General features: G+C 41.7%; 1 protein-coding gene and 1 long non-coding RNA gene across 4 annotated transcripts; both read left to right on the top strand.

Moving 5' to 3' along the window:
- Positions 1-58,160: 58,160 nt before the first annotated feature.
- LOC139828977 (uncharacterized) lies at positions 58,161-59,899 on the top strand. The gene is made up of 3 exons (XR_011741155.1): positions 58,161-58,275; positions 58,646-58,787; positions 59,721-59,899. It is a non-coding gene; the product is annotated as an uncharacterized lncRNA (long non-coding RNA).
- A 5,952-nt stretch (positions 59,900-65,851) lies between these two features.
- On the top strand, positions 65,852-341,048 carry AGBL1 (AGBL carboxypeptidase 1). 3 transcript variants are annotated; one of them, XM_065847368.2, is made up of 23 exons: positions 65,853-66,081; positions 85,528-85,591; positions 86,515-86,661; positions 87,278-87,409; positions 89,790-89,883; positions 112,055-112,092; positions 122,316-122,524; positions 127,346-127,526; positions 128,471-128,544; positions 130,454-130,570; positions 131,558-132,159; positions 134,096-134,179; positions 135,207-135,293; positions 135,659-135,807; positions 139,016-139,103; positions 144,903-145,047; positions 148,303-148,456; positions 174,277-174,457; positions 210,085-210,214; positions 215,033-215,164; positions 219,168-219,344; positions 254,922-255,082; positions 338,509-341,048. In XM_065847368.2, the coding sequence occupies exons 1-23, from the start codon at positions 66,031-66,033 to the stop codon at positions 338,813-338,815; spliced, it is 3,504 nt and encodes a 1,167-aa protein (XP_065703440.1). In that variant the 5' UTR covers positions 65,853-66,030; the 3' UTR covers positions 338,816-341,048. The 3 variants fall into 3 exon arrangements, with proteins under 3 accessions (XP_071670126.1, XP_065703440.1, XP_065703441.1); XM_065847369.2 differs by having other exon boundaries at positions 65,854-66,081; positions 127,346-127,511; XM_071814025.1 differs by lacking the exon at positions 135,207-135,293 and having other exon boundaries at positions 65,852-66,081.
- Positions 341,049-545,187: the final 204,139 nt, after the last annotated feature.

A 545,187-nucleotide genomic window follows, 5' to 3' on the forward strand; every position in this document is an offset into this window, starting at 1 on the left:
TGTGGAGCAAAGCAAGGTGGTGTTTCTTAATTCCAAAGCACTTTCAGAGTGCTACTAGAAAAGCAAGATCTTGTCCCAGCAAGCTGTGTGTGTGAATCCAGCCTATTTTCTGCAAACTGGTCAGGATTCCTGGCAGCTGCTGGTCATAGGGACCTACAAAGCTCCGAAGAGCTCTCTGCAAAGCTCTATCTGAAAAGATGCTTCTAAGACGTGACGCCCAATGCTAATGTCCCACCCACCAGCTTTCTAGCTATGTGACTCTCTCACTCATTCCTCCATCTCTGGCAAAGCTGAACAGAGGGCAGTCCCAGCAAACACTCCAGGAGAAATCCCATGCTCTGGTAGTGCACACATCTGGTGTTAAGATGCTCAAGGAGATGGGATTAGGATAATAGCTTTTGTTCCCAGGGAGCAGCAGAAGGCCAGATATGGCAGTGATGGGCACAACAGACACACAGATTGGCAGCTGACTCCTCACTGTGAAGCAAAAGCTGAGCCAGACATCTGAGGAGACATGGGGAGCACAATGGGAACGCTCAATAGCAAAGGGAAAAGCCTGGCAGACGTTTTAAAATGTTTTTAAACCTCTTGTTAAAGAGGATTTAAGAACTAGGCGTGTGGAGGAAAAAGAAGCTTAATTTATGATGAATGCTAATACAAGCTCCTTACATACGATACTGGCCTCAAGCATCCCTGAGGGTATTTGAGGGCCTAGTGCTGTGGTTATGATTTCAGTGTATGGGGGAAATTCTCTTGCATTATTAAACAAATCATGCCCTGCAGTAGCCTTTGGTTTGATGTATGTAATGCATAGCCAATGTTAGCCAGCTTGGGGACAGGATTCTGCAACTTGTTTGCCTTTTGAAAATAAGTTGGAAAACCATTGACTGAGATCCCCCCCTTCATCATGACCCATCAAAGGGAATAGGGGTTAAATATTTTAAATTTTAAAAAAACTGCAAAGTTTTAAATTAATAGCATTTACCCTTTGGTCGTATTTGTTTACCATAACATTGATTATGGATGGAACATGTATACATTTGCAAAGTTAAGCATTTGATTTGACTTGTTATAGAAATCAGCCCTAATTGCCTGGTTCTCATTAAATCCCTACTTTCCCAAGAGTGGAGAGTCAACAGATTTACCCTACCCAGCATTTACTAGCTGTTTTTATCCATGTGTATCATAGATCTAGCTCCTGAGGTAGTTAACTAAATAGGTGGTGTTCATGGAAGTAGCAGGAAGGATAAAATCTGGCCGAAAAAACATGTTGGCTGCTTTGCATCTTTTTCTGTTTTTCTCTGAGCATTCCCATCCTACAAACCCCAACTGTTCAAGGGGTTAAATAATGAAATGTAGCGGTTTCCCTTTAGGTCACTGATCACAGCCCACCACAGGTCATGCCACAACCAGCTAAAGACCGCTAAGTGGTCTGTGTGAAACTAGTTGAGTGGGTCTCAAGCCGGATTCTAGTTAACAGATGCTCAAACTCAGGACTCTGACCGCCTTGTTGGCCATCACAGCAGGTTGGTCAAGGCCACGCAAATTCAGCAGTTCCCTGAGGCTAGGACCATAAACAAGGTTGCTTGTGAATAGTTTCTCTCATTGTGAATGCCAAAAGTCTCCAGAGAAGGTCACAGCACAATGCTAGCAGTGCCCATGTCTGGGGACTGTGCTATCACCCCTAATTTGGCTCTCCAAGGAAGTGGTGGTAGAAAAGGTAAGGAACAGACTCCTAGCAGAGGCAGCCCTGAGGTCAAGGAGAGGATGCAGGGTGGCAATGGGGATCTTGGTCAAAGTCTTCACCTTTTGACTTGTCCTGCAGAGCTGCCAGTCAGACTGAACCAACTAAGCATTCCCTGCAGTAACAATAAAAATCCAATCTCCCTCCCTCTTGGCCTTTTCCTCCTGATGCCAAATTTAAACGACCTTACTTTTCTGGCAGCAGGAAACTTCACGATTAAATATAGAAGCAGAGCAGACTTTCAGATGGAAATTACAGCAAGGGAACAACAGATGGCATTGTTTGCTGGGCTGGAAAAGCTGCATCTGCTCCTAGAAGAAATGCTAATCGGAGCTTAATTAGGCATTCAGAGGGAATTGTGCCCCATCCCCAGGACAACGGCCATGTGTACATGATCCTGAAAACCACAAGGAAATAGATACAGAGTCATCAAAAATCCTCACTGGACCAAGTCCAAATTAAGCACATAATGTGATAGGGTAACCCAGAGACTTTCCTCGTGCAGAAATCCATCCGAACCACTCAAAATAAAAATGTAACTGGCAAAGACTTATTTTATTTCATTTGCAAGAGGTCAGTGATTTCATTTTCAGTTTCAAAGCAAATTATTCTAGCACAACGCTGGAATCAGATCCCACTCTGACTGTCCTCTGACTCTCTGAGGTGTGGCAAGATTAAAAGGTAGCCGAGATCTTTATAGCAAGTACCACAAATGGGAAAAACAGAGGCGGAAAGATCAATAACACACACCTTGCCCAGGATAACTGATCCCTTCAGAGAAACACAAAGGAAGAGAAGAAGAGGTTGGTGGAAAGCGTTCCCTGGTTCATACGTACTTAAGTGTTCAGGCATGAAATGAGCCCCATGGCAAGCAGTGCCTGCAAATGGACTATGACGTATTTCACCAAGAGGCCCCAGCTGCCAAATTTGCCAGCACTGCAGGGACCCCCATTGTGCTGAGGCTTTGCATGCAAGACCCCATCTTGATTTAATACTCCTTCTCCCCTAGCTGAGGTGATTGGTGCCAGCTCCAGCATGGTGCTTGGGGCTGCTCTGTCTACCTGAGCTCACCATGCCATAGGTGGTAAAATTGCCATCACCATAGGGTGGTAAAATACTGGCCCAGGTTGCCCAGAGAGGTGGTGGATGCCCCATCCCTGGAGACATCCCAGGCCAGGCTGGACAGGGCTCTCAGCAACCTGATCTGGGTGAAAATGTCCCTGTTCGTGGCAGGGGCTGGACTACATGACTTTTGAAGGTCCCTTCCAACCCAAACTAAGCTATACTCTGATTCTATGCTATGCCACTTCAGAAGGTCGGGACAACATGCACCTCTTGGGAATCTCCCTTTTACTGGTTGCACACCCTATTTCCACTAGCCTGGAGACAAGTCTGAGCACAGCCACGCAGGTAAATCAATACCCAGGCCATTTACACCGACAAGATGTTAATAAACAAGCATCCTTACTGATTTCAAACAATACTCTCCAAACGTTGCCAGAAAATCACCAGAGATCAAAGGCGTTTTGGAACAAGTGGCTTAGAGTAAAGGAAAGAGTTTTCTTGGCACTGAGGCAACTTTCAGCAACTCCTAAGAGTGGTGAAGAGAAATGCAACAGGATCTTAAAACATTTTGCCTTCAGAGACATTCTGCTTCAGAGGGATGTCAAATCCTGGTCTGGCACAAACCTCAGAGCAACTGGACGAAAATGTGGTCGTCCTGACAAAGGACTTTTCCACAGATGCTGAAGATGTGGACACTGATTACCCTTATTCCAGGGACTGCTGTGCCCCATCACCACCACGATTCTGAGTCCCTGGCTTGGCTCTGAACAGCCCTGCCATGGGCAGTGTGCTCTGTATCCCATTAAACATCATGACCCCACAATGTCTCTTTGAGAGGAACCTTGGAGATTTGCTGACTCTGTAGCTCACAGACAGCAGATTTATCACAGCTTTAATTTAGAAGAGACTTCTTCAACGATGAAAGTGGTGGCTGTACCCTTGTGCATGTTGACCTGGAGCTGGCCTTCTCCCAAGCACTGTGTCTCAATGCTGTGTGGTTGCGGGGGCAGGCACTGGGAGCACTTTTTGCAGAACACCACCTGTTGCAGACATCCATGGTCACAGAAATCATGGAATGCCATGTCCAGAGGTGCCGCTGTCTTCTGGAGATGGCATGAACCAACCTGTCTTAGCAGAGCAGCAGTGGGCTGCATGACTCAGGTCTTCCCATGCAATGAAGGTGGATGGATGGGTTGTCCCATTCTCTTCAGCGACTGTCCAAGCAACTGTTCTCTGTCACTACTTTCATGTGGTAAAAACTGAAACATCCACAGTGCCAGAGCTGCTATCCTCCTGCTGTTCATTGCCCATGGACTGGTAGGATTGGAAGACCTAGCAGCCCAGTTGAAGGAAGAGATGTCCTCACACCATGATATTGTGCTAAATGAGGCCAGACTGCCACAAGCCTTGGACTTAGCTGACTTATGAGTGTTGAAGCTCAAGGGCACAGCAAATGACAAACACCACAAGGTCTCAGCTTTCCAAAGACAGCTGGGGAGCTGGTCCCAGCTCATCCGCATGTATCAGCACACGGGGCTCAAAACAGAGCTGCTGCTGACCCAGTCTGAAGCTTTCCAGTGCTCGCGGTCTGAGAGCAGATGCAGGCTTTGGCTGGCTGCCCGGAGTTTAAATGTCTGTGTTTTAGACCCAGGCTTCCTTCTGAGCGGTTCCAGAGGGGGGAAGAAAAAAAGTTGGAAAGCATTCCCAAAAACCTAATTTATGCATCAATGGCCAGTTTTCTGCCATCCCTTGAATCTGAGAAAGGCAGCGAGGAAGTGTGACCTTGGCCTCTTGGCTGCCCTCTTTGGCTGGGGGGGCACCGAAGAGAGCCAAGGGGCTCCAGAAGAAGCAGCGAGCAGCTCCAGCTGGGCGATGGACAAACTGCCTTGCTGTGGAGCAGCCCCAGTCAGTGCTTCTTACTCCTCCCTAGGATTTGAAGGCTATGTCCCGGGTCTGTCCTGCATCAGCTCAACCCCCCTCTTTTTGGAAGGGGCAAGAACAACAGACACAAAGTTGACCCAGGAGGTCTTCAGCACCCTCCTTCCCAGCAGCATAGCGTGTTAGTTGTCTTGAAAATGAGGTCATTTATTCTCTATGTTAAACAGGGCAAGCTCAATGACTCCACTCTGGCCTCGACTAAGAACTGGTTTCAAACGCTGGCCTGTAAAGACAGATTTCCAACAGTGCCAAGGCTCAGCACCTGGGGCTTCTGGAGCAGCCTTTCTTGCTCTCTGAGAAAGGATTATGAGAGGGCGCATATATTAAAAAAAAAAGAGGGGGGAGGAGTGGGGAAGAAACAATTAACTGTTGTTGTAGAGTCCTCTAGTGGTGAACGTTTCACAAGCCACCCAAGCGTCATCCCAATGAACTCACCCCTCCATTTCTAGTTTTGATTTACATAAAAATGCATGTACAAGAATGTCGAAGTCTAAACTCCGTGCAACTATGTTAAGCATTTATGAATGGTGTCAAAGGTCCAAAATCAAACAAGCCAGTCTTCCTTCCCACTATCCCTCAGTTACTCCCTTCTGGATAGCATCTCCCATCCAAGGCTAGACAACATTCTTCTAGCTGGGTGGGTTGAAACCCTACATGCATTAAAATCCTCAGTTTCTCTTGTTGTTGCTGCTCAGAGAAATAACTGAAGAGAGAGAACCTGCAGAACCGAATCATCACCACACATGTGCCAAAACATTTGCCATTTCAAAATCCAGACAAGTATCAGGTGGTGGTGCAGCATTATTGTACTGACTAGCCTAAGCCAGCTCAGTCTCCAGCAGCCATAGCGGTGGGTTTAGATGAGCAGCTGAGTTTAGATGAGATTTCAAACCAAATAATTCACAGTATTCTTCACTATCCTCCTTTCTGTCTCCTTCCTCCTGTGTTGCCCCCAAGCCTGCTTCATTTCTGTTCCTGTGCTCTATCAGTCCAAGGACATAGTCTTATGAAAAATCCATATCCAGCTCTGAGCAAAATGGTGTTTTCAGCAATTTGAATATGTGACAGAAGAAAAAAATAAAGCTATTGAGCTGTTGCCTGCTGTGAACTCCCTCTGCTAAAGAGAAAAGCACTACCCTTGACAGGATATTTCCCTTCCTAATGAGACCATCATGTCTGTACCCTGCTCTCTTCCTTCAGGTCTGATTCTCTTCAAATCTGGTTCAATTTCTGCTTCAGAACCAAGGAAGAAATCTTAAAAAGGTTTAAGACTTCATAACAAAATATACTCTCACATGCTGCAACTGAATAATTGGACACTGTTTCTTTCCTAAGTGCCTTTTCCCCTCTTCCCTCTGAATAATTACTGGTGAATGCTGCCCTTTGAATTCCAGCTTCTGCATAGGAATAGCTGTATTAGCACCCGCAGAAGACAACCTGCTAGTCATTCATGGGCTGTGTAATTTAAGAAGCATCAAAAAGACCAAGAAGAGAGGGGATCAGAAAATTGTTAGCAGACTGAAGGATGCTGCCTCTTTAAATGCTACTACACCCGTGTTAACAAGCAATTGCATTTAAAAAAAATATTTGTCCGCTTCAATATTTGCCCTATATTTGAACCAACACATAAAAATAATACACAATCCTCGAGTCACATAACAATTTAGTCTGGAACAGACCACAGACAGTCAGCCGGCCTAACACGCTGCTTAACACAAGCCCAGCTAGACCATGTTGCTGAGGGACTTGTCCAGCTGAGCTCTGAATGTCTCCCAGGCTGCAATGCCCTCCAACTTTCTGGCCCTTGTATGTAATACAGTGCCATATATCCAAATAATTCATGTAATGTTTCATCTTTCTGTGTAGTCAGACTCTGTGCTCTTGTTGCTAAGCTTTTCCAGTTGAAAGCTGCAATATTTGGTATGTGTTTGAATTTACAGGTCCGTTCCCATTGATTTACTTTAATTGTTTTTCTTCAGGCCTGATGTCCCACCAGTAAGCACAGACACCTCCCTGAATACTTCTGCTGAGAAATAAGGCTTTGAGCTTATCTCTGCCAATCCCTCCGCAGGGTCCAGATGCTCGTTGGTGTCATTGTTAATTATACTGATTTCAGAAATGCTTACTCTAAACTTAAACTGAACTGCCAGACACGTATCAGTCCTGCCTGCCTGCTTTATATACCCCCTTATGTCCAAATCAATAATATTATGTACTAGTAAATAATAATGGTTTCATAAAGCTGAAGTAATAGAGACTTAGAGTGTTGTTTCAGCTAAAGAAATGAGTCCCTGAGGTCTGTTGTTTGGCTGTTGAATTTGCTCTGTCCCATAGGAGGATTTCAAAGCATTTTCAAAGTGGCTTTTCACAAGGGGATTAACAAACAGACCATTGCCAGGGCCCTGGGAGAGCAGATATTGCTGCGTCCGAGTGAGAAAGATCCCTTTTTTCTCCTTCCCCTGTCTTCAACCCAGTGAAAATCATGAAGAAAATAAAGGACCATACTAATGAAAACCTTTCTTTTGCTTATGCTGAATTTGAATGACAACCAGAAAGTTCATTTTCAGCTACTGACTCCAAATGCTGTCATTTTTTTTCCTGTAGTTTAAATTTCTGCAATTTTTAAAAAGGAAGTTTTCTATCCAAAAATTGTTCACTGTAAAATTCTAACTGGATTATTTTCTTCCTTTTTATAGATATGAGGATTAAGTTTTGGGAAAACAAACTACTCAGATACTAGGTAACCAACATACCAGAACAACTAGACTAAATGAGATGCTCTAGGATAATAACATTTTCTAAATAAACAAGTTTTTCGTTTTAAAGCCTAGGATAAAATCCAACTACTGACACCCAGAGCAAATCCCTTCTACACCCCAGGGAAATAGCAACTAATACCTCTTTCCCTACCTGCTGGATTTGAGATGCACAGTAGTGGGCATGTCCTGGAGCTTCTGGCTTACTTTATCTTCCCAGAAGACATCAGAAAACCCAAGGGATGTGAGTGAAAGTCCAGGTTCACACACAAAGGGGACACAGATGTTCTCTGTCGTTTGAAATGAGTTTTCAGAGGCATCAACTGAGGCAGCTGGGAAATGCCTTTAGAGTGGGGTCAAAGCGTCACCTTCTTTCAGAGGCATCTGGTTGAGTATCTGCCTGCTCCTTCTTCCTTCTAGGTCTGTCATTTCGTTTTGGGTTCTGCTGGTTCCCCCTCTACCCCTTTCTCTCCTTACTCTATTTTCCTTAAGTGAAATTAAAAGGGGAAAAGAATTATGGTAGAATCGTTCCGCCTCCCTCTCCCCCATTACTCCAGTCTCTTTTGTTAGTCTCCTGCTGTGATCTTTCTCCAAATCTGAGAGGAACATCTCAAAGTCCTACAGGTTCTGTATGTCCTTGTGAAAGGAAATGTCCCTCATTTTGGGATGGGACTCTCATCTCCAAGCTCTAAAGCATTCAGCTGTGAACTGCCTTGAGGAGGCTCTCATGGGAGAGAGGAAAAGGGATATACTCATAAGGTCATAGGAATATTGTTTGGAACAGACATCTGAAGGTCATACAACTTCCCACTTGAAGCATGCTATAGCCAACACTAGTTCTTGCCCCTGTAATTTTTACTGTGTCTTACTCAGACCATCAAATTAAAGGCCTTTGCAAGTTCAAGGAATCCTGATGCCACCTACAGAAGTTTTACTTAATCAAAAAAGCAAGGGTTAGATCATTAAAATGGAGGAGAGGAGACTTTGTGGACTGTTGTCTACCTAGACGATGTCTTGTGATCAGAATGGTTTACCCGAAAAATCTCTGTGATCCCTGAGGCTATGCGAGATGATAAACTGATAGCCCTAGCTCAGGGGGGCTCTTATTCCAAATTACTTCTTAGATACTTTCATATTAAATTAGACAATGAAACCAAAGAAATCAGAAGAGGGGTTCAGTGGCTCAGAGGAAACTTCTTCCCCTAAGTCTACATATCTTCTCACCTGTTCTTCACTCTCTGGAAGCACGGTGCTGTGAAGGTTCTCTGCCAGAATAAGCAAAGCTACAGAGTCTTTGTTATCTTTAGAAGCCACAACATCACATGCCTGATCCATTTACAGCTCAGAATTTATCAGCGGAAAAGTCTCCACACATCTGCAATTCATATAAATGATAAGAGCCGTTTGTTTCTAATGCCTCATCGTAATTGCAGCCTGCATGCTTCCCATCAGGAGATGCTAAAATGAGTCCTGAAGGAGGGGAGAGAGGATGTGTGGGGTGTTCATCAGAAACATCCGGGTCCTGACCTCCCAAACACTATGGACAGGAGGGAATAGCTGTAGTGGGAGGTGGAGAAGGAGCCCTAGTCCTTGTCCCCAAATCACTGTGTGTCAGGAGGCACACAGGGAGCTGTTGAGATGTTCAGAGTGTGCTGCATTGTGCACGGGGCTGCCGCATCCCCAATGCATGAACCAAGGTGCCGGCGCTGCTGCTCAGAGGGTTGGAAGCTCAGGCGTCTCCAGAATTTGCTCCGTATTAATTACCTGCTATGTACATCTCATGTAATTAAAAGCCAGAGTATCTCTTTCCCTCTCAGTGCACAGGCACCACTCTGCTGTTGTAAACACACTTGAGATTGAAGCGAACTCCTTGCTTTTATTTCATGTTAAACAGTAGTTGCAGATACTACCTGTGCTGTGCGGGAGGCAGGGGGTCTGTGTTAATTAACTGTTGCTGTGGAAACAGCACATCAAACATAGGATGGTGTTTCTAGGGGAGGGGGGAAGAAACCGCTCATAACAAAAAGGTCCGTGACTGATTTGAAGGGACAAGGGTTTGCAGGATCATGTTTTTGTAAAGTTACTAGAGCCTAGAAGGGTCTCCTGGGTTCATGTGTCCTTTTCCTTCCCGTGGCTGATAATTCCCGACTGCATCAACCTTCTGCTTTGAGTCCTGTGAGAAACCTCAGTTCTCTGATAGTTCAAATAATCTCCTCTTCGCCTTGAAATACTCCCTACTCATAATCTAAACAACAGAGAACCGGTATTGAATATGTAAAAATCAAATCTAAACAACAGAGAACCGATATTGAATATGTAAAAATCATAGTATTATGGTCAGATGCCTAGGAAGTCAGAAATTGGAGCTCTGCACCCAGTGAAAAATGGGAAATTTGACACTTCACAAGAGAGCATAGTCAGGCTAATCTGTATAGATATCCCTGAAGTCCTGTTCTGGTTGTGGAAAAAGCTGATTTATTCCAGTTTTAGATGTACTTCTTCTCCTGCTTCTCTGAATGAAGGAATAACCAAAACACTTGGCTTTGTCGGCATAGGAATAAAAGTAATAGCAATACGTTTTAAGTAACTGAAGAATCACTTTTCTGGGCCAATTTTGCAGTAATATATGGGTTTTCATGGCTTATTTGGGATAAGCTACAGAACCAACTCATGTTTTATCAAATTGAAGCTATGAAACACAGTCGAGCAATCATCCAAAATACACATGGATGAAACCTGCCTATGGTTGTCTTCCATATATTTAAGCTGAGATGTTTCAGGGTCATCAGATGTTTTGTTTATTTCCAGACCCACATTTCTATCTTCTTTGAGATTTTAATGGTGGAAGGGAAGGATCTGCATAGCCACTTTGAACCTGTAATGGGTCTTTGCATGCATAAGCCTGCTCTGTCTTTGCAGCCCAACTAGGTATTTTTGAATATGCGTAATACCTCAAGTGACATCAAGGCATCAAGGAGCATTGCATTCTATGAAAGCCGTATTGTCTAAAGAGACCAAAAAAAAAAACCAAACCAAAAGAAGAGAGAGAGAGAGAAAAGTATTATGGTAGTATTTTCTCAATTTCACAGATGGAACTGTTGAGGAAACAATTTTGTTAAGTTCTGTAAGGTTTTGCAGGACTGGGTTCTGTGTAACGGCTCTGAGACAGCATTTCAGGTCAGCAATGTAAATCCTTCGGCCAGCTTTGATTTCTGTTATTTTGTCAGGCTGCAGCCAAATTCTTCCCCAAATAGTTCCCCAAACCTGTACCCCTCATTTTCATCTAGGTCCAATAGAGATCCATCTTTCAAATGATCCCCGACCTGAGTAGCTGCTGCTGAGAGAGGTAGTAGCTAATAAGTGTTCATCATTAAGAGATAAACACGTCTCATAATCATATCATCCAGCCATCCATGCGTCCATCCCCTTTGATCCCTCCTCGCAGAATCTGGCTGCAGATCAGCCACGCCACCTGCTTATCAATTAAGGAAGAACAGATTCACGGTCTGATAAATTTAGTGAGTGCCTTGTAAGCTGTAATAAGTGGACATGATCCACTCGCCTTGCATTAATAACTCCAAAAGGTTCTGCTGATCTTATCACATTGAGTGTTTTAATCAGCCCCACCCTCATTGCATTGAAATGTTGCGCTCTGACAAGCCCAGCATTGAAGCAAGCACATCACCACTTTCATTGACACTGAAAAATGCCTGTCTTGTTAATAGTATAAACAGACCAGGAGCTTTGCCTTCCAACTTAATTCAAGAGTGCCATCGGCATGAGTGGGTTATAAAAGCTCTTTTTCAAGATAAAAGACAGTTCCCTGCCAGAAAAAAAAAAAGCTCAAACCTCTTTATGACATCCCAGTGAAAAAAAAAAAGAAAGGGGGATTGTCATAAAAAGAAGTGTGTCAGTTGTGAACTTTACTGAATTGAACCTAATGCAAAATTCATGCAGTTTATTAATCCAACTTATGTGGAGCTGGTAGGCAGCAGTCATGGTACATTAAGATCATATGAATATTCCCCAGGCTTATTCGGGTTTCTATTGAGGACCCCTTTTGTGAATGTGGCAGAGGCCAGAAAGGTCTTTTGGACCAGAAGCAGCCTTCTCCTCCTCTCCTTTCCACATATCTTTTCGCACTTATCACACAGCAGGCACATTGGGGCTAAGTGAAGCATGATGTCTTTGCCATCTGACTGATCAAAATGCAACACCAAGTGAACTGTGTCATGCTTCTTTATTCCAGTCATGCATTAGAGAGCATTTTATTTCTTCTTTACACTTTGTATGTTCCCAGGCTAACTTTCCCTACTGGGAAGAAGCTGCAGGGATGATGGAGTTCTAAGGCTCCTTTTTCACACGCTTTCACTATTTTGCAATGTCTTATTTTTCCCACACAGAATGGCAAACTGTCTTATAGCTGATGTGTACACAAGAAGCACTCCAATGAACCTCTGTCTGCTGAGAAAGCATCAATGCACCTAAAAAACGATCATAGTGGGCTTGTCAGCACAACAGCATTTTGGAGAAAACAACACGCACTCTGAAAAAGTAGTAACATGGGGCCAATGCCTTCCAAAAGGATGACGGGAAGAAGAAATTAAAATGGTTTTAATTAGAAGTGGAGCAGGTTTGTAAACTGTCTCCTTTGTCTCCTGGTGCTGTTGGGTAGCACTCAAGGTAGATCATGATGAGATTGACAGGTCTAGCAAGGAAAATGGACCTCCCAGTGCTGGCAAATGCCATCAAACCCCTTAGAACAGGGATGAAGTCCCCCTCCTTGGAGGTTTAAGCTAATTTTGCAGTTGACTTCAGGAGGGTCAGGATTTCCCCACAACCATGTGGGAAGAAGGAAGGCTCTAGGTGTGGCTGGCTGAGGGATTTAAGTCCAAATTTAGCCCTACCAGAAGCCAGATCAATGTTTCTTATTTCCAGCTGGGCTGAAGCAACTGACTACAGAGCTCCAGCTGGCCATGAGTGACTGCAAGTAGGAGAAGAGATAAAGGCTGTGCAGTTTCAGGAAGGTCAAGGTTGCTTAGAGTGGGTGTGTGTTGGGGAGCTGGATTACAGCAGGAGAGCTGCAGCAAAGACATGGTTTACTGAGCACTTGAAGGCTTGAAGAAACTTTTACAAAGGTAAGTGTCTTAGCTTTTTGGAATCTAAGTGAGGAAGAGCCTCAAAGAAAGAAGAAATCCTCTGGAGTACACTGGTGTGAATCTTGCTGGAAGAAGACTTGGGTGTGTGCATTAAAAATATGTTAAAGTTAATCCCTTTCTGTCATATTTATGGATGTTTTCCAGAGTGGCTTTTATCAGGTGTGCGTTTGGCTCAGTACTGAAGGATAATTGCAGCTAAATAGTCTATAAAAAGAGATCTCCAAAGCTATAGAATGCAAGCTGGCCAAATTCTGTCTCTATGTGCATCCATGCAACCTCATGGGTTTTAATGAGGTTGCTCTGATATCCCCAATGGCAGAATTTGTTTGGGATGCTATGGTGAGTAGGTGGGAATGCATCCCATGATTATGACAGCGGGCTTCTTTATGTCAGTTTGTTCTAATGGCTCATTTCACGTCTTTGGGGAAGTCACTTAACTCTTCTATCTTGTGATTTACTCAGCTGTGCTTATTCATGTTAACCTGTTTTACATGAGGAAATGACTGTAGAATTCTTTGGATGCTGTAGATGGAGGGTGCTGCAAACTGCAGTGCATAGGCAATACCAGTTATGAGCAAAATGTACTCTGAAACGTGCTGCTAAATTATTTATCTCACCTTTACTCAGTAAAGCCACTGAAATGTGACAACCCGTAGAAATGAAAAATAATAACAGGTTAGACTTCCTCAGCCCCAATCTTGTGAAGATCTTACTTCTCTATTTAATTGTATGCAAAATATAAAATACGAGTGCTTTTTTGCTGGGTGGAGATTTTGCAGTGCAGATTAAGGATTGTCTTGAAATGTGCAGGCACCTGGAACAGTGAGACCCTGATACTGGCTGAATTTTGGAGAACAGCAATTATGTGGATTTGTTAACAGCTGTAATGGGCCCACACTGGTTTTGGGACATTGAGGTACCTTTAAAAGACACCCAGCACCTTCACCTGCCTAAACTCAAATTGGACTGTTATTTCTCTACTCTAGCCGCTGCATCTGGGTAGCTAATGAAATAGAAGAAAGACGCACTGAGTCAACATCTAAAGATGGGAAATTCGGCAATTAGCGCTATTTCGGCTGGATTGCAGCAGCGATGTCTTACTGATTTATCGACGCTGCTGAATTATCTTCCTCGCCTTGCGATGTTGCTCCTTCTGAGGCTGTTGGCGGTGGATGCTCAGGCTTTCTGGTGGGGATGACCACGAGATGGCAGTCGCCGCCAGCACATCCCTCATGTCCCTGCCAGGCAGCTGGGCTGACAGCTGCGGGCAGCGGGTTGGCCGAGCGCTGCTCCTGGGGGGACCAGGAGCCAGGAGGATGGAAAAGCAACATCTCTTTGCCATAGAGAGCCTCCCTATGGACTGAGACCTCCTGCCCTCAGCCCTCATGATTTCACTGTAGACATGCCTTCAATGGCTATTATATAATAATGATATTTAATATATAATAGCTATTGTATGTTTTGCCCTCAAGTATCAGCGATGATACAGAGAGGACACCAGAGCCCCTCTGTGTAGAACAGGATTTCTCTCCCTTTCTCACTGCGCGTTTTTTTTTGTTCTGGGGATGATTGTCCCAAACAAAGCACCTCAAGTAGAAATTGAGGAAGGTATCTCTGCTTACACCAACCATCAGCTTGGCCACTCCTAGCAAGGATGCCATGGGACCAGTGCAGTGACCTGAAGCTGCAACACTCATTGAGCCTTCAGAAACCTCTGGCTGAGTTGAAATGCATTAAAGGGTTTCTGAGACCAAGGATTTCAGAGCTTGTATTGTTGAAGCTGTGATTTCAGGATTTCTCTGCAGACTATGAGTTGAGAACCACTTTCTAGTGGAGAAACTGGCCACATAAATAAGAAAAACACATGATAATTTAGGTGGCAACCTTAATTACATGATTATTTCCACTTTTGTAAATATGTATAATCTACAGTGCAATATTCAATAAAATTGTAGCTTGAGCACTGAAGAGATTTCCCTGTCACTAACAATATGAGCCAACTGTTCTGCGGGAAAGCTTTAGCAAATTGCTGCTAAAGCACAGGAAACTGGCTTACTGCTTTTGTCTAATATTTGTCTTGAAAAGCATGTTACAGGCAACAGGGCTGAGAGGAGTCACTAAGGTCTGAAATACATGGACTTTTGCAGCAACAATATTACCAGCTCCTCTAAGAGAACCTGTGGGGCTTAATTTTGTTACAGATTCTCTGAAGGACCATCAAAAAATTGCTTTATGAGTTGAAATACCCATGCTATTATGCTCATAATTTGATACGGCAACAATGAGTTGCAGTTACTTGTTTCTTTAAATCAGTCTCTATTTTCTGTCTGTAATATATCTCTACTCTCAGCAATAAAATACTTTAAAGAAGAGAGAGAGACACCAGGATAAATTTTGGTAGTGGTACAATGTAGTGGGATGAGATGGTTCAGGACAACAGTTACAGAATATAAATAACAGGAAGACATTACAAACTTCATTTTCCTCTTATGCTAATTGTGACTTTACAGAAATCTCTGCAGTTGAATTATTTCATTTAATATACACATATTTTCATACATATTTTCATCCATATACATTTACCTCATCAATAAGCTAAATCAACCAAAATCACTTCTTAGTCCTTTAGCTGATGGATTTTGTGCCATGATAACTTTAGTCAGGGTGGAGGGTAAAAGTGCCATGAAGAAAACGTGCTTTTACCACAAATATGTGGGATAAGTGGAATTCCTACATCCTTATTTTCCTCTAGCAGCTTCCAGCACGGGCTGTACTCCCACAAACCACTTGCAGAATCAGACTCCTTGTAGAAGAGCATCTGAGTATGGGTTCGCATATCCCTCCCAGTTTAAGTCTAAGTAATAGCTACACTGTATTGTCTTTCCTTCTCCTTTGAGTCACAGAAAAGACGAAGCAGTGCCTGAACGCTTCCTTCAGGAGATCTTTAAAGAGTCAGAGAACTTTTCTCTTCGTACTTTTCCTCTGCTACCTTAATCTAACATCAAATTCTAGTTAATGTGCAGTTTCCAAGGCTAACTCAGTTTTGATCGAGTTGTGTTAACTTCGAAAAGCTGACTGACTCCAGCTTAAAATGGATGCACTTAGAGGAGGATGAAAGCCCTTTTTTATCAGTGTTGAAGGAAGCAGTTCAAAAGCAGAGATGGTTTCTTTCTGAAGACAAAGAAGCTCTTTCTCACCCTCCTCCCACCATGAAAGGGATCCTTTGCAACTAACTCCCCATCAGAGAAGAATTCGATGAACTGAAGATGAAGTGACAGTATATTGGGAATTTCATTACTATAGCTGGAATAAACAAAATTTAATGTGAGTGCCCCCTCATGCCCCCAAAATGTCCTCTTACTTCAATCCTTTTTTGATTTGTCGTCTTGTTCTGCTCTTTGGAAGCCAATCAGTGGTTTTCCTCTATGTCTGGACAGAGAGAAGTACTGGTGTTCTCCTTATCTCATACCACAAATAATGCTAGACAACGATGGGGAGGGAGAGAGAAATACTGAGACATAAACCCTACTAGCTGTTCAGGCAACCAGGATTAGAACCTTAATTTGGAGACAAACATTTTGCAAGGGTGAGACAATCATTGGTGGAATACGGCTTTCAGAAGGGCCGAATCCCCTTCATTCCATCAGTTCCTAAAGGGATTTTTAATTGTCACCTGTTAAGATGCTCATTGTAAAGTAGATAACACCACTGTTACTGGGTTTGCCAGCTGGTGGAACTGGTGACAGGTTAGATTATAGCAATAGACTGTGACTATGCTAAGGTGGCCAGGTAGACTATAAAAATTGAGCAGAACAGCAGTTTGGGCTTTGTTGACATCCACAAGACACAGACACTTAAAACAATGGGACCAAACCAGACTGATTTAAATTTCTGATCATCCTCTGTGGGAAAAGATACTCTGAAAATTTACTAGTTTTTTCAACATGAGCATCTAAGGCAATCACATTCCTGAGATCCCTCTCTGGGTTAGATTTCTCTTTCTACATTAGACTTTTGGAGATAACTGCATCCTTCAACCAGCATCTTACATAAGATTTCTTTGCTTAAATGGCTTAAAAATGGTAAAAGACAACAGACAAACACACACACACAGAGGAGCACATAAGCATATGAAGCATGTTCATATACATTATTAAAGGTAAAATCACAGTAAAGTTGGCAGAAATATAACCCACATAATTGACACCAGCAGGCTGCATGTGTCAAAGAAAAATAACCAGAAATTAAACGTATATCAGAACAAATCCAAAGTGGCTTCGTGGTTTGACAAGTGAAATTTGAGGCGGGAGGATGTGAAGAACTCCTTTATTTCCTTAACCCTTTTGAGTGATGATACAGACACATAAAAATACCCACACTCACAGTACGCATCCCTTCTCCCCTACAGTTATCTGACCTGCAATCAGAAATATGTCAGCCTACTAATTAGCTACATGGATTTAGCATCCATGTGATTCAGTGTCTTGGTTTAGGCGTGTGTGCATCAAATTTATTTGTATTCTTCTAAACCTTTGGGAATAGAGAGCGAGTTGTGATATTTTCAACACATTTGACATTCTTTATTTTGAATTTCTGCATTCAGGATCGACAAAGTCATGTAGCTCCTGGCCTCCTTGGAGCTGCAGAGGTTGGTGTTTGTTAGCTTGTGAGATTCCTATGAACATACCAAGGTGGAGCCAGTGATGATCCTTTGAGGCAGAGAAATGACTGAGTGTCACCAGAGCCAGCTGAACAGGGCAAATATTCACCCGGTCATTCCGGTTCTGCACAGTGACTCATCCACTCTTAGCTCCAATGTTTGTTTTTACCATACTTCATTCCCACCCCTTGTCTTTATCATGATTCTCTTATCTGCCTTTTTATCATCATCTTTTGACATAATCATAGGACAGTTAACACACTGAGGAGCAAGACTGCAGGCAGAGTGGTTTCTCCAGGAAAGTGGGGACGGCAAGGGCATCTTGAGGTGAAAGTGAACAAATAACTCAGTGTGAATACCTGGTGTGATGCAATGAGAAATGATCTAGAATGAGAACTGAATGTCTAAGGAAGGGAGTTTCCACTAAGGAGGTGCCTCTGGAGTCATATAGCTGACCACTAAGTCAATAGGTGAAATTTAGTTCGTTGACTCTAGATCTGAGTGTCTACATTAGTCACCTGATACTGAAAAATCAGAGAAGGTGCAGAAAAGCCATCCCAAAGGGACCCGATGCCTTGAGAAAACATCATACAGGTGTAAGTCATAGAAAGCTCTATCTGTTTAGTTCGTCAAATGAGGAGTGAAAGGTCACTGAGCTTGAGTGTATAAGTACCTTTATGACCATAAAATAACTAGTGTTAAAAGGCTTCGTAATCTAGTAGAGAAAGGCTCAGCAAGACTCAATGGTTGCAAGCTGAAGCCAGACAAATTAAAATGAGAAATTAGGCATACAATTTGATAACGAGAACAATTAACTACTGGAACAAACTATCACAGGAAGCTGCCATTTCTTCATCTGAAGATCTCCTCAGTTCCCAGGCCAGATATAGGGACAGTTTAGCCAGGCACAAATTCTTGTACTCCACAGAAATACCAGGGTTGAATTAAATGGTCTATAATCTACAGGAACTTAGAGAGTTACAGCTAATGATGCTTTTTGTTTTCAGTTAAGGCTCTAGGGATCTTCCTCTTTCCTAGTTTGATATCTGACATATATCAAATGGCACTGAGGAGCCTATTTAAAAAGAACACACATGACCTTGAATGACAAGGATCAGGGGTTACTGGGATCAGAGCAAAGAGCAAATTCCTCTCTTATTTTAGGTGCCAATCTAGGCCTGGAAGGCAGCAGGACTTGAGATACAGCTAACAAAGCCCAATAGCAAAGGCAGGAAGGAATAGGTGCAGCCTCCTTCCACTGCTGTTTTTAACTAGAAGCACTGTAAGCAAAACCATCTCCTGCTACTTGATCTGAATTTTCATGATATCAGATTGTATCCATTTACCAGCTTGATATTCTCCATCCTTCAAATAGATTTATTTAATGTATTTAATTTCTCTTGATGCATGAACAGTGAAAAAACATCCTGATATGAGTTCGGAGTGCTCTGTCAGTTATTTAAAATTACACCCAGACTGCACTGTAATCAGCTTATCCCACCTTTCCAGCAACAGCTTGTTATTAAAGATAACCATCCCTTTGCTTCTCTTCAGACCCCCTTGCTGGTCTTCAAAGACCAGAGGAAACCCAGGTGCTGAGTATAGTGCCCAAGGTGTTAGTACCCCATGCAATTTTTCATCAAAGCCATGAGGGTTTTAAAGTGTTCAGGGTTTCCATAAAGAAGGAGCTCAAATACCTGCTCTCGTCAAGGGATGACAAGCACCTGTGTCACAGCCAACTCCAGCTAAAACAATTTATCATGTGAAGGAAAGTGGTATTCCAGAGGATGTGAAGATCAGAAACCTAATCTTTGCCTCTTGTAAATACTATCCTTCAGCTTGGAAAGGCCGGACTCCACGTATAGCAGGTGAGGAGCTAGTTCAGAGGATGGAAAGCAACCACCACGGTGAGGATGCTTCTTCCCTCAGTTCCTTTCAATGTTCTAGCTGTGCCTTTGGGAACCTTCCAGTGGCTTCTTTGTTCTCATGAATCAGCCAGCTGAGACATCTTACTGTCCCCTTCAAACCCTGCCCATGCCACCCCTCCTACGTGCGTCCTTTGATTCCAGATGCAGATGGGAACAAGAGAAGAAAAGGGCAAAATCATGGGAGTGAGGAGGTGGAGATCAGAGACATAGATGAAATGAAAGGTCTAATTAAGTGTGCCCTCTCATCTGGAGCTCTAGCCTGGGTTTTGTTATGCACATGGCTGTGTGCTGCTTCCCAAGTTTATAAAAGGAGAATGTGCTTTCACAGCCAGTGCTGGGGAAGAACTCTTGCCATTCCCTAACCCGATTAGATACTTAATGGCAGCGTCTGCTACATTCAGATACATCTACTTATTAATTAAAAATACATAGGCTTCAATTTGAAGTTAAAGTGACACATTTAATAGTATCTTGCAAAGCTTGTTAATGCTCAATGAGAACTTGATAGTCACAATACGTTTGCATAATAAAAATTTTGGTCCTGATGTTAAAGTACTACACATTATGCAACAGGCATACAGATGAAGGAAAGAGGAAACCTCTGAATAATGTTCCTCGGTCTTACAAGCTGTGGCAGCAGAGGCATTAGGTGCACTTCATTTCCAATTTGTGCAAAGGCAGGAGCAACATTTATTTCTGCCACCAGATTATGTGTATCCAATAACCTGCGTAACTTGATGGGAGAGAGCAGAAATGTACTAAGGAAGATGAGAGCCTGAGTGTTCATCTGCGCCTCTGGATGTGCTTTCCCATACATCTCCAGCAAATCTTACGTTACATGCAAAAGTAAAAGGAGGCTTCTGAGGACCAGATCTTAAAAGTGGGCTCCCAGGGTTTGTGTGAACATGGAAGTTAATTCTGATTTAAGTAGGTTAGGAATTACAATGAATTTTCAATGGGCTAAACCTAACAATAATAAAGGTCTCTTATCATCCCAAAGTTATAACATTTTTACATATGTACTATTCATAGTGACTCCGTATTGAATACTTCAATGGGTAGCCAAAAACATGCAGCTTAAATAAATTATTTTCAGTGTTAAGGGAACTAAAATATTTTTAAACCATTATTTATCTCCCCCCCCCACCTCTGTATTTGTGCCGTTGTGGCAGCTCAAGCGCTTGAGAAACAAACCCTGCTTCAGTTTCTGTTTGATGCCAGTTTTGGTGGCTGCTCTTCCTTGTTTTCAGCAATTGGTTCTCCAAGCTAGATCTGAATCTTTTTTTGTGGATATTGTGTTTATGTGATTCCTTTCATTAAAAGTTCCTACAGAATTTGTAAAACAGGAGGCTTGCTATATTTTATAACATTTCACTAGCTATTAAACTTTCAGAAAATCTGGGGAGTTTTCATGCTTTTGATGGGTAATGATGTGTTCTAAAACAGTTAGCGAGTGTTCTTCTTTGACGAAGAGTAAATAATATTTTGTATTAATGGAAAATCCTCCAAAGGTTTTGTCTTTCCTATATGTTTAGCAAATCTTAAACAAAATATGAGCCCTGTAGTGTGTTTTATGGCTGATTTTAACACCAAGTACCGCTTTATTTTAACTAAATGCTTTTGTGGCATTGCATATTAATAAAAATAGAGTCATAAAAAGCAACTGTGCTACATAGTACAGGCTCCTTTATTCCCAGTGCTGTGAGGTCTGATGTCTGCGGTGGAGATAAATTCACCATGCTTAGGAAAAAAAAAAAAGAAATATTCTCACTTTAGGAAAAAAGATGCATTTTGAAAAGACTCAGGTTGACCTCTGCTCCAAGGAGCAAGGCAGCTTTCTATCTGTTCTCCAGTCTGAGGCCAAATTTCTCCTCTCTGATTGTGCCTGTGCTGCAGAGCTCTATTTCGCATAGCAGTTTCTTTCCCTGTGCAGCATCCCAAGGGAGATCTGTGTGACACCCACACAGAGAGAACATGGGAAAGGTGCTCTGGTCCCCCACCGGTTGCTAGAGTACATCAAGTGTGACAGCATCCTCATACTGATGGAGCTTCTCCCTCCCGTAATGTGATGGGAGCCTTTTGTGAACATCATCCCCCAATTTGAGCTGTGCTCAGTGCACATACAAGGAAGATCCAACACAAAGGAGTATTTTTCTGTGGTGTATCTGAGCTGCACAATTTCCACTGAGGAAGGTTGAAGCATACATTTATTACTGGGCTTGTTTTTTAGTAGCATACAGACGGAGCCAAATCCTAGCTGGGACATACTCAGACAGGTATTTTTATAGCGTTCATGTGCTTATACAAAGGATCATGTTCAGGAAGCCTGGCCTGTTTCTCAAGATGAGTTTTCAAGCAATGAACAGAGGCAGCTCTGCTGTGCACTCAGCAAGCTGATGCCTTGGAGAAGTGTACTGCAGGGACATGGGCAAGCTGGCAATGCTTCACTGTCATCCAGGCTATTGCTGGCAAACCAGATTTATCCTCTGGAGTTTGCTTGATAGAAAAGGCATGTCAGAGCATCCAGAGCAATGGCCTGTGGTGCAATGCTGGACCGCACAGGGTCAGACACAGGCCTGCCCTGTGAAGGTGAATAACGTTTGGAATTGCACTAGGGTGGTGGGCCTGGATCAGTTACCTGGTTTACCACCAGCCCTGGACTTCTAATTGTCTCATGCACTAGGATTTTTTCACAAGACACTTGTCGGTGTTGTTGGAGGTTTTGCGATTCTGAGTGAATGAATGAAGGGGGATGACAGGATAAGTGTGGGATCAAGAGGCCTAATCCCAGACTATCAGAAGTTGCAGAAAGGGAGGTCTGGGGTAGCTCCGTGGGGTACAGAGGTGTGCCTGAGTGGCTGTGCGGGCATTGGTAGTGTATTTTGGGAATGCCAAGTCAAAGCAATGAGTTTTGCATTTAGTCCTAAGTGACATAAGGCTAGGTAGCGTCTTTATTTTTTTATAGACAGGCAATTCATAGAAATGAAGGAATGAGGTCTTCACCAGTAAAGGATCCACACCATGACCTCCCCACCCCTCCACCAGTAAATCAACCTATTTTACAGCCTCTGAAGGTGCTTTTTTTGAGTGGGAGCAGAAGGAGGGCTCCTCTGAGAAAAATAAAAAAATAATATCACTTTTTAATTACAGACAGGCAGGGTCTGAGCTGCAAAAATTGTAACTTCATTCAGATTACTGGAGACACAGTGATACCTGGCCCAACAACGTGGGGATGTGTCAGGAAAACATGGTCCGTGAGGGAAATGTCCACCTTTGATCATCATAAAACAAACACAGAAGGACACATCTGGAAGGAGAAATTACAAGCAAATAAGAATTGGGTGGATGGACACGGTGACAGAAAATCTGTCTGCTGAAGAGATAGGAAATATTTAATTGATGGAGTCACTGAGGTGAGGGAAGAAGGGAGAGGAAAGCCAGTGCTTGGATTTCTTCATTCTGGGTCAATAATCTGAGACTAAATAACCCCTTGCACCTGTGCACCAAGAGCTCTTCAGCATGTCAAAATGGGAATTTAAGGATATTAAACTCAGCTCTTAGCGCAATTACTATGCAGATGGTGGAAAATAAGTTTTGGCAGATTTAGTGTGGGTGCTTGGTGAAGCTTGTATCTATTGAAGAGGCAATGGGCAAACACTAAAGAGGAAATTTCAATTTCTTCACAGCTCTGGAAGACCTGATATAACAAAAATATTCATAAGGGCTGTTTAGACTCTTCTTCTAGAGAGAAAACTGTGAGCTGTTAGTCCCTGTTTTGCTGTCATGTACAGGTTAAATGCAAAGGACAGGTCATAGTCTGGTGGTGGAGGGGGTTACTTGCTGATTCACTGAGTGTGATGTGGCAATTCCTCCCTGTGCTGGAGGTTCTGTCAGTCCTGGGTCAGCCCAGCACCTGGCTCTGAAGCCCCATCTGCTGCTGATGCCACTCCAGTCACCTAATGTGGTGGGCACCTTGTGTCCTTTGGTGACAGTCCTCAGTCCCAGCCTCCTCTTGACCAGCTCTGTTGTCCTCCCATGCCAAAATTGTTAATAATGGTCAGCCTGAGCTGAACCTGTTGTGGATCCGTCATTAGGCAAAAAAACCCCTTTTAGAGCACTGGTTTGACTCAACATATCTGGGATATTATGCAAATTCCTGCCTTTCTCCCATTATTGTGTCACTGTCTCAGCTGAGTTTTGCCATGGGGTTTTGTTGTTTTTGTTGTTTTGTTTTCCATTTCTCTGGAGAAAAGGTTGCACAGCTCCATCTTAGATGGAGATTCACCAAGGACTGTTTTTCTCTTTTCTATTTACTTCTAGTCCAAAGCAAGCACTCTTGGTAGGCAGCCTGACAGCATGAGCTAGTCCCTGCTTCAGCCCTGTAACAAATGAATAAATATCCTGTCTAAGATATAGCATTTTCCAGTGCTGATTAACCTGAGCTGAAAAGATGGATACTGGCTCCCACAAACTGTGCTGTCAGGGAGAGCAAGGCTAGATGAATTTTGTGACATGGTTTAGAACCAGACCTTGGTAGCTAAGTGGGTAGCAGCACTGTCTACCATTTAAGCACTTTATATCCCTGTGCAGCAAAGTCACTCCAGAAGCACACAGGAGGTGTTCAATGGCCATGCTGTGTAGAAAACCCATTAAAGCCCAATCAAGCTCAAGTTTGAAATCCACTAGGCTTGGTGGCAGCATAAAAAACAACAACAACAACAACAAAACAACTTGAAGGGGAGAAGTAAATCTTTGCTTAATCTCTTAGAGAAAACCACAGCGGTGATTTGATGCAGACACAATACGATGCAGCAGTGGCTTCCTCCATCTGCCAGCATAGAGAGAGAAGAGTTTCAGAGCTCTGCATAAGTGACCCACTTCCAGGCTATTTAAAATGCGCTGAGGTGCTGTGTACAACACGTGCAGGCAATGCTGCAGACTGAAGGCACACTGAGAGGGAGATGAGCCCTGAGAAAAGGACTCTGGTTTCATTGATTGTTCTTCGAAGGGTAGAACTGCTGAAAGGACCCCAGTTTGGTGTGGCTCAGAATCCCAAAAGGAAAGAGAAACTGGTGTCAATCCAGAGTGGAAGAGAGGGAATGAGTAAGCGTTGGAAAGCCACAGCCAGTGGCTGCACTGTCCATAGGATGGGCAGGGGTAGGACAAGCTCACCCCTGAACGCATGTTGTTATATTACTAGTGTCTCAAGAAGGGACACCTTACGAGTGAGAAGAGGGTTGTGGTGCCCACCCATCATTCAGTGATGATTCTATAGACCAGTTCGTGCATAAGCAGGGTATCTCTCAGACACAGGGTGGTTCCTCTTCCTCAACCTCTTTTTTTGCCTTGGAGACAATTTCCAGATTTTTATATTGCTGCACTGGAACTAATGAGGACAGTCTGATCAAGCCTGATTCAAGAATGAATCAGGGGAACAATGCTGCACCAATATGCTAGGCCACAGTCTGTACTTTTCCCAAAACATTAAATTGGTTGAAATCCAATTTTGTCTCTCATTTTTATACTCGGTGGGGAATTTTCTGGCAGTGTTTCAGTCTGGAGACTTTTCTTTCTGTGTACCATACTTCTTCCAATCATAAAGCTGGAGGGAGGTCAATCTGGGCAATATTCCCTTGGTGTGCGAACATATGTACAAATTCTCATTAGAGAAGGAACAGAGTTTGGAACCTCGGTTCTGAACATCTCAAGGTTCTGAAAATTAACCTTTCCATGGGTTTCTGATCCAAATCTATGCTGGATTAGCTCTGTCTTGCTCTGCTCTGGAAGCTTTGGAGAGAGAGAGGAATTTAGTGCTTAAGTGAGCTCTGATGCTGGAGATACGTTGTTTTGCTCTGCATTCACTGAACAGGCCACAGGTTGACCTCAAACTCACAGCATGAAGTGATAGCAGCAGATTTTTTGCTTGAGTAGAAAGGAGTGAAAATGTGGCTTGCTTTTGAATTGTTACGATCAAGTAGGGGGAAACAAACAAAAAAGTAGATACTAACTTTTCTTCAATGTTTATACACAAGGTAGCTGAGGAATGCACCATTTCGGCATGTGCACTAACCACTAGGCGCCTTTTCAATTGATTTGATTTATCCAAACTATTAAAGTTCCATCCTGCTTACAAACATGCGAATGCTGTTCCCAGGCTGCATCCATTTTTGCTAGGATTGCCAATATTTCCAGCAAATAAGTAAAACAGAATCAATAGGGGTCCTCCTTGCTGGCAATTTCTGATAAAAATAAAGGATATTCTGTAACTGCTCTGAAGGAATGTTTAAATTCTGTTAAGGAAAAAGGTTTCCAAGCTGAGTGAAGAAATCAGAGGATGATGATCTCCAAGGATTACAGATGATGGGTTTGACCTGAGTCTAGAAGAACATGTAAGATTAACATTTAGTTGGCTGTTGATCTTAAAAAAAAATCTTTTTACTTCTAACATTTGTCTCCTCTTTAAAGTTTTGAAATAACCCAAAGGAATGCAAGAATGAAGGCCTAGATATACCGAGTTAATAAGTAACTTTATCTTGCACGTGGACTCAGGCTTTTCTATTCAAAAGGCAAAGAGAGAAAGCGTAGGGTTAGCATTTTTCTCCTGTGTCCAGTGCCAAAATGAAGTGTCTAAAATTTGTTATCTGGAGCTGCCTCTCACAAATGTGTCATGAATTCTCTGTTATATGGTATCATGTTAGAGGTTTTTATGGCTTAAATCTATGAGTCAAGAGATTTCCTTCAAAAGTGAACTTGAAGGACTGGAGTCTTCTTGCCTAACTTTAGTCAGCAGAGAACACCTGTGATATCAGGTCCATCACTCTTTGATGGAGACAGACATTTTGTGCCCAGATGGGAACTGCCCCTATTTACCTTCATCATTTATCCTGGTATGCCAGGAATCCATCTTTGTATTTGGATTTGTCTTCATTTCTCTTCCTGTGACTAGATGGGGAAAGCTCTAGGTGTAGATCTACCCCTAATATGTAGGTTATATCTGGATCAACAAGCAAATCAGTGTAGTAACAGTGGAGGAGTGGACTGAAGCAGCTGGTGCTGAGGCTCTTCTGCTAAGCTACATGAAACTGGGCAGTTTTATTTCTAACTAGATCCAGTCTGATCTGATGGACCAAATGTCCCCATCATACATGTGATTCAAAGCTGTCTGGAGGACCAGACATTGGCTTGGTCGTTATGTCTTATGTCTGCTTTAGGATTTGGAGCACATTTGCTGCACATTTGGAGTGGAGTTCTGATTTAATTTTCTCCAAAAGGAATCTAGTTCATGACCATCAAAATAGCTCTTGCTAACAGAGCCAATGCATGGTAAATTGATGACTGGGAGAATTACTTCAAAATCCCACTCCTGCTCTGAAGCAAAATGCTAATCTAGAGTCAGCTTTATGTGATGTGTGGAAACAATTAATTTGGTCCTCCCAAATGTCACTTGAATTTTTTTATGTGTCTGAAAATATTTCCCGTAGATGAGATTTCTGTCTCATGAAGAGCTCTGTCAACCCATGAGACTAAGAACAGGAATGGATGGAGACAGTTTTTTCAGCATCCCAAGCAGGAGAGGAGAACAGTTGCAGTTGGGAAGCTCCAGCAGCACTTAGAGAATGATGATGCATTCATTACAGAGGCTGTTTGTCCTATGCATTAGTGGCCGTTCCTTTATCTTCCCTGGAGGCAAGATTGGCCGACAAGCTGGGTCTGAAGGAGGCATCTTGATTTTCTCCGTCTCCTTTAGCTGGCTGTTGTGCTCTTGCCAGAGATTGTGTGTCATCCTGAAACTGAGTTTGAATCCTCACAAATTATTTGACTGGTTGACCTGCTGCAACAGCTAATTCCAAAGAGTGCCTGCAGTGTGCTAAAAAATTAGCAGCTTTCTTCTCGTCACTTCCAAATTATTTGCCTTTTAACTTCATTAAAATTTCTCCCCTCACTGTAGGAGAAGGGGAGTAGAGGAATATTAGGTCAGGATTCACCACAGAGTTCATTTTCTTTCTTAACTACTAAGCCCCCCCCAATTTATCATCTGAGCCTGCTTTCTTTAATTTTAAAGACAAAACTCCTAGTGACTGCAATGGGAGCAGGTTCAGGCTTTTGCATTTCTCCTTTCTAGGTTAAAATCACTCCCAGCCTTTGTGATCTCTTCACAAATAGAAGCTTCTGCTCCCAAAGGAAATGCCACAAGAATCTAGCTGCAATCTGTTTGAATTCTGCTAAGTCTGTGTGTTTGGAGATGCGCTCTCAGGGCACAGCACACAATACAGACAAAACACAGCTAACAACAGAGTCCAAGTTGCCTGGATGTTGGTCCCACTTTACCTTCTCTGTAGGTCTTTCTTTTGTTCCCCTAAGTAGACCGATGCCCTGTGATGAGGGCTGTATTTCTGAGGTGTGCAAGAAATGTGCCCATGCACAGACGCAGTTATGTATGTATGACCTGGGTTCCTTAGAAAAGAAACTCAGTGTCATCGTTTGAGACAACAGGAAAAACATTCCTACTCAATGTTCTGCCCATCCTATTGCTTATGGGACAATACTAAGCCGGGATCTGAATTATTAGGTTGGGGTTCTTTGCTCTTTTTTTTTTTTTTCCTAATATGATGAAAAACATTTTCAGAGATCAAAGCCCCATTAAAACGAAAATTAAAAAAGAAAACAACAAAAAAAGACTTAATTACTGCATCTGTTGTCAGTGCTACTGCCTGCGCTTCAGCCAGTGTAGCTGGGACTGAACTGGAGCACTTGTGTCTCCTATTTGAGTGGAAAGTAGATGGGAGCAGGAGACATAAATGAAGAGGTAGAAAATTGATTGGTGTAAACTACCAGTGCTGATACCTGTTCATCTCAAGGTTGTCAGCTCAAAACCCAAGTCATCTGTTAGCTACAGTTATCTCTGTCTGGCACCTGTATGAAATGAGTTGTGGTTTAACAAATATCCACATGGTGTAAAGGTTCCCAGTGCTGTGTGCCCCCTCCATGGCAGCAACTGCAGTAAAGGAAGGCTGAACCTCGGGAGGTCGTCCCAGTCTGCCCCTTTGTGCTCAACCCCTAAGCATTTGTGTTTTATGACTGAAAAGAAAGCAGCTTCAACCTGAAGAATAGAGTATACCATTGAAAATGTTCAGAACATTTACCGAATCTTCTCACCTGGTAGGGACGTGGGCAGATGGTAGGACCCCATGCTGCTGCATTTATGGTGCATTTATGTAGTTTTTCCAGCACCTATATGGGAAACAGTTCCTGGGAATGCCTTACCAAAGGTCTGTTGAAAAGTTTGGATCCAGGTCTTGTACCTGCTTTTCAGAGATGGCCTGAGGTTGCCACATGCATTTACACAGAGGGAAAATGCCCAGCCTTAAGTAAGCAAGGTGGAAATTTGCTGTTATTAAACCACAAAGTCCCTGTCATTCAATATTTCCTTGTCTGTGCAAGGTTTGCCACGAAGTTTTCATGAGCTGAGAGAATTGGGACCAGTTCAACCAGGTCATTTCTTCACACAAGACAGATCGTGTCATTATTAATCCAAGCACCACATAACTCTCTTGGACACCTGCATAACATGAAATAAATCTTTCCCTTTAAATAACCTTTCTTATTTTTATAAGCTTGTCTGTCAGCTCAAAAATCCTGGGTCTAAACTGTAATTGTCTGAGGTCCCTGTGACACTAGATTTCAGTGGAGCTGGTTTTGTTAACAGATGTGGCCATATCTGCAGTTGGCATAGGACAGCACAGTTCCCTTGAAGCCAGGGGAAGGTGGTGTAACTAGATGAATGCAGTTCATTTGGTTCGTGTGGGCTTGCTTGTTTTCTAAACATTTTTTCTGCTTTTCTTATACTCATCTATTATTTTTTTTTGTACTCCAAAGAATTTAACAAATATGTAAATTATATTTTGATAACCTGCTTTCTATTAAGAAAGTAATAACAAATATACATTCTTGTAGAAGCTGGACTTTTTTGAAAATGTTTTTAATAATTATACAAAACCTTAAAGTGTCTCTTTAAATGTGTTTTCAACTGTGATAAACATCGAAGAATTGGAAAATGGATAGCTCAAAATTCGGTCACTTAAAAGCATTACTTGTAGTTAAAATAATAGACTATTATTGTGCGCAGATTCAAAGACATTTTGGAATAAAGTCTTCATATATGGTGAAAGAAAAACAGCTTTTAAATGCTTTTACTCTGCAATACTGGTTATCTGTATTTTGGTCACTTGAAGTTTATTCTTCATGTGATCTTCAAGCTCCTCAGAAAATTAAAAGATTACTCATTAAGCAAGAAGTATGGAATGTAATGACCTCTCCTGTTTAGTAGCTGAATGATGTAATTGTCCTGTCTGCCCTAAAAATTGATCAGATGATGGGATGCACATTTTAGCATGTAGGCTGCTTATAAATGGTTGGCCATCAACAGTGTTTGGTGTGCTTGATATTTATAATTTATTAGTTTGGTTCTTTGGGATAGATGTTGAGATTATGTGGCACAGACTGGTTCCTACAGTGGATGGATCCAATTCCTTAAGTCAGGTTTCTGGACTGAATAATGGCAAATGATGACATGATAACTAGTTTAATAGTCTCCTTGAGGGGAATATTCGATAATATTAGTCTCTACTACATTCCTGTTATAATTGCTCGCTGGATTATTTATGTAGAAGTGGCACTGCTGCAGTCAAAACAAATCCATTTTCAGGGTCTGACCTGATATTTATAGATTATTTTTCTTCTGTTTCTGTCTGAACAAGCATGAGGTGACACAGTAATTCTGATATATATATGCTATAGTACATCATCTGATAATCAACACATGTTTCATATGGTATGATAAACACGAGAACTCAATTTAGGTTGATGAATGGATAACCCAGAATCTGAGGAATTTTTAAAGGCTCACCCTAGGCTGGAGAGATGGGTTACACAACATCTGGAAATATTTGACCCTCCTGGTGCTTTGTGTTTCTGCATGCCACTTTTATGCGAGGAGGAATCTCTGGAATGAAGAAGGTAATGGAGAGATGGCAATCACATCACTTGGAGGTTATAACTCTGGGTACAGGCCAGCTGGACATAGGTCAGCAAATCCAGGCCTTATCTATACTTGAAACATGCACTGGATTTAAATGTCCTTCAGTTAACTTTAACTCTTTCGCTTGGCAGGCACCAAAACAGCCAGGGCTGATAGACCCACCAAGCTGAACTATCTGGTGGTCGCAAACATTTGTTAACCTTTGTACCGAATTGAGGCAAATTCAAAGACATTGAAGATGGCAGAAAATATTCTATTAACTTCAAGAGATAGTGAACCAAGCTTTCAAGGGAGGACTTGGTGATGATTTTACTCTTTTTTTTTTTTTTTTTGCCTGTCCTGATAGGGGAAATTTTCCACATTTAAGAGTGAGGGCTTGAGGTGAGGTTATGGTACATGTGGGAGGAAGATCAGCCTTCCTCTACCATTGTCATGCATTGTCTGCGAAGAAGAGCTGGATCGGCCAGTGTGCCCAGCTCACATTTATGGCTCCTTTGCTGACTGAAAGCTGTAAAGCAACACTGAACGTTTTCAGAGAGAAAATGTTATCTTTCCATTTTTTTCTGCTGCACCTCCAATTTGTGAAGTATTCAAGCATCATGGGCATAAAGAGGTACCTGCTTCTGCATGAGACAGCAGGGATCTTCTTTAGGAGGGCTAATCCTTCAGAGTCATGGACAATGGAGCAATCTCATCTGTAGCACAGTAACTGTTGTGCAGTACCTGACTCCAAGTAGCTGTCAATATTCCTCCTTTCCGCATAGTTGAGAAGATATAAGTGGTGAAAGAAAAGGAGGGTTTAAGTAAAACATATATATACACACTTATATACATACTTATATACTTACAGTGAAAGAGAGGGAAGGAGGGGGAAAGAACAAAGGAACAAATGAATATCTAAAGCACTTCAGGATGAAAGGTGCTATAGAAATATATTATCACTATTACTTTTATCAATAGTACAATATTGCAAGCTCACTTCATTATAGTCCCATTGCAACACTGATGTTGTTACCTGGCCTATTTCAAAACAGATTGGAGTTTAATCTTTTGCTAGGCAAGAAACCACTCTGAGAACTCTGTCTAATGTGCTTCAGAGTGACAGAGCAAATATGTTTTATGAAGCCAAATAAAAGTTCACTTCATCAACTACTGCAGGGTATAAACAATTGTCAGCCATCTTGGGGAGAAGACATCCTTTTATTTAATTGCAAATTAAAAAACATAAACCACCTTAAACACAGAGCTACTGTCACATCAAATCAATACAATAATTGTGCTCAAGCAGTTGGAAGGCTCCCGATGCTCAGCCTCTTGCATACTGAAAATAAATCAGTCACCAGAGCAATAAGCAAGTTTTATAATATATGAGTACATTATGGTATATTAGCACATTTTGCATTGTATGACTGCTTTTTCCCATTTGCTGAGATACATTGAATACAAAAGGGGGAACTTTTTGATCAGAAAGTTGTTAGCAATTCCTTTTGTTCTGTTAATAAGAAAATCCCTGGAATAAGTCAAGAGACTCTTGGGTCATACACAAACCCCAGAGCCAGGCTTTGCTGCCTGAGTGTGAACTGTTCTTTATTGTTTTTACTCTGCTGGATGTGAGGATTTAAAATACTTTTTATTAAATGTAGTAATGGAGAAAGGTCTTAGAGACTGAAATCTTTGATCTGCATCAATTTTTTTCTGCTGGCCTACAGAAAAAAAAAAGTCTTAACAGATCTCCAGACTTTTGCACTGACTTCATCGGTTAACCAAGGTTTGGACTTGTTTTCATTTGACCACTGCACGTCTCATGTGCTTGGAGGGAGAGATGCTCTCCCAGACAGGAGGGGTAACTCCGTGGTAACTTCTGCTTTCTCTTATTTCCTCCTTCCCTATCCAGACGTTTCTCAGCTCAATCTCCTATGAAACTGTAAATAGAAACCTCACTAGCAAGGCCAGGGAAAGGCTGAAAGAGTCCTCTTGATGCTGGTGGGCAGCAGCTTTCACAGCACTGCTGTTCTTATTGCTGCTCCAAAGACTGATTTAATCCACCGCTTTTTTCATGCAACTTGGAAACAAAGCCTTTCAAGTGCTTGGCATCTGCAGGTTTCAGTTCCTGCCTTTCTTTTACCCTCTGTTTTTGCTGGACCTGACAGTCTCCCTCTTCAGCCCTGGAGTAGCTCCAACAAGTGGATTTGAGTAACTCCAAGCTTACTGGTGCATGTTGGTGCTACAAGAAGGGACAGAGAGGTTGGAGACCAGACTTGCTTCTTGCCCACAGTTCTTACCACAGCTTTCGCTCTGAACTCCAGTTTATGGTCATCAGGTTGGAGAAAGCCAAGAGAGCTGTCTCAGGAGAGCAGCTCCACCTCACTCCCTGCCAGCTGCTGCAGCCAGGGAATTTGAAACTCATATAAAGGGTAATAAAAGGGAGATTATTGAGATAGAGCTGGAGAAAAGCCCAAAGGAAGTTATTGTACCATATGGAAGTTAATTCTTTCCTAGTGTTAACTGTTGCTGCCTTTCTCTTTGCATCAACACTTTATCGCCCTGATCTAAGACAAAGTATTGCACCCTGATACTTGGAAGCCATTGCTGCTGTGTATTTCCCATCCACAAAGCTTTCAAGTATCTTATAAAGATGGCTGCAAGCAGCTCCTGAGAAACTGAGGTATAAAAACCTTAAATATGTTCCCTTGAAAGCCAAAGGCACTACCAGGCAAAAAACTCAGGTGTTCAGAGGCTTCTGTCTTTGTTGCTGCCTGCACCATATCACCTTGCCCCTTGTGAGAGCCTTTCGCTTTCTATTTGGAGGTTGCCCAGGGGTTCCACCTTGGGCAGCTGCCATGGTACTGCTCTAAAAAAAGCAAGAAATACCAGCCCGATGCAGACAGAGATTTATGGGGAGGGGATAAAAGTATTAGTGAAGAACCAAGATGCCCACAGAACAAGCCCGTGAAGCATTTGGCAGCCAGCCCTGGGTTCTCATCTTCAGCCTGTTACCCTACTCACGTTTCTGGGGCTGTAGAGTGATAGAGGCAGTTTATCCAGATGATACCGGAGAGGTGACAAAAAGGAGTCAGCAATTAGCTCCAGCTACAAGCACTATGCAATCGGAAGCATACAGCCCTGCAGGGAGCTATTTGCCTAGAGAAAATATAGCGAGAGGTCAAACGCTGGAACTTCTGCCAGGCTCAGGCAATGACTCTGTCAGCCCTCTCTCTCCAAGGCACTAAGAGTCTCATTGAAGTGTCATCTACCTTGTCAGCTCCTGAAGATGACCTGAGAGAATGTGTCCTCACAGTGGTGGCCCATGTCCTGTTTGGAAAGGGCCAAGATCCTCTTTCCACCGGGGTTGAATGGCAGGTGGCAGCGCCTGGGCTGGAACCTGAGCTGGGTTCTCCCTAGTTTGTAAAATTAGGCCACTCTTTGCTCCAGGCTGGGAAGGGTGCCCAGGGAAGGGAGAAGGTGACACAGGACACACTTTGATCCAGGAGGGTTGGGCAGAACCCAGCTATGTGTGCTGGGTGATTCAAGCTGCTTTCAGGTCAACAGATTAATCTCCTCTGAGTTAGAAAGCCAGGAAACCGCAAGAGGGGCAAATTTCAGCTGGGCTGGCTTCGATTGGCATCTTTATAAGTTGTGCTTGATGGCAGATGCCATGCATTAGTGTTATTTAGGCATTAAGAGACCTATAATTGGAGACTTGCAAGTGCCCTCATCACAGTTCACCTTATTTATGGAGGAGCTGACATCTGAATGTCAAATTTGCATCTGTGACTTTTCTTCCTCCCCCCCAATAACCACTCTAATATGTAAATACTGAGTTGCGAAAGAATGAAAACAAATAAAACAGCTATTTTGGTTATATCTGGGAAGATTTGTGTTTGCTGCAACTTTGGAGGCTGTGCTGAGATTAGACTCTGTCGCTTAATCAGGAAGAAAGTGAGAAAGACAGACATTTCAGATGCAGGAATATGTGGATTGTGAATTGTAAATAGCTTGTAGTGCAATCTAAGAGAAAAAGCAGGTATAAAGCACATTACAGGGCCATTTGCAGTTCTCTGTTCAGGTATAACTGACGCTTACAGTCATTCCATTAAATATTCTGTTTATGTGCTTTTCCTTCTTGAATAAAGAGTTATCCCAGTCCCTGGATTGAAGATGATTCACGAAATACCTGCATTCATGTGCTCAAAGCAAGGCACTAATGGAGATATGTAAGTAAAGGACATGAGGCATCAGCAGGAGAGGATCAGGGGAACAAACTGTTCCCTATTGCAATGCTGATTCTGCCAGGAAACTGTACAAAAAGAAGACAGAAAAAAGCCTTTGGGGCTTGACGTGTCCTGGGTAGAAGACTTGGAGGGAAAGGCTGCTGGTTGGGAGTTTGCTGGCTGAATAATTTCGCATCGGAAAAGGTCAGTTCATGGTAAGTCAAAAACTTATATTGTACATCTCAGACAGCTTTGGGAGTGCCCTGCTACAGTAAACTTTGTTTGCAAAGAGTCCTTTGCCATCACAAAAATGGAGCCCATGGTCCAGTTGCTCTCCCATGGCTTCAGCATGTTCTTTCGCACAGCTCTACCCGCTGATCCCAAAGGATCTGAGAGATTCACTCCACACAGTTCTGATTGCCCCAGGCTCCCTGTAAAACCAGTGGTGACAGATAAGCGCTTCTGGAGGGTAATTTGTATCCTAGGCAAGCTGAAGTGCCCTTTCTCTTCTCCATGATTATCTGGACAGGTGATAAGACTCCTAATTTGGTGCCTGAGGTAGCTGCCTAACTTTGGTGGTATGAATCGCTCCCTTGGGGTTTGCAGTTACATCTCCAGGGACACATGATAATAAAACAAAACAAACAGTCCAGGATTTTCCAGACCTTCTCAACACAGTAACTCTTTATGAGGAGAATACAAACCAATCTGTCCCAGAAGGATGAAACCTCCCTGCATGTGCTGGCTCTGTTTTCCTTGCTACTGTGTCAGAGCCCTTCTGAGTCCTGAGAGTCTGCTTTACAGATGTGATTTCTTGAAATCACCAACATTTTTCTCTCCTACATCACCCTACAACCAACTTTGTTTTATTCCGACTGGTTTCACAGCTGGGTGCCATCCCCATTGCTATGAAAACACAAACCCATTGCTCATCTCCTTTGCTCAGTGAGTCCTTCGAGTACAGAAGACCCTACTTTTAACAGTTTCTGACTTTATTCTCCTTCAGGGGAAATCCCAGTTAAGCCCAGCTTTGCAGGGAAAGTGGAGAACAAAACTAATTCTACTGCTTTTGAGGGCTAAATGTGTCTACCCACTGCTGAATCTTAATGCCAGTCCTCTGGTGATGGACTAGCAGGCACTGACCTCCTTTGCTGAGAACAACATGCATTTTCCAGGCAGTGGATTAGCTCTGCAGCACACAACAATGGGCATTTGATACAGCCAATTGCTATTCAAAATTTGTACATAAAGAGATGACACAAATTATTGTGTTACAAATCTCCAAGCTTATATTTTGAAGATTAGCGTTAAAATAGTTCCAACTTTTTTTTTCCTAACACGTTCTGATAATTTATTTTTTAATTCAGAACAATATTTTTTTCAAAGCTGTAATAAATTTGAATCAAGAAGGTTAGCTGCATGAAATACCAGAACACAAAATATCTCAACATTGTTACATTTCATGGCTTGCTGATTGGATTCTAACTCTTTCCCTCCATAATAATGTTTTTGTAAAATTGTCAGAAGTGTGACTTAAGAGGAAAAAAGAATCTTTGGAACCTTAAATTGTGTGTGAAGTAGGAAAATACATTGGCTAGTGGTCTGCAGGGCCAGATTTACGTATGTGATAGAGTGTCAGGCACAGATTTATAACTGTTGCTATAAGAGAAAAATTGGATGCTGTCTAACACAGGGGTATAATTCTCCCCCATCAAGTTATGTCAATGAGAAAAGCATCTACCTTGTGACAAGAAAGAGTAGGGTGCTCATATGGACTGAGTTTATCCTAAGAGGGAAGAGTGTGAAATGAGCTGGTCTATACAATGAAGAAAACTACTGGTTTCACCATGTTATTCACAGGAGAACTTATCTACTCAGTTCGCAGATGGCCAAGTGGAGATGCTTTCAAGGCCTTCCTGGCAGACCCATCCATGGAACTGAAACCTGTCAGCAGGTGATAATTTGTGTTATTCTATATTTAGAGCAGCAAGTCACAGCTGCAGTTGTTCGTGTCTGGTCTTTAAACTGTCAAGGAGAAAGCAAGGCTTCCTTAGATGGGCCTGAAAGTCCCCAAACAATCTCTGCAGAACAGATTTCACTGCTTCATTTCACCTTGCTCAATACCAATGTTTATTCTGATGGTCAAACACAGGGGAGCGTAAGGGTCTGCTATAATTAACATCCTCAGCTCACGGGTCTAGACCCCTTCCTGACACATCAATACATCAATACAGGATTGCAGTTCCTCAGCTTGGATGGATGTCTTGGCTGTCCATAGGCTGCTTTACTGGGAGCAACCTTACTCATGGGCATCCCTCTGGAACCATCAAAACCTAAACTGCAGTGATGATCTGCATTGCTTCTAATTGCACTTTTATTTAATTTTTTTTTACTAAATCTGGCTGGGATCCTGATGTTCTGCTTGAAATTTCTTTTATTTTTTTTGGTCTGATCTTGCCACCAGACTAAGATGGGACTGAAAAGACTTGAAGTACTGTATCAAATGAACCCACTTCACATCCCACATTCCCATTGACCTTGGGTCAAAGTGTAACATTTCAACAAGATTGAAACATTTAGTTCAGATGTCAGATCTTTAAAACAATGTTTTTTTGAACAAAAGAAGCATCCGTTTTCTTTTCAAAAGCGTGTTTTGAGCAATAACATGACAGCTTGCAATACTGAGACTGTTACAAGTGGGACATGCTGATATTATCTGTTTCATTTTTTGTAGAATGAAATCTGATGACAATCAGGAAACTGTCACCATGAAAACAACTTTTTGCAAACCTCTCCCTGTCCCCTAGCAATCTGGCAAATAAATTATCCCCCTTGCACCCCTCCCAACTGCGCTCTTTGCTTTTTTTCTTTTTTCTTTTCTTTTTTTTTGCCTGTCAGTCAAAGCGAGTTTAAGCTTGGCAGCCTGGCTAATCCTTGGCTTCTTTCCTTGGATCAGCTGTGTTGCAAACCTCTGCGCTATGTATACCTGCCCTCCAAATAGACACCTGAGACAACCAAGGTATTTTCCATGAGTCATGGAGCAGCCAGCAGATAGCAGTGCTATTCCATTAGTGCGGACTGGGGCTGCGCCGTGACCCAGCCTCAGCTGGCACTTCTGTCCCATTCTCAGGGCTAATCCATCCATTTCTTCCGCTTCTGAAATCTTTTCAAATAGCAGAAACACATGAAAGCAGGAAGAAAATGGAAATTCTACCTCTATTACTTCTGCCATAAAATGTGAATTTAAAACTATTCGCAGAAAATATAATCATGACAGGATTCAATGACTGCTGAGAATGTTGAGTCACAACAAGAGATCCTAATTTGTCTGTTTTCTGTTTGTTTCAGTGGCAGGTGAAGGAGGGTTCATTTAATTATTTTTTAAAGTGAGCGAGACAAGCCTTGATTTAGCAGTTTAGTCATCAAAGTAATTCCACTTAGAGAGCTACAGGGCTCCAGAGAAACATGTTCATGATCTGGAATTAACATCCTTCATGCAACAATGTAAGAGCTTCGCAGATTTTCTCAATAACATACAGCAAGTTATTTTGTAAGAAGGCTTCTATAGAAATTGGATTGCAAAATATTTTTTTAGTATGCAATAAGGCAAAGCAGTAAACAGAAAAAATCCAGAAGAGTAGTCATAAACACATTGTCTGGTGAATAAATTTCATAATTTATAAGATCAGTAGCAGAGTATGAGCCGAATTAAGAGGTAGATGCAAGGAGATCAGGAGAAATTGATTTTAAAATGAATGTTGAAAAGAAATGGAGAGCTGATGAGGTAGGGAGGGATGAGCCTGATCCTTCCAGGTGGCAGAAACTTCCCCAAGAAACATGACAGCTCTGGCAGGGTGCAAGGAGAAGAAACCGCCTCTGACAAAGTCGGCATAACAAGATCCTGCACACTGAAAGATCATATTTTTATGCAAAGCACAGCGAAGTGCATTTTGTGCTGGCTCACAGAGTCCCTAGAAATGCTTCTCGCCCCAGTGAATCCCGTAACAGCTTTGCAGTAATGGAGTGGAAGAGAACGTGCTATGAGAAGCCAAGGGCCAATTTCCAAAGTTGCTGGTACCTAATTTATGAGTGTGGAGTGTGCTTACCCCGGATCTCACGGATCCGTTGGCTACCAGGGCTAACTACCCCATGGGCATAAAAGGCATGATTTCTACAGGTGCAATAGGCATCGAAAGGCAGAAGTATGTGAGCACAGCTATGCCTGTCTGTTTCCCATTTAGAGATGATATACAGGGTAAAATGTACATCCAAGAGAGCAGGTGTCAGGGAGGGCAGCAAGCCGTAGAACATTTCTGCTGTTCATCGCATCGTGTCTGGTTCTTTTGCTCTGCTCTCCGCCCTTGTCTGGAGAGCTGGGAAGACCACTGTAGTGAAAAGGGGGAAAATTGACTTGACTGAAAATTAAATTAAACTGACTGGGGATCCATTTGGAAGAGATTTAGCCTAAATCTTTGCAAAGCAGCTTTTGAGAAGAGTGAGATGACAAATGTCTGATCTGGCTGGTTGATGAGCGCAAGGGCTGCGTGTGCTCAGATGGGCTGAGCGTGGAGCAGAGATGCCCAACCACGTCCTGTCCTCTTGCAACCCCACCACCCCCAGGAAGCGGAGCTCTGAGACTTTTAAGGTCACAAAAGCTCAAACCCTCTTTGCGGATCACAGAATCATGGAACTGGAAATAGCCAAGAGGTTCTTCAGCCCGTGGTAACACTGAGCTCTGCAAGGTAGTGCTGGACAGAAAGGTTTCAAGCAGGTATTTTACAGCATCTGACAAAACTAATATTAGGGAGACAAGCTCTGCAAATTTAACTGTCTCCAGAGACTTTTTACAGCTCTGCAAGTTTCCAATATGTTTGAAGTGAAGGCAAAGGTATGAAACAGTTATCAGGGTCCATATAAATAACAATCAATGGCTAGCCACTTATGAGAGAACTAGTGGATTTTTTTATTGACAATATCTGCTGAACTTGACTACATTTCTTTCTTCTATGTGTGAATATTTGGGTTAAATAAGTCTTTTAAAATGTATTGTTTGTTCCCATTTTAAGCCTTCTTTTCTGTGCTAAACAGAGAAAGAAAGGAGGGAAAATAGAGTCAAAAAACTAAGGAAAAAAGGGAAAGTAAAGAATGCTGAAACAGATTGATTCACATAGATTCTTTATTTTTTAAAATAAAATAAATAAAACTGTGTTCTGAAGAATAAAAATATGTTTTGCAAACAATTCTTCTAAATAAGTACAACATTCATTCATGTGTGAGTTTGATTTTTGCATTTTTCTACCACCTCCTGTTTAGCAACATACAAACTTTGTAAGAAAAACGGCCTGACAAGTAAGGAATTCAGAAAGATGACCACAGTGCTTCATTCCTTTCCTTCCGTCATTGACCCTGGCACAGTGATAAACTGCACGTTGCACATTAAGATACAATCCGGGGAGCTGTTGGAGTTATATTCATAAGGGAAATAGTTGCCACAGCACTGCTTTTCATTCTCCCTCTCACAAAACACCCTCTGATTTTGTTCGTAGAAGTTGAGAGCAAAATCCACTGCTCATATTTGCTTCTTACAAGTTGGAGATTAAATATCACATCCCAGATACAGCATCCGCTATTCTGACTACCCCTCATTTCAGTCATGTTCTTCCACAGTTCAAAGCTAATCCTTGTTCAGAAGCTGTAAAACTTGTGATATGCTCTTGTTCATTTGAAAGTCCAATACTTATTGTGGTACTTAAATAAACAAAAGAAAAGCTCTTTTGCTAATTTGTGGCTTGAGTAGAGAAAGAAATTCCTAGTACTTTTTTTTTTTTTTTTTAATCAGTTAAAATAATTGCAATAATGACATGATAAAAAACTGCTTAGAAATAAGATAGATTAGCTCAATAGCTGCTGCGCTGCATTTGTAGTTGATGAGGCTTATTGTATTAATCAATTGCCTGTAACTCAGAAAAATGGCAGAAGTGGGATGGGAAGTAAGTGTATCTAAATTTCAGCATTTGAAAGAGTCTGGGTAGATGTGCATTGCTGCTGAGGCCAGTCTGGGGGTAGGAAACAGGGGAAAGTACAAGCTATCATTTATACTATAAAAAAGTGGAAACAAATAAAACCTACTACACAGTCTGATTTTAGTAGCTCGTGAAATGTCAAAGTGCAGGTGCACATAAATAAATGGAAGATTTCTTTTTAAATCCTGCATGCAATTTTAAATACTTGCAGAAGTAAAATGTAAGACCTGCAAGCTGAAGAGGTCTTGAAGATCTGTCAGCATCTGGAAGCAGAACACTACTGTAAAATTCACCCCTGAAACCTGTGCTGATCTAGCCAGTCTTTACAGTAGCGATGTATTGAACAGGTTGACTAATTCAAAGAGGTTCATGAATTTTCACTGAAACCCACTAAAAATCTTTCTGGGTATTGTAGTATACTCGGAAAAGTAAAATTCACTTTCAGTGTCCTGAAGAACTGGGCTCACAAATGGTGAGATGCTGTAATAGTTTACTCTCGCTGCATTTTTTGGCATGTATTTGAATATGCCTTGTGAATATCACTAGAAATTCTGCTTTTAGACAAACAGCAGCTCATTATAAAGAAATCAAATAGTCCATGTTGGCTACTAATAAAATTCCTAATTAGTTGGTATGTATTTGGAACAATCTTGAATGGAAACCTTCTCCCACAACTGCTCTGGACCCATCTGTGCTCTGGAGCAGGAATAGGTCAGAAGCTTTTCAGAGAGTCTTTCTCTTCGGCATAAACAGCCAGAGCTTTATGGAGCAATAAAGAATATTACTTTCATTGCTTAGTTGCTGAGGTCCTATTGTCTTGACTCATTGCTTTGTCTTCCAGAGTATTTATTTATTAGAACATGGATGTTGCTACACATCACCTGCTTCTTTCTGCTTCTGTGTTAAATACCAACGCGCTTTCATAGAAGAAAAGGCTGTGACTGAGCACAGTTTTGGGAACAGCCTCATTCACAACACATTGTAATTGGCCTTCAGCAGGAGAACTACATATGTCCAAATTGGTCTGTCTGTGGGTACTCTCTTGAGAAAATAAATGGCTATTGACTTAAATAGGATTCTAGATGCCCTTCAGAGTTAAAAACAATGTGTATATTTAATGGGGCAAGGTCTTTATCTTCTTATGTTTGTAGAACACTGAAAGCATTTGTCAGTACTTGATCAATAATAAATAATGTTGATAATAAGTGCCAGGATGCAATGAAACCTATTCTGCATTTTCAGTGCCAATTAAGAAGGCAGAAGTATTTATTTTGTGCAAGTGTGGTAGGCTGGGACAGTAACTCATCTGATGATAAATCCATGCTCCATATATTGTAAGGAATGATGTGCATCTATTATTTGTGCCTATTATGGTGGGAAGGATCAGATGGGTCAACATTTCCTCCCCTGTTAATTTCAAAATATTTTATGATAGTTTTATGACATTCATTTCTTGTGTTAAATATGTTCTTAAACCTCAGGATGGGGCGGGAATGTGTACCCCCAAGGTGCAGGGGTGACAGTTTCTGACTGCAACTTCTCATATGACTCTGGGAAAAAGCTGTGCTGCAGCTATGCAAGTCCCCAGTGCAGAACTAGTGAGCATCTGACTTTCATTATCTGCAATAAAAGTGCATGAATTGAAACCAGGAAGCACCTATTTGTCAAAAACACTCAGAGCTGTTAAATCACTGAACCATGCGATGGCACACTTGTTCCTATTATGCCTTGAAATGCGAGACCCATGTGCGAAGCCACCACACAGGACACCCCACGTTCACCCAAAGGTCCCAGGGGCTTGGCTGCAAAGCTGCAGATGGAGCAGATGATGCAACTGTAACGCAACTGCCTGACATGGGAGAGTCCTGCCTGGCTCAGGGAGAGGAAACATGGATTAAGAATACCTTCAAACAGTTGTGTTAATCTAGGTGATTTTTCCTTCATGTCACCATGAAACTGCGGAGAACTGCTGCTACATTCTACAGACTAACCTGAAACACGTGGCAGACAGGATGAGAAAACCTATAAAGTTCAAAGTGTCTCCCTGAGATGCTTCATGCTGTCATCAGCTACCCAAGCCCAGTGTGAGCCTGGGATTCAAGGTGGATGCTGGTACAAGGGTGCTCCTGTAAGGACTATAGAACAGAAGTGACTGCCTGGAGTTTCAGGGCATTTTAGGGTCCTATTGTTGCCCTGAGGAAGATGAAAGGTATTGTTCTCCACAGCAGGGTACAGCTGGCGTGGGATGGGGAGCAGCGCAGGTTTCTGGATCTCCTCAGTTGCAGATGTGGTACAGTGGGGTTGGCTGAAGCTCCCACTGTGCTCCCAGGTGAACTTGCCTCAGATTCACAACACAGTGCAAAGACAAGAGCATCTACTCTGTTTATTCACCTGAAATCACTGTCTCAGAAACCCAGTTGCTTTTCCATCAATCTGCATCTTGGGTAGTTAATAGAAGTAACGAGATATAGACGTAACGCCGTTCTGAACCAAAATCTGTATGTTTCTGCTATGGAAAGGCATAAATCATGAGTTGACAGGTGGCGTGGGAAATGGCAGAAAAGTCTGGTCTGGAAGTTGTTGAGATCAGAGCAGTCAAAAAGAGAAAAAAGCTGATGCTGGAACAATTAGATCACTACAAATTGAGGTGAATTCAGCCTCCGGTCTAGCTGTAGTAGAGTTGTACGTAGTTCAGTACAGGCCTCTTTAGTAGCTCTCTCCAAAGTGGGACTTTCATGTCTGTATCAGTGCCCCAGTTTCGCACAAGTCAGCAGTATTGCCGAGACACTGAATGTCAGAGGTAGAGGGACCAGTGGAGCTGGGATTGCTGCCAAACCAGTTAAAATGCACTCAGCCAGCAAGTCCTGATTCCATCTGTACTAAGGTAATGATGGAAATCCAACTGGTCCAACCAGTATGTTCTGGGAAAGCGGTGGTGCAGGGATGCAAAATAGCCTCCTGGCTCCAGTGGCTGAGGAAGGATTCAGACCAGGGCATCTTTGTGTGCCTTTATGTATCTTTGTGTTACACCACGTGGTTGGCTGCTCCTGGTATGCAGAAATGCTGCCGGTGGATTATTTCCAGTAATCTCCTTCTAATGACAAGACAAATCAAAAGAGAAAATGGGGAGGGTCCAGGCACTCCTGCGGCTTAGAGAAGCTCTCTTTGGAGGGGGCAAATACTGTATCTCTACCTGACAGGTTCCTAACACCATCCTGCCCTGGCATGGAGTCAGAAGCTCTGAAGGCAAAAAGGGCATCTGGAGCACACATGCTGTTGCCGACTCAGCGTTCTTATTATTTTTATTTTGCAATTACATGGTGTCGGTGTTCAGTGGCTGCCATCCAGCTCAAGGAAGGCATGCACAAACAATGCCCCTAACAATTCATGTTTTTGCTTTACAGTGCTACTACTTTAAGCCGCTGTCATGGATGATGCTATAGACTAGCAAATAGACAGACAGATGGACTTTTTTACCTCCAGGCTCAGCTGAAGTCCTTCCTCCTTTTGAAAAACCATTTATCTTCCTTTGAGGTAGTTCTACCTTTTTTTTTTTTTTTTAATTGATCAACTGTCTATTGAAAATTTGGGTCTGCTTTTCCTGCTTTATTGTGGAAGCAAATAAGACAGATTTATGGCTCTGTGTAAAACTTCAGCCTTGTTTATAAATTGCTTGTGATTGATTAAGTAATAAAAATGCTTTTAAGACAGGGAGGTAAATCTCCCAGCTAATTGCTCAGTGCTTTACATTATAACCTTGTTACAGTGACTGGGCCGGACAGCTCTGCTATTTCTATCTCACGAGAGTCACACTGGAACAATCACCCCCAGGATGCTGCTCTGCCCTGACCATCGAAAGACACAGACCAATAATTAATGGGTCAATAAACAAACCAAGTGATGCATCTGAAACACAAGAACAAATTTTTCCTATTCAAAGGTGATTTCCTAGGTGAAGATGATTTCTTAGGCAGGACCACTGTCAATTTCCAGCCATGGCCTGGATGAAATGCAACAGAAGGATAGTTCCCTGCCTCTTGGCTACCTCCTACCTGCCTTCATCGTGGAGGCTTGGGCAAAGAAATTGCCAGCAGTGAGCTGAGCATGCTAAAAGTGAGGGAAATGAAGACTAAGTTAGAGAAGATAGTGTGATTCATACGCAAAATGCCTGTAAGACTGTTTTCTCTTTTTGATACAAAGCAGGGATGCAGTGCACACCTTGGACTGTGAAAATACATATGATAAATATTTAACAGGAGCTCAGCAATCCTAGATTTATTTTTACCTTGTCAAACTTAGACTGCTAGAAAGAAAGGAAGGGTTGTCTATTAATTGGATGTTTGGGATGGTTCCTCTAACAAACGTTGGATCGAGACATAGTTCTGCTAGTAATTTTGGTATAGTTCAGCAACCCGTGCACCAGTGTGCCCTTATTTCAGGCTCATGCAGAGTTAGATCAGACCAGTTTTGTGGGCGACATGAGCCAGCACACTTCTACAGCCCTTGTTCTCAACAAAAACAAACCAGCTGGCAAATTCAGACTAGCTTTGAACACCTCAGCAAGGTACCAGCCTCCTTCCTGGGACCCTTACGTGTGGGGGCACAAATGCACTTCCACTTTCTCTCCTTTTGTCGGTTTTTAACAAAGTGGTCAATTAGTCTCTTGACTCTGTGGCACCTCCTCCATGTTCATCAGTCTCAGAGGCAGGAGGCTGATTACTGGGGCTGATTGCAGTGTCAATGCAGCTGATTAGAGGGCCTTAATTGTGATGACTAGAAAAAGCCTAAAAAGCCATTGAGCTTTAAAACCCTTGGGGAAAGGATGGGTCTTGCTTCTGTGGAGTATTTAACAGCATCTAACCCAGCACCTCTGTCCTGATGGATGCTCCCTCAGTGTTGGGATGTGTTTGGGTAAAGGTAAGCTCAGAAAGGTGCAACTTTTTTGAGGGTCTTTTTCTGGGAGGGAAATGGAGGTGGTTTTCTCATAGATCTGATGTTCACAGCTGGGTCCACACAAGCAGAGCCATCCTGTTAGTGCCAGCACCTTCAGCAGACACCCTCACAGTGAGGTGATGCTAAAGGAGGTGTTTGTGACCACAAATGGTTGGATGTGGCTGGGCCAGGTGGCCTCCCTGTGCAGACTCACCTGTCTGAACAGGTACCTGAGATTAGCACTTGAGTTTTTGCACACCTGCATGGTAAAAGATGAGCTAGAGGTAAATGAGCTCTCTTTATCATTGCAATCAAAGTAACACTCTGACACATAAAATCTGCCAGCAGGCAGTTCTTCCTTTCATGTGCTTGCAAACTTCGTGGGGTGGCATGACAAGATGATCCCCCAGTGTTCGAGCCAGTATCTTGGGGAAAAGAACTTTGGAGACCTCTAGCCTTAAAAACCGTGTTATTTTATACACCACTTATCTACTTTACGTATTCATTTCCTTAATTGCATACCTTATCATGTTCAGTTGCTAGAGCATTTACTTGTTTCTATTTGCACTATGCTTACATTAACCCTGCTGTCATGGCTTCATTATTATTATAGCCAGTGCTTGCAGGTGTCTTATCAAAATGCCCAGAACCCAGACCAACTGGGATCTACTTTACCTGCATTCCAGTCTACAGGCAGTCATATCCTTACAGTCTGTTGCTCAGTTAATGCAAGGTCAGACTCAAGCTTTCAGTTAACACAAAGCTACGTTACCTGATCTACCTGAAAATCAAACAAAATTCGTTGTACTCTTCACTCATGCTAGGCAGAAAAACTCCTAATGAATGAGGCCTTTTGGGGGTGTAGGATTTCTTCAGAATGCATTGCTATACTGCTGGAAAACCTTCATAAGAGCCAATACAGCTTGACCTAAGAAAGCACCTGGAGACTGAGTGCAAAATGCCCTATTATCTTCCTGTGCCTGGCCCTACCCACACCTCTTAGCTGCTTGCATAGACCTCAAAAGGCTTTCCTTGTCCTTACTGCATATTTCATGCCTCTCCTCCGAATCTTAATTATCTAATAACAGAGCTAATCAGTCCCAGATGTAATAAGTCACAAGGGAGTGTTTTGCTTCCTCAGCCCTCACCTTACACATGCTGGCTTATGCAATTAAGCAGCCCTTTTGCATCCCAGTGAAATGGATACATGAGGATGCCTCAAAGTGCTCAGGCGTTGATGCTGCCTTGGACTGAGGGAGTTGGCTTTCTACTTTTTGTGCACTTAGAGAAGAATAATGAGAATTCATAGTGAGAGGGGAAAAAACATAATATTTTACTTTGCTGGCAGCTAGCATATACAATAAAAGTATCTTTTTTTAATAAAAATCAATGATGACTTAAAATACACCATAAATGTTGCAACATTAATAAAAGATGCTACACATAAAATTAGACTGAAATGTGCAGTTTGCCCAGCTATTTACAACCCACATGTCAGACCTTATCATGCCTCCAGCAGAGTGAAATGGTCTAAAGCAGCTGTCAGATGAAATAAAACAAATATGGTGTCAGTGCAAATAAAACAAACAGCATCCTGAAAATTCCTGACTGAGCTCCTATGGCACTTTCCTATGAAGTGAGAAGGTGGCAGCATGTAGGTCTCATGCACAGATGAAGGTTACTACCAAGCAGAGTTACAAAACTGTGATGATGACAAGCACTGGTAGCATAGGCAGTATGGAAGGGGATGGGTGTCTGAACACCGGACCCTGAAGGAACTGCACAGCCCATCTGTGTGTTTTGAGGCAGGGCTGACTGTACTATATAGTGTTCCACAGGTGTTTGTGTTGCCAGCTCTCTAATGCTGGCCAAGCTGGATGCTGTGGTCTTGTCACACCATTTATTTTAGTGCTTCGCTGGCCTTCTCATCACTTGTTTAGCCCTAGTGTATGATACTGGTGCAATTTAATTTGTTACTTCTTGTCCCTTCTGCTCTGGACTCAGAGACTATTCCTTTCTTTGCTGCAGCCCTTATGCGTGACAGTGGCTTTGTCTTTCTCTTCCCCTGCTCCTCCTTCTCATCCTCTGCAAGCCAAACAGACCCACTGCCTTCACTGCTTTCTTGCAATCAGTGTTTTCCAAGCCTCTGACGCTGTTTCACTGCTCTCCTCCAGCATCTCTCTGTCTGATCCACTCCCCGGCTGCCATGCAGTGCCTGTAATGGGCTGCAATTCCCCTGCTGAGCCCACACCAGCCCAAAGTCAACAAAAACTGGCGTTGTGGATCTCCCAGGCCTTACTGATGTTTATGTCTCCCAGCGTGGCTTGCCTCTTTCTCAGCAGCATGGCATTTTTGACCCTTGTTCAGCTTAATGGGGACTGTAGATGCTCTTTTATACATTTATTTAACCAGTTCATCTCCACTCTGTGTTTATTTCGTTGACTGTCTCTGCTTATCTCTCGTGTGCTGAATTTTAAAACTATCCTCCAGTGTGATTTTAGTTGCTCTGAGTGTACTGTTGTGACAAAATTTCAATTTTATCATTTTGGTTATTAATTAAAATATTGAGCAGCACTAGAACTAAGAGGCGTCACATAAATTTGGCATAAGACATACCCTGCTAGTCGAAGAGTGAATCATTTATTACGCTGGATATGGCTTTTCAAACAGCTCTCCATGGAAAATACGTTTCCTTAGTTTATCTTGAGCAGCCACAGTTAAAACCTTAGAATGCCAAAATACAGCATAGCTACTGGGGTTTTTTTGGCATATAGTTTTTTGTGCTGGAAAGCCGGTAGAATACCTTACTGTGATTTGTCTGGTAATATACTATCAGTGAAAGAAAACTGCAGAATGGCTCTCGATGCAAAAGGGAAGGCAAGGGCCTTGCACAGGGATGTGTAGATGAGCTCCAGAGAGAGGAGCTGGCTAAGAGATGGGGAGAAATGAGTGAAGAAAGGACAAGCAAATATCTCTCTGAGTCAGATCTAGAGCTCATAGTAGTATTATTTGTGCTGATACCATGATAACTCTAAGGACTTAAACAGAAAAGAGTTGCAACAAATACAGTATTTATTCTGTTCAGTGATACGTACCTGTCATGCCCAATGAAGCAGATGCAGCACGGAAACACTGTGTGTCACGCACTGAGTCGGACTAAACCACCATAATGATCCCTCCTGGCCATAACTTTGCAGCTGGAGTGAGCTCCTGTTTCAGGATGAAGACACCAGGACCTGGCTCCTTCCAGATATTGTCAGTTTTGCAGGGCAGAAAGGCTGCTGAGGGAAAAAGAGGGATTCCCAGCCTGGTGTTCTGAATTACATGTGCCTGTAAAGAACACCCTGAAGAGGTAATTGTAAATTATACCTGACACCTTCTTGCGGTGGGTACTGCCGTGCTGGAGGGAAATTTCCAGTAACTGCAGTAGGCTTTAGTTCAAGCCTTAGTTAAACTGAGTTCTGTTCTAGGGAGAGACAAGGTGATGTCCCCACTTTGCTTCTCATTCTTTCCACATTTAATGCCACTGCTTCTAGTAGCACACTCTGGTAGTTGCCCTTTGTGCACTCTAAATAATTTAATTCCATCCTTGATTATTTATACCCTTAGATGCACAGTGACTTTTATCATAGACCCTGCTAGTCATTAGTTACCCACGTGGGCTATTTTTAGCAATGTTAATCTTTCCTCAAAAGTCACTGCCTTGAGTTCCCTCATCGTTCCAGTCGCTCTTTGCTGAGCAACCTCCAAGCTGTTGGCGGGACATACAGCACAGCCTTCTATTTTTTTGAAGATCCCCTTTGTGTTTTAATTCCAACTGGCATGAGATAGCACAGAGATGCTGAGTGGTGTGAGTCACGGAAAATGCAGAATTAGGGCCATTGGATGCATTCCAGCCTTGAGAAACCTGGGGAGATGGAGAGCGTAGGGGGATTGCAGATGCTGAGCGGGCAGAGAGTTGTACTTTTTCAAGCATCTACAAGAATACCTCAAGTTATGATAACTCACCTCTTTCAGGGCACTGTTCAGAACTGAAAACTGAGAGCTGTGGATCATTTTTAATGAAAGGGGTCACTGAGTTCTTGGGATTTTACCATCACCTTTTGTTTGTGAGATTCAATGTGCGATTCCTGGCTGCAAGTGGCTGGGTAAGGTCTGCACAGGGACTACTGAGTCCATCTGCAGTCAAATGTAGATTCACACTCAAGCTTGACAGCTTAGTGGCCTGCTCTGTAAATTCAAATACCAGGTTAAACCTCAGAGGAACTGAATAATTTTCGTCTCAATATTTTTCAGGTTGATACTCAGACTGAGATTACCTTTCATATCTTGTATATGCTGGGCGAAAGTAACGCCTGTCCCCACCCCTGCCCTCACTTTATCAGATTAGGATCCATTTAACACAGAAAATCTATCACTTATTTTCATGTTCCTTTTCTTCCAGAAGCAACCAGAGGCTGGAAAACTGTCTTTCTTGTATTGTTACCATGGAGAGAAAAAAGCCCATGAACATTGCTATTTAGTTTTTTCATGTTATCCGTCAGTCAGAAGCACAGAACAAGCTATATGAACCTCCATAACCCGAAACACAAAGCAGACACACAGTACAGGTTATTCATCACCCTGTGCTAGTGCTCAGAGGCAGCTCACTCACTAAAGAATAACATTATTTGTAAAATCTAAATGCTTCTGCTTGAATTGAGTTGGAAAGAACCACCTGAATCTAAACAATGAGTAATTTTGAGATAATCTGCATCTGGTCCAGAAACAGGTCAAAATGCTGCAATTTGGCCTATCTGTCAAAAGCATGAAGACAGAGAGAAGCCAGTGTTCTGTTTTCCCTTCTTTAGCTTCTTACTCTCCCGTTCTTTTAAATCCCAAGACAATTCCACTTTGAACTGGAAATAAAACTGATGTCATTGGTGCACCATATCTCAAAAATTGACACTGCCAGGAGTTAATCTCCACTTGCATAATTTCACTGATTCCAGCAGGATTTACAGCACCCAGAACCTGTGCTGAGAAGAAAGTCAGTGCAGTCTGGCTCTTCTTTATTATCCCTCTTAAAGTTTATGTCTTCAAATATGGTCTGGTTATGAGTTAACAATACTGAAAAGATCAATACCAGAGTCTGACTAGGGAAGCTCAAAACATGTTCATAAAAGTTAAATTAGAATCATAAAATGATTATGGGCTCCAGGTCTTATTATTTTTTTCCTCGCCTGTGTTGCCTGGTTTGGGTGGCAGTTTCCTGGCCGGGAGGGAGGCGATTCGGATCTGTCCTCCCCTCCTCTGCTCCCACTGTCCCTTCATTCAAGACACAAAGGATTGGAGCACGGTTGCATGGAGACACCTCCGGAGCATTTCAGTGGGCTTCAAGTCATGTCTAAATACTGCTTGTTTATAATTATTTTTCTGAAGCAGGACTTCACCAGGTGCCTTGCAGAAGATTCTCCAAAAATCCCAGGAAAGAGTAAGAAACACAAAACATGCTCTTCATCTTTATTGCAAGAATGTTGAAGGTGGTGCCTGTAACACCTTTAAAGTCTTTGCTGGATGTTGCAGGCCAAGACATTTCTATCTTTTTTTCCTACCCCTGCAATGCTTGTCCCAAAAGAGGAATAACTTTGCTGTATCCTTTTGTTTGTTTGTTCCTTTCCCCTCTTCCCTTGAACCATTTCAGCTTCATTAGGAGTAGAGTACAAAACTAAGGTTAAATACAGCAGGTGCCCTTTTTGTAAGCCTACAGTGATGTCTTATAAGACATGCAGATAAATCTGGTCCGAGCTTATTGCTAGTCACATTATGGTATTACATCATGTATCTGTCTTGCCTGCTTCTGTGCTTCTTGTTACTTACTGTATTTTTAAGGTACTCATCCTTGCCAAGTCCAGTGAGTACAGACTGGACATTATCCCAGTTTATCAGATGGCACAAAGAGGCACAGGGCAAAAAATGACACTGTGGAGACCAGGTGGGAGCTCTGGGTGCAGCACAGAATGGAGGTTCTTCTTAACACCACAGAACCTTTCCCCATGACATGATGGATTTATAATGGTTTCAATAACAGCCGTGCTCTGCTGTGGTGTGTGAATACATGTGAGCTTCTGCACGTGGGCACATCGTATCGTGTGAAATATCAAAATGCTCTTGAGAACTACCTGAAGTAACCTTGCTCTCACTTCTAACAAAAAACACTGCTGAGTGATTTACATTCCTTTGTAATATGATGCAGTGATTAGAAAAAATCTCTTCATTGTAGTTTTTCCCTTTAACATAGCAACCAATGACCCCCGCGTTGGATTTGAGAGGGAGATGTCAGCTCTTCATGTGGAAATGAGTCAGCCGATCACAGGTAAACATCAGGGGGAGTGTGAGCGTGACAGAGACCTGAGAGAGGGGAACATTAAATGGGCTTTAATCTGATCATAAATCTCGCTTCTAGGGAGGAGAGCTGTGGGCTGCCAGGTGCCCTAGATGGTAGAGACAAGTCCCCAATTATGGATGTGCAGACTCAGGAGGATTAAAGGAAGGAACTGGCAGGTGATGATATTGTGCTATTTTACTGTTGCTTTATCACCGAAGCCCTCCCTGGCACCCTCTATTAGCCTTGTTTCTCATTGCTGCCTTTGTTTCACCCCTTCTTCTCCCAGATATTGGTGCATGGAGAGGGGCTCAGACAATCTACCCTCATTTTTTTTTCTGCAGTTCCCTGTAACGTACTAGGGCCAGCAAGAGACAACCTTTGGTTAGCTCATCCCAAGTGACCTTTCTATGGAAACTCAGAAAGGATGTGCTGATTCCTCTTCATCTGAGTGCAGATTTGCTCATCCTGGAGCAACCTTGAAGCTGCGACAGAGCTGGTGGGGCAGATCCTGCCTCCTGCTCTGTTCCCCTCAATCTGAACCCAGGTGCAATCCCCCTGCAGCCCACAGAGCAGGGAGGTGGCACGGAATGGACTGGGGAGATCGGGTGGCAGAAACACGCTGTGCTGCAGAAATCGCATTTCCAAAGTGCCCAGCTACCGGGAGACAGTATCACTTCTAGGCAGCTGTAATACCTTCAAGAACAAAGCTGGGGAGAGAGAAAGAAGGAGTAAGCTAGGAAAGGAAGGGAATAGCATGGGTGGTCCCAGGTAACCTCTGGGACAGGAGGACACAGTCACTCATACCTGGTGGGCAGTTTGGGATGCATGATGACAGGGAGTCAAATGACTATACTCCTGGGTCCATCAGTGGCGGAGCAGTGAATCTGCCATGCAGGAGATAGGAGAATTCCAGGTTGTTTGGATGGGCAGGGTGGCCACAGCTACTCACATTCAAGAAAACACATTGGGAGCTGTCTGAGAAAGAAAATTGTACAGGTTTCTCTTAAGAGAGGAGCATAGTTCTGCCTTTTGGGAGTGAAGCACATTCGGGGGATGAAGCATGCAAGAGACTGCATTCAGGTACTAAGGAGCAAAGTTTTAAGCTACTGTATGTTCAATAGTGTGTCCCCTGGGCAGGCTCCATCTGGGCTATTGCTCTCTGTAATACCTGTTGTTCAGTAACTCCTGTTCCCAGATAAAATGAAATGAGGCAGCTCCTAGTTCAAAGGCTCAGTTTGGAGCAAAAACTGTTAGGAGACATCCACAGAGCTCACCCTGCTGCTGCCACACACGGGGACACAGGGAAGCTCGTGCTTGCTTTGAAAAGTGCCTGTGCATCCCTGGCACAGTACCACACCGCAGTGGGTGGTTACCTGCAATCTGGCAGTCCAAGTAGACTAACGATGATTAGTCTTGCAACCAGACTGCTGCTGCAAGCATCTTTGATCTCGGGTCATCTCCCCAGGTGCTGTTCTAGCAGTGGGGAAGGGAGTGACAAAGAAGCTTTACAAAGCCACATTTCCCGGGCTGAGCTCTGTGCGGCAGCTTTCCAGCCTCGCTCTCTCAGGGCCTGATGGGGAAAATTGCATTTTTCTGCTCCTACCTTTGAATCAGACTTTTTTTCTCCACACCGAGTTTATTGCAGATCAATGATTTTTAAGTGCTGACATAAACACAAATATTACAGCTAGACAGTTGGTAATAGAGACTGTTTATTACAGCAACATTCCTCAATAACATACAATTATGTTTACTCTTATATGGTGTCTTTCAGCTGAGGAACTAAAGTTGCAAAGCGTCACAGGCCCTTGCGATGTGAGTCTAATGTTATTGATGAAGCCAAGAGAGACCAAAGGGACTGAACATAACAGCATAAGAACAGCTCATATGGCTCTACTGGCTCAGACTGGAAGTCTGTCTAGCCCAGCATTATTTCTTCTGTAATAAGAAACCCTATCTGATACTCTAAGTACTCATTTCTTCTAACCTGTGGCTAATCCATGGCTCTAAGTTTTTCTGAACTGTAGCTGGTTTTTATGATGTTAATAAGTCTGAATAGGACGTGTGGAGCTATTATGGATCCATTAAGATCCAATAGGATCCATGGAGGCAAGTAGCATCTTAGTATCAACAACAAGAAGTTACTTGAGTTTTGATCAGTCAAGCCATGAGGAGAAGAAAAAACAGGCAGAAGTCCTTCCAGTACACCATCATACAATACTCTTACCTTTAGGAGAAAGACCCAAGGCTACCAGCATTGCTACCTGATTTTCTCAGCCACTTCCAGACTCCCCAGGAACTCAACGGTAATGTTGAAAATTAGACCTCTACCCACAGATCGATCTGTACTTTTTGTTATGAAATACAAACCACAACCTCCAGGCATATATAGGAAGATATTTAAAATGAAAAATGATGAGAGTAGCTTTTCTGCAAGTACAAGAGAGATGTAAAAGTCTTTTGAAACAGCACACTCTGTTCCCAGCCCTGCACTTTACTTGCATTCTCAGCTAGTGTTGCTGGAGAGGGTTGGGTAAATGAAGGTCATTGCAGGTACTTGCAAAAGTGTCTGGAGGGTTGCTTCTAAATGAAAGGCTACTTCTCTCATTTCTTTCTGGACTATGGCCAAAGAGATCTGAAGATTGCAAAATCCTAGGAAGGCAGCCCAGCATAGCCTAGAAGCATGAGCTGAAAATACTTGAAAGGTTCAATATTCCCCTTTTTATTGTGATTATTTTGTAATCAGCATTTACGAAGAGCTACACAGCTCTTTGAAACTCATTTCACTGGTATAAAGAGAGAGTGATTAAAAAAAAAAATCCAAAGACCAGATGGTTTGGGGATTTAAGAGTCTAAAGATTGGCATCTCTATCGTGAGTTCAAATCCACTTTTACTACTAAAAAACCATTAGCAACTAATGGAGTTGGTTCTCAGGGAAACCATGACTGCCCTAGGATGCCTCATGCTTGTCCTTATGTGGTGCTGCCTCTACCACTGGAAATACATCCACCCATTGCAGGGTGTTACTGTCCTTTCCCCACCTTTCCCATGGGACAGCTGGAGACCTCCTCATGTGGTGGCCCAAGCCAAGTTTTCGTGTTTTGTCTGCTTTGTGCTCATTTCCTACTTTGTACAGGCTTCTGTTCCTGGATAAGGGGAGAGGGATGCTGAAGAAACGATTGAGAGAAGAGACAAGCACCACTGTATTTTTATCTTTAAAAAAAATAATAAGGGTCTTGCCTATATGTCTTGTTGGGACCAAAAGTTGCATTAAACTGGGCCACCCCTCCAGCTGTCAGTTTTAGTGGAGAAATTAGGGTCTGTATATGCTCTGAAGTTGTCTCCTGTGTCACAGCAGAGGTTTCACCAGTATAGGAGAACCTTGCCTTGTTCATACTTTCTGTGGGAGTAACAGAGCAACCGTCAGTCACACCAGCCTTGTCAGTCTGGCCCGTTTCACCAAGACCAAGTTTGTTTGCAATGTGAATAGATTAAGACAGAACTGAAAAAAAAAGCCTGGATAAGGATTAATTAATCATTTGGAGAGTCCCACCAGCTCTCAGGGCTCTACCATGGGGGTCCTCGAGCATCATCAGTATGTTCTGAAAGGCAACCAATAAGCAGGATCTGATTCACTGCCCGAATTAATCTATATGAATGGCTGTGGGATCCATTTGAAAGCAGTATTGAGAATTTACCTATAAAAAGGCAGCCCAATTTTTTGCAGAAGCTACATTGGGAAATGAATGAGGACTTTACAATCTCCTTCAGCTGCTAAAAAACATACACATCTCACACTGCTACTTGCCTATTTTAATTAAACCAATAATTAAATTTCAATGAAATGAAGGTTTTCCTGAAAAAGTGTCAGTGGTGATTAAAGAGTTTTCAGTTGGAGGAGGGAGGTGAAGTGGATATAACAGACCACTGGGCTCCCCTCCTCTGACAAATGTTGGAGAAGTGGGTTCATGTAATGAGCTGAACAAGAAACATTTATGATCATGAAATTGAGATGCAGTGTATTTCACAAGGCTCTACCTGGCTGGGTATTTGTTTCTCTGCTTTCCCGAGGATGATGGTCCATTTACAAGATCTTGATTTCTACTTGGAAGGTCAAGTCCTTATAGATGCCAGGAGCCTCGGGGATGGATCCTGGAATAATCAACGCTTGGCTCCACATTGCAGTAAGAAAGCTGGAGATATGAACCTCTGTGACCACTCTTAAGTGAAGCTGACCTCTGAGGTAAGTTTTCATTAGAAATTAGTCAAAAAACTCATGATTTCACTGTGCCTGTCTCCAGAACAAGACAGATTCACTTACAAGCTTGTTGGCTCAAAACAAAGGCTAGCCGAATGCTACCCAAAGGACAAAAGAGTGCAGATGGTCAGGTGAACACTCAGGCATCAGTAATAAGGGCTGCCTGCTTGAAACGCTGACAAACATGTACCCAGACACAGTCTCTTTGACTGTAAGGAGAAGAATTCAAGAGCTGAAAAGATGACGAGGTTTTTTTTCTTTATCATCACTTGGAGTTTTCCCATGGTGGCACTAGGGGCAGTGTGACCTGTGTTATATCCCTCTGCCTCCGTAACTGATGCTGTGCTTGTCCTTGAGAGACTCCTCCTTGGCTTTGCAAAGTATAAGCTGGAAAAAACGATTGCCGAGCTCCTGGAGGGGGAGTTGTGAGACTTGATGGATTAATATTTACTGCATTTTGCACATGTCAAGAGCTATTGATAGGCACACCAGGGAATGTACCAGGATCATCCAGGTCTAAAAGGATGAGCTGCCACAGCTTGAACAAGAGGACTAGTCTGGGGATTGTTAGCAACTATGTCATACTCATAGCAACCACCATAGGTCTATGCAGGAGACATCTGTAACACGCCTGCATTGGCAGGTCCCAGTAAGCGTTATTGATTTATTCAGAGACTATGTGAAAATGGCATTGAATGATTCTTATTCTAATACCTCTTCTTTAGTTTAGTTTCCTTTGGAAATATGGTTCATACAATTGTGCCCTTTCAGGGTTTGTTCCCCCCACCCTAAAAACTTATGAAATCACTGGCCTATTCCCAAATGAGTTTAACAGAGAAGTAGAAATCCCAGAGATAATGCAGTTTGCAGGTTTTTAGTAAAAATAGGTGGCTGGGTACAAATGAGACACCCACTATGTGCCACTGATGAGGAAAAGGCTTTTTTAGTGGACTCTGGAGGCTCCGTGGGCCAGAAAAGTGTGAAAAAGATTGCCCCAACTTCTTCAGTTGGAGAGCTTGTGCTTTCAGACACAGCTGGTCAACTGTGAAACTGCTTTCAATAGGAAGTCAAGCTTCAGTAACTTTATTGCTTCCAGAAATAGCTTTTGCCCAGGAAGATTTCCACAGGGTTTGCACTTTGACAAAAAGGCTTTTCTGAGATTGTATCAAGCCATTTTCTTTAGCAGGTCTACAGGGGTCCCCTCCAGGGAGACAGAAGAGATCAGAGTAAGAAAAAACCCCTATGATAGAGAGAGGATGCAGAACCTGGAATAGCAGATAGGATCTGTGGGCATAATACAGCCTGCCAGCAGTGTTTCCATCTGCTTCATGGATGTGGGAAACTGGTCCAGCTCCTTTGAACTGTGCCCTTCCCAGAGTGTTCGCAAGAAGTCACTTTTCTGCACAACCAAAAGGCTGAGAGGTGGCATGTATTCATGAGGACTATGGAGTGGAGGGCAGTCAGAAGAACTTCTCCTCCTAAGAGATCCTCTTTCACTGCTTCCAGAGCCAAGTCTCCAGGAACCTTGCCTGCTCTCAATCAGTCAAAGCAAAATGTAGAGAAACGCTGTCCCTCAGTATTACAGCTTCTGTGTCTCTGAGATGATTTCCTTCCCTGCAGTGCAAATTTCACTTGCATTTCAAATGTTGTGTTCCTGTTTGTAGGAGAACCGTTCATCATTCAGGATGGGGAGGATGTAAATGATGCAGGATTGTAAATAACGAGCCATCCCCAGTTCCAGCTGTGTTTCTCACGCAGCTCTCAGCGATGACAACCTGCTTTCCAAGGCCTCCGTAGCACTGCTAAATTTATTAGGTCACAAACTATTATTCAGATTCAGCCTCAGCCAAATCTCAGTGTATGTACTGGGGCTCCTCCAGACTTGAAGAACTGAGCTTTAGAGAAAGCCAGGTCTGACTGGGCCCAGAGGAAAGAGGACAGGAGTTCTTTCACTGTGGCAGTTGCAGACACCCCCATGGCAGGGAGCAGGAGGAGCGGGACCCCCGGTCAATAGACAGGGCCCTCAACCAACGAGGTGCCCAGACCCAGAGAAGCTTCTGGTCCACGGCTGTGATGGTCACAGCCAGATCTGAGTGGGCTGTGAAATCTGCTTGGAGCAGCAGGTCTGCGAACCCGTAGATCACGGACGTGTCTAAGGACGCTTCCTGGGATGAAAAGCCCTCACCTGCTCCTTGGTGAGTGATTATTTTATTTTCTTCTGGATTTATCCTCGAGTGAGCCCTTGTTGCCCCCAGACAAGCGATTTTTCTTCTGGGTGTCCTGGATGAGCGAGGCCTCTTGTTGTGAGTGAGGGCTGGGAGCGTCACTGCTGGGGCTGGACGGGCGTAACATCCCCAACCGGGACAGCGAACCTGCGGTTTGTTAAATGTTTTCAGAGTGCTGCCTGATTTGGATTAACCCCCCACTTATATTGTTTTCTGTCGTCTTGTTTCGGTTCTGAATTGAAGTTGGTTTAAGCTTATTATTTGCTTGGAGTCGTTTTGGGGTGCCTCTGCAACAGACACCATCATGGGTTTTTTTTGTCATTGCTGCCTTGTGACACAGGGATAAAGGAGGAATTTTCTTAGGAATGTTTGTACACGTCTTACATGAGATTTTGAGAGCCGTCACTGGTGGCTTGTGATGAGCCGGAGTGGATGGATAGAAAGAGTCATTCAGTATTGATCATCAAATGCAGTTAATAAAGGTCAGTAGCCTGCTGTTACTAGAAACATTGATTGCATGGGACAAAGTGCTGCAAACTTATAAGGAGTTACAGTGTTTGTTGCTACTGTGAAGGTCAAGTTCAGAGGTCTAGTGATCTAAAATGCTTTTTGACTTCCTTAGATGTTTCTCTGAAAATCCATTGAGGATGCCCTTCATGCGTTGCATGTGGGGAATCCTTTTTGGAGTTAATTCTCTGTCCTGACGTGGTATCCCCTATAACAGCCCAACTTTCCATGTTCTTTTCTGCTTGCTGGTGTCTTAAAATTCTTAACCTGCCAGATTGTTCATTTGGCTTTAGTTCTCTCCTTTTTCTTTGTTTCTGAGCCTTTCAGAGCCATGTCTTTTTCTGCCACCTTTGCATACTGCATATTGCGTGTTAGAGATGCTAAACATGAGACAAACAGAAAAGACGGATATAACATAATTTGTTCTGCTAATGGGAAGGCTTTGTGTATTGCTGCATCTGGCTTGCATAAAGTCCATTTCCTTAAACATTCAACAAAACAGATTCTTTCTCGTCTTGCACTTATGTCTGTGCTCTCACTTTTGCAATGGGGGTGCCATGTACTATTATATTAGAATAGACACCTTATGCAGATGAAATTGATGATGAAATTGACAAAAAAAGAAAAGGAGAACCAGGCTATCACGGTAGGAAAAATAAGAGTTTCCTTTTATAAATAATCAAAAAGTTTGATATAGTTTTGTGTGTGGGAAATGGGGAGGGTATTTTGTTCAGCAGAAACATTCACCGAGCTGCAAGCATCAGAACAAGGGGCCTTTGCCTTGTACTGCTGCCTTGGGACCTGACAAAGAGGATTAAGGCATCAGCGCCATTAATTTAACTGTCTTCCTACTATTTCATCTTCCTCCCCTGCTCTTTCGGTACATCCCTACCGTTGTCCTTCAACAGGAGAATGGCATTATGGGCTGTTTGGCTGGAGGTGGGATTGTCAGCCCCACGCTGCGTGTGCTCTATCAATGGCCAGAAGACGCGGCAGCCCAGCAAGGGCCTTTACCTGCCCATATCTCGCAGATTCGCTGGCATAGCAGGTGTCTTCTCTCTCGGTGCACCGGGAGCAATCAGTAACGCAGGAGGTAAATCTGACTTAGACATACTTGCAGCATTTGGTTGGAGAGCAAGTATTATCTACCTGCTGTATCAGAAGCATTGAACAACACAGCAAGGGGCTCTGTAGGGACTAAGTGGGAATATCTGGCAGCAGTCAAGTGTTTAAATACATTTTTCTCAGGATGCGGTACATGTGTGTGTTTGATATATGATTGTCTTTTCATAAACTATATTTAAGTAAGAGCCCAACAAAGTGTATTTCAGAATATTCGATAATGTGTCAGGTTGTAAGAAACATACATTTTACTTGACAAGTGAAAATTTTTATTCCTAAATGAAATAAAAAACCACAGCACTGAGCCAGCACACTTCCATTCCTGGTTTATGAAACAGTTCATGGCTGAGTTGATCAACAGCTCAAAGTCTGGTTTGCCAAAGTGTTGTCCATTGTTATTCCAAAAGAGAAGTGTGTGGATGTCACACGAATGCTATTTGAGCCTAGGATGCAAAAGCAGGGTGTGCTTTCAAGCCTGGGTTAACATGTTATTGCAGCAGATCTCTTTATTTAATTCTAATAATGTCCTTTTAAAGGGTATAGATTTTAGGAACCAGGAGACAAAGAAGTGGGAGAACCTATGGGAGAATGACTCTCAGCACTAGTTAGGAAGCAGAGTGATGTAATATATAGCTGTGTTATATACTGACGCAGCACAGCATTTATCTGCAGTAGCCTCTGAAACACCAGCCCTATGGTCTTATATGTCCTATATGCTTGGTCATCATGCTACTGTAAAATGAGCTGTGGTTTGTCCCCCGTCTATGCTCCCCAGGCCATGCTGTTGTACAGCAACAAAACGAAAGGTATGATGGGTAGGGATGTCTCCAGAGAAATAAAGCTCTGATTCAGCCTGTTCCCCTCTCTGCCCCAGGCCCTCTATTCAGTACCAGCCTCATATTAAACCAGCGGAACACCAGCAGTTTCCAGTGGTCTGTTTCTGACCCAGAAGATATGAACTTCCCATCCAGTGGCTGTAGGACCTGCAGGTCACTCTCAGCAACATCTGAAAATCAATTTCAGTGTTATGACTTGTGGTTTTACTTCCATTTTAACCACTTCACTACTGTACAAGAGTAAATTATTTCTGGGGGAATGATGTTATTCAGAGGAGTAAACCTCTGCATAGGTATTCACAAATGGAAGATCATCTCTTCTGCACATTCACATATATTAATTTTGGTTTGGTGATCACTTATGGTAAGCACCGTGCACGAATGAAAGACAATGAAAATTTAAGGTTTTTTAGAGAAAAGGGCATTGAAATAGAAAAAGCAATATTCACATATTAAAATATATATATTTTTTGGCTACATGCAGTTTTGACAGGGGAACTAATTTCTCTAAATGAAACATGGGCTGTTAACTGGGTATTTTACACAGTGATATTTCAATTTCATTTCACAAAACTCAGGCTGGCTTTGGAATGAATAATTTATCCAATTAGACTTCCTCCCTCCCCCCATTTTTAATGGAACCTGGCTGTCCTCTTATCAATCTCAGTGGTTTAAAAGTGGAAACAATCCTATTAGAAATCAGGTGTGCAATGTGAGTGCAAAACTCCTGTCAGTTTTTCAAGAATTAGAAGGAAAGTATCCTCAGGTTAATCACAGGTTTCCAAGCTGTTTTTTTGTTATTTGGACTGCATTTCATGCTAATGTTCAAAAATTGAATGAGTTTTTGCAGTTTGCTGGTAGAGGCGCTGGACAGGTAATGTGAAGCTTGACTGTGGCTGGTCACTTTATTCTTGTGATATTGATTCTGGTGCTGTATTTGCTGTCTTTATGTCTTCTTTGGGGTAATTTTTTTTAGCCTGTAAATTACTTTCAAATATGATCAGTGGGGGTTCAGATGGGTAAGAGCAGGCTGAATTCTGCTTTTATGGTGACAGAATCAGTGAAAATAACACAGGAAAATTTGATTTAAATATGTTAAATTCTTGTATGGGCTTCCCACTTTCAATTTACAAATCAATAATAAGATGGTTGCTAAGTACCTGTCAGAGGACTTCTGTCTTCATCTAATCACTTTGTTCACAAGGAAAATTTCCAGATTATCTCATCCAGTGGAATTTTTAACCTTATATCGTTCAATCACTGAATAACCTTATATAATCTAATGCCATAGCTGAAACTATATATTTTTTCTGTGTAATGCTTCTGGAAGAAGGCTTGCAATTTTATAGCTGTACAGCATCTTCACAAGAAAAACTTCAAAATTTCACAGGTAGGGAAAACACAGGTTTAGATACAGGAATGAGTTTCTGTGGTTAATATATTACTTAGTGTCAGCTGATCCATGGTAATGGTTTCTGCGTATGCTCATAAAATGTGAAATAATTGGACTGAGTGCTCTTTTAATGCAGGTAAAATGATCCTGAATTATCTTCCCATTGCTATGGGCTAAAAGTATGTAAACATATTTACTTTAGATCAGGTGACATCTCTAACTTGTTTGTTTGTCTGAGCCCTGGAGCACAAGAAAAGAAAATTACTGGTCTGAGGTTGTGCAACACCTGCAGAGAGCCCAGAGGTCCTGCTTTTGTGCTTCTAATCCCCTCTGTCCTCCCCACAAGAACAGTAATTCTGGCACTAGTAGGAAGCTGCAGTCCTGAGTTTAATTTTCATTTTGTTTAAGGATCACATAAAACTAAGGGCACAGGGGAAACAACAGTGACATCAATATAAACTCTAACAAGCTGATCTTCAAACTGGGTCGGCAGTGTAATATGAATAGAGAGGGAGAGCCTGTATGCTTTACTTCTGGCATTTATCTCTGTGTAGGTTTCCTAATTCCTTCAGCCTCTGTGTGCTGAGGTGGGGAACCTCCTCCTCTTAAAAACTAACAGCAAAATTGGAAATTCAACAAAATGTGGAAGTAATGGCTATAGAATGGTGAATAATTAGAGGCCTCTGAGATTTATAGCTGAGAATTTGGTTTCAAAGGGATTTTGCTGTACATCTTACATAGATGTAAACATGACTGTCACTTTTGGGGTTTTTCATTAGCATTTCCCTTTGTTAATCACTCGTCGTGTCTTGTTTTCAAACCAAATGCAAGTTCCAGAGATTTCTGTTATGTGGTGCTTTATCATAGTCTTTGGGCACAACCACGCTAACTACCCCAAAATTTTAAAGAACATAAGACATTTCTGCCCCCCGAGCTTTCCTCTTGGTGTTCTTTTCCTCCTTGGGTTGACATACTTGCAGTGGCATTTTTGCAATTGTTTCTAAATCTACTTCACACAGAGAGGAAGAGCCAGATCACTGGGGGCTGGAAAGGGCTTTTGGAAGCTGGGATCCTACAACAGGGGCCCATGTTGTTTTCTAGGTACTGTGGAAAGCTGAATGCTCATCTAGGATTTTACAGTGTAACGAGGAGAGGGGATCACCATATAAATATTAGTGAATCTGTCATAGTACAAGAGGGCTTGGGGTTCTGTTTGTGTGATGTGGTAGGGGAGGGCATCCAGGATGCCTGGAGCTGGTGCTGATGGAGCCTGCTGCCTCCTGAAGATCCACATGGTGGGGAATTAATAGTTCCACGCAGCTCTAGTGACAGGTACAATTGTCACAAGAAAGAGAACGAAGCAACAAATGTGGAAGAGCTCCTTTAAACAGCTTCTAATTAGCTCTGAAGTAATTTTCTGTCAGTGTACTAATTTGCAATAGACGTAGTGTACTGACACTGCTCATAAAACCTGTTACCCACCTCCGTCCTTCCCAGCCCATTTTACAGTCATATAATGTCCTGAATTAGAAGGGACCTATAGGGATTATTGAGTCCAACTCCTGTCCCTGCATAGGATAACCTCCAAATTCACACCATGCGTGAGGACATACCATTCCTACCATGGATACTGTGCCTGCGTTTCCTTGGTTTCCCCCCAAGTGTATGTTGGGGTCTGTTATTAGATTTTTATTGAGTCCTGCTGATGTGAAAGAAGCCCCACAGCCTTTACTCATAGTCACTCGTCAAGTGTGTTAACTCTTGGAGAATTTCAGGCAGGTGTTGGATGTTTCCGTTGCTTTCAGAATGAATCTTTTTTAAGGGAGACATGGAGAAATTCCTCTGTGTACTTCCTGAACAGTCAGTTTTTTAAGACCCGCAGAGCTTACTCAAAATGTCCAAAAATTCAGTGCTTAAAGGGCAGAACACCAGCTCTATCTAAAATATGGTATTTTATGGAGTATGACAGGAAATCAAACAGTTTTTAAAGAAACTAAAATCTCTGAACCAGAATTTCCATTGTAAAGTAGTCCATACACCTCCTTATTCTGCCTGGTCATCTGTAGAGCACCTTGTCCATCAGTCAGTGGTCCTCATGGCATTGTCTCTGAATGGACTACTGTGTCTCCATAATTATGACAAAAGTATTTTAATCTAGTTCACTTTATAACTTGGTATTGACATCCTGGGGCCCTGGCACACACAGGAAGTGAGGAATGTCATGCTTGTGCCAGTTGTTCACACTTTGTTGGGCTGGGGTGGATTTTTCTTGCCTAAAGCACTTGATCAGTGAGGGTTCTGCAGGGTGTAATGATCATCAGGTGAAAATATTCCTTGGCCAAGAGTGGAGTTTTTTATTCTTCTTTTTATTCTTCATTTAACTTAGAAGATTAGGGTTTTATATCCAGTCTGTGATTGCTTCATTGGCATCAGCAAAGAGAAGCGTGCACACACTGGCTGTCTAGCATGTCTTGATGTGGTACTGAGTTCTGTAAGCCTCTGCTTTGTGCCCAGAGACCAAGGTTCATGTTATTTCTTCAAAAATCCTTAGTTATTCATTTAAAGTGAAAAAGCTCCTACTGGAGGGACAAAATGTCCCATGCCAGAAGGAAGTACTTATTTAAGAGGTAAAAGACTGAAATGAATGTCCCCAAATTGGAAAGACAAGATCTAACTTTCATCTTCTGCATATCAAGTAATTGTTTCTGCTGTCAGTCTTCAAACCACTTTGGAGTGGTGTTTCTCTGGGCCAAAAATGCCACTCTGGTGTTAAGAAGGTTGAAACGAAATTGCTGCATCCCTGAAAAAATGTTTGCATTGGACTAATTGACATTTTCACATTGAAAACATTTTGCTGGAAAGGGCTCATCTGAACTCCTACTCAGCTTCTTTACCTGCTACTTCTTGTTTACCGAGTCCTTTGATATCATTCAGCTGAAGCTAAAAGCGGACTCCGTGCCCTCCTAGGAATTCAAGCTACAACTACAACTGTACTACAGCGTGGCTTGTGCTCTGGGGAGTGAACTACTCTGAGTTACTATCCTTGTATAAAGAGATGGGTATGTGTGAATCACTGTAGTGGCCCTTGGAGCAAACTCCCTCCCCAAACTGCACCTTGCAGAGGCAGTTCTCCTCTCTGGCCTTTGCTGTGCAGCCACGAGATGCTTCTCTGTGGTCACTTGTCAGGGTGCAACTGATGGCCATAGTGGCTGTGACTGGGGAGCACTGCTGGGATTTGAAAGCTGAAAACCCTGCACAAGCCTCAGCGAACCCGCTCCACCTGTCCTTCATGCCGGGTGTATCTTCCGTTCGTTGTCACCACTCGTTAAGACCGAGGGCATCTCTCCTGCTCGCTCTGCCTTCTCCGTGTCTCCTGTTTCATTGGAACAGAGTCAAATGGAGACGAGTCCACGCAGGGTCTGGAACGGATCAGCAGGTCAGCTGGGAATGCCTGTCAGGCAGCCAGCGCGCTCCCTCCCTTCTCCCTGGCTTTCTTTGAGGTTTGTAGCTCTTTGCTTTCTTGTTGCTATTGCCACCCTCCCCACACTCCCCCTGCCACACACCAAGCACCCAGACCTTTCCTGAACACTTTACTTAATCCCCAGGATTCTTTATATAGGAATTAATCTTCTCGTCACAGTGGGAGAGCTGGGAGGGAGGAGGGGGGTACATTTATCTCTCCTGCTGAGGTCTAGAGTTGCATTGCTGTGATTATTGGTGGTAGCAGCGTGCATGTGTCTGGGGATCTGTGTTTAGCTTCTTCATTTCTTAAACGGCACAGGGGCAGCAGCAAGACAAGTTGGCAGCTTTGCTTTCTAGCTGCATTGTGTCTGCTGCTAGAAACAGGGAGTGTGAGTGGGGAGCAGCATGGCAGAACAAGAAGCCAGTGGCTTGCAAGTCCTTCTCTCCACCCTCCAGGTAAGAACAGCTTGAACTAATGAGAGAGGTGCTTGGGCTTGTTTCCCTCTTTAATTCTCCAGCAGCGACTTGTTGGGCTGAGGTTGTTTGTACGAGCTTCCTGCTGGCTTGTCTCGAAAAGCATCAACGTGCAGGAGTCCTGACCTGCATCTGCCACCCTAAAAAGCCTTTATCAAAGGAAGTTTTGCTGTTTGGAGATGAACGCTGGCAATTACTGCTACGCATCAATCACTGAGCCCCGTCTGAGGGCAGAGCCTGTGCTCCCGAGAGCTCACTGCGTTCGGCGGGGGAGCGAGGGAGGTGTGAGGAATCGGCTGCTTTGCGATGAATGGGACCTGACAGCGCTGTCAGTCTGCGAGCTGGGCAACCCCGGCAGCGCACGCTGCGGCTCCCAGGGCTCAGGGGGGCGAGTAAACAGATCTGTCTGGAAGCAGCAAGTTCCTCCCTGTCAAATTGTCTTCACCAGGACCCTTAAGCACTTACGGGAACGTGACAGAAACTCTTGGGGCACTGGCACTGGGTGTGCTCAGTAAATGCTCTCAAGGAGCTGAGGGAAGGGAAACGTCCTGGTTCAGAATCATATTTGCTGGACAAGCTTGGCCACGGGATGCAGGAGATGTATCTCTTCCTCTGCCTGTAGGTGACCCCCTTGGTTCTGTTTTCCCACGGCATGGATGCACTTTTCCTGGTCTTGCAGGAGAAGACCTCTGAGCTGAGGCACGAGCTACCCAATGAAATGGAGGATGTGTTTTGGGGAGGGAACCTGTGCTTTCCTGAGCCATCATTTTGTCATGAGGGGTGGGCGGGAATTGCTTTGCTAAGACAACCTGCTTGCATAAAAAGCAGCCTTTAGAGACTTGTGGTGAAATGCCAATTGTCTGTGTTTCTCAGGTACCCTGAGCCCCTGTGTGCAGCTGGGCTGATGTGGGTCAGAGCCCCAGAGACAGGAATTTCACATCTGAAGCAGCAGCATCCTCTGACTGCTGCGTGTTGTCAAAACTTCACACATTGCAGAAGCAGAAAATGAGGGATGGGGTGTGTAAACCAGATTTACCCTCCTGGATCAGCTCAGGGATTCATGTCTCTCAGCCCTGCATCTTGGAAGGTTTCTATGACCAGCTGCAAGTGTGTAGAGAAGGTTATAATAACCTACAATACACAATTGGCTTTAAAACTATAGTTGTGGGGGGCTGATTAGCAGACATTTTTATGCAAGCTCATGTAACTGTCAACAACTTTTATTTCTTCTATCATTGTGAAACCCTGGTTTGCCCTCCCTGGCGCCCTGTGGCACAGTGGGTTCTGTAGGTAGACTGGCAAACTATAGAAAATTGTCCTACTATACACTTTTTTTTGGAAGTGTGACTTACCTGCCCTGTGTTCTTCTATGTTTTGTACTAGGTCATGTTTTCACTGTATCGAAGTTATAGTCCTCTTCCTATTGCTTTGGATAATTGAGAGCTGAGCATACATCTGTTTTTTCTTATGCTCTCTAGCCATCCCAGTGCTTTCTGCATAATCTGGGAAAAGAGCTGGACAAAGCCCAGGTTTAAATTGGAAGCTGTGGCTTAAAATCAGGTATGTGGTTCATTGACAAAGCTACATGGAAGGCTAGACAAGAAATGGTTTGGAACACTTCAGGTGAAAAAGGTGGTCGTATCGGCAAAGTTGCCAGGTAGCATTCATCCTCAATATTACAAAAATCTAACCTTTTTTCCAAACATTCTGTATTCACTTAGAGAAAAGCAAAAGGCTTTCTTGTTTTATCTTCAATTAGATAACAGAGGTTTGAGTGCTAAAGGACAGAAAGTTGGTGGTTGGTGACAATTACAATGCTGATATGTTCTGATGCCTCTCCTTCCTCTACCTCCAGCCAAAACATCACCAGCATAACTCTCAATGCCATCACCTATCTCTGCTCCAAAAATCAGGTGATAAAAAAGACCTTTACTTGACACAGTTGGAAAACATTGACCTGGGAAATAATAACTTTTGCTGATGTTTGCATTTGCTGATAACATCCCTCCATACTGTGTTATTTTCTGCAACAGTTGTCCAAAACATGGTTGCTTTGTTTTTGTGTCCTGCTGGATTGTTAGTGCTGGTTCATATTCTTTTATTGGGCATGAAGAACAAGTCTGCTGCATCCAACAGGCTATTCCTCAGGAGATTACTGTATATTTTTGATTTCCGTTAGCACATAATACTGCTTTGTATGCAAAAAGCTTTCAGGTGAAGAATGGGGGAACATTCAGTCACCAAGCCTGTCTTTATGTACCTCAGAAAAAAAACATCCTTTCTCCTTTCACTCCCTCACACGCTACTAAATTTCTACCTTGCTTCCAAGCACAGGCACAGGTTATTATTCTCAGTTGGAGCAGTGCTCCCATCTGAGATGGGGTCTATCACCTTCAGCCAAAGGAATGATCTAACCCATCTCCTTCTGGCATAGACTCTTTTACTCCCACTCTCACAGCCTGGCTTTGGGCGGTTTCATGCAGAACAAAACCAGGATATTGTGCATTTAATAACTGAACTCCTGCTCTAGTCAAGAAGTGTATTTGGTTTCTGAGTTCTTCAAAACTGTTCCCAGTGTGACAAGGGAGCATGATCCTCCAAAGACAGCTCAAACCCCTGCAAACACCTTCCAGGTGTTCTGAAAAGTGACAAGGTGAAAAGAAAGAAAGAACTGCTTTCGAAGTGCAACTGCATTTTTGTCACCAAAACGTTACTGCAGGCAAAAAGTGACATTTCAGATCTCTAAGTAAAAAGTGTTTCATTGCTTTCAAGGTGCAGTGTTAAAATGTGAATTTCAGCTTTAAGAAAAACCTCTCCATGTCTCACTGTTTTGGTGTCAGTATGGCAGTGCTGAGCTCTTAGGAGTTCACTGGAGTTTTTGCTTTTAATCCTGTTACCTTCTTTACTTTCCTTGACTCTCCCTTCAATGTGTTCCTACAGTTATCAGTTCTCATCCCTCTGATTTGGACAGTGTTGTCCCATTCCGTTCCCGTCTCTTACTGCATGATATTGATCACCTCACATCCAGCTCTGCTTTGTCTCACACACCAACAATGTTGTAGTACCTGGACCAAGGCTGTGCTGGTTGCTGCTCCTCACCCAGCTCCCCAGCCACAGCGTGGCAGAAAGAACATCCTCCCCGTGGATGGTTTATCACCATGGAAAAAAGTCTGACATGCCATTGTACAGGCAGCCTCCCTAATGCAAAATCCCAGAGGGACTTGGGATTAGATCTCTTGTTTATTTTAGTGCCAGGAGGAGGCATCTGGGTGTTAGTTAAAAACAGCTGTTAGTTGCTAAGTGGAACAATAGGAAATTTAAGCCAGCATTGTTCATTGTATCCCAGACTATTGATTCCCGTGGGACTGTAGAGCATCCTAGTTCCTATTGCTGGGTGTCCTGGCCCTCATCTCAGCTAAATAAGAAGCGTTTTGATTCTTCACCTTCTTTCTCCCTACTCTCTCCTTGCTTGCCAGGCCCAGACACTAGCATGCCTTGGGTACCCCTGAGAACATCTCCTGATTTCGTGGCAGTGTACATCGTGTTGCCTGAGGAGTCCCAGATTTCCTGTTGGCTCTCAGCATGGTTTTCACATGCTTCCCAAAGCCACAGTCCCTGTGCACATATTCTGCAAAGCTGACAACCCCTGGGGCCGTTGGCAGATCCTTGGCTCAAACTGTGTCCTACTGTATTGAACTGTGCAGGTTCCCAAATGCTATGGCTCAAAAGGAAAGAGGCAAAAATCTTACGTAGTGATGGAGAATGTTGTTTGTGTAAAGGGTTTCCCCTCTTGAATGGCTGTGGTGCCCGGCAGGGAACAGATACAGGATCCACTGTTTGCTAACTTGAACCTCTCTTCTCCTTTGTGCTGCCTCTTCTGAGCTGTTTTGTTGGCTGGTTGACAAGGCAGTTCTATTGTTATCCTAAAGACAAGTGGGAAGATATCTCTGCTGCTCCAGTGACAATGAATATAAACACATTTTGCAAAACACTTTTGTCTCCTCTGCATCCTTGCACTTATTTTGTCAGTAGAGCTGCTGAGATTCCTGACTTTGAGCAAAATACATAAAAAATCACAAAACTGCTCAGCAAGGGGAATGCCCACTGGTTTGGGCTGGGGCTGGAGGAGCTCAAAGTTTGAATCTCTTTTTGGGAGGCAGCTTGGCAGTCAGGGCATAGTGGAATAGCCTTAGGGGGGAAAAAAATCAAGTCAAAACCAGATAGTCATTTTTCTGTGGTTCGTTAACTGAATTTTACTGAGATTGTTGTACCTAAAGTGAACAGCAGTGGAGTTAGTGTCCTATTCCTTACAAAAAAATATTCTGGTTTTGGAATAGTAGAAGTGGCGCAGTTAGGTCAGTGAGAAACTTGGCTACGGGGTTCAAGGGAAAACCCTTCAGGGAAACACAGGGCACTCCAGCAGCCCTTCCCTGTCTCTACAGCCAATGCCACTTAGGCTGCATGAGCCTGTTTTCTGCTCTAACTGTGCAAGAAAAGGAATAATTCTCTGCAAACAATCCTAGGCAATGCAGGCCCAGTCTTTCAGGGTCACTGCTTATTTTTCCCATCTCTACTTCCCATCTCTTCCTTGTCTAAGGAGAACCTAAAGGTAACCCAGAGCTCTTCCCTACAATCCTTCGCTCGCCACCACGGGATGCTGCTAAGCAAAAAAACAGGAAGGAGACTAATCCATGCATTAACCCCTAATTCCTGCCAGGCCATAGAAGACATACCAAGGTTTAGCAACCTTGTGAATCAGCGCAGAACTCTCAAAGCCCTCAGAGGAAGCTGACACATGTTTTGGACTCTGCTGAAACTCTTCCACCAGCCGAGCCTGGACCAGAACTTCACTGTGTCCCCAGGCTGGCTGCAGCTGTTCTGCTGAGCACACTGCCAGCTCCTCTGAAATGCCTCCAGTTGGGCTATCCAGAATTTCCTGCATTAATGAGAATTTACGACCTCAGGGTGCAAAATTTACTTAGAGTGGCAGCAACTACAGCTGGGCTGAGCAAGAATGTGTTGTACTCTGAGTCTAAGCAGAACTTTCCATGTCAAGCAAGGAAAGCAGGCTTCAGTCTGTCTTCTGCTGCCCTTCATCCTTGACTAGGATGGCTTGTGCTTTGAGGCCAAATGAGTTCATGTCATGAATGTCCCTGGGGATGCCTTTCTCCCCTGCTGCAGAAATGCAGATGTGGCAGGATAACCTCATTGCAAAATCAGTTGAATGTAAGTCTGGAGAAATGGATTATAACCTTCTGCATCTGAGTTAATCATGTGTAAAGTGGCTAATAAACCCACCGTGCCTCACATCAATGTTTGAGAAATCAGGCAATGAATATTGGAGAAAAACATATCTGAAGTTCTGGTGACAACACACTAAAAAAAATTAGGAGTAAATTAATAATTTGTTTTCAGTGCAGGACTTGGATTCTGCACAATAAATAATGCACAGAGTCACATGCTAAATGATGAGGACGAAAAGTTATATGGGGTGATTTTCCAGGCAGCAGGCATTGTTCATCCTGAGCAGAGATTTTGTGAAACAAAATAAGTTACCATGAAACTAAAAATTGCAGTTACTCCGGGGGGGCCAAATGAAACAAAATGAACACTTACCAGTTGGTGCTTCTTAGCTCTTGAGGGCCTGACTTTGCCCTCATGGCCTCATATTTAACTTATTTGGATTTAATATAATGGTACATTATACAATGTTAGGCAGCTTTATATTGTGTACTTTTATATAACTGCTGTATTATAGACACAAGCACACATTAAATTACATTATGTAAGGAGGTATATGCATTTGTTTAAAATTATCTTTCACATACTGTATATATAAAATATATTCAAATGCATCTGCTTATCTATTAGTAAGTAAAGAATAATTCTTAGTGGTTATTGAGCTTCCATAGGTGTTTCGTATGCCTACAGATATATTTATAAGTTACACCAATATTTTTCTGTCAATGGAAATTTCCGCCTTCTCCTTTTCTCAGGCTTCAATAACTTCCCTCTGTGAAATATATGAAAAGGGATGTTTTCATACAGAGAGGTGTTTGCCTGAATAGATCGTGCTTGTTTCTTTGTATAGTATAATTTCATTTTCAGTGTATTATGCTGCATTTTTTGTGATGGCTCAGAGATCTTTTCAACTCATTTTTCTGTCCAATGTGTTGGTCCAGTCCTCTTGGCTTTCTCTATAATGGGAAAAAATGCCTATGGTAGAAAATATGTTTACGGACATCTTTGAATTAAAGTTTATTACATTTAGTAAAAAGTGCAAGGAAGTTAGTTGTATGGAAAATGGGTTAACTTTAGCAGTGTCTGCTGACACCAGCAGAGAGTTTACTGATGTGTGTTAACAGAAAGAAATACATTTCATAAATGTACCTGGAGTTAAGAGATGGGGAGGGAGTATGTGTCACTTGGTCTGGGATAGCAGGGTTGAAAATTACTCCTGGAGTTGTTGCTGTCATGGGGATGCTGCCTCTGTGCGATCATTCCTGTTTGTGACAGGACAGGTAATACGAAATCTGTGGGGGATTTATGCATCTGGAAGTTCAGGTAAAAGCCTGTCCTTCTATAGGGCTTCAGGAAGATTTGATGGGAAGTACAGAATTAGGGCAGTGTTTGCTGGTAGCTCCTTGTTGAATTGGATGTGCTCCTTGGGAGAGGTGAGGCACCCTTCTCTTTGTGTGTTAGTGTTGATGTATGGATACTTGAGAACTTCAGGCTTTCACATCTTTGAAAATCCTGAATCCATAGACATACAGTGTGCCCACATAGGTCATTGGTCTCTGCCAGACTCCAGCCCCATGACTATGTTCTTCTCACCAGACCAGGATATAAAATAATTCCCTCTTGCCTTTCCCTGTTATTTTAATAAGCACTTAGCTCACAGTCTTTTTGCACCTGTTTGCCTACAGGGCCCAATGGGCCATAGGGTAGATCTGATCCATAAGCCAAGGCCATTCTGAGTGCTGGGCTTGCTGCTGATCTCTGCAGGAAAGGATCATAGAATTTGGGGATCTTATCAATGCTTTTAAATATCTTAAGTGTCAAGAGGATGGGACCAGACTCTTTTCAGTGGTGCCCAATGATAAGATGAGGGGCACAGAGTCCCTTCCAACTGCAACCATTCTGTGATTCTGTGATTCTTGCTGCTTATCTCTGCAGGAAAGGATCCTAGAACTGTTTTGGTTGGGAAAGACCTTTAGATCACTGAGTCCAACTGTTAATCTAACACTGTCAAGTCCACTTCTAAACCATGTCCCTATGATTCTTGGGTGAAACAGGCTGATTTTGGTCCCTAGGGGATTGTGGGGTCAGAATACACCTGGAAATTGGAGAGACGTGAGAGCAAGCTGCAACCTTCTCCCCAGGGAGACCAGGAACAGTACAAAGCAATCTCACCACACAGTCTCCTTTCTCCTCATTGACAAAACCAAGTTTGCTGCAGGAGGTGAGGAGTGAGTGTTAGGGGTAAGCCATACAGTGTGTTCTTGTACAACTAAATAGTCCAGCTCAGTTGATGTACTGGTGGGTCATCAGTGACTGCAATCCTGGAAGGTAGGTGAGCACCAGAAAGCACTATTGTGCTGCTGTTTCAGAAGAGACAGTTAAATTTCAGAAAATATAGTTTAATTAAAGGTGAGTTTGAAGCAAGAACATGAGTCCAGACCACCCTCAAATATCTGTAGACATTTTCTGTTATAATTTAAAATATAAAACAACTGGTTTTTTCTCACTGTTTCATCTTTGTGAGAAGCTGACCCAAATATAGTCTAAGTGCATTCTTCAGGTGAAGATTCAAATTTCCAAGAACTGGATAATATTTTGCATTTTCATACAGGGAAAACAGTTTATCTTAGTACAGTTTTGGGAAGGAAAGTCTAATGTAATGAAGAAATCCTCTTAAAATAAGGTCATTCTCCTCCACAGGTTCCTGACTTAGTACTTCCTTTTGATCTTTTATGCTGTTATGGCCTTTGTTTTACTGAGTGGAGACCTACCATATGATAAAGAAATCAAGGTCTGGGAAGTCAATAATTTGTCATTGATTTTGTAAGATGTCTTCTAGAGAGGACAAAGAAAACATGGTAGTGACCCTTCTGCCCACAGGCACTACTAAGCTACACAAAAGCGAATGAATGTTTCAGACCACCTATTGATTGACAGAATAGCATCTCCTTGACAAGAAATTCCTTGGGCAAAGCTGAACCGCCTTTCCTTAGGGATTTTAGAGAACAAGGTTGTTTTTTTTTTTCATGGTCTGTTCTCCTGGAAGAACACAGCCTTATTTTCAAAAGGTGCTGTAGGTTAAGGTGGAATTAATGAGAACAGCAAAACTTTCATGATGATTCTGATTAGAAAATTGAGTAATTCTGACATAGAAGTGCCCTGCGGGAAAAATAACTACTCTACTAAAGAAAACTTGCCTTTTTTTCCCCTCTTTCAACAAGGGATGCTTTGAAACTGAAACACACATTTTTCTGACACTAGAGCCATGGAAGCACCACAGCATTGTGTTTTACTTCAATCAACTACTGTGAAGCCTTTTATGCACATTAATTTTCAGTGTAATTTACAGGCAGAGGCTTCCCACTGGGACCAGTGAGAATTTGATCCCTGTAGTAAGCAGAGACAGATTTTTCTCCCCTGGGCCCATCTGCTCCACCACACTCTCTGCTACCTGTTCCCTTCCTTTCAAAAGAGTGAATGATGGTATATTGACAGCTAAAGCAGGAGTCCTGGGCTTTATTCTCAGGACTGTTACAAACTCCCATTATCAAATTAATTCACTGTCTATGATTTCTCCGTTTGGTCAGTAAATAGAGGTAAAACTCGTGTCAAGTCAGGGCAAAGAGAGTTTTAGTTCACATTGCTTCTCAAATCCAAGAGTGAGATAACTGATTCCATGAGCAGATGACATTCATGCAGCCTGGGTGAAATCAGTGCAATGCATGTCATTCTCTGCCATCCTTTTTTTTTAAAATGGGATTTCTGCTGAAAGGGCAAAGCAGCAGATTTACAGTGAAGATAATGTTGCTTCTCCATTTGATTCAGGATTAACCTGGCAAGCAGGAGCATGGCAGGGAGAGAAAGAGATCCTTCCTTGGGCAGCTTGCTTGGCATGGTGAATGCCCACCTGTCTGCACTGCAAAGGAGGGGAGGAGGGAGAATTGTCCACCTGACCTTTCGCTATGATTAAAATACTAATCTCATGAAGTCAGAGGAACAAACTGAACTGCCTCTTTCAACCTTCCATATTTTCCAGGAATAAAGCAGCACCATCCACATTGAGGTAGTTTCTGGAGAGGTCGGGGGAAAGCAACATTATTGCCCTGATCTATCTGGTCTCATCTTTGGAAAAAAATCTCCTGCACTTGAGCAGCCTCTTACACTATGCTGAAGTTCTGCAAGTGGAAAAGAGAGCTGTAGATGACAAAAGAGAATGTGTGCCTGGTTCTGTATTTCTTTGACAATCTCTCTTCCAACAGGGCTTTGGTCATTTAATCTCTCTATAATGCACAGGGATTTCAAGGGGACAGCTCAAAGCAGAGATGCATTAAAATGGCTTGTTTTCTGAGATGAAAACCATGCTTATTAGTGTTTTGTTTCAAAAGCTCCTGCAGCAGCGGCTGTATCTCCCTGACTGCAGACTCAAAGGGTTTTGTCTAAAAGGTGGTTATCTGATCAAACAGATGGAAATCTTCTTAGCTGAATTCCTCTGCTATGTCTTAACAAAGCCTGTGGAGCACTGTTACATCAACAGGTTTCCTTGAGAACATGCTTAAATAAAATAGGACACAACTACTACTTTTTGGTGGTCTCTCTGCGCTGGTGATGGATGCAGGCATTGGAAGTAGACACTGTCACAGATCAAATCTCTGCTGGGTAGAGACATCAGACATCAGTCCACCATGATATCACATCCGCATTTGCTCAGAACTTGGTGAGACATGTGGGTCTGTGGAAAGCTCAGATGTCCCTCCCCATTGCTCTGCCCGCAGCAGATGAATATGCAGCTTGTGTTAAAGGTCCCCTCTTTTCACACAAATCATGTGCCACCACATGTTGAGCCTGTTCCCGTGTGAGAGTGTCTCAGGAGTGACAGCCCACAGAGTCTGGTTCAGTGAAGTCCACCACGGATCTCAGCAGAGCGAAGCTGAACAGCGTGTAGAGACTGGCACATCAGGGGACACCATGCTCCTTGCCTCCTGTGTTAACATGTCCTGGGTCGGTGCAGCCCCTTAGACACCCGTGGGCACAGCGAGTACCCAAGTTTGCTCTGTTGTCATAGCACAATGGTCTTGCTGTACAGAAAGGCACCAGTAAGAACTCTCTCATTCATCTCTCACTTTGCGATGTCCCCAATCTAAATTAGCCTGGATCTCAGCTCAGGACTCTTGTATTTTTATATTTAACTCCTGTCACGTTTTTCTGGAGCACAAACACAGCAGTGAGCTCATTCACTGAGCTAATAAAATACCTTTTAGCTTGACTGACCAGCACTTAGTTTGCAATGTTTTGGAGCTACTGAACTGAAGTAACAAGGGCTGAATAAAGCCCCAGACGTGTCTTATGTGAACATGGTGGCATTGGCTTGCTACTGCTGGGTGTCTTGCACAGGGTGTAGACTGAAAATAATAAAAAGCTTTGTTACCTTCTGGATGGAAAACGACATACGCCTGTCATACGTTTTAAAAACTTGGCAACCTTTCCAGAGAACTGAGGGCTTTGCTTTTAAGAGATTGCTGTTTAAATCTAGATGGATGGGTCTCAGCAATGCAGTTAGGCTGATGTTCTGCTTTACGTTACTAGTAATAATGCTTTGAATCATTAGAATTTTGAAACAGAGTTTGCTATTCATTATAGATGCTGAGTTTTGTTTGTTGTTTGATTTTTCACTTAGACTGGATGGGGAAAATAGGTTCATAATTTCCACTTCCAGGTTCCATCTCTCAAGAAAATAAGCTGTGACTAACAATAGTTATTAGCGTTTTGTCTCCACTACCCATACCTCAATCATCGTTAATAAGTGTTGATTGATTAAGGCATTTTCATTGCTGTTCCAGAAAGCACTTTTGAAAGCGGGGTAGATTGACACTTAAGGGCGCTTATCCTGGCAAGAGAAAGGACTGGTGTTTTTCTAAACCAGAATGTACCTTATAGTACATCTGAAAATTATTTAAGAATCTTCCGGACTCACTTGTACTTTGAGAAATGCCATTGCTTGAAAAATACTTTGTTAATTCCCAAATGCACTTCTTCTTTGAAAGATACAGTGTTCTCTGGACTGACACCCATAAAATCTTGCAAAGAAGATAATAGCATGTTTCATGCTGCTCTTTTGTCATTAGTAGTGGAAAAGAAAACTACGGCTGAATGGAAAAAACAGATCCCTCCCTATTAAGTTTGGGTGGCAGTTGTGTTAAGTAGCTGTAACAGAGTGGCATTTGACAGAAACCTTAATATTTTAAAGAGCTAAAGTAATATAAAAGATAGGAATAAATCCAAGAAATAGCAATAAACAGTAGGTGCTAACATGCATATAGAGATCATTGTGCAAGAATGGTTAATGCCTTACAGAAACTTATTAAGAGAATGTGAAAGACATATGCTAGGATAATTTTGGCATTAAAATAAAAATAGATTAAAAAAGGAAAAAGAATGTTATAACATAAAATCCAGTCAAAATCTTTAGGTGTCATAGGTAACTTATTGTAAAGTAAGAGATGAAACCTGAGAGAATTTATCTGCACTAGAAATTAGAGAAAAGATGTTAGATATATTCAGAGGAAAGTCTAAAAGCCTTTTGCAGAATATCACGTGTTTTGATTTATCTCAAAGTTTCCTCGTTCTCTTAACACTTCCAATTTGACAGAAGCATTTTAAGGTTATGTAATAATGTGTTTTATCACCAGTTCTGCATAATAAAGTAATTGCTCTATTAGAGATGCATTAGTGAGAGGAGTAAGTGACACAAAGGAACTTTATATCAGTAGGAACTGCACAAGGACAATCTACTCTTTGAGAACATAGAGAGAACTTTGGCATAAAAAAGAAAGAAAAAAGCAATTTACTTTGCCAACAGCATCCAACATATTGCGGTCTATCAGGACATAACTCCTGCAGGTATCTGAATGTGAATACATTGTATTAGTGTGACACACTAATGTGTGGCACAGACACAGTGAACAACCATGCTTTGAAGACAGATGAAACACCTTGGAGTCTTTGTGACATAGCAGGTAATGGTCTATGTGCTTCTTAATGACCTATGTGCTTGTCATGGTCTATGTGCTTCTTAATTCCTGTATGGATGGATTAAACACAGCATCATCCTCATCCTGGGGCAGAAGGATAATTTACTTCACGAAGAGGGCTAGGATCCACTGGTGGTGAGTAGCCCTTCTCCCAGTTTGGCATTAGGATTCCTTTCAGGGGATAGGTCTTTTCTGCTGGACTTTCCCCTGGGAACTTGAGAGGAGAAGACTGATCTCAGGGAAGGAAATCTTTGAACCTTTCACAAATAAATTGAAGTAAGTGTAAGACTGAGAGCTATAATACTATGCAGACAGTTCTTCTGCTTCATTTTATTGAAACAGTTGTCTGGGCTCTGTCACCCATCCTCTTAGATACTGACTAAGTGAATTTCCCACCACAGGGTGATTTTTCCCACCAGGAAAATAAGGGACAATGAATCTGATTTTCTTGATGAGGGATGCAGTGGGGCAGGTGTTAATTAATATTTATGGAGGAATCTGTCATCCTGTGATGAAAGGTGTTATGCAGTGCATTTTATTGCATTAAATATAGTAAGATTCCTTGGCACAGATGATTTCCACCATGTTATTCACCAAGTTATTTTGGCTAGAGATCAGCTCAGGCCAAGCTGTTACATCTCAACACCTTCAGTGTTTTGAAGACACTCTGATATACACTAGGAATTTGCCCATCTCTGCCTTGAAGCAGTTCAGTCCCACAGAGCAGAGCGTATGTCCTTGGAGAAGAAGCCTCAAAGCTCAATGAATGGGAACAAATTTCTTTACAATAGCACGTGTAGAAGTTGACTTCGAAGCACGACTTCTGCCCAGTCACCTGGATGAGCTGCCATCCATTGTGAAGGGTGTGTATTCCTTAAACCCAGCAGTGTTATTGAAAAAAATGTTGCAGGTTATCACACCCAAGTGCAAACAAGGATGAGCAAAAACGTATCTTCAGGTCACTGCAGGCAATGAAAAAAGACACCCACCTGATTGCAGCAGGCCAGAGAGAGAGAGGAAATCTTTTAATGAGTATTTGCGCTATTCCCTGGTATAAAATCCATAATTGATGCTTTGGGCTGATGCATAAAACCTGGCATGGTGTTGAGCATCAACAGGAATGCAAATGGCTGGTGCTGGCCATGCGTCACAGGGGTGTGCAGCAGCCAGCAAGAGGGACTTGGGAACAGGAGCGAGAACTTGTTGGACCACGTGTCTTGTTCTGGAAGGCCCCTTGGCCACACCGTGTACAGTTTGAGGGCTATGTGATCCCACACAGCTGCGAACGCCTTTCTTGAGGGATTAAAGAGGTCACCTAGGACACTGCCCGAGCAGCTGGGTCCTCCTCTCTGAGTCTTTAAATAGCCCCTTTCCCTTCCATCTCTGAGTTTCCTGGTTTGCTCAGGTTTATCTGGCTCCCCAGGAGAGGTTATCCAGAGTCTGCTAAAGAAATGCACTTGCTGTTTACTGTAGAGGATGGTGATGGCTGTGGTGATGGCTGGGTGGGTGTTTTGGAAGCAGGGGCAAGAGGACCATAGCTTTTCAGCATCTTTCTAAAGCAGAATGATGGCAGTGTTGTAACAAAGTGCTTCAGTAATAATTAAATTCAGGCTGTAATCACTTTAATTCGAGTACTCCCTTATTCTGAGGTTGTCTAGTGAAATTTCAGAGATCCCTGAACCCTTTTTTTCCCCTCATAAATAATGATTTCATTTTTTTTTCCTAAGCCTTCATGTATCAAATACTGCTGATAATAACCTTCCAACAAGAAGAAATCACGGCTAGCTGGCTGAATATTGAGGCTGAGGATGGGAGCACACAGACAAGAAACTCTCCAGAGTATTTCACTCTCTTATTAAAGTGTGAATTTTTAGCTCTTCTTAAATTAGAAAAAGCAATTTACTCTGACAAAGCACAGAACACAAGGCACTGAACCTGGCTTCACAGTTGTTGTGAGACCACATATTCAGCTGTGGGAAGAAGATATCCAGCTGGCAGTTCCATAATGCCAGTGGCGAGTGGCTGTGCCCAGCAGTTGGGTCTGGTGCACACCTCTGCCTTGCTGGCAGCAGAATTTTGGGAGAAGAGGCTCTGATTTAAACATTAATACAGTTATTAGCAGCCCAATAGTTTCTAGAGGTCTCAGGAGAGAGTGAGGACTAATGCTGCTCGGCCCTGAGTCTAATCTTGATCTTAGCTGGTATCAATTTTGCACCAGGATTTCTTTTCAACAGGCTTTAAGTGCAGAGAGTGAGAAATCTTACTTGCAGATGCAAGTCTCATTACACAGACGGTTAGGCTTCTGACTGCTGCTATTTGTGTGAGCAAATTTATTAAGGGTAAGAAAGAAGGATGTCAAGTCCTGCTGCCCTATTTAGAAACAGGCTATTTAAAAACAAACAAACAAGCAAAACCTCTGGAACTGGACATCCTATTCCTTGGTCTCTCTTAAAAAAAACATGTGTGGAAGTTTGTTAGCCCAGTGTAGCAATAGCTTTTCTTTTAAAAGAAGCTGTTTTGTTTTGTTTCCTAAGCAGTCACCCAGCTTTGTGAGACTACACTCGACATTTAATTTGAGTATTGATAGAAATCATGTTATGCATTGTCTTGCAGGAGCGGCTTCTTTAATTTTGCATTTATTATTTTTATGAGTGGAATAACTGCTTTGTATTTCTTTCCCCAAATAAAATATTTATTAGCAAATATCACACTGTGCAAATTAATTCTGTTTGATTTGTTTCTGGGCATCCTTCTTTTTTCGCCGTTAGTGCTTAGGCTCACAGCAAACACCGTCAGTAGTTTGCATGTCTCATTTGGAGAAATACTTGCCTTTGGGCAAAATATATGGAAGCTCAAGAGCTACACAAAATACTGAGTTTATGGGAAGTCTTTGTTTTAACCCAGCACTAAAAACTGCTGTCCTTCAGGTGGGACAGGAAAAATCCCATCTCTGTTGGGTCTTCAAATCTTACAGAAAACGTCCCAGGAGACTTCCCTGATGAAACAAGATTACCTATTATGGTGGCTTAGTTACAGTTTAATAATCTTGTCTTGAGTTAATAACAGCATGTCTTGGTGTGTTCCCAAGGAGCAGGACAAGGAGACAGGGATTCCTGCCCTGCTTCATCATGTGTCAGCAAAACATCCCGAACTGCCACTCAGAAGGATCTTGGGATCAAGCTGTTGTCCTCCAAACCCAATGTCACCAACTAATCACTTGCTGCCTGTAATGTATCAATGACTATGCACTGGGGTGTTTTATTTATTCCTGGCTTTCTCCATCCTCCTGCTGTTTATCTATGAGGAGCTTCAGCCAAGCTAACCGAAGCCCCAGTGTTTCAGGGATTAATTCCCAGAAAAAGCTCAGGGGGGAACTGTCACCCGGGAACTGATTAAATGCACCTGAACTCAACCTTGTGGTACTCTTGGTTGATATTTTAAGTGATGTTTTTTTGCTACTTTAGTCTTTGTCCAGCTGCAAGCCTGGAAAGGCAGCTACAGGATGGTGCTAACAGGTAACAATTTGGCTCTAACTCTAAATCCTTTCAGTGACATCCTGCAGGAGGTCAGTGATTTTGTAATCTGACTTGAGCCTCTGGCAACTTTTCTCTGCTCTCGTTCCACCCGTATACCATGAATGCACCTTCGTTAGTCTGTGTATGTATAGATGTTGTATCTAACATTCCTAAGCGCTGGCAGGAATGGAAAATATTTAGCAAGAGGAATTTTACTTCTCTTTTTGCTTATGGTTTGTTTTTGAACCGTCAAACATATATTTCAATAAAAATAACTGATGTGTTTATTTTAACCAGAGCTGGGTAAGTAATTTGCATTAAAGATATTACTCTATTCATCTTTTTTAGATCAGGCACAAGTTGTGATTTTCTCATTTGTACTTACTGTTCAAAAAGATTTACTGAATATTTTTTGTGAATGAATTTGTTACAACACATCCACAAACAGTCTGGTATTAGTATTCATTTAAGCAATTAATTCTAATGCATTTCAGTGTCCAAATTTCTTTGATTTTGAAAATATCAAGCTAATTAGTCAAAATCCGAGCTGTTTCTTTTCAATAGGCAAGTTGCCATCTTGCAAGACAACAGCTTTAGGGTTGTTTTTTCTTACTATATTATAAATTGAGCTGTGTTCTTCTGCAGTATTCTGTATTATCCACTGGTGCCACTGAACTTAGTGGGAAATACATTAGAATTTGTAACGGAACTAGGGCTTTATCCACTGTTTCAACAAACACACAAATCACACAGTTCCTTCACTAGTGCACAGGAGGAATAGGAACAATTTGGCACCAACACAGTCAGAATTTTGGTGTTAAAATATCAAGAGTAAATACTTAGGTAAAATATTTGGCATTATCACCAAGATCTAAATTTGCACATTTTAAAGGTTGATCTTTAATGTCCCCTCAAGTTCTTTGTTTGCCTGAGTCCCTGGATAAAGCACATGGAAAGGCAGAGGATATCTTATGTCATCACTATTTGTGTTAATGGCTTAGGAAACCCACAATCCAATCAGTTAAAATAAACAACCCAGTGTAATAGGAGCATAAATCAATGAAGACTTCATTACTGAAACCTTAATGTGTAATCCATCCACCTACAGAGGAAAGGGATACTGAGAGGCAGCAAGACAAAACCAGAGGACAGTCTGATTTAGGCAACCCTGATATTTAAAAAGGTGCTAAGAACAGTAACTCTGCCTGGAGTCAGTAAATTTGGAGGATACTCATCATACTTGACAGCCTGTCCCGACTATTAAATCCCTATGATAAAAAATGTCAGGAGACTTTTGGGAAGAAGCTCTGATTGGTCTTCGTTTGCTCTGAGAGACTTGAGACAGGTCAGGACTGTGGACTAATGAACAAAGACATGAGTTAGCAAGATTAACATGTATCTAAAACCATCTGTGTTAACTAGAAGTAACGGTATTCAGAGCTGCAGACTTTCTGTGTGATCCCTCAAGCCAGTAACACCAATTCTGACCTCTTCTCTGAGATGAGGGGGGTGATACTGGGTGAACTGAGAGTTACTGGATTTCATTAAAACCACATATTCTGTTTGTCTTGGCTCTGAAGGAAGCAGCAATACTATCATACCAAGCCTTTCGTTTCAACACAGTTCATAAAAGGGCTGAACTCTTATGTTCAGTGCAGAGATCTCTGCTTATTGAGTTAATGTAGAAACAAATAAAAACAGCAGGCTCTTGCTCCTGGCATGAGCCAGTTCAGAGATGGGGATGAGAAAAGCACTTTTCCTGTGGATTTTAGCTAAAAACAAAAGTAAGGTGAGTCTTTAGAAGTGTCAGTGCTCACAGACCCTCCTCCTGAGTCCTCTGTTTCAGAAGTGATTCTCTTCATGTTTCCTGCAATTCCTCATCCTCGCCCCGCTCCTCTTCCTTCCTCTTCCCCTGACCACATATTGTTCTTTTGTGTCACTCCCCTGCTGATAATCCCATCACTGTTGCTCACTTGTGCCAGCACTAAATGTGTATCGAGCAGTTAAAATATGGTACTCAAAACCAGTATGATGGGAATTCTGGTTTTCAGAGATTTGGAGCTTGTTTTTGTCAATAATTATGATAAGAAAAGAAATCTAAGAATACATAATGTTAAGGATACAGAAGTTTGGGAATATCAGCACTAATGTAGATACTGCATACAGAAGATGGCACATACAATTTGCCGATACAGAAGGTTTGGTTGAAGGGACCTGCCAAGCATCGTAAGGGAGTTCTGTGACAGGTGGGAAGCCAGTTCTCCAGGCTGACAGTCACCTGCTTCGACTGTGAACAGTGACCATTTTCCTGCTTCATTCCCACATCTCACTCAATGCATACCCTCCCCAGCTATAACAAAGGAGAAGCGGGTAAGATATGCAGCTCACTAATCACGTACACAATCCTCAGCATCATGTCAGCTTGTGCTGTGACTTCAGCAGGGACCCATTGGGAAAAAAAAACAGTCCATTTGCATTAATAGTCCTTGTTACAGATCTGAAATAGATTTTCCTAACGTTCTTTCTAGAGTTTCTTTTTGCTGGGTGTTACTTCTCAACTCCTTGTCTCAAATAATCTGTTGCATAATGTTAAATACGTCAGAGAACGTTTGAATTCCTTTTGGCTGGTAAAATATATTTGGGTTGGTATGATAGTATTACCACTTCTTTCAGAGCCAGAATACATATTCAAGTTTCTGAAGCAATTCAATATTCGGAAATATAGGAGCCCTATATTTGTAAGGTATTATCCTATTGCAATAACAGGAAATAAAGTGATACCATTAGAGTTTATGTAAAATACCTGAGGTTCTTCAGGATGAAGGCAACACAAATACAAGTTTTCTATTATATTGGAAATTTGTTTTGTGTTTTGTTGTATTGTATCTGGACAGAAATGAAGAGATCTAGAACTTAACCCAAATCCTCCATACAGCAATCCAGTCTGGTGATTAATTCTTCAGTCTCAGCAGTGAAATCTGGTTGGAGGAGAATTAGAGAAGGGGTCCAGTGTATCACACAGATGGATGGTAGATATCATCCATTTCCTTCTCTTCAAGTACAGTATATCTTATTTCCTCTAGTGCAAAATTTAAAGTGAATCTAAAGCATAATGTGTGATGTCAAGGTACGGTGCTTACTTGGTCTTGATTAAAAATAAACTTAGGGCATCTTTTTGCTTCCTAAATTCCAGGCTTCTATGTGGTTATAGCTGCAAAGATGGAAATTTTCTTGTAAATGAGATTAATATAATTTAAAGATATGCTTCTTCAACTCCCAGAAATAAGGGATACTGTCATGGCAAACCACCTCACATCTAACATTTCTTTGTGATATAGAATTTCCTTAGCTTTGAGGTAGCCAGAACAAAGCAAAAATGTGAGATATAATTTAGAACTTAAACATAAACTCTGCAAAAATGCTACGGTGTATTAAATATTGTGTGGTATGATCAGCATGTCAGTGGCTTTTAAAATGTGTTATCAATATGGTTCCATGTATTCGCTGACCAGATGGCATGAAAAGTACTTGGTATTAAAATAAGGTTCTAGGTGGCTCTGCATGGCATGATGCACTGTAGCTCTCTGTAGTAAGAAGTTCACTGTTCTGAACTGATCCCTAAATTTGGTTTGTTTCCATTTCAGAGCTCCCATGATAAGGATGTTATCCTGAATATTCTCAGTGTCCTCACTGACCTGCTCTCTCTGGGTAAGGAAGCAAAGTTCTTGGACAGCACCTGTGGGCTAGGGGCAGAAAGGGAGTCCTCAAATAAGTCTGGCAATTCATACCTCCAGAAATTTGGCCAGATGGAAAAATAATTTTTTTCTCTTTCCTGCTCCACCTTAAAAATGTCATTTGCTAAACAATTCTCAACCCAACTGATCTCCCAGGCTGCAGGGGCCACACAGGCGAGTGCTGGAGCCTCCTGCTTTCCCCGTTCCTTGGAGCCCTGTCACAGACACTGCTCGTCCATCTGGGCCTCTCTTTTGAAGCCCTGCAGTGCTGATCCTCAGGATTGTCTACATGGGGGACAGGAGGTATCATCTCCCCTCCAGGAACTGAACATGCAGCTTCCTCCAACTGTTGAGCCTGAAGTCGCTGCTGAAATCACCCGTGGATCAATGTTTGTTGACACAGTAGGGCTCACAGGGTTAGCATATGGTTTCTTTGGAGACCTAGATTTATTTGAAAGCTGCCTCCAAAGCTTCCCTAGGATTCCTTTTCATTTGGCAGAAGCCTAGTGCAGCTTTAGTCCTTTGCTTGTTTAATTTCCAGCATCTAAGAAAAGATCACTGAGCCTTCTGCTCCTTTGAAATCTGTTGGTGTCTCTGCTTATTCCTCTCTGCTGCATTTCAATGCACAATGAAAGACTTCTACAGGAGGTGGGTTTATAAAGATAATGACTGCTGGAGCAAGAGCGCACGGTTTTACCATGCAGCCATTAGCCATGTCTCCAGGCCAGGGGCACCTGAGAACCATGATCAGTTCTGCAAATGCCCTTGGGTTTACAGCAATAAAATGCTGCAAGAAGGCCACGGGACCTTTGTGTGCTCCATGTGGGATGAGGGTTTGTGATAGCTGCGGATCTGGGGCAAGGATGCTCTGAGCAGAGTCTCTCCTCCTGTTCCCAGGGACCGGCCGGAGAATTCACTACGTGATCAGCAAAGGGGGCAGCGAGGCATTGCTGCAGGCTCTCACCACCGCTGCCCACACCGAACCGCCTGACCACAGCACCCTCCTGCCCCTGCTGCGGCTGCTGGCCAGGGTCGGCCAACGAGGTACTGCTGAGCGGTGGGGAAATTCTTGGGTGGGGGGCTCAAGACTTAAAGACAGCCCCAGCAATAACCAACACCGGGATTGCGCCTGATTGATAGACAGCTGTGAGTTTATTGTAAGGGTGAGCTGCTTGTCTGCAGTTGACCAGGTAGATAGAGATCCTGCAACAAGGCAGAGAGGGTGTACATGCACCTAGAGGGCCAGGTTGGGTGGAGCTTTGAGCAACCTGGTCTAGTAGAAGGTGTCCCTGCCCATGGCAGGGGAGTTGGAACTAGATGATCTTTCAGGTCTTTTCCAACACAAGCCATTCTGTGACTCTATGATTTGGATATGGTGGCTCTAGGTAAACCCCATGTTTTCCTGTTTTCAGTGTAAATAGAATCATAGAATCATTTTGGTTGCAAGAGACCCTCAAGATCATCAAGTTCAACCGTTAACCCAACACTGTCCCTAAACCATGTCCCTAAGAACCTTGTCTACTGGTCTAACTCACCGATACATTTGAATGCCTTTGTTATTAGATCCTGACTTACAAGATCCCATACAAATACATTTGTCAGCACTGCTGCAGAGACCTGGTCTCTTTGTAATAGTTTGATTCTTATTTGCTTTTCACAGATAGGAAGTTTGGGCTGAAAGTGCAGAAGGCAGAAGCAACTGATATAATACTGAGCTTGGCAAGAAGAAGCCTGGGTCACCACCTGCTCCTCACCCACTGCCTCTGGGTCCTGCGGGTTTGTGCTTCTAATGGTGAGTGCCTGGATTGTCTTCTTTTCCTCCGTGTGGTAAATGCCAGAGTTCTTTTCTAGTCATTCAATGCAAAGAAACATCATTCCTGACTAAGGTTAGTGCCTGTGTGTACTGTTAATATACAGAATCAGGCACAAGAGCCAGATTGACCATGGAAAAAGGTGCTCCCCAAAGGCCTATACAGACTGCAGAGTGTATTTCAGCTGTGGACTATGAAAATAATAGTGCTATAGTGAAAAATATTCATGGCAATGATCTCCTATTCTGGAACACGGACAGCCATCTCCTTTGCTCTGAGAATTAGGTACTGTAAGTCTCTATGCAGTACCCATTACCATAATAGCCAAAAGTTTCACTGTTGTTGATTGTATTGATCCTCGGAGCAAGAGAAACAGAGGGAGAGAGAAATCAGTTACTTATTCAAGGTCCCTCAGGAAGTACCTATTAGATCCTGGTCTTCTGTCTAGTATCTCCTCTCCATGTACTCTCACAGCTTTTCTTCCTTGACATTGCTCTCATATTAAATGTTTTGAGCAATGGGATTTCCAGTATTATTTCCCAGGATCATTACAGATTCATACAGGCTTTCCCTGCCATAGAGCACTGAGTTTGTCAGCACATATTTTCTGTTGCTCACTCTAACCCTTTCCTTCCCCACATCCCTCACCCAGCAGATAATTCTCGATGACCATCCTGTCTGCAGCCTGCTCTGTGCATCCTAAGATTTAACACTCCTGGCGCCCAGCCCTGCAGGTCCCTTCTATCCGTACAGAATCTAGCTTCATGCAATGGTCTTTCTCAGGCAAGCAGCCAAGCCTCAACATTCAACTCCTCTCCCTGTGATAAGTAGTATTTGACTGAAAATGCAGCCAAGGCCAGAAGCTGAAACATACCTTTATTTGGGTTTCACAGCTGTGTAGTGACCCTGTGCTACTTCCCACCCAAAATGATGATTTACACCGTTCCCTGCTCCCTGCTTCAGTGCACCTGCATCCCAGTTCAGCTGCGGATTTTGCAGATGTTTTGGGATGCACACTGCAGCCTGGTCTCCTTTTGGTTAATGTCAGACCCTAGAACTCGCCCTCTGCTGCTTTTTTTTGGAGCATCTGTTGCTCTCCAGGTATCTCCAGCACTCTCCAGATATGCTTCCCGCTTTCAGGAGTAACTTAGACTCTGGGTTCTGTGGCCCAGCTGGGAAGCTGTAGAGGAGGTTAGGTGAAGGTCTGTGTGGATGTGATACCAAACTAGGAGATTACATGCTCCCAAACTTAAAAATTGTTTTGAAGTGGAACTAGAGCGGATCCAGTAGTGTATAAACCTCTGAGAGTGCTTAGGTTATGAAAGCAGAAAAGATGAGCCCTTGTCACAATCTCATGCACCAGTTCTTGGCTTTGGGTTGCTCCCTTCACAATCTCTGCCACCAGTTGTGTGTGGCAGCCCACGTCCCGCTCTGCAGCAGGATGAGTTCAAGCAGCCTTGTCCACCACCCTGCCTCTAATGAATTACCAGCTACTGTAAAAGTAGCTGGCAAGCCTTGCAAAGCTTTCCATCACAGGACAACTTGGCCAGGACACGGTAGGGCTGCAGGAGATGATGGACCCTCTGGCAGCTCTCTGGTGACCCACTGGGAGATATTTACAAAACAGCCAAATCCCAGCAGTGGGCAGGCAGCCGGGTCTGCTTCTTGATGCTGTTGATTGCTGATCCTTTCATCCTATTCACTTGCATTTAATATTTCAGGGCCGTATTAATTCCTTTATACAGAAATCCTGTTTTACAGTGGGGAGGCCTGGCTAAGCATTTGGGTTATGCATAGGTCATTTTTGGAATCAATTGCAAAATCTATCTGTAAAGTTCCAAGTGTGTTTAGCAAGTGAAGGATTAAGGGTAAAATTGGCCTGACTGAAATTAAGCTGCATTCAGAAGCACCCCTCCCCGGAACCCCCACTTCCATACTGCTGAGTAACAGCACAGAAAGAAAATATTGGTCTCAATGCCCCTATGAAATGAACTGTCCTCATGGAGTTGCCTGTGGGGAATGTGGGATGAATTTGAGCCCTGTCATTTTAACGGGAGATTACCCTATTTACCTATGATTTACTCTCTGGAGAGTACAATATTTATAGGAAAAGGGGCTTCAGGGAAGAACTGCGGGATTTGAGATCTGATTTTTGTGTCTAAGCTTGGCGCAGGTTATGTCCATGGACAGCTTTGTGCTTCAGTTTCTGTGTTTGTAAAATGACCTGTGAAGCCCAGTTGGGAGCCCAGAGAAATCTTCTCCTAGCCCCAGGTGCAGCTATTGCCTTCCCCACATCACCTCTAAACAACATTGCAGGCCCTCTGCTTCAGATCTGACTGCTTTTCTCTTTTATTGGTTTAGTTACCTCAGGAGCCACTCTTGGCGTCAACGGAGCCATGGAGCTGCTTTTCAAAGTCATCACCCCCTACAGCAAGAGACACGTCAGGACAGTCAGGTAGGCAGTAGCCCTAAGGGAACTCATCTTTCCAGAACACAAGAAATAAAATTTTGGTTCCACTTGAAGAAGCAAAGAAATCAGAAATGGATGCACAATTTCCACTCACTTTAAATCTGCAGGGTTTTTAAGAGGCAGAAATAGTTCCCTGAAGGACATGTTAATGCTGTGATTCATCATATGATTCATGCTGGTGGCCATTTATTTGTAGTGTACCCTATACAGTGATGGCAGTTTGATTACAAGGTATCGTCCTTCATTTCCCAGTCAGGACTGGATTTTGAGAAGCGTGTGCTGGCAGCAGACAAACCACTCCTGCCTACCCCTTAGCAAGAATCTCCTGCCACCACCAGCTCAGGGGCAGGTACAGTGGAATCGTGGCAGTGCTGCCCCATCATCCTTTTGCAGGCAGTTGTGACCAGGTCATCATGATATTTTTGAAGTATGACAGTTCTTACTAATATTAATCTGTGACTGGTTTTAAGCCCATCCTAAATATTTCAAATTTTTTTTTTCTGAAGACAGCAAGTCCATTTTATATCTTCGTCTTAATGCTGAACATTAGTCCTCAAGTTGTCTCTTCTGCCCATGTCCTCAGACACCTTTTAAGGCAAACTTTGTAATATGGAAAACATCCACGGAAGGGCATTTTCTGTGGCTTGCTCATTACAAACACAGGGAAGAATTTACTGCTATGACCTGTGTCCACATGATCACATTTGCTCAAGCAACACAGAACCTGCCAGTTCTCCCCCTTAGACATGCACTGCCTTATGGAGCACAGTCCCTACTTGTTGATGCACATCTGAGCAATGACATGGCAACATTCAGTCAGTTTTGGCTTCAGCAAGAACCTGACACGGGTAAGGTTCATGGCTGGTGATTACTGAGGAGGCAGCTTTAGGCTGAGCGTTACTCGTAGGTGAGAAGTAGATCGGCAGATGTGGCGCAACAGTTTGACCACTACTTGCTTATCTGTGGGCAAAGTGGGGACCAGTCATTTTGGATGAGGGTACTAGGAAATAATGTCCATCCTCCTGTTGCCATCAAAGACCGATACCAGTTCTCCCAATATCACCTGTTACACAATTCGTTGCATAGGAAGGAATTTGAATTACTCTCCACTAGCCACAAGTGATGAACTTGCACGTCAGCACACAGTACTGTTGTTTGCTAAATACAACATTCTTCCAGTTCTTTTGTCTACGTGTCTGAAGCTATAAAAAAAAAACCTTGAACAGTTTGCTCTGCTACGTAAGACAGTGAGTGGGCCCAGCAGATGCACAACTTCCTGCAGCTGCCTTGTTCATGGAAGCCAATTCACTTTTGTCTTCATTTTTGGCTTTTGACTATAGGGCTAAGTACCTGGAACTGCTTCACAGCATCATTTCTGTCTTAGCCAGAGTACCTGTGATTTCTCTACATGGTCTGTCCAAAACTAGGAGATCGGGATGTTTCTTCCACAGAGGTCTGGATTTTACTGAGCTCAAAGAATATTATCACTAGGATATTATTCCCAGGATATCTGATCACTCTCCAAGATTCTCCTCAGGTCTCATGGTATAACTTTAAGTCTCAGGGAGCCTGGAGAACTGCTTTATGTAAGACAGGGCTACCCAGGATGATTTAGACCCAGAACTAGGCTTGACTTGAGGAAACCAACAGTGAATGATGGGTCCATGCCTGCACTTAGCTAAGTAAGCAAATTCCATTCAATTCCCTGGTTTCCTTCCTATGAAAGCATTGGCTGCAATTAGACTGGTGTTAGTTCTACTGTGATAGCCCCATAGATCAGCATCTGTGCATCATGGGACTTGGGCCTGTATAATTTCTCTGTTAAGCAATGGCACTGGCTGCATAAAGGCTTTTAAAATGGATTTTGTGCAAAGCTACTTTTTCCTCTTGCTGTTTCCTCTGAGGGAAATGGAAAACCTGGTATCTATCACATATTTCTAGCCTGGCTTTTTGCTGAGGTTCATTTGGAGATGCAGCTAGTGCTGCTGAGGGTTGTTGTAATGTAGCTATGGAGTGGTCTAGAATACTCACTTCTAAGCTGAAAGGGAAAGAGAAGAAACACATTGCTTTTGATTTCAATGATTTCATATTGTCAGTATGCAATATTTGGGTTCTTCTTCCTTTTATTCAACATATAAGAATTGGTTTGAACTCTTCTGTGGACCTTTTTTTTTCATTTGGGGGAAACACACACGCAACCGAAAATTCAAACTCAGAAGTTCTATCAATAAGCCCAGTTTTATTGCTAATAAGCCATTTTATTTTCTGCTGGAAAGCTTGGATTTATTTTCCCTTTGGAGAAAAAGGTATCTTATACATGAATTGTTGTCTACCTGAGCTTACACATTGTTCAGTTTCCTCATTTCATTTTTTTTTTCCTAAAAATCTTTGTGCTCTCCTTAAAACATATTTGTATGAGTGTGCAAGTGGAGGATAAATATTTCCTGGGACCTAGCTCACATAAAAGGGTGAATTGGCCCCCACCTACACTTGGTTTAATGAGCAAGAACCATAAATCAGCTGAAGCCTGGTAGCCACTCAACTGGCCTGCCTAGGGCTCAAAGCTGCTTCTTTCATTTAATAACCAGGAGCAGATGAGAAGGTCACTGGCTCTGTTTTACATCAGAAGAATCACACAAACCTGTTTTGTTTTAAAAAAACACTTGCAACCTATTTAAAGGCACTGGTTTCTTATTAGTCAGTAGGGATTTTGCTTGTTTGCAGTTCATTTAGAAATGCTGCTCCCACTGGGGAAAGTAGCTTCAAGACATGTTGTTGACAAGAATTTAGGTACTGACACCAGAAGACCAAGCTGTAGGGGGTGGGTTACAGCTCTTCTTTCTCAGCATTAGTGAATGCCTGGGATAACTTTGGTCTGAAAATCCCAGGCATCTTTACAACACATCAGAAAATGAAGGTGGGTACACATGAAAATGATCTCTGTTTTTTTGAGCTACTCTAGTTAGAAATTTGTTGGGTGACTGTGGTGGGGGAGCTTATGGATGTGTTTGCTTAGTTGGACGAGAAAGAAGAAAGGGGGATGTATGTTTTGTTTAGTTCAGTGTGTGCTCCTGGTCATCTGACACTGGTGTAGCTCTTCCCGAAGTTGCTATGGCTATGCTGAAATCTGGAGTGGGTTATTTTAGTGTTGCTAGATGGTCAGAAAAACATCTTTTTGGCTATTGGTATGAAACTTGGAGTGTTTGTTAGTCTGTAACCTGCCTAGAGAAGAAAACTCCAATGTCCTCCCAGCAAGTCTCTGATCCTCCCTTTGTATTTGCCCTTGATATCTTCTCTCTGCTTCATAAGCATGTGCCACCATGATTTGCCTTCCTGCTGGGAAGAACAGCCAGCAGCTGTGGGGACTGAGATTACCCTTGTTCTTTGATCAGCTGCCAGGAGTGCAGCATTGAAAACGCACCCACTTCTCTGGTGGATGCACCCGTATTCTCCTGTCCTGGGCAGCAGCAGAACCAAGGTCACTTTAAGAATCTGCCCTGGAGAGTGCACTATGAGAGCTATTTATTTAGCCAGCTAAGATGTGGAAACAAGATACATAGTTCTATTTATTTTTCCCAGTGGCAAAGCTCTGGGTTATTTAGAAATAGTCTCCCATGCTCCAAGTGACCCTCTCTGGATGCATGCCAGGTAGCTCTGATTGCCCTGAGACTGTGACTCATGGACTTTATTGGACTTAGTTAGGCATTTGAGGTCTTCAGGTTGCTGGTGCCATAACAGTGTGGATCTGTCCAGGATTACCCATATCTAAAGTAAAAGCCATGCGAAAAAATGTAAAACTTGCTGAGGTTTAGAGAACTCTTGAGTTAAGCACTGTGAAATCCAAGTGAGATGGAGACTCTAGACTGTCTTGCTCAGCTCTTATGATGCTGTGCTGCAGACAAAGTTTTCTGATACCTTTTAAAAAGGCAGTTTAAAATAAATCCAGATGATCTGTTTTTCTCAGCTCTGTTTATGCCAGTAACTGGGATATCTGATATGAGTGTTTGTGTGGGATGCTCAAATCTTCACTCCATCAACACCTTCTCTAATGTAACATCCCTAATGACCCCTGTTCCTTTCACCTTCCACCTTATTATTCCCCAATATATTCCTGATGATCTGCCCTTCTACTTTCCAGTGTCCCTTTCAGCATCCTTGCTCGTTTTCCCAACTTGTTTGTTCTGAGAGATGTTTGGATGTATTGTGTGCAAATGGAAGTGGAATGTGACAGTGGCAGATGTTTTGCTCTCTGGCCAACCAGGCGCTGGGTCTCTTTGCATGACTGTCCCCAGGTGGCCAAGAGTCAGGTACTGTCCCCAGGATGATGGCTTTGAAGGCTGCGTGTTGTGCAGACCTCTTCTAGGGTTCCTCAAGTTGAAAATAGATTATCAAAGTGAATAAAAACAAAAATCCAGAATTTACAATTCTTTCACATGAGGAAAACCCGTGTTTTAGAAAAATGGCAAATGATGGTGTGATTTTTGTCTGAGTCCATTAAATTATATTGTGCTGTTGTTAAAAGGTTGGTGGGCAGCCTTATTTCTGCAGTTGTATTAAAAGCAATTTAGAGAGTCTTTTAAATGTCTTGTTTCTCAAAGCTCTTTGTGAGTACATCTATTTACCATGCTGTGCAGAGCTGGCTAATGAGCTCAACCTCATATAAGAGATTGCAACAAAAATGTGTATTTGTCACAGTTAAAAACTCTTTCTGTGAATATTCACAGAACTTGGCTTTCTGCACTGGGCTATTCCAGTAAAGTTTGACTACTTAATTAAAAGTGGAAAGTGAATAAAAAAGGTCTGGGAATGGTGCCAAATTAATTCAGTAGAAAATATGACATCCAGAAATTATCTGCCTTTGCTCATGTCCAACATTGCCTATTTCTGACACTTGATCACAATTCTTTTTACATTTGGTGCTTAATAGATGATTCCAGCTCCTCAAATGTTTGCTGATAACATCTCTTTCTGTTGAAGAGAGGAAATCCTCTCGTATAACTACTCCACCTGAGGTTGTTATCCAAACTCTTCACATATTAAAGGCAGAAAGAAGCAATGTTCTCTTCACCTGTATCAAATGCTTGCCTCTAGAAACTTGAGGTGACTTGGAAGCGGATTTCTGTCTGACCATAGGATGAGTCTGGAGTGGGTAAATTGGAAGCCGTGTGATGAGTGTTTAAGGTTGGGTCAGGCAGATGGTCTGAGAGAGATTTGGAAAACGCAGTCTTCTCCCAACTAGTTTAAGGGCTCAAAACCCAGGAGGAAATGAGAACACCACTTGTTTTTTCTTTGGTGATGTGTGCTTGGAGATGATTTGAGGTGGGGATTGACTCATGAATCCGAAACATGCAAGAATAATGATGACACCATTGCTATGGTCAGGAGGTGACTCCTATAACACATATTTCTGTCACAGTGTGAGCTGGGAGGAAGATTTTTGCTGGAGTACTGACAGCAGATCTCATGCAAGTGAGGAGAGAAATGTCGAGGTGGTCAAGAGAGCACTTCTAAAGCTAAAAGCCTAAATCTGGTGGGTCTGTATTTAATCAGACATTGTGTCAGATTGACCAAGGAGAATACAAAGGCCCTGGATGTGCTGAAGATCGAAGTTAAGAGACTGTATATTGCTTCAAAATAGACTTTGGGAAAAAAAAAAAAAAAGAAAAAAAAATGTATATAACAACTTTGTTTTTCTCTAAAGCTTATTTTGTTTGCACTCAAGAGAAATTGTTTTCTCCTACTGGAACTAGCGCTTTTAGTGCAGGATAAAATGTAAGTGTTGAGCCTGTAGTGTTGAAAAGTGTCCAAGTTGCCACATCAACAAATGCTTGTAAAAGTGATCTCCTGTGACCTTAACAACAACAGAAGAAATCAGAACAGCAGTGGGCTGTGTCTGGTTTAGACAAAAAGAGAGGAGATGTGTAGCAGGGATGACCTGAATACTAGAATTATCTCTTCTGTTAAGAATGATAGAGAGACACATGGAAGAGATCCAATTGCAAATGTGTCCTAGACCCGGTGCAGGCAGTTAGAGTTTCCTCAGCCTTAATCCTGTGTAACTTTTTGCTGGTAACCCACCATATACATTTGCTGCAATTCCATCTCCTGGATTGTCCTGAACTTTCAGCTGCTCTATGCTTGAACAGAAGAATGTGTTGCATGGCCATTGCCAGCCAATATTTTGAGAATGAGAAGAAACTAAGAACACCAACACGGTGATTAGTTTCTCTGTAACTTGATATGGTTGGTAGCTGTTAGGATTGGTTCTTTTTGAGGAATGCTCCACATAGAGCTTTACAGCTTTATGCCTTTGTTTATTTGGCAATGTTTCCTGATAGGAGATCAAACGCAAATCATCCTTAATTCCTCTTGTTAGTCTGTGTTTTGCCATTAATCATGTTGAGTGGTTTGGATATTTAATTGGAAAGTAACACATGATTCTGTTGGAATGTGGTCAGAATTAATCAATGCTTAGTGCCTGCTTATTCTCAAATTGCTATTTGGTTCATTTGATCCCTGTAGAAAATTCACAGGAGGGGCTGAAATATTTCTTTTGAGGTATGTCACAACTAAATGACATGCCTCCCATCTGGCCTTGATCTACATGGGATTTAGCCTAGAATTCCTGCGAAGTAAAACTGGTAAATACTGTTTTGAATGAGATGATACCAGCAGCAAGGGGAAAAGGGTTGTCTTTAAAATTTGTGTTTATATCAAGTGTCTTTTCAATTTGACTAACATCTCAGATAACATGGAGCAGAGATGGCTACATCACTGAGATAAGTGAATAAACCCTAGTGTTCAAACTTAATGCAATGAGCTTTTGTAATAGAAGAAATAATCTTGGAGCCAAAGGTGTCCCAATTTTATGCAGTTCCTTCTCCTCTGTTCTTTTTACGGTCTATGTGGTTTCTCTCAAAGAATGACCTGTTCTAATATTAATAATAAGTTATAAAATCTCATTTCAGACTGATAGTATCTCAGTGCTGCTTTGCAGAGTAAATAGAGTTGCATTGCAGAATTATACTTTACTGGCACTGTACTGTTAATAGCAGCAGAAGAGAGAAATTGAAAAATTAAGAGGTAGAGACAAGGGAGAAAAGAGGTGCTTTCAGATGAGATGTGAAAATAGATGAGGAATTGATGAGGCAGAGAGGAAGACCATATACCAAGGTTGTTCCAAATTGCCGGACAAACATGTTGCACACAGAAGCCCTGGTGCCATCTCTTGGTAGGCTCTGGTATGGCAAGAGTAAGCATAGAGACACCTCCTCTGTGGCATAAAAAACCCCCGGTGAATTAACATCATATAAAGAGAAATCCCCTTCTGAGCTTACCTGGATATGTCATGGGAAGAGAGGAACTGGTTTATAAATGGTCCCACTTAGTAAGGCTGTTATTTTTGATAAAACTGTTTACTTTTTTTTCTTTTTGGGTCTAGCTTATGTTGTACTTCTATTTCAGGTAGAAGTAACAGTTTGAAAAAGCAGCAGTGATTTCAGCTGAAGGCCTTTCTTTGCTTGCCCATTATTTCTTCCTCTTTGATGAGCTAGTGGGTTATATTTGGAAAGATGGTATGAGGGTAAGGCGCTTCTGTTCTCAAGGTCCTGACTTTTCACACCCGGTGGCTATGGCAGATGCGATTCATGGCTGACCTCATGTGATGGCTTTGGTATGTTTATACTGCGGGAAACGCTGTACATGTTGGGTGGGAGAGTTTCTTCACCCTAGATTTAATTCACCTCATTCTGCTAACAGCCGCTAAGGCTTGCAGCATTGCTTCCAGTGTGGGCTACCAAAGCTTCTTAGGACATGTTATCCAGCCTGGGAGTATTATTCATGGTGCTGTATCTGTCTAACTGTCGGTCTTTGTGCTAATGAGGTTAGAGCTAACACTTGGGTGCCTCAGTGCATTGCAATTGCTTTGCCTCTTAGAAGTTCGGAGGCATATTTCCCATGTAGTTGGGGAAATCACTGTCACTCCCATCCAAATGGGAGGTAGGACTTGATTTCATACATCAATTGCATCTCAAAATGTTTTCTAAGGTTAAATGGATTATCAGTGTTAATGATTCTTTGTAGCTGAGTACAATGATCCCATAGAAGAATAGGTTGAGACTAGTGTGAACTGGTTATGCTAAGCACTCTGTAAGTAGCACAGAAGGAACAGAATGTAACAAATCAAAATTTAAAAATGAGAACAGAGCTATGAGGATTATGAAATGTTATGCAATCTAGGAAGAAATTAAGGGTTTGGGGTAATTTCTGCAAGTTGATAGGTTATCTGTGAGATGAGGAGTAGGCAAACTGCTCCTGGTCTGGAGATGCAGGGAGAAGGTTCTCATTGCTGGTGGTAGGGCTATAAAGAGTAAAGAAAATAGAAGGCTAATGGTGTGTTACTTTGGACAAGTCACCAGAGATCAGACTTTTCATATGCTAAATGCACACACTTGAAACTGCACCATTCTAATGCCTTCCCAAGGGTAGTGAGGGTATGGTCAGTTATGTCTGAGACATTCAGTAAGGGCAGAGATAGAAAAGGAGGAAAATGAGAAATGGGAAAGAAAAATCAGAATTTGTGACAGGTTTTATGCTTGGGCAGGATGTGGTTGAAGTGGGCTGTGGAGCAAGTGTGGTGCTGGCAGAGCAAGGAGAGAGTTGAGCAACCTGGTTGTGTGACCTTGTATGCAAGTTTGAGGTGGATGTTAAGTGCCAAAGTTTTCAGAAAACATCAGCCGGACGGCCCTGGGGGACTGGAGGGAAGGGATTTCTAAGCAAAGCCTATCTGAGTTTGCTTGTGGAGGTGAAAAGCAGCTGCCTGCCCTGCCTGTTTGCCTGCATCCATTTTCCTGTGTCAAAGAGACAAAGAAAGTCTCTGTCCTCAGAAATAATTGAGTTGGGTAATGACGTGAATCTGTGATAGAGGCCAGAGAGTGGGTAGATAAAGCTGAGGGCGCTCATTTGTGTGTCAGTGCATATGAGAGCTCAGGAATCTCCTCTCCTTTGCCTTTTATTTGATTTATTGCCATTTCTCCTCCCACCCAGAAACCTGTTCCCCTTATGAAGGGTATAAGAAAGCAGCTGTAAAATCCTCCCCACAGAAGCTTTCAGTCCAAAGGTAGACAAGGGAAATTTGATGGAGATGACAATGAAAGGGAGACTCAGTGCAGAGCTTATACAGCAACAATTTTGCACAATGCTGGCCATGAGCAGGTGTTACCTCCACAAGGAAAACAGCCCTAAGAATTTCCTGGAGTTTCTGTGGCTTTTCTCCATCTCCATTGGCACTGGCAGTACTAGCGGGTAAAGTGCAAGCCCGGTCTCTAGAACTATCAGTTGTTTTAAAGCACAAACAGTGATTAGACCTGCCCTGAGTGGAGTGATATGACATGGTGTCAAAGCCCTTAGCAACAGCCTTTCCACACTAGGATTCCCTGTCCTGATGGCACTATTGGGGCTGCACCGGCTTTAGCAGCGGTGGGACAGCTGCTTTTAGCAACAGAAGTGACACAACTGGCTCATTTTCAGTGGGCGCGAGAGTGAGCTCCAGTCTTCAAAATATCTTTCAGGTTCTTTTGGGTAATTTTTGAATGCTAATTATGGGGAATAAAAGAGAAGTCTTAAATCCTAAAGTATTAAGCAAGTTCAGGTGAAAGGAGTTTTGTTAGGGAGAGAAGGTTTAGTGACAGCGGTGCTACAGATGCAGCAGAGCTCTCTGATAGGGGCAGGGCTCTTCACAGGCTCTTTATCTGCAGGGCAACACTTGGAATGGCAGCAATGCCAGTAAAATCTGTAAATAAACCCAGAGCTGAGCTGCTCTGGGATGTGTTCAGAGACAGGACTTGGAACCTGGAGAGGAGAACCCGAAAACTTGAGGAAGTGGCTGATGAGGAAGAACAGGGCTGCTGGCTCCAGTACGACTGCAGCTCTGGGGTTGGGAGTGGAAACTCCCCTTGAAGCGTAAACCTTGGAAAGGTCATGGCTTCGAGATCAAGCTTTTACCATTAACCTGAAGCAAGAGCCAGGCTATTGCAGAAGAAAAAAAAAAATCCAATATCTCTGGCACATCTACTCCACATGTTTCTTTCCTGTGTTAAATGAGATACAGTTTGGGCTCTGTGGACCATAGAACATAACTTGCAATGGCACAAACTTCACTGACTACTCAAAAGCTTCATTTCCTTCTTGTTTTTCATTGTTGTTTTAAATCGCACTTAAATATTTGTGGCTATTCTGGCTTTCACCACCTTCCAGATTTTTCTGTGTAGAAAAAACAAGGGCATGTGGAAGAACCATCCTGCTCATAATGTTTACTGTGCTTTTAAATTATTTATCTCCACCGCTTCATTCTTATATTTACAGCTCAAGTTCTATCAGCCTTGGCTTTGATACGGTCTGTTTTCAAATCCTGGAATTTGGCTTGATTATATCAGATGGAAGCTTTCCAATGAAAGGAGAGAGGGGAAAAAATAAAGTAACTTATTAGTTAGGCTTTTGCAAATTACTGCTTAAAAAAACCCCTGCAGTTATGGCAATGTGACATTGCAGATTTTGAACAGCAAATACCAGGAGAATTTGACCCAATATTAGTTGCATTTTAGCTTGTTACTGATTTTTTTTTCTAAGTCTTCTAGCTAAATGTTGTGAAGAACAGGCACCAGCACTAAGATGTGACCAGATTATTGCTTAATAAGGAATTATATATTTGTAACTGAACATATAAGTCTGCAATTGGCTGGGTTGGCCACAGCAGCCAGATGCTGACTTGTAACCAGCCTTGCAAGCTCCATGATGCTGTAGTGACCTGCGTTGCACTTGAGGCCATTTGTACCCTGACTGCTCTCGAATCTCCGTGCTTGCAGATGTGGGGATGAAACCTGAGACTTTTCTTTGCCTGCTTTGTACTTTGGCAGCAAAGTCTTTCTGCTTGTCGTCCCAAAGTCTGAATGCACCCTGCATGTTGAATCTCAGTCATCAGCTGGGGAAAGTGCTGTGTGGAAGGCAAGGTCGGTGAGCTACCGGAGAATACTGTTTCTCTGATTGTTGGGCATGCTACTAAACTAAACTTCTCTTTCTTTCTCAGACCCCTACCTATGACATTCCTGTTGCCATCTTATATAGCCCATTGTTGGCCTATGAAATGGTAAATACCATATAATCATTTTGATTGGAAGAGGGCCTTAAGGTCACCGAGTTCAACCATAACCCAACTATAGCACTAAACCATGTCCCTAAGAACCTCATCTAGACGTCTTTTAAATACCTCCAGGGATGGTGACTCCACCACTTCCCTGGGCAGCCTGTTCCAATGCCTGGTAACCCTCTGTGAAGAATTTTTTCCTAATACCCGATCTGAACCTGCCCTGTTGCAACTTGAGGCTATTTCCTCTTGCTCTATCTTGGGAGAAGGGACCAACACCCTCTTGAGGTACCGTGGTTGCAGGAAGCCTCATCTCTGACCTGCAGCCTGGTGGTTGCCTTCCCTGCAGTAAGATGTTCTGTTTTTGTCCTGCTTGAGCTGTAGAGACAAGGACAAACCCACAGCAGGTGGTTGAGTGGTGGTGCATCTGCTGCTCTGGTCTGTTGTGATGGTGGCCCAGCATACGTGCAGACAGCTTCTGCAGAAGGTACATCCTCATTTGTAACATTCATCCTCTTTAGTTCAAACCTGATCATGTGTCCTCAGATGACTCTTCAGGACTCTTCTGCCTTTTCCATCACAGCTTGGAGAGTTTGTGTCCAGAAAGCTGCTGCAGGGCAGTGAAAGCTGTTTGTTTTCTTTACCTTGGTTCTTTCCTGAAAAAATCTCTGTATACTACACCATACAGCAGCAGCCCCATTTACCCCTCCCACCTGTCAAGTGAGACACAAACCACAGAGCGGCAGGGGGAGATGAATAGCAGCATGGTGCTTTCTCTACTAAACCTTTATTCAAAATCCCAGGCAAGTTAGTAAGTTTTTCTCCCTGCCCTGTGATTGTACATATTTTCCCAAATACTTTGTGCTTTATTTGCTTGTGGCAAAACTAGTCAGTATTACAATTCTAGCACCATACTACATGTGTTTTAAAGTTCTGTCAACAGCACACAGTGGGTAAATATGGCATTTCTTTTGCATACAAGACAGATTTGAAAAATTTCATATGAATTGGTATTGACTGAAGTGACATGGGTCAGTGAGGACTGAGTTTTCTGAATCAACGACTTGATTTTCAGAGACATCTAGATGTGTGAACATGGAAAGGGAATGTAAGTGCAGCAAAAAGCCTCTTGGCAGGTTAAAGGCCTTGTTCATACAGTCAAAAGGTAGTTCTGGCCTTAGTATATGAAGAGGCTTTGAAAAATCCTGCCGAGTGCCAGCTGCATGCTTAGACGTAAAAATGCCTTTTAAATTCAGGTCAGGATGCCTAATGTGAATCGGTAAGAGAGTGTTATTATACTGTGTGTTTCTCAAGCATGTTTGTGTTGTTCTCAATTTGAGAGTGATTTAATAGTAGCAGTTAAGCTCAGTATTGTGTACATACATGGTTTGCAAACAAATACCCCAGTATTTTCAAGCATGTTCATATTTGGCAGCATCAGTTAGGACCATCAAACTGTAAAGTGCTCAATTCACAGTAAATTCAGTGCTGAAGGGTTACGTACCTATGTGAGAGAACACAATCATTGGAAGAGATGAAAAGTGGGGGTAACTGAAATACAGGAGAAAATTGATGACAGATTCTGCGTATTTTTTTTCTATATATTTTGTTGAAATTCCACTTGCATGTGAGCTTTTCAAGCAGCTTTAATGCTGGCTGCCACATTTTGGGATTTAGGTAAGAGCAATATATAGAAACTGCCTAACATGGGCACATAACAAGGAAAACGATGCTTACCTACTTGGGAAGCCTGTGGGGATTGATAAATGGAAAGTATTGCATGCATGAAGATGAACTGGCATCTGTATCTTCTTCCACTTGCTCCATGCTGCAAATGTGGATGTAACGCTGTGCTGTCAGTGCTGCAGCTGATGTGTAAGAAGTTACTCACATATTCAAACCATGGCCCTGGTTCTCCAGGCAGACTGTAACAGGACACTCAGCAACAGGCAGAACTGAGCAGGGCTGCAGGGTTATCTTATGACGTTATTACCAGCTCACAATCACTCAAGTTGCATCTTGCCATGCAGGGAGAATGGTTCCAGCAGCTAAACTTGTGTGAAATGGCTTCTTGCTCTGGCATAGTCAAAGAAATTCTGTAAGCCAGCTCTCTTCCCTAGAGGGTTTAAGCTTTAAGTTTCCTTTGGCTGGACTTTATGGATGTGCTTTGTCTGAATAGGACCAGAGGGGAAGGTGAAGTGCCATATAAACTCAGACTGATGGATCTATTTCTAGAGCCTTGTAATATGGAAACAGTACCATTAGATTACAAAGAACAAACACCGTTTTTCATCTTGTTTTTGGTACCAGTTATTTCTCCTTTAATTTTGAGGCATCTGACTTTTGCATAAAGAAAAGGTTGTCATGCAAGTCAACCTTGTCTCTTGGTTCAGGGAAGATGGTGTTTTTCTCAGTCCTGCAGCTTCACATTTCGTGTTCTTTACAAGTCTCTTAAATTGTGCATATCTTAAATGTCTTTCATGGAAACTAATTTTTTGGGTTAAAGAGACCAACCAAACAACCCCTTCCACCTAAAAAATACCCCTCAAAATCCTAAGCAGTAAAGACTGTGGGAATGGTTGAAATGAAAACTCAAATTTCCCTTCCATTGCAGCAGCCTAGTTACGTGCGCTGAAGGTGGCTATTTCAAACACTGCTGTTTTACAGCTCAAGATCACCTTTCATTACAAAGTGCTTTTTAAAGATGATGTACTCTGAGATTACTGCTGCTTTAGAGATGGTTTGTACTAACCAGTAGTCAGGGAGAACTACAGCTCTTAGCCTTGATTACTTTGAAACCAGCCTCCCTTTTGTTCTCTGAAATAGCTCTGGGCACAAGCAATGGCATGTTAGATACCTCATTGCCTGGACTGAAAGCAACACAAGCTGCCCTTGAATATCTCACTGCCAGAGATTGATAGGATCCATAAAATAAAGATCATGCAGTTGTTTGCAGGCAATATAGTATGAGTGCAGGCTCATCTTCTGGCATCATAAAGTTCTGCGTACCCCCAAGCTCTACCTTCCCTTTTATAGTTCACTATCAGAGACTCCCCAATGGCAAAGCACCTGCAATTCAGTTTCTGTTGATGAGGACAGAAGTCACAGTTGCCCTGTTGAGATCTGAGTGAAGATGTCCCTGTTCATTGCAGGGGGTTGGATTAGATGAGCTTTGAATGTCCCTTTCAATCCAAACGATTCTATGATCCTGTGATGCAGTGTTTCACCAGATACGTGAATTGTGTCCCTCTCCTTGCCCTTACTCTGGCTGTATACAGCGTTCAGAGAAAGTCTGAGGCAGAATGATCCAGAAGTGAGTAGAATGGGGTTGGTGTCTCCCCTGTGCACAGAGCAACTACCTTACCATGAGCAAAACATGCGTGTTAGTCCCTGGGGTCTCCAGAGCAAAATCTACTTATAAGTTCCAAGTAAATTGACAACTAAGGAGTGAGACTGGAATACTGGGTTCTGGGAAAAGGAGAGGGGGATTTAGCCCCACTCCTGGGCATGCTTTAATTGTGTACAAGATGTTTTGTTGGGCTGTGCTGGTGCTTGTTATCAAATGTGGCCTCTGTGTATCATCACCACTCCTCATTATCAATCACAGATAATAACATCAAGCTCCTTTTTCAGTCCCTGTACACGTGTCCCCCGGGTGGGAGAGCTGGATTCTCACACTGTCAGCCTGAAAATGCCTGGGTGATGAATCTGTTAAGAATCCTGTCTGACTGCGATCCTTCCAGCCCCTTCATCTTGATGTGAATGACAAGCTGTCACAGCCTGCCTCAGCCATATTGGTGACATCCGACCCTGGAGAGGGAGCTGACAGGAATGGGAAGTCTTCTGAGCTATGGCTTCTGCCTGAGCAAGCTGTGCCAGCTCTGCACTGTGCTGTAAGAAATGCCTGGGCATTTGTTTGGCAAGGATTTCAGTACATTTCCTGTAGCTTGTTCTTCTTTGTTACTACTTTGGAGCTAATTTAATTTAGAGCTGTAAAGAATAGGTTGAATTTTTAGAATACAGCTGTCTCTCCTTCTGCACTTGTAGATGAGAGTAGGATACTTGTAAGGATGCCTGTAGCATAACCCTGGAGTGACTCTTCTTTCTGAGAGGCAGAGATGAAATAGGCTGCAAGGCCATACCTTTTTGGTGATTTAACCTAACAGGTTCCCAGGCAGGTAGAGATGTCTGGAAGATGCTACAGTGAAGATTTTGAGCTGAACCTGAGAACTGAGATACACTTATTGAATTAACTGTGGGAGCAAGAGAGAACCTCACACTGGGGCTTCTGCAGCACAACTATTAATGTAAATTCTCTGAGTGGCAGTGAGTGGCAGCACATCTTTTGGAGAACACACTGACTTTATATCACCAAAACGTAAGATAAGTGAAAATTAATTCCTGCATCTGTTGTAGGGTCAAAAAGCAGGGAATCATTACTCCTTTTGCTGTTCAGTCTTGTTGACTGTTAGCATTGACTTGGCTGCCTGTGAACACTTTTTTTTCCTCACAACCCTCCTCTAACCACTAATACCTATAGAAATCTTCAAAGGTGGGGAGGAAATACTGTTCAGCACGCATTTCATTTCTGTACATTTTTTGTTTCCTCACTAATCCTATTGAGCAAAATGAATTGCATCACAGAGAATAGGTTCCATAAAAAGTATAGATTTGTATTAAAGCCGGCATGTGCTCTTCTAGAAAAGAAAAAAAAAAAAAGCTGGTCACTGGAATGGAAGTAATCATTAGAAAAGGAGTGTGTGATTTTTATTCCCTTCAGCATTACATTGAAAGCACATCTGTGCACAACAGCTGGATCTCTGAACTCCACTTGTTGGCAGTGTGTGGGACATTGCAGGCTGTGAGCAGGCTTTGCCTTGAGCAGAAGTTTTAATGTCTAGCTAACAAGCTGGAATTAAAGTGGACATGATGATGGGTGTTTTTGTGTAAGTCTTAGATGAGCAGTGCTATGAAAATGCCAGCAGCATAAGCAGGTTTTGCCCATCCATATTTCTAAACTTATGAAGCTGCTGGTTTTAAACCTTTAAAACAAAACAAATCACTGCACAAGTGTCTGCATATTTAAGATCTATATTTCTGAGCCGCAAGGGAAATGACTATTCAAGGCATCTGCCTCAGATAAGATCTACCTTCTGGTAGGATTTATAAAGCACCTATTGCTGTGGTGCCTACATGTTGTTTCCAAATGTGTTTCAGTTGTCAAATGTGAAATTGTCTTTTGAGTGAGGTGCTCTGTGACTGTATAAACTCCAGTAGTTAAGTGCGAGTTCCAGAGGCTGGAGGCAAAATGCAGCCAGACAATAGGTACAATTGAGGGCACTTAATTCCTCTTAGAGAGAGGGGGTGTGGAATTTTAGTGACTTTAAGCCTGTGAACTGTAATACCTTGAACCCTCAGTCAGAGTTGCCGTTGTGTTAGATGCTGTACAAATATATATTGCATGGTCCCTGCCCCACACTGCTTGTGATATTAATAAACATGACAGCAGCAAGTGAGAATACTGAGAAATAGCAGGGTGAAGGGCAAAAGGGAGGGATCATGGGCTGAAGCAATGTGGGTTGCCAGGCAGGGGTAGAATCTTTTGTTATATTTCTATTAAAATAGTGCTTTGTATCTTTATTATGCGGGTGTGACTGCCTTCAGGAGTTAGATCAGGCATCGGGTCTGAAAAGGTATTTGATGAAGCACTAAGTCATTAGCTTTCATTCAGTAGTTTGAAGAGGATATATTGTGTTCAAGATCAGAGATCAGAGTGGAGAAGAAAACCTAAGAGATCTTGGCTTTCACTCTCCTCTGTCTGCAGTGATTTGTAGCTAACGCTGTCCTGGTAGATCAGATCTGAAAGGGTGACCTAGCTATAGACTCTTTTGTTTATGCTTTTTAGCAGCCTGGGTTTTACTGGCTAATCCAATTGTGCTTTGGCTTGGGCAGCAGAGTTTTTCTTTGTTGTTGCTTCTGGTTCCTAAGCACAGGATCTGGAAGTTGCGTTTGTCGATCTGTCTGCTAGTTGTACTCCTGCCCTGATATCCAAGCTGCTGACTTGGAAACACTTCAAAGATTTCCATTCTGCAGAGTGGCTGTCTTAACTGCTACTACAGGGAGTTTTTCATGTTTTCCGATTATAGAGCAGCATTTATTATTATGCCTTTTAAGATAGGGCAACTTTATTTATACATCATTTTTTTTGAAATATATAAATGGGTCTCCTTTGAGATACAGTGGGATTGACAAAACAGCTAAGTTTTTTACTAGTGTATTACCACAAAGAACAGAAAATCAGAGGAAGGCATCTGGACAGGTTTGGCAGGTTTTTTAATGATTTCTTCCCCTCCCACCCCCCACTCCTTCTTGAGACAAATGCAGAGTTACTCACTGGGCATGCTATCAAATTTTCTGGTCTAGCATATGGCTCATCAAGTCATCTTTTTTGTGCTCTTAAACTTTTCCTCCTGTTCCCATCTCTCACCCGCCCCTCGTCCTTGCTCTCATGTACAATTATCTTCTTTCTCTCTGTCTTCCTGTCCCTGGCTTACTCATCTCATTATATCTTCTGATGCCAGAAGAGATGCTGTTGCTTTGCCGTATGGTGTTAAGAGATGCTGATATTATTGCAAGCACCAGGTATCTGGCTTGCTGTAAGCCAATGGGCACATCCATCAGCTTGCTGCTGTTCTGCATTCTCTTCTATGGCTTCTTGTTTTATTTGTTTCCTATCGTGTGTTTTCCATGTTTGACATCAAAGATGGGTAATATTCTGGGGATAATTGCTGACAGCTGACTTTAAGTGTAAATTACAATGCTGATTTTTAACTCCAAGCTTAAAACAAATGCAGGTAGATGAACTCCTTTCCCAGGATAATTGTGGATGGCTAAGGGTTTGCATAAGTTCAAATGTGCCTAGGCAAATATATGGAAGCAAAATCAATTAAGAGCTAAAAAGCTTCCCTGCAGCACCACTACTAGCTTATGAAATCTCTAGACTTCAAGTTGTGGGAGTCTGAGTCTGATCTGGATGTCCTAGCACTGTGTTTTTGCTGTAGTCTTATACTCTTCCCTTGGCCACAGGATACAAGACTTTCAGCTTAAGCTGGGGCAGCTGCTCTGCTGTGGCCTGGCTAATTAACATTGTGCTTAGAATTCCTGTTTTTTCATTTCGCTTCCATTTTATCTATGATTGAATGTAGGGATATAGGACTACAGTCATTGCTGCATCACTGTTTTCAGACCCTTTCCTCATTGGGAACAGATGCTAACAGTCCCATTATAAGCAGGTCAGGCTTCCTTTTCAAAGTCATTTGGTTGTTCATCCCATCACTGCCAAGAGGATATTTCAGAGCTGCATTTTCCAGTGCTTAAAGACTGTCCTTTAATTTCCAGTTGAAATTTATTCATGGATGTTTTATCCTCGTGCCATTTGTCCTCATGCCAACTTTGTTCTTTAGCTTAAGTAGCTCTCTGCCTTCCTCAGTGTTTACTTCTCCCCTACCCAGTGTGTCTATGGACAACAATCAAGTCACCTCTTAACCATCATTTTGCTAAGGTGACAAAGCTGTGATCTTCAAGACTCATCATGAGAAACGTCTCTGCTATGATGATTTCCTTTGCACCTTTCTGCTTGGTTCCTTCTGAGTATGGCACGCAGCTGTTCAGGTGAAGCCTTGTATGAAAACATTCATACTTTCCCTTCTCCATGGGCAGTGGCTTTTCTGAGACATGATCTGTCCTTTTCATGGCTTCATCACCTTGATGGATCATGTTTGTCCTCATCTTCTAATGGGCTCATATATCCAGGGTGTCCTTATACTCATTTCCAAATTATAAGCCCCTGCTCATAACAGCAATTCTTATTAAACCCTAAATGCATAACTGTGCTCATTAACTATTACATTTCATGATGTTTCTATTTCTTCAGAGCTCAAGAACATCTTTTGGCTCCTGAAAGTTATTCTGAACTCCCTGCTATTGGCAGTAGCTCCTGACTTCACATGTTCAGCAGATTTTTGTTAGTATACCCTGACTTTTTGTGCCAAGGTCGTTAATGAAAAGATAAATAAGATCAGTCTCAAAAACATGCTTGAGTTTTTCCGCACACAACTTCCTTCCAGACTAATAATTCCTCTTCCGGCACAAATCCTGTCATTTGCTTTTTAACCAGTTTCTTACCCAGTTCGCAGTTCTTACACTAATCCCCACATTCTCCAGCTTGGCTAGTAATTTCCATATGACACCGTATCAAATGCTTGATTGAAGTACAGATAAATTAGTTCTATCACATTTCCCTTATCTGAAAAAAAATCAGCTATCTCAAAGACAGATATCAAATTAGGCTGGCTTTATCTACTCTTGGTAAGTAAATTTTATCTCTTAAACCTATTTTAGCTGTTTCACAGTTTACCCTTGTGTCTTTATTTTTTCTTTCAAAATCTGTTCTAAAGCAACGTGTAGTGTTGAGGTCGGTCTACTGGGTCTGCACCTACTTATGGCTAACTGTAGAGTACCTGCTGTAGGGCGTATAGAACACTACATATTGCCTTACCAAAAGCCTTGTGATGAATTGCAGTACTTGAAAAATGAGATGTACTGGTTTGGTTCCACTTCATTTTATCGCAGTACTATGTACAGGCATGGGCTGAGATGAGGATATGTCTAGGCTGTTAGTGTGGGAAATCCAGCTAACTATGTTTGCAGGCCTGTGATGTTGCTTCAGTGGTAGGTGGAGATTGTTAAAATTTCTGATTCTGCTGAGTGGTGGTGCTTGGATCTGGACGATACCACCTCTAATTTTTTATTTTTTTTTTTCCCACAGCATGTCTTAATCTTTCATCTCACAGTACCAGGGTGGTGGATTTACTGACATCTTTGTGATAGTCTTGGGTTTCTCAGCTTCAAAAGCAAAGCAGTTACAAACCTCTTCTATTATACTAGGTCACATCAAAAGCACAAGTAGTTCTTGTCCCCCAATTCAGAGCAGACTAGCTCTCTCTTCTCCCAAGCCTGGAGAAGTGACTGGGATGGTTGAGGCTGTTGAAGGATCAGCAATGGTATGGCCAGGAAGAGTTCAGGTCTTCTGGGGTAAGTGTGATGAGGAATTAAAGAGACTGGGGACTCAAAGATACTGTAATCCCCTGTTCCTGCTATCTGAGAAGATGGTTTTGGGAGGTCTGAGGCCCTCTGAGAGATGTTATTTGTGTATACAGTGTGGTTTACAGTCCTTCCAAAAAGTATTGGAGAATCCGGTTCTGCTGGTTAGTTGATTGATGGGAGGTTTGCTGGCAGTGCTGATGTTACGGCAGTGGCGTGGCTCTACTGAAACTCTTTACAATGCTCATAAGTACTCCTAAAATGAACTAGATAACTATGGGACATCCTTGTGTCTCTTCTGCTTGGAGCCAAAAACACTCTGGTCCTTCCTTTGCTCTGTTGTTCTGGAATGTGATTGAAATTGCCTTCAGTCTGCAGATGTAGGTATGTAATGTAGTCTTCTTTGCAAGATACGTGCTTGAGTGTGAGCTTTAGGAGATGCTCTGGATGGAATTTTAACTTGTTTAGAGCTGTTTAATTTGTCCAAAACTTTAAACTTAGGGAAATATTGAATAATCTGTGGCTATAGTGTCTCCCTTTTCTGAGCATGCCAGATAGCTGCTGGATGATGCTATCCCTCCCACCAGATGAATTATTTCTGTTTAGGTGGAGTTAAAGAAGCAATAGGAACATGACTGTTGTCCCATTGGTAAGACTTTTAGCTACTGATTTCCTGTTCTGCCTGTATTTGTGTGTGTTTCCTTGGCAGTTCTTTTGTAATGCTGTTCATGAACTCTGACGGATTTGTTATGAAAGAATGACATTAGACAGGGACGTTGACCCAGCATCAGCAAGAACCACCTCTTGAATCTTTTAGTCTCAGCTGCTACTAGGACACACAATGAACAGCGACTTGATGATAAAAGGAAAAATATTTATTTCTTGCTGCAGGTTGATAATTGGCTCAGTATGGAAGCTAACATGATTTTATTTGGGGATTGGTTTGTAAAGAGATTACATTTTGAGGAATACTTGAACGTGGAGGCTTTTGTAGCTGTATTTATTTCATCAACTGTGGCACTTGAAACTTCACAGCAGTAAGCAAGGTTTTTGCTCCAACAGAACATGACTGGAAAATAGGAACTTCTGTGGGGCTAGTGGGATGGAGATTATACTACATGAGGAATAAACTTGCCTCCAGATGGTGGGGACAAGTATGTCTCAGTTCATCTTTTCAAGTTGCAAATGTTAGTGACCACCTCCCATTGAAACCAGTGCTGTGCTGACTCAGGCAGTTTGAGTTGCTTCATGATGCAGAAGGTTAATGGAAATCTCTCTGTGTATCTCTCCCCTCTACCTACTTACTCTCTACGCTCCATAGGATAAGGAGTCTTACTACAGAGCTTTGGCATCTTTTTTGTGAGTCCTGATCTGAGTATGGACCCTTACATGTCACTGCAATGCAACTTATTGTCATAATTGAAAGAAATTAAATTTTCAGTTAAAGGTGGTGGGAGGAGAAGGATGGGGATAAAGCTTGTTTTGGGAAAATGGACAAGGGAGTGGAATTTGGCTGGTCTCAATTTGATGCAGAAGCTATCACCTACTGATGTGGATAGAAGGACTATTGTCTGGAGTGGGCATGTTCTGAGTCTCTGGTACAAAAAAAAATAGCTTTGGGGCAGTAGTTTAAAGACTTGCTTCATTAGTTTGGATATGTGGGTGTTGCTTTAAATTTAATGGTCGCTACAAATGAGTGTAACACTAAAGCTAGAGGGCTAATGGTCTTTTAGAGTAACTGAGTCAGCTGCAGAGACTGGATCCTCTGCTGGTATAAAACACTGCAGTTCTGTCAAAGCCTATCATAAGCTGTCAATTTAGACCAGCTGGGAAGCCTGGCTCAGAAGACTGTGAAGATGAAGGTTATAAAAATTATGGAAGAAATTGACATTTCTCTATCTCTTCTTTTCCTAGGGCAGCCATTGAAGCTCTGGCAGCTTTACTGAAATCAAGTAAGCTTTTTTCCTTCATATTCTTTCTGACTTTCCTTTCTGTGCTCTGCTGCTGAACAGAATGATTCTATTGAATCTCATTCTCCTTTGGTATTCCCTCTTCCCTCAGTCCCAAAAAACACTGCTTAGAAAAGTGAGGCAGTAATGCTTTAGTTGCCTGTATGTCTAGCTATGATTCTTGGAGACACACAGCTCTGTGGGATATAGTGCTCTAGGTTCAAGGGAACAAGCTGTTCAGGGAGCCAAACTAGACCCTTATTTTGAGTATTTAAGGAACAGTTGTTATCCTGGGTCTTGGTGCAGTGGAAGAAAGGGGGAACCTTTCCAGACAGCGACCGATGCTTATTTCTCTGTTCCAGCATCACCTGTCTGTCCTATGACCCTGTTGTACTGTGTGCTTACCTGGTAACAATGATACTGTTGGCAAAAGCTTGGAAAACTTCAGCAGTCCAAAAGAGATGATTCTCCCTTGCAAGCTTGTCTGGTCTGATAATGTGCAGACAGAGCTGAGACCTGGAGCTTGCCAGGGTACAGTTTTGCTGTGGCAGCCTGTGCTTGAGGTTTGCATCAGCTGGCTGGGGGTGGCGAAGACCTTAACATGGGTTCTCGGTCACACACTGTTGGCGTGACTGTTCCTGAAAAAACATGCTATTCTTTTTTGCTTTTATACCATCCAAAACCACTTAGCTTTTTATTACCAGAATTTAATAAAGCTTTGATTAAGAAAGAGCGCTCTCCTATTGCAGACAATTTATTCTACAATAAATCACAATGGCGTATTGTCCTTCGCGCTCTCTCCTCCTTTTTCTTCCCCTCCCTCTTCTCCTTTTCATAGTATTAGGAATAAATGCGTTTGTGAAAAATTGTAGCCCTGGAAGCAGTGCTTAAATGAGCACGCTGCAATGGGATCGTCTTGGAGTTGCATCAGCTCAAGTGATGAATTCTGAAATAATGCCTCAGTATTAACCTTGCTGCCTAGATTTAAAGGTCACATTATTGCAACAAGGAAAGACCTTCTGGTTTGGGCCCTAAATCTTAATAAGGGGGCTATGCCATAGCTGCTTGCAGTACAAAAGAAAATCAGCAGAAAGACATTTACAGAGAAGGCTGGAAAAGTAGAGCAAGAGCTGAAAGTTCATCGGGCAGCTTGAGATTTTTCTCCTACAATTGTTTTGTGCTAAGTACTAGGAATGAGAAGTGTAATTCCATTGTCCCAAGATTTATTTGGATAACTTTTCCACTTGGAGGTTTGTTCTGGGTCTAGGGATGAGAACATTATATAGGAGTGGAGGACAAATTACCAAGGGAAACTGAAATGTAGTCTCCAGGAGAGTTGTAAACACATGTTGTAAAAGTTTTTGGGGAAACTTTAGTTTGGAGAAGAGGAGACTGAGGGGTGACCTTATTAATGTTTATAAATATATAAAGGGTGAGTGCCACGAGGATGGAGTCAGGCTCTTCTCAGTGGCAAACAATGATAGGACAAGGGGCAATGGGATCAAGCTGGAACACAAGAGGTTCCACTTAAATTTGAGAAAGAACTTCTTCTCAGTGAGGGTAACAGAGCACTGGAACAGGCTGCCCAGGGAGGTTGTGGAGTCCCCTTCCCTGGAGACATTCAAAGCCCGCCTGGACACCTTCCTGTGCGACCTCACCCAGGCGTTCCTGCTCCAGCAGGGGGATTGGACTAGATGATCTTTTGAGGTCCCTTCCAATCCCAAACATACTGTGATACTGTGATACTGTGAACTGAGGATGATCTAGAAAATATAAAAGGGTTGGATTCAGCTCCAAACTCTCCCAGCCTTTTTATTCCTGGAGTGAGGTAAGTTTTTAAAGCCATTTACTCTTTGAAATTTTCTCTGTGACTTTTCTCAGACAATTTAGGTTGTGAAAAGCATCTTGGTTGGTTTTTTCCTTTTACGCTTCTTGTGCTTAAGGAAGCGTCTAGAGAATTTCCAGTATTGGAAGAACATACTGATCATTCTGGTTGGTTGTTTCAGGTGTTTTCACAAAAAGTACGAAAAATGAACTCCAATGGGAATTTAGTCTGAGCAAAGCGGTCCATAAATTGTCACTGTGGTTGATCACTGTGATGTACAGATTAGGGTTCTCATGTTCATTTTTACTGTCAACCTTTGCAAACAAAGGCATTTATTGGGAGAGATGTTTCTTTGTCTGGAGATGCCCTTCCTGCTTTGCAGTTGTGTGCTGCTCTCCTTTGTAATTCACAACCAAACAACATTCTGTTGCAGCAATACCATATACTGCTTCCATGGAAAAGTGATTTTTAGGAAAACATATGGTCTGTTTTCGGCTGATGTTCTTTTAAGTCACCAGAATTGAGGTTTGGGAAATTGTGCCAGTACTGTGCAGCAAAAGAGGGCACCACTGCCCTCAAGTCAGCTTGAACTGTGTCTTCTGATGTTTTCTGCAGTCTGATGCTGAATGGTCAAGATTGTCTTTTAGTTTTCTCCTTGTCCTGTGGTTCAGGACATGAGAAGCTCCAGGCTTCTGGATTAGACTGCTCTGGTAGCTGCATACAAATGAGCAAACTGTGCCTTTTGGGAGGTGTGGGTTAGGAGATGTGAAAAACAGCTCTTGTTCTTTCAGAGAGAAATTCACCACGGCTGGAAAAGAGCTGAATTCGTTGTCATGATTGTGTCAGGACAGCTCTGTTTGTCACGGTTAACTTATTTACGTCCATGACCTTATGCCTTTGAATGGCAGAGATTCTTAGAAAGTTAAAAATCAAATCTGGTCAATGCTATAGCATTTGAAAATTGCTTATGAAAACAAGGGCTAAAACAGTACATGGCAAAGCACTTTAGCTTGTTTAGATGGGATGCAGACTAAATGGGAGGCAGAAATCCTGGAATGTGCTACAGTACTGAATAACTGGCCTGATGGGAAATGCTGGTGAGATTCAGCTTTGCTGGGGTGGAAGCTGTAAAACAGGACAAACACACATCCATTCTTGAGAGTCTCCCTGTAGGGCTGTTGTATCCTGAAGTGTTTCAGCCCCAAATGGTTACAGGGGTTATGATTATACATGGAGTTGCACCAGAGGGAAAGTGTCCCTCTTGCTTTTGGCAGTGAGCTGCAACGGGAAAACACAGAGCAGTTTTAAAAGGAGCAGGCAGATGGCAGCGTGTCTCCCTGATGGATTCGGAAACATCCATCTTAGCTCCTCAGGCTTCCTTAAGCTCTACTTGAGATTTTTGTCCACCTGCAGAGCCAGGGGCTGGTTAGAAACTTTGGCCTCTGTTTCTTTCCTAACAGAAGCTGATGCTAAATGCCCACTTAACAGGTGCATAACTGCAAGAAGCAAGATCTGCCAGGAAAGAAGACATCAGTGTAACAAAAAAAAAATTACTGTTCCAGCTGGATCTGGGAAATTGCTGCTGTTGTGTTTCAGGGGGGAAAGTATGAGATTGTCCAAATAAATAAGTAATAGGACACAATGAACTTGTGCTTCATCCAAAACAGGGAATACATGCTTGGAAACTCAGTGCAAGATGAGAGTGACCTTGGTTGCTCTGTTCCACTGTACATAGTGGAAATCAATGATAGTCATAGAGATGGTGAATAATGAAGGAATAGAAGTTTGTATCCCTTATAGTGACAGTGCTGCACCTTCCTATCAGTGGATGCTTGGATTTCTGGTATATAGAAGATGTTTCTTGTCTGACCATCAGCAGGTTTTTTGACTCCTGACTTATCTCTTTCCAAGCAGCCCAGAGTATTTTACCAGTCCTTGCATGCTACTCTCCCAGTTGCTGTTCTCCACCTGCTATACCCATATGCACACAGCAAACAGGTTATAGCAAGTCTTTTTTCCATTGCCTTGTTGGTGTTTTATGTTGTCTCTCCATCATGCTGTTAACTCTTCCTGACTGAACTACATTATTATACAGGCTGGACATGTTGTTTGGTAAATATCTGTGATGGTGCTGAAATGCCGTGAGAGCATTGGGGATTTTTTTACTCTTCTCTTGAATGGTACAGTCAAACTTTCCAGTGTTACACCTGCCTATCCTTCCTCCTTTGATTCCTAGATGGGTACTACAGCCCAGGGTGGAGATGATGGTGTAGATACTGATGGCTATAGATAAACACATGTGGGATGAGGCACAGCAGCATTCCCTGGGTCTCTTCTCTCTGTCCTGGGGTACTCATGTTACTTTTTCCAGCCTCCTTGGGCTTTGTTCATCTTCTCCTTTATACATCTGTCTTCATATCTTGCTGCAGTTTTGTCCTAAGACCTGGGGAGCTCATCACTAAGATCTGGGCAACAATGGAAGGCAAGGGCTCTCCTCTGTGTTGCTTTCAGCCATGGGCTCTATAGCTTTTAGTAAAATCACACCTCCTTCCTCCCCAATAAAACAGGCAATCCATTCCCAGTTTTGTGGGAGTGGAAATAAAAAAACTGGACGCCTGCTATACAAAGTGCATGTCTAGGGGTTTGCAGGCTCCGTGCCTTGAGCCACACGATGGCGATGATGTTATAGGGATCCCTGCTCCCACCGGCACTTAATCCAATATTTATTTTTGGTGAGCAATTTGTTTATCAGCAGGTTATTTTAATCTAATTTTGGTTGTATTTGTTATTCCTGACTATCTGTACTTCCCTGAATTAGCAGCTTGCGTGTCTTTAAGGAAAATAGCTAGAACTGGTCTTCGAGGCATTTGCTCACTGAATATTGAAGGAAAGGGACAGGGAAATGGGCAGGGCCCTATTTACAGTGCTTGCCTGGTAAAACTGTAAGAAGTAATTTAAAAAGACAGGTTGTAGTGACCCCCTGATCATGCTTATTTCATCAAGACAATTCCTATCAGTGTAATTCCTCTCCTTTTATGCTGACCTTAAGGAGGGCCAAGTAACTCTGCGAGGAACAGAAAGCGATGTTCTAGCACATAAGCAGATTTTGGTTTCTGAAAGGGCTGCACCCTCAGTGTCTGAATTTATAGTGCTTTGCAACAGATCCACTGAACCAGATCTTTGATTTTGTGTCAGAATAGCCCTATGGTTAGACCATACCAGTTCCTGTAGCCAACAGCATGTCTGTATTTGCCTAATATTTCACCAAGTACCTATTTCTCATTGTCAGTTTGAGACTTCATTACCCACCTCTGGATTCAAACTCCATTATCAATCTGGCCCCAAATCCATCATCACAACTTGTAGGGTATTGCGATCAGAGTTGAATTTTGTGAATAGTTCCTTCTGTAATCACGTAAAACAAGTTTGGTGTCTGTCCTTTCTTCCTGAATTTCAGAATGCAAATAGTCTTGATTCCATATTTTTTAAGTTTATCTCCTGCAGAAGAGGTACCTTATGGGGGGGGAAAATATTTTTGAATGTCCTTTGTATTCCCTTCCCCAAGACTACATTCATAGACATATCCCAAACCAAGAGTAATTCAGTGGTCTAGAGAAAAAGGTTGGTTCCATCTCCTCGGGCATGACACGTTCCTGCTGTTTTACCCCTCAGGGTGGGTATAATGGAATCAGTGTCTTGAGGAGCTGCATGATTCTCTGACGTCTTTGACAGCGATTGCGTGTACTACCTTTGTCTTGGCATGGGCAGCGTTTGTTCCTTCAGTGGTGATCTGGCTTCAGAAAATTCAGTGGCCGAATTAGAGGAAGTCTTCCAAATTCTAACATCCTTATTTGAACTCTTTCAAACCACTTTGGTGAGAAAAATCAAGCTGGAAATTTTGTGCAAAAAGGTGGGATTTTTTTAATGGTTTTCTAGATGTCTCTTGAGTTCCAACAAGAAAATGCTGTGAAACCAAATAACAAAGGGAAAAATAAAGAAATCTTGAAAATCAGTTTCCTTCTGGGGCTAGTTCAAAAGTTTCAGAAGGGGTTGGCCTGCTCTGTCCTAAGTTTTACATATGAACAATGTTACAAAGGCAAATTGGAGAAGAATCACTATGTCATAATACAGTTGGTATGACTGTCGCTGAATTGGCTTACACCTGGAACTAAAACAAATCTTTGAGTAGAAAGAATGACCTGTTCTTGTACTGAAGCTAAGCTTGGGGCTGATTCCTGGTCTAAGAGTAAAACATGGCACCTGGATTTGCTAGCAACTACTGTCTGTGTTCTCTGCCTCTGTGCCAGTGTTATTCATCGATCCTAAATGCTTGAGTAAATGCCTAGACTCTGAAGTTTACAGGGCACAATTACAAGTAGTGATCTGGCTTCCAACAAGAGCTGAGCTAATAATCAGCTGCTTGCTGGAACTGTAGTGCCCATGGGCTCTGAATTCATCCCAGCACTTGATAGGTGATGTGTTTTCTCCATAGGGACAGTTAATTTTGTTTCAATAGGGAACCCTGATGCTCATCTTTAGCAAAATGGCCTCTCAATGACTGAATACAATAGCTGTTTTCTCTTTACTGTAGGAGAAATCTTGCATCTTTTATTCCCAAGAGGTGATCGCTAGAGCAGAGTGGGGAAGTTTGAGTTTTTCATATTCCTTTCACTCCTCCAGGGGCCATAGGGTTAATTCAGCAGAGCAGTTCCTATCTCCAAACTGTAGCTATGTATGTTCTTGGCATAATGAATCAGCTGAGTGGCATCAACAAAGAGATTTAAGCAGATAGAAAGATAAATATCTCTTTGTTCTGCCTTGTAAGCAGTGCATTGTTCATCATATTTCAGGTTGACTGTAATTCGGTTTTGTGATTAAATATGCTGCATGTTTTCCAGTGGTCCCTGTGTTCCTGGCAAACACTTCAAAGGGGACTGGAATGAGAGGAGAGCTTCAGAAATGTCCCCAGAAATGCTGGCAGTCATGAGGCTTATCTACTAGACTGAACCCCTGGCTTTAGAGTCTGTCCTTGTCCCCCAATGCAAAATCAGAATTCTGCCAAAAGTGGGGATTTTTTTATAGTGTGAGGCTCTTGCTAACTTAGAGGCATCTTTAACCATTTCATGCTTCTGCATATTGGCTGTACATCTAGGTCAGATATTTCTGGCTAACTGCATAGATTATCTAGGCCAGGTATTCTGTGCTACAGTGCTTAGACTTGCACTGGAAGCCACAAGTGGAGGGTCAGTTCTAGAAATATGAGGAATTAAGAAGCCATTGTGCGTTCTCCTATCACCTGCCTCAGCAGGCAGAATTGAAACTCTCACAAAAAAAACAATATGCCAGTGGCAGGTTTGGAGAAGGTGATGAAGACTCTGGTTCTCTGTCAGGAATGCCAGAGTAAGATTAGGAAAACTGACCAAGCTTGAATCGAACTAGGCAACACCATTCGTGGGCACTTCTGAAGGCTATGTGGAAGGAGAACTTCCATTTCCACTGAGCACTGGCCATATCCAGAGCGAAGGAAAGGGACTAATGAAAGAATAGCAGTAGAAGGGTCAAAAGGCATAAGATGTTTTACCACTTACATTATGCATATTCACTCTGGGAGGGGTGGAGTCTTGCTGCCTACAAATCTGTGCAGTGCTGCTTGTACCTGTATGATTCATTTCCACCATCTGTATTTGTGCTAAAATATAGATAGATACCCATGCAGGTGCATCCCTAGATGGGGAGACCAACAGACACAGACAGGTGTGGAGGGTTCTTTTTATCATTATGCCTTCTGGAGATCTTGGCGTACTTCCTCCTTCATTTATACACCACTTTATTGACTATACAACTGAAAAAAAAGGAAGAAAAAAAATAAGAAAAAACCACTGACAACACAGGAGAGCAGAGGAGAATCAATGAAATCAGACAGGAGAAACAAAATGAATGGGTTTTTTGCCCCTTCAGCAAGTAATTCTTACTACTACTGATCAAAGTGCTGAAGAAACTATAGTCCTGCCTCTTCTAACTTCTCACAGAACAGACTATCTCAACTTCACTTTTCAAAGCAACTGTTTTGATCTTAAAGGTGATAAGTAGTACAGAAAACATAAGGGAGAGCAGAGCGAAGTTATGTTGCTTGGCTTCCTCTATGCTTTTGATCCAGCGATAAAACTGAGCCATGGGACTGTTGTATGTTCTGGTCTCTATGTAACTGGGATCCAGACTTGAAAGATGTGAGGAAAACATCATGAACACATTTTATGAGAATTATCTCTCTTTTTTTTTTTTTTCTTAATTCCCTAGGAAGCTCTGCCCACAGTGCTTTCCAGTATTTCCCTTGTTCTATAGGCATTGGCACAGAAAACTTAGACTTCAAGCACTGAATGCTGGGACAGTAAATCCCTAGATCTAGTCCTTACACTCCCTGACTCTTCTTGTCATGTTTTTTATACTTATTGACTTTTACAGAGCTTTCTAATTCATTAAGGAAGATTGACTGATTTAAGGGGTTAGTCATGCTGCAGGTTAGTAAACATGACAACTGCTTGAGGATTAACAGGGAATTGTGAACAAAATCATTAGGATTGATAAGGGACTCTCAAGCAATAAAAGTTTTCTTGCGGAAAGTCAAATAGGAAAAAAGGAAACATAGAGTGAACATCAAAGTAGAGAAGGGTGACTTTCTACATGCTGACAGCCACTGAGCCCCAAAATACAAGATGTACTGGCAGAGTTAATGTGAGATGGTTAACAACAAGGGGATAAAGTGCTAGGCAGACTTGCAGGCCAAGGTGTAGGGGACTGCACAGAGCTGTGTGGGACTGGAATAGCTGTGTGACCAGCATCTCGCTGCAGAGGCATGTCAGCAGGGTGCTGTGAAGGTGCAGAGCAGGATTAAAACAAGCTGGCAAACTGGCCTGGGACAAGACCAGGTATCAGAACTACCCTCCAGTTCCTTTTCCAGGTAAGAATTTGCTAATGTACTGCAGAGAGCAGACTGAGACAACTTCAGGTGACCTCCTTCTCCTTTCCAATATCTCCATCTGTTTCATCATTGAGATTGAGGTTTGCTGCTTACTAGTTGCTTCCTACTTGTTACTGATTTTCTTCATACAGCATTTATCTGTTCTCTCTCTTAACCTCTAGCTTCTCCTGTCCTGTAAATCCCCACTGATAGCTTTAAATTCCAGGTGTGAGAGGCTCTGGCACTTTGTTTCATGAACTGGAAATGATTTGGAGCCTACTAGCTCTGGAGAACCCATACCAAGAGCCATCTGTTGTGAGCTACAAATACTGATTGGTATTCAAGGAGCTGAGCTCCACTCTTACATATGCTATCTGGCCCCTTTGGTTAATTGCTGAGCTCCTGATGGTTTCTAACATGTGTCACAGCGAGGAATGTCAGGATCAGTCAGGAAAAGATGTTTAGGAAGAGTAGGTTTGAAGTGTCTGGAATGACTTCATGTTTGTCCTGTGGGGCAGGGTAAGGATCGCAGTGAGCAAAGGGATGTGTTTTAGAATACTCAGCAGAATTTGTATTTCATCACGAGCTTCATAATAATCTACTTTTAATCTGATGTTTTAGAGCTACATTATTAAAGGAACATTGCAGCTTTCCTCTTGTATTTTATAAAGCTTATTTTTAAAAAATATTTTGTGGTTTTTTTTCTTTTTTTGTCTAAGCAGCAAAGCCTTTAAAGATTATCTGAATGTGACCTTTAAAATCTGAACCAGAAAGCGACAGAAAAGAAGCCCAAACTGCTGCTGCTCATGTTGGTGTGTTGTTAATTTTTAAAGAATGTAGGTTTCCGGAATAACTTGATTCATGGCTTTCGTTAATACAGCTATGTGTGGGAATGCATTTAGAAGTTAAACATAATTTCTCTGACTGTGAGAGGATTGTACAGCTACAGGGTTTCTGGATTTGTCTCAGCAAGGTGTTCGCTCAGGATTGATGTACAGAACTATGTGAAGATTATGTGACCTGCTGTCAACTAACTTTATTGTCATTTAGCTTTCTCAGTCCTCAGAAGCTGTTTTAACTTCAAAAACTCTTACGGTGCTGCAATCAGAATTAAGTTTATTGGCACTTGGAAGGTGATAATGGGCTCTGCCCTTTCCCCACACATGGTTCTGTTCATCTGGAAGGTTTTGGAGCAGCCACTTCCACATAGACAGGAGAGAGACAGCTTCATTTTTTTCATGTACAATTCCAGGAGCCTAGCTCATGCTTAGCAAATAACATCCTAAATTGTGTTTAAAACAAACAAACAAAAACCAGCACAACACCAAAACTGAGACCATTTAAGCAAGAATGAACAGGTGTTGATGTCTGAGTAGCCATGTGGTTAACAAACACCATGAGTAGTGGAAAGTGTGTAATGCAGCCTTTTCTCTTTGTTTTCAGAGTCTAATAGCCGTCGGGCAGTGACCAGAGGCTACCTGGATGGATTGCTGAGGCTCTATCAAGACTGGCATCACAACGATGTCTCCAACAACTACATTTATATTCGTAGGGGTCTCTTGCTCTGCCTGAAGCACATCACCAATGTCCAGCTGGGCAGGGAGACTTTCCTTGGTTGCCGGGGTATGGACATTCTCTTCACAACTGTACAGGTAAATTGTGGTTTTGTACTTAAGTGAGATGGATTGGTAATTAGTGCTGGATTCTGCCACACAGTGCAAGCAATTCCATAGTTTTATTCTGAATTTATATAACACATCAATGAAAAAATGATAAAGTTAGAACAAAAAGTATTGATTTTTTTTTTTTTTTTACAGTAAGTATTTCAGAAAAACTGAAATACTTTAATTTTTCTCCTGCCCTCTGGATCCTGCTATTTACTTGTACTTCCTCTGCCAAAGAGCAGTGCAATGTCTCCACAGAAAAGTTGCTTAGTTGTTCCATGAGATGTTTTCTTTCAGGAATACAGATGCATAATTCTACCCAATCAGTCTTTTCCACAAGGAAGTGTAGATCTAGCCAGGCCTTTGCTAAGGAGAAACATTCATCAACTGTTTTTTGAAGAGGCCCAATTTTAATCTTATGAAAGACTAATGTAGACCTGTCAAGAAGGATAAGGATGGGATCCGTGCAGGGTATAGAAAGGGCAAGTAAAGAACAGTAACTGTTTGCTCCGAATCTCTCACCAACATGCTTCCTTACCCTTCTCTGGAGAAGTCACATACGGAGAAAGCTTCGGTTCTTGACCCGTGAGATTCCACAAGGGGTGTTTCTGTTGTCATTTGCACTGGTCAGTGCATTATCTCATTCTAGCACCACTGCAGATAGAATGAAAAACCTGTCCCCTTCTCCTCAAGAAAAACCATTGCCTTCTGATCCAGCATATTTTCTTCTTCACCATTTCCATTGCTGTTCTGAACAATTCTCCTGTGACTGAAAGGTATTTCTTACCAGTAGTACATTGGTAGTTTTTTCATTTTCCTCATGAGGATCTGATGACTTTTTCAGGGGGGATGAGGTGGCCGGAACCAGCAGATCTTTCAAGCGAATATGGCCTCTGTTATTGAAAAGTCTCTGGTCTGCAGAAACTTTAATAGGGTGGATGGCAACAGCTGCCTTAGAGTCGATGTCAGCTCATTCCCTTTGAAGAGCCTTCTACAGCCTGTGTTGCTTTCTGAGCTAACACCTCTTGATAGCTCAGCCTGGGAGCAACCCCATGGAAGGTGCAAATGTGGAGTCACCTTGGGTGAACAAACAGGGAATGACACACCAAGACTGCAGTGAACACAGATAACTCTAATCCTTCCAAAGGTTAGAAGTGGAGCGGAAATGACACCTTCAGGGGCCTCCAGTTTGCTTTTTTTTCTACTGTGTGCTACTAGGGAGATCTTGGAAGGGGCATTACTAAGGTTAATAAATTCAAAGCTCAATGTTCCTTCACTGGTTCTTTGGGATATTGTCAGTCTTGCAGTGTTTTTCCAAGACATGAGGTATTGAGGGGAGTCTGGCAGCCTTTGGAGTTCTCATGATCTTCCCTACCTGAGACAGAGGCTTCTGCTGCTACTAAAATCTTCATAACCTTCATGACAGACAGAAAATGGGTAATCTATCCTCCTGAAAGGAATTGCAGGCTGTAGTAAGAGAGAAAGAGATGGGGCAAGACAAACATCACCTTTTTGGAAAAGCAACAGCTCTTTGTGTGTGTAGACAATATTGTAGTGCCTTTAGGAATTTGCTGTCTGTGGTGATCAAACTGTGGACATCTAATGAGATTTTAAAGGTGTTAAAAGCTGGCTAGAAAAGTTCTGTAGAAAGCTTTATTTATTTAATCTATCGAAATTGAAACAGTTTTGCCAAAATGGGCTTGTTTTAACAAAGTTCAGTGGACTTCCTATTTACAAGGCTGGTTTTCAATTGAAACTTGTCCAGCAACTGATTGTGTGGGCTGATGGACAGCTGAGATACCCGAGCTTTTAATAGCACTTAAGCCTGTGTCTTTACAGAAAGAACCAGTAGTTCAAAGTCTGTCTCCTTACACAGATTAGAAATGACTGCTACTTTATTTGAGGAGCATTTAGAGATATTTTTGAGTTCCATTCCTACCTGGAATGAAAAATAGTTTTAGAGAATGGAATCATTCATGTAAAGGAAGCACTTTCTCCTCCCATTTCTTTTTCTAAGCTCCATTTAGACTTTCATGGCAGTGAAATGGTATATTCATGTTAGCAGGTGACTGGCTTTGTGTGCAGTGGCAGAGCTGCCTACTCTGAGACACAAAAACAGGTTTGTATCCACTTTAGGAGAGACTGGTGCATGGAACGTTATTTTGCTATTTTATAATTTATCCTTCTGATTTCTTAAGCACTTGCCTGTTATCTCTTCAGCCTTCCTGTACTAGTTACTACTCTAGGATAATGTTATCCTATACTCTGCTCTATATTTCTCAGTAGTAGCATCTATTAGCATTGTTATCTTTTGCCTCACTGTCATATTGAAGCCTCCTTTTCTATATACATCATATATGTATTATAATATCTGGACTATTCCAGATTCAGTAGAGAAAAGACTTGAGTATGGAGGATAAAAAGCAGATCCTCTGAATTCAGGTTAGCTTTACATGAGTTTTCCAAGCTAAGGATTCACTCTTCTTCCTCATTCACAACATCCTACCGCAAAATAAATGGGATAGTTTACACACATACAAAACAATCTCCTGTCTATTTATTGGGTGTCAGTAAAAAAGGCTTTACCAATGGAAGATTTCTCAGTCATTTTTAAACTGTGCTATCTTGGAATCTGAGAGCATTTTATGAACAGTAATGAAAACAGTCCCACAAATTCCCTGTAAGCTATCTAAAGGCTTGTTTGTGCTTGTAATTTAATTTACTATAAGGAAAAATATTACTTTCTAACAGCATCATTGAATAACTCCATGTGTGGATCTTCATTGTCTGGATGAACATGCCTTGTTCTTGACTATCTGAATTTACTTGGCAGTGAATTAAGATTACTGGCCCAAGGCAGCCATTTATGCAGTCCTCTGTTCACTGTTCCAGTAAAAACAGAACAGCTTTAGCAAACTATAGTAACACTGTTCAAGAATGTTATTCTGTTCCCACATGTAGACAAACTTTCTGTATCTTTCCTTTAATAACGAGCAAACAAAGGCACCCAAACACCGTATGAAAACATGAATAAATTGAAAAAACTGGAAATAGAAACCAGTTCTCCTTGGTGTTTTGCTCAAACCACAATAAAACTTTCCTTGGAGATGATTTCAAAATTGTCTTTTCTCTCCTGCTTGTTCCTAACAGCCAGAAATCTAGAAATACATATTAAGATTCTTGTACTGAGTCTTGTAAGCATGTCAGCTTTAGATGATTTTTCTAGCCTCCCTACAGGAATCCTGGCTAATCCCATTGAATCTTATAATGCCATTCAATCATACATGAGAAAACAGAATAAAATCCTGTACAACCAAAAAAAGCCCAATACAGCAATTTTCCCGTTCCTGATTATTATAAGGTACTTTATGTTCCTTGGTCATCTCCCTCGTTCTACTGAATGTTTTTTTTGTCCAGCCCGAAGCCTGGCTGTGGGCTGTCAGACAATGGCACAAAAATCTGTTCTGCCCTATGAACTCTTCCATTTTTATCTGTGCTGAATGGATGCAAATATATAAAATGGTGTTCAAATGTATTGTAATATTCCTCTTTTGCCTTACAGAACATTCACACTACTTACTTGACTTTCATTTCTATTCTAATCAGCTTAGTCCTAAGCCACTAAAGATAACATGATGGGCATGGTATGACTTGTGAACTTGGGTAGGGTACTGCATTGATAAATCCATGTCTCTGAAATCTGAAGGTTTGGTTTTCTGAGCATTACGCCTATCAGTTTTAAACAACCTCACCTTTGGGCAGCAGCTGTAATTTGCTCATCCAAATTCCCTGTCTCTGTTATACTGAAGACAAATGCCTGCTGTGATCTTCCAGGGGGTCTTTGCTTTTAGTTCTGGGTGGTGGTGGGGGTGTTATCTTTGCAACGAAAGACCAAGTTCACCTCCGCAGAATGGCAGTAAAAATACAAAGTATTTTGTGTCTTCAGAGAATATCTGGATTCTCATAACTTCTTGCATTTCTATCTTTTACCATGGATTATAGGAGTAGAAAATGTGGTGTACTGCAGGAATTCTTTTTTCTTTTTTTGACTAGGTAATACATAATGATCTTTCAGACTAACTATTGGGTCTAATGCTTAACTATATAGAATGGATTACAGTAGGAATGTCCTCTTTGAGTGTAAGTTACGTACAGTGAAAAGATGGTGTAACTGTGCTAGTTACCTATATTAGCTTTGGTATGATAGCTCTGGGTATAGTTGTGGTGACGCCTCAGAAGCAGAGACTTTGGTGTGTGTTGGTAGCCAAAACACATACGTGGGCTCCCTGCAGGATTAAAAAAATAAATAAATCCATATTAGAGACCATCTCTTCAATGCTACTGTTACCCATGTTAGCTAGGATACTTTAGCTTATGCTACAGTTGTGCCTCTCCTACACTACACTCTGACTATAAAGTAAGAGGTGCCTTAGAGCAGAGCTAGGGGATGCTGTGTCTTCTAAATGATGTGCATCAGTGGAAGTCTACTGAGGTCCATGATAACCTACATTTCTGTGGAAATGGACTGCAAGAACTTGAGGTCTTGCAATTCTGGGCACATTTCTTTAATGGTAAAAAGGAGGGGGAAAGAAAAACAACAAGGACCAGAAAAAATCTCCAAACAAACAAAACCACAAAACATAAATAAACAAACAAAAAACCCCCACAAAGATAAGAGGGGGGAGCAGAAAAAAAGTCATAAATAGGAAGATTTCATATTCCAATCAGAAGAGCATCTCTGTTCTGGGGACTTGTGTGTAATAGGCAGAAAAATTTTAAGAGACAACTTTTTTCCCTTTTGGTCCCTAGGACTGTTTATCTTGCAAAAATCTGGATCCTATCATAACCATCGCGACTCAGATTCTGAGAAAGTGCTACCCCAAGGAGCCTCTGCCTGTGCCGACAGCAAGAAGTTTCTATTGTTTCCCTCTTCCTGGGAATGCCAAGGCTGAATCTCCGTGTGAGGGATCTGAAGGTAAATGGCTGAAGGGTGAGTTCAGTAGGAGGAAAAGAAACAAGACGTGAGAATCAACAGTGGGATCTGGGGAAGGGAGTCTTGGCAGCCTCGTCCTGAGGTGTACAGTTAAAATCAGTATGATCACCTACAGTGTAATTCAGTAGAGATGAAGCTACTCCCGGATCTTCTCAAAGCCTGGAGATTCTGTTTGGAGAATAAATGAGAGAAGATTAAAAGGAGCAAGCAAAAGGAGAAAAATCCTATTATCCAAAAAAATTAGTGAAACGGAGTGAGCGTGAAAGAGCCTGGAGGTGCCATTACTCCACAACAACAGAGGGAGAGACAGTTGTGCTGGTGTATGACTCTGTGTGTGTGGGAGAAACACTATTCTGCAGCTTTTTTAGTGAAGAATTGCTGGAAGTATTATCCTTTTTCTTTTCTAAAATAAAAGCAGATAGCAGTCACACTGCATGAGTAAAAGATGTGAGCACTTGCTGAAGAATATAAGCACAGACTGGAAAGGCACTCCATAGAAAAGGAGAAGTGTCAGACTCCATGATGCACACAAGCAGTTTCTCTGTTGCTTTTGGTTTGGTATGGAAGATACTCAAATATTATAATGATGATAGCAGTAAAATACCCTAATCTAGATAATATAGATTAAGAGCATCCTGTAATATCCTTGCAGCCAAGCAGAAAATCTCTGTATTGCTTTGTAATGTGAGTTGGATCTATATCATGGTGACATATTTCATGCTTCTGAGAGGCAGTGCTTGAGTCCAAGAGAGCAGAACTTTAAAAAGTGGGAGGTTTAATGCCAAATTCATTTATACTAGACTAACAAATGGGTTGTGGTGGGTTGTAGTTGGAAGACGTGTGTGGCACAAAGAGAAGAGATTTCACATATTTCTGTGTAGGGCCTGAGAGGGGTATTACTTTGAACCATCTTTGCATGTATTGCTTTTCTACTTCTGCAGGTGACTATGAAAGTGATGGAGATGAAGAAGCTGAGAAAAACCTGGATAATGAGGATGCGGAGAGTAAGGAGGAAGTAGGTATATGAACCATAGTTTCCTTAGTCATCCACATACCGGGAAGTAAAACTTTTCGTTGTCCATTTTGACATCCTGATAAGCTGTCTATGCAGAGAATGTAGATATTATGTGGTCCCACATAAATACACTATATGAATAACAGAAGGATATTTTAAAGGAGAAAAAGAGAAAGTGTAGGCTTTTATTGAAGCAAGTCCCATACATTTATTTTATTAATTGCCATGCTTGTCACCCACGATGGAGCAGGTTTGATCACTTCTCTGTTCCTGAAGAGAGACTGACCAGTGACTATTAAGTTCACATGCACAGCTGAGCATAAATGAGGGATCTTTGAATTCCTCTAGGTGTAGATCAGAAATGGCACTTAGTAGCAGAAAACTGAATTATTACCTAGAAAAGGCTAACCCTCTTTTCCTTCCCATGTTAGAGCATATTTGGGTTGTGCACCTACCCTAAGAAAAAGGTTTGTCCTTTTAAGCTGTGGCTAGGCTCCTTCTTTATTCGGTGCTGAACACAGAGAAATAATATAATGAATTATTTGGTACTTCTCTGACTTCTTTGCACACTCTGTCATGACCTAAATGGCAAGAAAAACCCAAACCCTGCTAGCTGAGGATGACAACGCAAACTTTTTTTGTTAATGTACATACAAGAACATATGCAAATGTGAGGTATTGAATGCTGCTAAATAGGTCTAATCCACATAAAGTGGTTTGGGAAGGCAAATAAAAGAAAAGAAGTTTTAAATACAGTCTCATTAGATATGACTGAGATTTCTGTGAAAGGATGTTTTAATTACTTGCCCTATCTCTTTTTCCTCAAATATTCAACAAATGACACCCAAAGAAAAAGGAAACTTAAATAAATAAATAAATGTGTGTGTGTGTGTATAGCTATATCTATCTATCTATCTATCTATCTATATATCTCTCAGTGTCCTAGCTTGCCCCTGTCTGGCTGTTTTTATCTGAATATTAGAGCTTGTCAAGGTGCTCGTTAGGAATAAGGTTCATAGTGAATTTATTGCCCTCTTTAATTAGTTATTTATTCAGAAGCAGATCCTATATGCCTCTGAACTATTTCATTATTCATAAGGATTTACTAAGTAGATATGAGCAGGCTTTTTTGCCTAAGAGCTTGCTCTGATTATGAGTTTTAAGTACTGTTTACCTGGTGTGCTGGTCATATATCTCCCATGTCAAATCTTTGTAAGGGTAAAGTGAGCAAGGAGTGGATAATGAACTTTCAGTTTACCTTTTTTGTATGAGTTATCATTTGCACAATGTTTCCTGATATTGATGTGATTTACAAACACTTTTCATATCTACATAATGGATATCTATGCATACTAGTAATACTTAACCAAACTGAAACTTGGCTCTACAATTCTACCAGTAACTGTTCAGACAGTTCTATGTAAATCAAAATCATCACATCAGCCATCTATACTTCTTAACCTGAAGTTTCAGCAAGTTTGAAGCTGCTTATGCATCATGATGCTGTTAGTGGCAAACCCCTTTAAAATGACCTCAAATACTCTGTGCAGCTCTTCATTTCCTTTTCAACTAGCCCCAAACATCAGTTCAAACTCTACCTAGCAATAAAAGTATCTACAAGTCTAGGTGCTTTTTTGAAACCATCTTTTCATAGTATCTTTACTTACGTACTCAAATACCAAAACATCAAATCCCCCTTTTTCACAAAGTAATCTTTCCTCTTGTGCCTCTCTGTTCCATTCTATAAAATGACTTTAACAACCTTAATGAGTATAGGAAAAACAGTTATAGGACTCATTAAATGAGTATGATGTCACTAGAAATCAAAGGTGTTATGTGCAGTATTACTTTGAAAGTAATCTTGTGGAGCATGTTTAATATATACGCTTTTCTAATTCTGATTTTGCAGGATTATGACTTGGAGACAGATGTGAACAAATTGAGATCAAGACCAGTGCTTGACCGGCCGGAGGGAGAGCTTGGACAATATGAAGCAATGTGTCCAGAACTTGCCCATAATTTTCAGGTACTATCATAGTGTGGCTTCCTCTACTTGTGAATGCAAAAGACTCTAAGAAATACTTGAAAGGGAGTACTGACAAGCGATAACTGGTCAAGGCTATTGCAAAAGAAAACCTAGATGTGTTATAGGACTGGAAAAACAAAGGTTAATACTTTTTTGCTATAGTTTATTGGTGTGGATCGGGAGTGATAGAAAGGGAGTGATGTTGTTTGATGCACATTTATCTGGATATGGATTAACTAAGCACTATTGAATCAACTGCCACATGAGAAATCCGTCAGAAAATAATTTGTATTCTTGCTGGCAATATCAACAGCAATATCAAGATCAGGATAAGATGTGGAAAATAAATACTGTCAACCAGTGTTTTGAAGGAAGTGATGGAGAAAATTTCACTGCTGCTGGGTGAAATGCAGTGTTCAAATCATTGTTCTATTGCAGTTTGGGGCAAGAAATGAAGAGGAATATTGCACTCATCACAAGTCTTGGAATCTAGGAGAGCTAAAAGCTGTGATTCAAATATGAATCTGGAAAGGACCACTGGCTTAATGTATTTCCTGTACACACAATGCTGTGACAATTATTATGACCATAAGTAGACAAATGGGATTAATTTATACACTTGTATGAAGGCAGGGGTGGAGTTCTACATGACAGGTTGGCCTCCTTTACCTTGCTGTAACATTTATATTTTTAAAAATTGCCTTTTGAATTATCTTACCTACTTTGTTAGAACAATCAGGTTTCATTGGAGATGACTCACTCAGATGACTCAATGTGATCCTTTTATTTTTTTGAGGACTACTGTAGAAACCACTTTGTGGATAGAGAAATTCTGGCAGGTGGTCCATGGGTTGATTTTACTCTGGCTGAGTAAAGTTTTGAGAGGCTTGTAAATATTTTCTCTTTCTTCCTTGAAAGGTATCTTCTGGAAGGAGGCACAATCTGTCTTTAGTTTCTTTAAATTTCTTCTGCTTTTTAAATTTAAAGGAGATTGAATCGGAATCTGAGAAAGAGAAGACCTTGGAGGACAGGACTGAGAGTCTTCCCTCTGCTCCCTCTCATTTCATTCCAAGTGCTGTTTCTGTGAAACATCCAAACTGCAGATGGAGAAATCAAAGCCTCACAGAGATGGGACCAGATCCAGGGCAAAAGGATTTCCAGGTTCCACTGCAGAGCTGGACAAAGGAGGAGGAAAGCAGATGGGATCAGACTGATGAAAAGAGAGACATTGCAGAAACAGCCAGAGATGCAGACTCTTGTGAAGAGGAAGATCCAGCCAGGAGTCATATGCTCACTTTGCGTCCTCTCCCTAAAGATGCTGCTTGGTACAAAAAAGTATTTTGCTCTGAATGTGAGGCTGCAATCAATTCTTATTCTGGAGGGAGGCTGGAGAGCTCAGACACAGTGACAAATCTTCTGGAGAAACACCAAGGGGATATCCCATTCCACAGCCCTCTCTTCTACATAACTAGGGCCAAATGTGTTAAGTCCATACCAAACTACAAAGACTTGGCATTCCCTGATTTTTGGGGCCATCAGCCACCTCCTTTCAGCAAGCCCATGTTGGAGCGCAAGTATGGGGTTCAAAGGTGATTGTGATTTAATATAATTACTACACTGAGAACTCTCAGGCTCAAAACTGCTTTATGTAGGTTCTGACTATTGCATCTGTGAACGTTTTAGGAAGTTATAGAATTAATTTTGGGCTAACTATTGATTTGGTGCAAGGAGATAAACCAAACAGCGGGATAATTTTATTTAGGTTTTCCTCCTGAGGAAAGAAAAAATGGTATCTAACTGGATTACCAACAGGATTAAGAATCAGCAGTCTTATTTCCTGTCTCTGACATGGACTTTCTGTGTGCCAGCGAATGAATTGTGAACTGTTTGTGAGTTGCTTTTTCTGTCTCATAGGTGAAAGTGGTAGTGGCAGCCTCGGAGTGATGAGATTTTTATGGCTTCTGTGAATCCATAAAGCCTCCCTTATTTCATATTCCAAGTTGTTATTGATTAACTAGTTATTGATAAGTGTATCAAGGTACCTACGTATGTGATGGGACTTTAAGCTGGTCGAAACTCTGACAGATATGTACTAGTGGCTTTTGCTTAAACAGACCAAGACTGAGAAGGAGCTGTGAATTGGTGAGCTTAGTAAAACACGAATGAGAACAAGTCCATGTTAGAGATGGAGAAGACGCTGTGTCCTTTTGGGATGCGTTTTCACTCTTAACCAGCCACCTTTAGCGCTTGAAACAACAGGTCCCATCTGCCTTTTCAGGGAAAAATCCTTTGTGTTTTCTTGGAGCAGTGTCTGTCAGGTTGTTCTTGTGAATCTCCCTGTCTACCCTTCTTGCTGTAACTCTTGCTCTCTGCCTGCTCCATGGGCTCCTCCAGAAGCTTCTCTTCCTTCCCCAGTATGAGCATCTGCTTCTGGGAAGCCTGTCGTGAACCAGAGAGCATCAGCAGGGACAAGATAAGCAGTCTGCTCTCCCTGCTGCCCAGCCTGTGAGGAGAGGACACAGCATATATGGCATGCAACATGCAGAAAGAAATAAAAAGAGATATCTCCCCTTTGGCAAACTGTTGGAGGCTGCTGCTGTTCTTGTGTTATTTGTTCAGGTGAAGGGAAAGCTGTGTTTTGAAGCTGTGCTGGGAGAGGGAGCTCCTCTTATAACTACTGTTTTTCCTGTTCCATGTGCAATGACTTTATATTCTGTTCTAGTGGCATAGGGAATTATTAGTAGACACCAAAGAGGCTGGATTCTGTGCTGAACTTTAAAGTTGATCAACACTAATAAAATGGCATTTGTGAAGACCAATAATTTCTGACCTCTAGAGAGATGATTCTTTCTGCACCAAATACAAAAGCTAAAATCCTATTTAGAGGCAAAATCACTCTACCATCTTCTCCTCGCACTGCTGCTCTAAAAGCTGTGCTTTTATGACTATAATAACATGTGTAACCATACAGCTAAGATGGGAATAATCATATCATGCTTCAGGGCATAACATGATTGCTGCAAAGGTCAGGAAGAAAATCTGGTGTTCCACATTTTGATCATCTTTAGGGATCAGAGAACTTCAGCTTAATAATGAGTAGAAATTAGCTTGATTTACAGTGAAGATTCACAATGAGACGGACTAGTAGGTTTATAAGTTATGGCAGATATTTCCTTGTGGGGCGAGGCTGGCCATTTAGGAGATCAGCATTGACTGGCAAGAACTGGGGATAAATCAAATTTGACAGAACACTGTAGGGAATAAAAACTTTACAGAATCAGTAGTTTAACATAAAATGCAACTTGTAATGGGAGTGGATGAGGTGATTTCTCATGGTAACAAAAAAAAATTACAAACGAGATTCACCTGGAACCAGCACATGGAAGTCCTGTTTCTTACCAGTCCTTCAAAAGAATTTCCTAAGCCTCTTCATATTTCTTCTACAAGGTTGCTCTATGCTGAAATTTCTCACAGTGTCATTATAATCTGTCTTTTTTGTTTTGTTTCTTTTCTTCTCTCTTCTAGGGACAAAGTACTAGATGATGTCCGCCGTTTAATCCAGCCAGATGATGTGATAGGCAGAACTGTGTTTGATTTAGATGAGCCCAGGTGGGTAACTTCAGTGAGTTCTGTAACCAGGGGCACTGTCAGTGCTGGGTTAGGTAGCGAGCTCAGTTCAGCTCAGGTAAAGGTATGGAATAAATAACCTAGGAGGTAAAGCCCTAGTAGGAAAAGTGTACAGGAGAAGTAGATTCCTGGTACATGACTTTGAGGAAAGGATTTATTGTGGAAGTCTTGGGAGCAAAGGAACCTTAAAACATTTTAGACAGAATAAGAGAATCTGTACATAAAGGGGCTCTGTAGGGTTCCTGGATGTCTGCAGTGCATGTAGTGATTTGGGATTTGTACCTATGAACTCAAATGCAGTCTGCCTGTACCCACCTGAACAAGCATCGCATTGAGTATCTATATGGCCAGTGTCACAGGCTGTAGATGTACCTTGAATGAAAGCTCTGGCATTTATAAAAGACTTTTGAAAATAAGCATCCAGCCTTGTGACCTGTTTTAAGTGCTCAACTATGGCCAAGAATTGTGGTCTTTGAGAAGATGTAGCACAGAGTAATTGAAAGGGTTCCAAATATGAAGAAATTGGATTCAGAGGAAGGATAGGTGACTTGAGTAAGTTTTTTAGAGGAAAAAAAGGTGAAGGACAGTCAGAGGTAGGAGACAGTTGTGAGGTTGTTCAAAGAGAATTTAAAGGTTTCTAAGATTTAGAAGAAGGAAACCATATTGATGAGGGAAGAGTAAATGCATAGTAATTGTATAAAGCTGCCTTTGGCAACTAAAAGCTAATGGGAATAACTCAGTGGGGAAAATAACTGGAATAAAGAAAGTAAATATGAACTGGGATGAAAGGTAGTATTGGGAAAGAAAAAGATGCGATTTAGAATCAAAACAAGAGGAGAGAAGAATGCTATGTTAGGAAAACTATGGATTTGCTTCTCTCTTTCTACTTCTCAGGGTCCTGCTTATGAGAAAAATATATAAAACCCCTACTTTAGTGTACAAAATGTGCTGGGGAAGGCTTGTCTTTGAAGTAACCTCCTATAGGTATCCTTGCTTTGATTTACTGCAGTCACTCAAGCCCAGCTGCTCCAGGCTGTCTGACATTCTTCTCCAAGTTTGAATCGGGAAACCTTCGCAAAGCCATCCAAGTGCGTGAGTAAGTACACAGCAGCTGTGTCCCAACCAGCCTTTCTGCTGGGACCACAGCATGAAATGCTGGAGTTCCCCTCGGTTTGGAAAGGGCTGGCCAGGAAAGCAGGTTTTATGATGCAGAGCTTATGATCTGTCCCAACACCTAGATGTCAGGAAAGTAACAGGAGTGAGAAGGCAGAGCTCAGAATGTTTTGACATGACTAACATAGTGTATTTAACTGTGTGTTTGTCTACCCCTAGTTTGATGCTGTTCTTTGACTCTCACAGGATATTAACGAATTTAATTGTATAGCCCGTTCTACTGAGCAGGTTCAGTGGCAGACCTGTGGGGTGTTCATGGCCACCTTTCTTTTTGTTTCCCTTTAACAGGTTTGAGTATGACTTAATTATGAATGCAGATGTCAACAGCAACCAGCATCACCAGTGGTTCTACTTTGAAGTCCGTGACATGAAATTAGCAGTCCCCTATCGCTTCAACATTATCAACTGTGAGAAGCTCAACAGCCAATTTAATTATGGTATGAGTTTTTTACAAGAATATCTTTTTAATGCCATAAAGGTTTTGAACTTCCCATGTCTACAAGAGAGACTATAAGCTTGATCTTATCTACCCTGAAATCCACTGAAAGAGTTACCTTAGATGTGTCAAAGGACTCTTCTTTTTCCTCATGAGGACCGAGGAGTGAGGTGAATATTGAGAATAGGGAAAGGATTTGTTGGGAAAAAGAAACTAGAAGTTGGGTTTTTTCCTATGTTTAGAGACCAGAACTGAGGAAGAATGACACTGGGGCTGGGAGAAGAGAAAAAAAATGTGTTGAAATTGAAGCACTTTCCAATCCTATGCTCCTCATTCAAATATTTAAATAAATGTAGATAATCCTCAGACAAATATTTATTATTCTTTGGGCTTATCCAGAAAGACATCTTTGCCTTTAGACCTGCTGAGACTTCTGCTGATAATAATGATAAAAAAATCTGTTCCTTGGTCTCTCTGAGCTCCTGTTAGTCTGTAGTTCAGGAGAAAGGTAGTTTTGCTCAGAAATATGCAGGGCAAACCTCAGCTTTCAGTGCCCATTATAGATGGGCATGTGGACTGTGGGTTGAATTCTTAGCTGGCATAGACTGGGTTTTTTGTTTCCATGGAGCTGTGTTAATTTACACCATCTCAAGACCTGACTCAGAATGTTTAATAAGCCCCTAATATCAGACTTTGTATTCCTCTGAAGCCCTGTGGATACAGCCTTCAACGTCACCAGGAGAACTTTCTCAGGATCAGTGTACCTAAAGCAAATAGCACCAGTACCTGTGATGAGTTGTCACTTGTATTTGTGAAACTGGCTGGATGAGTGGCGTAAAGAATTAAGGCATTTGGTCTTTAAACCTAAGGGCTGAAGTTCAAGTGTTTCTATAGATCGCAAATGAATTTTTTTTTGTCATCTTATTCTGCTTCCCTGAACTAACAGACAGTTGAGTGTGATGTGTCTGGTAGCAGCCTGAGAATGAAGTATATCAAGATGCTGATGTAAACCCCAATACAACCTCTGATACAGTCACTAGTGGCTTCATAGCTAGAAACTCTGGCTATTATTGGTGGAAGATTTCTTGTTATCTGCTGGTTTGGCTGTCGTGAGCGTTTATAATCTGATTTTGTGCACCTGAAATTGTACATGACTCACATGTTCAAGCATGAAATGAAAAATACATTTGGAAGAAAAAATGTGAAAATGCCATCTGGTGTAAGGAGGGAGGCTGAGCCGTGGCTTGTGTGTGGGGTTGACTGTTCAAGCAGTTCTGTGGGTTCCTTCTGCTGCTGTGAGAGGTCAGGGAAGCTCCAGCTTATCTGGCTTGGCTGTGTGAGGCTCACCAAACCTTCCAGACCATGCATAATATTAATATTTGCACTAATGGTTGGTAAGATACGCTGTTTACTTGCTACATTCCCTCTGCACTTTCCTGGGCTAATGCCTATGCTATAATACTAAAAGCTTCCAGTTGTGATGTAGTGCCAAAGTACCATGGATGGCAACACTTTACAGCTCCTGGTTACTGATGTTTTGATTTTTCTCTTCCCTTTTGTGCCTGGTTAGATGGCACCGTGTGACTATCAAATTGGTAAAAACAGATAGTTAATGAAATAGTTGTGACAAGGAGCAGAGCAAGTTAGAGGTGCAGCCTCCACCTCTGTCCTTCTGATTTTCCACTAACTTATTCTACCATGGGAAATAATGAGATTTTTTTTCAGAAGCCTCCTTTGTGTTTGTTTTCTAAAACTGAATGGTTCTTTAGGGAAAGTGGGAAGGAAAAACTGCATTTTTTTTTTAATTAAAATGAGATGACAGACTGGTATCAACAATCGCTTTGAGGCAGTTTGGGGGGGGGTGTGTCCTCTGGGCTCACAGAGAAGGGCAGGAGCTGGTGCTTGGGATGTTGAGACCGCTGCACACCCTGAGCCTCACGTCCCTCATCTGGTGAACCGGGCTTCTGGGCAGCCTGGTGTCTCTCAAAACTCATGTGGCCAATGTCCTTGGAAACAAACACAGAATTGATTCTTGTTATGTGGCTTGTGGCGCAGGTTCAGGAAGCAGCAATATAGAGGTTACTCCTGCCTGTAGGCTAGTCAGTGTTATCCTATACCACAGCCAAACATGAGCTGGAAAAACATTTCTGCCAGTACAGTTGCCAGGTCTTAAAGTGCTGGAGAGTTTGAGAGAAACCCAAAGGAGGAAGGGAAACTGAATAGCTGCTTATGGAAATATGTCATCAGTATTAATGATTTTCAAGCATCCTCTCCTTCCAGCACAAGAACAGCCAAGACAAGGCTCTAGGGGTAACTTATCAACATGCATTAATACTTAAAAGGGCATTTTTCCCTTTCTTAAATATGCTTTCACAGAAGTGCCGCCAGCATCATTGCTGGGCTCAGCTGTGGCTGTGCTGGGTCCACTGGAGCTGTGGTCACTCCTGCAGCCCCCAGTACCTCGCCAGGGTCACCCTGTGCAGAACAGGATCCTTTCTGTAACTGTGAAAGAGCAGGGAGGTGTGTAGAGCAAAGGGATTGGAAACAAAAACTGCCTGTAAGAGGGCTGGCTTCATGGAGCTGTGAGTGATGTACACACAGCCCAGATCAGAGACAGCCTTGTACCTCAGGGCATGAAATGGTAATATTTTGGAGGTCAGGAAGAAGTCATCTTCTGGTGTAACACAGTACAGAGATGGATGCTATTGTTATCAGCATTTATGATGCAGAAGTATTATTTAGGTCTAATGGCAAGTTTAAAACATTCTAGTTTTGCTTGCTGCTTTATGATGTTATGGTACTGGATGCGCCACAGATCTCTAATGGTGTGGTAGGATTAAGGTTTCAATAATGATGCAGCCAAGCATAAAATATTTCACTAACCATATTACTGATCTTGTTGATACTTTGATTCCTATTCCTTTCTTTCCCTTCTTCTGTTTGTAAACAGAGTAGCTTGAAGCTCCTCTGCAAAGGCCAGTAGGATAATTTATTTTCTAATAAACTCCACTCAGCTCACTTCTTCCGGAGGTGCTTTTTATACAGATATGGCTATATTGGAACAAAGCACCGGGCTTTGGGTGATGTATTTATTTTGCATAATCTATCTGCTGAGAGAGTTACAGGCAAAATAATGGTACTTCTCTGCCTACCCCTATCTTTTTTAGCCAAGGAAGTAATGTCACTTGAAACTGTCTTGTTCTATGTAGGCATGCAGCTGGTCATGTATTCCGTGAAGGAAGCTCTCCAGGGCCGGCCTCGCTGGCTTCGGGCAGGCCATGATATCTGTTACTACAAGTAAGTGCATTTTTGGTGAATAATTTGTAGCTTCCTTTCCTTTCTGTTCCTCTTCTGTTAACTGTATTGATGTTGTTAACCTTTGACCACCAGTGCCACCTCTTTATAGTGTCTCTAAATTGGTGCTAGGTCAATGTGTTATGTGCTTCCAGCTTCTGAAGATGGCTGTGAGATCCCTCTATCAGATGCCTGGGGAGAAATGGGGCATGTGCAGAATTCACTTTCCCAAGAGGAAGAGGGGAAATGGGGAGCACTCAAACCTTGCTGATGCAGCCAGGAACACAAGGCAGCTTAACCCACCAAGGGAGCATAGTTGGCTTTTTTCCATGTCTGGAAAGAAATGAGCTGGATGGGATCATTGTTTTTCTTTTGCATACACTGCCTTTAGTAAGAGATGTAGGAGCTGAGGAGCTAAGAAAAGATTATAGCATATACACAGGGGTGTCTGGGGGAATGTGTGTGGGGGTAAATGTATATGCACTATATATATGTGTAGAAATAGACATCTACAAATACACGTTTATTTATCTGCTTGTGAATCCATCTCTAGACCTCAGTATCTTCACTTGCTATAGTGATATCATGTTTGTGTTGTGGGGAAGCAGCTCACTCCTTTTCCGTTCACCCTGCCACAGGTGTTCAGGGGTGAGACTGGCACATTTTGTGGGGAACCTCCTCTAACTGCATTTACCAGGACTAATTAATAAATATGGGAAAAGAGTGATATACTTGCAAAAATAAGAAGGAACTCAAAAATGCCCTTGATTGCTTTTGTGGCAGGGCTCTTATCGAGAGCAACCTCTGAGCTGAAGGACAGGGGGAGGAAAGGCACATTCACAAGATGTCTGGGTGATGCACCTTGGCTGCTCTTTGCTGACATTCATCTTCACTGAAGATGGGATAGTTCACTCATAAGGGTGAATGTTGTGGCACAACTCTGTCATCGTGCACCTTTCCCATATGTCTCATGAGAGGTTTTTTTTGTTACAGAGGATATTAGCAGCGCTCTTGTCAAGAGGTGGCTGAGTGACATTTCTGCTCTATTTTATTGCCTCTCTGTGAAGTGACAGGATACACCCATGATAAACAGAGTTGCAGTTACTGTAAGATCATCTAATTCACTTGCTGTCTTGGCGGCTTTTATGTGCTGAATAATATTCCTATCTCGCAAATTATTGAAGGAACAATGGCAGCATGCTGAATTGGTGACAGTGTACTTGTGCCTTTGGTTTCATGGCTCATTTTAAGCATATTATCTCACCTCCAGCTTTTCCAGACAATAGTCAGTTCACAGATAGTAATGAGGTACATGGAGTGTTTTGTTCTCAGATCACCACTAAAGACTTCACTGTTTGGTGATCATAGCGGTGTCAGAACTGGGTCTCTTTTCAGCATCTTTATAATCACATTAGATGAAATCATCATTGTCGCATTAGCACCTCTTATTTCTAATGTTACCTACAAGAGAGGGCTGAGATACCAGGCTCAGTCAGAGAGCTTTACAACACAACGTAAGACCTTAATATAATAGCAAGATGGCTGGAGGAATATTCTGCTTTGACTGGGATTCTGCCTGAAATTTTGACAGTAAGGAAGGATTAACATGGATTTGGCCCTTGAAGAGGAAGCTATACTGTGCATTTCCCAACTGTCGATGTGGCAGGCTCCAAAATAACAGCCGTGCCCTGTAAATTGTTAAATACTGCTTTTTTTTTATGGTATGAACCAGGATATTACTAAAGCATATTGCACTTAACAACCACATTTAGATGTCAGAACGTCAGGGCATGTAAAATGAAGATACCAGACTCCAGGTGGCAGAAGGATTTTGGACAAAGAGAATGCATCAGCAGATTTGAATTGATAAGTAGTTTAGTTTCCATTTGGACTCTGTTTTCAAGTGGCCTAGAAAACTAGGATATTGATATTTAATTTGGCCTTTTTAGTCTAAGCTAATACAAAGCTTTATTCCAACACATAGCAGTGTTATACTAAATGTTGCAGAGTGGAAATCTGAGGACAAGTTGACCAAGAGAATGTTGTATTTGTATTGCTTGATTCTTTTGAATTCCTAAGTTACAATCCAGCTCCATTACTGACCTGCCTATATCTTTGGCCAAGTGGCTTCACCTGTCTGTGTCTCAGCTTCCCCAACCCATAAAGGATGGAAAATTAGAGTCACTTATCTGCCACCTAGAGAATGGAAATAGATAAATGGGAAACAGTTTTTAATTAGATAATGCTTGCAAAGGTCTTTTAAACTCAAAAAATTACTGTGCAGAGTGAGTGATAAGTAGTATTATAATTACTATTAATTAACTTTCCATCACAGCTGTGCTAGAAATATATTACCTGTACGTTATTTCTGAAGAACAGCAAGCAAAATTATTTCACTATTGCAAAGTAACTGAAAGGCACAGTAGATACAGCTTGCATGCTGATTAAAAAAACCCTACACTTTGGTCTCTTGTTTTCTTTTCAATAATCAGTATATTAGTTTCTAGAAAGCACGTGAAACTTTGAATGTTTTTTGAAAGAGAACACAAATAAGGTAGTGAGCACCAGATATTGCTAGGGTCTTTTTCCCCTTCCTTCTTCCTTGCTTGTTATAATTTGAGCTTCATACTGGTATGGTAGAATGTGATGAAAAAGACCTGAAGAAGAGAAACTATCAGCCTAGTAGATGAATAAGGAGGCAATAAAGCCATCTTGGGGCAACAGCGGTAGAAAGAGAGTGAGATGAAGAAGAAAAATGCTATTTTTAAAGTTTTCTTAAAAAAGATTCAGAGGTAATGCATTGTGTGATGAATTATGAGGAATCACAGATTATATACAGTAGGAATACATGATAATTTATGTTACTTGTATGCAGGTGGTTTTTCTTTTTAATAAATGAGTGAAGAATACATGAAACCTCACAAAGCTACCTGCAAACTTTTTGCTACTACCAGATAGTTTGTTGTAAATTGAAATGGGTGTCAAGAAGTGATTCAAAAGTCCAGAAGTATCTGTTCTAGGTGGGCAGTTGGCTGGAACAGCAGAAGTGCTCAAAACGAGAATGTAAAGTGCAGTGAGAGTGTTGTTCATCTGTATCTGTAGTGGTAGCAAATTCGACGAATCCAGACGCCGGCATAAGCTCTTTGATCGAACGGGCGGGCCGGGCGAGAGTAAGGAGTCTAATTCAATGTGAATTTACCATCCGTACCCTTTAACGAACTCTTAAACAACACTGAATATCAATGTCCCCGAGACCACGTTTTTCCAAGCCTTATATACTCTATACCAAAAGGCCATGCGGCAAGTGCAGGCTACAATTGGTTACACTCACAGTCACTCATCCCCCCCCACTATGGTGATTGGCTGCAGGGCACTGTTCACAGACTCTTCATGCGCAGCGGCAACGCCCCTCCTGCAGCCTGGGTCGAGGGCAGAGCGGCTTCTGTTTACTTTCCTTTTGTCTCTGGTGTCTCAGGGAAATCCTTCCGTGTAGCACAGCCGCATCAAGCCCTGGCTTGTTCACAGCACACAGCCAGAGACTCTCCACATGTATCCTCAAGATCATGCAATCCAAGTATTGTCAGGAGTGAGGACCAGGGTAGCATCAAGGTCAGAGGTGTCTGGTGCTGCAAAACCTCTGGGTTAAGTGACCATTTTAGACAGGAGACATGGTTTTGGCTGTACAGTTATGGACTATAGAAGGAGAAACCTTTACTGGAGCATTAGGGACAGGTGGGAATAGTGTGTCTGTAAGACATTGAGGCAGACCTGCATCTTCCCACACCTCTACTGCAAATGTGAATTTGGAGGGGAGGACTCAGAAGAACTCGCACTTTGTGGCAGTTCTTTATGAATAAGTTTGTCTGGCTGTCCAAGTGACACTGAATATATTATAATAGAGGCTGGGGAAACAACTCTTTTCCATACACATTATACAAGATACAGTTTTTAATTATTTTTCACTGTCAAAACTAACAGAAAATAAACTGTTATTGTCCTGACTTAAAAAAGACTCACATCCTTGGTCCACTGAAATACATACATAATAGCTAAGTAGATGTTTCTGTATTTGTGGGTTCATTGCATTTTTTTTTTCTCTCTCTAAGTTTCTTTGTCCAATTTTAAGGTGGTTTATTTGCAAAAGAAATTTTGGGGTGAAGAGTTCAGTTAAGAATAAAATCATAGGCTTATTGGTTTACCAGTGTGACTTGGTGTCCCTGTACTATCTGTAGATCCAGCCAGCATCACTCACCCAACATGTTCCCAACTATTAAATTCAGGTGAAAACCTAGCAGCATTGTATTGTGTCTTCCTGACAAAAAAGGAGCTGATTATTTTGGAGAATTTGACAAGAATAATTACCTTTTCTTTCCATCCCTTTGAATAAAACTGAACAGCAGCCAAATAAACTAGCACTGTAAATTTCAGGAGCTGAAATTGCATCTTTTGGTTGCCTCTTCTGTTTTGCATTTTAATGCAACATTGATGATAACATTTGTCAAAGAAACCTTACAGTCCTTCAGGATCAGAAGGTTCGGCAACAGCATAATTGAGGCAATGTGGGAAAAATATTGTTTGAAATGTATTTATGCATGTGATTTGCTGTGAGGCTTCTCCCTTAAATGCAGGAATTGTCTCTTCATATCTGCTGAAAGAAAACTTTCTTACTCAGCCTAAAGTCATCTCTTTATTGGACTGAGTCTCCTCTGAGAGATCTGGTCCTGGGACTAGATGAGAATCATAGAATCATTTTGGTTGGAAGAGACCCTCAAGATCATTGAGTTCAACCTATCAAGCTCAGCTCCCCAACTTGCAGCAAGCAACTGGCCCTTGCTGCTCCTTCACAGGGAGAGGCTCAAGTCTGAAAAGGAGGGATCCAAAAGAGGATTTTTTGGGTACCTCACAACCTGTAAATCTGTATGAGGTTGCTTCTTTGTGCGCAGTCTCTACCCAGGCCTACTCTTCTTCTTATTCAGCAAAGAGCCTTGGATGAAATTTGAAACATTTTTATGTATATCCTATTTATTTTATTTTTGAATTCCTGGAATATCCCTGTACTTTCTGTGGTAGAACTGAATGTTTGGCTTGGTAGGATATTCATATTTTCTAAATCTCCAGGCTTTCACAGAATATTTTCACATGGCATTGTTCAGGCTGTGAATAGGTACCTGCATCTCTGAGCAAGATAATTTGGATGTTGGAAGCAATACCGCAGTGTTAGCTGAATGTATTAGTTTAAATATCTCTGGACTGTGCTATATGAACTAGTATTAGTTGGCTTTGTATTTGCACCTTCACAAAATTATACGAACTGTTACATGCTGCTGAGGGATGGGAGCTCTCTCATTAGAAAAGGACTCACTGTGAGTGGCTATGCCCAGTTCTGCCTTTTAACTCTCTGCTGGGCTTTGTGCACTGTGGGAAGCCCCAAACAACCTCCAATCTGGGGTACCACCATAGTGGTACTCACTGTCATGGTCCTGTTTGCATCTCTGTCTAGTGGAGTTTTGGTTTCTCTAATCTTCCTTCTTTCATGTAGCTTGTAGGTGTGTTTGTGTGTTACTGGATGTTGTTTAGCACTATGTTATATTTTTGTACCTGTTTGTTGTTGGGATTGGATTGGTTGTACTTGTATGGGACCAGTCTCTGTGCAATGACTGGTTGAGTTTGGAGCTCATCTACAGCATGAGATGAAAACTCATTTGGAGCAGACACTTCTCTAAAAGCTTAGTTCTTTTGTGGCTGCTCCAAATATACATCTAGAAGCGATAACCATCTGGTTCCCCCTCTCTCTTTCTCCAGAAACCACTACCACTGCGGTGCAGCTGCAGGAGGAGGCGTGAGAGGAAAATGCTACTACACACTCACCTTCAGCATCAAGTTCCCTCACAAAGACGATGTTTGCTATCTGGCCTACCATTACCCTTACACTTACTCCACAATGATGGTAATGCTGATATGTCCACCTAGATAAGCTAATGGGCCTTACAGCTTGGAGCTACCTTGGGCATGAGATTTTGAGATAGCACAGAGAAATTTCTGTATAGGATAAGCTGAGGTCCAAACCGTTAGTGCTTATGATAATCAGAAGATAACGCAAACCAAGGGCACTTCCATCTGCTTGGGGTGAGAAGCAGGAGATAAAGCTAATTACAAGTCAGAAGTGAAAGCTGCCTGCTCTTCCAATAGAAGGTAACAGCTCAATTTTCAGAGCTGCACCCAACAATACTGCAGTGCCGAACCTCACGTGAATGCATCGTCAGCTGTTTCCTCTGCACCAGTTGGAGTGTCAGTTGGCATTTGTGACACTCCCACTGCTGCTATCAGTACAGAAACTAAAAGAATACAAGTCTAAGGCATAAGTTGCATTATTGAGTTGTACAAGGTTTGCTTCCTGAGGGACAATTTGTTTTCTACAGTCGTCTTTGGCCAGGGGTGGGTGGTAAGGGAATTTATGGGAAATGCATCCATTGTATTTTCTTTATGATTGACGTAGGAGAGCCCAAGGTCTGAAAGGAAGGTAGGATAAAAGAAAGGAAATAAATGGTTCTGGGAGTAGCTTTGCTTTCTTGTTAAAGACGAGAAAGATGTTACTGAAAAAGAAGACACACAGTTCCAGTAGATCAGTTCCCCTTCCTTCCCTCATGTTTCTGTTGTCAGCCCTTTTTCTGGGAAACAAATACAGGTTTGGGTTGATGAAGTTTGGGCTTACTCTGTGTTGTGTTTTTTTTTTTTTTGGTTGTTGTTTTGTTTTTAATATATATATATAATGGTATGAATTCGCCATTACCAGATATGAAAAACTATGCTTTCAAAGGAGACAATGTCCTCTCCCACTTACTAGCCATGCTGCTCAGCATGCCAGTATAGTTAAGCTTAGATTAATTCCCACTCATACAACAGTCTCTTGTCAACTGCTTTGTATCTTATTATAGATGTTTAAAGAAACTGCTTCTAATATCTGGGAGAGGGCCAGTTAAGCCTTCGCTGTCCAAAATATGCCTGTCAGTTCACTTGTCATTAGGCTTGTGTACCAGTTACTCCTCAAAATCACTGAGGAAGAGAGTGTGCTCCAGTATGGGGTTTGCCCCTATAGCCTTCAAGGCACGTATATACTACAGTCTGTAGGGTGAAAAAAATGCAATGCACAAGAATTAGGTGGACTTATTCACCACCATACTTTATTACTGGAATGCAGTGCCTCATCATTATTTTACTGTTATTGATTTCTATCTTCTGCTGGCACAAAAGCAAGAGAGACTTGGAGAGTTTGTATGCTCGAGGAATTTCTGAATATCTCACTCGCTCCTGAATGAATAGAATAGAGATGAAAAAGATGTTATTCCTAGACTTGCAGGGCCAAGTCTTGAAGTATTTCACTGTCTCTTCAAATAAAATGCTCATTGAAGTTAAAGGGAATCTTGCCAGAGGAAAAGTTTAAATGAACTCAGACTCAGTAAGGACCATAAAGTTTGGGAAATAGGAATTATGGATAGAAAAGTTTGATATGTTGTCATACGTCCAGTTCTTCAGACAAAGCACAATTATTGCCTCTAATAATTCTAAAATGCTTCTTTGCTTGGACTAATTTAAAATGTTGAGTGATGCATTTTTCACATTTCTTTGTTACTTTAATTTCCACAATAAATAAACTAAATCAGGTTCGTGCACCAGTAGATTTCATTTCAAAACATTTGTCCACTGGTGAAGTATGTTGTTTTTACGTATCAGTAAGGGCTCAATTAAATACATAGTGCTTTGGGGAAGAAGACAAACTTGTATATGGAGTTAATAATTTGAAAATGTTTTTAAATACCATATATATTTAACAGTTATAGGCATATTTACAGGAAATACACATTGCAGAATCCTATTTGAACTGGATGCACTCTGCAGTTCATTACTTCTTGTCCATTAGTAATTACATTTATTTTATGAACAGCAATTTATCTATTTTTACATCACAGTGTTAATTGTTTGGATATCTAGCTGAAATCTCTGTGGCAGCTATACCCAATTAAGTTTCACTGGGTACCAGGAACATAAGTAAATTATTATATTGAGTCCTCTGTATTTATGTGAAATCATTAGATGCATCTAATAATTGAGTTTACTTTATAGAGCAGTGTGTTAATTGTTTTATGGCATAGATGACTGTAAATTTCCGTTCTTTATGTGGATGTGGGAAAACAGTCTGAAAAACAGTGAGCTCCAAGGTTTGAGGAAGAGGAACGTCTTTTCCCGAAAATGGTGGTTAAAGTTTAACCCTGGCTTGTAAAGACAAAAAGTTACCCTGTAAGGATTGTTCACTGAATTGGTGTTTTAGTTTAAGTACTGTTAGGACAAGTGTTCGTAGTGCACTGTACCTATTTCTACCGATTGAGGGACAACTGGTGTTCCACAGCACTTAGGAACACTCTGCAATGGGATTACTTACACTTATCTTACTACTTGCAATTACAATGTAAACAGAGAGAACTACATGTCATCTGGTGCGTGGGTGGCAAATGGCTATGTGTCTAATGAGCCGATCAGAATTTGTTCCAGAAAGTAATTTTTCTTTTTAAGCTGCCAATTCTTTTTCTCAAATTTCTCAAGAAGCTGTTGGACTTAAGAATTGTTTAAAACTGCCATAAATTTTGAGGGGGAGCAGGGGGTGGGGGAGCGGAGAGGTGGGACAAAAATCTCCTTTTCAAATAACTTATTGGAAAGACATGCTTCAAATTTTCCAGTGTTGATTGTACAAAATGTTATTTTGGTTTAAACTTTTTGGCTGACTTTGGTGTGGAGTTGTTCCTGAGTTTCACTGGCATGTGCTTGGCAGCTAACCAGTCAATTCTATAAACACTCAAAACAGTGAGTTTTCTCATATTACTATGCAGTCTGTGTTAGAATACAAGGGGCAGGCAGTTCTGTTTTGGACTTCGCGTATGCACAGAAATACACTAATAAGAGAAGCACCTAGGAACTGTTGAGGTAAAATTATATAAAAGTAATAGTCCTGTGTAGCTTCAGTGAACTGGGATACATTCTGAATGTCTTCTGCATATTTGTGGGATGGAAAAGGTGATATTAACTGGCAGAAGAGAGAAGCCGGGAAGTTAGCAAGAGATGAAATAACACACAGCTAGTGGAATAAAATCAGATTTTATAGACCGTGAACTCATTTTTATAAATCTGCTTCCTTGCTTTTTTTCCTCAGTCCCATCTTGATATCCTGGAACAAAACAGGAACCCCAAGAAGGTTTATTGGAGGCAGCAGACACTCTGCCAGACGCTAGGAGGAAATCCATGCCCATTGCTCACCATCACTGCCATGCCAGACTCTAAAAAAAGAGACGACTTGGAGCAATTCTGTAAGTAGAAAAATGAAGCATTAAAAAAGATGCTGGCAACTTGTGGTCATGTCAGCAGTGGGAATGACAACCTGTTTGGTGAACGTGTTGATTTTTCTTGTGTTTCTCACTTTGGAAAAATAAATCTAAATATGGGGAATAGCCAGTTGCAACACTTTTTAAAATTACAGATTTAAATGGAGGAGTGAGGAGAGCTGACACCATTGTTTTACTTAAACTTTTTCTTTCATCTGAAACAATTACAAAAATCAATATAAAATCTCTCCAATAGGAAGAAACTGTGTTCAAATAACCAATTCAATAATAAATTTGATTTTTTTTTTTTTCTGTGTGTTGATATTCCAAGTTGAAATGACTTTGTATTTTGAGGTATAAAACTTGCAAAAGAAAACAAAGTACAAGATCACCCTTTCCCAGCTGTGGACAGCAATTGCCATGTTCTGGTCAAATCCCAGCTCCCCAGTGTGCCCAGTAGGTCCATCTGGACACATTATAGCTCCTTGTGTTCTCTTTGAGTCTGAACTAATTCTGTACTATCTAATGGTAAATAACTGCCATGTTATATCTAGAGGTTTTCTATTTTTTTTGTTGTGAAAGCAAAAGATTTAGACTTTCAGTGATCTTGGTTAACAAGATTAAGATATGCAAGATTTTGTGATCAACAGCAAGAAATAAAGAGCTGCTGTTCAGCATCCCATAGGTTTAGCTTTGATTTGAGAGCTGAATGACTACTTACATGTAGGTTGATTTTCATTTTCTTGAGTTAGTTATGAGGCATAAACTGAATTTTTTTTTCCCCTGCTCTTCACACTTCACAACACAGGTTGAGAAGTTTAAGGGAGTAGGGAAATTTAAGTTGTTTTAAGTTCTTTTTGGATGTTAAGCAAGTGTATATAATTATCTCACTGAGATATTAGGCTAGAAGTATTCAAAAAGATTCTGTGATATAAACCACATTTCTCATTACAGAATTCTTCTTTTCAAGGTTATGTGGTGATATGTGAGTAGGACTCTTCAAAATGTTCATGCTACATGCATAAACGAAAAGCAAGCTCAAATATCAGAGTTGGTGAAAATGATGATCATCTTTCCTGGTCTGTGTTTAGAGCACAGTGACTACAGTTATGCTGACATTACACTGTAATAATTCTGAGCACCTGCCTTTTTATTGTAATCATTTTATCATAAATCGAGCATTTATCCTGAATTAGCAAATTTCTGAATGTGGCTATGATATTCTAAGCTGAAATCTTACAGCAAAATTGCCAAGTACGTAGGCATTCATAAGGTGCATGCATGTACACAGCTTCAATGGCAGAAACAGGGGATAGCATTAGAGAAAACTGGATTGTTGGTGTTGCTATTATTAGTAGTATTTACACTACAGTTGCACATACAACACATGATTAGGGGGTTTGGCTGTGCTGGGTGCTGCCCGTGCCTGACATGAAGAGATAATTCCTGTTCTTAAGTGCTTTTGTTCTGTGATAATGATGATATAGAACAGAAAACCAGTGGGTGGGAGTTGTGATGGGGGAGGCTGGTTATATAAAGAAGCCTTTGGCACACTGCAGCTGATCGCCTGGTTAGATGTTAGCTGTTGACAGCGATTCTGAAACCTCATGGCAGAAGGTCTTAATAGGGCAACGGAAGGGAAATAAGTTGGAGTATTTTATTTGAGGATACTTACAGAAGAGACACGCAGTGAACAAGCTTTTTCTGCCTAGCTGAGTATGCCTTTCCAATAAAGGAACAAAGCAGAAGCTAAGCTAATGTTTGCATTTATCAAAGCAAGGATTTGGAGTGAGTCAGTCGCATTATGAGTGAATGGGCTAAACGCTGAATTTAAGAACCTTTGACTTTGAAAGGCCTTTCTGAAAGGTGTGTTTTGTCATAGAAAAGCATTCTTGCTTTCTGACCAAGCCGGTGACGTGCCCAGGTCTGCAGTCATGCAGATATAGTGATCAGGATTAAAAACTCTGGAACAAATCACAGGTCCGTACTAATGGAGCTAAAGCAAGAATACTCAAGAATGTCTTCTGCATTTGCACCAGAGGCAAGAGGGGAACATAACTACTAATTTAAGTGTTCCTGCTCTGACAGGGGGATTGGACTAGATGATCTTTTGAGGTCCCTTCCAATCCCTAACATTCTGTGATTTTGTATGCTAATAATATGCTAGATTTCATTCCATTTATAGTCTTCGGGGCTAGCCCTGAACTGAAGCCTTAGTGTGTGTGGAGCACAGAAGAGATGTCTCTGTGCATGCATGACTTACAGGTTTTATTCAAGAGAATTGAGAGCCACAGATGCTGAAATGAGGATCATGAGGAAATGACAACATGGTACTGATGAGCACAACAATATCCCAAGAGTCACATGGATTTTAAGGAGTATCATGATATAAATGTGATAATATTAGGAAGCACTGACATTTTCTGGAGCACCATTCTTAGTGCATCAGAATGCATCTTGCAGTGTTGAAAGTCTGGCAGCTTTCAAAGGTCATTAACCTATGTGTGAAGACAAGGCTTGGGTTACTTGTTCAGAACAGATTTGCTGAAAGATTCATAAAAGATCTATGAACAGTTTGGATAGACATTTGTTTGGACTGCTTCAGGGCAGTTATAATATTCAGCATCTGGGTTAAAATCTCAATTATGTGGCTGAAGTCCTCTTTATTTTCAAGAGAAAGAAATATCCCTTGGTTTGGTGGTATGTGAATTCAGGGGAATCTTGTAGATCTGGCCAAAATGCCATGAAATCATGTGCCACTAAATAACTCTTCCTCTGAAGCTTTGCAATGCAGTAACACTGAGGGTTTCTTAGATCTACCCATGAAGAAACAGAACTCAATCAAAACAGAACATGTAGAAAATCCAGTTGTCTGAACTGCAATAGAAATTGTTTGGGGGAAAGACAGTGACAAGGCAAGGCAACGTAGTTTCTCACAAGATTCCGAGACTATAAAAGTAAACACCAATACTCTTAAGTGATGAAAATATTTGTTGTTTCATCAAGTGAAGGAACAACAAGGCAACACACACCATGTTTTATGCTGTGGGGATGCCTCTAGGCAAATCTGAGTAATCACATATGTGCTTATCTTGTTTAAGCAACTTGGATATTTATGGCCTTTGGGGACACAGCCTAATTTGTGCTGCTTTGTGTGGATTCGATCAGCAGTTACTTCTCAGTTTCCTCATCTTGTATGACAGGCCTTTCTATCTGTGAGTGGTTAGGCTGATGGAAGGACCTGTTTGTAGATATTTTCCATGCTATAAACATAACTCAAAAGTGATAACTTAGAGCTAAATATGAAGGGACCAGAGGGTGAAGGTTTTCCCAGTAATAACTCCCATTGGAGTCTCCAGGCATACATATTTCAGTTCAAGAAGAGGTGTGGAGCTCCAGTACTTGGAACATGGGGAATGAATAAGAATTGATAGCCCTTGTTCTTTCCTTCTGGTTCTGGCAAATTCACAGTTTATGTGAGCTATAGTCATTTTGATTTCCTATGAAATTTACTTCTCCATTGTACATTTGTTAGTTTTGTAGCTTGAGATACTCTTTTCAATGGCACCAGTGGCACAGGTAAAACACAAAGCTCACCAGGACTTCATAGCTGTTGCACATGGTGGTACCTAAATACTCTGAATCCTTCTCTAGAACAGACTCATGGGGAGTGGGAAACATCACAAATGAAGAGGCACTGGGTGGATGAGGAGCATTGGGAGGACAGTATGATCAGCCCATAGGAGTGCAGTGGGAAGGAGTTATTGTGGTACTGGAGGTGCTGATAGAGTGGGAGAGGCCTGGGGATGACCACGGCATGGCATCCTCTGTGTCAGCTGTGCTTTATTTTCCTTGCTCAACTCTCTCAGATTGGTCGTGTCAGGCTTTTGATTAATGTGGCCCTAGGATGGTTAAATTTGTCTGAGTTAAATTTATTAATGTGCACCTTGTTAATAGGAAGTACAAGCCATGCATGCTCGCAGGAACTGCACATTCTCCGCATACTGAAGGGAAGAAAAATGGGCTGCTGTTTTCTTTCATTATGCCTTCTTTATGTGAGGCTTTGATGTTTGCTCGAGGCTCCTTTCTCCTCCCTCTGTTTCTGTCTTAAATGATCAGTCCTGAAACTGATCGCAACCCCCCTGCAAAAAACCCAAACAAAACAACAACAAACCACAGAACAACAATAAAAACAAATATTGAAAACAATAAAAACAACCCCCAAACAGACAACCAAAAAACCCTCCCAGAACACCACAACAGACAAGACAGTTTTCTGCGAGCTTGCATGTGTGGTGAGCCTGCATGCTCCCACCTACCTTAGATATTGAATCATCACATGTGAGCCTTAGAAAAGGAAAGAAACTGGGGAGTGGAGAGGAAAGAATGGTTGGGCAGGCATTTACTCTTTGGTGACTTTGTTCTTGGCTATGTTAGGTCTACCCTATGGCATTGCCTGATGAGAATTAAAAGGACTTTGGAAGGGGAGAGCAATTCCCAGCATCTTTCAGAGCATTCTCAAATGAATGCAGAAACAGTGAGAATGATAAAGCTTCTGATTTTTGTGCCAACTCCCTGTTCAACTATGTTAATAGGTGCTTGCAGAGCTCTGATTTTCCCGGGTTTGCCACGCGCAGTCCAGTGAAAGCAGTGTTAACACCACACACGTGTACTCAGGAATAGTTTGCAAACTCTTAAATCAGTGTTACACGTGCAAATGTGCAGCATGTAACTGTGTTCTACTAAACTCCCTGGCAGACCCTTGACTAGATCCTGAGAGCATAGGATACTATTCTAAGTGGCAGAGTGAATGGACAGAGTACCTCTTCAAAGAAGTGTAAGTAACATATAAATGCACATACACAGGTGATGATAAAATTGTCTTCTAGTTAAGAAAGTAGAGGACACTGATATGTTGCTAATGTTAACAGTGTGATGGAATTAAACCCGCCAAATGCAAAATGACTAATTAGGGAAAGTTTACACTGTGCTGTTTTGAGCTTGTCGTATGAGCATTCCCTACAAGGGGTTTCCTGCACTGAGTTGAGCTGGGTCAGCTCTCACCTTTAGTTAATGAAAGAAAATGGGAGGACACCTCTGAAGTTGATGTGACATTCTGGTTAGTGCTAATAGAGGAATAACTGAAACAATCCCAAGGGAACTCCTTACAGGAATGAAGATCTTGATGAGTGTAGGCTGGTAGAGCACTGCACTGCTCCAGGTGATGGCTGCCAGCACTGCTACGTTGTCAGTTGAAAGACATGAGCATCACATATTGCCAAGTGGGTCAATCCTGCATCCATCAAGAACAGTGTCACTGAAGAATGTGATGGGACAGTCTCTGTTTGTGGTATCACAAAGAAAGTAATTACAAAGCTCTTTTCATGGTTGTACTGTTGTGATTCCCATTAATAATACTGATTATGCAGTGTGTTATGAGTATTTCCCCCAGTCAGCACACCTAATAAGTGTCCTTTTAGCAGTGTGTAGTATTATAGAGCTGAACTGTGGGGATTGAAGTTAAATCTAAATGTCCCAGCTAACTAGCTGCAGTGGTGGGGGAAATTAAACAAAATATGACTCTAGTAAATGGATTTACAATGGTAATAGCTGTTACTTTGAGTTGTCATCTGTCATCACATGTCGTCTTTATGCAAGGCTGTGGAAACCGTTATGAATACTATCATAAAGAGATAAAGACCCCCCCGCTTATCTTAAATATAGTATTTAGAGGACCTGAAAGACATTTTCTGCCTGATTCTAAGTATGTTTCTAGAGATGTGAAGAGTAATGTTTTCAGATGCTTCTAGACTGGAATGAGGGATACAGTGAGGCTAATGAGGTATGTTTACTTGGTCTCATCTTAAGCTTGAAAAATCAGAAAGACATAGTTGCTGGGAGAAATATTCTAATATTTCTCAATTTGCTTGTATAAGCTATTTAGATGGTTGCTTTGCAACTCTGATCTTTTATCAGAAAGAAACAAGCCCTTTACCTTATATGTAATTTGCAGCAAAGAGCAATTCCTGAGCAAAGAACAGCAGAGAATATGAATTGCAGAGGCCATTTATGCAGGATACTGGGAAATAATGATCATGTGGAAAATGTACACAGTTTAATTAAGCACATTGATTAAATCAATATGATTCAAACAGCTTAGTGCTCCAATCAGCTTAATCTCATTAAATGTAATTCAGGCCTCGATAATTGATTAATAATGCATTATAGTTTATGAATTATTGACTCCAAGTTATAATAACTGTGCCTGCTCCCTGCATGGCAACCAATGTTGCGTGTTAATTATAAAAGGCTCAACCTCTCTTCTCTTGAATAGCACTTTCAAAGCTGGAGATGCCATATCTCCTAGTGAAACAGGGATCAAATTAGATCAACGCCTTATTTGAGTGAGTCCACCCCAAAGGAAAATGCACTCTTTAAAGGAAGCTCTCATCTAATAACGCTAAAATAGGGAGGTAGAATGATCTGCTTTGATTGGTAATGATCTTTCAAGTGGCCAGAAGAACTGCCTGTAGCAATTCAGCTGGAGTGCTAACCTGGCACTGTGCTGGTTGGGAACAGTTTACAACAGCAAGCACATCTGTTGTTCTTCTAGTGTCATTGTGTGCTGCTCTGCCTCCTCCAGCACACATGGACACGGTACAGCCACTGCTGCTGAGCCCTTAGGTCACATTTGTATGCCAAATGCAGAGCAATCCAGCTCCCTGTATTTGTCTGGATGCTGAGTGGTTTCTGCAAAAAGGACCGATAGGCTTTTATAATGACATTTCTACACTGCAAGTGTCATACAGAAGAAAGAACTGTCGCTCCTATCGGTGAAAGTCTCAGGAGAGAAAGCAAGAACTGAAGAAAGTGTCTGCTCCTCAGGTGGCCCCCAATTAGACAGCATTTCCACTGAATGTGAACAGAGGATGCTGTCTCAGATTGTTTCTCTGGCTATCTAGGTACTTAAAGTGATCCAAATTGCAATCTTATGCAGAAGGAGTCCACTAGCATTATGTTCCCTTAAAATATTCCATATACAGAACCTGTTCTGCTTTTTCCTTTCATCTCTATCTCTATTCCTTATTTGTGATTATACTTAAAAGCGAACATATTTTAATGCGTATAGATATTCAATTGAGATGATGATTATAGCAAACTGTGGAGAAAAACATATTTTGCTTTATTCTTGGATCTGCAATAGTGAGTTTTGTGTCTGTGCATTCCCTTGAATTGAAGATTTGCTCCTAATTTGCAGAGGTGCTGATTCCTCTCTTGCTTTGTACTAAAAAAAATTGTTTTTGATGACAGCAAGAGTCAGTTGTTGTGAAAACTGTGATCCTGTTTTAATGCAGTAGCGAAGAAAGGCTGAATAAAACTGTCATGTGTTCCACAGGACTAAATAATTACAGAATTGAGAATATGGGGTTGTTTTTTTTTTTTTGCTTGAACAGGCAGTTTATCGAGCACCTGAAGCCAAAGCAAAGATCTCCACATATGCAACGCTGATGGTGTGTGTTTGAAATTTCTCAAGTTTGTCTTGCAACTTCGAACATTTAGTTTCTCTTTTTGATATCCTAATCACAGCCATGTGGCAGCAGCCTACTGCAAAAAGAGCAGATAAATTCCTGCAAATCTATGTTCCTGTTTGAGTATCCAGTCTATTGCTATAAAGGTGAAAGCTCGTTGACTGGAACATGAAATTTGTGAGGCATGGCTGCCTGCAGACCAAGGATGGTATTTCCCATAATGTATCAACTGCTCTCTGAAGCTCAGCATTTGGTGGAACTGACTCAGCCAGCACAGCTTTGACACTACAGTCAACCTTCTGTGAGTTTGGCAAAATGCATGTTAATATATTGAATCCAATTAGTCAAGGCAGCAAGCGATGCACAGAAAACACTGAACAAGGGTGCTAAAAGTGCCTTGAAGCATAGGAAACCACAGTGGTTTTTGCAAAGGGAGAAAATAGAAGTTAGGGTAATGTCTCTTTCTCTCCACCCTTTGCCTTGCACAGCACACTGGCAGAACAACCATCTGAAGAGAGAGAACTTGGACTGCAGTGGGTGCTCTTCATTCATCTGTAGTTTTTGGAGATTTGGTCTAAGCACCCCCTCTTCTCAGGTGATAGTGCTGCAGAATTTTCTGCTTTTATTTGGTACTTGTTCTGTTACCTTTCCTTCTTTGCATTACAACAGCTTCATCTTTGTCCCAAAAGACTAATAACCTTTATGTATCCTTTCCAGAGAAGAAATATTCTGATTAACACCACCATTTTCCGCAACATAAGTTAGCCATATCATCTTGGTTGGTATGGACTTATGGGTTATAACATCAGTAGTGCTTAGTGCTGGCTATGCTACAGTCTTCGAGAACATCAGAGACTTTCCTGATGTGCTAATGAATTAAACACCTTGGAAGTCTAAACTAGCATGTATCTTACTCATAATTATTTTCATTTGTGATTGGTTTGTCAAGTATCTCAGAAGTGCCATCTCACAGGAGAGTGGTGCTACCTGTATCTTTTTATGACATTGGAGATTTTGAATGAAGCTGAAAAAAGGTTTAGATGTATGTATTTCTTTTATTGATTTGGAAATTTATAGCCAGCTGCTTGGAACACCTCTGTCTTACAACACCCCTGTCTTACAACACCCTAGTGCCACCTCATTGCAGCAGAGCTACATGTTTCTGTAGAAGTGATAGGTTGCCCAAATTCTTGCTTTAACAGAAGGGGGGAAAAAAAAAATATTCATCTTTTCTCCCTTGGATAGAAACACTTTGGGGGAAAAACCTGCAGATGCTGTGCTTCAAGCAGCCAGTCTATATATCTAGTATCGAAATACAGCCCATCGGGGCCCCCGGGCAGCTTTAACTGCCTCAAATGGTGAACAAGCATTGAACTGCTACTCAGTTTCTGTTATCAACTTCAAATAATGGCATGAAGAAAAAAAATACCCGTATTTCAGTGAGCTGCATGTTTCCCATGCCTTGCTGTAAATTCCAGTCACGCATGGTCCTATGGGGTATACGCTAAAAAGGTCAGTGTGGTACTGTGTAAATTAGCCAGAGAAGCATTTGAGTTGAGTTAAACCTGTTCTCAATGTGACAGAGATGGGCTCTGTGAGGGAGAACATAATTTTTTGGGTCAGAATGACTGTGGAGACTGAATATCAGTATTGGTACTAAGGGGTGAAGAGTTAATGCTCATGCCTCAAAGTACAAGTGGAGGTCAGGAAGGGGTTTCTTACAGCTGGTTACAATATATTGCACAATTGGTCATGTGTCTTACAGCACAAATTTTTGTTTTTCACAGATTACAAGGTGTGGAGCACCTGCTGATGCAGGGTATAAGGTGGGTTGGCCTGAGGGTTGGGTCTCTCCCTCAACACCTGTGTTAAATCAGTTGCTTCTAGATGGTGGAGCTGAAGTTGTGGATGGTGTGGCAGTCTGTGGATAGCCTGCACTCGTTGAAAAGAAGTTCCCTTTGGCTCATGGGCTAGAAACCTGCTGTAAGGTAAAAAACCAGGAGCTTTGTAACAGTTACAGGTGTTTTTTGTCTGGGATTATTTTAAATTTTTCCTGCCTTCTTTGTGGTGTCTGTTCTCTGTAAGGCAATGAAGAAGTGCTCATCTAAGGAGAGATGAGCTGCTGGGCTGTCCCAGTGGCCAGTTGTTCTCATTTCTGGTTGTACCTCTACACCAATGACTGGCTGTGGTCAGGGGTAGGACAGCTGGCAGGTTGGCCCTGGGAAAGTAAATCCCTAGCTGGAAAACTCATAGAGCATAACGCATATATCAGCTGCTGTCAGACCCGAACTATTGCACTCATCGTCACAGAGGGCAGTTTGTCTCTGGTTCTCTTCTGGAACAGCAAAGCTGTGCTGATACGCAGATTGAGTTAGATGCACGTTGCTGTCTGATGCCTGACGATCTCATGGGTGCAAACTGGTTTTTGACTTGTACTGGATAGCAAGACTGGGCAAAAAGTGGGCTCTGCTCTTCTACCAAAACACTGTTTTAGTTTGGGAACTCAACTTGGAGATATTTTAGGGGAAGATGGTCAAGTCTTGCACAGATTGTGTTAAGGAATTATTGGGCTGTGGCAGAAACCGCAGCGCATCCTGCTAATAGGGAAACCTGCTATCGTAGATGTCTTTACATGATCCTGTGTATCTTGTATTTCTTACTTCTGCTGTGCACAGGCAAACCCTCAATACACAGAGCTAACAGACCCTTGGCAAAAAGTGTGGGTGGCCATGTAACTTTGGTGGTGTTTTCACCTTTATGCTTCTAAATTGGGAAGCTTTTTAGTGATTTTAAATCTTGGCTGTCTGGTTTGGAGAGACTGTTGCTTGCAGCTCACTTGAAAATAGCAAAAATCATTCACCTGATACCTCAAGGCTTTGAAAATGTTCTGGAAAATGATATTTCAATTTCTGGATTTAATGTTCCGAGCTACGTGTTTTTGCCTGATGAAGGCTGACCTAGCTGGTCATGTATGAGAAAGGATTGGAGTTGTCTGGATTGTGTGGAACAGCTTTACTGCACATTTGCCAGTGCTGCAGCGGATCGTTTGTTCAGGTGCGCTGACCAAGTTCATGCAAGGGGATCTACACTCATGTGAAACACAGCAAATGATACTTCTCTGTGCTGATCCTAATGTTCATCTACCTGAGAGCACTAGTGAGTGGGGAGGCATCTTTACAATACATTATGTGCATTTGTTTTCTTCCTTTTTTTTTTTTTTTGTATCTGTAATTCTGAACACCTGCTATTTCTAATTCCCACCTGTAAGCTGATTTTGCTGAGATGGTCTGTGCAGATTTCTGCCTGATCTGTTTAGTGGAGTTTAATTTCTCTAATTGGAGAACATGATCCATTGCTATGTGACTGATGGAGTCAATCTTTTACCAGTAAAATAAAGTACAAGAATCTATTGAAACTATTAGTTTGCAGAGACCACAGGCTGACACTTCTTGTTGCTTATAACTGACAGATTCTAGAAACAAGTATTTGTGATTAATGGGCTGCTATTATACAGCAATACTAAAATGAAATAGGACTAAAAATACCCCATAATGATTTTTAAAATGCTGTTCTGTTAATGAGATGATTTGTCCATCTCTACATCAAAGAGGAACTTGTTAGCTCTCTGAGCTTGCCCACCTGTTTCTAATGCAGAAATAGAAATTGCTAATAAACAAGTGGAGACAGCTGCTATGTTCAGCCTGCAAATGTGCTGATAAGATCAACTAGTTGACAAGTGACATGGTAGATACTGCAAAGTGCACCAGTGTTCGCACAGAGCTAAACTTGGATGTCTGTATCATTTAGGACATTTATTATGTGGCTGTTGGATATTGGTTTCTAGCTGACAGACAAATAGGTGCATCGAGTCTCTCATTCTAGGTCATTTTGGGTTTTCTCTGATTTCCCCTGCTTAATTTTGACATATGATTTTGCAGAATTAGGTTGCAGAAGGAACAGTACTAGTCTGTGTACCTCTTCTGGCTTTCTGAATAGAAGGGTGGGGAGAAAGTTGGATTTTGAAGTGACCAGCCACCCATTACACTGTAAACAGGCTTCTTACTGAACTGCTTTGCTCGTTTTGTCAGGACAGATTTCTTAAGGCATGTGGCATCATAGAAGATGCTCCATGGATTTCTCTTAACTTTATGTTCATGAACTTTGCATAATCAAATCCGGCCCCAGAACCAACAGGACTTGTTCCAGATCTTAACTGTTTCCTAAATAAGGCATTTTTACAGTAACACTCAGAAAATTATCTATCGAATCACCAGCACACTTAAAAATTTAATTTGCTCTATCAATTGCAATTGTCGTGCTACTTAGCCATGGGGAAAATAATGTAACTTTCCCTGCCACTTTGCAGTTCTTTTTACAAACATTTTCTCTTATTTCTCCAGTAAATTTAAGAAACTGTTCTGAAGACTTCCTGCCTTAGCCGGGGTGCTGCTTCTGTGTCTCTGAAATAGACAAGTTTGAGTAAAATAGGCTGAAATTTTTATTAAAACGTGATGAGTATGGGTGAATTAAGAAGTCAGAATGGAGTTGGAGGCATGTCTTGGCCTAGAGACAAGGAAGGACTTGTGGATGACTCAGAGAAAATGTTTAAAGACCTTGAGTTTTCCTTTGAGTCTCCCAAATCTTCTAGATCTCTCTTTATTTTTTTTCAAGAAAACCCAATAGACTTGCTACAACATCCCTATTTCCATTCCTCATTCTTCCCTTACTGCTTTCATATCATCTTTCACTTTCTCCCTGAGTCTGAAAGCATGACATAATAGTGATGGATGCAGGAATATCACAGCACTCTTAAAATGTGTATGTGCTAATTTTAGGAAAGGTTGTTGGGTTTCAGAATGGAAATGACAGCTGTGTTGTAGCATCATGGCATAGGACAATTAACATAACTGAGAGAGGGCTCTACTGGTGATATTTAAGCACAGGATTCAATTTATTTTCATGGCTAATAAGAAGAGGAAGAAGTGCTTTGGAGACCTAGATGAGAAATCAGCTTGGTGGGTGAACATGGATGGCACAGGATACTTCATGACTGGGACTTGGGAAATGGATGTTGAGCTTCCAACTCTGACAGATTTGTATTTTATCTTTGGGCAACTTACTCGATTTTTTTTTTTTCTGTAAATACCTACTTTCTTCCCTTGGAACATGCTTGAAATGTGTGCTATCTTGTCTGTGGGGTGTTTCAAGAGGAGATGAGTGGAATTTATTATTGATGGCATCAGAGTGACTTTGACAGGTCCCCCAAAGGACATGAGCACCGAACAGAAGGCTGTAACTAGTGACTGAAGTGGAGATGAAGAAAAGAGGTGGATAAGATAGCTGGAAGAAAAGAAGCAAGATTGAAGAAAATAGGTGGATAGGAGGGCAGGGAGTCCTTAAACTCCTTGTGGGTTAGGTTGCACCTGCTGGAAATACAGATGCAGAGAGGATTTTCCTGTGAAAATGAGACTGTGGTGGATAATGCGGCAGAAATCAAATGAGAGTTTACTTTTTTTTTTCCGTTGTGCTCACTGTGCTAGAGGAATTTCTGAAAAATGATGTTATTATAGTTCTCCCTATCCTTGTAGCCTGGTGGAAAAGATGCAGCCAGAGCCCAGATCATTTCTTCCCCTTCCTCACCAGCAGCAGACGGGGTAGGCTCTAACAAGATTAGGTTCTCAGTTGTTTTGTCGCTTCATAGTGTTGCAGGTCACCCTCACACAGCTTGGGAATTCATATTGCAGCAGAGTAGGAAAGCGCATTTAGTAGAGCAAGCGTTGGAGGCTGTTCTTGAAATGCGGTTCTGTAAATCCTGGCCTCTGGCAGCCCAAGCTGTTTAGTTATGTTTTGTGAATCAGGTCATACCGTGTCTGTCGCAGCTTCCAGATGCCAAACTCCTTCTGCGATGGTTTTGTCAAGCATTTTGAAAGGGCACGAAAACAACAGCTAGAGGGGTCACCACGAAGCACAGCTCAACACATGGGAATTGTTCTTCACGAAGAGCAACTGGCCAGAGGCAAAAGAATAAGCAAGAACCAGATGAAGGGCTCTGGGGCCTTAGTGGGGGCACCGCAGCCGCTATCCCTATTCTCCCTGTGTTTAGCACTTACTAACCATGAGTGAGCAATAAAAATGTAGTGACATAGTCTCTGTACTGACATAAGTGATGGGCCTGCGAGCTATGTAGAATGTCTGTAGATAGACTTGAAACAGTGCTCCTGCTCCTAAGTGGTGACTTGCTGCTTAATTTTGTGCCCTATATCATACCCTTTAATCAGAATGCTCCCAGGACCCACCTTCCAGCTCGTTAAAGGTCTTTCCCACCAGCTGGGATATCACTTGTGATGCAGATACCATGACTTTATTTGTCAGCTTACCAGGATGGAACTTGAAATTAGGCTCAGTCCAGATAAAATAATTTCTGTTTGCACAAAGGGTAGTAGTGGTGAGATGCTCCCCATGAGGCCATCTAGCCTGACTCAAATGTAATTTAATAGACAGAAATAAAATAAATCAAATTAAAGTATGCAGCTAATGCATGCAAACTCTAAAATGAATATGGTTTGCAAACAGACAATGAGACTGAATAGGTGGTTTCTTCATCCATGAAGGAAGCACACTAAATAATACAGAAAATAAAAATAATTTAAGAGATCTTTTGATTTTGAGAGTTGATGGGGATGCTAGATGGCAGGTGAAGGTTATTTTTTGATGTAAAGTGTTTTTTCATTACTTGTATATTCTTGCAGTTAGAAAACATCAGTTAGAAGTCTCTTCATATTTTGAAAACAAGGTATTAGCATAAGAAGCTTTGTTAGATATAGCAGGAAGATAAATCATCTTTGCAATGCTAGCCATTAGCCTGTCACAACCATGATTTACAGGGGCTTTCTTTTATTTAAATAAGTGTTTCTTTTAAAAGCATTCTGATAGCTTATAGAGTGGAAGATGAAGTGGTAGTGAATGCTCTGAAATATAATGGTTTTGATATGAGTGTTTCTTATGGCAAGAGAGAGGAGCTCACGCTGTGGGTTGTGCAGGCTGCAAAGAGTGGCTGAGCTACAACGGAAGGATTCTGTGGCAGCATCAACTGGAAAAGGTCCAAGTTCTGCTGGCAAGATGTTGGGGTGAAAATGCAGGAAGGCCCTGGGATTGGAGGAATGTCACAGTATCGGCTTCATGAAGCTAGTTTGTGTACTACACATCAGACGTTAGAACTGGTTAGAAATTGTCACTCATGCTGTTAAATTATTTGCCAAAAAGAATCATCCAGAGAAGACTTTTTTTTAAAAAAAAATTAATATCATTTAGGAAACTATGAAATAAAGAACAAAATTTTATCTTAAGTGAAAATTGCCATTTTTTCAGTGATACATGAGATGGTGAGGAAGGACATCACAAGTTCCACTTATGCTTGTGTTCCTTCTGGTACTGCCAAGACTGTTCTGCATCCTGACTCTTTTATCCATGAATACCTTTTTCTCTGCTTTGTAGAACTTGTGGGGAAAAAAAAAAAAAACACAAACACTTGTCCTTTTCATAGCCTTCCTATCATCTTATTCCTGAGAAGAAACAATTTTTGTCAGACTAGTAGTCTTCCTAGCTTACCATTCTGCTCTCTGTAGTGACTGATGTAGGAAGACATCATTCATTGGAAATAACTTCACTAGCATTTGAAAGGAAGAACTTCTTCCTGACCTTAGACAGCGACTGCCTAGTGTCTTACCACATACTGTTCGAAATTTCTGTATGTTACCTATTTTATGCAGGGGCAAACTTTGTCCCATGTATCTTTCTGTCAAGTATTCTGGAATTCTGGTTGTGCCATATGATCCTGCTTCCTTCTTTGTCCTTGGAGTATTTCAATAGTAGAATTGCTTGAAAATAATATGGTATTGAACTTCAGGGTTCATTTTGCTATCTTCTTAGGAAAACTCATGTTCTGTTTATGGCGTAAACAACTTACGTGAGCCCTTGATCTGAGGTTTGAACACACGATGTCAGGACACTGTTATTTCTAGGGTGCTGGAGGGAGTAGGAGAATAGTGATTAGGACCAGTCATTAACATTAGGTCTGCTACTGCTGTGAGTTTTCCTAAGCACTTCAAGGGAGGAAAAAAAGAAATTTTGTTCCATTTATCATGTTTTAGACATAAAGTGCTAGTGCCTCCCACTTTGGTCTTTATCAAGATGAAACTTACACACAAAAGCGGGTTCCTTGTCAAGGCTGAAATAGGAAGAAAGCTGTAACATTTGTGGTGGACAGTAGGATAGTCTTCTAGTTTGAAGATATTTCTTCATTCTGGTGCTATGTACTTCTGGTTCAGTCAAACTCTGCTTTGTGTCTGTTAAACATGTCAAGTAGTCTAGAAGATGAAAAATGGTGCTGTTTATGTCATGATACAAGATCACTGGGACAACACTAGTTTTGCTGACATGATGATCTGATTGAAAGACCTTTTTTGTTGCTCCTTCATTTGTATTCTCTTGCTCAGTTGTTTGAGGGGGGTTCATCTAAAAACTTGTCATCAAGACAAGTTGCATTATACAGAATTGGCAGATAGTTTTACCTTATCAATCTTTTGTCTGTGGAAATTGAGTATTTCCTTTGGGATCAGCTTGGGTAATGCAATTTTAAAATTTAGGATAGACTTGGACAACAATGGTGTAAGAGTCAATTTAGTGACACCACAAATGAAGTGAACCTGTAGAAGATTCTTTACTGTAAACTTGATATAGTGAAGTGTTAGAAGGCTTCTTTTGTAGACTTGTTTTCTTTCCTTTTTCTCAGATATTTTTTTTGGTATGTAACAAAACACGCAAGTGAAAACTTATAGATTGCTTACTGCAGGAGAAATACATGATAATATTTTTAAGAAGCATTCCCTTCCAGGATATTTCTGAAGCAATGGAGTGATAAAATATCAAATCAAGTGAAGACCAAGAATTTAATTTTTCCCATCAGAGCCAATCTGTGATGCTTTTTATCTTGACAAAAATTGATATTTTATCCCTTTGATAATGAAAGGCTCTGATTGCACTTCCTTTTAATATATTTTATTTCTTACAAGCCATTCCCTGAGGAAGAACTCATGTTAGAGGCAGAGATGGATTTGTGCCTCTTAAAGGCACAACACATGTTTAAGAATAAACATTGCTTTATGCTGTAGGTGGCATTAGATGGGTTTTAAATCTCTGCTCTGTATAGACAGTTTATGGGCAGAAAACTCTTTATAGAATCTGTCTTCTGTAGAGCAGAACTGCTTGAAGGACTACATAACAGATAAGTCATTTTCCTGTTAAATTGGGTTGTTATTCCCAGTGGTGAAAGAAACATTGACAAGTGCTGTATTTTCCAGACCCATTTTAGGGCTAACGGTTCCTAAGTTGATCTTAACTTGATGTGGTCAAAGAACGACTAGGCAAAATATTGAAATCTTCACATGGCTTTTTACCATTCCCTTCTTGCTTGGATTCCCAGAAGGAGATTTTCCAGAAAAATAAGGGCCTCAGAACTGGATCCGTGGAAATCAGTAACAAAAACAAATGCCTGTTGTGTTATTTCTGTCCCCAGCTACTGCAAGATTGTTGTGTACAGAATGGCTTCTTGTGCTCTGGGCAATGTGGTTTTAATGTTAACTTCTACCTCTCCACGGGGGAGACTCTTCAATATAACTCACTGATATTCAGCCTAAATGTTTCTTTGTGAAGTTTCATCCCATTAACCCTGGCTTCACCCTACTTTAGTCCTATAAGTGATTCCTCTTGCTGCTGTGCCTGTTCCCGAAGCAATGGCAGGGAAGGGCATGGGGTATCACACTGGGGTTAAGGCTATATCTCATAGCCAGAAGCTGAGGGTTGAGGCTTTAAGCACAGTGTGAAAACCATTTACTCCTGGAGTGTGCTCTGGGGGCATCCCCTCTGTAAGCAACTCTTGCTGCAGACTGTCCATCTGCTGCCCTTCGTTTCTGCAGAGAAGCTATTAATGCTGTTCACAGAGCTGGGGACGTGGCTGGGGGCAGCTCATGCCTCTGAATTCACAGCTCAGTGATGCTCTGCCCTCTAGGTGAAGGGTCAGTCTGATCCCTTTACGGATTAGATACTCAGAGGTCTCTCTGGTTAGGGATGTAATTAGAAAGTGCAGAGTTGTTGCTTTTACAGTGTTGGAAGGTGCTTTAGAAATGAGAAAGATGTGCTACGAGTAGCGGATATATAGAATGAAATGTAAAAGTAAGGGGTAAAAATATTGCTGTTTTGGAGCTGAAGTCTTATTAAAGTCCTGACTGTTCTATTTGGGCAAATTCTTTCTAAAGTATCATATGTCACCAAAATCCCATTAAACTGTCACATAAATTATCAGAGTTTCCTTTTTCCATCACTGTGGATTACCCAGGGAGATATTTTTATGACAATGGAAGCTTTTTAGTCTGCTCCTCCTGCCTGATTTCATTTCAGATGAAATCCTTCTCTCAGAAAAGAGCCCATGGATTTTGTAGCTCTGTGGACCTCTGCACTCTGTACAGCAGTTATCCTGCCCGTCTCTGCTGCACTTATCTCCTGCCTGCACCTTCTTTTAGACATGCGACAATTTAGAGCAATGCTGCCAGTTCTCTGATCGCACTGAATGAGAACACTGTGGGATTGTTTTGATGAATCTCTGCTCCAACATCTTCCGGTCTTCTGAGCATTCACTGACTGGTACTTCTCCCAGGCCAGTGGTGTTACTTTCATATGAAAAAGCTCAAAAGGTTAGAGAGTCACATATGTACCTAACTTGAAAATACATATATTTTTCTACTTGCTGTGTCTTGGAAGTATTGCATCTCTGCAAAGTAATCTAAATTTTTCCCGTGCTGGCTGAAAAACATACGGATTAATGGTCAGGCCATGGCAGTACAAAATACCTGAGTGTCTGAAATTGCCTGCTACCATAGAACAAATTAAGGTTGTAATGTGTGTGTTATAGAAGCAGGGGATGATAGATCCTTGCCTGCCTTTGACAGGTAATCTGGAGCTCCCTACATCAACTGGGTAATCTGTTGGGAGGACTCTTGGAGCTGATTTTAGTGTTTGCTTATCACCCCTGTCAAAGGGTGCACATGCAGAAGCTGAGAACCAGTAGACTTAAGGGTAATAGAAGGACTTTGGAAGATAATTAGTAATGAAAGGAATCCCAGTAATTATATTACTCCAATCTTAAAATGGTAGGACTGTCACTAACAGAAGAGGGGAGACAGAACTTTCCATAAATATTTCTGATCTCTATGTGAGAAACCCAAGAGATGTCAAAATATGATGATGATGATGATGAAATCATTCTGATTAGTTGCCAATTAGTGGCTAATGCTTAACATATTTTAAAGTGGCTAACATTAGATAGTAAGCAGACACCTTACCTCAAAGAGATCAAAGATGGTTGAGGTGCCCTGTGGACTGGAATAGTGATTCCAGCAGCTGTCAGAACACAGAGGTTATTCCAGAGGACTGGAGGGGAGTCTTGGACCCAATTTCTAAAGAATGACCTGTGTGGCTACAGGCCTTGTACTGACACTGTTCTGGGTGCTGTAGTGGCTTGATGCAGGAACTCAAGAATAAGGACCTAGTGGAAAGTTCAGTAGCATAAATAGGCAGGCACACCAGTGGGGACAGTCAAGTCACTACAGATTTGCTTAGCTGATAGACAGTAACTTGCATTTATTTTTATGTAGCCTAGTCCCAGTGGATGGTGAGAACAACTGATTGCTCTCTCTTTTTATAGCAGCCTTTTGTAACTTAAAGGTTATTTCCTTCCTCTCTGTTAATCTTTCCTTTCTGAGTTTAAAAGCCATTTTCTCCAATTTTTCTTTGTAAGTTATGATATCTGAACCTTTCATCTTTCTTAATGATCTCTATTCTAGTTTTCATCAAATTCATTTTTAAACTGTGGTGGCCAGCAATGGGCACAGCACTCCAGCTAGCGAAAGTAACGATGTTCCTCATCTTAGTGGTGACATTGGCTGTTACTACATCCCAGGAGAGCTGCCATTTTTGGGACTGCATTGCATCACTAACTCATCTGCTACAATTCTCTGATCCTTCTTGCAGTATTTCTTAACCAGCTGTCTTGATTTTATTCCCTTGGAATCTGGCTGAGGGGAGCAGCAAGACCTGCCAGGAGCCTAAAGTTCATGAGACAGTGGCTGATGAGACCTTGGCAGGGCCAGGAGTGATGACGGGAAATTTAAATGTAGTATATCCAACACCAGCCCTCGGTCACCTAGGCAAGCAGCTCTGGTGATGACACAATCGAGTGTTCCAGTGTGGTTGTACCGGGGCAACCTCAGGGGAGCAGAGAGACCCTCTGGCAGCCTGAGCAACAGCAGCTGAGACGACCTGAGTGCAACCAGGAGCAATGGTGGCCAAGCTGCTCCTGTGCTACAAAATAAACCCTGGGGAGCACTAGCGATCAAGATGGGCACGCATGGTGTGACATGGCAGTGCACACAGGGGGCTCTGTAACTTTGCTCCACCGAGGATCAGTATTATCCACCTGGCAGACTCCAAACCCTGCACCTGTCACTTACTGATGCAGCTTCACAGACAAAGCTCTGGTGGAACAGGCTGCCACAGGTTGTGCCTGTCCTGATGGCAGTGCAGGACAGTATCAGAGCTGTGGGATGTGCAGCCAGGTACAGCAACTCCTCAGTGGCAGAGCTCCAGGAAGAGGTAAATGCAAGGTAGCTTGACTGTCATCAGGCTAATAAGGCAGCTGCACTGTAACAGCTGCATGGTTTCAGTTTTGAAGCTCAGTGTTACCTGAGCAGTTCAGAGGGTGTGCAGAGTGAGACAGGATATGCCAGTGAATGCTGAGCTGGTGTATTCAAAACTGGATTGTAATGCAGTGCTTGGAAATTCCAGCTGGAGTAATTCAGGTGCACTTACTTAAGATGGGGATGTTAGTTATAAATAGAAACAGTTTGCAAAGGGTTATAGTAGGTTTTCCATTGGATAGAAGTTCCAAAAATAAGATCTGGTTCTTCACTCTTCGGCAAGAGGTACATTTTGATTTGAACAGGAATTGATTCATGTGGGTTTCCTTTTGGCTTCAGTCATACAGGTCACACTAAATAATGGTAGTGGTTCCTGCTCCTTCAAGAGCTTGGGGTTTTTGACTCTGCCCCAAAACAGACTTGACAACTTGCTTATAAATTTTTTGGAGTTAAAAACCAGCAGTGGTAAGATGTCAAGCTGCACCAAGGCTGAACACTCAGCCGTCCATATTCAGCTCCCTGATCATCTCTGATGCAGAGGTGAATGAATTCATAAAACACATGCACAAAAGGAGGTTGCCAAGCAACTTGGAGCCTGAAGCTCCACAACCAAGCTATGAAGGTAGAGAAAAGGCAGCTGAGGCAATCTGTAGTGTTCACTTCTTTGCCATAGGTAACAGTAATAATACATATAAAACAGACCTAGTTAAGAAAGGAAAAGCTCATTGATAATTGTAGAAAACAACAGTTGGTCCTGCCTGACTGTGTATTTTGCCTCTGTCTTAAGTTTTTTCTGCTTTTGGAGCGTTCAGCCAAAAGCAGGGTCAACAAGGAGACAGCATTGTTGGGGAGAGGGGAGATGAGGTGAAGAAAGAGTTGTTATATCTTAAGGCAACTGAAAGATTGACAACTAGAGGAAAATTTTTGAGGGAAGTGACTGACACAGATTCTGCCTCAGATTAATCTCATGTTTTCTGTGATCTCAGTATTTGATGCTTTTTCCAAACATACCTTAATATATTCATTGGACATCACACCATATCCTGTCTTCTCTCTGCCTTTGTGTAACTGTGCAGCCTTGGGCATATCAGATGTGTCCAGGACAGGAGGCAGCTGTGACATGCATGGAAGAACTATATGGTGGTGCTCCTGTTTACCCATCGTTTGACTCACAGAGTACCCTGTAGTGACCATAGCTAATTAACTTGGAAGGGAGAGTTTATCTTTCTTGGTTTCTGTCTACTACATTCTGGAGTAAACTTGACCTTTATTTGTGTAATGGTCACGTTAAATCATGCTGTATTTTGGCATCGGGGGGAAGAAAAATAATTTTACGTCCTAATGGCCCTAGGACTGGGGTAAATGGAAGAAAGGTATGCAGAAGTGCAGCCAGAAAAATTCCTGTTAAGACCTAGATCTAGGTTGAATTTCTCACATCCTGCATATGTAATTCCATTTGATTCCTTATAAAATCCTAGCCCTGTGTTTCAATGCCTTGTCCCTTTACAAATGACATGGCTCAAATCTCAGCTTGAAATAATTTAGAGTATCAACTCAGGTCAGGGCATATGGAACTGCATTTCATTTCCATTCTGTGCTCCTCTTGATGAGGGACGCTGCTGTGTTAATGGGGTTTTGTTCATTTCTTGCATGCTGCTTTCCCCGACTGATGTCATAATTAGTGACATCAAAGTCACCTCTTAGCGAACCTTTGTGGTGACATGACTAGTGGAGGATCCTTACAAGAGTCAGGAGATTAAGCAGCAAGTTAGCAGTACTGGAAGAACAAAGCTTGAATTTCCTGCATGTATCCACAGTCAAAATGAATCAAGAGAAAGGGGTGTGGGGAGTAGGTGATACCTTAGTAGAATTATTACTCAAAGGGTTTTTGCTCAAAGTTTTGCAAGAGGAATCTGTGATGCTTTAATCTCTCACCTCGGGTATTGTTGGTGCCATGTTATATTCTGGACATAATGAAATGTAACACAGTGTAACGAGACATGATCTGTTGGACAAGGCTTTATGTAGCATGAAAAGGTTCCTCTGCTTTCTCTTTTTATTATTTACATTCCCAGAGAAGGTTATGTGTCATGTGGGCTTTGCAGAGATAAATTGCAAACCTGAGCTTTCTGGCAGCTTCCCAGGAACTTTGGGAGGATTTTGGCGAAGTGTTGGACTGAGGAGTTTGAAGACTCAAGCTCAGCCTTGAGCCTGGAAGGAGGTATGTGAGAGAGCTTGTAGCTGTCTGTCCTGAAGATAGGTTTAGCATGGCACAAGAGGTTGTCACAAGCCACTCTGAGCTAGCACAGAGGAAGGGCAGCTGAGCACCAGTATAAACCAGTAAGTTATGCTGGGTAGCACTGAAGTGCATAAGTCTTGTTTGGTGCCTGTCAGTTGGAGTGCTGAGAGTGGCTGTGAGTGAGCTTTAATGTTTATCAGAGCTACAATTTCAAGGCAGATAAGTGACTGGATATGTTGTAAAGCGTAGGACTGAGTGACTCCTGCTTGCCACAGAGTTAAATCTCTGTTTCCCAGGTGTTTCAAGGGTAGCAGGTTTTATGGCCGTGTCATCAGCTCTTTGCTCTATTTGCTGCTTCGTTAGTCTTCATTGTGGGTGCAGTCAGGGGGAGCACAGCATTCAGATGTGGGATTTGTCTGCTATGGCTCCTGTGAAGGGAACAGGCAGTTAGCAAGCTCTGAGGTCTCTTTGCTGGTACATACCTTCCTTACGACGCTCTTGTGGATGGGACGTCAGAGCTGCCGATGTGCTTGTCAGGATGGGGGTGCATTCAAAGGAAACTTTAACTGGAGTAGAGAGATTTCCTTGGCTGGACCCACAAGCTGTGGGCCCCTCCGTTGTCACCCACAGGGAAACAGTGTAGATGACTTCTGTCTGGTCTCTTCCCCTCCCGTTTCCTGACTTTTAAGGTCTGGAAACTTCAAAAGCTTCTCTGACATTGAATCTAAGTAAGACAAACTTGACTTTGATCATCTTTGAGAGGAAGAACAGAACTCGGGTCTCTGCCAGTCCCATGCTATTTGCAATTAACAGAATTATAGCAAATTTTTCTGGGTTTCTGAGACGAGAAAGCTCTTTCTTGGTTTCTTTTTTCTTATTTTAACTGAGGAAAGAACCTCTCAATTAAGATGCTGTGCTCTCTCCGAAAATACAGAAGAGATAAGAGTTGTTAAAGCTGTGTTCATCAATTCCAAAAGAGAACACGTTTTATTTTGCTTTGTGCTATTTACAGCTGTTGTCCATTAGGAGTCCTCAAGAGCCTCATTCACAGCTACAACAGCACAGTCCCATAAGTTTAGCTCGGCAATGAGCCTGCAAAACAGCACTAAATCATGGTGATGGGAGAAAGACGAAAATGTTTGGAAATGGCAAAATGCAGTTGATGTCTTTGTGAAAGCTGTTCTTTGCTTGTTGGTATTTTAAAGCATTGCTAAGGTAGACTGTAATACACAACTAGCTGGAGCAAAATAGAAACTGTATACACCAATTTTTTGGGAAAAAAAATCAGTGGCTAGTAGTTCTTCAGGAGCTAAAGGAATCTTTTGCAGTCCATAAGTGCCCTAGGTACTTATATATGCACATTGACTAAAATGTATCAACTTCACAATGAAGTAAGGTGTAAGAATTATGAAAGGCTAATATATGACTGTTAAGAAACAGAATTCCAGTAGCTTTACTGGCCCACAATGTGGTTACTCTGTGTGAGCTCTGAGCTGAGAGCGCAGTTCTCATGCCCACCAAAAGCTGCAGTACAAAGCATGGATGTGTGTAGCTGTGAAGGGGGGATTTTTCCAAATCTGAGTACATCCCCGAAAGATGTAACTAAATTGTCATGTACGTATTGAGTGGAACTGTGCAAAATATACAGTTAAGGAGAAAAATTAGTGCTCATTCCTGGTTTGACTGTGAAATGAGAAATGTAATCTGTATTTTCAGCTCCAACAGTCTTTTGTCAGACAAATAGCGAAACACCTCTTTAATAACATCTATATTTTTCAGTGTGGTGTTCTACCTCCCTGTTTAACATTAACTCATTAATGATTTGTAGAGCATTTGGAAGCTGAAGGACAGTTTTGGGAGCAAAGGATGAAGGTGTATAACTTGCTGATTCATCATTTGTTTACAAGGGCCCTCAGCTGATGCCTCAGGATTGTTTTCTGTCCTGTTACCACTCCCAAGCCTGTCATTTGGGGTCCCTCAACTCATGTCAGGGAACAGGGCCTGAGCTCTGACGTTGTCTGGTAGAGCAGGACAAACCTCTCTTGGCATTGTTGTGATGCTCTGACAGATAATGGTTTCCACTAAAGTAAATCTGTCAAGTTGACTTGTGACAATGCCTTAAGATCGTGAATGCTCACAGAAGGATCGTTTTAAGACAGATAATTGTGTTGTCCTTTCCTTTTATTTTCTGTGCCTGGCAGGTGTCTGTCTGCCTTCTCCTGTTTCCTTAGCCCATCCATGGAGTGTGCTCAGCACAGATGGGCTCTTCAATGAATCTGCTGTCAAACTTGGTCTTTTCTAAGCATATGTATACTGAGAGATTTTTGGAGACTTATAACTAGATCAAATGTGGGTGCTTTTTCACAGGAACAGCAAATAACATCTGATAACAAGGAAACTTTCTCTGTTAAGATGCAAGTCTGCTTTGAAACAGGTTCAATAGGGTTTATCAATGAACTGTTTAGTAAGACTTTTTTTTAAAAAAAAAAAAAATAAAGCCACACTCCAAATTTTCTCCCCCAAATCCCACAGTTTGTCTCCTGTACCACTTTTATTGCTAGAAACAGCAGAACTCTTCTAGTTGCAACTTCTCAAAATCAGCTTTGTGTATCTGAGTGTGTCTCTATATTATATAAAACTGAAAACTGTCTTTCCACCAAATTAACAGCCTGCCTTAGCTCTACCTCTGCAGCTTAACTAGGTAACATGTTCATGTATATCAGTTTAAATTGATTAGTTATGATTCTGACCCTAAACACAGTTACTGCCAGAAATCAGACAATTTGCATGTTCTTGGAGCCCTTATGGGTGGCCAGATCTGCTTACGGACTTGGAAAGTTCTCAGCTGTTAATTGGGAAATGCTGAAAGTTGAGAAGGATCTTAAAATAAAATAAAAATAATTTCTCACTTCTTTTAAACTGTAGGGAAGTTTTATAGGGTCAGACTTTCAAGAATTGCCAGACAATATGCTGGTGTCATTTTGAGAGGCTGTAATCTGCACATGCAAAATTCCTTATAATGGTACATGTAAATATCTGTAAGGTAGAATAAAGAAGCAAAGGGACAGGGATAAAACTAAACTAACATGCTGGTTCTGAGGACCAAACATGGAATCAGTTGGCAGATAACACCTCTGGGAAATGTCTGGACTATTTAGGGATATGTGTTCCCTAAAATGTAAGTTGGGTTGTTATCTCAATTAAAAAGTAATAAAATCCACTTGTAAAAGTATTGTTCAAAGAGAAGTCCTGTCTAAGTTTTGGGGGCTTTTTTGCTTTGTTTTACAGGCAATCGTCCTTATGTGTTTCTAATGGCCCGTGTTCACCCTGGTGAAAGCAATGCCAGTTGGGTAATGAAGGGGACCCTGGAGTTCCTTGTGAGCAGTGATCCCATTGCCGACCTCCTGCGGAAATGTTTCATCTTCAAGATTATCCCCATGCTTAATCCTGATGGAGTCATCAATGGCAAGTGAGTTGTGACATGTACTTATTTTGGGATTTTGCTGGGTTTGTCTGCAGGCTTTACCCTGTGCAATAGCAGGAGAATTCCCTTTGCATTGTATTTTGTTATGTTATCAATCCTGTATGGAAAATGTGAATCTGAGAGATAGTCCAATGTGCTGTCTTGAATTTGTCAGAAGTATGTGATTCTGTATTGTATGTGGCCGTAAGATCTTTGAGTTGTCTGGATGGAGTATTAGTGGTGCAGAGAAAATGGATCTGCCTTTATAAATGGAGTTCAGTTTGTTCTGCTAAAGCAGCGGGGAAGAATTCACCTGCAAGACAGATAAGCTTGGGAATAACTGGCTTTAATTAATGCTTTGTATAGCCTGATGGGGGGAAGACAAGTAAGGATCTATTAAATGTTCACATTTTTGTGGAAATATTTCCACATAGTGAAGCTCCCTCCTTCTCCTGCCTCCTATTTAATCTTTCCTCCTACATGTTTCCTAAGAAATACTGAATCTGAGCTTGGAAAATACAGATTTCTTTTTGCTTTCTTTGCATTATACCATCCCTGCCCACCCAGCCTAACTTGCGTTAGTGGAAAAAGTACAACTCTGCTGCTAATATGTTAACATGAAATAAATATTGCTATGCAGCCAGTGAAAGAGGAATCCCGTTTGAAGGCTTGAAGAGTACACTAAGATAAGGTAGGCTTTCAATTTTTTTGGAAAAAATCTCCAGTGTTTCTGCAGATGGTAGAGTTTGTTCACTTCATTGGGTGTTTGTGGAGCGGCTGCAAGTTAATAACTGTCAGTCCTGTCCCTGCAGGGGCAGGATATGATGATCACATTCCACCGTTAGCTGGCAAGTTGTATGTTTTGACCTGGCGATGAGATCTTGCAGGTTTTGGGAACAACTGTGTCCCCTGGTTTGTTGCAGGGGAACATGAGGCATATCTTGAAGATGAAAGATGAACTTAGGCACTGAAACACACAGCAAAATGTGGAGGAAGAACTTTTTTTTTAAGCTGGGTTCTCCTGTCTGCTTTTAAGTCAGGCTGTGCAGACTGGGTGTTACAGAAAAACAGTCTTGAACAACAACCAAGTTGAGCTTGGTTCTAATCTAATTCATTTCAGTTTAGGGTGATGTGTTTGGCAGAGAGCAGCTTGGAGTTTTCTGACAGTCTCTAGTCTGTGACTATGAACAGTCACAGCTTTTATCCTGCTACACTCCCCAGGAACCTGAGAATCTAAGTAGTCTGGGACTGTAGCTGGATATTGCCCCAGAGTATCCGAAGCCTCTGCTGGCACCAAATGCTTCCTTGATCCTTCCAGGCAACAGAAGCAAAAAAGAAACATTGCTTCTTTTTTTTTTTTTTTTTTTAATTTTTTCCTTTCACTGCACTTAATTAAAGTTTCCAGCAGATGGAGGACTAGAGGGAATGTCTGACCTTTTTTATCCATCTGTCAGGAGCGAGTGTAGCAGAGAAGGGGCCCTCAGAAGGGAGGATGTGGCTCTTGGTGACACCTGGATGAAGTGAACTGCCTGAGCTTGTGTCACATGGGAAGGTGTTTTGTCTACCCTGGTCCAGATGAGTTTAAATTGTAGTTAAATCTGGTGATGAGTTAAAGTTGGGTAAGTCTTGCATGTGGGATAGGAGCAGGGGAACAGGGACTTGGTCATGGCTCTGTTAGTGATTGTGAGGCCTGGGGAAGAGAGAGAACCATTCCTTTGTGCTTTAATTGAAATACTTCTGTTTTGTAAAGCCTCCTGTGGCGCAGATATTCTTCTTGTTTCTTGCTACGTGCTTGTCTAGGAGACATACCATAACCTTTGAGCAGTTTGAAAGGAAGCCTGAAGTATGCATATTGTGAGCATTTTCCTTCAATATAGATCTACTACCGTTTTAAGTTGTAAGCTTGTTTTTAACTTGTAAAATGTGGAAAATATTATTCTCAGGAAACTCTAGATTTATGAGGAATGGTGCAGAGAAGCCTTTGAAACTTTCTTAGGTTGGTTTAAAAAAAAGTTGATCTGTTCAAGTGAAATCTTTGTACCTTGAAACTAGATTAATTGTAGTCACAGTTGTGTAGAATCTGGAAAGCAGGTTTCAGTAAGAAAACTTGTAAAAAGCCTAATTACAGAGGCACAAAAAGGACCTTTTATGAAGGAACAGAACACTCTTTGCTGTCCGTACTGTTCCACTTTATCACACATTTGAGTATGGAGTTGAGTGTGCTCATGTGCGCCTGTGCAGTTCATGCGAACTTGTGATGTGGTCATACACTATTGTCTGCACCTGCTGTGCATCCTTCTGCCAGCAGCCTGCTCATCCAGCTGTTCTGCAACATCTGCTCAGACCTGCGAGCCATCTGCGCACACATGCCTGGCGCTCCCACACGTGTGCTCACCGTCACAACATGGTAGTCAATGTTTTCTGGTTTTGGCTTGACTTCTCCAGACACTGCAGTTCTAGATAAATATTGCTATTTATTGCACCTAAATTTATGGATATTAATTATATCTGTATAACCTAATTTATATCACCATAAAAAGCAGTAATAAGTGATGCCAAATGCTAACACTCAATGCTTGCCAGCTCTACCTGTTTGAGGGTTTTTTTTCCCCCAGCTCCCAGAAGTATTAAATTAAAAATAATTGGCCTTGCAAGATCATTGATCAAGCAAGAAGTTGAAGCTCCTGGGGAAGAGATTTTGTTTTAAAAATACCTCATGTGCAGACTGCTCATGGAGTGTCCATCTACTTTGTGTATTCAGAAATTCTCTTCCATCTCTCAAATCCCTAACTGGCCCATATTGTGTTTCTCGGAGTTCATGTCTCACTCCAATGTCGCCATCTTTGTCCTCTTCCTTTTGATGCTTCCTCTTTCTTTTCTTCTGTCTGCTCTTTTCTCACTCTCCTTTCTATTGAATCAAAGAAGCTTTTCATTGAATAGAACTTCATGCATTTTATAAATTACTTGAACCAGTTGGTGGAGATGGGAGCTTGTGAGTCTTATTTTTCGTATATGAAGATGAATTTTTTGGAAGCTGCATGATTTCTTCAAAGCCATGGGGTAACCAGAGTAGCAGTTAACAAGAGGGAATCCTGATTTGTTGTTTGGATTATAGCCATGGTCTATTCTTTGTGTGGTTTAAAAATGCCCTGTTCCCTCCTGTGCCTGTCCTCCCACAACACAGGCTGAGTAAAGCTCTTCTGAGCTCAGAGGTAAAGAAGGTGAGGTGCTGGGGTTTATTCTCTGCTTTGGTATCCACTCCCACCTCATTTAGACTGTTTATTCCATTCTGTTCTAGTTACAGGGCTTTGTTTGTCACCTTCTCAAATCCAGCAGAGAAAAGCTTTACTACTTTGACAATTACTGAATTGGAAAGATAGAAACGTTCAGTAAAATAACTTGTACAACAGGTTTCCTCTGCACACTCTCAAAAGTTACAAAGGGAAAAATGAGTGTCTACCCACTTATTCTTTGGAATCTGGTCCTTTGTTTTTTGAAGGACACTCTTAAGAGGAGCAGCAGAACATTTGTCTCTATACCCAAAACTCACTGTTTGTATATGTGCCTTTCTCCTATTTTAATGCTTATCTCTTGCATTGTATTCTCTGGACAATAAGAGGCAGAACTGATCAGAAACAGGGAAATAAAGCCAATGGCCATTCTGAGGAGTTGGTTTATGATCCAGAACTGCATCCTCAAGGATTAAATCTTGAGGTGATATCATACAAAACTGTACAACTGTAGACACCCCTTCTTCTGCTCCTCCTTCTCTTTATTGCTTCTCAGTGGTCAGAGCGTGCACAGCACGAGCTAGAACACAAGCTGCAGTAGTGTTCTTCATCTCTCATCTCTGCAAGCTGTTTCTTGGTGGAACCAGAAGTGGGGTCTGGCCCTGCACCTCTCTGTGCTATGGGGGTTGCTCCAATTTCAACTAAGGCTCTTTGCCCTGTGCTGATGTGACAGCCCATCCTTGGCTCTCTTTCTACGATAAACATCCATCTGTAGGTAGCTGCACCCCAGGACTCTCCCTTCTGACAGTGCTTCCTATGCAATATTGTTTATGCCTTCCTTTATCAGTTGGAGCTGCTGGGCCCCGTGAGTTATTAGCTCTATTCACTCATTGTCAGTGTTTCCTCCTTTGTAAATATGTCCCCATACGTCTCTGCTCCAGAGGAATATGCTTTCTCTTCTATTTACTGCTTTCCCCGGCCCCCCCCCTCCTCATCGCTCTCTCCACCCAGTGGCCCAATAACAGCCAAGGAGATAAATAAGCTACATAACTCTTCCCAGCTATTATTTGTTGTTGTTGTTGTTGCCCTGCATGGTAATATATATAATAACAAGGAAACAAATCTTATTACTAAAGTAATTACAATAAATAAAAAGCCGAGAGGGGAGATGAGGGAAGGATCTGTCGAGGGAGTGATTGCAGTAGGATTTTTTAAAATTTAATTTACTTGAGATGTTCTCTGCCACTTTGTTGATACCCTGCTGAGGGGGGCTGTGACTAATTAGCAGCCAGCTGTTGTTCTAACACCCTCACCTAATTTATTGTGTGGCTGAGTCTCTGAAACAGGAGCTTGTGTGATATCACTGTCTATGGGACTCAGCACCAGCCTCGTGCCACTGGCTGACTTTATTGCTTGGTGCTTTTGTTTCCCAGAAGCTGAATAGCTGAAATTTTGGGTGCTTTGCTGTCATTCCTCTTATCTTCCAGCATATTCCATATGCTTTCAGGAGTCTGGGCTAGAAAGTCCATGCAAGCTATTGCATTATAGCTGCTTGTCCTAGTGTCCAGAGTAATAACAGACCAAAACAACTGCTAGGTTTTTGACAAATTGCCCAGAGAACTGCACGCTGTCTGTGTGCCTTGGTAGAGAACAAAATAGACCGAGCAGCAGAAAGTCTGGTGTGGCAGGGTCTAGGGGTTGTTAAACTCCTAAGTCTGGAGCCTCATTCTCTTGCTTGCAGGTTTCTTATGAAAGCACCATATTACTACTTGTCAGTAGAATGGAGATTACAGGATCATCTGTCTTCTAAATGGTCTTGAAAACTAATTAGTTAATGGCCATATTAAGAACTTGAAGGATTTAATGTATTGTCCATTGTTTCATTAGTCTTTCATTTGCTTTGTGAAGGCTTTGTGAAACTCTGAAACAGTAAAGGTACCTCAGGAATTGAGTGCATCTCCATTGGCTCTTTCATACCCAATTTATATTGGTGGTGCACGATCACCTGGGAATTTTGCTACAAAAATCACTTGACGTGGGCTCAGTGATATTACTGTCTTGGACTATTAAATACTTTAGCTTGGAAATTATTTCATTTTAGATAGGTTCTACCTTGTATTTTCAAGTTCACATGAATATTAGATATGAACATGATGTTCCACAGGCTCAGAAAGGAATAATTTTGTTCTATATTCATGTCTATTTTCCTGACCGACGATGGGAGTTCATAATCCAATGTGTGCACTCCTTTGAAGACATTTTCAGGAGCCAAGAGACTGGTGTACAAAGCTGGCTTTCAGTAAAGTTAATGAGATGATTGAATTATATTATTATTCCTGTTAGCTTGATTGTGTATCATTATCCCTTTTGTTTGTTATTATGCTTATTTGAGTCCCCTTTGTGGCATGTTATTCCCATAACAGTTGTGCCTGTGCTAAGCTCTGTGTAGAGATAGGTGACGAACAGCTAGTCCCTTGTTAGGGACTGAGGCATTAGTGGGACAGCCTGTGTGCTGGGGTTGTTGAGGGTGAAAAGGATGCTGGGGTGTTTTTTTCTCACCCATCCTGGTCCTTCTCAGCCCTGGCCACATATGCACTTAGTGGAGATATGAGCTTTGTAGTTACAGCTCTTCTTCAGTATTACATCCTGGGACAGGGAAAGTGTTCTGCTGCAATGACTTCTACAACCTCCTGATGAAGCTTTGTGAAGGATACCTCACTATCATCAATGCAGGAATTGGAGAATTGTATTAAAAATCAGGGATCTCTTTATACCTTCTTGGAAGCTGCAGTATGTACCTTGCAAACCTTGACCCAGCTGGCTGCATTGGTTAAACCTCCCCTGAGAAAAACTATTATTACTGCTGAACTTGGATTTTACTTCTTACCTGATTGTGGTAAACTTCAAATACTGATATCGAAATTGATTATTTTGGAGATGAGGTAATGACATGAATAAAGGGTCTGTTTTGGTCATCTATCTCAAGATCACATCTGCTTCTCCAAATCTAGTGCTTATTGGAAGCTACAGATTCAGAGCTGGAGTTGTTATTCATAGGATGGGCAAAGAGAAGTCCACAAAATGAAATTGTAAAAACTTCACTTTTATAGATGCGGTGAAGAATGTCCAATACTTTACTGCAATATCTACACTACCTGGAAAGCTGAAATTGCCTGGGAATGAAGGTTATTGTCTCTTGTAATATACCTTCGCATATTACATTGTGTAATAAATCAGGCAGTATTTCTTTAGCCCTGAAAACTGGACATCCCTGGAGTTCCGAGTGACATTTCACATTTTATGTGACCATTCAGTCCCTTTTAAGTACTAAAACATCATTTTTTGTGAAATATGCACAGAAATTATTTTTAAAGCCTATGAATAAGAAAAGCTGGAGCTCAGTTATGTAAGTGTAAAGCTTCTTTTCCATGAGTTTGATTTAAAAAAAATTCTGCGTTGGATTAGCTCTGTGTTTTGGCTAAAGTTGTTCTTTAATATTTTTATTTATTTCTGTATTTCTCTTTTTCCCTTCTCCTCTCTTTGGAATTTGTTATTCAAATGTAACAATAAAAGCTGGCAAAGTACTGTGATAAGAGGGGAGATATATAATGGTCTTGGGTTGGAGAAATGGACTAGCAATCGGAAATGATGTTTGTAGAAATGGGACTAAGAGGCTTATCCACAAAAATAAGCCTTATTTGAAAGCTTATGTTTTCAAAATTGCTTGTGCAAAAATACAGCTTCAGAGGGCCAGCTGAGCTTGAATTGTCCACCTGCACACATGGTTCATATGATTGCACATGTAATTGGGTTAATTATGTGGGCAGATATTGCTTCAGTGATTTCAGCAACTTGCCACCCTAATTTATGAATGCAACCAAATGTCCCACAGAAGCATCAAGATAGGTAAAACGAGAAAATTGAATCAATGTTGGAATGACAGAATCAGAAATCAAAACCTCTCTGCAACTGAGGAGGCAGCGCAGCTGGAAGTCAGGAAAAAGAAATCAGAGTTTTAATGCAGCAAAGCAGTTCTGTGTCTTGAAGAGGCAGAAAATCTGAAGATCTTTTGAAGACATGGTTCGTATTTGAACACACCTCAGCTCAGTGATACTGTAACCCTGATAGGGACTCTCAGGTAACGGTGATGATATTTCACTCCATGGGAATAGTGGTGATTTATGCTATAAAATTCAATAGAAATTATGCTGCGTTTGGAACTGTATCAAGCTGAACAACTTTCCATGGCCTTTTAGAATTGGCTTGTTGAATTTCACAAGTAGATGTGTCCTTGTATAAATTGGTTATATGTTCCATTATATCCCATAGGACTCTTCCATGTCCAGGGAAGCAGAACATAGAGAAGAACTGGCAGTGAACAATATAGTCTAGGTCTTAATTCACCTTTTGAATTGCTTTCATTTGTCTGCCACAAATGACAAGGACTTAAGGCATAATTATTATAATAGTTGGAGAAGAGCTGCTATATGAAAGCATCTCTAGTAGCAGAGTTTCCTTCTCTGTCCCCCGTGTTCCTCACATTTTTCTCCCAAAATGTTCATAAGCTCAGCTTTTGAAGGAGAGGGAAGTATCAGTTGTCCCGGGGGCACTTGCTCGCACTGAGCACTGCCTAAAGCAGAAATTCTGTTCCCAGTTCTAGCTCTGGTCAGTGGCGTCTTTCTACCAGCAGTAACACTAATGAAAACCTACTTCTTGAGGAACGTTTCCTGTATTCATTGTCTGTTAGCTAACAAAAGGTCATTAACATAAAAACAAAAAGCAAAGATTAAAAAAGCAATTTTTGTCTTCACTGTAATGGTTATGGCACATGAGAGGATGTAAAATGCAGAGCAGCTGAACACTCATAAACTATTTTAATGCCATTTAGAAATGAGAAGAAGCAGGGAACCAGGCTTACGTAGCAATGTAGTTTATTGCACTAATCAGTCACTTCTACAGAGCACTATCATGGTTTTAAATCTTTGCTCCAGTGATGTGAAAAAAATTAGTGATCTCTCATCCAAGTCTCTAATAGATCTTGGTCGATATCGTAGAAATCTCAAGTACCACATTTGAGCTAGCAGTGAATTCTCTGGTTAGATGGATATAATGTTGAGCAAAGCAGTTCCGGATTATACCTGTGATAACGGAGCAGTAACACAAGGTCTAAAAGTGAAGTAGAAGGAGCTATGGGAGGTTAAGACTAAGCTATATTTTGAGTGGTTTTATGTGGCAAAAGTAATGTCTCTGGGGCTAGGCTGAGATATCTGGAAAGGCACCTGACACTTTGTGGGTTGAACCATCTGCAGGGAATAGCCAAACCTTTTGTTGATTTACCTGTCTAGTGTCCTGCTATAAATATGGTTAAAGGTTAAACATGGAAATCCCTAGGGTGAAGGCAGTGGGAGAACAATAGTATTTCCTCCTCCAGAACATGCATGTTACACAAAGTTTTCTTCAAAATAAGTTCATATTTGGGGAATGTGTTGTCTGGTCTTGTGCATGTGCCAGTTTTCAAGTGGAGAAGAGCCAAGTGTTTTAAGTCGCAGTAATTTCTGTCTCTTTCCCTGACACGCAGGTGAGGGCACCCTTGAACTGTGCAATTTCTTTATCTATCTTTAGACAGATTTGAATGGTATGTAATACCATCCAGCACGCAGTCCGTTCAGAATCAAATAGTGTCCATATCAATGTCTTTGAGCTTTCAGAATCATAACACTCATCTGGGAATGTAAACAGAAAGGAAAATATTGCGAGAAATGTCTATTGCTGTAAACAGCAGAAATAATCTGGATCAAGTATATCTTTCCATTAAACACTATCTTACCAAAACAAAAGCCCAGCTCAGGGCTGTTATTTATAATAAATTGGCTTTGCCAGTACTCATATCTCTCCCTTTTTTGACTAGTATGTATTGGTTCTGATTGTGTGTACTGACGATAGCAATTTATTTGTTGTATCTTTTGTCCCAAAGGGTCTCGAAGTGCCATAACAAACTACCTGCTTTACTTTCAGGAGTTGCTCTCTGTTCTAAACTGGTGCAAAGTAGCTCTTTTGTAACCTCATAATCCATTGCCTCTGAATGCTGGGAACCGATGGTTTTAAGCCATCGGACAGAAGTTGTGACAAGTAGTTCTGCAGCTGATGCTGCAAACAACAGAGTGACTTAAGAAATCATTTAGGTGCAATCAAACCCCTTCTGTTTTGTGTGGTTGTGTGTGTATTTTTTTTCCTGTGTATTTTATTAAAATTTGAGAAACACACTTAGCAGCTCTGAAACCATAATTTTACTTTCACAGTCTCAAATGGGATGGTTGGTCCCTAAAGAGCATATATCTAGCAAATTCTCTACAAATGAGATGTGGCGCATGTATGATTCTGTCATTACTGATTCTTGCTTAAACCTGATGTGATCCTAAATAAGGAGTTTGCTTTAACTTTTGCCAAAAACTCTGTGGTACAAATGATACAGTATTCTATGTGTGTAAATGCATATACAATCATGGTAATAGAAACCGTTTTGATCCAGATTGTCAGGACTGAAAAGATGCAGTTGTGCTTGAAAAATACATATGCACTTGCATGCACGATTACTCAAGTTGGGGTTTAGGCATTTAAGTGGCAGTTTGTGCTCTCATTTTCGATTATTATGTTCATCCTGCAGGAATGGATCTGTGCAGATTAGGCACAGAAATATGCATATGTTTTGTTGTGTGCTATCCTGAAAACACATTCCCTTGCTTGTATTGATTGATCTGTTTTCCCCCCTTGAAATTTCTGTTCTAATTTGAGGAATGTGAACTGTGGTGGCTGAATGGTAGTTCTTCAGCAGCATGTTTTCCTTTTCCAAATGGCTAACTCTTGTAATTGTTTCTGTAATGTAAGCTAATATTTCCAGCTAACAGTTATTTAGGGTCCTGTCATGGCAAGTTGTAATTCAGCCCCGTTGCCTAGTGGTCCAAATAATGACCAAGGCTTGCCCCCAGCTGAATTATTGTTCTTTTGCGTCTTACTTTCCCTTCATACACATAAACAAGTCTGTCTTTATGCCAAACTCTGAAGTACAAAGGAAAGCAGAAGGGAAATTGTTGATTCAGAGCTCCAACCTTGCAACTTTAGGGAGAGAAGTGCTAATTTAGTGGTATGGAGGCCTTTGAAGGGTTTCTTAGTGGTTTGGCCCATAGGCTTCCCAGAGGCTCACCAGGCTGTTATTCTGTCACATCTTTAATATCTGTACATAGAGCATCTGCTGCAAATACTTAACAGAGAGGATGAAGAGGTCCAACCTGACTTGGAACTGGAAGACTGTTTGGGCTGATGCTAAGGTGCTGCTTGAAGACCTCGAGTACACTGAAATTTGCACCAAAATTAGGAGCCTCTGAGTCAGCTGACTCATAAGGATGCACCTGACGGAAATAACACTTGTAAAGAAGATTGCGTTTAATATGCCTTTGTGATTCTTCTTTAAGAAAGAGTAGACATCAAGAAAGGATAGTAGCATTGTGAATGCCACAGAAGTATGCAGTTTTGTTAGTAAACCTTTGAGGTGGAAACTAATTTTTTTTTTTTAGTTCCTTCAGATTAATAACACTATTAGGAGTTAGCATATAAAGGTTTATTGATTAATTTTCAAGCTGTAACTTGCTTGTTATTCTTTTGAAAGGAAATTATATTTTTTATGAAATGGAAATATACACTAACTGCATGGCAATGACCTAATGAAGTGGCAAACCATATTTTTTAAATCACTCAGCATGGTACAAAAGAGCATCTTAATTCTTGAAATTTAACACCATTCACACTGGGGGAGTCTGCAAATTGTTTGAAGTAATATGGAAGTTTGTCTAATCCAGGAAAGGCTAGTAGCTACCAAATGTGTCTGTGAAATGGTTCACATAAATTTGGGCCAAGGATGAGGGTGGAAAGCTTTGTAAATTGCTAAAAGAACATGAAAAAGGAAGGTTATAACTTTGACTTCCTTAATGGTGATTCACAGACACACAGGACGGATGGTATGACAATTTGCCTGGTTAGATGTGGGAGCAATGCTCAATTATGGGAGCTTCAAGGACACATGGGCTAAAAAGAGCCTGTTCTGGACTCATCTGGAGAGCCCTGGGTGCCCAGGTGATGCTGGGGATGCTCTGCAGAGACTGGGCTCTGAGTGGGGCAGAGCGAGGTTTGTAAGAACAGGCTGAGAAATGGGGTCTGATGCTGTTGTGCGAATGTTTTGGACACTTGAAGTGTGGGTGGAGAGTCATGGCCTTGGCTGTTTCATACTGGGGGAAGGAACGGAATGTAAGGCAGGATTCAGTAAGCAAACGAAGAGGTGTGAGTGCTTCAGGCAGCTTCTGTCTTTGCTCAGGCAGTCCCAAACATGTTATAATCAATTAAATCAAGCCAGCACTTTGGTCAGACTACATTCCTGCAGGCTAATGGCAAAGGGGCCTGGATGGATCGTGGTTTGATTGCCATCTGTGCTAAAGCTCAGGAGACAGCCCAGAGTCTTATGGATTTGTGTTGGTGTAGCAGAGCAGAGCTGAGACCCGAGCTGTGGCTCCAACCTCCTCTTGTTTGTGTTTTCAGGTGTCATCTGGGAACTGACCTGCTGAAATTTTGCTTTAGGGAGTGATTGCTGATTACTTTAGGTAGCCCGAAGCAGAACCTGCTGGATAATCTCAAGAGGCTTTCCTGGAAGCCTTAGGTCCATTTTGTACCCTGGAAGGGTTTGAAGAGATGAGATATGTTTCCATTAGGCAGCAGAGTTCAGGAGCTTATCTGCATTGCTTTAAGCTTCCTAGTTTCACATCAACCCATTAAAGCCACTTTCCCAAACTGGGAAGGAGATGGGACCATCAGTAATTCTCTAGTACTCATAGGCTGCCTTTTCTCTCTCCACTTCAAAACGTCACACTGGATTTCTGATGGAATTAGAGATTTTTATCTTCCTTTTCTCTGCTAGGCCTCTGATATTTTTTTTCTGGTTTTCTTCTACGCTGAAGACTTAATTTCTCATGTGAGACAGGGTGAAAATTAAACAAACAAGCTGGCAGATAGACAGAATGGTTCTTCATGTCTGGAAAGCTGTAATGGGCTGTGACTTAGGAATTACAGTGCTTCATATTCAAACTTTTCTTTTTGATGCATTGGGGTGGCATCGGAACTGACAGTGACATATGGAGAAGGCCCTCTTAGCAGGATTGAGGCTGTTATGTGATAAATGACACAGTATGTCAAAGGACTTCTGTTATCCATCATGCTGGCTTCCTCTGAACACACTCTTGCTAAAAAGAAAAGTAGCTATATAGACAGCTGGGGGATGCTGTAGGTAGGGCCGATGGTGTGTTCAAATGCAAAAATAAAAACCTGGAAAGTGCATATTCACAGGGGTGTTAATAACCACTGACTTCGGAATTATAAAGTCAATTTTTGTTTAAACATCCAAGGTAGCCGGCTTTTCAGTCTCCATCAAGAATGAAACTTACCTTCAATAAAATTGCCTCAAAAGTGTTTCAGTCAAAAGGTTTCAGAACTCCACCAAGTGAGGAACAGCTAAGCCTTCTCTAAAGAAAGCCCATTTAGCATCAAGTTTTGGATTGAATGCACGGTTCTGGCCTCTAACACCTCCCAGACTTTCACCTCCCGGACTTTCTCTCTTCCTTTCATCTCTGTTTGATAGTTTGAGTCTGAAATGCAATGGAGTAAAAATCATGATCTCTACTATATACATGAGAGGCGTGGGGAGAGATAGGTAAACATGGTAGCAGGGTGGTACAGTTGCTGTTTTAAATGTAAGGGATAGAAAACACTTCTGAGGGAAGGACCAGGGCTTTTATTCTCAACACACTTGTTACAGGAATATCCTCTGTAGGACGCTTTCTACTATTCTTGACCATTCAAGTTAAGAAGTAATGGGGCAGACTTGCACAGCTCTGTGGCTTCCACTGTTGGAAAGTTTGTTGCTTTTGATGTTGGAATTCTTCTCTTTCTGTTGCTTTTAAGCCAACAGTACCTCTTTATTTTTTCATTCACTTCAGAATGACATATGTACCAGTGACTGTTCAGGAAAAGCAACGGATGTGTGGCACAGCATAGGCACATGCCCATTTCAACCTCCAATAGTCCATCTCTTTTTTTTATTAGCTGTAATGGCTGTTTTTTCCCTACTTGATTAATGGACCTTCAATAACTATGTAGTCTCTAAACCTAGACAAGACAAGTAGTCTGTCTCTTTTGATCCCTGAACTCCTAAAAGCCTGATTTTGACTCTGCTTAAGTGATGTTTATGTGCCCACATACACGGTAGTAATTGGTATAGAATATCAAATGTCACTACTTGACATTTCATTCATAACTGTAGCATCCAAAGTAAAGGCTTTAACTTGATGATTCACCAGTGACCAGTGTCAAATGATCTGGGATGGTCTTTGTGTTACAAGTGTCAATCAACAAATGGATTACTCTGGAGATAATTTAATCAGAGCCCATCAGTGAACTTGCTTAAAAAAATCCCCTTGCTTCCAGATTATTACTGCGGACTTATTGCATATGAGATGAGAAGAGAATAGTCTTGGTAGGAGAGTGGCTACAGCTTCTATATCCCCTCTAACAATCCCACTTCTGGGAGGATGGAGTTGCAAGTTTCTCAGGCGCATCTGTTCTACAGTTAAATACTTCAGGTTCTGTGGCTGTTGAGCTGGAAGCTCCTGCCCAGAACAATATCTGCTAAACACAAACCAACCTAAATATATATATAACTCAGCCCCTTCCAACTCCCAGTGCTGCTGTGCTCCACTTTATCTGGCAGTACAGCTTTTCCTTCACAAACTCTTTATGTGATGAGACACTTATTTCAGCTGTTGACCCCATCAATGACCCCTCACTGGGAGATCAGGTGTGGAGAACCAAGCTATTATCTGCCTTCCACTCACATATTTCTAATCAAAGCAGACAATTTTGCTAACGCTTACAGCTGAAGTCACAGTGAGGGAGACCTGGCTGAGTACAGAGAAAAGTAGTATTTGGAATGGCAAAGCTAGAGGTAAGAAATCCTTAAGGGTGAGGCTGAAAAAGAAAAGTCAAGCTGGGAGAAAAGATGAACAAGCAAAGCAGGGAGAAATTCTAAATTCCGGCTTCATATTTAGTATAAGAAGCCATGAGAATCAGTCAGCAGAGTGAAGTAAAGCATCTCTACAGCCTCCGTGTATTTCTATGTGGTCCTTCAGCTTTCTTACCCTGATGAAGATGCATAGCACACTAGCATTGTATTCTATTTTCAGTGTGTATGCTTCAGACAAAATACTATTAAATAAATAAAATCCAAAGCAGCTCTGACAGGAGGATGTCTCTTCAGATGTCATAAAGCTTAATGTTTACTCCAGTTATGACATCTGTGGAGTCTTTCTGTTCTCTCTTTTGAATTCTCTCTAAACTTAGAGAACACTCAAGTTTGAGCCCCCATGCACTGGGTTCAGAAGAAAAGATAAGCAGGATCTGCTTTGGTCTTCAAAAGCCATAGTCCGGGCTACTAGCTGTCACTATTGTTACCTATAAGCAGAGAAATCTTATTAAATAAGGCAGTAATTTTTGACGATGTGTGAGACACTTGTATGGTTCCCTCCCTTGGAACGCTAGTTTCATTTGATAACCACACTGCTTGCTTACTTTCCAACTTGATGTAGAGGTGTCACTTTATCATATTTGAATGTTTCAACTGCACTTCAATAGTAGTAGAGTGATAACAGTATCTTACAACCTGATGGAGCAGACCACTGGAACAGGCTGTCCAGGGAAGTGGTGGAGTCACCACCCTTGGAGGTGTTTAAAAGGCATTTGGATGATGTTCTCAGGGACATGGGTTAGTGCTAGAATTAGGTTTATGGTTGGACTCGATGATCCTGAGGGTCTCTTCCAGCTGAAATGATTCTATGATACTATCAATAGTTTGCAGTCACAAATGTCGGGCTGGCATTTCAGTCTGGATACTGAGGTGTTGCCTTTATCTGCCTTTGTCTTTGATTTTCACATTTTCCTGGTTTAAAGGTCCTGTAGGCTGTAATTGCTTTTTGAGACTGACAACATTGTACTGTTAGCCCTGGATTTGAGAACAGCTGTTGTCTTCAGTTTCTGTGTGTTTCACTCTCTGGTTTATAATTATAGTCCATAAATTGTGTTAGGATTGTTGGTAACAAGGAGTGCACAGAAAATGAGATTCTTTTCAGCATTTGTGTCACTTTACAGAAGACAGAGAAGGAAAAGACACGTTGTCAAATGGTGTGTGCTGTTTTTCTCATCTTTGGGGGTTTTGATGAAAGCGAGAATTTGGCAGTTTTTTCCAGGGTTGCAATCAGATGTTCGCTCAGTGCCACTTGGATTTGCAGCATGAACTTTCAGCCAGAACCACCACACTGCAGAAGCTTCTTAGCCACAGGAGACTGATATTAGCATCTTTTCCAGTGAATGACCTGATTCCTAATTTGTAATTCTCTGCAGTAGAGCTGATGGAAGATGCTCTAAGCAAAGTCCTGGGTCTCTGTGTGTAAACAAAACAAGACAAAAAAAAACCCTGAGGATGAAGTTTTTTTTTTTTTTTTCTTATGCTTTATACCTTTTCAGTTATGTGAATAGAAATGTAAGTATTTTAGTTGTTTTTCCTTGCTACCCCAACATACAGTGTTTTTTTTCCTTGCTTCACCCCCATAGGGAGTTAGATCCTAATTTCAGTTCAGACTCTGTTTCTTTGTCTTTCACTTCTGCCCTTTCTTTCTCTGCAGTTGTCTCTCTCTCCCCATACAGTTCTGCTTCTGTCTTTTGTCTGCTGCTGTCCCACCTTTCATTATGTTTGTTTTGGTAATCCACTGAGATTATCTAAATTTCCTGCATAGCATGATGTGGGCCAAGGACTGTAGAAGCTCCGAAGTGCCCTGTGTTGATACTGGTGGGGCCAATGTAGAGCTTTATTTGCTCTTTTTTCGTGTTAGTAGGGAGACTGTTCCAAAGTAGTTGATTTTTCTCAGATGGGTTCAAAGGAGGCCATCACAAAATACTATAATTTAGAGACGTCCATTTCCACAGAGCAGATATAAGATTTTCTAAGTTCCTCTAGATGTTCTCACATAGACAGATTATTATATAGATTTGGTATCCAAGATTGTAGGAGTTATTTAGGATATTATGAGTTTTAGCAGATGTAGTATTGGTTGGAAAGGTGAGTCCTTAGCGTCTGCAGCTATCTGCAGTGTACCATATTCTGATGTGCAATAGGTCTTTTTTTCCTTTCTAGTCTTACTCTGTGTTCCTCTGCCAATATACCCCAATATTGACCTGTGGACATGGTTGTGTCACTGCGGAATCCATCCACTTTGTCATCTGAGGAAACTCTGGCCTAGTAGTTCTCCTGTATTTGTAAAATAATTCTTCCTTTACAATACAATAAAATGGGCAATATTATATGCCTTAAGTAGCTTTGCTCCTCGTGGGCCTGTGGTATTACAACATTTTTCCCTATTATGTATGTAGAGCTATTTTATATTAAATAATAGTGTTAAATGATCTCGTTATTAGCATCCAGGAATCTTTAGCTTAAACTCTCTTCAGACCTGAAGCAAGCTCAAATCCCACTAAACAGATTCCTGAGTTTTTATCTTCCAAAATATAGCTTTCATTTCTATTGCAATTTCCCTTCATCACCAAGAAATAACAGTGTTTGTAAATTCTGTGGCTAATTATTCAGTGATTACAATATTAATGATGTATTGTGCAAAACAGGTGTGGGGGGGGAGAATTAGAGGAAAAGAGCAACTGTCAACCTTGAAAATGGCAGCGGATTTCTTTGTTTCTCCTCTTTGAAACTCATTTGGCTAAGTAGCATTGGGTTTGATCACTTGTTATAAACACCATGTTGTTAATAATCCATTTATCTGTGGGATACATGGAATGGCCCCTGGATTCCATGACTTACTGCAAACATCTCTGAGGTTTCACTCCCAGTATCTGCATTTGATGCCACTCATCCCAAATAGGACAAATGTACCACAGCAGAGCGGGAGAAAAACTCAAAATCATTTAAAAGACACATTGTGTTTTTTATTTAGATAAAATTAACTAGTGCATGCTTTTTTTAGTTGTGTTATATGAATAAAACATCTGTCTGTGTGGAGCTGATTGTAACATAATTTTCCTGTTGCTTCCAGTAGAGATTCAGGAAGGGAGTTGTTTTTATATACTGTCATACCTGGAGGTAAAAAAGACAACTGTCCAGTAAGGAAAAGATATTTTTATATAATTTCTGGATTTTTCTTTTTAGTATTCTGCCACAGGCTTGCTAGTGTGTACGTTTGAGAGGAAGATCATCTTATTTACTTAGAATGATCAGTGGCATATCTGTGGTGCACCTGAGTACATGAAGGTCATTGATGGATCAACCCATTAGAGATAACAATTCTCTTTTCTTCCTCTTTACTGAGCAATGTTTTTCAACATTTGTAACCATTTCACCACTGCAGCTTTGAAGCGTAAGGAAGATGTTTGTGGTCGATAGAAAGCATCTTTCATACCATATGATGTCACAGAAGTTAAATGGAAGGTATAAATACATAGTAAATAATTGACAGGTACCATGTGTCAATCCTCATCCAACAGGAGAAAATGTGACACTTGTCATCATCATATTCAATATGATGACCCCCAGTGTCAATACTGAGTTCTGAGCAGGCCATTATAATGGCAATGGGTGGTAAGGAAAGATTTCCTTTCTAATCTTTGCTGAGGTAATCTTATGACCAGGAACAGAAGGAATAAGAATCCTTATGACTTTGTTCTAAAATAGTTTATTTTCATGTGTTCCTGTTATTAATACAAATTATTTTTTTTTTTAATGTATAGTGTGATGCACTGAATGCTAACAGTGATATCTTTGGCATTAGAGTCTCAGTCTACAAATGCCCTGAAAACGTGTTATGGCTGGCTAATCATACAAAACAGGAAACCAGTGATTTCCTTAATTTTCTTGTTTCCTCTGATTCAGGAAAATGCTAAAGAGATGCCTAGATGGCCTTCTGAGTAGCATAGTGTGAAACATTTCTACAGCCTTTAGCTTGAAGGGCAAATAGGTCCATCTGCTTATGATTGGATTCTGTTTTCCTGCACCTCACTGTAGATCCACAATTGCTCTGCTAGAGTAAGTGAAGTTACTTTGCAGTTTGACAGTGTAACTGGAAGCATGACCCAACCGTGATGTGTAAATTACTCCTGTTTTCTTTTTGATCCCTTAAGAAGGAACTGTCAACTTGCCTGTCAACCAGTCAGAATCTGGCAGTGAAACATCTGGCCTAAACATCTGCTGGCAGAGGAAATGCAATCTGCATCTCTGCAAACAAGTAGCAAACACTGTGTTTGTAGGGTTGCAACAGCAAGGAAACTCCATTTCCATTGGCCACAGCAAAAAGATGTGTACTGGTGCCTCCTTGCTATTGCAGCTCTTGCTAGGATCCGATGTGTACATGCACATTCTGTTAGATAATATATGGTTACCATGCAGGAAACCTGGAGAGGTATTCATTAAAAATGTAACCTACAATCTCCACCATAAATGCAAGGCACAGCTTCTCCAAATTTTGCGTAGATATTTCCTGTGTGGACATTCTGGGTTGAGTTTGAAACATAGGTATGTGATCAGGTTAATGGAGCAGAGAAGGCATATTTGCAGTTGCAAGCAGAGACCTAAATAATAATAATAAATCAGTAAGTAAATAAATAAATAAAATTCAAGCAGCTCTCTTCTCTGAATGCGATTAAGGGGCTGTGTCCATTCAATCAGCATAGTCACTTTGCATTTGATGAAATCCTGAGAAGTGGATGTAAATAATAGTTTGAGAATATAGTTGACTCAAATGTCGCTTTGCAATGATGGGAAACATGTTTTGGAATTAACTTCAACTCGGCTCACTGAATCAGGGTGCCAAGGGAAGTGGTTCTTTCCTTCAGGGCTCTTGAGTTATACACATATGAAAATAAAAAAATGTGTCTATCCATCTGTCCTAAGCTTTATTCTTGACACTTCCACTGCTTCAGGAGGATTTACTAACCTGCAAGAAATATGATTTTACTCTATCGATTCCTGTTGTTACTTTGTTCAAGTGGCATCTCCGAAATTGCTACTGCAGCAAGATTCCTTTCGCTTCTTGAGGAAGAGCTCATGTCAATAATAAATACTGGGGTCTTTGAACCCCCACTACCTTAAAAAGTTTTCTATCCTGGAGGGTGGTTTTTTTTTTTGTGAGATGGAAGTGTAATTTACAGCAGAATTTGTGATGGATGCAAACTAACTTGCCTTGGAACCTGCTCCAAAGCACTGTCATTGCTTCAAATAACATCCCTGCTGAGATGGTAGATGTGAGTGGAACTTGGCAAAGGGAAGAGCAAGAAAGAGGAGACCCCCTGAGGCAGTCCTGTTGAAACAGTAATGTAACCTGTCACTGAATTATGCGAGAAACTGTTAGACAACCTGCTATGGACCATGACAAATCATCCCTGGAGGACCCTGTAGGATGACCAGAAGTAGCTGGGAATGAATATTGTGAAAGCCCAAAGCTGTTCCTGTCTGTGAGGCTGAGTGACTTTGTGCATGTATCTTACCCTGTTAGATGAGTAAGAACTGGCGATTATTTGTCTTCTGGACTAAGGCAATAGCATGAAACTTTATTAGAGTAAACAGGAATCTTGGAATAAATGGTGATTGCAAATCTGTCGCTGGCTACCGGCTCATTCGGTTCCATTTGTTGGCCAACAGAAGAGATCTTTAAATTAGGTTAATTCCTGCTTTTACTCTTCCTCTTGTAAAGAGAAAATTTAAACTGTATATCTGAGGATCACTTTAGCACAAAAAAAACCCAAAAAACCAAAAAAAATCCAAAAAACAATCACACACCTATTTCCTTTCTGTATCCATATTGGTTGGGCTGTTTTGGTGATAGACTGAAAGGCTGACTGGGGAGAGATGGGCTGAGCTCTGATGTCTTTCTGCCAGTTTGAGATAGCGAGCTCTACCCAAAGAGTAGTGCCAGTAGCATGATTTAGGACAGCCCTGTGGCATCCTTTTATCTTCTCCTTGCCAGGCCAAACATCCGCTTTGGCAGCACTGGCCCCAAGTCTTCCCATTCCAGGAACTCTGTGGTGTTGATAAACAATCTGCTCACAATGACGGGCCTTGGCATTATTTTTCCAACTGTTGCAACAGTCGGCAATACATCTTGTATCGTGTGTGCCAACAGCGTGTGATAACATTAAAACTCTTTCCAAGTTGAACTCTTCCTCAGTGTTTTACTGATAGGTAAAGTAGCAGGAAGGGAACCTGCATCTCCTCACACGTTCTCATCTGTGTCCATAAAAGGCCCCTTGGCCTGGTTAATGTCTTTAAGTTATTTGGACAACAGCTTATAGTAGAGCAGACTGATCTTTTATTGGAGCTTTACACTTAGACTAAGCAGAAGAAAATGAGGCATATTTGTAGAGGATGGTTAGTAGACTTTTCTGTCCTGTCTTTGTTGTGACACAGTTCAACATTTAATTTTTTTTTTTAAAGGGATGCTTAATTCTTGGGGTAGTAGAGAGATGGTCTTCTCTCCATAAGATTGAAATGTGAAATTCTGGAGCAACGCTGGAAGCTCGAAAGAAAACAGTGCAGTGGGTATATATGTCGTGTTGGTTTGCTGTTGCCCATGAGATCCATTTTGAGTCTCAATACCTTGTCATTATCTACAGTGGACTATTTCTATGTTGTTTAAAATATTTACTTTTCTGTACAGGAAAGACTTTGCAGCTGATAGGAGTTATAATGAGAGATAAGTAATTGGAGGTTAAGTGTCAAACGCACAATGGTTTGAAAGTGTGTTAAGCACTAAATAAAGCCTTTTAACTTTGTCAGTGTCTTCTGATGGAATAATCTTAGGCTGATACCAGCTGAAGGAAAGCTGGGCTTGTACCCTCCAGAGGGTCTATTGAGAAGGATTCACTAATGGGGAATATCTAGGGTGTAACTTAATATTGTGGAAGATAGGAATTTGTTGTTTTGGATGTAAATCACCATGCTGTTAATTCATCCTTAGCATCTGTGAACTATCAGATGTGGTATTTCTTCTGGACAGCAACCAGTACTGTGTGCTCCAGAAAACATGAGAATCCTTATCACAGACAAATGGGAGGAAAAAGGACCATCCTAATCTTCAATCATTGAAGAAAGGCTCACAACTGGAATGGTGAAGGTTTTATATTTCCTCTAAAATGCTTCTGCTTTGAAATTCAACAATCATTTGGCTGTTTGAAGACATACTGCATAGGAGGTCACCTAATCACCTCTTCCACCTAACGGTGTGAAACCATGTTCTGTGATTTCTTCCAAGGCCTGTTCACCTGATGGAGCTGGGAAGTGCTAGACTGAAACCATGCGAAGCAATTTCAACCCATTTCAACACCCGCAAAATTTGTGTTCTACTAATATTTACAGACAATTGCAGTTACTGCCTTTCTGGTAGGGAGCAGCTGGGGGCTGATAGCAGGGCAGCTGCAGCCTCAGCCACCGCTGGAGTGCCTGCCTGGATAAAAATGATAAACCATCCAGCCCTACAGTTACCTAATTGCAGCTGGGATTTTGCAGCTGTGGAGTCACACCATGAGAAATACATTTGGAGCTGCAATTCAGTGAGCGTGCTTTTCAGGCCAACAAATTTGCCTTGTGAGCTGAGGAGAAATAAGCTCTATAGATGTAATTCTTCCTTTTTTTTTTCTTCTCCTGGTTGCATTCGCTTTTTGTGCTCTGTCACTGGTAATTTTCAGTGCTCAGGAACAAAGATAACCATCCTTCATGGCATCAGCCTTTGAGGACCACTAAGTAATTGCTTTCCTGAACAACTTTTTAAAAAGCTTGTTTATATATATATATATGTATATAAATATATATATATGTATGCGTGTTTTACTCTGTTTGAATCATCATTTCTTCCACTTTCCTCAACTGTTCACATGTGATCTCAGACAAGTCATTAAACTGTTTTGTAGTTACTTTACACTGGTAATAGTACCTTAAAGAACCTCTTTAGGTTTGATTTAATTATAGTATAATTATTTGAAATCTCTGAGTGCTTGTTTGAAAAAAGATGGTCCTATTGAAATGGACATTTCACATAAAAGGTACATTTGCCGTACTCTGAGGGACGGTAGGGATTTTAGTGATCAAACTTGCCAGCTGGTCAGAAAACCAGAAGAAAAACTTTAACAGCTTTCTGGAAAATGCTGCGGATTTCTCTCTGATTTCTCTCTGCCTTTTAATGGTTGTAAACATTGTCTTTTATCTTAACAAAAATTTCAGCTATTAATTATACAGTGTTATTGGAAAGGAGCTGGTCAAGAAGGGTTGAAGTTTTAGCCAGGTCCTGTCCTGTACGTAGCAAGTGATATCTCTTGCTTATAAATATCCCCGTAAGATAAGAGAAGCCATCAAGCTAAGAAAGCACTTATTTACCTAAATACAAACTGTAACAACTGAACCATGTTGCTTATACACAGGAGGAAGGCAACTTAGATCTTAATGTCATTCCTGTGCAATTCTTTATTGCTCAGTTTTTTCCCAGTGTTAGTCAAAATAATTGGCAACCTTGTGCAACCTTCATTCCAGCTGATCAGAATGGCCTGCGTGAATTTGCACATTGATTTTTGTAGGGGATATTTCTGTGAGCTTATCTATATTGACTAAATGTTATGCATCTAAGTCTTTAATCTCTCTTGGGTCTGTGAGTGGTAAAATCGCTCAAAGTAAAGGACCCCTGAAGAAATTAAAAAAAAGGAAAAACACTATCTGATATTGTCAGAAATATTGTAGAGACTTGTTAGCTGTTCTGCCTTTTATTAGGATTCTAAGCAAGCACCATGGTTGTTTTTCTTTCAAATTCATCTTGGAATAGAGAAAATTTTATTCTTCTGCCCTTTTTTCCCGTGTCATTCTACTGAGAGACACACTATAGTTATGTCTCCACCAAAAACAATGTCTAGAAGTTGCATTGAGGGCTATTTCTCAACAGTGACAGTTCAGAAAACAGTTTTGAAATACTCATGGTTCAAAGTTAGAGCTTAGTGGTTTGTCCTTAGAGGTAAACGTTGTATTGCCTTGCATGATGTACTTTGCAGTACTTCAGTGCTCTCTTTCACTAGTTAAATCCTAATGTGTATTAACAGTTCAAATGTGTTCAGCTCTTTTAGACGGATATGTGAGATCTTACTTCTCTATGAGGAGGTAAAAAAGAGTTTGCTATTTAAACAGAGAAAAACCATAACAGTCAGTCATCGATTCATGTAAAGATAGACTACATGGTCCTGTTCTTTGGTCAGTATCTGAGTGTGCTGAGTTAGATCAGTCAGCAGATATAAATTGCTTTCCATGGCACTGTGTCAGTTTGTACTCATAGCCCTTCTAAGTAGAAGAGCTATAGCTGTAAATTACCCTTTCTATATGTCTTGCAATAAGTGATCGAGAGGTTGTGTTAGAACTCTCGTCTTTTCTCCACATCTAAATAAGGGACTCATGTCAGCTTGGTACTTTGTCATCTACTTTCCTGTGAAATATTTCAACTTTTGATCAGGACCTGATATTCTTAACTCACTGAAAAAGGACAGTGCCTTTTATCTGAAAGATTTCTCAACACTTTGCTACTAAGATTGGATGCAGATCATCGATTTTTCTTCATGGGCATCTTCACAGCCATCAATCCCCACATATTCTCAATTCATTCTCCTTTAAGAGGTTATTCTTCTATTATATGACATTAAAAACAAGTCTGTTGAGGGGTTGGTAGGGAAGAGCTAAGGGCAAAAAGCCCCAAATGTTTGGGGCTGTACCCCCTATTCTGGAACATTGCTGGCATCTGATGCTTCAGGCTTATTGATTCAATTTAAGAAGAGAAATAAAAATGTGCACTAAGGACCATAAATTAGTTGCCCTTATCCAGTTGTGTGTTGTTTTTTTTTTTTTTTTTGGAAGTTAGTTAAGAATTTCCTGACTTTGGAAGATGTTGAGTGCTTGCAACTCTATTGAACTTCAATAGGCAGTGATGAGAACTCCATATTTTGAAAAATAAGGTCATTTATTTCAGTATTCAAGTAACTTCACTTTAAAAAATCTGTTTCAAGAGGGATTTTTTTGATGGTACTAGTCCCCAATTAAAATTCGTCAATTGCTACACAAAAACAGCTTAGATTTTTTTGATCACACAAGTCTATGTGAACCACTTTCATATAGTTGTTCCTATCTAGTGCTCCAGTTTTTCTTTATTAGAAACTTCCAGCAATACTGCTACAGTTGAACTGTTTGTAATGGTACCTATTGAAAGTCTTTCAGCTCCCCTGAGATCCTGATTGCACCTCCTAAGAATCTTGAATCTCTCTATGGACCCTGAATTTTCAGTGCTGTTTTTACTTAGCACTCAAATGAACTCTCTTAAATCTTTACCCAAGTCTTACTAGGGTTTGTGATCTTTCTGGAAAATTTGGTTCATTTTTTTGACTTTACAGTAATTCTACCTATTACTGCTTTTTCTATGTGTATATTTTTAATTTTTTCTGAATGTTTCGCAGAGCTCTGCAAGCCCATCAGGTTTCCCTGGTGGATACATGGTTATTAAAATAAAGCATTGAATGCTTCGTTTAACTTTACTGTTGTGAAGTGCCCAGAGACTCTGTGCTTGGATGAGCAGTTATGTAAGTGCAATTTGTTTTAGTTTTTTTAGTATCAGAATTAGCATTCAGCTGAGGTTTGAAGGCTCATAGCGCATGTGCATGGAGGCAAGTAAACAGATAAAAGAGAGCTTAGTGCATCTAGGCATGACCCCAAACTGCTTTTCCTTCTCCTTGACCGCTTGCTTTACTCACTGGCAGATCAGTCACCCCAGTGCCTTTCTAGAAATGCTGGAGTGGCTGGTGCCTGATTCATCTATCTAATTATTTATTTATTTTTAAGATGCATGAAGATTTAGCTTCATGCTAGCACATGACTGAATTTGCTGAGAACGAACTGCAGGATACAGAACTGTTATCTTTACCTGTCCCTCCTCCCCTTTATCATTACTAAATAATTATCATTCAACATGCCCATCCTGGTGAACAGCTTTGCTGTCTGCAAGCTGGATGTGGCCCTGGTAGTAGTTTCTGGGTTTAATACGGGGGCAATTCCAATTCATAATTTGTGTGGCAGTCCTAAGACACATAGTTCCTCTGGCCTGGGCACTGGAAGAATTCAGTCGTCTTCTCATAATGTGGGGCTCCTACAGAAAAGATGTAGCAGGGGAGACTGTACACACATTTGTGAGCAGAAGGGTCTGAAAGAGAGTGAATAGTGTTCTGGGATATTTCTTTTTTAGTAACTGGAATGATTTATCAAACTACTTACTATGTATCGGTTATTGGCTATTGCAGGGTGTGATTTCCAGTTGCAGGCAGTGATGGTATTTCTGACCCATTGCTCAAGTCTTCCAAAACCTTAATGGTCTCCATGAACACACTTGGGAGTCATGCCACATGTTAACCAGGAGTTCACCACACTGGAGAGAAGTATTATGTGGGGGGTAGAACATCTATGAGGAAAAGACCATGTGCTGGCAAAAAAGGAAAACAGGAATAAATGTCTGGTTAAATGGAAAATAGCTGCTTCCCTTCAAAGTCAGGTGAAATTTCTAACAAGAAAATAGGAGATTTGTTGGTGGTGTAGTGTTTGTGTGGTGTTTGTGTGTGTGTGTGTGGGGGTATTTGTTTATTTGTTTTGGGGTTTTTTGGGAGGTGTGGTTTATTCTTTCTTTGGTGGTGTGTGGTTTTTTGTTTTTGTTTCTTTTTTGTCTGTTTTGACTTGGAATCTGCATTGCAAACCTGTCTGGTCCATAAATATTGTTCATCTCCACAGAAGGGAACACATTGCAAAGAAAGCAAACGGTGTTTTATAGGAACTCCTGACTCCTCAGTGGAATTCACAGGTGGAGTTAGAAATCTCATGTCAGAAAGAAGAAATATAACAAGCCTAGATTCATATGTATCACTGTGAAGTAACCTGTGAGAAATTTTATTACTTTATTGTAGAGAGATTATATTTGCCATGCAAATAGCCTGTGAAGTTAGTAGAGGTCAAGTCCCACAATGCTATAGGCTGTTATAGTGGGAATTTCCAGTGATGTTTTAGATATTGGCAGTAATAGCTTCATAATGATATTGGGTTTACAACATGGCTGGATAAAAAAAGAGCAATGAGGAAATGGGAGAAAAAAGATTGAAACCCTTCTAGCATGAGTAACACAATCTAGTGTTATAATACTTTCCTTAGCCAACCCGTTCCTGCCTTGCAAAGGGAAGTTGGAAAGCCATGTACTTGGGTTTGTGTTGTTTTCTAAGCTACCACTCGGCATATTTTAGTTAATGCTGCTTTGTCAGAACTATGATTTACTAATGAAGAAGTACAGTGTGTCTTCGTATATGTCAGCATGTGTCCAATTCCAGTACAAATCACATGACAGCCTGATGTACAGTGAGGTCCCTTTTTTTGTGCTTCTAAGTTGATCTGAGAAACTTGGTGACAAAATAGAGATAAAAACCAGCATTTTTTTTGAGCAATGGGAATTATACTGAAGGATGAACGTGTGAGCCTGCTCAGCATTACAGGGGGACAGCCAACTCTGCCTAATCTAGAGCAGCCTTCTTTTTTTTGTTTTTTTTTTTTTTTTTTTTTTGTGAAGTTTATTATTAACCTGTCTTCAGAAATTTTGGCAAAACAACCTTCCAGCCTCCTACATGGCTGAAAATATATGTGCTCAAAATCTTCTTATTTTGGAACACCACCATCTCATTGTCATTCAGGTGTGACTTGCAGCAGAGTCTTATCCCTGCTGCTTGTTTTTGTTGATGAGGATGGCTGAGGTGATGGAGAATGGGGTGTAATGCACCTTAGCTTGGGAGGAGTGACTTGAGTCTTCCTCACCTTTGTCTCTTTCCTTTTTTTGGCCGCCTTCTCCTTTTCTTCTGTCTTCATTGTCAGCTGGCAGGTCACTGTCCTGCTTTGCTGTGAAGTGTTATCTTGCTGAAACAAGTCCAATTCTCACACAAAACTTTGCAGACCTCAGCCTGGAATGGGACTTAAGGTTTCCAAGCAGAGTCATCTTCTGAGATAGTGGTACAATGCACTAATCAGTGCCCACTCCATGATTCCTGGACATTAGAAACAGGACAAAACCTTATAGATGATGTTGGACAAGGTTACACCAGGATGACCTAGTGATGCTCCAGGAGGGAACTATATGTATTGTTTTCCTGGGCCTCTACACAGCCCCTTTGCTTCTGATGCTCTCTGTTAATCTATTATGCCATGCTTTGCCCTTCTGCCTGTATTTATTTTGGTTTAAGTTTTAGAACAATCATCTGCAAATTGCAATTCTTAGTACTCATCTATATGCAGAGATTGCACTGATTTAACTAACAGATTTTTAAATCAACTCAGTTAATTCGATGCAACCCATATGTGAGCAATTAGCTTAAGTCAGTTAAGAATTCTCTTCAGCTATATGGATATAAGCCACATTTAAAATAAAAAAGTCAGAATACAGAAATCAGAAACAGACTAAAGGACATTAATTTAAAAGTAAAGTTTTAGTTAATTTTGTATGCTTTCATCACATCTCAGTTTCTATTTGAAGTTCTTCGCTAATTTACTGTTTTGCTGTATGAGTGACTTCACTTCTCAATATCCTTGCTTGTAAAATTAGGATTTGCTGACATAGCTTGTAGGAGGATGTAAGTGGGACTCTTTGGGAAAATGTGTTTTTCCCCCCCTATGGAAAGCTTAAGCTGTTCTATGAATAATGGATGGTGAAAACTGAAGCCAAATCTTCCCATTTAAAACAGTATTTCCATTTGGAAGTGTCACTGTGGTGCCATTTGGGAGTTATCTGGCTGCCCTGTTGTCCCGGCTCCCACAGCCAAACTACAGCTCCCGGGTTGCATCTTAATTCTGCACGTTACTGAATTGCTTCCCTGGAGTCTCCGTGTTGCATTCGAGGACATGTGGCCCAGCCAAAGAGACCCTCTGACAGAGGAAAGGGTGCCTATGAAACCTCAAATCCATGTTTTCTAACAAATGCTGAGACTTCTCTCTTTTTAAAAGTTCTGATGTTTTGGATGGTACAGTTTTGACTGAAAAGTCAAAATTTTAGAGAGGAATAGGTGTTTGATTGGTGAGGAAAAGTCAATGCTTCCTACAGAAAGTAGATACTTGTCCTAAGAAACTTCCTGAGTTGAAAATTGACTATTCTAAAAGCAGTGACTAAAAATACTGGTTTAAGGCTTTCTTGTCAATGAGATACAAGGTATTCGAGGACCCTGAAAAGAGACTCTTGAGATGACCCCCATCTCATGGACAATGTCAAGAAACTGAGAACCCAGTTTTTATTTGCTCCCTGAATCCTTATTTGCTCCTTTATATAATAGTACAAAGCATTATTACTTGTATTTTGTTTTGTTTGGTTGGTTGTTTTTTTCCTCATAAATGACAGTGCAGCATGTGGGCAACTCCAGGTAAATGAATTATCTGGTATTTAATCCTTGTTACAACTAGGAGAAATAGAAATCTGATGGGTACCCTTTGATGTGGAACTGGGAGGGTGGGGAGATATCTGTGCCAGTGCTGTTAGCTCGCCTTTGCAGTACATCGTGTGAACTTTGTGTCTTATTTGATTATGACACTGACAGCATTAGCTGGGGTGAAACAGATCTCATTCTGCATCTCTTAACTGGTTTGTGACCAAATATGACTTAACGAAATGTGTCCACAGAGAGAAAAGGAACAATTATAACAGAGGGAACTGAGCAAGAATAGAGACACAGTTACATGTACCAAACAGGAAGAGCACAGACTGCATCGTTTGTCTTGGGAAGTGGGGATTGTCCATTGTGACAAAATCAGTCGGATGTAGCAACTGAAACACTGAAGGCTCATTATGCTAATTAGTATCAGTGCTCAGCTGTAGGGAGGCAAGAAGATGCTGACAGTGTGATACTTTAGGATAGCGCTTGCCCGAGAGGAAACTTTATGCATCACGGATTCATTACTCAGTGCCAGGAGGGAAGAATCGTACAGCAGCCACGGTCCAAAGCAAGACACATCCTTTCAATGGCATCTTTAAATTGGTTGGCATCCAGATAGCACAAGTGTCATTCAGGAGATAAGTTTGGCATTGTGTGTAAGGTGCAGTAAAAAAAAAGAGAAGAAAGTAGTAAAAAAAAAAAGTCTTCTTAGAGGTCTAAAATGAACTAGACAGTGTGAATCCACAGCACAATTGAAAAATCACCATTTCTTGGTACTTTATGGGGATCTCTTAGGAGAAGTTGACTTTCTGGCATTGGTTTTCATCATTGAGTTAAACAGTGAATGACTGCCTTGGTGCTCTAGTACTAATTGTGGCCTTTACTCATGATGAAAGCAGGTGTGATAGTAAGATGTGGAGCAAATGAGGCTGAAGGGCAATTAGCATTGCAGTAGGTCAGATGTAAGTGGGAAAGGGAGTGTAAATATAATTTAGGAATGAGATGCACATTTGAAGAAAAAGACATATGGAATAAGGACTGGGACTCCTGGGCTCCCAGCTGCTTTGGTTACGGTTGGAAGGCAAACTGCTCCTGAACCTGGATCTATATAAAATTTCAGCATTCATGTTGCTTTCAATCAGAAGGAAAGAATGAAGGATCAGTAATGAATTTTTAGTTGCAGTAATGCTGATGGGAACTGCTTTATTCATCAGTGTCTGTGTATATGCCTTGAAGCTATTCACCTGTATTTCACAGTAAACAAGAGAAAAATCTAATAAATTCATAGCCTGAACAAAGGAAGAGCATCACCTTCTTCACTCCTTGGAGTAACTAGGTGAGGGGATCAGCTCACTGCGGGGAAACCCTGGGGCTTGCCAAGAGGCAAATGTGAGGTGTCCCAGTGACAGCCTTATGTGGCCCACTTTCGTGGTGGGAGAGATTTTTCACCATGAAATCAATGGTGCAGTCCAGACCACAGTAGGAAAAATGCCCTGCCCTGTAATTCTCCATCTGATTCTAGCTGTAGAGTACTGTAGCGTGAGTTCATATGTATGTCTGCTATAAGACAAAAGAGATGAAATTAGAGGCTCTACAAAGAGGTCCTCAGCACTTATGCCATTAAAACACAGAAATTTAGGAGGATGGGAGACTAGTTATGTGTCATACTGAAGCTTCTGAAAAATACCCAAACACTTAAAATCCAGACTGTTTTATGTCGCATAAGCATACTGTTTCATTGGATTGTTCTCAGTGTAAAGCCTCCAATATTTACATTGCTCTGGTGATATTCTGTTTCTAGGATGATTATTGGCATCACGGGGCAATACCACGATGCAGTGCCTGGATGGCATTGAATGAGCATCTCTGTGTAATAGACATGTGATAAATAGTCATTATGGTTTCAGCACATGGGCTTTAACAAAGCCAGAGCCAATAAAACCAGGAACCAAAGCCAGGAAATAATGGTTATATTTCTGACACCTTCCTTCAAATTATGAGGGAGGGCTTTGCTGGTGCTGCTGCTTCCTCACATCACTGAGTCTTTGCTCTCTGAAAAGATTTAAAATCAAGAGAAATGCAGGATTCCTCTCCTCACTCCCTCCTTTTTCTTTTTCCCTCAGGTTGCTCTGAGCTTTCTGAATGGCAAGACCAAAACACTTTAATGGAAATATTCCTGCTGCCAGTAGTTATTTATAAGGTCCGGCATGCTGTGTCTGGTTAAGGCTGCCCCATGCTGCTCAACAGCGTCCTGATGTTTGCTTGCACCTACTCCCTTCTGTATAGATATTCTTATCCTATTCTGGTACTGCTTTCTGCTTTTCAGATGCACAGCGAATGGTGATGTGGCTCTCTACATATCAAACACAATGCATCCCTTTAGATTTTACAGTTCCCTGTGCCCCAGGTGCTGTTATTATCAGTCCTGACATCTTTCATTCAATATGATGGGCCCCGTCTTTCCATTTATCTGTAATGGACAGGAGACTTTGAATCATTTTATCTTCCAAGCACAGCAACATCTTTCCTTTAAAAATGGACTTTTCTCTGTCTCCATTTCTTGTTTTCTTCCTTGTCTAATATCTTATGCATTATATTTATCCCCCAATCCCCTTATTCTGCATCTCCTCTTCCCTTTTGTTTTTGTTTTTCTTATGTATCTACCTTTTTCTCTCTTCCCCCATACCTCCACTTTTTGTATCTGTGCAGGGCACTGATTCAGGTTTATTGCAATCAACTAAAAAAGTTCCATTGACCTTATCAAGTCTTAGGGTAGGGCCAGCTACCATTTCTCTGTCCATACACATGGCTTGTGCAGAGTTTAGTGCAGTAGCTGAGGTTACTTTGCCCCCAAAGCCAAGCAGGCTTAACAGTAATACAATAAAGAAAACACATGTTTAGTAAAACTTCATGTCAAGCTTTGAGGTACAAGATTAAAAGCAAGGTCTTACAAGTGCAAACAGATTTAAAATACAGTTCTATCTTAAACTGAACAAGCCTGTGCTTTAGCTACTTAACCTCTTTCTCATTAACTCCCTATGAGGTGTCCCTGCCTTCAGAGCATGAGTCTAATGTTGTAATTATAGAAGTGCAGTTACCTCCTCTGGGTTCAGAAGGGGAATCTAAACCTGATCTTTCTGTCTGTGCTATATCAACTTCACATGCCAAAGATCAGGTTTTCATAGAACAGTTTTCCTACATGATTATTCGCACTTATACATCTTTAGAGATGAGGATTGCATAGAAGTAGGAATATTCTTGGTAGCATGTATTTGATATATTTAAAGCTAGCAGTTACCAACAAGTTCACCTAAGGGTGACTCGATTCAACTCACAGAACTGGTTCCAAGCAATCTTTTCTCCAGGGACTGGATGGTTTGAACGCTTTGGTGTCATTCATCTTACTGGACTATATGACACTGTTGGAGTACATCTGAAGGATGGACTGCCCAAGCGTTTCTCTCCTTGGGCATTAACAAATAGCAAAATTACACGTAGTCTGTATGGAGACACAGAGGTGGGATTTTCTTTGCTTATTTGAATTATTTTTGCAAATAATTTCATAATTTCCCTTGAGCTGCTACTAGGCCCATCTAAGGTGGCAGGTAGTCCTGCTAATGCTGCAAAGGAGAAAAGACACACGAAATATTTAATGCAAATATAATATCTTGGGATTCTGTAAGAAATACCTTTGGTTTGAGTGGTGATTTTCATTAAATCCTGCCAAACATTCAAAGCCAGTCTCAGCTTCCCAGTCCCTTTATTTGCTATCAGCACTTGAAATCAGCTTAATATTTTACCTTCACCCTTGGTTGCAGAGCATGACGGACAAAACCGTTATCTGCGAATGTCATTGCTATTAGTAAAGAGAGAGAAGAAAGGAAGGAACAAGGGGGAACAGGGCTGACAGGGAGCTCGTGTCCACAAAAGTAAACAGACTTAAACAGCATGATGGGAGTGGGGAGCAGGATGGGAAAAATCAGCCTCTCATAATTTAATTAAAGTTCTACATCTCCTTAAGAGCTATGGGTACAATCTGCCAGGCTGAGGACTAATGTTTAGAGGTCATTTAAATGAGCAGAGATGTTAATTATTGGAGGGACAAAGCTGTTGAACTTTCTCTCCCAGCTCTTCCTTGCGTGCAGAGATGTTACCTGACTTCCCCGCAGTAAAGAAACGCTTTCAAACTACTGTTTTAGAGTTGGATTAAGTTTCCTAAACTAATACGGTGAACTGCGGTGGGGGAATTGGCTTGTCATAGGGTCACCTCTAAGAGAAGACACAATTTATATCACAGCAACAGTGTTGGTGAATTGTATTATGAACAGAGTGAAACCTGTAGAAAGAGCAAGGGTGCTGTGAACAGAGAGGTTGCCACGCTGTGTAGAACCTGTGCTCATGTACGAGTGATGCATCTCAGTCTGTGGGCACAGCAGAACCAGATCCTGCAGTAAAAACTCTGATGCTTCGTCACACCATCTACTTGGCTTTAATGTCTGTCCACATAGATGATTAGGAGTTTTTCTTACATGCTTTTCTAGCAAATCCTGGGATTTCTTTGTGTTCTGAAGGAATAAAGAAATTTTACAGACACTTTTAGTTTAGTCTAAGAAAGAGTGAAATAAAAATTGAGCTTGGGGTTGCTTTGATATTAATCTCTGTATTTGCTGTGTCCTTTTAGGAGTAGCTTACAGCTGTCATGCTTTTATTCCCGTGTGTGTTTGGCTTTGTATGTTGGACTCCTCCAGCATGTACCAAAGCACTTTAGCAGAGGGACATGTGTGGATGATTTGAGTAGTCATAGTGTCAGTTCCAACAGGAAAGGTGAAGGAAGTAGTGGTTTGATTTTTGTGAGCAATGACAATTCAGTATTCCTGAAGGTCTTGGGTCTCACAAAATGACCTTTTTTTTTTTTTTTTTCCCCTTCTTGATATTACAGTCAAGTATGGGAATAAAAACCCAGCTATCATTCTTTCCCCCAGAATGGAAATTCTTTTGTTGTTTTAAATTAGTTGTGCTCTCTTATATAACAGCGGTGCAGGAAGACAGAAAACACTTATGTCAAGGAAGCGTTTGGGTCTCGTTTACTTACTGGTCATATTGGGGAAAGATGAATTTCTGAATGCAGACCAATGGCTGTTGAATTGTACCTATTAGCAGGAAACCATGTAAGCACACAGGTTCTGTGCAGAAGTACAGCTGCTAATCTCATTTGAGCAGCTATTGTTCTGAAGATCAGGAAAAGTGAGCCTAAAGGCAGCTTTATCAAAGAGCCTTTAAGAAACTAACAGATATTGTCATGTTTTCATGTGGAATTGTTGGCAGAAGCATCACAGCAGCTTTTGCTGACTTCCCATGTGTTAGCTGTTGCTAAAGCTTTCTGATTTGCTGAATGAGTAACATGGGATCTATGGATTGTGAATTCAGATAAAAGTGAAAGTAGAATAACCTTGAAATGGATCTTGTGATGTTGCCAGAAACCCCAAGATGGCATCAGAGACCTTGTTTTTCTACGTTAAAAATGTAGTATATGTTCTTAGTGTCTCTTATTATTTCTTTGTCTTCTGTTCTTAACCAATTCTGATTGTTTATACTCTTCTGTTTATATACTTTATGACCCTTTTTCTTCAAGCATCATTTGCAAGGCATTGGTAGTGCCAAAGATGGTACATGCAACATGCCCTACCGGAGTGCAAGGCTCTGCCAATACAAGAACAGACCACATCCCCAAAAATACATTTGTACTCTATTTTTTTTTTTTTCTAGGAGGCTTGAAACAACAAAGCTAGGTGCAATTCCATAGCTAGAAATTCACCTGACACTTAGGAGATGGTTTTTATTTTGAAGTACAAGCCAGCCCAAGGGCAGAACTGGATAGTATGGAGATGATGAGGACCTGCTACAATCTCTCACACACTGGAGGGTTGATTGCTGAAGCTTAACAGCACTCCGTGGTTTGAAAATTGTGAACCAAATGATAGCAGAAGCTCTGAGGAGCGTAAGAAGGCTCTGGTCTACACAGAGTCACTAACAAGGGGTATTAGTTGGATTTTGCAGAATAGTACAGTGATGTACTGCTCCATACAGTCAAGTATCCTGCACAATCCTCCACTGATCAGTGAGTCAGTAACAGAATATTTTTCAAGCCAAGTGAGTGAAACATCTTCTTAGTGCAAATCTGGGATCCTTATTTAGCTTTTTATTCAGCCTTTGCAGTAAAGCTAGGTAATTGTTCTACATAATGATGTAGCATGCATCAGGATCTTGATGTGCTTTAGATAGCTGCATTCCTTGTGAGTGGAGAAGCTTAAATGAGATATCCAGCTCATCTCATTTAAGTGCATTCATATTTCAGACTGGTCGAAGAGATTCGAGTGCTTGTCTTCGATTAGAATGAGTAGGAGTTGGATGTACTCGTTTGCTGTGAAGGTTTTGAGAAGCCCACGCTCTGTGTAAGCTGGGTGAATTTCACAGCACACAGTTTAGAACATTGCAGAAGAGTTTTTGTTTGTAAGTAGTCTTTTGATTTGTACATAGTTAGGTAAAGGAAAATCTGCATTTATTTTCAGGACTGCAACTCTGCGAACCTTGGAAGGAAACGAAATGACAAAATTCATATACTATAAGCACCTTTGAAATATAATACGGACCATCGGTTCACTTCAGCCCAATGTTCAAAACCTTTATATCTGTGTTCTAATCGACATTCCCTGTCTTTGTGCCAGGGCTGGCCAGAATTGGAACCTTTTTGGAATCAGCTCTTGTTTTGCTAATTTGTGATGTGTTGCTTTCTGATTTCAGCCACCGTTGTTCATTGAGTGGGGATGATCTGAACAGACAGTGGTTGACACCCAGTTCCCAGCTCCATCCAACTATTTACCACGCCAAAGGTCTTCTCTGTTACCTGCGCAGCATTGGTCGGGCTCCTCTGGTGAGTCTCCTCCAGGATCTCTTCTGGGTTACTATATATGGATTGCTTACTGTATTGTGTGTACATTTTATTTTAGAGCTACGGTGACTTGGAAAGCATTGCATTCTGTTACAATTTCATCTTACAGAAGTGTTTTGAAAGCCTTGAATATTTAATACTTACTGAATTTTCTAACTAACAACTCCAAATTCCAGAATTTCTGCACACCTGGAATATAAATGAGAAAATGAATTCTTTAAAGCTCTTTAAAATTGTCAAAGCACTCCAACTAAGCTAAATATTATGAGTAGGTTATTGCTGTCTTCATCGTAATGATAGGAGAAATTCCACAAAGGTTTAATCTGAATGGACAGTGAAAAAACCTATGTTGGAAAAACCCACACAATCCCCAAAACAGAGGAAGCAACCCCCAAAATGTCTGAGCTTCCATGCTGCTTTGGTGGTGGGAAGAAAACAGCTGGTTTGGGGGTGGGTACCAGAAATTCATGAGGAGGGTCTCATCTCATAGCTGCCATTAGGATAGGGCTGGAATCCATCCCATCTACTTGATCTTGTTGCCCAACATAATGAAAAGATGATTCTGAGGCCTGAGGAGAAAAAGCACAGAGAGGTTTAAATGTTAAAGAACAGATGTGGAAGCACAGACTGGCAGGTTGGCTGCTGATAACTACCGTCGGGCAGGAAATGTCCGAAAGTGCCAAATTCTCTCTGGATTTGAGGAGAAGGTGAAAATGTCCATGAGCTTCTTTAAGTGAATTATTGTAGGAATGTGGCTTTTGGCTAAGACAACAGCCCTGAAGTTAACTCTGTATCTTGAGGAATATTGTGGAATCTCAACTCACAGTTGTGAATTTACTCACCATTCTTTTCCTGTGGTTCACAGCAGTGTAGGATTATCTTACTTTTTTTGTTTATTATTTTTTTTTTTACTCCGCTGTTTGCTATCTGCCCTTTTTTAATACACAACCATCCTTGTCATATCCAGATGCATAAATTGAACACTCCATGCAAGTTTTCATCATTGCTGAGTGAAGGGAGACTATTGATCCTGTCATCTCCCTCATTTAAAGGTTGCTGTTGGTAAACTGTTTTTTTTCCTTTGCCTTTGAAGAGTACATTGATTTTAGTTTATACATGCTTTAAAAATGCCTTTTCTATCCTCCAGAAGAGAGCGAGCTAGGTGTCTTTTTTTTTTTTTTTTTTAATTATTATTTTATTTCCCACCCCCCCCTCCTTCTTTTTTCTTCTTCTTTACTCCAGGATCCCATGGGGCCAAGTTCATAGTCAAATGATTTCTCTGAAATGATTTATTTTTGTTTAGCTTGGTGATGTTCAAGCAGTTTCTTCAAAACAAAAAACCCAAAAGCTGCTTGGAGAAGAAAAGGGAAGAACTTTCAAGTTAACAGACTTTCAAACCAAACCCATTTTAATTGGTAACTTCTATAGACAACAGGTTTTTGGTGGTGTTGTTTTGTTGTTTTTTTTTTGGTTCTTGGAACCCTGGTAAAACAAGGGACTGGATGCACTGTGGCATTATAGTCCTCTACTGCTTGGGATCACCTTTGAACTCAGGGCACAAAGAGGGAGTGTTGGTGACCTTTTGTCTGCGAGCAACCATGTCTGATGGGGAGAGGGAAGTTGTTCTCTGCTAGACCATCTGTGGTGAGAAACTGCTATGGTTTAGAAGTTAAAGTGGACAATGCAGCTGCAGAATGCAACAGGGAACCTGCAGTTTGTACAGAGAGTCTGAACTGCAATGAAGAGCAAGGATGCTTTTGGAGGGGACAGAAAGCAGTTCCTATGGACCAGGAGGCACTGAGCAGAGTTTGTTGCCATCCAAAGGCATTATACCAAGCTTGGAAACGAGTATCTGCCTGCAAAGGTGCAGCTCATCGTAAGGGAAAAACCCCAGGCATGTCCACCTCAAAACTCTGAGATTCAAAGTCCTGTCACAGTGCTATTAAGGAAAAAAAAACTGAGACTTTACAGTATGAAAAGAAATTTAAAAACGTTCTGTTTTCCAACAGATATTCCTCCTTTCCATTTTCTGTTCTGCTTTTCCTTTATTTTAAAATGTAGCTGGTTCTGTGACTCATCAGGAGGGTTGTTTTTGAGTTAGAAAGCAGCCTCTAGGATGATCGCTGCTGGAAAATAACTTTAAATAGATTTGCATGCGTGTCTTCAGCCATATCCCAGTGAGTTCAAGCATTGAGAGTTTGTATTGTGAATATTAGTGTCCCAGCTATATGAAAGAACAGGCTAAAGAAAAAGGACTGGTAGGTCTCAAGTTTGCTTAGCGTTTGCCCAGATACATCCCAGGAAGAATTCTGTATGGGTGCTCAAAACTAGAGAATGTAGCTGAACCTTGGCTGAATGGTGAGACATAAGCTACCCTGTAGTGTGAAAATGAGGGAGAAGACCGTATTATAAAGAACAATTGAGTATAAACATTAGGAATGACTGCAGTATCCAGTAAACTTAATTAAAATGTAGCTCTTTGCAACTTGCGAATAGAACGGAAATATTTTCAGTAGCACTGATGCTTCTGCTGTGGGAGCTGGTGGCAATCAATGGAAGATCCCATTGTCTGAAACACCAGCCATGTTACAGAACCTGGCTTTAATAATCCTTTACCAATACAGAATTCTCATTCCATCCCTGTCACTAAGGACTCATCTGCAGGTTTCTTGAGGTGCAGAATTATAGACCTGCTGCTGATCAGGTGATCCAGCTATCTGACTATCTGATCATCCCTGTGTGGTTTCTGATACATAAAGTAATATTTTAGGCAGATAATATACTGCGTATTTTTTGTGCTAGTAATTCTGCAAATTGGCAGGTAATTGATACCCAATTGAGCTGGGTTCTCTGCCTTGAAATAAGATGAAAGCTATAAAATCATTTTTTGGTATTCATAGGAATAAATTCTAGGTGGTACCTGTGGTTAACCTAAACTATGACTGGGTGTTGCTGATAGCTTAGATGAAACACTAGCTGGAAAAATATCTGTCATTAAGAGAACCAGTAAAAGCAGCAATTTGGAAGGAGACATTACAGGGTAATTGCACCTGGTTCAGACAGAGCTGTTTTAAGCACAGGGTTTGCATAAGCCCTGCAAAATATGTATACAGCCTGCAGGGGCTGAACCTCTGGGGTCCGTGCAATAATGGCTTTTTTCCTTGGAGAAGGATGCTGGTTGTAGGTTTGCACCAATAAGCAGCTCTAAGACAAAGGAGTAAATAAAGCAGGAGCAGTTGGTGCTGGGCAGGTCGATGTTCACGTGCTTTGGGTGTAGAAGGTGCGTGCTGCAGGGATGGGGATGTGCAGACCCAGAGCCCTGCAAAGAGCTGCAGGTGCGTGGTGGGGCAGGAAGGAAAGCCGGCAGGTCAAGAAACCAAAAGAATGAGCAGCATATGAGATATGTATAATTGTGCACCTAATTAGGAGCAGTGATAATTGTGTACCTAATTAGGAGCAGTGAGATGGTTCTTTATGAGCGTGTGGCTTAGCTTCTCCAGTATGTCACCCTACTGTTTGTCAGAGAAGCTGAAAGAATGTACATGCTCAGTTTCTACATAATTAAACTCCTTGACTTGCTGCAGCTAAACTTACTTACTGTATAGCTGGTAAATAAACACGCTAGGGTAAATCTTATCCTAACAGTTGGTGGAAGAAGCTCATCTGCTCCACCTGTTTCTCCCTTCTTCTATACATATTTACGTAAGAATATGTGTATTTTTTTACCTCTTATTTCTCCTGCATTTCTCTTTATATTGATCCATCATTCTTCCCTACCTTCCTACACACATTCTTTTTGTCTACAACATAATCCTTGGAAAAGTGTTTCAATGAAATCTTGAAACTCCTTTCTACTTGGTGGGGAATACTGATTTTAAAGTAACAATTTCCTTCTCTTTAGAAATTCTTGTATTTTAATTGACAGATTTCTGAACATTTCTGATGAAAGCATGGAGAATATATGTAACATCATTGTGTATATTGACTTCATATCTCAGAGGGCACTGAGATTGATTATTCTTTAAAACTTGGGTCAATATTTACCTCTTGGGTCATTAAATTGTGATATTCATTTCTATAGCAGTTGATATCTGCCTATAAAGGCAATCAAAACTTCCGCTAGAACTGGGAAAGTACCTTGTTTATGTGGCAACTGACATAAAAGAGATGGATTAGATAGACAGCTAGATTAGACAGTGTGGAATGAGATTATTTGCCATAAAGACAGGTCATGTTCTGTACTTGGCTTCCAGGAATTCACGCCAAGATCTGACAGCGTTGTGCAGTACAATTACGCAATTATATTTCCCTGAAATTATGTAGAACAGGTTTTGAATTTAAAGGTGACAAAGTGATGATTAATTGCTTGGGAAAGCACAGATTTAAAATCTCATGAGGATAAAGCTGGAGTTTAGAAGTAGAAAGAGCCTGACAAATTACTTCGTTGTTGTATCCTAAGTTACCAGGAACCCTGAGGTTCTGGAGTTGCCATGGATTCTTGCACAGGTGTCACCTTTATTTCTGCTGCAGACAGAACTGCACTGGTCTTGACTCTGGATCCCTGAGATCATGTCAGACCAAATAGATAAAACAAGGTACAACTGACTAACAAAATTTGGCACAGATCACAGACATGGCCCAGAGCATAAGATACTCTGAAAATACTGGAAAAAAAAAAATAAACAAACCCAAAACAACCCCCAAACCATTAATCCTACCACTATAATCTTGTAGTGCTATTATGAAGAGCAAGGAAACTTTTTTTGGTGTTCAAGATTTTTACCTTTTTTTTCTCCCTAGGTATTCTGTGACTACCATGGACACTCCCAGAAAAAGAACGTGTTCCTTTATGGCTGCAGCATCAAGGAGACCTTGTGGCAAGCAGGCTGCACGGTTGATACAGCGGTTATCACAGAAGACGTTGGCTACAGGGTAGGTTTGCTTTGTTCCTTTCTGCAATTCCTGGTCTGTGTGTGCACCTACAAAGCTCGTTAGGATAGGACCAGCTCACAAATTTTGGAGATAGGTGCAAGTTTCCCTTACTCCAGAGGAGTAATGGTCCAGAGAGTTTCCAATAATGCGTAACAGTGTCGTGCACCAGATATTAGCAAGAATGTTGTCAGTAGGTGGGTCTCATTTTATTTTAGTGAGATGCTGTCTTATAATCTTTGGCTACTGAATAATAGGACAGCCATATTTTTGTGGTTTTTATAATTATATATGCACTTTGTCCCCTCACTCCACCGTAAGAAAATAAATAGGGATTACATAATGGTAACTGAGGAAATGACAATGTGCCACTGTCTTACTGAGTTGAATTGCTTCTTCACAAATACTCCTGGTATGACTGAAAATGCCAGAGAATTCAGCGAATGTCAGATCTAACGTAGTGGAATTGTCTCCACAGCAAGTGCTTGGTGTTGTAGCTAGGGAAATTTTTCTAGAATTAGAACAAATACTAAAATTTGTTTGATTTCCACTTCATGTCAATGTCTCAGTTATCAAACTGTTCTCTGGATTGCCTGCCTGTCTCTTTTTTTGTGTGTCTGTTTAGATGATATTTTCCTCCTAAGTGACAAATTTATGTGCAGCAAAAAAATCTTATAAGCTCTAATTATAGTCTTTAAAAAAGGTTAATTTTACGAAACGTCAATTGTGGCCTTAAACTGATTACAGAGCTATATAGCTTGGTTCACTCCAACCTGAAAGAGGTTGAAAAAGTCATTTTCAGTTTATGTATCTGTATAATTTCCACTGCTTGGGCACAAATACTAATTATCCTCCCATAAGGATGCCGCATCTTCAGTGTTCATCTTACGGCATTGGACATAGCATACCGAAACTTCCCTGGAAGAAAGGGCTGCAGTGTTTGTTGTGAGGAGTCCCTGTGGCAAATGCTCTGTTTCACAAAGAAAGCAGGGAGGATGCCTGGAGTCAGGACATCTTTTGCTCTGTTGGAGTTCACAGAGCTTGAAAAGGCAGAGGGTGGTTTGTTGCTACACTAACAGAATTCAAATGCTGCTTGCAGCATCTGGAACCTGTCTTGAATCTGCAGTGAAGAAAAGCAGGAGAGAGGCTCCAAGGTTGTCCAAGAATACAGCCAACCTAGAAGAAAGATTTTTGTGGTTCAAATCCTCTCTTTTGCACAAAGCAGGAGATGGATGCCTGCTGCAGTTCCTGCCTATGGGTCACCATTTTCCTTAGGCTGAGGAAAATAGGTATATAGGTGAACACTTCTGCAGCTGCAGACTGCAGCAGGTAATCATGCCTGTCTTAGACCTGCTTCCTTGCACTGTTTACACAGGTTTCTCTCCTTCCTCCTGCAGGTACTTGGGGATTAATCTGGTCTCCGTGACTGATTTTTCTCTCCAGTAGCAGGAACCAAATACCTCTAGAAAACATTTTTGGAACAGCCTTTATCTCATATCTCATATCTCAGCTGTAGCCCTCAGCAATATACAGGAGGAAGAGTCTTCATTGCCTTCTAATATTTGGTGGCCTAGGGTGACTCTCACAGCATTGGCACTGCAAAGCCCAGCTTAAAGATTTGTCCTTCTGATAGCCACTCCAGACCCCTGTGACAGCAATCTCTGCAGGGACATCAGTAAAGAAATATAATTCCATTCTCTCCTAATGGGACTGGAGGTTTATGGCCAGGGCCCTGTGTGAGGGGAGCAGCTTCCTTTGCTGTTGTACATGCTAAATCCAGCTGTGTGTAAGAAAGGGAACAGTCACACTGCTGCATTATCATAAAAGCATCCTTTAGAAGGGTGTGTTTTCACCCTTTCAAAATATACCTTTGAAAGATAATTAATGTGGAGAATAAGTAGAGAAGAAAGAATGATTAGTGTGAAATCCAGTGAATGCTGGTAAAATGAAAAGATATTAAATTCGGATTTGCTAATGCTCCTAAATGAGTCCTGCGTACAGAGACATTACTGTTACCTGCCAGCGTTTTTATTTAATTAAATGTAAAAGATTGATTATGCATATAATTTCAATTGTTTTTAAAAAGCTAAAGTGGATTAGGGATCTGATTATTGTATTTTATAGCAGATTTAAAAAAAAAAAAATCTGTGTGTTGATTCAGGTAAGGGCAGAATGAATACTATCTGAACCTTCGCATACGGTTTAACTGGATTGTTCTGAGGCTTATAAACATCTGGCTGATATGGTTCTGCTGTATTTTTTTAATTCCTGTTCAACCCAAATCGAGGAAAACCTGGAAGCACTGCATGAAAGCATACTATTTCGTGAACCCCATGCAGAAAGTAGCACACCGAAGGCAATACAGAAATGTTGAATGCTTCATCTAAGGCAAGGAGCAAGTTTTCAAGATTCCTCTGTTCTGTACGCCCACAGGAAAGGGAGGGCTGTCCCTCTTAGTAGCACGCTGGAAATCTTGACTTAAGAGTGAGGCTCACAGTGGTCTCACATTTAAAATGGGATCTCTTGCTTTGTTCCAGTTTTCTACACCTCAGGTTTTTTATCTGAAAAATGAAACTTACAGATCTTTAGATCTGTACCTTATTGAACTGGTGAAGTCCATTGACAGCTGTAGACGAAATATACTGACACATGGAATTTACTGCTTTATTATGGAGATGTGTACGGTTAAGCTGTTTGTAGGAGATATTGAAAAATAGTTTAGGCCGAAGAAATATCATTCACCTCTAACATGCTTTAGGAAAAGACATTATTCTTTCACTTTCAATGAAACCAAGTATTCCTATGCAGTGATACAAAGTAAAGCTCAACAGAACTGAACTACCATTGCTCAGAATTAGTCAATTAAACTGATTGTTATTGGAAAGTAAAATTAGCTGGTTGGCTTTTGCTGCCCAAACTGAATGAAATTCAAGGGTAAATGCCATTAGCAGTAAGTGGGATCTCCTTCTATATGATTCTGTTCCATTTATATGTTTAAGAAAGCTGTTGTGAGAGACATAACAAATGTCTGCATTTTGCTCACTCTTCCCTAGATGGATCAGATAGTCTTTTGGTACATATTTTGGTTAGTCTAAAATTTATACGCATATACACATGTGTATAAGTTAGTAGGTACCTAAAGATCTGGTTTCTACATAGAGCGCAGCTAGTGTTAATGTATCTAGTGTATGTTTTTATAGACTGTGAAAGCAAGACGTTTAGCACTGTGTTGCCTCTGCACTGATGGAAATATTTGATGTTGTAGTATATTAGGTGTTTTTATTGACTTTGTTGGGAAATGTGATTTCTAGAATAAGAAAATCACTCAGGGCTAAGACGTAATTTTTACTGGGTTTTCATTATTACTTTTTATTTTTTAGCAATTCTCTAAATGAAGTGTATAAAACATATTGTTTGGGCTCAGATGAGAATATTTGGGTTGTTTCACAATGCAAGTTATTTAAATATTGAGCTCTATTTTAATATAATTATGTGTGACCTTCCATGAGAATACACATCCCCTTTCTCTGCTCTGTGTTAGGTTCAGACAAAATTCGTCCTATAGCTGAATCCCTTGGTAAATTGTGGGTGCTTGATGGGAGGAGATACAGTGTAGCTGGAGAGGGGAGAATGGGAATATCAGGTATTGAGCTATGACTGCAGCCCTCTTGGCAGCACAGCAGAAAGTTGTAGGTTAATGTCGAAGCAGCTTGCCAAAAAAGCTCTTTTAAGTCCCAAATTATTGGATGTGAATATGTTTGATTTTGAATGAGATATACCAAGTGTACTGGATATTTTGCATTTTAGTCTTTGGGATGAAACAAATGTTAGGATCTGAGGATTTCACATGGGATGGACATAATTTACTGCTTGGAGCTCTCAGAGTATGTACAGTTAGATTTGATGACACACATTAAAAACCACAGGTCTTTATATGAGTGTATGATATAAAAACATGCACATCTGTTTGATTCATTTTCTCATCAATGCTGATATTTTCTCATAGACTCTTCCTAAAATCCTGGATAAAGTGGCCCCTGCATTTGTCATGAACAGCTGCAGCTTCCTGGTGGAGAAGTCCCGGGAGTCGACGGCCCGGGTGGTGGTTTGGAAGGAGGTGGGTGTGTTGAGGAGCTACACCATGGAGAGCACATACTGCGGCTGCACCCATGGACTCTACAAAGTGAGTAAATCTTTCAAAGAACCCTGTGCTGCTCTCCTCCTAATGCACATCTCATGAGCTTGGAATGGTAAAGCGGAGGAGATAGTAATTGTCTTGATGTTTAGCATTGACTGCTCTCTCCAGAGCCATGTAGCCGTGCTTCTGAGTTTCTCCTCAGTGACATCTTTACATGACCCCCTCACTCTTTTACCTTTCCTGCCAGGAAAGTAAAGTCGTTCCTCTGAGGTTTCATTCAACAGTGAAATAAAGAGAAACTCCAGTTTGGAGCCAATAGCATTGAGCTTATGGAAGGAGTGGTTTTGAGATGACACAGGGCACTTATCTTTATAAGGGCGTTCACAATGTTGTAAAAAATGTATTGGCACGTCATGTGGACATCTTTAAGCCTAGTTCTAATGTGACTAAGGTGAACACTAGTGGCACCAAGAGTTTTGGTACAGGCTAGCTACCTGGACATTAATCTGTTTAAATTTAAGAACCTGCACTGCATTTGGAGTTGCCTGTTACTGACAGCCAAAAGTAGCTAATGTAAGGCTGGTTTTGAGAGCTGTCCACAAGCTCAAGGTATGCCTGTGGCTACGATGTAGACAGACTGTAATTCCACATCGAATGAGGTGCCAGACTTGGTAGGAAGGGCTATACTCATACTGAGGGCATCAGAGACATCTCCTGGCACTTTCAAGGCATACAGGATGAACTCTGGTAATTGCATTTGAGTGATCATAATTCTCCATTCACTCAAGTGTTGAATTATTTCTCTTCTTCCTTTCCCAAACCTGTTGGTTTCATCGAAAGGCTTCCATATTCCACCTCATTTCTCCCACTAGAGAGCAATCCTTATCTATACAACATTAATAAGCAGTTAAGGATCCTTAAAGACCCTTAAGGAAAGAGCCATTATTACAAATAACAATTAATTAATAAGACATTCAAATGATTATCTTTGGAAGCTCTATACTAATCCTTTTACCTCTGTAGAATGTAGCCAGGAAGTATTAATACTCAGCTACTGTGTTAACCATGCTCTGCTATACACACATCAATTCCAAGACAGGAAAGGCAGGAGAAAAAAATGACAGTTTAAAGAAAGAGAATATAATTGCCCTAGGCATTACATCTAACACTACCTACTCCTGAGAAGTGCTAATGGTTTTTTAATAGGCACCACAGGTCAAGACAGCGGTTTTGAATCTTTTTTAGACAATGGGGGAAAATCTACTTTGACTGCAGTAAATGACAGAACTCCTAGTGATCTGCACAGAGGAGGATTTCGCTGATTTCCTAGACCTAAAAACAGTGACACATCAGATTGTATCAATATCTAAGGATTTGTTCTCCTTCTCCTTCAGCATCTGTGAGGTTTTTAACCCAAATTTGTCTGATTTGTGCCATTAGATGCTTGAACTAGTAGAAAGAAGACATGAAATGCCACATTCAGGTGTTACATTCAAACACTGTACTGTGCACAGGGACCCTGTATTATATAGCAGAGGCACCAAAAATAGTCAGAAGAACCTAGAAGAATCCTTTTTTAAAATAAGTTATTTAAAATGAGTGAAATTATTCTCTACATCCTTTCTTGTCCTTTTTTTTTCATCACTGATCAGGACCAAAGGTAACCACTGAGGACAGGAGTAAGTTGAAATATGAGGGTTTGTAACTGGTGATGTGGTCCATGAGGAAGTCTGCAAGCTCTAAAGCAGTTCTGAAGTTTCCATTCTGAACACCCTGAAAAGCTGAGTCCCAGTTGGACCATTGGGTTATTTTTATGAGGCTGCATATCCTTTTTAAAAATCTTTTTCTTTCTTTGGGATTATCATTCATCTCAAAGTTGGATGATATATAAATATTCCCATGAGGGGGCATTTCTTCAGCATTTCTTCATTATAAGGATGATACAAACACTTCTTGCAGTTTCTCTGATTCAGGCTGCTTTAAAACATTTCCACTTATTTTTTCCAAGTACGCTAAGTACCCAACTTGTTAGTATCAAAATGAAATACAACTTCTTCTGTTGACATTTATGCTGGAGCTGCATGTAAATACATAAACTATCTCTTTCAAATAGTTGATATTAATAGGCTATTTCCTCTTCCTTTTAGTGGTTTTTAGAGTTGGTTCTTGCTTGCTTGCTCCTAGAAGTGGATTATTTAGGAGGGTATGGACTTGACAGGCTGACCTGAAGATTTCATTGCATAATGCCATTTAATACTCAGCTTCCATCTGTCAAGTCGAAATTACTTCATTATTATCTGGAAGCCCTGAAATTGTTCCTGTAACTAGAAATTAATCACATAAAAGGTCACATTTTGCTAGAGACTTCAACCTGAGTTCTTTACTTTTGGACCCTCAAGTTGATGTGTGTGTAAACTATAGACTGAGACCAATGCTCATGCAGGAGATGTCAGTATCCTATATTTACAGCTTTCTAATATTTGGTTTAGTAGAACTGTGTTGAAGTGTGAAGAGAATCAGTTTCTTAATTGCATAAGATTGATTTCCCTGTAGGGATATATCCAGAATCCTCCCCCAATAAGCATGCCTGTATGTTTTTGATACTTTTAAATCCTAGCTGCTGTTTGTACTGTATTGTAAGATGTAAACCATGGAATTATGTGCAGCAGAGGATCCCAAGTCCAGCATTGTTCAGTGAGTCAGTGCTTAAACTTCTGTTAGAGCACGACAGAGACAGATCCTGATCTTTAGCTTTCCTCCTGCTTATAAGTGCTGGAATTAATTCATTCAAGTAGCTGCTTTGCTGGCTTTGAGCACAGATACGGTGCTTGGAGTTGCACAGGGACATCTGATAGGGATTGTGCAAAGGATTTAGGAAGAACAAGAAAGCCTAATAGAGGTGGCAAGAGGTTAAAATATTAATTGCACAAGGCTGGTAACTGTGCCCCTTCTCACCACATGTTGAGGAAGGGCTGAGGTAAACCAGGACCTGTTTTTTTCCTGATATAGAGTCCAGAGAAGATGCTGCTAGAGTTCCTCCAATGGATGTGTGTGGCCTCTCCTGGATTGAAATGTAGCCTTCATTTTTAAAACAGTTTAGTGAGTGAAAGACAACACAGAATTTGGTACTATTGATATGTAAATGAGAAACGATAGTGACCCCAACCTCTCTTAAAAGTCATTTCATTTCAGATGGGGAGGAGAGAGGAAATGAACTGAGAGAAAAGAAGGTTTCTCTCTGTCGAATCTCCCTGTCTGTGTGATCAATGGAAACACAATAAGCCAACTACCCTTAAGGAAGCAAAACATAAAACTAGAGAAACTATTGATCTTATCTAAGGTTTTGTTCAACCTAAGAAAGAAGAAAAATAAAAAAATCTTTTTCATTTTGTCTGGATTGCCCAGTTCAGTCTTAGAGGAGCTGTGTCTCCATTTGAAAGTAGCTAAAAACAAAGCAACCGATTTCCACAGGGAATTCTCCCTCCTGCTTCTGCCGGTTTACAACCCTATGGTCAAAATGGAAAACAATTCAAAAAATCCCACCAAAACTAAGCAAAACAAAACTCAAAACAAAAACCCAAAAGAAAACTGCTTATCATTTCTTTGCCTCTGTGAAGGCAGCCTGCATCATTCCATTCTTGGAGCTTTTACAGAGTGATTTTTTTTTATTGCTGCCACTTCTCATCTTTTGTTTTTGAAAGACTGAATGCAGGGCTGTACTGTGAGAGTTTTTACTGAGCTACAGGTACTATCAGATACAATCATGACCTCACAAGATTCAGAATTCATTGACACATGTTGATATTTTCTCCACTTTCCTGTGTGATTAGTTTCTAAACTTGCACATCTCCTTGCTGTTACCATGTTCTATGATGTTACACTGTTTCACCATTCTTCTTGATTCCTCATTACCTAGGCTGCTAATTGAGACCCTTCTATAGCATCCTGCACTGTGCTGTTCAGTTCATTACTGCATCTGTCATTCTACAAGTTAATATCTTTTGTGCCATGGTAGACAGCTGAGTTTCAAACTATGTTTTGGTAATATAGCAAATCTCAAAATTTCAGCTTCATGCCATGTTGGAAAAGCATTTTCCTTGTTATGTTGTGCCTGGAGGAGGAGAGGCAGTGTTAGCGGAAATAGATTTTTAGGTTTTTGCTTTGAACAGCTTATAAACAACAAGGAGTAACAAATGAGTTTTAAAATTATTGCAGGTATCTTGACAGTGCCATTTGAAGGAGACTTTACTAGTGACATGGATCCCTCTTGAAAGAAAGCCTTTGGGAGAGCTGAGAATTTTTATTCTTTTTCTGTCCAGTTTAATGCTTCTAATTCAGAGGAATAGAGTACCTCAAGTTTTCTTTTGGACTTGATGAGAAGGAAAAGCCATCCCTCTGCAGAGACACTGGAAGCAGAGAGCGCAACACCAAGCAGAGCAGCCATACAGTTCATAAGACTTTCTTGATAGATCTTTCAAAGTGTCTTTGAACGGAAGTGGTGAGAGTCTAATAAACCAAAAGATCTGATATTATCCATACCCTTTAACCTGGCTATTTAAAAAGAGTGATGAACTGGTGATTTACCATGGCTGAACTAAAGCTATATACCAAGATGGAAGTGTTTGCTCTTTCCACTCCTTCAGAGGTGGACTGCCCTGGTTTGACCTGTTTCTGCCCAAATTAGCCAGATTGTTACCAATGTATGATTTGTCCATTGAATTACAGCATAATTTCTTATAGATATCTGTAGGCAATGAAATATTTTCTTCATCTTCTGTACTATTGGAGATTACTTAACAAATTTATATGAAGAATTTTTAGGTATGCTTTATTCATAAGCAGTTTATTACAGTTAATAGTCAGAAATTGAGTTGTTTTGATGGAGTTTGCAGGTCACATGGTACTGTTTCTGTTCTCTAGTAAGATGTATATTGTTCTTGTAATTGGAAGTCTGGTGCACAAACTTAAAATAATTTTCATTTGGCCTCTTGCCAGTATTCAGCCACCAACAAAAATGGTTTCAATAACATTCTTGCCATGAAGTATATTAGATAAGTATTTGCAGAAAGGAGAAGTGAAGAAATAGAATATATTCTATTCTTTCCGGCCTACGTTTCTTGAAGATGCTTGTGTTCCCTTTGCAAGTCTGACAAACTTTTCCTCATTTCTGATTTCTTTTGTCCCCCAGAGCTTATGCTTTTCCTAAGTGTGAGTAATTCTCAAAAAGCATTCAGAAGTTTCTTCAAAAAAAAAAAAATCAGCTCTAAAATGTGTGTGTTTAGCTTGACCCTCTGTGCTCTGGGGATCTCATTCAAAAGCAGACGCTGAGAATAAGAAAGAATGATTTACTTTCTGATAATTCTGCTTCCAGTTCTGGTCCAAAGGGGCTCAAATTGGAAGCAGCTGTAATAGAAAGAAAAGTAGAGGAAAAAAGATAGTTATCTAATAGTAATCTAAGGACTGAAGGTTCAAATTAAGACTTTTGTTCTGTTTCCTTAAGTTGTTACCCGAGGCAAAAGTTTGCATCCTATTTGCTTTATTTTGCTGTTACTTTTATTTTTACCAACCCCTTGCACTATTTGATTGATGGTTCAATTTGTAAGTTATTCTAATTGTACTTTTTAGGCTTGTGGACCTTATTTCATAAAACTATGAACATGTTAGTGGCATTTAGGAAGTTGGGAAAGAGGAGGGAAAGGGTTTCCGAGCAAATAAATTGGGAGATAGTGCGTCTGTCTTCCTTGGAGACTTGTAGATTCTTATATGAACTGCTGAGGAATTTTTCTTTATTAGTCTTTGTATGTGTGTGTGTTTTTGACGTGTGTGGCGTGTTATTTTTTTGGTGAGTTTTATTATTTGACTAGGAACTGGTTGAGAGAATGGCAACTGAGAATCCACACACTTAACTGTGCTTGAATCTGTTTGGTTTGTGCCACGTGAAACACTGGGAGTTTGAAGGTCTGCTGACTTTGGCTCTCTCAGATTGTTTGGAAAACAAGTCTCAGAACTGTGGGAACTTTGCAGAGAATCTTTGGCCCTTTCGTCTCCAAGAAAACTGGAGTTTGTCAGTAGGACTATCCTTGCTGGGCTCATCTGTGTTGATGGGTAATAAGACAGTTTTATTAAGGCAACCATGACCCAAACCACATGAGATATGAATAAAATCTTTGTTCCCAAAAGTCATGGCTACTATGGCTATTTACTATTTTTTTGTTGAAGATACTTAGTATTGTTACATGGCAGAGCAATTTATGTGCATTTAAAGGTTTGTAAATTTTCAAGAAAGTAATTTAGGCCTCCATGCTCTGTCTCCCCATTTCCTGATCCACTCCACAATCAGTTTAGCCTGGAAGGGGTCAGTAGTTGAGCTGGGTCATTTTACCTGTCATTGATTCTGGAGAAGGCTTATTGCTCATTTGTTTGGGTTTTTGGGGGGCAGGGGAAATACTTTGGGGTTTTTTTAACCCTATACAGGACAAGACCTGTTTTCTGGCACTAGTGTGACTGCTTGAAGCCTTTTGCTGAGAACACTCAGTCCCTCTCTCAGTGTTTTCCAAATACCAGTGTTTTGTGGCTGACTCTGGGAAAGCAGTGGTCTCTTAATCCAATAGACTGAGTTTGCTGCTGTAAGAACAAGCAATTGTTTTCTCATGGTGACTGAATAATTCCTTACCTCTTTCAAGAAATTAGCATGGGGTGGTTGCCTGCCAAATACTGTGCACTTGCCCATCTGCTGAAGTATGCCATGAATGTTGCCTTGAAACCAATTTTGGAAAAGGTCTCCTCTGGTACCTGCTGCAGTGGATTTCTGCTGCCACTTAAGCCATTTGCTTTCCTGTTCCCAGGTTGAAAGGTTCGAGTGTTAGAGGACTGAGGCATGTTTCATTGTGTTTGAACTCATATGGTTACTACAAACAGGGGATGAACAGCACTTAGTGGAGAAGAACGTACAGATTGCTTTCTTTAGCCTCCCTGTTCCCAAAACACTAAAACCCAACACAAGAATTATCAGGAGGCACTGGGCAACAGTATTTTAGTCTTTCTTATTATTGATTTGTATCCATAGAGGGATGTATTGGAACTTTTAATTATGTATGAGAAAAAAAATGAACACTGGTTTGTGCTATTTAATTACTGGAGCAACGTAGTGGTTAGGCTGAAATTCCATGTCTTTTGGTTTGTAGCCACATAATCTGTAGTTTCTGGTCCTGTTGGGCTATATGGAATCAGATGATTTAGTCCTAGATGAGAACTCTCCACAGGTATCCCAGAGTGATTCTGTGGGCTGCCACAGAGCAGTCCGAGCAGCTGAGATAACTTAGGGCTCAAAAGTGGTGTCCTCATGGCATTTCATGTGTATGGGCATTTCACTAGTTTCTTGTTCCATCCGTATAAAGACACCCCATTCTATATCTGCAGAAACAGGAGTGCTGAAGATAACATTAGCATAAAATGCAATAGACAAAAAGCTGCAGATAGAAGAACATGGGATCTTTGGTTCCATTTTAGGACCTTAGAGTCATGAAAATTACATTTCTCTATCTCTCCTACTTAGTCATTCAGACGAAGAAATATGATGCAAATCATGGCTTGGCAAAAAATGTACATGCTATATCCTAACCCAGATTTTGTTGGTAAAAACATGTTACAAAAGGAGAAAAATATGGTCCTGAACCACAAAGTGAAAAATTTGCTAGCTTGTCTGCCTTTTGGAACCAATTTCAAAGTTGACACTAGGGGGATGTCTGCTTCTCCAGCTCCTGAGCAGACAGCCTGGCCCAATTTGCAGCCCTTTGGCAGAAGCAGTTTCTTAACTCAACTCCTTTGTGTCTCCTGTTGATAGATTATTGGGTGCTGACTGGCTGCATAACTGGAGAATGGGTCCCATGCCATATGGTTAAATTAAGGCGCAATAAAAAATGATGATGGGTGAGATCATAGTAGATCTAACTCCGTAAAGCTGGGAAGCATCCAGTTCTGTCGAGGTTCCGAGGACACGGCTGGCACACAGTCACAAAACAGAGGCATCATGTCCCTCCTTCTTGGCGCGCTCTTTTTCACCATCGTAATTGAAACAGTTGTCCTAGTGCTGCTGTTTACCCCTTCTGTTTGCGACTCCAACAAATCCCTGTGATCTCCTACATTCCTTTCGCTTGTTAATGGCATTAGTATTTCCTAGTTGGCAGTTCACTTTTTATTAAATCAAGGGACATAGCAAACTTCCTGGGGCTGACAGTGGAAAACAGGCATTGATTATTTCCTGTCTTGATCACTGATGTTCCTCTAGATTTCCCCCCCCCTCCCAGCGTGTTATAAACATCTGAGGTTTCTGCTTTGTTTGTGCGCTCTTTCTCCTTCATCTGCTTTTCCGCTTAGCTAGGTACTTGATTGCAACCCAGTCTTTCCGTATTCCAGTCCTGTACTTGAGAAAGGAAGTGATAGGTACTGAATTAGAGGGATTATCAAACTGTTTCCTTACATACGGAATCAGAAGTGCAAGTATCCAGTGTTATGGTATAACCCCAGCTGGCAACTAAGCACCACACAGCGGCTCTCTCACTATCCTCTCCCCCCTTCCTGTTGAATGGGGGAGAGAATCAGAAAGGGGAGAGAATTATTAATATTACAGATCTGGGTAACCTAGATGCTTGAAGGAAAAAAATCCATTTGCAATTGCATTTCAGGTTGCATGCAGAACAGATTGCATTTTGTGAGGGAATAACATATGAATCAATGACCTCCATATTTTCACCTTGCTGACAAGATAGTGTTATTGTGGCGTCATGTGCAAATGATCTAAACCAGTGTACTCATGTGGGGACATAAAAACAACAACTTCTGTCACCTTGTGACCAAGGGAGTGAGTCCTTCCATGTGCTGTTAGCAGGAACAAACTCTCCTAGTATTAAAATCAATGCTGCCGTGCTCAGAAGTCAAACAGTCTTTTGTAGTGCCAGAAGGCTAAAAATGTCTAGTGATTTGTGGTCAGGCTTATCTCTGAATTGTATTTATTCAGTATATGGGTATAGCTGAGGACCTGGTTTGACTTCAGGTGTGGATTTTGTTAGAACCTTTGCTACATTCACAGTTCAAATTATTAGAGCAAACAGAAAACTGTGGAAGTGAAGCAAACTAGATTCATAAAGATTAATTTTCTATTATAAATATTGTAGTGGTGACACAAATCAGACAATTGCAGTCATGCACATGTATATGAATTTTCTGGATGAGGTGTTACTGTTCTGTTTAAATGAAGTCTACTAAGCCATCCTGAATGGCATGACCTTGAGTATCCATAGGATTCTAGTCTGCTAAAGAAAAAACTCTTGGGAACGATAAGGGATAGAAAAGCAACATTCCTAATGGAAACTAACTGCAGTATTTCAATGGTGTCCCTTTAAAAGTCCAAATATCATTGCACATCATCCTTTCAAGTTTTCTGTGGAATTACAGCTGCTAGCTTTTTGATTTCTGATGTCTCTCTTGCTTGTTAATCTGGCCTCGTGTGGATTTATTGTACAAATCTATTTGGCAGCTGAAAATTGCCCTTTGATGAAGCTCCTAGTCTAATCATGAACTCCTCAGGCGTGGAAAATAAGAATGGGGAGGTGGCAAAAGCACTGGTTAAAAGAGCCATGTTTGTCTTTCACTCTGCATGGATTTTAGAAGCATCTAAATTTCAAAGTCTTTCACACACAGGATTTTCTGCAAAGATTGATTTTTACTTTTCTTAGGGTTGTAACATTTGCCATGCTGGATCAGACCATTGGTCCATATAATCAGGTATCCTACCTCATACAGAGGCTGGTTCCTCATGACTCAAAGAGAACAAAACCAACCTGTAATGCAACTGATTCAATTACACTAAGACATGGAAAAGAAATAATCCTGCCAGCCTGACCTGCCTCCCTTCCACTTCATACACAGCAGCATGAGGCCTGATTATCATTGTCAAAACCTTGAAATAATGAGCTATGTTCTCTGCTGATAATTATGGCACTTTTTCACTCTTTTTCATAACTTTTTCTCAGGTGGGGCTTCCTGCAGCAGTGAATTCCAGTAGTTGATGCCTATAATGTGTATATGCTGTCCATTGTTAAATGTAAACTACATATTGAAATCTAATCTCCCATCTTTATCCATTCTGCCCCTTGGCCATTTCTGTGTCTGTGTAAGTTGCGCTTCCCACAGCTGCCGCAGTTCCCAGCCTGTTCTGTCTGTCAGCTCTCGAACCATGTTCACCGCCATCCATCATCTTGCATCCATCATCTACTCCCAGATCCTCTGGTCTGGGTTCCTCTAAAATCAAATTATAAATGATCTATTCATTTTCTCCAGTCTCAAATCTGTAGATATATCCTGGTTCCACCCAGCTCTTGTTTCTTTGGTTGGTTTTGCTGTTTTGTTTCCAATTCAGATTTATTTTTTCAAGTGTGCTAAACTCTTACCAGTTATGTTATCTTTTCTATTTTTCTTCCTATCACAAAATTTATTTCGAACTACCCAATATACTAGGACTGACTGTTATGCCCCTGCATATAAAGCAGGACTCAGAAGCAGAAGTCTCAAGGTCTGGACTGAAGACTTGACCAATATTTCAGCATCATAGTAAAAGCAAAGGGGGCTCAGTTCTGCTCTTGTCTGCCACGTCCAGACGCAGCCTGTCCTGTAGTAGGGAAAGCTTCTGTTCCTGGGAAAGGTATTAGACACTGAAAACAGAATCTTAATAATAAATTTATGGAGTTCTGATGGCCAGAAGGGACCATTAACTCTTCTGGTTTTCCCTCTTAACATCGTAAGCCTTTGGGTTTCACACAGGCAGCTTTGTAGGAAGCCTGATAACTTGTGTTTGTGTATGTAGGTTTTGTAGAAAAACAGTCAGACTAAATTTGAGAAGGTCACATGATTGAAAATCCATCTGGTCCCCTCATATTTGTTCCAGGAGCCAGTTACTGTTAAATATTATTGCCTTATTCTAATTTGAATTTATCTGCCTGCTGTCTACAACTGCATTCTTGTTATTTTTCTGCTGGCTTAGAGAGACTTTTAGAAATTTGCAGTTTGTTCTCCTAAAGGTACTTACAGCATGCAACCAACTCACCTTTCAGTCTTTTTGATAATTAATTAAATGGGCTGAGTTCTTTAATAGTTTGTCTATACCAGAACACGCGGGAAAGTGCCTCTGAATTAGCTAAAGGTGCAAGTGGAAAGTCCTGTGCTAAACCACATTAGGCTGCATGTCAACACTGTGAAGCAGAATTAAGGTGGCCTTAATTAAATTTGGCTTAACTCATTTCTAAAGTAAATTAAGCCAAAGTGAATTGCAAACAGTTTAATTCTGAATAACAGAGCAGAAATATGTGCTTCTGTATGTGATAAACTTGCACTTGTAAAGTAAGGGTATGCCTGTGCCAGATGAACTCTGAGACAGAAGTTGATATGCCCAGCAGGAGAGTTTTGAATGGAATTTGGAGTTTTATGGTTTATCTTTAGATAAGACTCTATTGCATAATGCATATAAATGATGAAGTTAAAAAACTGCTGTGATCTGCCTTGGATGTGCTATATTCAAATTTCTGTCCAATGAAGAAATTTTTGATGCATGCACTGCCAGGTGGTAGGAGATCTACAAGTGGAGATATGTGGTCTAGAAAGAGACGCTTCAGCACAGCCTACAGCCTGTGGGAATGCAGATTTTGGGGACAATTCAGGAATGTCTTACATACATGCCATAACTGGGGAAGGATCAGACACAAGGAAGCTGAAAACAGTAGAAATCAAAAAATATGTTGGCTGCTCATAGCCAAGAGAAGAGAATTTGTCCATATTCAAAGCTGTTGTTGTGGGATATTCTTCTCTCACATACTCATTAAGACAAGTACTGCCACATAGAGAATTAGAAGCATATCTTTGATGAATACTTTTTGGTGTAAAACAAACAAACAAAAAGAGATATTTTCAACCTGGTTGTCATAAGTGAGCTTCAATTAGGAAAAATGGATGGAGGAGTAAACAGGACTGTAATGTGACTGTGTATTATCTGCCTAGAGAAAAAAAAAATAAGATAAAAAGGTAAATTTGGCTGATGCATGTTGGAAATGCATGGCAGAGAAATACGTGGATTGGTATATCACTGGATTCTTCAAGGCTCTTGATGAAGAGGAAAGACAAAAATCTTTGTGATTTTGTTAGAGAGCTTTTTAAAGCTGTAATTAAGAGACAGAAGGGAAGATGGAAAGATAACCATTGATTGCATAACTGATGTGGAGACCTTGCTGGAGAAGTGAGCCATGTTCCACTGGTTATGGGGATCACATTGGTGAGGGATCGTCGTGCTTTGGAGGAAGAGAACTGATCTTTCTTGAAGCAAAACATAATAATGCTGAATTGAGAGGGTAATGGCAGCGGTGGTGAAGCAAGGCCTGTGAAAACAAATGCAATTCAAACTCAAATAGCTTTTCATACAGAAATTGAACCAGTGTGAGAAAAACTGTAGAAGGAATATGTTTCTCTAATGTTTACATACTACTGCTAAGCATCTGAGTAATGAGCAATTGAAAGATTTTGCTGATAATGTAATTGTTAATACTGAAACCTACTAGGAAAAGTACGTTTTTGGCATTTCAGAGTCTCCTGATACTGGTCTCCCACCTGCTTGGGAAGGATAGAAAGGGTAGTAAGCTTGTGTGTCTGGGATGGGAGGCAAGAGCAGTCTGGTACATCTTCATTTACTGATAATTCAGGTCTATGTGTTGTAGGTAAGCTGACAAAGTCTAGGAAATGAGCCTGCTTGGCACACTGAATTAAGCTAGAAAATTGGATGTTCCCTCAAAAGTACTTGTATTCAGTACACAAAAGGTAAATGTGTAGTTATGGACTTGAGTCTGGGTGAGATTTCAGATTTACATGAGATTTCATGTGGCATCAGTAAATATTATTAAAGATTCCAAACATTACAGATGATTATTTTTGAAGACAATAGATGTATCCAGTGTAACTCTATTTTGGATGACATTATAATAGGAAAGGATGAATTAATCTTCAGTGTGGGAGTTTGTGGTTACCTAGACACCAGTGATCATGACCCAATTACATTTAATATGGGTAAAGGACAGTATTCCTATTAACGTGTTCACGTATATTTTTTTTTCCTTAATAAGGGCTGATTTTACAGAGCTGAGGAAATATTATAAGTAAACCAGACCACAGGCGAGAAAAAAAAGCATTATGAACACGAATTGAATCCTTTTTAAAAGGATTTTGTTACATATCCAGAAAGGCACAATTCTCTAATCAGGAATTGAGGGGATATTCAGTTTAAACCGATTCTGGTTTAGTGGCAAAGAGAAGGCAATAATTAGAGTGTAGAGCACAGTAAATCATAATATTGATGAAAAATCTACATGCTAGATTGATTATAGTAAGACAGTTTTCAGTTATTTCAATCTCAGTTTCTTGTTTATTTACTCTAATTGTTTACTAGTATTTCTGAATGTAATGAGTAAACAACAGTAGAGGTCATTTTCCTAAATATAGCTGATGCAAATAATCATCTGAAGGATAATAGCACAGATTTATTTTCTATGAACAAAGAAAATGGGGAAAACAGATACTAGTGTAATGCAGGAAATGGATGTAAGGACCTAAAAAGTAAAATTTCATGGCAGTCAATACTAAGAATTGTAAGAAAGCATTTACTACCATAACTGGAAAATTAGCTCCAGAACACTGTTATGGATATTATAGCATTGATAACATTGTTTAACAGATATGTCTATTAAAATAATACCTTTAATTTGTTAGAGGCATTTCCTTTTCTAGCCATAATGTTGTTAGTCCTTCCAAAGACTATGGTGTATTGTACCCTGCTCATTCTCTGTAATGATGATGCTAAACACTGATTATCATTCCCTTATCACTTCTTCTTCTGGGATTTATTAGGTCACCAGACCATGTGCAGAGGGAACACCCTGTTCCTTTTCAGTACCTTTTGTATCTGCTATGGATTGTCATCTGTAGGGCATATTTATGCAGTTTGTTTCCTCTGCCCCAGAAATGGGAAATCTTCCACACTTGTTGTCTGCCTGCTTAGACCTGGTAACTTCTTTTTCTTTACAGATCAGTTTTAAAGAGATCAAAGTCTTACCAGCCTGATGCTAGGTCTTACACAAGATGGTTTACCTCATTTTCTGTTGTCATCATCATCACCATAGTTAACGCTTCCTGAGCACCTTTCACCGCTGGAGGGAAAAACATCAAAATATAGTTGTGGAAAGCAGGTGTTGCCTTTGAAACTTTCTGATATTTCAAGAAACATTCTCATTTTACACTAGAGTGGAAACACAACCTTTTAAAGTAGCTTGCAAAAATTCAGAACAGCTGATCCTCAGAACAGGCCGTTTTTTGGGCTGAAGTCAGATGCCAGTCTGCCTGATTCAGTGCAAGGATGTAGATCACCCACATGGCTTTTTTGTTGAACTTATCCTTGGTTCTGTTGGAACAGTTGTTACATTTTGTGTGAATAATGAGATTTTCCTTGAGTCAGAAAGAGACTAATTCTTCAACTCAGGAGCAATGGCACTCATCTAAGATGGAACAGCCCCAGTCTAAATTGCTGCTCCAATTAATATGTAATTGTTCATAGGGAAGAGGGGACCTCAACCAGAAAGGGTGTCTTTCTTGTGGGGTCTGATTAAAGATTTTGCCCAAGAGTTGAGCAGCTTTTCCTGAGAAAAGTCACCTCTAATCTCTTATACTCCCACAAAGAAGTTTTGGCTTAGATAAAAAACAGCAAAAAAACACCACCACAAATTGTTTTCTCAAAGCATTTCTGAATGAATCTCTCACTGTGTCCTACCTCTTCTTAGCTTTTGGAATAAAGCAGAAATTTTCCTTTTCCTTTGGGGGTGCTGGAACTAATGACTGAACTCCACAAGAAAAATGAATCAGAGATTCATACAAAATAGCAATAAGAGATTATTTTTAATGAGTTTGAGGAAGATATTGCAAATGAGTTTGAGAGAGAAGTACAGCTATGTGCAACTGGGGCTAAAAAGGCCCAGAAATTGTGTCCGTTTTACAACAGCTTATTTTGTGCTGGAGGACACTTAGTTTATAAATTATAGCTTAAAATAGATATATGGATTTGCTTTTGCCACGGGATCAGAAGGGCAGTTTGCATTTCAGCAGAAGGTACTATTTTGTTTTTTTTCTTTTTTTCTGATTTCTTTAAAAGATGTTGGTTGGCAAATTGCGGGTGCAGAAACTTGTTCTGATTTGGAGGAGAAGCTGGTAGTTTATAAAATGATTTTATCTGGCAAGGTAATTGAAAGTTGGGTGAGAAGAATATTCGTTTTGAAATGCTAGCACTACACGAAAACAGTGGAAGAGGAATCTAGCACTTCTGAAGGTATTCACTTCGCTACTCTCTTTTTCCATTATATTATACCTTCAATTCCATTTATATTGCCTTCTTTATATTTTTCTTCCTAGCTTTGAGAAGTAATAAGCTTTAATCTGGCTGTTGTCTGAGTTAGGGAGAAGGGCTGTGCACCCATGCCATGATGGTCCAGAGCATATATGCCTCATTTTTTTGGCAGTGATGGGAAGGAATGGAAACAACCCTATAACAACACAAACAAGCCTGAGTAACTTGGTACCTTGCTCGCAACCTTCAGGTGTCCTGCACCCAGGTGAACAGGCACCTGACATCAACACTGTAGCCTGTGCTACTAGGAACCTTTCCACTGAAGATGAATGCAATGGATGTGCTCTGTGATGGGCTCCATGTTCCTTGTGATCTGATGGCCCATATGGATTTTGCAGTAGGCAGGTGGACACTGATTTTGCAATGACCTTTTATGAGCAACCCTTTTGCCTTTTCCAGTGAGGGAGAATGAAATAAATAGGAACTGAGAGCAAAGCTCAGGCTGGGTCTGGAAGAGTGACAGAACAGTCACTTTTCTGATCAAGCCAGTATGTTTAGTGTTTGGAAGGGCTTCCAGGGGTCAAAGTGCTGCAGCTTTTTATGAGTCAAGCACAACCCCACTAGCTCCCACATATACTGAAATACCTGTTATTTCTTATCTGGTTGATCAGCTCTAGATAAGTGTTGCATACACTGGATACCTTCAGCAAGCCACCAAAACTGCTTCTGTGGTTTCACACATTAGGTCCTCACAGATACTCACCAAATCCTGTGATTTGTGTACCCTGAAGGATGATTCTTGCTGGGGACTGGTATTAAATGTCAGCTTTGAAAATGAACCTTGTCACGACTAATGCAAAATTCACTCCTGTGGTTAATTTAACGAGATAGATTGGCAGACATCATACATTTATTAAACAACCATAATTATATTTATATTAATGCTGGTCTCTGCTCAGGAGAGATTCAGGCCCGACATAATAGAAGTTGTTAGTAATGCAGAAGTGAGATCTCCGAATATAGATTCAGTGAGAAACTTGGGATTGTAAGAATGGGGCTGTGTTGTGGACAGAGATTGAGTAGCTCTGGGATATTCAGGTGCTGGTTGTGCAGGTAAGGCTGTGGGCTGTGACAAAGGTATGTGATTAGAGCTCACGTCAGGCTGGGAATACTAAGAGCTTTTGGGTTATTCTGGATGCTGCAAAGTTGGTTGAAATTCATTGGCAGAGGTATTGACCACTCTCTGGTGCACTGCATTTGCATGCTTACTCGCTTTAAAAGGTCAGCAAAGCACCCTGACAATTTTAACAGCAACCTGCTGTGTCTGAAGTGTATTTTGTTTCATGCTGTATTCTCCACAGGGTATGATTTCAGGTTGTTTTGGTGTGATGCTGGCCACGTAGCACATCTTTAAGTGGACAAGATCATTGCTCAGGCTTCGGAAACAGATAAGAATTCGGTTCTTTCTCAATCTTCCTATGTACAATTATGTTGTTTCAGGAAAAGGGACTGTGGTTATTGCCCTGGTTTGTTCTGTCTGGTTGCACTGATGTCCTGGGAATAAAGCAGAAGATGTCTGGGACGGTGGCAGGCTCTGCTCAATTGGTTGCAGGAGGCAAGAACAGCCTCTACTGGCTTCAGCAGCATCTGCCTGCTTCTTATGCTGACGCTGTGCCCACCTCTCCTCCCCAGCATACTGATGACCTGTATCTTTAGTCTGCTTGTCTGTCACTGTTAACAGGGGAGAACAAAGTTGACAGTGTTGGATTGAAGGTCTGTAAGTGGTTATTGATTCCCGGACTTCTTGCATTCCTAGAGGTGGGGGTCAGGAAGGGTGTGCGTTTGAGTACAGACATGAACATGCAGGTTTGTAATGGTGTGTTAGCACTGGTGAGTAATAGGATGTACGTAATTATGCTTTTTAAGTGGATGTGTATATGCTGTAGCCAGCTCTGTGCTTGTATGTGTTTGCTTGGAAGAAGTTGTGCACAAGTGTGTGTGTATGTGTGTGAGTGCATTTATCTCTGCTTATAGGCAGAACACAAAATGTATGTAATTGGCATCGGTATTTACTGCTTGAAGTATACAAGTGTGTGTATCTTGTGTATATACATGTAATATCATGTGGGGTTGCTTGTGGGTCTGTACTGGGCTAGGTGCAGCTAAAATGATGGACTGTGCGGCATTCTGCTGTAGTGTGACACCCTCACCGTTACTAGTGCTGGAGGGGCAGGGAGGAGGCAGAGAAGTGTGACTCTCAGCCTTCCTGCTCAATCTTTCTTGACTAGCACATGTGGGAGTCTGTAGTAGCCTGTGCAGGGGAAAGGGAGCTCATTTCTAAATGAAGACTCAAAAGAAAATGCACACAGCAATGATCGAGTTCAGATTTCATTATCTTCTGATATCTCTGTTCACAGGAAGAATTCACATTTCCTTGGTGACCTTTTAGCAAATGCAAAGTTAGGGAGATAATCTCTTTCAGTTCCTTTATTATACATTTGTAGCTAATTAGAGTGGAGGTGTGGAGTGCCGTGGATGGGATTGCAGCGAAGCCTGCCGATGGGCAGCACACTCTGAAAACTGGCATTTGTGCCCGTGTTGCACATGGTAGCCCACAGGACAGCAAGAGGAGGCGAATTGTCTTCTGAGGTCCTCTCCCATCCCTTCTTCCAGCTGAGCCTGGAGCAGAAGGGAAGTCCAGTGCAATGACACTTAGTGATGTGAGGGCTGCCAAGGTGGTGGAAAGCAAAACAGCACAGGCAATGCCCGCATCCTTAATCTGAAGTTACCTGCTGCATTGTGGAAAAAGGTTCAAAGGAAAATACCGTAGGTTCCTTGGCTTTTCCTTTAGGGTCTTCGACAGTTATTTAGAACTGTTTTTTTCAGCATAAGCAGTTTGGCAATTAGAACAACATGGATGGATTTTGTGGCAGAGGAGGACAGGAAAAAGCAAGACCATTTCAACTGGAGATGTGGTGTCAGATTCCATTTAAGTACAATCAACTTGTTGATTCAGAGATACTCAGTACCTCGTAGATGTGTAAATGATGACTTGTTATTCATGCCTTTGATACTAATTACAAGGACAGACACTTGATATTGGGGTATTCAGCTAACATTTTAGTGTCTGCTGTTGACTAATGTAGCATAAATTACATCTTCTGTGAGTTCATTGCTAGAAAGTAGGAATCTATGTTTCTTTGGAATAATCTTTTGTCACGCATACTGAGAAAAAACTCAGGTAGATTTTTTTAATTCATATGAAAAGTTTCTTAGAAGAGGGACAGCCTGAAGAGAGATCAAATTCATTGTGGTACAGATTTGGCTTCTTATCTGCTCATGCCTCCCAAGAATGAGAAGCATGTGGCACTTCTAGGCCTGCTCAGAATACATAAGTACAGTCCAGATGGTATTTAAGGTCAGGCTGCCATTGCTGGAGATCCTGACGGTTCGAAAGAAGGGAGGGTAAAATTTTGGAGAGGCTTATTTCATGAACATTGAATGACAGATATTTCAATTCCCAAGGTGTTTCATTAAGTATGCTCCTGTTATCCATCGGTTCCACTGATTTCACTTGAGAGCGTACAGCTATGATAAACTGAATTAAATGTGAGATCTCATAACTTCTCATCCAGAATCTAAACTTTAAAGAGCTTCCAAAAAGGCAGAATCAGTAATTGAAGGCATTCTCTTTGAGACAAGTAGAATGCTCCCAAGACAACCAGAAGTGTTTTAACCATAATATTTCTGTGTCAGTGCTACAGAGGCCTGGCATAACCCCCAAATAGATCTCATTCATGTATATGTGCTGGTATATCAAAGGAAAGGGAGGGGGGGAGAGGCAAAAAAAAAAAAAAAAGCCCTATTTCTTTCCTTTGTGGTACATGGCACTTCTGTGTGCAATGGCACAAAATTACTTGTTACATATAGAGAGCTCAGTCTATAAGATAGCATAGAATTTGCTTTCCATTCGGATGGAGAATCTACAGTAGTGTACATGGAGAGGATAATTCCACAAAGAATTCATGTAACGTGCCTCTGCAAGCTTACTATATGCCTCTGAATAAAAGTTTTGCCTCTGTGAATGGATGCTCCCACAGCTCTTACAGAGCTCTTACGGAGTCCCCTGCAGGGACTAAATTAAGACACTGACTTTACTGGTTGTACATAATCCTTAGTGGGTTTCAGATGCAGAAGAGAGGCGACAGAATTGCACAGAGGAAAAGGGAAGGAGATGACAATCCCAGGTAGATTTGAATGCTTTCAGTAGCTGAATATTTGTGTTTCCACTCCTTGGCTTCAGACTGACACCAGACTAAGGGGCTTTGGAGTGGCTTTAGGGGAATGTAGGGGGAAGTTCAGCAGTGGTGGAGCTGGGTTTGCTGGAGGTGGGATCTGTTGTATTTTCTGGTCTGAAACTAGAGTGGCAGAGGCTGCCGGGTAGAGGAGGATGAGCAGGGCAGTGGTAGCATCACAGAAAGCACAGCACAGGTTCATGCTTATGCATGACTATAGCTTGCATAATCCATCGTTTGCTGACAAGTGCACTATGTTCACATAAGAACAAAGAAGTGAAAAAGAACAGGGTATATTTTTCACAAATAATTTACCAATCATTTTTTATTTTCATTAGGAGTCCGGAAGAGTCTGGGTAATAGCACTGCTCATCTTGGCTCTATGTGAAGGGGTTTAATTTTTATGTTTCCATTTAGTCATTTTTATTGTGTTGTTTCCTAGCTCATTGATGAATAAATCCCTGTTACACTGAAGCAAATGCCTAGGAAATAGGAAAAAAAAAAAAGATTCTGTGCTGTCCCTTTGTATTTAATGGGGGTGACAGGTATTATTAGCTGTAATTAATTCACTTATAAAGGACCAAGATCTGCATTCTTGTGTTTTCCTATTATAACACTAATTACTAGAAATTATTAGCATGATGCTAATAAATGCATGAAGACCATGTGCACAATTTACAAGAGAAACAGACACAAACCTCTGTGTGTTTCCTTTTAGCTGTCTGCCTGTACTTTCCTGAATCACACATGAGGTGGGTGTTTGTACTCGTGGGGTGTTTAAGCATGGTGAATATTTGTGAGTGCAAACTTGGAACCATGTTGGTTAAAGACTACGACTGGATGTGGCTACATGCATGTGAGCGTGAGAGTTAGTCCAAAACGTCTTCTCTCAGATCTTCAGGTATGCAAATGTGCACTTGTGTGTGACAAATATATTAATTGTGTACTTATGGGCACTGTTCATTATGGTACCTGTGTCTTAGAAATGTCCCTCTGTGGTCATGCATGTGTATGCATGGATGTATAAGCGTGTCTGCTTAGTGCACATCAACCCGAGTAGGAGATAATACAATGTACTAAAGTCTGCTAGAAATTCCACCTTAATAATGTTTAGCAGGCATTTTGTACTCAGAAACAGCAGAATTTCCTCTGTGAAAGGCACAAATGAAATTAGTATGAGAGGGTATCTCTGTCAGTGACCATGCAGCTGACTGTCAGTCTGAGACAGAGAACTTTCCATATGTGCCTTTCTTTTTCTCACTGATCCTTGCAGCTGTGACCTTTACTAGTAGCAGTTAATAAAGCACAGAGAAATGTGCATAAGAGCTTGGCAGAAACTGGCATTTCTTGAAAGTCTTGTCTAGCTGTTTTTTTTTACCACTGTCAGCCAGTTCCTGCCTTTAGTCTCTGAACACAACACTTGCCAATAAAAGTCCAGAAATAGCTTCTCTCGCTAGAACTAATGTTTGCCAACAATAGCTAAGGAAAAGGGAAAAGAAATCTATTTTTGTAGTTGGATTCTAACATGAAGTAACCATGTTAGCTTTAACAAAAATTTATTTGGTACCTAAAATTAAAAGTTTTATTTGTTCTGGAAAGCTCTTTGACCATTTTGAATACGATGGCTGAGAGGGGATATGTGTTAGTTGTTTATGGACAGGGAAGTGTCAGATGTATGAGTGTAATGTAACACAGTGAAGTTGTTCTTAATCTTGCTGTGGTTTAGGATGTTGTAATGTCTATATTGAGGAGTGTGGGAGAAAGCAGAGATGTACCAGTCCAACCTCCATCAGCATCATGTCCCTTCTTATCTGAGGTTTCCCCAGCATCAGGCTGAATGTGAAGGACTGTAGGGCTGAAGAGAAGGGACAGGCAGGTTCAGCTCACCTAGTGCTACCTAGACAGGTTGAGGGACCAATTTCTCTTGTTCAAGCTACAGCTTCTGCACTATTGCTCATCTGGGGTTGAGATGGACAGTTGGAGTGCCTGTTCTGAGAAAACCATTAAGACCAGTGATATCAATGGGAGAAACTCAGATACCAGATACCTCTTCTTGCCAGCCAAGGTCCTGTACGACTGCTGCTAAGCAAGGTGAACATACTGGGACTGTGACCTTGTATTCTGCCACCCAGCTGCCCCTACAGAGCTTTGAGATTCTTTGTCAGAGGGACAGTGGTGCTCAGAGGTTTGCTGGACCTGTCTGGCCTCAGGAAGGTACTCAAGAAGCTGAGGGTGAACCTGCTGTGTGACATTGAGCAAAGGAAACCAGGCTCCCCAGAGTATGGTCATGGGCAGCTCATCTGCCCTTGGGAGAAAGGGGAGAAGCAGGAGGTAACTGAAGATCTGATTGCTGTCCTGCTCTCAGCAGCTGTCTGTCATTTTGTCTGACTGAGTTTTCATATATTCCTGTTGTTTTATTACAGAAAAAAAGTACAAGTTCCTTTTAAAATAGACTCTTTTCTTTGTTTTTGGAGTGTTTGTGGTTCTTAATCTTTATTTCATGTTAGTCTCTGATTTTAAAACAGAAAAGCAGCGCAACAGAATTCCAGATTAAGACTTCAAACAACTTTGTTTCTAGCAGTGAGTGGTGATGTTTGGGAAGTAAAGAGAATTGTGGGCTCTCTAGCTCTGCCGATGCCCTTGACGAGGTGCCTTTGTCTAGGTCACTCCTTCTCTGATTCAGCATCCCTGCTCGCAGCTTGCAGTGCTGCTCTCCCATCTCCCAGAGGGTATCCTGCGATTAATTGAGGGATGTATCAAAATGGCTTTAGCCTGCAAGCTGAAAGTCTCCAGGGACAAAGTTGTTACTAGGGCAGGAATAAAGGTCAGGCCCTTGCTGACATTGTTGTCTTGATTAATTAATACACTAATCTCTATAACTCCTCTTCAGCAAATACAATTTGGCCTCATTCCTTGTTTTGTTCATATTTCTGTGACTTAGCTTTGAGAGAACTAATAAGACCTTGGTAGAAAATACTGCTTCTTACAGTATCCCTTCCCCTCGACCAGCCCCGTGCCTTGTTCCCCCCATGGCATCCTCTGCCATTCCCTGTCTGGGGGCTTCACAGGAAAGTCCCCTGGCCGGATAAGTGATTCTTCACTGGATACCAAAACAGACTTACACCTTGATTAGAGATTTGAGTAGTGATATCTGATTACTTAAATTACTAGGAAAACAGTGTGTGGAATTAACTGAAGGGGACAGGTACATTTGATACTATTTTCCTGCAACTTTTTTATATGGGAAAGTTCAAGCTCAATGCTAGAAAATGCCAGGGAGTGTTTGTTCCCAGTGAAGGGCTGAGCAGCCATCCGTGACTGCAGGAAGGAGAAGCTGGTAGTTTGGATTCTGTGACTGATACAGCCCTGGGGCTCAGTGTTTTGGGCCAGCTGCTTTTGAACATAGACCCTATCCAGGATCTATTAGGAATTGCTACCAGCATCAGAAGAAGGTGCAGAAGGCGGATTGAGCAAATGTGTGTGGTGAAGCGCAGTGAACCAAACCATCCTTGGATGAGCAAGAGGGAATATTCCCTTCAGATTGCTACCTGGTGGGAAATCATAGAAATGAAGAAAATCTCTTCGTCTCCTATTCAGCTCTTAGTTCTGGTTTGTTATACTTTCCATTCCTTCGTGATTACACCCATGTCTCAGTCAGGTATTGTTTTCTGCTTGAGTTGGGAACATTCCCTAAAGCTGTTCTGAGTGCACAATACTCTTGTTCTCTTTCCCAGGCCAATTTTAGACTGGATTTTGGCAGATTACACAAGTGCAGAGTGTTTACTGTTCTGTCTTACATTATCATTTTCCTGTATCATTTATTTTTACTTTGACAGATTTTTTAACTCTGTCGGTCTAATATGCATCAGAGGTTGAAGTGTATTACCATAATGTAGTGCATTGTGGGTAATCCCATGCAAATTATTCTGTGGAGAGTCATGTTAAATTATGTTCTTGCAAAAAAAAAAAAAGGGCAAAACAAAGGCACTTTTTTCTTTTTAACTGTTTGTTCTTTGGATTTCAGAGAAGCTGCCAGAGGCACAGGTTTAAGGCAGTTGTTTGACATTCAACACCATGTGTGGTGATGCTGCTTTCTCAGAGGATGCTGCTAAAAGCATGGAGTTGTGCACTGCAGTGGGATTTCTAGATACGTGTGTCTGATGATTAGTTTTAAAACGTTGGTATCTTGTCAAAGGAAAAATCTGAGTGAATGTTGGAGTGGCACAGCGAAGAGAAATATCTTTTGCCACGTTTTTCAACTCAATTGTGCAAACATCTGTAGGAAACATCAGTTTTTATGGGTTTAAAGGGCATCAGATGCCTCTTGGAAGTGGCAGGTCTTGATCATATGCAGTGTTGTTTTTATATCTTTGTCTTCTTTTGTTCTCTATTACGAAGGTCATTTGCTTGAAAACTGGCTGCTTTGTTCCTCTGGAAGTCTGCATACTTCCCCAAACTGAAGCAGTAATCCTCCTTTTGGACAAAACACTTGATTGTAACAGAAATGATTGCAATGTCACAAACAGAGGATTATCATTTTCAGTAGAAATCATAAAAGCAGGTTGAAAAGGACTCCTAAGAAAAAGGCAGCTAGTTCTTATGCAAATTTTCTCAGGTGGTACTGTTGCAAGATGAGAAATCCTGACAGCTTGTAATCTGGAGTCAGCATCTTCTCTGCTGATAAAGATTGGCCTGCTTTGCTCTGAACGGTCAGTAGGTTTTTCAAAGACTCAGAGTTGCAGTTTATTTCTACAAGACCTGTATGCTTCTCACCTGATGCTCTAGGAGGTGAAGCATTTATCAGCTGCTATGCATTTGCTTCCTATGGTCTCCATCTCCGAAAAAGGCAATGTGCAAATATCGACGGCAATACAAGGGGAAATGTAAGATGTTTTTGTGTGAGTCACATCAGTTATCCTACTTGCTGGAGATAACTGCCTCCCCCTCACCCGAGCTCTGTCTCTCTGATCTTGTCTCCCTTTCTTCAGTCTGTTCCTTACAGTCTTCAAAGCCCTGATTTCTTTTTTTCTTTCTCTCCAAAAGCACAGTAAGTGGAGATGTTAAACTGAGCCTGTGCTGGTGGGATTATATAGGGAAAAAGGCTTATAGGTGGTTTGCAAAAGTTTACATCCAGTTGCTAGATCTAAGCAATACTTCTCCTTGGTAAGTCAGTCCAAATTCTAAGGTAATCTGCGTGCTGCTGGTCAGTTCCTTGTGAACAAGCACCATCGCATTCATCCCTCCTACAATAAAACAGAAGCTTCAGTTTGTATCTCAATTTTTGTTTTATTTTTTTCCTTTTAATAATATTTTCTTTTCCCCAGCCAAAAATGATGTAAAAGTGTCCATCAGCCATGTTAGTGGCTATGAGTTTACTTTGTACCACTGGATGTGTGGGCTGGTGATAAAATGAGCCTTTGGGCTCCACAAACCTGTAAACCCTGGTTAGCAGTTGATGGCCGCTGCTTCACCTGAAAGAACTTCCCTGATGTTTGATTTCTGACTGTCGAGTCTATGTTCTCAGGATGTCCCTCCTAACCCAGACTCTTAATGAAATGATCAGTGACTTGCCCTTGGGCTATCTGGTAAAATCTCCCCGTGACCTCCCTTTCTCATACATTGTTTAACTCTTTACATGGAATTATTGTATTACACATTTGTTACATGAACCTATATTAAATCAGAGCAGACATCAAAGAGGATCCTGCAGTACTTTTGCCTGAATTATCCTCAGTGTTATCAGCCATTCTCTAGGTGGCTAGTTCAGAGTATTCAAAAGAATGAAAGAAGAAAAAAAGAAATGGTCAGATTTTCACTGTTATTGCCCATTTTTCTATTAAATGTGACAAGCAGCAAGAAGGTTCTTGTGCCAGAACAATTATGATATCTGTAAGAAAACAGTCATCAGCTTCTTGCTTGTGGTCCCATTCTTCAGCTTCAAAGGGAGCAGTGCCCAGGCTGGAGGAAGCCCTCTCCTCTTCATTGTCTCTTTCCTCTCTGATCTGAGCTGGGCATAGATGCTTTTTGTGCTTTCCCACAAACCTTTGGCTTGGAAAAAATCAATGACTCCTTTGTTGTTTCAGAATTGCTAATACAATAAATTGTAGAATCATAGTTGCTTCCTGTCACTGATCCTGGAATTGCAGGGAGTGGTAAGTGGGGACACCAACTTTGATGGTGTTTGCTGAAGATGACCAAAGAGAATTTGTGATATGAAAAAGCAGAAATTAGCCAGAGGGGAATCATTTATAATTTAGGAAAAAAGTCTTAGATAGCTCCTGAGTTGTGTCAACATAAGGAGATGGACATACAGTGCATGAAATATTAGATTAATGAAAATTGAAATGGTGGCTCAGTGTCCTTACAGCTCACCTCTGGATCTCTATGTAAGGACCTATTTAAAGTAAGATTTAAGGAGATCCATGCGCAGTGTCAGGATAATCTATTCTGAACATGTGCACATAATTATTCCACCATGGAAGCTGGCGTGTCACGCGTGATGGGGTCTAGGCAGAAAAAAGCACCACCAGGTGGAAGTTCTGCTCTGAGGCCATTGGCAGAAGGTGTCAGAGGAAATAAGTGATTTTGTGGAGAGCAGGCTTAGATCTGGAAAAAAGAAATATGCTTCAAGGCATGATCAAGAGGCTCTGGAAGAAAGTATGGAACCCTCAGGACTGGAATAATAAGAGATTGTGTAGGCTGAGATTTGGATGCTTTCTGGAGCTGTTTGTGCTGCCCTGGAGCCACAAGTACATTGGCAGAGCTGGAGCAGGATGGGAACAGAGCAGGATGCTGTGGGACTGCGCTGACTGGTTTATATGTGAAGACAATGCTTGCAGGTTGTCTCCTAATGTTATTTTATATTTGGCTACAGCTATAACTCAGAGAGTCAGGTTCAGCCCATTGTTTTGTTCCCGTAAGAGTTGTAAGGAAACTAAGAAACAAAGGATTTGAACTACTAAAAAGAAATTGCTAAAAGTGACCAGCAGACTAGATAGCAGACTGTTTAAAACATGTTTAACAGGGTGCTAATTATGATTCCCCGAGTTTAAAAACTTCATGGGATGAGAGAACCACCAATAACAGAACCACAGGCACTGGAATAACACAGGGATAAGGAAACACAATGATTGAGAATGTTAATAATGCCTTGATAATATAGTGGACTTTTTTTGAAAGAGGTACAGGGACTGGAAGACAAAGGAAAAATGGTATATAAAGTTTTGCCTATGGCTTCCAAGGGTGAGCCAAGACTAATTTTTATGCAGATTGGATTGCTGGTCATCCTAGATGAGTCAGAAGACAGCCTTCTGCAAAAAAAAAGACATCAAGAAGTTTTGGGAGTTATGGAGCGAGACACAAAAGGACCGTGTAGTCAAAACCTAGTTAAAAAGCTGGGATACATAAAGCATCCTTGGGATGGAAAGAAATTGACAGGAAGGAGATTTTAGCTACCACTGTGAATTGGCGCTGATCGACATTTATAATTTTAAAGACTGGAACTCAAGCAGAACAGTAAGATAATATTTACTGTTTGCAGCTGCTACAAATTATACAGTAGGAATGAGGACTAAAAGATTGAGGGTACTAGTATGGAAGATGAAACATAGGCGGTGGCAGGGCAAAGCATGTTTGAAGGAATAGTTTAAAACATTCCGACACATGGCTGGGCTCTGAATTAGCTTTAATGGTTCAGGAAAACATTAGTAGCTATTATAAAGACAGCTTGATAAAGATGTCTGTGCCATGTGCAGCAGCAGCAATAAAGAAAAAGGTGAATAAGATGCCTGTATGTGTGAAGAAAGAGGTAGACTTGGAAGATGATATAATATCCCTACAGACATGGATGGTAATACCTCCTGTGGAGTACCCTGTTTGTTCTGGGTCATTTCTTTTGTAAGAGACGAAGTGGTGATAAAGAGGGGCTAGAGGGAGGACATGAAAGTGTTTAGTGGCCTGGAAGGCAGCTTCAGTATGGGGAAGGCATTAGGGACAGTAGAGCTATTGAGTTATAACAGGAAGGAATAAAGCATTACAGCACAGAAGGAACACTGAGTGGTGTTGGGGAGAGGCTTTGCAGGGGTGGGATGTCTGTCAGCAGTGTAGTGGGAAGCAGGCTCATCATCCCCTTGGATTCTCCTCTACATAACATTGCTGCCAGGTCAAGACACATTTTCACCGGTCTGCGAGTCTCTGTAATGCGCTGACATGGGAGCAGAGCAATGAATATAATGTGGGAACGGAGTCTTCTCAGGCTGGAGCAATGGGGGTAATGTCTGGGTCATGCTGCGTTGGCTTCTCACTAATCTACTCAAGAGCTTCAACCCCTATGTTGGCACAACATTGAGAGGTACCACGACCTTGAGGTCTCATTTTGAATGGGGAAGAAAAGCACTCTGGCTTTGATGTGTCATTTCTGTCAATATATGTTTTCATCATCTCTGTGATGGGAGGAATATCATGTATTTTATTGGGATAAGAGGGAAAGGCTGTAAGGTTTTGTCCATTGTAGTTTATAGCACAGTGAGTTTTAAGATAAAAACTACTTTGGAAGTTCCCAGTATTACACTTTAAATACTTTAAAGCCACATAGAAAAATAACAAGGCTTTTTATAATATAATATGAGACCATTTCATGAAATTAAGATGTAACAATTGATTCTTCATGTAACACATAATTAAGCCAGAGGGATCACCATAGTGGATGGCATTATGAAACCAAATACCTTATTAAGACTTTTTAAAACAGGTTAGACACTTTATGAAGAGCATCTGCATTTACATTAGCCAGAATAAAGTTATAAGTATCATAAATCCTTTTGTTCCAAGGCATGTGTTCCAAGCTAATCACTAGCCAAGATTAGAAAACTATTTTACTCCCATAGTGAAATATAGCCAAATGGGTTAAATTTATAGCAGAAAATAAGAGTTGGTTAGACTAAGAGTCTGGTCACTTTTCTGTACACTGGAGTTATTTATACAGGCAAACTTTTTAAATGGAAGTAGAGAGAGAGGAAAAGTGATCCAGGGATTAGGCTGCCAATTTAGGTCTTGAAAAATTTTAACTTCTTGCTTTCCCAGACTGCTTTTAAGGCCTAATTCATTTTACACAGATTGTCAGATAGACTTAGAGCCCCACCTCACAGTAATCTCCAGATACCTCAGGCTGTGACTTGTTTCAGGTTCCACAGTGTTCAGATAGCAAGAAAATGTGAAAGTCATGACTACTCACAAATTTTCAAGACACTGTCACATGGGGTAATACCAGTTAACGTGTTGAAAACGGAGCACGGGGAAGAAAGGTGCTTTCTTGAATAAAGCACTCCATTTTCATCAACTTAAGGTAATCGCTTATTTTCCTCATGCTGCCCTGTGATCTCTACATGACTGAGCAGTTTCCTTGCTCTGTTCCCTGTCTAGCAAGTAGGAGGCTTAAATATCCTGGAGCGGTATTTGTTTTCCTTTAGGAACTAACATGTTGGGTATTTTTCTTTAAGTAAAAAAAAATCATTGCCCATTGTTTTTGTTAGCTGTAGTATCAAAACTTGCCCACTGGACTGTCTCTTCCAAGAACACACCGCTTCATCTGATGGTACAGGCAGGCTGCTCCTCCCCAGAACTGTCCCCAGTCCTTAGGTCAGAACTTGAGACACTTCTGACCTTGTCACTGTGAAACAAGGCAGGTTCTTCCAAAGTGCTCAGTTCTGGCCTGGCATATCATTCAGTCAGCCTCTTCAGTTCTATTTGAGAAGACGCTGTTGAACGAGGTAAAAGATTGCTCAGTGTCTGCAAAGAGAGGGATAGCCTGTTGATGCTAGTCCAGCTCTATTCAAAGCCTAAAAATAGGTTCCTAGCATGTCACACAATAATGAATGAGACAGAAAACCAATGTTCTACTCAACTTTATTGGAAAACAGGAACTCTGCAAAGAATAGCATCTTCCTATATGTTTTGTCTGTAGAAGCAAAATATCCTCATTTCTCTTTCTCTTTTTGTTCTTCTTTTGTTCTGGACATGACCACCCTTCACGTTTATGGCTATTCAAGAAGCAGCCTGGCAAAGTTGGGCTTTCTGGTACCTGGTACCACCTTCAGTCTTGTACAGGAACGCAGAACAGGTATAACAGCATCCAGTGGACATGGAAGCATTCCTCTGTGTATGAGTGTGCAGTCTTTGGGTTGGTGGAAAGCAAAAGTCACCCCTGTGCTCATCCTGGATAGTTTGCAATTTGTTGACACAAAACATGAGATAGCAGTGTATGGAATAGAGTAAACAAGCAAATTGGCCAGCCGAGGCTGGCAAATTTGGCAAATGCAACACTAATATAATTTCTTTGACTCTTCCAACGCATTATGAGCTTGTCATGCATTGAGGATTGAGTCATTCCTGGGAGCTGATTAAGGAACGGAGAAAAGATGCTGAGGGAGGAGCAGGGAAGTTTGGAAAGGAGAAAAGAATGAAGGGAAAGGACAGGGAGACAGTTGTGGAAATACTGTGAGGGCAGTGTGTGGAGATGGGAATGTCAGACCAATAGCTAGTCAGGATACCAGAAAGGATGAGGAAACACTTTCCTGCACTAGGTCTGGAGAATTCATAAGCTAAATAATAGTTTTTCTTGAGAACTTGGCCACAAGTTTTTCTATATGTTAAATGCCCAGTTCTCCCATGAGAAGGTTGTTCAGGACTCTTTCTCCAGCAGATCGGTGGGAGACGTTATTTCATCTTCTCATTCACTGTGTTCCTTGAATGGTGTTGCCTGTAATATAAGTATCATTACCCAGGGAAAGAGTCCATTTGAATGATTAAAATAATTACTGTTTCTTTGCTTCTGTACTCAAGAAGTTTGCTCAGCCAAAACAGCAGCTGAGTTCAGCAAAGTTTAGTGTGGGGATTCAAGGCAAATTGGGCCTTATTTCCTCACTGTGTGGCCAAAGTACCAGCTGTAATGAGGACAGATGTTCAGAGCAAGACACACCTCTCCAAGGGTGAGAAGGGGGTAGAAGTTTCCATTAGTTTTTCTCTTGTTATCATTCCTCTATATCAGCATCCACTGACCTCAACAACCCTTCCTTCTTTCTCACACTTTTATCTCTCCTGTCCTTTTATCTTCTGTCTCTAACTCCAGCCCCTCTCATCTTTCTTTCTAGAAATTCCTGCTAGCTTTTTCTGTCTTGCTCAATCCTCTTGAAATCCTTTGGCCCAAATTCCATCCACATCCCTTTAACTTCATCTGTTTTGCATGCTATACCTGCTGCTTAAGGATCATGAGAAAACCTGGCTCATTCCCCACTGTCCTCATTGCCTAAATAGCCAGTTCTGAGACGTGTGTCTGCATATTTTCATTCACGGGGGTTGAAAGGACAGTATCTTTCAGGGCTGGCCCAAGCTAAAATTAAGGCTGCAGACACGAGGCACCAAATGTTTCATTCAGCTCCCTGGTTTGTCCTCTAGAGCCTCCAAATGGTTTCAATTAATATTCCAAGGGAGAGCTCACTGATGTGATTAGTGAGAAACCAGACTGTCAATTTATTTATACCCAGCCTTAGGGCATAACTGTTGTGAATGTGTAAAGCTATTGAGATGCAGAGAATATTCTGTAAGTATGTATGTATATGTATTGACTGGAAGTGAGTTTGCAGGGAAAAGCTGTTGCTCCAAGGACTGAACAGTGACAAAAAGTGGGAGAGGCCACAGAGTTGTCCCCGCTGGATGCCAAAGGTCTCTTTTCTCTGAGCACAGAAAACAATTGATGCGTCTGAAATTTTCTGTCTGCTTGTGTTTATTAGTATTTTCTAACTCTAATTTTACTGTAGCTCTAGTTACCCTTGTGAAGAAATTTCTAATTGAACTTCTGGAGTCCTTCCACCTTCTTCAACAATATCTGTGTTATGAAATTATTGCTGCCTTTGGCTGTGGAAGTGTTTAAAGCATATAAGTAATGAATAAGAAGGCTTTTCCATTGCATTGTCATTTAGTCTGCGAAGCATTTTAAGGACAAGTTGAGAGATATTAGAAGCATCTTGTTGTGGATGTTTATTTGATGCATCAGTGCTGAGTGTGAATGTACTCTCTTTCCAGTATTATTTGATTTTTGTTTAGGAAAATTTGTATTGACAATATCCTGACCGAGTGATAAGTCAAGGAATAGCTTTTTTTTCCTGCTTCCCAGTTTCCTATTAGTATGAGAGTGTTACTCATAGGTGAGCATCCTACTGCTCCAGCTCTTATGCTAGCAACAGTTTTGGCAGAAAAAGAAATAAATTAATTGGTCTAAATAGACCAAGAGTTAATAGACTAGGTCTCTGTTTCATTCATCTGAGTGGCCTCGTCATCTACCTCTGCATTTTGTTTCTTCCATGAAAAATAAATATATCCAGAACTTGGTCTGTTATTAGATGTAACCTCCTCCCATGATGTCTGTTGCAGTATGAAAATACGAAAAGGGATTAGGAAAAGTTGTTTAGCTCCATTATTCTCTATAATAGACAGGAAACAACGTGTTATGCCTTAACATGCCTGCAAAAGACTTCATGACAGGTCCATGGAACCAGTGGACACATTTGTGTTGCGCAGTGGAGTGTGATGCAGCACATTGGTGCTGGTCCAGACTGGTACTTTGATGTAACAGCAGAAACTGTGTGGAGATATGAGCTGGTCATCAAAGCAGGATAGCTTTGTTAGGAGGTTTCTGAGGCTGGAATTATTAGGACTGATGAGCTTGTCTGCAGCTTTCTGGTGCAGTGATCCTGTTTCCTGCTTTAGAATTTGCTTAGATTCTGCTGGTTTGGAAGCCCTTGCACCATGCTCCACTGTTTATATAGATGTATCCAAAGGAGGACAGAGCCGTAAAGCATTGCTAGAGAGAAAGACGAGGTCACGGAGAATCCAGCCCGGCAGGACACTGCAGGGCAGATGCTGTCAGGCACAGCAGCTGTGACAAACAGAACACATACTGTCACGACACGTAGAAGTAACACAGCTTTGCTGCCGTGGAGTTGTCTCTCCCATCAGCTCCTTAAGCAAACCGAGCTGGACCACTTCTTCTGTTCTTTTTTTCTTGCTTGCATTTCTTGTAGGATATTTTCACAACTCTGAATTGTAAGCACAGTCTCAACATTTTTACAACTGTGTGTGCTGCAAAGCTACAAGGGAAGTGCCTGGAGACCAGGCTTCCCATTCAGCAATGCAAGTGGGACTGATTATTAACCACTACATCAGCTCCTGGCATTGCTGGCAGTTGCCATCAATAACATTAGTTTGATCCGTCAGTTCTGTCAACAGCTTCAGTTTAATGGTACCCATGCTGTGCACCTCCAGCTCCACCCTCTGAGAGCTGAGGAGGGAGGAAGGAGAGGGGGGGAGAATTATCTGAGTTAAAAAATAAAAGTCTGTCTGTGTTTGAAGTGAAAAAGTGTGTTAACAAGTAATGCTCTAGCTGAGGTTTCCAGCTGTTACTCCTGAGCTGTCTGGTATCAAAGCAATATGGGTCCATTGTGCAGCAGATAACTTCAGTGCATGAGCAATTACTGTCTGAGGCTTCTGAGGTATATTATAGTTTTATTATTATTATTTCTCTGCTCATAGTTTCTTAAGGCCTCTTCATATCCTGAATAAAGCTCTAGGGAATCATAAAGCCACAGGCTGAGTTTTAACATAGTCACTATTCGCATCTCCTGGATTGATAGGTATTTAGTGTGTTGCCTTGATCTTGGAAGCAAGACCCTGAGATGCACCCCAGGGAAAGCTGTGAGATGTTCTTTTTATTTTTTGCCCCTGACAAAATAACTCTTTTCCAGTAGAAATGACATATTTTTCCTCAGAAATATCACCACTTCTGCCTGTTGGTTCTAAGTCTTGCTGCACTAAAGTATCTTATGTCTTTTAAAGTAAAATAATAAACTGTCTAGGAATCTATGTAGAGCTGCTAAGCACCCTTGCTGTTTCACATTAGTGACCCTTGGTTCCCATAAGCCTCTCCCTCTGTTTTCTTACTATTATTAATTATTGCTATAGTTCATTGTACATAGATCTTGCATAGCAAAGCTTGTAGTGAAGGTGAAGAGGATGGAGAGAAGAAATGGTGCAGGAGATTTGCCTACTGTGATAAAAACTCTTAGAAGACTGTTCAGAGAGAATAAGTCAGTTCTCCAGAGACCCTAGACCCTGCCTATCACATGGGCTATGTTTTCTCAAATTATTTGTGTGCTCTTCTGGGCAGGTAATGTGCTTATCTAGTTGCCCAACCACTCGGTTTGTTTCAGCTCTGTATTTTGAGTTTTTCAGTTTCATCATCATAATTACAGATTCATGCTTTTCTCACAGGGTCTCGGAACATCTTCACTATAGGAAAACATATTTGTGATCAGATAGGGTATCTGTAATGCTAGATGATATTTGCATATGCCAGAACCGCTAGAGATGAGGTGATGGTTTTCACCCTATCCAAGGAGTTTGTGTCCTCCAGCAAAAATGCAGAAAATAAGCTTTGCGAGAGAGCTGCAGAAGTTTATGTGAGAAATCTCCTGTTTCATCCATCTATCTGCATGTTTTTGGCTCTGAAACAATCTTTCAGTTCTATGGAGCTGCTCAGGTGCAGGGATCCCCAAATAGTTTAGAAATACAAGAGCTTTATGCAGAAAATAAAAATCAATATGAGATCAGAGCTCAGCCTGTCATGGGTTACCAGAACACATCCTGTCCTCGTTACCCATAAGAGCCCCACTAACTAATATCTAGTAGAGGTCAAGTGCAGGCCATGCTGGCAAGGAGCTCACACCACGGGTAAGGCTGGTGCCAGGACTGTGAGTGGGGACTCCTGGGAGCTGCTGAGGGAACAGTTTTGGAAATGGAGCTGGAGCTCCCATCAGACGATCGGATGCAGAGCTGTTTTGTGCTCTAAAAGCACATGGTGCTGATTTTGGCCGCATTTGTTCAGCGATTGATTCAACCTCTGATGTGTTAGCAGTAAAGTAGTACATGTGACTGGGTCACTAAATGCCAAAGATGAGGAATTTTGCAGTTTCTTTGTTTCTTTTTCCTGTATCTGAGCTGTGTTGGTCTCCTATCCTCTCTCTGCATGCATGAAACTACCATCAATTACATTGACTTACTCCTATGCAGGCCCATGATGTGTTCCTTCTTTGCTAGATATTTATTTTATTTTTTGTAATGAGTGAAAAAACAGACTAACAAACCCAGGCTATTCATAATCATGGTTCTTCCAAGCGAGGATCCACAGCTTGGAGGAGTCTTCCCTTGAAAGATGATGTTGATAATCCAAACCCTGTTTATGCTTTTCCTTCTCTGCTTGTCACTGCTAGAGAGACATCAGCTTTTAATTGACTGAGAAATTCCTTGGAGGTGTTTGTTATTTTGCAATTACTTTGCAATTGATTTTCTTAAAAAACAATTCGTAACTTGTTAAAGATCTCTTCCCTCTCTCTCCTCCCTTGTTTTCCATCTTTGCCACTGCCCAGTTTTTGCAATTGTAGAACCTATGTGGTTTTTTTCCCCTTGCTTAGGAAGATGACGACTCTGCAGAGAGAAAGGAGAAAAAAATGAGTCCTAATGATCTGTAAAAATGGATTTACAGTCAGGTCCTCCTGGGGTCTCAGTTTAATTCTTATAGTGACTTTTTCTGTAGTCAAGACAGTTAAACTATTTGTCTCCTTTTCTCCATCTGTAAAAGAGAGGTCATTTTAGAATAGCTTCTGTTGACCAAGTGCTGTCAGTTAATTTGCAAAAGATTCTGTAAGGGAAATTTCCATATGCAGCAAATGTGAAGGAAACCCTCATTCAGAATGTGAAGAATGATCCTTCTTAGGCAAAATAAACCTGACTCCTTCTATGTACCTGTGAACTGCACACTCAACACTGAGACTTTCTGCCTCTCTCCATCAGGGCCTGCAGCTGGGAACTCAGGAGCTGGAGGAGATGGGGAGCAAGTTTTGCCTTGGTTTGCTCATTCTGCACCTCAAATCCCTGCCCTGCAGCAAGGAAGTGATGGCTCAGGCAGCACTTCTGCTGGATCTGGAGGAGGAAATAACAGACCGCACACAAAGGTCGGTGACAGTAATACTGAGAGGGTTCTCCTGTGGGACTTAAATTGGTGGGGATGTGTTTTGGGTTTCAATCTGCAGAAATGGATTCTCCTTATGGCTGAGATTTGTGTCTTGGGAACTGGAGTTGTATTGGAAGTAATTGGAAATGAAGATACAATTGACTCCCAAAGAAACTATTAAAACCATGGTTCTGTGCCCTGCAGCCACCCATGTGGATAGAAAATGTGAAAGAAAAAGAACCTGATTTCTCTTTTCCAGTGAAATTTCCATTTTGCTATCGAAACTGATTACTGAAGCATAGGGTTGGTACCGCCCCAGAAAAATGGATCAGCCGGAAACATTTTTCTGTTCATTGGCGTGTGAGGTGATGTTCTGTCCATTTCATATCCTCCGTGGAGAAGATTTCTTGCAAGGAAGACATTCTCTAAGAGCTGCAGGGTAGGGAACAAATATTGCAGATTTGAAAAGGACATTGATAGCATGATTTAGAAACTGTAGGCCTGATTTAGCAATAATACTCCCAGAAAGTCCCTTTTTCCTCTCTGAATTGAGTCCTGCAGGCATTTAGAACACAGATTACTTTTTGATGCATAGGAATAAGGCATGATCCCACTGGTTATTCAGGAGGTGTTTTTTCCAAATTGCAAAATTAATTTATATGCTTCCTATGTTCAATGGGATTCATTAAAGTGAGGTTGCCCCATTGTGAATATATGGTGAATTTGACTTGGTTGAGTGTCAGAGTATGGGACTCTTCAGCTTGAATTTGTGATGAAGCAGAAATATATCTGTTCCTTCTAGGCCACCATCACTTGTTAGTGCTATGTGCAAGAACATATGCTTGCAATAATGTTTTTCCAAGACTAATGGAGAAAGAAAACTTAGCGATGTGATATGATTTGAAGCTCCCCAATGGCTCTGTCATCAAAGAGCGCTCTCAGCTTCATCAATGAAATGCAAGTTTTTCAGTTGCAGAAATGCCCCCATAATTTATAGCAGGTTTCCAGTCTTCCCCCTGCAGGAATACTTAACCGACATTACCACCACCTGTTCCTCGTGCTGAAAACCATTCTCACAAGCTTGTTCACAGTTTTTAATGTTTATGAGGGACAATGAAAAAAGAGGGCTAAAATGCAGAGATGTTCCTTTGCATTAGCTGTGCTCACTTGTGCATTTGAACATATAAATGAAACAATTATGACGTATGCTGAACACCATCCATGTTGGGGACAACCATCTGACAAATCATTGGTATATCGTTAGGAAGAATTACTGAAGCCAGGCTAGGTGGGTGGTTTTGAGATATAAACCAAACTCTCACTTTTGAGCTGGAGCTAGAAGGGCCTTTGTGTGAAAATAACTTATGGGAAGAAAAACATTGAACTTTGACTGGCCTCAGACACTGAAAAAAAAGCCATCTGGTCAAAATAACTTAGCGAGCATTTTCCCGGATCTTTATACTGTTCTATTACTTTTTCCTTTAATTGGTTTATATATTTATATGTCAGTTTTCCTGAGATTGTGTGGTAGTTGACCAGTACCAAAATAATAGTGAGGAGCTTTCTAATTATCAATATTTTAAAAGAAGTTAACAAACAAACAAGATTCCCTTGCTTTGTAAAACTCCCATGTTGCTCCAAATGTGTCTGTGGTAGCTGAAAGCAAACCCTTCTATTTCGTCAAGTTTGCCCAGCATATTAGTGAATACCTCTGTGGCATCCAGAGATGCAATGTCACTGCTAAAAGGCAACGTGACAGTTACTTATTCTTTTTCACTCCACTGGGTGTAATTGCAGGTTTTTGTGAAATTTTAGTAGCTTAGGTGCAATATGCTACCATTTCCAGACAAGATAAACAACTGAGTTGTTTAATCCCACCTAGATATGTCATATTGCAGGAGTTTGCAGGAGGTTGGGGTAAGGGAGAGGCAGGGACCAAAGGGTTTGTTAGCATATTCGTTTTTTAAAAAATCAATAATTTGTGGAAAATGATTGTACAGTATATTGATTCTTATTCAGAAAATTAATACTTAACTCTTGGGTTTCTGTGAGTCTACCCAAGATAATTGCATGGTTTGATTTTAGTGGGAATAGGAGCCCTGCCAAAATCAGTGGAAGAATGCAGAATACAGAGAGCACACTGATACAAGCAGGAGGGCAACTCTTTCTCCACCTCTCTACTTACAGACTTTGGGGAAAAAAAATAAAAACTCTCCCTCAAAACATTTATTTGGAGGAATCTGAAGGGTACCACTCAGTCTAATCTAAATCTGTAAAGTTTAAGTCTAATCTAGCTCTTTTAGGTATCACAAGGAGTTCACCAGATCCTTGCAAGCTTACTGGTGGTATATCATTGAATCAATGGAAATGATACGCTGCTGCTTCCTAGACTAGTCCCATCTTTATGTGTTTAAGGAGAATGAAATATTTGTAGTTTAAAACTAGCTCTGTTGTCCTCTGAGGTTACCACACAAATGCACAGCATCCTTGAATTCTTTCATATTCTCTGCGTCTGAAAGTGTGAGTAGATATGAATGAAAACAGCTGAATTTTTTTGTGCCTTTGCCAAAGCAGAGTCAGAATTGGGGATCCTTCAGGTGCATCACAGGAAAGGTCTGGGCAGTTACCTTGTGTAGTATTTTTCTTATGTGCTTTACGTTATGAACAGAGGTGGCTCTAAACAGCTTGCAGGCTTCCCCTATTCCAGAAGTCTGCACTGTCCAGGAAATTATATGCATAATAGATATTTCAGTGGGAAGCTGAAGTTTTCTGACAAAGTGTGTCCCAAAGGCTGTCCTGCTGACATGCCTAGAAAAAGGTACAAATAAGGGTAATTTTTATCAGAGCAGTATTCACCAATATCAAAATAAAAGAATTATATTGTTCAACCTTGATGGAAAAGCAAGCTTTGTTCAGTTATTAGGGTTTTGTTTTGTGGAAAGCAAGCTGAAATTAAACTGTGAGCAGCGTGCATTGGATGTAATGTGTTTCCTAAGTACACGTTTCTGAGCGCCCATCTCTGTAGTGGTCTGTGTGACAGGTCAAGCCACGGAACAAGAAGTTAATCCAGCACTGTATATAACTGGCTCCCAGATGAAATGTCTCATTGCAAAGGTACATAGATCAAGAGCTGTGGAGCCAGAGGTCTCTTCTCTTGTGAAATCCCTGCAGTTTGTGTCCTGCATTTGCCTCTCATTGCCCTGGTGTCTGGTGTGCGTGGCATTGACTTGGCATCTCAGCGTCTCCCTCTGACAGCAAACAATTTCACCTGTCAAGGTTTATAACTGTATATGTCTTTTAATTTTCCTCTTCAGGCTGTCTCAGCTCTGGGTGTTTTGTGGTCTTATTCTTTCACCGCTGCTGTGAAGGGGATAGGGAGCAGGCTGGATCCTGCCTGCTTCCCTGGAATAAACTATTTGCTGTGCGCATTATATAGCCCTGTCAGAGTCAGTGCTCAGTAAACTGGAGCATGGTAATAGCTGTCAGGGAAGTGACCGGTCTAATGGGGGGGGGTTTCTCACACCTGACCAGGTCCATTGTGTTCAATGTACTGTGTGAGTCAAAGAAAGGTGGAAGAAAACTTCAGCAGACCGAAATACTGTTTGGTACACAGGTGAGAATTTCTTCCTGTCCCCAGCCTACAGTCTGTGTTTCCCCTAAAGCGTGAACAGTAAATGGAGTCATTTACAAGCATGAGTTGGTTAGCAGTTGGAAACTGCATCAGTGGGGCTGTGCTGCTAGCAGGACAGTAGATTGTTTCAATAAAGCTCGGAAATGTTTGGATATCATGAAGTTGACCTAACACATCCGTGTCCCTGGTCCTCAATGTGCCATATGGCAGCTGTCTCATGGACGTGACAAAAGATGGAGAAAGTGTAAGATGCAGTGCACGCATAAGATATATTAGAGCTACAATGTGTGATTGTGAGGAAGATGGGATGAATTACTCTATGACATTAGGTCTAAGTATTAGCTGGTCTCTTAATTAGCAACCTACGCTCCTGGGTCACTTCTATTCACTCTCACACTTATTCAGGCATTATCACCCTCATGTTGCACAAGACCTACTTAGAAACTCAGTTGTTTGTGGCTTCTCTTTTGAAAAGTGATATTTAGGTGTTTTTCTGAATCAACTAGCCTTTTTTCACCGGTGGTCTTACGGATGCTCTGACAAGATCAAAGGCCAAATATATGGAGAATTTGCTGGGCTTTGAAGCCACCTTCAAAAAAAACCAAAGCAAAGCATCAGGAGCTGGTCCAGGCACTTTATTCTGCCCTTTCCCAAATTTGGCCTCACCAGCATGCTATTGCCATGACCTAGGAAGAATCACTAATTTTGTGTTTTCAGCCTCCCACTGTGCCTTGCCGTCAATTCTGGCATTCAGCAGCTTTCTGCTGGGAAAACGAAATGCCAGCTTGTACTTCGGACATCATGTTTTTTGATAATAGGTTTCATGCCTCATTTGCTGTAAAAGCAATTAGGTTTTAAGTCAATGCTGTCCAGGTAACTTCACATTTGTCAAGACCACAAAGAGGATGAGAACTGACTGTTCACTTAAAGGAGGTTTGAGAGACAAAGAAAGCAAGAGCAACTCACACTATAGGTAATTTCCCCCTTCTTCCTCGTGGTTTGAACTGATGGCACATTCCTTTATTTTCTTTTTCTCTGCCCTCCAGGTTGTGCTAGGTAATGTTTTGCATACACTGCAGCAATTGTAGCCATTTGTTCTTGGGATACATCTTATATGTTGAGACAGGCTTTTGCAAAGTCATTATGCTTTTTCAGCTGACTCAGATATTATTAATCTCGTGTGTTTCTTCATCATTTCTTACCTCTCTTGAGCAGAGTCAAACCGTTCTCCATCCCAGATGGTAAATATGTCTAGCTCTGCTATTAATCAAAAGCAGAAGGGTAAATTACTGCTCTGGTCCTTTGTCCAGATGTAATCTTTTCATCTTCCACATGCTGAGTAGGGTTAGATTGGTCACTGTATGGATGGCAAATCCAAGAATTGACAAGAAGGATTTGAAACCATGTCTGCTCTTCTATACTGCATTGATGCACCACTGTGATCCTGGGTAGTATTGAGCTGTTCTATTTCCCGTCTTTTCTCTATAATGCACCTTCCCCTGATGATGGCTGTGCAAGCAGTTCCACTCATCTTTTAAGCTATGTGGCAAAAATGTGATTTAGATCAAACTAAAGTGAATTTGGGGAGATGAAACAGACAAGAGAGGAAAGTTCAAGCAACGAAATAACGCAGATGGAGCAAAGTATGCTCACATAGTTTGGAACACCTTTAGTACATCTTTGAATAGCAGAAATGTGGCATTATACTTGTGTGCAGTGATAGCAAATTGCTCCCTTGCCTGGTGGTTGGGGTCTTCCTATAGTTACAGGTGAATGTGAGTGTCATTCCTTCAAGTTGTATTTGTTTTCATTATACGAACTGGAACAAATTTCTGCTGAAGGGTTTGAGTGCAAGACGGTGCTTCACCCTGCAAAATACCCCATTGCCTCACAGTTTGGTTGTACCAGCAGCTGTGGCATCCAGTCCTCTGAGACAGACTGGACAGGTGGAGTCGTCTGGCACGTGGATGAGATGAAAGTGTTCTTTCATCACTTAGTGAATTTAACCTCACGGGGAAAAAATCAACAGGAATTATTTGACTGTTTTGATCCAGTTTTTTATTTGATTAAAGCTTCATTTTTCTTTCAGTAAATATCTGGTGCATTCTCAACCTTGATCATCTGTAGACATTAAATACCTTGTGGCAGCTTTCAGGAGAGGAGGTTGTTTATTGATTCTGTTTTTTAGCTTAGTCATAGATTTTACTGCTGGGAAAGGAATTTGAAATTTCTCCTGTGTTATGAGCATGTCTGGATGTGGTATTTCTGCGTTTGGATGCTGGAGAGAGAAGTGCTGTGGAAATGCGTTTACCTAAGTAAGCCCAACTACCATGTCACATCAGCGGTGCAGAACATGGGGCAAAAGGAGTTTCTAGTGTATTTCGTATAACACTTGTTGAGAGCACAGTCTAACATTGACAAAATGTGACAGATATGAGAGTAGCTTAAACTTGGCTTTGGAGTGGTCTCATGTTGATGTAACCATTTAGGATCAGTTCAGGAAATGCCTGAAGTCCTGACTATCGTATAACAGTCTCCAGTGATCTTTCACACTGATGTTGCAGAAGAGTGATATCTTCTTGCCCCACCCCCACCACCTCCAGGGTCTGGCCTAAGGAATTGCTTTCTCTGCTATTGAGAGGGAAAAAAACCTCAGATTTTGAGTTTGGAGTTATTATAGGCTTCAGATTTTATTGTTGTTATATGCCTTGATAATCATATTGTCTAAATAAGAATGTGAAACTTCCATCCACCTCTTTATCCTTCTTATCCTGCACTCTTCAGCATCTCTCCTTTGTTATTGTGAGAATACAGGCCCAGTGAATTCTTTGGAGGCTCAGCCAAGCAATACAGCCAATAATGAATATATTTGGTATTCAGAAGGCTTCCATGTAGCTGTTCACAGGTGAGCCACTGTAATTCAGCAACTTTTCATTAACACTTTCTAGAGCTGTCCTTATTTTCCTCCTATTGATTTTATTATTATTATTATTATTATTATGAAATAGCTTGGGAGCTGCATAGCTTCTGTTGATTGTTATCAAATGCCAACCTCAGCTATGCCAGACTGAATACAATTATTCACGCTTATTTCAGAGGTAATTAATTTATCATTTAATAGCTAATAACGGCAATTTAAATAGCAGCAGAAAGGAAGGAGAGGAAAAGAGCAAATGGAAGAGAAAGAGATCATAGAAGCAACTTCAAACCTGTACAAAATAAACTGCATGCCTCTCTGAGGCTATTCAAATTACCGTACACGTACAGATCTGACTGGACTACAGATAATGAACTTGTATATATCCAGCAGAACAAATGGGCTCCGCATTGCCCTATCTGTGAGGCATATTGCTGTAGTACTGTCTGCTATTAGACATTCTTGTATTGATTGGAAGCGTCTGTATTTCTGTGCTGCAGTCCTTTTCCCTTAAGAGCTAACTTGAAATATGAAAGCCACTGGGGCCTTTCACATGCTGGGACAGAAAAATAAAGCTGATTGCTATCAGGGGTGCAGAAGACCAGGATGGTGCTGACACTGGAACAGAATGTTTTTTTTCTAGGAGGGTACAAAGGATGATGGGAGGATCAGTCTGATTGGACTATCAGTAATGTTGAATGCAGGCAGAGATGGGATTTCAGATGGGACATGTCAGGGATCTGGTGCTGAAGAGGCAGGGTTGAGCACTATATAGAGCCTGATACAGACTATATGTATACTGCAGCAGTAGCTGAAACATCAGTTGCATTTGATTTGCAGCTGTGGCACAACTTGAGGAGACAATTTTGTCAGTGCAGCTCTGTACATGACCTCTGTCCTTTGTTTACAGCTGTTTGACAGTATTGAGAGAGAAGGATGAACAAGGCATTAGTGTGGTGGGTATCCTTGTGCATCTGAGCTGGTGGGAAACATGGATAAACGGTAAGGCTGTTTCAAGGGTTTTGGTGATTTAGTGTTTCCTTGTAGAACTCTTCCAAATGCTGCTTCTAGAATCCAAAACGATATTTAGGGACTCATGAAAACTAGAGAATAGACAGATATTTCTTACCAGTATGTGCTATGGTACCTTTCTTTGGCCTGGGGAAGCAGTGGAACAAGTGAGTGGGATGGCAGTTAGGAAAAAATGCACTTCTCAAACCCTTTAGAAGAAAACACATTTTTGTGGAAGTAGGGTATTCTGCCTAAGAGTTGCTCTTTTTATCAGAATTAATTAATCTGTCCACAGCCTCCAACAGAGCCTCTTGAGGAACACACTCATGTAGGTGAAAATTGGACTGGTTGGGGGTCAAAACAGGTTTTGCTCTCCCATGTGTTGGTGGGTTAATCATAGGACATAGATCACAGGAACAAGAGACTTTTTGATCTGGATTATCTGGGTCAAGTACATCCCATTTGGAGTTCTCACCTCTCAGATGCAGCAAGGGGCCAGATGTCCAAGCATCACAGAATTTAGAAGGAAACTGAAATGAATGCCAGGGGTCTGTGAGACTGTATAGAGCAGAATGTCTTCCACCCATTGATAGCATCAGAGCCTCATAGTCCTGCATAGCAGTGAAGCTGATAGTAGTGCATGTATTGTCACTGTCTAAAGTAGATCTAGATTGGTGAAATCTAGGAACAGAAGGAACTGAATCCCTTGTAAAACCACCAGTAGGATCCAGTTTTGCACCTCTTTAAGTTACTCAGACAACAAGAGCTAAGGAAAGCCAAGTATTTTTGATCTAATGATGCTGCTATGTACATTGTGTCCCCATCGCTGCCTCCAGAGATTTCTGCTTTCGAGGCAAATAGTTTGTTGCAGGTCCTTTTGGTCTGGTGCCCAGCCTGCAAATGAGAGTCTGACCAGGCCTCTTGTACTATGGTGACGGTGTACAGTTGCTATCTAGGAACACAGGAAAAAACTTAGCAAGACAAATGAGAGACTAAATGGTTAAAGGGATAGAGAAGGCAGAAAAATTCATAATTAAAGCTGTCGAGTTGCAGTAAAAGGAGCGCATAGCCTGGAAAGAAAGCAGGTGGGCGAGCAAAATGTCATATTTGGAGGTGAAAGTTGGCACTTGAACAGCATTTTAAAGTACTCCAAAGCCACCTCCGCTGACATCTCCGCTATATTGTATATTCTGTCAGAGGCTCTGGCTGCTCAGCGTATTGTGGCTGTGACTCACATGCAGACCCTGCTGCTTGCTGCCATGCTAGATATTGTAAAGAGAGACCTGGCAGAGGTATTGTGTGAGACGTGAGATAAATATGTGCAGGTTGTTGTTTCGGGGCCCAGCACACACATGTACCTGTGTGGATGTGTGATTGTGCATAGAGGTACAAATGTGAAAGCCAATCCTAGTAGACTCTTTGACGATTCACTGTATTCTGTCAGAAACCACATGGATTTTTTAGAATGCATGGGTTAAATGTGATGTTAACAAAAATAACTTTTTAGAATTAGGCTGGAGCTGAGGCTAGAAGGATATGAGGGGGAAGATCCACATGAAATTAATACTTAGCCTTGTATTTTTTTGTCTGCGAAGCAGAAATGTACTCAAGCTTAAAATCCCAGGTACACTTCCCAGTACAAGCTGAAGACCCAGCCCATTTTGGCCGTGGCAGGTCTGTAGTGCTCAGTAATGCAGCCCAAGTAAGGGATCTTCTCTGGCAGAAGCCCAGGGCAGAGCACTGCCACTTCTCATCACTGTCGGAGTGCAACAGAGATGTGGGACCCATTCTGTCCTAAAGCAGCGCAGGTGGACCCACCGTGTGCTGGAAGGGCTCAATGTGCACATGGGATTGGGGTGCTGGTAGCCTCCATTCCCACTTCTCTACTAGCCGAGATGCTTTGGCAGAACTCTATGGAAAGTTGTAGTTTTGACAGAGCTGGATCAGAGTGCAATGGCTGAAACAAAAAATCCCACCCCAGTTTGTGAAGAGCTTTCCTATTGCAAAAGCCCCATCCTCTTGGTTGTGGCTTCCTGCCACCCTTGGCTGTGGGTAGATGCTGAGGGTTCAGGCAGCTGCTGTCTGGATTAGGATTGCTGAGCAAAGCCAACGTGTCAGGGCAAGGACTGGTGTTTGAGCAGAAGGAGGGGGAGACTCAGAACACCGTAAAAGAAGATAAATTATTCCCTTTGCATCTATGAGGGGGATGTCTTCTCTATATCCTCCCCTGCTCCACTCCATCTCCCATTTCCACTTCCATTTGTTACTGTTAGAACTTACGCTTTTTAAACAAGGAAAAGTTAATTTCTGGAAAGTTGAATTTCATTTTTAAAGTAACAGTAACATGCTTTATGGTTAGACTTTCAAATATATCCCTAAGCATTTAAAAATACATAATCAGCAGCTTTATCTATGGTACATTATTCAGGATTTAAAACATAATGGCTTCCTTTTAAGCATTAACAGTTACTTACTACCTTAAATCCCTATTTCAGTATGAGTTAGAGTTTGAGGATTTGGATGTGGAAGGCAGAATAAGGAACAGAAGCAGCTGAGTGCCAGAAAAAGCTTCTGCTATCAGGCCAGGATCATCAGAAATAAAGAATAAGGAGAAGAATAGGAAAGCATCTGTTCTCTATCTATTTCTCTGTCTAATCTGTTCTGTCTAGTCTTCCAAACAAGTTTTTACATCACGCTCTGTACTTCAGAATTGTTTCTGAAGATGCCATTTTATAGTGTCTTCCAAAAAGCACCAGCATCTCATTAAAAGATAAAAGTCCAATGCAATTCAAAGAGAAAACAAACACTGATTTCAAATAATAAAGCAGTGTTTCATCTTCCGTTGAGCTGCAGGGGGCAGCCAAGAATTTGGAGAAAGTATTGCTACCTGAATTTATCTTGTCAGACTTGCACTAGTATTAATACTTTCGTTCTAGCCCACAACTTGTGTTTTCATCTGTGAATAAGTGAATCATAAGAAGAGAGGATCCACTGCAGTACCCTAGTACAGTCAAGTGTCCTTTCTGACAACGCTCAGCATTGCAGATTTAAGAGAGGGATGCAAGAAATTTCCATATTGGACAACTAGAGAATACCTCTACCTCCTGAGGGAATGCCTTTCTGTCTTCAGATAGTGATTTATTTATACTGGGAGACGTGAGAATTTATAGCCTTTCTGAATAATTATAATAACAATAATCCTATCTAACGAAATGTTCCGGTGATCTCATTTTTTATATAAATGCCTAATGCTTTTTGAATCTTACATTGCTCCCGGCTGCACCTTGCTATCTCATGAGTTTTACAGATTAGCTGTGTGTTGTGCAGAAAGAAACAATGCTTCCTTTCATCAGCTGGTCTTTTACCTTTGCAAATGCACCTTTGTCCTCTGCTGTAAGAGAGAATAATTGGAAGTGCTCAAATTGCCAGTTATTTTGTAAGCAACTATCTTTTCCCTTCTCATGCTTCTGGTCTTGGAAGTTGCTGAATTTTTTTAAACTTCCTATGTGTCTAACTACTTTTACCACCCGCTTTGGAACCCTGCTTATTTATGTGGTATCTTTTAAAATCTAGGAAGACAAGAATTCAAGATGGTTTTGCTAGGGGAAGTGTAGCATTTATTAAAGTAACAGTTTTGTAATACTTTCAGTATTGTCCATGTGCTTTGCTGTTGAGGTTTAGTATTTTCCAGAAGGATGGTGAGTTCCTGGATTAATCAGCTCACTGGGTTTGATGAACTGTCTCGGATAAACCATTTTATCTTTAATCAATTATTATCTTGGAAAATTACTGCCCACAAATGGGGTTGGTGAAGGGAACTAGAGTTTCTCATGTGGACCTTTTATATTTCGCTGCCATGTGTCCGGCCTGACGACAGTGCTTATTCTTACCTAAAGAGCCCAGAGAGGCCCAAGAAAAGAGACAAACAAATTGATGAGGAAGTGATGCTGGCAGTTCATGGGTGGTACAGAACAGGCAGCAAAAGATCAAGAGTCCCTGTAGGGTGGATGTGGAAGGGGAAGGACAGGCCAAGACTTAAACCCTTTCCTTGTCTTCCTCTGTAACTCACAGAAGGGATTCTCAATATCACAAAGAACCTGATGCCTCAGTTTCAAGAGCTTAGGATTAAAAAAAATAAAAAAATAAAAATAAAAAGGTTGGATGGAAATATAAATAATGGATTAGGCTGAAAAATTGGTTTAGGCACTTTGACAATGTCTCAGAGGTGTCTTTGCCCCTTTCAAGCAGGAGCAGATTGGAGACATGAGATGTAGAAACATGGCTTTTGTTCTCTTTTCTCTCTTGCTTTTTAAAATCATACCCAAACTCTTATTCTGCAAATGTACTGTTCAGGATCAAAGACTCGTCTCTGAGCAGAGAAAACCCCTGGAGAGCCAGACCTGAAGGCTAAGCCCACAGCGCTGCTGCTGCGGGCTGTACTGGTCTATTTGGGAAATCTGATCATGTACCAGCATCTGGCGATGGAGCAAAATTGGAAGCAGCATGCTTGGTGTCCTTGCATAACTTTTGATCTTTGTTTCTTTGCCAGCTCAGGTGGCTCTGGTGGCCATGGTCCATCCGGAATTTGCCCTCACCAGTGTCAGATGTCTGTAAGGCTCTCCTGTGAAGCAACATCTATTAATTCCTGAAATTTCTCAGAAATTGAATACTTTAGTATAGGGGCGGGAATTTATCTGAGAAGGGAAAATGAATAGGATCGCTTGAGGTCTCTGCCCTTTTCAGAGTATTTTTCCTCATTCTCATCTCTGGCATTTCCATCCACTTAGAGTGACTGTAGGTAACCAGCTATTGGGAAAGAAGCGATAGGAAGACATTTAATGAAATGTCTGAGATTATTTCCCCTGCAGGTATGACAGGAACAGCCAGGAAAACAGCACACCTGTTTGTATAGGGATCTCTCCTACCTTGTGGTGCTTTCCTGCCTTTACTGCGTCCCTTGTGGGATGCTGGATTTGCATGCTGAGGAGGCTGCTGTTAACACAGCTTAAACACGATACCTCACAAACAGCAGTGCCCTTGATCCATCATTAAAAATGTCCTTGACACACTGTGGCATCAGAAGAAACATTTGTGATGCTAATTGCTGGCAGCACTGTTCTACCATGAATGTTGCACAGAAAGTCCCATTACATTTTGTTTTAATTTTTGGGTAGGGTGCTGGTTTGATTTTTGCCTTTTTTATTTTTTTTTTTTTTTAATTTTAACAGCAAATAATGTATGTTTGTTTGTTTGTTTGTTTTCATGGTGGGAAGTCCATTCTAAGATTTTTTAAATGCTGAAAGTGTAATTATTACCTAAACCATTAGAAGGGGAGCAGTCTAAATATTCTTCCTTTTCACAAGCGCTTCAAAGGTAGATGGAGACAGAGAATCTATCTCTCCTCCGAGCATGACCTTCCCTTCCAGACCAGGAAAATAGTATTGGAGCCTCAAGAGCTTCAGGAATAGTGAAACCCAGATCCCTGCTGTGTCTCCTTAAACAAAGATTTATATTCTCAGAATTTGGGCCTGGGGTCTTCTCTGATCCTTTGCCACTGAGTGACATTCCTGTGCAGTTTGTGGCCTTGCTGGGTTGTTCTCTCAGCTGGATCTGTGGCTGGTGAGACCATGCAGAGTTTTCAACGACTCTACAGCCTTTCTACTACCTTCTGCGTGTCCATCCTACCCCCATCTCCTCTATAGCAGTGGCACAAGTGTGCCTGCAGAACTTCCCTACTTGTCCCCACGTTGCTTTTCTAGAAATTGCATGTGCTGTGTAATGGTTCAGAAAATAAAGGCATAGAGGCGTATGCCCTTGTTTGGTCCCTGCTGTTGGGTCAGAAGTGGAGATGAATAGGATAGGAAATGTGTTTCTACTCTGCAGTCAGTAAAGGAAATTCACTGGAACTAAATTAATCATGAAACAGATGCGAAGAAGAGAATAGATTAGCAGGGAATTGACTCATTAATTAGATTCATACCAAAGTTCAGAAGAGGGTTTCCTTCAAGATAACAACCAAGTTCAAAGATCAGAAAGGGCTGATCTTGGGGGGCACAGTATTTTATTTCTGAACTCTGTCAGGTTTTATTTTAGCCCTGGTTATAATGGTATATCAAAAAAGCTGCTGGAAATAATTCAACAGCTGGTAACATCTAACCACAAAGTGCCCAAGGATGGAAGCTATTTTCAGTCCATTCACTTTCCTCAGCTCTGGTTTGTGGTGTTAACGTAAGTGCAGGAGCCCTCTCTGTTGTGCCACCCTGCTAGATTTAGAGCTCGATTACAAGTTCTCCTATGAAGAGCAGCAGCTTGTTGGAGGTGTGTTTTGTTTGTTTGTATTTTCCAGCACTAGAGTGAGCAGAAACCACATGCAGATTTAAGTCAGGTAAAGTGCTAAAGCACTGTCCTCCATGCTGCGCTTCTCAGGACCCCCGCTCACCCTCTTTGTTCCAATTCAGAGTGGCAGGGTGGGATGAAGGTAGTTACTGCATGTTTCTAAGGAGGTGGGGTTTGGCTGCATTCTCCTCCTTGTTCTAATGGGATGATGCTTCTCTACGTGATCCCGTCTTAGACTGTGCTGCAGCTCGAACCCAGGGTTGATGTGGGATCCATGCAGCAGTGTTCTTGTTAAAGCAAGATCTATACTGCCTGCCTTGTTCATTGGACTTGCCCACAAGCTTGATTGCTGTGCAGGTGAAATGTCTCCGTGTTGCCAAGTACAGATACTCCAGTGAAGGAAACACAGGAGAAAGGAAAAGAACTCAGTAGTTACCTGTTGCTCTGTGTTGCGTAAAGGCTTATTCAGGTCCCTTCAGGCTCTGCACGGACTCTGCAGAGGGACCTGCTGCTGCCCAGATGCCAGGAGGTCCCTGTGACCGAGCCGTGTGTTGTAGCACGTGCCACGCTGCTGCACAATGGAGCTGATGACCATCATGTTGAGACGGGTTTTTGTAATGCATACTTAATGAACTAACAAACCAGAGCTAAGTTCTAGTTGAAGCGAGAGTGAATCCACGAAGCCCCCTGCTTTCTGATTTACCTTTTACCATCTTTTGCTGTTTCTCAGCATGAACACAACCAAACCGTGCTCGGGAACATCTGAGCTGCCTATTTGCCACTCAGGACTTTCTGGGTCATGAAGTTTCCACATTGTTTATTTAGAGTTAAGTGTTCTGCTGGGTGTCTTATCACTTTCTGTAAATAACAACTGTCCTTAAAATTCTTTGGGCTGGTTACCGAGACTGACAATCTGTGTGTTTTGAGTTGCTGAACCATATTAATCCCTAATATACTCTGGTCTGTGATGGAAAAGCTAATGCATTGAGGATGTCACAAGAGGTAAAAGCCAAAGGACTTACTCTTCTTGGACATGTGAAACAGTTTGGTTGTGACCTGAATAAATCTCCCAGCAGCAACAGTGCTATTTCTGCTGTGCATAAAGATGTTAGAGGAGTCTGCCTTTTATTCCAATATGTTAGAGATTTTTATAGCACCATGGCTAATTCATTTCCGGAAAAGACAAGGCACACTTTATTTTTACATACCTGTAGCTTGTCATGGTAAAGTTTATTCTACTTAGTTAATGTTGGAGTCGGTAAGGGGTAAAAAAAACCCCACAACATACTTCACACACACCCTCCAAAGCAAAACAGTACCAAAGTCTTAACCCTCTTCATATCAGAATCTGGACATTGGAAATGCATGACCTCAAACCCTGTTGAAAGACATCTACTAGCAACCTTTGCTAAAATGGAGATGGAAAGATGAAAGGAGGTATCAGGTCTGTGAACTGTATAAAAACACAATCCAGGGCTTATACTGTGATAATTCAGTCCTTTATAATCCACACCAGACTGATGAAATACCAGCTTGTGCTGTGGATGTGACCTAAGGCAATTGTAGACTTTACTGCTCTTTGGATCAGGCCAGCTAAGAATGCAGAATACACATCCAGTGAGCAAAATATTTCTTCTTTGTGCTTTTAATACAGCAAAATGCTTTGGTGCTTCTTTTGTTTCCTTCCTTCAGTCACAACAAAGAAATGTTGTGAGTGACTCCGGAGAAACAAAGCTTGGAATAGAAAAGGGATTTATAGAGAAGAGGTTAGATTAAACTGGTAAAAAAAAAGAATTCCCAGTACTGTGTTTCCAGCTCAGCCTTCTGAAGGGAAGCCTTCTGCTCCTGATCTCTTATGATGCACTTGGCAGCTCTGCCCAGAGTGGCTTCTCTCCTTCATCTGTACTGCTATGAACTAATACTCAGTGATAACAGCCCTGCCAAGCCTGGCTGCTGCTGATGCATTGTACACAGCTTTCATTAATCTATTTGTGCCTAACAGCTCATCAATGAAAGCTCATTCTAATTCTCTTCCTTCTGATCTTCTATGGACTTTTTGTGAGGAGGAGTGAGTTTGCAAGAAAGGAGTGACCTGTAATACTCCCTAGGTTTAGCTGTAGCTTCAGCAGTTTTATTCAAGTTTTCCTTTTGCACTGTGCAGCTTAATCGGTGCATGTTGATATAGACTTGCTCTTCTGCATCTTCTCATCTTTTGACCTTACAGCGATTTGCTTTTAAATACTGTTGTGTCCAGTTGTGATTGATGTTCCTGGTCTGGGTGCCGAGTTCAATCTTACCAGCACAACCCATTCCTGATAGGTGACTCTTCCTGCTCCAGTTGGTGGGAGGTGATGGAAGTCATCCCGTGCTGCTCTCAGTCCTGCTGTGCCTCTGCCCCTGCTCTGCCAGCTAGTACTGAAATTATAACATTCCTCCTATATTATTGTTGTGGGGAGTGAGCTTTTAGCTTCATTTGTGTTTGCATAGAAACAGAAATTAAGGCCTGGCGTGGATCTCCACAGGTCATCTGTTTCCCCCAGTGAAGATCAGCTTTATCAATATCGTTCCTGATATGTTAGTCTAATCTTTCTTAAAGAGGTCTAATAATGGAATTATCAGACTCTCTCAAAATAATCTATTTGAGCACCTACTACCCTTATGTTTATTTTTCCCCGGTATCTAGCTTTAGTTCTGTCTTGCTACAGGATGTCCTTGCTAATTATTTTTTGCCCTACCCAACCTAGACATAAAGAACTGTTTATTTGCTTTTCAATATGACCCCTGGACCTTTTTCAGTTGGGCCAAGTCTTCCTTGAATTGCTTTGCCCAAATTTGAAACAGAACTCTAGCAAAAATCTTAATAGTGCTGGACCAGGAGAAAACAGATTTATTTCTATATCTTGCCAGGTTACATGCTTTATACTCACCTAGGATTGTATTTGCAATTTTGTAACAGAAGGGAATGGGTGGCTCATGTTCAGCTTGTAATCTTCAATAATGCAAATTGTTGTGTTTTTTTCCAGTAGAAGTGCTAACTTGTCATTGCTCCTCCTCTGTGTGTTTGTACCATTGATTATTCTGGTCTAATTGTAGTAACTCATACTTGACCTTATTGAATTGCAACTGTTCTCTTCAGGCTACATCTCCAGTTTGTCAAAATGATTTTGAATTTTAATATGATCTTTGCCTTACTTTGGTTCCATCTGCAAATTGAATTAACATACTTCCTATTTCATCTAAATCTTTAATGAAAATATTGAATTGTACCAAATCTGTGACTGAGTCTTACAGCAGCTTATTCAACATGTCTATCCATTTTGACAGTTGAAATGCTGAGATCTGCTTTCTGAGTACGATTTTTCTGCATGCTTTATATATTTACTCTGCTGTAGTTCTTCTAGACCATGCTCCTTATTTGCCCTGAGACTTTGAAACAGTCTCAAACTTTGCTATATGACATCTTGTCTACTCGATATTCCCCTGCTACCTTCTCACAGAAGCAAATTAGAATGGGTCATCACCCACTTCTTCTTTTCTCGTAGGTACTTCCAAATTGTTCCTTTGTTCTGAAGAACCGGAGTTGAGCTGACAAGCCTATAGTTCGTTGTCTTCTCCTTTTTTCTGTCTTCAAAAGATAGTTACTACATTGTGTCAGTTATCTAGTTCATCACCAGTCCTTCCTAAGTTCTAAAAAAATAATCGTTAACAGCTTTGAGATTGATTGAGTCAGTTCCTTAGAGCTGCAGAAGGAATATAGCAGATTCAGCTCATTTGGAAAAATCTAAGCTATGTAACTTCTCTAACATATTCCTTTTGTATTCTAGGCCTCCTTTACTCCTTTGTTAGTTTCTAACAGTGTTAATTCATCACAGTTGACCTTTTTATGAAAATTGATGCAAAATCACTCTTCTCACACATTTTGTGACTAGGTTTTCCTTCTCTGGAAAGTGGAATAACAACTTGTGCTGGCTTTTACTGCTAATAAGCTTAAAGAATGATATCCTTTTCTGTGTGATATTTTTGCCAGTCTTATTTTGCTTTATGACTTAATTTTTCAAGCTTTATTCTTAGCTGTTCTTTCTATATGTTTACACTTATTAGTATTAACCCATCTGTTTTAGTCCTTTTTTCAACTTCTTTTGTACTTTTGCCATATATTTGAAGTCAGTTAAGACCTTGTGATATGGCCAGGTTGGTGTCTCAACACTTTGGCTATCTTTCTTTGTAATAATATTGTTTGGATTTATGTCATTTTTTTTTTTCTTTTCTCCTCAGGAATATACAGTTCCTCTTAAGTTTCTTACAGAAAGAAAATTCTTAAGGAATTTTCAGTCTTGTGCTGAGTCAGCAAGGTCTTTAAAAGTGAGAAAATCTGCCAGACATCAGTGTTCATTGCCTCTGAAGTAAACAGAGTTCCTGCTCAGAGTGGGTTTTGCTTGGAAATAATACTTGCAGTCAGGCAAAGTTACAAGGTGAATAAAACCATGTTATTCTTTTAGAGTGTGGCTCAAACACATATTGCAAATTTCATCACACACTTCTCATTACAAAATTACAAACAAGACCTTTGCTTGTTTTATCTAAAGACCTTGGCTTTATCTCTTATTCTGAAACTTCTGTTTCCCAGAGTCTTTTTATTCTTTGAAGTTATTGACAGGAGTTTTTGGTTGATTGAAGGTATTAAAAGTAGATTGGAGCAAAATTCCAGTGTATTGATGCTGCTTTAGTCTGGCTGATGCTCTATAATAATCCAGAACTGGCTACTGAATCATCTGGTAATCCCAGCTGGATGCCTGATGACTGTAAACCCATGAAGATTTGCTTGCTGATATCTTGCAGGTACCGTTGCTTTACCTTGTAGAATCAAATAAGGTCAATAGTGTTAACACTGGTCAGTGTGGGCAAACAGTCATGTTTGGTTGGTTGGTTTGGGGTTTTGTTCTGTTTGTTTGTTTGTTTGTTTCTGACTGAAGTATAGGTAATTATTTGTTTAACTTGTTACTGGCCATTCCCTGCCTCGTGCTGGTGTGAGGGTTCTCAGCTACCTTGCTATATTTTTTGTTACAGTATCCTATTAATTCTGTGCATTTAAATTTTTCCTTATACGATTTCATTGGTATTCTGCACTGCTCAGAGTCTAAACACGACACACTCGAGTGCAAGCAGCTTTATTGGCAAGCCCTCCTGACTGATCCCATCGGTGATACAGGGTACCAATACTGTCCCTGTGCTCATTTGCTCACTGTCCTTAATCATCACGCAGGCACTGTCAGCAAATCCATTTCCCACTCTAATCAGTATTTCAGATGAAGTGCATGAACACTTTAACATGAAAGTCTCTGATTCCCTAGCCTGTCCATTCTGAAAAAGCTGTACACCTTCATATTCATATGCTATTCATGAACTATCCTCTTGCCTGTCTCCAAAGACCATTAGCCAACTCCTTTCCTATCCAACAGTTGGTTTGTCCTCAGCAGGCTTCTTTGTCCTAGGAGCTGTACATAAATGTTGTGCTGAACACATAATTAGCAGTGCCTCTCTCCACCACTTCTGGGGAAAATGGGACTCAAGTCTAGAGCAATTAAAATTTCTTTTGCAAAGAGTATGGGTTTACATACATACAGCATCTCTGTATGTACATATGGAGGTGGGTGTGTTTAGGTGTGGGAGTGTGCATGCCTCAGTGTTTTGGGGCATATTATCAGTTTTCCCTAGTGTTTATTATCTGAAGATTGAAATCTGTAAGCTGCACTTTGGGTCTTTGTCTCCTATTACAGCAACTTCTAGCTCATACTGATTTATAGCCTGCTGAAAAGTGTGTCTCCCATTGGATAGAAAGCGTGATACACAATTTTATATGGCAGGATAGACACCAATGAAAAATAAATACCAACTGTATTTAGGCTGGCAAAAGTATAGAAGAAGAAAGAAGGAAAGCATGAGCTTAAATAAATAAACAAAAGGGAGAAATTGAAAGAAAAAAGAAACATGGCAGTATATGGTGGCCATACCTACATTCACTTTGCTCCAGAATATTATGGTCTTTTGGGCCAGAACTGTTCATAAGAGGGCTTAAATGACAAACTGCTTGCTAAACATCATTCCTACATAGGTTTATATACTAAATTTCAAGTTCCTTAATAAGAACTCTTAATTAAAATCTCAAATTTAATTTTGCAGAGCCCTGAGCAACTCATTGTGCTTTTGTATTTCTTAGATCTCATCAAAGTTTTGGGAGCTAAGAAAGTCAATAGCTTGGATCCTTAGTATTTAGCAGTATTCACCAACCATATTTTTGATACCACACAGCGACTGAGTGGCAACCAGACCCTGAGAGGTGTGTGGGATCAGCTGAGCACCTCTAGTTCTCTGAGACTGCCCACGCACAAAGTTGTATTAATTTCACTAAAGGTGTGAATGTAAAACACAAGCATGTGCCATGTTAGGTAAGCACAGCTTTAAATGGAGCTCAGTTTGGCTTACATCCATGAACGTTTTTAGTTAAAGTGGCTGTATTTACAACCATGCAGCTGGTTTCTGACATAAACCTCAAAGCTTTTGGCTCTTTCACTCACAGAATAAAAAGAGGGCAAGTGTATTTAATTTGTGCTATATGGGGGCATTTAATTTAGGTGGAGTTTTGTGACTCTGGGACTTGTTCTTTCCAGTCATGTTTAGCTCTCAGTGGAACTGCACCTCACCTGCATTGGTAAAAAGAACAACAGGAGCTTCCACCATTCCTAAATGCCATTGTTTACCTGAAGAGATAAAAAGTGTTCTGTGAATATGGACTTAGACTGAGGTGGACATGAGGCAAAAGGGGCTGATTGAGGGTGCAGTGAATGTGAGTCTTTCTATTGAATCCAGTGAACTTTGGACCAGACCCCAATGCACAGTGTATGAGAGAATGTAGTCTGGAGCCAGGAAATTTCAGTACTTTCCTATTTTTTTTTTCATCACACTTGTATCTAATCATGTTTTGTATCTTTTTTTTTTTTTGGAGCAAAGGCACTCTGATGTCCTACCTGCAATCTGGAGAATAGTAGTTATTTTGGAGCTGCAGCCTTTTAGCTGTATGTTAAGAGGGAGGAGAAGATAACAGGTAAAAAAAACCCAGCCAAATAATGTTCTTAGGATCTTGTTATTTAGACCTTCAGGGAAGTAGCAGACACATTTGCAAATTCAGTATTTTAAAGTGAAGAAAAACCTTAGGGAAGACAGAAAAGGGGGGGGGGAAAAGATTTTTCAAATGGATTTCTGTTTTTAATCCCCGATTGCTTCTCCTCTGCTTACAATGAATTTCATAAGATCAGGTCATGTCATTTGCTGTGGGATAAGGTTAGATATGAAGTATAATATGAACTTGGAAGTACTCTTTCTAAATTGCAAGGTCCATCAGATACTCTGGGAAGAGAGTTTGTTTCATTTTACAGCTGTTGAATGAGATCCTCCACCTTACATATACTCCAGAGTCATTTCAAGTCTAAACTTTCATGGGAATCGCAGACAGCTGCCCAGAGCTTGGGACTGTGTGCAGGGATAGGAGGGGGAAAAACCCCAAAACAAACCAGGAGATGATACAGCCAAAGGCTGAGGGTATTAGCAGTTATTTGACAGCCCTGGACTAGAATTGCGGTATGTGCTCTGGGTTCCCACTGGCACATGTTGATTATATTTAGGCATTACCCTGTCCCTGAAAGCACAAACAGCGTCTTTGATTCATTCTCAAACCTGTAGTATTGTTAGGGCTGTGTTCCTAGTGAGGGAACAAAGAACAGATCCAGCAGTGCTGTGAAACATGGGCTTGATTGCTGTATTGAATTACTGTGTATGTGAGAACCTGCCTTCTTTGCCCAGCACGTGTATTTTTGGAGGATCTGTACAATAACTTAGATAAATTCTGAAGCAAATGCTTTTGGAAAACCCTCGAGAATGTGACTTGGAAGTTCCTGGAGCATTGTTTTCTGTTTTCTCTTGCTTTCTTTAGCCCATGTCAACAGCTTCCTATTTCCAATGGTTTCTTCTTTTATGGTTTTGGCCTCTCGTTTTCCCTCTGTTCCAGTCACATTATACGAAGCCAGGGCTTTCTAATCCGCATTTGTAATACATACCAAAGAGGAGATTAGTTTTAAACTGAAAACAGAAAATAGTACCTGGCTCCCTCAGAAAAGGCTGAGACAAAGCCAAACCAGTGCTGTTCTCTCTAGAGTCCTGGTTATTGCATTGACTTCTGCTTGCCTTTTACTCTGCATTAAAATACAGTTAGAGTTCAGAAAAGTGGCAGTGACGGTTACCATGTGGGGTGTCATGTTCACCCTCTGTTGATGATGACGCCCAAATCCAATTTGTTCGCTTTGCAAATCAAAGGATGATTTTTTTTAAAGTTTTCTCCCTCATGTAGGTACCTCTGGTACCAGGAGTACTGCCTTACATCTTTCAGTCAGACTGGCTACTTTCTTCATGGCTATACCAACAGAGAATATTGGGAGGGGTGGGGAAGGGGAAACCCTCTAAGCTAAATTTTCTGTTCATGTGAAGTAACTGTTTTACTTATAAGAGAATCATGGCAACTCCAACAAAATTCAGTGGCTTTAATTGGCTCTTTCCCTCTTCTCTACGACAGGATGCAAAGGAAACAGTATATGTTTTTGAGTTTTGGGTGTAAAGAACTACAACTGAAGAATATATTTCTACTATTTTGATGCTGCCTAGTATTTACCTTGCCAGTGTCAAGCGCTTTGCATCATGACTAGGAAAATATAGCTAAATACTGCAAAGCATTTCCAACAAACGCAAGTTTGAATTTTTGTGTTTAGTTTGATCACGTTTGCATTTCTTCTCTCTTGGTTTCTGCTGGTGTCCTGGCCAGGGGTGATTTGGAACAGAGGGAGGTGGATGAACAGGTTATAGAACAGTCAAGGGAATGATGGGCAGAGGTTGTGATTGTGTGTGGTGTTGATTTTGAAAGGTGAGCTTTTCCAGCAACAAACCAGAAGCATCCTCCATGACTTAAGTGCATGTGGCAAAACACTGAAGAAAAATCATAGTCTTACATCCAGATTTTTGCAAACAGAAAAGAGGCAAAAGTTGCAGAATAAACTGTTACTCATTGTAATTTTTCTGGATATAGAAATAGTAATTTCAGAAGGGATGGTTTAAATGTCAATAGTAATGGTGCTCGGCGTTTGGTAACAGCCTGTGTCTGATATCCTGAAAAGTGGTATATTAATGCACTGTCCCCATTTCTGAGTCACAAATGGAACTATGACGTTCTTCTTTTCCTGAGGTTCTGATGTTTAGGAAGTGCTACTTAATGACCTAAAAATTATTTCCTTTATTTTTAACTAGTCATAAACTTTTGTTTCGGTTTATTTAAGGATGTCCATGCAGTACTTCTGATAGAGGTTAAAACAAGAAAAAGAAAAAAAAAAAAAAGCATGGATTATAGCCCATTGTGGGATTTTGGCACAATTCACATTCTTGAATAACAGTGATCCAAATTAAATTAACTGAAATTGATCGGTTTCTTAATTTAGCTAAATCACCTTTTAGTCCAGTGGAGTGTTCGTATATGTAATTGTACTAAAATAACTCAGCAGATCTTAGGCAACAGTTTTGGTTCTGTGTTCATAACTGGACTCAACATCTCTCTTGGAGAATGTCAGGCAGGGATGTTCTCTCTGATGCAGATGGGCTGGGTAAAAAGGGAATTGGGAACATTTCTGACCTGATCTTCAGAGGAGAAAGATTAGTACAATTGGGAAAACCAGACTAATGAGGAGGGATCTTCCCTTACATCCACCTGCCATTATACTTGTTAGTGTCACGGTTTTCAACAAAGAGATCAAGAGACATTAAGAATGTGTATTTTTCTAGGAAAAGACTGTGTGAAGGGACATGATATGTTAAACATACTCTGAATGCCTCTCTGAATATGAAGTGACAAGAGTCTGATATCTCCTTTTAGTGTTAGCCATCCTAAAGCTTTCTTGTTCCCACCATATGGAACTTCACTAAAGAGTAATCAAAGTAAAGCAAAAAGCCTTTTTTCTTCTTGCTGCCATTCTTTTTGACCCAAGGTGGAGAACGAAGGGATTTGGTGCCCTGAGATAACAAAGCTGTGAAAACAGAAGGAAAGGCATAGAAGCTGCCCACCTTCATCCTGCGCAGCATTGCCCTGCTGTGTCAGAGTGCTTCTTGAGCTTTGCGTTTTGCTCACCCTGAGCACACTGATGCTGAACTTTCTGTGAAGTGAGACTATAGTGCCTTGGCTTCTAATTGGATTAATGCTGCAACGCAAAACACCTTCTTTGGGGTCCTGTTAGATAAGCAAAAAGAAAAAAAAGGAGATGTCACAGCAGTGGAGGGAAGAGAGTAACAGTGAGTCAGAAAAGGATGCCTGCAAAAAAGTAGGAGTAAAGTCCTGCCCTTCCAGGAATACATTCTGCTTTCTGCAGTGTGTCTCCAAGTCCTGGTTCTTCCAGGCTGACAAGTGAGAAAGGACGACTGTGCATTTTCAAGAACATACCAAAATCTGGTGAATCCTGTGTTATATGACCTTTGAGGACAATTTTCCAATCATGCTGTTGCTATATTTACTCATGACGGGTGAATCCAGAGAGCTGCTATATTTAGTCATGATGAGTGAATCCAGAGAGCAGAAAAATAGTGCAGCATCCATCCATAATTTGAACCAAGTTCAGTTCAGTGCATGGGAACCTTATTTTATGGAAGCAGTTGAATTTCAAAGGTAATGAATTGGCCCAGTATGTAAGTAGAATATTGCCTTGTGTAGTTAGAATTTGTGCCTGTATACATTACACTCTGAATGGGTATGTCTAAATTTCAGGGCCCTGGTGCAGGGCAAAGTTGAGAGACTCCTTTTTGTGGTCGCATAGAGCTCCTGATTGGGGCCATGAAAGTTCTCACAGGTTCAATACTACAGGGATCCCATCCTAGGTCTTGTGCACAAGAAAGACTGATGGAAAAATTCCACTTGTCAGAGGAAAGACGTTGACACACTTGTGACTTCTAGTGCAGTTGCACTGGAGTAAGAGTAGGGATGGTGGAAATAGCCTTGACAAAGAAGGAGTATCAGGCAAAGTGCAGGTGACAGAGCAATTTATCACATGGCTGTGAAATGTATTAGCTGCCTATCACCCTCAGTTATGTAAAACAAAGAGAGAGAGAATTGATTAAACTATGACCTCTTCCATCTACCGGCTGTCATTTTAGTTGTCATGACAGAGGCTAGTACCTAGTCATTAAATGCACAGACTTCTCAATTTCATATTTGAGCACTAGATTAATAGTTCATGTTATGTGATTCCTTTTCCTTCTGCTTGGCTCAGCATGGACAGTGGAAGCTCCCGTCTGTGTCCGTCAGCGCTCTGGATGGAGTTACTTGTCCACCCCTCACATAGTCATGCTGAATCCCTCTACAATGGCTTATGTCTCTTTCTCTGTTGGCCCAGAGCCTTGTACACTTGTAGCTGGCTCCTTATCTCCATCTGCTCCTGGTAGCACAAAGGCCTGATTTCTTCTGAACAGCTTGACATCAAAACCCACAGGGAGTAGGAATAGGTTAGTGTCTTCTAACTTCCTAGTCCTGGGGGAAGATAGGAAACTATCTTCAAATGTTGAGTTGCACAAAGAATTATGGTTGCCTCTATGACAAAAGAAGTTGAAGCAGCAGATAATTTAGCACCACACTTAAAGGGAAATTTTACAGGTTTCTGTTATAGTCTCTGTTTCTATCTGGTTGGTCCAGATTAGGCTTTAAAAGAAACCATTTTCCATAGAAGCTTGATACTTCCATCTCCTATTTGCTGTTTAGGGAGATGGATAGCTGTAAAGGTAAAACAAACTTTAAAAAAGGTAGCTGCTAATTATGAAAATTAATTAGTGAAGTTGCACAGGCTCTTTAATCAATATAGATAACTACCTGACCTGAGTCAGTAACTGAGCTGCAGGCAGGCTCTGTAAAGTAAGCAGTGCAATATTATTGCATTATTGCTTCTGTGCCAAGGATTTATGAGAGGCACTATAAACCTTAATAGTGCAAGGGTCCACCAGACATTTGAGAATCATTCTAGCATTTCAGTAGTGAAAATGTATTCAGAATGAATACAAAAGCGTTGCCCTTTAAGTGTCTACATATATCTTTATTCATCCCCATACCAGGTTATTTGAGCATCTAATACAGAAGGGCAAGTCATCCATGGATTATTAATATGCATTTGCTTAGGACCCTTGTATTATCAAACGGTGCTACTACAAGTATCTAAAGAGGCTCTGTCAGCAAGGCTTGTCCTTCAGGACTTAGGAATAATCATCAGGTAGTAGAAAAACTATTTTCCTTATAGGTTGTCTTGTGGTTCTGCAGTAAGCAACCTGATCTGAAAGTGTCTTTCCTGAGCAGTTGCTTGTAGCATCCTTTCCCTTTGGGTCAGAATAGTTTTCTTGTCTGAAAGAGTCAGATTGCCTTGCTATTGTAGTCAACTGCATCCTGCAATCTTTCATACAGTGAAAGGAATATATCTGGGGTATGAAAGAGCTGGGAAAGGATGACTACCCACGGTCTGGCAGAATGCCGATGTTGAATCTCTGGTAATCTGATCCCACTATATAAAAACCTTATTTCTCTGGTTTTAGTATGTTCATGCTGTTGACTTTGCTGGGACAAGATGTAAGAAGTGTGAACATTATCCTTCCTTGTGTTCTTAACTCCTACCCTGAAGCATTAAGCAGGAGGAACGTGTTCATTTGCCTCTGGATGGCCTCAAAGACTGAAGCTTCTGCAGCCGGACTTGGGCTATCCGTGGTTACATTTTATACGGGCTTGCATTTGAGAAATGGAGCCAGGGAGAGGAGTGAGGAGTAAGTCCAGTGAAATATAAATGAAACACCAGCAGGGTGAAGAATGGATCCAGCAGGCTCCCTGTGCAAAGAAAACAGCATCAAGCTGCTCATATTTGTGCCAGCTATCAGTAGCCATGTAGGACCTTTCTGGTAGCTAAGCAACGGAGGCCATAAAGGCATCCTGGCTGCACAAGCTATTTCTTTAGACTTGTTTCCTTATGGACAATCTGTAAGAGTGAGAAGCCAGCAGTAGATTTCTTCCTGTATTTCAAATACGGGGACTAGGATCCAAGCATGTGAACGTGAGTTAAGGAGGAACAAAAGTTCTGTGAATTCAGATGAGTCCTGGGAACCTTACAAAAGCCCAATATGCAGTTTGGAAAGTTCACAGAACCTTTGTATCCCTGGGAGTCCCCCATCGTTACCTAATAAATACAAGTCTGCTTACGTTGATTGTAGAGTTCTCCCTGCTGTAGTTGCCTGGGTCTGTTAGTCACCAAATTAAATTTTATATAAGTAATAGTGAAGCACTTTCAAGTAGTTTTGTTCAGCAAATAATGAAGAGCAGCCTGAAAATCAACTTACCTATCCATTTATTCTGCGGATAAATGCCGCAGATAGTCATAATAGCAATAACTGAGATTTATTTAGCTCCTTTCATTTGAAAGAATCCCAGAGGGCTTTTCTCACAGCATACAAAGAGATTGTTCACTCCCTGCTGAAATGCAACACTTCTGGGGTGGAACACAGCAACTGTTCTACTCCATCAAGAACTACATCAAATTTGCTAACAGGTGAAGAGAGAAATAGCGGTAGTCTTTTATGTAGACAGAGTGTAATCTTAACTGGAGTTTGGGCAGAATCTTGGATTGTAAAAGTTTTGTGCTTGCAAGAAAGGGACAGGGTTATCAAGACCTTGATTTCATCTCTTTTCCAAAAGACAGCTACAGGTTGGCCACTGGTTCGGTACAGACTAACAAGCAAGACCATCCTGTATTAATTACTAGTTCTTTACAGCACCTGAGTTTTCCTTAGAGGTCTTTCCATCATCCACCTTCATAGTTGCCTGGTTTATAAGACATCATGAGATCATAGTCTTAAAGAGTTACAAGTACTGGTTTACTACTCTTAATAAAAACTGGATTTTCTTTGCCTATATTCACTTGCCAAAAAGTAAATTAGGTGTCTGGGGCTCAGAAGATCTCTTTGGGAGTTTGAGCAGAGATAGTGTACTTTATTATTTGACATGAATACAACATAGCTGATAACAACACATCTGCTGCTCCGTGATGACCACAGTGTTGTGTTAGTGCAGCTGAGATCATATGAAATAACCTGCTGTCTGGTGAAAGACCATGCGTGTACCATCAAGTGGTCATCACATGCAAATATGCAGAACACAAGGCTGTATTTCCTCACAGAATGTTACTCTTGTGTCAAAACTCTCCATGTCTGTACATTATCTACATTAGTGGTTTCCATTACTTTCTTAGGCTGATAAGCTCTACTGCAAAATAATATAAAGAAAATCACCATTCTCTCTATATATATACAAGCATGTCCCTACCTAGTAATTATCAGAGACAAATAAATGAAGTTTAGGCTGGCTTTCTCTTTGAGCACTAGAACTCAGAGCTGATATGTAATAAAGCTGGAAGAAAAATTTCCTAAATGACCTTCCTAAGTAATGAGCAGTTGAGAGTCACAACCATAGAACAGATATATCAGGGGACAGTTAAAGAAAAACTAAGCAGTAAATTATGGTAGAACACAAGAATATCAATCATTCTGCTTTGGCTTCAATATCTTAACTTGGAGATCCAGGCTAGATAGAGACAAGAAAATCCAGGTGCCAGATCTAAAAGCAATAAGTCCAACCCTTGGCCTGGCTGTGTGATGGTAAGTACAAAACTGCAAGCATCAGGTTGTCCTCCTCATTTTTCTGCACTCCTTGTTTCTTAATGTGTTCATTTCAGGTTTGGTTTTGGGTGGTTTTTTTTCTGCTATATTTTAGCAGACATATTCTATCTACACAAAAGGAAGAGTGGTTTGGAGTTCTCTATGTTTTTGTAAATTAAGGGAAATGTTGATGAATCTACTGTTAATGGTTGAACAATTGTTAATGAAAACAGAGGCTGATGATACCACAGGCTAAATTCCTAGTACATAAAATAGTTAAGTCAGGGCAGTCTTTGTCTTCAGACAAGACTCTTGTTAATAAGCTTCAGACATCAGAATAGAACTGGTCCTTGGTTGTATGCTGGCTTGTCACCTTGTCCAGCCAGCAGGACTGCTGGTGAATGTCAACAGAATTGCTGATCACTTGGTTTCCTTAAAAAAAAAAAAAAATCTCAGTGACAGTGCTGTTTGTTTTCCCCGATAACATTTGAGTGCATTATCAAGTTGCAACCAAGTGTGGAAAAGGGGGTAAAAATCTTGTTAATAACCTAGAAATGTATTGAAAACAGATGTTAAAATAGAGCAGAGAGATCCCTGGTCACCCCTGCGCTGGTGAGAACAGACAGGACTTGGCTGGTGAGTGTCCTGCTCCCAGCAGCGGGCTGACTGGCCCCTTGGCTTACTGGACTTGCTCCAGTGCCTTGGTGTTCATGGAGGACTTTGCTAGAGAGCTGGGGCTGCTGCAGAGCAAGGAAGTGGCTTAGAGGAATCAATAGCAACTTGGGCTTTGCTAGCCTCATTTTCTTGTGAAACTCTTTTTTTCAAATCTTATCCATTTAGTAAATGCTACTAAAACCACTCAACAATGATCATTTATGAAACTAATGGGCTGTTCTAGGCTGAGCTCTCCCCCACATCCTGGGAGCCGGCAACTTGTGCATTTTTCATATGTGCCCAAAGTACTGGCTCTTCCATCTTTGTGCTTTGGTTTTGCTTTCTGTAGAAATGGGAATAATAAATCTTGGCCTTCGCAGTGAGATCTTTTAAGACTTTTATATTTTCTGTCATGTATGTCAATATCTTGAACTGATCAATATGATTTCTGACTATTTTTAGTTTTTGCTAACCTAAGCTTTATGAAAGCCGGTTATCTCAAAGTGAGGAGCTGTTTATATCTGTTGTCTAGTCCTTGCAGAGTGTTCTTGGATGGAGATTGGTACAGGAAGCAGAGGAATGGACTGGTTAACCAGGTAGCTGAAGGAACAGATATTTGCACGTGGCACAGCAAAGAGAAAGATGCTGGATTAATATTCTTCTTCATACTTGAAACTGATGTGGACTTCCTCTCCCATAGCTGCTAGAACTCATGCTCCTCAATCTGAGATAGTGTGGATTGAGAATGTGATTCACCATATCTAACACCAGGACAAACAACCCACTTAAAATCTTGCACGTGATTTTGCTAAATCTGCCAATTTTTTAATATACTGCCAGCCAAGGGTCTGACTTCTCCTATCAAAAAAACGCAGTAGAGTGCACAGTCATATCTGCTTAGCTTCAGCCACTGGACTTTGCTCTGTGCTGCACCAGTTTGGTCTGAAACTTTGCCAGAAGCCAAGTGATGAAGGATGCTGCACTGAGATAAAGGAGGAGAATGGGGAGAAGAAAGATCTTTTCCAAAGGTAACACTTCTAAGAGGAATAGAAACACACATAGTGTTTCTACTGGAGAGCCTGACTCAGCTGTCAGAGCATTTCAAACCGGGCCAGCTGAAACCTGCTGACTGCAACAAAGACCTTTAATACCCTTGTAAGGCATATATGAATGGAAGGGCAGCAGTCACTTGTGAACATGGTGTTTTCTGAAACCTCAGTAAGTAATTAGCATTATCACAGTGCTTCATGGAAATTTTACTTGGGGAAGAATCTGTAATCTGGATATTTTACACACTTTTCTCTGTATAACCTAATAGCGCAAGAACAGGTGAAGGCAATGCTGCATCTTCTGTAAATTGACTTAATGTGCAATTTATGAAAGCCATAGTATAATACTTCTTCTTAAGCCATGTGAAGGATATATAATGATCAAATTCCTTTCCAAGGACGTGTTGGAAATCTAGGCCAGAATTTACATAGAGCCTGTTGCATTGGTTTTTGATACAATTAAAATTTGTCATGATTGTCAGGGGAGATTTTCTGGTTTCTGGATTAGCACGGTGGTTTTAACGATTACTGGCAAGCCTGTGCAGCATGCAGGTCTGAGGAAGCAATGCAGCCAGGTGGTTGAAATCCATCCTAAAAAGATACTAGGTGTAAGTACAGACTAACTCCTATTTGTCATCTGTCTGGGCCCCGTTGTGCTGTATCTAAAGAATGAAGTCAAAATATTTCTCACCATAATGCAGTAGCTATAAATGATGCCATAAATATCTAAGCAAACATGGGAATCACTAGTGCTCAGCTGTAGCTTGCATATGGAACATGACATATTGCTGTTCAGGAAAATCTAATTGAAACCATTTTCCATGAGAAAGCACAGCTTTAGTAAAACGAATCTTTTTCAGGAAATCAAAAAGTTTCCAAGAATCTGACTAGAACAGAAATTTCCTTGACACAAATACTTTTTATTATTTTTTTTTGGTGGGGGGAAGTTGACTTAATTTCATTTTTTGTTATTTTTATTATTTTTCTCCCTTTTTTCATATATTTCAGTATTAGTAATGCAGAATATGTAGTTTGTTCTGAAATATATATTTTTAAAAAGTCACAGTAGTTATGTGTTCTAATCTGGTGAAATTCTAGAAATTTTGAGGCTTTTCTAGCTGTCTTAAACCTTTGCACAATTAAGCATGCCAAGGTAAGGCTTTCTTGCCTTACTTTGCCCATTAAATTTTGCTGGTGCAAATCATTCCCTTGTCATTTGACCTGTCACTTGTAAATAATCTGAATTGTGAGCTTGTGCCATTATTTGTCAGAACTGTTTCACCTGTCTTGTACAGACTATAAATCCAAGAATTGCATTTCTGGGCACCAGAGTAAAAGGCATAGAAGAGAATACAAAGCTTTTATTTATGGTGTTGCCCAAAGACTGAACTGTCAACAGGGAAATAATACTACTTTCTTATAAACACAATTATGCTGTAAGTGAAGTCAACAAGAGTTCTGCTCTTGGCCTCAATGGGAACAGGGCTGCATCCAGAAAAGTATATCGAGCATTTCTTCATTTTATCTTTGCACACATCGCCTGTTGATGCAGAGCTGAGAAGGCTTTTGATTGACTCACACTAATGTATGTTGTTTGTACTGACTTAAACAGGTACTTTTATTATTATTATTATGATAGGGCCTGCATACTCCAATTAGGATTTGGGGACATTATAGTTTGACATTGTGTAAATATAAAAAGAAACAAGGCACTCTGAATTCACAATTCCCTGAAGCTGTGTGCGCACTCTGCCTGAAGCACGAGTCTTTTGTTGAACAGTTTTGCACCTTTTATTTTGATGCATAATCATTAATGGAATTAGTATCTTCATGCAGAATAGTTTCTTTGTTGCCTTCCTCCTAGAATTTCTCAGTTTTTCTTCAATGCCAAGATGACCTTTTGGTCAACACGGATTTTTGAACTCTAGGGAAATCTGACTATGCCCTTTCTGTTGCTTACATCATTCTCTCTCTTCCTCACATACACGTTCTTGTCTCTCTTTTGGATTTCATTCTGCTGTAGCATATTCTCAGTGCACAATTCAGGGAGAATAAGAGGGACAAACGCCTTTGCAATTTGGGATTTATCAAAAGCTTTTTATTCTGAAATGATGGCAAGGGAAATTGCATCATCTGTATATTTGTCTGGGGAAGAGAAAGCAGACTGGGAAATATTTCTGCAGAATTATGGACTCCAGTGTCAAGGAAAGAAAAAAAATGGGTGTGTGGAGAGCTAGAAGAATTAAAGAATATATGTGGGTATAGGTGACTACTTTTTGGCGGCTGTAATTCAAAAGATAGCAAGGCCAACTTTGTTTCCCTTGCTTTTGAAATTCAAATAGATACGCTCAATTGATCTCAAGAGGGAAATCAGAAGAGAAGTGTACCTCTTTTCTTATTGAATTGGTTTTCAATTACAGCTCAATATTGATCTTATGAAATTATTAGTCTCATGTCTGGTTTAAACAGATGCAACCCATGGGTTTTCATGGAATTCCCTGATTTCTCCCTGTTGAGAATCTGGCTCGTTGTTGTAGCCATGGCAGCTAAAGCCCTGGCCAAGATGAAGTCATCATTCTGGTTGTAATCCAGATACAAATGCTTTCTCCAAGAAAATGGAAAGCTTAGAAGTCCTCAGTTGGCACAGCGGTCACTGTTGTTGGGCTTCTAGTCAAGTCTAAATGAGACTCAATCTGATCCTGGAAATATGCTTGTTTGTGAATGTTGGTTGTTTTTTATTATACTCAAATGCAACAAAAAAAGTTGATTGATTTCCAGTACTCTTGTGTTTTCAGATGCTACATAGTCAAAAATCCATCTCTAGATGAGTTTCAGGAAATCAGAGGCCAGCTCTAGGCACAGCAGTTGCTTGGGACAGGAGGTCACTGGGAAAAAGGAGCCTGGGCTGCTCGTGTGTTTTCTTTGTGTCAGTGCAGGTGAAAGCTGGGCTTTCTGCAGCCCAGAATGGGGTTAGGATGCTTTGTGCCCCCACACAAACCAGTAAAAGCCGCTACTTGTCCCCTCAATGTTCACGGTACCAGAGAGAAACACCAGCCTGGCTTTCCCGCCCCTGTTCTCACCAGCTCACTCTCCCCATTCTGCCTCTTCTCCCTCCTTACATTCAATTTTGCATGAATTTCTGAGAAACCTTCCCTCAGGTCTTCTTAGGAGTCCATCATACCAGTAGCATAATATAAAGCTTGAATTGAAACCACCTCAGTTGAATTTACTCCATTGCAATAGCTACACAGTGACCTATGCAAGCTACATTTGTCACTTTAGTTCTGTAAGTGGCCATCGCTGCAGTGCCTCTAAAATATTCACATAGTGAATAGTAAGATTTTCACCAAATAAGTAGTAAGATTTGACTTGTAACTTTTATAACACATATGAAATTTGCAGCCATTTGGGAAGGAGCTTAAATATTCCCCCTGCTTTTGTTTTTTCCTTCTTCAGTGCAGATCCAGGCTGCCACTAATAGACTCAAAAGGGAAAAAAAGTCAGCAGGACAGGTCAAATCATCTTTTATTAAAGGAGATATTTTGCATTTCCTTCTAAAATACCCAGCACTGATTGATGTCAGAGATAGCATGTGTATGGATTTGATCTTGTATCCATTTCCTACATTCCTGAGATAGATTATAACTCACACCTAGGTGGTTTCCAGTCTAACTGCTGCCCAGACCTGGCTGCACATCTCTACCTCTCCTCCTTCACTGACTGTGGCTTTTGTCTCACTCTTAGACCCATTTCAGCATGCCAGGGCAGCAGAAAACCAACCCAACCAACCAAAGGTAGATAGTTATCTGCCTGCTTAGTGCACTGAAATGTCTGAGTGACGGATCCACTGAGATCAGCAGGAGGACCTAGTCTGAGATGGGATCAATCTGTCTAAAATAGAGGATGCCTAACTGAGCAACTTAGATTAAGCATCTGGTTTTAAGGTGAGGAACGGCTGGCCGAGCAAATAGCATCTGAACTGCTGTGAATGTGCTGCTAGATCCTTCTAGAGGGTAAAAACCTGTGGCATCTCCTTTTCCTATTATGAAAATCTTTCACTGGGAAATCACAATAGTGGTTGACTGTGGCTTTTCCCCAATATCTCACAAACTCCTGCAGTGACACAGCCACTGTCATGTGGAAGAAACCCCACGTCAGTGCTGCTGTTCCTGGACATGCAGTCCACTTTCTGTAGGCACAGCCTTGACACTTCTCTTGCTAGAACCGGGCCTAATGTCAAAATACAAAATGAAAAATCATAAAAAGAAATGAGGCAGATTTCCCCTCTCCTCTCAGCTTAATTTTTCAAGAAATGTCATGAATCTTTTACTGGAAAGGGCCTAGCAGCAGGCATTGCTGTATTAGAGAAAATGAGGTGTAGAGCTATTTTTAAACCCACTGAAATAGCACCAGACAGATTCCATTTATAGGAACTTGTACTTGTCTTCTTCTGTGCCGTGAAAAGGATAATGATTTCTGTGGAGTAATGATCCTCTCATCACAAACAGAATCCCAAGTGCTGAACCTGGTGCCCTCCTTGATATTTCTATTAGGTTTTTTGGACTAGCTTCCCTCACTTCCTATCCCCCTACCTTTTAAGCAAAGACATTGCAATGTTGGTTTTTTTCCCCATCATCCTTTTATTTTTTTTTCTTTTTTCTTCTTCATTATAAGAAAATTAGAAGCTGAGAAAAAAACCTCTTTTGGTGCTAAATTGTTATCAGCTAATAAAACTGCAGGAACCGTACATGGTGGGTTTTTTTCCATAAATCAGCAGTGGAGGGAATTAGGTGGCAAGAGATGGAAGGGCAATGTTTAATCAGCTCGTGTAGGAAATCATTAGCTGCACACCCTCATTCTGTCGCTGGCTCATTCTTCATTCCCTATGGCTGCTTTGCCACCAGACCATTAACATTTTTCAACAATTTTCTAAATGCAGTGAAAAGCCATGGAAATAGTGAAATATCAGTGGATGTTATGGCAACAAAAGGCTGAAGAATGTGTCTGTCTTTTGTTTGTTGTTTTTCTTTTCTTTATGCCTGCACACTCTTTTTGCATTAGAAATGTACAGAGTTAAAAGACAAGTGACCTGTAGCCTGGAAGGCTGTCAGTCCCCTCCAGGAAATAAAAAGAAACAATATTACGTAGTAACATGAACAAGAATAAGATTTTTATTAGATTTACTGTATTTCCTTGTTTATGGTTTTGTCCATTTCATGGCATTTTTCACAATCTACCACTGTGATCCAATTTCTGCAAAATTTATCAGAGATTAAGTTTTTCACTGAAGTGGCACCAAGAAAAAAAAAAAAGAAGTCACAATTTATTTGCTAAAAATTCAGGTCAAAAGGAACTGGTGTTACTCAGCCAGTGTATCATAGCTCATAAGGGTCCCATAAGTCAACTGTGTGTCTGTTGAGGGTTAAGATTGTGGGGTGACAATCAAACCCTGGCAGATGCATTGTTAACCTCCTCTCCCCCCCACTTCCCCCTTTTGCCCCTCCCTCTCCCCCCTTCCCACTCAGGACAGGCGATCGGGAGGGAAAGAAGGACAGAGAGAAGAGAGTTGGAAAAGTTAAAGATGTTTTACTAATGCTACTAATAGGAATAGAGAAAATAATACAAAATATACAAAACCAATCTTGAAAGTCTCAGAAACTGCAGAGCCAGCACCCAAAGTCCTGGATTAGACTCTGTAGCCAACCGGAGCTGGATTCAGTCTCTCACTAGGCCTCGGTTCGCAGGGACGACCAGCAAGGTCCTCTCCTAATGTCAGCCATGAGGAAAAAGGGAAAAAGGGAAGAGATCCTCGTGATCTCCCACTTTATATGAAGTATTCACGTGAATGGAATGTTATACACCATTGGTCAGTCTCTCGGTCATCAGTTTCTCGTTGCCCCTCTCGCGAGATGTCCATCCGTGCTTATCATTAAGTTTGCATTCCATTGCTAGGTTTAACCAAAACGTGTTGGGTTCTCCAGGAAAATGCAGCTAACATGAAGGCTTTAGCTGACAGGCAAATTCACTAAAAGAGAAACTTGTTTTTAACAAAACCAGGACAGTGTCTTACTTGCAAAGGCTAAGACAAAACTCCATCGTTCACTGCCAGTTCTTTATTTAATCTGAAACAAGTTAGCTCACAGACTCAAGTGAGATCAAAACCTCACCCTAAGGAGTCACTGGGATTTTTTCTTGTGGGACTGCAGTGGAGCTCAGATTTCTGCTCTGAGTTGTTAATCCGCTATCTTTTGCCAGCCTCCCTTTTCATTAACTGATATATTATATTTAGTAGTAGTTTCCTAGACACTCATACACACAGCCATGTGTGTTCAGCTGTGGGTGTGTACTATCCATGTGATAATTTGCAGAGCTCTGGGATGAACCTCCCTGCATTTCTCACCTCATCACCTGTCCCTTGCCCACCAGTCCCCATGGGCTCTGTGTAATCCAAGCCTTTGTACAGATTCCCACAGTTGTCATGGCTTGAAAAGCAAGAGATAATTTTAAAAATGAGTTACAGTGGATTTCCCAGAACTATATTTAATGCTTTTTGAATTATTTTTGGGTTTTATTATTTTTCTGTAGCTTCTGGGGTAATTGTAGAACAAGTTATGGTTCAGTAGAGTACTTTTTCTTTTCTTTTGTATTCACATGAGATGATGTGCTCACATGAATATTTGCAGCGTGTAAGGAATGTTCCCATGCCAAACTCCTGTTGCTTTATAGACACAACATCTGTCACTTTCTGCCTGTGGAGTTAATCACATTAACTGGTGGTCAGTATGACTGCCTCTGGCGTGGAATTTCCTATGGCACGGGAAAAGAAGTGTCTGCGAAGGTGTGAGCTATACACTGATCAAGTTGGAAGTACTGTTTCTGTGAAATAATACACCTCTAGCAAACATAAAATCTTATCATCTTGAAAGACATCAAGCCTACAGTTCTGTTTTACTGGAAATGGTAAAGCAGTTTATTTCCTAACAATCAGTCTGTCCCCATGCAGTTTAACCCCAGTTCTGTGCTTCTCAAAAACTGGTATCATCATTTTTTTCATACTGATTGATAACTGGTACAGTCCACATTTGACAAGAAGAGTATGTCCAGCTCCTTATCATCCAGCCCTGCAAGTCTTCTTTGCCACGTTCCCAGTCTGGACATACCAAGAGGTGATGTTTTAAGCGTACCTCGCATGAAGAAGGCAGGATGCAGTAAGCTACATGTGAATTTGCACTACAGTGTTCTGTGATCCCCACAGGAAGGTTACAGACTAGTTCTTTCTACCCAACCTGAAGCCCATGGCAGGGCTGTTCAGAGATTGCATTGCTTCCTTAGCCAGCTGTCCAATCAATAGGGGAGAAAGGGACTTCCAGTGGACAATTTGAATCTCAGGTGAGATTAATTGCATTCAGAGAGGATGTTGTTATCAAAGTAGTATAGGATGAATAGTTCCAGAAATAAGCTTCTAAAGCAGGGAATGGGGGATAAATTCAGGTCCTACTTCACAAATACTTCAAGGAAGTGTAGAATGTTTTGAAAACGGAGGAACCTACATTACACAAGGTGCTCATTTAAGAAAGATACATGGAGAGCTGATTCAAAGTACCAAGTGATATAAATTTCTCTTGTTTCCCTATATGTGACCTACGTCTGTAGAGAAAAACTGGAGTAGTAACCTGCGGCTTAGATTGAAGGTTCTTTCAAATGGATTCCAGCTGCTTCCCAGAAGGAAGTATGCCACTTTGAGGATAAAGTTTGACATCTCTGTACAAGACATTTTTTTTCTTTTTCTCCATTTCATCTTTAGAATTCAAAGACTGTTTTATTCAAGCATTGGCTGGCACTCCATCATACTCTGACTCCTTAAAGTACGTTGTCTGCGAAACCCAATGTGAAACAAGAAACCAGGCTGATAAGTAGAGAACACACTTGAAGTAACATCTCATTTGTCAGACAGTGAAAGAAATATAGAAGAGAATGATCAAAATATGTCTCTGTGTTAGGCCTGGTGCCATTTTGCTTTGGTGAACTGTAAAGGGTTCTTCGAGCAGGAGAAGGTAATGACAGCCCACACCTGAGTTTTATCAGCTGCTTCTGTCCTCAGGAACCTCTTCCCTAATTCTCATTATCTTGGTCCTGTGCTAGAAGCTGAAGTGTGGGATTTTGAAGAAAATGTAACTGTAAATCACTGTTGCACTTTTTGTTCTTCAACAGACATGTTCGAGCTTTAGATTTGCCCTGACATTTTTGTTTTTTTCCTCTCTTGAGCTGTGTGAAGCAAAAAGTAGCTCTCGTGGTGTGAACCGTGGAGTTGCCATATGCAGGGACAGGAGTTAGACTCGATAATCCTTGTAGGCCCCTTCCAACTCAGGACATTCTATGACTCTATGATCACAGTCTGTATTATACTCCTAGCCTTCTCCCTCTCAGGACACTCTTATCAGGTACGCAAGGGCCATACAATAGAGCCACACAAGGAGAAGCAAAAAATCTTTTTGTCAGGTTCAGAATTGCTGGGGACAGGTCGGGAGGAAGATGCCGGAATGTGAAGCAAAGGCAAAAGGAGCCTTGAGGAAGCGTGCATGAGGCTGAGCATTCCACAGGTGTAAATCTGGCTTGGGGTTTGCACAGAGGTTTGACAGAGATTGTCCATGGGGTGCATTTTAGAGAGATGAAGAAATAGGATTATAGGGTTGAGCTTCTGTGAGTTTTCTATTCATGCTTTAAATGTGAAGAGAAAATAGCATTTCAGCTCATTGTTTTTTGGTTTGGAGGGAGCTTGATTGTGTTTGACTGTCAATTAACAGTCTCCTCTGCATGCTATTGTATATTCCCATAGAGAGATTGTCACCTTTCATGCTGTGACTGGCCTGGCATCTTCATGTGTAAAATGAGACAGGTGTAAATCTGACCTGAGTGGCAAGATTGGTGCTGGAGAAGAGTTGCACATATTCCTACAGGGAAACTGGCCAGATGTGACACAGCAGACTATCGGTCTGCTTGCTCTCTTTTGTTCCAGTCCTCTATGTGTTCTTGCCAACCCTGTGAACATAAAGCTCATTCATGTTTTAGAAGAATGAGGTGACATTTCCTTTGAGTATAGTAAAAAACATATATATATATATATATACATATAGTATTTTATTTCTTTAACTGAAACTATACCACATGTCAATAGATGTATTCTTCAAAGTGTGCTGGATGGATGGGGATCCACATGAAGTGCAGAGAAGGTGCTGTTTATAAAATTAAATAGTGTAATTTGTAGAGAGATGGCATAAGAAAGTGTCTCTAGTTAGACATCGTTTGCAATGCTAGTCCTCTTAGATACATGGGGTCATATAGCACAATTCTATTGCAATTTTCAAATCATGAACAACAGGCAAACCCCATGGTGTAGATTTTAATATTATTGGTACATTGAGCAAAATACAAAGGAAGAAAACATTGGTATGCCGTGAATTTAAAAGCTGGTGATACTAAAGGCTCAGAGAGCTCCAGTCTGTAGCACATACTTTGAATAAGAAAACCATAAATGGGAGAGTGAAAAGTCATTCTATAACATGAAAAAGGAGTTAAGTGGCTTTGTAAGGAGAAACGGCTTCACCAACCTGAATCTGGTTGGGAGAACTGCAGATGCATCTGCAAAGATCCAAATTCAGAGGTATGAATTAAGACAGAATATTAATACTGTAAAATTTTGCTTAGCAACTGTAATCCAGACAATCAAGTTATCTGGGGAGTCAGAAGAAAGTTAAATAAGCAATGTTCCTAATAACTGATGAAAACTAAGTGGGTTTTCATAATCTGCAATGCATTGCTCTGTACACATTTGAAAGAATGAAGTTTAACTGCAGATGTCAGGTCTGTGCTGCCACAGCGAGAGTCACAGTGCTGTGCATGGAAACAGAGTCTGAAACACTTAATTCCAAAGGCAGATTGATGCAGGAGTTTAGGCATGTGGTATAATGATTTGCTCTTTTAGGTCATTGCTTTAAATTCAGCCCCTGTCATCTGTGACTAGGACGTGTTATCCTGCAATGGCACTGTGACCTGCGTGAGGTTAATTGGTGGTTTCAGTCCATCCTTCCTTACATGACTGCTCATATCCAACTGTCCTATTTCTATTTGGTCCCAGAGAATCTCTTTGGTTTTAACCTGCCTTTTTTCAGTGCCCTCATTTTACAGAGACATAAGAGTGGCCAACTGGCACCAGCCCAGTGGCACATCTGGTCTTCAACTAGTGAAGAGCAGCCAGGGTCTGCTGCTGCAGGGAGATGGGCAGGGAAAAGAGAGATCTCATCTCTGCAGATGAGAGATGACTCCTGCCCCCAGGTTTCCTGTAAAATGAGATTTGGACAAACACGCCAGCTCTACACTGACACTCAGTACAGATGTAAGCGAGTAGGAGGAGAAATGGGGTTTGTGTTTGCTGTTGTTAGTAGTTGTATCTGTAGCATCTTAGAGTTGTGAACTGGGACCCTGCTGTGCTAAGCAATGTGCAGACTTGTAACAGAAGGGTTGTTTCTTCCCCTAGGAGCTCATAGTTTATGGGTAAGGCAAGACAGCACAGATGGGTGGGTTGAAAAAGAGGAGAGAGGAAATTATTTGCCAATACTAATCAGCAAAATCGTCAGGAATTATTGCCTGTCATTTCCATATTTTTACAGGCATCACAGCAAACAGGAGTGTTAATGAGGGGTTTGAAGGACATCTGTAATATTCTTACAAATCTGAGTTGTGTCTCAGACATGCTTGAAAATCCAGCAAGCCAGTGATGGAGCTGGTGGTGTATGGTGTTTAGAGAAAATATCTGACCTCTTAGCCCTAAATAAGAAATGTCTGGATAGTATAAAGGCAGAAGATAGAGTGCTGTGGTATAAATGGAAAGGACTGGAAGCCACCTAAAGCACAATTACTTAGTCTTGCAAGGATGCTGCATCCTGTGTTGTTGGCATATGAACCTACATAAGCATGTTGAAAGACAGCAGCTAGGTATTGTTACCATTTCTTTTAGATTTAAAGATAACTATTCCAATGATTTGTTGTTTGGGGGTAGTTTTTGGGCTTGTTTACTGCAAGGCAGCCCCTGGTCCATCCACGGGCAGTCACAGAGTATAGCCAACATGGATGCAGAGTGTGTCCCGTTCCATGGCAGCCTGTGTCATGTGTGCTCCAGGACCCAAGCTGCCTGCCTGTTAATATTCAGATTCAATTGAAAAGCCTCTCACTCAAAGGCTTAAGTTGTTTGAAATGTCCTACTTGAGAGAAGAGAGATGCACTCTTTGCAATTTATTACCTGAGCTCTGCTCAGTGGAGGCATTTGAGCTTCTGTGAAAATCCTTCTCTATGAAGGGCCCTTGGCCGTTGAAGAAATTCCCATTTTTGGTGCAGAGTAGCTGGGATGATGACTTGCTGATGGAATGCAAGGCACCCAGCGCATCTGCTTGTGTGGACGGGAGGGGATTGCTCATATGACAACTTTTATATTTTGCTTGCGAAGACCTATACCCTTTTGGCTCTTGGGATATGCTGCTGTTCTATTTTTGTTTTGATAACTGGAGTCAAGGGCAACCAGGGTGGTTTTTTTATTGGAGAAAACCAAATAAAACTCAATAAATGAACACCAGCTGTGAGCTACATTCTAGAAGGTCTAAAGACGGGTAAGAGGCCATATAGGGGATGGAGATGGTTTCTGTGAACTCTTTATGTTACTCAGGGCCATGGATCAGAACACTTGAGATTTGTAAGGCAGAAATCTGATAGTCAACCATTTGAAATTACTGCAACTGAAAAGATGTTTCACCTTCGTTTTGGTGAGCCAAAAGTAATTTTTAACCTAGGTTTGCTTGGGCTGGCCTTGTCTCAGAGGTCATTGCAGCTTATAAGAGCTGGATATTCCTACTGCCCTAAAAAGAGAATAGAGTTTAGACTCGCAAAAAAATGTATTTGTTCAGACTGATGGAGTGATGACCATGGAGTAGATTGTAATATGTACTGAGATCTGTTGAAACTGCACTCAACAACATTAAAGAAAATGTTCTTCTCCCACTGGAGGTTAGCAGAGGAATGTTTTATCCGTTAAAGACGAGGGGACATCTCTCCTGAATGTGACAAGCAGCAGGGCTTACCATTTTCCTGTCAGCTCCTGATTAAAGTGAAATTAGTTCAAACTTGAATTAACAGAATCATTTTGACTTTCCTCTCCCTATCTCTTTCATTTCAAATTTTGATTCTTATTTTATTCAAAGCCATATTATATCTCTTCCACAGCATGTATAATTAATTAGGAGTTTCAGGAAAGCAACCAGCTCCCAAGGGAATTGCTGTGAGACTGCCTGGTGTTTTCTCTGTGGCTCCCAGCTTTGCTGGTTTTTTTTTTAAGGAAGACGTCACCCCATATGAAATTGCTTTTATTTTATTTTTCCTTCATCCCCTTCACGTAATCTCCTTACATGCATGTTCCACTTGATCACAGCAGGACTCTCATGATTCTAGTCACAGTGTATTTTTTAGAAAGATCTTTTTTAACGACATCCTTAAAATTCCTGCTCACTCCTCCTTTCTCTCATCACATCAGTCGACCACCTCCAGCAGCCAAGAAGGTCTAGAGTTAAAAAAAAAAAGAAGGAAATCTATTGTTTCATGATAAAAAGCCAACCAAACAAAAAACCACTAAACCCTTACTCCAAATCCAATAGTTCTTTTTTCCTCCTTTTGTAAACATTGTGTATTCCCAAGGTTGCCACCATAGGACCAGCTTTGCAGCATGGACAACGGGTAGGGCCAGCACTTCTGCTGTGGCCCAGGCTCCTGTGAGCTCCTGATCAGCAAAATTCATATTACCTGGCCCAGCAACCAAGTTATCACTGTCCTGACTCTGAAATTGCCTTTCTTTCTGGTGGGAAGGAAATAAATCTGACTTTGTACTGTGCTGGTGGGGAAGAAAGCAATTGCTTCCAGCTTCCTGGGCTGGATTTTGAATCAGAGAAAGAAAAAGTGAGCTGGGGCAGGATGCAGAGAGATTTGTCAGTGTCCCACGGATACTCATTACCCCAAAGGGTATTTCAAGCACTCATTGAATTTACAAATGATGACGAATTTTGGAGCATTTTCTGCTTTGCTTATGCAAACACAGACTTTTTTTCTAGCCAATGTATGATATTGTGTGTCTGCATGTGAAACACGCTGACTCAGGGTGATCAGTGCATCTTTTTAATTGATGGCTATTGGATGCAGCCTGCTCCTTGTGACTGAAGATAGTTTCCTTTTATTTGGTGTGGTATTTTTCCTGATGACCAGACTGTGCTTATGTTTAAGGCCTGAGGTCTTTTTAGGTTTGAAGCTTCCTGCTCAAGGTGTTTGACAGCAGTGAATGAAGAAAGGGACTCGGGGATTAAAAAGACAAGAATATGAACAGCAACATGACAGAGGCTGGCAGGTAGATCCTGGCAGGAAAAAAAAGAGAGAGATGCTGTCAGAGTAGGTGTTGTTTGGCACTGGGATGTGGAAGATATTCAGAATAAAAGTTGTCTCTCTCTTTAACAAGAGCTCCACCATTAAAAACACAAACCAAACACCTCAAAACCACCCTAAGCCCTCATCACAACCTGGTGAGGAATTGCATTTTCGAAGCGAAAACCAAATCTTTCCCTGCCTCATGATATATTGCTAAACTAAAGGGCCTGCTGGCCCACACGTGTGAAAACTCAGAAAGCCTACATCAGGTGTTCAACTCTCAATCCGGGTCAGAATAAAGCCAGAGTGTAAGTTAACAGGACAAACATGCTCTGCCAGTCCTAGCTGCTGTGTCTGAATGAGTTTGCTTCTAAGTAACAGAGCAGAGCCAGAAACAAGGGCCAGTATGGAAATAAAAACTGCTGCTTTCCAGCCTCTCTCTATCAGTGGCAGAAGGTGACATTAGTTTTCTTAATCCAGTTCTTGGTTTATAGAGATCCTGTATGGCAAGACATGCATGCACTAGTGGTAGCTTTGCAGGGCTGAAAATAAATGGTGTAAGGAAACACATAAGAAAATAGCCAGTTTTCTTCAGGAAAGTGAGAGTAAAAAAAAAAGGCAGGCTTCTTACTTTAGGAGAGTTACAAAAAGCAAATAACAGGGAATATTCCACCAATTCCAGTTCTATTTCTGCAGTTGCTGGCTGATCACTTTGAAGCAATTCAGAATGAGCCAAGCATTTTCGTTGCTTAGTATTTTGTGAGATTTTGTAGACTATTCCATAGTAGAACACAAACAGGTGATTTCGAATGGACTAGACTCCAGTAGTTTTTCCTTCTCGCGCAAGCCTGGGTAGGAAGCGAGCAATGAGCCTTTAAATTGCACCTCTTCAGATGTGCCCTTACGCTATGCAAAACTGTAATCAGATCTTAGTCAGCCTTAATGGCTCTGGTGCCTGTGTTGGCAGCCTCCCTTCATCCGTCACCTCACAGTTCCCTCTCAAAAACGTGTGGTTTAGGTATTCTCCAGATAGCTTAGCTGTCTCTGCTTAAGAGAAGGGAACGGTGGTGTGACAAGATAATCACCACTCAGCAATGAGCAGTTGCTGTTATGCTAAAGCACTGAATTCTGTGGTTTCTCTGGTGAGCCTGTTGCAGTCATTAGTTACAGGCCTGCGTCTCTGAAGATGGGTGAAGAGCTTGTAATGAAGAAACAAGCCATTCTGTAACTCGGGGGTACTTTTTTCCCGTTTAAGATAAGGTTCAGACCTGCAAATCACAGTGCCCTTTTTAGCACAGATCATCTGCTATTCTGAGAGCAATGAAGGACTGTGACACATTCAAGGCATCTCTTGATGCTAATGTCTCAAATCTAGTAAGTATACACCAGTGAGAGCACTCAAACCTGCATTTTATCATTGAAAGTAATTTTAAATCTCAGTGTATACCAATACTAGATAAAGAGTTTTTATTGCTTCTAGAAGTCTGCTTGACAGTGTAATTGTGGAAAAAGCAAAGGAGATATGGTCTGTCAGTGCCATCAACTATGTAGACAGAGAATGAGTGCTTTTCAGAGTTGTTACTGTTATTTGGAGCAGACTTGTTCTCGCTTTGCATTTTGTCCCGTTGCCCAGTCCACACTTTCAGTACTCTCATATTCTGCTCCCTACTCTCAGAATTTGGCTCTGGGAAGCTGAAAAGGGTAAGACAATCAACACTTTCCCATGGCTGAACAATTAATTTGCTAGTCTACAAAGTGAATTATGGGAGGTTTCATGGTTTGAAGCATTAAAATTAAAACTGTGGTCCTTGCACTTCAAGACAACTGTCTCAGCTGCAGCCCTGGCCCACATTAATGCAGAATTGTAGCTGTTGTGCAGATCTTGTGCAGCCTGTAGGAAGTGATCTGACATTTTCTGATTGCTTCAAGCAGACCACTGGCTGCATTCGCTACTAATTGACATTTGTGGGTTTAGAGAGTAGTAGGGGTGAGCTGTGTTGGGGCCTAAGGCTCGATTCTTCAGCTGTGCTAAACGTCTGTCTACTGGCAGTGCTAGATCCTGAGGTCAGCTATGCTCTGGTGAGAGGTCCTTTCAGTCAGCTCAAGTGTAACCTGAAGAGACATTTAAGTAGACCAGAACTGTTGAAACACATTTTCACAGTCTCCATTCCACCCCTGTGAGTAGATCCGTACTGCAAACCTGTCTCTTGGAAAGTATCACATGTCCTCTTTGACTCCAGGGAGAAGCTGTTGGTGTGGAGGATGGATGCTCAGAGTAGGCAAAAGTGACAACTCTAAATGCCTTCTTCAAGTGAAGGAGCAATTTCTAGAGCTTTTTACAAACAAGATTGGAAAGGGAAACAGCAGAATCAATAAAAGTTTTCAAACATTTGGTCCTGTGGGCTTTGAAAAAGAGGTGAGATCCCTGATTCTATCAGAAAACAACAAAAACCCCCTACCATCTTGTTAATTCCTTAAAGCTTTAGTTGTTTGCTGTATAAACACATATAAAAGGGTTTCAGATTAGTGCTCCACCTGTAGCAGAGGAAGGAGGAGAGGAAGATGCTGAAAGGTATGGAGAATTTAGCACTCCAAAGAATTTTAATTGATTTCTGTTGCTTCCTCAGGCCAAGGGTGCTTCACACAAGGTCGATGCAAGGGCACATCTATTGGCAGGTGGAACATTTGTCTCTCCTCTGATGGTAACCAGAATCTAGCACTGTCAGTTCAGTTGATATTAGACTTGCTGGATCTGTAGATCCATGTGTCATATTGTCAATGGTCATTGACTTGCAATGTCCTGTTGTTGGGTATAAATAAGGGAGGTGGAGGTGGGGGGAGTTATCAGACCTAGTTTGGATTGACTTAAAATATCCTGCTGTAATTGCCTCAAGTCAGTACACAATAGACTCTTTATTAGCTATGGAAACAGAGCTGAAATTACCCCCAAGAACTCAAAGGTTATGTATTTGCACTAATGACAGCATCCTGAATGATTCCCTCTAGCCTCATTATTGGGACTGAGAAGGCTTGTGCTGAGCGGGCCTGAACTTGAGTTAATTCAGTCAGGGGGCACTGAAGCCAACTTCTCCAGCTGGGTGAAGCAGCAGAGAGGCGGGAGCTACAGCTGTGATATAGGATGTGCCTACTGCTTCCTTTCATGGCTGAGCTCTCACAGCTCTCTGTGAGGTGCACACTAGAAATAAAGTACCCTTCAGGGTGAGAGCTGCCTTGGATCAGTGGTACCAGCAGGGAGGTGTTCCTGCAAGAAAGAATAGTAACAGTTAGTATAAAAATAATAATACTATCTGGCTCTTTTAAAAATTCACCCTGCCTCTCCACTGCAGGATGATCCCTAAAGCTGAGCTGAATGCTATTGCATTCCAAAACTGGAAACCATCATGCCTTGAGAAACAGCGAATATCAACAGAGCAAAACCAACTGGGATAGATCTTACAGCTAGGACTGTATTTTAAAAATGAGCACTTGCTATAAGATGTTTTCTTCCATTATTGAAATGCTGGGTGCTTTTACTGTTGTGTATGAAAAGGAAGGAGAGCTGTTATATTGCTGGTCAGAGGCACCAGCAATTTTCTGCCTCTCAGTTCTGAAGGAGAACTTGTTCTCGTACCAGGCCTCCATGGAGAATTTCCTCAACTCTTTTTCTCCTCAATCTAAACATGCATATTTCCAGCCATTCTCATCACAGCCTTTTCATGTTGCTCTGCTAATGCATCCAAGTCTTTGGTTTGTATCTGTTTTCTCCAGTTCTGCTCCTCAAGCAGTTCTTGTTTCTACTAAATCCTGGCATGTGATATTGCCAACTCTTTCAGCCATGAAAACTCTTTTGGGTGAAGAAAATGAATGTACAGGTCTGAAACAAATAGAAATCCATATGGGAATGCCTTCAGACTGGCAAACTTATTCCATCTGACTACAAGGGTGAAAGAAAGGTGCTTCAGCCTTCTGTCCCACCTGGCCTCTGCTGTAAATGTAATGATATCTAAGGTATACGTGCTCATGTGTCTTGATGCTGTGAGAGCAGCAAAAGGAGGGAAAAGGGGTAGTGTCCCATGTGAACAGTGCTTACTCCTTTTTTGTCTTTCTCCTTATGTCTTTATATGCCAGAAACTGCTTATCCCCCAGGCATCTTGACTTGCCCACTTCAATAAATAAAAAAATGCACCAGGCAGTTAGAACGGTGCTAATTGCTGATAACTGTCTATTGATCTGTCCATTTGGCAGCTCTGATTACAGACTGATACTTCTATCTAACCACAGCTGTGGTAGCTAGAAAAAAGAGCCAGGACTCAAAACTTTGAAATAGCACAGTGTTCCTGAGCTCTCCAGCCATTCTCCTGGGTGAATGCTTTAGTGCATGGAGAGGATTTTGCACTGTGCTGTCAGGTGCAGGCTCTTGGGAAGGGAATGCTGGTTTGGTGGGACTCTGCTCACGTGCAGAGCAGAAACAGCAATCATGGAGGCGGTGAGGACAGTCCCACTTGGGCGAAGCCTTCCATGAGCTGATGTGAAACCACGGACCTTTGCTGTTCATCTACTTATAAACTCCTCATTGCAGTGGTTAGGCCAATCTGGTAGAGATCGGTTTGCTGAAGACCTGGAAATCCTCTATAAACAGCACATTGCAGCTATTACACGGCTGCATATTGGAGAAGTTTGTTAGATTGCTCCAGCAGATGCGGTAGCAGCTGGCACAGGAGACAACATAGTGCATTATTTTGAAGGTGTCATAATGAGTTATGGATATTAAAAGTGACTATTTGGCTCACATATACTTGACTGCTTGGGCACTATCTGACATTCAAAGTGTGCTCAAATGTTCCCCTACTGTTCTTTTCTTGGTGCTTTTCTCCACGGCACTGATAGGTCCCTTGGCTTTTGTTGGCCTGAGGTCTGAACAAAGATGTTCTTGTTTCAAACATGGATTATGTTTTGCTTTAGAGGCCTGGAATATGTAAGTAGAGCTGGTTGACCTTAGCTGAATGGGAGAACTTGTGTCAGAAAATGGCCTTTTTAGAAAATTAACATATTCGTTCAGCTGGAAAAGGTTATTTGCTTTTTTTTCAAAATGTGTTGGTTTTTAAATTTTTTTTTTGTGGAGATTTTAAGCAAATCACTTCATTTCTTGTCTTTAATTTTTGTTTGCTTTCTACATGTCGCCTTGGAAATTCATCTGTGGTTGGGGTTATTTTTTTTGTTCGTCTGTATGTTCTATCTTTGGACACCTCTTTTTTCCTCCTATGTGTAGAAAACCATGTTGTGTTTGTGCTGCTTCTTTCACTTTTGCCCTTTCTTTTTCCTGCCATGAAAGTTCTCCCTTTTTTTCCTTTCTGGTTATTTAACATTTCAACCTTTTCATATTGGCTCGGTAGACAGCTGTTGTATTTTTTTCCTTCCTTCCCTGTGTTCAGCCATTATACTTCACTGCACCTTGTGTCACACCTTGAGCCATTTGCCACACCTTTCTACTTCTGGTTCTTTGAGTCGCTTTCCTTTCTGAGTGTCTGAGAGTGCTCACCATTCTTTTCTTATTCAAATATTGAACTCCCCCAAGCATCAACTTTATTTTAAAACAATCTGTGACGAAAAAAGGTAACTAAGATCTTATAAGGGGGGAAACAACAACAAAACAAAAAAAAAATCCCCAAACAAATGAAAAAACGAGAAATTCCAGCTATTCACAGCTATGTTCTGAATGCTTATGGCTGCTAAATGTAAACTGCCCCGGGAGATAGAATCCCAAAGCTGACTGAGAAAAATGAAAGGCAAAGACCGAGTGAACAGAATTGTTTGAAATCTCTGCTGAAAATTGAGGAAAACCCCTACAATTTTGAAAATATAACTTTTCTTTTTTTTTTTTTCCCCTGTTGATCGATAAAGAATCTTCACATGCTAAAACTGTGTTTGACTTAATGAGACGTATGCAGAAGTTACTCTAACTAAGTATAATGATTTCAGGTCTGTTAAATTTTCTGGCTTTCTCAGTGTGTTAGTGGGGTGCATTTTAGAGCCAGATTCTCTCACACCTACTTGCCAGTTACCATAACGTTTTACCTGGATAAAAAGTTAAGGTTAGTGCTGATGGAGCAGTTCCTGTAAGCCAAAGGCAGCTGGAGGCAGAAACCCTTCCACTGGCACAGCTGGTTCTGGGAAGGGATCTCTGTCTTGGGCTTCTGCTTTAGATTTTCTTCCAAATTTAAGAACAGATATTTGCAGGTATAGGTGCCTAGGGATGTGATTTAGGAAGATACTCAAATTACTGACATTCCTTATTTGCAGTGGTCAGGAAAAAAGGGAAGAGCAAAGAAGAGAAAGGGTAAAAAATGCTGAGTGGAAAAAAAAAAGTGAGAGAGTGGTAGGAATTTCACTTCTATCACTCTGTAAATTATTCACACATGCCAGCTGGTAATTACTTATAATGAACATCTATAAAGCACTTTGATATGGTGAGATGAGCAGTACCATAGAAAGAGTGTCCGATGTTTATATCTAAGGGATAAGACACTAGTAGAAAGGCAAGAACTACCCATATAATTATCTTCTTATGATATGTTGGCTCACTGGTGCTGTACCTAGATGTGTTATTAAAGAACTAGATTACTTTTTCAGAGTGTGAACTTCAGAGGCAATAATCTAATGATGATTCAAGTTAAAGAGTGATGTGGAGCACTGACAATTTCTGGCAGTCTTGCTGAATGTGGGATCCGAGTCCTTTCTTTCCTGAGGGATGATGTCATCTTTATCCTTCACTTCAAATGCACTCTCAGCTGCGCATCCCTTGTACCCATCAAGCCAGTGATCAAATGATCTGTAACTCGCGTTCACCTGTCATGTCCCTATGATGTGAGTTGTGGAATGTGCTTAATTAGATTCTTGATCTACTGATTTGTAACAAGATTTCATAATGAAGCAATTTTCTAGCAATCTTTGTCAGTAGCATCTTGAGCTGGACCCTTGATTGTTTGATGTTTCTCTTATGTGAAGTGTATCATGATCCCCTGTGTTATTTGGCTTTGGAATGGAGCCCTATGGAAATTTACTGTGCAATGAAGTTATACCAAGTTCATGGCCATGGCACTTGCAATGTAACAGGTGTTTTTTCTGTTTATGGTAACATTTCAGTATAGAACTGCAGGCTGCATTGGAACAGGTGTCATTAAAACCATTATTTCCTGACCTTTGAAAGCATCCACTTTTCCTTTCCCATCCCAAGTCTTTGGACTTCTGAAGAAGCACCTTCCTCACCTGTGCAGGTGCCATTGGCATCTGTACAGGATCAGTAGATCAGTTCAGACAAGTTGACTGTGGCCCCAGTGAAGGAGAAGAACCTATTACAAGTTAAATTTGGTTAAAATTTTTTGCTGTATCAGATTAAGTGAAAATATGTTGGATTAATGGGGCCTTTGCTAAATTAAGAGCAGTCTTATGCTGTATAATGTATAGCTGCTCCTTTTGCTCTTTTTTTGTATTACAAATCAAAATCACAGCAGAAATGCAGTGGCAGAATAGAGAAAGAAAAAGAAATAAAGAAAAAAGGGAAGAAGAAAGAAACAGACTTGATTAAAATAGAGCTTTTCCTTTTATAGATATGTAAGTTAGGTCTTTTCGCAGCACCAGTTGAAAGCTGGTGACATTTGAGACTTCAAGATAACACCAGTAGGAGATTAGTATCAAGGAAGATTTTTATCAAGCGTTCCACAATGGGCCAAAGGTAGGAAAAAAGGTCTTTCCTTCATAAATGCTTATCACTTGAGAAGGAAATAAAACTTTCACGGTTAGTGTGTCTTTATGTTTTATTCTCAAAATGACCTGTGTATTCATTGTATCACAGCTTCAAAGTGGACTCTTTTGTCCAGCAAAGATCATGATGGACCTTTCAAGTCCCCGTCTAGGGGCAAAGCTGCTCCAAGAAAAGGTTTAAAAAAAGAAAAAAAAAAAAGAGAGAACGGTAAAGGAGTGCTGTAGTTTTTCTATCATCAGAGATTTTCTGATAAACCTCTGTTAGTTAAATACATGTTAAAAATAAATGATAGTATGAAAAGTGACACAGAGGTACAGTACATGTGCAGCCATTTGAAAAATATGTGTGACCCATCTCCACATGGAGGAGAGCCACAGTTTCTGTACATCTGTCATTTTTAAAGACTGACAGATTGTGCAGCCCATGGGAGTCATTGCATTGGACTCGCTGGGACTGCTTAGGTGAATAAAGCATGCAGCAGCTGCATGGCCTGACCCTAAGTGGGCTACATGTACTAAAAACTGTATAGGTAAATCACAGCAGGAGGGAAGCACCACGTGCTGAGAGACTTTATGCCATCCAGCCCTGCAAGTGGGAATTCATCCCAAAGGAAAAACCAACTGCTGAGGTAGTGCTGGGCATCAACAAGGTCAGAAAGACCTGCTGGAAGGTGCCACCTGAGAGCTGGGTCCCTGAAACAGAGGTCGCTGTTTGGCTGATGCAAATGATTGTGTTGATCCTGCTAGGATGCTATTTAGTTAAACTGCTGGTATGCTTAGTGTTGGGACACCTATGTTTGAAAGGGACATGGGAACAGAGCTCCTGTCTCCTTTCCCAGCTGGCTCTTTGAGCTGGGATGCAGTGGGTTCCCATAGTCAGCATGGATGCACAGAACAGCGTTCTGTGCCGTACAGCACTCTGCTCCCTTCTCCTGCATGACCTCCATCAAGTCCCCAAGTCTCTTCATTCACAGTTTGTACAATAGGGAGAAAAACTCTTCTGTACCTTCTCAGGCTATTGTGATGATGAATATGTCACTGATTATAATGAACTCACAGACTGGAACTGTGGGAGCCATATAAGCATCTGAGATAAGTAACAAGAAGCACATAGGAAAGGGCAGTGCACTAAAGCTTCATTGACAGAACTGCATCTTTCACATCCTGCTGAGATTTGCCTGCTGCTGATCACAATGAACAACTTAGGCCCTGAAGCAAGAGGATTGATATTCTTTGTATTTTATTTTTATCCAAGCTGATAGAACGTGAAATTCTATCTTACCTCTTCTTAGTAGTGTCTAATCCGTCCTGGGCTCTGTCTGAGCTCTTTGTCCACGGAATACCATGTGGGAGTGAGTTCCACAGGTTAATTACATGTTAAATAGTGTTTCATTTTTCTCTGTTTTCAATGGGTGGCCCTTAATTGCGAGTTACCCTCCAGGTCTAGTGTTATGAGAAAGAGTAGAGAGAAAGGGAACAAGTAATTGCCCTTCTAGACATCATCTGCAGTGCTTTCTCATATATCTGCTCTCCCTCTTTTACTTTCTACCCCTCCTCATCGTAAAGCTTTTCATTTTCCTTCTAATGGAATACTTTCTTCCCCTGTATAATAATGCAGTCTACTTTTGCTGTCCTCTGTTGTGTCTCTTTCTGCTTGGCCTTTTTAATGACTAAACCTGAACACATTATTTGGTAGAGAGTGAAATTTACTTTTACAGAGAATGGCAGAATGTTTTCTCTGTGTTGTCTCTTTTTCATATTCTTCTATTTGGGGTTTTGTTTGGTGTTCCAGCCCTCAGGAGCTGCTGTAAAATGGAAGTGATTTCCCGCGAAAGGAGAGAGATGTAGTGGCATTCTGGAGTACAGTGGGAAAGTGATGCCTGGATCACCAGATGTCATGGGTCTTCAGGAGACACTTTTGGTAAACTTTCAGGTGACCACAAAGACACTGGAGCTCATCGGTGATCTTTGTGGCAAGAATGGATTTTCCTGCTCTCCTGTCTGTCTTCTCTACCATAATTTATAGATAAGACAGTGTAATTCTTCATTAGTTCCCCCCAATCCTTAACAAAGCATATGATGAAATTTTGTGAGGATGCATAAAGATGTATTTATTACCAGATCTGCTGCTGATATATATCAAGACAGTTTGTATCATGTTTGTAGGGTTGTGCTGTTTTATATTGCTGGAATACCTTACTGTTTTTTTATTCAGACTATTCCAAATATGGACACTGTTAACACTACTACCTACTCTGCTTTTCTTTGTAGCTGTTAGTAGTAGTGTGCAATCCTCACCCTCCACAGTTTCTGAGAGGTATGAAAAACTAGACCAAAATACATATTATGCCATGCCCTGGAGGGATTAGAAAGACAGAGGGAGGAGAGATGTAAGGAACTAAAGCTGTGTAGTCTATAAAAGAAGAAACTTCGGGGGATGTGACAGAAGTCTTTAAACACCTTCTAGGGAACAACAAATTGTTTGGAGAAGGGAATGATTTACTCTCTAAATGCAGTAGCGCAGGCAGCAACACCTTGGATGAATGAAGGAATGGTCTGAGTTAGTCTGAAAAGTTTTTCAGTAATGGGAATTAGGGTGTTAACACTATGAAGTGGGTATATGTATGGCATATTGTAACATGGTGTTTGAGGTGTGACGTCTGCTGGACGGTACTGCTGACAATCTTGAACCCAGACGAATAAGCTTTGGCATTTATTTCTCAATTTTAAATACTAAACATAAAGGTTACATGACTTTCATGCTTAATAAAGAGTTCAAATATCAATTGCTGGCTTATCTGTAGCAACACTTGTTTAGAAAGCCTGGCTCTGGTGGAGCTTGATGAGTAGCCAGTAGGCAGCTGGAGGGCTGAGAAATGGCAAGATCATTTGATTTCTAAAGACACAAGTTGATTTCTTCCTGCAACATGAAGGCAGAAAGTTCCATTTCCCTAATGCTAATTCTGCAGGAGAAATTTTTCCCCAACTCATGATTTTTCAAGACATATTTGTTTGATTACATTGAGCAAAAGGTTCACAATTACAGCCATAGGAAAACCAGTTGGAGAAGCTGACATGTTGACCTTTAAAACACAAAGAACTTTGACACAATCTCAGCTTCCCCTCATCAAGGCAGTCAGTCTGTGCTCATTTCCGAACCATGTTTGACGTGTTATAAGCAGAACTCTTGGCCAAAACATCCATCAGGAGCAGTTCAGAGAGTGATGTTTTACAGGAGCCAGGCAGGCGTTGGAGCACGACCTCAAAAGAGTAACGCTCCAGTCTGGGGAGACATGGGGTCACCTTCAGCAGAAATGCCGTGTTGTGAAACAAAGCATAAATCAATAAACATGGCCAAGGTCTTGAAAACAAAAGTGAAAGGCAGTGTAAACGTATCGCAGTACGATCTCTGGGGGACCCGAAGGAGTGTTAGAGATTTCAGAAAGACTGGTGAGGTCACCCGGAAAGCAACAGCAGAGTTTGGAGACTCCAAAAATGAACCTTGGCATTGGCTGACTTCTAAATTGTTTGGTTTTCCAGGATCCTGAAATAGAGAAGCCAGGAATAGTCCAGGGGGTGGAAATGGTCTAGGAGCCCTAGAGATCTGCTTCAGTGCTGATGTTTCATCTTTTAGTGCTCAGTTTATACTCCCCAGCTATCTTAGAATTATCCTGGTGCTTCTCCAACCTCACAGGTCCCTTTTACTTGTACCCCTTACAATCTGACTATGTGAATAAGTTTCTGTCAAGTGAACGGGACAGTGGATTTTCAGCCTGAGTGTGTTCAGGTACTGCCTGTGTTCATCCTCTCGTCCTTGATGAACATAAGGTAGCTTGTTCCCACCTACTCTTGTAAAACCAGAAAAAAATGAAGGCTTGAAATAAGCTTCTGTGCAGGAGGTGAGATCAGATACATTTTGTGGAATAGGAGGCTGTTGGGAGCTCACTTTGAGAATAATTCAGAGAGCACCTTGAAAATATCACACCTCAAAAATATCACGCCTCAAGGCAACCTGGAGGCAGCGAGTTTTCCACCCAGTAAGATGCTAGGAAGCCTATTTCCAGATGGAAATGAGTGAACCTGTTTTTTTACCTCCTATCTGGTCTTTTGGGAGGCATCGTTGAGTCCAGAATATGGTAGAGCTAGCAAGCCAGTCCATTAAAGGATCACATCAATTTATTGCTATATTTATTCACTCTTAAAGTGAGGTAGTTGGCAGAGTTGCTCAGTATGTCTCCAACAAGTACAAAAACATGTGAGTTTTGCAATCAGCTCAGACTCCGCTTGTTTGTCATAAGGTACATTTCTGCTTGCTGCAATAATTTGTGAGAGACCGCAAGTCTACCTGTAACCCCTTTCTACAGCTCTCAGATCTGAACTGGAGCACAGTCTCCTGACTGGAAACACATTTTGGAGGGAAGAAATAATTTGTATGGAGCCAAAGAGAAGGTGAAAATCCACCTTCCCTGTTTCTTATTCTACCTTCTACTTACGTCTTCAACTTCATGCCTTAAGCAAAGGCCCAGAACTTCAGAAGGGTCTTGCAGACCATGAGATCTGCAATTCTGTCTTTTCCTTCCTAAAGTTACCAGAGGTCTTTTGCTGTTCAGCACACAACTGCTTAGTTAATATTTCCAGAAACCTCATTACTGGAGACCCTGAGCACTATCCTGGGTAGCTCAATGGGATCTGGGATGCAGTCGGAAGGGTGGGGCTCATGACTTAAGAGAGTTTTTCTTTGCAGAGCTTCAGTGGTTCTAGAATTAATTAAGCTTTTCGTCTTCAGAAGTTTCCAGGGGAAGAGTCTATCGGGCGAAGAGAAGCTTTCACTCTTTCTCACCCTAGTTGACAATTTTCATGTCCCTGATTTGAAGCTTCCTTGTTTGTAAAAGAACCACATGAATTTCTGTCCAGGATGTTCCTTTTCCAGCTCACAGTAGGCTTTATTCCTACAGTCCCTTTTGCTGGCAACACATCTGAACAGAGTCTGGAAATGAGAGAATGTTGCCATCTACATGATTAATGGTTTCCTCCATTGAATTGCAATTACAGGTTTTAATCAGTTCATTATTCCACTTAGTTTTTTGGGTCTTGACAGTTTTGCTGTGGAAACTAATTGAATTGGCTTCACCTCAAGGCTTTCCTGCAAAAAAATCTTGTATTGCCTTTGGGGATTGTGGGGGCTAATTGGCCGACTCAGATTTAATTTCCTATTTTTCCAACCTGGAAAAACAAACAAAAAGTGTGGGGATGTTCTTATTTCCCAATATTTGCCAGCTAAAGATTCCTGTTTTCCATTTAGCTTTCCAAACTCTCTTTCCTTTAAGGTGTAAAGTGGGTGTACTGCTAAAAGTTCAACTTCAGATAACATTTACAAACTCCTTGTTTTAGTCAGAATTGTTAATACACTTTTCCTCAGAGGGTGGTTACTCCTCAGAGGCTGAAGCTGTTTTTTTCCTCACTACTTTGTCACTTCAGCTGATCTAATGGGTCCTGTTTATAAGGATAGATCCTATGACCAGCAAAATTCTTGTTTTCAACTTTTAAGTTATCCTTCAATTTTGTTTTTCTGTGTGCTGTATTACTTGAATTCAGAGATTAACAAATAGTAAATTCCCCAAATATGTTATTCTCTCACAAAAGGATTCAAATCAGTGGATACTTTGTGCAGCTGCCAAAAAGCTCACAATTAGACTCCATCATACAACACAGATGTGATCCAGAAGAAATGTCAGCATCTGGAGTCAGGAGGAGTTGTTAACACGGTGTGAGGAGATGTGTAATCAGTAGCTGCAACAGCCCTCCCAGGCAGAACCAACCTGCCAAGCCTTCAGCCTCACGGAAGCACTGCCATTCACTTTTCCCTTCTTTATTTTACAGTAAGTGTTTAGGTCACATGAGACAGATTTTCAGAAGCATGCTCTGAGTGTCCACTCCTTTCACTTTGCTTTGGAGACTTATTGAGATCTATTTTATTCACACAACAAACTTCAACTGAAAAAGGTGGGTCACAGAACAGCCATAGTTGAAGCCAAAAAAGGTGAGAGAGAGAAGAGTGGCTCCTAGTGATGACAGTCACATACCAAGTGGGATTTTCAAAACACTGAACCTTGCACATTTGGACTAAAGGAGAGAGTTTGTCATTAATCTATGGTTTTACTTGGTGTGCGTGAATTTTAAAGTTCAATATCCCAGCTGGACGTTGAAGCCAATCCTTTCTCTCTCCTATATGCAGTGATGGATTCCTCTCTGGCAGGGCTTTCAGATTTCTGGGAGAACAATTCAGTCCCTGGCTGGGATGCTCTGGAAGGGGGTAAAGTCAGATCATGTAAAGTTGAACATGTTTTCCCACCAGCTACATTTGGAGATGGAGATTTTTAAAGCAGTGAATGTATTAGGGAACCAAAGTCTATTATGTTAGTTTTTTTCATTCCTTAAAAACATTTTTTTCTTTAATGAATCAAAGTGCTTCTGAACCTGCTTTTTCATCGCAGCACGAGTCACCAGTCAAAGTACGTATCAGAGAAAAGGGCACAGTGGCATCCTAATTTCCGTTTTCCATTGGTTCTTTGCTGTAATTAGAAGACTTTCTGCCTTGATGAGAAAGCCATAGGCTACGAGGCCAATACAGAAATGGGGTAGAACCATACTACTCACCTCAGATTCAGGTTCCTTTTATTAAATGATAAAACCATAAGTTTCCATTTCACAGCAAGAGTTTAAGGCTTCAATCAGAAGTGAAAAGGTGTATCGTGCTGGAAAACTGATTAAAAATACATACTGCATATTAACAGAGCACAAATGTAATAATTTCTTTCTTAAGTCTCTCAGTTATTACGGTACATCAAAGATACTTGCTTTTTAAATGATTAAAGAACATCCCCTCTTTTTAGTTAAGGTGATTAATGATATTAGTATCAATAATATCAATTAGTATCAGATCCTTTTGGTGTCATTAAGAGGGAATAATGTTCATCTGGCAACACACAGTGCAGTATCCAGAAGGGAGCTTATTAAAATATGACTCTCTTCCCCTTCCCTCACAAACCTTTGGCTTAATTACTTCATTAATAACAGTGCAGGATCCAAGAAGTAACTTCCTCCCGGGTGCTTCCAAGATGTGATGTGGAGGTAGAGACATCAGCAAGATTGAGAGATATTTATGTGCCCAGACCTCGCACAGGAAGAGGGGATGTAAAAGTGGGAGATGTAGGAACGCAGCAGAGTATGGAAAGCGCAGCACGGCTTGTGATTGCAACCACATTGAAACACACTTTGCAAGCAAAGAGAGAGCTTTGTGAGCTTAAGAGAAACAAACAATAACAGTTCCTCTAATGTGCAAAAATAAAGAATCTGTTGTTTAAAGAGCACACAACTGTATCTACCACCTCCTGATGCTTTTGACAGGAATTGCAGAAGGAGCAGATTGGATCAGCAAAACTTCACTCAGCCCTGACAGTTTGATTGCACTGCTGTGGAGGAGATGACAGATGTTGGAACAGCATGAGCAACTTAAACAAAATGCATCAAGCACAAAGCTGTGGCTCAACCTTTCCTCCACTTAAAATGATTTGCAATCTCTGAGGGGTCAGAATGTAGGGGTGATGGTTTTACATGTTAGGAGAGGAAAGGGGGAGAAAGGGAAGATAGAGACAAGAGGGAAAAATTGCCTGCAAATGATGAAGTGCCCAGCAATATCAGACAAATGTGTGGAACTGGAAACACGCTGCTTGCCTTTCATGAAATTATTTAAAAATGAATCATAGCTAGGGCACAGGAGGCTTTGGAGATTCATCGACCAAGCAGAGAACAGATAAACAGGCTTTACAGCATGTGCATATGTGAAAATGAGAAGTAAAATATTCAAAGGAGACAACCGGCTGATGTTTGGCAGTTCATTCCTTCCTCAGATATTTACCTACCTGTGGCATTGTTTTCAAATTTGCTGAGCGCTCCTTGCTATTGCTGCTTTTACGTACTGTGCTCAGCATTTCTGAGAAGCCAGGCAAACTGCAAGGGAAGCATTCAAGTCATGTACCAGAGGATCTGATACACACGGTGGGCATGTGCAGTGCTGATGCTTAGGTGACAGCATTTCAGAACCTTGCATGCCACTGCCAGATGATGAATTTAGCCTATATGCTCAGTGCGTTCTTGCAAGCTGCATCAGCCTGCTTTCCACATCATAAGTGAGAGATTGATTTGTTTCCTATGTTTTATGGAAATCTCTTCTGCTTGCTATTGTGGGTACATATGTGAGGTCAGCAGTCGTATTTCATACTCGCCATTTGTTGTTTATCATTGCAGCAGCGCTTATTTTAATCTGGGTGAAACCTAACAAGCGGCTCTTAAAGTGATGTAGGTGGTAGAAGCAGATAGATGTAAGGACTATGTGTGCTCTGAATGTGTTAACGTCTTCCACAGTACGATGAATGCAGCACCATCCTCACCCAATGCACCTCATCCTATTCTGTTTTCATGCATGGGCACAAAATGTCCAAGTGGGGTAAGAGAGTTTCTGCCAACAAGCTAGCTAGACTTGTATAAGGAGAGCTTAAAACTAGATTTAGCATGGGAAGTGGCTGAAGTTTTGTACAACAGAGAAGAGCCAGGGACTTCTGATGTATTAGGAACCAACAGGGTTATTACAATCTCAGGGCTTTTTTAAATAGTGTTTTCCCAAACCTTTTACAGCCCCACATTCTCATGGGCTTTCTCTTCTACCAGTAGTAGAAAAGGTTCCCTAATGCACTACCTGTTCATTTCTCAGATCCCCCCTGTAGATGCATTTCCGTTGGATGCCTCTAAGATGAGAATCAAACTAAACAATACAATTTTTATAATATCATAAGCTCCTGCAATGTTTTTTATTCTCTTTCAAGTGTATCCCAAGCAGGTGACAGCTTTCTGGTTTCATGTATTCACAAAATGAACTCAAAAATCCGGCCCACGCCTTCCACTTAAACTATGTTGATCCCAGGTCTCCTCCTCAAGGACTGTTCAACCTGGACTCTGGATCATGTCCTAATATCCAGATTGGACAACAAATATCCTTTAAGACTGAGCCAGCAAACCACACATCGTGTTTCTTAGCAAGACCATCACTGGCTAACAGGCTGAGATTTCCAGGATAACACTGTATTGCCACTTAATATATTATCTTGCTGCTTTTATATTCCAGGCTACTCTTATGCGAGCTCTTTGGGGATTGCTCCCACTTGCAGGGAAAAGCAAGCAAATACCTAAGCAAAACAGAAGTTTTTCTGCTTATCTTTCGTGTGCTCTAGACCATCCCTAGTTCAATGACATATATCCAAAATTCAGGATACAGGATATTCAGAAAGACTTGGTGCTGAACTTTACAGGAATATGTGGATTTAATAGTTTAGGCTCATTTCTTTCTACACTGACTGTTTTAATACCCTTTGCCTATCTCTGTTCTAAGATCTTATTGGGGTGTCCCTTCTCAGCAGCATGATACTTTGCAAGATGTAGCCTTTTGTATGTAAAATTTGGATGTCTAAACACAGCTGATTTCATACCTTCTTCTGTAGTTCATGAAAAGATTAAAGCACTGCTAAGAATTATTAATCTATTAACTTTACCTATGGTTATAATGTATCCTTTATCTTCTTCCATTGATTTGAAGTGTAGCTACAAAATTTAGAATAGATGCCTAATTCTAAGCAGCTAAACTACCCGAGACTAATTCCACTCTTTCTTAAAATGGTTTAGTACTTCATTTTGTATATGTCTCCTGGGACGGAAAGCCACAGTATTTAGCAAATTGAAGACCAAGAGCTGGAGTAAGAAAAAAAAAACAAAGAGAGCTCAGCTAAATTTTCATAACCTTAATTCCCCCAGGAGGAGCTGATTTTGGTTGGAATCTGGGGAGGGGACATGTGTTTGGGCTTCTTTTTCCTTTTGAAAGATTTTGTCCATCCCTAGAAGTCTCATGTAAGTTAGAAATATTGCAAGTTTTCTGCTGTGCCTGCTTCCTTGGCTACATATGACAGGAGTAACAAGCAGCATAACAAGTGTATGATGACACAGGGAAACAGAAGTACACAAATACACTCTGTGCAAAGGAATCCAAATCACAGTCTTGGGCACTCATTGACTCAGCTAGATTTGGCAAGTAGAATAGGATTTATAAAGATAAGGTTGTACCTTTCAATGCTTTTCAGCTGGTTTTATGCTAAGAGACCTGAGGATCAGAGCAATGAGACACGCAACACTAAAGTCTCTGAAATCCCTGCAGGGCTTATTATGTGTATAAGGAGACAGACAGCACGTATTTCAGGGCTGGGGAAGCTATTGCACTTGATTTAAAGGTAATTAAAGCATGTGAGTGACAGCAGAGATGACATGTGATGCATCAGACACCTTTTTGCCATTTCTCTTCCTGCTTGGCAGACTCATCTGCATGCTGAATGAAGGATGATGTCTCATACCCTTCTACCTCTTCTTTCATAGGCTTTTTGTTCTGCTCTCCCCGTCCCTCCTTGCAGCTCTCTTCTACTCTGGGATTTCAGAGAGAATATCTGCGTTTTGCAAGTAACTAGATCCTTATTCCTTCCACAGCTAAGTCAACAACAAGACATTTATTCCTATCAAGAGTTCTTGGTCATGCTCTAAAGCATAAAAATTGCCAGTCTAGTGAGCCATTGAGAAGAAAATATCCCCCGCACTGAAACATTTTTGTTAGCTGCTGTCTGCCACTCCACTGCGAATGAATGCAGAAGAGCAGGGATGCTGTACTCATTGGTATTTTTAATCTGCCCATGGCTCATTTTGATCCCAGTAAGTCAACCAAAGCCAATGTGAGAGCAAGGATTCATTGAGAATATTCAGTTCTGGAAGCGACTGAGTCTGCAGTTGTGCACACAGCACTTGGAACGCACAGCCAGGATCTGGTGGCTGGTATATGTGTGATGAACAGGTACAAGTCACAGGAAGGGCTTTTCTTACACTAACACAGGTGGTTCCATCCATGCTGCTGGACACTGGGTCCCAAGTGCTCAGAAGCTTGTTGCCTAAGCCTCATTTCTGAAAGATCTGTCTTGGGTATCTTGTAAGGAGGCTGAAGTCTATCCATGACTACATATACATGTAATCACATTGCAGTAGAAAGAGCGAATGCACACAGAGTTAATAATTGTTCACATTATTCCATCTGCCTAATAGCAGAACAGAATTACTGGCAAACTTGAGTTCACTGCAAGCGAAAACAAAAAGCCTAAGGCACTCACAGGGCCATTAGAGAGAAGGGAAGGTTTAGGCTCTGACCTGTGACAGTCATTTGCCTTCTTTGACTGCACCTCTAAGTTGAGCTAAATCGAACTGAAAGTAATCATGGACGCAATGGTGTGTCTCCGTGGGCAGTAGGTTGCCAAGGGGAGAGAGGGCAGAAGTTCATGTACCTTAAAAAGAAGGCATTTCTTTCACTGATCTCTGATTCAAAAGGATGTGAGCCACAGAGCTGTCTGGGGGAAGCGTGGGTGATGGCAGCCTTTGGGGGTTTTGATTTAGAAAGTGAGGATTCAAGCTGTGGCAGGGCTACTATTTGGATCAGATTGTTTATGAGTGAAAGATGTTGCTGAACTAACGAATAAATAAACAGTGATTCTGGAGTAAGAATCTGCAGCGAAAGAAACGTCCAATCCTTCCTCTGATGAATGTCACTCCAGTAGTATTGCTTTTGTCTTCTATTTCTGGAAGTAGAACTGAGGTCTGTAGGTTAAAGAAAGATTTGGAAGGAAATCAAGAGTCAGAGTTGCGATGTATGTTCTTTGACGTGACAGATCACACCAGATCAGGTTGACTACTGTCACATCAGAAAAATCAAGCTCAGGATGACAGTTCTGTTCTTTTTCACTAATACCTGGCATAAGGACCTTCCTGAGACCAGTTGTTCAGGAAGAAAATAGAAATGTCTGAAGGATGAGAGAGAGGGAGTGAGCACAGCTTATAACACAGTAGTGACGGTGAAATTGCCAGTAACCAAATAGATTTGTTTAACCACTTTTGGATAAAAAGGATTTTATTATCATTATTATTATATGATATTGTGCCTGTATGTACTTCTGGGCACCCCACATATGTACGTATGGATTCTCTCCTGCTGTTTGATCTTTTGAAGCAACATGTCTAGAGCATTGCTACTACAGTAAGTGTTCGGTCTCTTCTCCATCAGATGCCCTTATTCTCCCAGTGGTGATTTCCCATGATAAAGCCTTCATGGCTCACCTCCCTCGAGTAACAGAAATGTAGTGAGGTTCTCGTCCAAGGTATTTAACAGAGGGCTCAATACTTGTGGTGGCAGGAGGGGTGCTCATACGAAGCTTTAATGACTTGCTGTCAGGGAGATGCATTGTGTCCTTTCAGCAACTGAACACAAATAGATGAGGGTGACGGTGGTATTTCTCCAGTCCCTTAATTAGGGCTATGTGATAGCAGAGGCACAAACAGAGATGTTTTCCATCATCTCTGGTGAGGAGGGAGGTAGGGCAGAGAAGCTGGTTTGCTTTTGTTAGCCCCAGGCATCCTTTACACTGTGATATGTCTTCACCTCTTTATTAATATTACTCTCCTTGTAGTGGTTGATTTATTCTTTTGTTTCTCCCTGCATTCCTTTCCCTTCCTTACTAGCTTCAAATTCCTAACAAGAACCTAGTTTCCATTTTAAATAACTGGAACCTCCTGTTTTTCCCTAATCCGATTGTTCAGAACTGTAGTAAACTTTAAAGACCACCTGTAGGTTTGTTATGTGTAGGTAGCTCAGGAAACTGAAACAACGTTAGTAAATATTCCTAAAAAGCTAAAAACAGAGCTGAAGAATTGTATTCCGAGCTCTGGACTCTTGCCTGTAGGTACTGTGTAGGTAAGCGAGCTCTTTTGCTCCTTGTCATGTACAACAACACACAAGCACAAATGTGATGCAGTAAACAGAGATCTTGGGCTTTAAAAAATATACTTGTTGTATCAAAGGAGCTCTGCAGAAGTCAAGAAGAATATCTTCATTTCTAGCCCAAATGTAAAGAAATTTTTAAAAGGGGAAATATATAGCTTTTCAAGTCCCTGCAAGAGGAAAAGAGCCACTCACTTTCCTTCATTTATATCTCTGCCCCTCACAACCTGTTCCTCAGATCTATTTTATTGCAGCATCAGCTGCATCTCTCTCCCCACACACAGCTTGAAAACAGAAGCTCCTCCTAGCTGATGATATTGGGGGAGCAGTGGGGGGCATCTCAGACCTTGCCCCCATAACAACATCTCCTCTAGGAAGTCCAAGGAGATGTAAAGTCCCTTGTGCTAAATTCAGAGGTTTTGGCAGGTAGACAGCAACAACAGGAGGTGGAAACAGACAGCTGTGCAGGGGAGGAAATGGTGATATAAATACATGTTTAATTGCAGTTTAATTACAATTACTTACTAGGCAAAGTTTATTTAAATGCAGTGTAATTAGAGTGAGACCTTGATTTAATCACAGTCTTATCAGGCACAGTTACTACTATTTTCCTTCACTTCCTCCACCTCCTCTCACATTCCCTCTCCTGAACTTGCTCAAGGAAAATAAAAGCCAAGGCTTGAAGTAAGCAGAGGTATCCATCTTGGAAAGTTTTCAGTTGCATGAAAATTCAATTGCCAGGTGGCTACCAGCCCAGAATTTTCTCCCTGGAAATTGTGAAACCCCCACTCTGTCCTGGCAAGCCGTTTTTCTTCCTTAGCAGCTAATGATAATGGATCCTCATTAGCTGGGAATGACTTATCATGAACATAATTCATCACTGATGGCAGACCTCATAACCCATCTGCTCACAATGAGTAAATTATATAGCCCAGTCAGACGAGATGGATTGTTCGTTCTTATCTACCTTTGGAGTGTCTCCACATCCTGTTCCAATCAGTACATACTTTGTCTTCACTCCATGATCCAGGTGAACATGAGGAGAGACATTTGGGCAAAACCTCTCAAGCAGCTGACCCTTGTTCTCATCATTCACCATTTTCCCTCTTCCACTGCTGCTTCTTCCTATGCTCCTTGCCATGAGTCTGGGGCACAGCAGTAGCTTACTTCAGGAGACAAGCACTAACATCAGACATCTCCTGTGGATCTGTTGATAGGCTTCCTCCTGCATGAAAACTTTCCCCCCTCTAATTACCGTAGCATGCAAGTTTTTTGTGGTTGTTGCATGTTTGAGTACTCCCAACCAGAACTGGAAAGGGGAAGGATAGATTATTCTTCTGCCTTCTCATCTAAGGGCTGCATTGCTTCTTCTGACCTTATTCCCTAAGGGTTAGTCATTATGTGGCTGAAAGCTGCTCCTGAGAGCCAGTTATTTCTACCCTTCATGATAAAAAAACTGAGGCACAGGCTAAACATAGCCAGTAGTCTACACAGATGGGGCAGACTATGGTGGGATGGGAAATGTGCACAACAGTTTGCCAAAAACATGTGCCATACTGGTGATCAGGCTGGGATAAAGTCTCTAAAAGAGTAGGGATTCAAATATTCCTTTTTGGTTTGCTGCTGGTCTCTCTTTTGCTATTGCTTGTACATTACTTTTAATGGAAACAAATCTGAGTATTTCCACTTGCCCCTGTGAAATACACATCACATCTCGTATCTCCATACCGATATCATCCCAGACATTTCTTAGAGAAATCTTCCAACACTTTACAAAGACAGACAGGATAAATTCTTAGGTGTACCGTGCAGTTTTGTGGGGAGGGGTGGTGTCCAGGTCACCGCAGTGCCAGCCCTTGGCAGGCAATTCAAATTTCTACCACTGCCTCAGCTGGCAGCTACCACTGAGGCAAACATATTTTTGTTTCCATCTAGGGATCTCCTGTCTGCTCTCAGACAATTCTGGAGGTCTCCAGAAGTTCTTTCTGAGTGAAAACTGGTTCCCCTTTGAACTCTATAAGCTGTTAGCATGTTTGCTGACTTCAGTGAAAATATCATTTGCTTCTTCTGTGTCAATACCAGTTAATTCACACTGCTTTATTTTCTCAGTCTTTTTTTTTTTTTTATTTCCCAGCAGCTCTGAACAAGGGAAAGAGTTAAATCCTTCCATAAAATTGTAGAGCTGTTAATTAATTAATGCAGATTTTATTCTGCCATTGAACCATACTGGCCCTGCCTGAAGGAAAATTATGAACTGTTGGAGTTTTTGCTCAGGAAACCAAAAGCAGAGACGTGGAAGCTTTTTCCTCCCTCCTTTTCTGTCATCATTTGCTCTGCTTTCTTTCTTCTTTCTTCTTTCTTTCCCACTTACCCCCCCCACCTTTCTTTTAGATACTTCTGACATTTTAACAGATTCTGATCACTTCCAGGTGACCTGACCATCTTTTGCACTGTTCTTGTCACAATTCATCTGGATGAGAAAAAAGGAGGAAGAAAGAAAAACAAGAAGAGGTTTTAGTTTTTACTGTCCTTTCTCCTCTGGCTCTGAGAATATGTCCCTCTCCACATCATTCAGACTGGTGCTCTTGGAGGAGAGGATGCCTCTCCCCATCATAGGCTGAGGGTCATTGAGTCCTTCATACCCCTGTGAAGGGAGTAAATAGGCTGTGAAACCTATTTAACCTGTTGGGCTGGGCCTTGTGTTGCAGATCAAAATAAATCATACAGAGCCAAATGGGCTTTTCCCCCTGCTTTAATATTTATTTGACAGTGAATTTTTAATAGGGAAAGACTTTCTCTTGTCATCCTGAGAATGCCAAGTGGGCAAAAAAAGGGAAGGGACAAACTTAGAGAAATGGATGCAAAGCATTGGGGGAAGGAAGAAAGGAAAGGTGGGAGATGGAGAAAAAGGGAATAGGAAAGGGGGAGGAGAACAGGGAGGCAATATTCACTTTGTTTAAAGATGAGTCTCTCAGATAGCAGCAGCTCAGTGCAGCTCCTGCCCTCACAGCAGTGAGCGGTTCACACACAGCAGGGAAGCAAATAATCCTGGGAAAGAGTCTTTGACCCAAAGGTACTTGTACCCTTCCAGAGTTCATTTCTCACATCTAGCCTTTCCGTCAACACAAATAAATTAATCGGCAATTTGTGAGCCAATTTGGCAAAAAGAGGAAACTATGGTCGTGGTCCAAAATCCTTAATTACATTTTGGTGCTGTGTGTGACTGAGAGAAAGGGATAGAGGCACTACAGAGAGACAGGTACCACTGACTAGATAAAGAGATGGTGTGGAGAGATACAGCAAGTGCTTCAGATAGATGACAAGTATTAGATAGAGTGTATATATATTTAAAATTAAAGAGATGGATATTATGAGTACGGATGGGAAGATACCTTGGACAGACATACTGTGAATAGATGTTGCAGGAAGAGGGATATTGTTAGATAGACAGACACTGTCTGGGAGAAATGAGTAAGGCAACAAGTAATACTGCAGCTAGGCACATAAAGATTGATCCTGTTGATAAATAAATTCTATAAATACATACTACTGAAAGATATTTCAGTAGCTTGCCATCTATGAATATTTGACACACACATCCAAGAAACTGCATAGCACCTCATCCAAAATAAACATAACCAAGCAGCTACTAGGTATGTGTACGATCACACTGTTTAAATATTTAAGATATGTTAGCAGCTGCGGCAAAACCAGCAATTTATCACCTGATTCAAAGCTCATTTCACCCTGATGGACACACTATCGATGACCTGGCAAGAGCATGGCAGAAAAGGCCAGGCCAGCAGGTAGCCTATTAAGTGCTGAAACAACGTTGGATAAGTATATGCTGGAGTACAGGGTGTCTGAGGAGTGAATGTACATTCATGCTTTATATCTTTCCACCCTCACTGTGTCTTTCCTGTCTCACATAAGGCCTCTCCTGAGCCCTACAGATGGTTTCCTTGTTGTGATCTAGACCAAGGTTTTCAATATTCCCATTGAATGGAATTCTGTACCAGCTACTGTTTGGTTCACCTCCATAGCCACCTTTCTACCCTGTGCTTTGTTTGGCAGGATCTCTCTTTCTGTTGATGGCTCAGCCCCATGTAGGGGATGCTCATTTTGGGGCTGTTTGCCTCTACTTAGTACGTGTTACCACACGGCCCTTGCAGCAGACCTGTTCCTTCTCGGGGTGCTGGTCAGCATCCTCCAGGCTCTGCTAAGACTGCTTGTCCAGCACAGGCAGCCTGTGCCTCTGAGCCCTCTCAGAGTTCATGACGCACCTCAGAGTCAGTCTGGCACACACCAGGCTTGATTTGCCCAGTTCATTTTCTCTGTGACCTGAACATGCAGGTCCACAATGATGGAAAGACAAACACACTAACTTCAGCTCTTCTCCAACAGCACCTCTTCCCCACTACCATTAATGCTTTAAAATTGTCCTTAGCACTAACTGATTTTAATTCTTGTTATCACAGGCATTGTATTAGATATATGCTTTGTAAATCATTCAATCTATTGCACACTCATAAAGTCTCACAGAAAGAACTCCACAAACTGTTTTTTAGCTTGCTAAAAGACGCTACCTTTACGGCCTTAATACTAGTTTGTCAGGAGAAGAGGTGATTATATATTTTTTTAGTGGTTTCAAACACCAAATTAAATTTGGAATTAGCACTGAACTCTACCATACATTTCCAATAATGGTTCTTAATGTTATTTCGAGAGAATCAAGTGCTTCAGATGGTAGATGTCAATTGAGGCTCATTCAGGATGTTGTCCATAGGCTCTTGGGTACGACATGCTGGGAAAGTGATTAAAACCCTGTCAGGTTAAGTGAGAATAGTAGTTCTGGTTTTCCCCTCTCTCCTTCATTTCAATCTTTCCTCACAGCCAGTTTCTATCTCCAAGGATATATCTTGTAATAATAATTGCTTGTTATCAGTGGATATTTTCCAGTACAGCAAAGATATCTAAATCCAAAGACTCCAACAGAGGAAATTGATAGGTCTGAGTTTAAGTAGTGTTAGGTTAATCTATCTCAAAGGAGACGCTCAGTAAGAAGTTAAATGTCAGGCATTTCCTGACCACAGGGAGTAGTGTGGGAGAAGGGTTTGCCAGGCTTCTGAGGGGCAGACCTGGAAAACAGCAAGGGAATAGACAGCTCAGGAAATTTTCTTCTTCCTTGGTTGTCTCCCCATGGACTTCTCTTGCATTGGTAACATCTAGAACAGCACAAGGAGGGGATGGAAGCAACTCTGTGAAGCTAGAGCTTTACAGTGTTCAGAGATGACTGGGAGCAGCAGATTTTGGTTCATGGTGTCTGGCTTTGCTCCTCCGTTATCACAGATCTTTGGAGGTATAATTTACCTTTTAACTTAATGAATTCACTCTCAGCACCTTAGGTTAATATGATCCTAATTCTGTGACAACAATTAATTTTGGGCTTTTTTCTCCTCAACTCATAGGAGACAGTTCCAGTAAGTGCATGTGTGTCAGAGAAAGGCAGCCAGCAGGTTCTGTGCTGTCTTTCACTAAGACCTGTTGCTAGGAGCATGGCTGCGAAAGGCTGCCCGAAGGCTATCCAGACCAATGTGTACAGCCTCTCTGACCTTGCCCTGCCACTTCCCAAGCCCTATGCTTTCCCAAGTCTGCACACGCAGGCACCGTTCTTCCAGAAGAGCCTGCAGTTTGCATCATGCCTTGCCGTAGTGCCCATCCGTGGGGTTAAGTGTGTAAGGCTAATGTGAAAATCACCACAGACTCTCACTGTTGCTGTAATTACCATCAAATGATTGTCATTGCACAGCAATTCTTACTCACTAGCAAACCAAGAAATACTCTGAGTATTAAGAATTAGGGATGTAGACTTTGTACCTTGGCCAAATTTTGACACAAGACATATTTCTTACATCTTGCATTCCTTAAAATTGTTCCACTGGCTGTTCACAGAGGTTGGAATTCTTTGTTTTCTTTTCTAAAAATGACAAGATTTAAAGCAATGTTGTTCTCTGCCTCAGAAATGACTGCAAAATTAGTGGTGAATGATGCTGTTCAGGAGTTCAGCTGCTCAGCTGGGATATGCCGGTGTGGCTCCATGCACATCAGCAAACCTTTTCCTGATATATCTTCAGACTGCTTCCCTTGCACTCGGAAAACAGTGCAGGGTGTTTGAGGCTGCAAAGCTTGTATGTAAAGTGAATGCATTGTTATTTAAAAGTGATTCATATTGTTGGGAAGCCCAGAAAGGTAAGCTAGTTGGTGGGTAAGCAATGGAGTGTAATAGCCCTGAGAAAACTGCTGTGTAATAATAGCTTTGATTCCTTGCAGGATAAAACCGTATAATGTTGCCATCCTTCCTGCACCTTTCATGTGTACAGCACTTCACATACACTAAGTGTATTACTTTGTCGTCTGGATTGATATCTGATCTGATCCTCTTGGGCTTTGCTAGTCTGCTTGTAAGAAATATGAAGTTTTCAAACAAAGTTTTAGGCTTAAGGTAACATCTAAATTATAGATTTCTGAAATCGCCTTGGCAGTGTTTCTTGATAGGCTGCTTTTTGAGCTAAGCTGATAACCCATCTTGCCTCAGAGATGCTTTTTTTCTCCTCGATACTGAATTGCCTGTATCATGCACCATTAAATCTGACACAGTTTATCTGCAGGTTGGCTGTGCAGAAAAGGCGAAAGTCCAGCATAAGCTTGGCAAACTCAGGGTAAAGGCAGCAGCAGTCTGACTTGGCTGCAGCTGCTCTACCGTCCTGTTGTCTCCACCATTAGAAGTGCCTGGGTTCTTCAGCAGCACACACTTTCTTTTAAGGGGCTATGTGTTACTGACACTAAAAATGTTATCATGCAGTTACTCATGTAAAGCTGGTACAGGAAAAATATCTGTAGGGAAAGTGATGTCATCATGATTTTATAAAGAAGAGGGAAGAAATTCTATCACAGTGCAAAGCAGTCAGGAACCCTGAATGCATTCATGAATATAACCTTCCAAAATGCATCCCCTCTGTAAAGTGCATATGTGTATTCTAGCACTTGGATTTGTGCTGTTTGTACTGGCAAATATAATTTTTGTGGGCTTTTTCAATGCCTTGGGGGACAATTCATGAGCCAGAACAACTCACAGTCTGGTCTTTCCCTGGCGTTTCAGTTCCTGGAAGACAGAATCCACCATGAGAAGAGCAGATGTCCCTTTATTTTGATGTAATAAGCAGCTTCCTGAAGCAAAGAGACAAAATGAGGAGCTAGGAAAACATAAATACAAAGGCAAATGCCAGAAAATACAAGATTTTGTGACTAATGAGGTTTTCAGGTCCAGTGAAACCAGCATGCCTGAGTCCTCAGCCTTTCTTTCCTTGGGCTGACTGGCTGGCTCTTTCTGCTAGACATGCTAGCTGGAGAGCTTAAAATCGGAGGCCAGACTGGGTACAGAAAATCTGGCAGCTCACGACAGCTTCTTTCCCATCTGAATAATCTCCCCTTCACTTTTATGCCTTCAGTTGTTTTCAGTACTTCAAGAATTACAACGTTTCTCTTTGAAATATGACCTGGCAGCTAATCCTTGGTATTACCGAGCACCTCTCCCTCCTCCTTATGTCAGCAGGAGTTCTACATCCTCATCATTTCTCCAGCTAAACTCTACATTCCCATCTGGCTGGATCATGAACACTCACTCCTTTCCGTAATGGAGCTGGAGACTTGCTATTTTCTTTACTGAAGTCTTGGTTTGCTGAGAGGAGGTTTTGGACCAGACCCACTGAAGTTATTAAGCACCTATTTTCTCGTACCTTTCAGCAGAGAGAAAGGCACTTACTCAGAAGAGGCAATTAAATAGCTTTGCACCCTCATTCAGACCGGGCAGATGCTGGAGGGCTTCAGACACACCCCGGCTCTGCCATCATGCCATAAATTTGTCATCTGGTTAAAGTGATGGAGCTTCTGTGTCCATGTTATTGGGGAATTGGGGCAAAGAGAGAAAAACAGTTTGCCTAAAGTGGCTGCCAGCCCACTGCGTGTAGAACTCATGTCTTCCAAACCCAAGTGTTTTAACCTTATGATTCAATTTTCCCTTGATGCACAGTCTGACATATCGTTTCAGTCACTTACTCTGCTCACAAGAACTGACCTTTTCTCATTTATGGTTGTAAATCTGAGGGTGACGTTAAAATGCTCAGGGTGGTTCTCTACAAAGTGTTTTTTTCACTGCTCTGCAAGCTGTACTCTAATTTGCCCCATCCATCCAAATACATGTCTCATTCTGATTAAATGAATATTTTTGTCAGTTTATGTTCCTCCAGCTTTCACTCAGAATATGCAGGCTTCTGTGCAGTGAGAGCATTCTTTCAGGAATTTTAGTGGGAGTTTATATATGTATATATAAACAGACACACACATATTCACATACAGAAAAGGTAATAAAAACTAATTGCAAATTTCAGGTAAAATAACATTTTGGCAGGCGTTTGAAAATTGATTTTTATAAAATATTCAGGAAATACTCATGTTAACAGAGATTTTAAAAATTGTTCCCTGCTGAGAATTGATAGATGCTACAAGCTGCAAAAGGTTTCTTTTGAAAACAGCATCTCACTGTTACACAGGTGAAACATTATTAAACACCTGTTGTACAACAAACAGCAATAGCTACTTTTAGATGTGCTTTACTGCATTCTTTTGGCAAGGTAAAGCTGTCTCCTTAGATCAGAGCAAATGGTTCTTGTTTTTCTTCTTTTCTCTGTTTACCAGGAGTCATATGTCCCTGCCTGGTAGGTGCTTCTGGCAGGAAGAACGCCTTTAAGTTCTGTTTGAGTTTTGAAGTAGGATGAAGGTGGTGCTTTGTGTTTGTGTCAGCCCTCCGTGCCTGTTGTTTATCTTGTGTGCTAAACCACTAAAATGAATCTTTGAAATTCCTGACAAATTTTAGGAGGCAGGGAGAACATAATGAAATATTTGCTGTTCTTCATGAAACATCTGGCAGGGATTTGGCAAGATCAAGGAATTAGTAAGAGTCGCCACTTGTACGCTGCAGCTGACATTTTTTTGTTGTCCTTAATGGAGTCCAAAGCATATGCAAATCAGCTGCATAATGAGTAAGGTTAAGCAAGGTTCCGGATTTGGTTCCATATGGTGTTAAAAACATAATGATCAGAATGTTTTGAAATATATTGAAGATGAGTGTTCAGATTTGTTTTATCTGAATCTCATTATGTCTGAGAAAAGATTTAGGATGAAGGCAGAGGCTGAAGTTTTAACCTGGATCTATTATCAGTTATCTGTGATCACACATACTTCATCAGATGTTTCTGCTATAAAGCCCACTTCAATTTGCTTTAAAGGCAAGATAGATTTATTTGACCTTGCCTTTTATTCTTATGGGTACACACATACACAGAGTCTCTGTCTCTTTCCTAATTATGATATCGACTAAACCCACTTATCCTGCACAGGAAAGGATGAGAGAACAAAAGTTATGTATTAGTCTCAGAACTTTTTACTCTACAGAAAGTTTCTCAGATTAGTTATGATGAACATCCTGGAATAAGATACATAAATTTTAGGGAGATTATGATTTTGCAGGTTCATATTTGATTTATTTCAATAAATCTGTGATAACGTAGGACCTTGGTAGAGATGAAGTTACTTTGAGTGGTGGTCATGTTGAGTCGTCCATCAGCTGGAACCTCTTAGGCTTCAGTGCTTTGTCGTCATGTTGGCCTTAAATTAATTATCTTCAGTATGCTCCAGAAACTGTTTTCTGTGACCCTTAAGCTGAGATTTGCCTGAAGGGTTTCCTTAAGGAAGAATCCAGTTGTAAACCAGCTACTGAAACCCTCACATAATGTCACACCCTATCCCCTCTCTGGACACTCCAGGATCAGAATCAATCATTTTACCAGAGCTCAATACTTTTACTCCCGGCCATTGTTTACCCATTTAAAGACACATGATTGTGAAAGAAAGAACTGTGCAGAAGAGTTTCAAAACGAGTAATTCCTGACTTTAAAAGGTGCAAGAATGAGTCAGGTTCAGGTGGAATAGGAGTATGCCCATATTTCCCTACTGAGAATCCAAGATCTTAAATTCTGCCACACAGCCTTGCTTTTACTTTCTAGTTTAAGCTCTCCAATAGCTGGTGATAACACTTTTTGTTTCAGACAACCGTTTCTGACTGGCTGTTGACTGTCTTGATTTATCTCAAGTCCTACCCAGATGGTCCAAATCCCGCTTCAGGTGACCTACAGCTTTGTCAACACTTACCTGAAGACTAGAGTCAAAGAACTGGTTTGCCCTGGTCATTTGCTAGCTCTTTCCCTGAGGTTGCTTCCACTTGCATGCAATAACATCAAGGTTCAGCCATCAGGTGTTGTTATCTCTCACCTAGCTGTAGGAGCATCCCCTGAGACCTCCTGTGTCTTGTAATGAAAATTGTGCTCTGAATACAGAGCAAACCAGGTATTTGTGTGGGTGTCTGAGTGTATGTGGATATATATATATGTATATCTGTTATTTACCTATCTGTAAGGAAAGATAGATAAGGGATGGTGATCTACTTTGTGTGCTTGTGTAGGCACATATACATATATATACACATATAATCTATCACAGATAGAGTCTCTGAAACATCAGAGTGGTTATCAGCCAACAACAGATTTTCCTGAAGAAAAGCTAGCAACAAAGAGTTGCTTTCTACTCCAAGGGGTATAGTCGTTGGCATTTAGTCATTTACAGACGTTACTAGTTGTTAGTTAGATGTCTATCTGTCATCTGGTGTGCAAGCAAATATTTGCACGCATAGCTATCTGACTCAAAAAATACTCCGTACATAAAACAGATATGTAACTAAAACACAGTCTAGACATGTCTTGGCCATTTTAAAACCTTTTGCTTTCAAAACCCCAAATCCTTTAAGTGGCTCAGAGAGAACTAAGGGATAGATACATATGGAACTTGGATTTTGAAATTAAATATATAGAGCCAATTACAAAACTTGGATGAAGTCAGTGGAATTGCATGAAACAGCACCAAGGGAAACAAGAACTTGGGAGAACTTGCATTCTTTTACGTTATTTATCCTCAGCAGTACAAATTTTCAGCATAAAAATTGAAATCTTTCCCCATTTCTTTCCGTCCTGCAGTGCCAATGTCTCAATTACTGGAAGCACCCAAAAGCAATTACAAGGATTCCAATAATCTTCCTGTATTACTGTGGCTGGACTGTTAAGTATCATCAATAACGTGATTATCATTTTGAGAAGAAATTGCTTGAAGTAGAGATACTGTGAGAAAAGCTCCCAAACACTTTCCAAATCATATTTTCAGCATCTCTTACATTATTCGGTGTCCTAATGAGTTCCAGTAGTCTTAGTAAATACCTTCCCATATAGTGGGACTTGACTGCTCATATTTCTCAGGAAGCTTAAGCTGTAGAAAGCCAAAATGTCATCTGTTTTGGGAGCTTTTCTTTTGATTCTTGAACTCAGAGTTAAAATCCAAGCCACTGACAGTGCTGCCTGGTGTACGGGTATTATCCCATCTATTTTATGTCACCTATCTTATATTTCCTTTGTTTATGTCACATTTTTAATGAATGTAACGAGATCACAATGGGCCAGATTTTAAACCGTTTACTGTTAGCGGCTTCATTGGAGCTAGCCATAGATTTCTGTTCAGCATAAGACTGCAATATCTAGCTAAACATAGCAAAATATATCCATGAGGCATCTCACAGGTACTTGTTGGATAAGATCTTCTACCTGATTTCAACAGCAAACATGGGTTGGGCTGCCTGCGTGCTGGTCCAGAGCTGAGGCTACATGATATTGTTCCCAAGTTTTAGCGTAATATGGATCTAAAATGCAAGACCAGAACTGTGCGTTCACAAGACATTCTAACCCAGGTTTGGGCTCCCAACAATGCCTTAATATACCACATTTCTTCAACTTGCTTAAAACTTGGGTTCCAGAGCTTGAACCCTGGTTTCCAGGAATTTGGCTCAAATCTCGGGAACACCATACTGTGCAGATAAAGACAGTCAGGACTCAAATTTTCTTCATGGATGTCTCATGTTGCCGAGGAGTTCAGACAGAAGCCAGGGCTGGGTGGCAGTTTGAGGTGAATGAATTGTTTCCCTGCTTGCGCAGAGTCACTGAACGTGATGTGACTGAAATCTAGCAGGTTGCACAGTATGTCTGTGGAGATACAGCTAGACTTTGCAATGCTTATGCCCATGCTTAGGTTCATCTTTAACTTCACACTATGGGTAAGTGGAAACTTCACTCAGTACCCTGATTTAGCTTTTCAGGGTGGATGGGGACGCAGCTGCTTTGTTCACATCTGCCTTTCCAAGCAGCAGATTTATGGGATCTTGAGTGTTTTCTCCAAGCCAGGCATTGCACTATGTGGAACAAACCAAAGTGAATATACAACTTCACAAATCTCTCCTGAAGTATGCTCAGGATGGTGCTTTAATGTGCTGAAATGTAAATGTATTAAAGGAAAAGAGACAAAATCTTTAAAACTGTTGAAGGGCGAGAGAGGGAAAGCTAGTTATCTTTGGGGTCTGTGCCAGCTGTCATAGCTCCATTTCGTGGCTGACTTGCATCTGTTCAAGTCAGTGGGTTTTATTAATGCTTAAGAAGCCTACAGCTATCAGAACGCTAAAGATGCAGTGTTAGCCCTGCACTGATTTATAGATTGGTTCTCCATTAGGAAGAAATTAATGATTGTTCATAAGACCAAATCCACAGCTTTTGGCTTCTCACCAGCTTTTCCATCCTGCAAGTCTGAGGAACAGCTTGTGTGAATTTTATTGGTTAGCATTAGAAACATGCCTAGTTTTGAACTGAGATATCTGGAATCCAGGGTATCATGTAATGTCAAGCTAGGACCCTTCAAATGGGAGAAAAATGCCTGCTTCTCCTCTGTGCAAACTTGTCTTTCACAGAAAGATCAAAGCTGTACCAAAGACATGCTGTAATTCAACTAATTGCTGTTCTTCGTATTCATACAAGGCTGTTCGGTTTCCCAGCCATGTGCAATGAGAGGTGTGTACTCTGCTCTCACAGCAGACATCAGCCATTTTCTCACCCATAAAGGGAATGGAAACACTCATTCTTGAGAAGACTAAGAGAGTTTCTGCTAGATGCAAGAGAAATGCTGTCCAGGGCTAAATTGTTGCAAGCCTGAATGAACATTAGGGGACAGTATTGTCCAGGAGTCAGCCTGCTTTCTTGCTCTTCATGCTTTGCCTTTATTTACAAGTTGTCTTCCCGTCTCTCTGAATTCTAAAGTCCGACTTGCTCCTTACTTATCTGACTGGTGCACCAGACATCCATTTTTAATCTGGTCAAATCAATTAAAAATATTACAGCGTACAATTACCCTGGGAACTCCTGAAAAACTAATTAGTATGAGTTTTAGCAATGAATTATACCTTTCCCTTGGCTATTTACAGCAGGAAGAAAAACAAAACAAAACAAAACACAAACTACACTCAAAACAAGACCAAACATCTCTCAACCATAGCAAACAGAATTCAAGGCAGCGCTTAATTACGTTCATACTATTAATGAAAGGATGGGCCATAGTGGGCTGAAAGCCAGGGCACCTGGCATTGCCTTCAGCTTAGGATGCATTTTCTCAGGGCATTTTGTAAGATGGAAAAGTCCTTGGCAAAGAATCTTTGGAAAGGGAAATCTCAAGGGAGCCTACAAAGTTCATGTCATTATTGTTTATTGTGCGGCCACAAAGGAGACAAATGCAATAGTTCTTGAAGCTGGAGCCATCTCGCATCAGTCCGTAGCTGATTCCCTCCCTTGGCGAGGTCAGGGACTCAATGGAGCCTGGTCTGGCTGTTCTCAGGCAGGAGGAGAAGCCAGGCTGCTCTCTGGGGAGCTCCTGGATTGCGGAGATGGAATTGGAAAGTCATTACAAGGTGTGCACCATGGCTTGTAGCGAGTAAATCAAGACACAAAGGCCAGACTGAAGCCCTTCTTTGTTGGCATCTTGTTGCTGTAGTGTATTTCTTACAGGTGTAATTACCTAAAAGCATCATAGTTGTTTCATTTATGTCCTAAAATACTACTTAATGAAGCTATTAAAGGCAAAATTGTACTCTGGGATAACTGCAAATTCATCCGCTTAAGACTCATTTTAGATTCACTACAAGACTTCAGAAACAGTGTTCCTGTAAAATATTTTTAATAAAACATATGGATTCCTAAAAAGCAAAACTGTGCAAGACTGCACACCCTTTTAGATTTGGTGACATACGTGGAATTGTAATGTCAAAAAAAAGACAGGCAAGGCAATCCCAATTCGTTGCAGAGAGAGCAGCAGCTCTTTAAAAGCTGTACGACACTTTACTTACCAGCATGTATATAACTGTTCATACAATTGATGTGACCTTGTTGAAAAAGAATGAGCTGTTTCCCTTCTGCACAAATGATAACTGTGGTCAGGGAGCTCAGCGAGTTCTCCAGTCCCTGCTTGAGTGGAGGAAAAGCTCACCCTTTTTTCAGGTGAATGCTGTAATTGCTGAGAACTTGGCCTGTTTGGGTCAGACATAAATCATTTTTCTTGAAAAATTTCAAGAAAGCCATTTCCTTTTTTTTTTTTCTCCCAGTCTATGAACTGTATCAGAAACGTGCTTGGCTCCTTACACACAGCCATATCCCTGCATTGGGCAGCTTCCAAAGAGTGGGACATCCCATGGTGGAGAGAAGGTTTAGGGAAAGGAGAAATGGGGTTACAGACAGGGTGATTATGTATATACTGGGTTGTTATTTTTCACTGAAGAGAGAAGATGAAGATGTGTTGGTTTGTTTGTTGATACGTTCTTCACAGGGAGTCATTGATGTGTCCGTGACCAGCGGTGGTCCCCAGACTTAGCGTTTTCCTCCTTTTTGTATGAAACATTTAACCACTCACTTCCTAGCTTCACTCTGGCAAGACTGCAGCAAATTTTACAAAAGTGAGAGGAGCAATATGAAGAAAATTTAAAAAAGCAACTGCTCCATTTCTTTCTCTAACACCCTGCAAGGTCTGTCAAGTGAAGGTCAAACAGCAGCCCTGAACAATAGTCACAGATACCCTTAGAGGGACAGTCATCAGTGCCTGTTCTTTCCAGCAGAAAAAATAAAACACGTATTTTCAGCCACTCAGTAGTATATACAGAGAGCGAGTGACCTGCCACACAAGCAAAATGTGAGTGAAAAATCTAGTTTTTCTCCATGCCCTGGAAGTATATGCAGAAGTGAAGGAGAATTATGTATAAGAAGAAAGATCATCAGTCATCCTCAGGCACAACATGCAGCTATATATTGTCAACCACAACTATACACAGTTTTTTCTTACGTGCAGTTCAGCAGGACAGCTGACTTGCAAGGGTTCTGTCCAACTGTGACCTAACATGTGGGCTGACTTAGAATGAGGGGTTTGCAGGAAGCATCTGAAATAAGTGTTTTCCAGTCATACCAGAAAGCTCCAGTTACCCTGATGTGTAAGGAGGAACTGGGCTCCCTTCTCTTTCTCCTCATGTTAAGTCAGCAAAAAACGAGAATTATTTTACAGGGTACCAAAGCTTGCTTGCTTTCCAAAACGAAGCAAACAAACAAACACACCCACATACAAAAGGAGAACTAATTAAGATCAAGTCATATCTCAATAAATATGCAAATTAAAAATCAAACCAAAGGAATTCTATTTATCACATCATAAAGTTGCAAATTGCTCTTGTGGCTCCCGTCGGCTGGAATAGATGGAGGCTACAGGGCTGTAGGTTTTGAATTAGTAGATGAACCAACATGCGTACATGTTTTACTGTGATAGCTGGGGGACTGTTGGCTGAAGATATATTACTAATCTTCCCTCCCCCTCTTCTGTACTGTGTTCACGTTCAGTGGTATTCGTAGACTGTATTTGTCTTGGAGTTCTTTAATGTAATGTCATTGGTTTTCCTCATTGTTTACCTTCTATAAGACAACATCATTATTCTTTGGTAAATCTGTTTCAGGTCCCCTGGGGTTTTTATCTCTTTTATTTTTTTTTCTTTTGGGGGGGCAGAATTATTTTGCAGCTTTTAAAAATCAGATTTAAAAAGTAAACAGCCCCTAACAAAAACTCCCGCAACTCTTTGTTGGAAAAGAAAGCAAATCACACCTTCTGCAGTGATATGCAATAGTCTAGGTGTTGGCATTTCTGCTCATTACCATGTTTCACCATTTGCATTCTCTCCTAAAGGAGCTGGTTCTTTGTGATGAGGAGAAGCAACACGTAATGACTTTGGCAGAGTGTAGTAGTGTGATAAAGAGCCTTTCAACTTTTAAGTCATAGGTGTGATTACAGCCTGTGTTGGCAGTGAGAGGAAGTTGGTACCATCTATTTGCTGTTTGGTTGCTCGCTATGGGATTTGTGGTGGGGATATCAATGCAGTGGGCATCGGTCCAAATTGGAGAAACCACTACTAAGGTCACAGCTACTTGGCTTGCTCATTCACTGTCACAGCAAAGGAGCAAAATGCAGAACAAACTAGGAAGAAATTCTTCTTCCCTGACCTCATGGTCTTGGCAGATCTTTACTTGTGGGGAACCTCCCCCTGCAGTATATCTGCCCAAGTACTGAATTGTCATGGTCTTGGTGGCAGCATGACAGCACCCATCTTAGAAGGGAGAACTTTTGAAGTCCATTATAAAGATTTTATGCATAAATAGCTGCTTCATAAAGACTTTCAGTCTTCAATGTAAGTAAATGCCTTCCAGATTTCCCTTCCATAGTAAAGTGCTTTTGTCCTAGAAGCAATTTTCCTATTTTTGTCACAAATCCAGTCCTAAAGTCATTTAAGTTATCAAATAATTGAGAAGGTCCTCTGTTAGTTGGTGTTTCCCAGCTTTAAGTAACAATAGCGATCTTTTTTTTTTCTTAAATTGTTTTGCTGTTAACGCAATTGTTTGACATTCAGTTCCTAGGTTGTAAACTGAATCGTTTCACCTGTAAAATATTACTGAGTCGAGTGGTAGCTATGCTGTGTCCCAATGGCATTAGCATCTCCCCCCAAATATACAAATGCAATATTGAAATTAGATATGCTTTGGTTCTTTTTGAGTGCAAAGCCACAAGAGTAGAGCTTATAAATGAAAAATCTAGTTCCCCTGAGTTTACTCAGTTTTGAACATTATCATAGGTATTTGATATCATGATAATTCATTCCATGCCTGCATAGGAAACAAACAAACAAATAAATAAATAAAACCCACTGGTCAGACTGAGCAGAGACCACTGTTTGTTGCTGTTTCTGCTGGGAGGATTGTCCTGGTTTGTTTTGTCTCATGTCACATACCCAATTTCAGTAAGAGTTCTTCCTGACCCAGATTTCTGGGCAGACTGAAGTGAAGCCAGAAACTATAAAAGTGCATAATTATTCTTTTATTTATTTTTAAGCTGTACAGCTCTATTAAGCTTTCAGAGAATCCTTTATACCCAGCCTTTGAAGTAAACTAAGCCAGAGATCAGCCAGAGGAGAAGTGGGTTGACACTGCTTGTTTCTGCCTGCAGAATAGTCTGTATACAGTTAAGATCTGGAGTCTCCAAGCCAGGAAAATCTTACCCTTTTTTTGGAGTACAGAAAAGAGAAGGGATTGATACATCCAAAAGCAATACTTTACACCTTTGGTATGTTCTGAAACCTCAGATGCTCGCACTGCTGTGAAACAGCTGAGAGCTGGAAGATTATTGCAGTTACTGACATGTAAATGAGCAGACCACACATTAGAGCTGTGTATGCTCCATCTGCCAAGCTATTCATTCTTCCCAACTTGGGACAAATTAGAAACTCTGGCCCAGTGGCGGAAGATTATTATTCCTTTCCCAGTCCCCCAAAGCAATACATTCCCCTGCTTTGAGTGTGATTGAAAACACTGACCTGGAGGTGAAAAACACAGTATCTGTCCCCCTGATTCATCCAGATTCTGACCCAGGCAGCACTGAAACCACAGGCTTCTTTCTGGTCTCAAAAAATTGCCCAGCTGCTCTCCTGGGCTAAGGGCCAAATGGGAACTAGGTAGCTAGAAAGGAGAAAGACCTTATCCCCCTGAGCCAGCTAGTCTAGTGGTTACAATTATGCCATAAATATTGCATTAGGCTAAACAAATACAATACATATTGAAAGTGGACATGTAAAGAAAGCCTGTGACCATTCCTGTAAGTAAATGGCAGGAGGCTAAGGTGGTATAACCTACCCTTCTGAGAGCCAGACAAAGGATCTTCCATTTCGAGTCTCTCCTCAGCCATTCAGACTTGCCTCTGAATTTGGCCCTTCCTTGGCAAATTGTGCTGTCAAAGCCTTTTCACGCTCCTTTCAAAACTCAAGCACTCCTGCTATTTCTGCCCTCCCTGGAGTCGATCTGCTTGGAGACCCAAGAGCCTCCGTTTTTTGTTTGTTCTGCCTCTTGTTAGCAGTGCTCTGAGCTTGCACAGAACAGGAAGAAAAGATGCCAAAGCACTTCAGCCACTTGGATTAATTAGGTCTTACACTAAGTGTGGAACTACAACAAGGTGGATGATGATTAAACCAGCAACTTTCAGGAAACTAAATACTTCCTCTTCTACAATATTTCAGCTTCTATAACCTTGCAAGTGCCTCAAGGCAGGAATGGTGTTATCTGTATATAAAGCACTCTGTTTCTGTGTAAGCAATAGAAACAACAGTGATAACAAAAATAATGTGGTTTGCCTGTGAGGTAGAGAAGTATCACTCTTTGTTTTACAGATGGTGAAACAGACAAAAAGACATACGTGATCTTTGTTAGTGCCATCTCATGTCTTATTTAGCAGAGCCAGGATTGAACCCAGGAAATGCATGTCCCTGTTACTTGCTCTTACCCCTAAAGAACACACCCTCCTTTGATGACATCCAGTCTTTCTTGTGATTTTTCTGCAGAAGCTGCAGCAACAGCTGCCTGGAGACTGATGATGAACCTCCTTGTGTGGAAGAACTTGATTATGATACTGACAGTTGCTCTGATGGAGAAGGGGACTTCTCGGAGCTAGACCAAGAGATCCAGGAGTGCCTCTCATGGGTGGAAGGACAGACAGAAGACGAGGGAGCGACCATGGGACAGACATGCAGCTCCAAGGCTCTCAGGGGGCTCTATATGTCCAGCCAACCAGGATCCAAGAGTACAGCTCTCCCTCTGAGTCCAACAGCACTTGGGGTGTACAGTGGGTTTGAGAGCAGCCCTGCGTGAACAAGGCTTTGACTTGCAGAGCAGTAAGCGAACAGGTTGCTGCTCACATTTACCTGTTTGCCAGCTTCAGCATCCTTCCTAGATTTGTTGCTCCAGTTCTGAATAGAAAATTGTCTGTATGTTTGTGTAATTTGTATACATTCATACATAGAGAGTGACTCCTTACGCTTTGTACATGAAGCAGAGCAAGGGGCCACTGGCCCAGATGGTTCTATGTGAGAACATCATCCATTCCTAAACAAAATCCCCAGTCTCACAGCTGCTTCTAGTATGTGGTTTCTTACAGATTGACCTGAGGAATGGTCTTCTGAGATGAAGGAACCAGAGGTGATTCACCTTTTCCTAGTTTGGGCTCTTTATTATGGGAAGCAGCCTTTGCCTGGAAGCGTTAACGATGCTTTTGGTCAGATCTCTCCATTGCCATTTATTTTTCTTGAGCTGTAGAGCATGTATCTGATTTTTGTCTGATCAGAATTTTTACAGGGTGTTCAACAGGTTAGGTCAGGCTGTGCATGCTTTTGAGCCGGTCCTATCTCGGCAACAGTGTAGGAAATCCCATGTGCTGTAGTAAGGAAAGTACCAGTGAGAATACAGAGTAGTCCTCTGGAAACCTGGGCTGAATTCAGTTCTTTGCTATGCTGGAATTAACTAGTCAAATGTAATCTCAGTTGAGTCACTTCAGCCTGAACTGATGGGCCCAGGTGTAGAATTTGTTCCACAGATGCTGCAAAATTATATTTTCTCTGTGAAATACCCTTCCAGATAAAAGTACAGATACAACAGTCCATCCTGAAGAACTAGACCTACAATTTAAACCTATTGAGAGTGAGAGGGGTTTGGGGCTTTTTAAGGAGAAAAACTTGCTTTCTTGAGGTAGCCAAGGGTCCCTCAATATTCTGTCAATAGATTAGTGATGGTGGCAATATCCAAGAGTGAATTTACCCCATGCATCAGTGCTGTGACTGATTATTCTTTATTAGTTTTATTATGATACCACTAAGGAAAACTAGTTCGTGGAACAGGATCCAATTATGGCAGACAGTAATATAATAGGAGACGTTACTGCTGGGTTATATACAGGACATATTCTACTAGTAACTCCCATAATGGAGTCAGAGGAGCTTCCCGATTCCTGAAAATTGAACACAGACTGAGAACCCACGTGTGTGCCCAACATCCCTAAAGCATGAAGCCCACATTGCTGCATCTCACACCTCAGATTGCCTGAACTTCTCATGTGTCTTGGACTCTGCTGCTGCAAATGGGGAATTGCCTTGAACCCGAATAAAACTAATTGCACAATGGAAGAGGCTCCAAACTCTGTCGCTATAAGGCTCAAGGAGAAGGATGAATGTATAGCGTGTTGTAGCATTACAGCCTATAAGGCCTCCATTAGCAGTGATTATTATTCATACTGATGCGTGACTAAAATCACCATGTTGTCCTCTCATCTTTATGCTGTTTGTGGAGAGAACTCCTGGTGCACAAAGAGGTTTTCTCTGATGCATTTCTGAACACCTTTCCCTGGACTACTTAGACACATTTTCCAGCAGGAGCTTGCTCTTTGGAGAAATAGTTTCTTCCTGTCCTGCTGGGTTTTCAGTATCCAGGTGTTTTGAAGTCTTCACCAGAACGTAAGCGTTCTCTGTGTCTCTAGCTCTCTTTTTATGATGCTGCTCAAAAGACAGGCAGCTTGGGTCCTTAGAAGCTGAGCTTCTTAGGCCAAACTAATTCATTAGGTATGGTGTGTGTTCTCTATACACGTCCTGCTCTTCTTGCTTTAGTGTGCGGCTCGTTCCACACAATACTGAATTTTCATAAAAGGTTGGCTCACAGGAATGGAGACAAAAGAGGTAAAACAGGTGTTCCCATTATAGTAGTTTGTATAACATTGCTTCAAAGCTTATTAATAAAAAACTATATACGTGCTCAGTTAACTTCAAAATCCAACATTTGTATGTATGATGAAAAACTCACACTGTGCTCAGTCCAGACTGCAGCACACACAGGCCATGCTGTAAGATCTTCAGTATTTAGCACATCCCCAGGACACAGGGCAAAAAATACCATTGTACATATGTGTCTGTAGATGCCCACGTATACATCCAGAGCTGCTTTTCTCTTCTGTGCTGCGTTCTGCACCAACACCCTGCCACAACAATGACTGAACGATATTTACTGAGGCTTGCCAATGGTACACTTTATTGCAAATGAAATAAAAAATCTTCTTAAATCAGCATTTTTCTTAATGAGACACCAATATTTTGGCTATAAATACTTTAGACTAATCGCAGCCTTCTGGCTGTTTCATTCTGAATTTCTTATGCTAGGGAGAATTCTGTTCAGTGGGAAAATTCTGCCCTAGTTGTGATTCATTGAATAGACTGCAGAAAAGTTGTCTTAGTATAATAAAAGCGGACCTGCAGCTTTCATGCATGTTTGGAGCCGAATGTGTATGAACAGTACCACTGTTCCATAGGTCGTTGTGCTGGCAGCTCTGGGAGGTAGAGGTGACAAAGGCTCTTAGGATGTGTTCAGTGTTTGGGATCCAACTGCAGCAGCTGAGCTGGGAGCAAAGTCTCCACTCACATCAACGACACCTGCATATTAAATGCTGCTGTGCTGTATGAAAAGTCTGGCCAAGTCCTCTCCTTGGCAAACGACTTGTTGGCAAGTGGTGAGGATGCTGCAGAAGGTAACGACCAGATGAACACCCCAGCACAAGAGGGCTGCTGCTGAGAAGGTGGGAGCAGAGGAAGTACAGCGAGAAGTTTGAGTGACCAGCTAGTTGGGAATAGCACCTGGAAACCTCCAGCAGAAGCAGTTTGGTGGGCTGACTCATTTCTTCCAGCAACTTCTACAGGGAGCAGATGCTCCTCTTCTTTTGACAGACCTCTAGAGGTCAGGAGAGGGCCTCCATCCTGCGCTGTGCTCACCATGCTATTAAAATTCTCCCTGAGTCATGGTAATTAAGCAGAACTAGGCTCTGCTCAGAGGAACGGAAGTGCATTGACTTTAATGAAACAGAGTGTAAAACAACTTTAGATTAACTCCAGCCTTGTTTATTCTTGCACACTTGTAATTCTGGTTTGGTATTTCCCCAGTGAATGGAGCCGTTGTCCCCTGTGCCGAGGCACGTCACCTCACTTCAGCCTGCTAAGTGCTGAGCAGTGAGGCCAGTGCCTTTTCTCGCTGTCGCTAGCTAATCCCAAAGAATTTGGAAAAAGCCGGTGGAAAATGGGAGGGAGGAGAGGGAAGTCACCCTGCTCCCCTCTCTTGCCATTCCTCAAGAGGCAGCAAGGCTGTCAGGTGGAGACACAAGCCAAATATTTCCCTAATGGCCAGAAGAGACGGTGTCCTAGAGGCACTCACATAGTCTCCAATGCTAAAGCAGTTTTGGGCTCCTGCCAGGCACATTAACTTTTTTTACTGATGCCTTTTGTCTCACTGGCTCTCTTAGCGGCTGTGAATAGCTCTGATCTCCTTCCTCCCCCCGATGGTTTCTATGACATGGGTAGAAGATGAAGCACTGAGCAGCGATCACACTGCACCCTCTGTCTCATTTTCCTATCAGAGATGATCCAAAGGATGCCTTGCCAGTGCCTAGTGAAATACGCGTGTGTGTAAACCTCTGGGCTAAAAATAAATAATTAAACAATAAAAATATAAAAGAAACAAGTCAGCAAACCTAAAGGAAGAACAAAATCTAATTAGTTTTATCTGCTGTTTGTTATGAGGCTGTCAGAGTGCTCTATCCCCTCGTTTTACAGCACTCTGGAAAATAACAGTGATAATAATAATAATAAACAACCATTCACTGGGTTGTTTTTGAAGCAAGTAGGAAGCAGATTAGGGAGGGGGAAAGGCAGCAGCCTCACTCCTCCACTGCTTCTGCCAAAAAGCAGAGATGCAGGTGATAGCACTATCTCCTGTCCTATCCGCTGCCCCTGCTCATCACTTAGAGACTCAAAGCATGAGTGGGCGACTGTTTGGCAGCCGATTTGGGACACTCAGATTATATTTCTTGCTCTGCCACACATCTCCTATGTGCTCTTGACCAAGTCATTCAGCCTCAGTTCTGATGCGAAATATGAGGAAGGCTTTGGTTGCTCACAGCAAATACAGTAAAGTGTGAGTGAAAGAGGTTGTGTGGTTTGGGAGGAAGGAGGGGAAGAAATAGGGATGTAAAACTACCCAGGTGTTTGCTCTGTACTGATTTTGGCTGTTGCTAGTTGAGAAGGTACCTGGAATTACTCTGTATGGGAGCGCGGTGGTAGTTGCCATCACTGCTTTCCACTTCAATGACACATGGCGATGGTGATGTTTCATTAGGCCATTCCTCTTCAAGCTGTGCTAGATAATTTTAAAAGTCTCTTCCTTGCAGGTTATTTTCAGCCTGTCCTGTCCCATAGCCTGGTATTCGCAGAATGGAAAACTTTACACCTGTTTTAGGGAGAGCAGGATTTGTGTTTGAAAACTCTTGTACAGTTTCTCAGGCAGAGGGCAGGACACAAGGCTCCAGCTGGAGATAATATGCAAAAGCTTGAAGAACTGAAAACTCTGTGCACATAATCACATTGAGAGAAGACAAAGAAGGCTAAAGAAAGAATAAATAAATAGGAGGAGTGGAAGAAGGGGAGGGATGAAGAGAGCAGAGGGGAATAGGAGTAGGGGGCACTTTGGGGATACAAAGGCAGAGAAATGGGAGAATTATTCCAATTTGTGCATCCTCTTCCATCATCAGATAATGTATCAGTATTAATGCTACCAAAAAACACCCCTTTCTACTGCAGAATAAATCTGCTGTTGTATTCCCCACTCCATAAACGGCAGCCAAGTCTTTATCCTCAGTGCTGCACTGTGTGCTCAGTGCTGTGTTTTGTGAGTGCTTTTCATGATGGTTAAGCCCGTATCATTTCTGGCCTTAGGTTTCCTCTCCAGGGACTGACATCCTCAGACAGTTTCTGGAAGATCTGTGGCATATTATTGTTGATGCAGCAGTTTTGTGGCTACTTTCCTCATTTTTTCTGTGCTCTGCTTTTTTTTATTGCACTTAAAAAAAAAAAAAGGTGAAAGGCAAAGAAATGAAGGATGTGAACAGGAGGGAGTGGGAGAGAAAGGAGAAGGCAGAAAAAAGTGCCCTGCTGATAGTGCAGCAAGGTCCCCTGCAAGATGGTGAGGCAGCTGTTCTGGCATTAGTGGCTTTTTTAGCCTTTGATTAAGCTGCTTGTAGTTTACACAGGGACCAGCAAGAGGGGAAGACAAATACACCACTAGAATGATCATCCATTGGATGCCCTGGCAATAAGTCCGGCCTCAGTAAACTAGCACAGCCTTTGGTTAACTGAGCTCTGGGCACTGAGGGCTGGCTCCTCACCAGCTGATGTAATTGCAATCACAACCCTGTTTCTTGCCCCCTTGTTGCTAAATGCCCAACTGAAGGCTTTTTGTGCATGATTTCCAGTATGTGCTCTGGCAGCTCATTCACAGATCTGCAAGGGTTTCCTGCCTTTGCCTCAGCATTTCCATTAAAAAAGTTGTTTAGCTTTTCTGTACTTGTTTCCCAATCTATGAAGTGGAGTTATTAATATTTAGTTTCAGTGAAAGGGGTCACAATGAGGCTTAAATCACCGGTGTTTACAACACAACTTTATATCCCTCGAGAAGGCAAATAGGAAGATTAATTCCTGCTTCCATCATATATCTGCCAGCAGCAAAACAAAAATAGTGCCCATCAGAGTGCTCATTGCTAACTCCTTTCCAGGTGCAGTTGTGTCTCCTTTGGTCTCGGTGGAAGGTGGCACAGATGGACCAGGCAAATCCTCCAGGTGAAAGCATGGACAGTGTTGACAAAAACCCTTTGGATTTTTTGACAGCACAGTGGTCTTCCAAGAAGCAGGCAGCACGCTGGTTAGTAAGCTGGGAAAATGGGAAATTTAATAGAGGTGAAAATGAGACACTCGGGAGAAAAATGGAGCTGTCTGGTAAACATCTGAAATATCTCTGCCCAAATGCTAGGAGTATAAGGGCTAAACAGGAAGAATATAAAGCCTTAGTACATATACCAAGCTATGAGTTAATCGGCTTCCCAGACACATGTAAAAGGGAAAGTAGGAACAGCAGAAGAAGGATTAATTGGCTGTGAAACATCAGGGAATTGATAGGTTGGGTCAAGGAAAGAGGAATACATGCCAGCAAGCACTGACTTAGAGATTAGAGCAGAGGTATAATGAGAAGAACTCCTAAGGCAGGGAGAGGAATAGAAGAAAAGTGAAACATTAAAGGTGTTAGAGGAACTCATCGATGCATTGAAATGATAAATTAATAGTTTAAAGAAGTTGAAGCAGCAGATAATTAAGAATGAGAATGAAATGATAGCAAGGCATGTGTGGATGAAATCAGAAATGTCCTGGCACAGAATGAGCTAGAGGTGGTTGGAACACACAAGGGAAGAAAAAGAAATCCTATAAATACACTAGAAGGAATGAAAGTGTGCTCCGTGTACCACAGAAGGAGAGCACATAGAGAGGTTTGGAATCGTCATTGACTTTTTAACTCCGCTTATCACCAAAACAGTTGCTACCAGATATATATAACAGAAGTCATACTGATTACAGGATGGGAATAGGCTGGAACAAAGGGGTGTGAATTAAAGAATCCTTACACTGAGTAAGTGAATTCAAACTGTTGGACCTGAGGGAATTCCCTGACGGTTGTCCAAGGAAAGCAGCCTGTGAACAGTTGGGAATGGACTTCAAGAGCTTCTCCTGTATTGAGAGGATTCTGCAGACAGGAGGGGGGCAAATAGGGTATTTGTTTGTGAAAGTAGAAGAAGGAAGAGCCAGTAAATATAAATCAGCCAGCTAAGCTGAGTGACTACAGAGAAACCTCAACAAATTATGAAACTATTCATTAGCAGCCCTAGGAATAGAAGGTGATAAAACACAATCAACACAGACTTGTTAGGGTATCTGATTTCATTCTTTTGTTGGCCAATTGGCTTAGAGTATAAGGCAGAAGTAACATATGTCTGGTTTAGGAAAGCTTTTAATACTTTCTGACATCACATTTTCATAAGGAACTAAATAAATGTACTAAATCATTGTGAGGTAGGTACACGCTAGCTGAGAAATTACTCCTGAAGGCCAGGTTTCATCTTCATGAACGTTAACTTCCTAGAAGCTGAGCATCTAGTCTAAATTACTCTGTACAAAGAGAGTAAATGTAGAGAGATGGACATCTCCAGAGGGTCTACATCCCCTCCTAAGATACAAAGAAAGGATCCTTTGCTGAGATACTTACTTGCCTCATTAACTTCTGAGTGAAGCTAAACAACCGACTCAGACTGGACACCTAAATTTAAACCCAATCCAAGACAGTATCCCGCACTCACGCTTGTAGGGCATTATTTTGCTTAAAAAACAGAGATGATACCATGGAAAATCCATTTATTGTTTTAGAAAAGCACAAAGCTGAAACTCAGCTGCCTCTTCACGCACCTCTATTTATGTCAACACACCTCCAGGCTCTCCCATGGAGGGCTCTGCTTCCAAGCATCCCCCATCCAGCTCGGTAGCCCCATCCTTCGCTCTGCCCGTCTCGTTCCTCCAGACCCAAATATACTAAATATGGATGGTCCAGGGGGGCTACATCCCAGAAGAAACTGGGATCAGAGCACACACTCTCAATGGTGCCCAGGTAGATGCCAAGAGCCCTGGAGCACACACTGAAGCCACTGTGCCAGATGGTCTGACTGCTCTTGAGTTAAGAGCTGCTTTGTACTTTTTAGCTTTACTGATGCGGAGAGAACATTTTGAACTGTCTCAGCCTTATAACCTTGTGTCATTGGCACATGAACAGCACCAGCACACTGTTCAATGTAATAGCAAGAGGGAACGAGCTGTGGTATTAAATAAGAATTTAAATCTTAGGGTTTGCAGTGCAGAGCAAGAGACTTTAGCTGTGTTATTTCCAGGAATTGCTTGAGTCATGTTTGAGAATAATGGATAAGATTAATTCCTTCGTGACTATGGGTGAATAAATTATTTGCCAATAATTTTATCTATGATTTGGCCAGTTCTAGCTTCTTTTTCTAATGTGGATGATGCAGGAACATTAGCTGCATTCCAGATGTGTGTGCTGGGTGTGCAGCTCCAGTCTTAGCATCTAGCAGTGAATTTATTCCCCAAAGACAAATTTCAACAAGATTTACCCCAGAGCAACCGAATGCAGGATTTGATCTGTCATATTCAGAATGATTCATTTTGCATCTCATCAAGTACGAGGAGAGGAGACAGAAAGAGAGAGGGGAAAGTTATTTCACCCTTCACAACAAGCCCTTGTCTTCAAAATCTGAGCATCAGCCCACTGAGGGACACAACAAATGTTGCTTGGTAACCCCACACCATTGATGGGAAGCACTCGGCAGGCTGAGCATCACAAAGGGACAGAGATGGAGAGTGAGACAGTGGCACGCTGGGATGCTCGGTCCTCTCTGGCCCTGTTAGAAATCACACCGCTCATGCCCCAGTAATTGTAGACACTGGCCAAAAAAGTCTTTTCTGTTGGGTGGGAGAGTAATTGCAGGTCATAAATGGTGAAGTGTCCCCTGCCCACTACCCAGGAATAAAGGAACTTTGGATCTATTAATATCTTGAAGGTGACTGAGTTTTTCCCAGCGTAGCTAGCTGTGAGCAATCCGTAAGTGACTCAGAGGTGCTGCTGCTTGGTTAAACACCTACAGGGATCTGGAAAAAGTCTATTGTCTTTGCAGCATCACACGGCTACCTTGCCGCCTTGGAGTAGTGGTGTTGTAGCCCTGATAGTCTGAGGATGCCAGAGAAACCAATTTTGCAACAAAAGGGCAACGTCTTAGCTAAGGTGCTTGCCCCAGTTACAGGTATAAATCCGAATTGAACACTGAACTACTGGGCCAGCTAAACTGCCTAGGGAGAGAAAACCAAATAAAAATAAAACTGAGGATTCAAAGTAAGGATTAGTAGCAACTTCACTAGTGTTTTGGACTTTGGAGTTTTTTAGACTCCTCCCACTCCTGAGTGTCAGGGGATATTACCCCTTGATCTCCATTGACTTATGATACCAGATCACCTAAATATTGCACCTTGCTGGATTGATGCTTCAGCGTGGGGATGTAGAGACAGTGGAGCGCTAAAATCACTTATTCCTGCCTTATCCAGGGACTGTCTGTAAAGCTGCCATTCTCTTCCATTCTTCCCTTCCCCTTTTCATCTCAATCACAGGCATGGTCTTCTTTTGCGAGCAGATGCTTTCTCCTAAGCATCATTTTAAAAGTCTCTCTTTTCTGTAGTTCAGGCTGGAAGTTCCTCTTACTTTTTTTTTTATTTTTTTTTTTTCCCCCATAAAAATACCTACTAATTGGGGGAACTGATTTTAAAGTGATTGAAATAAATCCTCCAGCCTTAGATCTTCTCATGCCTCCAGCAAGAACACATCAGAGAGCTCCAAAAGTGTCCAGTGATGCATCTTCAACTCCCTTTTGTAGCATGTTTGTCTTAGAACTGAAAGGTGAGCTCCCCCGTGTTCAAATCTGCATGGCAATGCTTTAATTGCTGCTGTGTACTCACAGCAGAGGAGCTCATACAGATTCCTGCTCGTGGAAATGTTGGAGCCCAGCTGGGTCTGGTTTCTGGGACACAGATATCAGCAGAGGAAGGTGTGGGATGATGAGGCTGCAGCAGATCACTGAGGGGACTTGGTGCACACAGAGGTCTCTGCTGCCCTGGACAGAGCAGCTCCAACTTCAGCCATATTATTAAATTACTCTGATTTAATAAGCCACCGTGTGCCACTGAGCAAAGATAACTGATAGCAATCATTATCCCCAGATATGAGCTAGAAAGGGTGAAGCTGAAACTTCTTCTGTTAATATCTAGTAACTTCTGTAGCCATTGTAATTTGATCATGTGTCCCTGGCTTCAAAGTAAGACAAAGGAGACGAGGCATGAACTGTATGTATATGACTGGATGCATTTTAATCCCAGACAGCCTCCTGCTCAAACCTGTGTGCCACCACGCTGCAGCCCCTGGCGTGAATGGTGTGAGCAATGATGTTAAACCACTGCCCAACCTCAGCAAAACCCTTTGGGACTCCTGGATTTTTCTTCATCAGACCTATATCTTTTTCTTCCAGAAATGAGAGGGTGATGAACGTGACACTTTGGTTGCCATGGGAACACAGTGTGAGGTTTTTGGTCACCTCACAAGCCAGAGCTGCTGGTTCCAGGGACAGGTGAGAGTAGCAGTGGTGGCACCTGTCCAGGTCCTGCCCTTGTGCCCTCCCAGGGTGTCTGGGGGTTCAGCCCTATTCATGTTACAAGAGGAAGATATGAAGGGACAAGTCATTGTAAAGTAGGAAGATGTGTCTGACAGTTTGGAGGGAAATTGATAAGCCCTGGTTGAAACTTCTGCTCCAAAATCTTGCTGAAGAGCATAAAGTGGGTGCACACAGACCTAGAGACTAAGAGACTGCTCCCCCCATCACAGTGGGGAATAGTTGAAAGTTTTTAGTGTGGGGAGAAAAAAAAAAATGGAGCCCAGAGTCCCCCTCTGCTACCCTGACTGTTTCAGAATCACAGGGAAGGTGCCAAGGACCAGAGAATTTCTGTCACACTCCTTCTTCCTGCAGTTTTTTTTTATATTCCTTACCCGCCCCTCCATCCCTTTAGACATGCTCATGTTCAGTTGCTGACATCCATGCTCCCCCCTTTCCTGTCCACTCTGGAAGCTTTTCTGAGCTTCAGCTTGGAAATAATCAGGAAGCACTTTCATGCTGTCACAAATCCATTTGGAGCTTTCAGAAAGACAATCTAGGGAGGACTCCTCATTGTCATCGCTATTTTTCTCCTTTCACAGATCTCCCTCTAAATACTCACTTAGCAGCATTTTATCAGGAGAATAAATATATTTTTAAAAATCTCACAGAAATAGGTTTTACTGAAGCAAAGGAAAGGGTTGAGGTTGCAATTCTGTTTAGGAGACAGGTGAAAGCCATTGCCAATCTCTCTCTAATGTGATGATTTGAATGGGTGGGGGCTTGGCAGGAAGACACAAAAGGATTAGGGGCAGCTGAGATAATGCTGGAGAGAAGAAGGGGTTGGTAAATATGGAGGCTGTAGTACAGACAGTATAGATACTCTTAAGGACTACAAGAAAGAGTGAAAAATACCACCCAGGGAATCTAGCCAGGTGGTTATAAACTATGATGAAATGGGATTTAGAGGAACAGCTTGCAGCATGGTAAGTGTTAGTCTCTAAGACCTGTCAGAAGTTTGGTAGAGAGTAGCAAGAATGGCAGAAATAGGTTAGGAAGATAGAGCTTGTTGCTAGAAAAGAAAATTTCCTTTCTGTCTGTTATAAATCTTTGCCTCTTCACCACTTTAGCTGCTTCCTGTGTTCCCTAAGCAGTCTTACTGTTCCTACATGGCCAGAGGGTTTCAATTTGAGCTCCAAATAATAATAATAAATTCCATAAAGTGATTCCATGTGGAGAGAGGAGATAATAGTGCCTTATGTTTACACAGTAGGGTCTGTGAGACTTGGGGTCATGCAGATTGAAGAGCGGTTTCTCACCTGCTGTTGAAATGCAGCTCGTTCTGGGGTAACTCACTGCACCTGCTCGGCAGTGACTGCACCAGGAGTGTGTTGGGGAAAAGCTGCTCTGGCTGAGGCTGTGGAGTGAAGGCTGGGTAGAGAAAGGAAATGTAATTCTCCACACTGGAATTTAGTCAGGATGCTGAAGTTAAACGTCTGGTTAATTAATAAAAAGGGCTGTAACAGGACTGTACTCCCTACAGCCATGCTGGGACACTGGAATCTGTGATGTTGCATGAGGACAAGCCTGGCTGTTTCATTATGACTGCGTTACTACGGCCACTATGACTTCAGAACTTGCTCAGCTGAGTCTTGAACAGTAGCTGTGGCTTTTCGTGACACGTCAAAACCCAACCTGCCTCTACAGTGGAGTCACTGCCTGTTTTACCCAGTGCTGCTCTCAGACCAAGGTATGTCATTGTGTTTCATATGGTATAAGGAGAGCAGGAGCTATGTAATAGCTCCGTTGAGGTATCTTATCCTTTCTGTTAGCAGGAGAATTGTGTTTTTTGGAAGAGCATATCTGTTAGCACCTCTCTTACTGTATTTGACTTGAGATGTCTAATGCTTGTTTCCCCATGTGAAGCTCATTGCAGCTGCTCTGTGTTAGGCCAGGTTTGTGAACAAGGAGCTCTGAGACTTGGTTCTTACAGATGATAAGAATTTGTTTGTTGGGCAGCCAACTCTGTTGGAGTGGAAGGACCTTGTGATGGCTCTCCAGTGTAATTTCTGGTGGGAATTATTAAGAGCATCTTTTACTTAGAGGTTTTGACTTACTGGAAACAATGGCTGGCTTTGGGCTTGAATTGCAGTGCCTGGAATACTGGAAATCCTGAAAAAGCTGCTATGTGTCTCTACCGCTTCTGTCCGGCAAAGATGAAGTTCTTCCCTTGTCTGTGCTTTCCCCAAGCAAAATGGGATACTGTTTGTGCTGAGGCTTTTAGTGCTGTTGTTTCAAATGTGAAGGGCCATACTCAGCAATGTGTTGGTTTTCTGCAGGGAGAGAGGGGAAATCTGTTTTCTCTTACGATGCTATTGTCCAGTTGGGCTGATCCACCACACAAACTTCTGTGACCTCTGGCTGCCTCATTTGCACCCGTTTCTGTTGGTTGTTAGAGGAACATACTCATCAGCTTGAAATGTCACTTTGGTTAAATATTGTCTCTTTTTGCTTCCTCCTACAAAAGTGTGGTGGTGTTTGACTTTACTTGCCAAACAGATGAGCATCACATCACACAGTTCAGAGTTCTCTGTCACAGGGCTCTATCCCTGCAGTCCTCTGATAGGGACGTGGGGCACCCTGAAAACACAAACTGAGGCTGTGGTTTTCCATCGAACTTTAAATCAAATCCAGTTAAAAGAGAAGGGCCTTGACATGCTTCCTGTATGCGGACTTGTGGGAATTCCTTTTGCCTGGTTTACACAAGGTTGCCCAAGGGAGAGGTTTAGCACTGGAGAAGTGTCTCTTAAGGAAGGACTCAAAGCATTTTATTGCATTACCTTGGACCTGTGCCACCTTCTCGGACAAAACAGCTGAGTGACACTGCTCCAGGAGGACAAAAATAGAGATCTGTCCCTCATGTATTGGCAGGAGAAGGCACTGTTCATCTGTGCCTCTAAAGCAATTGAGCTCTATGTCCTGGCTGGACTCCAGCTGAACTAGGTCTAGAATATAACCTTCAATTACATGCCCTTGGAGATGATCTCTTGATTGCTTTGTCTTTCCACTTGTTCTGATGGGTGTTCTGATGTGTAGCAGAAGAGAGCTTGAAATGATGTACTGGGGGACATCTGTGCTGGAGGCTGGGGTCCTTTATGTCTTAAAGTAGAAGAAAAATAGGTTTATTGTTTTCTTGAAGGAGGAGTTGGCTACGTTTGGCTCCTGAATTTAAAGGTGCTAAAGGGAACACTGGTGAGCTTGGCATCAGAAACTAAGTTGGGGGATGAAGTACATTCTACCCTGTCTCCTTTCACCCTCTTTAAGCTGGGGGGTAGTTAACCTGGGTCAAGATGGAGGAATATGATGTTTTTGTCCTCCCTCTTGATCTTTTAGGCTTTCTACAACCACCTTTTTGAACGCTTAACAGACCCAAAGCTTTCTGCTTCCCAGGGACCACCATATGGCTGGAGTATGTCTGGTTAGATAATGTCCTGTAGCTCAACCAAGTTCAGGGTCATTAAATTATTCCCAAAACCCTTCCTCTTGTGACTTCAATTGGATACAAAACTACCTTCACTTCCTGTCTGAAGTTCACTAATTGACAGTGTTTGTGGAACACCTGTTGTCCACTGAGGCTCCTGTTTGTCTCTCAGCATCAAGGCACAACTCTTTCTCTTAGTTCTGCATGCATCAAAGCACTCACACAGCCCTCCCATATGTCTCGTATACTGAGTTTTCTACCTCTGAGAAAATCTCTATGTCCCCTGTGTGGGGGACGTGAGTATATATCACTTTCATAGGGACTTTAGTTCATCTAGTCTTCAGTTGAATTTTTGCTTTGTGAGTTGTTGTTTTTTGGGGGGGTGTATTTTTGTTGTTTTGGGTTTTTTGTTTGTTGTTTTTTTCTTTTTCTTTTCTGATTCCATCCCTTTGCTCCTAATCCCACCACCTGGTATCGCTCACACTGCAGAATCTCCCTCCTCAGTGTATACGCCCTTCAAATATTTGTAGACATTTATCACTTCCCTCCCCCTGCTTAGTCATCTCTCTGCCAAGCTAGACATATTTAGTTCTTCTAATCTTTCCTTGTGAGTGAGTCCCTCCAGCACTCATAATTCATTTCTCCTTGCTCTTCTTTGAATACTTCCTAGTTTGTCAGCACTTAAAAATTCTCTTATTTAGGGTGTTTTAATATGTGCAAGAAAAAAAAAAAAAGGAGATGAGAAACTTTCTGAAAAGATAGAGGTTTTCTTGTCTCCAAGCCACTGGGAATAGGTAAGAATGGGTAGATCTGGGAATTCCTGCTTCAAGTTCTAGGTGGGTGTCCGGGTTATGGAAGAATTGTTCCCTCTTCTGAGTTTCTCTCTTCCCCAACCCTGAAATAAGCAAAAAAACATATCAGCTGATAGTTTTTTGGTGTTTATTTCTCCAGGTCAACTCTTAACAAGGCAGACGCAAAGTGTCACAGGCTTAGCTTCCCATTCCATGTCTCCCTCTCAGGCTCAAGGCTCTGTCTGTGAGTGGTTTTTAAGTGGGCTGTGGGGTGCAAGTGCTTCAGAGATAGTGGCTTTATCTTACCGTTGCTGAATCTCTGTTTCTCAGCTTTGTTCTTCTCAAACACTGGTAGGCATGGTGCTAAAGGATCAGCAAAGAGCAGCCAGTTCCTTTTTATCTTAGGAAGATTTTTCCCTTCTAGACACTTGTTTCTGCTGTGTCCAAGCTGTATAAAAAGGGATATAATTTAAAATGGGTCCTGTTTCTAGAATCCCAGGTGGACTTTTTTCTTTCAAATAACCAACTCAATAAATTCTTTAGATAGAACCTTGTTAATTAACACTATACCCCAGAGGGATGTCCTAGAGATGCTCTTCAGTCTCCACCTCCTACTGAACTCCACGATGGTTTTTGAGGCATTCCTGGTATCTCACACTGATGGCAATTTGTGCTGTCTGAGATTACATGATGTGAGCAGAATTGAAAGCAATGACAGGGAGCAGCAAGTGTTCCTTCACTTATTAAATACAGCAAGGTCTGCAGCTTCACCGTCTGCATCAAGAGCTGTTTAAATATTCCCCATCACCACCTAGTGACCTGCAAGCGGTCAGCAGTTTATCTAGCCAGGAGATGCTGTCAAATTTACTAGTCTGAGATGGGTATCAGTATAAAAATGCTTCCAAAACCAGAACAAAGCCAGCTGCAAACTTGCACTGTCTGGCATATCTTTATGTGATGCAATCTAGATTTCCGCTGCAAATGCTAAGACAATGTGTTTTTCACCTAGGAGCAATGAAAAGGTTCTGCTTCTCTTCCTCATATATCACAATGTTCTATCTTTCCACCCAGACTAGATACTTATCAAACATCTGTCTTCTGTTTTGATTGTGTCCTGAGAACATTGAGTTTAAGTGGAAATGTGAAACTAGCTCTGCTGACTGGGCAGGAAATGTTTCTCTGTTGTGGTATGAAGGCTGTTTGGATCTATTAAGCTAAGCTACAAAAAGGAAGGAAAAGGGCAAACAAAAGCAGGGTCAGTTGGGTAGGGGAATATATTTCATTTTTTGCATCCAAACCATGTCAGTCTGTGCCTCCAACTGATGCCACTATATCATCATAAAACACAGAAACAAGGAACCCAAAACTTCTTGATTGAAGAGCAAAAGCTGCTATTGCTTTGACAATGGATCGACTTTGCCAGCTGTCTGTCGAAGCAGCCTTGGAGAATCACGCTGAACAGTGCATTACAGAGACACACACTGGATATTAAAAAAGAGAGAGAATGCATTTACTGTCACTTGCAGGTTGCCTTTCACCCTTCTAGTTGTCATAGCGTTCAGAAGTGTTAAACAATGGGTCTTTATCTACAGAAAGAAAAATACTGCCTCTATCACAAGCTTAGGCACGAGTGGCAAAATAATTCAGAAAAACAGCTAGGAGGAGAAGTACTAGGCATTTTCACCAGCCTGTCCTCAGATACTTGTTATGGGGCCTGGTTCTTGAAACAGCACCATGTCATCTACTTTCGCACCTTCACACTGTTTATTAGCATCATCATCCCAGCAGCAGGCTGGGCTGTCTGTCTACTGTCTTTGATGCTGTTGCAAACAAGCTTGTCTGTCCCAAAGGAATCAGCAGTCTAGCTGGCTTTGGTTTGTCATGTTTGTCTACTGCCATTCACATTTTGAAAGGGGGAGGGTGTCTGTTTGTGTTTTTGCTTTATAAGAATATGCAGTTTCTTAAGATCTATTTGGTTGACAAAGTGTTTTACAAACAAACTGTGCACGGGAATCGCTTTGTTCACTGCTGAAGTTAAAAACAATATTTTTTATTGCGGAATCTTGAAAGATGGATGAGATACGGTCCAGCACAGCATGACTCTTAAGTATTCGGCTGAATAGAGGTGGGATTACTACCATATTTAAAGCAAAAGGCAAAGCATACATTCAAATGCTTTCAACTGAGGTTTATTCTGTGCAAATATTTGACAAGTGGCCTCTCATTTAAGTACAAATAAAATTATGGAAGCTTGCGCAATTTCTAGCTACTGGCACAAGAAAATTGTTTCTAAACAAGTAACCATGAAGTTTAATGGTTATTTCTCCCTGTCATGAGTTCCCTTGTTAGTTCACCTGCCCCATTGACTGTTATGAAAAAAGTCTATGGGAATTTTATTTACTCAGTCCCTCTCTGAATACGTTTTCTGAACTTCTGATCTTTAGCAATTATTAATTTTTGTCTTTGTTTGAAATCAGTTCTCTGAACTTAAATAACTAATACAAGGGCAGATCAGGTGTTTCCCTACTCCTGTTCCCAAGGTGTTCCTGAGCAGAGATGTTCAATCCCAGCCTCATTTCCCTTCATTGTAATGGAGTGATAACAAAATGCATGGCTGACTTCTGTAATTAGGCTCATGTTCCTCAAGATCTTTTGCTATTGCCTGCTGTTCTTTCTTGTAGCTTAGCTTTCGGGGCTTTGGTATTTCCCTAAACTCCCCTAATAGTTCTCCTCCTCTTCCAAATTATCTCTTTGAGTATGAACTGATATATGGCAAACAAAAAGCGATGTAATATTCATCATTAATTGATCATGATCTTTCCTGGTTTTGTTGTTGCTGTTGGGTATTATTTTAATTCCCACTTTGTTTAGGGGAAGTGGTTTCATTTTATTTAATATCCTAACTTTTAAATTTTTATTAAACTAAAATGCAGATGTATATTCAGTGTAGCTTTCCTGCACTTGTTTTCTTGTGACTTGTTCATCTCACTTTAATTAAAATAGAACAAGCATAGAAACAAAATGACAAGAAGAAGAAAGATGAGCAGTTCATTGTCCCACAGTTCCTACCAGCAGGAAATGGTAGGGGACAGGTATTTTCTCTTTAATGCAATATATTGCTCTTCTGCTTTCCCGTAAGGATTAATGAGAGGTGAAGAAGAAAAAGGACCAGTGTCTACAGATGATGGAAAGCTGAAGCTCTTCTCCTCACACTGTGAATCATCCTCCTAGGAGATACTGTCTTAGACCAGGTTTGTTCAAGGGAAGGCTCATTATGTGGAATTGTGTCAAATGGTGAGGAGTGGTATAAAGAGATAATCGGAGTCCTCCAGCACTAATTATGTATGCTCTATAGAAATCCCAAGCTCCATTCAGATCCTTTTTAAAGGAAATCTCGGAGGAAACAAATGAAGTCTAGTTCTGCGAGTGCCAATTGAGATGTAGAGGACAGGGAAGTCATGGATTAAAGCGATGAATTTTCTGAGGCCTACCATACTATTTGACTCAATTCTTCCCGCCCTCTCTTCTTCTTTTTGCATTCATGCATTGAAACATAACAAGAAGTCTCTGCATTTCTCATGCCTCCTTTATTCTAAAATCTCTAGGCACTTTGCAAATATTAACTGATAAAATTCCACAGCTATCTATCATCTGTCTAATCTCAAAGCATTTAGGTTTCCCATCATGATTCAGAGGGATGGCGATGATCAGAGTATAATATCAAAACAGTGTTCAGCAAAAGGAAATCATTCCCTCTTTTAGCAAAGGATTGAAGGACTCATGACTTAGCATTGGTAGGAAATCAGGACAACGGCTGTCAGAAAAGGGTAATTGCTAGTTGACCAATGTCCAATTATAAAGTTTAGGACCAAAATTGCTAGTATTTTACAACGAAAGGCATTTCAGATTGCAAATAATTGTGTGTGTAATTTGTTCTTGCAACATTGGAGGAAGAGAATGAGGAAATTTTGGGGGTGAAGTAGTGAGATCCTGAGAGAGAACATTCTGGAACAGTAAAACTAACATTTTCCTACCCATCAGGAGGGAAGGATAAAAGCAATTTGAATCAGTGTTAACCTTTATATCAGAAATATCACTTGATGCATGTTTGTACTTAAGGCTTCTCTGTCACTTTAGCTGAATATACTACCCACGTGTTTTAGAGAAATACATACAACACACTCAGTTTAAGTGAGCATGGATAAGAGGCAGGTCTTGCCACTTTGATTCATGCCACCGCTAACTCCAACTGGAGTACTCCAGGAGAACAGTGCTACTCAGCACAGTCAGGCTGGTCCAGCCCGTTGCTGTATTTATGGAGGAGTCTTAATGCTCTATAGAAAATCTCTCTGTGATTGGGGACTCCTGCTTGGATCTGTCGGTGGTTTTGTTTCTGTGCAGTGGTATGAAGAGCAGCATGGGAGGTTGGCAGCCAGGTTCATCATAAGCTCCGTGTTGTCCCTTGTTGTAGAGTGAATCAACGGGCTTCCCTAGGAGGACAATAGCTTTCTGTTCCAAGACTTGACTATCTCCATTTTCAATTTATTTCATTCAGTCTTAAGTATTGTTTACCACAAAACCTGAATTAGTACCATTTTACCATGTGCTATATCTTTAATGACATTGTCAACCAGGAAACTGATGTAATCCACCGATGTTAGCACATTATTTTACCTTTCAGTCTCCAGCTTTTGCCTTGACTAACATTTGAAGATATATTTAAGCATATGACTCTCCCAAGAGTGCCTGGTATAAACTGTAGTAATACATAGTCAAATCTAGCTGCATAGAAATGTACTACTCATGAAGACTGACCCAATAGCACTGACTTAACATGTTGACTGCTGAACTTTGCTCCTCTGCACTTTGTCCTTAAATTCCCTGCAACTTGAAAGTATATTGAATTCAACACCTACCAGCCAAAATCCTCATCACCAAGGCAAACGCAAACATCTGCCAAAGGTCATGAGGGAAATGAGGAATCATCCCAACAATATTAAGGCAAAGCGTTAAAAAGGATTGAGATTCCATTGAGTAAATCTGCAAAATAATTTGCATTTCAAATCTCGGGCAAGCAGCTGTGTAATTTCTGCCTGTAGATTCACCACTATGATGTTCATTATCTGATTATCACTACCTACAACCTTCCTAGGGCTCATGCACATTGTCTTCCTGACTCTTGAATTAGTGAGGTGTGTCTGACACTGAATTTGCAAGTAATTGCTATGGCTCCCCTCAATGAAGCATCTCTCAGGACACTCTGGGAAATTAAATGTTCCTTCTCGAGCCATTATTTGCTGACTCTCTCCCTATCTTGCTAATAATTATCAGGTAAAAATGTGTAATTTGAAATATGCACGTCATGTTTAGGAAATGAAAAAAGCAGGGATGACAAGATTCTCAGTGGATTAATGCCAGCAAAGTATTGCCTTTCCTTCTCTGAAACAGTTCATCTCCCAGGGTCCTGGTGGGACCTAATCAGAACCAACCAACCATCTTTGCATGCAGTCCCACTCAATGCTGCTTTGAGATTTGTCTTGAGTCCACTCCAACTCTTACAGAAGAAACAAGGGATTAAGTGACACTCTGAGTCTTCTGAGTCCTGACTGAGGGAATTGGGTTTGCCTTACACCAGTAGGTGTTGCTCACAGCAGTAAATTTAAGCCCGGTGGATGGTATTTGTAAGTACAAAACCTACATTTCCAATAAAGTATCTTGTACTCTATAAAGCTTGATCCCACTACAATTCTCAAAATGTTTACAATGAACTGTAAATATTTATAGCGGTGTGATTATAGTGAAGTTACTTAAGATTTACACAGCCATAAGCAAGATCATAATCTGGTCCGTTGTTCCTTCGCTAAAGGAATTTATAAAGTAGGCATCAAACCTGAAGATCTTACTCAGCAATAACTAAAACAGACAAATTAGGAATCCTCCTACTGCAGTCAGATTTTTGGCATGAGGTTAATATTAAATATTAATATGAAAATTATCATTAATTATTATTATTAATATGAGTTATATTAACTTTCTGCTTAGAATATATGCCCTTGTGGGTTTTTTTTTTGTTCATAATGAGTAGTTTGTTTTAGTTTCAGTTTGTTCTCCTTCCTCAGAGCTCAATGACACTTCGATGGTTCGACCTTCATTTTAATAGTCATAACTTGAGGAAATTGAATACAACTAAGGAAGACATAGAGATCTCCATTTCTTGTGTAATCTCTGCTTGACAAGGGCTATGGCTGATGTTAAACATGTACCTCTTAAAGTAGAATTCTTTTTATTCTCTGGCAAATCTGTTTCTTCTGTAGAAGTAAACACTTATATAAAGCAGCCAAAACAAATCCTATGTTTTAGTATCTTATCAGTGTTTGTAAATGCTAGAAAACCGATTTCCAGCTGTCGCTTCCATGTTTGCTTTGTTTTCTTCAACCAAAACCTCCCTTGGTTGGTTTGGTTGTCTAAGGAAGTTCTTTTTTCTAGTAAAGAAATTATTTTGTTTACTTGGATTCTGATATATACAAAGGCAAAGGTGGTTGCTACCTGCAAAAGCAACTGTTAAGTGAAAATCCCTTAATGTGGTGACATGGCATGCCTCCATGGGAAACACTCAGTTACATTCAATGAGAAAGCATGTCATCTTCCATGTTTTGATTCTCTTGTTCATTGTAGAAAAAAAAATAAGCCATGGAAAGTGTAAATGGGAAACTTGATCTTTATTCCAGCTGGCATTATTTCTTACAAGAGCAGGGAAAAAGCTTTTTTCATAGTTTACTGTTGTCTGTTTCTTTAATGCGGTTTTCTTTTCTTCTGCTTTTTTCTGTTTTTCACACTTATTCATGTTGTGAGTTGTTCCTCTGGCTGTACTGTTGTAGCATTCAGAGGATATTGTTTATTGGTGTCTTACAGCTGGTGGTTTCATGTTGTATAGAAGTCTGGTGAACTGATGCTTCAATCAAATGATTTTGGAATTTCTACATTTGTATTGAGGGCATCTGTTATTTACATCAGCAAAGTAAGGGTCCTCATGGTCATTAGCAGGTTTTGGCAATGAACCCAAAGAGCTGGATGGTGCACGGAGCCACCTCTGCCACACTGCACTGGCAAAGCAAGTCTGAGATGCAGGATCATTATCTAACACAAACTATACAGTGATATGTGTCTCTCACTAAATTGGACAAATTCCGTGTTTGCTGAAGCTTTTCTGTTGTTTATCTACTAAGAAAACCATAACAGGAGTAAGTTGCTTAAGAGATTGTGTATGCTCATACCTCATACCCTTCATTGTAGTTGTTTTACAAGTAAAAACCTAGATTCGCCTCTCTTCTAGGAGCGTATATATTTGTATATACAGACAAGCGTGTGTGTATGCATAATGGGGGGGAAGATACAGAAGTAAAGCATATAAACGTTTACTGTCTAAATCAAACTGTCATTTCCTCCAGGTGATATGAACTATATTTATTTAGCAGAATAGTTTGTTTTGAAGTAGTCAGAGGGGGACTCATTAGTGTGAGGGGAAAGAGAATCCTCGGTGGAAAGAATGAAGACAGTGACTCAGAATTCCTATGGAGCTTTTGTGCCAGAGCTGGGAATGACCCTGGGCATCCCATTTCCATCCAGGTGACCTGTCCACTGCAGAACCTGATCTCTCCATGGTCTGTGGTACGGCAGTAAATAAGAAAGCATTTGTCTGAGTTAGTAAATGACAGGAGGAAAACATATTTGTTGTTGTACACTGTGGAGTGATCTATTGTTTGTAAGCAGATTGTAACTGAGGAGCTATAGAACAGCATTTCTGGCTTTGTGCTTCACTTAATCACAGAACAGAGCAGACCCTGAGGCCCTGTACAAATTTTAGGACCCATGAAAACTAAACAGTAAGCGAATATATAATAAATTAACAGATCCTCTCAGGGATTAACAAGACAGGGTCATTATTTTGTTTTTCATTCTGCTATGAGGGCCAGCTTCCAGCAAAATTTATAATAAAAAAATTATAGCTCTATCTGAGGCAATTTGCTACCAGTTGCAATACCTGATAGGCCTCCAAATGTTAAGGAGCATCATCCAGTCTTGAGCACAATTAGCTCCAGGGATCACTCCATGAATCTACTGCCGTTGGGTCTTTTAGTAAGAACATTAATCTAGCTAGTATATCCCATAAGGAAGGTGGAGCATAGAAAGGGAGGGGGGGCATCCTATATGTTTGATATACTATATACTTCAGAAAATGTATTGAACATCTGTGTACCATATATATGGCAATATAAAAACCTTCTTTTCAAAATATTTCAAAATTGGCAGTTTTCCATGTTACTTATATATAGTATGTACTTGTATGTTTGACACAACATTTTGAATGTTCTCCTATATTCAAATATAATAACTAAGATTCATCACAGGGAAAGCAACATTTTCCATGTTAGCAATGCTAATGAATAAAATATATGACATTCCTACATTGCTTGCTATTATTATTTGCTTTTTGCAGTTTAACTAGCAAGCAGACTTATTTCTTACTGAGTATTTGCATTTGTAGCTAAGGTTCCTGGGCTGCCTAATAGCTGTTTGGGGACCAACCTTGAAAGAGCCAGAATATTGTTCTGGCTCACAATGGGCAGGTGTTTGTGCTAACAGTTCTGTAACAGTAACACAATCAGCTTAAATGGTTTGTGTGATGTTATTTTCACTGGAGTTAGCAGAGGGTCGTTGTGTAAGACAGTGGGTTGTTCTTCATTAACAAATAGTATAAACCACAGAACAGTTGGTACTGAGGATTGTGTCCACACTGTATCTGTTTCAAGGGATTTCCCTTAGGTAGCTCTAGTCTGGCCTTGCAGACTGAATGCTCATTATCAGTCAAAGCATTTAAATGCCTGTGGAACATACCTTCTAGTTAAGCGTCCTCCAAAAGGAATCTGGTTAGAACACCCAGAAGGAATCCAGCAGAGATCACTCCACAGTGTGAGTCAAAACACAGTGAGCAGGAACAATCTGGAGTTGCTCTTTAAAAGCACTGTCCTGATACAGAATAAATCATCATGAATGCATGTAGATCAAATGTCTAAAAGGATAATTGTTTCACCAGTTATTTAAAGACGAAAAAGATTACTAGCACTATGCTAAAAGTATTCAGCTGCACTGACTGGTGAGCAGGGAAGTGGATCTTGTGCCACATCTATTCTGTTTGATTACTGAGAGTGCTTTGTTTTGATGCTTCGTATTGCTTGTTTTCCTCTTCCTTTTCGTGTGGACAAGGGGATGTTCCAAAAAGCAGGGTGATCAATTAAATACACCCCAGTTACGGTAAATGCAAACAGGTTTTTTGTTTAATTATTGCCAGCTCAAATTAGTGCAAGCACATTTTCAACTGGGTGAACACAATAGGAGTTAATGGTTCTTTGTGACAATTGTCCTGATGAAGGGTGATGAGTTTCATTTAGGATAGTGGAATTTGGTGTGGGCACTGGGGTCTCTGCCAGCACATCCTATTACAGGATCAGGACTCTCAACAATAAACAGTTCGTGTTCTTGGAACTAATGTCTTTAATGGGAATAACATAAGTGGAGATAATAATAATGTGTTACCTTGACCACAGGAGTGCATTGAAAGATTAATTGAATAACGGACCAAATCCATCTCTGATGTAACTGTACTGATCTGACCAGCATAATTCTGCCTTCATGTTAATAAAACATTCAAAAATAATGATTGTCTTGCAAAACCAGAATGCCATTTGGAAGTCTGGTTTGCTTCAGATAAGTTTGAAGTCTTAGTTGGAAGCTTTCCCCAAACTTTTGTCTAAAATGCTGATTAGCAACCTCAAGGGAATGAGCTTCCTTGCAAGATTTCAACACTGCTGTTTAGTTTGGGGCAAGGCAGAAACAGTGTAAGAAAAAAGACTTTCCGAAGGATCTTCTCTGTATCTGGTTTCAGCTAAAATGTAGTACAGGGAACTTAACAAAAGTGTGTAAATATCTTCTAAGCATACACTATCTCCTTTACTCCTATTGAAATATGCCTGAATCCATATAGTTTGTCATTTCTCTTTGATTACTCACAGAAACACATTAAGTTTTTACTTAATGTTAAGAGAAACTGGCTTTAGGAATAACGTAGTCAAGTAACGGTAGATTTACCATCTCTTCAGCACATGCCCATGTCAGGAATAACTGGTTGGCATTTGGCTCTTCTAGGGTTATGAAGAGACAGACAAATTTTGGCCTTTTTGAATCCACAAAGTCGTATTTTGGAGCTGCTTGTCTGCTATTTTTTTTTCATTTGGGGTACCTCACTGTTTTTTCAGACTTCTGGAGAACTGCTGCTTTTCACCTTAGGTTGTCATCATTTGAACCCTATTGACACACTTCTAAATGAAGAGGCCTGAGGTGTTAATGCACTGCAATCTCTCCATTGGCAGAAAGAGGAGAATAAAAACACAGGCAGAAATTACAGAGCATTATTGCAGGAGATGGATGACGACTGCTGAGGGCCACAGAAAGTTTCACTTGGAAGATTTTTTGCAGCAGGGGCTGATGGGGCTGGAAAAGTGAATGTTGCTGGTGCTGTCTCTATGGCTCCTTGTAACACTTGCAGGTGAAAGTGCTGAGAAGATTATATATAATCTGTTGCTTAAACATCTTCTAAAATGAGAACAAAACTTTATTTCCTCCAGAGCTCTGACGCCTATTACTGGCTTTTGCTTTAATTGGGTAGGCAAAAGAAAGCGTGGCCAGCACACCTTGTGCAGGGCTGGTGAATCAGGGAAGCAGCCACACAATGAGAGCAAGGACAGATATGCTCTGAAGGTGACAAATTAAAGTGTTTTAATCCAATTTATCCAGAAACCGTCTGCTAAACTAAAGTTGGCAAGGTCACATCTGTTCACATTGTCTGTATCTGTGCCTGACCTAGAGCTGACCCTCAAGTTTATAGGGAAAATGAAACAGAGGAGAGGAGGAGCTGGGGCAGGGGAAAAGGAACCAGTTCCATGATTGGAAATGGCAAGTACAGAGTGAAGGGAAGGTAAATTATCTGTGTTTCCCCAGCTATGTCCAATCATTAAAGATCTGTAATGGAAACTTTATCAGCTGTCGCTTCAGAATAACTGCAATAAATAGTCTTGAAGTCTCCATGGCATGTTCAAGGGAAATAAATGATAACCAATATTTTTCTTTGAGCCTTCCCCATTGCAAGACAGAAGGTGGGAAGATGCAGTTAAATTCTTATGCTCACTGCCCAACAAACAAGGTCACTAAGAAGCATTGAAAATGATAATTTCACACTGGGAATGTTGTCTTTGTTTGAAGCAGGCTTCTCCTGCAGAGGCCACTCAATGTCAAATCCAGGTCCTGCACACCTTAGTAGCAGTCTGATGGCTGTGCTTCTCAGCTGCTTGTATTTTAATGTACAGAAATGCCTGAATTCAAGCTTAATTAGCGAAACCTGTCTCAAAAGTGCTGGACTTGGCATGCAAATATCTGTGTGCTAAGCAGTGATTTTGTTGTTGTTGGTTTTGTTTGTTTGTTTTGGGTTTTGATGTTGGTTTTATTTTTACAAATTTTCCTGACCACTGTGGGTTTTCAATGTGTTTTGTTGCATTCCTCCTGGTGGAAGTAGTGATATTCCTTAAACCACAGTATTACTGGCTCATACTCCTGCTACCTAGGCAAAGTCTTCAGCAATCAGGAAATTGGAAGGGACTTGCAGATTATTTAAGAGAAAAAGATTACTCTGGGCTGACTGCAGGAAAGGGACCACAACAGGAATAAGCTGCAAACTGACAGAGGGGTGGGATCCACTGAGCATGCAAATTTTAGCTTTGAAGGCATTGTTGAAACTAGAAAATATAAACCTTGATTAAACTGGCTCAGATGAAGCTGTTTTCCATGAGTTCTACTCCCAGTAACAGAACTGTGATTGTTCTGTGAGAGAGCAAATATGTTGTCTCACACCTTCACTGCCCGGACTGAAGACCAAGGTTGTGGTGGGAGCTACTCCTTGAGTGGCTCACTAACGAAGCAACAGCCCTTATTTGTTGTCTTCAGTAGGAATGCTTGAAATGCAACCTGAGCAACCTATTTTGCCCTGTCTTCCGTGTCTTTATATTCCCTATATTCGCAATCTGTATGACTCCCTTTAAACAGTAGTTTCATGTCCATCTATGAGCTCTTCAAGCTGAGGAAAGGCAACTTCAAGAGAGAACTCTCTTCCAGCAGCTCCCCAGCCTGAAAACCCAGGGATTCCTGCATGAGCATTTCTGGTGGTCCCTCTGGGAGGTGGTGGTGACTGGAGGAAGCAGGTATCTCTCAGGTTTATTAGAGCCTTAAGAGTTTGAAACCAGGCCTTCACATAGGAAAAACCTCATACCAGATGCAAATTCAGAAACTCTGATGTAAGTAATTTATGTACCTGTTACTACACAGCCTGAAAGTCATAGGATCTCAATATCTTTCAACTCTGAGCTTGCTATGGTAATTTGCTCTGTCCTTCCCTCCTGCCCCTGGCATGAGCACAATGGCTGTGCCTGTGTCTTCTGTATGTGAGACTGCTGTATACCATACTTAAGTCAAATAGGAGCAAGCAGAAATTGTATGCATGTACCATACCACAGTAATGTAGTTTAAGCCATTATGCATAAGCCCCTGGCCATGTTATCCTTGTTTAAAATTTCTGCCTACCTATTAAAATTACAAGGTCTTCTCTAGAACATGAGCTCCTTAGGTTACATTTCACCAGTTTGTGCAGTGTATATTTACAGAAAGCACAGTATTAAAAGTTTCTGTAAATATTTTTCTGCTCATTTTAATGCTTAAGGTCAGTCTACCGAGACACTTCCTCTGTGTCTGCATATATATGTTTGCATTTAACAAGTTTACTCGGAGAATTTCTAGCTATTTCAGGCTCAGCAGGTCAAGAAGCTGCCCTGAAAGACAAAATTCCTCTAACATAGTTAGACATGTGTATCTTGGTTGCTGTACTTGGTTCGGCAGCTGTTGCTTGTTGGATTTACTCAAAGCTGAAAGCAGGTTGGGTCACACAAGTCAGGGCCCTGGGCAAAAATTAGGTGAATCCCAACACATGCTTTTCATTGGCAGGGGTCTGGTGACAGCAGGGTCTTCTGTAGTCATCATCCAGTCTCAAAGCTGGAAAAAACAAACTTTGGCCATGTGAAGCCATGATATTGATGCTGTGGTACGTAAGGCATAGAACAGGTATGCTGGAAAAAATCATGTGGTGTTGTGAACTAAAGGTGAAGCTCATGAGTTTGTTTTTTTTGTAATGAAACTCTGGAAGGGGAGAACATCACTAGCAGAAAGCAGTGGCAATTATTTTCTGACATTAGTACTTTGGCTTTCTAACATGTCCTAGACAGAATTTTGCCATCTGTGGCTACACATTACATTCCCAGCTTATTCTCCCTTTCAATTTCTTGCTAATACAAACAGTGAGTAAATTTTAAGTACAACATTTACTTGCCATAGAAGTTGTGCTCTTATTCCCATGTGTGCCACACACTTCCACAGTGACCTCTGTCAAATCCCTGAGTTTCTCTAACTTCTATATTTAGGCTACTAATTATTTTATTGTTTTTGAGTTAGAGTGTCTGTTTGATGTGAACATGCCTAGGTCTTAACATGAAGGGGAACTCATCTCAAATAAGGCCTTCAGGCACAACTGTTATGTACATCAATAATAGATATGTATTTTTACAAGCAATCTGGCCATTAAAGGTTTATTACATGCCAACAATGTATCAATGACTATAACTAACTGTTTATAGAGCAGTGAAAAGCCCCAGGGTATTTCAGATTTGGCTTTGAGCCTTAATTTGTCTTCAACAACAACAAAAAAAGACACACACAAAAAAAAAAAGGCAGGAGGGAAATCAGCCTGTAAGTATCTTCTGAGCAGCCTGAGAAAGACCAACTAGACAAGTCTGGTTTATCTGCTGATTGAGCTTCAGAAGCTCATGGTGCTGCAGGAGACCTGCTCCTACCTCTATGTTAGCAATTGTTTATGGTATATAGCAGTGTTATTAATTCACTGTTGCATTCATGAGGGTTTAACAGTACAGCAGTGCCAGTGTAGGATGCTATAAAAGATCTCCAGGGTCCTGTGAAAGAACAGGGGTAGGCAGCAGCGTTAGTGTTGTTAGGAAGGATAAAACAATTGTTCTTCCTTGGGCTTCCCCAGAGGACTCCAGCAGGGACACAGCCAGTGAGTAGCACTTCTTTAAAAAAGCCTCTTTAAACACTCCATGTATTCATATGTCCACACACACCAATGCAGTTAGGAAGTCTCATATGATCAATGTAATACGTGTGCAGATGGTGACAGTAAATGTACAGGAGAGCTGTGGAAAGAGATTAAACAAATGTTATCAGTGTGATACCAGTGGTGATAATGGGAAATGAGAAAAAAATTATTACAAAAAAAACCAGTGATGTGAAATCATTTGGGGAGGATAGTGATTACAATGGAAACAGCACTAATTTAGAGAACTAATTATCAAATAGGTTTCACACCATCCAAAAAGCAACCTGGAAGCCATTAGCAACACACCCTGTGGTTTTGCTCAAGTAAGGGGATTAATGCCACCAGCTCCATAAAGGCAACAGCACTAATGAATCTCCAATCCTTAAACAGTAATGATTTCCATGAAAAATATTTCAGAGAAATGCATTGTCAACCCTCCTATGACCGTCTTCTGCTTCATTTCTAAAATTGCCTTGGATTAAAGATTGAGGTCTCCTTTGCAGCTCCATATGTAGCTTTTCTCTGTCTGTTGCCAAATGAGGAATTGTTTTATGGATAGCTATGATGGATCCAAGACGTTTTGTCATGGGAATGAGGTAATGCTGCTGAAGAGCCCTTGCAGTTCTGCATGAAGTGATGTTTTGGAGCACAGAACGATCCTTCCCTGATAGGGACTGGGCACAAATGCTGTGTCCGTGCTGCAGAATATTTCATGGATTTCAGGGTTTCCCCATCTTGCAATCTTGTAGCAGATGATATAACAACCTGGTTTTAGCTTGTCTGTGGCTTGCAAGGCACTGGGGTGATGCACAGGGTGAGCGTGGAGATATCCATAGGAAGTTCTGCCTCTCCAAGCGTGGCTGTGGTAAAGAAGAGGGGGCTGCTCTGGCCTGGCCATCCCCTGCCATGGGTTCAAATGAGCCTGCTGGTCTGCCCATCTTCCCTTTTCACCAGCGGTAAATTCACTGAAAACAAAACTTTGCTAAATATACCATGTGTGGGTGTCATTCATCATAAAGAAAGTCTCTGATTTAATCTGCTTTGAATTACATTCGCTCATGATTACCTGAACAGACCTTGTTTATGCTGGCTTTCTCAGTCTGTTATTGGCAGACATCTCTGAATATACAAGTTTCCTTTCCAGTTCAATCTGTGTTTAAATTCCAAATAAACTTTTCAGAGATCTGGTTACTTACTGTTCTTGTTCCTGCTATCAAAGTGTCTTGCTCTTCCTTTTTAATATACTCCTACCCCCTTTGAGATCTGTTTTCTGCAGTTTTTAAACCAACCTCTTAAACCCAAGCTGACTTGTGTGGTTGGAAACAGACTCGTGGGAGAAAAATGGAGTCAGTGAATAGTTTAATCCACAATGAACCTTCCTGTCACATTTTTGGGTGATTTAGAGGAAAATATTTTTGTTGTAAAAGGCTGTGTTGTTTGTAGCTGTAATAGTCTAAGGATCTAGATAAGACATTTATTATACAAACTGATACAGCTGAAGAACAGACACAAGTGTCAGGCTGGAGAGCTAAGTATAATTTGAGAAATCATCAGAGTTTTGTTAGAGAGATGAGTAATACCATCTCTGTGGGAAAATGCAGTTGGCGGAGTAGAGAGTGTTAGTAGAGGAAGAGAAAGGTGAAGAGGTAATTATCTCCTAGGAGAATGGCACAAAGAGAGACACACTCGGCTTAGCTTGGGAGGGGAGAAAGAATATCACACACCGTAAAACCAATACGACAACTGGTATTTGGGTGCTCTGGAGTACACAAAGACCTACTGTCTCTAAGGAAACATGATTAAAAAAAAAGCTAAAACCTATGCAAAAATAAAACCCCAAAACCCTATTAAGCAGGGCTTTTACATAATGTTCTCCTATTGAAGAAGATTGCATTTTTAAAGCGATGCCTAAAAGCTGGGAAAAGAATGGTTTGGATTGATGAAGAAAACCTCCTGTGACAGTCAGGTGCTGTGGTACTCTGCAACCCGTGTGGAAATTCATTGAGCAATTGCAAGTGGAAAGAGATCTTGTCTTGCTTTAAAAAAGCCATTCTTCTAGATCCCAGAATTAAATTGGTCAGGAAAAGGCCAGAAAACCATCTTATACACCCACAGACTGTCCTCAGCTCAGCAGTGCTACTTAATGACATTTTAAACACTTCAAGCTCTATTACTCTGTGTGGAAGAACAGCTCTGTGCCTCAAATCTCAGCTCAGGACATGAGAACTAGATTGAAGTCTTTCTCTTTTGAGGCTTCCTGTTCGGCTTTGGGATGGGATTCATCCTTCTCTCATTTTTAGCTGCCAGGTCTCAGCTCTGAGGTGGGTGGGATGAATCTCTCTCTGGAGAGCTTGATCTCTGGCTGTTGACAACAGGAGGAGCTTGTAGGACAAGAAAATCAGCCTGGTTTTTGGAGCTTTTGTTGGCTAGGTAGATGAGAGCAATTCCAGCCTTTGCCAATTCTCTAAATTTATTTATTTCTCCTAATTCCTTTGTGTTCCTTAGAAAGGAAGCATGGTGCAGAACTTCCTTATGGTAAAGAAATAAATGTATGGAAGCTTATGGTGTAGCAAGATGCCACCCTCAGCTGTGCAACATATGTAATTTAGGAAGATGAATTTTATTTCTTGCGGTTGTTTCAGTTTCAGAATGATTTCTTTTCAATGCAATACCTTTTGCTGCTGTTGCTGCTAGTCACAAAATCTTGAAGTCTTACACTGAAAATGATGCAGAAATCACTCCCCACTTCCCCCTCTCTTAATTGTTATGTTCACACTTAAGATGAAGTGTCTGAGTGGAGGGTTTAATTTTGATTTAATAGGATAATTATTGTATGACAAATTAATGCCAAACAATTATTAAGTGCATGTCTACTGAGGCTTCTGGAGTTTGTAATAGGATAGCTATCAACTACCTGGTGGTTCAACTTCAAGAAGTCTGCTCCTAGTAATCACAGCATTTATTTAACATAAAATTTAAATACTGACTTAGGTATAGTATTGTCAGAAAACTTCTCGGTTCTCCGAACACCTAAAAACCAGAAGTGCCAGATTTTTAGTGGGAAGCTCTGGTGTGGTCCTAAGGGAGAGAGATGCAAGTATTGCTGGTGTCATTGCTGCTGCCTGCACTACATATTTGGAAACGATGATTAAAACCACAGGCCTTCACTTATGCGTACCAGATCATCTGCAGTCAACAGCATTACCCCAGGGTAAAACTGATTGCCCAGACTGAGGAAATCAGGTCCTAGTTTGCTAATTATGGTCTTCATTTGACTAGGCATGCAATTAATTTGAGGTGCTGCAAGGTATTTTTTTAAAGCAAAATGCTAGGAGCTGTGAGAAATTAATTTAATGCTGCAGGTCAGTTTCTGTCTATGTTGTTATTTAAATTATTCCTTCTGAGGTTCCAAATAGAGGCAGAAATGGACTGGATGTCCATTGGTGTCCTGGTTTTTGGGGTCCTGGTGCCCTGCCCTAGCAGGTTGTCTCCTGCAGCTACTGCAAGCAAATAGTAGTAGTGTCCTCTCCCTTCTGCTGAGGAAGAGGAGACAAAGACCATTATCATTCTCATGGGCACAGCCCATCTCCTTCCTGACTGCAAGAAGAAATCTCTGCTCACATGGAATGAGCAAAATGAGTCATCCTGGGAAGGTCATGGCTGTTTTGTATCTAATACAGGTGTTAATAGCAGATGAAACACCAGTTACTGACAGTAATGTCTCATAAAACCCCTACCAGAGGAGATGGGGCTGATGTAGAATGCAGAAACGGCAGGTATTCTCTGCTGGTCTCATGGTAAAAATTAATTCCATGCTTCATCTAAATGATGCCTTAATTTCTTGACTTTCAAAACATGATACAATACTCTTGTTTTGGGGGTTGGGTGGTTTTTGTTGTTTTGTTTTTGTTTTGTTTGGTGGTGGTGGTTTGGAGTTTTTTTGCCTCTTCCCAAAGGGTTGGGACAGGGAAAATGACAGGATAATTTTGTTTGCGGGTGTGATGCTAATTTTGTGGCTGGAAAGCTTAGCTGGTTATCAGCAGTCTGGATAGTGAAGCTGCCTGCCAGCCTGTCATTACATTTCGATTAGTGTTTTTAAAGACAGCTCCAAAAAAAAGTGCCCAGAGCTGCTATTTATTTATTTACAATGAGCTTACATTTGTATAGGAATAAATAACATTCCTTCCCATGAGCTGAGAAAGGGAGCTTATTGCAAGACTCCCAGAGTGAATACAACTGCAAGATATCAAACCAAAATTACCTCTTGCCCTGCAAAGTAAAACGAATATATTGCTCTGTATGTCTTTGTCTGCACGTGTATGTGTGTCAAAGGTTTGTAAAGAACAGAAACAAAAGGTTGCCATGAGGACTTGCCCCTTTGCTGCCACTGGCTGTTACGATAGTGTCATTTAAAAATGGAAAGACAGCATCTCCTCTCCCTGTCACAGAGTGCAGCTTGTCCTATCTGGGAAGGCAGCCAGCTCATGATACAGCACTTTAGGCTGATCAGATATTTGGAATAAATACCTTGATAAAAGCTTGAACTCTTGATTTTGGGGTGGGGGCAGTGTTTGCCTTCTCCAGGGCTGTTTGGTGTACCCGTAGGATGTGAACTAGATTTGAACTTGGCTCTTTGCAGATTAATCTGTCCCTATAAAGATTCCTTTTCAGATCCCATTATTCATAAGAGAAGATTGTTCCTCCTCTCCTCCTTTCTACCCACCCCTCTCCTAGGCTTCAAATCTTATTGCGGTGCCATCTAGTTTAATTTAACCCAAAGCAATTAATGTCCTTGACTGGCAGTGTTTAAACAGTAAACAATTTCATCCTGTAAATGGTAGTTTGCTGCCTGGAATACGAACAGATCTATAACAATTACATCATACTGTATTTCCCCATGACAGTTATAAAAAAAACACCTGCTATATTTTCATGCTACATATAGTGAAAGCTACCTGTGACATAAATGTAATTCATGTGATTGTCTAAGGCATTGCCAAAGTTGGGTTCTCCAGTGTCTGATGCTTGGCTTTATGTTCGTGTGCCTGGTATTGCTTCTCAGCACAGCATAGTCCAGTGATGGAGCTTGGCTACTAACCCCTTATTACCAAAACAGTGTGGGTCACGCCAAGGAAAAACTGAGCTCCTGGGAAGGACATGCATGTGACACATGCATCCACACCATATGGAAATTATACATGAGGTGCTATTGCTGCTTTAGTCCCTGACCTGAGAGGACAAGGGTAAGAGAAAGGTCAGTGTTAGCTTTCAGTCTTTGGTTTCTTAGCAGATGTCCCCAGTCCGGGGGCTCTGAGCATTGCTGCTGATTAGGGTTTTTGTTTGGAGTACCTGTCTGGAGTTGTGCTAGGTTATGCTCACTTAACATCACTTGGATTGCAGCAGTGATCCCTCAGTAGCAACCCTCAGATATAGTCAGCCACAGCCTGGTTTGAACTAGTTTTTCCATTTATCTTCTTGTACCTGTAGCTCCTGAGCCTTTTTCCTCCAGGAACTTCTAGGAATGCATCTTTAAAAACTCATAGCACCTCACTTTCAAATGTTAATTTTCCAGCTAAAACACAGATGGGGAAAAGGCTAGTTTAGAAGAATGAGGCACCAGTTGCTTCAGCAGGCTGAAAGAACTGAGAGGACCTTAAAGAAGATGCTGGTCTGGGGAAAATCAAGACAAGAACCAGTAGTGTTTCCCAAGGTCTCAAGAGTCCTGAGATGGTAAATGCAGTTAAGGAATACTAATTATCAGCCGCAAGCACATTAACCTGTTTAGTATGGAGCTGTGCTTTCCGCTGAGAAAGCCCTTGAGAAATGCTGATGCCTTCAGAAGCTTGATTTCAGTGAAAAGTCAAGTCTGAAGCTATCAGAGAGAGGTTACCTCAAGTTCACAGGTAGGGGATTTTAGGACATGGAGTCTCCATTATCCAGATTAACAGTTAACATTTTCCTACATCAGATTAAAATATATAGGCTCATTTATTATTTATTATCTTACTTGTCTGATATTTCAACTGCTGCCATATCTGATAAGCACAGCATAGCTTCCCAGGGGGCTTTTATCATAAAAGCAGATGATACCCATATTGCTGTAGATAAAGAGGAAGGCAGATGAATAATCTTTCATAGTCTGTCTTTCAGGATGGAGAAACTATGGCTGAAGTCTCAGGGTAGTCCCCTCAGCAGAAAAAAGGTGGGATCAAATGAGAGGAAATGCACCTTTACTACTGCTTGAACCAAAGTAGGCATAAAAGGAAAATGTTTCAACACTCCATAAAATCTTTAGCGTATTTTTGAACTAACAGATCATCTGAAATCAGAAAGCAGAGTTAATTTTATTCAAAAAATGCACAGATGAAGTAAGGCTTCTGTTTTGAAGTCTTACCATGTGTTTGTAGCACGTTCAAAATACAAAGCCATGCTGCAGAATTAAAAGAGAAAAATATCAACGTCTTATCAATAGAACATTGCTTTAAAAATATTTAGGATACCCTTTCTGTGACACATATGGCCAAACATATTTTTACACTCCTGTATTCACTCCCTGTGTATGCATGTCTTCACAGAAATCTGCACTCACCCACGCACACCTATAAAAATGACTGGAAAGCTATTTCCCTTAGGGCAGTGAATAGCCAGTAAGTTAAAGGTCTTGTGTACTGCTGTTTATTTCTTGACAAATTTTCATAGTGAAATAGCTAAGCTGTTTTTTAAAAAATTTAAAATCTGTGAGGACCAAAGACATTGCTTTGCATTCTTAGAAGCAATTTAAAAACCATAAATTTGAAGCACCCAGGCCTCTGTATGAGCAATCCAGAGAGTTCTTGTGCTGGTGACAATTTCTTTATTCAAATGTTAGAGGGGCCAAGCCTGGCTAATGCTTTGCTTGACTGAGTACTCACAAGGAGGGAAGAATTGGCACTAAAATTCTCCAATGCACACGTTGCTGTGAAGAGTAGATAAAGAAACATGTATGGGAGTAGAGATGGGGCTTTGGCAGATGAACCCCCAGTGCTCAGCTTCTTTTTTTTATATTGTTATAAATAATTAACACTGTAGAACAGTGAGTGACAACACTGCAGAAACCAGTCAATAGGATTTTCTCTTCCAAAGGGTCAGATGAGTTGAAAAAAAAAGGGGGGGGGGAGGGATAGAAAAACAGCACTAAGACAACATTTGTGAGTTCTTACAAATAGATTGAGGAAGGGAATGTTTTAGCATAGTGTTTTCTGCAGTTCTGCCTAAGTCGCTGTGTATGCTTGAATTCCAGTGAAACCACCGTAAATCTCCATTTTTAGGAGTGAAGCATCTTGCTTCAGGGTTTTCCTGGGTAAGGGACAGGGTTTGGGCAATGCCCGATTCCCTGGGTGGGGGTAGAGGGGCTGAGCACCAAGTCTGTGCTGCTCTGACCATGCTGCGGTTCTTTCTGTGCCTGTTCCTTGGCTTTTCACAACACAACCTGGCTCTGCAGAAATGCAATGTACCTCCATTGCCATACCACGGCAGGAAAACACAGTTTTGCCAGTCCTAAAAGCTGCTGAACTTTAAAACCTGGCAGCACGTACCTGGTCAAGGCGCCAGAAGCTCAACAACTTAATGTGTCTCCACATCACTGAACGCTGTCATTCCTGTCCTAATTATGACCTGGTCATTGTACAGGGAAAGAAAGCACAGTCAGACACAGTTCAGTTGTAATCCCTTAACTGCTGCTCAAATGAGCTGTCCTTACACCACCTACTGTTGCCAGACTACGGTAGGAGGCAAAAGCCAGGGCCAATTATCAATATTTGTGTGCCCTACAGAGCAGCACTGCACGTTTAAATCCCTCCATGGGAGAGCTCAGCTCACTCAAAATGAGTCAGACCCATCATTTTTGGAAAGGGGACAAGCCAGTCTTTTGATGTGCTCCTCTCTTGCTATAACCCGCAGGTTTTGAAGCCCCAGTGATATGCATGGGATGGCACAGAGGGGATTGCTGCTGCTCGTGCTGCCTCAGAGTGTGGTAGCACAAGAAAGTTGTAGTACAGTGCTAGGGCTTTCAGGGAAAGCCTGCTGGAACTTTTGTTCATCATCACATGAGACCTGGGTGTATTCACTGAGGGACAACTGAAATGGTGACCTCTGTGGCACTGCTGATGTGGCAGGCTTTGACAGCACCCTCTGAGTGCACAAAGGTAAAGCCTTTCTAAGAAAAGTGGAGCAGGGCATGGTTTTTATACCCGAGAACGTTATATCTTATTTTCTTTGTAAGCATGAACATTTCTACCCTCTAGAAAGTACATTCTCTCCCAAACTCCCTTAGCTCACATGATAGTTAGAAAAATGGGTTAAGGATTCTAAGTTTCTCTGACAGTTAAAAAAGAAAAATCTAAATAATTTATGCAGCTCCACCCCAAGTTAAGAGACAAACATCAGCCAGTGCACAGCAGCCACTGAGTTCCTTGAAATACTATCTCAGCTTTGGGTATTAGGTTTATTTTACTTGAGCAACATGGAGAGAGAAGAAGAGGTGTATAAGCAAGCACACCTGAAATCTCTTCTAATCAAAACTGACATGAGCTGAAATAATAATGAGTTCCAGTACCTGTGTTAGATGCATTAGTCCTGTGTCTGCCTAAGGTGTTCTGCACATACCAAACTCCTGCTAGAGCACTTCAGTCCATGCTTCTATACCAGAAGAATCAAAACCTCTGCTGTACCTTGCAAATTACTCCCTAGTGTGATCTCAAATATTAATCTGTTTCAGGTTATCTATCTTCTGGAAGGCAAGAAATCTATTTAGTCCATGCAGTGGAATGGGGACTCTATTTTGTCATCTGTGACAGAGGTGGGATAACACATTTTGGAGTGGTGGCAGTGGGCCTAGGGTGATATTCTCTCACTGGGTCTCCTTTGCACCTTTCTGCCTGCAGCAAGAGCACTTCTGAAGGTGCCATGTGTGTTGCCTGGGATGCAATAGCTGGGGGTAGAAACAGGACCAGAGTCAACAGGCAAGGACATATTTCAGATTTTGCTTTTAGGGTGCAGGGAAAAAGCCCATCGGGCCTGCAGCAAGGTGAGCCTCGGAAACCCTCGTGCGAGCCTGCTTTCCCCTTCCAGCTGCTGCAGCGGTTTACAAGCCAGAGTCATGTCAGACATGGGATATGCTCACATCGTATTCTACACACAGCATCCCCAGAACTCTTAAAGATTAAAAATGTAGCAAACCATAAATATTTGAAATCCCCTGGAGCTGGCATATGTACTATCTTTAAGCAGACCTTTTTGATCTGGTATCTGTTTCTTCTGTAATAGCAACACGCCTTTTGCAAGGTTTTCTTTCCTTTTTTTTTTTCTTTCCTTTCCTGTCTCTGGCAACAGGAATTTTCACGTTGTTCTGGCACGGCAGCAACAGAGCATCATGAATCCCACTGCCCAGGCACACAGATAGGAAGTGAGACTGCAGCCTCCTGCCCCTCTCGCATCCTCTTTCTTTCTTTTCTTTGTTTTCTTGCCTGGATTTTGCTCGAGAGTGAAGTGATCTGAAGGACTAGTAAGTAGTGGGGTCACCCTCCGCATCTGACCACGAACAGGTCTAAAACTGGGAGACTTCTTTTTGTTAAGCACTTGGGAGATGTGGGACGCAGTGTGTTATCTGCAGTGCAAGATAAGGACCATATTCTACCACTCTGATCTGCTCTGAGATAGACTGTGACTGCTTGGCTAGTCTGCCTAATCTGCTCCTAGGTCCTAAGTGAAGGGTGGGGGAATCTCTTCCCTTGAACAGTGTTTAATCTGAGGGATTCTGGTGTGTTTGTTGTGGGAAAGACAGTGCTTAAATATGCCATTCATCAAACTAGTGGAGGTGGGCAGTACCCATTGCGATGTTACTCAAAGCACTATTTGAGTTTAAGTTGTTCTCGAACGGCCTGAGAAGACTGGCAATTTTATCCGACTAACACTGGTAATATGCTCAGACTTTCTCCTATGCTCTCTGTGCATCTGCTCTAATAAGCACTCTCCTGTCTGTCAAAGAGAAAAGCCAGGAAAAACACCAAAAGGAATTCCCACTTGCATCCAAATGAGTGTTGCCAGGGGATAGGAAGAAGGTATTCCTTCCCTTGACTTATGACAAGAGGGAAGAAATAAATCAGAGTATTTCAGTGAAGTAATACAAATATTATCAGTACAGGATTCCTTCAGTCACCCTGTGTGGCTCCAGCTGATGTTACCCCAGGGTGTCCCAGCAGTGTCCTCCTATGGTGGATCTCTTTTGAGAGCTGAACTCTGCACATTTTGCTCTGCAAGGATGGGCAGCTGGATAATCCTCATTAGCAAACTCATTAGCCTCTGATATGGATCACCCTGTAGGGGGAGACAGTGGTTCTCCCTGGTAAAACATGGTCTGTGATCAAAGCAGGGAGTGTCTCACCCTCTTTTTCCTTACAGTTAAGCTGAAATGCAATTATGTTCTTCCTGAGGCCAGGGAATAGATAGATAATAGCAAGCACTGACTTTTCCCTGATGAACTTCTTTTTCAGAATTATTTCCCCACCCACCTTTGCTTCAGTGATGCTGCAGACAGAACTCTTCAGGGCATCTCATAGTTTGGTGCTTTCACAGTCTATTGCTATCTTTAGCCTGGTTCCCCAATAAGCAAAGAAGTCATAACCACATGCTCCTTTGCCTTTTGTCTGTCAGTCCTCCAGTCTTCCTTTAATGGTCTCTGAATTAATTGACCAATTTCAACCATTCTGGATAAAAGCAGTGATGTTCCTTTGAGTAAAATAGACAAAAGAGTGAGATATATTTTTTTTCTGCTAAAGGAGAATTGCAGTGAATATTACCTGTTCTGCTTTGGTCCACGTGGCTGGTCAGCACAGGTACAGGACTGACATAGCCACAACATGTGATAAAATGGGGTGGCGGGGCAGAGAGAGGGAGGGAACTTCATGCCTGAGATAGGATTATGTATGAAGTGCAATCAGGAGTACAAACTGGGCTTCTTAAGTCCAGCAGAGATATAGGACACTGATCCACTAGAAAAAGTTTTGTTTTCAAGCTAAACTGCATTGCTGATGGTGGTAGAAAGGATTTCTGCTGTTAAAAGCTGTCCTCAGGATATTGATTAGCAACACATTGGGCACCAAAGCAACCAGGGGTACTTGCCACTGAAGTTTTCCTTGGAAGAACTGAGCCAGGAGGAAACCTCTATTTCCCATCACCAGCTCAACTCCCTCAGAGGCTTATCTAAATTGTATCTCCTGTAATTTCCAAACTTTCCTTGCAGACAGCAGTTGAGAAAATCTTCAAATGCATCCTGTTTAGCCATGTACTGTCTTGTACTTTACTTGCTTTACTAACAGAGATAGCTCTCATTTGCGGACCAGTAAATTGCATTGACCCACTCACCGAAGAGAAATGAATTCCCTTTCTTGTCTCTCCTTCGAAAGCTAGAGATGTACCTTCAACTATATCCTCTGTTCAACTTGCACTTTTTCTAACCTTCTAATAGCTTTGTAATCAAGACCCAATTTTGGCTCAGGGTTTATTTGAAGTTGCAAACCTCTTTGAGTGTGTTGAGATGTTGTGGTACTTCAAGGGGACAAGTGTTGCTGTTTCTTTGGCCTTTTGAAGTACTGCTAATAGAAGAGCTGTCTGAGTCCATCACACACAGGGACTTAATTGAAAACCTGGCTGTCTGCTATTATGACAGGCCAAATAGCATGTAATTCAACCAGAGCATCACAGGCCCTCCCCTGCTGCTTCTTACCCCCAGCGATTGGAGGGAAGACAACATTTTAATGTCTCTGGGCAATAAATACAATATTAATTTTGCATAGGTTTATTATGTATCTGGTAAAGTATTGCTCCTACATTCACTGTGTAACAAAGCTGGCCAGTATTGATGGTGCCTTGCTGTACTATGCACTGGTGATGGTCACTGGGAGCAGTATTGCCAGATGTACTGGCAGAAAACCAGCTGCTTTCTGTAAGTGGCCAAATGCTCTGCCTTGCATGCTGCATTGCAGTGTGTTGATGTTGTTGAGTAACCACAAGACGATTCACTGTAACAGCATCAGCTGCCATTGTCTCCCAGGTGACCAGGAGCTGCTTAAATCAGGACATTGAAATTCTATATTGTGGTTCATAACAATGAACTTTATTGATCCTGTCTACACTGAGGACCTGATCTGGTGAAGCATCTGAGCATGTGCATTGCTCTGAGGCAGCAAGTGTGTACTTTCTCTTTGCATTGCTCCAATTTGAAATGAAAAGTACATTCTGAAATCTGTTATTTGAGTAGAAGAGGAATTGCATTCCCCTCAGAGTACCGATTGCAGCAATGTCATATCAGTGTGATACGGCATTGATGTGTCCCAAGGGAAGGGACTTGAGCTGAGCAGATGGATTCTGCAGTGAAACAGTCAAGGAGCACCTGAACAATCTGTTGCAAGGTTTCAGTCAAAGGGAGGTGGGAGTGGGGGAAAAGCCAGCTTCCCGCTGGTAGATGGTGATATTCACCTATGGGTGATCACTTGTGACCTGCAGGTGATCATTTCTGACCTGCAGGGACATGCTGATTGTGCTGGAGGCAACTCCATGACTGTTCTGATTCCACTAGATTGTTAGTTGTATCCAACAAACGTGGTTTTTGCCAGGTTCTAAGTATGATATGGTTGAAAATGGGATTGTCAATGTCCTTAATCTAGTCCCCACCTCCATACACAGCAGTGGGTGTCATCGGAATCCCCCATTAATTTATTTTCATTTACAGCCCTTTGAGGGGTAGCTGTAGATCATTTTAGAGCACATGGCAAGCCTGGAACCTTTACTGCAAGTGTGAGAAAATACTCAATTTACAGCTGTGTGAGATGTTTATAAGGTTGCATGTAGCTTTTGAGCGTTACTTCAGTGGACATTTTAATTAGGCTAAATCTGTCTGGGAACCTTGTGCTGAGACACTGCTATCACTGCAGGTTAGGGTATCCACCATTAATTACAGCTGGGAAAGGAAGAAATACACAGTTAAGGAAACCTGTTTGTTTTAAGAAAACAGTATTTGACAATACTTGAGAGGTGAGGGAGGTGGGCAGACACGTCTAAACCTTCCTGTGTGTCTAGCAGCACAGCCCAACCTAACGTATTAGCTTTGCTCTGGTGTTAACTACAGAAGGGGCTGCGCTTTGGTGATCTCTAATCTGAAGTGTCACAAGACACAGCGACATCTGTAACATCAACAAGTGTATTTTGCTCTGCTTTTATCCCAGGGCTGCATTTTGAATTGCAGTTGTGTTTTACAGGGATCCATGTGTTGTGTTGCGACCTCTCCACGTGTAGGCTTTTGAGCTTTAATTTGAAGCTGTCGCTTTCTCTGGCTCTTATTCCACTTCTTGTCACACCTGCTTTGATGTATTAAGCCATCACTTGTTGTGTGCGTGCTTTTTAATCCTTTTAATTCCTTTGATTGCTGAGTGTTGAAAGACAAAAGGAATAAATAACTGGAACAAAGACTGAAATGTGTGCTTGGAGTGAGTTTTCCTCCTGCTGAAGTCAAGGTTGTTTTTCTTTTACTCACAGAATTATTCCAGTTCACTTAATAGCCTTTTTCAAATAGAGGTGCATAAAAGGTCTTAAGTGAGTTTCAGCAGCCGAGGTGTTCAGGGAACCGGTTAGACTCTTGCCTGCCTGTAAGCTTCTTAATTTACTGGGTAATTAAAAAAATTTCAAAGCACTCCCCTCAAAAATCAAATCAGGGTTTTTGCCTTAATATCCAGGGGAAAGCTGTTTTTCCTTTAGTGAAGGAAACCAGTCTAGGCAGCTATGCTTTGAATGCTTACTAGAGACACTGTCTCATGCAAATGTCAGACACATTCAAGAGCCAACATTATTTTAATCAGGCACCTCTGCTTCCTCTTCCCTTTCAATCACAGCCCCAGCAGGTCCCTGTGGTCCCTTGCTGCCTTACCTTCCCTGATGCCTTCTCTCTGCTCCTTCCCCTTCTACATCCTTCATTGTCTGCCTCAGCAGGTCACCTCAGACTCTTGCACTGATCCATTCATACCATCCTGCATCTTTTTCCAAGTCAGGCATGCTGGTCCCTATGGGGCATCACCAGAGCAGAAGCCTTTGAGGCACTTGAAACAAGACCATGAAGATATTTGGGATGTTCATGCTGAGCTCATTAGGCTCATTGTCCTCCTGATCCTTTGAGCAAGGCTTTCCCTGATTTTCATGGGCTATTTTTGATAATTGCCCAGCCAGGAAAGCAAAACAACCTCCTGCCTCCTGTCCCTCCCATTGCCCTTCATACCTCTTTAGACTGATGGTACAAAGGGACCTTCTGGCTAAGCCAGGCTGGAATAACATCACAAATTCATTTCAATCAGGCTATGTGCCATACAAACTGAGGAGTTTGGGATCAGAACAGGTCCAAAACTCAGAAAGAAGATAAGTGAAGAGTAGCTTTCTCATCTCAAGGGTCTTGTTGATCAGTGAGATTTACTGTTTGATGTTAGGAATCTGAAATCATTGATCACCAGATAATAAAACATTCATAGTGAAGTACTCGTGCCTGCATGCGGCTTGGGCTTGTTTTATCCCTTTTCCCATCTGCAAAGCCCTGGGTACCCTCAGCAGGGTGACATACACTGCTGCAGCTCCCTGCAATTCTGTCCTGAAAATGGGAAGGGATTCTTTTTGTATGCTTTTGAATGTGTGAACACTTCTAATTTTCTTGCCTGCTCCTGGGGCCTTAGCTTTGTTAATGTTTTGGAAATGAAGCTGTGCCTTACGAAAAATCTTCTCACAAAGAAAAGCATTCAAGCAATCAGTCCAGAGCAGCCAAAGTCCTGTAACTTCAGAGTAAACATGTTGCTTTGTTCATTTTTTCCATTGAATGACGCTGCCTCCCCTGCTCACCTCATACGTTTACTTCACTGGGAATAGTCAAGTAGGAACTCCAAAATGCAAATTGTGTTGGATATGTCTTTCTTTCATTTGGGAGAGAAGAATGAAAGTCCAGGCTGTGAAATTTTAAGACTGCATTTTTGTCATACTTAGGAATGTATTTGCTACCTCATAACTTAATATCTCTGTTGCTTTACTTAGTACCCACCTATAAAAAGGTTCATAGTATGTTAGAGCAGTAAGATAGAAGAGCCTATCCACCTTCTGTCCTGTGCTTCGAGATGGCTGAGTGTATTGCTTGAAGAGGGAGGGCTGTTGTCCAAAACACCAGGCAGCTTAGGGGTGGCATGGTCCAGGAGATGCTCTTGGCTTCCAGCTCCTCCTAGGTGCAGCAGTGACCTCCCACTTTTGCATGTGACTTTCCTAGATAATTGTTTGCAATGAACAGTGGACTCAGCAGCACCTTTAAGACACTGGCAGAGGGGTTTTCCTTCTTGTGGAGCAATGTGTCTGAGCTATGCTGGGACCCAACTTCAAACTGGGCCATTAGCCAGTGTGTCCTGCTGCAGGGCGTTTAGGAACAGCTGAAATATCAGCTCCAAGGTGAACATCAGACATCCTGCACATGTACCAAACTGAATCCCTCTCCTCCCTAAAGGGCCAATATTTCTATCTTATTTTCTTTCCATAAAAATATCGAGGGGTTGTTAGAGGATGGTATAGATGTGCAACAGAGAGTCCTGTGATTCTATTAAGCCATTGAAACCAGCTTGTAACAAGACACTAGGAGAGATGCAACCTGGCTGTGGAACACTCTCTGGTGTGGTACTGGCAGAAAAAAAGTGCCTTATATTTCAGCCCATCAGCTTGAAGTTGCTTTGAATCCTGCTAGGAGAAGGAAGGAATCTATTAACTAGGGAGGACAGTTAAAAACCCTTACTGGAACATTGTCTTAAGAACAGTAAATATACACACATAAAATAGAAGTTTCCTTCATAGAAGTTCATTTACTTCTCAATGGTCAAGTCAACATTACTAAACATCTATGAGGGGTAGAGATGGCTATTTTCTTCAGGGGGAGGGCTGTTTTATTTTTGCAGGCTGGGACATGGAGCAAGGAATGATGTGAAGAAAGATGTCTTTCTCACTTCTCTGCTAGAGTAGTACTCCACCATTTTTTTGATGTAGAACTTCTGCAGCCTTTGGTCTAAACGTCACATGGAGAAGAAAAGATTGTCGTTTGTGTGAGGCAATCTAGGAATTTCCATTTGGCACTGGAAAGGTGACAAATACTTTTCATTTGCAATTCATTAGGAGGAAAAGCCATAACTGTTGATTCCATCCCCAAAGTAATTTCCATCAATGCCACACACATCCTTCTCCCCCATCTTGTGACAGCACTGCCATGTGGTTTTGCATAGCAAATATTAGGATTGTGTCCAGGAGGTTAAAACTGAAGTCCTTTCGGGTGAGATTGCAACCTAGTCTTCCAGTTGGTCTGATGGTCCTGCTTCTGCAGAAGTATCCCAACTGTCCCTTGAATCCACCCTGGTACAGTGAGAATCAATATTCATTTTCTAAATCCACATGCACACTCAAACTGTTTTTGGAGTTTGTTCTTAACTTGAGCTAGGATCCTTCTCAGGTACATGCACAACCCAAAATGCTTGCTAGATAATCCCATCTACCTGATTCTAATAGTATTTTTGCTTTTCTCATGCTGGTATTTTTCTTCAAACCAAAAGGTACAAGTAATGCAAGGTATCAGCCTCACTCCTTCAAGGAAGTCAATAGCGTGGATGTTGGGCATGGAGAAATGGTCCCTGCACACTTCTACAGGCTAAGTTTGACTCTAGGGGTAAATATTTAATGTTTTGGGTTTGTTTAGTGATAATTTAATAGGGAAATGACAACATCAGAAAAATAACATCTTTGATATTAGAGTTGTTGCACTCTGTTTAGTAAAGACGTAAACATTTTTAATTAATAAAGTGTTCTTCAAAAATGCATTATTTACTGGTTTGAATAGTAATGAGAAAACAATTTATCCTATTTAATGAACCGTTTTAAAACATTTTTGACAGAGAGAGCAACAGACTGTTCCCTTCGGCATTTTTTTTTTCTTCTCCTGTTGATACTTAATTGCATATAAAAACAAATACAATACTGTGATGAAACAGTGCAAGACTAAGGCTGTAGAGCTCTTTCCAGAATTTGAGCCATGAAGTCAGGTTTAACCCACCTCAGCATCAGCTGTTCTTATTAGTTCTTTACGCTTTATGTATCTGGGGAATGTGTTAGTACATCCCAGACCAGGTTCTATTGAAATGTATTACTGAAGAAATAAGAACAGTTGCCATTGTTGAAATGTCACCTCTTGGTAACCTCGGTTTATTCAGAGAACAAAATGATCTCTAACTACAAACCAGGCCTGATAGTCTCTGGAAAAATCCCTCCATAAGACTATTTAAAGGTTATCTGCAATTTGGCTGGAAAATAGACTCAGAGCTGTTAGCATGACTCTGTCATTGTACAGTCCAAGAAAGTTCAATGTGGTTTTGAGTTGTCAAGTACAGAGATTTTGGCCTGCCTAGAGCTATGGTGAATACTCCTGAGGATTCATGCCAGAATTTAGAAATGTATTGATCAGGATGAGTAAGAAGAAAAGAACAAAAATACAACATGAAGCATCCTGAAACTGAAATGCAAAGATCAAGCATCAACATATAATCAAAACTTATCCAAGACCTCTTCTGACACTAAGAATATTTTAATTAGTGTATTTTAATTCTGTCAAGTGTTCTTTCACAGTGGGGAGGAAAAGGTTAGATTGTTGTTGAATTTAGACTTGTTATTGGACTTATGTCTTGTTTTTTGACAAAACCTGTATGCAAAGCGGAACAAAGCTGAGCCAGTAAAATGGCAAAAATATGTCATTTCTTCACACTATTAGTCAGCAGCCATTCAGTCCCAACTGTGTGCTCAGATGGGTACAGAGGGCCATGGGGACTACTTCTCCTTCCCAGATACCTGTGTTGTTGTTTTGTTCAGACCTGTCTTGTGTGTCTTCACTTCTCTGCGATGAGCTTGCTTAGCCTGGTCATGCTGGGATGTGTGGAATGGGTCATCTCAGGCAAAGGTAGAGAGAACCTGGGCAGAAATTGTGAACAGGATGAGATATGTGGGGAGGTGCAAATGCAGAGAGGACCCGCACATGTGAGGCTGGGACATTCTTGCTTCTCCACCGTGACCAGCTAATGAGTGAGGGGACCTTTGAAAGAGAGGTTATAGAAAAGACAGAGCCAAACTCTTCTCAGAGGTGCACAATGGATGGACAAGTGGGTACAAGTTGCAGCAAAAGAATTTCTGACTGTATATAAAGAAAAAAAAATAGGTGAGTTTTTTGAAGTACTGAAACAGGGTCCAGGGCAGTGTGGCTCTCCATCCTTGGGGCTTTCAAGATTTGACTACAAAAGACCTTCAGCAGTCTGATCCTGCTTTGAAGTTAGCTCTGCAGGCAGTTGTACCAGGTGACCTCCAGAGGTCCCTTCCAACCTAAATTATTCTATAATTCTAAGAAAATGAGGCTTATGTTTTATGAATAGGCACTGTATGGTGCAGCAAACAAATACAACAAATGAATGAAAAGTTTGGGGTTTTTTTTAATTAAGCATTTATTTTCTCTTGCCAAGATTTGGGTACAAGATTTCCTTAGCAACAGTGGAGTGGGTATTTTTTGGCAAGGAAGGAGTGATGCAAATGTGCTTTTTCAGCAGAGTGTAGGTGCTTGGGCCATCAGCAGGTGCAGTGGGAAAAGATGGATCTCTGAACCCTAAGTTTGGCAGGTTTAAGCTTAGAGAAAAATAAGAAGAAAAATAAAAGAAAACCATCTGTACCTCAAGCTCTGATGAAGCAGGATCTAGAGTTCAGCAAGGAAAGAAAATTAACTTTGAAACAGTCACTTGAGCTTTTTCTTTTCATTTGAATGTTGCCAAGGACTAAGAATAATGTTATACCAAATGTTCCTGCAAAAATGGAGAAAATAGCTGTGATAGAGCACCTGACCGGCATTTCAAATGCACTTTCTTCCCCTTCTTCCTTTGGTCAGCAGTCTCTAGGAAATGAGAAATGATCACTTCCTTGTTGGTTTTCCCACTGGGCAGCCTTGCCTGTAAGCAGTTTGTCATTGAGCACAGTTAAATGAGAGATCATGTTTTGGGTTTTTTGTTTGTTTGGTTTTGTTTGTGGTGTTTTTTCCATTTTTGTTTTGGTTTTTTTTCCCCGTTACCCCAGCTGCGATCCCACTGCTGTTGCAGCAGTGGATGCTCTCCCTTCCCTCTCCTCTTGGTACTTGCCAAACAGGCACAGAAACACTAGATCTGTCTGGCTGTAAGTAACAGCGTGGAGTCCTGCTGTAGTCTACAGTGTGAAATAGCCGGGGAATAATCGAGCCCTGGGAACAGCTCCAACATTGGCTGAGCTGAAGAAAATAATGGGAGACGAGGAAAATGATGTGAAGCTAAGCTCTGGAGTCCTATACCGTCTATGACTAAGGTTGCTCTGAAATAGCCTCTTCCTCTCTTCTGTAGGGTGGGGAGAATTGCACCAGTCCTTCTCCCACAGGAAGGGCTACATAGTGCTGCGAGTTGGTTGCACAAAGAATGATTAGGCCAGATTTGCAATTGAAAGACGGCTTCTTTGAGTCTCTCAGGAGAAGTAAACAAGCCGAAAGAGAGTGAGTAGGCTCCCTAAATCGGGGATAGTCCCTCCAGTAATGTCTGGGACCAAGAGATAACTGCCCAGCTCTTGCTGGTGGTTTTTTGTTTGGGATGAGAGGGAAAGGCAAGTGATGAATATTCTCACTTAACATGTGGTCCAGGAGAGGCTCTGCATGTGGGGGATAACAGAGCATACCAGAGGCAGTTCCAGGTAGCACAGAGGCCAGAGTTAGGCTTGGAAATATATTAATACATGTCTCTAAACGTGTATAGTCCTTTTCTCCTGTGCAAAAGTATTATTGTCAATGTGAAAGCCTACCTGCAGACAGATACTACAGCTCTTACCAGCTACTTTAGACAAATCATAAGCTGTTCTACTTATTTTTTTTCTGTCACCATATGCCTGCAAATGTACAATAAATAAACAAATAAAAGAAGAATATGGCTGTTAGTCAAAAGAAAGCATCAAGGAGGTGAGAACATCTCTCTTCAGAACGACTAGTGCCTGGAAAATGAGCCTTGAGGGGAAAAAAAAGAAGGGAAGCCATGGAAATGAACAACAGGAGAATGCTACAAAATGTTGTTTCTTCTCAGTAGAATTTTACCCATCAGCTTTGACATAAGTACCATATTCCGGCTGTAAAACATAATTAGAGCAGTGAATCTGAAAGGAGTTGTCCATCGAATAGCACAGTGTGTTCTCAGCCAAGGAGAGGGATGTGAAACTCATGCAAATAAGGCTGAGTTCCCTGCTTCCTCCTGAGGAAACTGAGTGTGACACAATCAGCAAAAAAACGTTTACAGCAAACTGCAAATTTCACATGCTCTTTGGAGCCAGAATTCGCCTTTGAGGTGAGCAAGCCGCTTCTCTCCATCAGCTTCTGCTCTTGGAGCTCCTCTTGCAAAGTGTGACTGTTCTGTGGTGCTCCTTGGCTCTTTGTGTGGGGGAAGAGCATCATAGAATCATTTCAGTTGGAAGAGGCCCACCAAATCCAGCCAACAACCTAACTAAACCTAAGCTGGGTCATTTAAAGGACCCTTTCAGAAAAAGTACTCTCTCTCCTTTTTTTAGATCCACATGATTTTATTTGTGCTTTTTGTTTTCATGCATGTCAAAGTCATGGGTTTAGCTCTAGAGTTACAGGGTATCATCAGGCTGGGTGCACCAGACAATTATTAATAGCAGTTTCCCTATGTACTTCAATCTGCTGCCTCTTACTATGGCAAGCCCTGAACAGTGCCCTCAGATCACGCTTCTTCACTCCACTTTAGTGCAAGGAGTACATACATGTTCCTTTCTCAGGTAACTTCCCAATCCAAGAGCAGGCAGCCACCTTGGAACCACAACGACAAGATGTGTTGCAGTGCTATTCCTATCGCTTTTTCTCTTCTTTGGTCATAGCAGGGGTCGTACTAATTTAGCAATTCGCAGTGGTGTGTCTCAAGAGTTGCCTAGCCTTGTAGTCCATGTCTATATCATTATGTGCTATGATGTTATTTAGTGCTGTATCCCTGATTCTTAGCAATACCTTTGTGTTGTATCACACTCTGCTTGTCTGTTCTCCAGTCTGGGAAGTTTAGACACAGTGGGATACACATAGCTTATGTCCAAACACTGCCTCTACAGCCGGTTTGTACCCAAATGATTAAAGTCACATTCTTCTGCAAGGCAAACCTTCATTTGATTCTAGTTATTGGGAACAGGGCAGACCTGACCATAAGTCCGAGCACATTATACATCCAACTAAATAGACTGAGCCTTATAATGGCTTTTGACTGCTTAATGTTGTGTTGGTTTTGGAGGCACAGCAGTAACACAAGAAACAGAGACAATGCTGAATGGGTGGAACTTCACTGCTTGCACATTTCCTACAAGTAGGACTTTTTCCCTAAGGAGTTTCTGGAATCCAACAAAAAAATGCTTATGCTGGTTAATATTTGAGATGAAACACATCCTCCCTGCCCCAGAATCCGTGGTGAGGAACATCTCCTGCCCAGTGGCCAAGCACGTAGCCATGTTTATCCCTGAGGAATCCAAAGTCCCTTTCATTCGTTCAAGGGAAAATTGTGTGCCAAATGCAAAATTCATCTTAAAGAAGCGCAGCTGGTAGCAGTGGCCTTTTCAATTGCATTCAGCTTTCCAAAGGCAGCTGATTCAGAACTACACATGCTGGTTGCTATCTTGTACTGTGAGGATCTGTACGCTAACTCTGCGAAGCCCATTTTTCCCTTAGGTACTTACGGAGTGCGTGGGCAGCACTTAGCCGTGCTGTATAACAAGCAGGATTTGTCTCTCAGCTTCGTGTCATTTTGGCAACCCAGAAAGGATTGTTCTTTGATATGGAACAGCCAAGTCTTTGCTGACTGCTGATAACATGGCTGGGCTGGGCACTTGTGCAAAACTCTTGCTCACTTCATCTGTATCTCATCAGATTCTTTGTCTTCAAGTTTCTTGTCTCAGGGATTACATTTTCCTCTTGAAAGTAAACATCCTCCTTACATAAATGTTAGAAAGCCACTGATATTTTGAGACAAAAATGAGATATCTTAACACAGGTATGGCATTCTAGGTGCTCAAGGGTAGCAAAGACTGGCAGAAATATTCAGGACCTGGTGGAGGCTTCTGACCTTTTGAAAGCATCAGCTGAAGGCCTGGCAGCATGTTTCACAAGTATCTGAAGGCTTTTTGGATATGACTTTTTGCAGCTGGATTTTTCCCTTTCAATCTCATGAGCATTGCCAGAAGGCATTGGAGTCCCTGTGAAAGGACTTTTTTACTTCATCTCCAGTAATTTGCTTCACCCAAGAAGGAGCAATGACAAGAGCAAAATGACAGTACAAGCAATAAATAATATCAGATCTTTGTGAAGGACCCAAATATTTGAGGATCTTCAGTTGCTAGTAACAGTAATGTTGGTAAGCATCAGAGAGAGGCAAAAAGCCCTCTGTTAGGTGATACATGTGTCTTGGAGAGGTACTGCTGAAAGTGATGGGAGTCACTGTTGGGCTCCATGTGTCCAAGAACACCTCCCAAAGCCTCTGTCTTTGCCTGAACTGAGCTCACTGTAAAGCACGCATTTCAACAAGTAACCTTTCTTTTGCTTTGACAATGCATCTATCTATTGCTTATGGTGGCTTCCTTCTTTCCGTAAAGTTAGAGATCCCGCATTGCTCTGTCTTTCCAGAGTCACTTTTCCTTTTTGCTCCTGGTCTGTGTGTCACAGTGGCTGACCAGCAGCAATATTGAATTGCTCTTTTCTTACCCTTCTGAGTTCATTTCATAGCATCAGACTCTTGGGCTCCAGTTAACAACCAGTTGTTAGAGCATGTAATGATGAGTTTCTCTCTCCACTCTCTTCTTTCAATCTAACAAATGCAGGAAGATTGTTCTAACCAAGTGGAACATCACTGAGTCTCACTGGGTGAATGAATTGAAGAAATGAACACGTTTCTAGGTTTTAGCATCAAATGTATCATTTTCAGTGTAATGGCATCTGTGCTATTAACTTAGCAAGAGAAGAGGGACCTGCTGGGAATCACTTTTCCATTTTCATTTTAATCAAGAAATCAGTAAATTAATATTAGCTCTATGAAAGCAGCACAGCTTTTTTGTTTTCCCTGGTGAATATTTATTCAAGTTTTTAAACAAGTTCTCATCATTCAGTTCTTATGTTTTCCACAAATTTTGAGTTTTACTGCCAGTAAGGTTCAACTAGAGCTTATAGTAGTGTTGCTTGAATGCCAGCTCATTAAAATCTGGTAACGTACTCAGAAATGTCCTTAAGAAGTAAGGAAGTAAGGAAACCTCAAATTTCTTATCAAAACAAGGAAAATTGAAATGAAGATATGTCATAAAGAATTTTTCGCAGCCATAATAATTACAGAAAGTCCCCTTCATGCATGCAGCTGTGTGGTTCGAGAAACTTTTTCATCCTGTGACAACAGAGAATCAATATTTAACACCACCAAGGCTTTATGCAGGCAGAAGCAACTTTTCCAAGGCTGTGCAATAAATCCAGGAACAACGTGTGGGTCTCCTGAGTGTCAGTGGAGAGTCTGAGTCACTGGGCAAGTAACAGTCTTTCATTAGAAACACAACCCTGATAATATTGTTCTGTTTGCAGAGCAAAATACTGTCTCTGCTTCTGTCTATTTTGACTTTTGTAGCTCAGCAGCACGGTGGTACCTGAATATCACATGGCTTTCTGAGAATAGCACTGACTTGGAGAAAAATGTCTTCTGAGGGACCTTTCCCAGGGAAGCCTCCCTTCTCCTTTGAAATCCAGTTGTTTTAATTTTTTTGTCTGGGGGTTGGTTTGGTTTTGTTTCAGCTGTGAGTCCTTTAGTGATTCTCTTTACATCTGATATACTCTTGCTGTGCAGCAATGCCCAAACTCCTCACTACCCAGAGCCTTGTTCAGTGTGCTTTTTGGCCATCTTTGCTCCCTCTGACACCTGCTTCCATCTCAGCTTTTTATTATTTCTTACCATTTGAGAATTAAACAACAAAAACAAGTATATCCCTAGAACACAAATGCTGTAGTTGAAACCTTGGTCATGCATCTTCTCTGCTCACCTGCAAAGAGGAAAAAAGAAGAGATAAAAGGGTAGAAGTGTACTTAATGTTTGATGTGTTAATCAGTAAATATATGGTTTACACTGCTCAGGATCAATATATTCCAGCAAGGAGTGCAAAGCTAAGGCAAAGGAACAGCTGCAGTTCCCACTCCAGCAAGGTAATGAGGGTTCAGTGCCATGTTACTGCTTGTCTATTTCCCTTTTTAATAATGATAGTGTGAACTGGTTGCTGTGATTGAGCTGGAGAATGGACCTTCCTATCCCTGCACCCTCTTCCACTTCCTGAGTGCCCTGCCTCTCCCTTCCAAGATACATCACTAATAGGCAATGACAATTCCTATGAGACCATCCATGAAGCTCAGTCCCTTCTAGGACACGATATTTGCAGGTGGCTGGTGTCAGCCAATGGGTAGATCATGCATGACAAACATGCAAGGTCTGATCCACCTCTTTCTTCAAGATCTTACAGACCACATTCTTGAAGGTAGAGCACAAGGCATGCTGAGAAACAGTTACACAGAACTGAGGCCAGAAGGACATTGCAGTTGAACACAAGTGTAATAAACTGAACTGTCCCACTTCTTGTCCGTTTTCACATTCATTAACATAGATATGTGCTGCTGAGGCCTGTAGAGCTTAATGGATTACCTGTTCAGCCCCTCTGATGCACCAGATCTGCAGCAGTGATTTCTGGTAGTGGAAGTATCTTCACTTGCAGCGTTTTTATGTACATTGAGAACCTATCTGAGTAGTTTTCTAGTCTATCACAAAAATCTCCATGTTTACTATTAGTAAATATAATAACTACAATGATCAAGCTGAAGGTCTCTAGTCAAGCTCTATCATTTTAAAGGGGGAGGAGGGAAAAACACCTGAGTGTACCTAGGTCAGGTAGAATACTCCTGGATTTGACCATATTTTGTAGTGCTGCCTTTGAATTGACAGGTTGTGGTGGGTGTTTTGTACTCATCTGGGGTAAGAAGTTGCAAGGATTTATTACACCATGTGACTGCAGCCTGCAGCGCTCTGAGTTGGACCTGTACTATGGCAACTGAAGGAGCAAATCTGCAGTGAAATACATTGTGCCAGTTGTGTGATACTGATGCCACATCTGTGTATCACAGTAACTTGTCTAGTATGGTGACGGATGCCACATGTGCTTTCTCGTAAGGCAGGATGGACACCCACCTGCAAAATTCAAAGCTCCTTGGTCAATTTATCTGACTGAAAAACTGAGGAAGGCAGTCTTGCTTTTAGCTCTGGAAAAAAACTCTGAGATGTAAAACAACCCTCTTGCAAAGCTCAAGTACCCTCTGCAGTCTGAGGATGGACCCTGGGGGCCACCCACTGATGTTCATGTCCGTACTGTGCACATACTTGGCTTGTTTTACTTACAAGGGGCAAATGACTTGAGTACCAGAGCAAATCAAATCCCCTGGGCAGAGTGTGCATGAGCAGAGACCCTTTGACATCTGTGCAGTGAGCCCTGGGCTCTTTGCATGTGCTCTCCAGGGTTCCCAGTGCAGGCTGGTCACAGCTGCAACAAGGTTCAGCAGCACATATCAGCCTTTCAATCTCAGGCTCTCAGAAACAGACCCATCTTCAAAATCCATAATGCAATTCACAGAGTCAATTTTTCATCTAGTGTTCCATGTCTGGGGCAAGCCAAGTTTTTAAGAGTTGTAATCTGTGGGTTTTTTTTCCTCTTTGTTTTGTTTGGGTTGTTTTATTCTCTCAGACAATTAATGTGAGTCATTGACTGGCCTTTCTGCTTTTCTGCTGATTTGATCAGCTTTGTATGGCCAAAATGAAGCCAGTCCCTTGTGGAAGTATTTGAGGGCCTTTGCTAATTCAATTAACTCTAAACTAAATTATTTGTGGGAGGAAGTTAGTGAAAACTGGCTGGTGGGGAAGGAATTCCGCTTGCTTAAGCTTCAGTTTGCTGTGCCACTGCACTGACCCATTTCATAAACATCCCTGAGAACAGCAGAGTGCAAGAGAGACTCAGGGTTTATTTCGGAGACCAGTAAGGAACTATTCAGCTGTTTGAGGTATAGGACTAGAAGGGACCATTTTGAGTCATGAGGTCCTGTCCTTTCCATCAGAGGCAGCCATATAGTACATACGTGTCTAAGAAATATTTGCAGAACGCTGCTCTGTTTGCCATCAAAGAATATGTCCCTCTGGTCCACATCAGTGACCTGGAGTGAAAGATGAAAAAAAAACCCTGCAGCTAATCTTCACAAGAGAAGACGGCAGAAGAGAACAAAGGATGTTTCTCATGTCCTAGATTTTCTGATCCTAGTGTGGCTGTTACACACAACTTCTAGTTGAGCCAATGAGGCAGAGAGACCACATAGAATACCAGAAAGGACATCAGCTTAGCTGACATCAGGGAAAAATTCTTCCTAGTCTCACACAAAGCAAAATAACCAAAACCATACATCTGGCAAAAATAACCAGTCTCCCTTGAGACCAGAGAACAAGCCTCAGTCCTCCCCATGGAGCTCTTGTTGTCTGCAAAGAAATACATGACTGGTCTGGTATGTTATTCAGTTCACTGGTGGATGAAGAAGCTGAGCAGAGAGATCTGGATGTCATCATTTGGTTTCCAGAAGGAAAACCCTCGTTTCAAACTTTCACTCCCTCTCTGGGCTGTTGAAAGCCGAGGGGCTCTGCAGCAGCCCGGGGCTGGGGCACTGCCTGCCATTGTCACACTGTTTGCTGAACTGAGGAAATGGGCAGCACAGGGAACTGTTCCCAGATCAGATGACCCATTTTATTAATACTTCAGTTGAACTGAAACAATTTGCATTTCATTTTTAGCTTTGGTTTAACCTTTAAAAGAAAAATCTGTCAGCTTCCAAAATTGGGACCTCAAAAGGTCTTGATTAAAAGAAAAACAGAAATGAAGCACTAAGAGTCTCCTAAATTTCTTCATACCACCTCTCCAGAAAAAGCTGGTTTTCACCTTAGAGCTTGGGTGATGACACCTTCGAACAATATTTTTATGAGCATCAAATGCTGAAGAGTCACTGCCTGGCAATGCTGTGAGCTCCTGTCCCTCCTCTCAAACTGAACCTGTCACATCTACCAAGGCAGGGAGTTCAAAGAAGCATCTCTTCGATTTAAATCACTCCTTTCAAGCTGCTGCATCCTGTCCTGATCACTGGGAAGCCTTTGCTATCCAAGTTCATTGCTTATTTACTTCCCATGTGGTTCTGCCATCGGTCAACCCAGAGAGATCTGAGTTTCAACCAGAATCATTCATGCAGGGACAGGAAAAGTGCTAGTGCATTAAAATATGCTTGTGCTGTTGTGGTTTTAAATCTGATGCCTTTACAAAGGGAAGACATTTCCAGGGATGGTTTTGTAGTGTTAATTAAGATCTGAGGCAAATGAACAGAAGAAGAAAGGTGGGAGGAAGGTTTTGAAAACTCTTGGAAGGGGGTGGGGGGAGGGAACTTCAGTGTGAAGTGGAAGATAAAATGAGAGTGCGATGATTTCAGAAAAGACACTCAGCTGCCTTCCTCTCTCCTTGCTCTACCTTTCTTCCCTTGTAAACATATGGATGGCAGAGCTGAAACAGATTTAGAGTAGAAATGCAAACGAGGTTTACATGAAGCAGCATCTTGTACACTGTTGCTGGAGGAACCTGGATCTCTCCCAGGTTCCCAGACAGGGGTTTGCTCAGGTACAGCAGGAGTAGCAGGTGCCTCTGGGCTTCACACGCATGGACCATCCGCTCACACAGCGAGAGTTTTCTGTGCCACGTGGAGTGGATTAGGGAGTGGAAAAATGGGCCTGATCTAAATGTGTGCTCGATGTGCTTTTGATTCTCAATGGCTTAGTGCCTCTTTAGGGTGTCTGACTACTCACATGTTGTATGCAGCGTCTCATGGGAAAAAGGCTAAGGTTGGCTAAAGCTGTGACATTGCTTCATTATCCTGTGCCTTGCCTCTACTTGAACAGTCTTCTATACAAGCCAGGCATCCAAAATATATGTCAAAGAGGCTATTCCAAACGTAAAAGCTCCTCCAGCATAAATTTTGGTTTTAGTAGTCTGAATGGTATCTTCTTCATATCTGTGTGCAAGCTCAAATTCCCCTCACTTAACGTTTAATGTCTAGTTGGGGCAGACAGCCCCAAATACACACAGGAGGGTGGGAGGGACTGCTCTATTGTCGCTGTACTGTCTGATATGGGAGTAGGAATTGCGCTGATGAGCAGTACTAAAGGGCCAAAAGCTCTCCCTTCTCAACCCCTGTAAATCCATGGCAGCATCCAAGTGAAGTACCCAGCTGAGGTGCTTAAATACCTTGGACCAACTCAGTGAGAGACAACAGCATCTCCGGAGGGTAACAAAATAAATTACTCTCTAGAGGTCTTTCCACTGATGGTTCAGGAGGTTACACTTAGAGATCAGAGAATTTGGTTGACTTGAATAGATCTGGGCTGTTGTTTCCTCATAACCTGCTCTTGGCAACATTTTTTCCTTCCAAGATGTCAAACACCCCTTCCCAATGGTCCTGTGTCCATGCTTTTGAGTGAAGGAGGCATCAAAAAATGGGTGGGGAAGAAGTTAGACTCAAAAACTGAAACCTTATATTTTAGGGGCTTGAACATGGTCACACAAGCCTGACTTCGTTCCCATAGGGTTGGAAATGCCGTGAGCTGGTATTTGGCACAATGCTCTCTTCTCAGTGACTAAATATCTCATTAGTTTAGGATGTGAGGGGGATGGCTGTTGTTGAAATTAAACATTTGAAACAGGTAGATCTCTGGATGAGAGCTTAAAACTTCCATGTGACTTCTTGGCATTTCTTCTTAACTCACAGATGGACTGGATTTAATGACACACTTACCCATTGTGTGCTTGACCTCATGTCTAGTCTCCCCAGAATGGCCAAAAAAAAAAAATCAATGGCAAGATTTTAATCAGCTCTAATAGGTTCATGGAAGAGAAACATTTACCAAGGCTCTGCTGTTGTATGCATTTGCACTGTGGTTCCAATTGATTATTTGTGCCAATTATTAACTATGAATCAGAATTGGAGGGAAAATAATCTGTGCTTAGTCAACTTTGTTCTTTCTGAGATTTTTCAGATGATAACATCAGCAGCCCCCTCTGCTCCTATCCTCTACTGCACCATTTAATTGCTGTGTTTCCCTCCTAAATTATCTGTGGTGAATTTTTTTTCCTCTACTTTTCACAAAGTAAAGCAAAAGCATACAGTGGTTGGAGGAAACAAAAGGTCCCTTATTAATTATGACTCAAAGCAACTTTAACCCAGACTTGGGGGCTAGAAAGTACCTTGGATGATTTGTGCATACATTAGAAGCAGCTTTCATACACAGCCATCCACTTCTGAAGTAAACAATTTAAAAACAAAACCTTAAAAAAAAATGAACAGTGTTATACAACTCTGAGAATTATTATTTTTAAATTAGAAAGGCCCATCTGGGCTCTGCTGAAAGCTAGCAATTAGCTTGCACTGCTAGAAGTGGAAGGCAGACAACTAGTAACACCTCAGTGGTTGTCTTTGCTGTTTCACTGCTATTGGGTCCATCAAAAAGATGTCATCACCGTGACAGTTACAAAAAAAATCAAACCCTTTCTGAGAAATAGCATGCTAAGCTCTTCAGCTGTGTGCTTAGCAGAGAGCAAGCTTGGTAGAAGTGCCTGGTTAATTAAATCTTTCTTTCTTCCTTTTATACAGTAATTACACCAATTATAAGTCATATCCTAATGTTTTTCAAGGAGATATTTCTGAGAGCTCAACTCATCGAGACTGACTTTATAAGAAAGAGGCATAAGGTGGAAGAATTGGCTTTGTTTCAGAGTGCTCCATGGCTGCCTATTGCAAAGAAACCTTCTCAAGTGTGTACACTTGAGCAGAAAGGGAAATCAAGGGTTGGTACACAGAGTGCGTCTGTTAATGGTCTTATACCTCCAAACTCTGGAAAGCAAACCTAGAACTGGTTTCTGCAAATCTTTTGCCTGTGAGAACCTCTGGGACTTAGTAGCAGACTCTGCCTTGTGCAAGTCTGCTAAAAAGCCGTAGTTTAGGAAGGAGGTAATAATAAAAAATAATGTTAATAATAATCCTTAGCTCTACTGCTCCTGGGAGTATTCGAGGGGCAGCAAAGCATGCTCAGCCCATGGAAGAATTACTGAGACTTTGTAAGGTAAAAGGCAGTAATCTCAGTCCTCCTAAAGTTGTCATTGCAAATGTGAAAAAGGGGCTTTTGGATGTTCCCGTACTACACAACAAACTCCACTCCAAGGGATTAGGTCACTGCCAGTCTTCCTAGGCTGGCAGCACTGCTGAAATAGAAAAGAAAAAAATAATAATAATGATTTCTCATACCCCTCCAATTTGCTATTGTCTTGCTCTGGAGCTTTCTCTAGCAGTCCCACCCCAGGCAAGGTTTCTCCTTCCCTGCTGCTTCCCTGGCCACTTAGCTAAACAGTCCTGAATGACGAGCATATTGTGAGAAAGCAGAATTCTTCGTAAGATGAGTATTTCCAGCTAGCTTAAAAATAGGAGCTCCTGTGCCAAACTTCAGACCCTGATGATGTTTAGAAACACAGGCTGTACCTCTGAGAGCTTCCAGGCACCAGCAGTGACATGACCATCTGGAGCCATGAGGGATGGTGATTCCAGACCAGCAGAGAGAGCTCTTGACATGCACTCACGGCCGAGGACGTTATGAAAGTGCATCGCAACTATTGCCATGGCAACTGGCTTTGATGGACTTCAGGGCAGTAGGAAACCGAAGAATAAGTTGACTTAGGGCAGTGGAAGAAAAACAGTGGTTATAAGTATTGTGTAGGTACATATGGGCTATTTATCTGTGCTGGGTTTGTGGGGAGAGGTATTCACACACATGAGGGCAATAAGGTGAGACCTGACCTAAGCTGCTGCCCAGGATATTTGTCTTAGTCAGGATCCAGCCTTCACCAGCAGCTGCCAAACATGGGGGACTTTATTTTCGTTGGTGCCGCTTTACCACTCTTGTCACTTTAGAAAAATAATTAAAATCCTTAAAAAAAAAAGACTGCATTCCAGGGGTTTCCCACCTTAGTATGGCCTTCTGTGAATATTTGCCTCTGGGAGATCAACAGGACAATTCTGTGTAGTTGATGAGCTTTGCAGAGTACAGATCAGGGATGCACTGTCAATGGGCTGGCAAAAAAACTCATAAGCCCCAAATAAAGTATCTTTGTGACTCTGGCAAAACCTCTGTACTAGCCATGCATACCCCTGCCACGTGAGTGGGTCAGGTGCTGGGAGAGGGTTGTATTAATTTATATTCCTGTGAATGTCACATTCAAGAGGGAGCAGCAGTGCCACATGGCAAACAAGCATGGATTAAGCACAGCTTCTGCTCCATTCCTGAAAACAGCTCTGGGTGTATTGGTGGTTTAAGGCTAATTGAAGAGGGCTTATGGTGGTCCCATCAGAGGCAGAGAAATGATTCGGTCGGTCGTGCCATGCAGAGTCGAGTGCTTCCAGCTTTTGGGTTACGCTCCAAGGGACAGGATGCTTGGCTGTAATTTGTAGTTGTAGTGTGAGCATCAGGGAGCAAAGACAAACAGGAAAGCTTTTTCCTCAAAGAAAGTGAGTTTCTCACATGCAGCTTCTGAAAAACAGTTGCTCAGGACAGAGCAGAGCCCACACAAGCTTTGTTCTTGCCTTTCCTCCCCCGAGCAAGGTCAGCCTAAACCCCAAACCTCCAACATGAACAGACTGAGCCCTGCAACACAGTGAGCACACACTCACTTGAAGGCTTAGAGTTATCCTGTGGCATGAAGGAAATAGGTGCTTTTCTGTCTAATAATTCAGGAATGAAAAAGTAGGCCAGGGACATGGAGCCTGTGAACCTATACAGCACCTCAGACACCTGGGTTTGATCAGACAGGACCTGCGCTACCGACACGGGCTTGTTGGAGGCCCTTTCTGTCGGGGCTCATTAGCACCACTAAATGATGGCCACAGCCCTGCTGCTCTCCTCCTCTTGCAGTCGCCTCTGACTTGGGATTTATCATTGTCATCCCCACCCCTTTCTGTTTGGCATTCTGGAGTTTATTTATTTATATCAGGAGAGACGATTGCAGTGTTTCACGGGTGGTCGCAGTGGAATGCTAAACAGGCAGGACCGTGTCCCGCAGGTAGCAGGGATGTGGAGTTGATTTGGCTGATTCTACGTGACTAATATTAAATATCACCATATGGAGCTGAAGTCTTCCCCAGGAGTTTATCACTACTTCATCTAAGGGTGACTTTTGTTGTCAGTGTTAAAGTAACACTGGGCTTTTCTTTCTTTTTTCTATGTAGCTACACTGTCGTCTTCTTTCTTTTTTCTTTTTTTTCTCTCCAATTTCTGTGAACTACTCAAGGCAAACAGAAATATTAATTAAACTGTTAAAAAAGTAATGTCTGCAGAAAGGTTAGTCTTGCACCTGGATGTGTGAATGGGAAGCGTGTAATTTGGTCACAGGGGGAACAATAGCTCAGTTCCCACCTGTCTCTTGTGAAATCAGTTGCTTAGCTATGAACCCCTATTCTTAGCAGAGACAGAGAATTTATTCCATGTAAACAGTATCATCTATCAACTGATATATTTTTTCTTTCCTGTTTGCAAAAGTATTTCATCAGTTCATATTTGCCAGCTGGACTGTTTAGTTTGGCAGTTTTATGGGATTCAGTTCAAGCCTTCAACACACAGTGAAAGTTGCTCACCTTGACCCTTCACTTCTTAAAAACAGTTACTGGATCTCTAAAGCTGTGTATACATCCCTGATCAAAAGACTGATGTGCCTGACCGGTTATAATTACCCAAACCTCTTCCTTAGGTCAGGATGCCCTGGTGTGTGTGGAAATAAAGGCTACCACCCTGCCACTACCGTGGGAATTACTGTTTCTTCCCAATGAGATCCTGTTCTTGTTCCTCCCCCAAATCAATCACTCTTAGTGCTATTTATTTCCAGAATCCCGTTGTGCTGGATACTGTGAAAACACAGAAGCAGAACTGATCCCTGAATGCTTAAGCATCTCTCTAATGTATCTGATCAACTTTTTAAATCAAGAATTGCCTCTTGCTTGAAACTTTGTAGATCCTTCTGCCCTCCCAGAGACATTTTTTCATTTCTGGTGCCCAGTCCAGGATCTTTTCTTCTCTCTTGCCCATTCCCAGGGTTTTTTCCACTGTGGGACATACTCTTGCTAAAGCACTCTCCGTTTTTGAGGGAACCGCCTCTCTGAGCACTGGAGCAGCCGCTTGGGGTTGGGAATTACAGCCAGGGTGAGCAGCTCCGCTCAATGCTCATTCCTCTCCATCTCTGTATAGCGTGAGAGTGATGAGGGGAAGATTAATGTAGTGGTGAGCACAGTTCAGGTTGCACGCTGCTTGCTCCCTGAGAGCCCATTAAACAGGAAACTTTGGATGCAGTGGTAGTTGTTGGGATGACTGGAGAGTTAATTCCAAGTAGAGGACAATTAACAGTTCCTAGTGAAGCAGAACCTGCTGTGTCGTGCACGCCGTCATGCACTGTGTTTCTTTCCCTGCACTTCGGAGGCTTTTACCTCACCCGAGCCACCTTCTTCCTCGCTGCCTCCTGCAAAACAAGGAGGTAAATGTCAGGGAAATACGCCTGATGCTGTGCAGCCCGTTTGATCCGGGTGTCTGCTCCAGCCCTGCATGCAAGATCGCTAATGCTTCTCACTGAGTAAAGGCAGGTTATTTTCAGGTGGGCACTGCTTGTCCACCTGTACATAGAGAAAAGGTACAAGGGGTGACAGATTCAATGGGCCAAGAAAAGACAAAAAAAAAAAAAAAAAAAGGAGAAAAAGAGCAGCCCAAAGCAGATCCTTCATTAGCTGTATTCTTTTTAATCATCATGGACAAGGCTTTTTTGCTCCAGTGCTCAGATGCCACATAAAGAAACAAACACTGAGCCGTCCAATCCTGGGCACTGTTGTGCCATGAAATAAGAAGGCGGTTACACTTACAGATATTCGATATCATCAACTTCTACCTGACAGTGTTTAAAGACTCACTCAATTATGTTTCACAGATTTTCACCCCAGTATCAGCACTGCAGGAAGGTGTGAGATCACTTATCACCTTTATTTTTCCTACCTGAATGTAAAATGACTTTTTTTTTTTTTCCAGTAGAATAATTCTGAACAAGGTTTTGCAAGAGTTGGTTTAGGGGCTAATTGTAGTCTCTTTTAAAAAGTTTTCACCTGTGCTTACACACATGACGCAATTTAAACTCCACTCTAACTTAGTTTTTGTCTAGGAATGCTTTTCAATTTCTTTTCTGTTTTCCCTTAGCTATCAGAAATGTCATACAAGACTGGTAAAAAAAGCCCAAGGAGGCTGTTATTAGATAATAGTGCTGTAGATTAGCAGTCATATAGAATCTACCTTAAATTGTATTTTTATTATTCATTTTAAAGGCAGATTTTCATATTGAATTTCAGTCTTTGTCAGTCTACAAATTTACTGCTGAAACTGAAGACTTCTTTTAATATATCCCATTGTAAGAACTTGCTTGATGTGGTCGTCTTTCATGGGCACATCTAGTCCATGTATCTTGCAGGTTGTGAACCACTGCTCTGAGATACAAACACCAGCAAACACAAACACCTGGCACTTGCCACCTGATTTCCATTGGCAGAGCTGCCAAAACTGAGCAGTGAACCTGCCCCAACCTTCACAGTTTCCCAGGCTGCTTGAACCTGGATTTCCTTTGGTTTTGGACCAGGGGAAAGGTGATAACTTCTATACAATTAAACAAACTCAGATATGATGATCAACTTAATTTATTTAAATATAACCATGCTGCAAGTTCTTGATTTATGAGAGTTTGTGTTTACAGTTCTTTCAAATTACTTGAGACAAAGAAGAAATTGCCTCAGATGCTGCTCTTCTTTGAAGGGATTGAATTATGATTAATCTTATTTCATAAATGAATTAATTTATTTACTCATACATCTTCAAAATACTAAAAGAATAGGAGTTGTAACCTTAACAATGAAAAATCTGTGTCCTTCAGATGTCTTTAAGAAACTAAATCCTGTTTAGGTACTGAGGAGAGTGATAGAGTGACGGACTTGTGATTTTTGTGGGGTTTTGTTTTGTTTTTTTCCGAGAATATGACATGATTGAAAATGACTGAGTTTCTGTGGTTTAACAAATTTCTTCCCCTTAGCTGTTCAGTTACTACTTGACATCTGTGATAACCTATTTCCAAGTGTGTGATCCCACTTTTTGTACTGGGCAATGTTTTGAACCCATCCAGCTGTACACTTGCTAACTGAATAGCTATATAATCCTTACATTGTTAATCTCATCTCTTAAAATCTTTGCCAAAATAGTACCATAGGAGTTAATGTTTGTCTCTTTTCTACCTGAAGATACATTGTGGTTAGTCTGTACTCGTGGATGGTACACTCATAGGAGTATTTTTCTATAAAATTTAGTATTACAGGATTTATGTATTTCGATTGCAATTTACCTTATCTTCTAAGATGCTTTATTATAAACAGTCGTAATTCTGACTACTACTAAAGGAGCAAACTAATTCCAGAAAGTCCAAAAATTCAGCTATCAGCCCCCAGTTTGTTCAAACATTACTGAAACCATGCTTGCCTTAAGATGTCCAATAGCAGTTCTGCACAGAAGAGACATTGTCTTAATTCACTGACATTTAGGTTATTCTTGAGACCAGTTTTTTCAGTCCTTGTGACTAGGGTTAATGTTCAACTGAGATGTTCTGTTGCTTAGGAACCATCTTGTAATGCAGAATTCATTAATGCTTTTTCCACTTTGCTCCCAGGAACCTTGTTAGATAGCGTTTCCCACTTTTATCCTAATTAACAGATACCTAGCGAAAAAAAAAATAGACAAAAAACTAATGTACTTCAGTAGAGAGTATTTCTGTTTATCCTTTGCCAGTCTTTTTCTTTCAGCCTGTAAACTGTAAACTGCAGTATTTCTGACCTCAAGCTCCTAAATCTTTTTCAGTAAATTACAATATCGTTTGAACCAAGTAAATATAATTCTCATATTGGCCCTGACACTGCTGACTGTCAGGATGACTGGGTGGGCTCTTCCCCTGGGCACAGGGCTGGGATCAGCAGCTGACTTCAACCCGGGCTTGGGTTTCACCCACTGTTGATGTTTTTTCTGCCAGTGCTGCATGAAGTAAATGTGATGGCAGACTGGGGCTTGTGACATTGGGCACAAAGATCTGCTGGAAAGATTGGGTGGTGGCACGCGCAGGGTTAGAAACCCAACAGTTGGCCATGGCTCAGACCCAGGGGAGAAGAGGCTGAATGGTCCTGTCTTTTTCTCTGCTTAGCAAAACTCCTCCTGAACAGCTCTGAAGTTATCCAGAAAGGTCTTATCTGCTGCCACATAGACACCTTTTAGGTGTTTCACACTGCATGGTGCTTAGCATGTGGTTCCAGTTTTTGTCTGCTCATGGGTGTCTGAAAGCCAAAGGGGAGCACAATCAGGTGTATTAAGAAAATGAGTATTCTTGGACCAAGTTGCAATCTGAATTGCATCAATAGACAAAGCAGGACAAACTCAATTGATGCTGTTAAACCACCTGTATATTGTAGACAAAGAATGAGAGATCTGAATTCTTTGTGATGATGAGACAACTCTGATTTCAATACACTTATTCCTTTAAGTATCGCTGATCAAGATTATTTTTGATTTGCACTGATCCTGCAGCAGTATTTATTTCCCCAGTGGTATTGCAAGATTGAATGGCTGGGAAAGGATAAACTATGAATCTCCTTGATTTCCACCCCCACCCCCTCCCAAATCCTTTGACTTCAGAAGCAATAATCTTTTCTGATCCAAAAAATGGGGTGGAGGGAAGTATGGATAACTTAAAATAAATGTGTTGATTAGTGCTGCTCCTCCCACTTCTATTCTGCATGCAGAGTGTAGAAATGCCAAGAGAAAGGTGTTTCCATGGTATTTACCACTTAGACCTCTACAGTCAATATCCTACCCTGATAACAGCAAAGGGCATGTTAGCTTGTGATTTTTCAGCCCAAATCTGCAGACCCAAAAGTGCTGAGAATATTAGCCAAGGATCTGAATAAAGAACTGAATTTCTGGATGTTTGTGCAAGCCTCCCATGCCCCCGAGGCATAAAGAGCCTTGCTTTTTCAGTGTCGAGTGTTCAGGCAGAACTGTTGGTTTCACGAACACTGTATTTATTGCCAGCCCTGGTTAGAATTGGTTAGAACCAATGTTTAGCAGCTAGACACAGAATCAAGAGCTCTTAAGTGGTCAAGTCATGTTAACAGTCTGTCTTGGATGTTACCTTGTTAATTGCTTAGTTCTGCTTTAAGGTGGTGATTCAAATTATTTTTAAAAATCTGTTAAATAAAGAAGACAGTATGTGGCCTGTTATGTAAAAGCTGACAGCAGTGTTCAGGTAAAATAAAGACAAATTCAATGAAGTTATTTATGTCTGAAACCAAACTGGAGCCAGTTTCATTCACCCTAGTTATTTAATGGCAATCTGAATAAAACAGTGAGACTGAAATGGCATCAAGAAGGTTTGGTGTTTGTTTTTTGTTTTCTGATGGCGTTGAATTTCTGAATGAAAGTAGTTTCAATTTGGTTTGTTTCTTAAACGGTAAATACAACTTGGTGAGTTTAGTCCAAACATTTTATTAATGTAGGTCAGTTGTTTTAGCTCAAGAAGGTGAATGTTCTGGAGAAAAAAATAGAAAGGAAAAAAGGAAAAACTGAGATATATGTGAAAAAAATCAAAAGCTGAGACGCTGGTTTTAGTTCACCAAAAATCTTTTTATTGAACCACTGCAATTTGCAAGTTTACCTTTTGCTTGTTGTGAACACTTTTTAAAATAGATACTGTGGATTACTCTGAAATCCATCTCCTTTCTGATCTTCCAGACCCGCAAGAAAGCAAATAACAATGAAAAAAATCACTTATTAATGCACCTCTGCTTACGAGGGAGTCTCTGAAAGCTCTCCGGCACACTTTCGTAGGTGCTGTAACTTCAGATGCTATGACAGGATTCAGAGAGATGTCTAGATAGATAGATCTTTACTGATACTTTCTGAGGTTCACTATCAGTAACATTGCTCACCAGATATGCTTCTTACTGCATTAACATGCTCAAAGCTACGATTGGCAAGCACCACAAAAAAAAGCTTACAGGTGGGATATGTCTCATATTTTGTTTCCTGCTTCTTTCCATGTCTTCCAAACATGGTTTCCAAATGCGAGAGGCAGGAAAGGTGGGAGTCAGTAGCAGCTGTGTGAATTTGTATCTGTGCAAAAGACCACTTATATTCCCAGTTCCAAAAACTGGTCAGCAGGTAAGATGATGGGTGACCCCCTGACTTTGCCTGGATGGCAGGAGACAGCTCGGATCTATCAGGCACCAGGCTTTAAAGACAACCTCAGTCTCGTTGCATGCAGAAGGAAAAACATGCCCTGTCCTTACACTGCTCTTCTCGTCTAGGGGAAATGAGAAGATGGAAAAAAGTGTGACGGGAAAGATGGACAGAAAGAATGAGAACAAATCCACTCCTTGGCATGGAGGGAGGGGATATGAGCTTGTCTGACTAAGCTGTCTCTGGTGGATGGAGGTTAGGAAATGCTGGCATGGAGCTACTTCCATGTGTGACTCATACAAAAAGTCGTAATTAAATGAAGTGTGGCTGACTTGCATGGTTCATGTGGAAAGTCGCTATTTAGGTGAAGTGAAAGATGAAACCTGAGGGATTAAGTGCCAGTTTTTTCAAGGGCCCTTTCCGACTTGCTGAAGATATTTCCGAGTGAGCAGCACTGAGAGCCCCAGGAGAAAGGCTGGTCCTGGGAGCTGGCCAGGCCTATTTTGCTGAACAGCTAAACACTGGTTGAGCTTTTGTACAGGGAAGAAAACCAGTCTACAGGGAAAGAAACTGATTTTGTGGCTTAAGTGTTACAATAAGCCCTGGGAGATGCAGATTTAAGACCAATTTCTATAGCAGACTCACTAAAGAGGTGTGAGTTAGTTGCTTACCTCAGCCGCCTATCTGCAATACTGGAAGAATAATACTACTTATTAGTCCTTTCCTGTCTTATTTAGATCATATTCCCTCCTGGGGAGGAAATATATCTCAGTTGGTAGTGACATAATGCCGAAACCAAGAAGTCCAAATCACCAGTGATGCCTCTACACATTTGTATTGTTGCATTCATCTGTGTCACCCTCTTCTTTTACATCACTTGCCAGCATGAGGGGGTCACAGTGCCTGGGGCTGAGCTCATGCAGTCAGGATGTAATCCAGCTGGGATCCCATCTTTCCTTTGTCCTTTCAGGACTGCCACCTGGTTTTCAGAGTTTCTGTCCCTCCAGCCCAGGTAGGTGCTGCCCTGGAGGGATGGTTTCTCCAAAGGCAGAGGTTCAGCCAGGCAGATCCATAGTTGATCACAGATGGATAGAAGGTGACTGACAAACAACTCCCTGAAAAATGAATTAGAGAAGCACAATCAGCAGGTGTTTGCTGGAGCTGCTACATAATGAGGGGACTGAATGCATGCAGCACATGTCTACAGACACATCCAACCATCTGCAGGTGTGATGCTCACTAGGTCAAAATGAAAGTGGTTTGTGGTGTTTTCAGAACCTGGAGACTTAGCCCTGTGTTAAACCTGTAGCTTGTTGTATTTTACATATGTTGAAGGGTACCAGCAGATTTGATGAGAAGACTGGGTTTTCCTATTTAAATCAGACATACAGTTCACAGAATGTCAGGGATTGGAAGGGACCTCAAAAGCTCATCCAGTCCAATCCCCCTATCGGAGCAGGAACACCCAACTGAGGTTCCACAGGAAGGTGTCCAGGCGGGTTTGAATGTCTGCAGAGAAGGAGACTCCACAACCTCCATGGGCAGCCTGGTACAAGCTCTGTCACCACCTGCTGTTATAGAAGAGAGATGCCTATTTTCAGTTCCTGACAGAGCCCTTTTAACTCTTTCTTCTAACAGTGGAATTCAGGGAAGGGTTGTGGTTGTCTTGCTGGGGTTTGCAAACCAAAGCAGAAGGGAGTTAGAACTTAAAAGAAAACAAGTGATTTCCCTGTCTGAGTGTTTTGGAGCTGTTTGAGCGTGAGTTGTGATACCAAAGCAGAGCTGTTGCTGAGCCAGACGGTGTGAATTGTCCCATGCCAAGCTCCATCTCTGAATACCCTCACTCTGGTTCATCTCTGATGATAATTGCCTGTTGTGTGTCTGGTGCTTGTGGCCCTGTGGCGATGGGTAAATAAGAGGAAGACATAGTATGCACACTGTGCCTTACATACACAAGTGATTAACCTTGCCATCCACAATTCACAATAATCCTGTCCCAAACACAGCAATCAAAAAGTGGGCTGTCAAAAAATTAGGCTACAGAAATTGCATTGTGGGAGCAAATACACCAGTAAAGGGAGGATTGGGACTCAGGGCCTCAGCCCTATAATATGAATACCCAAAGAAAGAATTTATTTTGTAAATAGGACAGGAAATTTTTAACTACTGTTTGATCCATTTTGTTCTTCCATTGGAGAGAACCTTAAAGACACATGGACCCACATGCTGGGTCTGCCACACACACATCCTTGCATTTCCATTAGCAGTCTCTCGTGAGTCTTCTCCTCTGCATTGCCCCTTGCACAGCACATTGCCTCACCCAGACCCACCTGCCAAGTCCTCGTGATTAAATACTCCCCAGACTTTCCATTTATACGTTGTACTATAGATCTGCTGGACATTAGTGTGTGTATACATAGACATATATGTTCGATTTATGGAAACTATAATGACCTTCAACAAGATAATCTCACCTGTCCCCAGAGTGTTAATCTTCATTTCCCACAGACGCTTTCTCTTAAATCTGTGTAAAGGCTATTGGGTCTGGCAGGAGAGCAACAGTGGCTTTCTCCTGCTCTGAGATTACAGGAGCGGAGCCCAGAAAGAAAGAAGGATGCCGACAAGCCAAAGAGTCATGTATAAATTACACAGCCATCGTCAAGATTTCATGGAAGCTAATCCTATTTGTGTTTTGCTCTGTGTTTCTCAGTAGCCAGGCTCCTGCCATAATTGCACCTGGAACCTTTTCTTTCTTAAGCTGCTTTTTTAGTGTTCAGGCCCAAGGTCATGCTGCAGAGCTCCAGGTTAACCAAGCAGTGGATTGAGATTTTAAGTGCAAAAGGTCTCATGTTTTTCTGTGCATGAGTGCACTGGAATTATTATTTGAATGGATTTGCAAGTAATACAATACCATGGCTGAGTGTTCTGATAAGACTGAAAGGAAATATTTTCAGAATATTTTAGTTCATTAAAAAAAAAGTTATAACTTCTTGTCCAGGTTCATGATTAAGCAACCAGAGACAGCTTGTCCTTCCTCACAAGGCGAAAATTCCATTTTCTGATGAGCCCAGGGGATAATTCCCCATTCCCAGGATGCTGGGTGGACAAGAGCAGTGTTCCTGGCACACTGCAGCCCTGTGTCTCAGTGAGATGAACACATGCTCGTTAGAGCACGAATCAGCACACCTATGGTGTGTTCCCAGGTGCACTCTTGGCTTGTTAAATCCCCTCTGCACCTCAGTGACACCAGATGGACAGTGTCTTAGGATAATAACAGTTTCAACATATTTATGGAATAATGTTTGAAACATACTTTTAATTCCTGGCTCGAAACGTGCTATTTAAGCATATTAGTATGTGCATATTTTTATATATGTTAAATAGGGGTCCAGTAAAAGGAAATCTCATTGGTCCCAGAGATAGTTTATCATTGTGACTAAGAGAACCTGAGAGATTCTTGTGTTAGAACTGTTGATTATAAAATAAACAGCACTATTTATTGAGTAGCCATGCCTTTTCCCCAGTGCCTGAAGATCCATTACTTACACTGCTCCAGTCTCACCATGAAGCCAGTCAGTCAGCAGTGTAAATCTTTCTTCTCCTCAGGTCATCACAGAACACTTCAACTGCATTTTTTTTTGCTTTTTTTTTCTTTTGCATTGTTTATAAACATGTGAGCATCTGAAGAACGGACTTGTGTTTGTCCCAGAGGTCACATATTATACAACTCATTTGCTGGTTCAGTTACAGACACTACAAGATGTCTTGCCTTCAGTTTGCACTCTGGAACCACTTTCCTTTTGTAATTGAACCAGGTTTGTCCCCCTGTGTGCGATGAGACTTGTTAGGCACTGTATCTCTGTCTGATCACACTTGAGATGTCTGGAAAACAGGTTTTGACCATAAGGACCTGGCCAGATCCCAGGATCCCATTTCGTTCAAGGATTTCCACACCCAGCAAACCTTCCAGGGATGATGTTCAGTAGGAAAAAATTGAGCTTGGGAACATCTTTCACAGAAATTAGTGTGGATAGAATGAGCTAATTGGACCACAACATGTTTTGGAGGTTTTGGTTTTTTTTTTCCAAATCAGCTCTTTAGGAAAAGAAAAAAGAAAATCTCCCATGGAGCTTCTGAATCGGTGCAGGGCACGCAGCCATTGAAGTGTTTAGTCCTTGTTAGTCTCTTCAGCCTGGTACACAGCAATGTACGTGGGGACAATTGTCATGAAACACCAGAATGTGTTGCTGATGGATACAGGATGAAAGACCCAGAGCGGATAAGGAGCTTAACACAAGCCTGGGAAGGGTTTCTGGCCTTTATGCTACTTCAGGGACAAATGTTAAACCTAAGGAGGACTGAGAAAAGAGGGAAGGTGGTGTAGAACAGTTTCAAAGTGCAAGGAAAGATGAGACTGGTCCTTTATCAAGAGCTTAGAAGCAAAATCGGCTTCTTGGAGAGAGAACATAAGAAATCTGGCAACCTAAATGTATTTAAAGGGCTTACGGATCTCCAGGGAAAATTTCGAGGGTATTGAAGTGGAAAAAAAGCATTTGCTAAGATTAAACAGAGTTTTTTACCCCCAAAAAAATAAAAAAGAAAGAAAAAAGTTTTAAAAAAGAAAAAACGGATACATATTTGGCAGGAGACCTAGAAAAGAGCAAAACAAACAAAAAGGCTGCACATGCAACCTAGCAATAACAACACCATGATGTGGGAAATCTGAGCATGGGAGAGGTCCAGCCAGCTTCCCCTTCATCTGCCACAAAGGCTGCAAGGGGAAGGTGAGATATTAATCCATGCAGAGTTTCCTAAAGAGCCAGCTTTGCAAAAAATAAATAAAAAAAAAGGTTCTTGAAAAGCCAGCAGAGAACCTTTCCAAGCAGAAATTTGAAAAACTAAGGCCAACAGGAACTTTCCAAGTCTTAATGTTGAACCAGCCTTAGTACCTGATATGTGATAGGGAATGACAAGTGCTGCCTGACCTTGGGTTTGAGCTTAGTCTCAAGAACAGGCATGGTCACAGTGCATCATGTGATTAAATGGCAGGTGTTGAATGATTCTGGCTGATTTGATCACTCATTTTGAAGAAATTTGCTGTGAAAATGTCAGTGTGAAATAGTGCCTATTCAGGGCCTCCATCCCTAAAGCAAGAGTCACATTGTTGAGATTAATCTATTCATCTTGGGTTCTCAACATCTCCATCCTTGCAGCTCATGAAGAGCTGGATAGCACAATGTGTCACATCTTGGATCTTACTCTGGCAGTATGTTGTTGACCTGAGATTGGAGTTTTGCTCTAGGGAAGAGTGGAATCAAGGAGAGAGCAAAGTTCCTATTGAAACTGTCCACAAATCTTGGCAATACTCCTGAAGTGGATGGCAGGTCATGGAGAACATCCATGTACTTACAGTGAGGTAAAGGTGAAAACTCTTCCCTCGCATCGGTGCAATGATACTGCTGAATCCAAAGGAATATTTAGGCTTATGGGAAAAATGCCCTTGCATTTCCATGGCCAGCTAGGTGTGAACGTACCTAGTAGAAGGTCAATATTAACTTACTTTACTAATACAGTAAGACAATATGTCAAGCTTATCAGCCCTTCCCTCCCACAAGTATGCAAGATGGATATAGGTTCTCATAGAATATATTCCCCTAAGATCAATGACCTGGTTAAGGCTAATTACCACGCGCTTTCACTCTAAATTAAAAAGGACTTTAGTAACTGAAGTCCCTGTATGATTAAGTGGCTCCAAATATCGACTGTGATAAGAGGGGTATGATGCGTCCAGGTTTCCCCAGTGCTATGTGTCGCTCTCTGGACCTATCACATAGACCTTGGAGCTCTCTTTCAAAATATCTGCAAAGTGAATTAGTGCTCATTTATCAGTTGGGAGTGGACAAACCAAAGAATGCTTTAGAGCATCACCTTTGAGCAGCAGCAGTTTGATCCCTGGGGTGCTGGCTGGGCAGGTGAGCCTGGTGCTCTTCCACAAGCAGCCAGCTCACACCTATTGCCCTGGCCATCATCCACCTGTAGAGGCAGCAATTTTTGGCCCCTACAGCTGCTCTGGTGCAAGGAAATGACCTTGGAGAAGCAAGGCTGACAGCTATTAGAAATTATTTCTGCACAGTCCCTACAACAGGGAATCTAGCAGCCTGAGAACAACCCTCCAACCTCAGAGCAACCCAGTTGGAGCAGAATCATTTCTCCATGGCTAGTAATGGGTACTTAGAAATTAATATAAGAAAGAAAATTCTCTGCCAACACCCCTCCTCGTTTTTCAGTAATCTGCGGCTTAAAGAGTCCCAGATTGGAGCTTGGATCCACTTCAGTGTGTTTAATAAGCCCTTGATGTACTTTTCTTCCATGAATTTGTCTAATTGCTTTTTGAACCCATTTATATTTTGGGCAGTGAGCTCTGTGGTTTGATTATGCTTTCTGTGTGGAAAAGGACTTTGTTTTGTTTGTTCAAGCCTATGGCCTGATCAGTTTACTCAGTGCCTCTTATTTCTGCCATCCAAGAAACAGTGAATAATTGTTTACAGTCACTTTCTCCACGCTATTTAGGATTTTATATAACCATACATACTCCCTTCACTCATTTATTTTCGAAGTTGACAAGCCATAGCCTTTTGATTTCTGTGTGCAGGACCTGTTCCGTACCCATCTGGTCATACTTACAACCCTTGCTGTCCCCCTTGTGTTTCTACAGAATGTTTGTCTGTGAAGGCAGAACCAGAGCACTCAGGATGTGAGCCATTTTAGCAGTATAATGACATTTTTTCTTTTGTTCTCTAGATCTTTCATAATTCTTACTAACATACTCTGTATGCTTCTCTGACCTCTGCTGAGCATTGAGCTGAGTTTTTCAGATAAATTCACAGTGATTCCAAGGTATCTCCTGAGAGACTCTAGCTGATTTGGAATGTGTTTCTATGTATTTACAATTAAAATTGATTTTCCTCATGTGCATCCCATTACATTTATAAACACAGAATATCTTCTGGTCTGGAAAGGTTCTTACTGTTCACTTTATAAAAAATATTCTAAAAGTTGTTCTACTTGCATTTCAAGCAGAGAATCCTTCAGATTCATCCCTCTTAAACTACTGACCTCCTACCTAATGAACTCTGACAAAAGAATTTATTAGGCTTTTCCACTATAGCCTTTTCTTCCTTGAGCACCCATTACACCCTAATCATGAACTGCCAGTGTAAAATATCTGTCAGGTTTCTTGTTTCTGATGTACTTCCATTGTTACTTCAATTGCCTTTCGAGAGTTGTGTTTGAAAATCTCTTTTGCCCTGCCATATGATAAATTTTACATTGAACTTGGCCAGGTTTGCTCTTTTCTGTTTTCTTCTTTTTTTGCCCAGTTTCTGCTCTTCAGTGGATGTCTTCTGCTTTAAGTATTTTTTTTTTTAAATCTGCAGCTGAACCAAACATAGCCTTTTTCTCTATATTCAGTCCTTCTGCAATTTTTGATGCTATGAATTTTAGTGAGCATCTAATGTGATCTTTTCAATAATTTTCATGCCGCAGGAAAAGTTTTAACTCTCTTAGCTGTTGACTTGCTGCCTCATTTTTATGAAGTTAGCTTTCCTCAAGATGAATGCTAATGCTACTGAAGTGAAGGGTTTGTTTATTTGTTTCTGAGTCCTACAAGACTGTTGAATTGAATTAAATTGTGCTCACTATTACAGACTGATTCTGAAATAGCTCTGTCTCAAATCCAGTCCTGGTCAGGACTGGATGAGGAGTTGTTTTGACTCCTGCAGGAACTCAGAATCCTGCATCCAGACTTTTTATATTCATAAGGCTCAATACATAGACACGTATTAACAGGGACTGCAGAATTATGTCTGGCTGGGACATTATTTCTTTTCAGGATAAAACAGCTTATATGTTAAATAACTGGGTTATCATATAGGCAGTCTGAGATATTCTTTGGGGTATAGGGTTTTTTTTTTTGTCACTTTTGTTTATTTATTAATAATTCGCAAGACTACATTTCCAAAAGTAGCTACTTATGTTGCATGTCTCCATGCTGCTTTCCTGCCCCAGTTCACATGGAAGAGAACAGATTTTCAGTGTGCTAATGCCAAACTTCTTCCAAAAATAGGTGTAGGAGCATTTCTTAAGACACTCAGAAAATCACTGACCACTTCTGAGTGTCTGTAGTTACATTGCCCGTGTCTTTCCTTTCTGCTTTCTTCAAGAATTTCCCACAATTCTGCCACTCTATAAATGGTATTTTAAAAATCCCCAAATGTACAAGGCTTGTTTCATCTATACCAGTGTTTCCTAAATGTTGACACTACTATCTGATGCAATAAATATCGCTTAGAACATCCGAGACTGTAAATCACTAAGAGAATAGCCTGAAACCAGTAGCAAATTATCACAGGTAAACTTTCAAATCTGGAGACACTTAGATATTTTGAGTTCAAACTCAAATTTTTAATATTTGGGCCCTGTAAATGGGCTCAGCTGGAAAGCAGAACCTTTCTCTGTAACCCTTTAATAAATCCATTCCTTTATTTTTAGTAGCAGCTTTAACTGCTGTCATGTCTGGCCTTTCTGGTCTTCTTCACTGTCAAATCAGAGCACTCATATTCAATAATATACTGGCATTGTGTTTTTATAAGAGGATTGTGATAAGCAATAAAGGGAAGGTCTGATAGCACTGCCATGAAGCTCCTATAAGGAGAGCTGAAGCTGCCCATTATGTACCAGAATTTGCTCTGCCGGTGCGTTTCGAAGAACAGCTGCTCTTAATGGGAATCCCAACCCTACATTTCTGTAGCATTTAGCAAAAGCCCCTTCCCTCTGCATTGCAGCACCACCTGCTATTTGGGTGATGAGTCCTCACCTGGCGCCTAGCAGCACTGTCCACCCTTGTATTCCGGTTATTTCCTCCTGTGCAGAGACTGCCATGCAAGAGAAATGGTGGGATATTTCATGCCATTGACAAATGGCGAGAGGATTCAGATGGCTGAGCTCATTTCCACTCTAGCCTTGAGCAGCTTGGAATCTCCATCTCTGGTACTGAGACTTCTAACGTATCATCTGCTACCTTTTGCTACCTGCTCCAAGGTCAGACCTACTAAAGAAAGGATCTGCATTAATCATCATGGAAATGAGGGGATTTCAAGGCAACTGTCAAGAAAGGAAAAGGCTGGAAACACAGAGCAAATAGATTACTTTCCCCTACCCACTTAATGCTTCTAAACTGCCTGTGTGCTGGAGAACACTCCTAGGCTGTGTTTCACCCGTCCCTGGACTCTGAAAGGCCAGGGGGAGTGGCATACAGAAGCACACAAAACCATAATTGTATTCAATTTTCTCTTTTCAAGTGAAATTTTATGATCAGGGTGCAGGGTGATCTGCAAGACAAGTTGGCAGAGGTTTTGGGCCAAACATAATTTGGGATCGCTGCCACAGAAATACTGGAAGCAGATAGAGACATAAAACTGCTCTGCATGCAGGTTGAAAACCAAGTAAAATGTTTGTTATTCTGTCTGTCTTAGTCTGGCAAGATGCTGGGATAATAAGAGGTGGGGAAGCATTGCTTGTGCTATTGATACAGCATGATTACTTTTTCTTATAATGTGTCTCTTTAGAGAAGATGTATAAAAATGACAAAGGCAATCTATGCATTCCCAGCAACGCTCTGCAAAATTATGGGCTGCAATCTAAGAGGTGGCGTAGCAGAAATGTAGTGGGATCAGCTCTAGCAGCGAGTTATAATTTCCTACCAGCAGAATTCTGATGGTAGTGAGTGAATAGGACAAGAAGAGAGAGCTGCCATTTATGCACAAATATATTAATAATCAACAATGATGAGAATTGAAACAGAAAACTCACATGACAGTTTAATAGGATTTTGGTAACATCTGATATACTTATGAAGTTTTGCAGGAATGTGAGAAGGACTCCAACAAATTCCTGTTCCTGTTTTAATGGAGGGTTAAACAGATTTAAGAAAAACTTAGGGCAGATTTATTAAATATTATGTAGATTTTTACAAACCCACTGGAGATTCAATAACAGTTATTTTTGAGTTAGCAAATCTTTTCTTGTGCTTGTTAGAGATCTTGGTAGATTAAACAAGGAGACATGTCTAGCAAATGTTGAAATTTAATATTTAGAATCAGATTGAATAAATCATGGGTGGATTTTGCAATGACGTGTTCAAGATTTAACAAATATTGTCTTATCTCAAGAAAATAAATGTTAAATAAGGATGAAGCTAATAAGGTTCAGCAAGACAAGAGCTCAATTTACAAATCTTTTATGTATTTAATAAATACATTTATTAAATGAAGTGCAGTGCTCATTGGAGATTGTATCGATGTAAGGAATTCATCTCCGGTACAACTTAGTCAGACTAATTCCCTATTTATTAAATGTTCTTGAGATTTAAAGAGTCCATGTCAAGCTTAATGTGCATCTGGGAGGCTCTGTAAAACGTTCATTAGAAATGGCAGCCAGTGGCAGCCTTGGGGTTAGCAAGTATCTTCATCCTTTTTGCTTATGCTTCACCCCAGGAAAGGAACATCTAAAGAAGTGAAGAGAAAGTAATTTTGAAAGTGTTTCTAACATTAAATTTGTGGTGGAGAGAAGCTTCTGGAGGTAATCATGGGGGAAAAGGAAGCTCATATTGAGAAGCAGGAGGACAATGAAGTGACTGGGGTTGTGGTAGCTCTAAGATTATATATATAGACTTGGTACACTCAGACACCAGCAAGTACTTGGAACACTGAATATTCAGCATTTTTAGCATCAGGGAAAAGATATATTCTGCAGATTGCAGTGGACTGACCCCTGTGCCACAGCGCAGGTGGAACAGCAGGGCCAAGGTCAGTTAGTTATTTGTCTTCCTCTTGCTCTACCTGTGATTTCTATTCCTGGCCAGCTCAGCTCTTGGCCGTCTTGCTGAGACCAACAGAGAGGCAATGGGTTATTCTGGTCATTTTCAGTGTGGATGTGTGTCTCCTGGGAGCTGGAGCAAGGCTCTCAGGTCACGCCTCTGGCCCTGGAGAGCTGCAAGATGGCCTGAGGGCTCAGCTGCTGCTGCTTTGCAATATCTTGTGTTAAGAACTGCTACCTGAAGGATATGCGTAAATTAAAGCTACAGCCCCACTGAGACCCCAAGAATGGTTTGGTCACTCAAAATCCACACTGCCCCATGTCACCATACTCTTCCCAATGGCATTGCAGCAGCTTGCTTGCTGTTCCCAGAGCATTAACGCTTCCATGAACTCCAAATGCATGTGGTGCCCTCAGAGACTGGCTACTTGAGCACACTAATATTTGGGGTGGAATTTGATAGACCTGGGACAAATCTATCTGTTTGTTTTCCACATCTGCTAAATGTCCTTTAGAGTAAAATTTTTAGTGATGATGTTTGTGAAGTGAAAATCTTTAATTCTACTTAGCATAGGTAGTTTGAAAGATACTGTAAACTGAATGTGGAAGAGGAGCGCCAATACAAGACCACATCATTTGCAGTCAGCTCCCTACACTGAGACATTCCAGGTTTCTTGGAGACTAGAGAGGGTGACTTCATAGCTTGACAGTGGTATTATCCTTTTCTTAAATGGAACAATGATGCAAGTCCATTTCACTTGGATTCCCCTTGCTGGTACCCATGCCAAGTCTCAGGACGCCCGCAGCATGTCTCGCCCTGTCCCACTCCTGCAGTGTCTGTCTCGTGGTAGAGGTGCTGTTCCTGAGTATTTCACAAGAGGCAGAGCGTGTCGAATCCTCACTGCCTGCAACCCATCTGGAGGGAGTCTCTGACCATCTCTTGTAGAGGGGTAGCAAAGCCAGGGGACCTCAGCAAGGCAGAGGTCGTCCAGCAGGAATGCACACTTAAAACAAGCAGGACTATTTACCACTGTCTGCTATTGTTTCAGAGCAGATCAGCTAAACAGATTTCCCTACAGCAGAAAAAGCATCTCTTAGAGGAGATAATAATCATAATTGAAATCAGAAAAACTTCAAGTATCTTTGTGCCTACAGTAATAGCACAACATTTAGAATCATAGTGGGGTTAATATTGGGGAGCATGATTCTGCCACTCATTGGCTGTTTTGTTCGGGGCTGGAGGGATGAGTGGCACTGTCATTGTGGTGGTCCCCAGGGATGGCTCCTGCCAGGCTGCTCCTCCAGACCCATGCTAAGGCTGAAGGTGGGGTGACACCTGGTTTGCCATTCAGTGGACGGATGACTAGAGATCATGCTGTAACCCCTGGCATGATGGAAACAAAAGTATTACAGCATTCTGCCACTCCACACAGAGAGAAAAGAAAAAGAGCAAGAAAGCTGAGCTGAGATTCAGCTCACAGCAGCCTTTGCAGGAACAATTATAAAATGCAAACAATGTGGACACTTCCTTAACAAAGCAAATCTGTCCATTACCTGCCTCTTTTCTTTTATCAAGCATCTATTTAAAGAGAAAATTCTATTTTTTTTTTTCCTTCCCACACTCTGTGATGTTAATGCAAGTTGTCCATCAGATTCCTCATTGTACCAATGCCAAAGTAAGCTGACTCCTAAGTGCTTATTGTGTCACATCAGATAACTATGATAACACTGCTGGGCATCCCCTTGTGCTGAGCAGCTTTTTACAGCATGAAGGATTATGGCAGGTGAGAACTCCTCATTTTACAGCAGGAACAGAGAGAAAACCACGCTTTCTGCCAGAGCAAGTCCCACGTATTGGCAGGGAGCCACCAACCAGATTAACCCATACCCGTTCAATGAGCAAGCAAAATGCACTAAAGAAACAACCGTTGCTTGAGATGGTCACTTTAATTTCTAAACCAACCTTGCCCTGGATCTGTATCAGCTCTGACTACAGCATCCCCTGCTGATGAGCCCTTCTCTCTTGGGCAGGGTCCAAGGGCAGCTCAGTTGCATCCAGTTCAGAGCCTGAGATAGTGGGGAAAAAAACAGCTCAGGTTACCAAGATGCCAAGTAAATATTAAAAACCAGGCAAGCTGGAAAAAAGCCTCTCTTCTCCAACCTAGACAGCTGTGGGCTTTTTTATGTTAAACCTTCTTTATTCATCACAGTTTGGAGAAGCTTGACAAAATGACCCTCCTGCTATAAAAGCTGGGACTCCCTTTACCAAGCCGGTTCTGTCACGGATTTTAGGAAGGCAGCGGTGCCAGGCGGGTACGCAGCAGGTGTCAGCAGTGATGCATAGAAGCAGACAAGTGTGTCTCGGTATTCCCTGCCTGCTGGCCCCTCTCTTTCTCTGCCATTTACATGATGCGCAAATTATCAGAGCTATTTTGCTGCCTTCAACGGGATCTTGAAAATAGATCATCCAAAATTAAGGTCACTTTTCTCCCTTTCTGATTAGCATTGAGATGCTTCCATATCTCAGGGGTGGGAAATAAAATTTAAACGAGGTTCAACATTTATTAGGAAATTTTCTTTAAGATGCTGTTACATTCTTGCTTCTTAGATGTATTTCCTTGCAGCATTCGGTTTTAGGAGTCTCTGTTTAATTCAGGTGACAGGTCCAGTGGAGTGAGACGTGGGTAAATCTGAGGCTTAAAGTTAGAATCAAAGAGAAATCGAATGGAATTGGGTTTTACACTCTGCCTTTCACACTGGGCACATTGTTATTCACATTTATCACCATCTATAAAAGATGCAAGAAGAAGAGGAAAAAAGTAGGAAATGAAATGCCAAAAAAAATAACTGTCTTTAAATGATGAGCAGCTGAAGAAAGCCAGAGAATTCAGACTAAAAAGGACACCCTGAGATATGGCCCCGAATGTTGGGTTTGTTAAAGGAAGAGAGAAGCTGGAAGACATAAATCATAATGTGGGAATTTACAGAACTGTTCACAATGAGAACTTGGCTAATTCTTAACTCGCTTAATCTGCAGACCCAATTATATTCACCCCATCAAAAAGTCCTTCACAACAAGCAAAAAAAAAAAAAAAACAAAAAAAAACCACACCCAGAAAACAACCCACCATAACATTTTCCCATTTTTGCCAGTGTTTAATAGCAGAGTGCTCTGCTGAGATTTCCCAGCACTAAGAATCCATTACTTTTAACTTAATATGCCACAGTACTTTTATGAGTATGCTAACTAGCCCTGTAAATAATTGAAAATAAGTGATACTTGTTAAAATAAATGAACAAAGTGTATTTTGTAATGCAATATCTTTGATTTTTTTATTGTGTTTGATTGCTAATTTGCAGAATTCTGCACTCCCAAATACATCTCTTAGTCATTAGTGGAACTTGCTCTGGTCTACTTCATGAATAGAAATGACTGCACAGTTTCAATATCAATAAAATAAGGGACTGCAAGGCTATGGAATAAGTCAGTTAAAGAGTAGGAAGGGACAGGGGTTGCTGTGGCTCTGTAGTTTAGGAATTTATCCTGCTTGATCCTCGCACTCCTGAAACGGGAGCACTTTGCAAGTGGGGGCAACAGGAGAAAGAAATGTTTGGGAAAACTTAAAGGCAGAGATATTTCCTTTGCGTGGGGTACAAATTGGGTTTGAACTCACACCTCTCTGGTTTTATTTTTGGTGGTAGGGATGGAATGGAAGAACTGTGCCGTGAGTTCTTTTCTTTTTTTTCCCTGGAGAAAGGAGATTTTTGAAGGAAATGACAGACAGGAATCACATTGCGATCAGTAGCCCCTTGCTGGGGTTAAGGGTCTGTAGGTATTGACTCAGTTGCTTAACCAGGGTGCTTTTTCTTTCGGTTGTGCCTGCATTTACATCCAATGTCCATTGCTGCTCACTTTGTATAGACTCATGTCTTCTGTTTCAAAAGCTGCTCATTATTTTAGACCCTTATCCAGTACTGCTGATATCAAACAGGAATGTTTCCTCTCTTACACAATTGTGGACATCACATTTGGAAGGGACTTCAGCAGAGCAGCAGATCCATTTCCCTGCCCCAGGGCAGGATGAACTATCCTCATGTCATCCCTAACAGATGTTTGTCCCATTTAAAGACTTCCAGAGACAGGGACTCTGCTGTATTCCAGGTGCTTTGCTCTCTTCATCACTTGAAAGCTTTTCCTGATATTAATATCTATTCTGAGGTCTTTCCTGCTGCAATTTGTTCCTATTTCTACCTATCCTACTAACTCTGAAAGCAGAGGACAGATTATAGCCTAAGTGCCTTTTTAATGTTATTCAAAACTTGAGTTCCCCACTGAATTTTCTCTTCTCTCATCTGAATGATCCCAGGCTGTTCCGTCTTTGCTTGCAGGTCATGTTTCCGAGACATTTCATCTTCCTGCTTTCCTTTGGTCTCTCTCCAACCGCTCTGCCCGTCCCTTGAAGTGTACATTAAAACCTTACACCGCTTGCTTAGGAAAGCCTCCAATACACGAGGTTTCACTGCTGCTTAAACTAAAGCATAGTTGTATCTCGTGGCCTAAAATTTCTACTACAGGTTTCCACATCTCAGGCCAGCAGGCACAATGAAACGGTCTCTACAGCACTCGGTCTGGCCACCTTCAGTTGCTCATTGTTTAGTCAGAATAAAAGTTGGCTATGCTCAGTCAGTCCAAATTCCAACTAGCTTAAGCAGAAGATGTCATTAAGGACTTCAAGATTTGACCCTGTGTCCTAGATCACGTAAGTGACCTCGAGATGTACCAGAAAACAGTCTATTAGCTAAACTGTCTCCTCTGCGGTTTTTTAATAGAGGACTGTTTCAAAGTGAAAGAAGTCTAGCACTATGTCAAATATTTTTTCCCTTATGTATGAATTTCTATGAGCCATATGGAAAGGAAGGGGATAAGGGCACACAATTTCCATATAAAGGCTTTTCGCCACAATAACAAGGATTCAAAATTCCCTTTGCAGGCAGGATCTAAAAGGTTAAATGTGCCACTGGAGCTGCCACTGTCACCCCCCCAGTTTTCCCCAAAAACAGCTCATTTTTTCAACAAAGCCAATTATCTGAAAATGACAGGAAATGATTAGTCACGTTAATTAAAAATAATTTTCTTTCCCACTCCTAAAAAGGTCAGATCATCAGCTGTATGGAAAATTGAGCCTTCATGCACTTTCATTTGATTTCCCATTCAAAGTCTAATTAGTTACAATTTGTTGTTAAGAGAGAGAATTTTTTTTCATAAAGCTCACATTTTCTATCCTCTCCCTAGTCATTATCAGGTTGATGTTATTACTGTACTATATGTGTATACAATTCTATCATGGCTAGCCCAGAAAACAAGGAGCAAAAGCTCACCCAGGGTGGTGTATTTGGAGGTTGTTTCTGTGCCCAGTGCCTCTATGGTGTCCACCAGCCTGAGAGGTTTCTCCAGCTGGAGCTGCACCAAAGAAGTTTCCTGTGGCAGTTGCAGACACCCCTATGAGGTCCAGAGCTTTCAATAGGGTCGTTGGTGGCTCTTTAGCACTCATTGTGCTCATCCTGGCCCCGGAACACCGTGACTCCTCAGGGACACCTACCCTTGGCTGGGGGAACAGGAGGGGCCAGACCCCCGGTCAATAGACAGGGTCCTCAGCCAACGAGGTGCCCAGACCCAGAGAAGCTCCTGGTCCACGCTCATGATGGCCACAGCCAGGTCCGACCAGCCTGCTTGGAGCAGTGGGACTGTGATCGGAGCCCTCTCTTGCACCAGGGATTGAGAGCCCTCACTTTCTCCTTGTTGAGTGATTATTTTCTTCTGGATTTATCCTTAAGTGAGCCCTTGTTCCCCCCTGGACAAGTGATTATTTCTTTTTGGTGCCCTGGATGAGTGAGGCCTCTTGTTGTGAGTGAGGGCTGCCCGCTGGGAGCGTCACTGCTGTGGCTGGATGGGCATAACATCCCCAACCAGGACAGCGAACCTGCGGTTCGCTTGCATTTCTGTTGTTTAGTTTCAGTCTGTCATTTGGTTTTGATTCTGAATTAAAGTTAGTTTAAGCTTACGTTCGCTTGGAGTCATTTTGTGGTGGCTTCGTGACAGTGTAGTTCAGCAACTGGGAAAAAGAACATTTTGGACGTTCAGCAGCTTCTCCCTGTTGTCAGCTTCTTCAGAAGTTAGGAGATGAAAATGATATTACGAAACAAAGTTCATCTTCCAGAAAACCAAATGGGGAGAAAATACGGTTCTTGTCCAAGTTCTCACTCAGCTTTCCGTGTGTCGCTGTCGGTGAAGTGTATCCTTAAGCAGTATTGGGTAGAGTTCAGCCAGTTTTCGAGGCTGTTGCCTGGTAGCTGCCTGCTGCCATAAGACAGCACTTCCAGCCTTTCCTGTTATTTCTCAGTGTCTGGTCTTGGTGACAAGATCCATGTGGCTCCAACAGGGACATTCGCTCAGGAGGATCAAAGTGCATGATCCGCAGGCAGCTTCCTCGTCATTAGATTTTCTTATTCCTCCACCACTAACAATCTCACTGGCAAACGCCAGTGCTGATTATTTTATTATAACTAAGCAGTGCAGAGGGTTCAGCCTTCAGGCAAGGAAAATTGGCTGTCCCATCTCCGTCCCAACTGGGCGATCATTACTAGCGATTATCACTGTGCCTGAGGGCACTAGCCTGGGAGCCCCATGCCTCGTCATGCTACAACTGTACAGGCACATAAAACCAGCCTTTTATTATGGGCACAGAGGGAAAAGGCAGGGTGGAACTGCTGAATGAATAGGGGAAAGTGGAAAGACAAGTATCCCTAACCAACAAGAACTTGAACGACACAAGACACTTGCACCAAAGGCCTCACAGCCAGAGGGTTTCCTTAAGTGGTCTCTAACTATGTTTACCTCCAAAAAAAAAAAAGAAGGTTTGGAAATACCACAGAGGTTGTCCCTGCTGTTGTGTTTCAAGGTTCCTGAATGCAGATCCAAGTGGAGAGAGAGAGTCAATAAAGCAGCAGCAGAGAACAGTGGAAAAGGTTCATTGTAATTTCTAGGGTAGAGGAGCCAGGAAATTTTATGGGCCAACTTGACCAACTCTGCCATTTTTACATTCAGTCCATATAATTACTCACCCCATGCTGGGTGAGCTCATCGGTGGCTTCATCTCCTGAGCACTACACAGAACCTGCCTGTCCCCATCATTTCTGTGATAAAGAGATTAATCCAGCGAAAAAACATGTGTTCTTCTCTCTTCATGGAGAGTTTTCTTAAGGTCTTTCTTGCTTTTTTCCCCCATTCTTTTCAATGAAAATAAGTCACGTGACTGGCAACTTAGAGATGGAAAGTATTGCTGAAAAATGAGCATTCACAATTTGTTTATGTACAAGCTCTACACAGAGACAATGCTGATAAAAGTGAATATTTACCACATTCAGCTGTAAAACAGTGAGACAATCTCTAGCCTCATAGAGACCACCTGACAGGCTACGAGTGATAAATATAATTTTTGGGAAACTCCTCAATAGGAGAACGGATTCATTTAAAGATTTCCAGTTTCAGCTTGGTTCGTACTGGAACCAGTGTTCTGTCTTTTTCCAGTCGCCTTGAGGTAGCTCACTCCCAATAAAAATTGCTTTTTCTTTTAGTGAGAATTTGTGCTTCCACGTCCTGTGGATACTGCGAACCTGGGGAACAAATACGAGTGTTATTACTGAAAATAACAGTTTAGAAGAGTTTCAGACTAACTCCCAGTGTCTTAATAGAGCCCGTCAACATGGAAAGACCATTGAATAGCACAAGTCAAATGAGAAACCACTTAGCAACGCAGCAGTCTGGGAGATTAAAATGCCTCTTTGCAGAATATAAAGGTCAGTGAGGCAGTAAACTCCTTAAAGGGGAAGACAATACATTTCACGCACAAAGGACCGAGTCTGGAAAGATGTGTCTCAGCCATGTGTGTCAATAATCCCTTCTAAAGGAAAGTATATTGATAGACACCATCTGGGGACTTAATGGCATGGAAAGGCAGTGGGAACCCTGTGGCCAGCCGTGGATTCCCCAGATGGGATGAAAACTCTCTAAGGCAGAGAGTTATGCCTGTTTTTCCACACCTTGCTATAAACCACTGCCGATGCCTGAGAGCACAGATTGTGTCTTAAGACCCCAACCCATCTTGTCCTGCTCTCATTTCCAATGCTCTCTGCCATCCAGGCTTAGCCACCTAATGGGATTGCTCATCAAATGGGCGCACAACCATGCGTGCATGTGTGAACATCCATCCCGAAGGCTTTTAACTTGCATTTGTCAAATGGATATTTGAATGGATCTATGCAGCCGGCAAGCAGCAATGGCCTTGTCACGCTGTACGAGTCCACCTCACTTAGCTAATTAAAGTGCTGTTGAGCTCATGTTGATGCTGCCTTTCTACTCTATCCAACTGGCAAAAAAATAATGGCAAAAAGCACAAAAGGAGCATTAAGGAGTTAGTTTTGATGTTGCTCCAGGCAGCGGTAGCACGTGAATGAGTCCACCAAGGAGTGGAGGGATGTGCTGAGAGCATCTGATGTACTCACAAATAGAAAAGCGGAGGCAAAGAGGGGTTGAAAGTCTTTTGTAGAAGTGAATTCTCCTCTCCTTTGTGACCCTGTGAATGCAAAACTACATTGCTAGTGAACATAGAAAGTTGTAGCAGAATCTGTTCTCCTGCCTCTGTTTTCCAGCTCCATTTCCTCTGCCTATTATTGATGATAATGATAACAATAATAATACCCAGCTCTTAAAGCTTTTCCAGAAAAAGCTAATGTCTCTGAGCCTGCTGCCAGCAGGGGATCTGGAACAGCTTGCTATGAGAAAATGCTGATTCTGAAAATCTGAATGTTTCAGGGGACAGTATCCATTTCATTTGACTTTTATTTAACATTCTGCTTGGGTAAAGTTGAAGCACTTTGTTTCAGCCTCATCACGTTGGCTCTCTTATGAATTGTATTATATACCAATAAGCATTGCACCAAGGCAATTTGCAAAAGCAGTTTGGGGAAGGGAAACTTCGTTTTGTGAGAAATTTCAAAATGCCAGGGTCCTTTCTCAGAAATTGCTCAGTCTTTTCTGAAATTTCTCTAGGATGGAAAGAACAGAAACTGCAATGTTTGGGGTACACAGTCATACAAGCTTCCTTGAGCTGTGCAGTTGGAAAAGCAAACCAAAGGCACTTTGTTTCCCAAAACCCAGCGTTGTCCCCAGAGGTATGGTCATCAGGACACTCTTAGTAACTCAATGCATGCAGACATCTGTCTGTACCACTGACCTACTCTTCATCCCTTAACAAATCACTTCATCTTTGCCTTCTAACCACCTTTCTCCAGTGTTGTCCAATTTAGTTCTTCCTGAGGGCAAGAACTCCAGGTGGCTCTTTAGTGTCTAACACAGCCTTGGTTAGCGCTTCTAGGCAGGAATACATTACAGATAATAAACTTTAGTGCTTGGATGATGAAAATAGCCTGGAGTCTTCATTGAACATTGCACTCAACATGAGCATATACAAGATCAGATCTCGCATTATCTTGATCTTTGCAATGGGTTTTGTGGCACTAGGAACTCAATGGAAACCATAAAACTAAGACATGAAATGCTGCTGCCTGCCTCCATCCAGTCTTTGATCTGGGTGTTAAACCACATGGAGACTGCACAGAAATTGTAAAGACATTAGGGAGGTGAAACAAAAAAAAACATTTTGCGGAAATGGTAGAAGGGAAAAAGGCTTCTGAATTTTTTAATAACACATGCTCTGTTTGAAGGGTTTGTGGAGGATCTTGTTTATAATCCCGCTGCAAATAAAGTACTCAAATAAAAGCTGTTTGGTCCTTTCAACTAATAGCCCTTTGTTTGCAATACATTAGTGGAACAATTTTTAAATAATGATTTATTATTTTTTTCCTCTTGAAATATGCTTTTTTGGAGTCGCTGGCTGGTTCTTTATTTTCCAGTCTACACTCTGATTCATCAGTACTAGTTGCATCCAACTTGTTAGAGGTTTATTTGTTCAACTAGAAATGGGACATTAACATTTTAAGAGAATGATACGTAGCTTTTAGAGATAATATTCTCTCTGCCTGGTCCTACTGATGCTCTCTTAGAAAGTGTAGAATGCCACATTCTCTCCCTCCAAAATGATCAGTTTATTATAAACAGTTTATCACTCAGAACGTGATTTTCTCTTTTACTTTTTTTTTTTTCTTTCCTAATAAAAACACTTAAAATTTTGTGCATGCATTTGCTGGGCAGAAAAGTTGGAGACTGGTAGTATTATGAAGATTTGAGATGAAAACAGCTCATGAACCTTATGATCCCGCCCCTGGAGCCTTTCTAATAGCAAGCCAGGGTCTGTCCACCACTCCTGCCCATGCACGTTGACCAGAGTCCTGAGCATTTTATGTTGGAAAAAAATGTTGCTGTGTTTCCTAACGTGATCTCCATAGCCACATATTGACTGTTCTGTGACTGCGCTTCACGTGCAACAGTCACAGCTGACCATATTTTAAAATAAAAGGATATGAGGGTTGTACTCTAGGTTTGGAATGATCTGGAGTAGGATCATGGCATCATTTGTGTGAGTAAAGGTAGTATTTAAATGCGTGTTTATTCAGAGTGGGTCAATAGCAAAGAAAATTGAATCCACCAGCTACCTGGCAACAAAGGGACATTGAAGGTACAGAGAAAGCAGATTTGTCAGACTGAACAGATTCAGACACAGTAATAAGAATAAAAATGTGATTCTCATGAATTTCCTGGCTTTTATCAGCTTGTGTCATGCTTAGTCCTGGTATTAACTGAATCTGTTATCATCTATTTGGGTGACCGAGACTAGCAATTAATAATAATAACAACAGGAATAATGCTGCTTTCTAAGCTGAAAAATATCTGACACTGATTAAACTGCAAATCTAAATAATTGATATTAATTACATGAAATTTTTAGCAATAATCTGCACAAAAGAACTCTGAAATTAGAGGATTAGGAACCAGAGATAATGCTCAGCAGCTGGTCCAAAGGCATTATGCAGACATGTAAGTGACGTGAGCACAAGGACTATGATTCATAGAGCTCTTCATCTTCCTTTACCCACATTAAACTGGTATTTGCTGAAGTAAAATGTCCAGGTTGGCACAAAAAGGGAATACTTGGTCCTTGGCATGCTAAAAATAAAATATTTTTAACTTTCTCTTTGAACAAGCAAGCATTCCTGGATGATCTGCAGAAAAATGGTCTTATTTTATTATTTTGGACCCGCTTTTCCGCTCCCAATTTGCAATTTCGGGAAGACGTATACACAATCAAATACCATTCCAAGGAGATGTGACAGTGACTTCAGCTGTCATGGACACAGATCAGAGCTCAAAATGACTAGCAGCAATTTTTTTTATTATTTGTCTTTGCTGGAAAGACAGTGACTTATGCTAAAGCTGCAGCAGTAGGAACCTGGTGGATGGATGTCAGACACCAGCTGAGCATCTGGCCCATTATTGTATTTTAAATGATACACATTTATAACTGTAAAGCAGACCGACAGGTGATAGTGTCTAACATCACCATCACTAATAGCTCTAATAGCTCATGTATCCACAGCCTGTCCCATCTCAAAGCAATTTTGAGACAATGGGCCCAGCTCTTCTCTGATAGATATAAATTGAGATGTATAGAAAAGGCACAATTCCCTCCTCAACCATCAAATTACTCTGATTCCCCTTCCAGTTTGAACCACCGGGTGTATCCCAGAGAAGCAAATGCCGTGTAGAAATCTGGGGGATATTTTCCATTTCTTTTTAACTCATTACTCTCACCTTCACAAACGTTTCAACATACATATATATATATATATATATTATAGTGGCGCATTCTTTTTAAGGAAGAAAATGCTGAAATGTGCAAATATGCATTACAAGCCCATGCAAACCCATCATCTGCTAAGCCTTCCTTAAGTTCCTCTTGAAGCTATAATAGCATTGAGAACTACTTTTCTTGTGGGGAAGGTCCCCAGGTGCGGGCAGTATTAGCACATCTTTACCAAATACCAGCTTAGACAGCCTTAGCACTTCAGATTTTGAAAGCCACATTATAGTTTATAAAGGGAAATGTGCAGACTTAGTTTTTGCCAACTACTAAAAAGCAGCATCCAGTTCAGTACCTACCACACATCCAACTACTCCTGTTCTCCTTGGGCTGTGAGTGATAGGATGCTGGAATTGGCCTCCTCCCAGCAAAGCAAAGGTCTAGAAATGCTGCTCAGAAAGGGAAAGAGAGGCAAGAGAAATGGGGCTGAAGTAATAAGCACTGGGAACCCATGATATGACATGTTTTGGCTCTTTCCAAACTTAATGCAGTTTTTATATGTAGACATAAAAGAGCACATTTTCTGACTCCCCTCGAATAATTACCTGATAAACCCCTACTTTTGGAGTTGGTCCGAGCCATCCATTACACCACTGCCATGAACTTTCTTTCATATCACACTGGGGAGGAGACAGAGAAGTTGGAGTGCTCAGACATTGCATGTAATAAATGGTCATAAAAATCAATGTAAAATTTAATGCAAAAGGTCCGTGGGCACCCAACCATTGGAATCCAGTGATAAGGCAGATGGAGAGCAGCACTACACTTTCCAGCAAGCAGTATATTTTCTTTAATGTTTCTGAATTATATGTAGTACCATTGCTGTTTTTCCATCTACATACTATTTAAATGTGCTGCAGCCACGCTGTTTGTGTCTCTGGGTGGTTTTTGGTTGCAGTTTCCTGGACACAGGCTGTGTTTTGTGTTCTAGGGAGAGAAGAAATGTCTTTCTATTGTTTTCCGCTGTGCTTTCTGATTGATATGCAGTTAGTAGTCCTGCTGTGCCCTACTTTTCATGGCAGGACTGGGAATAAAGTTGTTATGAACCATGTGTGCCTAACCTAGACAGTCCTAAAGAGTAAAGGTTGCACTTAGATGCAGTCTTAGTATCATGGGTGTAACTCAGATGCTCTTCAATGAAGTTTTGGTGCTCAAATGATTAATTTTAATTTAAATAACAGTTCTTGCCAGCCAGAAGATCCCTCCCAACTCACTGGCTGCTTTACAACATGCGGGGGAGAAGGGAGGGAAATGGAGCCTTGGACCCATCTGTAATGTTAGAAAAGAAAAAAATAAACAGAAAGGAATAGAGGGTCATTGACCTTTGCTTCCAGCCTCACATGAACAGGCAATGGGATGCTGAAGTCCCAACAAAGGGACATGTCTCTTCATTTCCTGTCTGTCCTTGTCACTCCGCATACATGCATTCCCATAGGAATGAAGAAAGGGAAGAAGGTGATTGTTTGGTTTGGTTGTTTTAGCACACCCAGGTGTTCAGATATTAAGAACTAAGACTAGAGAGATAGTTGATGTTCTAATCTATCTGTAAAGGTAATAAAGCAGGAGTCCTGCTTTGATTCTAATGCTAAGAATTACATTGCTCCTAACCATTTTAGCAACGGGCTTACTTTAAACATTGGTACCCTGTAGAATGAGTCACTCTATTAGCTTCTTTTTCAATATACAGCTGCAGTGGCTGTGCACGAAGTATATTAAGTCTGGGGCATTTTCTCTTAGTTCTGGGAGCTGCTATTGATTTTACCCTGATATATACTTGGCTCTGACACATGACAAAAAATCATTTAGAAGAGAAAGAGAAAAGAACTCTTAACTCCTCACATTTGTGATTCAAAATGTTCCTGTTTGGATGTCACAGCAAAATTCCAAGAAAAAAAAAATGGGCAGAAGGATAGGGGTCATTACAGTCAGACTGGAAGAAGCTGAAATAGGATTTTGTGAAGCAACTTTGCAGTGCAGCTAAAGTGTTCTGAAGTATTTATTAAAGCAAACAATTATGCCATTCTGTACTGTTTAATGTTATTACAGAACTTGTATTAGAAGAGTAATTGCCTCTGGATGAGCATATGGCTTCGTCTGCTGGTAAAAAAAAGGAGTATTTCCATAGGCTAATGATTTCTGTAAAAGGGCTGGACTGCAGTGATTCAGAGAATGCAATAGCTGAATTTTCAGGCATAACCAGAAAGTGATTAGCTAAAAGTCTGTCTTATATAGAAATGTGAGTGTGAGATACACAACCAGTATTTGCTCTTCGATGCAGGATATGAGAGTATATCCCATGTATTAACGCATATGTGTATCAATGTCATCTGTGCACATATGCATTAATGGAGAGCACCTTTCCTGCAGGTGCAAATGTCTACCAGGCTTTGCCGACAGTACCCAAGCGAAGTGATAAATTCTGCACCTTGGGAAACGTACCCATCTGCCCACCTCAGCACATCTTGCTGTACAGCACGTTCCACGCTGCTGTAATAATGTTTTGCACTCTGAGGTGGGTTGAGCCTCTTTAAAGATACCCCTGAAATTATGAGATCAGTTCACACCACCCCATTTGAGTGATGTAGGGCTTAGCAGAGATATTTGATATTCTCACAAACACTCATTCCATCAGCTGGAAATGTTTGGGACTTCGGGCTACCAGGATTATTTATACTGAATCAAGCTGCCAGGGTTCTGTATAAAAGACGCTGTGGCTCCCTTCCATTTCTTCACAATTGAAAAGAAGTAAGAAGTTGGTTAAGCTGGTGGAAAGTCAACTGAGTGGTAATGGAGAAGTGGAGAAAGGCAAGCATCTGGGTGCAAGTGGTATTGGAACTCCCGAGGTGTTTTAAACACAATTTAATGAGAAGAGATGCCGAGCCTGGAGCTGTATAGCAGAATAAGCAAATGATATCCCCATTTCACAGAAAGGTAAACTTATTCTTGGAGGAGCTGACTGGGCTGCTGGTTATTACACAGTAAGATAGTAGTAGAGCTAGAGAAGTGAGTGGAGAGCAACCTACAACCTCATCCAAGGGCTCCCTGGCTGGAGCAGCAGAGAGGGAGTAAGAGACCAGCAAAGAGAAGGAGCAGAGGGATGGTAAAGAAAATGAAGTACCATCTGACTTCTTAAATTGTGCTTGGTACTCAGGCACGTTGCGAAGTGTCATGGCTATCTCGACAGCTCCGTGTGACAAGTACATCGGGGTCACTGCTTCGGAAGAGGCTGAAGTGATGAAAACTCGCTGGAGGGCTGCAGATAGAGGGAAGCGCTGGGAAGGAAGCCAACACCTCCGGGCCTGGAAAGCTGGAGGCTGTCCAAGTGATGTGTACGGTGACAGCCAGTGGGTGTCCTGTTCGTGGGGCTATTTGTCACACTAAAATAGATTATTAGAAAATAGAAGTCCAGCTTACATGTTTATAAATCCTTCCAGATCTGAGCCACAGGGCTCTGGACGTCATGTGCAGGTAGCTGGCAATAAGTGTCACAGAGGTGCCCCAAAAGTCAATTTAGGCAAGGGTTAAGCTCCAGATATAGTGACAAACCAACTAGAAATGAAGTTTATCAAAAATTATTCAGCATTCTGACAACGTTATAAAACACAGTTTTGGATACTGGTTAGGAATTCAATTGTTACACAGTTGATTCAAACTCAAGGCATCCCACAACTCTGGAATGATGACTCCAAATGCACGTCTTCCTGCTCTGCGTTAAAGTGAGGACTCTCAGGGGTACCCAGAAGATCACTCACCAGTTTGGCAAGGTGTCTCAGTCCTCTAGGAACCTTCCTAAGATGGCATCCCAGCCTAAGGAGGAGAGTCTTCCACTGCAGACCTGCTGCTCTGAGGAAGACCAACTCACAAAGGTCTCTAGTGGGCTCTGTTTTACATCTTAGTTGAATCTGAGTTGTGGTCATTTGTGGTAGTGTTCTAGAAACTTCTCTCAAGCAAGGTGTTTCATCAGTCAAGAGCCCTGTCTGTCAACCAAGGGGTGTATGCATGAACATAGTGGCCTATTAGTTTAGAAGCTTCTGTTTTGGTTTGGTTTTGGTTTGGTTTGGTATTTTGCGTGGGGGCAGGGAAAGGAGGTTTCTGAGCCATGAAAAACAGGGCTTTAGCCATTCCCCATCCAGAGAAGGGACCGTGGTTTGAGGGTTGAACTCTCCTTGTGGCTGAGCTCTCCCTTATACATCCTTCCCCTTCCCTTCTCAGCCAATGTTCACCTTGTTGGCTGCGGTGTTCCACATACCTGAACTGCAATCCTGCTGAACTCAGGGTGGTTCATCTCTGCCTTTGAGCCTTCCTCCCACTGCAGACACTGACATGCACACAGGCGAATCATTATTATTATTATCAGCTACTGTTCTCAGGGTTAAGGACCATTAAACAGGCTGCACAGAATATAATAATCTCAATTAATGCTGAATTTGAAGTTTTCAATGTTAAATCAGCATAAAAACATCCAGTTCAGCTTTAGATCCTGTCTTGACTTGCACAGTGAAAATCTGAAGTAGATATAGAGAAACAGGTAATTCTGGTTGTCTTGTGCTCTGTGAGCCTATGACCCTCAATCAAGGATGTCCTTCTGCAGACACCTCTGAGGAGCACTATAAGGACTCAAAGCAGAGACAACCCTGCAAGGCCAACCCATCTTTGTGGCTGTGGATCTGCTTTTCAGATAAAACTAGGACTCTTGGATGGGAAATATTGAGAGAAAAATATGAGCGTAGCCAGGAAATAACAGAAAAATTGTCACACATCAGGGCGAAACACTGCTTGCTGATGAATGGTGGCTCTGCTCTTGTTCCTGTGTCCCGCCAACTGCCTCTTGTACCCACTGAAAACTAACTAAAACTGTTTAATTTTGTGTAACGTCCAACTCAGTTCTGCCAGACCTCTGAGATCAGGAAACGACAGGCTGGTGTGAGCAGAGGGACCGTGCATCTTGAGTAATGAACTAGATTCATTACTCTGCGATACAGCCACCAGAGTCACACGGGGATAGAAAACACAGTGATGAATCAGGCCCAGCATTTGCTGCAAATTTAGACTGCTGTCTGGTTGGCAAATAGCTCTGAAACCCATCCCAGTGCTGTGCAAGTAGCTTCATTACTCTTAAGTGCTATATTTACTCAATAATTTGGACCAATCATTTTCAGGTTCGTTAGTCCCAATTGTTCACTTTTCATGTGGTTTGATTGGTTTCTCAAACCATGTGGTTTTGGTTTTTTCTCACAAGCTGAGAGTAATGGGTAGAAAAGTGCTAATAACAAACAATGCACCTTCTGGAAAGTTGGTTTGTTTGTTCTTTTTTTTAACAGAATAATGACCCAAACAAAAGCTTATTAAGCTCTAGGGGAGTGGGAACATCATTTGGATGCGCTGGAGCCCTCTGAGTATTTTGGGGAAAGCAAAACTAGAAACTCAAATTAAACAGAAGACAGTTCATTCTCTCAAGACCACTTCAAATTGTATTTAGCAGTCTTGGACCATGACCCTCAGCTACACTTGAGATAAATGTGGATGCAAATGACTCCTAAGGCTGTGCTCTTGTCATCTGGGCTAGTGGCCCTCTCCTACTGGTAGCCTGATTTCAGTAGAGCTGCACCTACACAGATACTGGGGAGTGACTGGGGTTGGTCTGAGCCCACAGTTGCTGATCTCCCTGTTCCACAAACTTGCATTTTGAAGCTAGTCGAGAACAAAACCGTGCCACAACTTGCAGTTTTACAATATGAGGTTAAAACCTCCGTTCTCAACCTCAATTTCTCTAGCCAGCTCCTTAGAGGATCACTTACCCAATCTGCTTCTTCATTTACTCCTCTCTCTGTTCTCCTCCTCACCCCTTTGCCTCACTCATTTGCTTCTCTCCACTGGGACTGTTCTTCTATTCTATTTTTGCTTTAGGTCTTAGCACCTAAATGATAAAAAATGGCATGCAGCAAATAAGTGCTTTATCCAGAGGCTAGAGGATGGTTAAAGTCTAAATGAAAACAATTTGTAATAAAAGCTCCAAATCTACTGCCATTTAACAGAAAGTTGAAACAAATGATCCCCATAAATCATGCTAAGATTTATTAAGGATTTTCAAGCCACATTTATAGCTTAATTATAGAACAATAATATGCAAGTAAAATGCTGATGATAACTTTTCAAAATATATTCTTGAATGTCACACCAGATTTCTTGGGGGTAGTTTCAGTCACCTTTGTATTTCTGTACAATGAAGAGGAGATAAAAATCAGCCATGTGGTTAAGGCAAATAGTTCTCAGCACAAACTGTAGGTTAAAAATAATGTATTGAACCAATAACACAATATCATGAATGTACCAGTACCAGAACCATTAATGTCACAGACTAAGCATTGGCAAGTCAGAGATTTTAAAGGCTTGAAAGGGACTATAGAGCTGATAGTCCTTATAACCCTGGCCAGAGACGCTGTATATAAAGTCCATCTTATTCACAGCCTGCAGGAGGATGGACCTAAGGGTATCTGAGGAGGGAAAGTAGTTCAGAGTAGGAAGAGCAGAGATGGGACACAAAGTGGGATCCCAGTGAAGGTACCAAGCACTGAGGGCTTTCAGCTTCAAAAGCCAGAGCCTGGTTTGTAAAAGCAGGCAAAGTCTGCCAGTGATGAGGAAGCCCTAATATTTTCCCTGCAAGCAGCAATGACTGAGGACGCTGTGACACCTCGTGTGAGTTTTAACTGGAGAGAGGTTGTGCGTTCATACAGAGTCACACAGAGGTGAGCCAAGCAGGCTGTGCTGTCACAGCGATAGCAAACCTTCATCCTCAGTGCACATGGAGCTGGATGGGAAGGTTCACTTCTTTGATTGCAGAACTCTTGCTTGATTTGATTTGGGTTGGGGTGGTGTATCTCACATTTTTTCTACCTTTTGCATCTGGTTTTGGAGCTTGGGAAAGGCTCGTATTGAAAGCAAACTTATTTTCCTTAAGGCATCAACACAAGTTTTTCACCCAGTGTTAAGGTGGGTGATAGTGCTGGAAGGAGAGCATTGAAAGCTTGTATTGCAAAGGTCTATGCTATGCCTGAGCTGGTAAGAGGACTTCCATTTTCAGGAGTGCTAGACTAAAACTTCTCCCAACAACAAGTCCTTCTGAAATGAGGGAAGAAATAAACAAATTAGCTAATGTGATGATTTATCTTGTAGCACTTGGCATTTGCCCCCTTGAGTGAGCAAATTAATCAGCCAAATCTCAGTGGTGAATAATAAGGCTTAAGGGTTGCTATAAATCCTGTGCTTCAGCACACCCAGAAAGAACCTTCAGGCCTCCAACCCTCTATGAAATAATCCCAGAAAAGCCAGCTGACCTGTCAGAGGCTGGGCAAATGACACTGAAATACATGATATTAATGAAGCAGTGGAACTGTCACAAATAGTAGGGATCACTGGAAAAATAAGCAGTGAGGAACTGATCCATGGCATTATAGTTGTGGTGCAAGTAGGTGCATTTCACTCCTAACCTTTAATTTCTCCATCTTAATCGGAGTCTGTCAAGGTTTCTGTCCCAGATACGAAGCAGAGAAAGTCCAGAGGGCCACCTTCAGTATCTAATGTAATGGTGTAACATAGCCCTGAAGTAGCAGCAGTAGTAGGAGCTGTAGTCAGCTCCACAGACCAGATGAGGCAGAATGTGAAGTTTTAGCTTCTCACTTTGGTTTGCAACATTGCAAAGCAAACTGTCCTCAGGTCCTCTGATTAGTGCATGTGAACCCGACCAGGTTCAGAAAAGCATTCAAAAGTTCTATCATTCAAGACTTTAAAATATAATCCTGGAATTACCAAAGATGAGCTAGCACCTTCCTCCAGAAGCAGTACAAACTAACCTCCAAATCCTGCTTAATTGGGTGAATTTGCTCCATCCAACATCCCTCTTCACTCTCTTTCCAGCTGCAGAAACTTCAATATCCCACTCCAGTCCCTGGGACCTGGAATAGAATTGCACTGGTTCATCTCAGAAGCTTGCCTAATTGGGTTCATTTCATTGTCACAGAGATACATCAAGGCACTTAATCTCAGTCCCTAGCACAAACAAGTTTTCACAGAAAATGTTGCCTAGTGGCACCTGCTGTGCTCAAGGCTGAGACCTCTGTTATATGTCCTCCTTATTTCAAAACAATACCTAGCCAGTAGAAACCCACCATTTCTCCTCCCAGTTCCAGAGTACCATGAGCCCATGAAGAACTCTTCAAGTGTCCGGTGGTCCCTGGGCACTTAGAGGACACTGTTCTCACACACGGGTACACCTGAGATGGTACCTGGTGCCACCAAAGCAATGCACTCACAGCACAGTCCTGCAGTGGCTAGGGTGGCTTTTGGCAACACTAGCCCTGTAATAGTCACTCCTCCCCACACCTTGAAGTCTTCTTCTTGGCCTCTGAGCCAAAAATTAGCAATTTCCTCTCATGACCCCCTTAAAAGTGCCCCCCAGTGCAACCCTGGTACCATTTTCCCATCTTTCATTCCAATAAGTTCACTTCCAAACCCTGACTCCTATTTTGTGGCATCATGGGGAGTTTATAAAGGGAAGGAAGAGCCAAGGTGGAATGGTACCTGTTCAGAGTGGCAAAATGGATAGAAAATTACCAGAAGGAAGAAAATATTGAAATAAAGCTTCCGATGATGCAGTTTCCATGGCAACTACCCTTCCACCTTACAGTTTTTATGCACTTTTTCGGGCAGCCATTCCAGGAAGTGCAGGGAACCACACAACAGCTGCACATATCCTATTTGTAACACATCTCTTGATTAAAATAATTATTCCATATGTAGAAATTGCCCTGAATGGCAGTGGCTGAAGGTTTTGGATAGCCTGGGGGAGGAGTTTTCTCACAGCACTAGATGCTTTCTGAAATGACACGTGTGGATACAAATCCCAGCATTTGCTGGGGGTAAAGCAAGCACATCCCAAAGCTATTGCAACAGGATCTGTCTCGTTGTCCCTACAGGACATGTACCACTGTGTCCTGTGATTGACACCCTGTTGTGGATGTATTCAAAGCCGGTCTTGTCTGCGCCACAGTCTCGAAGCTGCAGGTTGCTGACACCTTATTTTATCAGAAGTAGCAGGGACCAGGTTTAAAGCCAGAGCACATGACTTGCTGTCACACTCCATGTTCAGATGGTAAAGATCTGTGACAGCCCCAGAGCCATCCTTATGTTCAAATCAGTATCTTAGGAGTGCTAACTGATGAAGTATTTTGTGGATGAGTGATTTCTGTAATCCTAGTGGGACCACATGATGATTGCAACACTTTTCTTCTCTGTGGGGATTATGTGGACTGAAATCAGAAGACAGGGAATCACCTTTGTAGCCCTAAGGATGTTATTTCCCATTGTCACTGTTATTGTTATCTCTGGTTTCTGAAGACCCTTGCAAAGCTCCATGTTCCTTCTGCTAAATAACATGAGAGGATGAGATGGAGACTGTATCTTACAGCTTGTAACTAACACCAACATGGTAGAAAAAGTGCTAAAGGAAAGCAGAGTTCTTGACAGGTAGAGAACTAAGGAATAGGGAAATCAAACGGTTTTCTTAAGGTCACACACTGAGTTTGTGGCCAGACCTGAGTGCAGGTCCCTGGAGTCCCACCCAGGTCTTTTATCAGCATGATGAGTCTTCCTTTCCTGCTCTCCCAGGCTGTCAGTCTCATTTGTCCTGTAGAAATATTGAGATAGCTCTGGCAGATGCATTACCTAAAGAGGAAAATGTCTGAAATGATCCTTTCTTCACTCCAAGGAGTGCCAGGGGAAATCTACATTTCTACAGAGTAACTATGTTAACCACTCAAATCCAAGGGAAACAGATAACAGGAAGATATTAGTGTGGGAATGAGCAAGTAAATAAAAGAATATTTCTCCCCAATAAACCTCAATTCTGTGGGAATTATTTTTAAAGTCTACAACATTAAATTGCAAAGAAATCTGCCAGAACAGGTAATGACTATACTTAAGTGAGAAGCAATTGTCCTAGAAAACTTTATGTTTTATCATTATAGTGCTGGAAACAAGAGTTTAGCCAATATGGAGGGATCTCGGGGTAACAGCATTTCCACCAAGGACTTCAGCACAAACTCTAGTACTTCTTAGCATACAACATCTAAACAGTAAGAGCTAGTTTAGGAGTTCTTGACTTCTTTTGGCTTAGCACTTACACAAGTAGTTCTAGCGTCTATAGAGGGACTAAATGATGGCTGGTAAGGAAGGGCTGAAAAATCTGACTCTAAAATCTAGTTGAATGGTGTTGAAATTTAATGTTAATAGAGATAAAACATCTCCCTTTCTTCAGGATCCCTTAGATTGATACCCAGTGTTTAGCAATAGTAGAAATTAGAACAACTGCATGTTTTCAACAGAGTTGATCAATGTTCACAAGACTTTCCTGGCTTCACGGTGATGGGCAAGGCTGTGTGAATAGTGTCATGTTCAATCCAAATGAGTAATGAATGAAGAAGAGGCTTGTTGTTAGGGAATGCCAGAGATGGGATGGTGGCTATTGCAGGGTCACAGATAAAGGGAATTTGGGGTACATTTTTGTTTAGCAGCAGTTCAGCTGTGTCTGAGACAGAGGTGTGCAGGATGGCTGCTGAATGTGTCTCCATGGAGTGTTATTTGCTAAGTACAATGCATGAAGAAGGAAAACTTACTTTGCACTTTCCAGTGTCCCCATTTCATAAATATGATACATTAATATTCATTATACCACATGCATTATCATTTGGGAAGGAGATTACTGGGGATTCACTATTTTCTCTCCATCGTATTTTTCCAATTAGGATCCCCTCTTTTGCAAATAATCAGCTTTTTGTTGCCAGAGGCTTTGCAGCAAAGTTTCAGGCAGGGCTTTGGAGGTCCGCTCATCCTCCATTTAAGAAAGAAGTGCAAATTGAAGAACAATTATATTTTTAATGACAGGTTAATCTTGCTGTACTAAATATGATTAGAGAATCACCTGGCTAGTGTCAGAGAATACAAGAGCTCTTAGGAGTTATTTCCAGAAAACTCCAGGGGGATGGGTAAGGATGAATCCTTACAAATGCAACGCTGAGTCAATGGGGGTTGATGAGACAAACTGACAGAGATTTTGGGGTCCCTTGAGGATGGACAAGAGGATAAGAGAAGCACAGAGCAGCAAAGAAAAAGGGGTAGCTGGAGTCCTTGTTCCCAACACCATGAACAAGTCTTTCGACTCTGTGGTTTGCTCATTTGAACAAAAGTATTCAAGGCTGTTTTCATTTAGCACTAGCAAGAAAAGTGTTGGGGATGGGTTGGATGTACATTACTGACCTGTGCAAGGCAATAAAAGACTAGGACATCAATTTTGATGAGTTGCCTCAGGTTCCTCTGTGCCTGAAGTCCTTCCCTTAGGCTCCTTTGTGCAGAATAGAAGGATCTAAGCACTGTCCTTCCTCAAAGGAGGAAGAAATAGTGAGGAAAAATGCATTAACAGCTCTTGGATGCTTAGGTGTCAGAAGCCTGGGCACTAGGTAATGCTTGAGATAAACACTGAAATCCCATCCAAGGCCCATGTGTGGGCAGTGCGACATGCTTCTGGACAGTGTATTGCAAGCAAAGCGAAACAGGAAAGAATGGAAATGCTACTCAAAATACATAGAAATGCCAGCAAACTCCTTCCCTTTTTGGTCCCCCACTGCCTCTCCTCTTTTTGCCATCTTCATAGTGTTTTTTTACTCTATTCACGTATGATTGAAAGAGGTGTCTCCAGGTGAACCGACCCCGTAGCTTTGAGGACATTGAGGCGTGTGATGCCTGCAGCCCTTTGTGGCCATGCAGGCAGCATGCAAAGTCCTCCAGCCTCACTGAGTGTAATTATTAACAACTGGGCTCTAGATTGCACCTTCAATTACCAAAAACTTGTTAAGAAAAAAAAAAAACAAATCACACACAAACAAAAATCCAATCCAGAACACAAGAAATACAAATTTACAGTCAGGCCTGTGAGAGGCTAACTATTCCCCACACACACATACGCATGCTGGTAAAACAGCCCTTTAAAGTTGTTGGTGTTGTCAGTTACAAGAGCAGCATTTAACATTTAGTGGTTGTTTTTGGTCGGAGCTGTTACTTTTCATTGTTTGCTAGATTTGTTCCTTAAATTTGCTTGGCTCTGTGCCATTCACTTCCTCTAGTTTTGCTTTATATTGTGTTTGGGGTTGAAGGATTTTTTATTATCATTTTTTCCCCTTTGAAGACATATTATGAAATTATTTTCATTTTTCTTGCCCAGTGCATTGTCTTGTCATGTCTGATATTTATCTAGAGGGCAGAGATGTCCCCTTACAAATCCTGTAAAAGTACCAGCTTGTTCTCAGTCTCCTCCTAGTGCAAAGCCACCAGTTGTAGCAGTCACAAGGATCCCTAAGAAACTTGTTGGGTTAATTAGATTGGGCAGAAGGCTTCAGAAAAAATGCTACCTGGTCTGCCAATACTGCAGCTCTCACAGAGGTCTAGGGGGAAAGCAGATTAAAGAGATGTAAAGAAGATGGCTCAAATAAGTGTCTCTACTTTTTTTCCGTTATAATAGGCTGGATTAGCTATTCAATTATTATAAAACAAATGCAAAGCAAGGAAATCTTGCTGTGCATCTTGACCTTTTTTGTAATCTGGGACTCATTCCTGTGAATTGACCCGTTATTTGCCAAGTCTGTTTTAACCAAAATTTCAGACAATGAGATGTTTTCACAAATGTTTACCAGAGATTGTGACCAGTCATTGAAGCCATATGGTCCTGTTGTCCCCAAGGTCCTTATTCCTGATGTGGGTAATCAAGTTCCATGGCAAGATTTCAAAGACAGGGCAATATGATCCAGTTGTCAGGGTTCATTTCCAGCTGAGAACGTGCAGAACGTGTTTCCACAAAGGCTCCCAGCAGTTCGCAGTGGGCACCCAGCGAACTGGCCCTGCAGACACTGAGGCCACAAACTTTACCTTCCCATATATTGAATGTCTTTGCTTAGCCAGATATTTCCTCAGCTAAACAATATTGATCTACAAGTTTTTAAGTTCAATTTCCACTCCTATTACATGTTTTCTGGCATGTTTGTAGTGCATCTAATTAATTATTTGTAATTGCCTCTGGTTTTCGCCACTTTTTTGTGCCTTTCTTTGTTTCTTATTTCTGTCCTAGCCTTGGTAACAAGATGTTGTGTCTCTTGAGGCTATGAGGGTAAAAGCCTGTTAATAAATAATTAAGTGGCAAGGCTGCGGCGGTGTGGAGTCACATCTTGCCATCACATGGCTGTAGTCTCCATGGCGACTCGCCGGTGTGGACTGAAATGATCTCTTTGGGAGGAGGCAAGAGGAGGTTATACTGGACAAAATGTGTGAAGTTAAATTGTATTTTTAAAAATTAAAGGCGCTGCTACACTGGCTAGTTCCCTAAATTGTCTGGAAAGATGGAAACTTCCTATTAGCCCTCTTCCACCAGCATCCCTGACTTATGTCTGCCAGTTCCCTGTGGTTTTGTTCTGGTTCAGAGCCTCCAGCATCGAGGTTTTTCCTCTTTCTAGATGTTCCCCTCCGCCAGCAGCATTTTCCCTGTATCCATTGCCCCTCCAGGCTTCCCAATCTTCAGCAGTCCTGCCACCAAACTGTGCAGCCTCAGTCCCTGTGATGAGATTGATCTCCAAGAACACCGAGCATTGAGTAGTTTATGTGTCACCAAATTGAACCTTAAGGCCTGGAGTCCAGAGATTCCTGCTTCTCTGCTCCTCTGTGTTTACATTCCCCATCACAATAACATGTCATCTTTCCCCTGGAACCTACATTTGCACAAAATTCACACCTGCTCCTCATTACAGACAGATTTTGAGAAGCTTTTACTGTGCTTTTCTCCTTTTCTGGCAATAGTCAGAGGCAGTTTCATGTGCTGGCACATGAGGTAGCCCTTCTATTTTTTCTCATCGCATAATCCACCTCTAAGTATAGCAAATACATTTCTTGCCTATTCAAAGCAGTAGTTTTCAAATGAAAAGCTGTGAGCTCAGCAGTTCCAGCATCTGTAAAAGTATGTCCTTGTGCGGCAGCGTGATCTGAAACCCCCTTAGCCTGTTATCAGCTTTCCATCTGTGTTAGCAGCTACACTATTCGCAAGTATCCTGATTGATGTATTTCAGCCAATATAATTTTCCCAAACCCCCATCTCTCCAATAACATTTCATGGGAACATGAGAAATTTTAAGCTCCTTGTAATGCCAAGGATGTAAATCACGCTAATTGTCTCCCAGATTTCAGAAACATCCTGGGCTTTCATTTCCTCTGCAAAGTTCTGGAGCATTTACATTAACTTTTGGCAGGTAAATGGTAGGGGGCCCAAACCATCCATCACGTAAAACTGCATTGAAAACACATCAAGTTAGGGGTTGTGACAGGTAGATGGGTCTCTGCTCTGAGGGAATGAAGGTTTTGTTGTCACAGCTCCCTTCTCCTTGTAGGAGGTCATGATGTTTAAGCTCAGGAACCTCACTCTTTCCACCAGGGACCACCATTTGGTGGCTGCTCAGTGTCCACAGCCCCATGTGGAAGCAACACACGCTGGCAAGACTATCAGCTTTATGTTACTATCAGTTTTCTCAAAGCATCTAGGACAGGATCTGCTTGACAAAGAGTGGTTCCGGCCTTGCAGAACTGAAATCTGTGGCAAATTTGGGCTTCATGAAGCATACAGCCCTAAGTTCAGCCTGGGAATGGATCCGTTCCTTTTTGTTACCATGAAAATTCTGGGAAAGACTGTGAAATAGAAAAATGTCTCCCGTCCTGCTTCATTGGCCTGTTTTCCCCCTTTTCTTTTGGAACAGCATCTAAAAAGGAAGTGAACGATGGTTTGAGTGAGGTTACCACAGGGATAAAACAATACTTCAAGGAGTTTCAGACCTGATTTTGTGCTGTTCTCCTGTAGCCACTGCATAGGCTTTCAGAAATTGTTTCCCTGCCCTTTCCACCTTCACATTCCTCCCAACAGACTGAGGCCAGAACATAAGAGGAAAGTGGATTAATAATTTTTTTTCTTCAGCAATCTGTCATCTTGTCTTTGTTTCCACACTTTTTCTATTCACCAGCACCAGTGAAAAAAAGCAAACAATCTGAATCTGAAATTCAGGTCTTGTTAGGTAAAACAAAGAATAACTCTGTCAATTATGCTGATTCTGAGGATAAATGTTTGCTTTTTTTTATAAGACTGCCTATGGATTCTAACACTGACTAGGGATTTTAAATAGTTCATCTATTTTTAAGTGATGTTGGCAACCTCATTTTGACTCAATATTTCCGTGATGCTGAAGGAAAAAGAGAAAAAGAATAATTGCAAAACACAAAATAAGCAGAAATGGTTTCAGTGAGGTGTTTTGATCACCCCCATGAGCTATTTTCATGCTGTGCTGCTGTGCCGTGCACGACTGCAAATCTGAAAGTGAATCTGCCTGTTAACAAATGGGAAACTGACCAAAACAGTTTCATCTGATTGCAGTAAAATTAGAGAACCAAGGAAAAATAAACTCAGGCCATTAGAATTATTTCTATGCTGACAAAGAGAATTCATGAATGATACAGGAAAGACTTCCTGATAAAGAAATCAAAAACTCAAATTCACATTCTTTGAATGGGGGGAAGTTAAACAGACTCTCATGGGTGGTGTCATGGGCTGCCAGGGAACGAATGGACTTCGGATCTGCTCCCAGGGCAGTCCCTGAGAACTTACTCCCTCTCTCCCCTGAACCATAATGTGGTGTCTCTGTATGCTGCTGCTTGCTTTTGGAGTAAATTGCAAACCTGCCCAAGGAGTTCAATAAACAAATTACTACCTGCACATGTGTGTTCATTAGGAAAAAAAAAAAACATGCTGATTACTTGGCAGCCTGGCATTTCATAATATCACAATGGGTTGTGAGAGATGAACAGCTACAGCAAACCCTCTGTGGAAACCAATATCTCCACCTGTGGGAAATGCAAAAATAACAGGCAATTGTGACTAAAAATGCAATTACTATGAGAGCAAAGATTCACTTTTCTCCATGTGTAGAGAAATCATGAAAAGATGTTTTCATCGTAAGCCAAGAAGGCCTGAAGCTGGGTTTTATTCTGCACTTAGAACCCATAATAATCTTTCACCTATTATGCATCTCCCCTAAAAAATTTATTCTTCTCCATCTCGCCTAGAAGGGTCTCCACTTCTAGGCAATTATTTTATCAGATGCAGAGAAATAAGATAAAGAAAGCAAATGTTTGAGCATTTGAAGTTCCTGTTCTCTCTCTTTCTTCCTTCGTTCAGATCTGATTTCTATTGCAACATGAGTATGGGCAAGACAGAGCTTTCCAATTTTAAAACAAACCATCTTACACTTTAACCACAGCAAAATTTAAGAGAAACACAAGACCACCCAGTGCAGAAAACAAGGCAGGCACACCGTGCACATTGTGAGATGATCAGAGCTGGGAAAACCCTACATAAACCTCAGCAAAATGCCTTGTCTGTCATACTGCGTTCGGTGCTGTGTCCTTTGACCTGGCAGCTGATTGCTCTTACTTTAGATAGAGAAGCACATCCTCCTATAAGAAGGTACATTTTCTGATTTTCCCAACCAGAGACGAAAACATTGACATGCGGGACCCACACACCTGGTATAAGCTTGATGCAGGCAAGTTTCAGAAGAGTTGTGCAATGATTGCTGCTCTGCTGGGCTACGCCACTGCAGAATTAAGAGCTGCCCCTCAAAAAGGGGCCATGGAAAATAAATCTGCTCATGATCCACATGCAACTGAAGAGCTGCGGTGTGGCTGTTGCCACTTTACCCTGCCATTTACTCCTGTGTGTTACCCATTTGACTTCAGTCTTTCACTAGTACCTCTAAACCCATGGACTGTGTTTAGGCTCATTTGCAGCAAATTCAAATTAACCTTCACCCAACCTCCATTTGCACCCAGCATTTAGAACTGGAAAGGTATCCTTTGGAAACAAGCCCAAACCACAGAGACAGTTCAAAGAAGCGGGAGGAAGAGAAGTCAAATCTCAGGATTATGTACTCATTTTGGGTTTGTGACCATACAAAGCATGAAAATAAATCCCCAAGTTTTGCTGTCAGACCTCTGCAGAATAGATTATCTGCACCATACACATTTTCAATGCCTTAGAGGGAAATTGCAGAGCAATGAGGCAGCATCTTCAAGGCTCTTAGGTCTGGCATGGAAGCATGAGGCTTCTTTTTGCTGTAATTCCTCCAAATTCAACATGCTGACCTCTAAATACAGCATGTTGGCCTTCTGTCTGCAAGTCAGTGTACAGTGCTGACCTCCCGTGACTGCTCTGTGAGTGGGGTGAGCTGAGGATCACCTCCTTGAGGTTAGGTGGACAGAGGGCTGTGATTTGGCAGAAGGGAGAAGGACTCAATGCAGCACATGCATTCTTGTCACACAGAGCATTGCTCCTGTACAAGAGAGACTGAAAGTCCTTCAGCGTTCCTAAAAAACCTTTTTGTTAAGAAGAAAACGGCTTGAGAATTGAAACTCTTGCCCAAATCTGTCACTGACTTGAATACAGAGAATGAAACTATTGAAAAATAGGTTATTTCTTTCACCCCAGTCTTTCAGTGTGAGGCTGAGCTCCACTAGAGGTGAGGACCATCAACGGTGTGTGAATCGGCCGGCAGCAGGGATCAGCTCCACAGGGTTTGGTCCGGATGCTTTCAGGGTCAGCAATGGCCACAGCAGAGAGAACAGTGAGACTGGGGCACAACAGGTGAATTAAAAGAAGAATCTATTTTTACGGTATTATATTAGCTTGGGTAGTAGGTACTGCTCAGCAAAACCCCGTGACCACACATTCGGTGGGTTGTGAATAACAGATCATCATCATTTTACAACAGCTACAAATCATGGCTGTGCCATTACATCTAGTGGGAAAACACAGCTGCTTTCTGAGCAAATAACAGCCCATTGATAGGCAGTTCTCTGACTTAGGAGAGGTTTGACAGTGTATAAAGCCTTTCAGCAAGAAAACCGCTGTAAATCTTGCACAGGCAGGCTGAAGTATCTGAAAAAAATACTTACGACTCACTGATCACTGAGACTTAGATTTGTGATAAGACAGAAATCATTGCCATCTGAGCCGCTAGCCTGTGAGATATGAACCAGAGAGTCTGTGCCCTGTCCGGAGCTGACAAGATGTTGCAACATAACAAAAACCATCATCTGTCTGACATCTCTGTTGGCAGCCTCAGGAGAAAAAAACAGAAAGGGTGAGACAGTCCAGGCTGCCCTCCGGTTCTTCCAGGGCAAATCTGAACCTTTCTGGCCAGGTGAGGAAACCCCCGCTAGCGATACCCTGCTGAACTCGAGGTCTTTAATGGCAGTTCCAACAAATTTAAAACTTATATACCTACTTGATCATCCCCATCAGTGCTCCGCACAAAGTCAGGCACAGTGCTTCTGGCTTTGGCACCATCAGCCCCAGCTGGTAAGGGTATAAAGTTTGAGTGAAGAAACCTCAATTTTTTACCCTCAATAAAAAGTACAAAGCACCTTTCCCAGGATAAGATCTTTACATATGCGGCAACTTTCAGTTCACCTTTCACACCTGTAACAGTGTGTGCAATTATACAAAGGAACACAGCCCTTTCTGGTGTGTTTTGAAATAAGTTGTCATCCACACTTCAACATATTGCATCGTACTACATTTCCCCAGGGCCCCTGATGTTGTTACTATCCTGACAGACACAGCCGCCTCCCAAATTACGCTTATCCTGACCTTATACACACTGACACAGAAATGCCTTTAAGACAATGTTTCATCTCAGAGGTGCTGCACATTCACACACGAACACATACACAAAAAATTATGTCAGTCATTTAAGTAATTCTTGCTTGACTGTCTTTTAAAATGCTTCTTTCGTCTTTCTGTAACCAATGGCTTTAATATTCAAATGTTCATGAGCACCAGCTTTATTAAAATAAGGGCTTGGGGAAATGGTTTTGAAAAGGAGAAACGAATATTACCCAACCATTTAAAAGATGCTAATTAATGGAGTTCTAAAGCCCAGGGAGGCCATTCGATGGAGCAGAGATTCTTCTACTAGACAGATACGTAACTTAACAGTTCGAGTGACAGAGGTGGAAATAAGAGAGAAGTAAAATAATATGCAAGTAGGTTAAGAAGAACAATCCTCCAGGTATCATGAGGACTCCAGAGTTTAGTTCTGTGCCAGCGATTTGAGTTGTCTGTCTACAAGCTCTGTGCCTGAAGGTTTTTTTCCCTGGCCCTGACACAAAACAGAGTTTGTGTCTTTTCCCTGGGAATCCTGGCTGGATCTGCCCTGTGCTGGGAACAAGAAATCGTAACGTGTTCAGCCATGACCAGCTGAGATTGTGCTGTAGTAGTCACCACAGAATTTATTTTAAGACAAATCTAATCTTGAGGGTACCTGAACATATCCAGACACAAGTGCACAAGGAAAGAGCTTTACACTGGGAGCAGCAGAGACACAATCATAATGGTCAGAGCTTTCCACATAGGCTTTTTTATGATTATTTCACCTAAGTGTGTAATATCAGGGGACCTTCAGCAGTCCCCACTGCCATACTCCCCTAGACCCTGCCTATCACTTCTCCTCTCAGCAGAATAACTGAATTAATATTTATATCTCTATCACTGAGAACAGTCACTAGCATCCTAATTTTTTTCTGTCTCCTGTTCCCCCCTCCTTTCCTTTTCTTTTCTCTGTGCACAGATATAACCCTGGGTCAAGAACTGAAAATACTCCACGGACTTGAAGAATAGATTCTTCTGGTGGGCCTATGTACATACATATCTACTCCAGCTCAGTAGTAGAAAAGACATCTCTGAAATCTGACAGTGATTTGTAGCTGGAATTTCAGTCAGGGGATCTTTTTCACTGATGTAGTTCTTGCCAGGTCAGTTGTTACAAAAAAGCCAGGGTGGACTGATGATTTGAAACCCATGATCCAAGAAGGAAAGTGACAAAAAAGGTATCAATAGGGACAGATGCTGGCAAAAAAAACCTCTTCTCCAGCCTCTTCAGCACGCAGAGTTTCTTGGGAGGGAAGAGCACTGAGTTTGCTGACCCTGTTCTACTGTAGTTAATCCATCACTAGGACTTCAGAGCTCCAAGATATGCCAATGCAGCAAGTAGGTGAGGGAAGTTGCCTGTGTTCTGTTTCTCCCAGGCGGGAGCTCTGTCCTTGTCCTCCCTCACCTACTTCTTTTCTCCTGTGACCCCGGTTGCAGAGCCAGGCAGGTCACATCGTATGTGGCTGTCCCCCAACTCCAGGTGACTGTGTTACAGTAGTGCCAGGAGGTGATGAAGAGAGCAGCACCTTCGTATGCTGTTCATCAGGCAACTTTAGATGAAAAAGACAATTTATCATCCAGATATAATCCCAGCCTGGAGAAAATAATAGGAAGGAACAGGACAAATGAGGGAATCAATAAAGAGTTAACCATAACCTCAACCAACTAGGTGTTTGCATGCTATGCCTGCCTTGTTCTTTCTTACAGAGAGCGAACATCAACCCTCATTCTCCCAGCTCCATCTTCTTCCCATTGCCAGATGGCATTTTAAGTGACTATCCCTATTTCCCACCTGATTTCCAGACCTTGGGCTGAAGCCAGACAACTTCACCCCTTCCTGGCCCCAGATCCCAGCAGGGACAAAAAGCCTTTAAAAGGGTCCTGGGAAGCAAGAGCCTGGTTACAGCTTCCAGCAGGCAGAGGGGCTGGTTGGGATGTAACTCTCAGAAACATTCCTATTGTTACTTCCATCCCTGGCAACGAGTGGACGCTGCTGGCATTGTGACAAAAGCAGAAAGAGCCAAAGGGAACCCAGAATGGGGGCAGAGGGATTGGTGGCTTTCTGGATATACAGTAAATAAAGCCTTCCTTGTCGCTTCTTGTACTCAACCAATGCTCAGATTCTCTTCTTGCATGACTTAGCTCTCCAAGGTGAGCACTAATCCCACTGTTCTGCCCGGTCTACAGGAAGGCTCCAGCCTCTGAGATCTAACCTGCCTTTCTGGGGAAAATTAGGGCAACAGCACCACGAAGCAGCAATTTATAGCAATGTACAAACAGAGCTCAGAGGGGCTCAGCCCCCTCAGCTGAGACTGTTACTGCCCTAATGAACTCATTTATGATTGTTTTTCCATTTTCAAGCTCTCACTTTCCATCTTTTTTCTTTTCAATTCCCAAACTAAATTATCCTGGTTCCAAGCAAGTTCCCTGCATTTTCCTAGTTGTACTTTGAAAGCCTCCAGGGTGCCATTTGCGGGAGAGGGCACCCCAAACAAGTGCAGGGCAAAGGCCATTTAAGCCTGTAAAAACCCTTAATGTTTGCAAGGAGGCTGAAATCCAGGCATTTCAATTGTGCAGCTGAGGCCTCTTTCTGTAACGGCGCCTCATTTCGATTGACATAAGTCTGAATTAAGGTTTAGACTTTTGACCTCAGCTTGAAGATTTGAGTCTGTCCTACAGCACGTTGTCTCCTTATGTTGGTGGTACTGATACCACAGACCTCGTATTAGCTTAGGGCAATTTGTTTGTGTTACGTTAATCTGCACAGGGGATGTTGTGCCACTACTGCCTGTCCCTGTTGAACCTTGGCTAAAGAATTGCCTTCGGCTGATGTGCTGAAAGCTTGAGATATCCGAAGCAAAAAGATCTGAGGGTTTGGATAAAACATCAGGTCATGGAGACTTAGTACGTTACTGCACATCAGCAAAGCAAACATACCTGTCCATATATATGCTCTTTGCCTGGAGCTAATGCAAAATAATACCACGTAGCTTCACTTTGTTTCACTGTCAGCTAAGTTAAATTGCATTATTATATCTTTGTCACAAGCCAAGAACGTGTGCCCAAACTGCTACCTCAGCTCTTCTGATGTTTGGTATCTTGTTAAGTTGCTCTTTCTTGATCACATGTCAGAGCCTGGAGTCCTTCTCAAGCTGTCTTGATGTCCTTGGGAGTCTTGGTTTTGTCACCCTCCGATGTATTCTTATTTGCAAGGACTTGTGGCTACGCGTAGCACAGATTTACATGGGATGTGACAGACTGGATGCTTTTTATTGATCAGAAAACCAGTGTACACTTCCCAAGAGAACAGCACTTTCTGTTTCAAGCCCTTACAAGTCATTTTACAAGAACTAAAAATAAAAAATAAAAATTAAAAAAAAGTTGAAAAGGGATTTTAAAGAAGAAAAAGGTTCTGTCAAATATCTGATATCTGCAAAGCTATAAATGGAGAGATACTTTTTAAGTTCATAGAACTTCATTTTCAGAGAGCTATTGGGAGGAACAGCATGAAAAAACGGTGCCTGTTTCACTAGTAAAATATAGATTGACCCTCCTAAATGAAGAGAGTTGGCAAGAATGATATGATCTGAGACAGAAAAACAGCAAAAATTAAGGGTTCATATAAATTTATCTTTCTAACTTATATCTCACCTCCAGCAGCCTGCCATAAAGAAAATGAAATGCAAACTGGAAACACAGGGTTGTTCTAATAAATGCAGGGGGAAGAATAAAACTAACAAATATATTTGTTTCCCTACTAATCCCTCTTCATTATAGGACATAGCTGCTTTGCTTAATGGTCACAAATGAATTCAATATGAACTCAAACAAAGGGAGGTTTCTTTTCTGTTTGTAGATTAAATCATTTGTAAAAATATTTCAAGTGCAGTTGGCATCAACAAAGTCAAATAAAATCTCTGTCTCACACAAGCAAAAATTTGCCATAGCGAGCATCTTTCTATGACAACTTGTAAGAGGTAATTTTTCCCTGGAGCCAACTTCCATTGGATCAGTAATGCTCCGGTCTATAGCAGAGAGAGTTTGCGTTTGGATCTGTGTACCAGCATGCATAATAATGAATCACACCCTACATTGATTTAGTAAACCAATAGGTTTTATTAGCTCGACAATGAGATTAAAATGGATTAAAACAGGAGAGAGGCTCTATCATTGCACTAGTAATTCACCCCTGATTGTACAACAAGTGCAATTCACTTTGTTTTTAATAACTGATTAGACTCCTCTCTGTACTGCTGAAATGTTTTCTCCAGTGAGGGAAAGTGTAGCAGATATAGGAGAATCTTATACTCACATGTAACTACAGAGAGCGCAAGAAAACAAGCCAAGTTTAATCAGAATTGGGACTTTTCAGTGTTATCCCAGATAAAGAAGTCAATTATTTTTGTTGACAGAGAGTTCTGAAGCCTCCTGTGCTAAAACACATCAAAAAGGCCCCCAGGACTGCAAGAAAAACATTTAAACTGTGGAGCTCTGGCATTGCCACGGTACCGAGCAGCAGCACAGAGCTCCAGACCTGCTTGAGAATAAAGTAAATTAGATAAGCAAAGCTACAATGCTACCAGTACCCAAGTGGGTGGCTTTAAAGCCATGAATACGTCTCCATGACACTGTCTCTAGCCGAGATTTATGCCCATCCCATTAGTTTTGGCACATTCAGGATGCTACAGCACCCTTCTCTGGGAGTTCTTTGGTGCAAAACAGCAGTTTTCAACCCACCGACCCAAGGATGCCTGGGGGTCTGTGGGTTATTTCTGAAGGATCTGCAGTGGGCAGCTATAAATCTTGCAGAACTGTAAAGCTATTAGAGGTAGGCTTAGACTTACTAGACAAGGTTTACACATGGAATAGGGTTTAGAGGCCAGCAAACCGAAAAAGTTTGAGAAACACTTGCACACAACTTGTCCTAGGGTCTAAGGAGAGTCTAGGAGAGCCTCCCCTTTTGCCTGGCTGAAACACCTACCTAAATGTTCCATAGACTCAAAATGGATCTTCATGGAGATTCCTGTTCCTGCCCATCTGACTCTGAGCCCAGCCCAGCAAAGACCAGTTTTGTAAGGCTCAGCCTATGGGGTAGGGAAGCATAGAGGACAGGCCTGGAAGAGACCCCAAGGAAGTATGTAGTCCCCCTCCTGAGCCAGGAAAACTAATGTAATGAGTATTTAATTGCTTTAGTATTTGTTTGTGGGTTTGTTTTGTTTGGGGTTTTTTTGGTATACATTGTGTGTAATCATCAAGTAAGTTATGCCGTAAATATGCAATAAAATTAAGCAAATATTCAATATCTCTTCACAGATAAAGCCAAAATAAATCTAACTCTCCCTTCCTGAGTTAATCCACCATGAACAAATCGATCAATAACCATGTTTCTAAGCCATCATCCACCCACCTCACTCCTTCCCACCTCCTGTTTTCTGGGAGAGGCTTGATTTAAATTGCTTGAAACTACCCTCACAATCACTGTAATTATGACATTCATTATTATTGCTATCTGTTATTAAATCAGTAAAGGAAATGCTTTTTCTGTCTGGGGGAATTTGCAAGGTTTTGAAATGGTTTTCCCAGTTCTGGATTCATCAGTGTCTGTGAAACAATAATCTGAAAAATGTACAGATGAGATCAATGCACAATTCATTCCGATACCTTGAAAATATTTCATTTAGATGATGGTGAGCTTTCTGTAATAAAAACATAATTAACTTAACTGTTGAAAATGAGGAAATAGGATGTTTTTGCCATTTAAAAAATGATGGTTTCTTCAAATGGGGAAATTCATTTAAACTGAGCTCCTCTACAACAGTTTATATTGACCTACTGACATTCACCAACAGAAAAAAAAATAATAATAATCTGAAAATTGTTGGCTTACCATTTACTATTAGAAGTTTACATAACACGTACAAAGTTGCATAAAAAGTTATTGCTGCTGTTCTTAAAAGGAAAAAGAATGGCCTAAAGGAGTAAGGCACAATCAGGTAGTTAGAGTCTGAAACAACTTAGATATTTTTTATACCACCGCAACCTTCAGGTCTCACAGAAATGACTTCTTATTCTGCAGCTCCCAGAGAGCTTTCCAGAGCTCTCAGAGTTTTATTCCAGGATATACAAATCTGGTTTTTTATAATTATTAAAAAAATCATCAACTCTTACCCATCCTTTTAATAAATACAATACTCTCTGAAGGTGTTCATCTGGAATGAATCTTATCTTATACCTTTACCCCAGTTTTGCCAATTTTACCAAATGCTGTTTGTCTCAGATATTTCAAATCCAGCCTCTCTAGCATGGGCAGCTGATACAGACTTGACTTGTCACAGAGTTCAACCCATGAACTTGGCAATTGCACGAGAAGTGACTCATGCCCCAGTTCATGCTTGTCTCTTAGTTCAGACAGCATTTGTCTTGAGAAGAGCTGTGGAAATAATTGTTTTTCAGGGGTTGGTAGCAATTCTGATTGTATAAGAATACTGAAAATCACATTCAGAATGTGATGCCAGCTTCCTTTACCATCCTGCTTTAAAAAGGTTACATCTAAAGAGGGTTTCTGCTCACTTCTGGCATCTTGAACTTTTCTGACCCTTTGTCTCTTCGCCCCAAAACCTCAGGCCATGTGAGGTTTTGACACCATTCACTGTCATTATTGCAGAAATGCCCTGTCTATGTTACTTTTGCCTGGTTTAGCTGCAGCCAGATGATTTTGTCCATATAAAGCAATGATGCTGAGGTCATTGCTGTGAGCCTCAGCAGCAGCTCTGGAAGGAAAGCCTGCAGACCATTTGTTTAACCACCCATAAAGGTATTTAGTGATGGCTACAGCGGGAGCTCCAAGAAGCAGCAAAATGTCTGTTATTAAGCATTTATGAACCCTGGAGACTTAAGGATGCTGGTGACAAATTACCTCAGTTCCTGCCTTTGTAAAAATGGGGTGATCCACTAAACTCCACCAGAGAAAGAGGATGGCAGTCAGCCAATAGATTCTTCTGGAGGCACTGGGGACTGTCACCATGACATGATGGGCTCTGGCATGTAATGAGTTTAGCAGGGAGCAGCAAGCTCCCTGTGAGTGAGTGAGAAATCCAGTAGAACATAAGCCATCTTCCATGCCTGATAACCAAAGGAGTGGGCCTGAAAATAGTATAATGCAAGAAAAAGCTATGTAACTCAAAAGGAGATAAGAAGAAGCTCATAAAACATGGTTCCCAAAGGAAATCATGAAAGCTGAGAAAAGAAAAATTACGTTGAACTCCAGCCTGACCATTTCTTTACCCTGGCACCCTGCTGCCATGTTAACATGGGCATTCAGCATAGCACTCAGTGAGAGCATGTGCCTCAGGTGAAGAACAGCAATTAGAGTATTTCCAGTGTACCATCTATTTCTACTTAAGCTGTCTGAATTGTCCTCTGTTGAATAAAAAAGGCCAATCATACAAAAAGGTCTTTAACCCTACTCAAAGCAATAGGAGGAAAGGGGAATATTTCTGAACATACCTGCAAAGTTTGTGGGAACAGCCTGAGGAAAATCGATCCAACAAATGTCTGGTTCGTAGCTAGGTTCTCCAGATGGCATCAATATATCATAAAGAGTCAAAGAGAGCCTTTCTGAATGCAAATTACTATTCACATTTTACCTAATTTATGCAAATTAGCTCATTCAGTCTTCCACCTAATCCTCTCTGGACTTTCTCCAAGGTTTGAAAGGAAATATATTCTTCTTGCAAAATATATATAATCCATATTAATTGCTTCTGATGGAGATGAGTGGGATGGACAGCTATTCCAGCAGTTAATACTTTAATCACTCCAGCTCAGCAGCAGCCCTGCCTCAGGTGAACAGACCCTGACTATCTGTCCCCATTGCTAACACAGTCTGTAAAGGGCTGCATATCGGGATGCTCTCAGTGGGGGCTGTCAGGCAGGGGGATTTTGGGACGGAACTGATTGACATGGAGCAGGGTTGAGGGGAGAGCTGGTACATGGGCAAGTCGGATAGGCATCAGCCCAAATTGTCTCGGCTACCAAAGCTGGGAAGAGGGCTGCAGGAGAGGGATGAGGCTCAGTGATGGAGCTGCACCAATTGCCCGAGGGATGATGCTCAGTGATGGAGCTGCACCAATTGCCCTAGGGATGCTGGGCTTTGCACAGGAATGCGGTGGCAGAGTTTTGAGGGAAGTCAAAATGAAAGCTCCAGGACCTTTCCCCACTCCATCCTGAGCCAGGAGAAGAAGATTTGTAGAAGAATGAATAGACAAAGCAGAAGATGATGGAGTTAGGAAATCTCTCAAAAGTATCCACTTATTAAGAAGCAATTGAAATATGTTTGGGCATATTGACTTCAGTCTGTCCTTGTTTTAATGTTTGTGTGTTATTTTGAATAGCTGTTATTTGACCACACATTGGTACTTATGGATTTCTTATCCCTGTCCCTTGTGTTTGGATGGCTTTGATCAGATATAACGATAAAATAGAAAGACTTAAATTCTGCAATCAATGAATTAGAGACTTAATACACTGATATTTCATAACTTATCTCTGTAGAAATAAGAGATTAATATGCAAGCAGTAAAATGTACTGTGCCACTTCGTTGTGCCTGACAGACCTCAGAATAAGTCACTCATAGATTGAGTTTTGTCAGAATTAACTGAAAGCACATGGCAACCTCTTACACCTGTACCAAAACCCACCTAAATCCAAGTGGCTGAAGCATATGTTAGGTGCAACAGATGAGGATTGGGCTTGGATTACGTATAATTTACTCATATCAACCAAGCCTGTGATACGCTTGGCCCAAGGGAGGACCCACATCAGATTTCACAATCCTGCTGGATCATCTGCTTCCCAGACCAAGACACAGGTACTGGCCAATGCTTTTCAGCAGACCTTTTTTTCCTGATAGCACTGTCAGTAATGAGTCTCCCTTTGCCAGTCAGGAAAACCTGTCTCTAAAACATTTTGAACTGACATTTCAAATACGTTGTTTGCGTAAGGTCTGCAGGAAAACACATACTTTTCTCCTTCTCTATAGAGAAGGCATGGGGGTTTCTGACAACCCCTAGGGACCAGTATATCACTGCACTCTATAGCTGTATTTATATAACCTGGCTGATGTCACCTGCTGCTGTACAGAGGGTTACATAAGGTTATGAAGTGCAAGAAAAGGGGAAGAACCTTCTTTCCTCTCCAACTACACATACTGATGCTTAGTTTCATTGGGGTTTTTGGGGGTTTGTTTGTTTGGGCTTTTTTAATGTAATACTAGAGCAGAGAATGTTACTGTGATTTTCAGGTTATATCACCTAAAATGGAGCTTTGATCACAATAGTTTGATCACTTTGATACAAAAAAAAAAAAAAAGGCTATAAAGTATATAATTTGTATAGAATCTTAGAAAGTTGACTTTGTTTGTTCAACCTCCTCTTCAGCAAGGTGATTAGTTATGGGTGTCCAGGGACAATCTCACACTTTTTAGCATAAGAAGATGCCTACAGGAGCTCAGCAAATCATTCACAAACTGAGCTTGGTCAGTCAGTGCAAGCCCCATTCCTGGAGAGCAGCTCTCATTGAATTAGCTTTAAGGCGACTTGAAAAGGAGCCTTGAAAGGAAGATGCTTAAGTGGATCATCATCAATTTCTAAACTGATTTACTCGAATCAATACAACTTTTGCCCACCGCCAAGCCACACTTTGTTAAAAGCTGTGGACACTTCCACAAACCAGATCTCAGCATCTCCCCTTTCCAGGGCTTAGGACTGTGTCCAACAAATCACTTAAGCTTGGGCTTAACTTTAAGTGCATGAATACCTCGTTAACATCAAGGAAACTGTTAGCTACAGAATATGTGTGAAGTGCTCCACTGGATTTGGGCTGTGGATACTGCAGTCATAATTTCTAGGTAAAAATATAAGCCAGACAAAGCGTTTCTGCAAGAGGATAGTATGATCTTGAGAATTACTCAACAACAGCAAACTGCGAGAGCAGGAAGATGATTGACTGATTATATTTCCAATTCATGGGAACCCATGGGAGCATCTAAATCAACTCCTTCTGAATGCTGAAGGGTGACTTCAGACCAGCGATTAGAACTGAGTGAAATATCTTGATTGAGAATAAATTAATTCAAAAGTACTGTTTTGGCTAAATGGAAATCTTTTCCTGACCTATTTTGATTTCCTCTGATTTTCTATTTCCAAAGAAAAATCACAAATGAAATTTTTTAAGCTTTATAGATGTTTTTAGTCTGACATGTATTTCTTTATTTTTTTTTCTTTTTGTGGAAAAAGAATCCTACTTAAATAAAACAAATCCAAGCAGAATAACACGTGCTTTCAATTTTAGCAATATCCCAGTAGGAAAAAAAAAACCACAACACAAACAGAAAAAAGTGGGTTTTAATTGAAAGATTTTTTTCTCCTTTTGAGAAATACAATGACTTAAAAAGAAAAAAAGAAATTGAGTTAAACCAAGGAGACAAAGTCCCACTGTTACACATCTACACAAAATAAACTTCTCTATTCTTCACTAGTTCTTGGAGATATGTAAAGCTGTCAAACTGGGAACTCTCACCTTCAAAGAGCTGCAAGGAGACAACAATTTGCAAATGGAGAGTTTCCTCCTGTCTCATATTGAAAGGGAATTTTTTTCCATAGATTCAGATAGTTTTATGATCAAACATTAAAAAAAAATCACAGCCTAACCAGTTCCTGTTTTCAGGGTACGGTTATATTACAAAGAAGTAAGAAAATAACATCACTGCAAGCATGTCTAGGGGAGGCTCTTTCAAGCACTATTTCCTCACAAAGTCAATGAACCAAAGAATGGTCTTGCCCATTTTAAGATGAACTGTAAAAATATTCCCTTTGCTTTCCTTGGGCTCATATTGATGTAACACATTGCTGGTGACACCCACATTTCCTAGAAATGGAGCTTATCCTCACCCCAGTGGCCTCTGCGTCACTTCAAGTACCCTAGCACTATTCAGTCAACCAGGATTGTATCTTGTTGCCTGTAATTGAATCATATTGCTTTTTAATGAGTTTAATTGATTGTGATTGTCTCAGGGGCTGCACTGACAGCTTTTTTTCAGGGGCTTGATTGTGCTGTGGAGTCGAAGGGCACATAAGGGGTTAATGAAAGGCTACACAAGTTAATGGGGAACTGGAAAACCAAAGGGAGACCCAGAATGAATACCTATAGAAGAAGCCAATGATGGATAAAGACAAACAATTTATTTGACTCGAAACAGGTTATAAAGGACAATAATTGTTTTAAATAGAAAGCTGTTGAATTATAATTGGAAGTAATTGAAACTCACTGAAATATTGAATAAAACATTAGATATTTTAAATGGTGTTATCTTGACAATTATCTTTGGAAATAATTGCAGTGAGGCCCATGAACTGCTGTGAGAGGCAGAGAGTCACCCAGGGCCCATTGTCTTCTGCAGTCATTACACCAAGTGTTTAATGGGGCGGTATTTATAAATAAATACCAGCATTTGTTTCTGATCTGGCATTTCATGAACGAAAGACAGTCCTGCTAAGGGTGAGAAGGGAGGTCTACAAGGGGCCATAAGAAAGCATCTGCTATTTTCAGAGCCTTTGCTTTAGAAATTAGTCAAGAAGATGCACCTCCCTGGAAGTCTTCCTGCCTTGTATATTGGATTGGGAGGTTTAAAGACATGTTTTCGTGTCTGTGCATTGTCATTCTGAAATGTTCTGTTGAAAGTTTTCAGGACAGCGTGTACACAATTGTCCTTTTTCAACTAGTGGAGTTGCTTGAAAACAAGGAACACTTTTCAACAGAAAAATAGTGTTCATTCATCACAGCATTCAAAGGTTGTCACATCAACATACGTACCTATTTCTAGTTTGGTGTCAAAAGCTGTAACTGCCTTAACTTTCTAGCTTCAAATACAGTCATTTCACAGAAGAATTCATGGAAGTCATATTACACAACTTCTCAGCTCTGACCTGAACTTGTGCCTGGGTATGGCTATGTACTATGTATGTACTGTTCTCTCTGGATGGGGAAAGTCTGAATAATCATTTTGTTGCAAACTGTGGCTTCATAATGTGTGACAACTGTAGTTTTGCCTGAGTTTCCTGATTAATCTAAATATTACTTGGGCTAGATGAATTTTGAGACAGCAGCCTCGATAGGAGCAAAGCAGCGTTTCACCTACAGAAACATCTCCACAGATTCTAATCAGCTTATGCACAAAAATTAGATTGTCGAGTTCTCTTCCTAATTGCGATGTGCCAAATTTTCCCAAGTGGACACAAAGCAGACAAGGGATTGAATTGCAATGATTTCTGGTTATTTTTGGTCCCATTGAAATAAACCATCTTACCTCCTCTTGATATAGAGCTGGATATTAGATACTAGTCTATTAATGCTACATTTCCTATGGACTAAACTGAGGAAAGAGAGGGAGTATCATTGAAATGTCAGTTGGGGAAAATTGCTGAAATGGAGTGGCAGATGAAGAGGATCTGAATTATGGCTTTATCTCTAAGGAGAGAAAGAGAAGGGTGATTATGGAACATGTCCAAAGGAAAAAGCAGCTGAGCTTCAAGGATCTAACATAACCGATAGCAGTCTGCTGATATTCCTGAAGGATCTATTAACAACGGGATGATTTCTTCCCACATGATCGTCTGTTCTGTGTTAGACTAACATCTACTGAAGTCATATGCTGGGCATCTGGCTTCTTTGTGCTTCTTCTCTCGAAGGACAAATTAGAATAAGGATTTTGCTTTCTAATAGCATTCACAAAACCTTTCATGCTCTACACAAGCGATGCAAAACTGGTGCAAGGATCCCTCAGTAACTGGCGAAGCTGGGACATCATGGCTGATCATTATGGTGCAATTTCCAAATTCCTCCAAGCTTGATTTTGTTCTTCTTTTTTTTTTGAGTGCAAAGTGCTGTGTGATGTATCCATCTGGAGATTGTGCAGGGTGAACGGGGGGAGCATGCACATGTAAATTATAACCACTAGAAGGAAAGGAAAAGGGAAAGGGGAAGGAGCAGTTGCTCAAGATGCCTAGACATCAGAAAGAGCAATTAGCCAGGTTTAAATTCTACCAGCAAGTATACACAGCAGGAAACACAAACATAAGGAGAACAAGAGCCACCAGGCTTTACTTGGCTCCTGCCACTTCATCAGGGTTAATTAAAGTGTTCTTCCCTGAGTCCTTAAAGAGATGACTATGACAGCAAACAATTTCAAGTGAGATGCACTAGTCTAAAGTGATGTAGGGCAGGGGGAAGCCATAGGGAGATAGCAATCTGCACTGTCAGTCCCCATCCCCATGTGCTCAGCGACGAACATTCAAAGCCAGCTGAAGCAAGGCCAAAGACAGGGCAAATGGGTGCTCTCTGGTTATTTCGTGGTGCCATGCGATTTGCCACATCAGAGACAGAATGATCTCAACGGTCTGCAAGGTCCAGGCCATGCTCTTGATGCCTGTGTCACTGCTCACATGCTGGAGTGATGCCATTGAGAATTGTATTTGCCGCATTCCTCGGTGAATCTGGATGTAAGAAGGTGGATGTATCCATGCACTGTGGCCAGGCAAGTGAGGTGGTAGCAATACTTTTAAGCAAGCATATAACCATCTGTTGAGGTACTGAAGGTGAGGGTTACAGTCATTTTCATTGCCCTGTCCATTTTTCCATCAGTTCCACAATGAAGTTGCCCTGTCTCCCAGTGCTTTGGGAGAAGGATCACAGGACACCGGTGATTTGGAAGTTACAGCTGCAATTGTGTAATGAAATATGATATACAATTCCAGGTGCAGACAACCCTACACTTTATGAAGTTTCAACTTGGCAGCCAAAAAATGTAAATGTGCTTGTGTACAACATAGATAGATCAAAACTAAAGTCACAGGTTGGGCCAAAATCAGGTTGGCAGCTTCCCTTTAAACACTTTAATGGATCATTAAGTACCCCACAGGAGGCTGACTACACCAACTACATTTTATTGATAGTGAAGATTTTTTAGCCTGAAACAAAACAATTATTCATGTTAACTAGAGACTGGAATAAACTGCCCCAGACCAAGGTTCCCCCAGAAGACATGCAGACTCAAAATGTAGTCTCACCTTTATATCTTGATGTATCTTTCTGCATTATAATATCCTGGTGGATGCTTTCTTTAAATAGGTTAGCACAACTGTTTTCCTGGGAAGGTCTTTGGCAGGAAAATAGACAGGATTTTTCACATGTGCTCCAAGAAAGTGTCAGCATATTCATAGAAGTAATACATATTCTTTTAACAAAATCAATGAAAATAAGCTTATCTCGCCAGCAGAGCCAGCCTCCATGGTCCTGTGTGCCACGCTTTCATGTGAAATTCTACATTTAGGGGCAAGGTAAATGGTACTTGGTATTTCTGTTTACTGCCATTGTCTCAGATAACTACTACGCCAGCGTAGATTCAGTGCTACCAATTCCCAAGAAGCCCTTTAAGTATCGCAAATACTTTCAAGGTAAATAAATACAAGGTAGCATACATAAAAAGTGTTAATTTACTCAGTACTTAGCTCATCACTGAACACTTGACCATCTCCCACAAGACCCACCTCCCTTAGGCTGCTGGGCAATCCTATTCATCCCTATTTCACAGATAAAGTACAACATGATGAAGAACCAATGGCTTTCCAAAGAGCCCAATATCCTCAGTCAGTAGTAGCTTCCCAGAAGACTCCAGCCTTTTGGATGTGGAAACAAACTGGAAAATCTGCCTTTAAGTGTTGCAGCAGAAGCTCCTCAGAAGGTGGCTCTCCTATGCAGGACCTCACACAGCCCTGCGAGACTTGGCCACCATTGCACAGGAAAGCGAGATGACAGCTGCACAGCAAAGCAGGCAGCCGATCCTGGGGCTGCCAAAATAGCGACCTGGTCAATAGAACAGCAGATGATCAAATCATTTTAACACTCACTGCAGCAGCAGCTCATTTTCAAAATCTGATCTCGTCATTCAGCCAATGCTAATCTGCTACCACCAAAATGGAAATAGTCACCCAACCCTAAAAGTTCACTTATTACTTGCAGTTCATTGTTCCAGTGAAAAAAATGTGGGATTTATTTCATCACTACCACGTTCCTCACAAATGCAGGGTAAAATCAGAAAAAATCCTGGAGAGGTGAGCTAAATGTACACAAAGCTCCCCTTGACTCAGCCATTTCTTAATATTTTTCTCTTGGTATGGAAGTATTCACATAAAGAAACTAAATCTGGGAAGGTTCTCAAGTGATAAATTGGTTATGCGATGAGAACCTACATTACAGGCTGTCTATTTAATTATTTGACAAGTTAATTAGTCTCCTAAGCAAATGTAGAACTGCTGTTTCCTTGGTAAGTGATGGAAACAAACTTTGTCAGATCCCATAGGTCTTGGCGCTATAGTATCAATAAGACTCCAGAAAGTTATATATAGCAGACACTGAGTGAGGTCAGACTGCCTCCATAGGAGTAATTGGAATTGCCTGAAGGTGTTCATGTTGCTAATTATTTTGCTGCAGCTAATTATGGTTTGCCTGTTTTGTTGCGGCTAAGTTTTCCAGAGATGCCTTTATTCCCTTCAGAAAGATATCAGATCATGATAGGAAAGGACAGAGCCCTCCTGCCTTTTTAGAACAATGGCATTGTCTGCCTCTCCTCAACAGACAACACAATTACAGCTGACACAATAATTGATGCTGAAGTTTTCCAGTGAGAAAGATGGACACACATTATTATCCCATCAATCTTGTTCCACATGGTGTCTTGTATCTCTTATTTTTTTTTCTACTGTGGCAGCGATTGACTGAAGCCGAACAGTCTGTTTGCGTTCCCAAGGGTACCTCATGACGGAGTGAGGGCATCTTACAGGGCATGATGCGAACGGTGAGCCCAGGGAAAAGATCACTCAGTGTGAAATGAAGCCAAACTCACTTCCACCATCACTTTTACCTACTTCTATCTCCCTTACGTAGTATTCATATTTCAAAGGAAACATGAGAATGTCCAACGTCTACTTATTTCACATGCGTTGCGTTACACTGAGCAATCGTTTGACTATTAGCAGCAACTCTCCCTCATTCCTACCCAGTTCTATCTAAGTTTTAACACAGACTCTGATAAGATATCTGCCAGGTCTGCAAGTACATGGAAACCCCAATGTGAATGAGTTATGTATCTATTTGACAACTTTCCAGTCATCTTATCTAAGCTTCAGTTTTACCCAATTTATAACAACATTTGGCACCTCTTTATGTGTACTGACTACATTTCTTATGCTTTATAATCTGTACATCCAAATCACGCAGTTGAGCTTAGTTCAAACCCCACATCTACTGTTTCATATATCTTCTTAAAACTAATTCCTGTTCATATCTGAAAGATGCCTGATTTCTACCTGTCCACTGCTTTTCCCAATAGCTGAGAAGAAAAATATTTTCTTCATTTAATTACAATAATATGATTAGTTTACAAATATAATTTAATATTCTCTTGAAAAAGAAGAAAATCCATATAAAATACATGTTTGGCACAGCTGTATTATTCCTGTAACGAATAATCACTAAAGATATTATTGTGGATGCAGTTGCCATGCGGCAAAGTGAATAAAAAGCTTTAGAAAGAAAATTGTACTTCAAGAAAATGTATGCAGTAGTACAAATGTATTACTGCCCATTAATATGTATTAATTCAATGAAAAATGCCTGAGTGAGCTGGTTTACATAGATTAGGATGGCAGGCAGTGAAATAAAGCACTTGGACTTGGTTAAATGGGCTGTGAAGATAGGAATTCTAATCCAAAGCGTAGGAACAAACCACAAGATAGGCTGTCCAGTTACACTGGTATGGTTTGTTCCTTCTCTTATTCCTATCAGTATTTTTATTATGATGAAGCATCTGCATTCAGTACTGCTGATGCATTAGCTCTACTCAGTCCTATTTTTATTATTCTTAAATACAGATTCAACAAGACAATTCTCCCCAAGGTAGCTACTTAGCAGGAATCATCTCATTTGCTTTAGTGTCTCCAGGATGCACAATCTGAGCTCCTGACGTGCTTGTCATTGTCAAGACAAGCTTATCCGTGCCTAAAATACTCAAGTAATTCCCTCATTACTCTAACTTCTGTGCACAACCTGCAGGGTTGTTCCAGCTCCACAAACTGCACCAGTTGGGGTATTCCCACAGCCTTGAGGGAGAGTTTTCATTGAGAAACAACCATGTTTTGAATTACGCCAAATGCACTCTTCTGTCCAGGCATGGTTAGTTACCCATATAAAAACCAATTCCACTCTCCCTTCTAGCTAACAATCTTGTTATGAGACAAACTATTATGGTAGTTATATGCTCAGCATAAGATGTAGTTTTCCCTGTGTTAATTTAAAAACACACACAGTACAATTCATAAAATTACCCATCAACTTGGTAGCTCTTTCAGCCCCACCGCCTGCACTTTTGTTGTAGGGCTGGCTGACCTCACTCCAGAGGTAGTTTTGGTTGCAGGATAAGGTGGCCTAGTATGGATTGAGTCACCAGGGGTGGGATGTGAGGAAGGAAGGAGAACCAAAAGAATTCGGTTGTCTCTGGACTCAGGATTACTGGAATGTCAACAAAGAGTAGAAGTTTAGAGGCAAAATATGCACGTGATGGGTTTTGATGACACAGAGATGTATTCTGCTGTGCACATGTATTTTTTTTAGATTGCTCAGTACACGGTACAGATGAGTTATTGCAAGGAATGTTTCTTGGAGATTTGCACTAGCAAAGTCAGAAACATCCCAAACAAAAGCAGAACTCTTTTGTGGAATGCCCATGCTCAAAGCATGATCAGATCCGGAATGGGCAAGAATTTAGAAGCAAACTCCAGTGCACTAGTTCTTTAAAAGACAAAGCTACAGCAGCTCTAAGGCTCAGTTTAGAGATCCTTAATGTTCAAGTGAGAACAATATTTGTCCCAAGAGACACCTACTGTTTTTCCATGCTCTGGGTAAAGGTTTAGGACAAGAGATGTGTTGGTGACCTACAATTTCAGGCTGAGCACCTTGAAGCTGGCCTGCTATCCTCATGTAATACCTGTGTGTCTCCATCAACCTTAGTGGAGTTCTTGCTCCAAAAGATGAGGATTTATACCAGTTTGAGATGACAGCCAGTCCTATGTGACAGAAATTAGCACAGGTCTATCATCTCTTGCATGCCTGATAACTACTAATTCTGCACAGATAAGGCTGGTGAAGTTAAGAAATATGAAACAGCTCTGCCTTGGAACAGCACCATGTGTGATCTTCATTTAACCCATTTTGTATGTAAATTCCTCCAGATATGACCAATAAAATATCTAATATTTCAGCAGGCTTTATTTGTATAAAGCAACTTAATTTTGACACTCAGGATTTATTCCATAGCACTTTCATATTGGGGCATGCCTCAAAGATAGAAAGACAAAAAGGAGGTCCTTATGTTTAGCAAAATATCATTATATGTGATCTTGCTAGAACACAAAAGTTATCCAAAACAGTGAAAAATTATTTTATAAATGACTACAGAAGATTTACTGTCATCCTTGCCCAAACAGCCTCATAATTTGTATGTCTCATCCCCAGTCTCGCCCACATCCTCATCCAATCTTACCTGCCTTGCATAAAACTTAGTAACCTCTCAACAAACACAGCTGATCAGCATGAGAGCAAAGAGTGGGGTCCCTGTAGCATGACAAATCACTTCCCTCCAATAAAATCCAATGGGACCTTTAATGACTGCTTCCTATCTAGGAATTTTTGAAATTATGGAGCTTGGATCATTCTTTCCACCTATGATTTTATGCACATGGCTCCCAGGGCTCCAGTGACATTCTAATAAGTGTATTGAATTTTGAGCTATTCAAGGGAATTTGTATATTATTTATGAGAATAGATTGATTTGTCTCTTATGTGAAGGAATATATGTAAAATTGAGTTGTGTTGTGGTTGTTTCTTTGCTCAGTGTCTCTGATATGATCATGGCTTCATAACAATTTCACTATATTATTGCCAGAGGTATTATAAAATAGGGAGACATTATCCTTCATGCCATAATTCTTTCTCTGCTGAATAAACTCAAAAGCTTTTTGTTTGTTTGTTTATTGATCCTTACTCTGGAACACAGTAAATTAAGTGAATGCTGTTAAACAAGAGGCCAAATTCCCTTGTAGCTTCACCAAAATGGACTTAGCTATACTTCTATGACTGTACTGCGATGCTATTCATAGGCAGGTTATGACATTGTCAACAAATCAGTGAAACTTAAGCTCCTGTTATTACCATCTTGAGCTAAAAAAATATAGATTTCTTGTGCATATACCTTGTTCCCTATATAACAGGAGCTTCAGCTAGTGTGATCAGAAATAGCACTGACATGGAACACCTGCAAGTTACATTGGCATTGCAAGACGGATCAGTCCCAAAATAAGTCTGGGAAAGGGGCGGCAGGGGGTGGGGGGGAGGGGAAGGCAGAAAATACAGGGTCTTTGAGATTTCCTAATTTCTTCTACCCCATTGTTCCCGCTGTGCGGCAATGGGATATTTGTGATTCACGATTTGACATGTCCTCAGAGCCAGAAAAGAGCCTTCTGCTGTAGAAAATATAAACAGGGAATTATGAACTGGCTCTTTCAATAAAAGAACGAGAGGTTATCAAATAAATTTAGTTGATTACAAGTTCAAAATGTACATCAGGAGCCTACTCTGCACACAAGCTGTACCCTTTGCCATGGGATATTGTGGATGATACTTCTTATATGGGTTTAAAAAGGGGCTGGGTAAATAAGGAGAGAAAATTCTGAAAGGGATTATAAAATATAACAATATCACCTTTAGTTCAGGAGGTCCCTCACCTGTAAACTGTCTTTCAGAATGAAAGGTGCTCTGACACTATTCGCAGCCAATTTGCCATGAATGGCCAAGCTTAAAGAATGCTGGAGAGAAATAACATCTCAGCTAATCTTTAAATGACTTCTGAGTTCCTAATAGCAGGGACTGTGAGTAGAGAAGTTTACACCTTCCCTGGTGAAAGGCTGAGGTTGCTCCAAAATGCAGCTGGGTTGACATTACTGCAGTGCCTTGATGTGTTGACTCAAAGTTGAGCTCAATGATCTTAAGGGTCTCTTCCAACCACAATAATTCTATGAATCTATAAATGATTCTATGTGGCAGGGACAGAGCTGCATAGGGTGTAATCCCTGTTTGTAAACTCACAGCAGACCATCCAGATTTACCTCTACTTTTTACTCATTTGTTTGCATTTACACTACTCATTCTGTGTTATCCTCACGTATATTAAATGGATTCCCAGTCCAGGGTGTTGAATTGGTGTTTTATGGATTAGTATTGAGGGTGAATTCTCTGTGTCTACTTTATATACTCATCCCAATTTGTCTTGTTCATGCCAATCTCACCTTTTGTCCCCTATCACTCAACGAGTATGCCCTTTAAAGGTTTTTATCCTGTTATGAAATATTTTGTTACTATTCAAAGATTATGTCTTTGTCTTGTGTTTTGTTTTTTTTTCTTTCTTCTTCAACTAATGGCTAAACAGCTGCAGCAGCATGCAACTTCGGAGCACCCTGCTGCTGCTCTCAAGAATGAAACAATCTGTACTTAAAACAATTTGCTTGTAAACTCTGGCTTCCCTGCCTCCAGCCTGCTAAACTGCTCATGCCCATCATGTCAATCTGTTTTTCCAATGCAGGGATCACTCTACTGGTGCCAACTAACCCACTGCAAACTAAGGCTGCAGGCTATGCCTAGGGAAGAAAAAAATCATGTCTCTGACCTCATCAGCTAACTACATTTTATTGGAGCAACACAATTTAGATTGACCACTGAGGCCTGGATGAAAGGCAAAGTCATTTTAAAAGGTGAATAATACCATAATACGTCCCTGTCATCAGGGTGCAGGGTTTACCTCTGGAGTCCATATTAAAGGGAATCTCACAGCTATCAGGGAGCTGTGAATATTTTATTTCAGGCTGAGCTAAATGTACCTAACTGCAATGCAAAAATATGTGCTAGAAATTGACTTGAACTGGTAAGATATGAGACACTGAGAATGAACACAAATAATTCTAAGCCAAGGCACCAGCAGGGGACTGATAGAACGTATAACCAAGAGACTGGCTGTTGGTTTCTTTATTCACATTGTTTTATGTTTTCATTTCTCTGTGTTGATTAAAAAGGGACTAAAAACAGTGCTGGAGTCTGAATATTCTGGGCATGTGTTGTTCAAGTCTCCCCAAAACAGCTCTGCCACAACCAATCCATTTCCATCTTTAAATCAGAAGGCTTTTTAAAAAAACATTTCTCCTAACAGACATTCAGTATTCTGGTGGAACGAGATAGTTCCCTGAAATCTAAAATGAATGTGTTTATAAATATATTTTACCAATGGGTATCTTCTTGTACCAGCCTTGTACCAGCCTTCTCATAGTGTTTACAGCACTACAGAGTTACCTCAGTCTTCACTTTATTAGACTGTACAAGCTGGGTCTTCCTCATTCTTCTGGTAGGACAAGCTCTCCATTCTCTTAGTCACATCACCCTGTTCCACTGGACAACAGATCAGGAGATCTGACCTTGCACAACAGCATCAGTACCTTTCTGTTTCAAGTAGAACTATACCAGCTGCTACACTCAAAACTCGTATTGACATTTTAATGGTGACCTCGTATTGGCAGGTCATAGATATCTTATCATCAATTGCTACACTTTTGTTTTTCTCCTTTTATGTCATTGCCAAGTAACAGATCCACAGATCATGGTAAAAAATACTGCTGCTGTTACCTAAATGCATGACATAGCAGTCTATGGTAGCAGATCCCATCCTGTTTCTGCTATTCTAACTCTCAGAATTATCAAACTCTTCTTACAATGTTCCAAACTTTCTCCCAGTTGCAATGTTTTCCACGTTTGTGCCCACAGGTACAAATGTTATACGCACTTCTTACATACAGAATATTCATGAAAGTTTAAGACAGATTAGACTCCAGGAAACCCCTTTAGGTCTCCCATTACTACCCTTCTTTTCACCTGATGCCTCTCCTTTTAAAGCCTATTGTTGTTTTCTCTTCAGCTGTTTCCTTGTTTGCATTACAGTTCCTGTGCTGAACCCTATATTCACCAACAAAACTAATAATTTATCATGCAGCACCGTATCGAATGCTTTACTGAAATCCAGACAGATTAGATCTACTGCATTTCCTTTGTATAGAAAATCAATTATCTTATCAAAAAAGGATATCGAGTTAGTCTGGCACTCTCTGTGTCTTTAGTAAACCTATCTAACATTTTACCCTATTTTACATTTACTTCCATGTCTCTAATTATTCTCTCCTTAAGAATTTACTCTAAAGCCTTTGTGTGGTTATCTGTGTTTGTGATGGCTTTGACCTCGATTTGCAGGGACCCTACATAATCTGGTTCATTGATCAGACTCAAGATTTAGATGCAAATGCCTGTACAGTATCATGATGTATTCTCCCAAGTGTCTGTGCACAGGGAGTGCAACAGGAGAACTAGAGCAATGAAGGGCTAAAACCATCAGGAATCGAGGAAGAGGTAAAGAAAACATCATAAATTCTCGTCCTATTCCTATGCTCTTTTTAGACCCCTGCCAAGACTGCTGCCCCTGTGCAGCTATTTTAACAGTCTTCTGATGAGGATGTCTGAATTTACGCTGCTTCCACCAATGTGTACATTGCACTAACAGAAGGGGGTCTTAGAGGGTGAAGATTCTGGCAGAAATAAGCATCTGCAAATCTGCTGAAACCAACTGAATCGTGTCCTTTCATCTGTTCTGTCTTTGGTGTCTTAAGTCTCAAAAGGAAATTCAGGTGTGACAAAAGCATCTAATCCATCATTGCCTGATATTTTGCTAGCCACTCCACCTCCTCCAGAACAGGACCAGTAACTGGTTTTGCTGAGGCAACACCTCAGTGGTAAATATTGTTCTTTTCTTTTTTCTCTTGTCGCTCTTTTCTGTCCCATGAAATGTGTCATCCTCATCCTTCTGAAGCTACTGTAAACGAAAGTTTGTTAGTGCTGCCATTAAAAGGCCTATTTTTAAAGTTTGTCATTCAAAGGCAAAGATTCATTTTCCCTCTTCGCCACATTTGATGCTGGATGAAAAAGGTCAGGCACAGGCTACTGTTTAAAATATAGTTCCTCTGAATTGTTAAACTTAACCATAAGCACCGTTGAACAGAGATGGGTGAACAAGAATCAAATATAAAGAGAGACCAGCATTTCATCCAGTGAAGCCAGGTGCAATGCTAGAGTGGTAATCTGAGTCTAAAAAAAATGAATATTGTCATTTTCCTTTATCCTGCAAACAGTCTTAACCGGATTCCCACAGTCAGGCTCCTTCAGAGTTTGGGAGATACATGAACCAGATCTGGTTTTGTAATCTGTGCTCATAGTAAAAGAAATTATCTCAGCTCTTTCTAAAGTAAGCAGAAACAGCAGAATTTCCAGGAACCACAGGGAGACGAAGAGCAGAACACAGTGTCAATATCTCCACATAAATTTAAACCTGTGCATAAGCTTTTGGATTCTATTGGGATGAATAGGGAAGAGAGAGAGATCCAGAAATGAAAGAGATAAATTTGACCTGCATCACAGATGGATGAGCTGTTGGTAGAAGAGTAAATGTAGGATAGTCCAACAGCAATTAACCCCCCTTTGTCCAGATTTCTCATCTGTAAAATTAAAATAATGATACTTGCCTTTGTGAAGTACTTTCAAGATCTGTGGTGGAAAAACGATGTATAAAGACAGACATTGTTATTTGAAAGGGACAGAGAATAGCAGGTGTCATAGATTTGGAATTACACAATAGACAGATATTGCAGGGTGAACAGTGGGAGTCAGAAGTACCCTATAGTTTGTTGTAGCTTTAATAATGTTAGTGGCTTTCCTGTTCAAGTGCAGTATTTCAGGTAATTACTCCATTCCTCAGTTATCAGAATGGGGATGAGAAACCATTCATTTTGCTGGAGGGACTTAATTGGAGAAAAAAAAAAAAATAACCTGGTGTGGAATAATTAGCAAATTTGCCAATTCTATTCAGTTTTCCTAAATAAACTCCCAGTCTTGTTAATTTGGAGGATTTGCCAATTTTCTCAGCCATCGGTGGCTTTCTGTAACACCAACACTAGTTGGCGTTTAGGGAAAACACTTTTCCTTCCCAAAATAAATCTACGTATTCCCCTGTTGAGGATGGCATCTTTCATGTGATTCCTCATCAGGCTGAATGTCTGTAGCCATATCCACCTCTCACACATCTCTCCCAGCCTGTCCACGGATGCAGTCTTGGGGGAGCCACAGACCCAGCCTTGCTGAACCCATGCTGCGTCCAGGGCTTGTGCCTGGCTTTGCATAATGCCACCTTTCATCTTCCCCTGTGCTCCAGCCCAGTGTTTACTGAAGAAAATCAAAATGAAATACGCTGAGCAGATTAATATCCATCGTGAAGGGATGAGGCGAATATGTAATCATACAGCCTGGATGCTTGGCAGCTCCATATGTGACAGGAGAGGAAAACTGAAGTGAAAAGTGCGTGCATCATGAGGACAGCTCTATACGCAGTGTGCCTGGGAAAAATCAGAGGGGATTCTTGTCCAAACAGTGGCACTAACGTCAGGCCAGAGCTCACACCAGCGCAGCAAGCAGAGAACATCATTCATGCATCAGCCAAGCAAAGTTAATGAAAACTGTCAGGTTGATGGTCCCATGTCCAAACACACCCCACTGCAGACTGCACAGGGCGGGAAAAATCAGTGCAATGTATTCAGTGCAATGATGTAAATCCAGAATAACTTCACCAGTGGTAACACATGATCTTCTTTATATTCCTGACCTCATGGCTCTAAAAACATTTCAGATGTTTAGACATCTAAAACTAGGCAAAGACTTCAAACTTGGGAGCTTTTGAGTTCACCCATGAGATAAATTATTTCCTCTGTCAAGTGTATTTGGAGCATGCTGGAGGAAAGAGTTCAGTGACCCTGTTTTGCCACGGACCGTTCTCCAGTGCAGAAAGGAGCAACCCAGGGAACGACAATGAGAAGGCAAAGGGGGAGCATGCACACACATACACCCCTCTCCTGCCCCAGGTGAGCCGCTGTCTCTGCCCATCGCCTGCTGTCCTGCCGACTGCAATGCCAGGCCCCAGCCAGCAAATTACCACCTAACGCCTGCACAATCACGGGCATTTCTAGCAGCTTTCCAAATCCCTGTCTGGATAATGATGGAGGGGGTGCGTCAGGCCAGGCTGTCCAGCTGAGCTAAGTACAGGTCTGAAGAACAGTGTTGAGGATGATGAGGCAGCTGAGAAAAGCGGTTCTGCCAGTGTCGCTCAGTCACCTGCGGATCAGCCAGTGCACTTCAGGCAGCAGATCCTTCCTTTCATCTCAAATCCCAACCCAGGCAAGGCAACATGAGGTGTCTATGATGATGCATGAGTTAGAGGACACTGAGAGATCAGCTATTTTCTCTGTGTGCCCATAGTTCCATCACCAGGCTTTTCTCAGCCATAGCCAGTGCATTTCAGAGCCAGAGAAGGGCTTTCTGCCGATCGATGGCCAGTGGTGCTCCCTCCACACCACAGACTAGGAGACCAACATCTGCCATGGCTTTCTGGCTCATCCCCGGTCCTCCTCTGCAAAACCCATGTGGCTCCTTCTTTTGCGGAGTTGTACTAGTCTGGGAAACCACTGTTTCCCCATCTCTTTCTTTTACTCATGTTTTGCATAAGGAAGAAAGAAACATTTGGCATAAAACACAAAACCTTCCCATAAAATTTGTATCGGTCCCTTTAGGCCCTTCTCCCCTAACTGAAATTAAATATAGCAAAAGCCAGACTGCTGTTTGGAACAAATACAAATATCTTAAAGAAAGGTAGGATAAATCAAGTCCAGGTTGCTCTCATACTGCAGTCTAGATGAGGTGACTGTCTTCCGTCTATGATGGCACTAGTAGGACATTTTTATGTACCAAATTATAAGGGATTTGTGATCACTGAACAGAGACGCTACTGTAGAGCCTAAGGGTGACTTGCTGAAAGTTTAGCTAAACCAGCTCTGCACTGTGTCCAAGAAACAGCTGCCTGATCTCTTGTATTCGTGGAATAATTTTTAGATCAGAAAGACATTTTGGGATTATCTTCTTTCAGTGGGCAATGCAGATTTGGTAACAGCAACTTTTTGCAAAATTATATTTGCTTCACTGAATCCTTCTCAGAGGCTGGAGGGGGAATTTAGAAACAACTTCTTGACATTGAATTTGTTATTTGAATCTAAATGTTTCATTTTATCACTTTGAAACAAAATATTTTGATCTTCCCTTTGTAAACATAGTTTGGTTAGAAATTGTCTTCCATTTTATTTTGAAAACTGTGCTCAAAACCCAGCTGTTACCTCTTATAAAGGGACAAAAGAAATGTTTTGCTCAAACCAAGATGCTTTTTTTTCCTTTATTTTTGGCTTGAAAATAACCAGTCAAAAACAACACAGAAAAGAAGCGTTCTTGCTAGTGAAGCAAAAATTCAATTACCTGAAAAGCTCTTATTCTCATTTCAGTATAAAGATTTGTCTGCCTAGGGAGGTTAGAGTGCAGCACACTCCAGTACACATTTGCAGCCCAACCTGCTGCTCCTCTTTGGACACTTCTACCAAATCTGGAGGGAGAAAGAATGTGAGAAGGTTCAAACAAAGATCCATGTGGCCAGGACTTTATCTGAGTTGTTCATGGACTCGCTCCATTGCAGCAGGCTGAGAATGGGCTCTTAGGGAGATGCCCCTGATTCAAGGTTGCTATCATGACCAGGCAATTCTGTAAGCCCAAGTAATAATCCTGGACTTGCCACTGAGGTCCGAGTAGCATCTTCTGCAGTAGGAAAAATGAAATATTGCACCTCAGAATTTAAGAGTTTGAGAAAATGAGTTTTTTTAATTTCTTTATCCATTTCACTGGCCAAACAATTCCTGGTTTTGCCTGAAACCTTCCTGCCTCTGACTCATCTCTTTCATGCTCCACTTTGTCCACCGGATGAAACCCCTGTGATCCCGACTGCAGTCTGACAGTGATTACAAGACCCCCCTGGGGAGACTGTGAGTGCAGGCAGCTGCTAAAGCCACACAAACAGGACTGTGGGGCAGTCCACAGATCTGGACATCACATTGTCAACACATCACCCTTGAAAACACACAAGTGATGTTCTTTTGTTGGCCTGGCTGATGCACCACCACTGCCCCGCTTCAGCAGAGCTCAGGGGAACGCAGGGAGGCAAATGCAGAGCTGCTGTGGTGCTTGTGCACTGCTCTATCCAGATCCTGTTTTCCTGCCAACAACAAAGTCTGCAGGAGGCAAGTTTGGAGGGTCTCTTCTATGAGGTGTTATGCTACACCCCAAAAGTATACTTAGGTAAGCAAAAAGCTCCAAACAGACCTTATTCTAACCAGAACTGTTTAGCAGAAAAACAACTACAGATGGGTTTTATCCAGAATTATTCAGCATGCTGACAACATTACACAATGTAGGTCCAGATACTGCTTAGGAGTTCAGTTACTACACAACTGATTTGAACTCAAGGGGATCAGATCCCAAAGTCCTAGAGTGATGGTTCAAAATGCACGTCTTCCCACTCTGTGTCAAAGTGAGGACTCTCAACAGTACCCAGATGTCTTACCAGGTCAGCAAGGTGTCTCAGTCCCTGAGGAATGTTCCTTAGGTGGCCAGCCTAAGGAGGAGAGTCTTCAACTGCAGACCTACTGCTCCAAGGAAGACCAACTCAATGTGGCTCTCCAGTGGACTCCATTTAAACCCCAGCTGAATCTGAGCTGTGGTCATTTATGGTAGTGGTCCAGAACTTCTCTCAACCAAGGTGTTTTATTGGTCAAGAGCACTGTCTGTCAACCAAGGTGTGTGACCGTAATGGTCCATCAGCCTAGAAGTTTCTGTTGCTTTGCAGGGGGTGGAAATGTATCTGCCACACTATTGTATCATCCCCATCAGGCTCAGATGTCAGCGAGCCACCAGGAATCAGTACTTTTGCTACTGTGGTAGAAGTGTGACCTTCCTTTCTCCAGTAGCTCAAGCTGCCTTACCCAGGGAAATCACAGCAAGTGCCCTGTGCCAAGTCCTGATTCTCCCAAAGTCGGTGACACAGCCCCACTTGACCTCATGGGGACCAGGATTTAAGTCGTACCATGTAATTCCTATAGGCTTCTCGTGCAGTTTATGAAGCATATGTGCTCTTTCTCTCTTCACACTTATTTGACTTTCACACTCTTGATAGAAACGTGTCTTTAGAAATTTACGAATAGCGCAGCAGCTGTGTGTTTATATAACCTCATTTGAGGGCCACATGTATTCTCACCCTTGTGCTATTAATATTTATACTGTCACAACCACATACACACAAATACTTTGCACAAATACACATGCATGCTATGGAACAACAAGGCAAATAGATTAAAAACCCTTTTGAGTCAGTCATGCCTTTAAAGAAATCCATGGAAAGGCAGATCTATGTTCCTGAAAGACATTATGAAGGAACTTTTCACTAGGTCCTGGTGATACCTCTCCCTGATTTGAAGTGACTTGAGTCCAAAACATTTTGCAGAGCAAAGTCAGATGTTTCAGCCACTCAGCAGACAGACAATTTACAGGGCAGCCAGGACTTCAAGCGCTTCAAGCTATTTATTGATGGCCGGGCAAGCGACTCCAGCTGCTGCTGCTGCTGCTCCCCAGCCAGTGTAATGAGCGTTGTACAGAAGGCCACAATGGAGCTGGGTAACAGCTCTTGATGGAAATTCTCTTTTTTTAGGCAAAAATGCAGAATCAGGCTGCTTCAATCAATCTGCAAATTACTCAACTTGCTTCAAACGCAAACAGGAAAGAAAACCTGCAAAACATACACCCTAGATGTTTTATTTTGACAATCTCAGATGAAACATTTTGATTTCCTCATGCTGAAATGCTTAGCATTCTTGAATTTGCCTCCATTTAATTTTGTCTGTACCAAAAGATGAAAACTATTTGTCCTATCCTAGAGATTAATTATTTAACGTTCTGCTTTGCTAGACAAGTTGTTTTAAATGATCATTTAAAGCTGGCCAAGTGCAATTTTTTTAATTCCTTCCACACTGATTTTCCAGCTCAGTCAACGAACCAGCTCCCTGTAAGGAGCCTGATCCAGCCTTTTTTTTCCAAGGTGCTGAGAGGCCAAAGACCAAACATATGAAGGTGTGAGGAGGACAAACTTTGTGCACCCATTTGCACAACGTGCACATGAAGCGGAGAGCAAACAGTCTTGCTAAGCCTCCTCCTTTCGTTTTGCAAGGAAACATTGCTGTGAAACCACATGGCTGTTCTGATGCCAGCAAGTTCCCTGCAGATGGAGACAGCAAATAAAAATGTGCATATTTACATTATACATGCAGATTAGATAGTGTGCATTCCTCACAGCCTGTCCCTGAAACACCCTCCAAAAGGAGCGTGAGGGAGAATGCAAAGAAGTCGAGTCCAGCTCTGTTCTCTTATTGTCTCACTCCCACACTCATGCTCTTAAACAATTTGTACCCCTGGCTGATTAACCCTTTCTAGTGACCTGCATCATGGATAAAAATCTCAGTGCCTGGCAATCTCTACCTTAGTGAAAAAAGTGGAAATACTTTCAGAGTACTGCTAAATTCAAAAGCCAGCAGAAGTATCTGCAGGATGGCAGTGGTAATGGTGGGGAAATTAATTACTGCATTTCTTAACCTTTGCATTATTGGGTGAAAGAAGAAAGTGGGGTTGCAGGTATATCTGTGTGCACATAAGGAGTTACCCTGACACGGTGCCAAAGCATTGAAATGGTGAGCTGGATCCCTGCTGTATTTACAAAGAGCTTTGGCAACCAGGGTGACATCCACAGACCATCTCATCCCCAAAGCTCTCGCTTCAAACATCGCTCCTCAACACCCACAAACCTGCTCTCTCTTAGAGTCAATTTCAGCCTCTTCTTGTTTGCCCCCCTCCAGTCTTGTTCGCCGCCATCCAGTATCAGTCCCTCCTCCAGCCTCACCTCCCGGTGCCATCAGTGGGAGCTCCCAGGGCTCTGTAGTGCCCTCCTGCGTACATGTGTCTGTGTCTTTTCCCCACCTACAACTGAGCTCAGTTTTGGGAGAAGTGTGTTCTTGTAAGGAACCAAGGAGCAAGCTGGTGATGGGCCACCCAAATCTGCTTCTGGGGAAGGTCAAATACAGCTTCTTTGAAAGCAGTAAGAGTATGGAGAGGAGAGCAGTATCAGACCTACATCTCCCCACACCACACTGGATGGTATTTGGTCTCAAAAGCGCTTGCCTTCTGCTGAGTCAGGTCCTGGATACCTGCTCATGGACTGGGCTGCTCAGCTCCATCTGCACCAAGACCACCAAGACGAGAGCTTGGTCCCACAATAGAACCTTCAGCTTTCTCCAGGTCTCCATTCCTAAAAGACCTGGAGCTAGACCTCTGCGCGTGCAAGAAAAAAGTCTGCAAGGAAAGAAGTCTGGGATCATGCTTTGTTGACAGAGCCAGGGTAGGAAGAGCCTCTGGGCAATTAGAGAGCATTGCTTGGGCCATGAGAAATCACCCTGCTGAGTACACATGCTCCTGCACTCATCCGTATCTCCTCTCTCACACTGCAGCACTCACGTCTGCCTTCCCAAATGAGGTTCCTCAGGGCACTTGTTCTTCTGGCTCTTCAGCGAGTAACACGCTCGCTCACACATGCTCCCCTCGCCCTCCCACGCAGCTCAGCACCGCAGCTCTCCATTAGGAAGTTACGCCCCATTTCTCTCCAGAAAATCCTTGTCAGGCTCTGCCAGCTGCCACGTCGCTGACAGATGTTCTGCTCAGGCACATTCTATCATTTTTTACATAGTGGCAGCCTGGTTAATCATTTCACGCCTCATGGCAAACTTTTAGTGCTCCCAGTCAGAGGGAACGGTGTAGCCATGTCCAGCCTGGACCATGCTCGACTCCGGGGTGCTGATCCCTGAACTCCTCCTGGTCTTCCCTGCAGGTGGGTCACAAGGCTGTGCTTGGGAAGAAGTTTTCCTTTGAAGTGAGGTTGACTCCAGCCTTTTGAGCTCCAAGGAAAACGGCCTGCACAGTACCAGCTGCAGCAAAGAGCTTGGCTGAATATAAGATATGGAGGAATGAGAGATTCATGGCATTTCCCGGGTCAATGAATACATTAAACCAGGGGCATCAGACTCATTTTCATCAGGGGCCACCTTTGAAGGCAACCACAAGGCTGATGTGGCCCCTAGTGAAAATGGGTTTGACACCTCTCCATTTACTTTTTTCTATATTTTTAAAGGTGCAGCCTTCCAATTTATATCCATGAGGTATAAACACCTTTGACTTTTTCCATATAGAGAAATCAAGAGGTTATTAAGCATTGCAGAGTGGGTTAGGTCAGGTGAATGGCAAAAACCTGAATGGTGGATTCTGGAATGGAACACAAAGGGTGGTGGGATTTCTTGGGATGCTGTGGGTTTTTTGGAATTATGAATAGTGAGTCTTTAGGTGTTGTGGTATAAGAAGCCTTCTCAACTACTTCTGCAAGGTTTTATAATGTTCTTACTGCTGTGATAGCTATGATAGCAGAGCAAATGAAATACGGCTTAGAATCTTAGGAAAGCTAAAACAATTTCCCTGTTTCATGTTGCACATTTACAGTCTCTTCTTCAAAGACCTTGCACATAGCTATTTTATTCTGTTCTAAATTGGCTTTCACACCACTTTCACCAGCATTCTAGCTGGGTGCTTGCAGTATTACACCAAGGAATGTGACTGATATCTCTTACAGGTAGCTTGTGACAGCACTTCTTTCTCATGAAGGATATTACAGGCTGAACCAACATAGCTGTTTCTGACACTGATTAGCTCACATGGCTGTGTGAGATTGAAGTTGTGTTTAAAAAAAAAAGCCTGTGTAAGGTCCCAAATCAACCCCTAAATATATGTGCAGACTTAAAATTAGGAAATTGCTTTTGCATTTTTAAAGAAGTTGTTTGAACATCCAGCCCTCATTCACTTAGCATTTACAATATTGCCCCTCAGAGCCTTGGAGCCCAGTTTACTTTAGTGTTACATCAATTTTACTTTCCTGAATTGTACCTCTCTGGTATGTCAGTGCCAATCCTGTTGTGTTCTTTTATGATGCAGAGCATCAGTTCCCAAAGTGGCAAGCACAAAGTTAAACAATTAGTCCATTGATGCCCTAAAACATACAAAAATGTAATGATAACCCCAGATTTTACTGCAGAAAGGGACCCCCGACTCTGCATGAATGATGCTGACAGATCACCACATTTACAGCATCTTAAGTGCAGGTCTGGAGTAATTTTGTTTAAAACCGGAGGAAAATAGTAAAGTCAATGTTGCACAAAGTACCATGCAAGTGTTGTGAATAAAAGCTTCAAAGAGTACTAAAGTGCCATTGATTACCTTTGAGATGATCTTTAAAATCTCAAGTCCAAGATAAAGAACTTACAGATACAGTGTAATGTTTAACCATCATCTCTACATTTCTAGCAATCTTCTCTTCTCCAGTTGATGAGTCCAGCCATTAGCATCCTGTCAGGGGGGTTCTCACTAAAGATACACAAAAAGATCACAGCAAGTCACATTCCTGTGAAGTTCAACAGTATTATGCCCTTCAAAAGCCACCAGTGGTCACCTCTGCTTTGACGGCTAAGATTTTAAGAGGGATTAACATGCCTGTTCTTAATGATGGCTTAAGATATGCATATCTTGGAAGTCAGTCGGAATTCAGAAGTGACAAAAAGATGGCTCATCACCTTTCTGTATATCCTTATTGTACCTTATACCATGGCTTGTTTTATAGAAAGATGATCTAATAACCTATCATATACTTTTGGGGAGAGGAGGAGAAAATTACACATTTATTTGATTATAACGAGTTTGCCATATGAAGCATTTGAATAGATACTGACTGTCATTTTGCGGAGGAATTCAGAGCAATGCAGGACGGGCATGACATAGCTGAAGTGGATTTAAACCTAACAGTGCAAAATGGAGACAAGGAATGAAAAGGGAATCACTCAGAGTGTTTCCACATGTCATTTCCAAGGACTGGTATTTCTAGCTCTCTTGGAAAGCAGTGACCCCCAGAAACACATGTCCATGGGTGATTTCAGGCTGGAACATGTGTTCAGTGTCCTCTAAAGTAATGAGCTCAAGACAGAGAGAAGGGAGAGCAGGAAGAGTGAGGTGTATTCACTACAGGCATGTGTGCATGTGCTGGTCTTCACAGTTCAAGAAAGTTCTCAGTAAGTGAAAGATGCTTCAGAAAAAAAGCTGCAGCAATTGTTTCAAAGACAAGAAATGTTACCTGAGACTCAAATATCCACCCAGGTACCTTACCAAAGAGCAACTGATGGACTGACTTGGCTGCAATTAGGAAACCTTTACACAAGCAACATTTGTGGCAATGAGCTCAGCCTGGAAGACAGAAACAGGCAAGTACAATAGCTTGAAATAAGAACTAGACAATGCATTTTAGTGCATTTAGCATAAAGCATCCTTGAACCATTACTGCTTATCTCACCCTTCTTTACTAGTATCTTTGTTGTTGTTTAAAGCCTTGAGCAGTTTCATTTGTTTTGACACTTTGGGCTTATCCTGTGCCTGCTGAATGGTGACATTCCCCGATTTGCTTTTCAGGGTAGTGGACTGAGAGAGAATGACAGCAAGGTATGTTCTGTGAGCACCATCCTCTGTTTGCAAGACTCCCATGAGCATTTTTAGGGTCAGACCACCTTCTGAGGAAGGAAGCCACCACCAGACCCCACACTCTCCATCTGTGTGGCCGGTACCTGTCTGCTGTTAACACACAGCCTGCATGCACTCGGACAGGGAACAGCTTGTGTTTGCAGGAACCTCCAAGAAAAACAGCCTGGAGATGTCAGAACTCCTTTCCTTTACAGACCCGCTCTTGGGAAGCGTGGAAAGAAGCTCAGACCGGCCACAGACTGAGGTAAGGAGGGTGCTGTCATGCAGAAAATCTTGGCAGAAGCCTTCGGCTGCTGAACCCTCTCCCAGCACCACACAACCAACCCAGCCAAGCGAGCGACAGCTTCTAACAGGCCATCTCCCAGCCTGGCCCGGATCCGACTCGCTGTCGGAGCCAGCACTCGCTATCGCTCTGCTTTACCTAGATGGAGCCGGACAGGTGGCATTGGCAAGAAACCAAGGAAAAGCAGTACATTCCTGGGGAGTACTCCTTCATCCGATATAGCACGTGATAGGAGATGTGGTGTGTATTGGCAGCCAGATCAGATGTGCCTTATAACAGTTTCTGAAGGTTTGGAACTAGCTCAGACTTGAAATTCAGAGGAGTTTGGTTAACTTGTTCTGTTTTGTCTGAATAGTACTTCTATTTTTTCCTTTGCATGTGGCTTCTGCCTTCAGCTCCTGTTGGGAGTGCTGAAATTCCATCACAAAAGCTGCATCATCACTTAGCTTTTTATTATAGTCTTTCAGCACTACATGATTGCTACTGAATCTCCAGCCATGGTGGAAATGGGAAAAAAACAACCAACAGCTCTCTAGATCATGCAAAAAGACCACGTCTTTCTGCCAGCAAACACCCCCATTGCATTTGCCCTCTCCTTCAGCGACTGATGGTACCATGAGATGGGATTAACTGGAGGTCCCCTTTACCTTCAGGAAGATTATTTGCAGTGGGGTGTATCTTTCAAAGTAAGTGACAGCTCTGTAGTGGGAGGAAGCAAGTTCCCTTGAGGGGTCTGTAACACCTCTCCTTGCATTTCCCATTCCTTAGTAATCTCTCCTCTGCAGGCCTGTCCTACCCAACCCTGCTTAGCTAGTAATTGCTGAAGGAATCAAAATACAGCGTGCGGCAGCTGCAAGCATCCAGTGGAAAAAAAATCCTTGCATGCACATGCACAAGTCTGAAAGAGAGAGAGAAGGAGAGAAAACACATTAAAGGAAAGACAACATTCGCAGCAAGCTGGTGTGTCCTTGACCAAAGGAGACATCAAAGACAGCTTCAGTGATTTACTCTTCAACAGGCTGGCATCTCTGTGATTCACGGAGCTAATCAATTAGGTGATGTATTCCCCCTCCTAACTACCCCTTTATTTTTAACAGCTTCTTGCCGAGAGCAGAAGTGCTCCAAAACTGGGTACCAACACACAGACCACGCTGCAAGAGCTGAAAAATGCCATCTCAGTGCGTCTGAAGGGGGTCAGGACACTGCTAAAGGTAATTTGGCACAGGGGCAAGGGCACTTTAGCCCACACTGGCAGTGGATGCCACATATTCCTGGGTCATACGACACAGTCGATGGTGTATTTTCCACATGCAAGCTCCCTCCCTCATTACACATACTCTGTGGCATGTATGCACCAACGCCAGTGTATACACCTATTTTCTGCCAGTGGCTGTTCTGATAACTGCTAACGAGGAGAAAATTAGTAAAAAGCAGCATTCTCATTGTCTGCTTCCTCTAACTCATTCCAGGTGGGAAGCTGGAAAGCAGAGCATGATTTAACATCCCAAACCAACAGCATCTGCAATAACAAAACCTTTCAGAACTGTTCAGCTTTGAATCCTTGATATTTAATGATCAAAAATAGAACACAGCAATCCTGGATTTCCCAAAAGCTGCGTCGAGGGACAGTGCACTCCTCTTCATGTGAAAACATCATGTTGGCTGTTCTATTGCAAAATGAGAGACACTGTCACAGCAGAGCAATTCTTACTGAGGAGTGAGTCCCAGGAGACAGAGAGGCTGGGAAATGCACCACAACAGCTTTGGGGACTGAGAGCTGCAGCTGGCCAAGGACTGCAGCAAGCAGCCTGCATTTAATGTTTATGCTTTCTCTCTCCTAATGAGAACCTACAGAAATCTGGCCATATTTTAGTACAGTCAGGGAAATGAGAGCACTTTTAGGAGTTTGGGGGAAAAAAAACCCTCCACGCATGGGATTTTCTAAAGCCCATGGTCATCCTAGGACAGAAACCTTCTCAGGGACACACATAGGGGCTAAACCATTTTCAGTCATAGCCAGATTCTGAACGAGCCAGTCAGCACTGAGATGCTGAGCCAGCCATATCAATATTTGCCATGTTTAAAATTTAATCGAAGATAATATCAGAAATCTCTAGTCTTTATGACTGCAAGACTTAGCTTCTAACCATGGCCACTGCAGCGCTCCCCACCTGAATATGGTTTATGCAACAGCTCGAAACAGCAGACCCAAGTCTGAGCTGGTACAAAGCAGAAGGAGGAAGGAAAAGCACTGCCCTGATGTAAATCCAGGTCCAGAAAAGAGCCCAGTCACTCCTGAAAGAATGTGGATTTTTTCCCTACTTGTCTCCAGACCAATGACTTTTACTGGTGTTTGATGGGAACTCTTTGTGACATTCACTCTTCGTGAATGTTTTGTTGCTGGTCTTTCTAGGAGAAACCCAAAGCTGACACAGATGGGAGGACAGGATTGTGCACCGGCAGAGCACTATCAGACAGAGATTTGTTGAAAAGGTGGGAACTCACACAGGTTTTACCCCTGCTTCTTAGCACCACAAGGCATAACATAGTTGCATGGTGAAGAAATCCTCCCCTCAGGGTTCAGACTGGGGATCTCAGTCTGGCACATTGGATTCAGAGAATGCAGGCAAAAAAAACCCAACAAAATATTCTCTCCCCCTCATAGCACTGACTGTCTGGAGCATCCTGGGATGCACCCAGCTGAGCCCTGGCTCCCTCTCACTGCTCAGAAGAGCCTCCTGCAAAAACACAGACATTGTTGAATATTCTCTGATTTGATCTGGATGAAATATCTCATCAGATCCTGCTGCTCTTCATGGCAAAATACCCACAGGCAACAGAGTCCAATTTTTACCCGTTCAGCTTCAGGCATAAATTTGCTGTTTTCAAAGTGGAGACAGCATCAGATGGCAGAGCAAAGCAGGGAGGGGGGAAAGTCCTTCACCAGCTGTGAAAACTGCCCTTTTAATTTTCATGAAAAGATACGAGACAAGAACAAAAGAAACGTTCTGCTGGCTGTTTCCTTCCTCATTGGTGTTGTCGACAGCAAGCTCTTCCTCTCACCATTCAAATCCTAGATGTCATTAACTGTTGGATCTCTTTTGAGCTTCCCTGCTTTCCCCTTGGTGAATGATGTCCTTTTAGATATCACCTCTTGAATTCACATTCAACTTTGGGGGGCAGGTTATGTCTTTTCTGCCTGTGACATGGAAATTGTTGTTTCCACTTCCCCTACCCAGGTTTCTCTGTTGAGGTAAATCCTCTACCTGTTTCTGTTACTCCACTTTGAGGTCTTGCTTCAGATGTTAGACTTTCTGTTTTACATCTACACTGTATCTCATTAAAACTGTGCATCGGTCCAGATTTCTCCTCATTACAACAGGCAGAGCTTATGGGAACACAGTTATAATGAGGGCAAAGAGTATTGCTCAAAAACAACTTCTAATAGCTCATTAGCAAAAAAAAAGACAAGTCAGACATTGCTGCTGTTTCCTCATTCTTTTTAAAGATCTGAGAGCCACCCCCTTCCCAGCCCAAGGAGGGTAGCAATGTTTAGTCTTCAAAACCAAGGCAAAGCTGTCTTCACTGAGGACTGTGTCACAGCCTTAGAAGTGTCCTGGGCTCCTGTGTCCTGTGATAATGTCTGCAGGTGTTGGTGAGTCACTTAATGTGGTTGCTGGGTGCTCATTTATCACCTGCTCAGTGTTCCTACTACACCCGGGAAACAGGGAAGGGAGCAGCTTACACATGGGCAACCCAACTGTGGATGCTCTCTCCTCCCCTGCTTCAGGGTGGATTCAGTCCTGCCCAGTGTTGTCTCTCTGATATTCTTCTTCTGCTCATCCATAGTTGCTTGGGTTTGTATGTTAGCCTGATCCGTATTTGGAGTACAGGTAAAATTCCTCATGTTTGCCAGAATTTTGATGGTGGGATCCTAGTTTGGGCTGATCATGTATTGCACACATGGAGAATGTAAGATTCCCCTTTTTTAATGAAAATAGACGAAAACAGAGAGATGTATTCAAGCTTGCAAATAAGCTTTAAAAGAGCCCACCTTGTCTTTTGTCTTCTTTCTCTTCTGGATAACATCCAGCAGGAGCTGCTATATACTTGCAAGTGTTATCAAGAGCTATCAGTTATTTGAACTAGCATAGGAGCAGAGCTAAAGTAATTGCCTAGGCTTTACCTTGCCCTCACTCGGGCAAGGGGGCTAAAAACTATGTAAAAACTGCGAAAATCGAGCAAGAACCTCAGAATTTATGCGCTCATATTGTTACATTTCTGGGACATGTCTCAGGATGAAGCAATTTACATTGTAAAATATCTGTGCACTAAAAAGCTTAGGAGGAGCTTCATTGCATTGACAGCCTGACTCATGTATTCTTATTAGTGACTCACAGTACCTATCAGAGAAAAATACTATTGTCAGTGATATTTAATGCTGAACTTTTGGCTCCATTTAGTGTAGGCTCGAAACACAGCATTTTGACAGTCTCACAAGTCGCTGTGCCTCACTTTAAGGGAGAGCCGACACGAAGGGTGCCTCTACTGAACGGTGATGTCTGGCCTTCAAAGTGAAGAGTGATGATGGCACAACTGGAGAGTATCCCATCCTTGGGAAAAGTGTGGCTGGCATCATCAAGGAGACTCAAAATCCTGCACCGCAATTCTAAGGTAATTAGGGAGCTGCAGAGTAATTAGGGAGCTGCTTCCCTTGGAGCTCTATGAGCGGCTAACAGTGCTGCCCAGTTGAGATAGGAAGGCATCAACTCCCCAGGAAGAATATGCTCCTCACTCAGAGGTAGGAACACAACTGTATTTGAAAGCATTTTAATTTTAGCTTATCATTCATAATTCTGCCTGTTTACGTCACGGTGACTCATGCTTTGTTTCTCCTTCCTTGAGCAGGTGCTTGCAGAGACAACATGATCCTTTGTTTAATGCATGGTCTCACTATTTGAGGGGTTGTTGATGCACTGAGGTTTGGCAGTAACAAGGGCTTCTTCTCAACCAAACACTTTTATTTTGCTTTGAGAGTTTGGATAAATGTATTCTTTTTTCCCTAAGAAATCTGGTTTTGGTAAAATGTGGTAAATGCATATGCGTTGGTCACATCCATCTGAAACAGAAAAGACCTCCAAATGGAAAAGGAGCCATTAACTCAACAGAGAAGAGACCATCCCATGTATTAAATCCAGTTCCTTGCATCACTGCCAACTCCTTAGCAGATGTTCAGTCCAGATGATTCCCCAGAACATCTGTGCCATATCCTCTACCTGCTGCAAGCCACAAAACACCTCCCCGCAGGACCTCGCAATAAACTTCAGGCCTTGTGCAGAAAAGACAAAACCTTCACAACTGCAGTGTATTACAGAGAAAAATGGGAGAGATCAAAGGCAAAGAAAGGAGCAAACAGCTCCTAATAGTTCCCTCATGCTTTTTACGTGCACTGGTACTGACTTTTCCTAATGTAAAGCCATGGCACTGAGCTAACAACTAGCGCTTTCTGTTACCCTGAAGCTCATGGCTCACCTAAGCTTTCTCTGATCCCTCCAGTGAGCCATTACAGCACCAACTGTTGTGAGGTTGTTTTAGCAACAGTTTCAAAAGTGATTTTTTATGAGCTGTTTATTACCTTCTCAGATTTATTATGTTCCATTCAGACCGATTATGTGAAACAAAAATCAAAACAAAAAAAACACCTCCAACAAAAACGTGAACTAAAACAAAGCAAAACAAAAAAATTATTCATCCTTTCTTACTTTTTTTTTTTCTTTCCATTACACTTTTGGAATAAATGTCAGAATGAATTTAAGTCAACATTGTCAAAGGCAATCACTGGTCTTGAATATTTCAGACTTCAAGTATCTAAATGAAAGTTCTTGTGAGTGAATTTAGTTGCAGGAGGTGATTTGTGGATCCATTCCCAGTGATTGCAAGGTGATTATCTGCTTCTGCCTCTCTTAGGAAGCTGGGTGTCTCTGTTTGGAGACGTAAAAGATGATATGCCTTATGGAGCAAAACATTTTCAAACTTTCACGCATTTTCAGAGCTTGACGTTGCTGATGGGAACCTCTCCACAGTCCAGACCGGAAGGACCTCCAGATTGCACCAAGCAGAGGTTGTGGGAAGGATTTCCTCTCAAAGAATATGGGGCTATGCAAACTGATGTCAAACCCATCAGAAGCATCTCTGCTAGATGGTAAATGGGAGTTCTTCTGCCAACAGCACTAATCTCTGTGGTTACACTTTGGATAAAAATTGGTATGTTGACAATTATTTTTTTTCCCCAACCCTGTATTTTCCTTTAACTGTCCCAGCTGGAGATCCAAGCCACAAATTTCAGCCAATTTCCAATTTTTGCTGTGCTTTGGAAGTGATTGTTCAAGCAAGTACATGTGCAAAGTAGGTATCTGGCCAGCCAGTCCAGCCAGTCCCCCAACATGGCTGCAACAAGCCCAGCACCCTCCGTCCCAGCCTGAGGAACACGGAGTTATCCCAGTCCCCTCCATGCCAGTGGGAGCTGGTCTACTGATTAAAAAGAAAATAAAAAAGCCCCAGGAATTGCAAGAGGAGGCCTTAGGAAATCCAGTGAGACTGAAAGTTGGACACCTGGTTGAAGTTTTTCACTTTCCCCTGACAGTTAATGAGATGAAAACCCAGGAGGATTCTATGGCAATTACAGCATATGATGGGAATGTGGTTCCTGTGCAGCGAAGAACAGAGCTCGTACGAGCAGCCTCCCACAGCGAGGAGGTACCAAGTCTTTGTATGAGTAAATATATCCCCTGGCAGTGTGAGACACCAACGTGTCCCTGACACCATCGCTCCTTGTGGTTCTTCTGCTTTTTCTCTGTTTTGGCCACTGACTGAAGAAGCTACAGGGAACAAATTCTCCTTCAGCCCTAAAAAATTGATCCTTTCAAGTTTAGCCATGGCATCAAGATAGAAATAAAGATCTTCAGTCTCCACAGTAATTAATACTCATCCATCAGCTTTAAAATCACCTGTGTATAATAAATGCAAGAAGCTAAACATCTTGCTGCTGAGCTTCCGCTAGCTGTCATCCGGGCAAGACAATTTATGACACCTTTCCCGAGCATCCTGTCGAGGGCTCATTCATGTAGTTTCTCTAAAGGCCGGATGCAGCCCTGAGAGTAAGAGAATTCAGAGATTTGCCCTGCTGCCTTGTTACCCTGTGTGATCATTTCTGATAAGTGTTCTTGTTTAATCATTTCCTTGCACAAAACCCAGGCCTCTCTCATGTTTGTCTGTGTCGTATTAATAAAGGTCCATTTGGGAAGACGCTGGGGGTGGAAATGATTTGACCGAGGTTAAGTAACAATTGTACAAAATTGTTTTGACATTATGTTAATGCCTACTCATGTATTATCCTCAATTTAAAGTTAATCACCAAAATTACCGTCGCAGTTCCCAAAATCTAATGAAATAAGGTTTGTTGAGGTGTGAATAATACAGAAATTGAGAGGTGCGCAGTCACCAAAAAAAAAAAAAAGAAGAAAAAAACTGGAATAAACTGCTGGCTTTAACTCTCTGAGCGCTCTTACAAAGTGAGGTGAATTCACAAGTTATATCAGACCTTTAACATCATTCTGGTGATGGAGCGGGGTGTGGAGCAAGGTGTCCTGCTTGTGTACCTGCACGTGCACAGAGGGGTCCCGCTCTGTGTCCCAGCTGCCAGGGCACAGACGGACTTTTCAAGCTAATAATTATGAATTGGTGCTTTAACAGTCAATGGGGTTGATCATGACTTGGCTGTGCTAGGCTGAACATATCTGATTTGGGAAGATAAAGACAGACCACCGCTATCATGAAAAAGCGCTTGGAAAAAAAGTGATTACCGTAAATTCAAATCAAAGAGCTGTGGGTAAATGCTAGCACAAGGAACCGAAAGAGATGGAGGAGTCTCTTTGCCTCTTGTGTTACACCTGAATGAACATGTGGAAAATGGAGGAGGAAGGAGGAAACATCAGTGCTGCATTCAACCCAAGGGCCCAGTCCACAGCTCACTGTCAGTCAATTAAGAAAAAAAATAGATAATTTTTTTGTCAAAAATCAGCTAAATCCTTTTCCACACAGAAGCTTGGTACAGGAAGAGTTCAAAGCGAAGGATATCACAGTATATGGTAACTTGGAAGAGGATTTTAACAGCTGTTTCTTTAGAAACTGGAAAATAGGAGATGATGGTGGATTTGAACCAGTGCTTCAACCACAGCAAAAAAAGTATAGTAGTTAAGTCTGGGGAAGGGCATCCAAACAGCACACCTAAAAGGCTTGTTGCACGTAGGTGTGTGAGTGGGGTATAATGGGAACAGTGGGAGAGCTGCTAGGCTGCAGGCTTGGCTGAGAAGGAAGAGTCAGCCATACAGCTTTGGGCAGGGCTGTGTGGCTCAGGGTGGGTTTGCAGGGAGAGTGGTGGTCCCTGCTTCATCTGGGAAGCAGGCACAGAAAGTAGGAAACAAGCAACGTGTGGCTGTGGTAATGGTGCACAAAGCAAAACACATGGATCCAGCTGCCTGACCCCCCACCCCCACCCAAAAAAAAAGAGAAGAAAAGAAAGAGGAATGAAAAGGACTCAAGAAAAGGTGAAGGAGAAATCAAACTCAGACAACTTCCGAGTTGCTCCACATTGTAACTAAAAGTTTCCATGACTTACAGAGCTAGTAACCTATTCTTATGTCCAGACTGAAGTACAACAAAGACAATAAAGACTCACTTAAGGTGCTTATACAATCAATACTAGAAGCATCCATAGATGATTCTTTTTTTGATCCTCACACCACACTCCAAACTGGCTGACTTACTGGGTGAGGCAGTGTAGATCACATTTTTTGATAGAAAATTCTAATGTTCACGTGCAAAATGAAACACTCTGCATTTGCATCTGTTTTTCCTGAGGCCGGGTGTGCAGACATACAGTCAGTCACAACCCAACCTGTTCTGCTGCAGTAATTGCAGCCAGTTTTGTGGATAACAAGCGCAATTTGAAGTGCGGAAACAAGCCTGAAAGCGGCTGAAGACCTGATCCTCTGTATGACTCAAAAAGCTACAGAATAGCTGCATTGTTGGCTTTAATAAATTCCCTGTGGATATTTCATATCGTCTCTAAACTGGTTCCCCAAAATCCGGTTTTCAGCTTCTTCTGCTACCAATATCTGTAAAATGACCCTTGTTTTTATGACCACTTTGTTGTTGGGACTTTTGCTGTGACATGCAAAGGAGGATATTTTGATTCACAGAGGTGAAGAATTAGAGATGCTTTTGTTTTGAATGTTTTAATTATTTTTTATAATACGATGGAAACAAATATCTATCAGGACAAAATTGATACCAGCTCCCAGAAATAAGAGAAAATGGCCCAGGCACTTCATGTGTAGATTCTAGCTGCATTTCAAAAGGAAAACTAATAGTCTTAATTATTCTGTAAGTTATTGAGGTTTTAAATAAACCCATTGCTACAATGGTTAGGAAAGATGTAAATTTTAGAAGTGCTGGTAAAATAGGGATCATCTTCCCTAAATTTCCAGGTTCAGGCTCAAAAATCTATGACATTCATAGGCTTTGTCTAATCTCTCTCGCCTTATGAGTACCATGAGGAAGCTGAGATAAGGAATATGTCCTCTTCTGGGTAAAATGGCATTAATGCCTAGCTGTGTGTGACAATGTTGCCCTCTTCTAGCTAGGACAATAACTATAAGTGTAAGCATTGTAGTGGCACAACCACCTGTGGTCACATCAGACTGCCTGCTGTCAGTACAGATCTTGGAAGCCAAACAGAGCCAGGCTAGGCTAATACTGGGATGGGAGTGCAAGAGGGGATTGCAGACTCCAGAGGCACAAGCTGAGAAGTTATGGTCACAAATGTAAAGCAAATATTAAACCACAGAACCACAAACCTACTAAAAAGCAAACAAACCAACCCTTTGGATCCCATTGCTGTTACTGCTCTGACAGTAGGCAGGGATCAAAAGGAAAGAACCCTGTAGTGCTTAGCAGAGATTGCGTCTTAGCTAAGGGACTGGGTGTGTTGGAGGAAGCACCTTCAGCAAAACTGAAGTCAAAACTGTTATGGTGACCTTAATCCAAACAAAAGACCACAAACAGACAGCAAGGATAGTCTAGTAAATTTATTATTTAAACTCACCTCATATTCAGTGTCACACAAAACTATCCCAATCCAACTGTGTATGTTTCATGAGTTGATACATAACTCCACTGGAGAAAAGCTAGGCTCTTCCAAAATGAACTATTGTCTAGTTAAGTCTTTCTAGTGCCTGATCTCTTGGAATATCTTCATTTTCTAACACGGTTTTCTTATGTAGAGTTTTCCAAACTCATCCAAATCAAAACACTCACTGGTTCTTAACAATTGCTAATTAGACAAGATTTAATGCCTTGGGAACTCTGACATAACCACTTTGCTTTTAATTGGAGAAGGATTTGTGAACAGACTGGTGCCTTCTCAGCCATAATCTTTTGTCCTTCTCTGATTAATAATCTCAGCACCATCTGCATTAACAAGGGTTCAGAGTTCGTTGGCACTTTTGTTCTCTTGCAGAGACATCTGGAAGGTTACTAAGAACCTCAGCATTTCTATAAGGCTATGTTATGGTAGTATCCAACATACACAGGATTATTTAATTCATTAAATTTCTTTAGTATGCTTATATCTAAACTTAGAAGCTCCACCTTCTGTCTGCAGTTGATTGCTTTTAAATATTGTCAACATCCAGTTACAGCATCTGTCTGAGCAATCCCAAACTTCTCATAACTTCAGGCACAGAGAGCCTGTTTCGGCTTTACCTTCACTCTGAGCAACCAGCCTTCAGGTTGTGTGGGTGAGTCTGGCTGGCCTCTTCCCACAGAAAACAAATCATCTGCAAACTGGAACTCAGGCCAGCCCTGCTGAATGGTTCGCAAAACATTGTTAGCCTGAAGCTGGGATTTGCGCTGTCTGAGCCAAATTTCAAGAAAGGCAGCAAGGATTTCTAGTGTTGGGTGGATGCCAGGCAGGTTACGAGCAAGTATTGAGGTCTGTTTCAGACATGGTTTTCAGGGATGAAGGCTTAGCAAAGTGGAAGCCCTGAACTGAACTGAAATTCTCATGTAGACCCTTAACAACTGAAGTTAGAGCTCTCAGTGCCTTTTTCTCTGGGATCTGGCTGTCAGCTGGGGCCCATTTGCACATAACCTCAGGTTTGCAGATACCTCCTAGACTTCTGAGACAGAAGTAATTTTGTTTTAGTTTGAAACTACTTGTTAGAAACCACAAGGAGAAACTCCTGCTCGCAGGTCTGCTTAGCTCCTTACTTTCCAAGCTTTGTGGCTTCTCCAGGGAATTCACAGGTTCGGCCCCTACATAATGACCTTATGTAGGTCAGCTTTATGGCAGAGACTGGCAAGTTGGATGGAAAAGGCTCGGAAACATTATTAGTCCTAAGATGAGTCCTGCTTTGTGTCGTTGGCCTCATATTCTGCTCAGAGGAATAAACAGATTGTTCCCAATGTAAATCTAGGATCAACAGTAAAAGACTCTTCATGCTGGATTTATTAATCCATTTTCCCTTGGTCCTCTTGCTCCAGGCTTGGTAAACAAGAGAGCTGTGTTGCTTGGCTGGCGGTGAGGGAAAGAGGTTAATACTGAAGGCTGCTCAAGGTTCTACAATTAGACAATTTATTTGTAGCATAATGTAGGCACCAAGATGACCTCAGAGGCCTTTTTTGCAGAAACATATTGGACAAGTTTTCTCAGCAGCTGTGCATTAGTGTTCCATATTAAATGGACTGATTATAAATTACAAGAACTACCCTAAGATCTTCCCATCACTTTGCATTTCTTCACAGCAACTTTCTTTCGTTCTTCCTTTTCTCTTGCCTCTGAGAGTTGTTCTGCAAACATGTGCCATCTGGTGGGAAAGCAGATGTGGGGATAATAAAAGTTATGTTTTATGGATTCATATGAAGATTGCTCTGTCCTTTTTCTCAAAAAAAAAAAAAAAAGACATCTCATATTTCTTTTCAGGAAAAGAAGTTTCAGGCAAGCAGTACAGGACTAATAGGAATGGGAAAGTTGAAGATGTCCATCACCACAGTATTTGAAGGTAGAGATGAGAGATTTTTTTCAGAACTCATGATACAGGTGGAGTTTTATTATTATTGTTTTGCTTCACCTTAGGCTTTTTATTTATATTCTGGTTAATCCATCCCGCCTCTACTATCTTCCTCCATGCAACTGGAAGTTCAATATATGATGAGTTTCTTCTCGCTGGAGTGAAAAGCTCATGAAACAAATTTGGGGAGAAAGGACTAATTACGGTCTTCCCAGCTGCCTGGGAGAGGGCACACAGCTGCTGGGCTGAGGGCAGGGGCTTTGGTGGCCCAGCTGCTGGGCATCAGCTCATCACTTACCTCAATCTCATCCTCACGCTGGAAAGACCCTTGTGGGATGGCCTGTGCTTTAGAGCTGCTGGGTTTCAGGGAAGAGGCCTTTTTTTGATTCAGGTTATTTTGGTAGATTTTTTTTCCCCCAAACTCTAGCTGACTTTAGCAATAAGATGTGTAGCTGGCTTCGATCCCCTTTAAATAACTGTTTCTTCTCTGTTGCCTGTGATGTTTTTCTTTAGTGTTATTTCTGGGGGAAATTATGTGTGAGGGCTGTTAGTCTGGTGTGAGAAACTAGCAAAAGCTACATTCTGATTAGATAAACTTCTTTTTCCAATTGCTTTCTGGGATAGCTGGAGTGTCCCTGCTTTCTTAACTGAGATGTGATTTTTCACTGAGAAGCAGTTACTCTTTGTCATGGATGAAAAGGAGCACAAGCTCCTTTTTAGCTGTGTTGTTGTAGTTATGTTCTATAATCAATGGATTCTCTCCCCATTTGCAATGTGGGTCCCCAAAATTTTTGAGTGACATGATGGATTTTCTTGCAATAATTCATGGCTCTATTTGTTCTCTTGACTACCTGTTAGGAACTCTTGGAAGTGATCTGTGGATCCCAGGAGTTTTTAAGCAGCAGACTGCAAACATGGTTTGCAGTTGTTTGTGAGCTAAACTTTGAGCCTAAACATTTTGGCTGACTTCTGAGCTTTGTCTTTTCCTCTTTTCTTCCCTTCCCTCCAGTGCATGTGTCTATTTCAAGGGATCTGGATCCTCCCAGCCTAATTTTAAGCAGCTAAACCAAACTGGATGTTTTTACAATGGTGTTGCAGGCTTTTTGGAGCCTGAAACACAGCGGGAGTTTGAAGCTCATAGAAACCAAAAGCACGTTTGCTAACCTGGCCTTTACTCCTAATGTGAGTAAAAGAGCTGTTAGGATGAAGTCAGTGGCACATAGCACCTCTGAGACCCAAGGGCATGAAAATGGCCGTCTCATCTTAGGGACAGCTGTGGGAATGGGCCTTTCCAAGCAGAAAAATATGGAAAAGCCAAACTGCTTGGGGTTAGACTCCTGGTGAAGCAGTATATTTTAGAGGTGCTGTATATCTGTTCTGTGTATCCTGCTCTAAAGGTGGCATTGCGCATAGATGGTAGGAGTAGCTTGTTCACAGTTCAGGGGAAAATACACGATAACATTTAATGTTAAGAGGTTTTTTTTAGAATAGTGGAGAAGGGGATGTAATAACATCCAATGTCTGTGTTTGTCTAACATTGATTTCCAATTTGGAAATGAGGTGGATGTCTTTAACAACGGGATGATGAATCCCTGGAGTGGTTGCCTAAAGGATGCAACAAGCTCTCTGTTGCTTAAATCCAATATATCAAGTTCAGATCACTTTTCTGAAGGAGGCATTCCAACTCAACTAGAAGTTACTGAGCTCAGTAAAGGACCACTGCATGAATTTTTTACATCCACAGGTAAGTGGGAGGTCAGATTAGATGTTCATAATAGTTTTTTTACGTTTAGAGTTGAAATCCTTGAGCATGTACTTTATAAAAGTGAAATCAAAAAGATGAGGAAGGTCTTAGAAGTCAGATATTGCCTGCCAAACCCAATTATCAGGGCTGCAGTTCAAAGTGATCTGTGCCCTTGCTGGGCCAGAAGCATTTGACCATTGATCATGGCAAAGGATATGAGTGCTAGGAGAAGTGAGAGGGCTGCAAGAAAAGTGCTTCCAAGTTCAAGAAACCTGCACTTTCCCAATGTAGAGAAAAGACTGGACAGAAAGGTGAATTGCCTTAGGTTAAGGTAATGTCTGCATTTCAGAAGTGGACCTCCCAAAAGGATGCAGGACCTGCTGTGTTCACAGTGTGGCTGCAGGGAACAGAAGAATCAGTAGCTCCAAGAAAGCCATAAGAATGGGGATGAAATGAGAGTTGGGCAGCCAGTGCCAAAATTACTGTGTCTCAAAGCCTCTGCTTCCTCTCCTACCACAGCAGCCCCCATGCAGGTGACACGAGACTGTTAATCTCACACCTTTAGCGTTTTCCTACAACCCCTTGTAGCACAGTGAGAAGAGTCCTTTTCTTCCCAGCGCAGAAAGCGGGGAGCTGGCAGCTCCATTAATGAGCATTTGCAGGCAAGCCCATCTTGTATTCCATGCACTTGCATGCATACAGGTTGTGAATAATTTCTTGTCTAAGAAATGAGCCTAGGTTAAAAATAGCCCCTGCATTTAGCTGCTTGCTGCCTCCTTCCTGCTTGCTGGGGCCGGAGCTCTGTTGAAGTGCTGGTAGTCATTTTTAATGTGGAAATGGTTAGAAGTCAAAATTGTCTGGCATCTCTTGCCAGTATGGGGAGCTTTGGGGATGGTTGTAGGACAGACAATAGAGTCTGGTTTTTCTCTTTACCCTGGCCTAGAAGGGAAGGGTAAAAAGTTCACTCTGGAGACACCTTTTCCATTGCTCATTCCTGCCTGGACCCTCTGCTGAGGTGGTTAATGAAGGGCTAATAAATACTAGATAGTTTTGTAAAGTGGTACCTGGCGTTGGATTAAGATATTTTAAAGTGGCATGAACACAGGCAAACTGAGCTCGATACTCTGCCTGATATATGAGACAACCCCCCCAGTGTAAAAACAGCTCCCTGCTGTTGTCTATGGTGAACTTATAAAATGAGGAATGTGTTTGGAAGGTATATAGTCACACTTTCATTTGTCTCTCCCTGCTCCTTTTCTGTAGCATTATATCTCTAAAGAGTGTGCAAAGTTGAAAATTTTGCAGGTTTAGGACTTAAATTATGCTGATGCTTTCTTATTAATTCTCAGCTCAGGGTGTGCAGGAGTTTGTCACCATATGAGAAACAGGGGAATGGAAAGCTGGTAACACATGAGGATCTCCTTATCACCTGCTGACCTGAAGGAGTAATAGTGTAGAATGGCACTGTAAGTAATGATATGTTCTTGCAGTTTGCAATGAAATAATCTGGATTAAACCCAAAGGCATGATTAAAATTGTGCAGCTCACACTGTGGTGAAGAGGATGAAAACAATCAGGTATTTTTTATTGAACTGTTAATGCAGGGGTTTTTACTCTGTCTAATCGAAGCTCTTGGGGTGGGCAGCATTTGGCAGATCATGCCTGAAGAAGAGATGGAGACTTCTGGTCTCTATGCTTGGAAGAAGAGAAGAAAGGAGGAATGCATGCACACAAAACATCTCCTGGCACCTCAAATATCAAAAACGTGGTGAGGGATGTCCTGTTTATCAGTTTCTAGCGTGCAGATCCCCACACAGACAAGATCAATCATTGATTGGATGGCACTAAGAGGTTGAGAAATTTGATTTACAGTGGCCCCAGAAGGGCCCGAGCTAAGTGCCAGTTACTGAGACAGTTTAATTGGAGCCTGAAGGGAACTGAGAAGCTATGACACTCCATCTGTATTATCAAGGCCAGGACCACAGGATAAGGCAGGACCTGTGTTACCAAGTAAACCCCTTTCTCTTCCCCCAGCACTTTGAAAAGATGCTGTGGTTGTCTTGGTTTTGGACCTTTTGAGCCTGAAGTTTGTCCCCTCCTGTGCAAAGCTGAATGGTTCCCTGCTCATCAAATGAATCTATGACTTTTCTCTGGTGGCATCCCAGAACATCCTTTCTGTGGGTGCTCTCAAGTCCTGTCGCTTGTTCCCTTCCTCAGCTGCCTGAGCGGTGTGTACTCAGGTGTCACTCAGCCATTTTCTCTTGTTTTGTGGCTATACCTTGTCTGCTCCTAGCCTCAGAGATAGAATCATTATGAAAAATGATCCAGTTTTCAGAAATCACAAGGTTCTGTGTCTTCCACTTAATTATTGTTTTATTTTAATAAGCAATTATGTTTTGAAGACACCTCAGGGCTCCAGGCGTTAACCACTTATCACCTGCTGAGTGATTTAAAATTAGTGAAGCACATCCCATTTGCAGGTTGGAATGAGGCCTGAATCCTATCAGCAGACAAATGAGTTCAGAAATTCTCCATGTTTGTAACTCACTGCTTATGGTTTCATCTCCTGGTCCTCTGAGAGAGGCCAGTTATGTGCTGGAGGGATGTCTGTTCCCTTGCTGTTCTGATAAGAAGCAAAGGGCTCATTAGAGGCTGTGAAAGGGAGAAGACTATCTGTTGGCTGTTCTGTACCGTTTACTTTGCCAAGTATCTTCCACAAGTCTTTCTCCACTACAGACTGCAAAACCCTGGCTGTTAAATCAACCTGCAGCTCAGGTATCCCTCATGTGAGAGATGCAAATCTCCTCTGGGGTGAGGATGTTGTAGGGGCAGGAAGCCAGGGAGTCTCAGCTCTAAAACTGATATGGAAAATATACACAGTCCCACAGGGGTGAAATATTAAGTAGTTATTGGTTTATCGTCAGGACTTGTTATTCTCTACCAAGAGGCAATTTGTTGAGCCTACTCTAAGAGCATATAAATTAACTTGCTGTAGCAATTCGCAGGAATAAACCCTGAGTATTCCCATAGATTGCAGGGTGCTCTGATTGCCAGCAACTTGGAGAACAGATACCTGTGTTATCAAATGCTGGTTGGCTTTCTCCTGGAGCTTTTATGACCTAATGCTTTGGGGTTTTTTGTCCTCCCACATCTCCTTGACTTCCAGGTGGCACAGTTGGAAGCCCATTTGAAAACATAAACCCATTACATCTTCTCTATTTTTATGTCGCACATTAAAAATACGACACAGCAACCAGGACTGCATTGAAGTTCTCAGTTGGAAGGCTGAGCAGCCCAGCTCGTGTGTGCCGTAGAGCATTATTATTGGCATTAGCTACAGTGTTAGTCAGCACATGTGCCATATGCTCCAAGGTGTATGCCCTCCACGTATTGAGTGAATCATTTTATGTTTTCCATATGGAGTCTGTCCTCCAGGTTCCACACAGACTCTGAGGCATTGGGATAATAATGAGAAAGATAATAAGTCTAACAAGGGAACAAGAGGGCTAAACCTTGCAGGGAGCCCCTGAACAGCAGGAATGGGAAGCTTCTTAGCTCATTTCTTCCTCTTGAGTTTGGAGATAGGGAGGGAAGGAGAGGTGGGAATGAGGTGAGGTGAAAGGGAAGGTGGTGTCTTTACTGCAGGGAACTGTTTCCTTCCCACTTGCTGCCTGATGTGTCCTTTGGGGGCAATAAACTTTAAAGAGTCCTTTTCCATGTTGAATATGCTTATTTAAAACTGTAGCTGCTCTGAATTAAGTAGGAGGTAGAAGTCCCTGCTGAAGGGTGCCCTTGCCCAAAAACACACCCCTCAATGCCCCCTGACTGCTTTCTTCTCCACAGCACTCATTTTTTCCAGACAAACAGAAATGAGGACAGCAGCTTTTTTTTTTGAGAAACACAGCCATTTCTAAGCAACAGTCAGCCTGAATTATATGTCAGAGCAGCCTTTGCCATGTTCCCACCTGTGCATCATCAAAATGGGCCAAATAAAAAGCCCCATTTCTCCTTATTTCCTTGTGATTTTTACATCCCCTGTCCATTTAACCTTCCATTGTCATCCTCTATTTCTTTCTGGCCCTAACTCTGCTGTGATTTAAGGACCAATGATTCCAGCCTATCTCTTGACATAGAGAGCAGGGCACACGAAAGAGTTTGTGCATCAGCACCCAGAAATGTGGGGTTTACAGGGGTTGTTCCAGCCCTTCTTTCCCATGCAAGGCCTGGGCAGTACTTGCTCTGTGTCTGTCTCATTCCCTTCCAGCCTCAGGCTCCCTGGAGCCAGCTGGGCTATGATGTCTCAGCACTTTTCCACAGCCCTTTTGATGTGGATCTCAGCTTGGATTTGGGGCACAGCTCAGCAATGTTTACTTGTCACATCCCCACCAGGCTGGGGACAGCAATGCTAATATTGCAAGAAATTCAGCAGAGCTCAGTGATAGGATTTGACCCAAATTGCAGAAGGGAAAATGAAGCAGCTTGGTAAAAACTGAAATTCCTCTAGATAATAAATTCTATTAGAAGCAAATAAATAAAAAAGGCAGGTATGAAAGGGGAACATTCTGATTTTTCTCTTGTCTTAATGTGATTTGAACATAATGTGATGGGGCTCAGCTAAGCAAAGCAAGCAGACACCCTGAGGAATGGGGCTATGTTTGCTGAGAAGTCAGCATCCTGCTTCCACAGTGGTAGGAGAGAAGGTGTGAATGAGATTGCATAGGATCAGATATATTTCTCTCTGTTGGAAGCTTAAAGAGATTGGAAATGCACTTGAAACTAAATAGACGTAGCTGGACTTGTAGGCTGTGTGGGCATCTTGATTTTTGTTGCCCTTCCCAAGGGCAGAGCTCAGTGAAGATACTCTGGGTCTGGCTCATGAAGATTGGACTGGGCTCTAAACCAGTGTGCAGACCTGCCAAGGGAGGTGCATGGAGTAAAAAGAAGGTAAGAAAATAGTAGACAAACTCAGTTAAAGTTGATAAGTACCAAGAGTTCCTTGGGTGAAGATATCTACCTGCTCATTGCCAATAGTTAACATATATCAATATTTATGGACACATCCCTGTTTGAAGTTGGGTCTATACATTCCTTTCAGTCTAGTTATTTTATTTCCCTGCAACTAGAAAGCAAGGTTTCTTTGAAACAAGACATTTTGCAGTCAGTTGAAGGGATTCCCTTGCTGCCCAGCACTCAGGGTGAGAATGAAGTATTTGCAATTCAATTGGACATGCTTTTAGTGCTGCATTAAGGAGCAATAAGCACTATGTAAGTGTGGAGCAATTCTATAGATGTCAGTTTATGCTTGAAGAGCCTGAACTTGCATGTGTAAGCTAGACAGAGATACAGAGCTTAGCCTGACTAGCGATGGCAAAAAGATGCGTGTCTGAGTTGCACCACAGCACAGTCCGAAGTCTGTTGAAGTATGTGACCCTTTAGAGTTGTAAAATGCATATATTGGATCTGGAGGTGAATATTCATGAGTTCTCATGGTGGTGAATCCTTCCTCCTTGTACTTGTCCTGAGGAGGCAATATACATGTATTTCCTAGAACATTTCCTCAAGTGTGGGGTGGGTTTGTTTGTTGTTTGTGGATTTGTTTTTGTGTTTGTTTGGGGGGTGTGTGTGTGTGTGTTTGGTTTGTTTTCTAGTGTGGTTGAAGTGACAAGATGTTTTTCATACACAGTCTTGGTGGATGTGCCTGAGGCAATGCTGAAACATAAGTTCTCCAGCTTGTCTGTCCCTGTTGTCTCTCTACAACGCTTGGGCTGGGAGATGAGCAACTACTCAGTAGTGTATGCAAGCCACAGGGGAATGGCTGCTGAAACAAGAGGGACACCTTGGCAGAAGAGCCATTTGGAGGAATATTAATTACCAGGCAGCCAGTTCTGGACAATTGAATCTCAACTCCATATGTTCCCATTCAAAGTGCTCTAGCAAAATGCTTAACTGATTACTATCTTGTGAGCTCTGTGTATGTGTGATAAAACCTAAGACTGCTGAGCTAGAGGGATTGTCTGTTGATAGAAATATAGTGTAGTGAGTATTTTTTCACCTTTTTAAACTTACACTTTTTTGTATCATAACAAAACCAGACCAGGTTTCAAAAATGCTTTTTAATTTATAATCTTTATTGTAGTGTCATGGTGCTGATTAAAGTCACTGAAGGGTCAACTGCACATGGATGAAATGAAATAAAGACATATCTGTGTTTGGCATGAAAGGCCTCTGAGCCTTGTTTAATGAGGGACTGCAGATTTAAGGCCTTCTTGATTTCTATATGTCTATATAACAGGTGCAAGGACATAGGGTCAGAACAAAGAAGAAATAGGCCATTGGGATAAAATGAAATCAACCTGAGTTTTTGCCCCAGGCTGTAATTGAACCAGAACTGAAGTTCAAATGAGAAATTTTTTCCTTTTTTTTTTTCCCCCCAGATCTTTTTGCTCTAACCAACCTCGGAAATGTCAAACAAGCATAAGGCTGTTCTAGCTGACACCTTTGCAGGAAGTGTTCCAGGGCATGAAATTCTGCTGTGTTAAAAGCTGCTATGAAGACCTCAGTGCTGCCCATGGCCATTGGAAAAGGACAGATTTAACAAGGGAAAGAGATCTAAATTTGATTTGCTGAAATACCCAAGTAATTGTTCCTTGGTGTTTGGTTATGCTGAATGCTTTTGTTCCAGCCGGGGCTGCTGATCTGTGAGCAACAAACTGATGGCACAAGTCTCTGCACAGAACCTTCATGCTTCCCACTCTGTGGCTTAAGAGGGTTCACAGCCCACTTAATTTGCAGGTACTGTCTGGGTATGCCAGTCTCTGCCATCATTGATGTGTGTGCAAACAGGCGAACAAAGGTGAAAAGCCAATTTGAGGACAGCTCTAAATTAGAGACTTAGTAGTTCAAATATGCAGAAATTTAGGAATAATTAATTGGTTCTTTTAAAAAATAGCATCTATTTTTAGCTCTCAAAGGAGGTTGTTTTCTAGGGATGACAGGTTGTACTGGCAAGGTATGTAGGTTGATTTTGGAGCAGCATCCAGCCAGCTTGTATGGACAGTGATGTCTTGCAGACCCCTGAGAAAAGCACACTGGTAATGCAAGATTTCCTGTTAGACTTGGGCTGTAAAAACTGTAGCTGAACTTTTTTCTTTTTTACAGACAGTCCTAATCCAGCCAGCTTGAAGGGAGCAGCAGCTCTGGAGGAATCCAGGAGCTCTTGGCTTCCCTTTGCAATGATAAAGTGAGTATGCATCCTTCTGAGAGCAGTACTGCAGAGAGTCAGGATATCCTGGCATCAGGGCTCATGAGACAGTGGCTATTTATGTACAAAACACTAGGAAGTAATGTGGGATTTTTTTTCATCTTCGTGCAGCTACCTGATCCCATTTCACATGCCAGTGATCCTCAGCAGAAATTGTAACCTTCTAGGCTATGCACTGGCAAGACCTATGGTCTGTCATGGCACACATGGGACCACAATCCAGATACCCATAATGTCACAGACTCAGATTTGGGCATCAAGTCTGAGCCTCTGGCAGGGACATGTCAAATCCTGGGCTGAATCTCTTCTGGTTTGTTAGTTCCTGAGTTCAAAATGACAGACGGTTCCTGCAGTGAACAAACTGCTGCTCCAAGAGATCATCAGTGGGAGCAGTTGGGCATTTACGAGCAGAGGCTGAAAGTGGGCTCCACGATGTTTAGGGCTTCATGATAATAATTAGATCTTAAAATGTGTCAGTTCTGCATGAGGAAATATCATTGGTGTAGGCCAAGAGCACGTTTCCGTGGGAGTGGGGAGCGTCTGTGTGATTTGCGCAAGAGCTAGCTAATGCAGCTGTGACCCTGCATAGCTATATCCCAGTTTGTAGGCTATAGAAGTGGGATGTAAATTATGAGAGAAAGAGGGACTCTTACTACCTCCTAATTTCCACTGCTTTCACAGCCTCTGACTTTCATAAAACCTTCCCCGCAGAGCTGCAGCCGGTGTCGCTGCTGTACAGGCAGTGAGGAACACAGCCTGGTACAAGGGTATTCAAATAACAGTTTTCCTTTCCCATCAGAAAAGCTGTACACTAAAAATTGCCATTTGAGTGTTTTGAGAGAACAAAAATGTTATGTCTGTATTGTTTCTGTTTCTGCCACTTCTCTTGTCTCAAAGGTTTCTGTGCTCTGAGGAGAGAGGAGGCTGTTCCTCCTACAGAAGAGGAGGTGCTGAGGTGACCAGGGATGACTGCAGAAGCAGGGAAAGAAGCGATGGTCACATGAAGTGGATCTGCTGCCCTGAAAGACTGCAGTTTGCTGAAGTTATGCTTTCTCCAGGCATCCATGTCGTTGAGGGACACCACAGCAAGCAACCTCAGCTGGTCATATCTGGCATCTGCAGGCCAGTAACAGCCAGGGAAATTTCCCCTGCCTGTGATCTTCAACTGTTCAGGACTGAATCAAGCATTTATGTTCAAAAGTATGAAAAGGAGGACTTGCTGACATCTTGCTGTCTTTCCAGGATCTAAGGAATAAAATTGCACCTTGCTTCTAAGACAAGTGTAATTTTACCTTCTAGACTCTTCTGTTTTTTCCCCTTCAGTGTACTCAATATTGTCTATATGGAGTATCCACAATCTTTTCAGTTGTTGTTCTTTTCCTTTCTTTTATGGTAGGGGGGAGCTGGTTCAGGATACATTTTCTGTCCCTTTGGTTCAGATCCTGGCCAGGTGCTTGTGGAAAAACTCGTTTGTCTTATTTGAAAACATTTTCCTTCAGGATTTGGTGTGGGGGCTTGTTGAACATCTGGGCATGAGTTCTGCACTCTGCTCCTCTGAGTGTGGCTGCTGCCATCTGCCAAATGGGTGGGATCATGTATGGTCTATTGTTGGTTATGAGATCAACATTGCCATCTTTGGGCCTGTTTTGAAGGGGTTGGCATGACTACCAATCTCTATCCCTCTTTTCTAAATCCTTAATTTCAGGCTAACATTTCAAAGGGAAGAGCAATACGGATGCTCTTGTGCAGCCTCTGATCCACCAGCATGACCCTCATTGAGGGTCAAAGCTGACACAAAATAGGTGAAACCTTGCAGAGCAGAGAAAACCTAGAGGGACTCTAGACTCAGAGAGCAAAGTGTTTTGTTACAGTGTTAAATCAAATCCACAACACAGCTAGTTCATGGTAGCGTGTACTCTGCAGAGGCTTTGGAGGAGGGAGGAGTGAGATGAGAAGGGATCTGAGGACCTATTTGTTTTACTTGTATGCAGCAAGTACCTTTTCCCCACCCCTGCAGGGAAAAACAAAATGCATGTAGCTTATGGAGCCTGAGGCTGCTGGATTTCACATGGATTTGAATGCCAGCCTCATAACTGTGGCTTGGTGACTCATCAGGTCTCACAACAGAAGCAAATGTGTTGATAAGCAGTACTGGAGAAGTCAACTGAGCAAATGAACATCCCACAGAAACCACAGTCATAATTTACCTGTCCACTGCCACAGCAGTGCCAGAACCACCACTTCTACTGTGAAGTCCACGATGTGTGGAGGGAACCTACCAAGCCAGAGAGGGGTAGACATGTTTCCTTTCAGTGTCTTGGCTGAATTGCAAAGCAGATAATCTTGTTCTGTCATGCAAAATTCCCTCTTCATTTCTTTTACCTGTGAGAGATACTGTCTTATCTTCTGACGTGCCAACTGCTTTGAGGCTTGTGCTGGTCTCTAGTGACCACCAATTTCTAATACTGGAGGGGGCTGCATTTCGAGGACGAAACAAAGTGACTGCTCCATGAGCTCATTGTGAGATGCGTCCAGTTAAAAGCCTAGGAAACCATTTGCTTATGACGTGCTGTTTGATGATAGTGGACTGTTCCATGCTGCTGCAGTCTCCCACACATGCTTGGCTTTGACTGATAAAGCTCAGCTGAAAGATTTAAAAAAAAAAGGCTGATCGACGTTGCTGCTGTTGGCAAAGGCCAGAACCCTGCATGGGGCCCCCGAAGAGGGGCAAGAATTTATCTTTTGAGATTGAGCCTGATTTAATCCTTCTTATAAAGCATCTTGGCAGCTGTCTAGATCTGACAGGTTGATAATAAGACTTTCCCTCGATGCAAAAAGGAAAGTAATTTATATTGGCTTCACACCTCTGGCAAGCAGGAAAGATCCTGCCCTACGTCAGTGTGAACGGGGAGCAGACGTGAGAATGCGAGCAAGCGGCACCGGGGAAAGGAGTTTGTAACGTTTGCTCCGTGCTTGAGCAAGCACAAGGAAATGCCATTCGGAAAATGCCGCTGGTTCAGAGAGCGGGGTTGGAATCAGCATTCTGTCCATGGCAGCAGTTCAGAGCAGCTTTCCAGCCAAATCCTGAAGGATCACTCTCTTAGAAGGAGCAGCACTGCTACCTGATTTCATTTTGCTCCATTTAGCCCAGCGCGTCTGCTGATGCGCTGCTTGCTCTCCCTTGTTACAGCCACACGAACACCAGCACCAAGCTGCCCTAAGATTTTTTTTTGTTTTCTTTTCATTTGGTTGATAAGTAGCTGATAGCCTCTGGGGAAGGTCTGTAGCTCTCATTGTGGGGAGGTCTCTCCAAGAGTCTCAAGAATGCAATTACCTAGCCTCTGACTCCTCCAGAACCTGAGCAGACACAGCCATCCCCAAGAGGAATAACAAGCCAAGTCTTAGCCTGTATTACATCCCACTTTAAGCCTGCTATCGCACTAGTTCTAGGTTTAATACCCCTTGTAATCTGGGCCCTCAGCAGCTTTCTGCTGGTCTCCTCCAAAAGGAATGACTTGAGGCAACACAGACTGTATGGCCATACCTTGTTACGGTGCCAAGGGAGGTAACACTCCTGCGGTGCACTTTGAAATCCTCAGGTGACAGCATGCCAGGACAGTGCCAAGTCCTTCAAAGACATTTAAATTAGAAGGTTTTGCTCTTCAAAACCCACCAGCTTTAAAGGCTCCTTGCCCTTCCTGCCAAAATGGAGCTGAGAGGTGGCAGGGGGAGAACTGGAATTATGACAAAACAAACAAAAGCGGGTGGGTGGTGGGTGATGAAAGCATTTAGTTTGCTTGTTCCCTGACCGCTGGGATCATGAAGAGGATTTGTTTTGCTGAAAGGCACCAGCTGGGGCACAAGGCTCTTTCTCTCAGATTGCCTTGTGTTACAGAGCTGTGTTTTGAAGACCTGGTTCTTGAGCATACATTGCTAGGGACAGTGCAGACTTGGAGCCTCCTGAGTGCCTTGCAGTGCCCTGGCCAACCTTTGTGGAGATGAGAAGGAGAACACTCAGGTGCAGGGAACTACTGAAGGCTGCCAGAAAACAAAGCAGAACAGGACCTTGTGCTGCAGGGACACGGTGACCAGAAGGTAAGTTTTTCTGACTCCTTATTGAATCTGAACTTAAAAGAAACCTGTATCAAAGTTTACGTTAGTGTATACCAGCTTTGGATAGTGTCATTCGGCTGCTTCAAGGAAAGTGGAGGTCCCACCTTGAGATTGTGGCTGATTTTAGGGTGTTAGCTGGGATGAGTAGGGAGGAAGTTTCGCGTGGTTGATGGGAAGGTTTAGGTGTCTGGAGAAGAGATCTGAAAGGCAGATCTTGTGGAACGTCATTAGATGATGCTGTGGTAGAAGATTGCTCAGGAGAAGGTATGTCAAGAATCACATGTGATCCCTTTTGGGGGAAGTAGTCTCTAAAAATCAAGACTATGAGGAATTTATCTGAATAGTTCTAAGTGTAACATAGCTAGGTGTGGAGATTCCATCCGTATCCTGGCTGAGCCATGCTGGAGGCCAGTGTGCTTCTGCATTGTGTACATCATAACCTCATTGTCTGGAGGTCTTAAACACTGCCTGTCCTTGTGGCAGGTAAATATGGGACTCTGATAGACTCAGCATTTACAACAGTCTTTACAAATAAGAGATTTTGCCTGAAAGCAAAAGAGATGAAATTAAGTCAAGTGCAAAGCACTCCTCCTTAGGCAGAATACACAAACACAGAACAGGCAATATGCAATGAGGCAGCAGAACGGCAGGAGAGGACCAGGGTTGTGCTGGTTCACAAGTAGAATGTGAATCAACCCCACAATGCTGCTGCAGACCAACTCATTGTATCCAATACTGTATTAACAAGAATGCTCTCTGCCAGATACGTGAGGCAATTATTACAACCTGCTTGGGGCTGGCAGAGTTTCAGCCAAGTGTGGGTGTGTGGAACTGATGTGAAACGTTGTCTATGGCCGTAAAGAAATTTGGAGACTGTCTAGGGGGAAAATACCGAAACAAGTGAATGCTAAGAGGTTAGGCAAGCAAGTCGCGTGAACAAAGATTGAAGGCATGGCATTTGTTCAATTTAGGAGAGAAATTATGGAAAAAGGCTGGTGAGGAGCTGTTTTCCATGGTCACTGGTGTAAGAAAAAGAAAATGCTTGAATTCATAGTGAAGATGTTTTAATATGTTTATTAGGAAAACCCTTCCAAACCCTCGCAGAGTAGAACAGTGAAGCAGGCTGCTGAGGAGAGATGTGGCATCCCCTTCCTTAGTGGTGTTTAGGAATGGGTTAGACAAACAACTATTAGGACAAATAGTTATTTAAGTACATTTGATCCTGCCTCTGATCCCATGAAATGCTTTTCTGCCATACGTATCTATAATTAAGCACAATATAAAAACACAGCCTCTTCAGTGAGGAGTTAAAAACCCATCTATAATTAGATAAAGTCTTTTAATGGTAAAACTAGGTTAAACGTGCCTTATGTGACAGCTCTGTTAATATATCATCGTGGAGCAAACATCAGGAGGAAAGGGAACTCTTTAAACTGAAGAACAGTACTGGTGTAACAACATGAGTGTAAAACCGGTCAGGCATAAATTACTCAGAAAATTGAAAGAAAGTTTTGAGCTGTCAGAACAGCAATGTTCTGAAACAGCCTTTCATAATGGGGAATGCTAGGGGCAAAAATCAGAACTTGTTTTTTTAAATGGAGCTTGCTAAATTAATTCAAAGGATTATAGAGAACCATAGTCTGTCATAGCGGAGTCCAGGACTGGGAGATCCCTTTTGTTGCTGTGTTGCAGAAACTGAGGGGAAGAGAAGTATTTTTATGCCAGTGGGACTATTCTTTGCTCTTTATTGACACAAATGTACCTCTTTCATCCCTGTGCTTTTTCCTATGTGAGGCAGTTACTGATATTCCTTTTAAGATCTGAAGGTCACATCTCTGTTTAAAATTGCATAATTGCACAGAGGTGAAGGAGAGAAATCCAAGTTTGGGAAGAGCTTCTTGAAAAAGGGATAGCAAATCCTCAGGTGCTGGGTGTCCTCTTGACCTTTCCAAGGCTGCAAACACTTTGTGTTGATTGGAGCAAGTGATTTGGGGTCATTGAGAGCAGCTGGGGGAACTGCCTCAGGGAATTGCTGAACCATTGCAGGCTGCTAAATGGAGCCCCCCTCCTGTCCCAGGTGGTCACAATTTGGCAGCTCTGGTGGGGTGAGGTGAGGTGTCAGAAAAAACCTGCTGCAAAAGCAACGAAATCTGCCAAACGTCGCTAATAGGACAGAACAGGCTCTGTGCCAGGAGAGGAACTTAATTTCTTTGCTGACAAATGAAACAAAGATGTGATTGGAAGTGCCACGCTTTGGAGGTATGAGCAATTTCCCTATAATCAATCATCTAAATCAAACTGTTTTCATATCTTTGCATTATTTAGCAGCCAGTCGATGGCAGACAATATGAGCTGGATTTTGGTTTTTCATCCGTTCCTTACATTGATGTGATTTGTGTGTTTTGGCAGTGGGATGCTGGGGTGAAGGAAGGTTGAATTGGACTTCTGTATTAAAAAAAAAAAACTTGGCAAAGACCATGTCTGCGATTATCAACTAATCATTCAGACATAGACGTTGTTTGTCTGCTCTTATTAGGTCTGTAAAGTATCTGGGTGTGCAAAGCTGACAGTAAAACACCTACAGGAGAGGGTGTCAGAAGAGGGAAGGAGTGAGGAGGTGATAAGGTAGAGTTGAGTTTGATAAGAGCCCCTGGCTCCTCCAGTAATTGGAAGAAAGGTGAGATTGATATTATTAGACCTACCAACTATCCTGGGTATTCCTAGTTACATGAAGCTATTGATGTGGTTAGAGACTGTGGAGGGAGGGTTAGGTAGAGCAGTTCCTATATCGTAGGCTGAACCTATTGAACATTTCCCTTTCTTTTCCTAGGGGTATGCATACCTCTGAGATCTTGATTGATCCATTTTACTTTCCTCTGGATAATGTGTGTGATGTGAGGGAGGAAGGAGGAGTTAGTAGGAAGCATATGTTAAAGTGACTCCAGTGGCTGTTTTCTAACATGGATTCTGCAGCTCAGACCTTTTTTCCAGCATTTGTTGGTACTGGGTCAGGCTGAGAGAGAACTGCTTGGTGCATATATAATAGAAGGAAAGCTGTGGGGAGATACAGCAAGCATAATGTCTACCAAGAGGGTGTTCTTTTCATCCATCCTAAGTCTGATGACTTTGGCTACATTTCAAGTCATGGCCAAAGAGCCTGTTTGCATCATGTAAGTCACCTAGAGCCTGGTTTACGGAAGAGCATCCTACAAGTGCCAAGTAACACCTCATGTCCTTGGATGAGACAGGAGGGGCTTTTCCTTCAGGCAGGCAGTACACTGAGCAGGAGATTCTCATGCACAAAATGCAAAGCTGTCCTTAAGCTGCTTTGTATATCTCCACAGGCAGCATCCTACTTGATAGCTAAGATGCAGATCTTGATGTGTGTGTATCATGGCAGGGGTGTGTGACCTGTGATGCAGCGAATGTCCTGAAACCTTCTGCTAATGGAGCCTGTCCCACTCTGTGGTGCTCCCCAAGGGATGCTTAGACTGGGATGGTGTGATCCTGTGGCAGGGAGCTGATCAGTGGCACTGCTGGAAGATCTCCATTCAGCACATCCCAGAGCTGACCAATTTTGTTGCCCATCAGGGCAGGATGCAAGAGCTGTCTTTCAAAGAGAGCTTTAGGACAGACAGAATTGGAGATCAATTTAAGGATTGATTTCTGCCCTGACTGAAGGTATTGAATATTTGTTTAAATATCACTGGTGTGTTTCAGGTTTCATTTAGCTGGCTTTCTAACAGTTACAGGAGGTGTGGCATTTGTGGGAGTCGGGGGGGTTGGGTTTGCTGCTTGTTGTTAAATCTGAACAAATACAAGGCTGGGAGCCTGTGCGGTTAACACTGGGAATCACAAAGGCATCAGGACCTCCTAGTATGTATAGGTAAACAAGAAAGGCATGTTGATTATATCACTGGCACAGCAGATTAGCTCTAAGTACACACTCACCTCTCTGTGGCTCAGCTTCTTCTACAAAAAAAACAGGGATGATGAATTTTTTTCCTCCTGCCTTTGTCTATCTTGCCTGTTCGGCTGGTTGCTCGTGGAACAAGGAGTATTTCATTACTGAGTATTTGTACAGTGTTCTGTACAACAGAGCCCTGGTGGCAGCAGGGAGCCCAGAGATGGCTGAACCCTGGCAAAGCAGCAGCCTGGGCAGCCCTAACGAAGGTGATGGATTAGGGATGTGCTTCTCAGACTGTAATGTAGTGGAATTTCACTGTAGCAATAGCTGCTTGTAACAAACCACCCTTTACGGACATCCCAACAGTAGGAAACGTTATTTTTTACATTGCTAATTCGTTCTTGGTAGGGCAAATTCTTACATGAAGTTGAATGGATATAAAGATCTTTTGTTTTCCTGCTTTTCCTGGTTTGCTGTCCTTACCCTTAAGGGTACATCTTCCCTTCTTCATGTCTTTATTTTCTTTTTAAAGTGCCATTTAAATGTTAAGCAGTGCAAAGGCTCAAAGTGTAGGGTATTTATGGACAATTTAAATTGAGTGTTTTTCCTCATTATTCTGAGGTGGTGAATTGCCCTCTCCTTTTATAGTGACTATCAGGATATAATGAAAATTTAGTGATCGTCTTGATGGCCACTTTGTGCAATACCAAAGGCCTTTATCTCTTCTTTCACTTCCTCCACCCTCTTTCTCTTGATCTTTAGAAAAGAATAAATCTGTCCCCTGATCATGATGGCTGATGTTTCTAAGTTCATTTTAATTAAGTGTGTTTTCCCTCCATTCTCCTCAACCCCAACTTACCTCTTGTCTCAGAGGCCAGATTTGACAGAAGCAGAAGCTACAAAATTCAGAATTTATTCAGGTGAGACCAGCAGTAGACAGCGGCTCTTCCGAAAACAGGTTGTTTGCTTGGTCAGGAATTGGAGGGCAGGAGGCAGAGCAAAAGTCCCTTAATTCAGCTAAAGTAGAAGAAAATTCAATCTTCAACAGGCAGACAGGGGATAAAACTAGCTAAATACTTAAATAATGTTATAGGCAAGACTACATGTTTGCCCACTGTTTAAACTCTGAGTATTACTCTATTTGAGATGTTAAATAAAATATAATGTTTTCTTTGAACATTGCCCTTCTCCTCAAACTGTCCTCAGCGTGTCATTACTTAATGGCTCCAACTGAGAATCTGCCTCAGTCCTTGCACTCAGAACCATGGCTGCCCTAGCGCTGAGGGACAATTTGGGGGAATACTTTGTAGTAATCACAAAAAGAACGTGTCCTATGTCTCTGAGCTATTGGTAAAGGCCAGCACCTGAATGGAGATAACAAACTGAAAACCAGCTCTTTTTACTTTCCTAGGCTAGTGGAACAAGCCATGCTGCTCATGCTTTTGCTACCAAACCTCGTGTAGGATTACACAGTCAACAGGTCGTTAGTGTCACTGGGTTGTGGAGAGATTTAATCTTTTATTTGGTTTAGATTTCACTGATGTCCTGTTCCCTCCGTTCAGAGTTTACCTTCTTTTACTGGGAAGCACATGTTAGGGATCAGGAATGGGGTTGGTTTTTGCTGTGTCCTGACACTACTAGTGGCACATACCAGCTGCTTCATGAGGGTTATTAACATCCAGAATGGAACTCTCTGTGCTGTAGCAACTGTTGAACCAGAAAAAGCAATGTGTTAGCAAAATACTCCCTATTGTCTTTTGTTCTTTCTGCTCTCACATTGTCCTCTGTGCTTGGCTGTTCTTTGCTGGCAAAAGTACAGCAATACTTAAAAACTGTATTCAGGTCATCCTGATGGCCTCTGGTATCGCTTGAATAGGGATAGACTGGCAAGCAGTGGAATCGCCACATGCTGTACATTTATCTGCATGTTCTTGCTTGCTCAGGGAAGCTTGGTGTGCTTGTGAGCAGACCGAAATTTACCAGCTTTGCTCTTTTCCATCTCCTCTCTTTTTCCATTGATCAAACCTTAGCAACCACCAGAGCCAACACACAAATACAGGTCCTTGAGATTCACCTTCCTTAGATGAAAGGGCAAAAAATTCCACCAGCTCCTGCTGGCAGAGTCATTAAAAGCTGCTTTGCCCAGCTTTCAGAAGCTAGAGAAACTTATCCTAAGATGTTCTGCGAGGAAAGTTCAAGTTACAATGGCTTCCACAGTCTGAGCAGCTTTACCTCCTGGTGTGAGCCTGTGATTACACAGCGGTGATGGAAGGCTTAGTCATAGCAGCAGGTCTCCTGGAAACCTTACGTGGGGGAATGCTGCCTTGCGGCAGCAGACAGCGTTATCAAATGCCTACCAGGGACATATGCAAAAAACAGGAGTTTAATTGCCAAATTTCCCCTTTATCTTAGTATAATTAACAAGCTAGTGTCTCTGCAGCTCTTGTTGAAGGGAGTAATCAGACATGTGTTATGGACGCGTTAAGGAACATGGGAGTTGTGTTACTGTGGCAGTTTTTAGGAAGTCCTAGTGGCTCTTCTCACAAAATCATCAGATATCTCAAGCGTTAATGAATGATCCTTTGTTATAAAACATGCCAATGTAATACAAGTCTCGCTATCAACCTTCATGGGCTACACTCCTCTCCAGGCCTTGGCATGCACCGTGCCTTAGCTGACCATGCACTGGCAGCAAGAAATAATCACTTTTCAGAGGAGAGGTGAACAAATATTCCTTTGTAGTTGAGGCTAGCAGATATTATATCTGTGAATGGTGACACACAGGCTAATTGGACACAGATTCACACAAGTAAATCCAGCAGACTGGTCACAGTGTGATGTACAACGCGATGACTCAACACTGCCGTCTTGCAGTGTTGCATGCAAACTACCCAGGAGGTGACACCTGGCAGTATCCAAAGGTGAAGACTTGAATTAAAATTTGCATTATGACTCAGCTTAGTGGCATGTAAAAACCCACTGGGTCTCACAACTTATGCCTTGCATCTGGCAATCACAAAAGACTGCTTGGTTTGTGACTAAAGAGACATTTTACTGTAAGAGCTGGGTTCTACCCCTTTCCTGTCCATACATCCATGCTTTGCAGACAAGATGGTGTATTTAGCCACAGCAACAAGAAGCAGAGCTCTGGAGTGTGAAAGTGAGCTTGGCTGAGCTTGGGTGCAAGTTAAGTTTGAGTGAGACTTATCTCGGGAAGGGATTGGCAATGTTTTTGAAGGTAATACACTCCCTGGACTTTTGAAGCCTTATCAGGGATCTGCCGGTTTTATCTATAATGGCTTTTCATAAGGGATGCAGAATGCTCCAGTATGTTACTCATGCATCAAGTATGCACAAATCATCCTGGTTCATAGAGCGATAGGTAGAATTGCAAAACTGCGCTTAATGACTGAGTGACAGCCATCTGCAGTACGTGCTTTCAATGTGATATTATGAAGGATAATTTTTCTCTTGCCTCTGAAGCTGAAAGAAACCCAGGGGAGAGGTTCTCTTGGGTTTATTTTCTTTGCTTTTAATTGATTTTGGAGATTAAAGCCTGAGTGAAAGTATTGACTTGAAAGCGCTGGGTACTGAGAGCTTCTGTTTTTGTCGGAGGATGTGCACGGGAAGCATCATTGTCAGCCTGTCTGGGCCCTGACCAGAGGCTGTCAGGGCAGTGTTGGTTAGTCCGAGTGATATTGTTATGGGGGATGTGACATGGTTTTTACAAGCTCAGTGGACTATAGAAGCTAGGTGCTTGAGCTGTAAAATACTGAAGACCAGAAAGACTTGGTAGGCTTTGAGTCTGTCCTTCACAGCCAGATGTAGACAGAACAGGACCCAGCTCTCCTGGACTTAGTTTAGCTTAGGCTGCAACCTGATCTCTGCTGTGTTAGAGAGAATCTGGTTTTGGGGGGAAGCAGAAACCATTCTTATGACAGGTGTACCCCTGGTGTGCCCGTCCCTTTAGTGTTCATCTTAAAAATCTGGCTAGTTATTTATACTCCCAACTTACCTGAGGTCTTGTGTCATAAATCCTGCCTCAGCTTACTGTGTATTTAATAAATAAATAATGCAGTTATCTTGCTAGAGAGCTGACTTCCTACACTGCCTGCCCTCTGCAAACACACATGTGTAATATGCTTTTTTCCTGCCCTGATGATTTTTTAAACAGGAGGCTGGACAACAAGGAAACTGAAGTGTGTGTCCTTTACAAATTGTTCCTGAAACTTCCCTCTTACTTGTCCTGATGCCATTCCTAATCTGCCTGTTTCTCTACCAGCTTCTTTGGGCACTTAAAAGTTATTGCCTCCAATTATAGCACCTTTGAAGGACTTTCTCATAATCTTTGAAGTGTTGCCTGGAACAGCATGAACAAAAACTTCCCAGTGAGGGGATGAATGGCTGTTGGGTTCTTTTCCTGGGCAAACTGGTCCCTATCTCTGCTTTCAGTTTAATGACATTTCTACTTGCTCATGAACCCCAAGTTTTTGTGCCTTCCTCCAACTGCAGATTGTGAAAGTGAATGTCTGCATCTGCACACCCTGAGCTCTGTTTAGGCACTCAGATAAAGTACCTTGAAGATCAGAGGGGCTGGGAATCCTTGTTTGACCAGTGTTTAGAGATGTCATGGTAATATCAAGCCGGAGGGCTATGAGTGAACCCATCTGTTGTAATAATAGGACAATTTCCCCAACAATGAGTGTTTTCTCTGTATTGTGCTATGGCCTGGAACTGGTCTGGAAAGCATTTGGGATCATAGCAGCAAGCAGGTGAGACTGGAGTCTGCTAAATCATGCATGCTGCTTAGACTTGCTTACAGTAAGATCAGGGTCTGGCACAGAGAATAGAGGGGAATCTTTTACTGGACTGATGATTAGTTGTAGGCTGTTTTGTGATTTGCTTCAAGCCTCATTAAAAAAAAAAAACAGTAGCCTGTTGCATTCAGGTCTTCATTCTGTGCTTTCCTGCCGAAGGAAGGTGAGGGTGTAGCTGCAGATCATGCCCTGCAAATGACTGTCAAACTCATGACCCGTATGAATGGGTAGCTCCTTGTGAGGATGTCAATTCAGGTCCTGCTCTTGCTCAGTTGTGCTTGGTGACCTCCTAAGACACACCAGTGCTTGATCCCAGTGAAAGTTTCAGTTTAGTATCCTGTGTGCTTCTACAAGGCTTTAAAAGCACAGGGGTTCCCTTCCCTGAGCTGCTGACAGGACAAGTATTCAATCTGACGGTTGTACCGTTAACTTGAGATGTCAAGGGACATGCAAGCACAATCCTTTCCTGATGCACAACAGTTCCAGCCTGTGTAGCTATCAGAGATTTTGATTGCACTAATTTATTTGGAAATGAAGAAAAATCTCTGGGTGTTTCTGTATTTTTCTGAAGGCCCTCTGGAAACCATTTGCATAATTAGCAAAAGTGCACATGTGGATGTAAACGGAAATCCTTTGCTTGCAGAACCATTGATTGCATGCTTGTAAGCAGACATGCTCACCAGTGCTCTAAATGCAATCTAGCAACATGTAGCCCTTTCCACATCGAATTTGTTCTCAATTGCTCCCATGTAATACATTTCTCTGCATATCTCTCAGCTGTGACACTGCTGCTGTTTTGGTGAATTGCTTCTTGTAATCTTTCTTCTTTTTTCAAATGGTAAACTCGTTCCTGATGTAATTACCGTGATACAGTTCTGTGGCATGACGGATCATCCTTAGCAGCACGGTTGCTCTTGACTTCAGATGAGAGGATATTTTATTTCAAACTTTTGTGGAAAGGGTGGTTAACAGGTTTGTTTTCCCCAGCATCATCTTTCTCTGTGTTATGTCTGGCAGCGAAGATGGTCCCTGTATCCATCTTCCAAGGGAACCTCAATGCTGTGGGACCCTCTGTAGTCCAATAATAATAGTACTAACAAAGTACTGAAAGGTGGACAGCATCTTCTGTAAGATATTGGAGTAGATGATCGTTGTAGGTCACCTCCAACTGGAAATATTCTATTCTATGAGTTAGGTGTCACCCAAGCATATGCCAGCCATGCTGACAACCATCTCTCCCATCAGTGGGTGTCAGTGTTTTTGTGTTGGATTCTGCAGGGCAACCTCCACCCACCCCTGAAAAGCAGTGACTCTGGGATGAAAGAGCTAATAACTGTTGTGAGGTTTTTTCCTTGCTATAAGCAGAGGACAACAAATTACAATCAAAACACACTTGCTGGTTAGAATGCAGGAGGAGAGTCTTGTGTGTACTGATTGCCTGATCCTGTTTGTTCAAGTGTGGAAAGGCCTAATAACTGCACGATTCAATGAATTTCTGATTAAGGGGGGGTGGTAGAGAAACAGGCCTGGGGCCAGTCTGGCAGCTTCTCTCTTTTTAAAATAACCTGTGACCTATCTTGTCTTTTGTTATTTAAAAAATTCCAGACAACTACTTACTCTCTGAAACTCATTTTTACTATTTGTTTTCAGTCTCACTTGACAACTAAAGTTGTAACGACTGCAGCTTTCCAGGCTCCATTGTACTGTGTGCTGTATGCCATGGTGCATCAGAACAATTCACAATAAATAGAGGGATCCATGGGAAAGAGGGCTAAAACCAGATGAATTGTCAGCATGATATAGGAACAGGGAGTTTGCTAGGTTTCTGAAGGAGCCTTACAGTGAATTCCCAAACAAAGGGGAAAGATGGGATAAGAAAACAGTAAATAGATACAACCTCGTGATGCATTAGGGATTCAACTACTTGAAGAAAGCATTTGGAGGACATCAGGTTGTTTGGGGAATTAGTGGGGTCTGCAGGGATTTCCCCAGTTTTCATTCGCATGCTGTGGTGTAAGAGGGGTTCGTGTGTGTGTGAGTATAGGACTGCACATCGTTTTGGGCTCAGGAGGAGAGCTTTTGGTGCCTTTCCCTCTGACTCTATGAGCTGCACAGAATTGCTTTTTTCTTTAATGCCAAATCCTTTCTTGACCTACAAATGGGTGCAGTCCCAGGCCCACATCTCTTCTGCTTGTTCAGCAAATGTGGCTACATGTTCTCCTCCACCACCTTGCAGGGCTGCTCATGCCACCCTGCTGTAGACATTTAGGAGCCTGGGCTGCTTGTGAAGCCCAGGAAGGCTTTGGGGGCCAATCTCCAATAAATTGGATTCTTTGTGATCCTAAGGACTGACCTTGATAACTCCTACAAACCCACCTGCAGCAGGAGTCGGGAGAGCCCTCTGGTTGTATTTCTTCAGTGATGTGGCTCTTCAGAGCTCAAGGACAGTAATTCAATGTAATGTCCGAACCAGTTTGCAAATCCCAGCGCTGCGAACAGGAACTTTCAGAAGAGCTGCTTCCCTTACCTTATCTCTCACAGACAGTTACTGTGTTCTTGATGTAATTATAGTGATAAAACAATGTGACATAACTGCTGGCTTCTATCATGGTATCACTGCTGTTGACTTAAATGGCAGGGTAATAATTTTATAAGAGATCTTTTATTTTTCTTTCCCTGGCAGCCACTGGCAGTGTTTAAGCATAGGAGCCGATATCTCTGATAAAGCACATTATGCATGTTCCACAAGTCCTGAAACTTGTGGTTTTATTTATGCACTTCTCTTCCAGGTGGAATCTTCATTTCTTCCTGCAGCATCTAGGCAGTGGCTCTCCCCAGCTAGCACAGGGACTGGTGTCTGCATGGTTGGGTTGGAGCTGCAGTGGCAGCAGTCAGTCATGCTCGAAGTTTGGGAGAGGAGAGAGAGAAAAAAGCCCTTTTCTGCACAATTCCTTCACTTCTCAGTTGTTGGTGCATTGCAGACACGGCAGTCCCCCTGCTCAGCTGGAGGAGGTGTCCTTGAGATGGCTTCTATGAGAAAGCCTGGTTAAAAATGAGCCATATGAAGAGGATTAGAGTGGACTTAGACACCTCCCTTTTTTAATATATCAAAACCCTGACAGAGTATATATCTGTTGCTCCAACTTAGCTGGGAAGATACAGCCCAGAGGCAGATTGTGCAGGGAAACTTTCAGGCCAATGGGAATCTAATCGTATATATTTATGTCCCTGCATTCCCTTGTCTTGGCTGCACATTTATTGATGTAGTTTCACAGGAGTGCAGAGCCTTGCTGATCTATGCTGCTGTCTAGCGCTGTCAACCAAATCTCGGTGTGAAGAACAGGCCATTGAGAAAGGAGGGACATGTGGTACTTCTGGTCCATCTTGCAGCCATCCACACTGCCTAAAAATACTCATGAGTGCAAAGCATAGATCTTCACAGTGCCTCATGGCATATGGAAAAAGTGCTGTTCTTCTCTATAAATATTTCCAGGTGATATAAGAGGGCTGTACACAAAACTGGACCCATAGGCTCCTTCCAGGAGCCTTTGTGGGATCAGATTAACTGGTAGAACTTGCTGGATGTTGTTGATATTTCCTTACCCAGCCAGCCTGGATGTGAAGATCCCTATTGGGGATCCCTGCCACTATGCTGCACAGATATTACTTCCCTGTCTACTTTTGTTGGACAAGTCTAGGTGTGTAATGCTGAAAGCTGGAGGGGGAGATGCCCTTGTAAGCTCTCTTTCACTGTTTGCAAAACTGGTTGTGCAAAACAGTAAAAATACATTTTGTTTACCTGTACTGAGCTGTCTGGAAGGATGATGAACTCAGGCAGTTTAGTCATAGGTAGACTGAGTGCTCCTTTGCAGGATCTTGGATATTCAGCTTATTTTTCTGACTTCCTTACTTTTTCGTTCATTATAAGACATGAGAATGTCTGGAAGAACTGATGTTTGCATTTGGTGACAATCAAATAGAGGAAGGAACCATCCGAGAATATTAATGGGCAGTGAACCTAAAAGGGTTTATAGTTTGAGCTTGTCAAAGTGGCTCTGTAAGGAGTTTTGACAGTCTGCAGGTTTTGAACAAGAAGCATTTTTCATTGCTTTAAACCATCCCAGAGTGTTCATATGAGGAATATGGTTTTTTTTATTTCGATAGTTCAGAATTTTCTGGTGTTTGCCTCTCTATCCAAGTGGTAGAGGAGGAGGGAAAAAACCCCTCAAACTTAGTATAAAATAATTTTTCTGTCTTTGACTCCTCTTGGAAAACATTACCAGCAGTTTGGGGTGGGTGGACAGCTCTCTGGAGAGGCAGTATGGGCTTTAAAAAATTTCTACCAGCTTTAAAAGCCATAGTTGGAAGCAAGTCCATGGAAGGCGAGACCATCATGGTGTCTTTCCCAGCATGAACAACTGGCAACTGGTGCGTTTGCAGAACTGTGTGAGAAATCCGAAACCAAAATTACAATAATGCTCATCCCCTCTTGCAGTGGGAAACCACCTTCCCCTTGTTTTATCATCGACTTTAGGGAAAAAGGGAGGTCTCTGGCTGACACAGGGGTACCGGTCGCTCTGCCCCATTGCCCTGTGTTGCTATGGAGGATTTTCTCACCGGCAGCTGCCAGGGAGCTGCTCTCTGCCGGGGTTTATCTGGTCCGTGCTGCTCATTTGCACTACAGTCCCCTATGGTAGCCCCTAATGACAGCCTGAGAAATTGAAACAGGCACCAGGAGTAAAAGAAGGATGTAACTGCTCTTTTAATGCTTCTTTTGTAGTCTCTTTCCATCTGTATTGAAGGTGTCTGTTTAATACCAAGCAAAAACTGCCCTGACTGTCACTCTCTGGGAGATATTGTGTTTAGGTGCCCTCCTGAGCTTTTCAGGCAATCAAGTGGTGGCACACAGCCACAATAAACAAATGCCTTTAAAAATTCTCTGCGTTGCTATTGAAGTGCCGATCCTGCTGGACACGCGACCCGTCACACAGCGGAGAAGGGATGGCTTTTCACCCAGCACTGTCATTCTGGCAGCCAGCAGCTTTTGTGTGGCTCAGAGCTGTGGTAGAGCCCAAAACAATGGAGAAAGGGATGTTTTAATAATAATTCTTCCTGCGATCGACCTGCTGCTGATGAGAGATGCCAGGAAGGGCCTTTGGGCTTAGGGCTGGAAAAGGACCAGGTCTGTTCTGGATCTTGGTTGCACAGCAGGTGCTGATTGCTGGAAATGATGATTGGCTGGGGAATGAGAAAGAAAGGCAGATCTGGGCTTGGAATTAATTAATATTGATTGTGAGGGTGAGAGGGTACTGGACTTTTCTCCAGTTACCCAGATGGGCCAGCAAAGGAATGAGATCAGGCCCCTCCTTGTGCTGTTTAGCCATTGCTGTTGATGAGGAGGTGGTAGAATCATTCCCAAACCTTGGGCCTATTGATGAGCACTGGCTAAAGCTTCCTTTAGCTCAGAGTAGTGGCTCATGATGCCAAGATGTGGTGGGATAATTCATAGCTGAAAGTGGGATGTTATTTCTGAGTGCACTTGTCACAGCTGTTATTGCCATGTAGGAGAGCAGGGTAGCAGGAAGAAGACAGATGAGATTCATTTCTTATTATTAATATAATCATAAAAATAAAATAAATCATATAATATCTTACAAATAATATCATGTGTAGACATTTTCATAACTAGTGCTGAAACCTAAGAGAAACATGGCTTGTGCTGAGCAAGTAGGTGTTAGCACAGGGACACCTGGCTGGATGGAGACTCCAGGTCTGTTGTGCAAAGGATGCACATTAGGTGGGAACCAACTCAGGGAGATGTGGATTAGGATGCTGGACCACACCAAACACACGTGGGAAGGCTGCTGCTCAGAATTTCTTTATTCAGCACCTCACTCATTTTCTTCTCTTCATTTCCTCTCTCCTTCTCATTTCCTCCTCCTCAGATTAGTTATCACTGCAGCGCCCCAGCCTCTCCCCTCCCATGATGAAGATCTGTAGGAGAGAGACCTAGAGCCCTGCAGGGATTTCTGTGTTGTTTTCATCTTTATTAGACCTTTGGTTCCCCTAGAAGATGGGCTGTGGAAAGGACAGGTCTCCAGCAGTGTTTTCTTCTCCTGGCAGCAGTGAATCTGCTCTTGCTCCATTTCCCCTTCCCAACACACAGATCAGCTTCGGGGCCAAGTTGTCTATTGCTGTGTATGTGACAGTTTTTAGAGTAAAGCTCAACCACGTGAATGTGTTTCATGGCTTATTGCAGCACCTGAAAAGGAATCCAAAACCTTCCTCTTGTCTTCCCCTTCAAAAGTAACTCTGTTAGTACAGTCCTGCTGCTGGGAGGTGTATGGTTCTGAAGGGTGCTAGCCTGTGTATTAGTCGTATTATATATTGCAGGCACACCTATAAGGCTATGTAGCCTGCAGGTATTACATACTTCAAAAAAGCGGAATTAATTCTGTTTTCAAAATAATATTTTGTTAAAGTGGAAACAGAAAAGTTTTGCTGATTTCTTTTGAGGCAGCTTTCAGATTTTTGGAGGAAGGGAGGAGAGAGGAGGAAGTGATGGAGTCAATCCTTTGTTTCAGCTACTGCAAAGTAATATCTCATTCTTATAATTATTTCAGCAGTTCTCAGTCATTCTGAGAGCATTATGCTTTGGCCAGGTAGTCCAGATTTATAAGGGAATATCAATTCTTTTGCAGCCAGAGTCATCTGTATTATGTCACCTACTCAATCACAGGCACAGGAGAGCTGCAGGGCTCCAGCACCTTCTTCCCAGGGCAAGCACCAAGTCACTTATAAATCTTTCAAACTTCTTTCCCTTTCTCATGGGTTTGGGGATTAACTTCTCATCCGACAGCCCTTTGCTGTGCTGTGAGATCTCATTGTAGTTCCTGGTAAGTGAAGCTCATGATGCTGAAAGAAATGTGGTGTCTCTTCTCGTGCTTTTCATCAGTCTTCTTTTCAAAAATACGCTAAAATAAAAATCAGCCTCTCTGTAGAACCAGTTTTGGTAGGTAGATAACAGGCGGAGGAGCTCAGCTCCTCTGTCCTTGGGTAAGGTGGTGGTTTGTGGGAGCTGGGCACAGAGTCCTTTGGAGATGATGTGGTTGATGAGTTCTTGGAAGACTGGCATGTGTCCTACCAGAGAGAGCCCAAAACAAGGAGAACTGTGTTGGGAACTGACCCAGGTCTTCAAGTGAGTCTTCAGCGCTGTGGAACGTTGTCGCTTCAGTGTTCCTTGAGGACTAGGAGTAGAACTGGGACAACTGCTTAAAGCCATAAACATGAGAGCTAGTGCATGGTGAGGGGCATGTTCTCAGATGCAGATCTGCACGTTCAAAAGAGGCTGGACTGCTCTGTGCCTGTCCATGCATGAACACAAGAAATGACATTTGGTTCGGTAGAGGGTGTTTTGTTGGGTTTTTTTGGCTGGTGGATCAGCTGTTCCCAGTATCTCCAGGAAAAGGCAGGCAGGATGGAGTCATCCTACAGCAGAGACCTGTCTGCAGACCACCACCTGAGCTAGGCTGCTCTCTGAGGTATTGCAGGGCAATAAAATATAAATATAATAAATAAAGATATAATAAATAAAGATATAAATATATATTATAATATATAAATAGCATACAATAAATATTTCAATATATAATATAAGTAATTTTTAAAACCCCAGACAAACCTGTACTTTCTTTCTATTCCTCCTTATTGCAAATGTATGCTTAATTTCCCATTTGGGTTCATCTGGCTTTATCTTTCAGCTACTGTTGATTCTCACTATGCCTTTCCATGTGTGAGCGGAAACCTCTCAAATATTAGAGATCTATGCTGCTGGAAGTTGCTATCCCTCACAACTATCTTTCTTGATAAAGCGAATTGAGCTCCTCTCAGTCTCTCACAGCAAGGAGTTTTCCCCGCTGCATCTTGTGGTTATTGTAATTCTCTCCAGTACCATCTATAAGTACGTCTTAGCAACCTTTGAAAAACATATTTGGGAAAGCATCAGCTCACTAGCATCACTGTCCTGCAATCTGAAGTTATGAGCCACCTTCTCCATCCCTTTACATGCAACTAAAGACTGTATTAGACGCTACTGACTAAATCCTTCTCTGGAAGCTCAGTCAGTTAGTTCTTTATTAAGAAATAACTCCTCTTTTTGTGTGTGTGCATTGCTTTCTTGTTCACACTGCACAGAGACTCCCTCACTTCCCTGCAGCTTCCCACCCACAGCTGGTCGGTAGATTTGTCCTGCTTTATTTGTTCTCTGATGCGCACCTCTTTGTTTGCCTCTATTAAGGTGTTTAGTTTGTGCAGGTCCAGCATACCAGGAGGTCTGCAAAGCTCTGTGAGACCTCCTGCTGGATGCTGCTCTGACAGTTTTTGTGTTGCCCGAAAATCTTAGTGGCAGGGATTTTATGCTGCCTTCCTGAACAGTACTGGAAGAAAGGCTGACTGGCATTGGGTAATACTGGTCCTCCTAGAGCCCTACTGAAAATGACCTTTTTGGATGCTAGTTTCCTGGCGCTTCCATCTGTCCAGTTTTATGATTTAAACTCTCTGATTTATTCCCTCCTCCTTTCACAATTCAATATTGGTGCCTACTTTATAGCAATTGTGGAAAAAACAAGAAGTGGGGTGTGAAGGGCTGGGGAATGTGGGGGAATAAATGGGAAATGCGGAAAATGCTGGGTTTGCAGGTACCAGGCACAAATCTGTGTGTATGTGTACATATTACAATGCAGAGTAAAAAAGCCTGAAGTCTCCTTTAGCACAGCCTGTAATCCTATTAGAAGGATTACTCTGTTTTCCTAGGCTATCTGATCATGGTAAGAACTCATTTAGGTCAGCTGTTGAGGAAATTTACACACACAAGAAAAAAAATTAAATAAGCCTCTTGCTCTGTTTCATAGGGATCGACAAGCTCCTTTCAGACTTTCTCTGTGCTACTGATTACATCCCTGCTCTTGTAGTTTCTCTGCATCCCTCTTAAACCCTCATGTAAATGACTTGCTTTCAGGTTTTTACTTCTAACGGCAGATGTTGGATAGACTGCGTGGTAGCCAGACCCCAGGTATTTCCGGACCTTGAAAGGATTAGAATTTTAAACAGTAAAGCACTTTGGTTTTTGCCCCCCCTCTGTGTGTTTGTGCACATTATAACTTGGACAGCAAGGGTATGGGCAAGTCTGATTTGTGCGCAGAACTTAATGAAAGCTAAATCTGGTCTGGCAGGGCCCCAATCAGTTTAATCCCTGGTCTGCTGATTATCAGCAATGTTATAATTTAATTTGAAGCCTCTGTATTTAGAAGGTCAGTGAAGCACTCCCATGCTTTCGTTTATGGAGAGAGAAAGGCAGGGTGGCAGTCAACTCAAGTGCCTGTCTCCATTGGTGCTCTAGCAAAGCCATGTATTAGACAGAGAAGAGCTTCTAACAAGCAACCAAACAAAGCAGCTGGACACAGAAACATAACTATGCAGCCACGTAGGAGGCTCTTTGTGTTAAAAAAAGCATGGTGGGAGCCTTAACCTCCTGAACTGGAATAAACCATGGCTGTCCTGAGCTTTGAGTTGTGTTTTACAGCTCCCACCCAAATCCTTGCTGCAGAGTTGGGAGGGAGGTATGTATCAAAATCTCACCTTTTGCTGCCAAAGCACAGCCCACTCATGAGGGACTGAGTTGTTGGCAGGGCTGAGTCTACTACAAGCAGTTGAGCTGTTTCTTTCCATCTGGAAGGAAATGTTGTCAATGCACGTGCAAAGGTTTGAATCCCTGTTTTTGCACAGCATTTGGGGACATTAAGCTCTCCAGCATCAGAGGAATCTGCCTGCAGACTCACAGGGCTTGGAGGAGATCTGCCCTTTTGTGTCTGTCCAGGAGCTCCATGTGTCTGGCAGCCCAGTGTAGATTGTGTCTACCCAAGCTGCTGCTCAATGTAATCCCAACCATTTCTGCAGGAAGCAACCAGATCAACTGTGCAATATGTGCTTGTGAGGTGGGGACCCTTCCAGAAAGCATCTGTGCTACTGTAGACTGAACAGCTGGTCTGGTGTACATAGGCTTCATTTGTAGCAACCCCTCTCCTCCTCGAGCACCTTGCCTCTCTGTCCCTAAGTGCATGAATCTCACTGAGAGTCATCTGAGGCTTTGCCCAAAGCCTTCTCCTCTTCTTTTCCCATACTGGAATCTGAGCAGCATCCAGGTTGAGATCTTGTTAAGGTTGCTCTTCTCTTACACTGGCCTAGGGCTTTGGGTAGAAGAGTGCTTGGTAAGGTGGAGGAAGGTGAAATGCTTCTGTGAGCAATGGAAGTCAAGGGTGCTGATGTGCATCGGTAGGATTTCTTCATTAGGAGATGTCAGATTATGGTGGCGGGTATTTCTTATTTGTACTGACAAGCAGGGCCCTTCTGGAGGACCCTTAAGGCACGTTGGTTGCAGGATTTGCAGAGAAAAGGGTGGCCTCTTCCATCCAACCACCTGATTTCTTTGGCAGTTGTTACAGCTTGTGGATTACTGGATATCTGGGAGATTCTTATACCATCCATGATCTTTTCCCTCCAAGTTAGGATAACAATTTCCTTCCATCCTTTTCTTCACCTCCTCACCTGGGTCTCTTTTGCTGGATATATTCTGGTTCTAGAGTATGTTAGATGGTCCTTGTTAATTCATGCCCAGCCAACAGTTCTTCTTTTAGCTAACAACACTGCTTGCTTTAAGAGTGGAGGTTTTTACTGCCAGATACCTGCCCCCTCCTCTGTCTTTCCAGTGGAGTGCTGGTGACATCCAGTGTCTAGTTTGCCTTATCACTGGTATGGGTGTGTGTCCTGTGCTGGTATTATTCCCAGGGGATGCTATAGATCTAAAGACTTGTTTTCCCCCTCAGCTACTCTGCATTTGAATGAGGAATCATGCATCATGTCAGAGGTGTTTGTGACGTCTCTAATTCACACATGAAGAAAAAGGAACCTTCGAGACCAGAGCTCCTAGGAAAAGCCACCTTTAAAAGGAGAGCCAACTATGTACAAGGAGAAATGAGAACTGAGAAACAAATCACAGCTTCCATTGGAGATAATGAGAATCTCAGATAGTAACACAATGCGCAGCTTACTGAGGCCAGAGCGGTCCTGTCTCTCTGTTCCCCAGAGAGAGGCTTAACAGTTTGTAATACTCACAAGGTCACTTCTTCCTTTCCCTCTCTGAAAGCAACACTGGCCATGCAGGAAAAAAAGACTGGAAAAAGGTGCAGAAGAGAAGCCCAGGGCCAGCAGCACAGGCAGCTCTCCGCTTGCTGCTTTGTCACTGCCTGGGGTGCACAAAGAGGGATTCTGTTTTCCTGACCTGGCAGGGATGGAGACAAGACCCCATAGGACAGATGCTGAGCTCCCTGTTGGGACTCACGCTGACAAGCAGGACTTTGCTGAAGCACTGATGGTGGGAAGTCTTATATCAGGCTGCCCCAGGTACTCCACAGGCACAACACAGGCTAAAGGCATTATGTACCCTCATCCCTGCTTTTAGTTAACTGGGGCAAACAACTCCAAGATTTCCTCTTCTGGAGATTCATGAAGCTATAGAATCATTCCCTGATAGAGTAAATAGAAGCCCTGGTTGCTTGAGTCATTAAACACAGGACAAAGCGCAGGGGAACGATCTGTCACTGGTGGGTGAGGAGAGAGAGCAAATGGACCTTTCCATCCCTGAACACTGCAATTCTCTTCACTCCTCATTTCCTTCATGAGATCCAGGCACGAGCATTGCTGCTCCTGCTGTTGTGTGCCCAACTTTGGGGGCAGAACGTGCTGCTGCTCTGGTTCCCAGTATCCTTTCTCCCATTTCGCACATCTTATTAGAAAATAGTCCTTCCTCAGCAGGGCTTGAGACTCCTGGTTTGGTGTGGGTGCAAGAGAAGTCTCTGAAAGTCAGCTTTATACTTCAGAATTTTACATATATCTGAACTGCAAATGGTGGGACTAGGCTTTAAAGAAACAGAGCTTTCATGTTAATGAACTTAGAATGGACAGTGCGAGTTCTTGCTTAGAAGAGAACTTCAGATGAAGGCAAGTGTTTTGATCCCTGAGGGGGTGAAGAGGCCCTGTACTGAGCTGCCGAAGTCACTTACTGCAGGACCTATTCTGTAATTTCACCTCCCAAGTGGTCCTGTCCTCCCTTACCCCTTCTGCTGCAAGAAGTGCAGAAGAGTAATATGTCAGCCTGCCCAAGGCCAGAGGCAGCTGACTCCTAACAGGATGGTTTTCCCATCATCTAGCTCTGATGATCTCAGTTTATACTGTTTGTTTTCTTTAATTGAATATTTATAAATTAACATGACTTCTGCATAGTGTTTATCTTTCTTTCTGTGAGGCTTTATGGCCAAGATAGGCTGGAATAGGCTAATTAAAACACTGAACCATGACTGTGTCCCTAGTAGAGGAGTAGGAAGACCATATAATGCATGTGATGCTGATACAGATCTGGGAGCTGGTGAAGCAGAGCGCCAGAGGATCTGTCTGTGCCCATCAGTCTTACTTAAGAAGTCTTTTCTATTCATTGCTGTTGAGACCTGTCTCTTCTCTGCCTTAAGTGGATGCTAAGATTAGGAGCCTCTGGGTGAACATCATCCTTCCAGATACCAGTGCTGCCAACGGTACAGTCAGGTACTTCTGCAGATATTCGTGGAAAGCTCCCGGAATGCAGAGACAAAGCTGAGCACCGTGACTGCCTGGAAGGACTTTTCCTCTCTGCTCTATTGGTGAGCGCTGCCTTGGGAAGCAGCTGAAGTTATGTCCCTGTCCCTCAAGATGGGTAGCTCTAAATGGCATGTTCGTGCTTATCTCGCTAACCAGAGACAAAGCTGAACTGTAGCTTTTCTAACCCCAGGAACACTGAGGAACCAAGGAAAGAGCTGCTGCCCGGGGCTGGAGGCGTAGGAGTTAAGTCTCCTATGTTCAGCTCTGAGGCAGTCTTAAGGGGACTTTTCAGAAGGCTGCCTCCTTCCTTTACAGGCCTTTTTTCACTATTGTTCTTTCAAGATAAAGAACTTGGCTCTGTAAAGGAGTAAGCCAAGCACTGTTTTATTGCTACCAGCTGAATAGTAAAAAGCCAAGCATAACCCATTTGCTGTTGTGCAGTGGTTAAAATCCAGCTCTGTACTTTGCATTCCAAGACATTCTGCCTCATCCTTTTTCACAGATTCCCTAGCAAGCAGTAAAAATATCTTGCGAACGACTTATGCCCAACCACAAAAGCCCCCGTGTAAATATGCTGGTGCTCAATTACAGAGGGGAAACAATTTCACAACAGCAGCTATAGGAATCTTTGTTTAATTTAAATGAGGTAATCATTTTCCGCATCTGTAAAGACGCTCTAATGTTAACCTCAGACTGTAGGCTGGTTACCTGCACAAACAAATTCAGATTGTAGCTGAGCTGGTGCTAATGCCTTAGGTCTTAACTGAACAAAAGCCTCCTCTGGCCATGGTCTTTTAAAATGTTTGTTGTTACAGTCTGTGCTTATATATATATGTATATCTGCAAGTATATATATGCGTGTGCATATATGTAGATCCTCGACTGCATAACCAGACGCAGGATACAGAGTAGGTAGTTTTCAAAGCTTATTTGACAAATTAGTTCTCCTCCTTCCTATCTGTGGTCATCTTTACCTCTGTAACCCACGTTTCGCTGATGAACCTCCTCATTTTGGCAGCAAGTGCCTTCCTCTGTAGGACAGCAAGGCATGCGCTATATTAACGTTTGCACTGAGAAGATGGACAGACTGGGGGATCTGGACGCAGAAGCTCTGCAGGGAAGCAAGGAAATGCTGCTGGGACAGGTGTCCAGAGCCCAATTCCTGCAAAGCTTTAGGTTTAAAATGAGAGAGACCAACCAGAGCTGTGACAGATGAATGGTTCCCAATGAATTAGGGCAGTGGGAGCTGCTCTGTTTGAAATCAGTCCTTCCCCTCTGCAGTGTCCTTAAGGTCTCTCCTGATGATCCTTAACATAGATTGATGTGTACAAGTCCTTACTCTCTCTTCTCATTTGACTTAATTTCCAGTACAGATCTGGTTCCCCATTCCACTTTCCATTTACCAGGAGTGACTGTAAGTGAATCTCCTTGTAAGATTAGCAAATCCAGTCCACTTTCCTGCTTGTCCTTTCCCTTGGCCATTTCTCTATCATGGTTTGAGCTGAACTTTTATTACTTATGACAGATACGGTTGTGGTCTCTGCAGAATGGTTTCCCCAACCCCTGTAAACTCTGCCAAAATTAGATATTCTCAGATTTAACAACCTACAGTTCCAGACACAGATCTTCAGTATCAATGGACCAGCAATCATTCTTGCCATAACTCATCTTGTCAGCACCAAAACCAACCTAACACTCAACTTTTTGTCTCAATCTGATCTTACTCTCTACCTTTAAAAACCAACAAAGCAGTAACCTTCTAAGATGCCACCAGTGCTGCCACCCATGAGTGAGGCTAATGGGAGAACAGTAAGATCAGGGTGTCTCCATGGGGTGTATGGAGATGACAACTGCTGAACCCTTCAGACCCTATTCCACCCCAAGGTTTTGGCTGTAGCAAGCAAGGGTTAAACTGTTGGTGAGATCCCAGGCTCTTCGGTGTTTGCTGCCTTATGCAGATGGGGAAAGTTTTGGCAATCTTGCTGTGGTGCTGTCATTAGCATACATTCATTTCAAATTAATTAAAAGCGAAGATGAGATTCCCAAACTCATTTAACTTCCTAAGCTTTGTTCTCCAGGGACTGATAGTGGAAAAACAGCTGGGGACCCAACATGTCCTTTAGAAGGGGATGAAATGCAGTTAATCCTGGTTATATCAAAGGGAGCGGAAATGAAGAGAAAATTCCCATTTGAAAAGAGGTTTTTTTTTCCCCTGTGCATTTTCCCTACTCTGTTTTTCCATATAGGAACTTTCTTGTCCAGGAAAGTTGGAAGATATTTGTAGTCCTGATTGTTTAAATATTAATCTGTACTTTAAGATTCATTTGTGTGCATGAAAGAGAGAGAAAAGTGCAATCGAAATCTTACCAATGTACTTTCTATGCACTGGATAGAGCTGCTTCAGAGTGTGAAGTGATGTTACTCAAAGCCAGAGACGTTATATGCTTTGACAGGACTAGTCTATTACTGGTTTCAGAAGTTCTAACCTGCAGCAGCCTCACAATATTAGATGGGATATGTGGGGCCTGAGTTTGCCTAAAATCCATTCATTAATGTTCATAACCTGGGAAAATTCCCTTCCTGAGCGGAAAGTCTTTGCAGAAGTGATATCTGTGATATGTAAGGGATGGTGTTTCATCTCTCTGTAAAGAGAGGAAGCAGAGGTCAGGCTGAGAGGGTGGGCTCCTGAGGTGCTGGCTCTGAAGATAGAGATGTAGACACACTTTACTCTGCGAGTGAAGCGTGAGAGTTGAGAGTTATGTAAATATAGAATAAAACTCTGCTCTCTCCCTCTCCAAATAACCCTCCACATAGCTGGTTATTATTTTGAAGCAATTTTGCTCTCTGATGATTCAGTGAGGGAAGCTGCTGAAACAAAACTAAAGTGAATTGCAGAACAGTTAATATTGCAGAACAGCAGAGGAGGCACACATCAGCTTTAGTTTTTGGGTCTCAGCCCTCGCTCAAGGCAGTTAACCCCCATCCAGCCAAGAAAGATTCACAGTATCTGTGAACTAGCTCTTCACTCTGGCACTGAATATGTAGGACATGTATTAAGCTACTTGCAAACAAGCTCCAGCCCAGGAAAGTAAAAATTCATAAACAGGCTGGTGAAAACATTTGAATAATGAATAAATAGGAAAGAGAAGCAGGGTTTGTGTCAAGGAAGAACAGGTATATTTTTTCACTACACTTTTATTTGTCTCCTGTTAATTGGCGTTTTCCACTAAGGTGGTATGTGAGGCTCGAAAGCCAAAGACCATGGAACTGGGATTTGGCATGTCCTGGCGACAGTGGTTTTGGGGGCCGGCAGTTGAACTAAGTTCAGCAGAGAGAGAGGCTGTTGCATTGGGCTGGTGGCGTAGGGTGCGATGGAGCTGCTCTGGAGTGCTGTACAAGGAAGTTTTCATAACACTTGCCCACGGTCTGCTCAGCTGCATCCCACAGAAACCTCAGACTTTCACACGTAGTTCTTGCAGGTCTGCAGTTCTTCTAAGTAGACATGAATGATGGAGGGAATAAGCATTTCCTCAGAGAGCTGCGATTTAATTAATGGCTCCAAAGCACTGAGCTGATGTATTAGAAATCACTTCCAACCAGTGACTGAATGCCATATCCATGTGCCGTGGACCTTGCATATATGCACACAGTTTTCTCCATCTTCAGTGAACATGGTACATCCTTAGCTGAAATTGGAATTCAGACCTTTAAAATGCGTGGGCATAGAAACCACACTCCTGAAGTGTTTGAAATAAACCCTGCAGCTACGGCATGTCTGAGCTGTGCATCTAAATAGGTTCTGGTGAGGCCTCTAGGGCTTTGGAGGAGCCTTTCCAAATGGATATGAGTCATATACCACTTAATCATTTAGATACTGATGAAGATTGTTTGTTTGTGAGTTCTCCTCCTTTCTCTGCAAATTGTGTCTGGCTTTTTTTTGGGGAAAGGCAAGTGTTGGCTTTGCTGTGAAATGTAACTGGTCTGCAGCTGTTAGTTAAAGCCAAGCTGTTCTTCCTTGTATCTGTACCACTGAGAATCACTGGTGATCATTGCTTCCTGCAATGGAAGTGCCTTCCATTTTAGACAAGAAGTCATGAAGTATAGGGAGACTGAAACAGGAGAGGAAAGGGAAAAATAGAGAGGAAACATATCCTGATTTTGGCTGGTAAATGGATTTATCAGCTGTTTGAATGAGAGCATAAACTAGCCAATCAGACTCACTATTTAACTAGTTTAACTGCATCACCCTCCCGCTCAGCTGTTGTGTATTGCTGAGAGAGTTGAGGAGGTTTATAGGCATTACATCTCCTTTCAATATTTGTGTTTCATTCTGCCCCATTTATTATATTTTCCTTGGAAATAAAGTTACTTCCACTGTGTGGGCTTTGCTTTTGCCTTTTCTGTTTAACAAACATTAATTTTATACTCTTTTTGAATCCTGTGGAGAATGGCAGTCCACCTAAAATCTGAGGTGACTTGAAAATTGCATTAATGAGCAGTTGCTTTCCTTTTACCTACATAGCTAGAACTTCCAGACAATTTCTTGAGACCAAATATATCACGGTGCCTGATTCTGCTTAATCCAAATAAAAGTGGAGTCATTTTGGAAAGCTAAGGGAGGTTGGGAAATATTCCTGAAATGTAAGAAGAAATAGGTCAAGCTAAAATCTACATTTCTGGATGGGGAACATGCTGGAGAAGGGGAGGGCAAAGCAGCAGTGCCAAATGGCAGTGTGGTCAGCTCAAAAACCAGCAGCTGGTCTCCTTCCAGAGACTTCTCCAGAAGGAAGGACTTCAGTGCAATAAGAAATATGGTAGCTGCACTGCAATTAGAAGGAACCTTATGAACCTGCTTGAGGCTCTACTGGGTGACATGCATCACACATCTCTGTTTTCATCTCTTGTGACTAAGGTTTGCTATACTGAGGTTTTCATCTCTTGGGATGAAGCCGCCTGAACTTTTAGACCTTCAGGACCTTCTGTACCTTTTATCTTTGATTTGATTCCACCTCATCTTTCTATCAGCCTTTGATTTCCCAAGTGAATTAAAGTTCCAAATGTCACATATCTGAGAATTGGCATAAAACAAGGTTTAAAAGGACTTATTTTGGAGCAGCAGGAACCACATGCATCCAGCATTGAACAGCTCCCAGATGTTGTAGCTTCGTTTAATTGCTGAAATCAGAGATGTTGGAAATGGATTTCATCTAAAAGTCTGATCTCCTAAACTAAAAGGCATAGGACAACATTTGTTCATCCCCTGGAGATGCTGCCAGAAGTCTGTCTCTGATTAGCAATGTTAATGGAGTATTAACATAAGCCACGCCAGCAAGGGAAACTGTAGAACATATTATCATCAGGAGAGCCAGCTGTGTAAAGGCGTGTAAAGATGATGATAAATGTAGTTTGTGGCTTGGGGAGCCGGCTGCTGAACTGCTCCATCCCCTAATCTAGAAGGAGCAGAGCAGAGATGGACACGCCAACCTGCTGTTCTCCGTGCCATCGTACCAAAGAGGAATGGAGCAGGGAAAGAGTAGAACAGATGTTCCCTTCATAGGAACAGGGAGATGAAGGGGACTTCCCAGCTGAGTCAATAGACTTTTGCTGTCACGGGCTGAATACTTCTGGCTCAGCTCCGTCTTTCAGCTGTTTAGGGTCTTCCCTTTTGCAACCTCTGCGGAAGGTTGATCTGGGGTCTAAATATTGTGATGGCTCCAATTTCCACTCTAAACATCTCTAGGGATACTTTGTACTCTTTGTTCTTGTTTTGCAGGGTTTTCTTTTCCTCTTGACCCAAAGTCTGTGAATAGTCTGGTCCAAGAGTGAGGCTCTGAGATGTTGTAAAGCTACTGATTTCCTTTATTGCCTTGTATTCCTCATAGTCAAAATATTGGCCATACAAGTCCTATGAATCCTCATACACTTGTTCCACCACATCCCTTGTAGTGTCAATATTGCCAGCTGACCAAAATTCATTTATTTAAGTTTGTGCTTGAAATCCAGAGCCTTCAAATGAGCAAACTCAGTACATCAGCTCCTTCATTTGTAAGTTGTGTGGCTTTCTGCTCTGACATGTGAAGAAAGCAGTGAGCTCTAGATCAGTAATACACAGAGCAAAATGCTTGTGCTTCAATGTGACAGGACCAACAAGCACTTTGTAAGACAGTGCTAAATCCTACTGATGAGCTTGTTTGCATAGTTTCCTGATGGAGCTACACATTTCACCCACTGACCTTTTTGACATTTTCCTGGTTTCCCTCCTGCAGGAGCACTTCAGCAGTAAAGTGCCATACTCTGCTGAACAAACTTGGCATCTCGTCAAGCTGACTTATTTAGTATGTATTTACACTTGTAGACTTTAGTACTCTCCTGGCAATTGAGCTTCCTTCCTGCCTACATAAATATGATTTCATTATTAGCTTTGTTTAGCTGTTGTTCTGCATCTGCGTGCTTTCCTTTCCAAAGCTGCCAAAGATAATTGCAGGTGTCGATCTTGATTTGCACCCAAATCATCCTGAGCTCTCTACCTCACCCACCAACCCTGATAACGAGCAGCACTCTTGACCTCCTAGTTAAAACAAACCATAAAACCTCACCTCAGTAATTTTTTTTACATTGAGGAGCCCATAACTCCTGTTAGAGCTACAGCCTGCATTTTTGTTTGTTTGTACTTAGAAAAAGGTAGTCAGTTTCTCTCAAAGGTACTTTTCTGCCTTTTTCCTCTTGTACGTAGACCTGTGATGTTTACTCGACGCACAGTCAAAGCCAGAGAAGTTGCCTTTGCGTGAAGGGTCCCAAAGTGTGTGGGACTGAACTTGTCGAAGTTCTTGGGAAGTGCAGGAAAAGGTGCTATGAGCATGATCTGGACAGGAAATAAAGATCTTATTCCCACTGTAAATGCTCTTTATTTGAGCAGGTCAGATGAAAGATCTCATACAATTGCTCATAACACTGTATAGGCCCTCCAAGGGTGTTGGCAATCTCGACTCCCGTTCATAGTAGTGGATGGCCACATTGATCAGGCTTTGTGGGTGCAGATGACTTCCAAAATGTCCCCTAGGGTGACAGGCTGACTTCCACTTAGGGGAAAATGAAAAGCCGGTGGTTGAATCCCCAGGTTTTTTTGCACTCGAGGCGCTGCTTTGGCTGTATCTGGTCCAGGCGCTGCCAAGGGCTGACAGCAGCTGGCTTTGGCACTTCAACAAAGAGGCAGATGAGCTGCAAGCACACAACCTTCCATAGTTCTGGGTTAAATCAGCTGCTGGGCCTTTGGAAAGGAAGGCGGTAGTTTCTGCACAACTTCTGGAAAATTCCTGCTTGCTGGAAACTAACCATAGAACTCCTGTGAGTCCCTTTGTCCCTTTTTCATCCAGGAAACCTTTTTCTGCTTGGAAAGGACATATTTGTATGTACTGGGTTGATGATACACCGAAGATCTGCTAATGCCAATGGTCTGTACATGCATTATTTTCTTTGCAATCTCGTAGGCCATGTACAAGCTCTCTCCAGGGAATCTCGGAGTCAAAGGAGAGCTCTAGAGGGGGTGCCATTCACTGTGTATTCGGCCTTTCATGGACAAAAGTGCTGCAGATGATTGTCACTTTGATAGGCTATTTTAAATCTCCTTGCAAGCTTTTGCAATTTTACTGCAAAGGAAAAATTTTCCTGCACATTTCTTGGAATTAATTTCTACTTCGGGTCCTAGAACGGTATTTGAATCGAAGAATTTCTGATAGAAATAAAACCCATCTCACTTTCCTAGGCTGGGACCTGGCTCAGTAGTGGATAGGGAAGCTGCTGGAATAAGGGTAGATTTGGTTTTCTCCTGGGTGGGGAACGGACAGGAAAGGTTTCATGAGATGGAGGGAGAGGTGAAGAAAGAAAGTGAAACCAAGGAGTCAATTTGTTATCTGCAATCTTTGATCTGTGGCTGTCTGCAAACAGAATCGCAGCTCTGTGATTAGATGTACATGCTCATTATGTGTTGTGCTCTCTAAGCAGGCATTGTACATACAGCACAATGTATTCTGCTTCCTTCTGCCCAAATATCTTTTTTCATCTATATTGCATTAAGACCTCGAGGCCTATCATCGGGGAGAGAAAAAATACAATTTTCTTATTGTACAATGCATTTCATTCCCAACTGCTGTATTAAATTTATTCCTATTTGAAGTGGTGTCTGTGAGTATAAATCATTTAAGTTTATATGTTTTTGTTGCTGTGGCAACTGTTTGACTAATTGAATTCCAAAGTGTCTCTCTCTATTTCAGAGCAATGATAAAGGGCGCACATATTCTTAGCAGCAGGAGTCTGAAATAGGGCGGGGGGGGGACAAGCAGCACTGTCAAAATGACATGTCCTCAATCTCCTGCACACAGACAGTGCCAAGTTTGGCAATTGGTAGGGAGGAGGGTGAGCTACCTGTAAGTTCTCCCTGTGAGTAACTTACTCAGAAATGTTGTTCGTACCCTGGCAGGATGGAGAAAGCATGAAAATCCTGTGACTGAGGCACTGGGAAGATTATGTTTTACCTTTGTGTCTGTTTTCACCATTATTCATCAGTTCTCAGTGGACTCAAAGTGTTAGAGTACTTCTCATGGTTATAAACAAGCCTAAGTTACAATAAACCCCATCTTCTTTCCATGGGGACTTTGTATGAGCTCCTGGGGTTTGTCTGCTAGCTGGGATCATGCATGTGTTCCTAAGGGATTTCTTCCCCTGTCAGTTGGTAGCAGGAAAAGGATCCTCACAGCTATGGCAGAGGCTAGGGAATACTGGGGTGTCCTGAATCTCCCGTGGGGGACTTGAAGGGACAATTTCTGCCCTCCTCTGTACTCTTTTAGTGCGAGAGATGGTTATGTTCGGACTTCATGATCCTGAGGGTCTCTTCCAACCAAAATGATTCTTTCATTCTGTAATTTTTTTTTCCAGCTGCAAAGTAGAGGTAGATGTCCTCCTAGATTGAGCCAGGAGGACAGAAACATTAAAACTTAACTCTTTGCAAGGGAATTTGTCCCCAGGAGGATGGAAGGAGCAATTCCTTTGCAGGCAGAAATATCCAGGCAGGAACCAGCCTGACTGTGCTATTCCCAGCTTGTTCTGGCCACTTCTGTTAGCCTAGAGAGGGCTCCTTTTTGCGTTAATTATGTAGGTGTTTATTACGGCCACAAAATGTTAATAGACAGCCTAATGGAAATCATGCTGGCTAATGAGAAGCTCCTGAATACCTGCTGATTTTCTCTGGGAATAACAGAAGCCACAATTCAAGAGGAAATAATTTCCCCCACTCCCGCCTTGCACTTTTTACCTTGTGATTACATCGCACCGTTAACCTTTCGTCTGGCTCCCCCTGCAACCTGGGGGAAGGCCAGGACCTCTCCTTTCCCTCCACCTGGAGGGGATGCAGTGCTCTGTTCACCTTCCCTGCTTTCCAAAGGGTAATCTGTGAAGGGTTTTATGGAGCTTGAAAAGGTTACTGTGTGCGCCTCAGCCAATTCAGGGTGCCCATGGCAGGAGTGATGTACAGGGAGCCCTGAGTGGACCCAGTTTGTCCTTCTCCCACCTTCCTGCATGGTATGCTGTCCCACCCAGGGCATGTGCCTGTAGACTGACAACCCAGTTGTAGGCAGCCTCCACTGCTTTTTTTGGTGTGTTTTTATTCCCAGCCCATTAGATGCTCCAGCGGTCGCTGCATGCTCCTGTGATCACCATATATTGGATAGGCAAAGGAAAATTGCAACAGGTACTGGGAGGAGGCAGAACAAGGTGACTCCTAGGGAAATTGGTCAAATTGTGATGGCTTTTTTTTTTTTAATTCTTTATTTTATTTTTGATGAATTTCCAAAGGTCTCTATCACATAAATGCCTTAAATCAATAATAAAAGGTAATCCTGTCCCATCAGGCTGCCTAGTCAAAGCTAATGTGGCTAAAATGCAAATCATCAGCTTCTGGTTTATTATTCTGATGTAGAGAAAGGAAAGGGAGCTGTGTTTGATGAGGGCTGAGAGCACAGCCTGGTTTGGGGGCTCAGAAAGCAGGAGGAACGAAAGGCTAGTGCAGGATTTATGGGGAGAAGAGCAGGCTTGTGTTGAACAGGAGCAGGAATAGGTAGAAGAATGGTGGGATGGAACAGTGGGGTTTATGTGTGTGCTGGATTGGGGGTGGGATGTGTAGACTTTTGGGGGAAAGGGTAGGTTTGACTACAACCAAGAGCACCTAGGGAGGCCAGTATGCTTTTGTGTGCACCCATTGGAAGAGGGCACATGCCTCTGATTTCCATAGGGGAGCAAAGGTCTCCCTTGGGGGAAAAAAAATAAATAAAACAAACCAACAAAATAATAATAATAACTTTTAAAAGCCCAGACTTAGTAGACAGGATCCATTTGAGATATTGAAAAGTCGCATAGCTGAAGCTGTGAATAAGAGACTCTCTTCACTGGGCAATATGGGAACTCCCAGCTGGGAACAAGTTTCACAATTTTTCCCCTGTGGGCAGAAATTTTACGCTTCTGTCTTTGCCTGCCAAAAATAATAATTAAAAAAGAAAAAAAGTGGTCTTACTGTTGCAGAAAGAGCCAAATGTTTCCCTCGTGGGCTGTCTTAGTGAACAGTTGTGAAAACACGAGATTTCATTGTAAAGGTGGGATTTCTCAATGGCGAGGAGCTGCAAATGAGGCATGTTGCAGGGTCCATATGGAGTTGCTGGTAGGAACTCACCACCAGGCTCTTGGAGGTGTTTCAGAAGAGACTTTTGGGAAACAGCAGAAATGCAATTGAAAGGGTTGGTTCTCAGTAATACATAATACTGTAAAAATAGCTTCTGAGCATCTGCTGTTACCTGGGCACTGGTACCCAGATCCTGTCGAGTTATTTCTCTGGCATTTGTTCTCCCTGCTTTGACTTTAACAAGTTGTGCAGATTATTTTACGATCAATAAATATCCAGGCAGACACTGTGAAATTCCAATCAGAAAAATTTACAATGTTAAGGTAGATATTGTATAGCAGGATATAAATACATAGGAATTGTCAGTCAAATTTCCTGGCAACTAGAATCTGGTGTCAGTTGCAGTAAATTAAATGTTACTTCACAAATCACCTTTATGGTTTTTCCCAGTAAGTGTATCTGTGCAAAGGCTGTTTTGTTTTATTTTTTTCAACTTGCAATGGTAAATATCCTCTGGTCCCTGTGGTTTCAGCTTGAACCCAGTGTCAAGAGTCAAGGGGAAGTGGGTGACAGCAGTGGATTTTTCCATAATCTCGAGTTTTGTTCCCAGCCCCAAGATTTCCTCGAGGTAGTTGAATTTAGGTGCTGAGCAATCCAGGCAACAACAAACCCAACAACACGACAGCGAGGTGACTGGATCCTTTTAGGTCAGGGAGAGCTTTCTGCACTGCCGGAGAGTTGCTTGATGTAATGATGTGGAGACCCACTGATAGAGCAGCATGGAGTCCTGTCATCTCTGCCAGGATGAAGGGAACTATTGGTGGTGTGTGCTGTACCTGGGGGTAGGTGAGAAGAATGAATCAGGTCAATAGTGAGACCTTCATTTACTGTAGTTGGCACAACGTTTCACCTACAGATGATTATATTTCATTAACAACCATTATACTTGCTGGCATGACCAGCAATACGCAAGTCTTAAAGCATCATCTGGAGGTTCCTGCACTGTTGGGATAGCTGGGAACTGCATTAATTTTCTGTATAGACTTTTATGAATTAAAGCTGAATGTGCAGCATGGAACAAAAAGGAGAGGAGGACCTACTAGTGATAGTTTTGTACTTTATTTGAGAAGAGAGAGCTACATAAACTATGTTGGGAGGGTACAGGTCTACACACAGTTTCATCAATCAATAAATGGAGTTGTTAACGTAACACTGAAGATATGATACTTTGAATAAGACATAGACACATGACCAAGGAGTATTTACAGCTCTAACATACAATATATTTATATTTGAGAGAGAGAGATTCATGTGCATCTGTGCACACAGATACCACTGTGTACATGTGGTGCACGCACGTGCACATGTAAATAGGTATAAAAGGCTTTAAAAAAAACTTAATTCAAGAAATGAGTCTGCCTTTCATTTGCAGCAACTATTTTCAAGGCGGAAATGGTTCCAGTTTGTGGTGGTCTGGAGTGGAGGTTTCAGTTTGAAATCTCTGTTCTCCAATGGTCATTGACTGAACCTGAAGCAGGTTTCTGGTGTGTGGAACACTGTGGTGGGACGGTGACAGAGGGATGTGTGAGGTGAGTGAAAGGGAGGGTGGTGGAGTTACGGGGAAAAGGGGATGTACAGCCTCTGGGGCTGGGGCAGTAACATGGAGATGAAAAAAATGACCTTTGGTGATGCCATTAAATCATCTTTTATACTAAACATAAATTATCGACACAGTTTTAAAAAAATAATTTTCTGTTTCATTTCAAGGGGAGAGAGAAAGGGACGAAGCAGGGTGGGAAGGAAGGGAAGGTCTGGGGAGGGCAAATATCTCAGCACTTTAAAAGGTCCCTTGACCTCACTGCAAATCCCTATTTTAAAAAGTCGTCTTGTAAGTCTGACTAACACTGTTATCTGTCGTCTCCTTCTGGGCTAGTAACGTAATTGATACACATGATGTGGCAGGTAGGGGAGAAGCAGTGGCCCTATCTTGGCCAATATTCAGATCAAGGTCCCTCATCCTCCAAGCTGGAGCCAGTGGAGGTGGGACGGGCAGGCAGAGATCATGACCACCTTGCTCTCAACAGGTTCTCTCTTGAGGAGTAACCTGGGTGGTTCCCAGCAGGGGAAAATGGTGAGGTGTGATTTGGAGAAGGGGAGACTGCAGGATGGAAAAGGTCAAGAACTGACAATTCAGTTGCAAAATGGCAAATAGGAGTCAAAAAATGCAAAAGAAACCCTGAACTAAGCAAGCATGTGGATCAGTGCACAGGGTAAAAAAAAAAAAAAAAAAAGTGCCAAAATAAAATCAATTCAGCAAACATCACCAGAGGATTTGTTTTTTGCTCGTACAGACTTTCAGTGACATTAACTGAGATTAGAATAAGCTGGCTTAAATAATAATAACAACAAAAATGCCATCAAAATGTCTTTCCTCTGAGATGTAGGCCCATCCTCCTCTCAGTACCCGCTCGCATGCCAACGCGAGCTGGGGGCCAAGCCTGCCTGCATCATTGAAGGGCAGTTCAGCTGGGAGTAAGAGTGGTTCCCTGGAATTTAAGTTTACCTTCGCAGTTTTCTGGAAGGTGGGTTTTTCTCATTGTAGCAGGAGTGCCAGCATGGGAAACAATAGTGATTTCTCTGCCTAGGCCATCACACTGTCACTCAAGCCGTTGATGAACAATACTGCTTCAACACAGATGTCTTGCAGACATCACCGGAGGCAAGTGCACAATGCAGCCCCTAAACAGCACCCCAAACACAGACTGAAGGCCCCAAGACAGCTTTCACCCAAGAAGATTGTGTATCTTGAACCTTTACCTGGGGAAACCTTGCCTCCATGCCTGACCCAGAAGAGGCAGAGGGAGCTGTAACACTTGCTGAAAACTAAACAAATATCAAACATTTGCCTGCAGAAAGAGTCATTCATTTCTATTGAAATAACCTAAGTAAAATACCACTTCATTAAGATAAGGTGGGGGAGGTAATTTAGTGTATTTATTTATTTATTTTTGTTCACTTTAAGCCTATCTAAATGAAGCTCTCATGCAAGAAATTGCCTCCTAGTTTAGCCGAAAATTTAAAGGACAATTCTGAAAAAAAAAAAGAACAAAAAGAAGGCAATTCTCCTTCACACAGGGAATTGGCTGGGTGTGGGCACTGAGCGGGGGGAGCGAGGGGAACTAAAACAATCCAGCCTACTTGTGCTGAAACCAGAGCCATCAGAGAACCGAATAAATGCGATGAAAATTATGGTATTTGTAACAATTTGGAGCAGAAAAGGTGGGCCTGAGAGAAACCCAGCAAAGCTGAAGGTTTGGAGAAGGTTTGGAGAAACCTTCAGGACTCATTTAGCTGAGCACATCATTTTGTAGTGACTGCTTCCTCGCATCCATAGTTCTTCCCTGACCAGGGCTCTCTTCTGCCTTGCCACAGCTCACATTTGACTTTCACTACTCTTCCCTGGGAATTAAGTCCTTGCCCGTTCCCTTCTTCTCTCTGTGTCCCAGGAGGTTTCCTTGCACCCTTCCCTCAACATCATTTGCCCTCTGAGCTCCTCATTCAAAGATCTTCGCCATCCCCTGCAAGTTCATCCTTTCTGACTTCCAGAGGGCCTTAAGCATCGCAAATCTGGCCTCAATTCTTCATTTCCAGTATTGTCACTTGCAAGTTTTGGGGTCCTGTGTTTCAGGCACTTTCCAGTCCTCATTGTCTCTTAGTGCCAGTCCAAATGTCCAATAGTAGTAACTGCCGGTCACAGCTGGGGAGTTGGGATACAGAGGAAACTGCTTCTACGTAGCAGGTTGCAGGGCAGGGAAGTGAAATATCCCAAATTCTGACCCATTTTTTCCGTCTTTTCTTCCTCACTGCAAGTTTTTCAGGGATGTAATGAGCTTGCATGCTCTTGCCTGATAACTGCTCACTATGACTGAGATTCAGGAGATGTTCAGCTCTGATTTGAGGGTAGATCCTCCTCGGTGTGATCCAGAAAAACAAGTGGGATGAAATCTCACTCCAGCTGAGCAGGCTGGATACTGAAGAACCCACCCTCTTTGTATGTGAGATATGACTGCTTCTCCATGTGGAGCCTTGTCTGTTGATGCCTGCTTTTGCCTGCATGGCTCTTTGACTGATTCTTTTCTGACAAGATTTCATTACACAGTAATGTGGCTTTTTTTATGGATTGATGTCAAAATAACTTTCAGGGGCCACACTGTTGTTTATATGCCACTTACTTTGAATTTTCCAAGAGATTTGTCTGTTTACCCTTTACCAATACTAAATTTAGTTGATAAACCAAAGCACATGATGCAGCCAATAAAGTAAATACTCTTGTTTCTGAAGAGCTAGCAGTATAATATCTGCCTAGTTGTCAGGCTACCCCAATAGATGAGAAGATAGGAACATCTCACAGTCCAAGTTAGAGATGTAGCCTTCATAGGCGGAAGTGGGGCAGAGAGTTTAATTCTGGAGAAAAAATTATTCTTTCCCACATTGGATTTGAGTGTTTGCGTTTTAAACCACCCCGACTCCATCACTTGAAAACAAGATACCAGCTCATGATTTCACGCTATAAAAAAGGATGGGGGGAAAAGAATGAAGGACGAGACAGCCGTGCCCTGACTGGTGTGGGCATGACGTCCCCTGTTCCTCCAAAAATGGAGTTTTTCCCCCAGAAGCAGAGCTGCTTCAGCAGCGGAGCGGGGCCGTGGCGGGAGGAAGCGGCTCTGGGGCCGCCGCTGTCCGCGGTGCTGATCCGCGGGGACGCGGCTCCCGGCGTCCGTCGATCCGCTAAAATCTCCAACTTGAGGCTTTTAAAATTATTATTCTTGGGGACTGAACTGGTTTATCGTCATTGTGAGCATTCCTTGCACCAAATAGGGGTTGTATTTAAAAATAAATGAATAAAAAGGGGCCCACCAGACACTAGCCACTGAAAAGGTGCTGAGCTGCAAAGCTCACCCAGCAGGATGTGGTCTTCCTCTCTCAAATCTGCCTCTTACCTTATTTTCAGTTTTCACGAAAGCCATAACTCAGGATTTGCTCTATATTAGCAGAAGAAGGAGAAAAGGGAAATTAAAAGTTAGAGGAGGTTTGTAGGATAGAGAGTTGTTCCTGGCCTGATGGCCAATGTTCTTAGTCGCCAAGGGTGAATATTTTGAGTCTCATGTATGGCAGTGGATTTTCTTGCATTATAAACCAACTAATGTATTTTCTGATATATTTTTTCCTTTGTAGTATTTATCTTCTTTTCTCCTACCATTCAATCCCTAACATCATTGTGATCTTCAGTGCCTCTCAGTATCCACAGCCTTTACTGACTTAACCACGAAGTTGAGGGTGTTCAGCCCCATCATTGTTTAGCTTGGTGTTGCACAAGAAGGTTTAGTTACACAGGAACAACAATTCAGTCCCTTGCTGATTATTTCTATTGTCTCAATCTAGCTACATGAGACTGGACTTGAACAGATCACAGCCGGAATCAATCCCAACCATCTCTCCAGCAATCAGAACAACCTGCTGGGAGCTGAGTAACAGCTGAATTCTTGGTGAGAGAAATTACAGGCATAAAAACAAAATCAAATAGACTTCTTGTGCTCATTCAACATTTCAAGGCATATTTATAGGTACTGCTGCATGGCATCTTAAATATCTGGGTTTTAAAAGAAACTGGATCACTCCTGTCAGAGAAAATAATTTTCCTCTTCTGTCACTTTCACTGTCTTTACCCCTGATTTAAAAGGTGAAGAAAGACATCAGATTACACACCCATTCAGCCCCACGTCATCTTTTCTTTGGGCTGTTTGGATACCTCTAATGTGGATCAGTGAAGATAAGGTGATCTGAAGGTCATCTGAAGGCCATTCCTCAGAACTGGAGTAGAAACAAGAGAGCTGGGCAGGA

Source organism: Patagioenas fasciata, chromosome 12 (genome assembly GCF_037038585.1).
Source record: "Patagioenas fasciata isolate bPatFas1 chromosome 12, bPatFas1.hap1, whole genome shotgun sequence".
Taxonomy (NCBI): domain Eukaryota; kingdom Metazoa; phylum Chordata; class Aves; order Columbiformes; family Columbidae; genus Patagioenas; species Patagioenas fasciata.

What these genes read in the sequence shown, in the direction of transcription:
- AGBL1 (XM_065847368.2), top strand. Translation starts at nt 66,031, where the DNA reads ATGGCAGAACAAGAAGCCAGTGGCTTGCAAGTCCTTCTCTCCACCCTC. An exon ending in CAGAAGACGTTGGCTACAGG is followed by an intron (nt 215,165 to 219,167) that starts GTAGGTTTGCTT and finishes ATTTTCTCATAG; the next exon opens with ACTCTTCCTAAAATCCTGGA. An exon ending in GCACCCATGGACTCTACAAA is followed by an intron (nt 219,345 to 254,921) that starts GTGAGTAAATCT and finishes TCTCTCCATCAG; the next exon opens with GGCCTGCAGCTGGGAACTCA.